We start from the raw sequence: 465,771 nt of genomic DNA on the forward strand, positions 1-465,771 counted from the left end.
TGGCCATATGAATTAGTTGCAAGTTGGAAAAAAAAAGAGAGCCAAATGGTTACCAACACAATTTACCTTCCTTTACACAATGAGGCGGTCCAGTAATGCAGCTAGCTAAATGGGATTGCTACAGATCGAATGGAAATACAGGGTGGGGATGGGGGGAGATTGCTATTTACGGGCCCCTGGGGGGAATTACTTGATAAAGGATCTTTCTTTCCATTTTCATGAATGAGTCCCCTGATAGAACTGCTTTCTGTAACTTTGAATTTTTATAATCTAGCTTTCAAATTATTATTATATATTATAATGTATATTAAAGGATAAACTGAAATTATAGTATAGAATATATAGATATATAAATAAAAGATGGTATATTCTATGTGATATATTGAATGTAATTTTATAATAATAATATCTATTGAGACAGTGGCCAAAGAGTACATGAATTGTGTATCTATTTAAGTTTCTCCTCTGAGAGACAATGTTTAAGGAAAGGTAGTGCCTTGATTATAAGTCCCTAAGAGATTCGTTTCAATAGGGGGAAAAGATTCCAACTCAGGGTAAAAGAAATATTTCCAATAGCTATCACCAAAGAGGGAAGAGATTGCCATTTTACAGTATTAACCTCCCTATCAGGAAAAAATTAGACTATGGAGAATAACTTGGTGGAAATGTGTTTTCATTTGATGATTGGGTTGGAATTTGTTCTAGAAAACACAGATATAGGAGATGTGAGATGGGTAGGCTTCTCCTACTTCACTCTGTTTAGGTTAAAATGGCTTTAGGGTAAAATGCATCAAAGCAATGGAGGGGGGAAGTGCCCCAGTTGTAGGGAAGATGAGGTGATGGGTAGCCTTTGTCTTGCTTTGTCCAGTAATGGGTGGACTCCAGCTGTTTGCATTTATATGTACAAGGTGGGGGGCAGGGGAAGCTTAAGACTAAGAAGTCACTTTCTTCTTTCACTGAGTCACTGCCTGGAGCAAACAGCACCCATCCTTTCCCTAATTCTTTTTCCAGCTGTTTCCCAAACAGAAAGACACATATCCACAGAGACAGACATTTATACCTATATCTAAAGCAGACACAGAATCCAGAGAGAGCCCAAGTTCAGCCTGCCATTCACATGGCAGACACCTTTAACCTCACCCAGAAGGGACCAGTAGTAGTAGTAGTGTTAGTCACTCAGTCACATCCGACTCTTTGTGACCCCATGGACTGTAGCTCACCAGGCTCCTCTGTCCATGGGATTCTCCAGGCAAGAATACTGGAGTGGGTAGCCATTTCCTACCCCAGGGGATCTTCCCAACCCAGCAGTCAAACCTGGGTCTTCTGTGTTGCAGGCAGATTCTTTACTGTCTGAGCCACCAAGTCTCTCCTTTTCTAATGGGGACACTGAGACCCAGAGAGGATCTTTGACTCCCCTGGGATCACAAAGCCCTCTTGTCTGCCTCTGTCTCCTGATGGGCATCACTGGGGAGATTACTATGAAGCATCATTCCTGCCTTGGGGACAGGGAGCCGGGGGTGTTGGGCTCATTAGTTGGGTAATGCTTGCCACCACCTTTGAAGCTGATGGATAGGATCAGCGGTAAATATCATTACCTCTGCAAATGAAATGTTTCCCTATACACAACCTGTTTTCACTTGTTGCCTATGGCCACTGGCCACTTGCGGCCGCAAAGATTGCTACCGAGTTCCAGCTCACAAGCATCCATTTGCTCACAAGCTTCAGAAAATAGGAGGGTTGGGTCTGGTTCTTATTATTAAAAGCAAACAAACCCATTATTAAAAGTAAACAGGCAGAACTGCTTTGCAACAATTGATTAAATGTCTCCTGGCTCAGAGGCTGAAATTCACCTCTGTTACCCCAAACAAAGCCTCCCTTATTAGACTCTGAAGGGGGGAATGCCAGCAGTGTCTTGTTAAGGAGAGTGCCCCCTCTTCCAAGTGTCTGTTACAGGTTAGGCTCAAGAACCACATTATCTCCAATCTGTAAGACTTAGTAGTTGGCATTATATTTTGTGTTTTGCCAATGATGGTATGGACCAGTTAAGTAATTTGTTCATGGACACAGCTGAGATACAAAGCCATGAGGATTTGAACTTGAATCTTGATAATTCCAAAACCCATACCCATTCCATCCTAGCATGTCTCCACATTAAAGACAGGTCTTCTGTGCTCCTGATTTGTTGTTAATTTCAAAGAAAAGCTCCAGGCATAGGAGAAGGAAACTGGCGCCTGCCCTGGCAAAACCTCCTGAAACTGCAGGTATGCTTGCGGGGTTGCCAAGAAGAGGGAGCCCTGGACCACAGATGTCACTTAAATGAGTGAAGTGGGTGGAACAGAGACTGTTGATGCTAAGCTCCTAGGGCTCAGCCTCTTACTTCCAGGCCTGTCTAATTCTTGTGCCACTTTATGTACTCTGCTGCCCAAATACATCAGAATGAGCTTTGTAGATCCAAGATCTTAGCCTTGCCAGTGAATCCAGAATTAACTGACTTAGTGATAGACTCCCACTCACCAAACTTATAAGAGACAGATGTATAGATAGAATATTAATTGGCTATAGTAGAATTCTGTTTACCTGGGACTCAGTGCTAGAAGCACTTTAGCAATGGAATTCTTCTAGAATAATTTTTTTAATCTCTAAAATTATGCTACTAGAACACTCAGGAAACTATTTACTATGAGTGAAGTGCGGAGTAATAGGTTTACCACTCCATCAGTGACTAGTTGGGGATAAGATAGCAGGAAACTATCTTGATGTGGACGGATGATGTCATCATTATAAATAGACAATGACTCCATCAGAGCTAATTCATGTTGTGAAAAAACCTTATGAATTATATGGAGTATAAATCTACTTACTGGGAAACAGACAATTCTTCAAAAGATTACAGATAGATTTTGCATATGACTCAGCAATTCCACCATAGGGGGATGCCCAGGAGAACTGAAAATATATGTCCACAAAAAACCTGTTTACAGTTATTCACAGTATCTTTATTCATAATGGCCAATAGGTGGAAACAATTCCAATATCTATCAACTGATAAATGAATAACAAAATGTGGTATATCCACATAATAAAATATTATTCTGCCATCAAAAGGAATCTAGTACTCACATGTGCTGTGACATGGATGAAACATGAAAACATATGCTACGTGACAGAAGCCAGACATAAAAAGCCACATATTTTATGATTCCATTTATATGAAATGTGTAGCACAGGCAAATCTATAGAGACAAAAAAGTAGATGAGTGGTGCCCTAGGCTGGGCTCGGGGAGATTGGGGAGAAATGGGGAGTGATGCTAATGGGTAGAGAGTGACTTTGAGAAGGGATGAAAATTTCCTAAAATTGGTTATAGCGAATGTTGCCCTACTCTGTAAATATACTAAAAATCAGCAAATTTTATACTTGAAGAGGGCACATTTAATGGTATGTGAATAAGATAGCTATTTTATTTCATTTTTGGCTGCACTGGGTCTTTGTTGCTCTATGCAGGCTTTCTCTAGTTGCAGTGAGCAGGGCCTACTCTGCATTGAGATGTGCGGGCTTCTCATTGTGCTGGCTTCTCTTGTTGCGCAAAAGCTCTAAACATGTGGATTTCAGAAGTGGCAGCTCACAGGCTCTGGAGTGTGGACTCTGTAGTTGTGGCATATGAGCTCAGTTGTTCTGTGGCATGTGGAATTTTCCTGGATCAGGGATTGAACCCTTACATTGTGTCCCTTACATTGGCAGGCAGACTCTTGTCCACTGTGCCACCAGGGAAGTCCAATAATAAAGTTGCTCTTAAAGAAATGTACTGCTAAGCAGGAGATGTTCAACCTGCATTCCTTCACTAGCTTATCCATCTTTGGCTACTCTGCCTGGTTCCCCAGGAAGCTGATGCTATGGATTGTACCAACAAGCTCCCTTATGCGAGCCATCAAATAATTTATTGTCTAAACTGAGACACTTCTGAGAAAGAAGAATCAGTCAGTCACTTCAGTTGCTCAGTCGTGTCTCTTTGCGACCCTATGGACTGCAGCATGCCAGGCTCCCAGTCCATCATCAACTCCCGGAGCTTGCTCAAACTCATGTCCATCGAGTCAGAGATGCCATCCAACCATCTAAGCCTCTGTCTTCCCCTTCTCCCGCCTTCAATCTTTCCCAGCATCAGGGTCTTTTCAAATGAGTCTGTTCTTTGCATCAGGTGGCCAAAGTATTGGAGTTTCAGCTTCAACATCAGTCCTTCCAATGAATATTCAGGACTGATTTCCTTTAGGATAGACTGGTTGGATCTCCTTGCAGCCCAAGGGACTCTCAGGAGTCTTCTCCAACACCACAGTTCAAAAGCATCAATTCTTCGGCGCTCAGCCTTCTTCACAGTCCAACTCTCACATCCATATACGACTACTGGAAAAACCATAGCTTTGACTAGAGAGACCTTTGTTGGCAAAGTAATGTCTCTGCTTTTTAAGATGCTATCTAGGTTGATCATAGCTTTTCTTTCAAGGAGTAAGCGTCTTTTAATTTCATGGCTGCAGTCACCATTTGCAGTGATTATGGAGCCACCCAAAATAAAGTCTGTCACTGTTTTCATTGTTTCCTCATCTATTTGCCATGAAGTAATGGGATCGGATGCCATGATCTTAGTCTTCTGAATGTTGAGTTTTAAGCAAACTTTTTCACTCTCCTCCTTCACTTTCATCAAAAGGCTCTTTAGTTCTTCGCTTTCTGACATAAGGGTGGTGTCATCTGCACATCTGAGGTTATTGATATTTTTCCCGGCAATCTTGATTCCAACTTGTGCTTCATCCAGACCAGGGTTTCTCATAATGTACTCTGCATAGAAGTTAAATACAAAGGTGACAATATACAGCCTTGACATATTCCTTTACTGATTTGGAACCAGTCTGTTGTTCCAAGTCCAGTTCTAACTGTTGCTTCTTGACCTGCATACAGATTTCTCAGGAGGCAGGTCAGGCAGTCTGGTATTCCCATCTCTTGATGAATTTGTTATGATCCACAAAGTCAAAGGCTTTGGTGTGGTCAATAAACCAGAAATAGATGTTTTTTGAACTCTCTTGCTTTCTCAATGATCCAACGGATATTGGCAATTTGATCTCTGGTTCCTCTGCCTTTTCTAAATCCAGCTTGAACATCTGGAAGTTCACGGTTCACATACTGTTGAAGCCTGGTTTCGAGAATTTTGAGCATTACTTTACTATGGGAGGGATTGGGGGCAGGAGGAGAAGGGGACAACCGAGGATGAGATGGCTGGATGGCATCACTGACTTGATGGATGTGAGTCTGAGTGAACTCCAGGAGTTGGTGATGGACAGGGAGGCCTGGCGTGCTGCGATTCTTGGGGTCGCAAAGAGTCAGACACGACTGAGTAACTGAACTGAGTTGAACTTACTAGCGTGTGAGATGAGTGCAATTGTGCGGTAGTTTGAGCATTCTTTGGCATTGCTTTTCTTTGGGATTGGAATGAAAACTGACCTTTTCCAGTCCTGTGGCCATTGCTGAGTTCTCCAAATTTGCTGGCATATTGAGTGCAGCACTTTCACAGCATCATCTTTTAGGATTTGAAATAGCTCAACTGGAATTCCATCACCTCCACTAGCTTTGTTCATAGTGATGCTTCCTAGGGCCCACTTGACTTCACATTCCAGGATGTCTGGCTCTAGATGAGTGATCACACCATCACGGTTATCTGGATCATGAAGATCTTTTTTGTATAGTTTTGTGTATTCTTGCCACCTCTTCTTAATATCTTCTGCTTCGGTTAGGTCCATACCATTTCTGTCCTTTATTGAGTCCCTCTTTGCATGAAATGTTCCCTTGGTATCTCTAATTTTCTTGAAGAGATCTCTAGTCTTTTCCATTCTATTATTTTCCTCTATTTCTTTGCATTGATCACTTAGGAAGGCTTTCTTATCTCTCCTTGCTATTCTTAGGAACTCTGCATTCAAACAGGTATATCTTTCCTTTTCTCCTTTGCCTTTAGCTTCTCTTCTTTTCTCAGCTATTTGTGAGGCCTTCTCAGACAACCATTTTGCCTTGTTGTATTTCTTTTTCTTGGGAATGGTCTTGATCCCTGTCTCCTGTACAATGTCACGAACCTCCATCCATGGTTTTTCAGGCACTCTGTCTATCAGATCTAATCCCTTGAATCTATTTGTCACTTCCACTGTATAATCATAAGGGATTTGATTTAGGTCATACCATGAATGGTCTAGTGGTTTTCCCCACTTTCTTCAAGTCTGAATTTGGCAATAAGGAGTTCATGATCTGAGCCACAGTCAGCTCCCAGTCTTATTTTTGCTGACTGTATAGAGCTTCTCCATCTTTGGCTCCAAAGAATATAATCAATCTGATTTTGGTGTTGACCATCTGGTGATGTCCACATGTACAGTCTTCTCTTGTGTTGCTGGAAGAGGGTGTTTACTATGACCAGAAGAATGGAGGTGAACAAACTCTCCTCGGCAAACTAGGGGTCCTGCTTCTGTTGGGGTCTGGTCCCTGCGGGGCAGGTTGGCTGCCTCACTCTGCTGAAGCCGACAGCTCCTACCAGGTGGCCCTCTCTGTGCGGCTGCAGGCTCCAGCCCTCCTTGCCTTTCAGTCCCAGGAGTGACCGTGGCATCCTGCCTTGGCCCCCGGAACTGCACAGTCCCACTGGTTTCCTTCAGCCCTGCCCGTGTCTCTTTCTTAAACTTCCTCCATTTTCAGTTGCACTGGGCCATCTGTTTCCTGCCAGTACCCTGCTGATACAAAACCCCAGATAAACAGCCTGAAAGAGAAATTTGACAAGGAAAAGTGTGGTCAGCACAGTGATACTGCTATCTCTTCCAAAAGGCCGTTGTACCAACCCTCCTTCAGCTTCTGCAGATGGTGGTTAACCCTGATAGTAAGTTCTGATAATAAGTGATTTTACTATACTTTCCAGGAGCAAGGATGGTCAGTAAAAACAGTTTCATTTTTTATTATTGTAAGTTTTTTTTTTAACCACTTTGAAGGAAATGAGTATACAGCAGAAATTACAATTTTTCAGTATGAGAATATATATATTTATTGAGTTTATCTTGTTCAGAATGTGATGTGCTACCTAAATCTGAGGATTTACGTATTTCATCAACTGCGGAAAATTCTCACCCAATGTCTCTTGAAATATCTGTTTTCCTGTCTCCTCTTTCTCTAACTTTAAGCTTTATTCTCCTTATGTCCTTGTCTCCTAACCTCTTTTTTTCTATTTTCTACTTTTTTATTTCTATGTGCTTTCTTCTGATCTTTCTGATCAAAAACTCTCTTTTCAGTTCTAACCTGTCCTAACCTATCCTCACAAAGTTCAAATACACATGGTAGTTTCAATGATTTTAGTTTTTATTACTAGGCAGTCAACGTAATTCTTCCACAGTGCTTTTCCTCTTTTCAGAAAAGAGGAAAAGCGTGTTGTGCTTTTGTTTCCTCCTTTATTTCAACCATGTTAGATATACTTATCTCTCAGACTCTTGGGTTATCTTTAACTCTTGTGGGTTACATCTTGATATTAGCTATGTCCGCTGACTCTTTTGTTAAAATTTTATTTCTTTGTGTCTGGCTTTAGTTGCTGCACATGGGGTCTTTGCTGAGTCATGTGGGCTCTTTCCTTGTGGCACACACACTCTCTAGCTGTGCTGTGTGGGCTCAGTAGTTTCAGCACTTGGCCTTAGTTGCTCTGAGGCATTGGGAATCTTAGTTCCCTGACTCAGGGACTGAACCCATGTCCCCTGCATTGCAAGGTGGGAAGTCCCTGTCTGCTGACTCTCGATCTATTCCTTTATGTAACGTATACTTTTGAATTCTGAACTCATTCCAGGGCCTTTATGTGTGGGAATCCTATGAGGACTTGATTGAAAGTGGGTCCCCTCCGAGCCATTTCGCTGTTGCTTCTGCTGGGTTACTCAGGATTATTTTAGGCCAGTAACAAGTTTTCACAGTAATTCTTATGTTGGGCATTTTGGATCTATTCAAGGTAAAACAAATTCAAACTCCAAACGCAGCTGTGATGCAGGCCCCTGGTTGTACATTCTCATTGTACACTTTTTGGCCCCCTACCCAGAGCCTGAACCAAGGCTATCACACTTTGCATCGGCTACCTGTCCTACTAGGCACAGTGCTTCCTGGTCCAAGTGTCCTTGAAGCTGCGCCATTGTGGGGGGTGGTTGTAGGAGGGAGGGGGCTTTCTGACTCTGAAGAGGGCTCTCAGTTATGCATCCTTCATACATGGAGGATGTATTGGTCCAGGGCCTCTTTTTCTGATCCCCTTTTGTGGGTGAACATCTGGGCCCCTGGATTACTGAAACCAAGGGCTCCTCCCAGGGCAATGGAGGCATCAGCTCCACATATTCTCTGCTGGTTGTTATCTTCCTCTTTGCTTCCAGCCTCTGAGGACTTCCTTTCTTTCATACCAGCTCTGCCCTGTATTTGAAAGGGTTCTGGTTACATTGTACCTTGAGTGTCTTCACAGCCATAGCTGGAGGGCTTTCAGGTTATAGAATCTGCCTCTCTACAAAAACTGGAAGTCACCTCTTCAGACTGTTTATATCACAAAATATTGGGTTTTGTGTAATGTGTAATATTTTCCATTTCTAGGTCAACTCAGATGCCTCTGATTGATTAAAAATAACTAGACGGTTTTTCAATTGCTTCGCATGGTATGTTAAAGGTAGGGTGTTCTCAAATAATATGCTTCTCATCTTCTTTTATTGCTACTCTAACCAGAACTCATATATTACATACAAAATGTTCCTTTGTCTCATCAGAGTTGTGTGGAACAGAAAAAGCTAAGCTTCAGAAGAAGAAGCGATCAGGCTTGGGACACTCTTGTTCTAAAAATGCAATGGGGATATCAGCTTCCCTGGGAGCCCTGATCTCAATATGATGGCTACTCGGAAGCCAGGTTGGTAGTCAGCGGGCATTTGGGAGAATATAAATAAGGAGAAGGATGTCAGAGGCCCCTATATGCCAGTTCTTGTACTGTACCATTGTATTTTTCAAGATACTATACCATAAGATTTAAAGCATTTTCTGTATTTTTTATGTTTGTTTTTTATGTATGTATTATTTTTGTAAAAAGTATTATTAACCTATTGCAGTACGGTACTATGGAGCCGATTGTGTTATTTGGGTACCCAGGCTAACTTTGCTGGACTTACGTACAAGTTGGACTTAAGAATGTACAGACTTATGGACACGACTGGGTAGGGGGAAGGAAGGAGAGGGTGGGATGTATGCAGAGAGTAACTCCAGATATTATTGTATGTAAAATAGATAACCAATGGGAATTTGCTGTATGACTCAGGGAACTCAAACAGGGCTTGGTAAGAACTTAGAGGGGTGGGAGGGATGCTCAAGTGGGAGGGGATATGGGTAAACCTATGGCTGATTCATGTTGATGTTTGATAGAAACCAACATAACACTGTAAAGCAATTATTCTTCAGTTAAACATAAATTTTAAAAAATATGTTAAAAAAAAAAAAAGAAAAGAAAAGAATGTGCTCCTAGAACACAGCTTGTTCATATGTAGGGAAATTACTGTATTTGATTCCATGACCAGAAACTGCACACTGGTCTCCAGGTGAGTTTTTAAAAACAGGGAAATTTTAAAATATTTTGATTTGGGCAAACTTCTCATCAAGCTCCAAGCTTTCAGCTCTACCAGAAGGACTGGAATATGTGGAAATTCAGGGCCTACCTTCCCCATTTGGCCTTGGACTGGGGAGCAGCTGGACTTAGAAGGAGAGTTTGCTCTTCAGAGCTTGACAGTCTCCCTGACCAGGTGAACTTCCACCTGGCCTGCTTCACTCAGGTGTGCTGCCTGACCCCCGTGGGCATGGGCTTGTGACCCTACTGTTCAGCATTATTTGGCCTGGCAGCCAATCAGTCCATAAAGTGAGACCTTTCATGAGTTTCTTGCCCCTGTGACACGTTCTGCACACTGAGGTTACATTTGAGTGTCTCCCAGGCCACCATCCACAAACACATCCCAAACATCTCAAGGTGAGTCATTGCCACAGATATGACTTGTTGACTGTTGCTAGTTTCATTTTCAAAAGGGGTTCTGACTCTACATTTGAGACAGTTTGATATACGGCGTGCGTGCAAAGTTCCTTCAGTCGTGTCCGACTCTTTGTGAAACTATGGACTGTGGCCTGCCAATCTCCTCTGTCTATGGGATTCTCCAGGCAAGAATACTGGAGTGGGTTGCTATGCCCTCTTCTAGGGGATCTTCCTGAATTCACATCTCCGACTCCTGCATTGTAGGTGATTCTTTACGACTGAGTCACCAGGGAAGCCGTGAATGTACTGACAACTCCTCAGCTTTTCAAGGGATTTGGTGGCTCTGGCCTCATAAAGAGTTCTGCTTAGAGGTCATGAGAGTGAGCTTAAACCAATTTTATTTCATAGAAGAGCTGTGCTAATGATTAATATGTGTTAATAACTTGAAAATTCCCTGGTGCTCTAGTGCTTACGCCCTCATGCTTCCACTGTAGGGGGCCTGGGGTTCGATTCTTAGTCAGGGAACTAAGATTCTGCATGCTTCATGGCCAAAATCTTTTAAAAATATTAATAACTAGCCTTTATTGACTACTTACTATGTGCCAAGTATTAGACAAAGTAATACCATTCAGGCCTCATATAGCCTTAACGCCTTGTATTTCCATGATCTGTTTTACAGATGAGGAAACTGAGGCACAGAAAAGGACGAAGATGAGCCAGAATTCAAAGCCAGGCAGTCTGTTTCTGAGCCTATCCACTCAACCACCTCGCACAGCTCCCTCTAATGCAAAGGCCCCTCACAAGGGTCAGGGGTTTTACTAACATTGCCTGAAGTCTCACAGCAAACTGGGGGCCTCACATAAAATCTAGTCGCACACTAGAATCAGCTGAGAAGGCTGTAAACCACACCTAGGCCTGGAGCAAATACCATAATGGGTTATCATCTGGGGACTCAATGAAGAGCGATGGAGAAGACTGCACTCTCCTTGTACTGTTTCTGTACCTCTGAAGTTTCATCAAAATTGTTTTTAAAAAGTGAAAGTAACTAAAGAACCTAGTAGGACAATATTAACTGACCTGGAGGGATTTCTCCAGGAATTGTTGATAGCAAGAGGTGCTAATAAGAGTGTTACTTACAAGATCCAGAAATGTGCTTGTGTGTGTGTGTGTGTGTGTGTGATGTTATCTCATTTATGTAAGGCAAATAGTGACAAGATACACACATACACACACGCCTATACATCCTTTTAAGAAGATGGAATGAAATCTGTATGATACATTAAAAAATTCTGGATCCCAGTCCCCAGAGACTGTAGTTATTTAGAGGTAGGACCCAGGCATGGGTATCTTCTGTTCAATTTCCTTAGATCAGGGTTCTTAAATTTGCTGTACATTAGACTTGTCTGGGAGACTTTAAAGTCCTGAGGCCCAGGCCATAGACCAGTTAAGTCAGGCTCCTGTGGGAGTGGAGCCCAGGCATGGGTGTTTTAAAATTCCCCCATGGCATGTCAATTGCCAAGTTTGAGAACAACGCCAGGCCCTTGTGCAGCTCATGCACCTAAGGCTAGGACTCACGTCTGGGAGGGAAGGGAACTGTGGTGTGAGGCATTACAGGGTAATAGGCCCATGGGTTAGGAACTCCCAAGAGGCTGGCTGCAAAGATCATACAGTGTCTCCGAGGTCACAGAGCCAGGAGATGGTGGTGCACACCCTAGTCCAAGGAGGGTGATGGGCACTGCTTGGGGAAGACTTCCTTGCCTTCCCAACTCTCCTTCCCAAGATCAGGGGAGTTGAAATTCCTCCAGTAGATTCATTACTTTGTGTTCCTCCTCCTAAGAGTTATTAAAAAACAAGCAAATACTCCTGGGACAAATTGCATGTTAATAAAATCTTGATGCCTGCTCAGTGAGTGTTGGGTGTTTTGAAGATAGAAAAACTTAGAGGGATGCTCAAACATGGGGGAAAGCATGTCATGTAGCGGGTGTCAGTCTGACTTTGTTATTTTCCTGCTCATAATCCCTCCGTTTCTCAGACTCACCTTATTAAAAATGCCAAGTGTTGTTGTCTCACCTCTAGGCTTTTCCTGCCTTGTGGAAACTCCCAGACTCCCTCTCAAGGTGATTTGGGGTGGTTCACTTAGTTGTGAAAGACAAGGGCCTGCCTCTCAGATCCGTGGCCAGCGTAGAGCCAAAGAATAAGGAGGCAAAAGAGGTGAGCTTTGGGAAACACCGCTCAAGTTGGGGCTTTGGGGGCATCTAAATGCAGGCATGTGGCAGGAAAGCCGGCCACAGGGTCCTTAGGCTTAGGCGTGGGGCTCTAGCCCAGGAGGGTTGGAGACTGGGTAGAAGGAACACCTCAGGCATGGGAGTCAGCCGTCTACAGCTGGAGTCCTGCCTGCCACTTTCCAACAGTAAAATAAAGGCTCGATTGACCACCTTCTTCTCAAGTCTGTGGTGATGATTAGATATAATACAGGTAAAACACCTAGACTGTGTACAGTAGGCCGTCAGCCATGTCAGTGGGACAGCATGCTAACATTATAGGCTTGTGACATGCACTCTGGGATCAGGCTGAGAATGACCCTTGACCTGGTCCCTACTTCTTTCTCAAATTTTATTTCATTGTGGTAGGAACGCTTCACATTTGATCTACCCGCCTGACAGATTTTAAAGTGTACAATATGGCATGGTTAATTATAAGCAGTGTTGTGCAACAGACCTCTGGAAGTTGTTCGTCCTGCATAGCTGAGATTTCATGATCATTGATTAGAAACTCCCCATGCCCCCACCCCCAGCTCCTGGTGACCAGCATTCTTATCTCTCCAATCTGATGAGCTTGACAAGTTTACACACTTCATATGAGTGGAATTGCGAAGTATTTGTCCTCTGACTTAGCTGTGTCTTGTCACTTAGCATAATGTCCTCAGTCTAATCCATGTTGTCCCATAATGCAGGATTTCCTTCTTTTAAAAGGTTTGTTTATTTATTTTTATCTTTTGGCCTCGAGGTATATGGGATCTTATTTCCCTGACCAGGGATTGAATCTGCACCCCCTGCATTGGCAGCATAGAGTCAGGGAAATCCTGGGATTTCCTTCCTTTTTAAGGTTTATGTCTCATTGTGTGTACAGACTACATTTTCTTTATCAGTTTAACTGTCATGGACATTTAGGTTGTTCCCACATCTTGGCTATTGTGAACAGTGCTGCAGTGAATCTATTTCTGTTGATGACATTTACTGAGTGCTTATTTACTATAGGCCAGGAACCAGTCTAAATGCTTTATGTATAACAGTGCAGGTAAAACTCAGAACAGCCCTATGTGGTTGATGCTCCCTTTATCCCCATTTGCAGGTGAAGAAACTGAGACCCATTTAGTATGGCCAAAGCGCATACCATGAATTGGTTTTCACCCGGAGCTTGAACCCAGGCAATCTGGCCCTACAAGCAGTGATTCTGATATACTGATAGTATTGAAATCATAATAATGATAATGATCAAAAGCAAACTATGTGTCAAGGTTATTGGCAAGGTGAAGATGAGAGTTATGCATCCAAGTGACCTTGGGGACAGGATCCAGGGGGTTGCCCAAGAGATGAGCTAATTCTAGCAGTAACACTCATGACTTGGGGAACAGGGGTGGAGAGAGAGACGATGACTAAGAATGGGGCAGGGTGGCCCAGAGGAAAATTATCTTCTACAGCTCCATGCATCGCTTTGGTTCACGCAGTTTTCAAAGCCAGATCTTTTCCTAGTTCTGAGTCTGCTAGAAGCCTGTACAGCATTTTGCAGACAGTTTCTTTTGTTACCCTCTCCCACCTTTCTTCCTGCTTTGTGCTTCAAACAAGGGAACAGCTTTGTGCTTCAAGGGTCAAGGAACAGCCTAGACCTGGGGGCTTGTTTTCAGGTCTTTGCAAATCTACTCATTTGACTCCCCTCCTCCTTGTCTATTTGGTGTTGATCTAAATGACAGATCTGGTTAGGTGGTTAGGCGGTGGAGTTGGCAAAACAAACCACCAGCTCCCAAATCAACCTGAGTCCTTTGGTACCATTTCCAGGTTAAAACTCCCAGCGGGGCTCTCTGCAGTAACACCACCACCCGGATGTTCTCAGAGCGCTTGAAAAACCACCGCCCAAGTCAGGGGCAGTCAGCAATCTCCATAAACTGACGAGCAGGACACAGAAGCGCAATGCCATTTATTTTGCAATAGCAAAATCAATCCACTTTCCCATAATCCTGCAACTTACTGAACTCGGCATCTCGCTGCAGGATACGCCCCCGAACTCTCCCTAATTACGTATTTGGCTGCTTGCAATAGTGACTTGGCTCTGCAGTCCTGATAGCAGAGAACGGGCCTCTTGGAAGCCTGCAGCAGCAACAGCAGTAGAGGCAGTTTTCCCGCCCTACCGAGCGCTCCCTAGTTGCAAGGTACTGCGCTAATCGTGCCACCGTGCAAGTCCCCGAAGCCGACGGCTGCACCCTCCGTGCCGGGCGCTCGCAGCCATTGTGGTGTGGGCGCTCGGCCAGCCGCGTGCTGACACTCCCTCTCGGCTCTGCGACCCGCGGCCCAGGGGAGGCGGGGGGCGGGTGCTCGGCGGAGGAGGCTCCCGCGGGGATTGGATCTTCCCCGCACCGCCCGCGCGCCTGCCGGCTCTATTCTGCGGCCGGCGCCCCACGCGCCTCCCGGGCACGCGCTCCCAGCCCCGCCCGCGTGCGGCGGCCGCGCGGCCCCGTAAGCGCGCCCTCCCCGCGCCTCCCCGCGGACGCAAGGCCGCGAGCGCGCGTGCGCCCCTGCGAACGTCCGCAAGAGCCGAGCTGTAGCGAGCGCTGGGGCTGGGCGCGCAGGACAGAAAAGGAGGCGGCGGCCGCGGCTGCTAGCAACAGATCAGGGCTCCGCGGGCAGACCCGATCTGCTCTTGGGCGATTTTTTTTTGTTTCATTTCAGAAACATCAGTTAAATTAGAAAATCTTGCATTTTGAAATGGCGCTGGCCCCTGGTCAGCGGGCGATTTTCTCTGCTTCAAGATGGGCTTTGCCGTTTCTGTCGTGGGCACCAGTGGTGGCCTGATTGTCAGTCTTCTCCGGGCATTTTTAAGGCCAGGAGCGGAGCGCTGCCTGTAGGCGCCCTACGGAGCGGGTTGGCTTTAAAAATATTTTAGTATTATTTTGGGCAGAGAACAGTCGATCTCGGGCATTTCGTCCTCTTTGCAGAAGAGGCTGCGAGTCGGAGGTGGGTCACTCGGACGGTGAAATTCCTCCCGGGGTGAGAGATCCCCGGCCCCGCGCACAGTCCAGGCGGCTCCAAGTGTGTGTCCTGCCCCTGCCCGCGCCGGGAAAATGGAGGCTGTGATTGAGAAGGAATGCAGCGCGCTCGGAGGCCTCTTCCAGACCATCATTAGCGACATGAAGGTAGGACGCCGGGTGAGCGGCTGCGGCCGCCGCTGCGCTCTGACCTCTTCGCGCGTCTTCGCCTCCGCCCCGGGCCAGCCGCCCGGCCCTTGCCTGCGCCGTGGCCGCCGGCCACCTGCGAGAGCGCTCCGGCCCGGGTGTCACCTGCTCACCCGGGGCGCCGCTCTGGGTTCTGCTGGGTCACCGAGCGGACGGCTTCTCTTGGTGGGGGCGAGGGGTGGGTGGGGAGCGGTATCTGATGGTCCCTGCCCGCTCCCGCTCATTGTCCCAGGGGACCGCATCATCTCATTTCCCTGGGGGCCCGGGGCCCTGGCTCCAAGTTTTCCATTGTCTGTCGCTGGTCTGAGTGTCTGCGACCCGCAGGGGGTGGATGCTTGGGCGGACACCTGATTCCCCGGGGTACGGGAGGGGGCGCCTGGCGCGGTGGTGGGGAGAGGGGAGGGGCTCTGCCCAGCTGTGAGAAGGAGCCCCTCAGCCCGAGAGACTGGGAGGGAGACCTCCCTCTCGCTCGTGGGCTTTCAGGTCCACCTGGGGGCGATCTGAGCAAATTAGGTATTAATTAGGCTCTTCCAAAGCTGGTTAGGGTTTGCATGCCTCCCCTCGGCCCTCCCCTGGGGCGTGGAGCAGAAGTTCCCAGAGCAGTCTTGCGGGGGACCCCACGTCCCCAGACTGAGGCTCCCAGCCCGAAGGCGGGACTGGGGCATCTTAACTGTATCCCCGACCCGCCTAACACGCACAGACACCAGGTTTTCTCTTGGAAGGATTGTGAAGACTCTGTGTGTGTGTCTGTGTCTGTGTGTGTCTGTGTGTGTGTGTGTCTGTGTGTGTGTGTGTGTGTGTGCGCGCGCGCGTGCCCGCCCGCGTGCCCGCCCGCGCGCGCGTGAGTGTGTGTGATGGGGGCGGGGAACAACACCCAGGCTTTTTCCTGCGAAGGGTGGGACTGGGGATAACCTGCTCCTTGAATGTGGATTTTCTGTGCATAGAGATAGACCAGGGCCCTGTGTTACTAATCGAAAGGAAATATAACCAGCCGCGCGAGCTGGCTGGAGGTGGGAATTGGGGGCGGTGGGGGGAATTTTTTTTTTTCATGTGTATTTAGGGAGCTTCTCTTTGGCTCTAGCCCAGCCCCAGTTTGCCTCAACAGATCCGGGGAGGTGGTGTTTAATTAAAAGCTCTGCTTCCAAAACGAGTGGGCAGGTTTGGAAAGCTGTGCAGCGAGTGGGTGTGGACAGCCCCTCTTCAGCCGCTGCCTGCACGTCTGGAGGTGCTTTTGTCTGTTGAAATGTAAGGTTTGGAGAGGGTTTCCGCCTGGGAGATGGACTTTGGGAAGGAATGCTCAGCTGTCATGGCCTGTTTTCTCCTCTAAGCACCAACTGCCACCTCACCCAGGGTGAACTTTGCCAAGGTGCCTGCGTCCTGGTCTGGTCCATTTTGAAATCCTCCTGCAGAGCCTGTGCCTTTTGTCAGAAATTGACATTCGTGGAGCATTCTGTTCAGCGACCTCGCTTGCCCAGGAATGCCTCTAATCCAGCCCCTTGGAATTAGATGGATTATGTCCTGTTCAAAGACAGCCCTTTCATTCCTTTGCCCCCAACCCCCACTGAATAATTGAGACAAAGCTTGGTTCCCTCTGTGGACTCTGCAATATTTCTTGTTAAGTGAAATATACAGGCCTTGTAATCAAACAAGATTTGGTTGAAGGCACACGTGGATTATGATCACCAGGGGAAGAATTTGAGATGGGTTGGGAGAACTGCTTGTGTGTTTTGGAGGAGAGAAATGGATGTTTCTAGTCCCTCTGTATAACGTGGACCCAGTGACCTAACCCATGTCCCCACTGCAGTCTCAGTGTGTTCACACCTGATTTTTTTCTCCTCTTTGTTCATTAATCCAGAATCCAGGCTCAGTTCTTATGGGTTGGAACCCCAAGCCCTTCGAAAGTAACCCACTTCAGGGCGGGCGCCCATGCTTTCCGCCTGGTGTGTCCTGGCTGCCCTGCAGTGCCTTTTGGCCGGGGATGGGTGCTAACGTGGCGTGCTTCTCCTTCCACAAGATTCCAGTTAAAAATAAAGACTTATTTAATACCCTTTGAGTGCTGGATCTATAGTTTGTGGTTCTTGAGCTCTTTCTCTGAATTGAGTCGGGTTTGTTCAACATCCTGTTGGGAAGACATTTATTTTAAAGGTTTATTTTGTTTTGTCAGTCAAAGGTTTTCAAAGTGAAGTGGAGTGGAAGATGAAAACATGCCTTGAGATCTGCAGAATTTCAGACTTTTGGGGAGTAGAGAGATAAGGGAAAAAGGGGGGTTGTCTAATTTCCATGATTGTTTATGCCTAAGACAGTTGCAAAGTGTTTTTCAAGGAGTTTTCTTTGGAAAAGACTTCTTCGTGGATTAGAAGGCAGTGACATTTTAAAGGGGAATTTTAAAATTTGGGCATGTAGTGTTGTGTGGTATGCTTATGCATGAAGTTGTCAGCAGTAAAAGTCACTTTTTAATATCTGAAGTGGGCTGTCTTTCTAAGGACCTGCTTATCCTCCTTTTTCCTTGAACTCCCACAATACGTTTATGACGCTTGTGGTCCCCTTTCTGTTTGCTGTGAAGGACACATATACGTTTTGGAAGCTCATTTGAAATGCCATCTTGAGAACATTTTTAGGTTATTTTCTCAGAAGTGATGTTAAAGTGGGGTGAGGAAAGGGTAAGGAAAAAAAATTTTTGTTTTAAAGTAGCATTTGATTCTCCAAAATGTACAGCAACACAGGAAGGGAGTCAATTTCCTCTTTGGAGAAAAAAAAGAAAACAACAAAAAATGGAGTAATTTCAAGGCCTAGCCCCATCCATCTTCCCAAACCAAAGAACCTCAAGACATGGAAAAGCTGGGGAGGATTCTTTCTGCTTTCTTCTAACGATCCTTCATCTGGCTAAGTCCTGGGCTGTCAGGGTGTGCGTTGTATCCTTTTCAGGGGGACAGGAGCAGTGAAGAAACCCTTCATTTTCTTCCACTGGGATCCCACAGCAGCTGTTAAATAACTTATTGATTCCTTGATGAGAGGAAACCTTGTGTTTTTTCCCTTTCTTCCACCCTACTGTGGTGGTCACTAATGAATGGTGGTGTGCAAAATCGCTTACTGGCTGCCTTTCCACATAAATCAAGTCATCTGATGTGAGCTGGTCCCAGAGGGAAGGAGAGACAGGATTCATGTGGCTGGAGGCACGGGCCCGTCGGCTGTTCGTCTAGGGGAACTGTAGCTTGGAAGCAACTGTGGAAGGCCAGATGACTGACTTCTGGTGTTTCAGCCCTGTTGACTAAATTAGTTGATCCTGAAATCTTTTTGGAATTTCTCTCCAAGTCCCAAGAAACACAGCTAATGCTTCAAACAGCAGATCTGTGCCATTACTTTCCTTAAAATTGAGCTGTGACACGTAACATTAGTTTCAGGTGTACAACGAACTGACCTAAGATTTGTATTTGAAAATCTTTTTAGTTAAGTAATTGAACCGGCATGTAGAATTCGGTGATGTTTGGAAAGCTTCTAAGACCAGGAGACCCTGGCCAAACTTGAGGTCAGTTCACTCTGTTGATGTCTGTCTTTTTTTAATAATTAACTTAGTTAAAAAAACAAGAAGTTGGATGCTAAAATCACATATTTTCCTCTGCTTTGTTGCTCAAGAGTCAGCATGTTAGGAGCTGTGTGGGGCCCGAATGCAGGGAGAACTTTGTACTGGATTGGAGAGTATGTTTGGGGTTATATAATGTGACTGGGGGTGAAAGAATACCCAACCCCACCTTGAGTTCCCCACCCACGTCTCACTTTAGACAGGGGTGTCCTGTTACCAGCACCTGTGCCGAGCAGAATAGGGGCCTTGTTCAATTTTCTTCCACTGCCCCCCACCTCTGTTTGCCACCAGTATCCTCCTCTCCTAAATTCTACCTAAAATTAGACCTGCTAAAGGGACTTCTTGAATTCCATGGAAATCTTTTGTGGTTCGAAGACACATCATGCTATTTTCCCTTACTTATCACAAGATCAAGAATGTGAGCAGTGAATCCAGGGCTGGATAATGATTTCAGGGTTTTCTCCGCCACCCCCCACCTCTTACTGTTTTGTTTTGGGGTTGCTGTCAGACAAGAGGCTCACTTCCTCAGGGTTTGTTGAAGCCCTGCTGTGTGGAAGGCCTTTTGCTGGGCGGTGGAGGGGCCAAGGCTGCCCTTCGAGAGCTGCTTGTCCAGTTCAATTCAATATGGTGGCCGTAAAGGAGGGGCTGGTAGTTCAGCCTGGGAAAGGACATTGGTCAGCCCCTGTCGGACTTCCGTTTGACTCTTTCAAAAGAAGGGGAAAAAAAAAAGTTTTCTCTAGAAAGATACTGAAAGTCCACCCAAGGCCTCCGCCAGTGGCCTGGTCTCTGAGGGAGGTGGGCTGCTCTGTAAATGGTGACATGCAAAGACAGACAAGCCAAGCCCTTGTAAAGTACAGATGGGCCCCACGTTGCTTTTTCTCTTGGCAAATGGCTGTGTTTGCCCAGGCTTTTACAGCTTCCTCAGTATAGGCCTCTGGGAGAAGGAAGAGAAGTGAAGATGTCATAAAACCGGCAGCAGGAAACTGCCGGGAATGGTGCCTGTTCAGAGATACAGGGTTTGCTCTCTGTAGATCAATCTCCGAGGGTTTTTAGGTGTAATTTTTCTTGTTCCAGTTTGGGAAGAAGTCTTTTTTTTGGTCTTGGTTTGAGCGTCTCTGTGGGGGAGAATCCCTTATACATCATATTTAACCAGATTGTTTAAAACTTGTTTGATTCTATGAACCTTTGTATTCTGAGATCCTAGTTGGTAATGAGTTGAGAGAAGGTCATTCTTAGTCACAGTCTGCATGGAAGGTAGGCTGACTTTGAATTTTGCCCAGTTCAGCGATCACTTAGTTCTTTCTTTTTTCCAATTTTTATTTATATTTTTTAAGAGAGTAATTTTATTTATGTTATGGCCATGCCATGTGGTATGTGGGATATTCCTGACCAGGGATTGAACCCATGTCCCTTAAGTGGAAGTGTGGAGACTTAACCACTGAACTGCCAGGAAAGTCCCATCATTTAGTTCTTATGAGAGTAACGTGTACTCACAGTCCTACAGTATTGATCAAGCATTGGTGTCGTCACAAGTGTTGAGCTTGATGCTGTATTTTCAGCAAGTAAAGATACAGGGTCCCTAGTTCAGTTTGTATTTCAGAGAGACAGTGAACAATTTTTTGCTACAAGTATGTCCCATGCATACTCTGCTGCTGACCTTTTAGCCTTCAAACTCTTTTTGCCTCTTGGGGTAGAGAGAAAGAAAAAACTAAAACAGTGTCAATTTGGCCAGCTCACTTGAGGTCTTTAAAGTGCTTGGAGGGTGAAAAGGTTGAAACTATTGATTCATTAGGCTCTTTATCTGTAATTTTCATCTAGGCCCTTTCCATCTTCCCAGGGATGAGCAAGAGCTGGCCAGATTCCTTCTATAGCAAGACCATTTAGATATTCAGATCGGGTATGGGAAAATGAGATCCTTTTGAGTTTGCCATTACTTCTCGGAACTGCCTTCAGGACACTTTCCCCTAAAACCCACACCTTTGCAAAAACAGAGAAATACCTCTCCCCGAGCCAAACAAAAGCTACAGGGCAGGTTCAGCTGCGTAGGACAGCAGACAGGCCACATTTGGGACCCTGAGAGGGAACCGTGATGCCTGAAGCCGTTTAACTCAGATTTTCAGATCGCACTGCTGATATGTCCTTATTAAGTAGCAAACTGGAGAGACAAATGGAATAAATTAATTGGATGAGCACTGAGGAAGCGCATTGTATTTGACTGCAAAGGTTTTCCCTTGAATGAGCTGGAGACTGTGGAAGGGTTCATCTGAGTCTGTATCACGCACACACATACGTGTTACAATCACACCCCCCCGCCCCCCCCTCCCCCCCACCAGATAAAGCCAACCCCCTCAACATTATTAGTGTTTCTTACATCTTAGCCCAGGGAAGACCTTGGCTTGGGGCTGTGTCATTTGCTGCTTCCCAGTTGAAGATGTTCTGGGGTGCCACCTGGCATACAGGTGCTCTGTGTTTATTTGGGTTCCCCTGGTGGCTCAGTGGTAAAGAATCCTTGTGCCAATCAGGAGACTCAGGTTTGATCCCTGGGTCAGGAAGATCCCCTAGAGAAGGAAATGGCAACCCACTCCAGTATTCTTGGCTGGGAAATCCCATGGTCAGAAAAGCCTGGCGGGGCTGCAGTCCATGAGGTCGCAAAAGAGTTGGACAAGACTCAGCCACTAGACAACAGCAACTGTATTTATTGCACCTAGTGAACAGGGGGCTGGAAGGGACTCAGTGAGAATCTATTATGTGCCAGGATTTCCTGTCATCCTCCTCACATCACCCCCACGTTAAAGTTGAGAAAATTGAGACTTTGAGTTGGTCATTTGTTTAACGCCTTGGTGAGGCAGACTGGCATTCAGACCTTGGTCTATTTGACCCTAAAGCTGGAGCTTTTAGAGCATGCCTAAGGTAGAGAGGGGGCTGTGGATGAGTTTCTAGAAGGCAGCATTTCACTTGCCTGAGTCCCGCAGGAGAACCTAGCAAGGAATCGGGGTCACATAGCAGCTCCTGCAGCCCAGAGCCAGCCTGGGGGTGTGAACCTGAGCTGAGACTCTGGGAGGACTCAGGGCGGAGGGAGCGGAGATGGGGGTGGGAGGCTCCCATCTGGCTGTCACTTTTGTGGAGATGGTTTAATTTGTAATAGATCAACATGTTGTGGCTTCCCTGATCCTCCTCCTTACCAGTCTTCTCTGATACAACCTATCTTTCTCTCTCCTCCCCTCCTCCTGGCTTCCTAGAAGGGAAAGTTACCCCCAATCTTGGCTTCTGTCCTTGTCCCCATACACAGCCCCTATGGTCTTCTCCATGACTGACCAGAGGGCCACCTTTATATGTCCATGGAGCCCATTGGTCCCTGAGGTTGGGTGACTATGCTTGTCGGTACCCTCAATTACATGAATTAAGTAAATTTACCCAAAGTTCAGTAGCTCCTCAATGAGAACACCTTGCCTTGAATTCACTTTGTGTCCAGCCCTGGAACTCTCTTGTAAAAGGACTTTCTGTATTGAATTATTTCCTTGTCACCCTCCAGTTGGGTTGAGTCGGTCAAGCCCGTGGCAAGACTGTGTTTGGGGGAAGTTGATGGAATTCACCAAGAAAACCTCCCTTCTGTGCCGATTTCTTGGCATATATGACCTCCATCATAGTGTCTAAGTGGTTTTTCTTTTCCTGTCTAGTTTAAGTGGGTGGAAGAAAAAAAAAATCAATGGAGTGCCTTTTGAGCTCTGTGTCTTTTTATTTGCTTTCTTTCCCTTGAAGAATTTGGCCAGCAGTGAAAGTATTAGCTGGGTCAGCACCAGCCGCCTCCCAAGTCCTAGAGGTGGATGGTGGGTTTGGCCTGAGCCTCGCTTCCCCACCACCTCCCCCAGGCAGGGGTCTGCAGGGGGCGGAGGGGTGGGTCTGGCCAGAGGAGGAAGAGGTAGTTTTGTGCCCCTTTTGGTAGAACGGACAAGGCTACAGCGATGAATGCGTTGGATTCCTTGGGAGCCATAAGACACTGATACCTGGGACCCTACTCCCCAGAGGGTCTGATTCAGTGCCTCTGGGGTACACCCTGGGCTTTAGGATTTTTTAAAGTACCCCCAGCTATACACAGTCTGAGCACCCTTGACATGTTTTCTCAACCTTGCCTGAGTAAAAGTGTCTTTCCATGGTGACACAGCAATGAGAATCTACTTAACACTACCCAACATCAGGATGGTCAATGTTGTGTATTTACTACAGTTAACAAAAATAAATTTATAGTGAAACATTAAAGTGAATAAATTTAAAAAAATAGCAACAGGAAAAAAGCATCTTTAGAATCCTTGGGTGTTTTTAGTTGATCCGTAATAGTCCTGTCCAGTACGATTTTATATTATCATGGAAGTCGTCAGATACACTAAGCACTAGCCTCATGTGACTCTTGAGCACTTGAAGTGTGGCTTGTGCAACCGAGGAACTGATTTTTAAATTTTATTTACTTGCAATTTGTTTCAAGAGTTATGTGGCTGATGGCTACCATATTGGATAGCATGGATCTAAAACATGGCATCCAAGTGGAAACAGTGCTTGCTCAGCAGCACAGCTCCCTGCCCACATCCTATTCATTCTGGCCACACCATTGCCCCTAAACCCCTTCTATGGAAATTCTGGAGCTACTGCTGAACTTGGAGGCAGAGAGGTGGTTTTGTCGCTAAGTCGTGTCCAACTTTTGCCACCCCATGGACAGAGGAGCCTGATAGTCTACAGTCCATGGGATTCTCCAGGCTAGAATACTGGAGTAGGTTGCCATTTCCTTCTCCACAGGGAGAAGGAAATGGCAGAGAGATTTGGTTTTAAATCCTGTGGGCCAATTTCTTCATCTCTCTGAGCCTCATTTTCCTCTTCTATGAAATGGGTCTCATAAAGTGCCCATCTTTACAGTGTTGTTGTGGGGATTCTGAAATGAGATTGTATTTGTTAAAGGGCTTTGCACCATGTCTGACTAAGATGTTCGCTGAGGTTATATTCTGTCTTGCAGATCTGGGAATGAAGTGTTCTGTAGTTTTGAAATCAGTAATTATCTCCACCACTTCTTAGGGCAAACAAGACCCCACCCTTTACTGAGCTGTATTTAGAACTTGCAAATGAAGTTGCAGGAAATGGAGAAGTTGAATTTTTTTTTTTTTTTCCTTCTTACTAGGTATATAAATCACTCCTAAGTTCATTATAACCTCATCTGGCTCAGCAGGGCCTATTGGCATTTCTCTATTTGCAAATCTTCTGTAAAGGTAGGGAAGACCCGGGTGCCTGGCTGAGGTCCTCAGGGCCTTTAATGCTTAAAATAAAAAAGCCTTTTACACCAGTGTAAGGAGAGATGGTTGCTTTGTACCGGCCATCTTTTCCTGTCCACCTTGTTTGAGTTGCGCCTTCTTTTTCTGAAGTGAGCACCCTGAGAAGCAGTCTCATTTGCCTCTAGTCTCCGTTTTACCAACAGCTTTGTACTGGCTTCTGTCCCTTCCCGAGACTTGGCCATGTTTCGGTTCTTCCTACCTGCCTACTGGGGCTTCGCCGGTAGCTCAGCTGGAAAGGAATCCGCCTGCAATGCAGGAGACCCTGGTTCGATTCCTGGGTTGGGAAGATCTGCTGGAGAAGGGAACAGTTCCCCACTCCAGTATTCTGGCCTGGAGAATTCCATGGACTGTATTGTCCAGGGGGTGGCAAAGAGTCGGACACAACTGAGCAACTTTCACTTTCGCTATCTGCCTGCTAGCTGTCTATGGCCCACCAGTCTTAGCCAGGCCTTCGGGCCTCCCAATGATTGACTGTAGTGAAGTGGCCTGCTCTGTGCCCCGTGTCCCCCAATCTGCATCCCCTGGCTTCTTTGAACACTTCCTGTGCTCTTCATTCTTGCTGTTGTCCCACTTGGAGGACCTTCTCTGCCATGTTTTGCATTACTGAGATCTTTCTCATCCTTCAAGGCCTCACCAGAAAGGTCGCTCATTTCTCCATCCTCCCCTTTCTATCACATCAGGCACTCTTGGGCATTTTTCCACATGCATGTTGATTCTACCTGTACTCACTGCATGCTGCCTTAAGTGGTTGCCCTTGGACTGCCACTTCCTAGCTCTATTACTCTGGGCACATTACTCTTGTTCCCTGAGCCTTGATTTTCTTACCTGTAAAATGGGTGGAGTAATAGTCTCCTATTAAAGTTGTGGTGGATTAAAAGAGAAAGTATATGCAAAGGGCTTAGCATGAAGAGATAAAATGCTCTTATGTCTGAAAGTGAAAGTTGCTCAGTCTTGTCCGACTCTTTGCAACCCCATGGACTGTCCATGGAATTCTCTAGGCCAGTATACTGGAGTGGGTAGCCTTTCCCGTCTCCAGGGGATCTTCCCAACCCAGGGATCGAACCCAGGACTTCCACATTGCAGGCAGATTCTTTACCAGCTGAGCCACAAGGGAACCCAGAAATCTGATAATTTCTAGCAGAGTACCCTGCCCACAGTGGTACTCAGATGTTTCTGAAAATACAAGAAACCTGCACCTTTGCTTTGATAATGCAATAGAGACAAGATTGAAATGCTTTTCAATTTTCAGCATGTAAATAATTTGAGAGAATGCGGTACACATATTCAATACGACAAAGTATTGAAAAGTGCCTGCTCTCTGCCAGGCACTGCTGCGGGGGGAGGCGGGTAGAAATACATCCGTGACCTTGCCCGAAAGTTGTTTAGTCTAGAGGAGTCACAGACAAGTAACTGGAAATCAGTGTGATCAGTGCCATGATAGATGTCAGCATGAGATTTTGAGAGGGGCCAGGGGAAGACCTCTGATTCTCATTTGGAGCTGGGAGACAGAACCAGGGGGAGGGTATTGGTACAGGTACAAAACCTTCCCCCGGGTTTTATTTTACTTCCTTAACAAGCATTTGTATGGTACAACCAGGCACTATACTAGTGCTTTACAGAGACTGTTAATCCTCCCAGCAACCCAGGAAGGTAGTTACAAATGCATCTATCAGTGAGGGAGTTATTGCCATAATTCCCATTTTACAGATGGAAAACTGAACTGCAGAGTGGGTAAGCCATTTGCCGCCATCATGCAACTAAGGAGAGGAACAGCTGGGAGTTGAGCCCAGGCAGTGTGGCTCCAGAGTCTGTGCCCTTAATCCACAGGGCTGAGCTGTCTCTTACAGCATTTTAGGATTTCCTTTTCAGATTCCTTAGTGGGTATAAATCAGTGATCACTTCGATCATCATCCTACTGATAACTTTAGGACTCAGGACGAACCAGATAAAGCAGTGAAAATCTAGGCCCTCCTCTGAGCTGCGCCTCCCTTTATTTCAGGAGGGAGTTGGACCCGCCAACAACGTGAAATCATTGGGCTGCTGACTCGTCCACAGAAGGAAGTGTGTGGGGCGCAGGCGGGGTGTGGTTCACAAGGGTCTGACATGGTTGTCCGAGGTGACAACCACATGACACGTTTGTTTTGCTGGAGAACCCCCGCCTCCGTCAGGGTCTCCCCCGTAACAGCTCTGCAGCCCACAGGATCGCACAACAGGAAAGAGGGGCCGTGTAGGGGAGGCAGTTGGAATGGCGGCAAGATTAGTTCCCAGGAAGACCTCTAAGTCTCACTTCTGAGGCCCGGCTTGCTGCAGCCCGGCGGCAGCTGAGCGCAAGGCCATTAAGGAAGTCTTTGAGTTTGGTTTAATGGTCCCTCTTTGTTTTGAAGTGATTGTTTACTGAACCTTCAAAGCCCGCTCTCCAGCAGGATGTGATCTGGGACCTGGATAATTGGATGAAGCACCCCAATAGGAAGCAAGTAGTGGGGAGCAGGGCCAGGAGGAGACAGCCGATGGCCAGGCTCTTGGCATCCGGGCCCTGGGAGACTCTGAGCCACTCCTGGGGGCGGGGGGTCATCCTGCCACCAGGAGTAGACCTGGAGCCAGGGTCCCTGGGAACCTGGCCTCTTTGATGTTGGGCTGGCCTTAATTAGGGACACGCTAATTAAATCATGGAGAAGGAAGCTTTCCCCTACATTTAGCATGAAGCGTTAGCAAATGTTTTGAGAGCGTTTCTCGAGGGATTACTTCTCTAAGATTATGCAAGTAATTGGAAGTTAATGGAAGAAAAAAAAAAACCTGGAGACCTCAGGTTAGTAAAAAATAAAAGTCACCCATAACCACTTGATTCCAAAGTGGGTTATGGACACACCTTTCAGAGGAAGGCTATTGCAGCCTTTCTCCTGCCAGAAATTTTTTTTTCCACTTAGCTTTTCACTTAACGCTTTCCGTGCTTGTAATTAGAAGCCGGGTTAGTTTTAATGGCTGTGTGGTGGTCCGTTGTTTTGTTCATAGTTAACTGATTTAGTTGACACCTATTGGAGGACCTGCTGTGGGTCAGGTTCTGTGTTAGGTGCTGAGGGGTGTGTGTGTGCTAAGTCACTTCAGTCTTGTCTGACTCTTTGTGACCCCATGGACTGTAGCCCTCCAGGCTCCTCTGTTCATGGGGATTCTCCAAGCAAGAATACTGGAGTGGGTTGCCGATTTCTCCAGGGGATCTTCCTGACTTAGGGATTGAACCTGCGTCTCCTGCATTGCAAGTGGACTCTTTACCTTCTGAGCCACCTGGGAAGCTGTAAGTGCTGAGGACACAGCAGTTAACCAAATGGACTCAGCTCTCGGTCCTCTTGGGTCTTACATTCTAGTGGACAAGGGATGGGCGTCTGGGACAGACAAACTGAGTAAGTCAGTTATGTTGTATATTAGAAGAAGTGTGTGTGATAGAGCAGGCCCCCTGTGGTTGTTTTTAAATAGGGTGGTTGGGGAAGCCTCACCTCAAAGAGAAGGTGACATTTGGGCGATAACTTATGAAGTATGTGGACATCAAAGAAATAATGAGTGTTCCAGGCACGGAAAGAGCATGTGCAAAGGCCCTGAGTCAGGAGCCCAGTTCCATAGTGATTTGTGATCAGGCTGTGTCCAGTGTTTCACCTTGAGCAGCTCTTCTGCAAATAGATCCTTGCAGTTACACCTTGATTTACATTGGCGGTTTCCCCAGAAAGATTTATCCTGAGTCAAAGGCACATACGTCCAAGGCTTTTTTGAAACCCGTTGCCAAATGCCTTTCAGAAAATGTGTGTCTGTTCACATTCCCCTGTGCAGGTGGTTATCACTGGGGATTACTCCTATAGGAGCATGGCCTGTACATCAGGACTGAGAAATCGCTGAGGCCACAGTATCCAAGGCCTCAGACGGCTGTGGCCTGTTGTCTAGAGTGATGAGTCTCAGATCTGTGTGTGGTTTTGGCCATCAGATCGTGAGTGTCCCCTGGGGAATGTGTTAAGTGCAGACCCCTGGGCCCCACCCCCAGGGATCTGGTTGTGTTGATTTGGGGCTGGTTGTAGGCATCTGTAGGTTTAGCAGGCATTCCCTGGTGGTGAGTCTCTGGGAGCTTGTGCTGGGAGTCTTCCTTGGGTAAGAAGAGGTGGAGGTGGCTCCTGGGCCTCCCTGAGCCACCACAAGCCTCCTCTGCAGCTTGTGGAGTGGGTGGGATCTCCCTGCTCTTCCCCCCCCTCAACTCTCGTCCCTCAGATCATACCTTCCTGGGATGTCTTCCAGGTGAACAAAGTGACTCATGTCTGAATGTAGCATGATCTCCTGTGCTTCCTATCCTTGGCTAATTCTTTTTCTTTTGCAGGGAAGGCTTCCTCCCGTCCTTTCTTTCCCCCTCTTCTTCCAGGCTTCCCAGGTGGTACTAGTGGTAAAGAATTTGCCTGCCAAAGCAGGAGACACAAGAAGTGTGGGTTAGATCCCTGGGTCAGGAAGATTCCCCTGGAGTAGGAAATGGCTATCCACTCCAGTGTTCTTGACTGGAGAATCCCATGGAGAGAGGAGCCTGGTGGGCCACAGTCATTTAGGACCCCGGTGAGGAATCACTCCCGTCCAGAAGTTTGTACCAGTTGCACCTTCCAGGGCTTTGTATCTAGAGTGTGGTGCCCTCTGGGATCAGTGGCTTACACAGCAGCATTCCTCAATACTTTGGCTTCTTCTAAGCACCACCCGGTGCCTGTGCATAGCACTGTTGGTCACTCAGTCGTGTCCGACTCTTGCCACCCCATGGACTGTAGCCTACCAGGCTCCTCTGTCCATGGCGTTCTCTAGGCAAGAATACTGGAGTGGGTAGCCAGTCATTCCCTTTTCCAGGGAATCTTCCTGACCCAAGGATCGAAGCCAGGTCTCTTGTATTGTGGGCAGATTCTTTACTGTTTGATCCACCAGGGAAGCCCAACCTGTGCATAGTAGGTGCTCATGAAACGTCCGAGTCTGGGTGGCCTTGGACGTGACTCATTAAAATGGCAGTTGCTAGCATTTCTGGAGTTCAAGGCACTAGTCACCCTTCTGCAGCCTCCTTTTCTTTGACTTACCCTCCTTAGCACCCTTTGAGGAGGGGACTACCATGGTCATCGTTTACAGATGAAAATGAAGTGTCACCGGATGTAGGTCTGGGGAGATCTGAAGCTGGGCAGCCACCCAGCAGACCACACTGATCCTTTTAGACACTGGGTATGGCTACTCATCAGGGCCTTCTATCCAGGCAGAGAGATGGACATTCAGTGGAAAGACACTAAAAAGAGAATAATGACTGTAGACGTAACAGGCACAGCCCTTTTTGGTTGTTCCTGCCCAGGTGTTATTCCTAGCAGCCAGGGTGGGGTTTGGGGCTTGTGGAGTTTGGTGGGAGGGAAAATCTGTTGAAGTGGGAGGTGCCAGCATCCATGAAGTGTGCACAGAGCTGTAAGGTTCTTTTCATAGGCATTTTTATTGCTGGTGAGCTTGGGTAGGTGGGCGAGGGTGGGCGTGTAAGGAGGCAACCGCTGATTATCCGCAAGGCTGTCATCCACTTGATGGACAGGGGTAATTAGTGGATTAGGCAAGCCCCAGTCAGAAAATAAAAGCCCACGAATGGTTTTATGGTGGAGGGGCTTACGCAGATCCTTTCATCAGAGGACCTTGGGAGCCCTTCATCTTGCTGGATGAGGTGGGGAAGGGTGGCTTTGGGGACAAAGCTGTGACAGGTACCCACTTCTGGAAGTCAAAGATTCCTGCCTCATGCTTTAAGAAGCGTGGAGTCCAGTGGTGCTCCTGCTTTGGTCAGAAACTTCCTCTTGAAGCTTTGTTTTTGTTTCCCTGAAGGCTGAGCTCACCTAGGGGTGTCCCTGGAAGAAGGGGAGGGATGCTGTGGACTGTACCCCTCACACTCACCCTGGGGAGGCACCTGGTGGCAGGGCTGGGGATGGAAGCCTGGAGAGATGCTCGGGATAGGCTCCCCCACCTCCTGGTAGAAGCCGATTAGGTCCACTGTCCACAGGAAACCTGAAGATGCGACAGAATCAGCCATAATCACACCGCTGATGGTGGTGACTCAACATTTCCGGTGTGTGTCTATCTGGTGTGTGATGTTTTCTGCACAAAGGGCTTTTCTTTTATGTTTTATTTTTCACGTGGTTGTGGATCCTGACCATTTCTAAGGTGACATTACAGCTCTCCCAGGTCCTTTGCAGTTGTAATCAGGGGTTATTTGTTTGGGGAGCCCTTGCTCCCCACCCTACTTTATCTGGTTTACTTATTGTTGTTCAGTCACTAAGTTGTATCCTATTCTTTGTGACCTCATGGACTGCAGCATGCCAGGCTTCCCTGCCTTTGACAGTCTCCCGGAGTTTGCTCACACTCACGTCCACTGAGTCGATGATGCCATCGAACCATCTCATCCTCTGTCGGTCGTCCCCTTCTCCTCCTGCCTTCAGTCTTTGCCAGCTTCGGGTCTTTTCCAATGAGTCGGCTCTTCGCATCAGGTGGCCAAAGTATTAGAGCTTTAGCAGCAGTCCTTCCAATGAATATTCAGGGTTGATTTCCTTTAGGACTGACTGGTTTGATCTTCTTACTGTCCAAGGGACTCTCAAGAGTCTTCTCCAGCACCACAATTCAAAAGCGTCAATTCTTTGGCTTTTACTGAACCCAGATATAAAGCAGGATCCAGCCTGCGTACTGGGCTTCCTGCAGCCCTAGGGCCGGGTCTGTGTATCTTGCTGCTTGCTCTTTCCAGAGTCAGGGTAGTGCTTGGAGGGGCAGATCAGGGGTCACATTTCAGCCTAGAGTGCTAAGATGCAGCCTCTCTGGCCCTAGGTTTCTTCAGCTGTGGGATAACAGCAGCACCTGCCTCATGGGGTTTTTTTGAACATATAGTAAAAGTGTGTATCAAGCTGTGCCCCTGCAAGTGTGGTTTATGGACCGGCAGCCTCAGCATCACTCAGATGAAAGATAGAACATCCAGGCCCCACCTCAGACCAAGAGATTCAGAAACTGCATTTTTGCAAGATCTCCAGATGATAGTATTGTCAGTTAATGTTGGAGACGTGCTGGTCTGTTTACGAGGCATCTAGCGGCTGTTCAGAACATGGTGAGGTGTATCGATGAGGGTGGTGACAGTGGTGCTTATCAAGGTGAAAAGGGGTTTGGGAGATGGCCTGTCCAGTCACGTGTCTAGAACTTGGGTTCTCATCGGCCATAGCCGCTGGCCAGCCAGCTCTCTCTGGAACCTGACTCCCTGTAACTTGTCCCTGCTGGTCCCTATTTCTTTTTCAGCTGAGGCAAGTCCTCCTTCCTCCTGAGAGTCCCCTTGGGTCTCTGGCTCCTATCAAATGGCCCTTCCTCTGATCCAGGCTCCGGGCTCCTCTGTGTTCCCCAAGCGGCAGCCCTGGTGTCTCATTCCCTCAGCTGTCCCCGAGGCTCCGCTGTCACGTGGGCCGGGCTGGGAGAGGTGGAGGCTGCATTATTCATGGGGCACTGTGAACTAGCCGGGCTGGGAAGTTACAGTTTTTTTCTTCTGCTCTATATGGGGTGCCATCCCTGGCCTCTGATTTATACAAAGCAAACTAGAACCCCAAGCCAGCAAGTGGCCTGCCCAGCCGTTTGGCTGTGGGATAAGTGGAGGAGAGGATAGGGACTCCGTATCCCCAGAGCTCAAGTCTGGGCTGGGAAGATCCCCTGGAGAAGGAAACAGCAGCCCACTCCAGCGTTCTTGCCTGGAGAATCGCGTGGACAGAGAGCTTGGCCACAGTCCACAGGGCCACAAAGAGTTGGACACAACTGAAGCAACTTAGCACACACCCAGGGCAGCCCGCTTGTCTGTCTGCTCAAGTGGTCAACAAACTCTTGGGGAATTGACCGAGATAGGTAGGCCTTTTTCTCAGAAGTGAGAAGATGACTTTATTCTCCTCCCCACCCCCCAGGGGACCAGGCTGCCTTCAGGCATGTGATTGGGTCGCCAGGTTCTCTTGTTGCCGTACTGGTTTGGGGTTCATGTCACCCGCCATTTGAATGAAGCCCCATTTGTAGTTCAACCCTGGACCTTGCCCTAGGCAGCTGCCCACGCTCTCCCTGTCCGTCCTGCCATCTCCTGCTTCTCCCAGCGTCAGTGTGCCACTCTGGTGTCCCTTGGAGGAGCCCACATGTGTCCTCCCTGTCTCCCTGTCTTTGTCCCTGTTACTGGAAATACTTTCCCTTCTTCCTTCCGTTTTTCTGTCCTCAAGCCCACAGTTCAGTGGGGAAAACCTAGGCTCAGAGAAGTGAACTGTGTGATGTGAGGGAAGCCGGTGGGGAAGGGGGGTCCCAGGATACTTTGCAGGAGGTGACATTTGAACTGGGTGCTGATGGCTGAGTAGGAGTTTTCCAGATTGTTGAATGCCCCCGGAGGTTAGAAGAGAGAACAGCCGGTGTGGGGTGGGGGCTCGGGGTGGGGGTGGGGGTCTGTGTGGTGGGTACCTGCCTGTGGCTGTAGACTTAGAGCCTGTCTTCAGGCAGGCCCCGTCTCTCTCCCTGTAGGAAGTGGGCAAGGTCAGGCGGCTTGCTAAAAAGAGTCCTCCCCATGTTTGCAAACACAGCAGTTTCCAGCAACAAGGGTCTCTCCTTTCTCCCAGAACCTGGTGTGATCTGAGTTCTATTCTCAACAAACTGCCAAGGCTTCAAAACCTCCCTGCCCTCCCCCCATCCCTCGGCACCCCCAAAGAAATTCAAGAAGGAGATTCCAGAAGGAGAGTCTCGTTTCCCTTCGCCCATGACTTTGTACTTGGCGGAACCCATGTGCTCGGCAGAAGTCTTGTTTTCCTTGAGTTTGGTCTGTCTGGAAAGCTGTGAAACCTGTCTGTGTTGTCTGGTGAGCTCCACAGTGGGGTCTCTGTTGAGACTTTCTCGTAGTTTTGAGGATGCGTCCCTGGGGGTTCCTTAAACATGAATAGAGCCCCTCCAGACACAATGTCAAGAGACAGCTTTCTGGGGTTTCTTAGTGGGCAGCGCAGATTAGAAATTTAAGGACCACACTGGACTTGCTTTCTACAAGGCCTCTCAGTGCCTACGGTGCCTTGATTGGCAAATTTCTCCTGAAATTCGAGTCTGCTCCCCTTTACCCAGCCTTGTTGTCTAGAACAACCCAGGGCTTTTTTTCTCTCAGTAACCTTTTCATTTTCCAAGTCCCTTCTTCATTCCCTCCAATCTTTTGAATTTTTGTAGTAAAACTATTTTCAGGTGGGTAGAAACTTTTTTTTTCCTTGAAAAAAACTTAAAAAAAAAAACAACAACAAATCTGGAACAACCCAACATCACCTTGCCTTTTAAATTTTAATAACGTTTACACACTTACTTTTCTCAACAAGGAGGTTTTTGTCTTCTGTTCTTAGAAGTTCTTTTTTTTTTTTTAGAATCCATTAAATTATATATTGCCTAAAACAGGTGGGCCTGATACTCTTTGATAGACTGTCAAATATCTAGGCTGTCAAATATCATTAAGTCGGGAGAGAGTGGCTGTTGGCAGCCTTCATCTGGCAGAGTGGGTGTTCGTAGGCGGAGAGCTGGGTGCTGTACCCCCTAATTGCAGCGGGGACCCTCCTTTTGTTGCTAATTTGGTAAAGATTGAAATGAGGCTCCAGCAGTTGTTTTCAGGCACATGCGTCTGGGGTTTGAGTACTCCGTCCGCCTTGTACTAGGAGCGGCAGAGCCGCTGGCAGACACTGTGTCCCGCTGTCTCTCCCCATGTCTGCGTTACCTATGGGGAACTCAGGGTGCACAGTTGGCTCTGTTCTTAGAGGGATCACAGCCTGGGTGGACCCTCTGACCTCAGGAGTGTTTTGTGGCCACACTGTATAGCTTGTGGGATCTTAGTTCCCAGACCAGGAATCGAACCCCCAACCTCCCGCCCTTGCAGTGGAGGCACAGAGTCTTAACCACTGGACCCCCAGGGAAGTTCCAACCTGCAGAGTTGTAAACATCTCTCCCAGCATCCCGAAGGAGATTCTTGGGAGCCTGCAGACGCTCGGATCAAACCTGTCAAAGGTTATTGAGCCCTTACGGAGTGCCTGGCACTGCTCTGGGTACTTGGGATGACTGACCTCACCTCCTCCTTGCACCAATCTGGGGCAGTGGTGACTGATGCTTGCCGAAGTCAGACCACCTGCCCGCTGTCATGTGGCAGGTGGGGAGAGCTGAGATTCTAGCCAGCAGATTGGCCCCTGGCGTTTGTGTTCCTGACTTCTTTCCTACATTCTTTCAGTGTTCCGTGATGTCAGTGTTCAGTAATGGTGATGGAATTATAACTTTTTATTGTTGACCATTGTAAAGAGCTGGCCTGAGAGTTCAAGCGACATCCCCCCTCCGGCATCGTTCACTGCCAGGGCCATGGCTAGAACTCAGGATTTGGTGCTCCCGCCATTCCGGTAAATACTGTGGATCATCTCGGTGACCTTCTGCGGGGGTTCCGTGGATAGGAGTGGTTGGTGTTGGAGAGAGGGGGCCTAGTTCTCATGTCCTGTGTGCAGATGGGAGATGCTAGTTGCTTTGACTGGAAGTTGATGCTCAGTGTCTGTGAACATCCTCAGGCTTTTCGTAAAGCTCCTCATGCTGTCTTGTCTACCAGAAAGGGAAGGACTAGCTAGATGAGGCTATAATTGGTTGGTAACGCTCTCATGTTCTGAAGGATGCTGAAGTCCATCTGAACAGAGATCTCTAGTGCCCGGCCAGAGGACTCTGATCTTGGTCCTTACCTCTAATTACCTGGATGTAGATATATTAATAGAAGGCATGTTCCTATTTGGTACTGATAACAAAATGGTAAATGCTATAGGTGGGATTCCCCATAATGTCTTAATGGACCTGGAAAGGTAGCCTGAGCCCTTAGAGGTTCCATTCAAAAACAAACAAAGTTATGCTCTTGGGTAAAGAGACCCCTTGGGGCACAGAGCTGGGATGGAGGCTAAGTGGTTTAGCAGATGATGACCAGACCTGTGCATGAGTGTTGGTGTCAGTAGCTCAGATGTAGCTGTCAAAGGACTTCTGCCAGGAGCCAGTCAGGCAGACTCCCTGGCCTGGTGCAGCTCAGTGTCCCACGGGAGCACATTGCCACTTGGAGGAATAAATCCAGAGTGTGCAGTTGGGCTGAGCAGGTCCCCAGCACACAGACGCAGAATTGATGGATGTGATCTAGCAGTCCGGGTGAAACAGATTCTAGGGGCTGTGTGGATTGTAAATTCACGGTGCTGTTATTGCCAGAACCACTAATTTGATCTTAAATTTTTTTAAGTGTAGTGGTGACTACCTTGTTTTCATAAAAATGATGTATGACCCTATTTAAAAGAAAAAAAAGAACAGGAAACTATAGCATGGAGGAAAGTACAAACAGGAACACAACACATTGGTCCAATCTCAGCTCCCAGAAACATTCCATTTTAATGTTTGGTAGATGGTTTCCTGACATCTTGCGCATTTTCAGACAGACTTGATAGCTTGAGAAATATCTTGTTCAGCCACTCATGCCCAGTTCTTTGTGACGCCATGGACTGCAGCACGCCAGGCTTCCCTGTCTATCAACAACTCCCGGAGCTTGCTCAAATTCATGTCCATCGAGTAGGTGATGCCATCCAACCATCTCATCCTCTGCCGCCCCCTTCTCCTCCTGCCTTCAATCTTTCCCAGCATCAGGGTCTTTTCCAATGAGTCAGCTCTTTGCATCAAGTGGCCAAAGTATTGGAGCTTCAGCATCTGTCCTTCCAATGAATATTCATGGTTGATTTAAGACTCAAAATATATAAATAAACACACTTTTAGAACAGACGTTCTGTGCAGCATATTTTCAAAATAATAATTATTTAATTACCTTAAGAGAACTGAAATTGAAATGAAGTAATACTGAAGAAATTGCTGAGCTTCAGATAACTGTTTCTTCGCTAGAAGAAACGCATTTCTCAGACATTCCTCTGAAGCAGTGGTTCTTCACCAGGGGGGATTTTGCCCCATAGGAACAATGTCTGGGGGCATTTTGTCACATCAGGTGACGTCCGTGAGTGTTACTGACGTCTAGTGAGTGGAGTAGCTGCTGAACATCCTGTAATGCACAAAACAGCCCCCCACCTCCATCTTGACAAAAAAAAAAAATTAGCTCAAAATGTCAGTGGTGGCAAGGTTAAGAAAGTGTGCTCTTAAAAGAGTAAGGGGATGTATGGAGAGAGTAACATGGAAACATACATTACCTGTAAATAGATAGCCAATGGGAATTTGCTGTATGACTCAGGGAATTCAAACTGGGACTCTGTGACAACCTAGAGGGGTGGGATGGGGTGGGAGGTGGGAGGGAGGTTCAAGAGGGAGGAGACATATGTATACCTGCGGCTAATTCATGTTGATGTTTGACAGAAACCAACAAAATTCTGTAAAACCATTATCCTTCAATTAAAAAATAAATTCAAAATTTTGAAAAAGATACAGTATAAATAACTATATTTCAATAAAAATAAATAATAACTGAAATAAAGAATAAGGGGGGAGGAGATTATTAAAATTATTTGGGAAAAAAATTAGAAAGCTGAAATCATTATGTTTTAACTCAGTTTCAGTTTTAGTCTATTTTGATGGGACTTATTTTTTTCTTTTTTCTTTTTTCCTGAGCATAGCTTTAATTGGAAGATTTTAGTGTATTTAACAGAAGTCCACAGCTCTCACGGAAGGCCCCACTGTTCTGTGCTCCAGGCTAGCTGGGGATTGATGGGCTTCTATAATAAAAAATGAGATGATTCACTGTATTACAGTTTCTCCATCCTCTCTCCTTAATGACAAAATCAAGAGGTGTCATATGTTATTTTTACCTTGTCAAGGTTCATAACATTTATATTCTATCCTGCAACCGTAATCCGCCAGATGTTTAGAGGTGGTTCCATGTCTGAATGATTCAGTGCCAGACACTGCTTCTCTAACCACGGCTTCCTCTTTGGGCTTATTTTGCTCTAACTCTTAGTTGGTTACCTGATCTTGTTGTTGTTGTTGTTCAGTTGTTAAGTCGTGTCCGACTCTTTGCGGCCCCAGACACTGCAGCATGCCAGGCTTCCCTGTCCTTACTGTCTCCTGGAGTTTGTTCAGGTTCGTGTCCATCGAGTTCTATGGAAGACACTGCTTCTCTAACCACAGCTTCCTCTTCTCTGGGTTTATTTTGCACTGACTCTTGGTTGGTTACCTGATCTTAGTGTACTGTTAATGTGCTATGTTAGACCCCACTCTAGTTTGCCCCAGCCAGAACTGCACCTGCAGTTTAGGGTTTGTCTCAAGCAACATACTTAGAGGGCTTCCCTGGTGGCTCAGATGGTAAAGAGTCCATCTGCATTGCGGGAGACCTGGGTTCGATCCCTGGGTTGGGAAGACTCCCTGGAGAAGGGAATGGCAACCCACTCCAGTGTTCTTGCTGGGAGAATCCCATGGACAGAGGAGCCTGGTGGGCTGCAGTCCATAGGGTTGCAAGGAGTCGGACACGACTGAGCGACTAAGCACACGCACATCCTATACTTAGAAGAGTAGAGAATAATGGAGTATCCCCAAGACACTGTGGGGATGTGAGACAGGGTCCCGTGTAGCGATGGAGTTGCGGTTGAGAGCTGAAAGAAGGAATGCTGTGAATGAATGTGCTGGTTGTCCTTAGTTCTTTGAAAAGATGGATGTGGAAGCAGTATTGATTTAACTCTGTGGATTCCTAGGTTAGGAGTAAGACTGCGTGGATAGAAAGGAAAGCTTGGCTGATGTAGGTAGGTTGCCATGGAAGGTGACGAGTGTCCTGTTAGCTGTACTACGCTGGGAAACCACCTATAACCATGTAGTATGTAGATGCTGGTCTCAAGCCATCAGCTGAGCAGCTATGTTTAGGTAACTTCCCAACCTTGAGATTCTGCTAGACTAATGATGTACTGTTCGCTTGGTTGCCCAGTCACGTCCAACTCTTTGTGACCCCGTGGACTGTAACCCGCCAAGCTCCTCTGTCCATGGGGCTTCTCCAGGCAAGAATACCAGAGTGGGCTGCCATGCCCTCCTCTAGGGGATCTTCCAAACCCAGGGATCGAACCCAGGTGTCCCACATTGCAGGAAGATTCCTTACCATCCAATGCTTGCCAGGAGCCTCCTGTCCTGGAGAGGAGCTGCAAACACTCTGGTTCCCTCCTCCCTGCCTTCTGGGATAAGGAGGAGAACAGCCAGAGGCATGATCAGGTGGTTCAGGGTAGAGTCTTACATGTTCCACACATCTAGAATTTGGACCCACCTATCATTGGAGTTGGGTGTGCTACCAATGTCTTCATCAGATATCTATCACAGCTGGACTTACTGATTGATGGCTTTGTTTTGTTGTAGGGGAGTTATCCGGTTTGGGAAGATTTCATTAACAAAGCCGGAAAACTGCAGTCCCAGCTTCGGTAAGTAGAAGCATGTCATCTCCAAGAAAATGGCAGCAGCCTTAGACAAAGGATGCAAGAACAGGGACCCAAGAGTTGAACTAGGGTTACTTTTGGAAGTCTTACAGGTAGAGGAGCATGCAGTGGCATTGCCACTTACTAGCCATGTGTCCTGACCACTGATTGCTATATGTGAAATCAACTCATATCTGCTCTGCCTCCTTCCACTGGAATTTTGAAGGTCAAATGAAAAGTCAGTTATATGTAAGGTAGTCATGGATGACATATAAAGAGTGTTCCCTACATGCCAGGTATATGGTAACAGTTAAATCTCATGACCCCAAGAGGTAAGTATAGTTGTTATCCCATTTTGCTGATGAAAAAACTGAGGCACAGATAAGCTGAATTACTTACCCAAATTCACACAGCTAGTAAATGAGAGAGCAGGGAATTGAACTGAGGCAATCTGGCTCCGCAGTTCATTCTGCTTCCTGCCTATCCTTACAGAGTTTAAAGCTTAGTTTGTATAATTCCATTTCCATGAATTGTCATAAAATGCAAATCTGTAGAGACAGATGGAGACTAGTGGTTTCCTGGGGCTAGGAGTGGGAAAGGAGGTTGACTGCAAATGGCCATGAGGGACCTTGTTGGGGTGATGGAAATATTCTAAAACTGGATTGTGGTGGTATTTGCATAGCTCTGAATTTACTGAAAAATTGTTAACTTACACACCTAAAAAGGGTGAACTTTATGGTATACAAATTATGTCTCAATAAAGCTGTTTTAAAACAATGAGATCTAATGCTAATCTGCTCTAAGGGGCTATTATTATTGCCTCATCATGTGCTTGTTAATACATCATTTGACGTACAGTAGAAAATAAGGCAACGTCTTCTGGTTAAAGCCATATGCTTTTAAAAGCAGTGGGGAGAGGGGTGTGATTGCACTTAGTGGGTGCTTCAGGAGAGCTGGGACATTTGAAAAAGAGGTTGTTTTCATGACCCTGGTCATGGCTGTGGGGGTGACGTGGGTTGGTTTGGGTGTATGGGGATGGTTTTCCAGAGAACAAAGCAGGTAGGTGTTTTCTGGGGTAAGAAACTATGTGGATGACAGACAGAGGAAGGGGGAGTAACATGAAGTTCTTTAGGACTTTGCCTATTGACCCCAGGGGTTCCTGCCCAGAACTTTGGCCACAGGACTGGGCATTCCCTGGCTCCCCTGTAGGTTAGGAGAGAACTTGAGAGATGTGGAAATTTCCCAGTCCATTATTCAGCTTCGTGGGGCCTGGGGTTTCCAGAGTGATGAGTGGGCATTCAGATGGACCATGGGCTTCAGAGTATGGCCCTTTTGCTGCTTGTTGAGTCCTTTGCCATTTCTTTGCTTAAGAACCTATGATTACTTTGTCTTGGATCAGATCCAACCTACTCTTCTCGGATTGTAAGACCCTCTCCCCCAACTCTACCGCCATCATGGTTCGTTCCAAATAGGTTCATTTCAAACCTCCTGTAGGAGGTTGCCTCCTGTTGTAAAACATGTAAGTACAACCCCTCCCCCCACACTCTTCTTATCTGGCCTCATTTAATTGGCTGGCAGGTTTTCAGGGTTGACCAGGGAAAAGATGCTCTTCTCCTTTTACCAATGAAGCAGCTAAAACTTAAATACCTGATTGGCTGTCTTAAACATACAGAATAAGACTTAAAGCAATCTTATCCCCACTGGTACAAAGTACATTATAATATATTGGGGTTGGTCAAAAAATTCATTCAGGATTTTCTGTTACAGCTTATGGAAAAACCCAAATGAACGTTTTGGCCAACGCTGTATAGATAGAATATCCATATTATATATATAAAGTGTTAGTTGCTCAGTCATGTCCAGCTCTCTGTGACCCCATGGACTATAGCCTGCCAGGCTCCTCTGTCTATGGAGTTTTTCCAGGCAAGAAAACTGGAGTGGGTTTACCATTCTCTTCTCCAGGGGATCTTCCTGACCCAGGGATCGAACCCAGGTCTCCTGCATTGCAGACAGATTCTTTACCTTCTGAGCCACCAGGGAAGCCCTGTGTGTATGTGTGTGTGTACATATATGTTAAACAATAGGCCCCATGAGGCAGAGACCATTTCTTTATTTTGTCAAGCTACTAGTACCTGGTTGAGAGCACCATGGGAAGCTCAAGCCCGTGGTTTAATTTTCTGTATTAAGAGAGTGGATGAGGATAAGACCAGAGAAGAGGCAGACTCTTGGAGCGTGTAAACTGAATCACTCCTTTCTCCTGCTGGTGGATACATGTTTGCTCTGCGCCATCAGAGAGGGCTAAGATGTCCTGTGACAGAAGCAGTCCGTGAAATATGGCTCATCGGAAGGCGGTGTTTAAAAGCTCTTAATTCCTCACACTTGACCACAGTCTTTGTTTTCACGGGAGCCCTGGTGACCGTGTAATACTTGAGGCACTTCTACAGCTGGCTCTTCTGGAAGATCGGCCTTGACTTGAGTGAGAGTAAATGCAGCTGTTGGGTCAGATATTAACTATAAATTTGAATGAGTTGTTTATAAATCTCAGAGCGTAAAGCTAACTTTTCCATGGTTTTCAGTTGGTGCCAACTCTTCAAGAAATATGCTTTGAAGTGGGTTTTTGTTTTTGTTTAGTGTGTAAGTCTGTGTGTGTGTGTTTTGACCAGAATGTTTTCCTGCTTTACTGGAAAATATCAGGCCTCAATTTGAAGCTTGGCTCTAAGGGACCATTGCCCAGGTTTTCCTAGGCACCACTTCTAGCACCTTCCAAGAACCATTTGTTTTGCAGCTACCTTGCTTAGGCTCAAAGGTCATTTCTTTCTTTCTTTTTGCCCTCCTCCATTTTGAACTTCCTTTTTTAATCCTTCTTCTCATCTTCTTCCCTTTTTAGTCCTTTTTCTTTTTCTCATCTTCTTCCTTCATGACTTTGAATTAGTAGGGATGCTCTATAAGGACTGTATTCATATGTGAACTACTTGGACGTTAACATCAGGCTGTAAACTCTGTTGTACGGGTTCTTGTGAGTGAGCCTGGGGCTGGCTTGCTCGTCCTGGTTGTTCACAGCCCTGGGATGCAGTGGTGATTACTTTGTTGAATGGCGTCTTGGACCATGATTCTAGGAACCAGTAGATCACAAGGTGCTCAAGGCATCTCCCAGTGCTCAAGAGAATGCGAAGGATTCAAGAGAACTTCTAGGAAAGTAAATGAGATAGTAACTCCTCCTTGGTCTCAGCTTTTAGGAATTCAGGAGATGCTGTTGAGATAGCATTCTAACGTGAAAAAATGGTATGTTAGTTCCACTATAGTCATGATTTAGGGGGGAAAGTCACATAGCTGGGATCCTGTAGTGGGATGAGCATGGGATTGTAAGTCACGCTGGGCTGCTAGTCTCAGCTGTGGTATGAACTGGTGATCTCCGTTTTCCCAACTCTAAGGTGAATTGCTTAACCTAGGTCTCTTCAGGATCCGTTCTACCAATCCGTGTAGCTATATTGTTTTCCTACTCTAAAGTATCTTTCAGCCATACCACTTATATATTTTTTTAAGATGCTTTTCTTTTTAGGTAGAAATACCTGTCTTTTCCTTCTTTGTGAAATTTTACTTGTTAATAATTTTATACCATCAGGTGAAATGGAGTAGGAAGAATAGTTAGCATTTGTTGATTAGTACTGCATGAGCCATACATTATTGGGGTAGAGTGCAATGGGAGAAAGTCTTTAAAGAGTAGGTCCACACACAGTGGGGGAAGGAGTGGGTGGGATGAATTGAGAGAGTAGCTTTGAAACATATACATTACCATATGCCAAACAGGTAGCTAATGGGAAGTTGCTATATAACACAGGGAACTCAATCTGTGACAACCTAGAGGGGTGGGATGGGGTAGGGGGTGGGAGGGAAGTTCAAGAGGGAGGGGAAACACACACACACATATAAAGATATATACACACACACATATAAAGATATATACACACACACATACACATACCTATGACTGATTCATGTTGTTGTGTGGCAGACACCAGCACAACATTGTAAAGCAATTATACTCCAATTAAAAAAAAAAGGGTCCACTAAGCCGATGGTTGTCTGTATCCAGTCAGGGTTTCCCTCTTGGAGGGTGACTTTCAGTCCCTGGCAGGGATTCCAGCCCTTTTGCTGTCACGCATGTGCTGGTGTGAGACAGCCCTCATGCTTTTGTTATCTGTTTGCATTTTAGGACAGCAGTAGTAGCAGCAGCTGCCTTCTTGGACGCCTTCCAGAAAGTGGCTGACATGGCCACCAACACACGTGGTAAGCAGACGGAGGGGTGGCATTCAGTATGTGGGCTCTTACCCTTGGCGGCTTCACACGAAGATGGAGCTCAAGTTATCAGAGCTTAGCTGACTCATATTTAAAAATATATAGATTTCTAACTGGGGGATTCTGCATAGTAGATGCTGCAAATCGTTCTCCAGATAATAAAGCGCATGAGAAGAAGGAAAAATAAACCAAAAGGAACCAGTGTTTATGCCTGAGATGGCTTGATGTGCTTGTCATCACTTTTAACGACGTGCTGGTTGCAGAGTCTTGAGCTGTGTGTTTGGCTGCAATTTGTTTTTCCCTCCTCATATGTGTCATCTTAAGATTTTCCTCATTCCCTTGTGGAATGAGAAGCAGTGAGAATGATGGGTTAGACCTTTTTTTCCTGGGTTCCCATGAAATGAGGGAACCTATTATAAGTAGCATCCTGTGGTGTTGTATGTGTCTCCCATGTTTGACTGCAAACCCCTTAAGGTGTAGACTGTGACTGGTGCCTGTCTGAACTTTCCCAAAACATAGCACTTGGCACACAGTAGATGTTTAAAGTGTGTTAATTAAATCAGTGAACAGAGGGAATTCTTTTGAAAATTTGTATTGGTTTCAGTGACTATTGAATCGTGGAAAAGAATATTTATAACCTGTGAAAGGTCTGTAGAGAAGCAAGTAAATCTTTCTCTACCCAGCACCATCGTTAGAAGCATGACATTACCCATAACCTAGAGACCCTCATTCAAAGGGGGGTGCTTCCCATTTCATTCCGAGCCAGAGAATCTCTTCTGCTTCTTTTTTTTTTTTTTGCCTTCTTTCTGGGTCTCCTTGTACACTGACAGCTACAGGTCTGTTCTTGTTATTGTCATGATGACGTTGGAAAATGTGGGTGTCGGGGGCCGGTGTTGGATGGATTTGCTCCCAGTCACACAACAGTTAACCTATGAAGCCCACGATGGGTATGTACCTCTAGCGGACTTCAGTACGTCCTTATTTATCATAAGTGCTTAATTAAATATTGAAATAAATTTACATTGAGGACTCTTCTCATTCAAGATGCTTGCAAACTACTGATATTTGAGGCACTGTCTTGGGACCACAACAATCAGCATGTTATATTCTGCATCCTGGAGGGGCTTGCAGTTTTCCATGTGGGGGGAATGCTACCTGCAAGTCAAGAATCTCAGTGTAGAAAAAACATGTTTGGTATGGGAATAGTGGTAGGACAGAGTGCTCAGGGAATATGGAAAAGTGAGCAGTTAGCTCAGCTCAGGGAGTCGAAGTTCTCCCAGGAGAGGTAATATCTCTCCTCATTTCCAAGATGCCGAAGGAGTTTTCAAAGGTTCCCTGGGAGAATGTGATGGAGACCCAGAGGGTTGGTTTTTCCGTCTGGTTTGTCAGCTTGACCAGGGTCTTAACCAGTATCTTTTTAAGACCCTTAAAAAAACTTTCTACATACCATATGTGTGTTAGTTATGAGATGTTTAGAATATACAAGTATAAAGAGGAATATGATATTCATGCCAGTGTTCACTGCTGTTAGTGCTGTTGGGTCTGTTTTATCCTATTTTCTTCCATTGCAGCAGCATCTGGGACTGGACTCACCAGTCATAAGGATGTCTCTCTAGAATGACCATCAGAGTGTGTCTTTCTTAAAGAGTTGCTCTATTATTTTATAAGAACTTAAGTATCTGGCACTGCATTTTTGAGGCTCTGTGATTCATAAGTTAAAGTTTTAATGTGTAATTACTCAGTAGAACCTAGAGGATGGAATAGAAAGGTATTCTCTGATTGTCCATAATTTCCTGCAACAGGAACCTGGGTTTTTGCAGAAGTTGCTACCGAGAAGGGTTCTTGGTGGGAAACTGAAGGGCCTGCAAATTCTCATGGTTGAAGGGAGGAAAAACCATTGTTTGTGGGAAAAGAAACCGGACTAACCTCTCTGTGGTCCTGGTGGAGGCAGAGAAGGAGTTTGGAGGCGATGTCTTTGACAGAAGATGAATAATGTCACAGTGAACAAGATCCCTACTTGGATCTAATTTAAACCATCTGATTTCAGGTCATTTTTTAGCACTGCCACAGTACTTTACACCTTGAGATGTCTAGAATCTATACGCATTTGAAGGAAATAACTTCTATTAAATGTAGGAGTGTGAGAACTCACATGACCGAAAAAATGTATGGTTGACACCAAGAAAGGTATATTTTATGGCCATAAGAGAGAAACTTGAAGGTACATCTGATGTTCAGTTAAATGTCAAATTAGTTTTATTAAGTTTTCCCTTAACAATTGAAAAATGCAGAACAAGCTCCTTTGTTTAAAAAAAGTTATGTAACAAAGTATATAAAATCTACCCTTGGAGTACCCTCTGCAGAGATGGGGTTTAATGTCATTTATAGACTTTTTTTGCATTCTTAAACACATATAGCAAGAAAAATTAATCATAGAACAACATGTAAATTGATATATAGAATAAAATATATTTTAAGATCTTTTTCAAAAGGTGGCCCATGAGAAACATTGTTTCTGTGCTTTTAGTTCCAAGTATATTATAATTATCTTTCTATGTCAGTGCCTAGAGAATCTACCTCGTTCTTTCTAGCCACCAAATGGAATTTCTTGTGTGGATATAGCACGGTTTAATCATCCTTTTATTTGGGGATGTTTAGATTATCTCCACTCATTCACTGGTACACACTACACTGCAGTTGATACCCTTGTGTACTTGCTTCTAGAGATCTATGGGTAATCTCTTTTTAACGGTTGTATGCATCTCCAGGGAAATGAAGAATCTGTTAAAAAGTGCTTCAAGCTGTTTTGGTCAGCAGCAGATATATTTTGGCTCACAGTCGTTACAGGCTGCAACTCTAACACAGTTTGCAGTTTGATATCCACACACTGTGGAGAGTCCGGTGTCTTGCTTAGTGCGTTCATTTATTTTTGGATGCGCTGGGTCTCTGTTGCTGCATGTGGGCTGTCTCTTGTTGCGGTGCCCAGGATTCTCATTCCAGTGGCTTCTCTGGTTACAGAGCGTGGGCTCTAGGGGGCACAGACTCAGCAGGGGCCTCATTGCCCCGTGGTATGTGGGATCTTCCCAGACCAGGGATCAAACCCATGTTCCCTACCCTGGCGGGCAGATTTCTAACCACTCGCCCGCCAGAGAAGCCTGCTTAGTGCCTGTGATGCAGTGGTTTTCGAGCCCTTGTTTTAAGTAAGGGAAGGGAGTAACAGTTATTCTTATGTGTGTCTGTTTTGGACAGGCATCCAGAATCTCAAACTAGCGGGTCTCTGGTTTCCAAAATATTAGCATTCCATATTGTTTCCCAGAGGAAATGGCTCTGAAAGGTTTTTGTCCTTTTTAGCAAATAGTTTGCACTGGCTGTGAAAATAATTTATTTAGAAAAATCTTTTAAATGCTAGTCATTATGACAGCAAAGTCAATCTAGTCCTGTAACTATTGATAAGTAGTTATGAATGTGGAAATAAGTTTGAGCTGTTTTGTTCATTTTTTTTAAGAGTATAAGCTGCTACTGTAATGTGTATGTTTAGGTTAATAATTAAACTATAATGGAATTTAAGAGTTAACACCATAATACATACAGTTCTGTATTTTGTTGATCTTTGCATTCTGGAATGAATATACAGCTTGTGCTCAGTATGAAAGTACACCTGTTTGCCTGTTACTGGCCACAAAGAATTAGTGTCTTGGCATTTGGTGTACAGAGAATGCCTGACTTTGTGAAGCAGGGTCTCCATTTTCCTCTTGTCCGTGATGGACCAGCACATGGGCTGTCATGGGGGTGGTTTGAACTGACTGGGGCACAGTTGTCTGAGTTACTTAAAGAAAAGAGAAAGCACAGAGGTGCGGGGGAGGCTTCTCAGCCCTTGGTGGTGGGTACTGGGGAGCAGTGTTCCTCCACCTGTACGCGTGCAGCCTGGTGCCCGCCAGGCCCTCACCCGCCTCTCACCGCAAGGCAGGGGCACGTTGCTGATGAAATGCTCCGTCTGAGTCAGCACTGGCCCTTCGCGGCCACTGCGTCATTTGCTGGTGTCAGCAAGGGCCTTTGAAAGCATAATGCTGTGTGACTTTCGTTTCTGGCTGCCTCTGGCTGCCTCTGGAATTGCTCCATAGCTTTGACTTTCGTTTCTGGCTGCCTCTGGAATTGCTCCATAGCTTTGAACAGCCGTCTCTGGGGTGTTGAGATGTCGATGCACCAGACCCGGAGTGAGGAGCTCAAGATTCTAGGAAGGGAGGAAGTGGGTCCCAGCCGACTACATGGTCTCTAATCACCTTTGTTGAATACGTAACACAGGCCAGGTTCTGTCCTATGTGCTTTGCATGAAGTGCGTCTTTTTATTCTCAGAACAGCTCTCTGAGATCAGTGCTTATGATCTTTATTCTAGATAATGAAATCTGGGTGAAGAGAGCTTATCTAAACCAACCGAGGTCATATAGCTTGGAAGTGGGGAGACTGGAGCCTGGCCCAGAGTCTGGATTTTAACAACTAAATTATGATGCTTTATGTAAGAAGGTGCTGGGTTTAGTATAAACTTAAGTTTGCTTTTTTTTTTTTTTTTTTTTTGGCTGTATGGCTTGTGGGAATCTTAGTTTCCTGACCAGGGCTTGAACCTACACCCTTGGCAGTGAAAGTGTGGAGTCCTAACCTGTGGATCGTCAAGCAAGTCCCTTAAGTTTGCTTTTAAATTTATTAATCCTGATTGTATTGAAAATAAACCAATCTATGTAGCTCCTTGAAGTGATGACTAGGTCAAAAGTTGGATGCTCTGTTTGTCTTCTGCTTGGCCAGCTCTGTAACCCTGAGTAATTTTGTTTCGGTTCTTCAGGCTTTGATTTCCCCATTTGTGAAAGGGGTTTTCCCAGGATCTAGTAGGGCCTTAGATAGTTGCAAGTAACCTTTTTTTGGCTCTGATATTCTATAATTTAAGATATTGCTTTGTCCCTATTAAATCTTAAAATACAAAGTTGGACAGTCTAAATTTTCTTTTTCTGTACTATCTTTGCAGTTTTCTGATTTTTGCTTGGGGGACAAAGGAAGCAGAGGTAAGCAGAGGATAAACAGTGAGCAGGTTAGGCGAGAAATATGGTTAGAAGAGACCCTCAGGGTGTGCGTGAGGAGGGCAGATGGAAGCTGGAGCTTTTAGGACACCCAGTGAGGTCAAGACAATCGAGTGGACTTTAAACAGTGAGCCCGATTGCTGAGGTTCTATGAACTGATGAAGACAGTCTCCAGGACTCAAACTGAATAAAAGCAATTGTGGTTCATAAAAATACGTGATGTTTTTTAGTATGTGCTTAGTTGCTCAGTCATCTCTCACTCTTTGTGACCCATGGGCTGTAGCCCGCCAGGCTCCTCTGTCCATGGGATTTCCCAGGCAAGAATACTGGAGTGGGTTGCCATTCTCTTCTCCAGGGGATCTTGTCAACCCAGGGAGCGAACCAGTGCCTCCTGCCTTGCAGGCGGATTATTTACCATCTGGGTCACCAGGGAAGCTCTTCCTCTAGAGTGTGATAAATGCTATGCTCTCCTTATGTCACTGATGGATCATAACTACTTAGGAAGCTTGTTTTAAACTACGGATTTCACAGGATATGTGTACGTGTATGGCTCAGCTGTTTGGCTGTCCACCTGAAGCTATCACAATGTTGTTAATCAGCTATACTCCAATGTAAAATAAAAAGTTTAAAAAAAAGTACAGATTTCAGAGTCCTGCCTTATACCTGTGGTTATTGATTAACTGAGTGGAGCTTAGACACCTTAGATTTTTTAAAGGCTTCCCAGAAGAATAAGGCCTCTCGCCATCTTGCTGTCACCCACCTGCCCAGTGACATCTCTGCCCACGTCCGGCAGTTCCACCCACAAAAAAATGCCCTTGGCTCCCTGAATCCCTTTAAACTGTTGATCCCTTTCTTCTTGCACTTGTGCATTCCAGGCCCAGGGTGCCCTTCCCAGCTCACCCCCTCTCCACCCCTTTTAGATGCTTGAGGATCTTTGGCTTATCTTCCTAGAGCCAGTTTAAGAGTCAGGTTACCTGTGAAATGCTTGCCTTCACCGCCTCCTTTCTCCATCCCCAGGGTAAATGGGGTCTCACTCCTCTGCCTCCTTGTGATCACCATCTTCCCCGCTAGACTCAGCCACCTCCAGGGTAGGGCCTGGGTCCTGCTGCTCTCTGAGGAACCCAGGTACCCAAGTGCTAATAAGTATCCGGCATTTAGGAAGGTGCAGACCACATTGCGTGCAGTCCTTGGTGGATCTGGGTGAGCAAGGCTGTCATCTCTGGAGGCAGGAGCCTGGTGACGTGGGGTCTTTGGCCAGATTCCACTTGGGAGTTCAGAATTCAAATCTTGGGACCCCTCTTGGTGATTGAGTCTCTGGATTATGTGACTTCATAATTCACTGTTGCCCAAGAGGGCCCAGCACATCAGTGATGGGGGTCACAGGAAGTGGTCAGGTGGATGGATGGCAGCTGTCTGCTCTTGGCTGGAGTTGGAAAAGAAGGGGAAATCTTCCTTTTTGGGAAGGAGGTGCTGGCAAGCTATTTCCAAGAGGCAGCCATACTGGTTTTGTTTGCCCACAAGTTTTATTTTAACGAGGTTGTTTAACTAAAACTTCATTGACCCTTAACTTCTGGATTGACTTCAGTGTTTCAGACCTGAACTCTCTTTCATGTAATTAAGGCAGGATTTCTACCTAGGAAGCTACTCAGCCACAAACTGAAAAAATAACAATGAAAAAGGCCATTGTGCTTGTGCCTACTCAGTCTTGTCCAACTCTTTGCGACCCCATGGACTGTACTCCACCAGGTTCCTCTGTCCATGGGATTTTCCAGACAAGAATACTGGAGTGAGTTGCCATTTCCTTCCCCAGAGGATCTTCCTTCCCGACCCAGGGATCAAACGTGCATCTCCTGTGTCTCCTGCATTGCAGGAGGATTCTTTACCTGCTGAGCCAATGGGGAAGCTCCCAAAATAGATCATAAAAAAACTTTTTCACAGGCCTGGAAGTGCATATTCTTTGAAGATGACCTTAAAGAATCCTGGACAGTTTCATTCACTTAATTAAAAAGAAAAAGGCATAAAACTGCAATCTACTGATCTCTAGATGTGGGTGTTGATCACTAAAATGGTTTTATACTCAGGCCAGTTCAGGTTCCTTTATCATTTTTGGTTATTGTCCTTAACAATTCTTAAAAGAGGAGAGCCCTTATGAGTATTTGAGGAAACAGCTCCGTTGTAATTTTTGTTTAAAAGCCAAGTTTATGGTTTTGAAACATTCGAGGATAGTATGTTCATTTTTCTGATGATCTTATTCCAGTTGAGGCTTTAGAAGTATTGGGGAGCAAAAGGAACCTAGCAGAAAGCATCCGGAGCCTCAAAGTATTACAGAAAACTGGCTGATGTGAATTTTACTCAGAGTCTGGATATGGTTCTCACAGGGGCACCTTGACAACCCTACACAGGCTCTAAGTAAAATTATTGCCAAGCTCTAATATTCTGGAACCTTGGCACATATAGATGCCCAGGAAGCAGTTGCTGATTTGTTAAATAAAAACTGATCAAGTGAAGTACTTTGTATCTTGCTTACAGAGTGGATGGACCAGCAGCTGTATTCTCTGACATTTTAAAACATGAATCTGGGCAGACTGTATTGACAGTGACCTAGAAACTCTATTGCCTTTCATTTTCGCAGTTTTGAATTTGACCTCTTGATTTTGATTCACGTGAATTATTCCGAGGAAGCCTGAAGCCAATTTTGCTCTGCTGGTAGTTACATTTTGAAAATTCTCATTGCTGTGTTTTGGGTGGGTGTGGGGTATAAGAACAAAGCTATGAAAAATAAGAATATTTGTAGTTGATTAAAGCGGGAAATTGGCAAGGCCAAGACAAAGCCACCCTTTCCCTCTTATTTCTCGTTTGTCTCTTTTTAATTGTGTTGCTTTATGCCAGAACTTGACGTGTCCTGTGTGCGCTCTGGGGAGTGACCCCAGTGTGGTCCTGGCCTCGCGGAGCTTTTAGGCTGGGCCAGGGCCATTCTCTGTGATAGAATTTTCTATGGTGATGACAGTGTCATGATAACCAGCAGCCACCTGAGGTTATTAAGTACTTGAAACCTGGTTAGTATAATCGAAGAACTGAATTTCTGATTTTTAAATTTTAATTTTAAACAGCCACACATACCTAGTAGCTACCACATAACACAGCAAGGATGTAAGGGGTATAACAATGTCTACAAAGAAAGGCTTATTTTGCCTTTAACAGTAAATGTACTAGTTTATGAGTCACCTGATTTATTCTGTTTTATATCTGCTATATTGAGAGTTTACTAGGTACCTGGTAAACAATGCAAAGAGGTGCTGTTTCTGAGGCATTGGGTCAGTGGGTGGTAGAAGAATTTAGACAGGCATGTAAGCAATAATAATTCCCAACAGTGAATGCTTCCCACTTGTTTTTATAGCATGTCTGTTTCATCTGTTTCATGTATTCACGATGGATAAGATATCGTTCCAAAGGGGCAGGGGGTAATTGGTTCTTAAGAAGGGAAGGAGGTCTTACCCTTTTTATATATCAGGTACAGATATGCATGCAATACATATGCAAACATACACACATCTGTGAAATTTACATTTTATGAGGAAGGGGGCTAATTAGGAAGAGGCTCTTTATGGGAGCAGAAAAAAGGGACAAGCTTGACAAAGCTATTTTGTGATGAAGCCTAAGCTTTTAAGACATTAGGTTAGCCTTTTGCTTGTTGCCTCCTTCCAAGTGTATCTAAGTAATTTTCATGAACTTGAGGAGGGTGATTGCTGTTGGTGTATCTCTTTTATTTGAAATAACTTGGCAAAATGAATCCATATTAACAGACTCTGTAGACTCAACATAAAGTTACCTAGTGTTGAATAATAAGTGGATTCAGAGGCAGCAAAGACTAAGTGTCCACCTCACTGTTATGTATTCACTATTTGTAAATATTCTTAACCGTGATGCAGAGAACAATTTTAATGCTGGGTTGTATTAAACAGTCCTTTATTAATTGGGCTTTATAGCTGTAATCCTTTTAGTGAGGATGTGTGTGTTTGTGTCTGTCTATACACATAGTATCTATGTAACCAATATCTATAACATATATAACAACCTGTGTATATAACATATATATATATACACAAGTGTGTGTGTGTGTGTGTGTGTGTGTGTATGTTATTAGTTGAAAGAATTAAAGCATTAGATTGGTCTTAGCAGTTTCTTGCCTAAAATAACACAGATACAAATTCTATGTTCCAGGATGACTGGTTTCTATGCAGAGCTCATCCTTGATATGCGTACGACTTTGCTGAGGGCTCTGGGGGGACCAAAACCTGGAATAGCTTTAGTGTAGCCTCATTAACAGAGCTGCCCTGGTGGCTCGGTGGTAAAGAACTCGCCTGCCAGTACTGGAGATGCAAGAGACGTGGGTTCGATTGCTGGGTTGGGAAGTTCCCCAAGAGAAGGAAATGGCAACCCACTCCAGTATTCTTGCCTGGGATATCCCATGGACAGAGGAGCCTGGAGGGCTACAGTTCATAGGGTCGCAAGAGAGTTTGACACGACTGAGCGACTAAACAGTGAGACTGAGCAGCCTCATTAACTTCCTTAAAGCCCCTCAAGCCACTTCAAATTTGAGTATGTATATGTGCATCTATGTTTACACTGAATACTTATGAGTTTCAATCATATGAAGTGTGAAAAAACTTGTAAATTATTGCTGTTTCTAATAATATGTAACCTAGCTAAAACTGTATGCCTATTATGTAAATACAGTTTCAAGGAGCTGTCATTGACCTAGTAAGCGGTGACATAAAAAGGTTTAATGCCTTTTAAAATGAGTTGATAAATGTACATTTTGCTTTGAGTTTCATTATTTTGGTGTTTTATTACTCTGATGGTGATTTAGTCACTAAGTCATATCTGACTCTTGCGACCCCGTGGACTGCAGCCTGCCAGGCTTGCCTGTCCACAGGATTCTCCAGGCAAGAATACTGGAGTGGGTTTCCATTTCCTTCTCCAAGTGACATTTCCCACCCAGGAATCTAACCCAGATCTCCTGCATTGCAGGCAAGTCTACTCTGATAGACCTTGAGTATTTTAACTGTTTAGCACAATACCTTTAATCCTGCATATTCTGTTTAGGATAAAACAGTTTTGTTTTTTTTTTTGATGGCACTATGAATATCAAGTTTGTCTTAACCATTTTCCATTTTCTTAAAGGTATTCTTTGGTCTGTTTTATATTATAGACTTGGTATTGAGACTAGCACAGTAAGGTGGCAAGTGTATTTTAAACATTTTTTCTTTTACAAATCACACTGTAGTTAAGGACTAGAAATGACAAATCTACATATTTACTGAGTATTTTTATTTAATAAATTTCTAAAGTGAAAGAAAAGAAAGTGAAGTCGCTCAGTCGTGTCCGACTTTTTGCGACCCCGTGAACTGTAGCCCACCAAGCTCCTCTGTCCATGGGATTCTCCAGGCAAGAGTACTGGAGTGGGTTGCCATTTCCTTCTCCAGGGTATCTTCCCGACCCAGGGATCGAACCCAGGTCTCCTGCATTGTAGGCAGACGCTTTAACCTCTGAGCACTTTCTGTCCCTCCCCTTTTGGGGGTTGAAGGAGTTGGGAGATGGGGACTTTTATGTATTTGATGGGCAAATTTGTGTATTTCAGGAAGTTTGGAATAGTGAACTGACATCACTACTGCTGAAATGAAAATCCCTCCTCTCCGTCCTCACTGATCTTGCTGTTAAAACTGACCTCTGACGGCAGCACTGGTCTCCGCTCCACAAGTGGTTACTATTGTTGATCTTTGGTTGGGTAGCAACAGTTGCCAGAGATGGGCCATTTCCTTGTGGTTCCTTGTGTCCCGCCTAGGTGGTATTTGACTTTTCACTGCATCTTCTCAAAATAACACTTGAACAGTTATTGTGTGCTCACCAGAAGGTCGCTAACCTGACTCCCACGTTGTCCAGGGCAGGATGTCCCCAGAATCCTAAAGTCCTCTCTCAGGGAGAGCTCGGGATGGAAGAATCCCACACCAGTGGCTGAGTGTCCGGTTAAAGCTCATCCTCCCACTAACCAAGAGAAGCATTTGCTCCCCCTGAAGTCAGCAGTGTTTCCTCTTTTTGTCTTCTTTTCCCTGGCGATGCTTGAATTATGATGCGTACCATGCCGTTTAACCCCAGCAGCTGTAATAAATGCTGGTGAATTACGCGGCGGCAGTGGTGGGGATGTGTGTTTTTATGGGTGACTGAGTCGGTCTGTGCGCATGCTTGTTTGTGTCGATAGGCAGTTTGCATAATGGAGTGGTTTACTCAGCAGCTCCGTGCTTCCAGCTGCCTGCAGGGCCATCTGCCTGGGGCAGTGGGGACCCTCCCATCCTCCTCCCCACCCTAGCTCTTTCCCCTTTGCTTTTCATTTTGGCTTAAAATAACTAATTCCCCTTTACCCCATCCTGCTAACCACACACACACAGTCACCTTTCGTAAAACATAAATTCCCATTCATGAAAAAGTGCAGTTATTTCAATTCATACACATGAGGCATTTTTTGTTTTTTTAAACAATGCTTGTAGAAGATTGTTTGCCATAGAGTTGTGAACTTGGTTTGTTCTGCTGTTGTGAAAATAACCATTTGGAGTGTAGAGGTGCCTTGGAAGACCCTTGCACTTGTCAAACTAGTGTTTTTCTAGGCTGAGTCTATTTTGCCTGATTGTGTAGCTGCCTCCCCTCTGCTCTGATAAAGCCCCCACCTGAAAACATGCACGAAATGTGAAAGCTGCAATGAACTAAATTTTTCACCTTAGCTGTTTTCATGTGCTTTGCGGGAGGAAAGATGTGGTGTTGGGAAGTCACTCAGAGAAGAATATTCAAAAGGTCTTCTGTCACTAGGAATCTGGCAGTGAATTCTCCTGGTACATCTTGAAGAAATTTGATTTTTATATACTACTTTTGGAAACATATCTATGGCCTGACATGACAATTAACTGGGGTCTGTTGTCTTGTTTAACATAAGGCTTTGGTCTTTTATTTTTAGAAGGTGGAGAGGTCTGTTCTAGACCATATAGTATCTAGTGCAACCTTTTCATTTTCACAGGGCAGGCTGGGAGCTGAAGTCATTTGCCTGAGGCTGCTCGGCTCACGGAGGGACAGCGGGATTCTCACTCTAGAGCAGGGCCTTCTGTCCCATGTTTTCCCTGAAAGCTTCCTGGCCCACTTGTTAATTTTGCCTGTTGAGACCATTCAAGTAGGAAAGATCATGAGCTATGGGAAGAAGCTCTGTCCTGGGCTCTCAGTTGGTTATCATTAGTCAAGATTTTTGTTGGCTTGTTTATGTGGAATCCTTGGTCATCTGGTTTTCCAAAGCAGTTTTCCACTTCCATTGCAGTTCTTTTTTTTATTAAAGATGATTTTGTTTTCCTTTAACTCGTATGTATGTGTAAGTGTGTGACAGCCTGTTTTCTTGTGTTTTAATAATTTGTTAGGTTTGACAGAAGCATATTTATCTGTAATAATAGCTCGGCTTCTTTCATCTACATTGTCTTAGTTTTGTGACTGTATCTTTCTGTGTGCATGTGCGCATCTACACGCGTACACACACATACGGTCCACACACATACATACACAGAGACACACACAGTGTTTTTCGATTCCCAAATGTTTAAAATCGCCATGGGACATCTTATGTCTAGTGAAAAGATACTGCTTTGGAAATCTGCAGCATTTCCTGCTGTGAGTGCCAGGGCCCAGGGACCCTGGTTACCATGGAGACCAGTATGGAGCCGCTGGGTGGTGCTTGCCTTGAGAGCTGCATTTGAGTGCATCTCACAGTCAGCTGCAATGCTGCTTCTTGCCCACTCCCCACCACCTTTGAAATTAGGGGACGGGGAAAGCTGAGTGATTACAAATAAAAAAGAAAATACTGTTTTAGCTAAGGCAGAATGAGATCTTTAAAATGTACCCTTTTAATGTGATCTATAGCGGGGTAGTACCATTCTCTGAATATGGCCAAAGGTACCTGATAAAATACAAAGAGACTGTGGAGGAGATAGTGAAAGGGAGACCTTCTTCCTGTGTTGCTGACCTGCGGGCTTCTCTGGGGCGTGTAAGGCTGACTCGGCTTTATTCCCACTGACTCTGGTTGAGCCCATTTAGTTTGTCCACGGGGCTTGACGGCAGACAAAAGATCTTCAGCTCTTGGCGTGTGCCTGCTTCATCCTCCTCTCTCTCAGAACCCGCCTGGAGAGCCAGATCTGAACGCCTGGAGAGCTCGTCCGAATTTTTGCCCCTCGATTTGCCATTTAAGCACGTGAGAGCCATCTGTGCTTGTTGAGAGGGGATGCTGATTATGAGAGAGCGGGACTTCATTTGGATAATACGATTTAAAGCAAGATGTGTCGCTTATACTGCAACCAGAGGACATAATGAGCCGTGCAAACACACCCCCTGACCTCCCAGGGGTGGTGGCGGTCCTGCCGGTCAGCGGCCACAGGTGGGCTTACAGCATGTCTGTGCAGGAGACGCAGCGATCCCCGGTGCCAGGCTCCTACTGCCTATCAACCAACTCCTGTTTCCAGAGATTGAAGGATAATAAAATTGCCTCCAACCTTGTTAGATGGATGCCTTTGTGCTCTGGTGTTTGTTCTTCCAAATGTGTTTGTATAAAGCAAATATCAGGAGTGCTTTCTGTTTAGAAACAGTGAAGTACCTTGGAGTCTTTGACTATTGCAGGCGGCTGAGATTTTAGTCCAGCCTTGACCTTGAAGGTCTTCTGAGGGCTCTTTACCTGTTGAGGCTCTCACCTAGCCCTTCAGCTGCCCAATCTCATTGAGGAAGGTAGTAGGAACCCCATTCTGCAAACAGGGGGAACTGGCTGGTGACTTGAAGTGCCTTGGTTAACATGCCACACAATTCTGCAGCAGCAGAGCCTGGTGTGTATGTATCCCCTCCTTGGGACCCATCAATCCACCTTCTTTCCATCTCCGAGATCAGCTGTATTTTGGAATCACCTGGGAATTTAGAATCTCAATCCATCACTATAGACATTTGGGGCTGTGTAAATCTTTGTTGTGTGAGGCTGTCCTGTGTGTTGAAGGCTGTTCAGCAGCATCAATGCATCTCAGCCCTTCAGTTATTAAAGTCAAAAATATGTAGCCATTCCTGAATATCCTCTGCGGTGCAAAATGACCCTGGTGGAGAACCACTGAGCAAGACCGCTTAGGTCGTGTTAGTTGACAGCTGAATGGACCTGTGGCTGTGCTTTTTCTTAAGGTAGTCACGGACAGCTTGGTTCATTTAAGCTAGGCTTTAAATTGTTCATAACTCAGTTAGGATTTTAGAAACTTGATGGTCCATGCATAGTTTCATCTGGGAAATGACCACCATGCTGAGTTGTGCATAAAACTTTGTGACCAGTCCACATCTTACTAGAGTTGGACTGTGAAGAAAGCTGAGTGCCAAAGAACTGATGCTTTTGAACTGTGGTGTTGGAAAAGACTCTTAAGAGTCCCTTGGACTGCAAGGAGGTCCAACCAGTCCATCCTAAAGGAGATCAGTCCTGGTGTTCATTGGAAGGACTGATGCTAAAGCTGAAACTCCAATACTTTGGCCACCTCATGCGAAGAGTTGACTCATTGGAAAAGACCTTGATGCTGGGAGAGATTGGGGGCAGGAGGAGAAGGGGACAACAGAGGATGAGGTGGCTGGATGGCATTACTGACTCAATGGACATGAGTTTGAAATCTGGGAGTTGGTGATGGACAGGGAGGCCTGGCGTGCTGCGATTCATGGGGTCGCAAAGAATCAGACATGACTGAGTGACTGAACTGAACTGAATAATTATTATACTGTTCATTAAGTTTAGGGTATTACGAGAACATGAATGAATTTCGATTTTTATTTTAATGTTGTATTTTAAAATGTTTCCTACTTTATTGAAGTATGATTGACAAATGAAAATTGTGTATGTTTCGGTACTACAGTGAGATCTTTTAAAAAGTTCTACAGCATGATAACTTCATATACATATTGTATGTTGTGATGTCCAGAGTCAAGGTAATTAATATAATTGACTCATCACCTGACATAGTTACCAGTTTGTGTGATGAACGTTGAATATTTAAGCGGTCTCCCTCACATCCAGGGATAGGGAATCTGTCACCTTCCTAGTGCCTGGAATCTTCCTCTCCCTTTTCTCCCCCTGCATACTCCAGCTGATCCCTTAGGGTTTCTTTCCGGCAGTCTGTCCTCTGGTGATGCATTTCTCCGTCCTCAGAGGGGTTAGGAGCTGCCCTGCTCAGCTCCAAGCCCTGAACCTGGCCTCCTGCTGCCCTCTCGATGTTCCCTTACCAACCCTTGAGCTTCTCCAAGACGAGGACTCATTCATTCATCAACAAACAGTGAGCTGGTGGTATGCCTGGCACTGTTGTTCCTTTTTTAAAAAAAAATTGAGGCAAAATTTACACAGCACAACATTAACCAGTTTAAAGGGAACGATTCAGTGGCCTTCAGTTCATGCAGAGGAATGTGCAGCCATCACCCTCGTCTGTTTGCAAAAAGCTCTTCAGTTCAGTTTAGTCGCTCAGTCGTGTCCGACTCTTTGAGACCCCATGGACAAAGCCCTTTCCTCACCCCAGGTTAAACCCCGAATCCAAGATGATGAAAGAGTGCTGGAGATGGGAGGGTAGTGGTACTGGTTGTATAACTACGTGAGTGTATTTGAATGCTGCTGAACTGTACCCTTAAAAGTGCTTATACTGCACAGAGGACTTCTAGGGCAGTGAAAATACTGTGTGATACCATGTAATGGATACATGTCCTTAAATATTTGTTCAAATACAGAGAATGTACAACAAAGTGAACCCTAATTTTAAGCTGTGGACTTTGGATAATGCTGTATCTGTGTAAAATTCATCAGTTGTAACAAATGCACCCCCTTTATTGGTGGATGTTGGCGGTTGTGGAAGCTGTGTGTGTTTGGGACAGGGAACAGATGAGAAATCTCTGAACCTTCTCCTCAGTTTTGCTGTGAACATTGAACTGCTTTAAAGAAGTAAAATCTTAATTAAAAATAATTATGATAAATTTTATGGAGGTGTATTTCACCACAAAAAACAAAAACCAGGTCCATTAAACATTTATTGCCCCCTGCCCCCAAAACCCCTTCACCTCCTCTGGCAGCCTCCTTGGCAGTGTTTCGTGTTTTATTCGCCATTATTTCCTCAGCCCTTAACGTGATAGTTGGGCTTCCCAGGTGGCTCAGGGGTAAAGAATCCACCTGCCAATGCAGGAGACATGGGTTCGATCCCTGGGTCGAGAAGATCCCCTGGAGGAAGAAATGGCAGCCCACTCCAGTATCCTTGTCTGGAAAATCCCATGAACAGAGGAGCCTGGTGGGCTACAAGTCCATGGGTTCGCAGAAGAGTCAGGCATGACTTAGGGACTACACAACAACATGGCTGTTACTAAATAAAACTTTGTTGAATGAATGAAATGAGCTTTTATTTTAACTTTGATTTGTCTTTGTATAGTTCTTCAATGGCTCTTTGGTGGGAAAAGTAGGAAAATTATCTTTAAGGAAATTCATTTAAGGGGTTTCTTCTCTGCTGATATTGCCATAGAAATGCCTCTAAAACCAAAGGTAATTTGTACTTTATCTGCTCATCTTGGTTATTTTTTAGTTTACATTTTGGGCTAGTAATGGTGGACTGGTTCTGTACCTGGTGGTGTGGTTGACTGGTGCCCTTGGGAACAGAGAGGTGTTGAGTCTGTCAAATACATGTAATGATGTCACATCTTAGGATGCTAAAGTTTTTGATTACTCTTTCCTATACGGAGAAGAAAGTAAATGTAACCGTCCTTTCAGAAATGAACATTTTTACCCCGATTTTGTCCTTGAAGAATGGCTGCCTTGTTAATCCTTTTCTTTATGCTCACAAGTCATAAAATCTTGTTTTTCTTTGTTGCTCTATAATTTATAAAATTGTATTGCAGTTGGCTTGGGTAGAATTTACTTAAGCATACTTGAGCCTCTAGATTTTCTTTCTGGCATAGACAAAAGCATCATTAATTATGAATATGAATTCCTTTTGCAGAATGACAAGATTGAACATTTCCTCATGCCAGTATCCCAGCTGTCTCATTTTGATGCTCAAACAAAGACTTTTTAGAGATTGTTTTTAATAGCCATCGTATCAGGAAAAAAAAAAAGCTGAAAAGTGCAAAATAGCTTATAGTTCATTTGTCTAGGGAACAAAAACAAACATAATGAAAGGTTTTGGTTTTATTGCGGCTGTTTCTACCCTTGTGATTGCATTTGAGGTCTCAAAATTTTGGCCATGGCCGCAAACCAAAAGATCATTTCCGTTCTCTAAAGTGTTCTGCTGTTGGCAGGTGCAAGATTCCATTTGTTGAGATTATCAGTGGTTGAGGATCCCAAGGCTTCGGTCACTTTGTGGCCCGCCCTCCAAGGAGCTGAAGCTCACTCTTGGCTTGGTCACGGAGGTGATGGGGTTGGAGGTGATGGGATTGCTACCGGTTGGTACCACGGCCCTCACTGTGTGGCTTCGCTGACTCACTGTAGTCACAGGGCAGCTTCTGGTCCTACCACTGCAGGAGGTGAGCTGGGGTCTGATTCCCAAGCCTTCAGGCTTTTCTCCACCATGTTGCATTGCCTCAGTCCTGAGTGTGCCCGTCTAGCCATTGGTTGACCATCTCACTGAGACAGTTTCTGATGTCCTCACTTGCTTCTTTCTGCATCACAGGGGCCAAGACTGGCCGTGCCAGTCTACTCTCTAGTGTATTCTTAGCCTGCAAGAATTGAGGCTGCAGGGAAAATCTATCACGTAGTAGGGCTGAGCCCAGCGTGAGGGAGGCTGCTCTTGGCTGCTGATGGCCTCTGACAGTGATGGGCACATGTTGATAAATGGCTTCCCCACCCTGTTCTCATTCCACATGAAAACGACCACAAAAATCATTGCAGCGTGAAATGGAGAAGACAGTAAATTATTCTGGTGCGCATGCTGCCCTGTCGTTAGAGTTAAGAAATTGCATAGCACGCTGGCAAAGAATCTTCGATTTGAATTAAATCACAGGCTCCTTTTTTTTTTTTTTTTTGCCACATGGCCTTTGGCAAATTGCTTAGCCTCTGTGTACCTCTGTTTTCTCATCTGTAAATTGGACTTGATAAGGGCACCTATGCAGGGTTATGGGGAAGAGTCTTTGAGACTGTGTGTAAAGGGCAGAGTTCAATTCCTGGTCCACAGTTGCCTTCAGATGCTGCTGTTATAAATAAGGAGAGCTTCTATGTATCAGTGGCTTCCCTGGTGGCTCAGACAGTAAAGAACCCGCCTGCAATGTGGGAGACTGGGATTCGATCCCTGGGTTAGGGAAGATCCCCTGGAGGAGGAGATGGCAGCCCTTCAGTATTTCAGTATTCTTGAAATACTTCAGTATTCTTGCCTGGAAAATTCCATAGGCAGACGAGCCTGGTGAGCTACAGTTCATGGGGACACAAGAGTTGGACATGACTGAGAGCCTAACAGTTTCACTTTTACCTGTGTATCAGGACACATGAACGTGCCAGGCACTATGCTGAGTGCTTGGTATAGATTGTATGAATTAATCTTTATGGAGAGTTGTTCTTAGATGGGTAGTGTTGATTTTAAACAGTGGTCAGATTGCCTGTCATCGAAACAGTATGAAATATATGCAGGATGTGTACATTTTCATTGTGGATATTTTAAATAACACACACCCCAACAACGCAACAACCGGGAATGGTGCAGAAGAGTCCCTTTCATGCCTGAAATAGCTTTTCCAGTGTAACCACATGCAGGAGCCTTGGGGCCGGCTCTTCTCTCTGCTGAGAGAGGATTGGTGATGCCACGTGAAAGGTTAGTTACTTGAGTTTATCATTTTTTTTTTTTTAAGTATGACAGCACTTCCCTGTGTTGTTTTGAGCTCGACAGTCGGTAAGGATTCCAAAGTCCAGCTTTTCACTTGGGAGGAGGCTGAACACGACAGTCCTCCTTTTTGTTTCTAACACTGACCTTTGGAATTCACTGCAGGGGGGTGGGCACAGGTGTGGGGGGAACCTTCCTCCTCTGTGCTCTGTGTGGCTGCATCCCCAGGTGGCCTTGAAGAGATCACGGACTTGCTTTCCTGCGCGTCGGCGGCAGTTCCTTTGCTGTGGTTTAAGGAAACCACCATTCTGGCCTCGAGGGTCTTTGTGGCTTGGCTTAGCTTTCCTCCTGTAGGAAGGAGGGCTGGATAAGAACAAATGGATATAGCAAGGCATTGGAGGCTTCCCTGGTGGTTTAGCAGTAAAGAATCAGCCTGCTAATGCAGGAGACATAGATTCATTCCTGGGTCAGGAAGATCCCCTGGAGAAGAAAATGGCAACCCACTCCAGTATTCTTGCCTGGGGAATCCCATGGACAGAGGAGCCTGGTGGGCTAAAGCCCATGGGGTCACAAAGAGTTGGACACATTTTAGCGACTATACCACCACCATGGTGGGGTGTTAAAGGCAGTGAGGGTGGTGATTGGAGTTCCTGCAGCTTCTCCTGCTTGGCCGAGGGGCGTGCCCTTCATTCATTCGGTAGAAACCTGTGCCTGGCCCCAGTGAATGTTCTCTTGTTCTCTGAGGCATGTAACAGATAGTCAAGTTTCTCTATGAAGAGTGCTTTGGTGGTCAGTTTCTAGGTTTCTTTTCAAAGAGATGACTATAATAGAAGTATTGTGATAGTATACTATTAGTGTAATAGGTATATGATATACTATTAATACAGTAGAAATGTTATTGGATTCTGGAAGCTAAGTGCCCTAGTTCTGGCATATAAATAGCCTTCGTTTCTTCTTATAATCCTCCTTCCTACCTTTATCTTGGAGTAAGGGGCTCCTCTCTAAGCACATCCTTGCACAAGTCTTCCCTCTTTGTCACTTTTAGCTGAGAGCAGAGGCCACAGCTGGGTGACCCAGGCTCCTGCAGGTTTGATGTCTGGAGGGATGAAGGTCTTTTGCAGGTGGCTTATCCCTCTCCTGGTCCAGACTGCCTGACTTTGAGTCTTGCAATAGAGAGACAGACAGAGTCCTGGTACTCTATCTCAGTGCCTGATGACTGAGCTGGGGGCTGAGTTGTTCTGCTTGGGAGAAGCGCCATGTTCTAGGATGTAGTCTGAACCAGTGGGAAAAACGTTGCCATTCAAAACCCCCCTCCAAGGGGCCCATTCTGTCTTTCACGCTTTATGTACTGAAAACTGAAACTCCCATAGGACTCTTCATTTTCCCTGTGTGTTTCCCAGGCTTAGTGTATAAATAGCAATCGGGAGAACCCGACTCACTGTTTTGCTAACCCTAGATCCTAAAAAAGAAAAGTTCTGGAGAGGATAATAAAAGACTAAATGTAAAGAATGTCTTGGCAGTGGTTAGAGGAGATTTTAATTAAATCTTGAATTAGTGGGTGTGTGAGGTTTTAATTCCCTTTTTGAGGATGACTGTTGGGTTTAGTCCTGCTTAAATCCAGGTATAAAGTGTTGTATGAATTTTCGCCCAATGAAGAGTTACACAGCTTTCCAGGCTCTTTCACTTAAGCCTTGTTGTGAAAGTGTGGGTAATTTTGAGATGTTCACAATCTGTAAATCATCTGTTGGCATTCTCTGAAGTTCGTTTTTGAGCCCGGATATGGAGGAGTTACAAGTTGACTGATACTGTGGGATTTTGCATTGCATCCAGGTTTTCCATTGTTACCAAATGACAGTTGGTTCTTTGGTTCAGCCAACACAGTCTGAGCACGTTCCATGGTTGGAGGACAGGGCCAGCTCCTGGAAAGAGCTTCTAAAGCAGATTAGACAAGGATTCGGGCCCAGAAGGGCTGACTGTCCAGAATGCGAGAGAATGCATGTCCCTTAACACCTGTCCTTCAAAGGAGAAAGGGACTGTTTCCGTGGGTGTTGGAGTATGAATTCCTGTCTTCTCTGGTAGACAGGGGATGAACCTGATCTCTCAAAGCACAGGGAACCATGTAAGACAAGTGTATGTTCAGCATGCAGAGGCCAACTCCGAAAGCCAGAAGGCCACTTGTCAGGTAGACTCTGTTGTCATACTGGTTAACCCTCCTGGTTAGCAAAAACCAGGAGATGGAGGGAGGGAAGGAGAAAGGAAACATACAACTCATGGTGTTAGGCTTTAGAGATGAAGACTTTGAACTGTCTAATCAAGCCCTTGGGCAGGTTTTATTTAGCAGGGTAATGTCTAGGCAGGGTTTCCATATGATGTCTAAGGGATGGGAAGGTCATGTAAATGAATGAATGTAGCCAGCCTGCCAGCAAGAGAGCGTGTACCCTGTTTGGAGCAGACAAATGACCCTCTGACCAGGGTTGTATTGTTGGAATTTGGGCCTCGATTCTTGGATTTTTATGAACAGCACTGTGATGGTGGAAATGTCCCGTGTCTGTGTCATCCAATATGGCAGCCACATGTGGCCCTTGGGTTCTTGCAATGTGGCTAGTATGACTGAGGAATCGAATTCCTAATTTTGTTTTAATTGAATTAATTTAAAGAGCCACATGGTGATTCGCAGCTACCATGTTGGGCAGCGCAGCTGTGGATGCAGCTAAAATCTGAGAATTATGGGAGAGCTTCTGATTTTCAAGTTTTCCAATGAAATTTGGCCCATGGGCTGTCACTTTCCAACTTCTACCCAAAGATTCAGAGGAGCCTTTAAAAAATCCTGATGTTTGGGCCTCACTCCCAGATGGTCTGATTTAACTCATCAAAAGCGGGGCCTGGGCATCAGTATTTTCTGAAGCACCTGGGTTGCAGCTGAGGTCAGGAGCCACTGCTTTCACCGCTGAACAGTGGATGCTGATAGCACAAGATCCTTGTGGGTTTTGAAATGCTAAAAAAGTCTCCAGTGTGCAGTTACTTTCAGGTTCTACACATGGTCAGTAAATATGGTTATACTGACTTAGAGCAATTGCAGGGATTAAATACAACCATTTGTTAAGTGAGGAGAACAAACGTGAGTTGAGATGCCAGTGCTCAGCTTGGCTTACTCACTAGCCAAACGACTGGCCCTCCCAAACCACCTTTGTCTCTCTAGGGGAGGGAAAAATATCTTTTTCTACTACCTTCTCAGGTTTTCCAGCTGGGGCCCTGTAAATTGGCCTGACTCAAGACAGACTAACAAGAGAAAAGCATACAAATCTATTTAATGTAAGTTTTATGTGACACGAGAGACTTTGTAGGGAAATGAAGACCCTGAGAAACGGTTAAACCTGAGTGTTTTTATAGTTAGTTTGATGAAGAGTGGAAAGTCGTGGGAAAACATGATGGGCCCTCAGGGAGTGAGCGAAGGGTAGTTACTGGGGAAACACAGCAAGGTCTGTTTGGTTGGATCCCTCCTTCCGAGGTCAGTGAGTCCTTCCTGCACCTGCCAGTTCTCAAATCCCTTCAGTTTAAAATATTTCTGACATGAAAGTGGCATCTTGGAGGGCAGCATATCATGATCCCTGGAAGGGATTCAGCCTTTGCCTTGGCACAACCATGAGTTAGCACTTGCTGTAGGGTTTCTCAAGAATAGCCTCAATCAGGAATGGTTACTTTTCTTTAAGACCTTTTTTTTTTTTAATGTGAGCCATTTTTAAAGTCTTTATTGAATTTGTTACAATATCATTTATATTTTCTGTTTCGGTTTTTTGACTGTGAGGCATGTGGGATCTCAGCTCCCTAGCCAGGGATTGAACCCACACCTCCTGCTCTGGAAGGCGGAGTCTTAGCCACTGCACCCCAGGGAAGTCCCTAGGGGCATTTAACTCTTCGGATGTCAGTGGTCTCCTGAAATCATGCAAAAATGGCAGATACCTGACAGACCTTATGTGTTGATTTGAGTCTGTGATTGTTCCAAAGCTGGTGTCACTCTCAGAATTGCAGGTTGAAGTGGAATTAAAAGGAGAGAGAGTGAAGGAAGGGTAGGCCTTTTGTAGTTTAGGGAGTGTTTTGGCATGCATGTTTGTTGTTAATGAAAAAAACCAATGAGTTACCACTGGTCTGTAAGTCTCAGGGTTGGAGGCTGGATCTGCCTTGTTCATTGTGTGCCGGGGGCCCTGTACATTGTAGGGGCTCACTGAACCTTTGTTGAATGAGAGGATGAATTAGTGCCTACCAGACCCTGCACCAGAGTGTTGGGCTTATTTGAGAAACTTGCTTTTATGTGTGTTCTTATAGGATGAAGGATTTGGAGAAGTTCATTAGTTTCCCCAGGGTCACAGAGCTATGGCAGAATCAGTATTTTAAAGCCTGGAATTGTTCCTACAGGACTATGCTAACTTTGTTGCTTTTGTGAACATGTATGCTGCTAACCCTGAGCTAACATCATCTCTAAAATGGTTGCAGTGGATCAAAGGGAGAATCAACTGGTATGGTTTAGGAGGGATCAACCCTAATCTGTCACCTCCATACTGGGGCTGTACCCCTGAAAGCTCTTGGGGATCAAAGACCTTTGAAAGTAAAGTGAAAGTGTGAACCCATGGACTATTATAGCCTGCCAGGCTCCTCTGTCCATGGAATTCTCCAGGGAAGAATACTGGAGTGGGTAGCCATGCCCTTCTCCAGGGGATCTTCCCAAGCCAGGGATTGGATTTGGGTCTCTGGCATTGCAGGTGGATTCTTTATCATCTGAGCCACCAGCCAAGCTCCCAAAGACCTTTAGGAGGAGAGATATTTTCTGATGTCCTTCACATCCAGCAGTGTGACCAGTGAACACACAGAGGCATCTAGTGAGTTGCTGATCTGATTCAGATAATATGTCTCTTACATTCCTTTTTCAAAGAGAAGGGGGTGAAACTTTTAACTTTCAGAAGTAAAAAGGCACATTTTAAAATTCGTGGTCCTCTGCCAAGAGGTGATTAAAAGAGTTTTCAAACTGTCTTGGGATTTATGTAACAGAGGTATGTGGTTTCTTTCTGAAATATACTGTTGTAACCCTCCCTTTTCCTGGTTCTGTCCTGCTTTACGCAGATCTGTTAGCCTCCCTCTCCTCTTAAAGAAAAAGAAAAACGAGAAAATCATATACACTGCATCCCTAAAAAGCTGGTATCAATAATTTAAAGGGTTGGTAGGCTATAACCTCTGTGCCCAATCCTGCCTGCTGCTGGCCCATGAACTAAGAATGTTTGTTTTAAATAATTGAAAAATAATTGGAAAAAATGTGAAAAGTCATATTTTGTGACATGTGACAGTTAATGTGAAATTCAAATTTTGAAGTCCATCCATGAAGTTTTATTGGAACACAGCCAGCTCCTTTCTGTCCACGGTCGATCTGTGACCACTTTTTTGTGTGGCCTTGGTAGAGTGAAGGAGCAGATTCTGACCGGCCCACAGAGCCTAGAATATTTACTAAATGACCCCTTGCAGACAAGTTTGCTGATCCCTGATTGAAAGCAAAGTAGCTTGGGAAGAAAGGGTAGGGGATGGGAGTAAAGGTGGAAAATGTTATTCTTTACTTTTTCCCTGTTTTGGGTGAAATTTGAATCTCTTTATCTCCCCCTCTTGGTTTGCATATCCATAAATTCGGAATCTAGACTGGAGAAGATGAAAGAAAAAAATTAACAAGTTGCGATTGTGGAGACAGCAAGAATAAAGGTTCTTTTTAAGATATTAAAATAGAAATTTCGGCCGTACCACGTTGCAGGATCCCACGTTGCAGGATCTTAGTTCTCTGACCAGGAATTGAACCCACGCCCCCTGCAGTGGTAGTTTTGACCACTGCATTGCCAGGGAAACCCCCCATGAGAAGGAAGGTTCTGATACAGTTCAGCGAAAGGATTCTTACGGTTCTCACTCCCTTCCCTGCTAGGATTCTTATGGTTCTCATTCCCTTCCCTTCTGTGTCTCAATCCAGTACCTTTAACAGTTTGAACAGCCAGCCTGTTTCTTTGCATCACAGTATGAGAATGTTCATCTGACTGACTTTATTATGGCTACAGTGATGAGTGCTTGACGTGACATAGTGAGCAGTGCCAAGCTCTTAATCAACATGGGCAGGGGGCCTGTAGCAGGCAGGGTTCTTTCCTGGAGTGAGGTTGCATTTTGCCCTTCTTGTGATGGGATTCACTTTACACTGCATCCGAAGCCCCAAACCTTGGATGAACAGAGAATTCAAAGGCACTGAGACTTATTTCTTGACAACTTGAGCATCTTAACACCGAGAAGGTGTTGGGTCTCTCTGTCTCAATGAGGAGTGGTCTTGGGAGTCAAACAATGACCATGTTAATTTGCCAAAGTTTCAGTCTTTAGTCGTATCCTGACTCTTTGCAACCCCATGGACTGTAGGCTCCTCTGTCCATGGGGTTCTCCAGGCAAGAAAACTGGAGTGGATTACCATTTTCTCCTCCAGGGGATCTCCCCGACCCAGGGATTGAAGCCTTGTCTCTTGCATTGCAGGCGATTCTTTACCACTGAGCCACCTGTTTAGATCTGGACAAATTGTCCTTCCATTGGACCAGCCCTGGACAAGTGCAGAGAGGGTCTGTGAGGGTCCCATGCTTTCACGGTTGCCCACGGGTTGCCTGCCTTGCTTAGGGTTTTGAGCTGAAAGTCTCTGGACAGGAGTGGAAGTGTCAACGTGCTTGCTCGAGGGAAGGGCTGCGTGTCCTGAAGGCCCTGGATGAGATGGCGAGGAAGGGCTGAAGCAGGGATGACATTTGTTCTCTCCCGTTTACTTTCTAAAGGATTTAATCTACTCTTTACTGCAGTATCTTTACTCTTTAAAGAGTGTAATCTTTTTCACTGGCTTTATGTTTTCCGCACATTAAGAATGATGTCCAGGTGTGTAAGTCTGTTACACACGCTCAGTTATGATGAATTTAAAAAAATCAGATCATCAATTTACAGCTTTTCATTCCTTGCCATGCAGAGTCCTTGTGTGTCTGATTTGGCCTCAGAAGTCCTTTGCCATTTTTCTTTGTCTTTTTTCTAATTGAAGTATAGCTGATTTACAGTGTTGTATTAGTTCCAAGTGTACAGCAAGGTTATTCAGTTAAACATGCATATGTGTATCTTTTCTTCAGATTCTTTTCCGTTATAGGTTATTACAAGATATTGAATATAGTTCCCTGAGTTATACAGTAGATCTTTGTGTATCTGTCTTATATATGATAGTGTGTATCTGTTAATCCCCAGTTCCCCATTTATCCTTCCTCGGTCTTTCCCCTTTGGTAACTACAAGTTTGCTTTCTAAGTCTGTGAGTCTATTTCTGGTTTATAAATATCACTTTTTTAGATGCTGCATATGTGATATCGTATGATACTCGTCTCTCTGACTTACATCACTTAGTATGATGGTCTCTAGGTTCATCCACCTTGCTGCAGATGGCATTATTTTATTCTTTCTTACGGCAGAGTAGCATTCCATTGTGTATATACGCCACAACTTGATCCATTCATCTGTTGATGGCCATTTAGGTTGCTTCCAAGTCTCAGTTGTTATGGATAGTGCCGCAGTGAACATTGGGATCACATGTATCTCTTCAGTTTCGATTTCATCTTTTTTTGGATATATGTCCAGGAGTCCCTTTTATTGATTAAAAAAAGAGTGGAGTGGGGATGTTGAGTGTAATAAGTGAATGAAAGCAGTGTACCTCAAATATTATTCATATGACCTAGGTCTACCTCACAAACTTGTCAGAATCAAATGTATTATAGAAGTGCTTTAAGAGATAGCCCACTATGTGAATATCCACAACATCACTGTTCACATTAGGTAAAATGTGGAAACAGCCCTGCTGTCCATCCTGGGATGAATGGATAAACAAATGTGGTATATCCACAGAATGAAATATTATTCAACTATAAAAAGGAATGAAATATGGTATTTGCTACAACTTGGGTGAACCTTGAAAACATTACACTATGTGAAAGTCAGGCACAAAGGTCTCATGTGATTCCACTTATGTGAAATTTTTCAGAATAGGTAAATCCACGGAGACAGAAAACAAGTTCATGGTGGGAAGAGGAAATAGAGACTGACTTCCCTGTGAGCCTGGGAGTTTATTTTGCGGCAATGAAAATATTTTGGAATCAGATAGAGGTGGTTTTTGCACAATGATGTGAGTGTACTAAATGCCGCTGAATTGTTCCCTTTAAAATGGCTAATTTTATGTTGCATCAATTTCACTTAAAAAGCATAATTTTATGTTAAGACATGATTTCATTTCCAGTAAAAGCGTATATGCACACACATACATATACACACATATACCTGGCATCAACGCCACCATGTGTAGTACACCTGCCGAATTGCCAGGAATTGTCAGTCCTCGGCGTCCAGGCTGTCACAGAGGGAGAGCTGCACACACCTTTGCACATGGGGAGCTGGAAGCTCAAGGCTGCTGGGACTTGATCAGGGCCATGTCGCTTTGCACATGGGGAGTTGGAAGCTCAAGGCTGATGGGACTTGATCAAGGTCATGTCGCTAGGAAGCGGCCGCTGCAGAACTGGCTCCTAGGTTTTCCTGTCTTCGCTGTTTCCATATGATGCTTGCTGGCAGGGTGGCAGAAGCTGACAAACTGGATAGACCAGGGAAGGATCAGAATTCCTCTTGAAGCTTCAAGTCTGCCTCTCTCAAAGATAAAGTTTCTTGACAGTCTCCACCATGAAGCAGACGAGTTAGTCTTTGCTCTGACTCTTACGAGCTGTGTATTTTTTTGCCTGGTTCTTTCCCACTTCTTTGAGCTGGTTTACTTTAAAAAAAAATAGAATTATTAAGAATTAGAAGAGGATCATTAGGAATTCTGAATAAGATGTGCTGTGCCTGGGAGACGTGTAATGAATGTTATCTGTTACATATGTACCTGCCCCTTGTATCAATAGAGTCTGGCTCATTAAGTTTTCTGGCAAGCTTCAAGGAAAAAGCCTTGTGCCTTTAGAGGTATATGTGCATAGAGTTGGCGTGGGAGGCTCAGTGACCTTAACTGGCGCTCCAGCTTGCATTGTGGGCATTTCCCCTTCTGCTCTCTGACTAGGACCAGCCTTCCTGTGTCTAGGGTGGCTAGGGCTGCTCTTGCAGTTGGATAGCTTTGACAAAACCAGAAAGACTGAAGTGCTTTGCCAGCAGTTCACCTTGAGACATTTTTCAGGTGGATCTGGTCTCTGGTTCCGTGAAATACGGCAATGTTTGTGAAATGCTCTTAGACTTTAAAAATAAAGGAGAAAGAAAAGAAAAGCAACAGTGCTTTCAGCTATGCTGACACGTCACGGTTCCAGCTTCTTAATGCCCGAACAGGAGGCAAGAGAAAGATGCTTCTTTAAGTCTCGGTCTCCCTATCTTCCTGTAGTAACAGAAATTGATGCAGCCCATCTGTGCTGCTTCAGAACAAACAAGAGTGAAGTCATGGTGCTTAAAATAGCACAGGGTGGCGGGGTTGACAGCAGCCCTCTCTCTCTCGTCTCCCTTGGGGACTTTCACACAGGATTTTGGCATCTCGGCTTGTATTGGGCTCACTCTGCGTGTTTGTTTCTGGGTCACGTGTGTGCTCGTGATCAGCCTTGACCCCTGTGCAGCCCTCTGAGGGGTGCTTTTCTGCAGGAGGAGGAATGTGTGTGGTCTCCTCTTGGTGTTTCATTTTAGCCGGCCTGCCCTCCTTCACCTCTCTGAAGCTGTCATTACGTATTTGAGAACCACTTTAAAGCCAACCTCGCCTCACTAACATAACACATCAGTCCAGCGTGCAGCTTTTCATTTCGAGCTTGGAGAGTCCCTGAAGGAGGTCCTGACTACTTACTCCCAGAGCTGAGGGCATGGACTGGGCTCTTGAGGTTTAACTTAAGAGGAAAGGAAGTATTGCGTCGGCCAAAAAGTTCATTTGGGTTTTTTTCATATGAGCTACAGGAAAACCTGAACAAACTTTTTAGCCAGTCCCTTAGAAGTCAGCTTGATTCTCTTTCCCAGACAGTGAATGAAAGGCTTCCTTTCTCATGATGCCCTTCTCCATGATTTTAAGTGGAAGAAAATAATATGATGATTTCATGCTGCCTTTGTGTTCCTTACAGTCTGGGTACGTCTTGTTACTCCACACATGTGTTTTTTTAACAAAATGCATCTTCATTTGTGTTCCCTATGATAATTATAAAGCGTGAATTCCAGGTGGCATCTCTAAAGATGCAGTGGGGCTTTGGCTGCTTAATTTCCCTAAAAACTTCTGCAGAATGGTGCTTATTAGGTGTGGAGACATGTACCCTTAGCGTGTGTTGTGTCCGTTGGGATCTTTCCCGTAAAGTCACTGAAGAGAGCAGAAGTCGAGCTTTTGTTTGTCTTCTTCTTGTCCTGTACCAATAGTTTTGATCATGATGTTTATGAATAGACCATCTCAGTCTCGTCTTCCTAAGTTGTGTTTACAAAGGAAATGCGTGTTGATCGTGGTGGGATTTCTTGGGGAGGGAGTATAGTGGGACAGAAGTGTCTCAGGAGGTCTAGATACACTTGGAAGGGAGCCTAGTTTAGGAAGATAGTGGTAGGGGCAACCCAGACCTGATGAGCTTAGCAACAGGGATGAGAAGGCACTTCAAGAACAAACACACACAAACCCCCCAGAAGGCAAGTGTTCCAGAAGGTCTCAGTGGAACTGATCAACAGGGAAAATGAAGGATGCCTGTGTCTTGTATTTTAATATGACACATGTGGGTTTTGGTTTGGTTTTTTGATGACCAGGCCTTTTGGACTCATGGGTCTGTATCTGAAGCCGTGTTAAAGAAGTGATTTGAAGTCTTCAGTGGGAGAAGAGCCGTAAAGCCACCTTCTTTCATCTACAGTTTCTGGAGTTATCTTCTTTAACCACTTCAGAGGTGGGACGAGTTGGTTTCAAGTAATTAAGAGCTGGGCCTTAACCTCTGCTGTGCCCTGCCTGCAGGATAACCATCCAAATGAGATGCGGTGAATGCTGTTGATAGGCCCTGGGGTGTTGTATAAACGGTGTTTATCATAAGCCCACTTCCTTATTTTTATCCTCTCAAATAATCAATTCTAAATGTGGTAAGTTTGCTGAGAGCACCCGTACATTTGCATTTTAAGTAGTACCTCCTTGTCGGTATCTGAGACTCCTTCGCAGGTAGAACACAGTCATGCTCAGTCGCGTCAGTCACTTCCAACTCTTTGTGACCCCCTGGACTATAGCCTGCCAGGCTCCTCTGTCCATGGGATTCTCCAGGCAAGAATACTGGAGTGGATTGCCATGCCCGCCTCCAGGGGCTCTTCCTGACCCAGGGATCGTACCTGCGTCTCCTGCATGGGCAGGTGGGTTCTCTACCACTGGCGCCACCTGAGAACACAGTCAGAAGTTCCTAACCGCAGCCTGCAGGCCTGCATGGGGTGCCCCCGTCCCTCCTCCCCACCGTCTCTTGATCCACCCCAGTTTGCTGTGCTCAGACATACTGGCAAAATGTTTTTCCTTCCCAGGATCCTTGTACTTGCAGTCCTCCTTCCCCAGACTTTTGTATGGTTTCAGCTCAAATGTAATCTGGGAAGGACCTTCCAACCAGTCCAGATAAAATACCTCCACCCTCCTTTCTCTGCACTCTCCTTCCCCCAGTCATTCTGGTTCACTGCCATGTTTTATAATTATATGGAATTTTAATTTATTTGCATGACCTCTTTTTATCTCTTTTCTTTTCCATTAGCATGTAAGCTCTGTGAGGGCAGAATTTTATGGACCTCTGTGTTCACAGTACCTGGCACTCAGTAAAGATTTATTGAATGAATGAACGGGTCAGAATTTTAAATGAATGAATTTAAAAATAGCTTGTGCTTGCAGACACATCCTTCTGTGGAGGTGATATTTGGATACTATTAGTAGACATGAGGGAGACTCCTACCATCTGCCTTTATGTAGTGGAGAGAGGTTCTCCTGTTGTAACTATCCATTTTCTTTTACCAGAACCAAACCAAGGAGAACAAATATTAACTTTGCTTAGTCAAGTGGAATGAACGCATTTTAGCACATGAGCTAGAAAGGTCATCACTTTGCCTTGTATCTCTGAGTTTGTGTAGCCAGAGACACTGAATATTTGTAAAGGAAACCAAAACAGCCGAAAATACATGATTCGTTTTCTTTGACTCATTTCTGGCTGGTACCTTTTGCAGTACTGTTGTTGTTTAGATGCTAAGTTGTGTCTGGCCCTGCGGCCCCACGGACTGTCGCCCACCAGGCTCCTTTGTCCACGGGCTTTCCCAGGCAAGAATACTGGAGTGGGTTGCCATTTCCTTCTCCAGGGGATCTTCCTGGCCCAGGAATTGAACTCAGATCTCCTGCACTGGCAGGTGGATTCTTTACCACTGAGCCAGCTTGGAAGCCCCTTTTGTAGTACTGTTCAGTTCAGTTCAGTCGCTCAGTCGTGTCCGACTCTTTGCGACCCCGTGAATCGCAGCACGCCAGGCCTCCCTGTCCATCACCAACTCCCGGAGTCCACCCAAACTCATGTGCATCGAGTCAGTGATGCTGTCCAGCCATCTCATCCTCTGTCGTCCCCTTCTCCTCCTGCCCCCAATCCGTCCTAGCATCAGGGTCTTTTCCAATGAGTCAACTCTTTGCATGAGGTGGCCAAAGTATTGGAGTTTCAGCTTCAGCATCCAGTGAACACCCAGGACTGATCTCCTTTAGGATGGGCTGGTTGTAGTACTGTAGCATCCTATAAAACAAATTAAAAACCTGCGTTGAATGTATTCCCTAGGCAAGCTCTCACCGCCTCTGCCCCACCACCCAGTCCAAGAAATCTAGGCTATATCTAAAGGGACTGTTTTCTACTTAGGATGTCTAGCATTAAGTGTGTATATTTCAGAGTTGGAGCAAGCTGTGTTTTAAAAGCCAGGCTGGGTGGGTCATCTCAGCTTGTGCAAACATTTGGAGCCAAACACGTTTTATTTGCCCCTTGGCTAGCGTCATTTGTCACACAGTCTCCGAGTAGTAAGACAGTGACACCCACGCAGTTTCTCAGGCTGTGCTTTCTACTAACTGTTTGTTTAATTAGAAAATGAGTAAGTATTTATAGGGAAAATCTAAAACTGTGGGGCTGAAACCTTCTTTAATTGTACTGTGTTATCACCATCTCCGAAGGATTGCACTTTGGGAGTGTGTGGGTGGTGAGGGTCTTATTTTGCTGCTGGTGTTTGCTAAGAGATTCTGCTGAAGGTTTCAAGGGCAGCAAAATGAAATCCAGTGGCAGTAAACCCACTCAGAAACAAGGTTTGAAACCCAGATAGACTAAAACTGTCTGTCTCAACCACGAGGCTTGTGTGCATTCAGCAGCTTAGACTGGGAACCTGATACATTCAAGACATCTTTGAAGGCCCGTAGCTGTACGGGGAAGGGCCTGTGTGTACCAAAAGGTGTTTTCTTTTACGTCATAGGAACAAAGTGAGTCACATGCTGATAAGCTCTGTAGAATTTGCTGGATAAAAGCTCAGAGCAGGTGAGATCTGAAGATAAAGCTAAGAATGGAGTTTGGGTTCTGGGTAAAGGAATTGTCTTCAAAAGGGTGGTCAGTTTTGACTGATTGGTTGAATACACTGAGACCTGGATTTCAATTTAACTGCTTCAGACATCTTTACATTTTGATTTTCTGGTCACATTCAAAGGTATTGATTTCCACCCCCACCCTCCAACCAAATCTGGCATGCTATTAACGAGTGTCAGTATATATGTTAAGTTGACCTTTTAGGTCTAAACAGAATGGCTGAAACAAAATGGCTGATGGGGAGGAATTTTTCAGTTGGCTGTGGTCACATGGAAATGAGAACTGTCTGCAGACCCAGTAGGGGTGGGCAAGAGAAAGGGGGGGTTGAGACTGGAGGAGAGATGGGACGAAATTCCTGCTGCGGCTCTTAACTGAGGTGTGGCAACCTGACGTTGTGTCTTTTGGGTCAAGGAGGTCTGGGGACACCTCCTGTCTACAGTGTCATTCTCCATGCAGACGTTTGTAGGTTGAGAGCCAGAATAAAATGATACTGACAAGCTGTGACTTGTGGAGTTGATCGTGCTTGCAAGAAAACACAGATAGAGACAGCATCACGTCACCCTCCTCCAGCCCCCTCAGCGGCCTGAGGGAACCCACTGGGCTGTTTGCCCTGTGCTGCCGCCATCTTGGTTGTAGAGTCAGCCAGTGGGGGTGAAAGCCTTGGATCTTAGCTCTGCAGCTTAGCATCTGTGCAACCTTGTAGTAATTACAGACCCTTTCTAAGCCTCAGTTTTCTCTCTTGAGAAATGATAATAACACCTTGCAGGGCTATTATTTTTTATTGAAGTAAAATATATATAACATAAAATTTACCACTTTCACCATTTTTTTTTTTTTTGGCTGTGCCATACAGCATGTGGGATGTTAATTTCCTGACCAAGGATTGAACCTGTGACCCCTTTAGTGAAAACACAGAGCCCTAACCACTAGACCGCCAGGGAATTCCCACCACTTTCACCATTTTTAAGTGTACAGTTCAGTGATGTCAAGTAGGTTCACATTGCTGTCCATCACCTCCAGAACTTTTTCATTTTCCCAAGCTGATACCCTGTATCCAAAACAATAACTCCCCATTCTCTCTGCGCCACCCCCCCCCCCCGGCCGCCCCCCCGCAAAAAGAACTGAGATCTGAATGTGGGATTTTTGGCTCCCTGGCATGTTTTCTACCATATCACACCTCAAGAGGGTTTGCTGTCTTAAATGTTGGACATCTCTTAAGAATCTGTTATGTTAATTGGTACTACCTATAGAAATGTGTTTTCTCAGTGGATCTTTTGCTAAGGGTGGGTGAAGAGTCTGGGTGAATGAGGCTTTCTGTTCTGTTCCACTGAAGTTCTCATCAGTGATGAGTACATTCCAGATTTCCCAGGAAGAGTGACCCACGGATGTCCTGTCCATACCTCCAACGTGCAAACTAAAATCAAATTCTAAGAGGGAAGGAGATGGAGGCGGTCTTCTCCCCCCTCAGCCTGCTCCCTGAGTTGTTCTACTTTCCTTTTTATAGAGCTCTCAAGACTTGATTTCTGTCTGTGGTTCACTGGAATATTTCCTTGCTCCTGAAATGGGAATCTTGCTCTCTGTTCTTATTCTCACCATCTTTTCCATCTCTCTCTCCTGAACTCCACCAGTGGTATCCCAGCCAGTCTTCTTCCTCCTCTCCTACTTAACCTCCATGTGCTGGTGGATTTTCTTTCTAGCAGTTCAGATCTGATCACTCCCCTTCCCTGTTTGAAAACCCTCCATAGCTCCCCTTTGCTACTAATTAAAGTTCAAACTTTACCAACTGGTTTTCTAACCCTCTGCCTGCTGGGTTCATCCTGAAATGTGTGACCCCCTTCATTCTCCCTCAGCTCTCCCCATCCATCAAGCAGGAAGACAGGACCCTACAAGAAGTCTGGAGACAAGGAATAGAGAGTGTAGCCAGAAGGAAATCCCTGAAGGCTTCCTGGAGGAGAGTGCAGTATAGAGACAAAGTAAGCAGAGGCCCAAAGATGAGGCTGAGTAAGTGAATGGACTTCGGATGAAGTTTTATGAACGAAGGTCTGTAGAGCTGGGAAAGGGGAGGAAGGCAGTATTCCCTGAGTAGCTTGAGGGGGGAAAAATAGAATTAACTGTGTGCAGATTATTGAATTGAGCAGAGGAATCTTTAAAGCATCCTAGAGAGAGAAAAATGCCTTAGACTTTGTGGGGCTAATATTTGTTTTTAGTGTTGAAAGGCAGCTCTGCTTCTTGGCTATATGCACATTCAAATGACTTTCATGCTGCAAGACACCCAGGAGATTACCTGGTAACAGAACTTTGCATTAGGGTGAGTCATTTACCCTCTCCCTTCTCACTGTCTGTATCAGGAAGAATAGGATAAAAACAGATACTTCCTCAACCAAAATATAACCTCAGTTAAGCTGCAACTTTAATTTTTTTGTACCACTCAGGAAAAAATCCTGCCAATGAAACTGTGATATGCCCTTCAGAGATGTTAAAAGTGTGGGACAAAAAAGGATTGGCCACAGAACTGAGTCTAGGATTGTTCTGGAATCAATGGAATACAGTATCTGCTTCCTAGGGTTCTTGTGGACAGTGCCAGACAAACAGCAGTAATTCAGATCTTAGTGGAGATGGTGATGGCGGTGTTAACATAGAGAAGGAAGCAGGCCTGGAGGCTGCAGTGACTAATGACTTGTGTAAGCGAAAGCTCTCCGGGAAGTGCTCTTTCTGCAGATTGTGCAGATTTCAGACTGGTCGAGTCTCTGAACAGGCAGGAGCCCTTCTTGCCTGTAATTCTGTGTTACTGCGGGCTGTGACCGTGGGTGCTTTTAGGCACGCTGCCACCCAGTGGCCATCGACCTCTCCCAAGCCCGAGGTGGGCAAAGGGCTCAGTTGCAGAGCCTGGCCTCTAATCTCTCCTTAGCCCTGCACTCTGATCTCCACGCTCCCAACCATTAGAGAGACGTTTTGTAACCATAAATGGTCAGCTGCAGGCTAGAGTGCCTGGGTGCTCCCACATTACAGGCCAGTGGGAAGCTGCATGGAGAACCTGGACTCTGGCCCTTGTGGTCGAGAAGCTTTTATGTAGTGACAGGCCTTGCTGGGAGGAAAGGGCCACACCCGAGTCTCAGGCGACTTTAATTAGAGCTGTAAACTTGGTTGCCCCGTGATGACAGGTCGAAATAAGGTCTGCGGCTCTATGGCATGAAACCACCCCTGGGAAAAGCCTAGCAAAAGCGTGGGTGGCACCTGGGGGATTCAAGAGAGGGTGGTCCTGCCCCGCTAGCCCCTGCCTGCCATCTCCACCTACACCGCACCTACTGGTCGCACTCAGGTGTCTCGTTTCTTCCCATAGACCAACAGGATTCCCTCTGTGTTTTGCTCCGGCTCTGCAAACACCGCTCAGCCGTCAGCAACTCGTCCTTAGGTTTGGACCCAAACTGGGCACCCTCTCATCCTCACTCGGCCCTGGTTCCCTGGCTTATCTCTTCTGTCCTGTTTTTCTACCATAATTTTCTGTTTTCTGTCTTTGCCCTTGGAGAATGGGGCTGCATCTTATTTATCTTTCCATCTCCTGTGCTTTATACATAGTAGGTCCTTTACAAAACCTCACTGGGCAGAGTAAGAGAGCAAAGGTGATACTCTGAGGGTCCTCGGAGGAGGAGGAAGGCAGCTCTTGAATGTGGATGAACAGGGGGCCACATGGGCCCTGCCGAGAAAGGGAAACGAATGCACAGAGTCCACTGCGTTAAGGAGCATGGGGGCAGGGGAGGTTGGGACAGCCCTACTCTTGACCTTGACGGAGTCACGGCTCGGGCCGGTGGATGGTTTGGGGCCAGTCGTGCCCATAGGAGCTCAGGCTCCCACTGGCCGCCTGAGTCCCTGGTCCTGCTCTCAGAGGCTTTGGGAGGAGGGGGCTCTGGACCCGCCAGCAAGCACCAGTTGCTAGGGTTTTCTTCACTCCAGGGATGAGCGTCCTTAGCTTCTCTTTGGTGAGGCTTCTAGAAGCAGAGGGCACCTGAGGCTATGACTTTCTCAATAGACATGCGTTGTTCACTTGGTGAGGTTTGAGCGAGTGACTTGGGAAGAACTGCACGCGCAGTTAGGGGAGTCTGGGGCTGTGGGTGGAGGAGACGTGCTCGCAGACCTCGGGGTGCAGGTCAGCACCGACAGCCTGTGTCCTGAAGACCAGGTGGTCAGCTCCTGCCACAGCGGCCCCAGAAGGCGTGTCGGGTAGGGACCCTGGCATCCAGTGTCTTCATCTGGCTAAAGAGGGCTGGTGCCTCTGGGGTCTGAAATGGCTCAGGGTCACAGCTCCATCACTTGGACCCTTGGGGAGATGCCCTTGATCTCTACGTGCTCTGTATTGTGCCAGGTACTTGTCAGGTTTAGAAAAGCTGAAGGCAGGAAGGGAGGTGTTGGTCCTTACAAATGGGAAAAAAAAAAAATTAACCTGTCCCTCCCCCGTACTTGCCTTCCAATATTTATAAATGTAATAATAGCTTGAGTTTTACTCTCTGGAGCAGAGGTTCTTAACCATGTGTCAGAATCACCTGGGTAGCTCTTTGAAAACTTGCCAGACCCTGTCTTCAGAGGTGGTTCGGGAGGTCCAGGGGAGAGCGGGGCTCCTGAGTGTTTTGGAATGGCTCGGCATCTCCGGTAATTGTGATGGATGCCTAGATTAAGATCTGTTGCCTTAGATGGGAAAGCTTCTTCGGGGCAGAGGTGGAGTTCCGTGTATCTTGGGGTCCCCTGCACCTTTTATCTTTCACTCAGAAGTGTTTATTGAGCACTTGCTGTGGGGTTGACCCCGGAATACAGTGCTGAGCACCACTGGTGTTGGTCCTCCTGGAATCACCCCCCTGGGGGGGGTCCCTTTTGTGTTAGATCCTAGAAAGTGTGGAGACCAGCTTCTTTTCCTTCTTAGGCATCATTCGATCCTGGTTTTCTTCCCAGGTGCCATGGATAAGATACCTGGTAGCAACAGCATTGAGGTTATTCTCTTCTCCACCGTGAACCTGGAACCCAGCTCACCTAGAAGGGACCCCTGGAATACTGTCAGTGTTAGCAAACAGGATAACTAGATCTAAAACTGCAACCCTGACCTTCCCATTGAAACTAAAGAATAGAACCTGCAGACAAGACTGGAATGGAGCCTGCGCCTTTCTCTTTAATGTAAAAGGAAACCGACATTTCATGGCTTGCCCCTTCCACTCACTCCTTGTATTCATGGGTTTGCCCACGGACTCGGCGAACATTTCCTGAGCACCAACTAGACACAGAGGACGCAAAGATGAATGAAACACACCCCCAAACCTTAGGGACTGCTTAGTCTAAGCTAGGAGGTGTAAGCGCAAGCCGACACTTGCAAAAAAAGGTGTAACAAGTTCTGAATGTGTGTTGTGCAAACTGTGAACAGGTTCGTCACTAAGACCTCTTAGGCGGTTTCAATGAATAGAGAATCCTTTGTGGGTCTGTGCTGATGCCCAGGTGCCCTGCCACGACCCCCAGCTCCATCTGTGAAGGGCGAGGCTGGGCCAGGAAGGAAGGCTTGCACCTGGCCAGGAAAGGCTCTGGTTTGTATTCTTGCTCAGCGATGTCTGCCCTAGTTGCTTTGCTAGGATCCCACTACCTAACCATTTCCTATGTGACGGTCACATGCATATTCTCAACTGCATGGTTCTTTTTGAACTAGCCTGAGACAATCGTGGCTTCTGTTTCTAAGAACGAGCGCTTTGGTGAGAACTGGGGATCATGAAGCTTGCCCTTTGTCTCGATACTGTAATAACCAGCTTGTGCAGGCAGGAACTGTTTGCAAATATCCATCTGTTTAGAGAACAACAACAACAACAACAACAACAACAAAAACCTGGGGGAAATAAACTGACACATCTAATTTTCGAGTTGTTTTTGGCGGTAGGTTTTATGGGTGATAGCGTCTCAGCCGTTTCACTTTGCACTGTTCCCCTTTGGTTTTAGAAAAAGCAGTCAGCTGTGTTTTTAAAAACATAGATGGGTTAGTGAGTTTTTCTTACAGGAACTCTTTTTCCTTGGAGGGTGAAGGTTCTGAGTGATGAGCATGCTAATGACCAAGCTCATCCTCCTGCCCTCTGGCATCTTGCTTGGTGGCTGGCTCTGGTTTTTCCTGTTCACAGATGGGGTGCCTCCTTGTCTCCCATTTTCTCTGTAGATTGAAAATGGCCTCAGGGCTGAGAGGTGAAACTTCTCAGAGGCTAGACTGTGATCCAGATTAATTGTGTGTGCATGAGTTCAGCGGTGCCTCTAGGGTGTCGATCCCTCATCCTTTTGCCCCCCTGGGGAGGAGGACGCTGAAGGAAGCCCCTTCCCAGGGTGGAGACCCAGGATTTCTGGGGGGAGGGGGTGGACCCAGGAGGAAGGGAGGCAAGGAAGAGTGGGGGGCTTCCAGGGCTGAACTAGCACGAGGTTGTACCACATTCAGGATTTCAGGACCACTGGTGCCATATGCACTGAGAACTCGCTTCACAGAAGTGTGCATCCCGTGGACTGCGTGGATCCCCGCATGAAGGCTTGGCCTCATTTTTGGCCAGTAGTGGGAGGCATCTCAGCCCAGGCGTGTGGGAGCCGGTTAAGCTCTGACCCAGGAAATGCCTTTCTTTTGGAGGAGCAGGGCAGTGATCCCTGCTGTTGTGAGGGATTTGCCTTGATCTTGCCTCCCCCGTTCAAGGATATATGTGTGTGTGTGCTTCTTTCTAAATACCGAAATATGCCTTCTAATTATAAACTTGTGTCGTTGTTCCTTGCCCCCTCCCCTCTGCTGTTGGCTTTTTGGGTTTAAATGCTCCTCTGTTTGAGGCTCGTGTTTCCATTGGCCCAACCTACTCTAAATCGCTCAAATGGTTGTGCTTTTTTGAAACCTACCTCAGGGCTGCCTGGTGCCTTTTCGTCCTCCATAGCTGAGCCCAGAGAAGAGTAGGGTTTTTCAAAGTTCTGGAAATGTCCATGGGTAGACTGTCTTGAAGTACAGGATGGCATCGGGACAGTTGTGTGGTTTTGAGGTCTGCCTGGTTAGAATGGCCATCCCGCCTGCCACATTTGAGAGGGGACAGCGAGGCAGACAGAGCCTTTGAGTCTGTGGGAACAGAGACTGTCTCTAATTTTCTGTGGCTTTTGTTGTTTCAGTCCCTTGGGAAATGGTCACAGGTCTGGTTTTAACAGACAGAGTCAGGAGGAGGCATTATTCCTGCTAGTGGTGTATATGTGAATTTATTTCTACTTATGTAGTGATTTTTATTTGGACTCTCCTTTAATTCTGTGTTCAGGACAGCTCTCACTGCTTGAAGTTGATTCAACCGTTTCTTATATAAATACCCATTCCTTTCTCTAATGTCTTCAAGGTACTTTTAGTTCATCCTGTTTCTTCTGAACATTTTGTTAATTTTTCAGGCTAGATTGAGTGGGTTCTCTACTCATCCATCTACCCACCTGCCATCCACTCAACAGGCATTTGAGTGCGAGCAGCGTGCCAGGCACGGTGCCTGATGCTGCTGATTAGAAGATGTGTGAGTCTCCTTCAGGGACTTGGTCTAGATGGACATACTGCCGGGAAACGAGCCCCAGGGGAAATGGGATCTGAGGCTGGGAGGGGCATCTGTAAGAGGGCAGGGAGTGCGCCACGGTGGGAGGAGAATGGTTCCCGTGTGGTCTCATCTGTGCTTAGGGAGGGGCTCTAGGTGATGACCAGCTACTTTGATGTGATCTCTTTGGATCCTGTGACAATTGAGCTTGGTCTCTTTCCTCCCAAGGATTCCTGTGGACTTCGTAATTTAATCAGTGGGAACAGTAGGATTTAACTGTGTTGGCTGTTTTTTTTCTGAAGTCAGATCATAATTCTCAGCCTTAATCTCCTGAGAAATGAGCTGAGTGGCTCCGTGTGATTTTTAGGTAGCTTTTCTGGAATAAGCCTAGAGTGGTGATCCATGTGTTGTGATCCAAGCATTTTGCCTTATTTAAAGGGAAACTTTCCTGATATTATCAAATAAAGGCCTGCCATATCTATGATCATTCCTGAGATTCAAGTTACTGAAATGGATTAAGACTAATGGGGAAATTTTAATAAATGATTACTGTTAGCTATACAGAATCTGAGCTTTAAATCAGTGTGGTAATTGATACCATTTGGCTATTATTTATTTAAAGTTGCCCTAATATCAGAAGTGGGCTTCCCTACTGGCTCAGTGGTAAAGAATCCGCCCACCAATGCAGGAGACATGGGTTTGATCCCTGGATCAAGAAGATCCCTTGGAGAAGGAAATGGCAACTCCTTCCAGTATTCTTGCCTGGGAAATCCCATGGACAGAGGAGCCTGGCAGGCTATAGTTCATAGGGTTGCAAAAGAGTCAGACACGACTTAGCTACTAAATAACACCAACAATGTCAGAAGTAGCTGTTCTGAACAGGCAGAAAAATAGTTTTTATGGCAGATGGTGGAATTCGTCTCTGATCATCCATGGTTCATCTTTTTGCAATAGTAACATCAAAGATCATTGATCACAGATCACCCTAACAAATATAATAATGAAGTTTGAAATACTGTGAGAATTACCAAAATAGGAGATAGAGGCACAAAGTGAGCAGTCTTGGTGGGAAAAATGGCACCTTGCTCAAAAAATGGTAGACTTACTCAATGCAAAATTGCTATAAACCTTCAGAGAGTGTGTGTGTGTGTGTGTGTGTGTGTATAAAGCAATATCTTGAAGTGCACTATAGCAAAGCACAGTAAAATGAGTTGTGCCTGTTATTTGAGCCTCAGCTTGTTCTTTTCTAGAATGAGCAGAAGATACTTCTTCTTTGATGAGACATTAAGTAAACTGTAAAGGCTGTTCATGTTAGTCATCAGGTTTGCGAATAGGTGGGTCACATGTTGCTCCTCGAAGAGTAATTGTATGAATTATGACCTCTCTGTGTTAGGACAGCATCTGAGACCTAGAGAGATTCCCAGCTGGTTACAGTTACCTTGTTAGTAGTGACCGAGCTGGGTTTAGGGTGAAGGTTCTTGGTGGTGTTGGCATAAGAATATGCTTCATGTGGTTTAGTGTGAACCTTTGAATGTTTATACTTAATAAAACCCTTGCTTTTCTTAAAACTCTTCATAATTTTGATTTATCCTTTTCTCCTGATCTCTGCTATATAATTTATAAATATGCCTTGCATTTACAGACGCTGTTATCACCATGGAAAATGGCAGAGACTGAGGGCTAGGTGGGAACTTTTGCTTCTGTTACATTTCGCAAGACAGTAAATCTTTGCTAACGATGCATTTCTTTTAAATGAAGACTGGATGGGAGAAGATGGGAGAAGAGGGTCAAATGCTTAAAAATAGGTTAATAATTCATCTGGCCAAGATTCTCTTCCTCAGGATTTTGTTGGCAACTGTCCTTAGGAATGCCTCAGGCCTGTCCTTTCTTTCTTTGGAGTTGAGCCTGCTATTAGCTGGCCAGTTAGTGATGTGATATACCTCATTACCCTCATGTGGGGGAGTGGGAAGATATTTCCAGAAGCATCCGCCCAGCACTGGGAGCTCTGGAATGTAAATAACCTGAGACATGGCTGCTTTGCCTGAATCTGTGATAGGAAAGAGGACTTTTTTCTTTTTTTTTTGTAACCAAAGCCTCCATCTGCCTCCCAATGGGCACTCGGAGAATCAGTTAAGATTTTTTTAAGTTTTCACCATTCTTCCAGGGTAGTGAAGAGCCTGCTCATTGGAATAGACTCTGATGCTGGGAAAGATTGAGGGCAAGAGGAGAAGGGGGCAACCGGGGATGAAATGGTTGGATGGCATCTCTGACTCAATGGATATGAGTTTGAGTAAACTCAGAGAGATAGGGAAGGACAGGGAAGCCTGGTGTGCTGCAGTCCGTGGGGTTATGGAGAGTCAGACACAACTTAGCAACTCTTCTAGTGGTTCTGTGGACTGTAGAATTTCCCCATCATTGTCACAGAAACTCATACGTGTTGTGAGTCCTAGGAGGAAAAGGAGTATTTTATGCATAGTAATGTTATGAAGGCTGGTTCTTTACTTTTTTAAAGATAGCATGTATCATGGGTAGACCTAAAGATTATCATACCAAGTAAAGTAAGTCAGATAAAGAAAGACAAATGTCATATATATTACTCATATTTGGAATCTAATTTAAAAAATGGATACAAATGGACTTATTTACAGACTCACAGATTTTGAAAACAAACCTATGGTTACCAAACGGGAGATGTGGTTGGGATGGGGAATAAATTGGGAGTTTGGGATTAGCATCCACACACTACTGTACATATAATAGACAGTCAACAAGGACCTAGTGTATAGCACAGGGAACTCTATTCAGTATTCTGTAATAATCGAGATGGGCAAAGAATTTGAAAAAGAGTGAATGTGTGTATGTGTATATAACAATCACTTTGCTGAATCACACCTGAAATTAACACAACGTTAGAAATCAACTGTACTCCAATAAAAATTTTTTAAAAAGCACATATCTCTCTTTCCTGATGTTCTACCTACATAGTTATAATGAATAAAAACTTATAAAAGACAAAGCTTGTGGAAAGTTATTAGCTGGCCATTTTGTTTCAAGATGGGGGACTAAGCCACACAGTATACTTGGCATAACTTTGAGCCACAGCCTTTCTGTACTGTCCTCAGTTGTCACTGCACAGAGGACTGCTGTGTTGGACGCCCCAGCCCGTTTTTACCCCCTTGTTGGCATGGGAACTGGTCTGGACTTCCTGTCAGGTCCACCTTTCAGAGTCCCTACCCATCTCCTCCCCAACTCACATCTGCCCTGTGCTTGTGCCCCATCTGGGCATTCCAAATAAAGGCCAGCCCCCATGTGTCTGGGCACAGAACTGAATATGTCTTGGCTTTAAATCAGTCACTTCTTTTGCCGTGCCACGTGGCTTGCAGGGTCTTAGCTCCCTGACTAGGAACTGAACCCGTGTCTCCTGCAGGGGAAGCACAGAGTCCTAATGACTGGACTGTAAGGGAAGTCCCCAGTCATTCCCTTTTGAATGTTGCCCCCAAAGGGACAGAGAGCTTGGAATACAGGTGGTCCAGGTGAGGCAGAGAATTCACTGTGGCCAAGCCGTGGTGTGAATAAGACTGCAGAGGTTAACTCCTCAGGGGTATTTCCCATGAGGGCAGAACTTCAGGATGTTTTCGGTGGTTATTCATTAAAGCAGAACCCATGGGATCGATGTTTGGAAGCACTTTTGATGACAGTTATTATAGTTTCCTATCCATTTTTGAAAGATACAAAGGTTCACTGTCTCACTGTATCCACTGGAGATGGAGGGAGGAACTGGGTGTGTCTTACAGGCCCCTAGACAAGAGAAACACTACTTGTTTTGTACTTTTAAGAGGAATGCTTGTTTTGCGTGTGGTTATCTTTTTTTTTTTCCTTTATGCTAGTCCTCATATTCTAGTTAAGGGCGGGAAGGGGAACATTGGACTGAATTGGTGAAACTTGAATTTCCTACATCTCAGAAATTTAGGGCTTATTCGGAGGAAGCAGAGCTGTGCTGCCTTCTAAAACAGTTTTGGTCTTAAATTATGTGTAGACTACAGATGTGCCTGAGTGTTAAGTCACTTCAGTAATGTCTGACTCTTCGCAACCCCATGGACTACAGTCCACCGGGCTCCTCTGTCCATGGGATTCTCCAGGCAAGAATACTTGGGTGGGTTGCTGTGCCCTTCTCCAGGGGATCTTCCCAACCCAGGGATCGAACCCAGGTCTCCCACGTGGCAGGCGGATTCTTTACTATCTGAGCCACCAGGGAAGCCCCTGGGCTTGTAGGACTGCCAACAGACCATGGTGTAGAATTGCCTTGTCCCTTACTATAGCCACTGGCCACGTCTGACTGTTGAGCGCTTGGAAATGTGACTAGTCTCAACTGAGATGTACTTTCCAGTGGAAATCACACATTGGATTTCAAAGACTTATTATGGGAAATAAAAAGAATTAAAATAGCTCTTTAATAATTTGTATGTTGGTTTCATAGTGAAATGACAATATTATAGATATATTAGGTTATATAAAATATATTAAAATTATATTTTCTCATCTCTTTTTATGTTAATGTGGTCACTAGAAATTTGAAAATGTGGGTAGGAAATTAGAATGGGTATTCTCTGGGTCTCATCCAGTTATTAAAGAGTGTATGACTGGGTAAACAGAAAGGGAGGGAAGATGAGAAGGAACCCCCAGGGGTGGTTGAAATGGGTGGAATATGCAGGAAAGGGCTTTAGAGGCAGTTGGCGGTTAGATGAGTTTTGAAGTTGGGGAGTGAAGATTCTTCAGGGAAAAGGAAACTGCATGGGGCTCCCCCTGACGGATAAGGCAGGGCCCACCCTCTGCCCACGAGGAGGAAGGAGGGTCTGGGAGATAAGCACAAAAGAAGCTCTCCCTCTAGGATGGCACGTGCAGTAGCTTGGAGACGAGAAAGCTGAAACCCAGAAATAGGGCATCACTGGTCCCCTAATCTGGGGATCAGGGTGACCCAAGCCCAGTGATTTTCCTGTCCCCGTGCTCCTCGGTGATGTAGCAAGTTCTTCCTGAGTGAGGGGTTTTTCCTGCTGGCTTTCGCTGGGGACTGTGCCAGTGGGGACTTGGGTCCCAGAACAGCTGAAAATGACTGCTTTGCTTCTGAAGGTTTTCACATTGTTCTTTATCTGGCCTGTGGTTTCAGAAATGAGCCCTTCTGCAGTCAGGAATCGTCAGGGGCCTTTATTTAGAGGGCAGAACCCTAGGAGACATGCTTTTAATGTGACGTGTTCCCAACTGTAGGCATGTCTGGCCAAAAAATGCCAGCGAGGACCGTGTTTAGTAGCTCAAAGCAGGCAGAGCCATTCGGTATTGCTCCTGTGAGCGTGCTACGTTACGTGTGTGCGTGCCACGCTCAAGTTCTCGTTTTGGACTTACATGCGTGACCGATGGGTGCTATCAGTTTGCTTTGTGGCATATTATCAGCTTAAGCCAGATGTCCTTTGGAAAAAGGCTCCTGTTGCCTGGTGCTTTTATACCACCTGAGAGTTGGCCTTTATTAATTCATAATTTTATATTTTTAATTTTTAAAAAAGTTTTTTATGGGAAGCATTTTAAAGTCTTTATTGAATTTATTACAAATATTGCTGCTGGTTTATATTTTAGTTTTTTGGCCCCAAAGCATGTGGGATCGTAGCTCCCCAACCAGGGATTAAACCCACAGACCCTGCTTTTGAAAGGTGATGTCTTAACCACTAGACCTCCAGGCAAGTCCACTTGGATCATAATTTTTAAAGTTGCCATAGGCGTGTTTGGGGAGTGATTTGTGAATGAGAAGGCAGAAGTAGTCCAAAGATTTGGGTTTAAGTCGGATAGATTCGATTCATCAGATGACAGTGGTCAGCATTTAATGGAACTGTACTTAGTGGCAAGCGCTGTCCTGGGCAGTCTTTGTGTATTAAATCACTTAGGCCTTATGGTGACCCTGTGTGCTAGATTAATGTTATTTCCATTTCACAGAGGAGTGAACTTGGGCAGAGAGAAGTAAATTGATGTGCCCAAAGTCAAAGGCTAGTAGATGGAAAAGCTGGAGTTTGAATCTAGGTCCTAAGCAATGAACTGGGCACCCGTGTTAACTATCAATGTCTTGCTGGGCCTAGAGATGGATATGGAGTGGTGAACAAGTCTGATATATGTGATTTTGCTGCCAGGTCATACTGAATTTCTGAGGCTCAGTTTCCCCAACTCTAAAACTGGTACCTAAACTCTGCCCTCCCTGCCTCATGAGATGTGTTTTGTAGCCTCAGTTGCCCTGTGTCATATTATTGTTTGCAGGCAGTCTCAGGTGGTTGAAGGCTGTGTGTGCGTGCATGGCTTTGGTTTGCAAACATCAGAGAAGATGGAGTGGAAATGGGAGGGCAGGAGAGAGGGTTGAGGAGAGGCTCCCGGGATGTGGTTGTGATGAGGTCGTGTCGGGCACCCAGCTGGCCCCGTATTCCTGATGATCTGGTTCCCTGTCGTTGCTGTGTGCTCTGGCCAGAGTCACACCCCTCAGCGTGAAGCAACAGAAGCTTGATTTCACAGCCCTTTAAAATGCTGCCTCCTTGCTGCTCTGGCTGGCCCGCAGCATGCTTTGGTCACCCTCTGGGTATCCCCTCTTCCACTTGCTGCCTGTTAATAAGGTTACACAGGCAGTGTTTGAAGATAGACCCTCGGCTGCTGGCTACATCTTGAATCCAGAGGGTGGACTTCCATTTTGTATTGAAGGAGTCCACCCTCAAATAGTTCACAGTATTTTCCTTCAAGCATAAGAACAGAATCCAGAGCTTTTAACTTTCTGTGACTCAGCAAAGAACATTGCACCCTTTCCTTGGATTATAGTGCTCTGAGTCCGTGATCCTTTTGAGATCATGGTGAGAAAGCCTTCGTGACTCATAGAAGTGAGTTGCTCTTGGTGATTCATGTTTAGCCCTAAATTCTTAACTCCGGGAGTCCTGGTGTGGGTCATTAGTATGGATGCAGCACGTTGAAGAACCAGGCCTGGTTCTAGGGGCTTTTTATATATGTCTTCATGTCTGAGCCTCACAACAGCCTTGTAAAGTCAGTATCGCAGCCCTAATTGTATAGACAGAGGAACTGCGGCCTGGCAGCGTCATGTGGTCTCAAAAGCTGCTAAGAAGCAGGGCCCCCAGCCCTCTGTCCACACCAGAGCATTGTTTAGGTGAGGGCTGCTTCCTGCTGATAAAGATATGTATATCCTAGAGGTTTAAATGCTTTGTGCCAGTTATGGGAGACTTTTTCTGTAAAGGCTGCAGGGCAAATAGTTCAGACTTTGAGAGTATCTCTGTCACAGCTGCTCAACTCTGCCATTGTTGAGCGAAAGCAGCCAAAGGAAATAAGTAATTGGGTGGGCCTGGCTCTGTTTCAATAAAACTTTATTTAACTAAAACAGGCAGTGGGCCAGATTTGGCCTGTGGGGTGTGATCTACCAACTCTTGACTTAAGGTTTTGTCTGAATGGAAATGGATATTATTATTAGGACTATTATTTCATGACCGTTTTGGAAGAAGGACAACAGATGAGCTCACCAAAGATAGAAAGTGTCACTTTTTTTTTTTTTGGAGGTAATTAAATCACGAGCCATTCTTACTTGGGGGGCTTCTCACAGAGTCTGGATATTGTAGAAGCTGTGTGAGGGCTGGCTGTATGCACCCCACAGCTTGGTGAATGCAGGCATGGAACCCACGGGTGTTGGATAAATTAGGCATTTTTCATCTCGGTGTATTCACAGCTTTTTCACATCTGTTTCATGGTAGGTCCTGCAGCCTGGGAGTCTCACTTAATCTCACTGACTTTGCACTGAAATATCTCTGGGCATACCTGCAGTTTGTGTGGAGGGTGGCTTCTGCTTCCTGCCTCCTGAATCTGACACCAGGGTATTGGGTGGCTGCTGGACATCCTTGGGAAATGCCACTGAGCTTCCCACCGGCTTTGGTGCCAGGGCCCCAGACCTTTCCGAGTTAACATATTATCTGAAAATGGATGCACGCCTATGGGTGCTAGTCTCCTCACCTTGCTGAGGAGCTCAATGAGCTGCTTCTGTGGGCCCGAGGAGCTCAGGGAGGAGGATGAGCTGAGTGTCCAGGGAGGCTGTGCAGTCTCTGTCTGGTGCTGCTTGGCGTGTATCAGGTTTTTTAAGCAATTATTCATGGTGTGGCCCGACTGCTGAAATGGCAGAAAGTCACTGTCAAGAGTGACCTAATGAGCCCATCCATGGTGGGTGCTTTGAAATACTTAAAAACAAACAAAACCCCAAACTAAACGGTGTCTACAGCAAAACCCTCTCACCTGCCTCTCTCCCCCACCCCCCATGCAGCAGCGCAGCATCTCTGCAGCGGCTCTGGGAACTCCTCTGCGTTCTTCTGTCCTCAGGGTTTTCCTCTGTTTGTAAAAGGCTTTGAGATGCTGGGATGGGGTGAGTCTTGCTCACTCCTGATTTCAGGTGTTAATAAAGAACCTGATGGTCCCTGCCTACCTTAAATAGGATTCTAGCCCTGAAGGAAGAAATCTGCTTCGGTCCTGTAGCCCACCTGGTTGCCTTCCTGTTCTTGAAACGTCAGGTGAGTTGGAGACTATTATTTCGAAGATGGAGGTCTCTAGAGTCATGTCCCATCATTTGGGATGGATTGGGTCACACCAGAGAGCTGTGAGTGACTCCAGGAGCTCTCATTTATCCTCTGGTTTTAGGGAGAGGAGTTCTAGATTTCCATGCCCATGACCTTAGCCTAGATGTGACTACATAGTTATATTTCAAAAAGCTGGAATTGTCCGACTTTCTACCACTGACCAGCTACAACACTAGGAATCAGTGAGAAATTATTTCGTAGTACTTTTGAAATTAGTTAAAACATGATAATGAGGATAGAAGGAATGGGAACACTTCAAAATGCACACACACCGACACATTTTTGCTTATTAGAGCTTGCTTTATTAAGGATAAAAACTGGTAAACATGAAAACTTTGATGTCTAATAAAAGCCCAAAGCAAATTGTTACACAAAGATCCCAGAATCTTGGCTGTATCCAAACAGAAATTATATAACACGTACATAAATAGTATGAATTTGTAGTTTGAGATAGTTCTTGAAGATGTAAAGTTCTTTTATTTTAAAAAGGTCTGTGAAATGCAGCAGATTATTTTTAACCATGTAGAAAATAGCTATTAGCTATCATTCAGTAGGTAATATAACATGTTTATTTAGTGAAAAATAAGTGAAAATTTCCTTTAAGGTATTGGGTAATAGCTGTCTAATAGCTGTTTTCAGTCTGAAAGGTTTAAAAACTCAGGGGCATTTAGTGTTTTAGAGCATTTGGAAAATCTTATTTCTATGGCATCCAAATACTGCATACCATTTTTCTCAGTAGTAGTTCAAGTTTTGAGGGATCTTGCTGTTGGATTTCTTGCAGGTTGTCTGAATTATCAAAGTATGGATTTAACTTGCGTTTAAAAATCAGTGGATGTGTAAGAGATGTCTTATCTAAAGATAATTTGAGAAACTCCAGTACTTAGTTATTCTTTGTGATCCAGGAAAATATGTTTAGAAGCTTCAAAAATGTTTCTAGTATCTGTTTATTTGTTCCACTTATTTACAAAGAAATGCTGATTAGATGACAGCTATATTTAGTATGCATTTTCCAGGTCATAAACTGTTTAATATGTAATTGACTAAAGATGAGTTGACTGACCCATCCATTAGGTTAAAGGACTAAAGCTTGTGAGCTCAGCCTTGGTAATATTACTTTGGGAGGAAGGAAAGAAAATACAGGAGAAAAGGAATTTCTGGTTTCCTGAAGGAGCTGAAACAAGATATCCCAGGACTGCCTTTAAAAAATGAATTAAATGTAATTTTAAAAAACCTCCACTGTCCATTAAGTGTATTTAAAGTACTTAACATTACTTTTTCTCAGTTAGCCCTGGAGAGAGGGGGAGACATATAGCAGGCTTAATTGGGATTCATTTGCCTTTAGCTGCCTTAGCAGCTCCTGGTGGTACCATAGTCTCTTTGAAACCAAGTGAGGTTCATTGACCTTTCTGACCCCAAAGAGCAAAGGTCATTGTGTTACCACCTGGGCTGAGGGAGAAAGAAGCTGGGGTTTTGTCTGTGTGGGAACATGGGCAACTGTTTCCATTGAAAGCTTCAGTTCAGTTCAGCTCAGTCTCTCAGTCGTGTCTGACTCTTTGCGACCCCATGAATCGCAGCACGCCAGGCCTCCCTGTCCATCACCAACTCCAGGAGTTCACTCAGACTCGCGTCCATCGAGTCAGTGATGCCATCCAGCCATCTCATCATCTGTCATCCCCTTCTCCTCCAGCCCCCAATCCCTCCCAGCATCATAGTCTTTTCCAATGAGTCAACTCTTCGCATGAGGTGGCCAAAGTACTGGAGTTTCAGCTTTAGCAGCATTCCTTCCAAAGAAATCCCAGGGTTGATCTCCTTTAGAATGGACTGGTTGGATCTCCTTGCAGTCCAAGGGACTCTCAAGAGTCTTCTCCAACACCACAGTTCAAAAGCCTCAATTCTTTGACGCTCAGCCTTCTTCACAGTCCAACTCTCACATCCATACATGACCACTGGAAAAACCATAGCCTTGACTAGACGGACCTTTGTTGGCAAAGTAATGTCTCTGCTTTTGAATATGCTATCTAGGTTGGTCATAACTTTTCTTCCAAGGAGTAAGCGTCTTTTAATTTCATGGCTGCAGTCACCATCTGCAGTGATTTTGGAGCCCCCCAAAATAAAGTCTGACACTGCTTCCACTGTTTCCCCATCTATTTCCCATGAAGTGATGGGACCGGATGCCATGATCTTCGTTTTCTGAATTGAAAGCTTAGAAGCACTCAGAATAGTAAGATGCATGTGGTCATTATTTCTGGGTACTCATGATAGGAGTTGAAGTCAAAGGCCTGGGCTTGAAATTAGAAGTCATGCTGACCTATAACAGAGAAAATGAGATTTGGGGAAAATAGTTTAAAAAAAAAAAACAAAACACAAAACAGTCTGGTAAAGGGGCATGCTTTCCACATGAGATTTCACAGTGGATGCATGTTATTGTAGTTGCTCTCAGATAAGTGTCTGGGGTTCTTGTGGGGAAGAATAATTCCACCAGCCACCTTGCGTGTATGGGAGCCCCTGTTTTGTTGTGTTCATGGAAAGATGTATTTTGACTAATGTGAGAGGGTCTCTGAGTCAGGTGAATTTTTTTGACTTTTGGGTCCCCAGTACTTATCACACTGCCAGACTAATGGTCAACCCCCACTAGATGCTTGTGGTTAAATGACTGTGCATGACATGCCTAACTTTTTCCAGCTTAATTAGCCAGAGCCATCCTCAAAAATGACTGAAGAAGCAGACACGTTTCCAGAAAATATTTTGTCTCTTTATATTAATCGTTCAGTTCAGTTGCTCAGTCGTGTCTGACTCTTTGCGACCCCATGAATCACAGCACGCCAGGCCTCCTTGTCCATCACCAACTCCCAGAGTTCACTCAGACTCACGTCCATCGAGTCAGTGATGCCATCCAGCCATCTCATCCTCTGTCGTCCCCTTCTCCTCCTGCCCCCAATCCCTCCCAGCATCAGAGTCTTTTCCAATGAGTCAGCTCTTCGCATGAGGTGGCCAAAGTACTGGAGTTTCAGCTTTAGCATCATTCCTTCCAAAGAACACCCAGGGCTGATCTCCTTCAGAATGGAATAGTTACCAGGTCATAAATGGGTAACTTCAGTTTCCTCATCGCCTCTTTGAAATTATCTCCTGGTCGCTCCATAAGTTTCTGCCCATAGTGTTCAGATGTCAAAGCCATTCTCACAGCAAGGCAGGTTTTTGTTTTCCTCATTTTGACATTCAGTTGTTAAAATTAGGTCTGGGGAACACTCCACTGGCTGCTCAAGGGACACCAGGTGGAGCCGGTAGGTAAATGTTTAGACGTCAGTACTGTTTAACAAAGTTGGAGACTTAAGTGTAATTTCCTTTTTCCTTCCCCTTATGAAAAAGATTAATTACGTTTATGTGATGCTAAAATTAAATTTTTTGGTAACATGTGAAAATCAGAGAGTTTGGAACTCAAATGGTGAATATATCAAGATTATGCTCTTTATGATCCGTTGTGTTACGAACAAATGTATCCATTTGTGAACAAATTTGTTAGTTAGAACTTCTTAGCGAGTGAGCGTTCTGCCACCATCGGTCACTCTGGTGCTGGCAGTAGGTCTCAGGGACTTTGGAGGACAAAGACGGTTTCATCTGTAGCTGAGATCAAAGAAGGCAGAGATAAGGTTGCCAGGGAAACCAAAATACTGCAGAATTAATGTGCTACTCATGCATTTCAATGTGGTTTGTGGTTTGGGAGCTCCCGCCCACACACACACACAAATGATGATACATATGTGGAAAGGGGTGATGCCCATGTGCCTAGGTCTTCAAGGAAATGACCCCAGGCTTAATATAGCTCAAACTGTGGGCCTCAGGGGATCATATTCTGTGCCCTTTTTCTGTGTGCTCGAGCATCAGCTACTTATGGTGCCCTTCCAGTTGGTTTTCGTGAAAATACGCTGTGGGATCTCTCTTTCAGTACTTTCTCTCCATCCCACACACACACTTCACAAACTTTTTTTTAAGCTTATACTTTATTTATAGTTATTATAAAATATTGCCTGTATAGCCATGTTATACAATAAATATATCCCTGTGGCTTATGTAAATAGCTTGCACTTCTGAATCTTCTACCCCTGTATTGCCCCTCTGCCTTCCCTCTCCCACGAACTTTGTAACGTTCTTCTTGATTTTTAAAATAAATTCTTTGTACAGAATTTTAAAAACAGGAAGCAGTTTTCCTCTTACAAATGTATAAAAATAACCTGTAATTTCACCATCTGGAAATACCTAACATAATATTTTGTTGTACTTCTAATATTTTCCATAAATATGCATATACATATCTACGTGCATATGTGTATAATTTAACTGTGTTAAATATATTTATATATCACATATAAAGTCTCTAAGTGTGGGGCACAGGTTTTAATTTTTAAATTATATATATTGTGATAATTCTGGGCCACAGAAACATTAACACATGAGAACATACAACTGTTTCTGTAGCCATTTCCTGGCTGTTGGTTGTATCTTTGTTGTTTCTAGGGATCCAGTATTATAAGTGATGCCACAGCAAGCATTGCTGTGCATCTTTTTGCATATCTTATTTCCCTCAGTCAGAGTCCTAAGGTTGAATTACTGAGTCAGAGCACAAGCATTTTTAAGGCTTTTGTTCTGTATTGCCAGATGCTTCTTTTGGAAGGATTTGGCAAGATACCCTCCTACTGGATGGTGGATGAGCTGCCTGAAATAGGTTTTACTATCCCCATTTCACAGATGAGGACACTGAGGCTTAGAGAAACCGAGACTGTTGACTGTTTTCATATTTTATTTAAGTTACAATGAAGACAAGTAAGGCTGCCTTAAGAGACTCATATTTCCAGATTGGGTGGGTTAATGTGTATGTTACTAGCTGAGAAAATACTAGCTATTTTAAAGCTTAGTGAGACCCACATGGGTTGTTGGAAGAAGATGGGAATTAGCTGAAACTGTTGGAAAAGGGTAAGCTGACTTTGGCTGCCGTTTACAATTGAGATGTTTTCTCCCCAGAATAATGTCCCCTCCCAAGGTGTTTTGGGTATGTCTTGTTAGCAGTTTGAGCTTTTGTTTTAAATAAATATACAGAGTTGGTGAAAGCCTAATTTGCAGTAGTTGATTCATTAAAAAAAAAACACCTTAAGATGTGTTGAGCTCAGGGCTTTCCCTTCTGCCTGTGTTTTCATTCATATCACTTCCACCGCGGAAAGTATGTGTTCCACACCTGTTTCATTTCAGAGCTTAAGCATCCTTCCAGGTAACTGTGCATTTTTAGCAATGCTAAGTACTTGAAACCAAGCCACATGGTTGTCCTTCTGGAACTATTTTCTGTTTCAGACTTGCTGTTTATTGACAACTAAAGGTGAATAATTTATCTTTTCTCTGAATTTAGTTGTCTGTACTTTAATCTGCCCTTTGGAAAAAAGTCACACTCATTCTATGTATCCTCATTCTCAATAACTACAACTGGAAGGAAGAGGGAAAAAAGATCTGTCCACCTGTGAGCCAGTTCTTCTGTTTAACATCTGGGACTGTTACTTTCTTTTATTTTCTTTTTGAAGGAACAGGTGATTTGTTTAATAGATTTAACCTGTTTACTAGATACAAAATCAATATGCAAAAATCAAGCTGAATTTCTATATTCCAGCAAACAATAGAAAAATAAATTTTAAGATCATTTTAAATAATACCCAAAATATAACATTTATGGGAATAACCAGAATGAAATAGGGCAATCTTTCATGGAAATATGCTCATAAATTTATGGAATGCGTGACTGATACGTTCTTAACTCTTTTCTGCTTGCCTCTCTTCCTTTTATCCATGTCCATGTTGTTGATAAAATTAGAACTCATCTTCAGGTGGGGAAAACTCTGCTTCAGGATATAGCTTCTTGATTCATTTATTGGGACCGTTTGAGCCAAGGAAGTTATAAAAACAAAGGGATTTTAAAGTTCTGCCACCAATCCAGTTGCCCACCTGGCTGTCCTTCTTTCTGTCTGTCCATCTGTCCCTCCCTCCCTCCCTCCCTCTGCAGTGGTTTCCACTTTGAAGCGTGTTGCCAGGCTCCGAGGGGGAAAAGTACACAGGCAGAGAAGAAGCTCATGTTTATTGAGCATTTCTATGTTCCAAGGCCGAGGCTGGATGCTTTCCATCTATTCTTACTGAATTTTTGCAGCAGCTGCAAGAGAGACCCTTTTAACCACTTGTTAGGGGGCTCAGAGAGGTCCTGGAGCTTGCTAAGGTCGTGGTTCTTTGGACCCGTGTTTACTGGGTCTCATCATTCCTCCTGCTCTGGTACTGTTCCGCTTTCTGATGGAATCGCCTAGTGTGTGTCCCGTGGTGCTTACAGGTGCGTGTGGCAGACCTTGTCTTCACTGGCCTCCAGTGGGCCGGCTGGCCAGAGGCACTGCCCTCTGTGCCTCCCCGTGGCCCTCGGTGGGGCTGTGATTGCCCCTTCTCTGTGCCCGACCACGTCTGCTTCCTCCAGACCAATTCTCTGCTTCCTGCTTAGCTGTGCTTTATCCCCCAAACTTGTTGTTACCACTAGTTCTTGCTATTTGTAATTATGTCATTGAATGAAATATATTAACGGACACAATCTTGAGTGTGAAGAGAACTTGTTTTTCTGAAAACTCCGTTGTGTGTTTTGGAAAGACTCAAAAATAACTCATTAAAAAAAAAATCCTGGTGTTTTAGATGTGGTTGAGCTGCACTGGTATAAATTAAGAGGGGGCATGGTGGTGGTTAAAATCGAGAAGGATTCTTCTCTTTTCAGGTAGTATGGCTCTCCTTAAAGGAACCTGAAATCAGACATTGCAGGGTGGGGTGTGGTTGTTTTGCTAGAAAGATCACAGACCTCCCGTTAAGCAGATCCATAGTCAAAAGGAAAGACCTTTGCCTTTTATCACAAGATTGAGGAATGAATGATTTAAGTCAAAGTAAATTATTTAAGGGGTGTATATATAGTTTCTGAGTCCTTTCCTGCTCTGAATTCTTAAAATAATTAAGTAACCATCTCATCAGACAGGACAGTTTTTCCACTGACCCAGAGTGGCTGCATTGCCTCGCCTCACTTCTGGTTGATTGGCGGGGAATAGGCATGAGATGGTGAAAGAACAGTGAGGGGCTGCCTGGGAGTCTAGAGAGCAGGGTTCTTACCCAGTGTGGCCAGTTGTAAGACCTAAGGGAAACCACTCAGTTTCCTCATCTGTAAAATGGGATGAACAGTTCTTGCCCAGCACTGCAGTTGAGGAGCATCCAGCTAGTCAATGGTATATGTGAAAGTGCCTTTTCACAGTGTTTAAAAAAAAAAAAAAGTGTTAGGCTCTCAGTGGTGTCTGACTCTGCAACCCCATGGACTGTAGCCTGCCAGGCTCCTCTGTTCATGGGATTTCCCAGGCAAGAATACTGGAGTGGGTTGTCATTCCCTTCTCCTTGGGACCTTCCTGACCCAGGGATTGAACCCGCATCTCCTGCCCTGCAGGCAGATTCTTTACCATCTGAGCCACCAGGGAAGCCCTTCAACAAAGTAGAAGCTCATAAACATGATAGGCTTATTGTATTGCTCGGTCTTTATAATGTTTCTGTTATGCGCTATTATGTTTATTTGTTTTAAGGGGAAGAAGTTTAGCAGAAATCTGATTCAGGCTTCCCAGATCCCAAGTTTATGAACATTTAGACATAATGGTCTTAACGCGACATAGAAAAGAAGTTTACAGGGCAAGTGAATACTATCAAAGATTGTCTATTTAACAGCATCTGTTCTTATGGCACTTTGGAGAAGTTTATTTACACAGTTTCATTGTAAGAATTTTACATCTTCATTAAAACAGGTTTCTAGGATTTCTGCTGCCAACACCTTTTAACCTAGCTCATTTCTATATATACATTTGAAAAATGAAGTCTTTTTTGTTGTTGTTAAAATGTATGATTCACGTTGTTGTACAACAGAAACTTAACACAACTTTGTAAAGCAATTATACTCAAAGATTTTAAAAACGTGTAGTTAATACACCCATTTGTATTGCCAGTTCGGCTTTTTGATGAATTCAAAGTGGCCTTCCCAGTTAATTAAAATTCTTTACCTCCTGGGGGCTGTTTCTGTGTTTCAAAAATGATATTTATCATTTGTTTGCTTTTAACGTTAAAACAATAATTACTAGTGATTACGGAAAGCATCATTGTCCTCTCCTACTCATACTTTTGTGGCCTCAGGGTCCTTGTCACCCTCCTGCGTCTTGACCGAAGTGGCAGGAAATAATATCTATGAGGGGTGTTAATCTAAAAACTCCTAGGTTATTATGAGGGAGCATTTGGGGGATATTTCAGCTTCATGCTTGAATGGTGGTAATTAGCTCTGTGGCCCTTTCTGTGCTCTTGGAGCCCCAGGGAGACCAGAACCGTCCTGAGGATGTGGGGACAGCAGGTGTCTGCTTATCCCATCACGGACCCTGCGGTTTCCTGACAGTGCTCCAAAGGGCACAGATCTCCGCCAGGGAAGGAACTTTGGAAATGGAATGTCCAAGTGTGATTTTTTTTCCTGTTTCAGACAGGACTCTTCTCCTTCCAAGCTTGTTTTTGGATGACTGGGGCTTCCTTTGAAGCTCGGTTCAGCAGCATTACTTAGTGCTATGGTGAGGCCAGTTTGGGGTTTTGGATTTGGTCACAAACACTTGCCTGCAGCTTCTTAACTGTCTTCTCCATTAATAGAAGGTAGCAGTATTCAAGCTTTAAAGCTTTTGTAGTCATGACATCTGAACTTTCCTTGGATTTTTCTAAGGTTAAAAATATATATATGAGTAACATCTTTTTTAGATTTATAGTCGAAGGCTACATTCTCTGACTTAAAGGATGATCCATAAAGCAGTCACTGTCTTCTGCCATAAAAATATACAGGAATCACAATTTCATAAGAGACCTTGTTGGGGAGGTTTCTCAGGCAATTTTTATTATGCGCAGTAAGACTTGCGAAGGACCATCCTAACTCCCAGCTGAAATTAATCTAACTTCTCTGTAAACTCCAAAACCTGTTTCACCTCCTTAATTTATCCAACTTGTGTCTTAAGTCTTCTATGAGAGCAGACTTGCTTTGAGGGCAAGATTAGGCTGATTGGGTTTCATGTTCTCATAGCAGCTTTCACTCCTGGACTCGGTAGGTATTTGTATGAAATGAATGAATGAGCAAGTGCTTGCATCCACAGTGTAGCTGTTGAAACCCAGCCCTTTTAACTTTTAGAGGCAGATCACCCCTTCACTTAAAGACTCATCGGGAGAACGCTGCTTTGGGTGAAGACTCTGAGGCCCAAATGTGACGCAGAAATTCCATTCCTGCCAGGATGTGAATGGAAGTGACCACCTGTTTCCTACAGGGCCCAGTGTGAAACAGCAGCTGGGCCAAGGCCAAGGGTTTGCAAATGCTGTAACCCCCTCGTGCCTGCAGTTCTACAAGTGTTCAGTGCTCATCTTCCGGTACCACGTTCCCCCCGCCCCACCCCACCAGCTCATTCACATTAGAGCCCTGTCCTCTGCTCCTGTCTCAGGAGAACTGCTTCCTTGGGCTTTTATCCACCTACTCCAGCCCTCTCGGACATCTTAGCCCTGTGCATCCCTCATTTGGGATTGCCTGTTAGTGTGCATATCTTTTATTGTCACCATCCTAAACCTCTCTTGATTCTATTTGCTTCTCTAGTTACCATCCCGTTTCCCTGTCCTATTGCATTTCATAGGATATTTCCTTGGGAGGGATTAGATTAATAAATTCATTTAAAAATCTAACCACCTTAATCCGAACTCTGTTTTGAGGGAGCAGGATGGCTCCTTAGAAAAGAAGAAACAAATGTACTTGCTTCAGAGTAGACAGTCCTGAGCCTGGTGCTTACTTCTGTAGTCTTAGCAGGGCCGCGGTTTCCTGGTCTTTGGGGTAAATGTCTAATTCTCTGGCTTGTGGTGCTATCAGAGCAGGGGACGGCACAGGGCACACAGCAGAAGAGTAGAACGTCCTTCCCCTTGAGGGACGGGATATTTAGGGTGTCCGGGATCAACATGTACACCTGCTCTGTTTGAAATGGACAACCAACAAGGATCTACTGCACAGCACAGGGAACTCTGCTGAGTGCTCTCTGGCAGCCTGAAGGGGAGGGGAGTTTGGGGGAGAATGGATGCAGGTATACATATGGCTGAGCCCCTTTGCTCTTGAGAGAGTCAATTCCTAGGCACATTGATAAGTCCAGGGGTCCCCAAGGAGAGAGGGGTCTGGAATTCTCAAGGGGGAAGAAAGGACAAACTTTTCCCCCTCTACATTCCTTAGGATTATATAACAATAATGTATCCTGCTTGAGGACAGTCTCTGGAAAAAAACCTTCTGGCTAACCCTGTTATCTTAAAATGTAAATTATGGGAGTAGGTCTTGTGAGGTCTTTACAACCTCCAGACATTCTTTTGATTCACTGTAATAACTAATTAGAGAGCATATAATTCCATTGCTTCCACTAGCAAGGGGGTACTCTTTCTGCCCCCTTCTGATGCTTATGTCAGAAGCTTTCTCTATCTCCTTTATACGTTAATAAAACTTTATTACTCAAAGCTCTGAGCAATCAAGCCTCGTCTCTGGCCCCGGATTGAATTCTTCTCCCCTGGAGGCCAAGAATCCCGGCGTCTTTTCATGTGTCAGCAACAACCTTTCACTCTCCACCTGAAACTATCACAACTTTGTTAATCAACTATACTCCAGTATAAAATAAAAAGTTAAAAGATTATATAAAAGATCCTTCCTTAGCCATTTCCATGCACACCAGAGCAAAGTCTCATCTTAGTTCCAAGTTTTATACCTTTGAATTTTTAAATGTTGTAAACAAGTCCTGAAAGGTATGAGATCAGCAGAGTCAGTTGCCATTGGCAAATGCTGCCCGCAGCAAATGCTGACCGTTGGGTCTGCTAAAGAGGCTCTGAGGCCATCATGCAAGATCAGGATGGGTCAAGGAGTCCCACGTGCCAAGATGTGAAGCAGCTGCCTCTCCAGAGCACCCTCTCCAAGGGTGCTGGTGTTCAGAGGGGTTGGTTGTACAGGAATCCTCGGAGACTCTCCATCTACGAGCTCTGAGTGACAGCCGGTGTGCGTTTCCTCAGCGAGGATCATGAGGACTCAGTGATCACAGCTAAAGGAACAGGGAGGGTTCTCGGGCAAATAAAGCTTAATTTGTCATAGCTGTCAGAATGATCATGTCACACTGGCTGCCCTCTGGAAAACTTTGTGGAGGTAAGCTCCCTGAGTTAATAACCTTTGTGACAGTTTCCTTGCATTTGGAGTCTCAAAACATGTTTAATAGAAAAAAGAAAGAAGTCTCTCTAGCATAATTCCACAGTGATCAGAGAACAGACCCTGTATGATTTCAGTACCTTTAGACCGTGACATTTTTGCACCTTGTTTTATGTCCCTGGATAGGTTCCAGTGTCTCCTAGTTTATAGTCTATGGGAACTTGAACAGAATTTGCATCCTACTGTTAGGTGAAGATGGTATAAATCTTACTTATGTTGAATTGGTTCACAGTGCTTTTCAGATCTACTGTATCCTCCTACTTCTCTGTATATTCATTCTAGTAATTTTTGAGAGTTTAATATTGAAACTCCAACTAAAAACTTTATCTACTTAAAAGTTGTAATATATAGTGGGACTATATATTATTGTTATATATAGTTATATAGAGTAAAGAGGTCAGAATGCCAAAGAATTGATGCCTTTGAACTGTGGGGCTGGAGAAGACTCCTGAAAGTCCCTTGGACAGCAAGATCAAACCAGTCAATCTTAAGGGAAATCAACTCTGAATATTCACTGGAAGGACAGATGCTAAAGCTGAAGCTCCAGTATTTTGGTCATCTGATGCTAACAGACCACTCACTGAAAAAGTCCCTGATGCTGGGAAGGATTGAGGGCAGAAGAAGAGGGCGTCAGAGGATGAGATGGCTGGACAGCATCACTGATGCAATGAGCATGAACTTGGGAAAACTCCGGGAGATGGTGAGGGACAGGGAGGCCTGGGGTGCTGCAGTCCATGGGGTCGCAAAGAGTCAGACATGACTGGGCAACTGAACAACAACATAATATAGCAGTTATATGTAACTGTTGTTCTGTATTTTCCAAGTCTCTGGTAAATGTGTTATCATACTTTCATAATTTAAAAAATTAAAAGGGGGGGGTGGAAAAAAGAAATCTGGCAGTAACTGCAAATAAACCCAGGAACCTATGTCTGAGGCCGCTTTGGGTGCTGTGTCATAGCCCAAGAGGCCTGGCAAACAGACCCTCTCACCTTTGTGTTCAGGGCCTTCCTCAGAGACTTTTCCAGTACTTGGTGTATGCATAGGGCATTTATTCAATATTTGGCCTAGGTGAGAATGTTTAGACAAGATAAACTTTCTCATTATTTTGTTTAGCAACCAGGTGGAAAACATGATAGCAATCGAGCAAGAGTGAAGTCAGGGTCAAAAAATAAGTGGAGTCCACCTCGAATTAGGGCTGTCCCAGTACAGACAGGAACAGCTCAGGACATCCATGCAAGAGCGGTGATTGAGCACTCACTGTCTCCTGGGTCTTGCATTGCTTTGGAAGGCTGTAAAGATGAGTAAACCACTCTGTCCAGCCTCAAGCAGCTTAGCATAGCAGATGGGGGCTAACCCACAATAGGTGATGATGTGATAAGGACTTTGCTGTGCTCTGGCTGGAGGGAGATGGGGGATTTTTAAAGGAACAGAGGCGTTAGGGCCTTTGGCTGGGCTAAGTCAAGCATTTCACTTTTCTCTATTTACATGTAAATTTATAGCTGAGCTTTTTAGAAAAGAAGCCCCAAGTATTCCAAAATATTGGGGCCCATAGCCATGTTTCTGGGTTGTTAAAACCAAACCAGACAGCCAACCACCACCACTGGCCGACCCCAGATCTGTTGTCTCAGGCTACTCCGGAAGGCTGGGAGTGGACGGTGATGGAGCCTTAGCTTAACTGCATTTGGCTTTGAGGAACCCTGAGTCTTATTTTGTCAGCAGAAGGGCCTGGGCAGGCAGGATCTGTTGTTGGAGGTTGATAGAGACGAGAGTAGTACTGAAAATGGTTTGAGCTGTGGAGAGACAGACGCTGGTAGACCCGGGGGCTTTGGGCATGAAGTGCACAGGATGGAGCCAGGGACATCTTGGGACACAGATGGGGTGAGTGAGGGGCGGGGTGGAGGTGACCAGGACTTGAGACCAGGTGCCCGGCGAGGTTCAGAGGAAAAGCAGAGTTATGAGCAGGGTCATGTCCGCTACCTGGAACAGGCTCTGACCTGCACAGGTGGTCTACCTGTTGTGTAGACAGCCTTGATTTCATGTGTGCCTTTGGTAGCTCAGTGGTAAAGACTCAGCCTGCCCATGCAGGAGATGTAGAAGACGTGGGTTCGATCCCTGCATCGGGAAGACCTCCCCCACCGGAGGAGGAAATGGCAACCCACTGCAGTACGCTTGCCTGGAAAAGTCCATGGACAGAGGAGCCTGGCGGGCTATAGTCCGTGGGGTTGCAAAGAGTTGGACACAACTGAGTGACTGAGCATGCATGTATTTGGTGTCCAAAAGGTCTCCCCTGTTGTGAAATCGGTGTGTTTGCTGGCTCTGAAAGTAAAGGACATTTTGTGTCAGTGAGGAGATTCACGGGTCAAGGTAGTGACCGTTTGCCTGTGCTGTCCTCCTGGCCCCCAGCTGAGGCAGCTCGCCTGGAATCAGAGTCCAAAAGAGCCAGCCTGTCCCATCCCCTGAGTTCCTTGCTTTTGACCTCAGTGCCAGTGCGCGAGGTGCTTTAGGCTCAAAAGCAAAGCCTCGGGGTGCTGGCTGATGAGATGTCCGGTGCCACCTCCATCGGTCACTATTTGCCTTTTCTTATACAGATGAATCTTTGGCTGCAAGTGTGGTTGGCAGCTTATCTAGGTGAAAATGCTGTGTGAAATTGTGTATTTAAGAGCACAGTCTGAGTGGCAGGACGCTGCAGCCTACAAGGCAGGTTCTAGAGTGCCGTGTCTAGAAGCTTCCAAAGGATGGAAGCAATGAGAGGCCGTATCTGCTAACTTGGGTTCTGCCTTTACACGTTGGCAATAGCAGAGCCCACTGCTGTGTGGGGGTGTGGGGGTGCGGGTTTTGTGCTGAGTGTTTTACACGTATTATTTTGTCTGCTTCTTACAACTGCCCTGTAAATAAGACCTGCTTTACGGATGACAGTGAGCAGGCCTGTTGGGCTCGGTAGCTTGCTCCAGGTGACACGGCCAGTGAGTGGTGTTGCTGGAATTGGAACCCAGGTGTTTCTGACCCCAAAGTCTGTGCACTAGACGAGCACATCTCAAAAGTGAGAGTACCTATGAATTACCAAGAGTCTTGGTGGGATGCAGGCTGTGATGTAGGAGGTCTGGAGCGGGTGGCTCCCAGGTCTTGCTGCTGGGCTTTGGGTCCCCTTGTATAGCAAGTGTCTACACCACCGGGTATGTGGCTGGATTTCCTTAATTCTCACTTGCACTATTTGTAACCCAAGGACATCAAGTCTTGTTTGCTCCTCCTTCCTTAGAATTGCAGAGAGAAATCATGTAAATCTTTGAAAACCAAAATAATGAAAAATATCAGTGGCATCTTTCGTTCTCTTTTTTCTTCCAGTCTTTTCTCCTCCTCTTCCTCCAGGTCTGTGCTCTGCTCATCCTCCAGCCCCACGTCACCTTTCATCCCCGTGTGAATGACACCATCTCTGTAAGGGGGACCGGCTTGTCTGTCTGTGGCTCTGTTGACGGGTGGCGTAATGTGTGGAATATATTTTTAAAAAGCTCACAGTTAAAATGAAGACTTACGGATGCTCGCAGAGGGAATTTTAGTTGTTCGGCTGATTCACTTAGGGAAACCCTTCATTCTTCCAGGGTGCGGGGGAGGCCTTGCACTGTGCTGTCGGAGAAGAGAGCATCTCTTGGGGCAGGCTCTCTGTGGGTTGGGATGGAAACAGTGCCTGCCCAGCCTCCATCAGGACAGGAGGCTACGTAACGCTGGAGGTACTGTGTCTGTCTCAGCGACTGGGAGTGTAGGCACGTGGGGTCTGTTTTGGGGAGGAGCTTACACAAAATACAGCTGTAGTGTAGCTCAGTGGTCAGATCTTGGGTGTCAGAGTCAGGAATCCCGAGAGCTCAGTACCCAGCTTGAGCATTTCTTAGCTGTGTCACTTTAAGTGACCTAGTTGCCCTGAGATTCAGTTTCTTCATCTGTCAAATAGTCATGATGATAGTACCTCTTCACGGGGCTGCTGGGGGAACAAAAATAACACATATGTAAAGCTTACCCCTTGACCTGGCTCTTGAGCACTCCGTGTATGTTAGCTCCCCATTGCCCTCTTTGCCTCGTGGACTATCTTGGTGGATAAAACTTTCCTGTAGATAGTCCAGGAGAACACAAAATCTACGCGTGTTCCTTCCGGAGGGTGCCATGGCGTGATGGGGCATGAAGTACAGACTTTGGAGCTAGATGCTGTTTGGATTTGAATCCTAGGTTGACCCACACACAGCAGCTTTCTCTTAGCCTGTTTCCTCACCTTTAAAAGTGGGATGGGTGGGTAGCTTAACACTTGTTTCCGAGGGTTGCCGTAAGCAAGGATTAGATGAAATTATATCAGGTGCTTCTTGCAGTTTCTGGCCCAACGTAGGCATGTAATCTTAGGAATCTATTCTGTAAATTACTTTTGTCAGTGGTGAAAGAACCCCCATTGGGGTTGATTGCCTTTGCCATCAGCATCCCAATAAATAAATAATCCCCAAATAAATTCCTGGTGCAGGACAGTGGACTTAAGGTGAGTGAGCCCTGTCCTCTCCAGGCTCTGCCATCAGTGTCTTCTTGCCTTTTTCTGGAGCACCTGCTGTGGGGGCTGTGGGCATGGAGGCAGGGCTCCCACTGGGCTCACCTATGGTCCATGTTCTTGGGTGAGCTGTGGGAGCCCTCCTGCTAATCAGGGTCATAAATGCCAGCCCAGGGCTGGCTGAGCATCCTGAGGCTGATTTGTGTCACTGGATTTAGTGTCCTGTGGTGGTGGTTTAATTGGAAGAGATAATTGGCACAGCGTTCTGGGGAGCACGATCGGGGAGTGAGAAGACGGGGGTGGGAGGCTGGTGGAGCTCAGGCTTGCTCCTGTGATGGGAAACATGCCTCCTCCCCCACCAAGCTTTTAGCCTCTGCTCCTTCTAGTGGCCTCTTTTGCACCTTACATCACAGCTAGTATTCTATCCATTGGGTAGGTAGTTCTGTGTGAAGCAAATGAGGATTTTTTTTTTTTTCTGCTTGAATGCAGCCCGTGTGGCTTCCCAGTGCTTCTTTCCCTGGGTCCCTGTGGCCTGAGGAAGTTCACATACTCAGGCTGGCCTCTCAGCTCCCTACCTGACCCACTGGGTGGTCCCTGAGGGACCCACAGCGCTGCTTGGGCTCCGACCCCATCCTGTCCCTCTGTGACTTCTTCCTGGCACCTTCCTGTCTTCCTGGTCCCAGGTCCCCTTTCCTCATCTGCCGCTCTGTTGTGGAGGAGGAGTTGAAGTTGGGGATTTGGTACCTGACAGCCCCATTTTGAATCCTGGCCCCAACACATTCTCCGCTTGTGATGTTGAGTAAGTGACACAACCTCTGTGAGGCTCAGTCTCCCCCTTTATCAAGTCTGCCTTGTGAGGTTGTGCAGAAGGGGAAGTGTTGAGTGCTCAGTGCATGCAGTGGCGCTTAGAAGTGTTAGCTCATGCAGTGATTGGCCTCCAACCTCTCCCTGATCTCCAAGTCTCATCCTTTGAGCACTCACTCAAATAGCCTAATAGAGCAGCCAGTTCTAGAGAGCTTACAAGGACTCCTGGCCTTCAGACAGCCCCAAGGCACCACGAAGACACTGTCAGAGATGCCAGGGAGCCAGAGATGATAAACACAGCCTTGGGTATTCTTTTGAGAACTGGGTGGTAGCTTCTTGAAGCCCTGGAAGGTTTTCTCTGCACCAACTTTGACCTGGTGAACAGAAATGTGGGAGGACACCAGGGGTGGAGCAGCATCCTGTGACAGGCTCACTTCCCACCCGGCTGTGCAGGCTGACCAGGGGCTGTGAGCAGACCGCTGGCTCATGAGCCGCAGTACCCGGGAGATGCCTCGGGAGACCTTTCTTAGCGCCGCCCCTGTGATGGTCACCGTGGAGATGCCATCCCTCCTTCCTTTCTCTCTCGTCTGCTGGAGCAGAGGCTGGGGCCATGCCCAAAGGAAGAAACCTGCAGCTGGATATCCCGGACGGAACTTGCAGGACACTGATCTCTCCTCACTGAGCTTTGGTCATTTCTAACCACCCTGTCCTGTGATCAGGTACATCTCATCACCTCTTTTTTTAAGGGCAGATCGTGTGCCTCCCAACAGACACTGCCTCAGGGAATGGAATCCCACTAGATCCCCATCTCCATCTATGAACTTCTGCTCAGTGGCTGAGGTTGCTCATTTCTGGACTTCAGGCTTCTCAGGGTCCTATTGCCTGGGTCTGCTTGATCGTTTTCTAGCTTAAGCATCGTGGCAGAAAAGGCAGCTGAAAGGCTGTCTGTGGGCTGGACCAACCCAGCACAGTGCATGTAGAATGTTCTCTGGGAAAGAACCCATGGAACATTAGAAATGCTCCGTGTGATGAGAAATTACTCTACTCCTGGGAGATTCATGCAACCCAACTTCCTCCCCCACAGCCCTTCCGATTGGCGGTGGTTTTGCTTTTGTCTGGTCCCTTCACCCGTTCTCATCTTTATCATCCTTGTCTGCACAGTGTTGTGCTTAAGACATCTGGCCCAGTCACACTTAGGCTTGAAGCCTCCTCCTTCCTGTTCTCATCAGACTCTGCACAGTACCCTACATGTAGTGGGTGTTCATTTTGCTTACATCGAAGGCGCAGACTGTGGAAAATTGACCCTGTAAGCCGCCTGGAAGGTGTGAGGGGCACTGGGGACGTCGCCTGCATGTAATCCTGTCATCTGGATTTCTTGGATTGATACCCTGCTGTGTATGAGGGTTTGCTCATGAAAATGGATGTGTAGCCTTCCTGTTCTGCAGCAGTGCCAGGGAGTCTGTTCATCAAGAAATTAAAAAAAAAAAAAAACTCAGTGTGTTTAAAGAAGACAGCATAGCTGCACTTGCAGCTGGGGCCTTTGAGTGCCTTTCACAGTGGTTCTCAAAGCTGCGGTTTGTGTGTGTGTGTATTGAGGGTGTGGGGTCCCTTGACTGGCCTTCTCTCTCAGAGCAAAGACTGGGCTGTCTCTGGGGGTAGAGTTTGCCTCGCAAGCAGATGGTCTGCACCAGCTGAACTTGGCCATGAAAGCCGCCAGTGTTGGGGAACCAAAAATCTGTGTCTGAAAGTACTGGTCTGTCTCAAGTTTGGGGTTTTATGATTAGCCTTGAGTTCTCCACCGCATGCTTTTTTCGCTGGACTAGACCTCCTGCCTATAAGAATGAGTCAGAATTATTGTGATAGGTTCAATTGCAAAGATTTGAAGGATCCTGCCCCTTGCCAAGAAACTCTTGCCCTGGTGGAGCTATTTGCATGGTTAATCTTCTGTGTTCCCTAGCTAGAATCTTTAAAAGGCCCACTTTGCAGGCGAGCATGCTGAGGTTCAGAAAAAAATCCTTCCCAGGGTGACATACCTAGCAGGAGGCAGAACCAGGACATGAGCCTGATTCTACCCGACAAAGAGGATAGCCACTCGTACATGTCTTCTCATTCACTCTTCTCTCTGGCTCCCAAGTCCTGCTCAGAAAGGCATTCATTGCCCTGGCCCCCTGAAAAGGCATGATTTGCATATTTGGATCTGAAACACTCACACCCAAACTCCTGACAGACTGGGGGCCTCACGCTATTCCAGCCACTGAGGTCTGTAGCAGGGGACATGTGGCCACATCGTTCATAGCATTCGTCTGTGAAACAAGTACAATGAGCTGAGAGCGTCAGGAAATTGCCAGGCATTTGCCAGACATCTGTCATTTGTCATGTGGCGGGAAGGGAACAGCTTTGTGTGGGGGCTCATTCATTCTCGTGCCCACACCTCCCTGTGCTGGGCACATCCACCCTTTTGGATGAGTCTCCAGTCCCCTCCCGCCATCTGCTGGTTGGTCTCCATTTATCTGGACAGACGTTTATTTCAGTGCCATCGACACACCTGGCATGATACAGGGCTGCTTGGCCCTCCCAGTGGCACCTGAGACTCAGCCAAACCAAACCACCGCCTCTTGATTTCCGTGTCTGTTCATGGAACTCCCAGTTGAGGTTGTCTGGACCGCAGACGTCAGACCTGCTTTTGATTCCTGGTCCTGCCTTGCTCACACTCTCCGCACTCTCAAGGTGAACAGGTGAGGCTGCCTGAAGCCCTCTCATGCCCATCCGTTTCTTTCTCTCTGTCACGTCGCCCCCTGAGTCTGCCTTCGGTCCCCTCCTCTCTGAACTTTGGTCCCTGCCTCTCATTAACCCTCCTGCAGCCGGGACAGTCTGGTCACCACCCCGCCCTGCTCAGGAAGATGGTGCTCCCTTGGCGTCTGAACGCAGCCTGTGGGTTTGGAGCTCTTCTGTAGCTCATGTTAAAGCCATGTGTGCAGGCTCCCGTCCCCACTCCCCCCTGCCCCACTCAGGGATCCAGTCCTTGGGCACAGGACTGCCTTGTTCCTCTTTTGTCCTTCCAGGTCTTTGCACACCATGAGCCTTCTCAGATCCATGCATGAGCACTGACTAGCATGTTTAAATGCAGACTTGGAGGAAATCTCTCCCCTTTGTTTTCAGCTGGTTTAACCTGCAGTTAACAATTCACCTAGGGAAGCAATGGCTCATGGCTTTTTTTTTTTTTAAATTTGGTTATGCTGGGTTTTAGTTGCAGCACATGGGATCTTCATTGCAGAGTGCAGGCTCTAGCTCCCTGACCAGGAATTGAACCTGGGCCCCTGTGTTGGGAGCACAGAGTCTTAAGCACCGGACCACTAGGGAAATCCCATGGTTGCTAGCTTTGATGAGCTGACAAGAGAGGAGGCATTTTTCCCTATGTTTTCAGGGAAGAGCAAGATGGCAACATATTTTAGAAGGTGTTTCTGTGTTTTAGATGTTCTTTATTTTTTAAAGCCAAATGGTTAAATTGGATGGTCTATATTATAAGCTTCACTCTTTCTGGCCAATGTGTTAGTTCAACAGAAATTCACTGTGCAGATGAGTGGTGTGGGGAGAAGGTCAGGGCACCAAACTATTTTGATCTCTGGATTTAGTTTTGTTGGGGAAAAAGAAAATATGGTGTTCACATTGCATTTTCTAATAATTTTAGCCTTTCACTATTTGAACCTGTGAAGTTGATGGATCAGCACCTTAGTGGAAATTATCTGGGGGAAATACGACAAAGTTAATACATACGTATGAACACAAATACATGCAGTTTAGTCCCCTTTGTTCTTTGTAAGAAGGAAAGTATTTGTGTGAGTTCTGATGACAACAAATGAAGTTAAACACTTTCAGTAGGGTAACCACACCCTGTGACAGCTACACTGAGTAGTGTGGGGAATCTCTTGTTATTGGAATCCTTTGAATGAAACCCTCCTCTGGATTAGCTGTCACTGGACTGCTTCCTCTAATCCCCAGGACTTCATTCAGCTCCTGAAAGGGCCAATAAAGGCAAGCAGGTCAGCTTGTTCTTACTCTTGTACAGGGGTGGGGTTGCCTGCACTCTGACCTTACTGTAGGCCCCCCTCTCCTTATTCTCTGGCGACTCCAATCAGCGAGGGTCTTTTGAACTGAGAGACTCAGGCCAGCTCATGGTAGCACATCACCCAAGAGAAACAAAACCCAACCAAATCTGGAACCCTGCGGGTCAATGCCAAGTGCTCCCTTGAGAATCCTCATGTGTCTCCAAGGGTTAGGAGGATTCTCTGGGAAAAGCAGTGGGGACTAGGCCGTGAGAGGTCACTGGTTCTGCGTGACCAACAGATGCTGCTGCCATGCTGGCCACGTTCCCGCCCCCGGGACTGCCTCCCAGCTCTGGCGTAGGGCATCCCGCCCTCCCTTCCTGGGGCCGACCCTTCAGCCATGAGACCGTGACCAGCAAGAACACGGCCCCGCCATCAAGGGTGCCTCAAACAAAACCTAAGGCCATTAAATTTTTAATTAAACTATTTCACTGTTGGGAATATTGTGACTCATGTTGAAAATGAATCACCTACCTTTTTGTCTAGCTCTGAAAAAATAGATCCCTGGTTAAACATTTACAGGTCAGAGTCATGGCGATGGCAGTGGCGCCCGCCTTTTCTTTCCTTGTGGGTTTGGTTGTGGAACGGGAAGAAAGGGGCCGGTTTGAAAGGAGGTGGTTTGTGAGGGGTTACCTTTCTGGTGAAGGGATTCCAGGTGATCGGGGTGGCTGTGCTTTTCCTTTTTACTTTTCTTTTGCTTTCTCTTGTCTTGTTACTCCGGAGGGATGCTAGGAAGGGGCTGGAATGTGGGCGAGGACGGCCTTTGAACTAGACTGCGCCGAGCTCAGTAGGAGAAACCATATTCCCCCTCCAGTCATTCTAGATAGTGTTTCATTTGCCCTATCAGAGCTTGGTGAGGCATCGAAATCCCATTGTTCTGCTTTTTAATTTAATTTTGCACTCGGGCAGAGAAGAGATGTTTGGAGATTCTTGGAGTGTTATTGCTGTGTGCACAAGGCTGCCGTTCCTGCCTCTGAAACGTCTGTCCTCACAGGGGTCTGGCCCTGGCATTATTACTCTGCTATAAAACTGGCTGACTTAATTAGTTTCAGTGAAAGTAAAAAATGAAAATGAAAGTGCTGGTTGCTCACTCATGTTCGACTCTTTGTGACCCCATGGACTGTGGCCTCTGTCCATGGGATTTACCAGGCAAGAAGACTGGAGTGGGTAGCCATTCTCTTCTCCAGGGGAATCTTCTCAACCCGGGAATCAAACCTGGGTCTCCCGTGTTGCAGGTAGATTCTTTACCATCTGAGCCCCCAGGGAAGCCCCTATTAAGCTTTAGGTGACTCCTAAGAAGCTTTTCGTCCTGTTCTACATGATGGGAATTTCTGGGGAAGAAATTGAGGGCCTCAAAAGTGAAGGTGTGTGGTTGACATTGGGTTTTACAATGGTATAAGATCAACTATGAAATATTTTGAGCTTCCATTGCCTGCCAAGATCTTGTTAGGCACCCTTGGGCATCGGAGTTGGTCTGATGACCTCTCAAGCGCCTTATCTAGACGAGTTGAGCAGAAGCTCTTCGTTTTCTGACTACCCCATGCCATTTTCCCAAAGACAAACTTCAAACTTTGCATATCAAGCCCTTACTCATAAGTTTCTTTCCCTCTGATGGACATGATAAGCAGCGAGAAAGTTGAAGCAGTGGAAAGCAAACAAATCTGCTGTGGTTTGTGTACTGTTTTTCTCTGGCCTGCAGTTGATGGCTCTTCGGGGAGAAGTGTCCGCCAGGGTAACAGAGCATTAGTGGTGTGTTGGGAGCAAAGCAGACATATGTTTCCGGCATTATAGGAATGCTGGGCCACATGGCCAAGGATCCCTTCCAGTTCCAAGAGTCTAAACTCGGTGGTATGTGTGTGCCTGCTAAGTTGCTTCAGTTGTGTTTGACTCTTTGAAACCCTATGGACCGTATTCTGCCAGGCTCTCTGTCCATGGGATTCTACAGGCAGGAATACTGGAGTGGGTTGCCAGGCCTTCCTTCAGGGACTCTTCCCGATCCAGGGGTCAAACCAGTGTCTCCTACGCCTGCTGTATTGGCAGGCGGGCGGGTTCTTGACCACTAGTGCCACCTGGGAAGTCCAAGTATTTATCCAGCTAAAGATATCACAAAAGTCTTTTGAAACAAGTCTGAAAAGATCAGCCAAATCTATTTTGTATGAATATGTTTGCTTTTCCATTGGCTTTAATGACATCTGTTGCCCCACTCTATTTCTCAAGTGATTTTTTCCTTCCCAACTTTTCAGCTTCTTTTTTGTCCAACATATTTTTTTAATATTTTATTTTATTTTGGAGTAGCCAATTAACAATGTTGTGATAGTTTCAGATGAACAAGGCTAAGGAACTTGGCTATATATATATATATATATATGTCTATCCATTCTCCCCCAAACTCCCCTCCCATCCAGGCTGCCACATAACACTGAGCAGAGCTCCAGGTGCTGTACAGTAGGACCTTGTTGGTTATCCATTTTAAATAGAGCAGTGTGTACATGTCCTTCCCAAACTCCCTACCTTCCCTTTCCTCCCATCCTTTCCCGCTGATTCAGCAGGTGTCTTCTGAGTGTTGCTCATGCTGAGCGCTGTGCAGCGGACAGGAGCCCCGCCTGCGGGAAGTTTAGTCTTGGTGGAGGAGACGGAGTAAAGAAACAGTGGCAGGATGATGTGTGACAGGCTGTGATGGACACAGAGATCAAGCAAGAGGGAGCCCCTTAAAGGTAGAGCTCCTGGAATGCTGCTCAGTCCTGGCGACACCCAAACAGGGTCACATGGGGGCACAGACACTGGTGAGCAGGGCAGAGTCCCAGAGTGTACCGAGATAAGGGACGAGGGTTTAGGTAGGCCGACATGTTTGGAAGCTGCTAGGGTGCCTGTTGTCTGGAGTGTGTGTGTTGGCAGTTTGTGCCGATTGTTTTTTTTTTTTTCCCCCCAAAGATTCTCAGGTGCCAGTTTAAAAGAACATTCACAGAGATCCTCCTTTTTGTCTGTTGACTCGAATGGATGTCAGCTCTATGTGATACAGGTGAAATCCTCCTCCTAGTGAATACTAATTACCTCTGATACTGAGTACAAGGAAATTTGCCATCAACCAACTTAGCAAACATCTGTCCAAACCATTTGGAGCAGAGCACAGCATCTTTACATTTTCCAGCCGTCATAGCCCCGAATGTTATAAATCCGTTGTTGTGGAATGACTTTGAGGGTGTGCGGAAGTCCTTGTTAAGCCTGAGATGACTTCACATCTGTTCCCTTTTACGTTGGTTCTTAGAACCGTATCTCAGCCTGCTTTTTGTTAGTTCATGCTTTGGAGGGTGGTTTTCTTTTCCTTCTTTTTCCCTTGTGTCTGGGGAAGCCCCTTCTTCTTGGCCTTGTGTTTGTGGTGCTGAGGGTGAACGGGCTCCCGACTTCTGGAGACTCCTGGAGAACCAGGGTCATCAACCACAGTGCTGATCTGGGGAAGGATGAGCAGGAAACCGTGTACTTGGTGTCCCCTTGGGAATGAAAGGAGTGGCCGTGGGCTCCTGCCCCTCCTTGCCGTCCTTCTGCCTGATCACGCTGCGTACAAGGCAGGTGTGGTTTCTGCAGGGCTGCCGAGTCTGCTTTGCCAGCTGCCCAAGCATTTGTTTTGTCAACGGCAGATCACATAGGAAAAACTTGGCCCTCATCCTCTGTCCCGAGGACATCATCTTTGGAAATCTGTCTTGTGATAATGTGGAAAGATGCGGCAGCGGCTTCCTCGCCACCTGAGTGAAGGCCAGAGACGTTGTGAAGCAGAAAAGTGTGTTTTAAGTACTTGTCTGTTCGCTTGTGAAAAATTGATTCAGCTGGGGGATGGCGACTGGTTCTCTTCAGCTCCCGCTGAGCAGCCTGGGCAGCAGCTTGGTAGGCAGGTGGGGGGTGGTTTACTTAGAGAAGTGGTGAGTCTGGTGGAAGGTGCATGGGCTTTGGACACACAGGACCTGATCTGCAGGCCGCCAGCTCCCTTGCACGTTAGCTGTGTGACCTGCAGCAGGTTACTTATCCTCTCTGTGCACAGGCAGGTTGAGAATCTTTTGAGGAAGTGTTAGATACCAGACCATCTGGAAGGAATACTTTCACACATTACTTTGTGCAAGACTGAGAAAATATGCATAGCACATGTAAAGAATCCCCCTTTCAAAAACAGAATTGGGGGCAGGGTGAAGGATAAGGGCTAGGCTACCTTTTAGAATACCTGCAGCTTCTATGCCCCAGCTATTCCTCATCTGTGATGGGAATAGTCGTGCCCAGCACATAGTGTTGACATGAATATTAGAAATCTAGTACATTCATTGCCTAACACAAGATTGCTGGCCCAAGCAAGAATTATAACCTGTGGTCGTAAATTTTGCTAACTGCTTTTTTTTTTTTTTTAATCTCAGAAGTCTCTAAAGTTTGGGTGTGCTCTGGTTTTGAGTGGTATAGTTGGTAAGTGGAGGGTGCCCAGGCCCTTGGGGTGGAGATCAGTGTCTGCTGAGACCCCCTTTTATGTCCCCACCCCCTCCAGCCAGATATGGATCTCTTTTCTTCCTCAAAACATCTCATATTGAAATAGCATTTTGCTGCTTAAAAAAAATTTCTTTTTTGCAAATTTCTGGTTTGGGCAAGATCCCTTCTGAAGGACCAGATGGTTTTTCAAGGACCTTCTCACTTTCCCTCTGGTTTTCTCATTTCTGAAGAGTAGAAGAACTGAATTTTAGGTCTTTTTTCCTTGGCCAGGAAAATGAAGGTAAATGGGGTTAAGGGAGTTAATAGCCTTTGGATCTAAATGTCTGCTCCACCCAACCCGAATGGGGACTGTCCAGGACCCTGCTGGCTCTCTGGTGGGAGGAGAGAGTTGTGGGGTCCCCGCCCCTTGGCGGCCGCTTCTGGTCACCCAGTGACTGGGCTGCGTGGCAGCCCCATCAGTGCTTCTTCCAGGAGGGAGGAAGTCCTCACTGGATACCCAGGCTGCCTACAAAGCATCTTTTTGCCACCAGCATTCTGGGAAGGAATCCTGGAAAGAACGTTGAGCACAGACTTTTAAGTCCGAGGTAGACAGACAGCCTGCCCTCATCTTGAGCCGAGAGCCTTTCCAGCTGTGGGTCTCCTCCTTACATAATCGTGATTGGAAAGACGTTAGGATTTGCTGCAGGCAGAGAGCCAATGAAATGCTAGTGCTTAGGTGTGGATTTATGCCAGTTAATCTGATTGTTTGCTAATCAATCCCTGTTTTCCTAAAGGGGCTCAGAATCTGAAATGAAAAAGCAATCAAGATTTCAACAGCTCAATGCCTGATTGCTCAAGTGGTGGATTGAGAAAGAATTTAATTCTCTCTTGGATATTATCATCAGTAGCAGTCACTTCAGACTCAGAAAGGGAGTGTGTTAGAGGATGAGGGGTCGGGGGTAGGTGCTTACTGGAGCCAGTTATTCCCTCTTCTTCCTTTCCAGTCCCCCTATTCCATCATAAGATTAATACCTGTGATGAGCAGGCGCCCATTTGTGTATTTATCTAACGCTCCCATGAGACCTTCCCAGGTGGCATTAGAGGTAAAGAACCTGCCTGCCAATGCAGGAGACATAAGAGACGTGGGCTTGATCCCTGGGTCAGGAAGATCCTCCGGAGGAGGGCATGGCAACCCACTCCAGCATTCTTGGCTGGGGAATCTCATGAACAGAGGAGCCTGGTGGGCTATATAGTCCATAGGATCGCAAAGAGTCAGACACGACTGAAGTGACTTAGCATGTATGCTCATGAAACCATGGACTCTTTCATGCAGGCATGGTCTTACTTGTTTTTATATGTCCCATCTACAACGCTGGCATGTGGGCAGGACATCAGAACCTACAGCATATGGGTGGGCCAGGCCCACACACAGAGCAACACTGATGGGGTGCTTTTACTGCCCGAGACCAAGCACACTTGCAGCAGTGGTGGCAGCAGCAACACAGACCGAGAAGGTGCCGGAGGCCGTGTTCTTAAGCCCCACTAGCTTCCAGTCCACCCAGAGGCACGGGAACATCGCACTGTGTGCAGCTCACGGCCCTGGAACCATGTGTTGCAGAGTCAAGCGCAGGACAGTGCAGAGCCTCTGACACAGTCACGGCGGAGTGTTGGCTTGTTCCTTTGTACACTGAGCATCTTCCTATTGGGTCTGGTTGATCTGTGCCTGCATCTGTAAACGTGAAATTGCATTCCTGTTTTGGTTGGAGGCAGATGTGGCCCAGAGTCATGAAGACCCATGTTGTCACCTCTGATGGTGGCAAAGGAGAAAGTGGTCCTGGGGAGGGACAGGGGACCCTGCCATTTCCAAGGGCCTGGGGGCCTGGGCAGGCTCATCCTGTGATTCTGAAGGACTCCTTCTAAGGCCACCAGACTGCTCTGGTTGTGAAGGCATCATATTCCTGTGCTGGACTCAGTTTCTCCTCCCGAACCATCTCCAGAGCAGAAACTCAGGCTGAGGTGAAATTGCTGAGATCCTTTGACATTTTTCATTTTCAATAATGGGCAGATACACATAATATAACAATTTCCATGTTTATATTTTAAAATACCATTTTTCAGTAACAGCTCAGTGTGGTGGTGTTATTCATTAAATTTTCGGCTCTTTAGGACCCCATGAACTGGTCCACGGGATTCTTCAGGCAAGAATGCTGGAGTGGGTTTCCATTTCCTTCTGCAGGGGATTTTTCCGACCCAGGGATTGAACTCACATCTCTTGTGCTGGCAGGCAGATTCTTTACCACTGAGCCACGAGGGAAGCCCTCTCAGCTCAGTAGTGTTAAGCATATTCACATTGTCTTGCAGCCAGTCTCTAGAACTTTCCTATCTTGCGCAATTGAAACTGTATGTGTTAGGTGACAGCTCCCCATCTTCCTCTTATCCTAGCCCCTGGCTCTTCCACATTCTGTTTTCATGATTTGGATTGCTCTAGACACCTCCTTGTAAGCAGAATCAGGCAGTATTTGTCTTTTTTTGACTATTTCATTCAACAGAATGTCCTCAAGTTTCATCCACGCCATCGCCTATGTCTGGATTTCCTTCCTCCTTAAGGTTTGACAACATCCTTTCGTAGAGCTCCTTTGAGTATGTATTTGTACGGCTTAAGAATGACTGATGGACTTGGGTGCCCTTTAGCTCATCCAGATGCTATTGCTCATTTTTTCTGAGGGCCCCCTGGCCCACTTCCTCTGCTTTTAAGAGGTGTTATGATTCATCTAAACCAAATACGACTGTTAACATTTGTTGAAAGGTTTTTCCAGTGCTTCACTTGGGCCTGGAAGCCACAGCTGCCATTCTGTTGAATACCTTTGAGTGATGTTACCATTAAAAACTATTTATTAGTTGCACCAGGTACAGCATTAGGGGTTCTGCATAGAACAGCCCCCGCACTCGTGCTGACCGTGTGCTTGGCCCTGTGTCTTATAGATGCTGTCTTGCCGAGTCCTCTCAGCAACCTGATACTGTTGCTTCTCTTTGTAGAGATGAGGACACTGAGGCTGGGAAAGGTGAGGACTGGTAGGGACTGGGGGAGCTGGGCTTTGAACCCAGGTCTGACTCTGGTGGTTGTGCCCTTGAACTGCTGTTCTTTAGGGGCCCTGGCCAAGAACTGGGGTTTCTCTTAGGAACACAGGTGAAAGGTGAAACAAAATTACTAATTCGGTGCACAGAAGGGTTGTGGGATGTGTGTATCAGAAATGACCAGGGGTTAAGTAGGTTATTGCAGGCAGGCTTGAGAGCAGGCACTTCCTGAAGGAACATCTCATTCACTCATCTTTCACCGGCCAAGGCCAGTGGACACCTGTTTCATGAGAAACAGCCCTGCTATCAGAGAGCTTCCAGTGGATCTGATTATGCTACTTTGAAAATAGAAAAACCAGTAGCCAAGAACTTGCCATGTTATCCGGGACCTCGGCCACTCACCCCTGAGTTTTAAATTAATGAATTAGTTAGCATCTTAACCATTTAAAACATACAGCTCAGTAATATTAAGAATATCTATATTGTTCTACAGTAGATCTCCAGAACCTTTATTAACTTGCAAACTGAAACTCTATACCCATTAAAAAGTCTCCATTCCCCTGCCCCCAGTCCCTGGGGGGACCATTGTCCTTATAACCACCATTCTCCTTCTCAATGAGCCTGACTATATTAGCTACCTCATATATGTAGACTCATACAGTATTTGCCTTTTTGTGTCTGGCTTAACTCCACTTGATGGAATACCCTCAGGGTTCATCCATGTTTTTGTAGCATGTCACTGGGTATTCCTTTCCTTTTTTTAAGGCTGAGTTATATTCCATTGTGTGTAAGCACCGCATCTTGTTTATCCGTCATCCACAGGCGGACGTGCATTGCTTCCACCTCTTCCACCATGCCTCTTCTTTTCAACCTTTCTGTGCTTTGGTTTGCCTCGGGGTGAAGTTGCCCCACAAAGTTTGACCTTATTGGTGGCTCCCTCTCACACTTGGCCTCTCCCTCCAGCCTCCTCGTCTGGACCACCCCCATGTCTGTGATGCTGTGGTCACTTGGACTCCGTAGAGGCCCCCAGACACACCTTGTCCCTTCTGGCTGCCTGGCCTCTTGTTCTTGCCTTGTCTCTGTCTGGAATGCTCTATGTCCCCAACCTTCTGGACCCTCCAAGTATCCTGTCTTAGCCTGTCTGTGCCCTTCTGTCTCAGCTTACACAAGCTCGTCTTGACTTCGCAAATCTGGAACCTTACCACTTTGTGTCATCCATTCCCATTTACCCGTCCTTTTGTGCCATGGCCTGGGAGCTATTTTTAGAGCAAAGACTACTTTATTGACTCATCTTACTGTCTGTGCGTGGCAGGTATAGAATATTTATTAAGCGCAGGAAGAGTGCCATCCTTTCAAATGCAGGAGTCTCCTCTTTTTCTCCCTCTGCCCTTTTCTCTTTGCCATGAAAATCCACGTCCCAAGTTGAAATTGAGTACTTTTGGGAATTCCCTGGCTGTCTAGTGGTTAGGAATCTACGCTTCCATTGCAGGGGGCATGGATTTGATCCCTGGTATGGGAACTAAGGTCCTACAAGGCGTGTGACACAACAAAAATCAAACAAAAAACCTGAGTACTTTTTTCTGGTAGAAGTACTGTGATGGGATGTGGTCAGGTTCAGTAGTATGTAGTTTAGATATGAAATGCGTTCAGTTTGTCATCTACTCTGAGAACTTAATTTCCATTCACCTCATTGTTTCTTTGGGGGTAAAGAAATCATGTCTGTTTCCAAAACGACTGAAGTATAAACAGTTTTCTGAAAAGTGCACTTCTTTGGTACGTTGAGGTCTGCTGTTGGTTTAGAAATCAGAGATGATTTTCCATCTCCATAATGAGGACAAAGATGAGTGGTCCTCTCTCCAACAGGAAAAGAAATCTACTCATCCACCCAGAAGGGAGAGGAAAAGGGTGTTGCAACCTCATTCTTAGTTGAGTTATTCTTGAGAATTTAAAGTATGACTTTTTAAAAACATAACATGTGTGTTGGGCCATTAGTAGCTTCGGTTTAAACCAGGTTTCAGTAGTAGAGAATTATCCCATTCTGTCCTCCAGCCATCTGGTTGGGGCTGTCCCTTTGCTGAGAGTGAATGTGTCTATTTTAGTTTGCCAAAAGACAAAACAGAAGATGAGGGTGGCAGAGCTGGAAGTCCATGACTCAGATTCCACTCAGACCGCATTCCGTATTTGACTGGGGTAGAGTTCAGACTTTAGATGGCCACAGCTCATTGCCGATGGGAATGGTGGCCGCTGGAGTTGTGCAGTGCACGACCTGTGCAGCTGTATGTAGCAGCCTTCCTTGTTAATCTAGTAGTTTAGTATTGTCAGATGCCCTCATCTGTTCCTACCCTTGGGTTCACTCATGTCCATATCTGTCTGTCTCTCACAGACACACAGACACAGATGCACACTCTTTCACCTTGAGGTCATTCAAATGTCATTGTTTTTCCTGTTTTCTCACTTGGGACCAAAAGATCCCTGATGCCGAGACTTCTACCTGCAAGGTCAGTTTCAGCTTTGTAATAACTGGTAATTGTTCTCCTAAAATAAACCAGCCTCTCCAGGGCTGGGAGCTGGTCTTCGCAGCGTGTGGACGAAGAGCCATGCTCGCCTAATGGCCACGTGCCTGTGCAGCTTCCCGTAGCGCGGCGCGGTCATCTGGAAATGCGGCTCTCAGGCCCATGGTGGGGGAGGGCCAGCTCCTTTTCTGGAAGGAAACGAGCCTGCTCCTGCCAGTCCTGCCACCTCTCGTCCTCTGCCTTCTGGTGGGGAGCCGCTCTCTGCCTTTGTCATCCCCCAGTTGTCACCACTGGTTTGGAGTGTCCATCCCCATCTCTGTGGGATGCTCACCAAACTGACGCCGATTCTTCCTGGAGCTAATTCCTGCCTCTGACTTTAGAGTTTGCTGATAAAGTACCGTTAAGATGGTTTTCTGGGTTCTTCCCCGAAAGAGTACTGGGTTCCTGGTTAAGAACATTTGTGGGGGCACTTCCCTGGTGGTCTAGTGGCTGGGACTCCAAACTCCCAATGCAGGGGGTCCCTGTTCGATTCCTGGCCAGGGAGCTGGATTGCCACATGACACAACTAAGGGTTCACACGCTGTAGCTAAAAAAATTCTGCAGCGAAGAGCAGAGATCCCCTGGGCCACAGCTAAGACCTGGTGCAGCCAAATAAGTTAGGAAAAGAGATTGGGTGATCCTGGGGAGCTGTGTGGCCGCCTTTTGGGGCGACCCCTGCTCACTGGTGCTGTCTTCATATCAAATCTATTCCGAGGAAAATCAGCCCCCGCTTGGGTGTTTGGTATCGAGGAGAGCACAATCTCTTTGTGCAAACCTTTTTCATTTTTTCCAGTTCTGCTTTTGGGATTCTTTATAAGGCATCAAGCACACTGGAGTTTAAAACCAGATTCTTTGCTTCACACTTTCCTGACTCCTTCTTCTATGAAATGAGTTAAGCTTGCTTCAGGGTCGTGGTCCTGGGTTACCGCTGCCCTGGCCCAGAGTGACTGATGAAAGACGCAGATGCTGTCCAAAGCCACCTGGGAAGTGGTGAGAGACACCTGGAGGTGGCCTTTTCATGTCGGCTGAATCTAGAAGCCTCCCCTGCAGGCCGGGTTGCTCCTCCTAGCAGCACATGTGGGTGAGGTGTGGGGGTCCCCTTCAGTCAGACTTGCACCCACTTTTATGATAGTCATCCCCCCAGCTGACCCCATCCCCCTCTCCCAAACTGGGATACATACATGTACCCTCCTGGGAATTGCCCAAGAATCCATGTGCATGGATCTAAAAACATGCCCAGGGCCCTGGGAGAAGCCATCCTTAACGATGCTCTGCAGGGGTGACTAAAGAGTCATATCCATGGTGACTTTCCCTGGGGTCCAGGGGTTAAGAGTCCACCTTCCAGTGCACGGGGTGCAGGTTTGATCCCTGGTTTGGGAACTAAGGTCCTGCATGCTGTGAGGTACAGCCAAAAATTTAAAAAAAAAAAAAAAAAGGCACATCCTGGCAGGTTTGTGGGTACGTGCACGCATGTGTGTGCGCTGTGTATACAGCATGTGAACACAAAGCACGTCGTTATGTTTTTGCCATGTGCAACCTCCCAAATAGCTTAACGATACCACCAGTGTCCTGTGCTCTCTATGTAGGTGACAGTTATGAATTTGCAGGTCGTGTTCAGTGGCTGGAATTAGAAACCAGCTCTGTCCTTAAGACCTGCGAGAAGCCACCTTCCGTGGCTGTTCTTGTTTTGTTCAACCATGGAACAATGGCAGCCGTTACCAAATAAGCCCTTTGTTTGAGAAGGGAAAGGTTCTTCAAATAACCCCCTCTCTTCCTAATCCTGTGCCCACTCTACTCCACAGATTATGGGGTTTGGGGTGGGGGAAAGCTCCCTGCCCTCTTCCCCTGAGGGTGGAGCAGAGTAAGGTCTCTGGCCCTAGAGATATTTCAGCTGAGTCTAGGCGACTCAGGCAAGGGCTAGAAAAATAACGGTGACAAGCTAAAACTAGGTTACTCCTAAGGCCTCCTTCAGTTTGTAAATTCTGTGACTCCGAGATGCCGAAGGTCCTTTAGAAAGTGGCTTTAAGAAATCTCGGGGCTGACTGCTGAGAATACCATTTGGTAGGTCCCTTGTCCTCCTTTACATGCTGCCAAGTGATTGTTGTCATGGCAACAGAGCTGCTCCTGCAAAGGCTTTACTAACAGCATATGAGGGGATCTGGAGCTCCCTGAGATTGTTAGTAATTATCTTCTAAAAAAAAAATGTACTCTGAATATTGCAAACGTTTTAATGGGCCCTCTTCCATCCTAATGGGGATTTTTGAGGTTCATTATCAGCCCCGTATCTTAAAACAAAAAGGCTTGATTCTTTGTTTTCCTTCCTTATTTTTCTTTTGTGTGTGTTCTTGCCTGGAAGAAGAGGCATTGAGTAGATGCTCAAATATTTCAGTTGAAAGGTTGGCAGAATAGCCAAACATTGATCTAAATACTCTTTATCATATTAGCATTTAGATATGCTCTTTCCCTAGCTGACATTGAACCTTAAACCAGACAAGCCTCTCAGAGCTCACAGCTTGCGGATCTAGAAGTCCTGTTTTCTTTTATTTTCATACCGGGGGTGGGGGGTCGTGGAGGGGGGCGGCGAGTGGATCCACAAGTGACTCTTACTTGTAAAGAACCTCTTAGTGCCCTCTCCTGGGAGCTCAGATTGAGTCCAACTCTTCAGACTATGATATTATCCAATTAAACTTTGTTTTTCCTTTTGTCTGCAAATATCTATTGAGTCAGAGATGGGTCATGCATCTTCCCCAACACTGGGAATTCCATGGCGCCTCAGATATTGTCACTGGAGGTCACCTGTGAATGAGGGACAAAGGCCCAAGAAGTAGTAAGCCCATGCTGAGTCACCCATGTACATATGTACCTGGGAGCAGGGAGGTGAGCTAGCGATTGTCTGGTCCCCTTATTCACTCCTTCCCTCCACTATTCCATCCTTAAATGCAAATGCTGGAGGCTTCTGAGCTACTCATCCTCCCAAAGGCAGAAGAGAAAGATTACTCCATGCCCATTTTCCATACTGAGTTCTCTGCAGGCTTCTTAATGTCCCAGGCATGGGGCGAGACCGAGGCCAGTGGGCACCCAGGCCACTTGGTGACCCACTCTCAGCTTCCGTTGACTCACTTTGCCCTCAGACATTGTCGGATGCTCCCAAGTCTCTTTTCTCGGGATCCTGCGTTACCATTTCTCAGCTGGCAGGAGGACATCTGGGAAGGAGTTGGGGAAGCTTAACCAGCAGGACCCTGTGCCAGCCAAAGTCCCCGAGTCCTATGGAGATAGAACATGGTGAGCAGCCACATTCCACGCGTCTGTCCTCCGAGTCCAGGACACGGGGGCCACCTGCATTTCATCTGATCTGTAGGGTGGTGGATTTCTCAGGAAACTGGGCAAATGAATTGCTTTTGGATCTGTATTACTACTTCCTGACCTTGAGACTCACTGGGAAACGAGGTACTAAAACCAGTTTGTGCCCTTCATAAGTGGGCTTCCCAGATGACTCAGTGGTAAAGAATCTGCCTGCCAGTGAAGGAGCCACAGGAGATGTGGGTTCAGTCCCAGGGTCAGGAAGATCCCCTGAGGATGAAATGGTAACCCACTCCAGTATTCTTGCCCAGAAGTTCATATGGACAGAGGAGCCTGGTGGGCTCCAGTCTGTGGAGTTGCAAAGAGTCAGACACGACTGAACGTGCACGCACCACTCTTTGTAAACAGGTGGAGGTTGGGAGGGAGGGCTGGCCAAGGACACCTTGGTTGTGCTGCTTTCTTGCCTGCCAGAGCTTTAGAGCTGCTTTCTCGTTTTTGGCTGTAAGAGCCAACCTCCTGATGGCTATACAGGGTTAGAATTTCAGTTGCTGTTTGATCAGAAACCACCCAGTCATTCAGGAACCATTGGGGAAGGTACAACCCCAGATAGAAATCAAGGGGAAGAAGACACTAAGATGGTAATAAGTCCATTCGAATGATCTTAGATGAATTTGGCTGGGAAGTTAGCTGCAAAATGGAACTCTGCCTGGAGTTTATGGAGCCAGCAGTGGAGTCCCGGCCCAAATGTAGCCACTTTTCCCTTAGAATCTTAAATCTTAGCTTCTCCTGACAGGTTCCTCGTTAGTGTGGAGTAGAGTGGGGAGGAGGGAGATGGACTAAGAGAATTGGGAAGAAGGGGTATTACAGGCTCAGTACTCAAAGCTTGGTGTGTCTGCCAGTCCCACTTACGTTTGTTGAGCACCTACTATGTCCAAAGATGTGCACACATCCCATTATGTGCTGTTTTACAAGATGTCAGTGTTGATAGAAAACCATGGGATACTGAGTTCAGCTGAGCAGGGCCGGGCCATTTCTGGGACACTATCCTGCAGCGGCCCCTCCTGGGATGGGTCAGTAGCTTAAAGGGTGAGCTGTGGCCAGTAGGGAAGGGTCCCCTGCTTGACTAAACAGTACCTCCGTGCCACAGGAAGCTGGCAGGGGGCGATGCGTGCTGAGACAGTCCTGAGACAGTCCTGAGACAGTGCTGAGATTTTTGTTTTCCTTCAGTCACAGAATGGGGATGGGGAGCAAAAAGCTACCTTCTCATCCACTAAATACGTTAGTGCATATTCGCAACAGCGAGATGTTCTCAAGAACGGTTCTAACTATGGACTAAGCCCTGGATGAAAATCCTGAATTCTCCTGTGCCACCATGGGCAAGTTGCTTAACTTCTCTGAGTCCTTTTGCCTCATCTGTAAAATGAGGATAATAATTCCTATCTGACCATGATACCTACAGGAGGCATATAATGAGATTTTAAAATTGAACACATTGTGCTTGTAAGTGCCTGTTAGATTGCCAACACTGAGTAGATGGTAGCTATTCTTAATAATTTGGAAAGCAGCAGAATTGCTTCCTGAGAGATGGTAAAGTCAGCACATTCTGGTGTGGTTCAGGGAGGTACAGAAGCCCCTTAAAGGGACAGAGTAGTACTTAGGCCAGCAACACTCAAGAGAAACCTGATTCCAGATACTGGAGGTTTTCAGCAATAGCAGTAGAGCCTGAGGGTGGCATCACGGACCCGCTTTCTGGAGTCTCATCCCTTTGGAGGAAGTGGGTGCCTCAGACTCTGACTCTGACCCCTAAAACCATGAACTGCCCTCCTCTTCTTCTAAATTCATCAAGTGACCCCCTGATTTACCTGAAAACTGCCTGGGAGGTAATGCTCAGATCAGCGGCTGCGAGCATCTTATCTGCCTGACAGTTCAGCTTCATGAGCTAGGAAAATGATGTGTGGTTTTGCACATCAGCCTACATTTGCTTTGCTGGCATGAGCTGGTGTCCTCGAGTCCCTGCAGCCTGGCCCTGGTGGGAGCATCTTTCTGCGCCCGTACCCCTGAGGCAGACCCTGGCAGCGGGTGTGCATGGTGATAGGTGTCGGGGAGCCAGCGGCATTTTCCGGGTGACTCCCCCGCCCGAGCTTTTCAACCAGGCTCCACTCCATCAGAGACGAAGGCGGGCCGAGTCGCCATCGGAATGCCTTCGCTGCTACTCTGGTTTTTCCTAGAAGTGTGAGCGTGTTCGTGTTGTGTTTCCACATTACCAGTCTCGCCTTGCTTTTAAAACAGCAACAAAGAAAGAGGAATATCGGTCTTTGTGGCTGCCAGTACTGTGCCTGCCAGAATCTCGTGCTTGCTGGTCTCAAGCCGCCAGATGGTGGTGGGACTGTGTGTGTGTGTGTGTGTGTGTGTGTGTGTGTTTTCTTTTTTTTTCTTGTTTCCTCTGCTTTTGGAAAAGTCGTGAAGTGGGAGAAGTTGGGAAAGGTGATTTTGGCAGCTGATAAGTTTGCAGTATCTTCCACCGCACCCACACACGGGCACAAGGATGTCTTCCCAAAATGTGTCGCTGACCTTCCTTGGCTTTAATTGCACGCACAGTATTGTGTGTCCCGTGAACACCAACCTGGATTGTCCCACGTATCTCGGCCACATACAGGAGTCCAAGAATACAGTTTCTGCACAGGAAACTGCCTGTTTTTCTCTTCCTTGAAGGTGGAAGCATGTTAGGTTTGCCATTGTAGCCAAAGGGAAGTTACACTTCCTTTGTCCGGGAGCTTTCAGGGTTTATTTTTGAAAATCTTTTAAAGTTTTTCTACTTTTGACCTAAGCCACCTCATGAAGACAAAGGGTCAGATCCTTCCACTGCTTAAAATACTACTCATGTTTCTCATTCGTTTGTTTCCTTGGAATCAGATTGTGTACTTGTTGCAGGAATATTGTGATGATTTAAATAGCACATTCATAAAGCTGGCGCAGTGGTAAAGAATCTGCCTGCCAATGCCAAAGACACCAGAGATGTGGGTTCGATCCCTGGGTCAGAAAGATCCCCTGGAGGAGGGCATGGCAACCCACTCCAGTATTCTTGCCTAGAGAATCCCATGGACAGAGGAGCCTGGAAGGCTACAGTCCGTAGGGTTGCAAAGGGTCGGACACAGCTGAGCACAGCACAACAACAGAAGTGTTTGGATAGTTTTGAAGCCATTTTCAGGACTAACATAATAAAGTATTTGGACAGTCTTCAGTGATCTGTGATGACCAGTGCCTCCCCTGAGCGGGGCTCCCTTATGTGGCTGATGTAAATGATAGAAGATCTGCAGGGTAGCTTGTAAGACCAGGAGCTGATTGTTTATCCCTCACTCTCCGCTCCATGTAAACAGATACAGGGCATCAAATGAGGCCATCTCTCCCAGTGGTCCATCTTTTCGTGCCTAAGGATAAAAATAAAATGCTAATGAAGCCAGGAGAAACACAGTTTGTTGGTTTGATGTTCGGATAGTCTGAGTGCCTCCTTTGACCTTTAATGAAAATGATGGTGCCCTTGAAAGGAGCCGGCCGCCTCACAAGGACACAGTGAAGGACACGGACGCGTTTCTCTGAGCAGGAGAAATGGCAGTAAGGGCAGGACTCCTGAGGGGGCGCCCGGGGCTTCTCTGCTTGTTATAGGCAAGCAGTGGGTGCTGAGCAGCAAGGCACTGCTGATTTGTTGCTTCCTGAACTTTCCAAGGCACCTCCCAGCCTGCAGGTCACCCTGAAATCTGTGGCTTCTGAGTTTAGATGAGCCCCGTCCCATGGGGTGGGGGGGCTGTCTCTTCTGCTCACCGCACAGGAGTCAGACCACAGCAGCGTCTCCTCGGTGTTTGTGGAATATGGGATGCTGCTAATCTCTCCTCCAGCATCCTGATCGCCATAAGATCACTTCTCTTAAAATGGTAAAGAGGGTCATCTAATCCAGTCTGGAGGTCACCAGGAAGTTATGCTTTCTAGAGCTTCGGGCAGGTGTGCCCACTTCCAGCTGAGGTCTCCCTGCCTGGGGTCCCTAGGGCTCCCGATGACCCTGTTGTTGATCGTGCAGTAGGGGTCCACCTAACGGCCTTCCGATTTGGTTCCTTGGACTGAACCTTTGCATAAAGCATGGACTTTGTTGTCTGGCGCATCACAGTTGAGCCTCTCTGGGCATCAGAATTGAGTTCCCTTCTTCCTCTTAGAATTCAGGTTTATTTAATATTTTTTTTTCAAAACCAAAAAAATCTTTTATTAAAGTCTCAGAGTGCAGTTAGCATAATTGCAAATAAAGAAGCCATCTTCAAGACTAGTAAAAAGGTAAAACATCCCAAATCACAGGAAAAATATGAAAAAAATATCAGACGCTAATGCTGTGTACATCTGATTGTATATAAACCCCAACAAAGAAGGGTTAAAACTTCAAGCATATGAGGAAATTAATCTCATGATAATTTTCAAGCTTCACTATGATCAAAACAGAAACATCTATCATTAACAAAAGAGTAAGAATTTTAGTTTTGACACCTGTAAAACTAAAAGGGACATAGGTCCTGACTAATTCAATATTCATTTTCATTCAAACGTATGAATAAAATGATGTGCTCTGAACTCGGTTTTGCCCAGAGAGCATATGCTCTTGCCTGCTGTGCTTCATGTGTATAGTATAGAAACAGCCTCCTACCTCTCTTTTTCTATATCCACACACACACACACACACACACGAGCTTCAAAAGAGACACACACACACACACACACACACGAAACAAAATGTTATAAGGAGAGACAAAAAAAATCTCTATTTCCCAAGTTTGTATAATTATATGTATGGAATTTGGGTTTATACCCAGGTTCCACTTCAGGACTCTCACTTTCCCTTTTGAAGCCCGTGTGTGTGTGTGTGTGTGTGTGTGTGTGTGTGTGTGTGTGTGTGTGTGTGTCTCTTTTGAAGCTCGTGTGTGTGTGTGTGTCCCTTTTGAAGCCCGTGTGTGTGTGTGTGTGTGTGTGTCTTTTGAAGCTCGTGTGTGTGTGTGTGTGTGTCCCTTTTGAAGCCCGTGTGTGTGTGTGTGTGTGTGTGTGTGTGTGTGTCAGGACTCTCACTTTCCCTTTTGAAGCCCTGTGTGTGTGTGTGTGTGTGTGTGTGTGTGTACAGGACTCTCACTCTCCCTTTTGAAGCATGTGTGTGTGTGTGTGTGTGTGTGTGTACAGGACTCTCCCTTTTGAAGCCCGTGTGTGTGTGTGTGTGTGTACAGGACTCTCACTTTCCCTTTTGAAGCCTGTATGTGTGTGTGTGTCCCTTTTGAAGCCTGTGTGTGTGTGTGTGTGTATACTAAGTTGTTTCAGTCATGTCTGACCCTTTTGCGACCCTATGGACTGTAGCCCGCCAGGCTCCTCCGTCCATGGGATTCTGCAGGCAAGAATACTGGAGTGGGTTGCCATCCCCAGGGGATCTTCCCGACCCAGGGATTGAACCTGCGTGTCTTCTGTCTCCAGCATTGGCAGGCAGGTCCAGCGGCGCCACCTAGGAAGCCCTCTTAGCCTGTGTACCAACATTTAAACTTGTGAAATGAAAGTATCCCAAACACGGTAGTGAAAAGTGTAGGAGGAGGGAGCCAAGCTTCAGTCAGTTGTGATGCTGGTGTGGTGGGCGCAGAGCCGTGGGCATCACCCGGGATGGGGGGTGGGCCACCCGCTGGGCTGGCCAGAGCAGTGGCCGCTGAATGCTGAGGCAGTTGCTGCGATGCAATGCTCAGACAGCACTCTAGTCAGCCTTCAAGCTGTAAAGACACCTGACATTTCACAGTTCTGGACTCAGCGAGCAGGGGCTTGAGAGGAAGGAGAGAGACACACTGTTTCCTCATTTACTGGACCCTCAGCTTTCCAAGCTGCTGCAGGTCATTGCAGAAGCAGTCCTGGATTTCATAGCAACTTTCCTTTCCAGTCTCTGTTAGCAGGAGGCTGGTGCCACAACTGTCCCAAGCTTTGTGACATAAAAATAAACAGCAGAGAGAGATCTTAGGCTGGAGACACCTTTAAGAGCTGGTTAGCTGGGGAACCTGTCTCCCTGTTTTGAAGGCATAGTTCACCAAGAGATAGATTCTCTGCAGTCAGTTGACCGGTGGACCTCTCAGCCCTGCGGCTTCAAGTTCCACCAACGACCACTTGGTTGGTGCATAACTGTTGACAGAGAGGAGATCCTTCCCAAGCAGACCTTCTGGACCTCTCCTTTATTATTATTATTACTAAAAAAAATTTTTTGGCTCTGCCACATGGCATGTGGGATCTTAGTTCCCCAACCAGGGATCGATCCCATGCCCTCTGCAGTGGAAGTCTGGAGTCTGAGTCTCTGGACCACCAGGGAAGTCCCTGGTCCACTCACTCCCTTTTGAATTTTTGTCTTTGAAGATGTTTGGGAAGAAGGAGCTGTCAGGGAGTTGGCGGTTCCTCCCTCTTCCCCTCTTGAGTTCTTGTGGCCAGCCTAATAATAAAATTGACACAAGACAGATGAGCAGGAGAAAAAGATGCATTTTAATTCCTATGTGTGGAGGACTCATAGAAACGGGACTAAAGAAATAGTCAAACTTAGCAACTTGTAGACTTTTAGATACCCACTCCAGTACTCTTGCCTGGAAATCCCATGGACAGAGGAGCCTGGTGGGCTGCAGTCCATGGGGTCGCGAAGAGTCAGACACGACTGAGCGACTTCACCTTCACTTTTCACTTTCATGCACTGGAAAAGGAAATGGCAACCCACTCCAGTATTCTTGCCTGGAGAATCCCAGGGACAGAGGAGCCTGGTGGACTGCCGTCTATGGGGTCGCATGGAGTTGGACACGACTGAAGTGACTTAGCAGCAGCAGCAACAGCAGCAGACTTTTAGATGAAACTGTACATCTGTAAGAAATAGGCAGGACAAAGAAATGTAGGTTTGGGGTGCCCAATTAGGGCAGAATCTAAACAGAGTTTGGGCATGGGGTAATTAATGAAAGAGGTAACAAGGTTTGTTTACACATGCTTAGCCCGAATGCTCTTTCTGTCAACAAGGGTGTCCTTCTGTCTCCAGATGCGGGGAGCACACCTGTCACAGGGGAGATGCCATTCTTGCGTTCAGGGAGACAGAAAGGAGAGTCGGAGAGTGTCCCTCTTGCACTGGCCGTTTCTCAAGTTCTTTATGGCATGTTTGGGGGTGACACACCCTGAGCCCTAATGGGACAGTTCTGGCTTTGTTCCTTTGTACTGTTACCCTGCCTTCTGTGCCTCATCCATTAGCCAGATCCTTGGAGAAGGATGACATTAGATGTGGGAGAATTGGGGACTGTCACATACTGGCTAGCACATCATTGTGGGCAGACACTCCAGCCAGGGCTGAGGTAATTACTCTGGCCTCCACCTTCTTGTAGGACTTGACTGATTACTGCTACGTCAGAGCCCTGCTTAAGTGGCCCATCGATGTAACCAGGGCTCTTTATTTTCTCTATGATCATGTACCGACCTCTGCCTGCGATAAGCTTAACTTATTGTAGACTTCTCTCTGTGTACATACATTTCTTCTACCTGAGTTGTCCGCTGAACCAGGGGTGGGATGTGTGTTCCAAAACCTGTATATGCCAGTTGTACAGCGTTACATTATTTAATTACAAGGTATATAAATCTTTGGGATGAATGTGAAAAATCAAGATTGGTTGTTTCTGAATAAGTGGAATGTTTAGAAAGCTAAGATAAACATTTGAAAAGCAAGTTGCTTTTCAAAAAAATATGTAGATTGGCATCAGATTACGTGGGGATGAGGCAGTTGTAAAAGATTAGGGACAAAAATGATTTTTAAAAATCTAGGATACCTCACATTGTTTCTCAAGAAGCCCCAGCTGGAACCCATGGATGGTGCGTTCAGGTTACGATGACAGGAAATACCAGGAGGCAGAATCATTTCTTGGGAATATAGTCATCAACAGTTCAGTCTAAGCAAGTTAGACCCTCCAGTGACGCAGCCGGCAAATGGGGGAGCTGGGCTTTGAATCTACGCTGTCTGACTTCGGAGCTGAGCGCGTAACCCCTTGGCTTGATTGCTCTTCCTCCTGACCCGCACACTAGTTCAGGAGACGGCAAGGAGATTGTGCTAAGACTCCAGACCAGCCACAGTGGGAAGCAGCCGCTATAGGTGTGCTGGGGCTTGCAGGCTCCTTGGGGTCTGCCTGTCATCCTCCAGAGCCTCAGTTTTTCCACTTATAAAATGGGGACAGTAGTACCTACCTCCTAGGATTGCTGCAAAGATCACGTTCCCTGCACCATTTCATAGCTATCCCTCCCAGCCAGTCTGTGAATCCTTCCAAGGCTGGGCCCTCCAGCTTTTATCATCTTTAATCCTTGTTGCATGGTAGATACTTATTAGGGGATTTGTTGTGATTCCCCATCCCACAAAGATAGGTTGCCATTCTTACCCCTGGTCCCTGTGAATCTGACCTCAGTTGGACATGAGGTCTTTGCAGGTGTCATCAGGTTGAGATGAAGCCATTAGGGTGGACCCTAGTCCAGTGCAACTGGTGTCTTTATAAGAAGAGATAAATTTGGACACAGACACACACAGAGAAGAGGGTGCCTTCACGTATGTCTCAAGTGAAGACACACATGCTGGGAAATTGCCTGGTGAAGATGGAAGAAGAAACTGGAGTGATGTGTCTACCTGCCAGCACCTACCAGAGTGGGCAGGGAACAACCCTTCCCCAGCAAGTTTCAGAGGGAGCAGGGCCCTGCCAACCCCCTTGATTTCAGACTTCTAACCTCCAGAATGGTGAGACAGTAAGTTTTGGTTGTTTTAAGCCAACCAGTGGGGTTCTTGGTTACAGCAGCCTAGGAAACAAATGCAATACTGAATAAATGTGGAATTTGTGTCTTCGTGTGCCCCCACTTTCATACTTGATAGCCTAAGCTCTAGACTTTTTACTTCTTTCTATTTTATTTTTATTTATCTATATATTTATTCAACTTTATTAAAACCAGGTTATTTTAATTTATGTTTTAATAGAGGCTTTATAGAGGTTTTTAAAGGAGGCTTTGCAATGTTGTGTTATTTTCTGCTGTACAATTGTTGCTGTATTTTCTGCTGAAGTGAATCAGCCATACATATGTATACACACAGAAATGTGTCCCCTTCCTCTGAAGCCTCCCTCCCACCGCCCCCATCCCACCCCCCGGGGTCATCACCGAGTATGGGCTGAGTTCCCTGTGCTATACAGCAGCGTCCTGCTAGCAGTCTGTTTCACACATGTCGTGTGAAACTTCTTTCCACTGATTGTCTGCTTTGCAGATCACCTCGTTTCAATCGCCTACTGATTGTGCACTACTTTTTAATAAAACCCCTTTGCTTGTTACGGGAGGACGTTCTTCAACATATCACACGAGAAAGAAAGAAGGTTGTTGTCATCAAGTGTTTGTGCCTCCCTCAGCAGTGAGTGACGGACTTACTGTTCCTTTTGGCCACAGGCTGGTTCCTGGTGCAGGGAGGAAGCACGAGGCTGTTGCTCCCTTCCCTCTTCTTTGAACTGGCAAGAAACAGAACCAAATCAAAGTGGCTTTAAAAATAAGGAAATGTGTGTATTTGCAGAACTGGAGCCCCAGGTTCAGGAGAGCAGGCTCCCAGTGTTTTAATTTGGCAGCTTTGTGAGCTCACCCGGAGACTGGGGCTCCTTCTCGGTTCCGTCCGCAGAACGTGCCTTCTCCTAAGGCAGGAGTCCCCACTGCTGTAAAGATGGTTAACCACAGCAGCTGGGCAGCCTGCTTCCTGTTCTCACCCTGTGGGGTCTCTTGTGTGTGTTGATCTTAAGATCCAGGGATATTTTCCCCAAAGGCCTCTCCAGCAACATCTCAGTCTCTTGTCTTGTCCCTGAACCAGCCACTGCCAGAGTGGATGGAGTGAGATCATGTCTCAGTTAATTATCTGAGGATGAATGAATGGACTCTGGACAGAGGACCCCAGTGTCCCATACATTCTCCAAATTAACAACTCCTACTCATCTTTAATAGGCAGAATAATGCACTCCCCAAAAAAGACATCCATGCCTCCAACCCCAGAACCTGTGAATATGTTACTGAACGTGACAACAGGGGCTTTGCACATATCATTCAGTTAAGGATCTTGGAATGGGGAGATTATCTTGGATTATTAAGATGGGTCCAGTACAGCCCAGCCTGGTGGGCCGCCGTCTGTGGGGTCGCACAGAGTCGGACACGACTGAAGCGACTTAGCAGCAGCAGCAGCAGTACAGCCCAAAGCTCTAAGGAGGAAGAAGGAAGATCAGAGTCAGAGATGTGAGGACGGAAGCGGAGGTCAGAGAAGAGTGAAGGCGCTACTACTGGCTTGAAGGTGGAGGGAGGTGCCCCGAGCCAAGGAGTGCAGGCAGCCTGTGGGGGCTGGAAGAGGCAAGGAGAAGGGTTCTCCCCCAGGGCCTTTAGAGGAATCAAGCTCTCACAACACCTTGATTTTAACCTGAAGAAATTGATTTTTGGATTTCTGGCTTCCAGAACTGTAAGATAATAAATGAGTACTGCTTTAAACCGGTAAATGTGTGGTAATTTACTGCAGCAGCGATAGAAAACCAGATGAGCAAAATCCTACTGTATCACACAGGGAACTACATTCACTATCTTGTAAAAAACTATAATTGAAAAAAATCTGAGAAAGAATATATGTACATACATGTGTATACATAGCACCAGAAAATAACACAACATTGTAACTCAACTATACTCCAATTAAAAAAAAAGAACAAAGCGAATACACCATTGTTTCTCCAGGCTGACCTTGAATCAGTATAGACCTTTGGTAAGATAATAAGAATCTTGTATTGATTTTGAATCTTCTTTTGTATGCACAGAGAAGCTACACAAATATTTATGCATTCAACAAAAGGCAAACCCGTTCCCTCACCCTGCCTCTACCTAGCCAAAAATGCTACCATTTTGCCCTCCAAAACAGTCAGTGTTGGTTCCGTCACTCAGCCCCAGTGCCGGGTGCAGGGAAAGCAGAAACAAGTAGGATCTTGTCCTCACTCCCAAGCTGCTGAGACCGTCTCAGTCATTTGATTCCATAAATATTCTCACTGTCAGCTCAGAGCTCGTCCAGATGTCTGTTCTGGCTTTGTAACTAAAGCCAGTTTCCTCTGAAGCTTTTCAGACCTGCTGATTTTTTTGTTTTTAAGTTTTAGCAAGGGTCAGGAAGAGCAGAAGACATTGTTAAGCACATCCACAGATAGAGCTATTTTTAGGGGCCCGGAGTGGCGGAGATCCGCAGTCATTCTGACGGTTGGGTCCTGGCATCCACAGAGGAGGTTAGCTGCCTGTCTCCTGCCCTCATGCCCCTTGGACAGAGAAGCTGCTCTTTGGGACTTTTCTCTGTGGTTCTTCATTTCCTCCTCTCACAGGAAGCCCTGTGCCCCAGAGCAGGGGATCCCCGACCTCTGAGATCTAATGCCTGGTGATCTGAGGTGGAGCTGATGTCATAATACTAGAAATAAAGTGTGCAAGAAGTGTCATGCACTTGACTCATCCCCAAACCGCCCCCCTGCCCGCCCTTGGTCTGTGGAAAAATTGTCTTGCATGAAACCAGTCCCTGGTGCCCAAAGGGTAGGGGCCCGCTGCTGCAGAGCCCAGTGGAGTGGTGCACGCAGTCTGTGTAGAGCTGCTTGTTAGCGCACCTCAGCTCAGTTGTTGCCGGGAAGCCTTGGGCTTTCCCGGGGATGATATATGTCCAGTGGCAATCTGTGAAAATATCTGGGAAGCTACCAGAAATCCAGGACCAGAGAAATGGAGTTAGGGAGCCAGGCTTCGAGGGGATCTTTTCCAACCATGGCGTTCTATTTTGAGGAAACTGAGGTGTGGGTAATCAGTGACACAGCTCTCGGTCATGTGTGGAGCAGCTTAGCGAGGACTGGAGCTTAGTCCCCGTGGTATCAACTGTGGACAGTTCTAGGCTCGGGAACCGAAATAAGAGAGCTGGACCGTGAAGCCCTGATACCCGTAAGAGTGTGTAGATAAGTTAGCTTAGCAGGATGTTCTGGGCTCTTAGCTCTGCTTCCCATCTCCCCTTGTCTGTAATAAGTGCCCTGTGTTGAATGGATAAACGCACAGACTCGAGGTTTGGCCTGGGTTGGAATCCCCTTTACTAGCAGTGTGGCCTTGGTCAGATTGTGAAAGGTGCTTTCCTTGTCTGTAAGATGGGGCACCAGGTGAGCTGACTTAATGAGTTCAGATGTGCAAAGCAGTCACCTTGGGACCCAGCACTTCCTCAGCTCTAACAAACAACTTCTTCCTGGGACCTGAAGCATCACTCTCCAGCACTTTGGCTGACTGCTTGCTTTTTCCATCATGTGACTGCCTCCTAGGGTTTTATTCAGCCCGCTCTCTAGAACAAGATGTTTCTTGTTTTTACTATGATAAACAACATTTCCATGACTATCTTCATAGGTAAGGATTTGCTCTCGGCCTTAATTGTTTCCTCAGGTAAAATTTTTCAGAGTAGAATTGCTGGGTCAAAATGGGAGCTTGTTTTTGTAAGACACGTCTTGATAAATGCTGCCAGATTGTCCTCCAGAAAAGCACTAGTTTACACTCTTACCATCTGTGAGTGAGTGCGCCAGTTTCCTTGCATCGCCAGGTTATTAACTTTTAATCAAATGAAGGCCCTGGAAAAATAGGAGAGATTTCTCCGGGGATCAAGTGTTCCTAGTCCATGCTCATAAGAATCTGAAGGGAGCCCAGAAGGCAAGTGGCGCGTGTGAAAACGGCGCCCTCTACTGGTTCTCCCTGGTGGAGCAGTGCGGGCGGCAGTAGACGGTCAGATTACCACCGGCACTAACTCAGATGCCAGGAATTTCACCCTTCTGGCCATTTAGAAAGTCAGCCTCAGATGACCTTTAACTCTCACTCAGGTTCTATTACAGAAGTACTTAATCAGCTAGGGGAGAATTTGCTCCGAGGGAGCCCTCGGTACTGTCTGGAGACATTTTTGGATGTCACAAACTGGGGGTGCTGCTACAGGCTTTTGGTCGGTTGAGGCCAGGAATGCTGTGAACCATCCTTGAACAAAGAATGGACCTGCGCCTAAGTATCAATAGTGTTAAGACTGAGAAATTCTGTTTTAGAAGAATGGCTGCAGAGGCTTCTTTTTAGACTAAAATAAAATATAGAAATATCAAATATTTATCACCATCACTACTGTGTTTTAGTTCTGGAAACCTGATCGTTTTGCAGAATAAAATGGAAACTAGGTGGAAGTGAAGCAGCACACTGGCATTTCTAGGAGAGAAGGCAGAGCGGGAAATACAGCCCATAATAAACAGTGTCATGAGCACTAATGGGGGAGGGGATTGTTTTCCTATTAAATTGACTTGGTTAAACCTGCAATAAATTCCTGCAGCTTTCCCTTGAAGATCTTGTCTATTTTTTTTTTTTTTAAGATAGTGCTTTTTGGGACACTTTTCTTTCTGATTTCATGAGCCCCAGTGTTTTCATAACATTTATAATTGTGCTTTCCAGTGCTTGGTGCAGAATTGCCATCTGTAGTTACTGTTTGCCTCCCCCTCCTCCATGCCCAAGTAAATGCTGATATAAATGTTGTTTCTAAGAGGAGGAAGGAAGGGAACTTCAAAAATAATCTTAGAGAAGGGTGTGCCTGAAGGAAAAGTACGACAAGAATTTTGGGAAAAACCAAGCCATATTTCAGTGTACTTTGACATTGGCTGAGTTTGAGGACTTTTCATGTTGGTGTTACCCAAAGCCATCAAAAAAAAAAAAAAAATCCCTATTGTTTCATTTTGCTTTAGCCCTGCTCTTCTCTACCTTACTTGTATTCTAGAATATGTGATTTTATACAGTAGCTTCACTGGCTGTTCTGAATAATGCTAGAAGGATGATTTTGCCAAAAGTGGAAAACAAAACGGAGCTACAGCTTTTCCCTAAATATCAGATACTATTTTAATCATCTTCCTTGGGAAGTATTTTTGATCCAGTGGGTTGTAAAATCAACTTCTGTGTCATAGTCAGTATAATTGAAAACAATAGAAAATATTAGAGGGTGTTATTATATATAGTAAAGGTAGCTTTTATTTTGGTGATTATTTCAAGATGTGTAGCCATATCCTGGTGGCTCAGACAACAAAGAATCAGCCTGTGATGCAGGAGACCCGGGTTCAGTCCCTGGGTCAGGAAGGTCCAGTATTCTTGCCTGGAAAATCCCATGGACAGAGGAGCCTGACAGGTTACAGTCCATAGGGTAGCAAAGAGTTGGACACGACTGAACGACTAAGCGCGCGCACACACACACACACACACACACACGTTTATGTGTGCGTGCACAAGCCTGGTGAGAAGTCTGAAAGACAGTGGCTTGGGTTATGGCGCAGTGAAATCTGGCTGGTTTTTCCGTTTGTTCATTCTTTTCAGGGTCTTCATGGTTCTGACTCGCCTCCCGTCCCTCACGTCTGCTTCTATTGCTTTCCCAGGTGGCACCAGGGAGATCGGATCCGCCCTGACCAGGATGTGCATGAGGCATCGGAGCATAGAAGCCAAGCTGAGGCAGTTCTCCAGGTGAGGACTGTTGTTTCTCCCAGATCTCAGACGGCCCTGATGACTTCAGGTTATAAAGCGCTGGCGAGGAGCATCACGCGCCTTGAGCAGCGCGGATTTCCCGGTGACGTGAAATCCCCACAGCCCGTCTCTCATCACTACCTGTCACGCTGCTCACTCACTGAAAAAGCTTCCTCGTTTGCTTGTTTATTCTTGGCTTCTCTGGGCCTCTGCCGCTGCGCGTGGTCTCTCTCCAGTTGCAGCAGCAGGGGCTGGTCTGCGCGTGCGGAGCGGGTTTCCCATTGCTCTGGCTTCCCTTGTTGCAGGGCACAGGCTCTAGGCACACAGGCGTTAGTAGTGGTGGGGTGCAGGCTTTGTTGCCCTGTAGCACGTGGGATCTTCCCAGACCAGGAATTAAACCTGTGTCCCCTGCATCGGCAGACAGATTCTTAACCGCTGGATCACCAGGAAAGTCCCCAAGGAAGTATTTCACTGGGCATCTGCTGTGTGCCGTTTCCTTTTCCTGCCTGGAGAATCCCATGGACAGAGGAGCCTGGTGGGCTACAGTCCATGGGGTCGCATAGAGTCAGACATGACTGAGCAGCCAACACTGCTGTGTGCCAGGCACTGGTCGGGGCCCTGGGAATACAGTGGAGAACCGGATGGCCTGGGTCCCCGCCTTGTAGAGCCCATACCCCCCACCTTGGGATCTCTATGTGTCTCCTCACTCTCCATCAGTGTGGGGAGCTGGGCATCCCACTGAGACCTCTGGGCCCCACCCCTACAGGAACCTCCTAGGAGGAGAAGCTGCCGTGCTGGATAGTGGGGTGTGCACTGCCCTCCTGTTACCTGGGCCCTGAGCGCATCCTGCAGACCCACCTAGGAGGGCATTGGCGGCTCGCAGAACCTTCCACACTGCTAGCCTCTTGTCTGTTTCACGTGCGTCCACAATGGGTAGAAGTGACAGTGGCTAGCATGGGGATTTGGAGTCACCGATGTTCCAGTGAGAGTGGGATGTCCTTCCAAACAGATTAGCATAATTATCAGTTGTCCTCAGTCTGCTTTGTGAATTGCGAGTTGCGTGAGGCTGCCAAGGTGGAAGCCCTCTGACCCTCTTGCAGGGCCATCTCAGGTTGCCAAATGTAGCAGCAAACGCGCCTCGTCTTGAAGTCAGCCGGGCCTGGGTTTGAATCCCCGGCTGGCCACAAGTGTCCTGCAGTATGGGGCTGGGGTCTCAGCCTCTAGCAGATGGGTGTACGAATCCCTGAAGGGCTATCGTGCAGATGTACACAGTGTCCACACAGCGGAAAGCACTCACTGGAGCTGGTGACGAAATCGAACTTCCTCCTCCCTTCCTCGCCCCTGGGGAGTGCGCCCCTTGATGGCACCCCGCCCCCTGCACCTCCTCCCGCACCCATCATCTTGTTTACCCTTGGGCCAGTCTTGTGACCCTCATTCCATCATAGTGATGAAGAGATGCCAGTTCCATCAGCCGCCGTGCATCAAGCACCTACTATGTGCCGGGCATGGTCGTAGGTGTACAGAGCATAGCCCTGACTAGGACCACATTCTGCACTCACAGGGCTTACGCTGCAGACACTACAGAATTTTCTACCTGCCGGACTGTCAGTAATGAATGATAGGAGGAGAAACACTTGGGGTCGGGTGGATGGTGGTTGCTGGATACCGGCTGGTCAGGGAGCATCTCTGTTCAGAAGAAAAATCTGAATGGAGACCTGGAGGGAGTGAGGCTGGAGGAGGACGTACGAGGGTGGGAGCTGCCAGGAGACCCTGGTAAGAAAGTGGGGAGGTTGTACCTAGAATTTGGAGATCTTCAGCAGGCTCAGGAGCAAAAAGCAGTCTGAGAACTGCCTTTGTTGTAGTTCTCACCAACATCATTCAAACAGCTTATGGGTATTTTCTAATTTTTCGACAACATCTCTCTGACGTAGGCATGGGTTGATTTTCCTTCCCTTGTACAGAAAGCCCTGTGTCCCCTGGCTCATGCTTTCTCTCTGTGGGGTGTTGTCTTTGCACTTGTCTGACTGCAGTCTGTTTGGGAACCTGCATACAGTAAGAAGGGGTGTGCCTGGGGAACCTGCACACAGTAAGAAGGGGTGTGCCTGGAGACCCGCATCCCTCTGACCCTCTCTAGGCTGTCCGCAGTCCGCAGTCATGACTCATTTTCCTGAATGCACAGCAGAGTCATGTGGGTCTTTTTTTTTAAAGTGATTCTGGGGCCCCACCCCAAGTTTCTACCAAGTATTAGGTGAGGCCCAGGTGTCTTCTCTTTTAAAGCTCTCCAGCCAGTTCCCTTATGCAGCAAGGGGCATGGCCCCTTTGGTCTGCAACCTTGATTGTGAATACAAGTGTTGGAATTTTTTAAAAAGGCAATGAGAAGAGGTCACACCAACCAGTCACGTGTACAGCTTCTAAACAGTCATTGAAAAGCATTTTGAGGACACAGTCATTGTGAAATTGGGGGATTTGGAGGTGAACTTGGGCTTAGGGTACTGCCTTGTCCTGCTTCAGGTAATTATGATCGGGTGTGTTTTGACAACCGAGTGTAAACCGTGACCACAGATGATATCTGTGTGATTTCTCCTTCTCTTTGTCCTTCTGTGCAAGTGCTTTAATCGATTGTCTGATAAACCCGCTTCAAGAGCAGATGGAAGAATGGAAGAAAGTGGCCAACCAGCTGGATAAAGACCACGCGAAAGGTACGGGGCGAGGTGGCTGACGCACGTCAGTCTCAGATTGCGGGTCGCGGCTGCTGCCTGTGCCTCTGCTGGGGTCGCTGATGTCATCCGGAGGACCCGCTCCTCCCCCGCTGCTCCTGTAGGCGTCTCAGTGTTGGAGGATGAGGGATGGGACGTGATCCCAGCGCAGGACTCAGTGCTGGGCTTGGGGCATGCGGTGTCACTCAGTGGTGCCATCATTGTCCCATGGCCTCAGATGCGACCAGCTAAATTCAAAGTGATTGTAACCTCAGGCTTAAATGCTAGAGACTCACACTTTCAGGCATTTCAGCACATTTTGGAAACCAGACTTTTAATGATGTAAGTTAGCCTTCAGTCTCCTGCCCAGAACTGGCCATTCCCTTTGTATATACCTTTAACCGGTGGGTCTCAGAACCTCACGTGCCGGCTCTAGGGAGTGAGTGGTCCAGACGGACGTCACCCCTGTCGGTCTTCCTGGAACCAAAGGGTAGGGGTGCTGGCGGTGTGGAAGAGTCAGGAGACCCTGCTCCCAGCATCGTACAACCTGCAGTGAATGTGGTGGAGGGGAAGCGTGTGGGCCGGCAGTGATGCCAAGGGCATATAAAAAAGAGCCCTGATAGGCTCAGGGCGGGCGGGAGGGAAAGGACGGGGGTGGCTCTGTGGGAACTGGTCAAACTGGTGATTAACCGACTATGAGGGGAGCAGAGGAGAGAAGTATCAGAGCCAACTGTCATTTCAGATGTTTGTGCCTGGGTGACGGAGATGCCAGCAACAGAAATGGGAAAGTTCGGGGTGGGCATGAGCTGAGGGGGGAGGAGAAAAGTGTTGGTGGGGCTGTGGGCAGTGTGGGCTGCCCCTGCCCTGGGTCCACAGCCTCCAGCCTCAGTGTTAATGTGAACGTAAGGCCTTTCCCACTTCTCTGCCATGTGGTCTAGTCTCTCCTGTAGTCTGAGATGCTCATTTTTGAATTGTAGCATCTGGCCAGCATCTAACCATGTGGGTTCTTCTTGGAGTGAAGCCCTGTAGATTTGGGCCTTGGGAAAGTAGATAATTACTGGAAATATTTCCTGTTACTTATACTGAGAAATTGTGAATTTTAACATTTTTATTGAAGTCTTCCCAAGTGCCATCTTTTCTCAGAGCTGGTATGAGTGGATGCTGGAGGAAAAGACCCCGGTGCATTTTGTCGGTTTTCATGTTCATGACCTCTTAGCTGTAAAATGGCATCAGAAGATTTTTTTACCATTTTATATTCCAATAAAGCTATTTATTGCACGTCAGAGTTTATGCTTTCAGTGATAAAAGCAATGGCTGTTGCTAAAATGTTTTCTGTTGCGCTAAATGGTAAGATTGTTCAATATTCTTCTCTCTCTCAGAATATAAAAAAGCTCGCCAAGAGATAAAAAAGAAGTCCTCAGATACACTGAAACTGCAGAAGAAAGCCAAAAAAGGTAACTCTACAAATCCTGCCATTAATATGTTGCTTTGGGAAAATGAACACGTGCTTGATTTTTCTTTGAAGTAGAAGTCTTCAATCAGACTTCCTTACATATAATGGTCCTGTGAACAGATAGGAGCTAATAGAATCTATCAGAACCAAAGTCCCCAAGTGCAGAGTATCTGTTAATTTGAGATACAAAGTGGTACTTGACTTGTTCCCTCCCCTAACCTGATCTCCAAAATTTGCCATGTCTATTGTGCGTTGTGATGAGACCTATAAATTTTTTGGAAGCCTTGGGATAGTACATAAAAGCCTCTATGCAAATGTTCTATAGTAATTATTGCATAAATTATGTAATTTTCTCCTCCATCCTTCATAGCCTATAATCTCCAAAACCCTTTATTAAGTCTTGTGAAAATGTTAGAAAAGCCTGCAGTGGGAGCTGGGAATCTTGCCTGCATAGGGAGATTTTTCATGGGTGTTCTTGACGGTGGGAGCCAGGTAAGGAAAGTGAGACTGCTGGTGTAAGACCCCTCCGCCTAGCCGATCATTGTTTACAGACCAGTTAATTACCAGATCTGCTACCCAGCTTTGCTCTTCCGGCTTGAACTGGGAGTTTGAAGAGAAAAAAATCTAGCTACATCCACTTTGCAAGCATTTTATTAAAGACCTGACAAGATATAGGGGCTCTTTTCTTGAACTTGAGAATGTAATATTCCCTCTAGACTCTTCTTTTCAATACCCGGTTCTGAATTTGCTGATGAACTGGTTCCCCCTCCCGTCAGGATGGTCCGTGGGTGGGTAGTCTTCAGCGTGTGTTTGAGACAACGTTTTTAGGTAGACATCTCCAAAGCCAAAGTTCCCCTTTCCTAAGCAAGTGGTTCTCACTTGGAATTAAACATTTGGAGAGATGGGACACGTTGGTAGAAGGCGAGTGAGGATAGGACAGACTTTTCAAGCTAAATGTCGTCTCTCCCCCCACCCCCCGCCCCCCAGTTCTTATAATAACCAGGAGACCGTGTCGATATAAAGGCAGCAGGATTTTCACTCACGATCAGTTTTTCCATTGGTATTGGCCCCAGTTGTTCCTTCCGGATGTGTTTTCCTGTTCTTGGTGCTTCTGCAATTTACATTCTAACTTAGGCACCTGGGAGCTAGTACTCCACAAGTGGAATAGGCTTTGTAGCCAGTGACATTTTAGTGAGTCTAGAGGTAAATGTAAATAAAACTGCCACCCTATTCCATTGTATCTGAGGTTTCATGGAAGAACAGGTTGGTAAAAATTTGGAGCTGAACTCTACCTAATTGACACCATGCCAGCTTTGAGATAAGAGAGATGAATGGGTTTGCAGAGAGGGTCCAAGTCTATGGACTTGAAAAAGATTTGGGAGTTTGGTGGAAAGGTTGAGGTAAGGAAAAAGTAGCTGTTTTACTTTCTCTCTTCCAGAATTTTCTTTTCAGAGGCCTCAAGTTCTTGGCTGCAGTGATAATCCTTTTATCTGAATTCTGCCTGGAGACTGAGACAGTCTCTGTCTGTCACTCAAAGTCACTGGCATTGTCCAATTAGCGGAATTTGGACCTGCAGGGAATGCCTGATAGGTGGATTGCAATGCAACATAAGAGGAAGTTTCTGGCAATTAGACTTGCCCAGCACTGCTTGGGCTGTCTGGAGAGAGGGTAACAAGCTCCCCATCAAGGCGCCGGATGGAAAAAGTCAGGAAACATAGGGTGCAGGACTGTATTACGTGAGAAGATGCTGCTGGTCCTGGGACTGGGGAATAATCAGCTTTTGGTTGTGAGGCACTTGGACCTGAAGGCTGAGACAGTGGAGGCTGTGATCAGGGGTTTCTGAAGCATCCATCTTGTCAACCCCAGTCATATAGCTGATGGTCTTGGGCACCGTATTCTAGAGAGCCATGACTGTATTCTTACGTCTACAAGCCAAGTCAGATTAGTAGCTTCGAGGGTTCCGGATGATTTTCTAGTTGATCCAGGGAACAACTAGAAAACTATTTTTATTTATTTCCTTTATAAAATTTTTTTTTCTTCTAAATTATGTACGTGCCTCTTAAAAACTCACGTTGGTGTATTTCTGGGGTGACTGGAGTGTCCTAGGAGGTACCAGAGTCATCCTTCTGAGTGAATTCTGACGTGCTCTTCTAGAAGATATATGGCCTGAGAATGGACTAGGAGCACTTCAGGTTAAGGGCTGGAGGAAATCTGCTTATTTGAGGCTCCCAGTTATTTTGGGGGGTCTGGTTAGCTGAAGTTTCCCTTTTTGCTAAGATGCCTCTCATCGCTTTCATCCCCTTCAAGTGGTAGCTTCCTAGACTTTTGGCTTATAACGTATTGGTAGATCCTTCTGAGATTTGCACCATGTGTTAGGATGGCTTGAATACATTTTTTTTTGGTCTTGATAGAACTAAATTTGGTTTATACAGCCCAATAATCGCTTCCTTTTAAATGTGTTTTCAGGCGGTTATTGAGCAGCTTCTTGTCATTCCGTTTTTCAAAACTGTGATCTTTGATCTGAAAATTCTTCTGACTCTTCTTTTCAACATTTAAATGCCTTTATGCATTTAACTGTGGATTTGGCATTCCCTTTGACATAGACACATATGGGATGTGATTTTCGCTTGTGACTAATTTTACCTTAAATTTCACTCTGCAGCTGTATCACCTTTTGCCACATTCTGTATTTGACACTTTTTTACTATCCTGTAGATTATGGTAGTTTATAGCCTAAAGGTATTTAAATATCACTGTCAAAAAGTGTTTAATGTTTTTTTGGGTTTGATTAGACTTTATCTGAAAATCATTTTAAAACAACTTGACATGCTCCAGCCGTGGGTGAATATACCTATTTTTGTGGAAGGCAGGCTTCTTGAATACCTATGGGGCATAAACCTTGACATGCTCCAGCCGTGGGTGAATATACCTATTTTTGTGGAAGACAGGCTTCTTGAATACCTATAGGGCATAAACCTAGGTGGGGAGTTGGGGGCTGGAGGGAGAGAGGGTCCCTGCCCTCCAAGAAGTTCCAGGCGAGGGCCAGGGGTCCGTGCGTGGGGCAGGGTCAGTCTTGCTGACAGGTAAGGGTGACAAGAGAGAGGTAGCAGGAGGGTAGATAAGTGTGGAACTGGCCCAGAAGCTCAGGCTCTGAGTGGAGTCTCTTGAACCCTCATCAGGCCCTGCTGCTTGACATCGGCTCGTGACTTTTAAAGTCCTAGAGTTGGCTGTAACCCAACTGGGGGAAGTAAGAGCGGATCAGAAATGAGAAACATTTTGTGCTGTTTGCCCACTTCTGCCACCTCACCATGCAGTCAGCAGCCTTATTTCTCATTTAATTAGTTCTCATATTGTTATTAAAGTGAAGTGAGTGAAGTCGCTCAGTCGTGTCCGACTCTTTGCGACCCTGTGGACTGTAGCCCACCAGGCTCCTCCGTCCATGGGATTCTCCAGGCAAGAATACTGGAGTGGGTTGCCATTTCCTTCTCCAGGGGATCTTCCCAACCCAGGGATCGAACCCAGGTCTTCTACATTGCAGGCAGACGCTTTAACCTCTGAGCCACCAGGGAAGCCCTCAATATTGTTATTAATTTCACCTAAATAATTATGGTAAAGCCTTCCGTTTCCATCTATAACTACTTTTATTAGAGACATTGAGGGAGGAAATTGCTGGAACATTTTAATATGTTAACCCTTGAGCCTGACCATTGAAATAGTGGAATGTGTCATTTTTCACCCGAGATTGCAGAGCTGATTTATAAACCTAATAAACAGACTCCCAGAGTCCCATATTATTCAATGTTATATGAAAGTTTTAAGTTCTTAAAATTTTTTTTTTTTCATTTTCACCCCAGCTTGAACTTTGGATCTTGGTTTCCTTAGTGACTTTCCAAGTTACAATAAATTACACCTAAAAGCTTTTCTTGTGAAAGCATCTTAATTGACTTCTTACAAGAATATATTCTTCATCTCTCTTTTTAAGAAAAAAAGGAAAAAAAAAAGTAGTTGCATTCTCTAGGACTGACAGTTACAAACTAGGAAGATGTCTGTTTAGATAGAAAGTAAAGACTGTTAGCAAGGCAGGGGAGGGAACCTGGGTTGCAGCTCTCAGTGGCTGTGGGTTTACTCGCCCTGATATGAAATTCCGTGGCAAACCGTGGGCTGTTTTAACACAGGTAAGACTGCTGCCCGAATACCAGTTTGACTTTATTATTTTCCTTTTTGTGTCAATTGTGTATCCTGCACTTTCTCACCGTGTGCCCCCTGCCAGTGGACGCTCTCGGTAAGTCTGTCATCCTGAATCTCCGGTGGCTGGTCACGGTGTGGTCCTTGCTGTGGGCTTTCCGTGGTTGTCCAGACCTATGCTAGTTGCTCCAGTTTTCCTCCCAGTTCAGAACAATCAATGGTGCCTACTTAATTTTCCATAACTTTAAGAAAATTGTGTGTGCGTGTGTTTCAACCAATCATTTCCTTTTTTTTGAAATTTGACCCTTTAACGGGTTAGCTTAACATTCTAAGAGTCTTTACATCCTCATAATTCAGTATTAGACTCATGGAAAAAAGAAATACAGAGTGACTTAAACCCTCATTTCCACAGCAAAAAAAAATACATGCATACTTACATATCTAAGTGTATATGTGTGTATTTACATCACAGACAAAACATGGAGAGCTATACTTAATAACTTCTCAAAATAATTCCCAGATCGGATTTGGTTTTATTAAGCTTACCAGCTATCTTTAACTTAGTCTGCCCAGGACCATTTGGTTTTTTCAAAACCAATCATTTATTTAAAAAAAAAAATCAAAAGTATTTCTTATTTCAGCAGAGTTTGTGGAATGTTTCATTTTGAAGGAATCAGATCTTCAAATTCAATAATCGCAGTGATTCTTCTTGACTAAATGTTGACCCTCATTCTGTGGGCGGTAGCGCTAAAACTTCAGGTCGCTTTTGGCGTCTCGTGGCTGTCCCTCTGTCTCGGAAAGGTCTGTCTGTGGGCTGTCCATGTGGTTTACCTTGCCTGAGTGTGCCTGAGTGTTCTCTGAGCCTTTGCACTGAACAGCTCTAAAGAGATATTTGCACTGGATTCTGTCGTCTACGAGGAACCCAAACCACACGGGTCCCCTCTGGCAGGTGGGGCCAGGATGACCTGCTGTCTCGGGGGACACAACTCTGCCTCCTTCCTGTCACGGTGACATTGGGATAATGTCCCCCACTTTTTAAAAGTGATAATCCTTTCCAGTCTTCAATGCTGTGGTTATGACACAGCTTAGTGTACCTTTGGGAGGAAGGTAAGACACAGTCCCTCTTCTGCTTATTGTGATAAAATTCATATAACATAAAATGTACCATTTTAACCCCTCTAAAGTGTACATCTCATTGGCTTGAGTGCATCCCCAATGCTGTGCAGCCATCACTACTGTCTAATTTCAGGATGTTTCCATCACCCCAGAAAGATGTCCCCTGCCATTTAAAACAGTCATGCCTCATTCTCCCTCCCCTTCAGCCCCTGACAGCCGTTCGTGTGCTTTCTGTCTGTATGGATTTGCCTGTTCTGGACCTTTCTTATAAAGGGGATCATATAATATGTGGCCTTTTGAGGACACAAAGTTTTATTAAAAACCTTTGCTTGGAAGCCTGGTGTGAGTCCGTCTATGGTATAAATGGGGCATGCTATTTGTTTTAAATGATGGGCAGTGGGATTAGGGCTGAGTGAAGGAACCACACAGCCCTTTGACTCTGTGACTTGGATTCTACTCATCCTAGGAAGAGTCCCTGCAGCCCCTCTAGTTCTCTGTCTTGCAGGGGCCGGCTCCCAGAGCTCAGCCACAGTGACATAGGATCATAGCAGTGAGCTTGGGCGTAAACATGTAAGAAAGCTGTTTGACTTAAAGCCCTCTTAAATTTTATTTTGCAAGTTTTAAGTCATTTTTGAATCTGGACATGTGTATTTTAACAACATTTCATGATAGTTAAAATGTTTTGGTTTAACAAAAGAAATACATGTATATATATATATATATGGAACTTTCTTTCAGTCGGGTCAGTAGTATTTACCTTGACTCCTTCAGAAGTATTTACCTTGAATCCTGCATGAGCAGTTAACTGAGGGCCCCCAGAGGGAAGACATTTATAACTCAATGAAGTCTACTGAGACAGGGGTACATTGCTCCCTCCAGGAACAGAGACTCTGGTGGAGGCAAGCCAGTTATAGGTGTCCCTCAGGATTCAAGGGGATTCGTTCCAGGGTCTGCCACATACTATGAGATGCTCAAGTAGTATAGTCAGCCCTTCAAATCCACAATTCCAAACCCACGGACCCCACCAAGGATTGTAAACAGTACACAACCCACGGTTGGTTCAGTCTGCAAATGAAAAACCCATGGGTTTGGATGCCGATTCTATATTTATTGAAAAAAATCCATGTGCAAGTGGACCTGTGTTCAAACCCGTATTATTCAAGGGTCAACTGCAGTTCAGTCTGGTGTACTCAGCACTGTGATGAGTATCAGCAGAAGGTGCAGTACTGGGGCAAGGCGCAAGAAACCCGTTTACGCTTGGTGTGGGCAGGTGATGAGGAAGATGAAAAGGGATTGGCTGGTGGAGAATGGGGCAGGGGCTGCTCAAGGTTCAGGGAAGTGTGTGAGCCATCAGCATTTACACGGGGGCACCAGAACCAAAAGGAAGGGTGACCATGCTGCAGGGTTGGGGTCATGGAATGTGTGACCCTGAGTCAGCTTTAGGGGTGAACTGAGAGCCTCAGTGACCTCCACTGCCGATCCTCAGCTACCTGCCTCCAGATGGTTCTATTTCTCAGCCCCATTTCTGATCAGACCCCGTTCTAGACTGACTTTTCCCCCCATCACCCTTCTTTTCCTCCATACACAGAAAGCAGAAAGCTGGAGTGATGCTGAATCCTTTTCACTGGCCCAGTGGTTTCCACGGGCCCTGGCCGCATCAGCGTGAATGTTTGCATTTCCTGGCCGGTTTCTTCTATGCTTTATGAAACTGGCAGAAACCCCTGATGCCCCAGAAACCACAGTCGTTGAGTGGATGGTTCTCCCTGCCTCAGTGGTAAAAACCGAGTGTGTTTCAGCCCCGTCCAACCACCCCGCTGCTTCAGTTTTTGAAGAGGAGTAGCCCTGGGAGCCCTCTTGCCCAGAGGGAGCTCCCACCTACAAATCTGAAGTCCAGGTTATCGGTTAGTGGGTCACCTGGCTTCCTTGCCGGGCATAGTGCAGAGGCTCTGCTCCCTTTGTTGAGTTAGGGGAGATGGAGAAGAAGCAGACTACTCAGAAGGAGGTGCGGCCCACACAAAGAGACCCTTCTAGTGGTTAACCCCATCTGCCATGGCTGTGCCTCCAGGCGTGGTCAGAAATTGTCCCCCCAGGACCTCCTGGGCCACTGGAGTGAGCATGGAGCTGGCGGCAGCCTGCCCGGAACTGCTGGCGATCCGGATTGCGAGACCCAGCCCTGGAAGGAGCCAGCAGCACCAGAAGTCTCCCCTGGATGTTTTCTCTAACCACCTCCCTCTGATGCATGGCAGCTCTCTGCAGAATGACACCCCAAAATAAAAAAGCCTTCCTGAATGCCGAGATGACGGGGCACAAAGAGCTGGTCCATGGTTCTAGGCTGTTTTCTCCACTGCCCGCTTCCCTCCAGTGAGCATCCCTGGAAGGGGTAGACTGCCACATCAGTGCGATTGGGAAACACGTACCTTGAGCCAAAACCGACGATTGTTCTCTATTGGAACCAAAGCTGGAAAAGTTCCCTCTGAGGGCAGGGAGTGGCTGTAAATGCAGACAGGTGATCACTGAGACCCTCCAGGGCTAGTATGACCACTTGTAGCCTTGCGATCTCTCTGGACGTTTAGATGCAACTGCACATAACACAGCAGGGAAGACTGTTGAGTCACTGCTTCTTTCCATGCTTGGGAAAGGTGTGAGAGGAGCCTGCGAAATATTTGAATGGGTGCAGTTTTACTCAATGGGACAGCCTGTGTGCAGTGGACAGGGGAGGACTTTTTAAAGAGTCAGCATTGGAGAGCCGCGTCCTGACGTACATTCTGGCCCAGGAAATGCCACGTAAAGCCATCAGCAGAGTGAGCAGGGAGAAAGGAGAGGTCAGTGGATGCAGCCAGCCGTGCCAGCCTGGGCTAACAGGCTGATGGGGAAAAGCATACCAGAGGGGCAGCCTGACTCCTTCTGTCTTAACAGCAGCAGTGGTCAGGCTTTCCTCTTTAGACCCCGTGTGGTTCAGTGAGCTATCCCTGACTCTGGTCGGTAGAGATGTGGGAATCTAACTGAAGAAGCTCCCGCAGGGGACTGTTGCATATGTGGTGAAAGTGTGGGGTCTTCAGAGGCCAGGGGATTCCTATTTCATACCTGGGAATGCTAGGTTATAAACGGACTAAGCAGATCCACCCGAGGCCCAGAGCTGTGAGCTCCTTTCCTTTGCAGAGCTGGTTTCTGGGAAAGCCTTGGCCTGATACAGCTCGTCAGGTGTCTTGCTTGTGACTCTGGCTGCAAATGGCTGATTGCAGGAGTCGAAAAGATGCGGAGAAATGTCCCTGTGCACGAGGAGACTTTGTCAAGGTGTGGGTCACCTGGCTTCCCTGTGGCTGCATTTAGAAGCTGGCAAGATGCGTTTAAGGGGGCAGGGGGAGCACACAACAGGAGCCCAGTGCTTTCCTTGGTGTTAGTTTTGCCAGAAGCTAAAAAGGGCGACGTGCTTGAAATACCCATTCCCCGCACGCCATGGTGTTGATTAACCCCGAGAACGCTGAGCGGGTGGTGTGGTGCAGGGCTAGATGGGCAAATGGGGGTATAGTCCTGCCTTTCTTGACTTGCGAGCCCGTCACAGTTCTCACAGGGTTAAATTGTTTCACTTCTGGTGCCTCTCTTTCATTCTCCATGACTGCCACAGAGGAGTCACCCTAATCTCAGTTTACCTCTCTGTCAAATGGAGGTGTTAATTCCTGCCTTGAACGTTTATGTAAAGATTAAGGAAAATGTAAATGTTGGGAAAATATGGAATCTTGGTTTCATTCCAGAAAGCTTTGTGAATTCTCCCTACCTACTTACCAATTTTTTTTTTCTCCTTTGAGGGTTCTGCTTTGGTCCATGACCTGCTGCCTATTAATAGTGCTTTTGCCCCAGGAGCATTTTTTTGTAAAGAGAATAATCATATGATTTCCCCTGTTGAGGGAAGTAAAGGAGCTGCTGGCTGTATTCATCAGAATTCTCCAGCATGAATCCAGCCAAGACCTGGAAACTCGCAGGGGAAAAAAATTCTCGAGACTGAGATGACTTTTTACGGAAAAGGCCACAAGCAGTGCTTTACTCAGGAATTTTGTCTGGAAAGCCTGTTTAAGCCCTCTCTTCTCTTGGCTGATGGGCGGCCCTGGAAATTGTTCGTTTTCCAGTGTTAGGCCATTTAAGGGCATGATGGTTGGACCAGTCAGTAAACTCAGGTCGTGCTGGTATTCAGTGCCTCATGGCGCTCAGTCATGTCCAACTCTTTGTGACCCCGCCATGGACCATACCCTACCAGGCTTCTCTGTCCATGGGATTTTCCACGCAAGAAGACTGGAGGAGGTTGCCATTTCCTCCTCCATGGGTGTCTTCCCAAGCCAGGGATCTAACCAGAGTCTCTCTCCGGTGGCACCTGCGCTGGCAGGGGGATTCTGTACCACTGAGCCACCTGGGAAGCTCCTATCAAGGCCTCATTCACTTGCAAATATTTGAGTATGTGCCTTCCAGGCAGGTGTGCTGAGGTAGAAGATACAGTGCTGAGCAAAAATACTTGTGGTTTCTGTCCTCGTGGGGCTTCCTGATCACCAGGGGAGACTGGCGTCCGTGGAAGAACTGGAGGCGTAAAGATGAAATGAGAACTGGGAGGAGTGTCGTGAAGGCTGTGTTGAAGGAATCTCTGAGAATTAAATACAAGAATTTAGTCTGGTTGAGAAGGTTCAGGGAGGGCTTCTGTGAAGAACTGTGACCTGAGAATGAACAGATGGCCAACAGCTGGGGCGGAGGGAGAGGGGATGTTTAGGGGGTGGAGCCGGACGCTGGAGCAACGGGAGAGAAGCGGGCAGGGCCTGAGGCCGGCCTCAGAAGCCGACCCACGGACGTCTCGCAGGGCAGGCCGTGTTCACGACACTGGACTTGTTACTGTTTGGGCTGCACAGTGCGGTGGGATCCAAGATCTTAGTTCCTCATCCAGGGATCGAACCCATGCCCCTGCATTAGGAGTGTGGAATCTTAACCACTGGACCGCCAGGCGAGTCCCCACTGAACTTTCTTGAAAGCAGTGGGAGCTACTGAGAAGAGAGAAGATTTGCATTTTGAAAGTAATTCAGGGCTGTTCCAGGCAAGCTCGTCCAAATGCGGTCAGAGTGACCTATTAGGGGCGGATGGAGCCGTCCAGGTGAGAGATCAAGGTGGCGCAGTGAGGGTGGGAGTAGCAGAGACGAAAGAGGAGACGGCGTCAAGTCCACACGGGAGCTGCTGCAGTCATCGGCAGCGGCTCTGCCAACATTGCTGATGGGAGGCAAATGAATGGGCTTTTGTATATTAAATCAGTGCTGAGGCAACTCCAAATTTGTGGACCTAAAAAATGACTGTAAGAACCAGTATATCCAACTGAGACATGGAATAATTTCTTCCACTTTTTTTTTTTATAAATAGATGTTGTGGTTACTGAATTTAAGAAATAAACATTGTGTTTCTAGGTTATGATATATCCCACATGGAAATGTATTCACTGTGACGATAATTATAGCAATCTTTACAGATTATACTTATTTTAGAATACTATAATTTGAAAGTCCTTTAATTATAACATAATACATATTTAAAATAACTTGACTAATCATAGAATGATTTAAATTTATATTTACCAGATTAGGTAACACTTGGTTCTAGTCACTTTGCTTTCCTATGTCTGTATTTTTAGAAATCAGTGTCATTAATCACAGATAGATGTTCACCTTACTACTTGTGAAAGGAAGTAAAGATACACATTTCCCCAATTTCTTATAATTATAGGCTAGTATTGAAAGAAATTGCTACCATAATTAAACTTTCTGCCTCTGGAGTTAAGAACATGCTGACTTGGTCCGTGGTCCTCCGTGGTCCCTTAGTTGGAGCATCCTTGGAGAGCTTGAGAGGCTTACAAGAAGGCTTGGGACCAGCCACAACCACAGGGCCTCACTGCAGGCTTGGCCAGGCTGTTTGACAGGTGGTAGAGAAACAGAGAATTTCATTACCAAAGGGCTTGTATCATATACACAATCAGTGTGTGTGGATTCAGCTGCACAAGCCAGCATTTTGTTTACTTATTTTAAAAAAGTTTTTGGCTGTGCCTTGCTTTTGAGATCTTAGTTTCCTGCCCAGGGATGGAACCTGGGCCCTTGGCAGTGAAAGCACAGTGTCCTAACCACTGGGACTTCCCTGGCAGTACAGTGGTTAGCGTTCCATGCTTCCCCTGTAGGGTTCATGGGTTCAGTCCCTGGTCGGGGGACTAAGATTCTGCCTGGTGTTCAGCCCAGTCAAAAAAAAAAGAATAGGGAAAATTCTCAATTTCATGGGACTGGGGTGCCCGCTCACTCGCCTCCCCTCAAGTCCCCCTGGAGAATGGAAGGGTGCTTTAACAAGTTTCTTGTCTACAAAAACTCATGAAACCTGTGACTCTGCAGCTGGGTAATGTGTGAAACTGGCTCCCAGGCAGAGAAACTGGAAGAACAGGTAGAATTATCGGGGTCAGGGAGGGATGGTGGCTGATAACAGCAAAAAGTTCTCAGAGCAAAGTGAAAGTGAAGTCACTAAGTTGTGTCCGACTCTTTGCGACCCGTGGACTGTAGCCCACCAAGCTCCTCCGTCCATGGGATTCTCCAGGCAAGAACACTGGAGTGGGTTGCCATTTCCTTCTCCAGGGGATCTTCCCAACCCAGGGATCGAACCCAGGTCTCCCGCATTGCAGGCAGACGCTTTAACCTCTGAGCCACAAATTCTCACATAATTGTTGGATAAAAAATCCCTCTGCATGGAATTAAACACTGTTTTGCTGCACCCAGCACATATGCTCACCTGACCAGTTAGGACTCCATGTACAGACCACTGACTGTACTGGAATGCCATCTAAGGCATTTTCAGGGATGACCTTTGCCCCCGATTTTCCCCTTTTATGCTAACTTAGAACTTCAGTTCAGTTCAGTTCAGTCGCTCAGTTGTGTCCGACTCTTTGCGACCCCATGAATCGCAGCACGCCAGGCCTCCCTGTCCATCACCAACTCCTGGAGTTCACTCAGACTCACGTCCATCGAGTCAGTGATGCCATCCAGCCATCTCATCTTCTGTCGTCCTCTTCTCCTAGAACTTAACCCCTACCAAAAATCCAGTGACTTTTGCTAGTTGGATGTTCTTGACGCCTGACTGCCTTTCTGGCTCCAGAGGAAGCTTTCTCATCTGCTTGTGAGAAAATACAGAATATATTCCTACATTCAAGGCAGTTTTCCCTGACTCTGTACTTTTTCAAACCAAATAACACATTGCATCTAAGTGTTCTCTGTGGCATCCTTAAAGAGGAGGGTGCATGGTGACTGGCCAGGTCCCTTTCTAGGTGGCGGGTGGAATTCAGTCCCTCGACTTGAGGCAGCTGGGAAGGAGGAGGAGGACCCAGAGTCAGAGGGTCAGGCGGTGTGCGCTCTGACTTCCTGCCCCTGCATGGCCCCGGACAGTCGTCCCTCTCCCCTCCTCTGAACTGGGAGCAGATTGGTTTGGATAACCCGTAGTGCCCCCTCCATGCTAACATTCTGTTTAAAACACCTATTGAGTACCTGTTGTATGCACCTATTAAATACCTTTTGAGTACCCATTGTATACACCTATTCAGTACCTGTTGTATACACCTGTTAAACACCTATTGAGTACTTGTTGTATATACAGAGAGCATTTCACTGCAGGCTAGGCTGGGAGAGTCCAAGCTTCTGTCCAGAAGGAGTTCAGAGATTCTTTTTCTGGTTCAGGTGGTAGGTGAGCATGGGAGCCCAGTGTGGAAGCTCATGAGCTGGTCTCCTGATGGTCACCTTCTTGTCCTCAGATCAGATTTACAATAGCCACACCCCCTGATACAGTGTCTATTTGCCCAGCTTTATCCATGTTTATCCAGACTTCTGTAAATATTCTCAGTCCAGGGGCCAAATGGTGTGTGTCACAACAACTTAACTCAGCAGTTGTGATGAGAGCGGGTATAGACAGCCTGAAAATGAATGGGCGTGACTGTGTGCAAATAAAACTTTATTTATAAAGACAGTTGCCTCAGCAAGTTCTTGAGTTGTTGAAAAGTCTAGGAATGGGTGCCTCTCCGTATCTGGGGTCTGTGGATGGGGCCAGGTGATTCCCAGGCACGGGCCAGCCTCAGTACCTAGGCCCCCTTCAGTCCTCCACCAGCAGAGCTCTGACTGCGGGTCTTTTTGTTGCTGAGCTTGTCCTACAGGAAGGGCCTTCAGGACTCGCCACTAGGGAGTTAAACTAGCTGCCAGGGAGTCCCAGGGGCTCCTCGGAGCCAGGAGAGCTGATGCTAGCCTCCTTTGTATTCCGGGACAGACACTTCTCTTCCAGACAGAGGCTCTTTTATTGAGCATGACCCAACAAAACCAGCTTGTGCCCATTTTTGGAAACATCCACAGGCCTTCAACTTGTTCTTCATACCTTAGCCTCTTCAGAATGCAAATCAGGAGATGTTACCCCAGGACATTTTACTTGTCATAAATAAATCAGGATAAGCATCCCCTTTGGGCACTAGAAATTGGAAATGGCTGATCCTAGAAAAACTGCTTCTTTAGATCCTTTCTGGGTATAAATAAATGATTTTTTAGAAGTCCTGGGGAATTGTGGTTTCCGCTCCAGCAGGGACCTGAGGGAGGAGGACACTGCTTCCAGGAGCTGCTGTTTCAGCAAGCCAAGCTCCGGGCTTTGTTTCATTTACAGGGCGAGGTGACATCCAGCCCCAGCTGGACAGCGCGCTCCAAGACGTCAATGACAAGTATCTCCTGTTGGAAGAAACAGAGAAGCAAGCTGTCCGGAAGGCTTTGATCGAAGAACGTGGCCGGTTCTGCACCTTCATTTCTATGCTGCGGCCCGTGATTGTGAGTCAGTGGAAAGTTCCAGAAGGCTTAAACTGCCAGTTCTGAGGAGACCCTCCTTGTTTATCTGGAGGCACTGAGAAGTTGCGGTGTGTCAGGAATCATGATGGTGGAGTTAGGATTATGGACCAGCACTTGTCTACAAGTTGCTGACGGCCACACGGCTCTCTCTGCATTCTGAGCAATGGTGGTTCCGCTTACTTTTTCTCCTCAAGATGGCCCCACAGAGTTGTTCCCAAAGTTGGTCCCCAGACCAGCAGCATCACCTGGGAACTGGTTAGAAATGTGCATTCTCAGACCCAACCCAGACCTACTGAACCCACAGCTCTGGGGCTGGGAACCCCACCCAGGCATCTGGGCTCTTGAAGCAAGTCCTCCAGCTGATTTTGAGACCCAGTGACCGAGATGAGTGCCAAGGAGTGACTGTGAGGTTAATAGGGGAAAAGCCTCAGTGAATCAATGCACTTAGTTTTGAAGTCAATTAGTTGAATGCCTTGAAAAGTTCTGCTGGAGCTTTTCTTGAGGCTGATAAAAATGCACCAGCTGCCATCCCTCAGCCCTGGCAAAATGCCCAGATCTGAGTTGTTCCCCTGAGCGTAGTGCTTTCCCATGAATCGTTCTTACCTGGGTCCACAGCCCCAGCTTACTGCTTTGGTGATGTCCTTCTTCCATAGTCCATAGTTTGCCTCACTTGCCACTGACTAAGTTGATGGAAAAAACAAAGACGGGGCAGTTAACCTCCAGTGAACACACATGTGCTGTCACTTAGGTCTGCCAAATCTGGACCAGAACATCCCCAAATGGTGTCATCTGCTGAAGTCGATTGACTTCCAGGGGGAGGGAGCCGGGGAGCCCTGGCCTGCGGAGGGGGCTGTGCTGCAGGATCCCACCCACAGGCAGACCCCTCCGCCCCCAGCAGGGGCGCCGGCCCCCAGACGCTTTTAGGAAGGCCTGTGTGTTTGCTGTGTAGCACACGAGTCACTCCGTGGTTATGGCTGGTTCCTTGTTCTCCATTTCCCCAAAGAAAGGGCTGGTGAATGGCTTCAGCAAAGATAAACCAGTCCTTGTATTCCTCTTCTGAAAAGTTGGAAGTGTGGACAGCGTCCCTAATAAAAACAGCTGGATCCAGGTGATAGAGTGAATCATGCGTGGCAACAGGTTGTGAATTACTTTCAGGAGGAAGAAATCTCAATGCTGGGGGAAATCACTCACCTGCAGACCATATCGGAGGATCTGAAAAGCCTGACCATGGACCCTCACAAACTGCCCTCCTCAAGCGAACAGGTAGGCATCGTGGGGTGGGTGCTCAGGACAAGAAACCCAGTAGATGAAGGTTCAAAATCCTGAGGGCTCCTTGTGGCAATCTCTCATTTAAAATGGCATCGTGTTTTACATTGTGACACGTGGCTGTCATCCGCACAGGTTATCATAGAGCACCTACTGTGTGCCAGGCTCTGCTCTGAGCTCTTTACATAGACTTCCTCTGTGAATCCCCACCAATATCCGCATTTTACAGAGGACCTTGAAGCACTGAGAGATAAAGTTACTTAACCAGGCAGTTACTGGTAGAACTGGGATTTAAACCAAGCTGTCAGTTCCCTCAGCCCGTGCTTTTAATCATGTGTTCACTGACCCTCTAGAGATAAACTCCACTAGGAACATGACAGTGGGGTCTCTTGGTCATCACTGTAAATCATTCTCTCTGGATTTCTCCCATTCTAAGTAAGGATGAATGAGGGTCTCACTTATGAAAAAGGTGACTTCATGTTGGTTCATTTGGTTCATGTGACGTTAACACTATGTTCAGTGGGGCAACAGATGAAAAATCACATGCTTTTGCCTTTCATATACAATTCTTATTGTTGCCTTTGAAGCCAGCTCAGCAGACAAATTTGGGAGCTTATATTTTCCATCTTGCAAAATTGCTTTTATTAGACTACAGCCTGCAGGCATTCACTCAGTAAGCAGATATTTATTGAGCACCTACTATGTGAATAGAAACTAGAGCTTACATTCAACTGGCTCTTTGTTAAGTAAGGGAGACAGATGTGGAAATAATTATGAAAAAATTGGTTTGTTCTTGATTTTGTCAGGTTTTATTGGTCAGATGGAGGCATGAGTAGCTATCAAGTGACTAGGATGTAAGATCAGTTCAATTCAGTAGCTCAGTTGTGTCCAACTCTTTACGACCCCATGGACTGCAGCATGCCAGGCCTCCCTGTCCATCACCAACTCCCGGAGTTCACTCAAACTCATGTCCATTGTGTAAAATCAACACATCCTAAAAGCATTATCATCTATGTTGTGCTGTAAACAAAAACCCTATAAATTCTAACCTTGATGTAAATGTCTCTTATGAGTTATAACTGTAAATCTTTTTCTTTTTGACAGCTATGTTGTGGTTTTCCTCTCCCTTCCCCATTAATTACGTCTTTGCTTGTCTCAGAAAAAGGATTATGACACTGATGGATTGGTACTATGATTCTTCCATTGAAAGGAAAACTCTTCACAACATGTTTTTCTTTGATCCCCACTCTTCCATGATGGCAGAGTTTCGACATTACGACAGTTGTTGAGATCTGATGGATAATGTTTCCCTCCTCCGCACTTTGCTGACCCTCCTGCTCTGTCCCCTTAGGTGATTCTGGACTTGAAAGGCTCTGATTACAGTTGGTCATACCAGACCCCACCCTCTTCTCCGAGCACCACGATGTCCCGCAAGTCAAGTGTCTGCAGGTATGTGAAACCAGGCTGGGCTGTTGCCTTGGGGATGTGGCATTTTGCTTTACACTAATTGTGAATGTTGGAGCCAGTCTTGGGCTCTGAAGTAGCGCATTTTAAACAGGAAATGGTGATTGGGTGAAAGGATCCCATCATGATTTTGGTCTTACTCTTTAGTTTCAGAATTAATTTTGGGTTAGAAGGAAAAATCCCATCAGACCTTAAATTGGTGGACACAGCTTTCTCTGTCAGGGTATATGGTACAAAATCTCCTCATTTTATGAATTCTCACTGGATTTTCCTGTTTAGCAGAGTAGAAACCACATGGGCTCCCAAAGGGCGAACAGGGGTCGATTCTCGTGCAGACGCATCTTGCTGTGGCCAGAACAGGTGAAGGCAGTGACAGTGGCTCCTGCTCCTACTTGCCCCCCAGTCTTTGTCTCAGGGCTTCACAAAGTGAATAGAATTCTTGATCTGTTAACCTCTCCCACCACCACCGTCACTGCTTTGTTAGGTGTTATTGTTAACCTGGTGACTCGGGGTCCATCGGAATAGTTCTGCCATCGGTCAGCAACACTATTCCCTGGCAGCGTTCTGTTCAAGACCATTCTTGACTTGCCGAAGGCCAAGTTGATTATTCCCTTCCCGTGAAGGTAGAAACACCCTCATGCATCATGTCCTTCTTGGTACACTCTCCCTGCTGATCTTTTCCTTTGACTTTTCAAAGCCGAATGGATTTCCTCTTCCTGTGACTTAGCGTTGAGAGTAAAGAACAGGATAGAGCTGCCGAATCTGTGTGTGGGAATCTCTCTCTACACACGTGTGTGTGTGTGTGTGTCTTTCATTTCATGTTTGAGCTCATGCAGTGTACAGGGAGCAGGAAGTTCAGACTTGAGATGCTCCAGCCTGACATTCTGCAGCCTGAGGGTGGCGGTTGGCTTCTTGTCATCTTTTGTGTGCTCTGTGTGTGTGTGTGTGTGTGTGTGAGACACGTCTACTGAGGTTTTTTTCTATTGAGGATTTTTTCTTTTTGTTTGGTAACGAAGTAAACTTTATCTCGTTAGTATAAAACAAAGCTGCGTGAGACTCCTGTAGTTTTAGTGTCAACAGAAACTCCTGTCATATGGACAGCGCCGGCCCTGAGCTTGCCGTAGTGAGATTGCCTTGAGCGTCGCTACCAGTCTCCGCATGCCCTGTTCTGGCTGACTGGCGGGGCGGGGAAGCAAAACTCATGATAATTATCCTTGATCTCCTCCAGCACACTTCGCTATGTCTGTTGGAACGTTAGCACCAAGTCATTCCAGCATAGAACACCAGAAGAAGGTAGTCAGCCCTTGACTGTCTTATTAGCTGGCCGAGTTTGTGAAATTTGACGAGAATCTCTTGCGGAGTTAGGCGCAGAAACCACAAATCTTCTAATCCCAGTCTGGGTTGTTTATTTCACGCCTTCTGACACTGCTACAGCTGCCCTTTATCTGTCAGCTCTGCCTGTTTGGACCAGGAGACTTTGTTCAGTTTTCCGGGTTTCATAATTTGAGTGTAGGACATACTGCTTACGACTGGAAATGGAACAGGCAGAACTCCAGAGGGCAAGTGTCATTTTCCGACATCCTGTTTACTGTTCCATCCTGGAAGCAAACAGCTTCGATTGATGACCTTTGGTCCCTGAAAGCTGCCTGCCTCTTGCCAGGTGTTCTGTTTGCTGGGCTCACAGATAGTTGAACAGAGAAGTACCTGTGTTCAGGGTCAAACCATTCATTAAACCACCAACTTTGTTAATAATAAAATGTAAAATACATGAACACAGAGTTGTCTCACATACGGGTATCTTGAATTAGACACACTTAGGATGCAATCACCTTGAGGAATCTCTTGGTGCCAAGCGATGGTTGGCCAGGTTGATCCCGATGGTTCACCTAAGGAAGACACTTGGGTGCTCCAACTAGGTCATGCTGAAGCCTTCATATGGTTTTTGTGAGTAGAGGGTATGAACCTTTTTCATGCCTCAGACATTGAGTCCTCTGGCTTTGCTGGTCGGTGACACAGCAGAGCTGGGCAGCACTTGACTCTCTAAAATCACAGCCTTCCATCCTAAAGATGCCTCATTGCGCCTCGGAGAACCACGTCTCCATAGCTGGTTTTCGCCCCTTGCTCACACAGAAAAGACCTTTTATTTACTCGCTTAGTGATTGGGTGTTTTGAAAACACGTCTCACTGTGTGCGCTGCTTCTCGGGGCTGGGGGCCGGTTGCGTGATGCTGTTCTCCCCCGTCACCCCTTGCCATCTGTCCCGCTGCCCCCGCAGCAGCCTGAACAGCGTCAACAGCAGCGACTCGCGGTCCAGCGGCTCCCACGGCTCCCACTCGCACTCGCCCAGCTCCCACTTCCGCTACCGTGGCTCCAGCCTGGCCCAGCAGGCGCCCGTGCGGCTGTCCAGCGTGTCCTCCCACGACTCAGGGTTCATCTCCCAGGACGCCTTCCAGTCCAAGTCGCCGTCCCCCATGCCGCCCGAGGCCCCCAACCAGGTAAGGGTGTCCTTGGCCCCAGGAGCAGCCGCCACACCTGAGGCCCTGGATCAGTCTTGATGGCTGGAACCAGAGAGGGAACCGGAGAGCTTGGACAGACCCTGGTCATCTGGCATGGGGAACCTCTGGTTTAATTTCTCATCTTTAGATGAGCTGATCCCCTAAAGGGAGAGAATATAAGTGGGGGTTAAAACTTATGATTGGGCTTCCCTGGTAACTCACATGGTAAAGAATCCGCCTACAATGTGGGAGACCTGGATTCGATCCCTGGGTGGGGAAGATCCCCTGGAGAAGGAAATGGCTAACTACTCCAGTATTCTTGCCTGGAGAATCCCATGGACAGAGGAGCCTGGCGGGCTACAGTCCATGGGGTCTCACAGAGTTCGACACCACTGAGTGACTTTCACTCACTCAAAGCTTATGATCACCATGCGGGTGATAGTTGTCACCCCATTGATTTGGAGAGTTTTCACACTTGTATAGACAGGTATGTAGACAGACTCAAAGTCTTGGAGTCTTGGCTGCTCTCTGTGTCCCTGTGGCTGCCTTGGCATGATATAGTCATTATCCCATTTGCACACGGGAACAGAGATTCTGCTGTTGAACAATGCCTCGGAGCCCTTCCTTGGCACTTTCAGCTTCCTTGTATCAATTTATGATGAGGATGAGAATAAGAAAGTGTCTTCAGTGCTCATGCAGGTAATTCTGTGGGCATCTTCCTCCTGGGAGAAGGGGAGGTGTTGAGTTTCTTTGAATACAGTTGGGTTAGATGGCAGTAAATGCCCAGCCCTTTAGCTGCAGAAGAGCAGACAGCAGGAGCTGGGCATCGAACACCCTTCACCTGCTCCACTGTGTCCCTTTTTTGTGTCAGTGGGTTGGCGTCTAGACTAGCAAGCACAACATACAGGCAACTAGGAAACGTGACCATCCAGGATGTCCCCTCAGCGCCATCTGCTGGGGAGCATGGTGACTGCGAGCCCATTGCATATTGGGTTTGCCAAAAAGATCATTAGGATTTTTCCAAAGTAAGACATTACAAACTTTTTGGTCAACCCAATATAATACATTTTGAGACCAACCACAGCCTTTGGCCCAAGATCCTTTGGATTCAGAAGGTCACGTGCTTGTCTTGTTCATCCAGGTATCCAATTTGCCTGAGAGTCAGCAAGTATCTCCTGGGTGCCAGGCACCGTCCTAGGAGCTCCTGCCTATTGTCTATGTAGTCCTGCCAGCAGCCGCTTGGAGTGTTGTTATCCCTGTTTTGTTGGAGAAACAGGCTAAGATGTAAAGCAGTCTGCCCGAGTGGCACAGTTATGTGACCTGTAGTCGGGGATCTGGAACGAGGGTTTCTAGCAACTGGTCCAGTGGCCTTTCTGCCATAACGTGCCCCTAGCAGAGTGTTCTGGGGAGCACTCCACATTGAGGAAGCATCTGTCATGTTCTGGGAGCCAGACAGCCACTCGCATGATGCATCTGACATTGGTGAACCCAGAGCCGCTCAGCCTGGAGCCCCGCCTTTGGCGTTTCACAGCTGTCCCTGGGGGCACTGTTGCCTCTCTCTGTCTTCCTGGGGTTGAGATTCAATTTTAAGCAGAAATGCTTGGAGCTGGGAGCTGCAGCTTTAAGTCCTCTACTTGTCCTAGCTGGGTGCTTTGGCTCACTCACTGTCTAAGAGGTCCCGCCTTGTGTGGCACTAAACTGTACCTGCGTGTCTCGTGAGCCTCGAGTGAGTGTGGGAGAGAGGGAGCAGGGATTTGCAGCTCCTCAAAGGCTTTTCTAATGTGCAGTGTCATTCTGTGTGTGTTTTTAATCAACTGATGCATTAACAAAATATCGTGCGCTGACACCCCTTTCTAAAAAAAGAGGCCATGTGCTCCAGCTTTGCTGAATGAAGCGGGGTTTCTGCCTCCAGTCATGTCAAGGGAAACAGAAGGTGGGATTGTTGGGATTTACTTAAATCTGAAAGCCGGTGCCTAAGATAAATGCTTGGCTAAGCAACTCTAGGGTAGTTTGAGTAAACTCAGGGATGCTGCAGAATTTAATTGAGAATTCTGTTTTTCTTGAAAAAGGCGTTATGGCTGCTTCTAAGGCAGAGGGGAAATTTAAGGAGATTGTACACCTCACACAGGGCAGAGGGTATAGTTTCCTAGGGGAAGTATTATTACCTTTATTTGGGTGGGAGGAAGGGAGCACACATCCATAAGCAGGGAAATCCCTCGGGTGCATGGGTGTAAATGAATGCCTCGTGGCAGGATGTTTTCAGGATTCTCCCACTGTCCTCTACTCTGCTCTTTACAAGTTGTGCCACGTGTGCCCAGGAGAGATGGGACCACGTCTGCAGCGGGGCTCCTGCCTAGAACCGTTCACTCCATCCACTCAAGGGGCTCTCCAGGAAAAAATGAGCAGAAGTCAGACGAAATGAGAACCTGTAGTCCTGGGGTGCTGTACTGTTTGTTTTTTTTCAAATTGAACTTATTTTAATTAGAGAAGCCAAAATAAGTAGTTCTGGTAAATTATAACTGGCTTTTTTTTACGGTTGGTTAAGCACTACATACATAGATACACACACACACAATCTCATTTAATCTTCATCCAATAGATATTATTGATCCCTATTCTAAAGAGGGGGGAAAAATGAGGTTTTAGAGAGATTAAACCCATGGTTCCTAGCCTGGGAAGTGGCAGAAAAAGGACTTCAAACTTTCAGACTTAAGGTCCTAGACTGCTAACCAAACATTGAGCTGGGGAAGCGGCCGGGACCTCCACTGTGGGGTCTGCCCTTGCTTTGGCTCCAAGGAGCCACGTGCACATGCAGTGCCTTTTTGGTTCCTTGCTCTTGCAGGATGGGAGCAGCGGCTTTCAGATTTAAGTCAGTCCCAACAGGCCCGCCTTCTGCTTCCCGTTCGTGACTGGAGGCTGAAACCCCACTTCATTCAGCCTGATCCACACACACATAGCAAGGCTGGAGGAACCTTCCTTTGGCGGGTGAAAGTTGGGGGACAGAAACATGAATCTGGCCTCCTTGCCAGTGAAACAGGGACACTTCCAGGGAAAGAGTAAAGAGGCTCAGACTTGCTTATACGGATGGGATGAGAGTGCAGTTAACAGTGAAAAAAACGGAAAGCACATGCCTGGGTGGGCCCAGAGCACGCCCCGCAGTGGGGCGGGGGGTGGGCACAGGTACATGGAAGAAATAGCCATTGTCACTCATCCATTCAGCACTGTTAGGCACCTGCCCTGTGCCAGGACAGGACCAGAATGTCAAGATGCAGTGCTGAATTAACAGGCAGTCTCTGCCTCGGCTGAAGGTTAGGGCCTGGGAGCAGGTGCCTGGTTGACACTGGGAGACGGGCAGGGACTGGAGGTTTAATCAGATCAGCCTGAAGAGATGTTTTCTCAAGGCAGACCTCAGTTCTGTGATGTCTCAGATCTCACTGGATGGTTCACCCTCCCTATGATGGCCACTCGAAACACTGCCCTAACCACTGGACTTCACTGCCCAGAGCCTCAAAATCACCCCCCAGGCGGAAAGACCTAAAATCATGTCCTGTGAAGATACAGCTTCACAGCTGGAAACCACCCCTTAGGGATCCAGAGGCTGCATGTGATAAAGGGAGAGGATCCAGCAGTTAGAGCCATTCTAAGGAGACAAGGGACTTCCCTGGGAGCTCAGCGGTCAAGAATCTACCTGCACTGCAGGAGATGCAGGTTCAGTATCTGGGTCGGGAAGACCCTCTGGAGAAGGAAATGGCAACCCGCTCCAGCATTCTTGCCTGGGGAAATCCCGTGGAGAGAAGAGCCTGGCGGGCGACAGTCCACAGGGTCACGAAAGAGTCGGGCATGGCTTAGTGGCTAAACAACAGGCAGACGTGGGCAAAAGCCCAAGCTGGGGGGTCAGTCCTCACGTTGTATCATCCGGGCACCTGAGAGATGTAAAAGGCATGGCATCCCTGGGCTCGTGGCACAGGAAGAAATGCCCTGGAGAGTACAGGAGTCCCGCACCTTGACCAGAGCCCCTCTCCCCAGGCCAGGCACGCAGCCTGTGCACTACACACACACAGACGTCAGGGTCCTGGGAGCCACAGTCCAGCGGGTCTGGGTCTCGCTGGGTGTCACGCTTCCTTTCCAGGGCTTGGGAGCCTCTGTAGGTGCAGCTTTGGGGGGAAATAACCCTAACTCTGCTTCTCCCATCCTTCCCTTCTCTGTGTACGTGTCTGTCTGTCTCTCTCTCTTGCGTGACTTTCCTCCCTCCGCCCCCGCCCTCCCCCATCTTTTTATTTTTTATGGATGTTCTTTTTTGGTGGTACGTGGTCCCCTCGTGTGGTCCCTCCCCTGCTGCAGAACTCGTCCAGCTCGGCCTCCTCCGAAGCCTCGGAAACCTGCCAGTCGGTGAGCGAGTGCAGCTCGCCCACCTCGGTCAGCTCAGGCTCCACCATGGGCGCCTGGGCGTCCACGGAGAAGGTGACCGGCTGGGGTCCCAGCCTCTCCCCCAACCCTCCCTCTGCCAGCTACTTCCTGCACAGCCGCAGGAACCCAGAAACTCAAAATCTCCTCCAAGAGTAGTCCCTCTTGGGACAGAGGGAGAGGCAAGACTGAGGGATTTTTCGGGAAGGGGTGCCTGGCTTCTGAAGCAGTGACCTTGTGGTCATCAAGAGGGAGAGGAAGGGGTATGGGGAACTCGGAGGTGTGAAGGCTTCTTCCCAGGACATGGATGATCATCCATCTTTCCTCTTCCCCCTCCCCCGCACCCCGCCCGCCATGGCCACCTCGTCACCTTGTCGTTGGATGTGACATTCCACTGCGTCAGAGGCTGTGTGCTTTCCCGCCTTTTTGTTTGCAGCCCCACCTTCTTCGCCCCAGTTTAGAATCTGCTCCTGAACACTCTGATGATTTGGAAACCTGGAACGAACAGCTTCAGCTCATGGTGTTGTTTTGAAAGCTGCACAATGGAGATGAGCAAATCACCATCACTTTGAAATTATTAGTGAAATAATCAGAGACCATTGAGCACTGCACATTAGGGACACCGATCATTTCCAAACTATTCTAAAAGTAGATATAGTATTTTCCCCCATTGAATGCTTGGTGTCAGATAAATGTGCATTCTTTGCACCGTGGAGCTCTTCTCTCGCATCATGGACTGTCCATGAGCAGCAGAGTCCCTGATGTTTGTTTGTAAATACTCAGGTCTCCCTTGTCCCTTGAATGTCAATGCCATCTTGTACCTCCACGCTCATCCTGTTATATTAATTTTTTTTCCTTTTTTCCTCCCCTTTTTTTTGTTTCCAGTTGTCTAACGGGTTTTCTCACTATAGTTTATCAAGTGAGTCCCATGTGGGGCCCGTAGGGGCGAGCCTTTTCCCTCATTGCCTGCCCGCCTCCCGCCTGCTCCCTCGGGTCACCTCTGTCCATCTTCCAGACTACGCTCATTATTACACCATTGGGCCCGGCATGTTCCCGTCATCTCAGATCCCTAGCTGGAAGGTTTGTGTCTCTCCGTCCTCTCCCCCCTCCCTCATTGCCTCTGTGCTCACCCCTCTTTTGCCCCTACAGTTCTCACCCCGATTCTCCCCTCACCCCCTTCCTCTCACACTCTGCCTTCTTCCCCATAACACCTCCTCCCTGAGTAAATTCTCCCTGGGGGAGAACCAGAATCCAGCAGGCGGCTCTGAGACAGAGATGTCCACATGGAGCTGGGCTTGGAGGGGTTGCCTTTAGGAGACACCAGTTAACCCCGTTAGACCCCAGTAGACCCAGATGGAGCACGGTGGGGATATTTGGTTCCAAAGTGTATGTCCTGGTTCTGCCCTCCTGGGGGATTCCTGAGGGAATTGCTGATATCGAGGACTGTGTACCCCAGACTGTTCCCTTGAGTCCCTTTTCGGGCCATGGTGATAGAACCATGCCTCCAGATAGGTGTTGGCTTTTTTTTTTAATCTTTAAAGTACATGCAGACTTTATTTTTAGTCTTGATGGTTTATATTAAGACATATAAACCAATAAACATTGCTTTAAAGCAATAAACATTGCTTTAATACACAAACAAGTTTTTATATTATTTCCTAGTAAGTACAGTTGATGCCCAGAGGATATTTTGAGAGGTCCCTAACTGGAATAGTAGGCCCCTAGGCAGCCTGCATTTTGAGCAAGAGGCACAGACCTCTCAGACTCCTCAGAATCCTTCTTCCAACCCAGGGGCCTTCCCTGCCTCTGTGACGACCTCAGAAGGCACATCCCCAAGTGCCCTTTGGGGCTGCTTCCCTGAAGTGAGGTTCAGCCTCAGGGAAAGCGTCTGAAGTTCCTTTAGTGCCCCCTGGTGGCCAGGCTATGCAAGTGCGATCAGTTGAGCCCACAGGCCAGGGTCTTCCTCAGACATCAGGGGGAGGGCCTAGTCCCTGGGGATGTCTTTCCACTGCTGGTGCCTTTAGACACCGCAGGCAGTTGGTCAGCTGTTTGGTGGCTGTAAGAGTCTCCCCCAGGCTCCCTGCCCAGTTGTGGGTTTTCTGTCTTTGGGCAGATATGAGGAAAGGAGAGGTACCCAGGGGGTCCCCAAAGGACTATCCATTCCCTTCTGCTAGCACTGGGTGAGGGGAGAAGGGACTGCTGGCCTGTCCCAGTGTGAGCTTCCCCTGTGGGGACCAGCCGCCTTCCATGGGTGGGCAGCTGTCTGGAGGGTTCTCTGGCCTCCAAGTGGAGGCCGAGGCCCTGGCGCCTGACCACGCTTGCTCCACTCAGGACTGGGCCAAGCCAGGACCTTATGATCAGCCTCTCGTGAACACCCTTCAGCGCCGCAAAGAGAAGCGAGAGCCAGACCCCAGCGGAGGAGGCCCCGCTGCAGCAGGAGGTGTCCCCGCTGCTACCGAGGAGGCCCAGAGGCCAAGGAGCATGACCGTGTCGGCCGCCACCAGGGTGACGCTCTTGTTTTCTTCGGCTGGCCGGGGCCCTCCACACCTGGCCAGGGGCCATGTGCTGGCCGGCAGCTGGAGGGACCCGAGCCCCTTTCCCCAACTCCCTGGTCCACGGCATTTAGAAGGCCCCCAGGGAAGGTCTCATACGGGAGTTAGACTCTAGAACTCTCTAGAGCCTGGGTAGGGCCCAAGCAAGCTGACAGCCTCCTGGGCCCAGAGACCCAGTGGTGGTCATGGGAACAGAGTAGGAGTCCAGTCAAGGCCCCACTGGAAGAGTAGAAAGGCTTTGGGGTTATCAGACAGGGACTGATGGCCCCGGGGTCTCGTCTCTTTCCTCCCACCTGCAGCCTGGAGAGGAGATGGAGGCTTGTGAGGAACTGGCACTGGCCCTGTCTCGGGGCCTCCAGCTGGACACCCAGAGGAGCAGCCGGGATTCGCTTCAGTGCTCCAGTGGCTACAGCACCCAGACCACAACCCCCTGCTGCTCCGAGGACACCATCCCCTCCCAAGGTAGGAGGCAGCCGAGGCTTTCCAGCCAGGCTTCCTGAGCAGTGCCAGGTGAGGACGGGGGGCCCTCCCCGCTGGGAGGAGGCAGACATCTGTCCAGACGCCATCGAGCATCTTGGAATGCTCAGGAGGGGATCCGTCTGTGATTGTTAGGTAGCTGCCATCCAAGGAAGTGGCCAGACTTTCACAGCTTCACTTGTTCTTCACCTTCAGGGTTCAGGGCAGTTCCATATGAACACAAGATGCTGTTAAGGATACTGTCTCCTTTGTGTTTGGCACTTTGTAGTAAGCACTTTGTGCTTCCCTGATGGCTCAGAGGGTAAAGAATCCACCTGCCAATGCAGGTTCGATCCTTGGGTCAGGAAGATCCCTTGGAGGAGGATGGCAACCCAGTCCAGTGTTCCTGCCTGAAAAATCCCATGGACAAGGTTGCAAAGTCGGACATGACTGAGCGACTAAACAGACAAAAACAGACCAAGCACTTTACTGTCCCATTTATTTGTCACAGCCACTTATGTAACACGTGTGCTCACTCAGTCGTGTCCAACTCTTTGCAGCCCCATGGATTGTAGCCCACCAGGCTGCTCTGTCCATGGAATTCTCCAGGCAAGCATACTGGAGTGGGTTGCCATATTCTCCAGGGAATCTTCCTGACCCAGGGATCACACTGTGTCTCTTGTGTGTCCTGCGTTGGCAGGCAGGTTCTTCACCACTGCGCCACCTGGGAAGCCCATGTGTATATTTATCCTCATTTTACATACATGGAGACTGAGGCCCAGGGTTCACACAGGTAATAAGAAGCAGAGCTAGAGTTTGAAACCCAAATTCTCTATGAACCCGCCTCTCTAATCCCTCTCCCCAGCCAGCCACAAGGCCAGCATGATGGCATTCCAGCTGCTAGGAGAGATCTGAGAGTTAGCCAAGCCCATTGACAGTCCTTCATCCAGGTCTCTCAGACAGTGGGTCTCAGTGGAGGACCGTCTTGCTCCCCAGAGGATACCTGGCAACATCTAGAGACATTTTTAGTTGTTACAGTTGGAGGGGGTGCTACTGGCATCTGGTAGACACCCAGGGATGCTGCTAAACATCCTACAATATAGCCCAAAGACCCCCGCACCCCACCCCAGAACTGACCTGGCCCAGATGCCAGCGTGCTGCCATTCAGAAACATGCTCTGAGGTGTTCAGGCCGGACGCTTTCCCCTCCCGTGTGACCCTGTGTTGGGAGAGGAAGCAGGCACACTGCACTGATGGAACCTGTCTTTGTGCAGTTTTCAGAGACTCGCTGCCAGTTCCATTGTTTTTCTAGTCTTTGCACGAATGAGCCGACCATGGGGGAGGTCTGTATGGTCCATGTGGGGTTTGTTTCCTCCTTCCACCCTCTACTCCTCCCAGAGGTTCTCAGAGGCAGCCAGTTTTGCATCCTTCTCAGCTCAGCGGTATCTGAGTGCAGGCCTGTTGTGTCCAGCTCTGCTCTGGGTCCTCAGGGCTCCCTTGGTGAACAAAATGACAATCCCCATCAAGGAGTTCTTAGATGGTGGGGGCCCAGAAACCCAGGGAGGCTTGGGGTGAAGTTGCGGGTGAAGTCCCTAGCCTCTGGGGCCTTCTGTCCTGACACAGAGAATGAAAAATGCACAGCCGCCACCTGGGAGATTTCTAATCGGATCCTATAATCAGTTTCAGATTACGATTATTTCTCTGTAAGTGGTGACCAGGAGGCTGATCAGCAGGAGTTTGACAAATCCTCCACCATCCCAAGAAACAGCGACATCAGCCAGTCCTATCGAAGGATGTTCCAAGCCAAGCGCCCAGCCTCGACTGCGGGCCTTCCCACCACCCTCGGACCTGCTATGGTCACCCCAGGGGTTGCAACCATCCGACGGACCCCTTCCACCAAGCCTTCTGTCCGCCGGGGGACCATAGGAGCCGGTCCCATCCCCATCAAGACACCCGTGATCCCTGTCAAGACCCCCACCGTCCCAGACCTCCCCGGGGTGCTGCCAGCCCCTCCAGATGGGCCTGAGGAACGGGGTGAGCACAGCCCAGAGTCGCCGTCTGTGGCTGAGGGCCCCCAGGGTGTCACCAGTGTGCCCGCCTCAATGTGGAGCGGCCAAGCCTCCGTCAATCCCCCTCTTCCAGGCCCAAAGCCAAGCATCCCTGAGGAGCCCAGACAGGCGATTCCAGAAAGCGAGGCCGAAGACCAGGAGAGGGATCCCCCAAGTGCCACTGCCTCCCCAGGCCAGGTTCCAGAGAGCGACCCTGCAGACCTGAGCCCGAGGGACGTCCCGCAAGGAGAAGACATGCTGAACGCCATCCGAAGGGGCGTGAAACTGAAGAAGACCACGACAAACGACCGCTCAGCCCCGCGCTTCTCTTAGGCTCTCTTAGGCTCACAAGAAACGCTGCCAGTGGGGAATGAACTGTCTAATTAATAAGACCTAATTTGTCTTGATCCATTCCAATCTATAATCAAAAGATTTTGTAGGCAACTCAGAACACAGCTCTTTTGAAAGTACACCTTTAGATAAGAATTAAAAGCAACATATGTAACTGACATAACCTTGATCTTTTAATTTGTAAATATCAAGTTTTCTTTCTGCACATTTTAATCTTAAGTTTCCCCTTTGATTTTTCTGAAGGTGCCAAATTCCATTTAACTTTTTTACAAGTCTTTGTAAAATTTTAAATGCATAAGGGCGGGGGGAGGTCGGGCAAGGGAACCCCAAAGTTAGTGATTTCAGAAGAAAGGGTAACTATACTTAGCTTTTTTCCTTTTGTTTTCCTGCAAGCTTTTGTAGATGCATTGTAGTAGTCTGGCTTAGGAGCAAATTCAAGTTATTTTAATGTACAAACAAAATGGATAAAGAGTAAAAATCCTTATCCAAGCAAACTACTTTCGGGATGAGAAATGCAGGAGTCAGTTGATGAGCAATATCTGGAGTGAAGTAACTCTGGAAATGGTAGACTGTGTTGGGATTGGGGGGAGGGTTGGGGGAGGGGCACACTGTCAACATAGCCGATCCTGTTACATTTAAGGGTAGCCTCGTAGGTTGAATTTCTAGTAGCTTCATGGTAAATGCATCCGAATAAGCCATACTGGATTGCAGTGTTTGTTTCTGTAGGGTGTTTAAGGACTTCCTTTCTCCCACGATTCCTCCTGACTGCACACAGCACCCACCTCCAGTCCTGTGCATGCGGCCGCCACCGGGTAGACACAGAACCCCCACTTCAGTTACTCGTCTGTTATACCCACTTTCATTGAGTCCAAATGCATCCAAAATGGTAAGGCAGTTTTAAAAATGTGAAAATATTTAAAAATGATAGCAGGGAATTCTTAGATATAGCAAATGCCTTTTACTTAACTGTGCCCAGCAGGCTGGGTGCGTTGAAAAGCCCAAATATTTTGAAAAAACTCGAGCGGATTTAACAAGGGTAACCAGCTTGGAGTCTAGCAACTTGCCAATGTGTTTACCAGTCTGGGGGCTTGTTTTTCTTACCTTCTTTTAAATAAGTGGCAGTTAACTGGCTTCATACTAAACATCGGAGAGGAGGATTTCTTTCTTGTCACCTGGAATCTGACCACTATACTGTCCTCTTTTTTGTATTTTAGGTAACGTTTTTTGGAATGGATTTCTGTCTTTTCTTTTTTAAGTGAAAGTTAAATTTGTTATAATGCCCATCCCCTAAAGCCAACAGAGATTTGTAGATTTAAAGGGATCACATTTGGGGACTGCGATGGTGTTTTTAAAAAAGAAGCCAGCCTCTTAGTGGGGTCAGTTTACAGTGCTCATTTGGGACCGAACCTCTCAAGGAGAGCGAGCCTGGCAGGTCCCCCAGGGCCTACAGATCTCTGTTGGTGCTGAGCCTCGGCTACATACTCTTATGCTTTAATACATAACTGCATTGGATATGAAAGAAACATACCTGTATAGTCACTGTTCTATATATTAACATTTAACACTGCTGTGATCACTCAAGGACATTTTATGTTATGGCTTTAAAGCAAAGGCATGATTATTAGAAACTATTTAAGCTTTTTTTCTTTGAAAAACAAGCTCCTTTTACAGAATATAAGCAACAGTAGTGCCTGTGGTTTAGCCCACCAATCTTGATGACTAAAAGTAGCTGATGCATTGTGCATATGATGCTTGAGATGGTTTTTGCAAAAGCAGAAATCACTGCAAGGTAATTACGTTAGATAAAAGTGGTATTTTAAACCTTTGAAATAAATGGATGTAACTGTACCTTGGTACAGCTTTTCACTTGTTTAGTTTTTAAACGTTAGTATAATCTGAATAAATTTAATATAAAATGTTGCCAAATTCAATGTAGAAAGAATGTGACAAAACACCTTGGGTAGTTCTGTTTGTGTTTTTGCATATTGTAAAAGCAGTGTCACAGCTAAAAATAAAGAAACTGTTTCTAAAGGTGAATTACTGTGGTTTAGTCGCTAGTTTGTGCTGAGAGTCGGCCTCTCCCTGAGCAGTTTCTGTTCTAAACTTGTATAAATGACAATGTGTAACGTGTCTCCCTTCTACCTTGTAACAGTTGCTTCAGCCTACATTATAAATAAAGAACCACTAGAAAAAAAAGCCCTGCATTTCAAGTCTTATTAAAATTCAGGCTGAGGTCTTGGTCAAATGTTAGAAGATGGGCTGAAACTCCAGACTGAGCTTAGAAAACTGACATCCTTTCTGTGCACCCTAAGAACACTTAGTTGCCTGACCTAAGTGTTAGGTTTCAGTGAGTTTGATGTTAACAGTTCCAGTGAGTTTCCAAGAACAGAAACTAGCTAGGTTTGGTTGAATTTTTAAAATGGCTTTACCTTTAGAAAAAAAGAAAACTTCGTTTAGTTTTTGCCACCCTTACCTTTGTGTCTGCAGACAATCCAAGCTACAGTAGAGAAAGCAAAGCTGGGAAACTGCCTTTGAAATGACTGTCACAAAAGTGCCATTCAGATCAAATGCTTTAATCTCAGCCACCAAACTCCAATCCTCAGAGCCCCATAAACTGCATGGTTATTTGCTGACTGTGTGCTTCTTAAGAGTGGTCCTTTAATCAAAGCTAAAATTCCATGAGTGGAATCCAGGAAACAGAAAAGATATCTCACACCCTCACTACTGCCAGGCTTTCTTGTCTTAGCCTCTTATGCCTTCCATTCATTACAGCTGAGTTAAGCCTTCAACTCGTTTATTCAAGTACATCTTGTATCTGGTTCTGCTGTGCAGTTTTCCCTTGATAGCATATTTATCAATATGACTTAATGGGGAAGAACAGAACATGTCTGACTGACATTTCACATACTTTTCTTTATATGCATAATTGCTAAGAAAATAACAGCGGCCCAATCGCCTGGCATGTCACTCCTCTAAAGAACACGTCAGTCATATCAGGTGGAGTTATTTTATTAGGGCAAGTGTGTGTCCTGTTAACTCATCTCACTTGCGAGTGTGACTGTGAGGCATCTTCCTCTCTCTACATGGGCCGCTCCCGGGGTCTGGTCACGATATGCCACCACAGAGGGGGCAAGTCACCTTGCTTTCGGGCTGGGGGCAAAGCTTCAGTTCGGGGACCACCAACCGGGGTTTCCTCCTGCAGCTGCTTCACCTAGAAGAGGGGTAAGGAAGGAACGATTAGAAAAGGAGTCGAACTGACGGTCCGACCTCTCTGCTGTGGAGCAGTGTCAGCGTTGTTTCTACTGTGTCACATGACACTCTGATCCTCACTACAGAAAAGGGTTGTTTATACAGAACTGCATTATTGTTATGCCCATATTTTAACTCAGATACAAAAGCTGTTCTCCTTCACGGTTTTCCCATTCTTAAAACAGCAAGGCTGAGAACAAACCCTCCTACCCCACCTCCTACTCATTAAGCGAAACTCTGACAATTACTACTCCAAGTTCCCCTTGTTATGGCCCCTTCACCTGACCACCCCGCCATGTTATCCTGTCTCTGCAAAGTGGTCTCCAAAAGCACTGTTAAGAAACCTCCATTTGAATGCATTAGGGATTAATTTAAAAGCCCTCCAAATAGCAGTCAGGTACAAACGTGCTCAGTCCTGCCCCCTGCTGCCCAGCTACCCCTTGTTCCAGCGAACCTCCGAGACCACCACTGTCTTAATAGAGGAGGAGACCCAAGGCACCCACTTTCCAGAGCCATGATTTTTTGAACCTCCCTACAGAAAACCAATTCTGGGTTGTGGCAAACCTGGGCCACAGTACATGTGCTGTTTAATAATGTCAATGGGATTAATAAAGGAGGAAGGTTTTGGGGAGAGGTTACCAAAGCAGTCAACTGCAGAATGAATCTGCTGCTCTCCATGAACACACACGCCTCAAGTTGCCAAATGCTCACATACTTCTTGGAAAACACTGCCCTCCTTGATCACAAAATCATGACTTCAAGTAACCCAATATCCCAGTAACTAGTGTCCTCTTCCAGCTCATTTACTTAAAGGCTCCTTGAAAATAACTTCTTGAACTCACAGAGGCTACCAGTTCCCACGTGCTCCCACCTAACTTGCCCTTCTCTGCATCAGTCTCCTGTGTACTTCCCTACTTGATCCAGCTAGATTCCATCACGAAAATCACTCCCTATGGAGTAACTCCAATTCCTTGTCGCTCTTGACAGAGAACAGCCACACCACCTACCTTCAGGCCTGCACCCATACAGCTTAGTACTGCTAGAAAAAAAAAATTCTGGAACAATCTGGAGTCACAACGTGTCTACTCCCAGCCGCACATGGGCCTTCAGCACCCCACGGCAACCTTCCCGCTCCTCTCCAGGAAGCTCATCCCCTGGCCCATGACTATCACACCCTTTCCATGTTCTACAAAAATGCTTTGCCCACTCCCTGGCTTTTCCTTATTTCACTTAAAAAAAGAGAAGCCAGCACATCAAAGTCTGTCATTTCCCCAAAAGTATTTACCTACAGCTTCTGTCCAATAAGAATGGAGGAGAATCCCTTCTCCTTTCAAAGGCCCCCCCACAGGCTCAGGATCCTTAAAATTTTTCTTTTTGTACCTGTTCCATCTCGAATCGGCATTACCAGACTCTCCCTCACCCCAAATCTCACCAGCAGACATGCATTATTATTTATTTTAAAAGAAAGTAATCTCTCAGTCTCTAGTTACCGCCCCATTTCTTTGTTCTCCTCAGCAAATGTTCAAGAACCATCTCTCCCTCCCATTTTCTCCTCCTCAGCTTCCAATCAATCTTTGTGTCACAGGTAAGCTCAAGTCAGGGCCACTAATGCCCTTTCTGTAACTAACACCTTTCGACGTTATTTCTAGGACCCTAGTGCACATCAAAGATGACTGGCCCTGGCCACTATTCCTGAAACACTTTCTCTTGGATCTAAGGATCTCAAACCTTTCTGTGGCTCTCTGCCAGCCTCCACTTAATCCAGTTCCTCTGCTGTGGAGAGGGAACTGGGAAGAGGGCCCCTATTCCCTCTTCTGTGGCTTTTAAAACAATTGATAATGCCCACATTTCAATTCTGAGCCCAAATCTCTCTTCTGAGTTCCAAATCTGCACATCCAAAGTCACCCTCTGACACCTGCACCAGATGTCTCACAGGATTCTCAACTTTAACATTTTTAAACATTTAAAACTGAACACTTGATTGTCCTCTGACATCTGTTTTTTCTTCTCTTCCCTATCTCAATAAACACGGCCACCAAACTCCACATGTTGAAGCTTAAAACCTGGAAATCATTCTTGATTCTTCCCTGTCCTTTACTCCACACGGTCCCTCCCACCCCAATCCAATCCCTCTTCACATCCCTGCCAACAATATCCTAAAGCTGCCTCCTTCCACACCCACCATGCCCATCCTCGTGCTAGTTGTGAGGTCTTTGGACTGAACCACTGCAGTAACCCAAACTGGTCTCTTCCCTTCTCCACTTGCCCTTTCCAGTTTATTTTTCACGTGACAGCAAGACTGAATTTTTTAAAATAAAAATCAGGGCTTCCCTGGTGACTCAGTGGTGAAGAGCTCACCTGCCAAAGCACTAGACACAGGTTCAATCCCTGATCCCGGGAGGCTCCGCATGCTCCAGAGCAGCCACGCCCGCGCGTCACAAGTATTGCGGCTGTGCTCTAGAGCCCAGGAGCTGCAGCTACTGAAGCCGACACACCCGAGTCCACGCTCAACGAGGAATCAGCGCAGTGAGAAGCCTGCAAATGGCAACTAGAGAGCAGCCCTGCTTGCTGCAACTAGAGACAAGTCCTCATGGCAATGAAGACCCCACACAGCCAAAAAACGAGTAAGTTTTAAATACATATATCAGTCATCACGAGTGGAAAATACCCAAGGCGCTCGTGGAGAAGGTTAATATAGAGGAAAGTCAAGCAAAGGGTTATGGAGGGGAAGGAGGAGAGAAACAAAATTTAACAGAAAAGCCCGAAGACCAGGAAACACACTTAACCTATTTCTAAGGTGGTTGTAAATGTTGTATCGAACACAACCCGAAAGAGAAAGTATAGGCAAGACTCACCTCCCGCTCCCAGCTCTCCCTCCGCAGTTTCTTCCACTGCTCTCTCTTAGCGAAGTAGTCAGGATACATCGCTTTCTCCGAAGGATGCCAGTCATCTAAGCACCACTCGGGAACCTGTCAGGAGGGGAAATCACAGCGTCATTCCACAGAACACATTTACATGTCACAGAGAGGGCCTTCTCAGGAAACAAAAATCAATGCATTTTTATAACAATTCTAAGTACCACAGTTGCTTCTGACACTAAGCCATAAATAGCAGAGGACCAAAATAAAGGAGAACACCTTAGACTGAAACCACCTAGGGCTGTGAAACAGCAAGGTCAGTCCAAAAAGAACTGGCATCGTCCCTCCCCTACCCAAGCTCTCTAAACATCCAACGTGGCTTTATGTTATTTGGAAATAACACTTAGAATACTAAGCACCAATTGAAACTGCCTAACTTCAAGATCCAAAAATGAGTTATTTACCCATTCCTTAAGCACTTTCCTTTGTCAAATAGTTTACTGCAAGACCCTGGCTCTGAGTTTAGAAAGAAAAGTCTTGATGGCATGTGGGAGAGAGAAAACTTGACACTAAAAAAAAAAAAAAAAGTGTAACTGTCAGAAAAGAAATCTACCTGCCCTTAAAAAGGTGAGTGGTTTCCAGGGCTGAGGTTTGAAATTCGACACACCTGTGGTCCTCACCTACCTTGTAACACTCGTATCTCTCATAGGAGGTGCCCCCCGGAGACTCAGGGAAGATATACGGCTGAGGATGCTGACCATGCCAGAATTCTTCCTCTGCCTCCCTCAGCAGCTTGGTAGCCTTCACCATGTCCTTTTCATTCTTATGTTCATCAAACCGGGCTCTCAACAAGCAAGCAAAATACCGGTATTTATCCCTTAAACCAAAATGGTTTTGGAGATTAGAAATGTAATCTGCTCAATCGGGCAGTAGAACTATCTGACAAGAGGCAGTACTTCCACTAATGCCTCCCCGGTGAGTAGTGCAACTTCCCAGCCCCTCCCCGGACCCTGTCAACGGAGTGGCCGCATCATTACGACAGCTTTCTTGGCAGTCCCCCCCAAACACCAGCAGCAAAAAATTATTGTATTAATACACATAGCCTATTAATAAACACAGCCTAACCTCTTTCCCCATCTCCTCTATAGGAGGATCATTCAATTCACTGAATGACAACTTACTGAACTTCCTCCTACCTTGTGCTAGACACTGAGCTAAACTCTGAACACAGAGATGTGGAAGGCAGATATTAACATGGTGGCAACAGTGTGGCTCAAAACAGACCTGGGTTCAAATTCTGAATCTGACACTAGCTGCATGACCTTAGCCAAATTCTGGTCAGGTTCTAGAAAGTGTTAGTCAAACTGTTCCTCGGTCGTGTCTGACTCTTTGCGACCCCATGGACTGTAGCCCACCAGGCTCCTCTGTCCATGAGATTTTCCAGGCAAGGTTACTTGAGTGGGCTGCCATAGATGCAGAGATCATTTATGGGGCTTAAAAATTTTATTATTAATTTTTAAAACAATAGTTGATTTACAATGTTGCATTAGTTTCTGGTGTACAGCAAAGTGAATTAGTTATACATACATATAGTTTTTCATATTCTCTTCCATTATGGCTGATTATAAGATACTGAATATAATTCCCTGTGCCATACAGTAGATCCTTGTTATAGACAATAGTCTGTATCTGCTGATCTCAAACTCCTAATTTATACTCCCACCCCAACTTCCCCTTTGGTAACCATAAATTCGTTTTGTCTGTTTCGTAATTACATTCATTTGCATATTTTAATTCCAAATATAAGTGATATCGTATTAGTCTTGTCTTTTTGACTTACTTCACTTAGTACAATCATCTCTAGGGTCATCTATGTTGCTACAAATGGCATTACTTCATTCTTTTTTATGGCTGAGTAATAACAGGGCTTTGATAATACAGGCCATAGATGATAAGGGCCTGAAGCAGGCCACAGTGATGGATGGTGACAGGAGAGAAACATTTAGACTACAAATTTATGAGAGCAGGCTATGGAGTTGGATTGCTTAAGACTGAATCTTAGCTCTGCAGTTACCAGCTGTGTGATCTAGGGTAAATTACTTCAAGTCTTTAGGCCATGGGTTCCTCCTCCATTAAAATGTCAATGAAGAAGTGAAGTGAAGTCACTCAGTCGTGTCCGACTCTTCGCGATCCCATGGACTGTAGCCTATCAGGCTCCTCTGTCCATGGAATTCTCCAGGCAAGAATATTGGAGTGGGTTGCCATTTCCTTCTCCAGGGGATCTTCCTGTCCCAGGGATCGAACCCAGGTCTCCTGCACTGCAGGCAGACGCTTTTATCTTCAGGCTGTCCTTAAAGATGCTATAAGCTAAAACATATAAACACACTTTACACAGTGCTGGGTACATCCTCAGTGCTCAATGTCAACTACTGCGATTATTACAGTGGGAAGAGAATTTACAAAAATCAGGGTCCAGTTGTACATGGCATGTAAGTATGTATGTGTATGACTCTGGCAGAGGGGTAAATTTTGAGCCCCTGAAAATAATACCAAGACTTAAAGCTGAGTGACTATATTACTAGTAATGTCATTAGCTGAGGCAGGGAATTTGGGAAGAGAGTCAAAATGAGGTAGTGAAAATAAAAGTAAGTTCAGCTTCAGAGCACTGTAGGTAATCTAACAAATAGCTGGAAATACAGCTCTAGAGACAAGTCCCAACAATAGATGAGGCTGCACAGTGTATATACAGCAATAACCAAGTGTCTAGGATGGACCCATGCAGAACAAGTAGCACTGTGAGGACAAATGGAAGAAAAAAAATATCAGGAAAGTACCGAGAAAAGATGTCAGGAGATTTAAAGGAACGCTGAGTTAGTGTTATCATGATAACTACATTTATCCTTTCCTCCAAGGCTAACATTAATATTCCCAGATGCAGTTCAGCACTGCCTAAATTCTTGATGGCTTGACTTCCTTCATCTTATAAAACTGATAACTCTCTATGCTGTTAACATATGTCCATCTTTCCCATTAATCCATAAACTGCAACAGCCGAGAAAAAAGCCTTGTTAATATTTATTTATTCATCAGCCAGCATAGAATCTGAACGGCAAATTCTGTCATGAATAAAAAAAATTAGGAAAGTAATGAACCCTACAGCCTTGAACCTGGCCATCGGGCTGCATAGCAAAGAGAAGTCAGTCGATGACTTACAATCATCCCAAATATATAAAATCTGGGCTTCAAGGATGCCCTTCACAGCTTTTCCAGACATACTCAGTTTCATATTGCTTAGAAGTTTTCCTCAGAAGCCTTCTCCTTAGACTAGGTTTTAGGATTCTGCTAAGGGAGTAGAGGCCTTGCATTCATATACATCTTGGGATGTTACCCCAGGATCACAAAAATCCGTGTTTTAAGACTGCGTTCTAAGATCGTGTTCTAAGACTAGTTCCGGATGGACAAGAGAGGAAAGAAAAAAAATTATGTGGGAGGTAAAGAATTATGTGGGATGAAGCTAACAAAAAGGACTGGACGAAGCTATAAAGAGGAAAGCTGATGGGGGTGGGGTGGGGGTGATGATGATGCTTTGGAGTTAAGACACCTGAGTTTTAATCCTGGCTAGGCCACCTACCAGCTGCAGGGCCTTGAGTAAGTTATTCTCTTGCCTTTTCTCATCTATAAAATAAGGCTGCTGCTGCTGCTGCTAAGTCGCTTCAGTCTTGTCCGACTCTGTGTGACCCCAGAGACGGCAGCCCACCAGGCTCCGCCGTCCCTGGGATTCTCCAGGCAAGAACACTGGAGTGGGTTGCCATTTCCTTCTCCAAAGCATGAAAGTGAAAAGTGAAAGTGAAGTCACTGAGTAGTGTCCAACTCTCAGCGACCCCATGGACTGCAGCCTACGAGGCTCCTCTGTCCATGGGATTTTCCAGGCAAGAGTACTGGAGTGGGATCCATTGCCTTCTCCATAAAATAAGGCTAAATCATCTCTAACTTCCAGAGGTGCGAGGACTAAAGAAAAGAACGCACTTGTTATTACTGCCAATATGAGGAACGCGGTCACGAAGGAAGCTATTATTGAGTGAGCGCTGGAGGCACAACAAAGTCCATCTGCGGTACTTTCTTTCTCTTAATTGTTATGCAACCCTTTTCGTGGGTACCGCGTCGTTTTCCTGATTAGAAAACCGAGGCCCGAGCCAGATAAACAAGTTTTCAAGGTCTCCCAGATATGGGCGATGAATTCCGCATTCGAACCCAGGTCTAGAGGCGGGCTTTGGGGGCGAGGGGCCGCGTTCCCACCCCGTCCCCGAAGTCCTTGAGCCGCCCGGTACCAAGGGCCTCTCGGCCTCTGTGGGAGCCGCCGGGGTCACCTCCCCGCACCCTGGGTCCCCATCTCCCACCTGTGGATGCACCATGATTCCAGGTGTCGCAGCGCCCGCTTATAAAGCCGCAGCACCTTCTGCTGGTGGGTCAGATACGCGGCCGACGACAAAAACGCCATGATGGCCGGCTCACCTTCAGCAGCCCTGAGGGCGCCCGGGAAACCGGATGTCAGCGGCGAGGGGGCGGGGCTGATGGGGGCGGGGCGATAGAGGGCCGTTTCCGCTTCCGTCGAGGAGAACCTGGGGCTGCAGTCATGAGTCGTTTCAAATTCGTGGGTAAGAGTTTGCCAAGATTTGGGGCATTTCCATTCCCAGGCGTCGCGCACCGCTGCTAGAGGGCCCAGGACGTGAGCTCGCCAGCTCTTTGCCGGGTTGAACGTGCACTCCGCGGAAGAGGGCGCGGGGAGGCCTCTGGGTGCTGGTAATGTTCTGGTGCTCAGTCTGGGTGCTGGCTTCACCGGTGTGCTTACTTGTGAAAATTGACGAACTTCGCAGTTATGACTTGTGCTCTTTCCAACATGTTGTTGTATTCAATAAAAAGAAAAAAAGAACAACTACTAAAACACTCAAGGCCAGACGTTGTATTCGCCTCTAGCCTACGTGCACCTCCCACCCCTTCCCGTTTGTTTGGCGGAGAGGAGGATGGGGTATGGCTTCGAGGGACGCGTTCACTCACTGATTCGTATCATATAGTTCACATCACATTTACTGAGCGCCTCTGGTGGGCCAGGCAGCGGCCTAAAAACACAGATCTGTCCTTAATCTGCTGGCATCTGGTGGGGAAACTGGAAGACACAATGGGAAGAGAACAAGTTGTGTACTTGGCAAGTACACTAACCTTTCAGCATCGGCAGAACAAGAGAGGAAGAATTCGACAGGAACTAAAGGAGTAAGCGTATTTAGTACCAGGCACTCAGGAAAGGTGGGGGGCGAGAGGAGGGCACGGATATTGTGAGAGCTAGGATTGGAAGGCTGACTTGGGGCTTGAATGTGTTGCTGAGTTTAATTTTACTGTATATAGAGTGGAGGTTCACTGGAGGCTTTTGACAAGGAGCATTCCTTAAGCAAATCGTTGGATGCCAGTTTCACATTGGGAGCATTGGGCTGTGGGATACAGCAGTGGGTAAAGCAGGCCATGCGCTTTCTTTGTGAACTTTCTAGCCACTTGAAGTGGGAAAATGACAGCTGTTGTGTAGGTTTGGTAGGTCACAGGGAGAGGCAGGGAAGCATATCAGAACTTGAGCAAGGGCATTGGAAAAGGGAGAGAGAAATGGGGGAGAGGTACAGATGCAGCATTTAGTGGCTAAGAGTTTATGACAAGGGAGAGTAAACATGATTCAGGGTTGGGATAAATACCTCAATATGAAACGTAAAACTGAAATGGGTGGGAGATGTCAGGAAATCCATTTGGGTTAGGTAAATGTGAGAATCTTACAGGACATCAGGTGGAGACAGTTTTACTGGTCAGTTGGAAATGTCTTGCATTCAAAGAGGTTAGTATTATAAACTTAGATCTAAGAGTTGTTTGGGGCAGTACTTTTTTTACAAAGATACTGTGCTAAGTATGTGGAATTATAAAGAATCTAGTGGTACAGTTTTCAGGCTGGAGAGGTATGTACAGTCAAAGCAAATGCAGGGGAGAGTGTTTTAAGTGGCACCTTAAAGTGCCATGAAAGAGGTTTTCTAAAATACTGTGGGAGAGCCTGGGGTGGGGGACAGGTAGGTCCTCAGATATTGTAGACACTTTGCAGGTGTGGTGTCCCTCAGCCTCTCTATTACAGTCTGTGATATAATTGATGGGGTAGATGGGGTGAGAGCCACAAAACACTCCACAAAGAAAAGGAAACACAACTTTTTAAAAGTTTTGTGTTTGTAATAAAAACTTAATCCTTGCCTCAACTTATGTCTCTTTAATCCTTTCTCCAGCCTCCAGAGTGGTCTATATAAAGAAGTCAGCTACACTTTTCTTCTGCTTCAGATCTTTTAGTTACTGTCCTCAGGATAGTTGAAGTGCCTTAACATAGCATTGGAGAAGGAAATGGCAGCCCACTCCAGTATATTCTAGCGTGGAGAAGTCCATGGACAGAGGAGCTTGGTGGGCTACAGTCCATGGGGTCGCAACGGGTCGGACACGACTGAAGCAACCTAGCACACAACATAGCATACAAGCCTTTCTATGGTCTGATCCTGCCTGCTTTTCCAACCGCATCCTTTTATGCTCTGTAAACACTTGGAGGTGCTGTTTCTTCTTTCTGAAAAGGTTTTAGAGTGGCAGTTTGGGACCATAATGTCCCTTCTGTCTCTAATATCCTCTTGCCTGGTTGATTTTTACCTACCCTTTACTTTACCACATTATTTTATAATTAAAATACTTATGTATCTGCCTTTCCCATTAGTTTACACTCTTTTAAGGCGGATACTTGGTGGTACTTGTGGTATTTGTCTTTGTTTCCCAGGGGCTTATTTAGTACAGTGACTGTTCAGTGGAAGTATGAATGAGTGGGTAAAAGATGTGTAATCTTAGTATAGGTGGTAAGAAAATTGATAAAGGAATCTCAACTAGATAAGCTAGAAAAGACTTCTTATAGAAGGCGGGTTTAAGTGAAACATTTCTTTCTGTATGCTCTTCATTTCCACTCTCCAGGGGTAAACAATGTTTAAACTTTATATCCTTCCATAATTTTTAAATTTATATGGAGACATAAAAATAGGCAAACAGATGTGTCTTTTTATGACAAAAATGGGATCATACTATGCATTCTGCCTTTTTTATGTGAGTTTATTCCATGCCATTTTAAAAGTTCTGCCTATAGTATTCATCAGCAGTACTTTGGAAAACAACCTGTTAGACCCATGGACAGTTGTTCCATGAACAAGCTTTACATGCAGCAGTTGCATGAAAAATTACACCAGTGGAGGAAGTTCCCTGGTGGTCTAGTGGGTGGAATTCAGTGTTCTCACTGCCATGGCTGAGGTTCAGTCCACGGTTGGGCAGCTGGGATCCCATAAGCCAAAAGGTGTGGCCAACTTTTTTTTTTTTTAATAATAGAAAAATTAAACCAGTGTTATAAGAGCAATCTTAGATTTTTATTTAGGACAGCTGACTATCCCCAGGTTATAATCCTATATTACCCCCTTCTCAAATCGCATAACCAATGGCTGCCTGTGTTTCTAATCTGGGGAAGGAGGGCAGGAAGCAGAAGTATTTGTGTTTTATGGGAAATATTGCTCCCTCCTAGGAGACACTTCAACATTGTGTCTTAGGTTACACTTGAGACTAATTTCTGTGACATTGCATATCATACCACAAGTGACCGTCTTCTCAATCTGAATAGCAATAAGAATCTATGCTTAATCATTGCAAAGTGATCAATTTGGAATGGAGTGGAAGCTCCCTTTTCAATGCTGGTGAGTTCCTGCTCTAAAAAGTAAAGTCACTCAGTCTGATTCTTTGCAATCCCATGGACTGTAGCCTACCAGGCTCCTCTGTACATGGAATTCTCCACACCAGAATACTGGAGTGGGTAGCCATTCCTTTCTCCAAGGGATCTTCCCAACCCAGGGATCGAACCCAGGTCTTACACATTGCAGGTGGATTCTTTACCAGCTGAGCCACCAGGGAAGCCCTCCTGCTCTAAAACTCACCCATCAAAGGTCATTTAAGGACCCAGAGTGAAGGATATACCCCCGGGTGATAGGGGTGGCGGCAGTGGTATGTAAATCTTGATGCATTTACAGAATTTCTCTGGATGTCTTGTCTTTAACATTGAAATAATATAGTGCCCTTCTAAAATTAAAGGCTATGTTATCCCCAAGATTTTCCAAAGTAAAATGGATACTCCAGGAAATCTCAGGGTGTTACTACACTGGAATACCCCTCATTTGAAAAGCAGAGGTTTATAAGATGCCCATCTAGTAGCTTCTGTGCTCACTCCCATCAGATGAACCCAGTGAGAGAGCAGCTGGCAGTAATTAGTAACAATTACCTCAACCTCAGGTTGATCCTGGGGCGTCAACAGCTGGGGGCTCTTAGAAACTGTCAGGAGCACTCCCCTCAGTGTGAGGACTAGAAATAAATACAGACATCGCTGGATGCTGGGGGCAGGGGGTGGCAGGGAGGGGAGAGGTTAAAAGAAGAGAGGGACTGTAAAATCACTCTCCACTGTGAACCTCTGCTCTACAGCACAGTGACTCTCTTCCACACTTCTACACACACCTGTATGTGGGATGCCCTTTCTGTTTGTCAGCTTTTGAGCTTTAGCTTTCTACAAGATTTAGATCTTCTGTGGAGCTTTTTCATCATTCTTGCCAAAACTGTTTGTGCTCCTTCTTGGCGCTCTGAAGCACAAAGCTGTGCTTTGTGATTATTTACAAAGTGATTATTTATAGGCTTAAAAGTATATAAATCTCCTACTATATTAGAGCCATTATGCTAGGTTCTAGGGATAGAGCTTTGAAGAAGATAAACACTTCTTGCCTCATGTTGCTTACAGTCCAGCTTATTTTTTGTTTTTTTTTAAAATTTTTTTTATTGAAGGATAATTGTTTTACAGAATTTTGTTTTCTGTCAAACCACTTTATTTTATATCACAAATGTTGTTTGCAGTTCCTATATAGACTGTAAATTCCTAGAAGGCTGGGACCAAGTGACAGGTCTTATTCATTTCTGTACCCCCTCACTCCTTACATAATATTTGGCATAGTGTTGCTCTTCATAACTGTTTGGTGAATAAAGACAATAATTTATTGCCCTCTCTGCATCTCCACTTGTATTACCCTAATTCAGGTTCTCTTCATTGCAAATAGGAACTCTTGACTCTTTCCAGATAAACTATCCTGACTCCATTTGCCCCATTCAGATCCCACCTTCTACAAAGACACCAGAAGGAGAGGTCCAGAATACCAGTCTTGGAGGCCATCAGTGCTTCTTGGTACATCTGGTGTCTTAAAGACAAGTATCCGTAACATGGTTGAGTCTGCCCTTTTCTGGTCACTCCCGTCTCTGCGCTTCTCTCCAGGATCACTGTGCTGTTTCAGACCCCGGTTGCTTTGTTTCTGCTGCTTCCCCTTATCTGCAGTTTCCTGTCTTCTGCTGGGTAACTCCCAACTCATCCTTGAAGATTCAGTTCAAGAGGTGCTTCTTTCTGGAAGCCTCTTCTGGACCAACTAGCAGACTGAGTTGGGTGGTCCTCTTGTGTGTCCCACAGTGCTCATATCTACTCGTGATTTCTCTACTAAGAAAAAAATACTTGTTTATTTCAGTACTTAAGATCCTGTGTCAGATCTTAGTTGTGGCATGCTGAATCTCTGGACTCTCTAGTTATGGCTGGTGGGCTTCGTTGCTTTATGGCATGTGGGATCGTAGCTCCCCAGCCAGGGATCGACTTGCATCTTTTGCATTGCAAGGCAGATTCTTGACTACTGGACCACCAGGGAAGTCCCCTAATTGTAATTTCTTAATTGGCTATTAAGGGGTATGCCTTCCCAGTTCTGCAGTGAGTTTCTTGAGAGCAGGACTACTGGCTTTCATCTTGGTATCCCAAGTGTCTATCACAGTGACTGACAAGCAATAGGCAAGTAGATTTTGTGTGAATGAATGAATGAATGTGTGAATGAAAAGTAAATGGACCTTTTATTTAAAGTAAGAAGTTCAAATAGAGGCCCTCCATGATTATATGTTTGTTTGTTTTGCTTTCCACAGATATTGGTATCAACTTGACAGATCCTATGTTCAGAGGAATTTATAGGGGGGTTCAAAAGCATCAAGGTAAACTTTTCTTTTATTAAGCTATTTATGAAGACAACTTTTCTGACTCAAGAGCATAAAAAGCTTAACCCACCCTTAAAATTGAAATATTAAAGGATTTATTGTGCGTCTTGGCTAAAACTGTAAACAAAGTGAAACCCGTATCAGCTATATTGGTAAACCACGATCATGAACATGTGTAAAATAGCTATTGTCACAAAATGCTACAAAGTTTACAGCTTTAAACATAGAAATTGAGATAACCGTAGGCATAAACGGCAAGCCATCGTGCTTCCGGTTCCGCCGCGGAGGCACATGAAAGTCGGTGAGTTGCCGCGGCGTCTGTCTCCGGCCGCGGGGCGGCGCTGGGACGGATCCCTCCGCGTCGGGTATGGGCTCAGTTGACCCGCGGCTGCGGCATTTCATCGAGGTGGAGACCCAGAAGCAGCGCTTCCAGCAGCTGGTGCACCAGATGACGGAACTTTGCTGGGAGAAGTGCGTAGACAAGCCTGGACCAAAGTTGGACAGTCGGGCTGAGGCCTGTCTCGTGAACTGCGTTGAGCGCTTCATTGATACAAGCCGGTTCATCGTGAAACGACTGGAGCAGACGCAGAAATCCAAGGCAGGCTTCTCAGAAAGCCTTTCTGACTGACCTCAGCATTACCTCTTTGGAAAATAAAGGTAGTTCAAGAAATGAAGAGCAGTTGATGGGATGGTTGAAGAAGGCTGTAGGGGAATTGGCTCCGAACCTTCGTCACTCTTGGGACATCCTGTCCTCTCAGAATGAACAAAGACCAATGTTTGTTTGTGGGCGGGGATTTGAGGGTTAGATGTGTTTGGGGTTGTTTTTTTTTAATGCTAATCTTGGGACAACAACTGATAGATGAGTGGAAAACTACTAGATGAATATTATTGTATGTGGGACGATGCTTTTCTCGTAGTCCCGTTAACTGCTTCTTATAATTTTATAGTGGAATTGCTCTATAATTTGACAGTGGGACCACATAGGTAATAATCTGTTAATTTGTTTTTTGTGTGGGTTCATTTCAGATTTCTGGGGATACCAATGTACATCCTTGGGTCTCAGGGCAACAGTCTGGGAAGAGTAATTTGCTACTTAACTGTAGGCCTCCTTATCTAGTGTTTGACTGTGGGTGATGGCAAAAATGTATGGTATGTTCATACAGTACATTCCAACTTTCTGGATTATCTCCCTCCCTTATACTGTGATTCACTTAAATATCTATATAAAGTATGGTCTCAAGCTAGGACAGGTTGCCTGAGAGTCTAGAGGCCTTTAGTTAAAGGAAGCTAGCCAGTGAACATAATTTTCATACTAAACTGCCACAAGGAAGAAGTTAACTTACCATGAATATCAGGGTCCAAAAAAATTTATAAAGATGTGCCTAAATGAGAAAATTAAGATTTGGGCCAGTCAGAAACTAACAGCAGTATCAGGTAGAGATGCATGCCTACTGTAAATCAGTATAGTTTCCATTTACTGCTTTTTTTCATCATTGAAATAAAAGCTTCTAAATGAAAAAAAGGCAAGCCATAAACCCAAACAGACTTTTCACCCTTTTGGTCAACAAAACAACTACAGTTCACCTATTTTGCCTTATATGGGTTTCTTTTTTTTTAAGGTATTGCTAGGTCTTATTATATGATAAGCACTTATCAAATAGTATTGATTTGACTTTGACTTAGTAACTGTGATTTCTATGTATTCTTTTAATATAGGATAATTAAATTATAGGTAAGTGAGTTCTTATTTATCAGATTTTAATGTGGGCTTCATCTCTTGCAGATGACTTACAAGACGTAATAGAGAGAGCTGTTCAGATTGGTGTTAAAAAGGTAACATTTCATTTTTGTTATTATTTAAAAAATAAAACAACTAAATTTTGGTTAAAAATGCTGCAGATGAGAAAGAGCCAATGCTACACTTAGCATTTTGTCATAGGTATTGTCATATTAGAAAGTTAATGAAATAAAATATCAAAATATTATGTTCTCATCAGTTTAAGTGACACACACCTTGTGGGTGGTTCTTTGATGCGATCAGAAATGTAGTAAATGGCCAAGTCTTCTTGAAGTTTTTTTAAAACCCATCTGAATTACCAGGTTTTTTAAGAGGCAACTATTAGTAGATTTTATAACATAATTTAGCTTTGGTTAGAAGTAAGCAGTCATCAAAAAGATATAACTCTAATCACCGTATTTAGCTTTTATACTGTGTGCAACATTTCAAGCAACTGAGAGAACACTTTAATTTTTATGGTAATAATTTGATAATCAGGAGAATTCCTACTACTTTAAGAGAGTTCTAAGCAAATAAATTTTAGCTCAATGTCAAATTGTTTGAATAGATATTTCTCTTTAACTGGTATTTTTTAAAGGAGCAAGCTAGCCCACACATGAGCACAGGGAATAAGATTTAAGTTCCATAAGGCTTCCCGGTAGCTCAGTGGTAAAGAATCCACCTGCCAATGCAGAAGACAAAAGTTTGATCCCTGATCTGGGAAATCCCACATGCCGTGAAGCAGCTAAACCGCTGGTTGAGCATGTGCTTTAGAGCTGGGAGCTGCAACTACTGAGCCCACACACACTAGAGCCCATGCTCTGCAACAAGACAGTCCCCCACAATGAGAAACTCCTGGCGCCAAAACCAGAGAGTAGCCCCCGCTCACCACAACTAGAAAAAAGCCCGCACAGCTATGAAGACCCAGCCCAGCCAAAAATAAAAATAATGAGCCTGCACAGCTATGAAGACCCAGCCCAGCCAAAAATAAAAATAATGAATAAATAAACTATACACACACACACACACACACACACACAGAGATTTAAGTTCCATAGTATGATATCAGAGCACTTGGTAGCTACTGCTTGTAAGTTAAATAAACCTCAGTTTTAAAAAGTGGCCAGGTGAGTTCTGCAGGTTGGTGTGTGACAGTCGAAGAGAGAGAAGCATTTTGGGAAAAAAAGCAGGAAAGCATGTTTGGGAAACTTGTTGACACTCTGTTAAAGTGGACTTATTTTATTCCTTTCTGTTTCAGTTTATGATTACAGGTGGAAATCTACAAGACAGTAAAGATGCACTGCATTTGGCACAAACAAATGGTATCCTCATATTACTTTTACCTCCCACAATGTGAATTAAGTTATTTTGAAGAAGTCTTTCTGAGAACTGCCTCAGGTACAGATACAGCAGATCATGACTGTAACAGCAGGAAGATAGACTGATTTCAGTGGGACATGATTAAGATGAAAAAATTCAAAGTGTCCATTGTCATATCAGATGAGCCCTCTTGTATATAATAAGGATTATTTTAAGATTTCAGTCAATGAGAATTAAGTTCACTAGGCATAGAATTTAACCTCAGATATTCCTGATACAGAATTTTTGTGTGTATACTGTAATATGTTTAAGGTATGAGTTGCTTTTTATTTGCTCTTTAACTTAAGCTACAAAAGATCATATATTAAAATATTTATCATGTAGATCAGAGACACTGTGCAAGGCCCCAGGAATGCAAGTAATAATATAGTATATAACCCTTCATACGCTCACCTTATAGACTAAATAAATACAGGCATATGAACATAAAGTTTCAGAGTTGATTCCTACAAGAACCCTAGTTACATAAAACACCCTCTTTTATCTGACGTTTATTTACTTAAACTTTTTGTGGTTTGTTTTTGCTGGGGAGGGGCCAGGAGCATACTTCATGTGCTTGACACTAAAGAATTAGGCATTCCATGTTATTTTTCAAAATACTGATTTATTCATTAAAAGCTGTTATTTATTGAAATCTTTGAAAATGCATACTTCAGGATTCACTGATACTTTAGTGATTAAAGTCCTAAAAACATCTTCCCAGAGGCTTTTGATGTGTATAAGAATATTACCTTCCATACTTCCTTCCATACATAATATTACTTCCATATTACGTTCCTTACTTGTTATCCCCAAACAGATAGGCTTTTAAAAGTTCTCAGTTCTTCCACTCCTCTGCGTGTTAAAGCAGTTTTCATATTCATGTCCAAAAATGGCATTAGTATTCCAGAAATTCTTATGTGATTAATCTAGTGCATTTTGGATAGTTTGACTAGTTTATGGGTATTGTTAAAAATGGACCAGTTGAAATTATGTGATATTCTTTTTTCATATTAAATATAAATATGGGAAAAATACTTTGAAAATAACCCTGAGCATTGTTTTGTGCTAGATATGTTTTTCAGCACTGTTGGGTGTCATCCTACAAGATGTGATGAATTCGAGGAGAATGGCCCTGACCATTACCTGACGGAGTTGCTGAATCTTGCTGAAAGCAACAAGGGGAAAGTTGTAGCAGTAGGGGAATGTGGACTTGGTCAGTGTCAACGCACCCTGTTCACGTGACTCAGTTTGAAAATAGCTGATTTGTTCTTTACAAATCATGAGTAATTCTTGATTCTTTTTTATCTTTTAAAGATTTTGACCAACTACAGTTTTGTTCCAAAGATACTCAGCTCAAGTAAGGAAATTTATTGTCTTTAGAAATTTTTGTAAAAACTTAAGGGTGGTTTTTAAACAGTTTTTATCAGTTCGGAATGTAGTTAGGTTAAGCTTCAGAGTTTTGTTTTTTTTTTTTCCTTTGTATATGAGAAGTTAAGCAAAACAGATTCCAAGTACACTTGTATGGAATTTGTGAGGGGTTGAAGAATGCGGTTCCCTATTGGTTTAACCATCTAATTTATTAGAAACAGGGATGATTTTTACATGCTAGACTTTTGATTTTTGTTTGTTTGATAATAAGTGCATTCATACATGAACCATTCCAGTGAAATAAATTCAGTTGTGGGGCATATGACTTAAGAGTAAAAGATATTTTTAAAAAAGAGTATAGGGTCAGTTACCAAAGCTACAAAAGCATATTTCACTCTTGTTGGGCTTTGGATATTGTGATTGGAAGTTGAGAATCCTTTTGTAGGAGCCATCTTGAGAGTGGTGTCTTCTGAGAAAACACCAAGTTCACAAGCTTCAGAGACCTCCTATAATACCATTGCCTATAGCTGTTAGTTGGAGTTCCTGTTGCCAGACTGTTGGGTTGTGTTGAAGGCTGAAAAGAAAAATTGTGTCATGGGCTTAATTTAGGACCTAGGCATTTTGTTGAGTTTCAGGTACAGTGTATTAATTATCAGATGGTAAAACAGATTGAGCTTCTGGAGGAGGCTAATTTAGGTATTCATCTATTCAGCAAATATTTTGGAGTAGTATGTGCCAGAACCTGCTGGGAACTCATAGTATACAGAACTATAAATAAGGTATAATATCTGCTCCTTGAGCATTTAAGAATAAACAGCCCTTCATCCTGCTTAGGTTCTCAAACAAGACAGAGGAGTCTGGATCAAATTCTCTCTTAAGATACTGCCTAGCTTGCTCATAATATTTAATAACCATTTCTGTCATATGATCTTGGGTTAAGCCAGTGCTTGATGGCCTGAAGGGACTTTGTAAATTATGCCTGCCAGAAGTGTGCTTCCTTCTGCCCTCCCCTGCCTACACATGGCAGCCCCAGTGTGTCTGGTCCATGTGAAGTACCTGCGGTGAGGAGCAGACTGACAGTGAGTCTGTTGTACCCTGGACTCCAGGGTCCAGAATTCCTGAAGGACCATAACCACGTGACACGATGGGGTAATGTTCTATGGACCCTTCCTTTCAGGCTTCACGGTAGTAGAGCCTTTCAGAGCTGTTTAGTTGGTAGCATGTTATTTGCTGTGTTTTTTCAGGGACATTGACTGATTACTGGTAGGATTACTAAATCTCTGTACCTCTCCTGAATACCATGTAGGTCAGTTTGCTTAACCTTAGAAGTTCACATATTCACACTTAAATAGAGGAACCAGTTGTCTATAATAGTTTCTTAGGTTAAGCCTGCAGGTCATAATACCTCCACTTTCATGGCTGTTTTTGGTCAAGATGAGCCTCAGGAAGTGAACAGATCGTGTGGTGTGATCATCAAGGGCAGTGGCAGAGTCCCCCAAGATTTCTTGCCCATGACTTTATCCAGATGACACAAACTGATTCTGATATGCAACCGAAGTGCTTTAAACCTGATTTTTGTGTGTGTTACATGAAAACACTGATAGTATCAGCTCTGCGGATGCTTCACCATCATCTTAAGATCAGAACTTAAAAACAGTGTGTGTATAGCAGTGCATACTTCATGGGCTTCTGTGGTGGGTCAGTGGTAAAGAACCCGCCTGCCAATGCAGGAGACTCAGGTTTGAGATCTTCCCTGTGTTGGGAAGATCCCCTGGAGAAGGAAATGGCAACCCTCTCCAGTATTCTTGTCTGGGAAATCCCATGGACAGAGGAGCCTGACAGGCTACAGTCCATGGGGTCAAAAAGAGTCAGACATGACTTAGCGACTAAACAACAACACATAGTTTATGCTTCAGCACACATGCCAGTTGTCCAGGTGTTGTCCTGTAAGAGAGAGTTGAATTCCATTGGTTAAGTAAATGATTATCAAGTGTCTCCTCAGTCTGATACAAAGAAGAATAAATATGGCAAAAGCCATCACAATATTGTAAAGTAATTATCCTCCAAGTAAAATAGATAAAAATTTTAAAAAAGACTTGGTTCTTATGCCTCTACAGAAAATAGAGGACGTAAATAATTAAATTGGTTGGAAAAGCTATCAGAAAGTATGTGAACAGCAGAGGGAAGGACTCACTTTCTGGGGCAGTCAGATGGCTTTGCTAAGGTGACAGGATATGACCGAGGCCTCTTCCAGAGCAGGTAAAGCTAAGGACAAACTAAAGTACCATAGAAATTAAATAGATGGGCAGTTCAGTTTGAGATTTCATTTTCTTATAAAACATCAAATGACAGTTAAAAAAAAAATGACACACTTGTTGTATAAACAGATACCTGTGTTATCTACCTTTGCTTCCTCTTTTCCCATAAGGTGTACCTACAGCATCACTCTGATTCTCTGCCACATAGCACTCTGTCCTTGTTTCAACATTTCTCACACTGTAATAAGTGGGTTTGTGTTAACCCCTTCCACTCCCACACCACATTAGCGTCTGAGTTCTTCAAAGGCACAGACCAAGTCTTCCTCACGTTCTAGCTCCTATGCCACCTAGCACAGTACTCTGAGCACGATGTAAGTGTGCACAGAATTTTTAATAATGAGGGAAGCATCTTTTTGATTCCTATAGAGCATCATGGATAAAAAGTTTATAATTCAGCTTTTACTGTTGAGTCTGTTGGAAGAATTTAGACTTTGGTCTGTGCTTACATATGCCAGTTGTCTATCTGACACAATTACTAGTGTGCAATTTGTCACTGTTTTGCTTTTTAAAGTAAAAGTGTATAGTCAGGAAAATGATGTATGAGAAGAGACAAACAGAAAATAAGTTAGTATAATGGATTAGGAAGGAGGCAATACCAAAAAAAAAAAGAAAACAAAACAAAACGTGCTATTATGCAGTAGACAAAATATCTGAAAAAACAAACCAAAAAAAGGCAATAGATAACGTAGTATTAAAAATAAGACCTTTTGAATCAACAGATCTTTGTTTGAATCATATCTGCCTTTTGGTGTTTTCCTTTGTAAATTTCAATTTCCTCATCTTTAAAATGGGGATACTGTGCCTACCTTTCTTAACACTTAGTATGTAAAGTCCCTTGTGCTGTGCCCGACAAAGAGTACTGAATAAGTGTTAGAAATATTGCCATCCTAAAAGAAGACACTGGTTGTAGTTTTTGTTTGGGGCTTTTGAAAAATTTTTTTTAAAGAGAAGAAAAGAAAAGCAAGTAGATAAGGAAAAGGCCTGATCTAGATATGGAAAGATTAGCCTTTAAGCATACCCTGCATTTTCGGTTGCTTTGCCTGGTGCTACACTCCTTTCTTTGCTGCAGGTTAAGAGTTATGTTCATTTGAGTGGGAGGAATTTGCTTTGGGCATTTTTCTTGGGATTTTAGAATGTTGATACTGTGCAGTGGTATTTAATCAGACATCAGACAGAATTTCAAAATAATCATTTGGGGCTCTAAGGGCTAATGGCATGGAGTGTCTCACTCTCCCCTTTGGCTGAGGCAGGATTAACACTGGATTAAGGTGTACTGCTGGAATGCTTGGGTCTTTGGATTTACATCAAGCCAAATTACAGGCATTCCTCGGAGATACCAGGGGTTCAGTTCCAGACCATCACAACAAAGCAAGTCACGGGGATGTTTTAGTTTCCCAGTGCATATAAACGTTAGGTTTACGCTGTATTGTAGTCTGTCAAGTATGTGATAGGATTATGTCTTAAAAAACAATGCACAGACTTTAAAAATGCTTCATTGCTGAAAAATGCTAACCATCATCTGAGACTTCAGCCAGTCTTTTTGCTGGTAGAAGGTCTTGCCTCAGCGTTGATGGTTGTTAACTGATCAGGGTGTTAGCTGCAGCAATTTCTTAAAATAAGACAACAGTGAAGTTTGCTGCATTGATTGACTCTTCCTGTCACGAATTGTTTCTCTGTAGCATGGCAGTGCTGTGTGGTAGCATTTTACCCACAGTAAAACCTTTCAAAATAGGAGTAGTCAGTTCTCTCAAACTCTGCCACTGCTTTATCAAACTAAGTTTATGTCATGTCATTTCAACACTCTTCACAGCATCTTAACCAGGAATAGATTTCATCTCAAGAAACAACTTTCTTTGCTCATCCATAAGAAGCAACTTCTCATCCATTAAAGTTTTATCATAAGATTATGCAGTTCAGTCACATCTTTAGGCCCTGCTTCTAATTCTGGTTCTCTTGCTGTTTTCATCACATCTGTAGTTACTTCCTCCACTCAAATTTTAAACCCCTCAAGGCCATCTATGAGGGTTGAAATCAACTTCTTCCAAACTCCTGGTAATGTTGAGATTCTGACCTTTTCCCACGAATCATGAATGTTCTTAATGGCATCTAGAATGGTGAATCCTTTCCAGGTTTTCAGTTTATTATGGCCAGATCCATCAGAGGAATGAATGGCAGCTATAACTTTACAAAGTGTTTTTCTTAAGTAATAAGACTAGAAAGTAAAAATTACTCCTTGATCGATGGGCTGCAGAATAGATGTTGTGTTAGCAGGCATGAGAACAACATGAATCTCTTTGTACATCCCCATCAGTGCTCTGGGGTGAACGGGTGCATCGTCAGTGAGGGCATAGGCAGAGTAGATTTTTAACTTAATTCTTTTTTTCTCCTTTCCCTTCCCACCCCCCGCCCACACACTGTTTTGGCCGCATCATGTGGCATGAGGAACTACCCTGACCAGGGATCGAACCCATGCACCCTGCAGTGGAATCAAAAAGTCTTAACCACTGGCCCACCAAGGAGGTCCTAGCATAATTCTTAAGGGTCCTAGGATTTGGGGGTTGGTAAATGAATATTGGCTTCAACTTAAAAGTCACTAGTTGCATTAGCCCCTGACAAGAGTGTGAGTGTTATCCTTTGAAGCCAGGCATTGACTTCTCTAGCTATGAAAGGCCTTGATGGTATCTTTTTTTCAACGTAAAGCTGTTTCATCTGCATTGAAAATCTGTTCTTGAGTATAGTGACCTTCGTTAATTATCTTCACAAGATTTCTGGATACCTTGCTGCACCTTCTACATGAACACTTGCTATTTCACTTTGCACTTTAAAAAAAAAAATTTATTTTTAATTGGAGGATGATTCCTTCACAGTATTGTGATGGTTTCTGCCATGCATCAACATGAATCAGCCATAGATATACATATGTCCCCTCCCTCTTAAACTGCCTTTAAACCAAACTTCTTGGTTGTCTTATTTTAGAATTGCTGCAGCCACCCCAAACTTCATCTTGTACTTTTATGTTATAGAGATGGCTTCTTTTCTTAAACCTCACAAACCACCCTCTGCTGGCCTCACACTTTACTACTGCAGCTTCCTTACCTCTCTCAGCCTGCACAGAGTTGAAGTTAATTTGGATCTTGCTCTGGATCAGGCTTTAGCTAAGGGAATGTTATGGCTGGTTTGATCTAATATCTAGACCACTAAAACTTTCTCCATGTCAGCAGTAAGGCTGTGTTGCTTTCTTATCATTTGTGTATTCAGGGGAATAGCACTTTTGTTTCCTTTAGGAACTTTAACTTGGCATTTACAACTTGGCTAACTGGCTCAAGAGGCCTAGCTTTTGGTCTTTCTTGGCTTTAAAAGTGCCTCCCTTGCTAATCTTAAATATTTCTAGCTTTTGGTTTAAAGTGGGAGACCCGAAATGCTTCCTTTTATTTGAACACTCAGAGGCCATTCGTTGGATTATTAGTTGGCCTAATTTCAATGCTGTTGTGTCTCAGGGAACAGGGAGGCTCAAGGAGAGGAAGAGAGATGAGGGGACACACACACTGTTGATCAGCTTTGCTGTCTGGTATGAGCAAGGTTTGTGGCACCCCAAAACTACAATTATAGTGAGATCAAAGATCACTGATCACAGATCCAATCATGAAAGTACGGTAATACAATACAGTACAGATATGATCATGAAAAAGTTTGAAATATTACAGGAATTACCAAAATGTGAGACAGAGACACAAAGTGAGCAAATGCTATTGGAAGAATGGCGCCAATAGACATGTTTCATGTGGAGTTGCCACAAACCTTCAATTTGTTAAAAAAACCAAAAACCAAAAAAAACAGTATCTGAGAAGCTCAATAAAACAAGATATGTCTATAATAATTACTTTGTACTCTGAAGTTGAACTTTGCAAGTTCTTGTTGACCCTAAAATCAAAGAAGCAGTACTACAACCAGAAGCAAATTGAAACTTTGCTAAAAAGAGCAAATCTAACTCAAGTAAAGATTAATTCCCATTTCTGAATTTTTAAAAACCCTAAATAAAAGAAGCAGAGAAGTCTCTTAATAGATGCCACTTCCTGCCCTTTAGCTTCTGTTATTTCATTACCACTGTGGGTTGTTTTTCCTTTAAAGCCAATAGTCATATGATGTTAAGTACCAATTATCCTCGATTTGTATTATTAGGAATGATGTTTTACCTCTTAGTTTTCTTGTATAACACCTAGTTATTAGCTTGAGCACATTGACCTTTCTTTCCTCAAAGTATATAAAATCCCTGTAGGTACATGTTTGGGCATCTGTTATTTTCATAAATTGTACTTTTGCCTCCTCTGGGATAGGAAGGCTTATTTCCAAGCTGATCATTAGATTCTGTAAATCTGTGTCTTGGTTGTGTGGCTGTGTGTAGCCAGAAGCCAGATACAGAGTAAAGTTGACATAATGACTGGAGAACACGTCACTGCTGACATTTGAATTACTTTAGAGATTATGGAAGTAATGACTAGTAGTAATTATTAAAATATTTTTTTCTTCTAAGTGTTTGTTTATATTTCCTACACTGTGAAGTTTCAGCACTATGCTAATTAACTGAAAGTATTTTTACTTATTCTAGTCCAGCAGAATCTGAAACAAAAAACAAAAAAATGATGGATAATACATAGACCACCAACTTTAGGATGACTGTTTCTTTGAGAAGTACATTTCTATTTCTGATTTTAAAACTGAAGACTGTCAAGAGTTTTACAAAGGAGGTGCTCTAGGAAAATAGTTGTCTGGCATTTCCAGGAGATGGGATATAGGAAAACATAGCAAAGGAGATTTAAGTTAAATAGAAAAATTGTTCTTCCAAACACCTTAATAAAAGCTAAACCCTTGTCTGTGACTCCTGGTTTAGCTTAAATTGCACGACCATTAATGAAACCAAGAGAGAACACCACTGAAATGAAAGGGGACTGGAGCTTCCAGCCTGTCATGCCTGCGATACTGTCATTATATGCTGGGAACAGGAAGAGGCTTCTTGAAAGCCTCCTGTGTTGTGATCTTAGACAAGGCCTTATACCCGCTCTGACATCAGCTCTTTCCTATTCTAGGGTTACTTTGAGGATTAGATGAGATAATGGTATGAGGTGCTTGAAAAACTTTTTTCTAAAGTCCTCTAAAATGTTCAGGACTGCCACTTTATTATGTAGTTTTCATTTTTCTGAAAAAGAGTATTTCAGTTTTTATGTTCATTTGTTTAATAAATCCTCTGCCTTGTTTTTTCAGGGACTCCTCCTTTTTGCTCAGTGGCAGTAACTTCTTGTATAACAGCACATCACTGAGTGTAATGCCTGGCTTCTCCCTGGGATGAACTGATTCCCACTGGAGGTGATCAGCCAGCTTTGGGGACAAGGGGCTGGCCGTGTCTCTTCTGCCACCAACACCTGCTTTGGGGAAGGGATCCATGGGTATTAGGAGGGTGTCCACTTCCATTTGTTGGGATTTAGTCAGAAAGCTAGTAAAAAGTAATTATTTGGGAAAACAGTCCCCATCACTGTATACTTAAACTTTATATAGCTCTTTCCTTCCAGCAATGAGATGGTAAAGAGCTACCTAATTACCTGGCAGTTATAGTGGAAAAACTAACAGACATTTCTGAAAATAATTGTGTAATCCCGGAAAATCAAGTAACCCTTTAGGGAGTCTTTATAAAAGCCTTTGGGTAGGTCTGATGTATTTTAAATGCCTGAATTCACTATTTCTGTTCTATAATTTCTAGAGAATTAAAGTCCTTTAACTTAAAAATCATTTGACAATTATCTTTCTCATGCTAAAATAAAATTCTTAGGGAAAAAAAATTTTTTTTGCATTATGCAGGTATTTTGAAAAACAGTTTGAACTGTCAGAACAAACGAAATTACCCATGTTTCTTCATTGTCGGAACTCACATGCTGAATTTTTGGGTGAGCTAAAGCTAATATCATGTAAGAATTTGCAGAAATCACGCTATTTGCTAAAAGTTGTTTCTGTTTTAAATTCACAGACATAATGAGAAGAAATAGAGATCGGTGTGTAGGTGGAGTGGTGAGTATAGAAATTACTTTTAATAAATGATTCACAAAAGCGCCTTGGTTATTAAGGGTGGCCACTATAAAGTAATGTAGATGTCAGCAGTAAAGTTACTAAGGTTCTGCTCTCTCTTAAATTAATTGAGGGCATGTAAATTTACTGTTGACTCTATGGACCAGATAAGGTATAAATATAAACCATACTGTTTTAGTTGCATTTACTTTGTTCAGAGTCCAAGAATGAGTACAGAATTCTGTTCACAAGAAAATCCCATGAATTCAGTTCTACACCTTGTAATAGTCTGCGTGATCTTTTTCTTGGCTTCTTCCCTCAGCCATTCTTCAGTGTTTTTCCGTTTAAATTTTGAGCAAAATATAAATTTAATAATATTTTAAAATATTTTAGTACTGTTTTCAGCTTTGCATTAATTTCTTGTAACTGTATTTGTTTGTTATTGTCACTCTGATTAGAGACATTCTCATTTCTGTAGTTTGCATCTGTGAGCTGTGGTCATTCAGTTCCATAAATATTATCTTACACTTAGCTCGGATATCCATAGCAGTGATTTTCTGTTTTGAATCATAGACTCCTTTGAAAATTGCCCCAAGAGAAATGCTCATCTGTACAATTTTCACACAGAATTTTAGGGGAGACTCACCGATCTCTAGCAAAGCTGTTATCCAGGTGTATGAAATCCCATAGTTATACTGTGCCAGAGAAGGAGGTGGAGCTGGCAAGGAGTGCATACTGTATGCCCACGTTGCATTGCTTTGATAGTTTTGTGTATATTTTCTCAAGATTTTAGCCTCTGCTTCCTAGTTCATACTACTAGTGATATGCACGTTTTCTGCACTGCTCTGGTGTTATCATCCTGCATTTTCATCGGTCCTTTCAGTCAGTCAGTTCACTCAACTCAGTTGTGTCCAGGACTGCAGCACGCCAGGCATTCCTGTCCATCACCAACTCCCAGAGCTTGCTCAGATTCATGTCCATTGAGTTGGTGATGCCATCCAGCCATCTCATCCTCTGTTGTCCCCTTCTCCTGCCTTCAGTCTTTCCCAGCATCAGGGTCTTTTCCAGTGAGTCAGTTCTTTGCATCAGGTGGCCAAAGTATTGGAGTTTCAGCTTCAACATCAGTCCTCCCAGTGAATATTCAGGACTGATTTCCTTTAGGATTGACTAGTTTGATCTCCTTGCAGTCCATGGGATTCTCAAGAGTGTTCTCCAGCACCATGCTTCAGCGCTCAGTTTTCTTTATGATCCAAATTTCACATCCATACACAACTATTGGAAAAATGATAGCTTTGACTAGTTGGACCTTTGTCGACAAAGTAATGTGTCTGTTTTTTAATATGCTGTCTATGTTTGTCATAGCTTTTCTTCCAAGTGCAAGCGTCTTTTAATTTCATGGCTGCAGTCACCATCTGCAGTGATTTTGGAGCCAAAAAAAATAAAGTCTGTCATTTTTTCCACTGTTTCCCCATCTATTTGCCATGAAGTGATGGGACCGGATGGTGTGATCTTAGTTTTTGAAAGTTGAGTTTTAAACCAGCTTTTTCACTCTCTGCTTTCACTTTCATCAAGAGGCTCTTTAGTTCTTCACTTTCTGCCATAAGGGTGGTGTCATCTGCATATCTGAGATTATTGATATTTCTCCCGGCAATCTTGATTCCAGTTGTGTTACATCCAGCCTGGCATTTTGCATGATGTACTCTCCACGTATGTTAAATAAGCAGGGTGACAGTATACAGCCTTGACGTACTCCTTTCCCAATTTGGAACTAGTCTGTTGTTCTATGTTCAGTTCTAACTGTTGCTTCTTGAACTGCATACAGATTTCTCAGGAGGCAGGTAAGGTGGTCTGGTATTCCCATCTCTTTAAGAATTTTCCACAGTCTGTCGTGATCCACAAAGTCAGAGGCTTTGCTGTAGTCAATAAAGCAGATGTTTTCTGGAACTCTTGCTTTTTCTGTGATTCAGCAGATATTGGCAATTTGATCTCTGCTTCCTCTGCCTTTTCTCAATCCAGCTTGAACACCTGGAAATTCTTGTTTCACGTATTGCTGAAGCCTGGCTTGGAGAATTTTGAGCGTTATTTTGCCAGCGTGTGAGATGAGTGCAATCATGAGGTAGTTTGAGCATTCTTTGGCATTGCCTTTCTTCAGGATTGGAATGAAAACTGACCATTTCCAGTCCTGTGGCACCGCTTTTTCCAAATTTGCTGGCATATTGAGTGCAGTACTTTCACAGCATCATCTTTTAGGATTTGAAATACCTCAGCTGCAATTCCATCACCTCCACTAGCTCTGTTCATAGTGATGCTTCCTAAGGCCCACTTGACTTTGGACTCTAGAATGTCTGGCTCTACATGAGTGATCACACTGTTGTGGTTATCTGAGTCATTAAGATCTTTTCTCTATAGTTCTTCTGTGTATTCTTGCCACCTCTTCTTAATATCTTCTGCTTCTGTTAGATCCATACAGTTTTTTGTCATTTATTGTGCCCATTTTTGCATAAAATGTTCCCCTGGTATCTGATTTTCTTGAAGAGATCTCTAGTCTTTGCCATTCTATTGTTTTGCTCTGTTTCTTTGCACTGATCATGTAGGAAGGCTTTATCGTCTCTCCTTGCTATTTGGAACTCTGCATTCAGATGGGTATATCTTTCCTTTTCTTCTTTGCTTTTTGCCTTCTCTTCTTAGCTATTTGTAAGGCCTCCTCAGCTATTTGTAAGACTTCCATTTTGCCTTTTTGCATTCCTTTTTCTTGGAGATGGTCTTGATCACTGTCTCCTGTACAGTGTCACAAACCTCCGTCCATAGTTCTTTAGGCACTCTATCAGATTGAATCCCTTGAATCTATTTGTGACTTCCACTGTATAATCATAAGGGATTTGATTTAGGTCATACCTGAATGGTCTAGTGGTTTTCCCTACTTTCTTCAGTTAAGTCTGAATTTGGCAATAAGGAGTTCATGATCTGAGCCACAGTCAGCTCCTGGTCTTGTTTTTTCTGACTGTATTGAGCGTCTCCATCTTCGGCTGCAAAGAATATAATCAGTCTGATTTTGGTGTTGACCATCTGGTGATGTCCATGTGTAGTCATCTCTTGTGTTGTTGGAAAAGGGTGTCTGCTATGACCCATGTGTTCTCTTGGCAAAACTGTTAGCTTTTGCCCTGCTTCATTTTGTACTCCGAGGCCAAACTTGCTTGTTACTCCAGATATCTCTTCAGTTCCTACTTTTGCATTCCAGTCCCCTGTAATGAAAAGGATATCTTTTTTTGATGTTAGTTCTAGAAGGTCTTGTAGGTCTTCATGGAACCATTTAACTTCAGCTTCTTCAGCATTAGTGGTTGGAGCATAGACTTGGATTACTATGGTATTGAATGGTTTGCCTTGGAAACGAATAGAGATCATTCTTTCGAGATTGCATCCAAGTGCAGCATTTCGGACTCTTTTGTTGACTGTGAGGGCTACTCCATTTCCTCTAAGGGATTCTTGCCCACAGTAGTAGATATAATGGGTCATTAGTTCACTGATTCCTAAAATGTCGATGTTCCACTCTTGCCATCTCCTGTACTTTATACAGATGGCATCATCATCTGTACTTTCACTGATGCTATAATTTGTCCTTTAGAAGCTGTCCTTGGGAATTGAGGCTTTCATTAATGCCCTTAAGATTATTAATGTCACTTAACAACCTTCAGGCTCTACTTTTCAGACCATTTTATTTATAAATAGAATTTATTTGGATGATTTCATAATATAGTTGGATACCCAGGTGGTACAGTGGTAAAGAATCTGCCTGCAATGCAGGAGACATGGATTTGATCCTGGGTCAGGAAGATCCCTTGGAGAAGGAAATGGCAACCCACTCTGGTATTCTTTCCTGGGAAATCCCATGGACAGAGGAGCCTGGTAGACTACAGTCCGTGGGGTCATAAAAGAGTCAGACACAACTTAGTGACTAAACAGCAACAATAATACAGTAGACCTTTGAACAGTGTGGTGGTGGTTAGGGGCACTGACCCTGTGTGCACTGGATATCCATGTATAACTTACAGTCAGGCCTGTGTATGCACATTGCCCTCATGGTTCTGCATCTGCAGATTAAACCAACAAAGGATCATGTAGTACTGTAGTATTTACTGTTGAAAAAAACCAGATGTAATTGGACCTTCTCAGTTCAGGCCTGTGTTGTTAAAGGGTCAGCTGTAGTTTAAAAAAATTAACGGCAACAACAATTCCAACCTGTTTGACCTTTATTAAAAAAATTTCCAAATAAAGAACTAATTTTCTACAATGGTTTATGAGGGTTGTATCTCAAATTATCTTGGTGCTATCAGAAGCTCTGTTTGTTTCTAGTCAGCTGGAAATGCTGAGAGGTAGAACCAACCCTTTTGAACAGCTGTATTGTTTTCTTTATTTTTGAGAAACACATTATCCACAGTGTGTTCAGATTCTAGATTCTGTATTAACATGACATCACTTGTTCAGTGTTTAGAGGAGTCATTTCATATATTGTTTTGATTACACAAATAACAAATATGTCAAAAGTGTGAAACTTTTTGCTTTAACCCCTTTATTTTTGAAGGAGAAAAAGACCATCTTAATCCATTTTGCTTGCTGAGCTGATACAGACTATGTAACAATTTACAATTTAATGATGTTCTTACAGTCTTTATAGATCTTAAAGTTTGTCTCTTAATTCTCTTAGGGAAAAAAGTATCCTCTAACAGAAAAGTGAACATCTAAAATTTTAAATAGTTGTGTACATGTCCCCTGTTCCTTATGCCTTGCCTAGAATGTGGCTCCCTCTAGTCCCCTTCCTAGAGGTACAGAGACCTCAGCACAGCCACAGACAAATTTTAGGCAACCTTCTCCTCCTTTCCTCAGCACATTGGAGACGACAGGTTATAATTGTGCAGTTTGATTTGAAACTGAAAACTGTAGTGGCCACCTTTGAAATCCCATGTTCTAAATATCCATATTGCATTTATATTTTTATTTAGAAAGCCTTATTAAGGTTATTTAGAATTTTAAAGAAAAAGTATTATAATAAAATTGTACCTTCATGTCCTTAGGTGCATTCATTTGATGGTACCAAGGAAGCAGCAGCTGCTTTGATGGACTTGGGTCTCTATATAGGGTTTAATGGTTGGTAGGTCCTTAAGTGCTTTTTTTTTTAACTTTTATATTAAGCAGATTCCTTAAATTGTGTTATAGTGAAATACTGATAAAGATTTAAATGTTTTATTAAAACTTGTGTGTTGGATTGATCTTGGTCTGTGCATTTTAGTAATAAATGTAAGAAATTAAATAGTATGTTACTATTCCAAATTAAAGATCAAAAATTAAAAACTGCTGTCCTGTGTTCCAGTGATGGAAGACAATTTTCTGCTGAGGTCAGCAGCTAGCTTTCTCTAGCAATGCAGTTTATTTTCGGATCATTTTATCCCTTTGAAACATGTATGTGTTCCCAGTGTTGCATATACATATACATAAGTGATATCCATCTATGAGGGAAAGGTCACACTATGACAGTCGTCTTCCGTCTCTGTAGGCCAAGAAACGGAGGCAAAGAGAAGTTAGGATACAGGTGTAAAGTTACTCAGTGTGAGAACTTTATGCTCTTCCTCACTTGGTGACCTTCCTGCTTTTATACGCACTTAAACCTCAGGCACCCAGTCCAGTCCACTAGCATGCTGGGTCCCTGGGCTCAATTTCTTCCAAATGAGTTTAATTTGGAGAGTTTTTACCAGTGTCTTTTCTCAGGATATCAGTGTAGCTCAGTAAATAAATTGCGAAATAGTAAGACTTCCTTCCGCTCTTCAGTGTTTTAGTTCATTATTTTTATTTTTTTTTACTAAATTCCATTTTTGAGAATAGAAACATGAAATTATTTGCTCTAGAATTAAGACCTAAGTAAATGTCCTAGATGCTTCTTCTATATTTTAATCAATGATTTAATTAATCTTATAGTACATTACAGGTGGCTCAGTAGTAGAGAATCCTGCTGCTAAGCAGGAGGTAAGGGTTTGATCCCTGGGTCAGAAAGATGCCCTTGAGAAGGGAGTGGCAACCCATTCCAGTATTCTTGCCAGAAAAATCCCATGGACAGAGGAGCCTGGCAGGCTACAGTCCATGGTGTCACAGGGTCAGACACAACAGCAGCAGCAGCACCCTTAAATGAAATTGTGGGTCAGCATGCCCAGTTCTGGCCCGTCCCACAAGGAGCTTCCAGGAACAATCTCCATTCAGAGAGCTGGCAGTAAGATAGTCCTATTTACACAAGAGCAGAGGAAACCCAGCATGGGCAACCCAGGCTTCCTTATACATAACCAGGGGACCATCAGATAAATGAGGTGAACCAGCAGAAAGAAAGAGACCTAGATAAACAGAAAAATTAACATTAGAGGAAACTATTTAGGGAAAGGCACTTTAAAAGAGATCCTATAAAGATTTGAGATGTTGCATCAAAAAAATATGAACAGAATGCTACAGGAAAAATATAAAAGTAAGAGCTTCTTAAAGATTAAAAAAACTTTAAAACTTCTTTAATTTTTGAAAAAGATTAAAAATTAATAGCACCACTGGAGGAAGCTAGGGAATCTACACACTTAAAAGATTTTTTTATTTGCCTCTACCACTGAGTACCTAGTAAACAGAAATTTTCTCTTTGTACAGGTATTCTAGCTAATAAATGACAGGCTGATGGAATTATAGTATCATCATTTTGCAACTCCTTATGAACTAATCAGTCTAGGCATTGGACATCCACATCTGACTTAAAGGACAACTAGATATTATGTGCTTCTGGACAGAAAATCATACATACTACCGCCTATGAAAATCTTGCAAAAAAAATAAAATTCAACTTGAATCCGATCAAGATTCTGGATTGCACTTTAGAGCTCCTTGAAGAAATGCAGAGGATGCAGGACCCTGCTAAAAGACAATGCACAGATGAAATCAGGACGGGGAGATTTTCAGGGCAAATAACTGGATGTCTTCAACATATTTTATGGGGATAAAAGAGATGCAGGAGAACTTAATAGGTTAAGAAATTTAGAACACTGATGACCAGCTGTAATATTTGTCCCTCATTTGAACCCTAGGTCAAACAAAAGGAGTAGGTATGACAATTTGAATACTGGATTTTCTTAGACGTAACAGTATTGTTTTTTAAAAAGTCCTTATGCTTAGAGATGTGTTAAAATGTTGAATCCATACTACATTTGGACTTTCCTTATTAGTAGGGATAAGTGGATGCACAAGATCAATCAGGAATTGATAATTGATGGGGCTGGATAATAAGTACAGGCGGAGAGTTCTATATATTCTAGTTGTGTATCTATTTGAAACTCCATAGTTATAACAGGTCTTGAAATAAAAAGTGCAACATACAGTATTTGTCATCATCACATTATATAGCAAACCTTCCCAAAACTCATTGGCATATTACATTAAACTTTAACACTCATGGGTCTGAATCAGGTGAGGTTTAATTGATAATGTGAGCTCTCTGCCACAGGGTACATGTTGGGTTCAGATCTTCACCCTGTGCTTTCATTCCGGACGCCTAGGCACCTAGGTAACAGCTACTTAGTGCATACTAATCTCAGAAGATCCTGAGTGCCACTGTAAATCACAAAAGTGCATTCCAAGCCTCTGGCCGTATGATCCCGTTGGTCAAAGCAAGTCTTGAGGTCATGGCCAGATTCAGGTTCCTTCTTCCTACTAAGAAATCATGGCAAAGGTCCAGATACATAATTCTGTCAGAGAGAGAATTGGGACCAATATCCTGTCTCAGAGTCAGAAAATGAAAATTAACCCCCCCCACAGAAAAAGAGGTATGAAAGAAGCAGGGCCTAGGAGACCAATTCAGGAGTCCTAAACTTAACTAAAGAAAGCCCCACAAGGAAGAGAGAAAATGAAAGAGGAAATGTTTTTCCATATTTTCCCTGAGTTAGGCATGGGGGAAAATCTCAATCAGAAGGTTCCAACTGCCTAAATGGATGAAAAAGTTTCATGCCCGAACACATTATCAAGTTTCAGAATGTCTAGAGTAATGGAAGATCGTACAAGTTTCCCGATTTGGGGGGGTGAGGAATGAGGGGTGCAGTGCAAAATCTTTAAAAGATTAACATAGACTGTTATAGAAAGTTACAGAAAGTTATTGGATAATCAACTGATAAAAAATTTCATCCCTCCCCTGCCCCCCCACCCCAAAAAAGAGTTCATCCCCCAAAGTCAGATCTGCCTGGAACAGATCTTAATCTGGATTCTATAAGGACAGGATGTGCAAACACTTTTCTAAAGTACACTTCCATTGCAGCCAACCAAAGTTTTCCTTCAGGATTTTGGGTTAGGTTTGTAATCTGTTTTAGACAAGTTTATAGTCTGAGTGAACTCTGGGAGTTGGTGATGAACAGGGAGGCCTGGTGTGCTGTAATTCATGGGGTCATAAAGAGTTGGACATGACTGAGTGACTGAACTGAACTGATAGTATGAAAAAGTTGTTATTCATTAAATACACTTATATATGAGTAACTTTTCTTTTTAAAGCTCACTGAAAACTGAAGCTAATTTAGAAGTTCTAAAGTCAATACCTAGTGAAAAATTAATGATTGAGACTGGTAAGTATGCTTTTAGAACTTAATTTTCATATTAAACCATACCCCCAAGAGTTAGAGAAAAGTAATAACAAATATTTTATTTTGAAAAGCATGCTCAAACCTCAACAGTTGTCAGAAAGTCTTTGGGGAGTTGTAATGGAAAAATATTCATGCAAGCGATTTTTTCAATTTAGAAGCTTGACTAAGCCTAAGCATTTAAAAATGAAATGTGAGATTATGTGGTAACTAAGGAGGTATTTTATTAAACAAGAATGAGTTCAAAAACTATTTGAGTTTTTTTTATACAATGGCTTAATTGTACAATACTTTTAAAGTAATTCGAACATTTAAACCAAATTGGGTTTAAGAATTTTAGAAATTAATCTGTTGCCTCAAAATACAAAGTTCAGAGCTAAAAATTCTGTCTATAGCCTGAACTTGAGGTTCTTCTTATACACATGCAGTTTTTAAATAAAGTCAAGACAGTCATTCTGAAGAAATCAGGAATATTTCCTTAGGGAAGTTATGAAAATTATTAATGGTTGTAAAATGTGTATTTTAATTCTTTATTAGAGAGTTGGGTAAGTAAATAATCCCAGTATTCAAAGCACAGTTGGGGACTTCCCTTGGCAGTCCAGTGGTTTAAGACTCCATGCTTCCAATGCAGGGGGCATGGGTTTGATCCCTGGTCAGGGAACTAAGATCCTGCATGTCACATTGTGCAGCCAAAAAAAAAAAAAAAGCCACTGTTTTACATTCAGTGGAGGCAAAAAAAGTTTTAACTTAAAAGTTTTCATGTTACTACTGTATTTTGTTTTAGCTTTAGATCATTTTTTTTTAAGCATATTGTTAGTGGGGGAAAAGAGGACTAAAGGTTTTAAAAGAATTTGTACAGTTCAAGATTTTATCTTGTACTTTTCTTAAAGCTGTTTTCTGTTGCCTTTTACCATTTAAGCTGAATCATGGCTTATATAATAGTTTGATAATATTCACTAAAAAACATATAATTTAAAAAGGTAAATATCTTTGAGAATCTTTCTTTGCTTACCTTTAGATGCACCTTGGTGTGGAGTCAAAAGTACACATGCTGGATCAAAATATATAAAAACTTTATTTCCTACCAAAAAAAAGTGGGAAAACGGGCACTGTTTGAAAGACAGAAATGAACCCTGCCACATAATGTAAGTATCTTGTTTTCATGGCCTTCAGAATATTAAAGTCAATCACCAATATTGTTTACAAAATGAATTCAAGGGACAGAATTAAAGTTGGGTGAAATCCAAATGAAGTTATCAAAGACCATTTTAATGCAGTGACTTGGAGGAATTTGTATCAGCTTGTTTTTTTTTTAATACCCTCTCAACCCAAAGTGGTTTTATTATAGCAGTAAGAACTTTAAGTGATTCTGGTCATTTGTCATTTTGTAGGGAGGGGGAAAGCTCTTAAAGCTGTCCATAGATAGAATCACCTTACCTGGCTTAAGTTCAGTTATCTTGCAGGTTTCCTGCTGATGGTTATACAATCTTAGCAGGAAACCCAAATGATTTCACAGCTTGAATAAACCTAAGAAATAACACTGTTCTTTAAGCCTCTGAAAGTGAAAGCGAAAGTGAAGTTGCTCGGTTGCATCCGACTGTTTGCGACTCCATGGACTGTAGCCTATCAGGCTCCTCCATCCATGGGCTTTTCCAGGCAAAAGTGCTGGAGTGGGGTGCCATTTCTTTCTCCAGGGATCTTCCCAACCCAGGAATCAAACCCAGGCCTCCAACATTGCAGGCAGACGCTTTACTGTCTGAGCCACCAGGGAAGCCCTGAACAAAAGGATAAATCATAGAAAGGATTTCCTTTTTCCAACTGAAAAAAAAAGTACAGAACTTTATAGAATTTTATTTCCTTGGGAAAATAAACATTTGCAAACTGAAAAATATTAGACTACATTTCAGACACCCTTTAGATTGTAAATTCCATGAAATACATTCTGGAGCTCTTGTCAAGTATCAGGGGAGATACAGGTTACTGAGGCCACATGAAAGAATGAAGACCGTTCCCATCCTCACCCAACCAGATAAGTAGGTACACTGTGCCAGGCACTTTGGGTAAGGCATTAAACAAGTCTGACAAAGATCCTCCTGGAACAAACAAGCAGACAGTAAGTATAATCGAAGACAGCAGTGCTGTTATAGGGGTAGGAACATACACAGGACAGAGCAGCTGCCTGCCCTGTGGGGAAATAGAGTGCTTAACTCAAGTGGCATTTCACCTGTTCACTAAGCTGGACTTCGAGTTAGACCAGACCGAGATAAACACACACCTTGAGCAAAGGCAGGCTGGGAGGAGCTGGGAACTGTGACCACAGTGTGGCAGAAAGTAGGATGCTCAGTAAGTGATAGGGAGGATAGGCCAGAGAGTGTGGCCCGTGTGCCACCATCTGTGGTTTAGGTTTTACCAGGACCCAGAGGATTTTAAGCAGGAAAGCTATTGAACTGGTATCAATCAATGCGTGTGGAGAAAAGACTGGAAGGGAGACTGGTGGCAGGAATCATACTGATTTCTCAGTATTATGTATTAATTTCCAATTCCAAGTAGTTAATAGAAGAAAACTCTGTAATTTGCTAAGAAAACTGGGTCTTTAGTGTCACTTTAAATGGTAATAGATTTGCTTTTACCATACTTTGTCAGATAAAAATTTCATAGTCACTTCATTTCGTATATGTTAAAGCATTTGTCACTATTATAGAACTTAAAAGTTCCAGTTAATCTCTAATCTCTGTCTCTGATTCCTCTAGGTGTTCATATTTTAAAAACCCATAAAGGGAAACAAAAAGCTTAAGACAAAGAATATTTAAATGTTTAATTCAACTGAATTTTCTAATTCACGCATAAGAAATATTCTGTCTACATGCAATACTGCTAGAAAACACTCCCGATAATTACCATCGTTCTAGGCAAAGAAAGTGGAAGACTGGCACCTTTCTGTTGCGGGGCAAAACCTACAGGAAGAGAAAGCGCCCCTCTCCCCACCCCCCACCCCCTGGTAACCACACACTTCCAAGTAACACGTTCTTAACTTCCTCTGCTGTCACTGTGCTGGTGATGATGCGGCAGTTCGTTGCTGCCCTTGACAACTAGTTCTCTAAGCAATGGCTTTCAAACTGACTGCTGTCCCCACAATACCACACTGTGTGACTTGGTACATATTTGCATATATAAATATAACCTGAACAAAAAATGGAACTCTATCCCTTGCAAATGTACTTTTAATTTTTTAAAAGTTCATCATGACCCACTAATGTGTAATGAGCCCCAATTTAAAAGGACTCTTCATTTCCACTGGCCAGTTCCACAACTGTGGGACACATAATATGGGCTGGCTTTATAATTTACTTGAACCTGGTTCCTGGCTCTAGTTAATGCAAGATTGTCCCAGAAATTTATCTCTAATTGCTTTGTTTTAAATATCCTAGCAGGTAAACTTTCCTGTGAACACTGCTGAAAACTTTAATATATACTGTTGTTAGGCTTTTTATGCTAAAGATGCTAAAACAGTGTCTTTTCATTTATGTGGAAAAAGATAAATATCTTGAAAACAGAGTATGTACTTAGAAGTTTAACCATCTATTTTTGTTTTGTTTTAGTCAAATACTGGAGATAATGTCAGCAGTAAGAGATGAAGATCCACTGGAACTAGCCAATACACTATATAACAACACTATTAAAGTATTTTTTCCTGATACGTAATTGATAGGTATCTCCTATTTTCCCACCATGTATATAAAATTTCATGATTCAATAAAGGAATTCGCTGGAAGTTGTCTAAAGAGGTATCATATCACTGCATACCACCCATGAAGTCAGATCAGAATTTTTTAAAATCACTTAATGTTTTGGTTTAAAATAGTGAAAAACCCCCAAAGTATTTCATTTTGTATTTCTTTAAAAGTTCAAAAGGACAATGTTATGACAATGCTGCAAACACAGAATGGCTAATTACTATACTGATTTTTACATCAAAATTAAAACCATTAGCACATCCTGGTTTATACCAAAGTTAGTTGATATAAATAAGCCTACTTCTCAACTCTCACAGTCTCTGATCTGAATCATTACTTTCAAACCCAGCTCAACTACAATGCTAATCTCAAGTGTCAAAAAAGTCTCAGTCACTTTTGACAGCCTATTTTCCCCTTAATTGCAAAATACTCTACATACATAGAGAATTTATCCTCTGGTCATGTTTTATTTCCTTGATTTAACATAGTTTCCCCTGATTTGCATTTTTATTCTCTCACACCCATTTTAAAGAAAAACTAGGGTCCAGAGTTGGATACATCACAGACTTTCATTGAGGAATCTTTGGCACAGTTGACGCACCATATTATTACATCTATTAAAAAGTTATTTGTTCAAATTTGTCATAAAAATGTGAAAACATTTTATTCTATGTACAATAATGTACACAAATTTAAATAGGTCACCAAAGAGACCAGAAGTAATTAAAGAGGTATATTTACAGTAGCACATCACAGTAAACGGAAAACCATTCACAGATTCGATTCAACATTGATACTGTTTTTGTGCTTGGTTACACACTGAAGTGAAGCAGATTACTCCATTTTGCATGAACTGAATTTTAAACAAATACCTCAATGATCAGTAAATGCTATTTTAATCAGTATCGTCATTAATCAGTTCTTCAGCTGCTGTGCCTGTGTGCTGAATCACTCCATTTCTTTCTCTTTGAGCGTCATCATCACAATCTGTACTGTCATCTTCATTCAATTCCCTGTCAGATTCGGCAGCAGCTTCTCTTACAGCTTCCTCTGGATTTTCATTGGGTGCAATAAATCCATTGTTGTTAGATGTGTTTGTGTTATCCTTGATATCATCTTCAATGTACACTTTCTGATGGCACATTGGACAAGTATCTTGAATGTACAGCCATTTCCGAAGGCAAAGTGCGTGGAAATAATGATTACACGGTGTGATACGAGCAGATGTTGTAAACTCATGGTAGCAGATTGCACATACGTCATCTATTTCTTGTAGGCGGCTCCCCTTTATTTCAGGAAGTGAATTAATTTTTTTTACAGCAGTTCTACGATTCATGAATGTCTTCCAGCCATTTTTCGCTTGTAAGTAGATGTTAAAATAGGCATGTAAGCACATCATACAAGCCCGGATTTTACTTCCTGACTCAAACATCATAGTATAAGCCCCATTTCCAAACATTACTACTCCAAATATAAATTCAATAATATTGCCTGTTGAACGGACATAGTAGACATAATCATCAAGCTTTTCCCAGAGGACATTATAGTAGCCATCAATCATGAATAACGTATAAACAGTGAGAGAAACTATTACTTTTAAGCAGAGTTCCACACAAAAGGCTGTAACTGCAAATAACCATGTATTTAGTGCATAGTGATGCCAAAGAACATAACTGAGTATAACAGGAAGAATAAACAGGCAAGCAGAAACAAAGAGCACAGGAAAATGTCTACGAAAAGATGACACATGAGAGGCACTGAGCGACATTAATACAGGGTCTGTCATTCCATGGATGAAATGCAGGACTGCTGTTAATAAAAGGCACATGTTTCTGCTTAAGCGGATAAGTCTCTCTTCTGGTCTTAGCCCACTTAAACCAGTCTGAAGAGCCAAAATGAAAAATAAAACAGGTGCTACAAAGCCCAGTCGCCGATCGTCTTCTTCAGTTGATCCAATGAAGGCCAATATTCCAAGACCCAAATAATGGGCTACTGAGGAAATTACAGCACTCATGCCCAGCACAGTGAGTGTAGAGTCACATCCACTAATTATAAGGTTGCAAATGAGGTCCCAAAAATCATCCCAAGAGAGAAAGAAGGAAGCCGTTTCATTGGCCATTCTTAAAATGTATATTAATACTGTAGCCTGAGCTGTAATTCTTGTTAGCCAGAAGACTCGCAGGACATCTGGGAAACGAATCCTCTTCCATGTGTCCTCCATTAATAACTGTAATCCATAAATTCGATACATGTGCCTCACTAAAAGATAAACATATCTGGTGGAATAATAAAACCACTTAAGTTTCACTGCCAAGACAAGCACTGTATTTAATGTGAGAATCAAGGAAGAAGTAAAAACTAAAGTCTCTCGGATGTGTAACGGTAGTTCTGTGATTAAGCCTATTACAGGAACCAAGAGATCCAAAATAATTAACTGTGAATAGATGGAATGAATTTGGAGTAGTGTGATGTATCCAATTCCAAATGTTAGCTGTAGAACAATGAGTGCCATCCACAGCGAGGGCCCTTTTCGAGGAAGCAGCTCAATTCCAAAAGCTGATGTGTTGTAGGCACCATAGAAGTCAATGTGCAAAGCAGCATAATAATTTACCAACACTGAAGTTGCAGCTAATAGAAAGGCTGAGCTGTACATGTAAAACTTGAAAAGCGATCGCTGTGACAAGATCAGGACAATACTGGATACAAATATACCTAAAAAAAAAAAAGAGAAAGACGTCATTCGAATGGAACTTTGTTAAAGAATGTTTTTCCACTAAGTTATGATATTCTTCCTTTAATAAGTATGAACATTTTCAAACTGATGAACATTATGCCTCAAGACAATTTAGGCTTAAAGGCCAGTAAGTGTTATATAAAATCAGAGTTCAACAGGACAGATCAAACATATCCTTAAAATTTTACCCTTTATTTTCTAATTTTCAAAGTAATTCAAGTAGCATATCTCCAGAAACCAAATTACTAAAATATTTCCAAGAGATTATTGTGCTATACACAGTTTAACAAGCTTTAAACTTGAAAGAATGTATAATTTCAAAATTATTCAAAAACTTTTCTTAGATACACCTGTCATTTAAAAGTGGACATTTAATTTCCAAATACATGGGATTTTGTTTAAAGTATCTTTAATATTAATATCTCATCTTGATACCAAAGCATTTAAATGCTTTCTTCTCTGAAATTACCCTCCATGTTTTTTCCTCTTTACCTTTATTGAGGCTTTCAGTGGGTAGGTGGAAGGTCTGTCGGGGTAAATGTCACATTGCTCTTGAAAATATGTGGATTATTTTCAAATATCCCTTGATACTGATTTCTAACATAATTCCACAGTGATAAGAGAACAGACTCTATATGATCCCAATATCTTTGGACCATGAAATTTTTGCACCTTGTTTTATGCCCCTGGATATGTTCCAGTGTCTCCTAGTTTACAGTCTATGGGAACTTAATAGAATTTTATCCTATTGTAGTGTGAAAACTGTATAAATCTGAATTATGTTGAATTGGTTCACAGTGCTTTTCAGGTCTATTATATCCTACTTCTCTGTATACTAATTCTATTAATTTTTGAGAGTTTGATATTGAAACTCCAACTAAAAATCTTAATTTATCTACTTAAAAATTAATTGTAATATATAATTGAACTATATATAACCTTGTTTTCTATTTTTAGTCTCTTGTATATGTGTTATCATACTTTGATAATGTAAAAAATTTTGAAGAAACCCTTAAAAAATAGTAAAGATAACTTCATTACAAAAACACTAAACATAAGCAAAATGGACAACATTTGTTCCTATTAAATCTGAGATTTTTCTTAAAGTGTTCTTTAGGATGCCAAGTTTAAGTTTTACATTTATAGTTACCCCTATTTCCTCCTTTTAGTCATACTGTGAACTCCTGCTGGCTCTTATTTTTCCTGCTGCTTGAATTTGGGAATTCTCCCTTGGATCCAAGTTCACTTTTTTTCTGTACATACTTTCCTACAGATACCAAACATGTCCTCCATGTTTCCTTTCTCCTTATGTTTGAATCTTTTTCTTCAAATGTGTGTGTGTACCAAGTTGCTTCAGTCATGTCCAACTCTTTGTGACCCCAAAGACTGTAGCCCACCAGGCTCCTCTGTCCCTGGGATTCTCCAGGCCAGAATACTGGAGTGGGTTGCCATACCCTCCTCCAGCAGATCTTCCTGATCCAGGGATCAAACCCTTGCATTGGCAGGTAGGTTTATTGTTTCTTTTTTTTTTTTTTTTAACCACTAGCTCCACCTGGGAAGCTCTTTCTTCAAACAGTCAATCTTCTGATTCTTCAAACTAAAATAGCATTCAGAAAACCAAAACGTATTTTAGTAAGTTCTCCCCCTCTCCCACACTATAAGCACCGATATATGGTCTCATATGCATCCAGCACCTTCTTTCTTGGTGCTCTGACAAATTTTTAAGTGAGATCACAATAAACATTATTATCCAAGGTTTCAATTATGGAAACCACATCCAAATATTCATCTATTTCTACTTCTGCACTGAACTACAATACTCAGAATTTCTAAAACCTAAAGCTAAACTGACCTCAAACAGCTCTTCCTTTCGATTTCCAATTTCAGTCAGAGATTACCATTATTATTCTTTTAACTGTACCTCTAGACCCCCATCCAGAGAAGGCGATGGCACTCCACTCCAGTATTCTTGCCTGGAAAATCCCATGGATGGAGGAGCCTGGTAGGCTGCAGTCCATGGGGTCGCGAACAGTTGGATACGACTGAGCGACTTCACGTTCGCTTTTCACTTCCATGCATTGGAGAAGGAAATCGCAACCCACTCCAGTGTTCTTGCCTGGAGAATCCCAGGGATGGGGTAGCCTGGTGGGCTGCCACCTATGGGGTCTCAAAGAGTCAGACACGACTGAAGCGACTTAGCAGCAGACCCCAATTCTCAAACTCTGACAGTCAGTGACAAATTCTACTAATACCTATACCTATAACCTCCCCTTTCCTCAGTGACACCCATCTATTAGTCTGTCTCAAAAATTCTTTGATTCAAATTCATCTACAAGCCACCAAACTGCCTTTCTTCATGTCTGTCCTCAAAATACTGCAGCAGCTCTGATATTACTGATTAAAATCCACAGGTCTTGTTCTAACATTCGACCCAATTTGCTTTAAAGTAACAATAATATTCCTCTTCACACACGAACCAACACTCCAGATTTCTTTCTTAAACACACCCCTTCTTCTCTGCCGTAATTACAGTTGTATTTACATTCTTGTCTTTGCTTGGCAGGATGGCCCCATCAACTTCCCAAATCCCTGACTGTCCAAATCCTACCCATCCTACAGACACTCAGACATTACTTGATACTGTAGTTTATAATTGTGTGTGTGTGCTCACTCAGTCATGCCTGACTCTTTGTGACCCCATGGACTGTAGCCCGCCAGGCTCCTTTGTCCATGAGGATTCTCCAGGCAAGAATGCTGGAGTGGGTTGCTATGCCCTTCTCCAGGGGATCTTCCCAACCCAGCTATAGAACCCAGATCTCCCACATTGCAGGTGGATTCTTTACCAGCTAAGCTACCAGGGAAGCCCCAGTTTATAATAACCTGACCCTATTATATAATATGTCCTTGATAGCAAGCAAGGATCTGAACTTTAATGTCTATGGATTCTAAAATATTTTGTAGAAAATAAAGTGCAATTAGTATTCACTAGGGAAATAAACATTCCTGTTGAATTCTGAATTATATTTTTAAAGGCATCCATGAAACACAGCCCACTTGAAAATTAAAAACTATGACAAGACAAAGCTGAGAAATCAAACCTTGGAGTACAGAAAAAGTGACAAACTCCAAATTAAATATCCATCTTCCCATGTAACTTCAGTATGTAACCAAGACCAATAATGCACATTACAACGGAGGCATTTCACAATCCACTGCAGTTAGAAGCAAGAGCCAAGTTCCTCCAAATGATGACTGCCCACAAATCTTATTTTGTGCCAATCTGTCAGGTCATTTGTGAAAAAGAGAACAAAAGGAAACAATCACCTGGAAGATAAATACATCAACCTCCGTGCGAGAACTACCTACCCGCTTTGCTGAGCAAGTGGGCCACTAATAATCTCCCAAAAAGCTGACAGCTGGGAATGGCCCTTTCAATAGAAAGTGGGCTTTTTTTTTTTGAACAGGATTAGAAACCCCCTTCCATGGAAGGTAACAGGAAATGGAATTTAATCAGCTGCCATATGCCATATGTAATCTTACTTTCTCTAAATAGAAAAACAAAAGTCAGTAGATTTTTCCTAAGACAAAACTTAATCTAAAATAAGTCAAAACTAAACCAAAATAACTTCAGTTCTACTTTACGCCACTTTTTAAAAAGGGAGAGAGTTAAATAACTGTGAATTATTTTTAACTTGCTATTCACAAAGTGGTAAATTAATCTTTACCTGTCAATATTCATGAACTTTGCTATAACTTATAACCAGACTTTATTCTAATAGCTTTATCCCCACCACTAAAGCTTATTTTTACACACAGATTAAGGAATGATTTCGGTTTTTAGAAATTCTTCTGGATAAAAAGTGCCATTTTGCTTTGTGCAAATGTACCAAAAGAAAAAAAGAGAATATGACAGGCAAATAAGGCAGTGAGACTACAACTTCAAAGACTGGATATCTCCTTGTAAATAACAATCTTATACTACTCTTTCCTGATTAAAATCACTTCCCAAGATTTAATAATGACCAACATTTCCTGGTGGCTCAGCGGTAAAGAATCCACCTGCCCGTACGAGAGATACTGGCTTGATCCCTGGATCAGGAAGCTTTCCTACTCCCTTGGAGTAGGAAATGGCAACCGGCTCCAGTATTCTGGCCTGGAAAATCCCACCGACAGAGGAGGCTGGTGGACTCCAGTCCACAGTCCATGGGGTCTCAAACAGTCAGACACAACTGAGCACATGCATGCCACCGCAAACATTTGAGAATACTATAACATGATTTTAATTCCTACCCAAAGTTTGTATGCATAGGAGGTTCTTAAATCTTTCCTTTATACTCATGTTTCTGTGTATGGAATACAGAATCAGCTCTCATTTCCATGGGAAAAAAGTAAGTCAACTTTCCAAGTCTCTCAAGTACTATTCCCTCTCAAGGCCTTCAGGAAGTGCTGTCAATAACACCAAAGTTTCGTTTCATTTTCCCAACTCCAGACATTCAACTCTTGATATTTAACCTGTAGGCCTAAGAAAATTTAGCTCCTAGACAGAGGTTTCCTCGTTAGGATTTAAGAGTGACCTGCAATAAGTGATCAAGGCTATATATAAATGCTGCTTTACAAGGAAAAATCACCTTGGGACAGTGACAAATAGAACTAACTAGCATCACAATTTAGGGATCTGGTTCTCCAGTAATTCGAGTTTTACTAAAGTGCTCAAGGCAGGAAAAGAGGCAGGAATCCAAGTCAATTCAGGCACTCTGAAGATATATATGAACTCAATTCATGAAAGAGTTCAGGGCCTTTTCAATTTGGGTGAACAAACAAAACAGACAAAAAAAAACAAAAACAAAAAAAAACACCCAAACAAAAAAAAACAAACCACCATGTACATTATACAACAAAATGTTCAACTCTTATGTGTAAAGTCCATTCACATCCTTAACCTTTCTGGAAGTTTGGGACTAAAAACTGGAAGGAAATAATAATAATACAACTCTCCAAGTACCTTAAATACTTTTAATATATAACCTAAAGCAAGCTGTGGAAAAACATTTCAACACCTGACAGAATGAAGATGGACCAGCACTAAAATAAACGCTGTGACTGCCTTACTACTCCCAAGGGACACCTATGCAATGAAATGCGGAGCAAACAAAACAGCCGGAAATGCTCATCTGCAGATGCACCTGACAAACTACAGCATAAGTTTTTTTCTATCAGACTTTAAAAAAAAGATACTAAGTCTTTTATTAATAAGATAAATTGCTTTTAAATTTTAACAAGTATGTTTTTATTAAAAATATATGAACATGATTTTTTTTAAAGTCCAACCCCATAGGTAGTAAATGAAGAATTAACCAAATTTTGCATAAATAAACACACTCATGGATAAATACTTCTTTTTGCTTTTTACCCAGAGATCCCATTATAACAACGGAGTCTTTTTTAACCTTTTCAAAAAACTGCATTTCTGAATACTCAAAGAGGGCATCTTCTTACTTATTGACCATTCATGTTTCTTCCTCTGTGAAATGCCAGTTTATCTTTTGCTCATTTATTTATGGAGCTGTTTTTCCTTGCTGAATATAGTCATTTAAAAAATATTCTGACTACAGACTCTTTGCAGCTATCTGTAATGCAAGCATCTTCTCCAGATGTAGGGCTGTTCTCTTCTCTTTCCAATGCTCCCTTTGATTAACAGAGATTCTAATATCACTGAATTTATTATTTCATACACTTGCTTTTATATATTTTTAAAGAACTTTTCCCTTACTCTAAGATTAAAAAAAAAAGTTCTACATTTTCCTCTAACTTTTTAAAGTTCTGCTTTTCGCATTAAGATACTAATCCACTTTGAACTATTTATATACTGATGTGAGGTAAGGTTCAATATAATTTTTCCCATATAAGTAACTAAATGGCCACAAATAGAATAGTCTAATTTACCTCAATTGTACTTCAATTCTAACTCTGAAACACATCAAGCTTCTCCACATACATAGGTGATCTGTTTCTGGGCTTTGAACTCTATGCTGTTTATTGGTTTATTTGTCCATCTTAGTGGTTCTCAACCAGGATCAGATTTTGCACCAATCATTTGGCCACAATCCTGCCACCCCCATCACCAAAGAATTATCCCTCCAAAATGCCAATGGTATCTGCTCAGACTCCCTAGGCTATCCCAATGCAGTCAATCATCATAATCGGTTCACTTTGTTTTTACAGTCACAGGTTTTCTGAGTTCCTTCTACAGCACCAAAAGTCAGTCACTTTTTTCAACAACTTCACTGCACAGCTGTAACTAGTACACATATACAATGAATAGATTCTCTTTCAACAGAGATCTAGATTAACAATTTTTGTTTTGTTATTACCAACAATGCTGCAACGAATATTCTTGCCCACTTTTCTGTAAAACTGTATCTTCAGGCCAAATATTCAGAACTAGAATTGTGAGTCAAAAGGTATAATGAATTTTAATTTCAGTTGACAGTGCCAAGTAGCTTTACATAGAAATAACAGCTTACCAAAACTGTTTAACATCATCTATTTCCCCATACCTTTGCAAAACTAGTTTTTATTCAAACTCAATTCTTTACCAATCTTGCAAGTAAAATTTTAACTGCATTTCTTTAATTATAAATGAGACTGAGTAATTTTTCTTTTGCTTATTGACCTTGTACATTTTATTTACTCTGATATGCTTATCCTGGGGCCTATTTTCCTCCGGGAGTAAATATTTTTCTTATTGGCAAAGTAAAACTCTTACTAGTACTTCAACTAAATATGACACAAATATTTCCCCCTTGGTGTGTCATTTAAAAAAAAAAATCTTTGTAAAAAAGAATTTTGTCATCAAGAAGTATTTCATTTTTATGTATTCAAGTTTATCAAAACTTCCTTTGTAATTTCTGGATTTCCTCTTATGTTTAGAAAGGCCTTTCCACGTCGATGAATTGTCATTATATGAGTAATACTATTAAAACAAACTCCTATGCTTGCATTTTCTGCCTTGGATTTAGATTTGCTAATTCAGCATTACACCGCACTGGGTTACATTTCATTTAGCACTTAACACCTCCTAAGAATAGCTTAATATTCTTAAAAATTATATATATTATGATATGATCTAATTTGGATCTCCAAAATGAGATGCTTTATATCCTGACCTGCAGAATTCTCATATTAATTTGATAACAAATGAAAGTATAGTAGTAAAATAGTTTCTTATAGGAGAGTAAATTCTATAAATAAAACTGGATGCAGAAAAGATTTCCATCTTGACAATTCCACTTTAAGAAAAAGGTGAGATTGACAAATTTTGAGATTTATATTCAGTAGTACAGAGAGGTCTACAATTAACCAGGGAGAAAATTGATTTCAACCATCTTTGGGTATCTTTTACACACAAACCTGTCACTCTGAATAACAAACAAGATGCTTCATTGTTTTGTTGTTCAGTTGCTAAGTCGTGACTAACTCTTTGCAACCCACCAGGCTCTCCTGTCCTTCAATGAATGGTCCTCAAATATTTAGGACATTTATTTTTATTCAGGGTGAAATTTTTTCCCACCAAAACCAGTTTTTAATGATTTTATTGTTCTTACAAATATGATAAATTATTATAATTACATTGTCATAATGTGAGGAGCTTCCTTTGGGGCTCAGATAGTAAAGAATCTGCCTACAATGCAGGAGACCTGGATTCAATCCCTGGGTCAGGAAGATCCCCTGGAGAAGGAATGGCAACCCACTCCAGTATTCTTGCCTGGAGAATCCCATGGACAGAGGAGTCTGGCAGGCTACAGTCCATGGGGTCGCAAAGAGTTGGACATGACTGAGTGACTAACACATGCAATTTGAGGAGCAGTCAAGAGATAGACTTGGAAAATATTTTGTATTTTTCATAAAGTCTGATCCAGAGAACATTCTGAGATCAAAGTTTTCAAATAAACAGCACCAACATTTTGCTGATGACTTCCAAAAACCAAAATATCTGTAACACAGTAGTATGGTCTTAACTGAAGTATAAAAATTTTGTTTAAAAGTTATTAATGCCATGTTTACTAGTAGCTAACAATGACATGTTCCTTACTAGATTCCAGGTACTGTTATAGGAGCTTATACCCCGGGCTTCCCTGGTGGCTCAGAGGTTAAAGCGTCTGCCTCAAATGTGGGAGACCCGCGTTCGATCCCTGGGTGGGGAAGATCCCCTGGAGAAGGAAATGGTAACCCACTCCAGTATTCTTGCCTGGAGAATCCCATGGACGGAGAAGCCTGGTAGGCTACAGTCCATGGGGTCGCAAGAGTCGGACACGACTGAGGGACTACACACACACACCTATTGCCCTTATCACTCTATAAGAGATACAGTATTATGGTTCATCCTCACAAAGGTAAAGAAAAGAAGCACAAAGCAGGTAAGTAACCTGACAGACCTGTCAAATACTAACTTTCATGATTTGCTACAAAAATAAGAAGCATGGATATAGTACAAAGAAAATACCAGTTCAATGCTCCTGCATTACAAAAGAGTTAATCAAAGAAAACACTCGTTTAAGGTTCCCTAGCCTGACGCTTCGGAGAAGGCAATGGCACCCCACTCCAGTACTCTTGCCTGGAAAATCCCAGGGACGGAGGAACCTGGTAGGCTGAAGTCCATGAGGTCACCGGGAGTCAGACACGACTGAGCAACTTCACGTTCACTTTTCATTTTCATGCACTGGAGAAGGAAATGGCAACCCACTCCAGTATTCTTGCCTGGAGAATCCTAGGGACAGCGGAGCCTGGTGGGCTGCCGTCTATGGGGTCGCACAGAGTCGGACATGACTGAAGTGACTTAGCACCAGCACCAGCAGCCTGAAGCTCAACCGTGAGCGTCCTGCATTAAAGTACCTGGTCCCCAGGGGGCTCTCAGAGGTTCTGTAGTATACAGGCCAGAACATTCAAGGCATTGGCTACACTGCTGCCAGAATGACTTTGTGAATCCTCTCAAACCCAGTTTTGTGAGGGTTTTTTTGGCTCCTCCCCCTTGGCCTCCTCCGGCCTCCTCTCAAAGCAGAAGTAGGGAAAGCCCCTCCTACCACCCTCAAGTCCATGTTACATTTGTTATTTACTGCCCAAAACAGAACTGCATAATTTCAAATTTCATGAAGTTCTCTAGGAGTCTGTTAGCTTCTACTCTCTAGCAAACTTTCTCTTCTCCTATGGGGTTCAGGAATAGAAACGATCAATGTTCTCCATTTCTCAGTCTCCCACTCCAGGAATCAGCACAGGTACTGACTGCAGGCATGTATGTTATCATGCCATCAATTAAGGTGGATGTGTGTGTGTGTTGGGGGGGTTGGCAGTCATGGGCTCAGCTGGGACCACCTTTCTACTTATATAACGAGACAAGCAACTGCCTTATTATGATGAGGAACTTCTAAATGACAGGAAAAAAAATGCTTTCCCATCAGGTCCCTGTTCTTATTAATTTCACTGTAACATTATTTGACTAATTTCATTTTTATCCCCCCCAACTATCAGGATTAAACAAAATATGTTAAGCACAAAACATTAAGGCTGCTAATTCTCTTTTCATATTGTGGTAGAAAGAATAAAGTAGCAACAGATGGCTTCTAACTCAGAAAGGTTCAGAAAAGATCTCACCATCCGCTCGTCCTCAGCAACACTTCAAAGGCACTACCTCACTAAAACCTGACCCTCAGTTACCTCATCAACAAAATCTGCCACGTTTCAATTCCTTAAAAACTTACACATAAATGCTTCTCACTCCAGCAACGCAAGAGAAAATGGGGAATGAAGTACACGATGCTTTTCACACTCCTCTTACACAACGAAGATACTGATTTTCATAGATCTCTCATCAGTTTCTAGCCACCTTTTTATAACCGTTCTCAATACCTTCTCCTCTATTCACGGAAAATTTTAGGACTCATTATTACGTATCACCTTCTTCATGAAGGTCTTTGGCAAATCTCAAGGTTTGACTGACATTCTCTTTCGCGTGGATGTCATTCAGACGACAACACACGAATACTGCGCATTTTGGAAAGGGGGAAACTGAGGCCCAGGTCTTGGCACGACGAGCTCAAGGTCACACACGGCCAGATGGCAAAACGTAAGCAGAGGTGCTGTTTTTCCAAGGCTGTCGCATAGGACACGGTGAGACAGGACACACTCCCCGAGAGAGCAGCAGGCACAGGGCCACATGCTCGCACATCGCTGCTTCCTCCCCACCCTCACTCAAGAGGCAAAAACCAACAGGAGGCTGACTCGCAGGGAGGACCGCTCCGCTGTCAACTCCGAGACAAGTGTCATCTCCTCCCGTCCAGCCCACAAAGACGCCGCCCCCCCCCCAACTCGAGGGGGAAACGAAACTAGTCGACACACACACGCCCCCACCCCCCATCCACCTGCGCACGGCCGCCCTCCCCCTCCTGCACTTCTCGGCCCGCTGAGCCATCCCCGGACGCATCCTACCCCGTTCCCCTCACCAAGGAGCCGGAGGAAGATCTGGAGTCCGATGCAGAACCGGCTTTGGCTGGAATCGTAGTAGGAGTTGAAAATGGCGTCGATGATGTAGAGGCAGGGCACTCGGAGCGCCACTTCGAGCGCCGCCCAGACCTGCTGATGGGCCATCCGCACCTGCTGCTGCGGGGGCCCCACCGCCGCCATGAGCCGCTGCCACACCGGGGCTGGGCGGGCCGCGCGGGGCAGGGCCCGGGACGGCGGCCGGGGGCGGAGGCGAAGGCAGGCGACTCCGCCCCCGCCCTCCCTCTCGTGTCTCTCTCACGGCCCGCCCCGCCGCCTGCTCGCGTCTCCCGAGCTGGAGCAGGCGGCGGAGGCGGCGGCTGAGGCAGCGGCGGCGGCTCCCGGGAGGCCTCCGGGTGTCGGTGTTTCCGGCAGGCTACGGTCTGGCTCCTCCTCCCTCCACCGCCTCCCCCGCCCGCGGAGCCACCATCTTGACCTAGCCCGCCCGCCTCTGCCGTTGCTGCTGTTGCCAGACCGGGAGGCCGCGCCCGCGGTCACGCGAGACCGCGGAGCCCGCGCGCCGACGCTCACGTCATAATCCGGCGCTAGGGGCGCTCCCCGTGCAGTCATCACGCTCGGCGTAGCAGACGTCCCTCTCGTTACCATGGTTTCCCCGCCTTTACGGCTTTTGGCGCCACCCAGTGGCGCAACCTCGGTGTAGCCGCCTCACCCCTAGAAGCGTCGGGGTAGTGTGGGTTTCCCTGCTTCCACGGACAGGAATGACTAGTTGCTTTATTAGAGCCCATTAAACGTCCCATAAACATGATTCAGAGCTGCTGGGAGTTGGAAAGCCAAAAGGCGCCGCCCGCCAGAGCTACTTAACTCCACCGACAGGCCGGGTCTGAGCGGCCAACCTTCTGGCGAAGATGCCCACCAGGCCGCCTGGGGTTCTGTTGGAGGAGTCGCTGCTCGCGGGTTATGGAGCAGACAGTGTGGTTTGGGCAGGGTGTGGTAAGCGATACCGAGAAAAACATCCCTTTGCACTTTATCCTTGTGTTTCCTACCCGATTGGGCAGAACTGCGGACCCTAGTTGGCCACATTAGGATTTCAAGGGCAAGACCTCTGGCCTTGGTATTTGGGTCACATCTTTGAGGTAAGAATACCCAGGCAATCCCTTCTCAAGGCGGAAGAGACCATACTTTTTAATGTTTCTGTAGGGGATTAGAACATAAGACTCCAGAATAAGACACTTTGAGATGATTATTTTAAGCTGAAGACAGTTGAGACACAGCAGGAACAAACAAAAATCTCTCCACCTCATAACTTCCCCCCTTCCATTTGCTTAAATAATCTTAATTTCGTGAAAGTCGCTCAGTTGTGTCGACTCTATGCTTGAATTCTCCAGGCCGGAGTACTGGAGTAGGTAGCCTTTCCCTTCTTCAGGGGATCATTCCCAACCCAGGGCTTGAACCCAGGTCTCCCACATTGCAGGACTACCAGCCGAGCCACAAGGGAAGCCCTAAGAATAAGGGAGTGAGTAGCCTATTCCTTCTCCAAGAGGATCTTCCTGATCCAGGAATCAAACCGGAGTCTCCTGCATTGCAGGCGGATTCTTTACCAATTGAGCTATCAGGGAAGTCCTCTATTTGCCTAAAAATCAGACGTAAATTTCTATTGGTAAAATTGTGTCCCGCCCCCTTACCAAGAGGGCAGCTCAGACTCAAACACCCTCAAACCTTATTAAACTAATCCTTATCTTCCATTAGTTTTCCCCAAATGTTCACCTTCCCAGAGTTTGCCATCCTTGAAAGCCTAAACCTCTTTTCCTTTTATCCATTTCTCTACAATACATTGTTCTTTGTTAAGATGCTGTATAAGCCCCAAACTGTAGCTACCTCTTTGAGTTATTTAACACTTAGCTTCTCCCAGGGGTCTGTGCACCGCATGAGTAAATAAACTTTTTCTTTTGTTAATTAATTTTATCAGTTTAATTTCCAGGACCCCAGCCACAGAACCTAGGAAAAGACGTTTGTCTCTCTCCTACACTTTCTTATCCATGTTTTAACAGTTTCTGATTTAAATCTGATGCACATATTTTTATTAGTATAAGAATTTCTAATTAAAACTAAATACCACCTTGGGACCAGAACTTTCAGGGTGGTGGCACAGTTGTTCTTGTCTTACTCAGATACAACTTCAAGCAAGTCTTTTTAAACTCACTAGTTCTCACTTTCCCCATCTGTAAAAATGAAGGTTTGAGTAAGATCCTGGCAAGGACTTTAAAATACTACCTTAAAATTAATTTATATGAGTGAGGTAGTTTTTAGAAAAATTTTAGGAATTTTTAAGATAAAAGATAAACTTTCAAAGAAATAGCTGCAATTCACTGAATCTAATCTCTCTGGCTTTTACATTGGTTTGAATGTTGCACAGCTCATGTATATCGTAAACAGTCTACTCAGAAAAACAATGTGGTGTCTATGTATTAATTACAATGTTCAAAAATAAAAATCTGTTTCATTTGACATTAGTGGTTCAAAAGCCTTTAAGTAGCTCTAAAGAGCCCTTAGATGTCAAATGTGTAAACTTTAATTTGAATTTTCAGTTTATATTTTCATCAGCCAAGTCTTCGTTACATGCAACAGGAGCTGATTCTGGGCTATCTGAAGCAAAAGAAGATTTTATTAGAGAATTGTTTTAATTATTTCCTCAAGATTTCAAGCTCCAAGGTCAAGCATATTGTATTATATATCTATACCCAGGGCTTCCCAGGGAGCACAGTGGTGAAGAATCTGCCTGCCAATGTAGGAGACACAAAAAATGCAGGTTCAATACCTGAGTGGAGAAGATCCCCTGGAGAAGGAAATTGCAACCCACTCCAATATTCTTGCCTGGAAAATCCCATGGACAGAGGAGGCTGGGGGGGCTACAGTCCATGGGATTGCAAAAGAGTCAGACACCCGTCAGCACACACACAGGCATCGGTACGGAAGCTGCACCAGAGGTTGGATACAAGCAGCTTCCTTAGTGGAAGAAAATATGAAACCAGCACTTAGAATTTCCCACCCCCCTCCAATGTATTGTTTTTTTTCCTTTGAATGAAAGATGGGGATACTGGTAGGAAGGGTAGGATTGATAGCCCTCCCCAAAGGATAAATACATACCCTAACTTTATCTCAGACCTTGGGAATTAATTAAAAAATAATCTCTGATCCTAAATTACTTTATAGTTTTTCTCATTAAATTTCAGATACACTCATCAAGACCAGTGAATCCCATGGTCATGTGCTCACTGAAACACCACCTTTGCTGTAAAGCAGGTCCCTAAGTCAAAGGCAGTATTATGCAGGACACATTGATGGATCAAACACTTGGAAATCATTGGCTAAGTAGTCTGACCAACACCTTGTGGACAGGAAAGGCAAACTCATACCTGGAGACGGCAAGATTCTAGTCCGGGTCAATCACTGTCCTTCTAGGATAGGAGTCCAGTGTAATCTACTTGCTATCAAGCAGATGATGTTGTATGAGGTGCTCAGGGCTGAACATGAGGGAGTGGCCAGTGGGTGAGTGGAGGCCATGTTGTTGGCCTCTCACTAACCTGCATTCCTGGACATGACTTACGTACATGAGCCCATTATGCCAGCACTGGGTTAGCTGGTGACATGGCTGCTGGTTAACTGGCCACGCCCATTTTCTTGGTTGATGAGTGCCTCTGCTGTGGTGGAGTCCCCAGTAGGCATTGTTATACAACCCAAAGCTCTTTACTCACATGCCCAATCCCATACATGTCTCTGCTGCTTCTTCTCCAGGCTTCCTTGTCCCCTATCTTCTAATCTTTTTCATTCCAAGCCCCCTAATCCCCTAGCCAATTTATTTGCCACTTGCCAAGAAGGTCTAGTCTTACTTCAAGCCACTTTCCACACAAAATGGATGATCAGGAATACTACCCCAAACTCCCCTGTCATTTAACACTACTGAGTAGGGACTGTAGGGCAGCAAAAGTCTGTTTTTGTTTTAAACCCATATCGTAACAAACCAATCTGTGAACTTAGCTTGGGCTTTTTTGGCCTCCATCAGCTAGACAAAGAGCCTCTCAAGCAGCCTCAGTTGTGAGTCGTGGGAGGGACCCTGGTGCAAAAGTTGTAAGTGTGACATGGGAGCCTGGGCCGCCTGCTTGTGCACCTGTTTTTCCCCGGCCCTACTTCCCCACATCCTCAGGCCCAGTTCCTACTTGTCATCAGCCCCAGGTGTGCCATTTTCACCTTATGATGGATTGACTTGGTGGGTCTGACAAAACAGCTCATCACGGGCAACTTGGGCTATAGGGTCACTTAATGCCCCACGAAATGCTGTTTCTACCAAAGCCTATCAGCATGCAAGGAGCCATTTGTGAATGACATGGTCTCCACTGCAGATTCCTTGGCCTTGCTACAGAAACTAGAAGTCTACCTTGGGGTTCTCCAATTGGAGTCTTGCCATAAACTATGACTGCTTTGCTTATCAGGTACCCCGTCCTGTAGAAAATCTCCTGTATCGAATGGCTCATGCATTAAGGCTCATGCATTAAATTACACTGCAGCCTGTACCTGTTCCAGAGCCTTTATGTGCTCTGCATCCCACTGAAAACTGGCAGCCTCCCAGTCACCCAGTGTATGAATGAGAGCAGTATTCCCAGGTTCTGAATTCCCACAAAGAAGGCTGGAGCTTGATGTGCTTCCTTGGTGGCAGAATAATTCTGATAAAATGAGTGAGATGCAAAAATTCATTCCTTATTGTGAAGACATCTTGACATTCAAGCAGACCACCAGACCCTAAAAATTTCATTGATGTAAAAAGGATGCTGGTTCCTACTAGTGATTATTTCCTATCTTTGGGAATACAATATGCTATTTATCTGGCCCAAGTAGTCATGATGTCATGAATGTAATAATGACATTCTGTGGAAGGTTCAGATGGTCCAGGTCTCTCCAGACTATATTGTGACAGAGGGTGGGTGGGTACTGTTCTCTGTCCTGTGTGAATGGAGTTGCTTCTGACCCCACATCCTCAGGCCCAGTTCCAGACTCATGGCTCCTGGTGGTACATGTAGGTTAGGTCCTGAATCTCCTTTGGCACGTAGGCCCACTTGAGAATGTTGAAAGTAGACAAAGTGAAGGGAAATGAGCTTCAGAACTGCTTTTTTCTTTCCATGAGTATGCATAGCTTTGATTTTAAAATAAAACTCAATTACTAAGTCTGTCCATCTGTATCTACCTGCCTAAACGTGTTATACCAAAATTCAGTTTTAGCTTCATATTAAATATTTTCTGCTTACTTTTGATTCAACCTTTACCTCTTAAATACCCAGAGCCAGATACTTGTTTTCTGTTTTTGGCCTCTCTGAAATCGTGTGTGATTGTTGGTCAAGAAATCTTGCAAGTTATCATATCTAATCAGAAAGATGTCACTGCTAAAACATAATTGTAGCAAGAAATTCTTATGTGCTTTATATATTGAAACATGTCAACTGAAGTGCATTATATATATTTATTATTGCTAGAGTGAATTTCTTCAATGATTGTGAAAGCTGTACATTTATGTACAAAACAATTATTGTAAATTTCTAGTTTAAAAAAATAGACAAAATTTATGAAACAACGCAAGCCACTGGACATAGGCAATGAAGGGGGCAATGGTACATGAGACCTGGAAAACAAACAAGGTGAGCCATACAGTTGCTTCGGTCCACTGCCTGGAAAAGTGTTCCAGGCTGTGGCAAAAGAAGCGAGGGGAGGCCAGCAGACTCCCTGTGATGAGATGGGGCTGGCCTCCCCTCGCTTCTTTTGCCACAGCCTGGAACACTTTTCCAGGCAGTGGTCCTGGGAGCAAAAGTAACTATAAGAGTTCACAGGGTAGAATGCCAGGAAGCAGAGAGCCACACACAGAGGGAACTCCAGAGATCTGCTGACCAGGCCCTGAAAGCATTCAGCTGAGTAATGGCCAGCCCACGTGACAGGAAACTACTGAAGGCCAACAGAAGAACCATCCGAAAGGATTACAGGAAGCAATACTCAAAGCTCACACACAGGGTGTGGGTAATTCCTGTTCCTAACAGCAAGGGCGACAAATGTCCTAATTCACAAGGCATAAGTCAGAGAATGAAGAACAGTCTTGCTTCATGATGGGAAAATTAATCCCAGACTAAATGCTGCTCTGACAAATGCTCAAAAACAAGATTCAAAAAGATCAAACTCTTTCCAAGTAACTTAACTGTATTCCAGAACAAAACTCAAAAATGTTTTTAGAAATATGAAAATAATTTTAATCATTTAAAATAATAGTTCGGCTTGAAAATGACTATTTTAATGGCTTGTCTAGTGTGAATTGGCTGCACCCTGAGGCTGTTCAGAATGACATATTTTGAGTTTCTTCTCACACATGTGTTCAGGGTGGGAAAAACTGAAATTAAAAACGCTTTTTCTAGGAGAAAAATGATCTCATAACCCCTGTATTTCCATTCCAGTTAAATCCTGCCAGTTAAATCCTGATTCATGTAATTCATTATGGTATATCAAATGTATTATGCAAAATGGAATAATTATTTTAAAAACCTAATAACATCTATTATACTTAAAAAAAAAACCCACTAAAGATGTGGTTTAAACTGGAAAAAAAAATGTTTTATATACTAGTTTCTCATCATTTAAAATTTGCATATTTAAAACTATACATGATACTGGTATATTAATACAAGTATATAATTTATTAAAATTATGGAGTTAATACAGCTCACAGTTAAGAGTTTGATAAAATTATTGCTTTTTAATCACAACTTCTCCATCAAGTGGGAGCATTAATCAGCAACTAATCCTGAAACCTGCAAAGGAAAGCTTTAGAGCTTCTACAGATTCCTGGATTGAATCTGTAAGGAACTCTGTGAGCCTCCTGACTCCTTTCGTCTTTTTTCCTTGGTTCCATTAGACGTCTCTTCTGGGTCAGGCCATCCGGCAACTGCTTGGAGAAAACTGTAATGTAAATGGATATACTCAACTGGAGAAAAAGGCTAAAGGACCCTTATTTTCTTCCATTCACACACAACTCCTGCTCACTCCGGAAATTTCAGCCTAGGCATCCCTGCTCCCACCTTCCCAGTCACCCTCCCCACCTCCCACAACCCAGATCCCCAAATGTGGGCGGTGCCTCCCGACGTATGCCTGTAAAAACCCATCTGTTTCTGTATGTGCACTTAGCACATGGCACTGACATTGTTTCCCCTGTGTCTGTCTCCAGATGGTGATTCCACGTAGGCAGGACTCAGCTTCACTCACCTGTGTCCCTGGCCTTCTACCCAGTGCCTGATGTGCAGAATTCACAGAACATCCTCATTAGCCAGTGACTGGCTTTCAAAATAAGGACCTTCTGCTATAAGTAAAGCAGATGTGTAGCAATCACTCACAGGTGGACTGGGTAATGGTAGTTACCCTCATACAAAGACTGACGGAAATATTCACGATATACCAGTCACTGTGATGACAGTTACTGTATGTTAACTCATTCAAACCCAAACACCTTCCTTTCAGGACATGTTCAGTTGTTAATTCCAACCTACAGATGAGGAAACAAAATAGAGATTGACGATTTGCCTCAGGTCACACTTCTATGTAGACCTGCCAGGAACTGAATGAGTGAACCTGAATTCCATGAAGGCAGAGCCCACATGTCTCCCTTCCCCACTAACACTCAGGGCCTGGTATGCAGGACAAGGTGAGTGAATTCACTTGGGCGCACCTGACATGAGCTGCTGCCCCCACATCTTACGGCAGGAAGGCAGCGCCTCAGCCCCTGGACAGGTGGCTCCCTGACTCGTTCCTCAGTTTCCCCCCCACCTTCCTCCCCATATTGGCTCAAGCCCCAGCCTGCCATCTTGAGCTTGAGGAGAAAGCAGTAGGCACTCAAGTGAGAAGAAACCCAGTGTGTGAAAGAAAATGATGAAGGCAAACAGGAAGGCCGCTCTGTGGGATGGGCATGGAACCCAGGCTCCCTCTGCAGGATCACGTGACAGTCAAATTTCCTGGGGGCCTGCCCTGCACCAGACACTGTTCCTTTTAATCCTTACATCAACCCTCATCTTCAGCTTGCCTCTCACTGCTGCTTCTGTTCCAAACTGATCTACTGGCACCGCTTCAAACACTCTGAGCAAACTGGCACCTGTTAGTCTCTTCAAGCAGCACCTGCTTCCACACCAACTACACTTAACAAAATTCTGCCCAGTTTTTAAGAGCCACTTGAAACACTACCTCTCTGAAGACCTCCCCGTTCAATTCTCAGAGCTTTTCTTCCCCACTTTCACACTCCCATGACAACTATCACCCACATGGCACTTACTGTGTCCCAACTCTTTCTGCATTTGTGTTAGGTCTGCTGCTAGCTTGGGAGCCCCTCAGAAACAGCATCTAATGTCTCTTCATAGTTCCTGTGGCTCATGTGGACAGCAGGCATTTAATATTTGCAGAATAACACATACAGCAGCAATCCTGTCCTTACTGCCACCACTGCAAGAGAAGGACAGGCAGCCCAGCCCAATGCCAGGTACAATCACAATCCTGAGAAAGCCACACTTTGCTTTTTTTTTTGGCCAGGGCACACAACTCTTGAGATCTTGGTTCCTTGACCAAGGACTGAAGCCAGGCCACAGTAGTAAAAGCCTGGAATCCTAACCACTAGGCCACCATGAATTCCCAAGCCACACTTTTCTGTATTTCTTTCATCAGGCAAACAGGCCCATATGGCTTCAAATGCCCCAAAACAAAGCTCTGAAAGGTGATTCTTGACAATTAGTCACCCCAAAGGTAAACTGACTCCCTACAATTAGTCATTCCAACAATAAACCAAGGTGAGGCCTGGAAAACTCACAATCTCCGACATTCCTTAGGGCTCCTTATGTTGGCCCTGATGTTCCCAGGAAGGAAGATGGAAAGGGAATTTGGGGCCTGTAAAGATCCTCGATTTTAACTCAAACTTTTTAGCAATTGGCAGCTACTGCACAAGCTACAGCTGGAAATCTAGTTTTCCTATCATTTAATGTAGTCGTTCTTTAACACTTTCTCTGCCACAATGAACCTAAGACACACTCTCCCCACACACTTCTTTAGGAATGCTAAAGTAGGGAATGGAATCAGTACGCTGGAGTAATTGTTGTCTTCGTCCCTCCCTAATTTAATCAGTCATAATAACCAAGTGGCACCACTCTGTCTTGCTTTGGACGCCACTGCTTGGGCAGATTTTATTTCTCAAGTCCATTCTCCTCCCACTACCACCACCCTAGTCCAAGCCACCATCATCTCATGCCTCAATAACCACAGAAGCCCTGCTCACCCATCTCCCTGCTTCCATTTCTGGCACCACTCCAAGCAAGTTTCCATATTACAGCTACAGTGATTTTGAAAACAGCATTGGGTCTTCCACTTGACAGAGCCGAGGTAAGAATTCAGAACTTGTAACTGCACAGACAGGTCTCATTTCAATAAGCCACACTACCTTCTCCCAGATTTATGGCTCATTCTGTAGCATGTTAATGGAAGACAAGTGAAATTATATGTATTGATTGAGGGCCTGCTTTCAGGGTCACAAAATATTAGACTACCAGGAGACAAGAGGGGTGAAACCTGGCCTGAGCTGATGCTTTCAGGGTCACTCACAAGTAGATCCTCCCGTCTCAGGATCCACCTCTTCTAGCCAACTAGATGACAGGGGCGGCATTCCAAATCCAAGACTATGTGATCCACGTGGGGAGCATAGGATTTCACTGGTTGGATGTGCAAGATTTGTGTCTTCCACGGTTTTCCATGCACCTGATGAAGAAGAGTGGCAATTCGAGTCTCTGCAACTTCAGCCCAGCTCTGCCACTCTGGCTTGGTGGCCACTGACAGCGTTTTCCTCCTAGAATCACTGGTAGCTCCATTTTTCAACTGGTTGCTGATAATCTGCTGAGGAGAAGGCCAATGCTCCTCCATCTCACTGCTTCCAGGAGGCTGGAGAGTCTTCCCTGGGAAAGACTCCACATTTTGGTGAATATGCAAAATGCCTCCAGCATCCTGTTTTAGCACTCGGCAGGCAATGGGCCAGCCTTCTTCAGAGCTGGGAATCAGCCCCAGATTCACCCGGTCGGCAACGTTGGATAGCTTCAGTTTTCTGTTATCTCCAAAGTGTATTTGGCATCGATCAGCTACTCCATTGAGTTCAAGGTTATTTCTCAGAGCAACTACCGCATGGGGATTCCACTCACAAGCATGGACGAAAGCAGCCTCGGCATGAACTAGGAAAGGCAAGGTAAAATAACCAATCCCCGCATAGAGATCCACCAGCACTTCTCCGGCGCAGGGCAGCGACGCCACACGAAGCTTCTCAGTGATGTTTCCGAAGGAGAACATGCACTGGGTCACGTCAAACTTATACCGAATCCCATTATCCACATGCTCTACCCAGCCGTGGTCGCCCAGCAGCAGACTCACTGCTGGAGTCCGAGTGCTGTCCGGGGACACCCGCCCTCGTTTGGCCAAACGCTGGACGCCAAGTGCCGAGGCAACCGTCTCCCAGAGTTCTGGTTCCAGATGTCTCCATTGCTTGGCTTGGAAACAGTCCTCACTCAGCAACAAGAGGTCACCGTGTCGTTGCCAAGATCGGGGCAGGTCAGCCTCCAACTCTGCAGACCACGTCACTCCGCGGCCCTCTACCCAGCGACTCACCTCAAGACACAGCCTTTGGGCAGGTGAGTAACTCTGGGCCTTCTTTGAAGGAACAGGATCCAGGAGCTGCGTCAGCACACAGGTGCTGCCTGGAGCCACACGATTCCTCAGCTCCCGCAGATGCTGCTCAAGGAAGGCCTCTCTCAGAACCGGTAGCGCCACGGTGCCATCCCGCAGCTTTTTCACACGGTGCTGTCTATCCAGGAGTTTCTGCTTCTCGAGATATTCCCTGTATCGCTGGGTAAATCGAGGCTCAGTCACAACTGCAACAGCCGTGGGCTTCCCGCCTGCCTCTTCCATGTTGCTGGCCCTACATTGTTGCCGACTCCCTCCACGAAACTCCCTCTGCTCTGCCTCCGCACATCCACACATAAAACAGTAAGAAAAGCGCGCACAGCGCCGGCGGGGCCGGAAGTGACGTCAAACAGGCAGGCCGGAACTAAATTGTATTATCTCACTTGTTGACGAATGACGTCGGGGTCGCTGTTGGGTGTGAAACCGCGGCCGCCATCTTTGTTGTGGTCAATCATTACTTGCTCCAGCTTATGAGAAAATTACTAACAAGAAGGACTGATAAACTTAGTCGACTTAAACTGTACACTTATAAACTTCAAATCAGTTGGTATCCTCCGGAAGCCTCAGGAACTCTCTTCCATGCTGTTTACCAATCAAAAGAGAGACGTGAACCTGAAATGATGCCCTATATTTGGAGAAAGCCTTCCCTTAGTCTCGTGCTGCACCTAAATCTCAGCCTGAGATGAAATTGTTCTCAAGGCTAAACACACTCTAGGGACACCGGTCTCCTTTCGCTTTCTAAAGCAGGCCAAACTTTTTCTTGTGCTCTTGCCTCTTCACTTGCTGAAATGCCCTTCCCCAGAAGATACAATGCCAGGAGATTTGTCTGAAGGTTATCTTCTTGGGAGGCCTTCATTAAACACTCAAAAGTGTCACTCTCTCCCCTCCACATTATATCTATTTAACGTGGCGATTCCTTCTTTAGCCCCTGATTTGCTATTTATTTGTTTACACTTAATAGCCTTTCTCCCTTAGTGACACTTCTGGTTGCTCAGTCATGTCTAACTCTTTGTCATCTTTTTTTTTAAAAAATCTGTTCCTGTCTCTCTCTTTTAAATCTATTTTAGCTGCACTAGGTCTTAGCTGTGCTTCACTGGATCTTCATTGCAGCATCCAGACTCTTAGTTGCAGCATGAATGCAGGATCTAGTTCCCTGACCAGGGATCACTCAGGCCCCTTGCATTGGGAGTGTGGCTTCTTACCCACTGGACCACCAAGGAAGTCCCTCTTGTCACATTTCTAATTTCAGTCCACTGTGGTCAGAGAACATACTTTGGTATGATTTCAATCCTTTTAAATTTATCAGGGTTTGTTTTATGATTTAGTATATGGTTTATCCTGGAGAATGTTCCATGTGCTCTTGAGAAGAAGAATATGTATTCTGTTTGTGGTGGTGGAGCTAGCAGGCCTGTGTGTTAGCTGATCCCTTTTTAAGTTCATGCTCAGATAAAGTAATTCTGTGGTCACTACGATTCACATAGTCTCAATTCAGAAACCAGAATGCCTAGTATTGAGTATATCTAAACGCCTGGCCTTCTTTTATTCCCTTGTATTCAACATACTCCCTCCCTTCGCTGAAGCTCACCTTCAGGACTGCTCTCACTCTCTTCCTAACCTGGTTATTCCCTGAGATTTCAGGAATAAATCTCAGGATGTGCTGGATACGCACATCCTCAAGAAAACTGTCTCTGACCTCCTCCCCATCTCCTGTACAAATCAGATCTTTATCAATGATATAATAACTGCACGCTCTTCTCTTATAGCCCTTCCCAATACTTTTTCATCTTTAAATTTGATGAATGGCCATCTTCCCACAGATGAGTATGTTTGAAGTGGCAAGAAACCGGATTTCCTCTCCTCATTGTCGTATTCCTTACTGTATTTAAGAGGTCTCACCACACATAGTACTTTCTCATAAAATATTTGTAGACTGAATACGAGCAACTGAATGAGGAAAGAAAAATCTGCAGGTGAAAATAGTTCATGGCCAAAAAGAACTTTAGTTCCAAAATATTGCCACTAGATGGCAGCAATAACCAGTACCAGAGTAGTTGAAGTGTCTGAATTCCCGGGTTTCAGATGGTTTGGATTTTCCCGACTTCTCAAGGAACCTATCCTTTCCAATAGGCCTTTATTCATTAATCTCTATTAGACATCCCTTATTGACATGGTAAATCCAGACGTGTGAGTTTATTTGGGAGCAAGTAATTCAGTTCAGTTCAGTTCATTTCAGTCGCTCAGTCGTGTCCGACTCTTTGCGACCCCATGAATCGCAGCACGCCAGGCCTCCCTGTCCATCACCATCTCCTGGAATTCACTCAGACTCACGTCCATCGAGTCAGTGCTGCCATCCAGTCATCTCATCCTCTGTCGTCCCCTTCTCCTCCTGCCCCCAATCCCTCCCAGCGTCAGAGTCTTTTCAGTGAGTCAACTCTTTGCATGAGGTGGCCAAAGTACTGGAGCTTCAGCTTCAGCATCATTCCCTCCAAAGAAATCCCAGGGCTGATCTCCTTCAGAATGGACTGGTTGGATCTCCTTAGTAATACAAACCCCTAAAACAGCAGTTCCTCAGCAGGTGGGGAGGTGTATAAATATAAAAGTCCAGGGCTGGTGTAGCTGCTCAGGGAAATCCTCAGTTAACCAGGCTCCCTCTCAGCCTCAGTGAGATCCTTTCATCCCTGTGGTTTCGAAACGGGCACTACCTTTCCAGGCTCTGTGAGCTCACTGGGGCAGGAAGAATAGGGCAGAGCTAGAGGAACAAGAAGTGCCTGCGCATGGACTTCTGCCTACCCCTCTGGGACAGAAAGGGGTCTTACTGCCATCTTCTGACAGCTACGGAGGCTGGAAATGGGGTTGGTTTTACTGTTTGATTGTGGAATTAATCAAGAACGCATAAGGGAGACTGAGCAAAAGCCGGGCACTAGGTTGACATTCCTCTAAGGCACTAGGTGAAAAAGCCCCTGGAAACAACAAAGAGTCCTGAAGAGGAGTTTAGAAGAACGACAGGAAGGAGACCTAAGAGACAAGAATAGCATCTATGGAAAAAGTGTTCATAAAATGTACAGTTTACCTAAGAAAAGGCTGAGCAGACTCTTGTTTATCTTCACCCAGCAAACTCCAGTGTGTTTCTGAAAGTTCCAACTCAGACTGGGGATCACCTTTTTCAGGAAGTCTTTCCAGGCTTCTTTCTCCTTCTCCTCCCATCTTTTTTATTTTTTTTTTAAGGACAATGTAAAGCAAAAGATTTTAAATTGTTTTCAATAGGGGAACTAAGGAAAATAATAATTAACGTTTAACAAGTGCTTACCATGTGCCAAGCACTGATGTCAATGTTTTAATTAATCTTCCCAAGAACTCAGTGAGGTGTGTACTCTTATTATTTGTGTTTTAAAGAAAAGGATATTGAAATTATCACACAGGGAGGAAGTGGTGGAGCCAGGATTTGCATGAAGGTCAGCTGGCTCCTGAGTCTGCATTTTCACTTGCGCTAGGTCTTAGTTGTGGCACATGGGTTCTTTTAGTTGCTGCTAAAAGGCTGTAAGATCTAGTTCCCTGACCAGGGATCATACCTGAGCCCCCCTGCATTGGGAGGGCAGAGTCTTAGCCACTGGGCCACCAGGGAAGTCCCTGCATCTACATTTTTAACCACTCTCTGGATACTGCTTCTAAGAACAATTTGACCACACTGCTTTTAAGAAGGCTCCAAAATGATGAGTACACCCCATGAGTATGCAAGACGGTCCCAGTGGGTGAGAAGGGGAAATACTAAACTTTTCAAATTTCAAATTTGTTTATATCTCATTGTTGAGATCCTTTAATGGACCGGAACCTGGTGGTCTGGAGTCGACCGATAAGAAAGTAAAGGAGAGAGAAAGAGGCTGATATTCCTTGGTTTAAGCAGAAAGTCAATGAAGCCCCTGCACAGGGCTTGCTCTGTTCACGAAGGCCTCGGGTGCCCTCTTGATGGGGTGAAGGCACAGAGTGCCTTCTCGAGAGGGTCTTAGAAGCCCGGGCAGGAAAGTGAACACAGAGGACCTCTGTGCTCCAAAGAAATAGCTGGTGAGAAAGAGAAAAAGAAAGCAAGACACGGGGACCAAAGCTCTGATGGAGCAAAGGTGTTTTAATCAACATGGTGTGGGCATATATACTGTAGTTATCCTCAACAAAGATAAAGATTACAATTCCAGACTTACAAAACATAGGCAATCCATATTAAAGAGAGTTGTAAATAATCACTTTTACCATGGTTCATAAAAAGGAAGAGGGTGCTTATCACTGTGTAGAAAAATTAATGAAGGAAATGTCTGGATTCCTCAGCCCCTGGGAGAGGCTTGCCTCTCCTCTTAATTTCTGAATATTCAGGAATTAATAAAGAACAGAGAATTCCTGACAGATCCAAAACAGCACACAGGAAGCCTCCTGTTAAATGCTTCCTGACATCTCATATCTTTAATTTCTATATCTGCATATATTTAATATAGTACATAATACATCAATACTATAACTCTTTTCCAAAATTTATAAATAAAATATGTAGATAGAAAGTTTAGAGCTCTCGAGATTAGAGTTGCTGGCTTAAAAGCCTGGGGGCAGTGAACACTTAGTCTGAATGCACATGTGTTACCAAGTCTCTGCAGGGGTGTGTTCATGGGAAAACAGACTGGAGGGATTGCTTCAGTTCCTTTGTGTGGCTGTAGCGAGGGCTCCGTGAACATACTCCCTCTTTTCCTTCTGCGCAATGGATGCTTCTTACCCACCTGGCCAGTCCATCCACCTGTAGGCTTTAGGATGACCTATCACAGCCCAAGGAGAAGGCTGAAGGGCGTTGCTATCCTGCATCTCCACCTGCACCCTCCTCGCCTTGAAACTCAACTCAGGCATCATCTTCGCTACCTTCCCCAACACCATCCCTCCCTCCCTGCCTCAGCCACACCCTCACGTCTGGAGGGGCTCATGCTTCTTCTAGGGGGCCGTTAAAGTTGCTGTTCATTTTTCACATGTGGTACATGCCACCGAGTACAGAGATCCACCTGGCCGGACAGTGACCCCTTCAAGAGCAGGGGTCCACATTTTCTTTCTGTCCTGACCCTCAGCACAGTGCCTGAGTAAGAAGGTGCACAGCAAATAACTGTTCGTGGAGAAATGACTTTTCAGTGACTTCTCTGGCAACTTGGTGAGTAGTACTCTGAACTTGCACTGCAATGGGTACAAGTTCGATCCCTGGTCAGGGAACTAAGGTCCTGCATGCCATGCAGTGTGGCCAAAATAATGAGAGAAATGACTATTTCAGAGTCAAGCTGTTCTGCTTTAGATGAGCAGATGTGTAGCCACCTTGCCAGCTGAGTTAAGGTGGGTACCCAAGACTCACTCTCAGCAGAGCAGCAGCTAGTGAGCTTCCTGTTCTCTGAAGCAGGTTTACTGTGACATTAATGAAGCTAAAAGCTCAGGTTCCTTCACTTGCATAGGCCCCTTCCAAAGGCCTTTCATGGGCCCCTTCACCACTGTTTCACTAGGTCATGTGTTTGGGTAAAATTTGCACAAGTAAAGATGTCTTCACCACAAGTGGTTAAGATCAGTGTGTTACTCCATGCCACTTTCCACCTGGCCCACTTCCCTTTTGAAGAGTGACCTTCAAGTGGCTGCAGACAGTCTGGGGACCGAGCAGGTTAAGATGAGAATACATTTAATTGGGGGTTAGTGGGATACGCTTATGTGGCTGCAATCCACTTCTGTGTGTGGTTAAGTTCTAGCTAGCTGTTCAGGTTTGAGAAGTATACTCCTAAGGCTGACTGCTGACTCATGGGCATCTTGACACAAAAATGCAGGCCAGCTGTCACGCGATGACATGAATGTGTTCTCTGGTGCTAAGCACTGGAAGGATACTGTTCGTGGAAGAGAAACCAGGTTTCAAAAGTAAGACATCAGTAACTAGAGTACAGAAAGTTCCTTTAATCTTCAGATAGGTATAATTTTATTTTTTTTTATTAAAAAATATTTATTTATTTGACTGTGCCAGGTCTTAGTTGGGGCACACAGGATCTTCAGCTGTGGCATATGGGACCTAGTTCCCTGACCAGGGATAGAACCCAGGACCCCTGCATTGGGAGCACAGAGTCTTAGCCACTGGACCACCAGGGAAGTCCCCAGACAGGTCCAATTTTAAACAGAAGATTCAGTTCTTGATAATGTCTGGTTAAAATGGAAGTTGTCTCCTGCTAGGAATATGTTCAATAATGTAGCACATATAATCATAAATACACTAGACATTTAAAAAATTTTAGAGTATCTAATGAAAAATCACATTCAACACAAGTTTTACTCACTAAGACACACTCTTCTAACTCACTAAAAGCACACAGCACTCAGTAAACTGCTAGAACGGAAGAACAAAGCACAAAAGCCCGAAGCTGCTGGTCTCTGTTCCAGCCTTTCTGTCTTGCTGCTGCTGCTGCTGTGTTACTTCAGTCGTGTCCGACTCTGCGTGACCCCATGGACGGCAGCCCACCAGGCTCCCCCGTCCCTGGGATTCTCCAGGCAAGAACACTGGAGTGGCTTGCCATTTCCTTCTCCAATGCATGAAAGTGAAAAGTGAAAGTGAAGGTGCTTAGTCATGTCCGACTCTTAGCGACCCCATGGACTGCAGCCTACCAGGCTCCTCCATCCATGGGACTCTCCAGGCAAGAGTACTGGAGCGGGGTGCCATTGCCTTCTCCACTTCCTGTCTTAATCATGCCAAATTCACTCTCCAGTCTCAGGAATCTTCAAGTTTTCAGGTTTAGCTCTCATTTTGGCAGAACAGCATAAAGAAATATCTCACAAGAAGAAATTTACTCTAGGACAGGAACATCGATCGCTCTTAGTTATGAGAAGGGAAGGAGTAAAAGGGCAACCTGTTTATCAGACAGCAGCAGCACAGTCAGTGCATGCAGAAGGCAGGCAAACACACGCATCTGATGGTTGGGGCTCAACTCAGCCTTCCTCTGAAGAATCTCCTGTCATTCAACCGATTTGTCTTAAGAAGTCTAATAGAAAAAAAAAAAAAAAGTCTAATAGGTAATCTCTCTGACAATGTGATTGGATCCTTTATCAAGAAATTTTTAGGACTTCCCTGGTGGCCCAGTGGTTGAGAGTCTGCCTTGTAATTCAGGGGACTCAGGTTCCATCCCTGGTCAGGGAACTAGGATCCCACATACCACAGGGCAGCTAAGCCCTTGGGCCACAACCACCGAAACCCACATGCGGAAACTAGAGAGTCTAATTGGGAAAGATCCCACGTGACACAACAAAGATCCTATGTGACCCAGTGCAGCCAAATTAATTAATTTTTTTTTTAATTTTTAAACCAAGTGGTTGCTGGCTGAGGATTTTCCAAAAGTTTACATTTCTCGTGTAAGCCAAAATAAGAAAAGAAAAATCCAGCATTACCCTTCCCTATGCCAACTACATCAGTACAGCTCAGGAGAGAAAATTAAATAGGAGAGACTCCTTGTCTTGGCCATGAATTGCCCCTGATACTTATCCACTACATTTAGAACAAGCAAGGGCTGCTTTGTTTTCTGTAATTCAACTTAATTTCTATCCTCAAGGTTCCCTTCCTCCCAACTGATAGAATCTTCCCATTGAGGACTGGGCTATAGATTTGCACTTGGAATGTTGACATAATTTCAAAATTATGATGATGCTGAAGTATGGGGCTAAGAGGGTTCTGGTCAGCTGCAACTACAACTGTATGCATCTGTGTGGCCTTTTGGGTCTCCCCACATTGGTGGGTCAGGGGACTTTGGGGAACCTCCCTGTCTTTTTGTTTGCCCAGGGAAATCCACTCTGGGATGTGGCGGCTGTTTCTCTCTTTAGCTTGGCCCCTTAGGGCCTTTCTCCTCTCTCACTTCCCCATCCTAAATATTTTCAGATTTTCCTTTTTAAAATTTTGCCCCCAGGCTTCTTGCTAATGGAAGAAAATTTCACATATTGAGGCATGAGGAATTTTACAAGGAATGCATTGATAAAACCTTATATCCACATATATACGGTCGACTAATTTTCAACAAAGATGCCAAGCAGACACAATGGGAAAAAGACACTCTCTTCAATAAATGGTTTTGAGAAAACTGAATATCCATGTGCAAAAGAATAAATTTGGATCCTTATCTTACACATATACAAACATCATCTCAAAATTATTAAAGGCTTAAATGTAAGACCTAAAGCCATAAAATTCCTTTTATGGACTTTTATTCTAGGGCTTCCCTGGTGGCTCAGCTAGTAAAGAATCTGCCTGCAATGAGGGAGACCTGGGTTCGATCCCTGGGTTGGGAAGATCCTCTAGAGAAAGGAATGGCTACCCACTCCAGTATTCTGGCCTGGAGAATTCCATGGACTGTATAATCCATAGGGTTATAAAAAGTCAGAACATGACTGAGCGACTTTCACTTCACTTAAATGTAAGACCTGAAACCATAAAATTCCCAGTAGAAAGCTCCTAGATGTTGGTTCTTCATAATGATTTCTTTGGGCATGACAGTAAAGTCTCAGGCATGGGAATTCCCTGGTGGTCCAGTGGTTAGCACTCTGCACTTCAACTGCAGGGGACCTGGGTGTGATCCCTGGCCCAGGAACTAAGATCCCTCAAGCCTAAAGGCATGGCCAAAAATAAAAATAAAATGAATAAAAGCAAAAACAACAAAGGCAAAATTAAACCACTGAGACTACGTAAAACTGTAACTGAGCAGAACCCTATGGGGCCTTCCCAGGACAGACTGCCCCCTTCACCCCCTATGGAGGGGGACCTTAGGGTCCCCCTAAGGACCATCCTATGTCCTCTGCCTGCCTCTTGTCTGTACAAAAATCTTTAGGCAAAGTATAAATTTAATTAGAAAAATAAGAAAATGCAGAAACAAATGAAAATAGTCTAAAATGGTATGGACCTAACAGAAGCAGAAGATATTAAGAAGAGGTGACAAGAATACACAGAAGAACTATACAAAAAAGATCTTCATGACCAAGATAATCACGATGGTGTGATCACTCACCTAGAGCCAGACATTCTGGAATATGAAGTCAAGTGGGCCTTAGAAAGTATCACTACGAACAAAGCTAGTGGAGGTGATGGAATTCCAGTTGAGCTAGTTCAAATCCTGAAAGATGATGCTGTGAAAGTGCTGCACTCAATGTGCCAGCAAATTTGGAAAACTCCGCAGTGGCCACAGGACTGGAAAAGGTCAGTTTTCATTCCAATCCCAAAGAAAGGCAATGCCAAAGAATGCTCAAACTACTGCACAATTGCACTCATCTCACACGCTAGTAAAGTAATGCTCAAAATTCTCCAAGCCAGGCTTCAGCAATATGTGAACTGTGAACTTCCAGATGTTCAAGCTGGTTTTAGAAAAGGTAGAGGAACCAGAGATCAAATTGCCAACATCTGCTGGATCATGGAAAAAGCAAGAGAGTTCCAGAAAAACATCTATTTCTGCTTGATTGAGTATGCCAAAGCCTTTGACTGTGTGGATCACAATAAACTGTGGAAAATTCTGAAAGACATGGGAATGCCAGACCACCTGACTTGCCTCTTGAGAAACCTATATGCAGGTCAGGAAGCAACAGTTAGAACTGGACATGGAACAACAGACTGGTTCCAAATAGGAAAAGGAGTACATCAAGGCTGTATATTGTCACCCCGCTTATTTAACTTATATGCAGAGTACATCATGAGAAATGCTGGGCTGGAAGAAGCACAAGCTGGAATCAAGATTGCCGGGAGAAATATCAATAACCTCAGATATGCAGTTGACACCACCCTTATGGCAGAAAGTGAAGAGGAACTAAAAAGCCTCTTGATGAAAGTGAAAGGGGAGAGTGAAAAAGTTGGCTTAAAGCTCAACATTCAGAAAACGAAGATCATGGCATCTGGTCCCATCACTTCATGGGAAATAGATGGGGAGACAGTGGAAACAGTGTCAGACTTTATTTTGGGGGGCTCCAAAATCACTGCAGATGGTGACTGCAGCCATGAAATTAAAAGATGCTTACTCCTTGGAAGAAAAGTTATGACCAATCTAGATAGCATACTCAAAAGCAGAGACATTACTTTGCCAACAAAGGTCTGTCTAGTCAAGGCTATAGTTTTTCCTGTGGTCATGTATGGATGTGAGAGTTGGACTGTGAAGAAAGCTGAGAGCCAAAGAATTGATGCTTTTGAACTGTGGTCTTGGAGAAGACTCTTGAGAGTCCCTTGGACTGCAAGGAGATCCAACCAGTCCATTCTGAAGGAGATCAACCCTGGGATTTCTTTGGAAGGAATGATGCTAAAGCTGAAGCTCCAGTACTTTGGCCACCTCATGAGAAGAGTTGACTCATTGGAAAAGACTCTGATGCTGGGAGGGATTGTGGGCAGGAGGAGAAGGGGACGACAGAGGATGAGATGGCTGGATGGCAGCACTGACTCAATGGACGTGAGTCTGAGTGAACTCCGGGAGATGGTGATGGACAGGGAGGCGTGGCGTGCTGCGATTCATGGGGTCGCAAAGAGTTGGACACAACTGAGCGACTGAAATGAACTGAACTGAACTGAAGGACCTTTAGTTTCTCCTCATACATGGATTTTATTCTGATCCATACCCTTTGAGCTGCTTTGCAGATACTGAAACCCCCAGAGCAAGAAGCTTACTCTATGCTGACCACAAGCATGTAGACCCCAAACTGGTTAAAACCAGGACCAGCTAACCAGAGAATTGTGGCTCAGATAATGTTTCAACCACAACTGAGAGGGGACGGCTACTTTGAACCATGTGATGGAAATAATCATCTATGAAAACAGAACATTACCCCCTCCCCAGCATATAGCCCTTTCCTCTTTTCCCTATCTAATCTCCAAACAAAACCTGGGGATTTGAGAGAATTAATTACAGGGCCCATGAGTCCACCTTCACCCAGGACTGCCAACTTCCTCAATAAAGGTATCTTTCTTTTTACCCAACACTTGTCTCTCATTATTAGGCTCTTGAGCAATGAGCCCCTGAACCTGAATTCAGTAACAAAGCTAAAAATCTTTTGCATCCAAAAGGAAACCATCAACAAAATGAAAAGGCAGTCTATGGAATGAGAGAAAGTATTTGCAAACCATGTACATAATATATAACCCTTATATATTGGGTTAATATCCAAAATATATAAGGAACTCTTATAACTCAATAGCAAAACGAAACACCAAATATCCAAATTAAATAATGGACAAAGGCGATGAAGAAGACATCCAAATAGTCAATAGGAATTAAAAAAAGGTGCTCAGCATCACGAATCATCAGAGAAATGCAAATCAAAACCACAATGAGATGCCACCTCACACCTGTTAGGATGTCTATTATGAAAAAGACAAGAGATAACAAATGTGGACAAAGGTGTGGTGAAAAGGAAAACCTCATACACGTTTAGAGGGAATGTAAACTGGTACATGTAAAGCGGGCCTTAGGAAGCATCACTAGGAACAAAGCTAGTGGAGGTGATGGAATTCCAGTGGAGCTGTTTCAAATCCTGAAAGACGATAATGTGAAAGTGCTGCCCTCAATATTCCAGCAAATTTGGAAAACTCAGCAGTGGCCACAGGACTGGAAAAGGTCAGTTTTCATTCCAATTCCAAGGAAAGGCAATGCCAAAGAGTGTTCAAACTACCGCACAGTTGCACTCATCTCACACACTAGTAAAGTAATGCTCAAAATTCTCCAAGCCAGCCCTTAACAGTACGTGAATCGTGAACTTCCAGATGTTCAAGCTGGTTTTAGAAAAGGCAGAGGTACCAGAGATCAAATTGCCATCATCTGTTGGATCATGGAAAAAGCAAGAGAGTTCCAGAAAAACATCTACTTCTGCTTTATTGACTACACAAAAGCCTTAACTGTGTGGATCACAATAAACTGTGGAAAATTCTGAAAGAGATGGGAGTCTCTTTAAGAGACCAGACCACATGACGTGCCTCCTGAGAAATCTGTATGCAGGTCCAGAAGTAACATTTAGAACTGGACATGGAACAACAGACTGGTTCCAAATTGGGAGAGGAGTACGTCAAGGTTGTATATTGTCTCCCTGCTTATTTAACTTACGTGCAGAGTATATCGGAGAAGGCAATGGCACCCCACTCCAGCACTCTTGCCTGGAAAATCCCATGGACGGAGGAGCCTGGTGGGCCGCAGTCCATGGGGTCGCTAAGAGTCGGACACGACTGAGCAACTGAACTGAACTGAACTGAATGTCAGCTAACAGAGTAGATCTTATGTGTTCTCATCAAAGGAAAAAAAAGATGCATGAGGCGATGTATATTTTAATTAATTTGATTGTGGGAATCCTTTCACAATGTAGACATATATCAGATCATTATTTTGTACAACTTTAAATATATTGCAATTGTGTGTGTGTGTGTGTGCTCAGTCGTGTCCAATTCTTTCTGACCCCATGGACTGTACCCTCTGTCCATGGGATTTTCTAGGCAAGAATACTGGAGTTGGTTGCCATTTCCTACTCTGGGGGATCTTTTTCATCCAGGGATTGAACCTGTGTCTCTTGAGTCTCCTGCATTGTCAGACGGATTCTTTATCATGGAGCCATCTGGTAAGCTCATTACAATTTTACTTATTGTTATTTTATACCTCAATGAAACTTAAAACAATTCCTTAAACCCTCCATACTTCCGTAATAGTTTAAACAGTTAATGAAGTAATGGTTCAGCAAGGAACTGCAGAATGTCAACACTTTAATGAAACCCTCAAGAGGACTCTCTCAGATCCCCATCTACTTAACATGCGATAAGTGATATATTGTTCCTAACCCTTATAGGAACACTTATGTCAACTGCTGAGTCCCAAAGACGTTCTAAACTCTTAGATTTTCCCCTAGTCTCTTCAGGGAGGAGGGGAACTACCTAGGAAACTCTAGCCAGTTAGGTCCCAGTCATTTACAAACAGAGGTGGAAGAAAACAGAGCAGTTCTGGATTTCACCTTACTTTTCTTATGAAAAAAATGTGTTATCCTATTCCTCCCCCGCTTCTTTGTTACTTTTAATATTTCCAAGATGCTCCATCATAACTGTTATTAGTTACATGATCACATCCAATTTTTTTTTTAGTTCTCCAGGTTATAATTAAGGTCTATTTGTTACGCATGCCTCCTTTATAGCTTGTGTGGCTTTATGACTCCTTTAAGTTTCTGTAGCAAATACAAATTAAGTTATAAGTCATATGAACTGTTAAATACCTATCCATAAATAATATTCTTGCCACGTTCTGAAGGTTTTCTAGCAAATGAAGTGGGTGGAATAGTGAGTGCCCTCCCCCTCACTTACCTCCACTTGGAATCTCAGGATGTAACCTTATTTGGAAATAGGGTCTTAGCAGATGTTATGGGTTAAGATGAGGTCATACTGGATTAAGGTGGGTGCTAAATCCAATGAGTGCTGTCCTTATAAGGGGACATTCTCTGGTGGTCCAGTGGTTAAGATTCCACACTTCCACTGCAGGGGACATGGGTTTGATCCCTGGTTGGAGAACTAACCTGATAACCTGGAGCTTCCCTGATAGCTCAGTTGGTAAAGAATCCACTTGCAACCCAGGAGACCTGAGTTGGATTCCTGGGTTGGGAAGATCCGCTGGAGAAGGGATAGGCTACCCAATCCAGTATTCCTGGGCTTCCCTTGTGGCTCAGCTGGTAAAGAATCAGCCTGCAATATGGGAGACCTGGGTTTGATCCCTGGGTTGGAAAGATCCTCTGGAGAAGGGAAAGGCTACCCACTTCAGTATTCCTGCCTGGAAAATTCCATGGACTATACAGTCCATGGAGTTGCAAAGAGTCTAACACAACTGAGCAACTTTTACTTTCGCTGGGGAACTAAGATTCCACATGCCATGTGGCACAGTCAAGAGAAGAAGAAGACAAGATGCACAAAGATACACAGAGGAGAGAAGGCCATGTGCTGATGGAGGCAGACTGGAATGAAGCAGCTACAAGCTCAGCCATTTGTTTGTGGGTGTACTCTACTGTCATATTTCTGTGCCAGCATGCAGGGGGCCCTGACCTAGGCCTGGGGACCCACACTGGGTCAAGGGTGAGCTTCACGAGTATGCAGCCTGTGCAACAGCGCATGGCCAGGGGCTTAAAAGGGCTTCGTCCTTGGTTTAACACTCTGCTGTTGCTGTCTTAAAATTCTTGCTGCTGCTGCTGCTGCTGCTAAGTCACTTCAGTCGTGTCTGACTCTGTGTGACCCCATAGACAGCAGCCCACCAGGCTCCTCTGTCTCTGGGATTCTCCAGGCAAGAATACTGGAGTGGGTTGCCACTTCCTTCTCCATTAAAATTCTTAATAATATTTTAACAAGGGGATCCCTCATTTTTCATTTTGCACAGAGCTCTACAAATTATGTAGCTCCATCTTCACTAGAAGAGATACAGAATTACTAATGTTACAAAGAGGGTAGAGAAGAGAACCCACAGTCTGAGGGGATGTTTCACTGAGGCAACGAGGGAGGAGGAATTCCTTAAAGGAGGCGTTCCTGTGCCGGGCAGGTCTTTGGGGCAAGGAGAACACATGTGACTGACAGGACAACTGAAGGGACCCTGGCTGCACTGGCATCTAACGCACCACTAGGGGGTGCTCACGGAGAGGATGACAGAGAGGCAAGGGTCTGATCGTGAATGGCCTGTGAGCAGTTCGGAACTTCTTGGCTTTCATTCAGAAGGTGATGCGAACCATGGAAAATGCTGACCCCCATCCAGGACACACCCCTCACATTTGTTCCTCCAGGATTTCAGCAGATTCATTCTGTGCTCAAAGATCCAGTCCCCACAGACTTGTACATCTTTTCTCATATGGTCATGCCGGGGAAGGGTTTCAGTTCAGTTCGGGGGAAGGGTTTAGAGAGAATCAATCCTCCTTTCGTGTGATTATTGCTTTTTTTTTTTTCCCCTGGGTATAACAAATTACATGAATAACAAATATGTGTTCAGAGCCTGCCAGGATTTACTAGCCTGAAACAGGATGGTCTAGGAGGGCTTTCTGGTGAAGCTACCTGGGCTTAGCCCCCCAGTGGGTGTCCAGACTGGTCATCACTACAGCAAGGTTCATGCAACCCAGGAGATTTTAGGGACACCAGACTTGAATGAGTCCCCAAAGAGGTACAAGTCCTGGCTCCCAGAGCTTGTGAATATGTTACCTTACACAGTAAAAGGAAATTTATTGTTGTAATTAAAGATTTTGAGATGGGGCGATTTTCCTGGGTTACCTGGGTGGGCCAAAGTAATAACAAAACTCGTTAGAAGAGGGAGATGGGGGGATCAAAGTGCATTGCAGGAGATGGGAAAACAGAAGCAACGGGCTGGAATGATGTGGAAAAGGGGCTGGAATGTAGGTGGCTTCTAGAAGCTGGAAAAAGCAAGGACATGAATTCTCTGAAGTCTACAGCCCCATCACCTCAATCTTAGATTCTGACCTTCAGAACCATAAGAGTTTCAATTTGTGTTGTAAGCAACTAAGTTTGTGTTACAGCAGCAACAGGGAACTAATGCAGATCTTTAACAAGCATTTTAACTCATTCTTTGTAAAGTTCTATCTTAGTGTATGCTTATAATATACATAATATAGTTATATGATACCAAGCACATATATAGCTTAAAAAGAAGTGAAAAGACTTATATTGGGACCTTCAATCCGAATGACAGATGTGTGCATATTTTAAAATTTTTAGGCCTCTAGGATAAAGTAAGGGTAACAGAAGTCTATAATATAAATTAATATAATTATATAAATTAATTATAATTAGTATAAATTTTCAATGTGACTATACACATACTCAATAATCACAAAAGAAAGAGAATACTGCTGTTAAGCAACTGGTAATATTTTCCATACATTTGGTGGTTGCCTCAACATAGATTAGAAAAGTCAAAGTTTAAAAGCAGGAAATTCTCTGTTCTAGTCTGTTCTCTCGGCTAACAGGCTGGAGAGCATGTGTCTGGACCTGTCACGCAATGATGCTGTTATTGCTCACCAGTATTGTTCTCAGAGAGTGATTTCCATTACAAATCAGTTTTACTACAATGAGGTATTACCTCACAACCAGTCAGAATGGCCATCATCAGAAAGCCTACAAATAAATGAATGCTGGAGAGAGTGTGGAGAAAAGGGAACCCTCCTACAGTGTTTGTGGGAATGTAAATTGGTGCAACTACCATGCAGAACTCTATGGAGATTCCATTAAAAACCATATGATCCAGAAATCCCACTTCTGGGCAAATATCCAGAAAAGACAAAAACTCAAACTTGAAAAGATACATGCACCCCAATGTTCATAGCAGCACTACTTATAATAGCTAAGACATGGAAGCAACTGAAGTGTCCATCAACAGATGAATGGATAAAGCAGATGTACTGTATATATAATTGGACAGGGAAAGACAAATATCATATGACATAGCTTTATATGTGCAATCTAAAAACGGATACATATGAATTTATTTACAAAACAGAAACAGACTCACAGACATAGAAAACAAACTAGGTTACCAAAGGGGAAGTGGGGGATGAATTAGGAGTTTGGGATTAACAGATATACAATACAATATATAAAACAGATAAACAGCAATGTACTGTATGGCACAGGAACTCTATTCAATATCTTGTAATAACCTATAATGGAAAATAATCTGAAAAAATATAATATATATTATATATCTTTTTCATATATATATATCTGAATCATTCTACTGTACACCTGAAACTAAATAACACTGTAAATCAACTATACTTCAATAAAGATTTTTATTCAGTTTTCACTCACCCAAGGATGTTAAGATTGTTTTGAAATATTGTTGATACAAACTCATTTTATCAGAGATCATTAAACAAGGTCAAGCATTAGTATTTGGGGGATATATCCTAGAAAAATCTATTATATTTTCACCTGCACAGTGCCTAGTTTGATTTTAAGGAAAATAATTATGCAAATAGTCATATGTTGGAAACAGAGGAGGCTGGTAGGCTGCAGTCCATGGGGTCTCGAAGAGTCAGACACGATTGAACGACTTCACTTTCACTTTTTACTTTCACACATTGGAGAGGGAAATGGCAACCCACTCCAGTGTTCTTGCCTGGAGAATCCCAGGGACAGGGGAGCCTGGTGGGCTGCCGTCTATGGGGTCGCACAGAGTCAGACACGACTGATGTGACTTAGCAGCAGCAGCAGCAGCAGCAGCAGTCATATGTTTAGAATTTTTTCTGTGCCATTAAAAACAGTTTTCAGGCTTTTAAAAAAATAAAGTAGATAGTTGTCCAGATCAGAAGTGAAAGATAACCCTTTCTAGTAGGAATAAATAAAATGTTCTGAAAGGCGCTGTTCTAATTACTCTGCATCTCTTGACTAATTTAATCCTTAGAGCAACCCTGTACCACTTTTTAAAACATTAATTTATTCCCTTATTTATTTTTGGCTGTGCTGGGTCTTTTATTTTTGTTTTGTGTGGACTTTCTCTAATTGCAGTGAGTGGGAGTTACTCTTCCTTGCGGTGCATGGACTTCTCATTGTAGTGGCTTCCCTTGTTGCAGAGCATAGGCTCTAGGCACACGTGCGCATGCGTGCTAGGGCTTCAGTAGTTGCAACACGTGGGCTTGGTAGTTGCGGCTCCCAGACTCTAGAGCATGGTCTCAGGAGCTGTTGTGCAAGGCCTTAGTTGCCCCTTGGCATGCGGAATCCTACTGGACCAGGGATTGGACCTGTGTCCCCTGCACTGGCCGGAGAAGGCAATGGCACTCCATTTCAGTACTCTTGCCTGGAAAAATCCCATGGACGGAGGAGCCTGGAAGGCTGCAGTCCATGGGGTTGGTGAGGGTCAGACACGACTGAGCGACTTCACTTTCACTTTTCATTTTCATGCGTTGGAGAAGGAAATGGCAAGCCACTCCAGTGTTCTTGCCTGGAGAATCCCAGGGACGGGGGAGCCTGGTGGGCTGCCGTCTATGGGGTCGCACAGAGTCGGACACGGCTGAAGCGACTTAGCAGCAGGAGCAGCCCCTGCACTGGCAGGTGGATTCTTATCCACTGTGCCACCAGGGAAGTCCTGTACTACCGTTTATTTAGATGAGGAAATGAAGGCTCTGGAAAGTTAAAGGATGTACCCAAGATCACACAGCAGAAGACAGGGCTGAAATTTGCACCGTTAGTCTCGTTCTACAGCTTTTGCTCTCAACTGTGGCACTACGCTGCACACCCAATTAACAGAGAAACAAATGAAGATGTACGTTACAGTTTGAATTTGGGATTTTTCATTGCTTGTTTGTTTGTTCATTTTTTTGGCCATGTGGCATGTGGGATCTTAGTTCCCGGACCAGGGATCGAACTTGTGCTCCCTGCACCAAAAGCACACAGAGTCTTACCCGCTGGACCACCAGGGAAGTCCCTTGAGTTCTATTTTATGTTCAGGTTAAAGAAGGAATTCTTCTTCTTTAATTCTGTCCATGGAATTCTCCAGGACAGAATACTGGAGTGGGTAGCCTTTTCCTTCTCCAGGGTATCTTTCCAAGCCAGGACTGAACCCAGGTCTTCTTCATTGTAGGCTGATTCTTTACCAGCTGAGCCACCAGGGAAGCCACAGATTTATGTGATAAACAAATATAGACAGGCAGTCTATCCTTGTGTATGGCCTCTGGGCAAATGGAATAATTGTTCAGGATTTCTATTCTGCAAACTGGTTCCTTTACAACAGGTTTTGATTCTAATTTTCCTTTGCATAGACTAATACAACGTGTCATATGATAGAAATACTGCCCCAAGGACTAGAGATTTGGGCTAATCTTTCATTGTCCTCAATAATAGTTATCATTTGCATTTAAAGCACAAAGTGGTGGTCCCTGGTCACATTCCCACCCCCACCCCCCCATATAGATTCACTTAAAAGCTAGCCCTGGGGACTTACCGATGGGGAAGAAATAAATAAATTAATAAAATGAACAAACAAAAAGAGGTAGTACAATTTACCGCTACCAGCTTCTTTACAGGGTTGCTCTAAGGATTAAATGAGTCAAGAAATGCAGAGCACTTAGAATAGCCCCTTTCAGAACACTATATACATTTACTTATTTCTGTTATTAGTGTTATCTTTCACTTCTGATCCGGACAACTATCTACCTTTACCTTAACCACTGTTAAGAATCCTCCTGCCAATGCAGGGGACATGAGTTCAATGCCTGGTCCTGGAAGATTCCACATGCCTCGGGGCAACTGAGCTGGCACTCTAGAGCCTGTGCTCTAGAGCCCAGGCTTGGCAAAAAGAGAGGCCACTGAGATGAGAAGCCCGCCCACTGCAACTAGAGTAACCCCCACTCACTGCAACTAGAGAAAACTCACAGGCAGGAAAGAAAATCCAGCTTAGCAAAAATAATAATAATAATAATATCTAATAAAAAAACTAGACTTTTAAGGGAAATAAGTGAATGAAAAGGAGTGGATAAATAGTTTCTATTAAATTATTTTTAAGTTAATTTCTTGGTTTCAAAGAGAAGGCTCCAAGGGTTAGAATGGTTTAAAGAAAGAAAGTCAGAAAAATACACAGGGTTGCCTGGGAAATCATCTTCATTTTGGAGCGCCAATTTCAGAGGAAATATAAAGAGCTCAGAGTGGTCAATGTTAGAAGGTGAAATTCCTGGCCAGGGTTTCTTTCTTTCTTTCTTTTTTTAATGTTTATTATTTGGCTGTACAGGGTCTTAGTTGCAGCATGCAGGATCTTTTAGTTGCAGTATGTGGGATCTATTCCCTGACCAGGGATTGAACCCAAGCCCCCTGCATTGGGAGCATGGAGTCTTCACCACTGGACCACCAGGGAAGTCCCATGGCCATGGTTCTAAAACCAAGTTCATTACAGAAATGACCATAGACACCAAATTTAATCAGAGTTCATTTTTTTCGCACAGATGTCTAATCAGTGCATTTTTCTGCATAGTATCCTGTAATGACTGCCCATTCGTTTTAAAATACATTTAAAACTCCTTGGCATTGTCTCTGAGGCTTTTTGTGCCATGGGCCTTATCTGTCCCTTACCAAATATTGGGCCTGTCTCCTAAAGCACACTGTGCTCCAGCCCTGGGAGATGACCTTAGCCTCTTTCCTGCTTCCGGGGACAACACACACAGCTGCTTACGTCTTACTGTGAAATGGCTGCAATGCCAGCACCTTCTCAGATGTCTACCCTGGCAGCCTCCCTTTCACTCTGGCTCAGTTCAGCTCAAGTTGAGCTCAGAACTTACTCCTTTAGGGTCCATGGTGCAGCTAATCCATAACGCTCCCATAGCACTCACCCCATTTGTTTTCCGGTCTGTCTTCCCCGCCAGACTGAACCCCTGGTGGGTCATGACTTTGCTCTTTTCCTCTGAATCCCCTGTCTTCTGAGGATTCAGAGCTATGGTAATCTCAACCTGCTGTTTTTGTCAGTTCTTCTCAACTCCTCCTTTTTATCCCTGAAAGTATGAAAGGATGGATTCTGTATTAAACATGCATGTCTTCGAAGACCAGAGACAACTGCTGTTGGTGCTACACCGCATGGATGACTTAAGAGGTTTCCAAAGTCAATTTATGTCTACATCTGAGTGTTTTGGGCACACTTAAATGCCTGACTCCTGCATAAGATAAACTCCATTGACATTATATTTGTTATATACACTTTTTGAAATTTTTCAGTTTAAGAATTCTAATGCTATGTCTCAGTAAAGCCCAATTTTAAACTCATTAAGGAGCTTGCTATTTTATAACAAAAAGGAACATTAACAAAAGTATCTCTTCTGAAGAAATAGACTATTATTTGTTTGGATTTGTTTCAGCAAGTGATCTGTCATGGTTAAAAATGAGGACTAGGGCTAATGTCTGTAAATAAGAAACTCTCAGGAAGAAGCAAATTAGAATTTTTTTTTTCGTCCTGACATTGACAATTAAAATCACTGATTTATTTAGACACAGATGGCATCCATTTATTATATTCAGTGTTGCCTCTTAGAAAGGGAATTGCTGAATTGCACTTAGGCAAATCGAATAGGTCTTATATTTCTTGGTATGGGTTCACCCAAGACAATATTTTATAGAGCAACCATTCTTAGGAAGAAAATGCTCTCACTTCAGCTACTCAGAACGATTTCATAATAAAGCTAAATGAGGATTGAGGTTACTGCATCTGCTAAAACTGATTTCCAGTTTTACCGTGAGTTCTCTTTTCTTGAGAACTTGATTCTTGAGAGTCCCTTGGATAGCAAAGAGACCAAACCAATTAGTCCTAAAGGAAATTAACACTGATTATTCATTGGAAGGACTGATGCTGAAGCTGAAGCCCCAATACTTTGGCCACCTAATGTGAAGAGCCAACTCACTGGAAAAGACTCTGATGCTGGGAAGTACTGAGGGCAGGAAAAGGGGGTGACAGAGGATGAGATGGTTAGATGGCATCATTGACAATGGACATGAGTCTAAGGTAACTCCAGGAGATAGTCAAGGACAGGAGGCCTGGCATGCTGCAGTCCATGGGGTCACAAAGGGTCTGACTTGACTGAGTTGAACAACAGCTCTTTTCTTTGCTATCTCATAAGTCAGAAAATATAATGATCATGTTGGTAGATTACAATGTAAAGCCTGAATAATCATCTGTAAGCTTTAATGTGTCACTGGCAATTTGTAACTTGACTTGCTACCACTCCTTAAGTTTGTGACACTTCTCTCCTCTCCTCCCCAGTTCTCTCTAAATTTCCTATTTACACCTGCAGAAGCAGAGTTTCCTCAGGATGATCTTGGATTTCTGCTCTGAGAATCACTGGGAGCTCATGTTAAAGATGCAGTTTCCAAAGGGCTTCCCTTGTGGCTCAGCTGGTAAAGAATCTGCCTGCAATGCGAGAGACCTGGGTTCAATCCCTGGGTTGCGAACATTCCTGGAGAAGGAAAAGGCTACCCACTCCAGTATTCTGGCCTGGAGAATTCCATGGACTCGCAAAGAGTTGGACATGACTGAGTGACTTTCATTTTCACTCACTTTCCAAAGCCCTACCCCAAATCCACGGAAACCTTGGTGGAAAATGTACCTCTCTCCATACTGGTTCAATCAAATGGGCTTTTATTTTTCTCATAGCAAGAAGTCCCGAGGTAGGTATGGATTTTTTTGGTGGTCCAGTGGTTAAGAATTTGTCTACCAATGAAGGGGACACGGGTTCCATCTCTGGTCCAGGAAGATTCCACACGCTGCAGAGCAACTAAGCCCGTCTGCCACAACTACTGAGACTGCTCTAGAGCACATGCTCCAGGGCAAGAGAAGCCACCGCAACGAGAAGCCTACGCACTGCAACAAAGAGCAGCCCCCACTCGCTGCAGCTAGAGAAAAGCCCAAGCAAATCAATGAAGACCCAGCGTAGCCAAAAATAAATAAATAAAATTTTTTTTAAAGAGAGATGGCTTGAAAACAAGACACACAGTTTCTATAGAAAACTATGCTAAGAAAAAAGAAACTTTTGTAAAGTAATTTGTTTGCAATTTGGGGTTTTCTTATCCTGTTTTAAAATTTTTGAAGACATCACTGAATGTAATACATACTAAATAATTTGTCCAAATTACCCAAAAATGTGAGGAAAGAAAACTACAAAATCCCTGTCCTCAAGGAACTAATAGAAAAGCAGGGATTTGATAAGTACTTATTGATTTATAATGCACTGAACTTTGAAACTTGGATAATCTGGCTACTTATTCTGCCACGCCTTCCTGATATCAAATAGACAACCAAAGTCAAAGGATTTCAAAGGTGCCTGTTTAACAAGGCACTGCTTCAAACACTGGCAGAATATGGAGTTCATTAAGTACAATTTAATCATTAAGACAGTAATGCTTCTTGCACATACTTTCTGGGGAAAATACCCAGTCACGTCCTTCTGTCTTAATTGCCATCTCAGTTATAAATTATATTTGAATTTACGTACCAAGGGTTACTGCAAAGGAAGGAAGCAATGGTATAAATAGAAACAATAAATTTTTTTGCCCAGAGCTATTCAGAAAATGCTAGTCAAAAGTGGAACTAGGCTTCTAAACACACTGTGAGTATTTGAATATTTCAAGGTCAAAGTCAAAGTAAGCAACTTGGTCCTAGATATTTTTAGCAGTAGCTACAATGAAGACTTAACAACACTGTTCGGGTCTGGAAAATGTCATAATGCCCTACACTGATTATTATCTTGAAATTTATTAAGAAATTCATAATCATTAGGGTTTGGGGGAACAAACAATGGACAGAATGTTTCGCTGGGTTCCTACTATGAGCCTGGTGCTCTATGCTTTTTACATAAATTGTCACATTTAATTCTCACAACGACACTGGCATGCAGATTTTTTTTTATTCCTTTGTTACAGGTGAGAAAACAGAGGGGAAATAATTTGCTCTGCGTCACGACAGCTGGTAACTGGCAGAACTAAAACGTTTTAAATCCAAAAAATAAACTGCAGAGAAAATTACAAAGGAAGATAGCTGCAATGAATGATCACATTAATAAAATGTTGCATTGATTTCCTTTTGCTGTAAAAAAAATTATGACAAACCCGATGGCTTAAAACAGCACATATTTATTCTCTCACAGGTCTGGAGATCAGAGGTCTAGAGCAGGTCTTGTGACACCAAAATCAAGGTGTTGACAGGCTCTAGGTAGGGGAAAATCTGTTTCTTTGCCTTTTGAGCTTCTAGATATTGCCCACATTCTCTGGCTCGGGACATCCAGCGAGCAATTGTATCCCTCTGATTCCATGGTCACAGCCCCATTGCTCTGACTCTCCTCTCTTTTTTTTCGCTGTTAAGGACCTTTGTGACTTGAAGGGGCCCAGCTGCATAGCCCATGATAATCTAACCATGTTAGGATCCTTCAGCACATTGGTAAAGTTCCTTTTGTCCTGTAGGGTGATGTATTCACATTCTGAAGGTTAGGGTGGGAACTAGTTTTTAAATTATTTACTTATTACTATTATTATTTTTTGTTGTTGTTGCACTGGGTCTTCATTGCTGTGTGTGGGCTTTCTCTAGTTGTGGCGAGCAGGAGCTGCTCTTGGTTGCAGTGCCAAGGGCTTCTCATTGCAGTGGTTTCTCTTGTTGCAGAGGATAGGCATCTGCTAATCCCAAACTCTCAATCCAACCCTCTCCTACTCCTCTTCCCCTTGACAGTTCAGTTCAGTTCAGTTACTCAGTTGTGTCTGACTCTTTGCAACCCCATGGACTGCAGCATCACCAACTCCTGGATCCTGCTCAAACTCATGTCCATCAAGTTGGTGATGTCATCCAACCATCTCATCCTCTGTCATCCCCTTCTCCTCCTGTTTTCAATCTTTCCCAGCATCAGGGTCTTTTCCAACAAGTCAGTTCTTCACATCAGGTGGCCAAAGTATTGACAAAGTATCCCCTTGACAACCACCAGTCTTTTCTCTATGTCCCTGATTCTGTTTGGGGAACGATTATTATGTCTACTGAAGTTATAAAAACATATTTATGATACAGTAATACATGTGATTCTTTAAAAATACATTAAATAACATGATCCATGCTGGGCCCAATAACTACTGTAACATTTAAGTAATGTTTAGAATAAATAATACTTTGAGATAGTTGCAAAAATTATAATGAAAAATATAAAACATCTGTGATTACTACTGGGTGGTCAATGTGAATAATACTGTGGTTTGTTTTCTCTATCCATAACTGAAGATATTGCTGTATTTCAGTTGAAGGTTAGTGATAATGAAGATGTAATTTTTTCCCATTAAAGTTTATGGATTTCCTAAATTTTATCCATGGACTCCAGGCAGTGGGGGGAAGGAAAATGGGAAGAAGGCCCTCTGCATTGAACCAATGAGCAAAATTCATCAAGGGTCAGTTTTGAGTCATGAAAATATGTGTCTAGCTTATTTTATGGATAAATACCTTATTTTATGGACTAAAACAAGGCTAGAACTTGAAGGTAAAAGTCTCATTTATTCAACAAATGTTTACTGCAAACCTTAAAGCAGTCCCTTGCCTGCAATGTGAGAGGACCATCAAACTGGATTCTTCTGTCACCTATTGGAAAGAGCAGTCACTTGGAACCTTGACTCTACCACTGTGTGACCTTGGATAAGTTATTTAGTCTCCCCATATCAGTTTTCTCTTTTATGTGAGACATAAAAGATTCAGCTTGTGTGATCTTCATCTTCACACCCAGCTCCAACAATCCATTCATGTACATATTGAATATTTATTGGTGGCTCAGATGGTAAATAATCCGCCTGCAAAGCAGGAGATCCAGGTTTGATCCCTGGGTTGGAAAGATCCCCTGGAGAAGGGAATGACTACCACCTCAGTATTCTTGACTAGAGAATTCCATGCACAGAGGAACCTAGCTGGCTACAGTCTATGGGGTCGCGAAAACACAACGGAGCTACTAACACTTTCCTTTTTTTCACTTTCACTGTTCATTTTAATGTTTCGTGAAAGTTCTGATTGCAATTTGTGAAGTCAATTCTCTCCGGGCTGAGATTTAGAATACTGCAATGTTGATGGGGATCCATCAGAGTATTTGGCGAAAATGTCATGAACTCCTTCACTGAAGCTGAATACAGATGATAAACTGTGAAGCACCCCAACTGAGTCATCCTCTAAAAAATTTAAAAAACCAAAGCATGGAAGCCTGAGAGGATAGGGTAAGGTAAGGTAAGGGATGCTGCCAGAAGTAATTTTCTGGGAGTCTATAGTCGATTTTTTTTTTTTTTTTATAGAAGCAGTGTGAATCATAGGGACCTGATATATTAGTACAGCACTAAATTTGGTCTTAAATTTAGTACTTTTTTTTTTTTTGCCTTGCTTGACATGTCACCACTGAGAAGAATAATTTTCTTGGACAAACATACCCCAGGTTGCAAACAAACAATTTATCAAGCTAGTTTTTAGGGTTCCAGCTACTGACAAATTACAGATTGCAAAAAAAGTGAGTATTTATTGGAGAAGAATTTCAGCAGTTCAATATGAATTGATAGATTCATATAAGCCCCTTATTGCTTATTGATAAAGGTTGTTATTTTAGATTACCAGTGATACCATCACTTTTAAAATGTTTAATTGGAGGATAATTTCTTTACAATATAATTGGCTTCCCTGATAGCTCAGTTGGTAAAGAATCTGCCTGCACTGCAGGAGACCCTGATTTGATTCCTGGGTTGGGAAGATCCCCTGGAGAAGGAATAGGCTACCCACTCCAGTATTCTTGGGCTTTTCTTGTAGCTCAGGTGGTAAAGAATTTGCCTGCAATGCAGGAGACTGGGTTCAATCCCTGGGTTGGGAAGATCCCTTGGAGAAAGGAAAGGCTACCCACTCCAATATTCTGGCCTGGAGAATTCCATGGACTACAGTCCATGGGGTCACAAAGAGTCAGACACTACTGAGTGGCTTTCACTTCACTATTGTGTTAGTTTCTGCCATACATCAACATGAATCAGCCATCAGCATTCATATGGGGGAGCTCCCTGCATCACAGAGCAAATTCCCACTGGCTCTCTATTTTACATATAGTAATGCACATGTTTTGATGTTACTCTTTCAGTCACTCTTCTCTCTCCTTCCCCTACTGTGTCCACAAGTCTGTTCTCTATGTCTGCGTCTCCATTGCTGCCCTGCAGAGAGGTTCGTTGGTGCCATCTTTCTAGATTCCATGTATATGTGTTCATATACAATCTTTGTTTTTCTCTTTCTGACTTACTTCACTCTGTATAATAGGCTCTAGGTTCAGCCACCCCATTAGAACTGACTCAAATGCATTCCTTTTAACAGCTGATTAATATTCCACTTTATATATGTACCACAACCTCTTTATCCATTCATCTGTCCGTGGACATCTAGGTTGCTTCCATGCCCTGGCTATTGTAAACAGTGCTGCAAAGAACACTGAGGTACATGTGTCTTTTTCAGTTATGGTTCCCTCAGGGTATATGCCCAGTAGTGGGATTGTTGACTCTCACCATAACTTTTCAGTGATGTAATTGCAAACCCTAATCCATTCACTTTAGTGATGTGTTCTTTTTTTTGGCCATGCCAAATGGCATGTGGGAACCAAGGTTCCCCGACCAGGGATCAAACCTGTGTCCCCTGCAGTGGAAGTTCAAAGTCTTAACCACTGGACCACCAGTGATGTGTTGTTAAAGCTAAAGTAATGTCTTCTGATTTTCCTTCTTTCTGAGCACATTTTCACATTTGGGTACATAGCTTGATTGCACAAAAATTATATTGCATATCTTAATTATGCAAAAAAAGTCAACAGGGCAAATAAATAATGCTGGTGCAGAGAGAACAAATGGACTTGACCATGAGCCTGAAAATTAGTAAATATTTATTGAGAATCTAATTTGGTTGCAGGCACTGGGCTGGGCAGGTACTGGGACTGCAATGGGGCATTAGACGGGTACTACTTACTGCTTTTGGACAGCAGCAGGGGCTGCCTGGAGAATCCCAGGGACGGGGGAGCCTGGTGGGCTGCCATCTATGGGGTCGCACAGAGTCGAACACGACTGAAGCAACTTAGCAGCAGCAGCAGCAGCAGCAGCAGCAGCAGCAGCAGCAGGGGCTTACCTTGTTTTATTGTGCTTTGCTTTCTTGCTTCACAGATACTGCATTTTTGATAAATTAAAAGTTGGCAAACCTACCTCAAGCAAGTCTATCAGTGCTGCTTTTCCAACACTGTGTCTCTATCACATGATGGTAATTCTCTCAATATTTCAAACTTTTTCATTATTATATTTGTTATGATGGTCTGTGGTTAGTGATCTTTGATGCTATAACTGCAAAAAGATGACTTGCTGAAGGCTAAGATGATGGTTAGCACTTTTTAGCAAAAAAGTATTTGTTAATTAAGGAATGTACATTGTTTTTTTAACACAATGCTACTGCACACTTAATGGACCACTGCAGAGTACACATATAACTTTACATGCACTGGGAAACCAAAAAAATGTGTGTGGCTCAGTTTATTGTGGTGAACTGAAGCTGAACCTGCAGTATCTCCAGGTATGCCTGCACCTACTAGTAGGGTGAATCAATTAGCAAAGAAACAAATAACTACACAAGATAATTCCAGATCAGGGTAAGTACAATGGAGGAAATAAGGTAAGGATGAAGCGACAGAGAAGGGCTTGAGGAGTGGGGACGTCTTCCATGTTGCATATTCAGGAAAGGCCTCTCTCACAAGGTATCATTTGAGCTGACTCTGAATGAGATCAGGGGCCAGCAAAGTAGAGAGTTAGGGGCAGAATATTCCAGCCTCTACATGCTAGAAAAGTACATGCTCCATCTTGATGTAGCGACATGCCTGGCACAGCCAATAAAGTAGCAAGTGGTAAGAATTGAGACCAGGTGGAGAAGTAGGTAGGAGCCAGATCATACAGAGATTTTAGACCAGGATAAGGAATCTGGATTTTTTAAGTACAGTGGAAAGCACCAGGAATTTTAAAGCATGGGAACAACATGTGCCTGTTTATAAGCTTTTACACTTTCTTAGAATCATGAGTCTTTAGAACCTGAAGGTACTTTAGAGATTACTTGGTAAGGTTTTACTTACATATTAAAGAAAAATTAAATCTCACAGGAGGTAGATGATGTATTTAAAGCCATACAGTCAGTGCAGGTAGAGAACTAGGATTTGCCCCAATTCTGGCTCCAGACCACTGTTCTTTCTGTTCTAGTACTTGGCCTTACCATTGTAAGCCAGTACTGATGAGGAAGAATTTAGAACCTTCTTCTGAGTCTCTTTGAAAAACTGTTCTTCAGTTACAAGATAATCTATTAACAGGAATGCTGTAATCATCAAGTTTTAAAACTAATTAATGCAAAGTCCTTGTTAATGTCCTAGGAAAAGTCAATACTAAATTGGGGTGTCAGTTGCACCATTGTCCCGTGAACCCAATTATTTCATAGTAAGCTTGTCTACCTCTTCTCAAATCACCTAACATATAATACCGGAATCCGAATTTTATAACTAAAGGGAACTCTGTGTTCATTTAGTCTAATCTTTTAAACAAGGAAATGGATTAACCTGTGTTCCTCTCTGAGCACACTAAGTGATTTTTTTTCTTTTTAATAAAATATCATCTACCTATATACATATCACTTACATTGCAAATTTGAGTTTGGGATATGTTGGTGGTGGTAGGAATGCTTCATTTGAACTGTCATGCAAGCTGGCTGATTCATTCATCAGCTGACAATTTAATGAGCATGTATTATGTGCTTATTGTCTATATCTAAGGGATAATTCATTAGCAAACAATTTAATAAGCATGTAATATGTGCTTACAGTCTACATCTAAGGAAAAGCAATGAATGAGGCAGAGAATGTCTCTGCCATTATGAAGCGTGTGCTATCTTCCATTAATTTTATCAGCTGAAGAAAGCTATAAAATAAAGATAAAGGAAATGTAAGTGTCAGAAGTTTTTACAGCTATTTAGATTAGTATCAAATAGCCAGGAACCCAAATATGCCATAGCTATGGGCAGCATGATGACTGCATAAGCTCAAAGCTAGATTCCTCATGTTCTAATTATGTGACTGCAATAAAAAAGTGAAATTTGCTATTTTTAGAGTCCATCCACTTATAGTTTAAAAAACACTTAAATGTATTTGTCATTGTCATTAAGGACAAATTATTTGTCTTATTTGTCATTAATTTGACAAGCATTTTTTTGTGCACCTATTATACACTGTTGGCACCAGAGACTCAAAGCTAAGCAAAATAGGCACAGTCTTCAGGGAGCATAGATTATAGCTGAGAATAAGATACTAATCAACTGAAAGAGTGATGAGGAGTGTGTGTGTGTGTGTGTGTGTGTGTGTGTGTGATGGAGGCACTTGATGGAGGACATACTGCCATTTGAGGGAAGTGAGAGTGAGAGAAATCTTTGAGGATGTGATAATGTTTCAATTGAGACCTGAGGAATGGGCAGAAATAAACTGGGTACAAGGAACGGAAAGGTGGAGAGAGAAGGAGGGGGCTCCAGGCAGACTGAAGAGTATATGACAGTGTCTAAGCCAGGATGGAGCTTGAAAGGTTCTAGAAGGGACAAAATGCCAGTATGTCTGGAGCTCAGCACAAGAGGGGTCAAGGTAAAGCTGGAGAGGGATCTGGGTCATGGCAACCTTTATATACTTTGTCCTGATACCAAAGAGAAGCCTTTGATAAATCTCAAGGAATTGAGATGCTGAAATTTACATTTAGTAACAAACTATGGTTGCTGTGAAGAATGGATCCAGTATTGGAAGACTCTTTTAGAAGACTGTTGTTATGTTCCAGGTGGAAGATGATTGTCTAGGACAGTGAAATGGGGAAAAAAAAAGTGAACCTGAATGATAGCTGTCTTGGCTTTGGAACAGCTGGAGAAATCCTAAAGAAGGAGCAATTCTAAAGAAGGTGTCCCAGATTTCTGACTTGAGCAGCTGGGTGAAGTGAGTGTTAGTTGCTCAGTCGTGTCCAACTCTTTGCAACCCAATGGACTGTAGCCTGCCAGGATCCTCAGTCCATGCAACTCTCCAGGCAAGAATACTGGAGTGGGTTACCATTCCCTTCTCCAGGAGATCTTCCCAACCCAGGGATCAGACCCAGGTCTCCTGCACTGCAGGCAGATTCTTTACTGTCTGAGCCACCAGGTAAATGGTAATAATGCTCAGACAGAATACATTGTAAAAGGGAGTGATGGAGAAATAGCGGTTAAAAGAGGGCTTTTCCTTATTTTTCATCTCAACAACACTGTCATGTACACATTACTTTGGAGATTCAAAAAGGGTGAAAGGAAGACTCAAGATCACACAAATAGTAAGTGGTAGGGCTGTGATCCGAACTTTTCCTTTGACACCGAGTCTCATGCTTTTTCCTTCTATACCACATCTTGGTTTAAACCTTGATATCAGTTGCCTGAATTCCTCTGTGGTAGAGAGACAAGATTTCGGGGGAAGAGAGGGGCATCTGGGAAACCAGAGTTGGGGAAGGGAATTTCTCACTCCAGGATTGAGGGGATAGTCCTGTAGAGGACTGGGCCAACAGAGGGACATTTCAAAATGCCACAAATGCCAAGAATGTTGAGCCAGAAGCACGCACTGAACTCACAGTGTAGAGACAGAAATCTAGAAGGTGAGAAGGATAAGAATGAGAAATACATGCTGTAAAGAAACAGGAACTGGTCCTGGAATTTGGCCCAAAGGGGCCACAGGTCTCCACGCTTGCTTTTGCATCTTAGCAGAGGTCATCAAAAGTCATGAGCACCTGCACAGCTCATGGACCTCACCACCCGCTTCAGTCACCCCAGCTGCCCAGTCAGTGCAGGCTTGGGAAAGAATGTGTTTCTCAGAGCTTCTTACTGTGGGATGGCCATCAGATTTGTTCCAGGAGAAGATAATTCTATTTACATATTGGCAGTTTTCACGTCTACACTGCTGTTCAATCTTTATTTAAAAATGTATTTATTTGGCTGTGCCGGGTCTTAGTTGTGGCATGCAAGATTTTTAGTCACGGCATGAAAACTCTTAGTTGTGACATGTGGGAATCTAGTTCTCTGACCAGGATCAAACCTGGGCCTCCTGCACTGGGAGTACATAGTCTTAGCCCCTGGACCACCAGGGAAGTCCCATGCTGTTGAGTCTAAGGAAAAATGCTGTGCAATATGATTTGTATCCTTCATTTATTCACATCTGCAATATTTATCGAGCATGTTTTGTCAGGCCCTGTGGCAGGAGCAGGGATTTAGCAACAAGCAAGACAGATAAAGTCCTTATTTTCATAGAGCTTATCTTTAAAATAGAAATAGACTATAAAAAGTATCTAACTATATGAACAAGGTTATTTCAGATAAAAACTGCTAACTAACAAAACAAAGTGACATGAGTGAGAGTCAGTTGGGGAAACAGTGGAAACACTGGCTGAATTTATTTTTCTGGGCTCCAAAATCACCGCAGATGGTGATTGCAGCCATGAAATTAAAAGATGCTTACTCCTTGGAAGGAAAGTTATGACCAACCTAGACAGCATATTAAAAAGCAGAGACATTACTTTGTCAACAAAGGTCCATCTAGTCAAAGCTATGGTTTTTCCAGTGGTCATGTATGGATGTGAGAGTTGGACTATAAAGAAAGCTGAGCGCCGAAGAATTGATGCTTTTGAACTGTGGTGTTGGAGAACACTCTTGAGAATCCCTTGGACTGCAAGGAGATCCAACCAGTCCATCCTAAAGGAAATCAGTCCTGGGTGTTCACTGGAGGTGTTCACTGGATGTTGAAGCTGAAACTCCAATACTTTGGCCACCTAATGCAAAGAGCTGACTCATTTGAAAAGACCCTGATGCTGGGAAAGATTGAGGGCAGGAGGAGAAGGGGACAACAGAGGATGAGATGGTTGGATAGCATCACTGACTCAATGGACATGGCTTTGGGTGGACTCCGGGAATTGGCGATGGACAGGGAGGCCTGGCGTGCTGCGGTTCATGGGGTGGCAAAGAGTCGGACATGACTGGATGACTGAACTGAACTTTATACAGGGTGGTCACAATGGTTTTGAAAAAAAGACAGTGGTGGGGCAACTGGGAAGCCAAGTGCAACATGTGGGAGAAATGGCAAGGGCAGAAGCCTTGAGGCAAAAACAAGATTTATCTGTCCTAGGATTATAAGGGGCTTCCCTCATAGCTCAGCTGGTAAAGAATCTGCCTGCAATGCAGGTGATGCAGGTTTGATTCCTGGGTTGGGAAATCCCCTGGAGAAGGAAATGGCAACCCAGTCCAGTATTCTTGCCTGGAAAATCCCATGGACAGAGGAGCCTGGTGGGCTACAGTCCAGGGTGTCGCAAGAGTTGGACACAACTTGGTGACTAAACCACCAGGATCTTAAAGGGACATCTGTGCAAATAAAGTGTGGAGCAAAGGCCATATGTAAGGAGAAGAGCTAACAGATGTGGACAGAGGCCAAGTAGGTCATAGAAGGCCCACTGGGACTCAGTGGAGAGGTGTTTTGGGTTTTTTTTTTTCTTAATATTTACTTATTTGGCTGCTTCTAGTCTTAGTTGTGGCATACAGGATCTTTCGTTGCAGTCCATGGACTTCCTAGTGGTGCACAACAGTAATTGCACTGTGTAGGCATGTGGGATCTTAGTTGCCTGACCAGGGATTGAACCCGTGTCCCCTGCATTGCAAGGGGGATTCCTAACCACCTGACTACTGGGGAAGTCCCTAGTTAAGACTTTTGATTCCATTCCAAGTACAAAGGAAAGCCATGGGGGATGGGTAGAGAGGGGTTAAGCAAGAGAGTGACATGGTTGGATTTACACTGTAAGAGAACCATTTTATCTGCTTTAAGGACTAGGGATTAAATGAGTGGAAACAGGGAAACAGGTTCTTGTGGTTATACTGTCCAGAGATGACAAGGCCAGAACTAAAATGTTGGCCATGGATATAAAGGGAAGTGGTTATATTTGAGACACATTTTGGAAGACAGCCCAAAGATTTGCTGGTGGATTTAGATTTGAGCATAAAGAAATCTTTAGTTTTTAAATTTCAGAGTGAAAAAATTACTCTGAGACATTTTTTAGTTTTTTTTTTTTGAGATATACTCCATATACCAAAAAATTCATCCATTTGGTGCCTTAATTCAATGGTTTTTAAAGTATATTCAGAGTTGTACAACCATTATTATAATTTTAGAACATTTTCATTCACTCCAAAAAGAAACCTCCCGCCTATTGGCATTCATTCATCAATGCCATCCACTGGGCAGCCCTGTGTATTACCAGGACTCGACAGTTGAAAACAAGAGAAACTTACTTCCTCACAGTTCTGGAAAGCAGAAGTCAACAGTCAGCTGTCAGCAGGACTGTGCTCCCTCCCAAGTCTCGAGTGGGGACGCTTCCTTGCCTTTCTGGCTTCTGGAAGCTTCAGGCATTCCTTGGCTTGTGGCTGCGTCACTCTCGTCTGTCTCCATCTTCACATGGCCTCTCTTCCATGTCTTCTCTTCTTGTCTTATAAAGACACTTATCATTGGGCTTAGGGCCCATCTGGGGAATCTTGGATGCCTGCATCCCGAGATTCTCAATTACATCTGCAAAGACTCTTTCCCGACAACATCATATTCATAAGCTCCTGGGACTAGGACACAGCCGTATCGTTTTAGGGGCCATCATTCAATGCAGGGCACCTAGGAAATCACTACTTTATTTTCTGTCTCAGTAGACTTGAATATTATAGACATTTCACTTCAAGGTTTTCGGAAATGTATTTATTTATCTGACTGCACTGGGTTGTAGTTGCAGCACGCAGGACCTCTGATCTTCCCTGCAGCATGCAGGATCTCTAGTTGTGCCATGTGAAATCTTTTTTTATTGCAGTATGCAGGATCTTTTACCTGCCGCATGTGGAATCTTTAGTTATGGTACACAAACTTTTAGTTGTACCATATGGGATCTAGATCCCAGACCAAGCATTGAGAAAGCAGTCTTAACCACTGAACCATCAGGGAAGTTTCCACTTCTAGGATTTGGACCCAAGAATTTGGGTGGATAGTAGTGCTGCTTACCCAAGGCTAGACTGGGAGTAACGGGTGTAGAATCAAAGAGTTCTCTACCTATGTCACATTTGAGATGCAGATTGGACATCCAACTGGAGATGTTTAGGAAACAGCTAGATACAGGAGTCTGGACATGTTAGTCTAGAGATAGAGATTTGGAAATCATTGGCATAGAGATGGCATTTATAGTGGTGGGACTGAATGAGACCACCTAAGGATCAAGTGTAGGTAGACAGAGAAATAAGCTGAGGAACGATCCCTGGAATATGCCAGAGTACTGCAGAGAAGCCTTTAAAGGACACTTAGAGGAAGGAACAGCCAATGCAATGGTAGGAAAACCAGAAGAGTGTTTTCCCAGATGTCAAAAAACAAATAAATATAGGGAATTCCCTGGTGTTCCAGTGGTTAGGACTTCATGCTTCCACTACAGAGCACGGGTTTCAACCTTGGTTTGGGCACTAAGATCCCACATGACTTCTAGCACCATCAAAAAAATAAGAGCATTTCTAACATGAGGGGGCTAGTTCATCATCTCACAAACCTTTGCGATTTGGAGGAAAATCAAAATAGAAAAGTGAACACTGAATCTGGCAACACTGCCCTTATTGTCAGATAAAAGCGGTTTCAGGGCAGCGGTGGGGATGGGGGTATAACTGAGCAGGTTAAAGAGTAAGTGTGAAGTGTGGAAGTGGAGATGCTGAGCACGAACACCTCTGGTCTGAAGTGAAACAGACAAATGGGCAGAAGCTATAAATAAGTGTGCTCAAGAGATTTATTTTAAAGATGAAAGATAATGGGAGATGCCTTTATGCTTTATCCAGTGGGGAGAACTTAAAGATGCAAGAAACTGGGGATTCACACTAGCAGTGGTCTGCCTGGGCAAGCAAGATCCATAGACCCCACCTCTAATGAGAGAAGGAACCCCTCCTCTGTTGTAAACGGAGAGGGACTCCCCTGGCAGTCCAATAGTTAAGAGTCTGTGCTTCCGTATCAGGGGACAAGGGTTTGATCCCTGGTTGCAGAACTAAGATTCCATATGCCACGTGGTGCAGTCAAAAAATTTAAAAACTCGGGAGCTGGGGTGGATGCCTGGCAAATATTTGAGTTTAGCCATTTGACAACTTGCCAAACAAGGAGTATGGAGAGAGAGAAAGGCAAGCAAGTTAACAGTGTTTCAAAGGGAGTCATGATAAGGCTGTGTAATATAAGATGGGCTCAAAGAGAAGGGAAGACACAAGATGATTGATGGATAATAAAAAGTAGTAGAGTCAATGGATTGAAGTTCCCCGTAGAGTCAAAAACTAGAGTGAGGAAGAGTAAGAATAAGAATGTCTAAAAGAATAGAACATGATGATCAGAGAGAGGAGTGCATTAATTGAACGTTGAGGTTTTGACATTTAAAAAACATTTATTTATTTAACATTTGGCTGCACTGGGTCTTTGTTGCTGTGTGAGCTTTCTCTAGTTGCGGTGAGTGAGGGCTACTCTTCGTTGTGGTGCACAGGCTTAATTGCTCTACGGCAGGTGGAATCTCCCTGGACCAGGGATCGAAACTGTGTCCCCTGCATTGGCAAGCGGATTCTTAACCACTGGACCATCAGGGAAGTTCAAAGTATTGACATTATTTGTGATGGCCAGGCCAGGTATGACCATGGGGATTAGTGGCTAAAGAGAGAAGGAGTAAAGAATCATTGAGGGGGAATGAGGTCATGGATCTGAGAGGTCAGAATGTCAAGTACAATGCTAAGCATAGAGGAAGTTTCCAATAAATACTTGCAAGTGGAAAAGTAGAAATATATTAATCCTGTTTAACATATTGTGCTATGGTTAGTCTCAATGGAGACTAATGGAGACTAAGATAATACCCTAAACATATTTTGTATATTATCTTACACAACTTTTTCTCAAATGATATATTTTTCAATGCCTCAAGGACAACATTACATGGAGAAATCATTTGAGGTAGTTAAAACAGGTAATGATAAGGGGAAATTCAAACTGGAGATTAACAAAGTCATTAAATGTGAAGCTAGTCAGGCAACAGATGATTTATTGAAGGAAATTGCTGCTGGAGCTATCAAGAGGGAAAACAGACTTTTTGATTTTGAGGAACATTGAGACTTACACAGAGATATGTGCCTAAACTTGGGCCAGGCTTTTGAGGGGTCTCTAGAATCACAGAGACCAGAGGTCTGAATCTGTCTCATTTATTAGCTGTATGACCTTGGGCAAGTTACCTAACCTGCCTGTACTTCTAGTTTCTCTTCTAAAAAATGGGGATTAAAAATAGTTCTTACCACATAGTGTTATTAACAAAAATAAAGAGAGGCAATCTATATCAAAGGTTTAACATAGTGCCTGGGCCATGCCAAGCAGTCAAAAATGTTTCCACTATAAGGATCATTATTACTGTTATCTACAAACCAAAGATAACAAAAGCTACTTTTGCAAGGCTAACAGGATTAAATGAGATGAAGTATGTACTTAGCACAGTGTCTTCCATGTTGTGAATACTAAATAATGATTAGCTATTACTATGAAACTGATCAGCAGAACTAATTCTTTAACTTTATAGCAGCTGGAAAGAGCGGAGGAAGAATTAACTTGAGTTTTGCTTACATACATCAAACAAGCTGCATTTGAGTTTTGCTTATGTGGCTTAAATGGTTTTGTCTGCCTGAAGGATTTTCAAGCAGTCTTCATTTTATTTTATTTTAGCAATATGCCACTTTTTTTTAACCCATTCATCTGCTGAAGGCCACTTTAGTTGTTTCCACATCTTGGTTATTGTGAATGATGCTGCAATGGACACGGGAGAGCAGATCTCTCTTCAAGATCCTGATTTCATTTCCTTTTGATATACCCAGATTGAGGACTCTTCATACTGTTTCCATAATTGTTGGACCAGATTACATTACCATCCACAGTGCAAGAGGGGTTCTCTTTTATCCAACCATTGCCAACTCTTGTCTTTTGGTACTAATCATGCTAACAGGTGTGAGGTGATATCTCATTGTGGTTTTGATTTGCATTTCCTTGATGATTAATGATATTAAATGCCTTTTCATATACCTATTGGCCATTTGAATGTCTTCATTGGAAAAATGTCTTTTCAGGTCCTTTACCCATTTTTACCTCTTATTTTTTTCCTATCGAGTTATAAGAGTTATTTATGTATTTTTATTAACTCCTTATCAGATACATAGTATGCAAATACTTTCTCACATTCTACAAATTGCCTTTCCATTTGTTGATTGTTTCCTACGCTGTACAGAAGCTAAGTTGCAGCATGTGGACTCTTAGTTGTGAAGTGTGGGATGAGTTCCCTGACCAGGGATCTAACCTGGGCCCCTATATTCAGAGTGAGGAGTCTTAGACACTGGACCACCAGCGAAGTCCCAGCGAAGTCCCCTCCCTCATCACTTTTAATAAGAACTACCCAGCTCTGTTTGATTAAAAACTAGTGAGTGTTCTTGACAACTGCCTAACAGCTCTCAACACTGATAATAAAAAAAGAATCTATCATTTCCAAAGTGTACATGATGTATTCCAGGCATTCTGCAAAACTCTTCATGTGTATTACAGGCATACCTTGGCGACATTATGAGTTCAGTTCCAGACCATCAAAATAAAGCAAATATCTCACTAAAGCAAGTCACATGAATTTTTGGTTTCCCAGTTCATATAAAAGTTATACTTTCATTATACTGTAGTCCATACTAAGTATGCAATAGCATTATATCTAAAAAACAGTGTACAGCCTTAATTTAAAAATACTTTACTGCTAAAAAATGCTAACCATCATATGAATCTTCAGTGAGTGCAGTAGTAATATCAAAGATCAGAGATCACAGAACATTATAGTATATATAATAATAATGTAAAGGTTTGCGATATTGACAGAAATACCAAAATATAGAGACATGAAATGAGCAAATGCTGTTGGAAAAATGGTGTCAGAAGACTTGCTTAATGCACGGTTGCCACAAACCTTCAATTTGTAAAACACAGTAACTGTGAAGTGCAATAAAGCAAAGTGCAATAAAATGACCTATGCCTGTATCTCACTTAAAAATATGAATGACTTTGGGAGGTAGGTAACATTATTGTATAAATTTTTTCCAAGAAGGAAACCAAGGAAAGAAGGTTCAAAGAAGCTAACTGGTCTGAGAAAATGCAGCCCTTGGGGGCAGAGGCAAGATTTTAACTAAGGTTAATCTAACTCTAATACCTTTGTACTTATACTTTATTTACATGGTGGCCACAATATCGGGTTTTGGCTTCTCAGTTTTAATAGAACCTTTCAGTTCCCCTACTCTCTATCTTTTCCTTAAGAACCATATAATATTTTCCTGTCTTCCTGGGACCTGGGGTTTGAAGTTAGCTGCTCTTATTATGACAGCAGTTCTTAAGATCACTACTCTTGTTTGCCTTTCAAATGACAGTATATCATTGTCGGGAGCCGTGGTAGGCATTACTGACAAAATGGAGGCACGGCCCCAGCCCCCTCTCCTCATTCTGCAGGCACGGACCCAGGATGAAGGAGTTAGCTCTTGTGATTCTGACTTGTTTCTTCCTTTCTTTGGTTGAGTTGGCTGGAAAGAATGTTAAGGTGCTTATTGTTCTTGAGAGAAGCGTGAGAAAGCACAAAGCTTTCTGCAGTTGTGCCCAGAAAATAAATCTATAAAGTAACCATTGATATTTGTTCAAGGATTTTTACAAAGAATGTCCCAGGATGAGCATGTAGGCTGCAGCTTGAGGCGATGGGAAGGATTGTTATCTGAGACCTGTTTGTGAGGGAAATGTTTATGGCAAAGGAAGTCTGCTGAGCTTAGGGTTTAGGAATAATTAAGAATAGCTAGAAGTCTTTTTAGGAGATAGTGAGCTTAAGATACTAGGGGCAAGCAGGATTTAGAAAGACAAGAAATAAACGGAGGAATGTGGTATGCAGCCCAGACACCAGCATGAGTTACAATGTGATCACAAGTCAACACGATTCTGAGAGAATCGCTGAAGCAGGAACTCTGAAGGGCAACAATGAGACAATAATCTGGGTGAGGGGGAACTGAAAATGTCAGACCTAATGCTTTTCAAAAAGCATAAAAGAGAACCTGATGCTTGAAATAAACATGTAGTCCCTTACCTCGAGTCAGAGGCTACATCATTTCCCACCAACACCACTCATCCCTTCAGGCTGATCCCCTGGCTGCTGGAGCTGGACTCCAACATATCATAAAGTCAAATATTGACTGGCTGAGTGGTGGTTACCAAGGGACAGGGGGGCAGGAATAGGGGAATCGTTCAATGCATATAAAGTTACATTTATATGAGATGGGTAAGTTTCAGGGATCTTCCATACAACACAAAGCCTATAGCTAACAATAAGATGTCATGTGCTTAAAATTTGTTAAGAAGGTAGATTTCATGTTAGGTCATCTTACCAAAAGCCAAAACTAAAACAAAGAGATATAAAAATTTTGGAGGGGATGGATATGTTTATTACCTTGATTTTGGTGATGGTTCTGTAAGTGTATAAATTTGTCAAACTGACCAAATGATATGGGCTTCCCAGGTGGCACTAGTAGTAAAGAATCCGCCTGCCAATGCTGAAGACATAAGGGATGCAGGTCCAATCCTTAGGTTGGGAAGATCCCTTGGAAGAGGGAATGGCAACCCACTCCAGTATTCTTGCCTGGAGAATTCCCATGGGTAGAGGAGCCTGGTGGGCTATGGTCAGTAGGGTTGCAAAGAGTCAGACATTATTGATGCAACTGAGCACACATCAAAAGATATACATTAATTATGTGAAACTTTTGGTATACCAGTTATATTATCAATAAAGTAGGAAAAATACTGATTGGCTATTTCATTTAAAATTCAACAAATGTATTGAGTGTGTCACGACCCAGATAGTCATGATGATGTGATCACTAATCTAGAACCAGACATCTTGGAATGTGAAGTCAAGTGGGCCTTAGAAAGCATCACTATGAACAAAGCTAGAGGAGGTGATGGAATTCCAGTGGAGATATTTCAAATCCTGAAAGACGATGCTGTGAAAGTGCTGCACTCAATATGCCAGCATTTTTGGAAAACTCAGCAGTGGCCACAGGACTGGAAAAGGTCAGTTTTCATTCCAATCCCAAAGAAAGGCAACGCCAAAGAATGCTCAAACTACCATACAATTGCACTCATCTCACACGCTAGTAAAGTAATGCTCAAAATTCTCCAAGCCAGGCTTCAGCAATACGTGAACCATGAACTCCCTGACGTTCAAGCTGGTTTTAGAAAAGGCAGAGGAATCAGAGATCAAATTGCCAACATCTGCTGGATCATGGAAAAAGCAAGAGAGTTCCAGAAAAACATCTATTTCTGCTTTATTGACTATGACAAAGCCTTTGACTGTGTGGATCACAATAAACTGGAAAATTCTGAGAGAGATGGGAATACCAGGCCACCTGACCTGCCTCTTGAGAAATCTGTATGCAGGTCAGGAAGCAACAGTTAGAACTGGACATGGAACAACAGACTGGTTCCAAATAGGAAAAGGAGTACATTAGGCCTGTGTATTGTCACCCTGCTTATTTAACTTATATGCAGAGTATATCATGAGAAATGCTGGGCTGGAAGAAGCATAAGCTGGAATCAAGATTGCCGGGAGAAATATCAATAACCTCAGATATGCAGATGACACCACCCTTATGGCAGAAAGTGAAGAGGAACTAAAAAGCCTCTTGATGAAAGTGAAAGGGGAGAGTGAAAAAGATGGCCTAAAGCTCAACACTCAGAAAACGAAGATCATGGCATCTGGTCCCATCACTTCATGGGAAATAGATGGGGAAACAGTGGAAGCAGTGTCAGACTTTATTTTTTGGGGCTCCAAAATCACTGCAGATGGTGACTGCAGCCATGAAATTAAAAGACACTTACTCCTTGGAAGAAAAGTTATGACCAACCTAGATAGCATATTCAAAAGCAGAGACATTACTTTGCTGACTAACATCTGTCTAGTCAAGGCTATGGTTTTTCCTGTGGTCATGTATGGATGTGAGAGTTGGACTGTGAAGAAGGCTGAGCACCGAAGAATTGATGCTTTTGAATTGTGGTGTTGGAGAAGACTCTTGAGAGTCCCTTGGACTGCAAGGAGATCCAACCAGTCCATTCTGAAGGAGATCAACCCTGGGATTTCTTTGGAAGGAATGATGCTAAAGCTGAAACTCCAGTACTTTGGCCACCTGATGGGAAGAGTGGACTCATTGGAAAAGACTCTGATGCTGGGAGGGATTGGGGGCAGGAGGAGAAGGGGATGACAGAGGATGAGATGGCTGGATGGCATCACGGACTCAATGGACATGAGTCTGAGTGAACTCTGAGAGATGGTGATAAACAGGGAGGCCTGGTGTGCTGCGATTCATGGGGTCGCAAAGAGTCGGACACGACTGAGCGACTGAAGGGAACTGACGTACAGGATGTCATGCTAGCTGCTCAAGGTAAACAAAGACGAATTAGGGAAGTTTTCTTCAAGTTGCTTTTAAGTGAAACACCCCAAGGATTAGAATACAAGGATTTCTTTCATAGAAACTGATGGTGGGGGTGGGGGGGTGGGGGAGGGTGGGGGTGGTGGTTGGAAACAGAGCTCATGCCTTCCTGGAAAGGATCTCCAGAAGCCAATTCAAGACCTTAGAACTGGGTCCTGAAGACTGGGAACGATTTGGTACACAGATGAAATGACAGTGAAGGTGTGCTGCAAGCAGAAGGGGCAGTGTGAACACAGTCCTGGGGAGTGGAACTCTTGGTAAGCACCAAAGGAGTGTTTGGCTAGAGAAAGGGGAAGTAATAAGACCTGTGGCTGAAAGAATAGTTTTTAATAAGACCAGGAAAATTTATTTAACAAGGGGACCTATTGGAGATGGAATTTAGAGGCTTACAGAAGGAGTTAGTCTCATACTGACATGAACAAATCCACTCTGTCAGGGTTGGCCAGGGTGGAAAGAAGGAGCTGAAAATGTTTAATAGGTAGAATGTATAGCATCTGGCAAGGACATGTTAGAATTGAAAGAAGAGGTCAAAGAAGGTTCAAATTTTGACTTTTGAGTTGAGAAGGTGTACAAAAGTGTACAAAGAAAATAGAGCAGGAGGGATGGATGTCAAAGGCATGGTATTATTTCAGGGACAGGTTAAGAAATAACAGCCAGAAATCATTTTAATAATTAAAAGCACAAAACAAAGTTTGAATCCTAAAACTTCACATGAATATACTAGACACATGAATTACATATGTGGGCCCAATATGCAGAGTTCATTAAAACACAAATCCATGCACCACACCTTTGACCTAGCTAAATGAAAAGACTAGCTATTAAAGACATTATTTAAACATTTGATTAATAACATTTGGCTGCATTTTAGAATTCAACTCCCACTAGTCTTAGCCTCTCTTCTTAACCCACTATATCTGACCTCAGCTCCCAGAGCATAACTGAAATTTCATGGCAAAATGTTATCAATGATTTTCTCATTCCAAATCCAAAGAGCACTTAAAAATTATTTCTGTCAAATTTACATTTAGTTTGTAAAAGTCAAATTGTTCTACAAAGTTTACAATCAGTACCCAGTCATTGTGTAACACATAATGATACTTATTGTACAACAAAGCATGAGTTTTTACCAGCTCTAAACCCCTGGAGTTAGGTGTCTCCCTCCTAATCCATTCATCTATGGCCTTTTCTCTTCACATTCAGCAGATTCATAAGGTTATTTGCCTTTAGTGATTTCACTTTCTTACAGTATGAAATGATGAAGGTTGATAAAATAATAATAGGTTTAAAAAATAATAATAAAGAACAGGAAAGCAAAGCTAAAAGAAACAGCAGCTCAAATTTATTCCTCTGTGAGAGTCTCAGGTCTCCTTAAGTGTTTTCCTGTTTTGGCTCTTCAAATCCAGCCTAAGCTAAAATGAAGAGGTATGGTAGATGCTGTTACACATATGCACAGTTCCCAAAGACTCCAGTAGGGTAAAGACCAAAAGGAAGCAAAACTAGAAGATAAAACAGGAGAGCTGGGTTTAATCCCTGATTTGGGAAGATCCTCTGGAGAAGGGAACGGCAACCCTCTACAGTATTCTTGCCTGGAGAATGCCATGGACAGAGAAACCTGGTGGGCTACAGTCCATGGGGTTGCAGAGTCGGACATGACCGAGCAACTTTCACTCACTCACTCATATATAAAGCAGTTCCCAACCCTGATCTGCTAATTTCTGATTTTTATTTCACAAAGGCAATTATTTTCAACTCTTTGAGAATTCTCTGCTGGGTACATAAGAGGATCATGCCTTTGATTTCTTTGCTTTTTTTTGGCTTTCTTATTGTGTTGGCTATCTCCCTTGTGTCCTCTGGATCTATTCTCTACCCTTCTCCTTGCTCTCCGTTCAGAGAAACTCATCTGTATGGACCACATCAGTGGGCTGATGAATGGGCCTTTTGGCTTCCAGATGAGTTTGTGTTTCTCCTATTGGGAGAACCTGAAGAGGAGATCAGAGAGAGAGAGAAAACACTGTGAGATCAGAACATTTATTCCCCTGACTCCCTCCTTGACCATCTAATCCAGCAGGCTGTGTCCTCAACAGGAGACTTTCTAAACTCTTTCAGTCTAGATTCTCATTCTAGATTGTGATCCCCATGCACTTTTCCACTTATCCCTGTGAGCCCAAGGCTGGTAACAGTGCAACGGCTTCTAAGCCCTGGGTTACCGCACTCTCTCTTGTGACTTCTCTACATCCATTCCTTTGCAAATAAACCCTCAGGTGATCCTATTTAGAGGGGACAACCACCTGTGTTCTATTGTGATGCTACCTGCTATGTTGACTAGGAGAAAAATTCAGCTTTTTCACTCCCTCTTCCTTGTCCCACAACACATGTCCAGTATAAACACTTAAACACCCTTTTTATTAGGAACTGAATGTGTCTCCCACAAAGTTATATGTTGAGGCTCTAACTTCCAATGTGATATTATCTGGTGGTGGGGTTTGGGGCAGGTAATTAGGATTAGATAAGGTCATGAGGGTGGGGCCCTCATGATAGGAAGAGCATCCTTATAAGAAGAGACACCAGACAGCTTTTTTCTCACACACTTGCGTAAGGAAGAGGGTTATGTGAGCACAGAGCTGGATGGTGGCTGCCTGAAAGCAAAGACAAGAGGTCTTAAAAGGAAATCGACCTTGCTGACACGTTCATCTTGGACTTCCAGCTACCCAAACTGAGGGAAATAAATTCCTGTTGTGTAAGCCATGCAGTCTATGGCATTTATTATGGCAGTCGATTAAGATCCTCCTCGCCCATCTGCCTCGCTGTTTTCGTTGTTCAGTCGTTGTCATGTCTGACTCTTTGCCATCTGCCTAGTTTAGATTTATCATAATTTTTGGTTAGATCAGTATTTGCTATTATTATAATCCTGTATATACTATTTACCTGTGACTTTTAAATTATAATTTCTCCCTAATGTAACTTATTACTATAGTTAATAATGTTTCAGTTTACTTAATTTTGTATTGTTCATCCACTCCCAAAGTCTCACCCAGAAGTGTAACTCCCCTTTAATATTTCAAATACATCAGAAAAATGTATTAACTCCATCTCTTTGTTAGAGACCCACCTCCCAAAACCTACCATTGCCTTGTTCCCAGGCAGACCTGATGCTTTCTAGACACCCTGTGACTGCTCATTTCCTGTATCTCTTGGTTTGCCCCTTCAGTTTGATGGAGTGCATCTTCCAGTGTCTTCTGATAAGATGGATGGGACATAGACATTTTGAGATTTCAGTGTCTGAAACAACCCTCACACTAGATTGCTGCATACAGAATACTAGATTGGAAATGACTTCCCTCAGGATTCTAAAGTTATTTCTCTGTTGACTTCTGGCTTTCAGCAATGCTGTTGAAAATCTGGATGCCATTCTAATGAGATTACTTTTTATTGAACTTCCCTTGACAACCTTTGAGTTTACTGCTGGGAACATTAGAATCTTTTCTTGGTTCCTAGTGATTAGAAATGTCATCATGACAGGATTTGGAGTGGGTCTTTTTCTCATCTAGTGTTCTGAGCCCTTAATGAACTCTTGATCTGGAAACAAATGACCTTAACTTTAGGAACTTTCCTTCAGATTTGACAATTTTCTCCCTTATGTTTTTAAAAAACTATTTTATCTTCTTTAGCTCTCATCTACCTCCTGACCTGATTCTATAATGTTGTCACTTACCTTCTATTTTATCTGTTATATTGTCTATCATCTACTTTTAACGTTTTTTTCACAGTTTATCTTCCAATTTTGCTACATTTTTCACTTTGTCATGTTTTAATTTTCAAGTCAGTTTTTTGTGTGTGTGTTTTGAATGTTCTTACTTTTAAAAATATTTATTTATTTGTATTTTATTTATTTGGCTGCATTGAGTATTAGTTGCAGTATGCAGGAACTTTAGTTGTGATAGGCGAATTCTTAGCTGTAGCATGTGAGATCTAGTTCCTGATTAAGGATCAAACTGGTGCCCCATACATTGGGAGCACAGAGTCTTAGCCACTGGGCCACTAGGGAATTTCCTGGATGTTCTTACTTTTACATACTCCTATTTTCCCACAGATGAGGTATCTCTTTCCTTATTTTGCAAACATGTTAATGTTATGCATTTTCAAAAGTTTTATTTTGCTCCCCATGTCCTCAGAGGTCCTTTTTTTAAAATTCAGTTCTGTTTTTCCATCTTGAAGGCTTTCTTCAGCTGACTAGTGAATTTAGGTTGTTAGCTCATATTTTGTATTTAAGAGTAAGACAACAAAAAGCTGGAAACTGAGACGAGTGAAACTGGTTAACTGGTGGCCTGGTTAACTGAAGGTGGCGTGGTTGTACTCTCTTACTGGATTCTCAGAGTGGAATAATGAAACAGAACAGGACCTATGATACGTCCCTTCATGTCCTCTGCCTGCCCTTTGTCTATGGAAAACTTTAGTCAAAGAATAAGTATTATCAGAGAAATGAGAAAATGCAGAAACAAAAGAAACAGTCAAAGGAGACCAAATAATAATAACGCAGTCATTAAGCAAAGTCAAGGACCTTTAGTTCCTTCTCAAGGGCTATAGATAATATTCTGAGCCATATCCTACAAACTGTTTTATAGATACTGAACTCCACACCGCCCCCCCCCCCGCCCTCCCCCCTCCCCCGCCCACAAACAGGTGAAGTTAACTACATGATGACCAGACTGTAGCCATGACATAAGCTGCCACAATTCTGAAAACTGGCCTCAAGGAAATGGAAACAAACTGACCCTGGAACTGAAGATTATCTGTACCTAAAACAATCCAGACGACACTGGTTAGAACACTGCATGACCAGTTTCAAGATGATTGTCAGAGCTGACTGTGCTGTTTCTGCATGTAACACCCTTCCTCTGTCTATAGTTCTTACACCCCGCTTGTCAGTGCAGAAGTAGGCCTCTGGACAGACGTCTGTTACTCCCCTCTAGTTGCTGGTATCTGAAATAAAGCAAACTTTCCTTTCCACAAGCCTAGCCTATTTACTGGCTTTTAAGTGGCGAGCAGCCGGATCCCACACATTTTTGTAACAACAGTATGGCTAATGGTGTTGCTGAAGCAGAGCGGGAGAGAGATAAGTGATTCATAAGTCAATTTGTGGCATTCACTTAACCTCCTTGTTTGTGGGTGGCTTCCCTTACCCTCAGGTGTTCCTGGAGCCCCCAAGCTAGTGTTTCTCCACTAGTAAACATCTGGATTTCTCCTGGGGTGAAGGAATGGCAATCCCAGCTGCACGGAATCTGAGTTTATAACTGCTCCATTAAAAGTTTTCACCCAGATCTTCTAATTTTAGTTCAATTATATTTCTACCTTCAGAGATACCTGATGCCTCCAATTTCTATACTTTTTTGAGACTGCTACTAGAATGAACCAGTGCTGGAGAAGACTCTTGAGAGTCCCTTGGACTGCAAAATCAAATCAGTCAATCCTGAAGGAAATCAACCATAAATGTTCACTGGAAGGACTGCTTTACTGCTTCCCTGGTGGCTCAGAGGAGCATCTGCCTGGAATGCGGGAGACCCAGGTTCAATCCCTGGGCTGGGAAGATCCCCTGAAGAAGGAAAATGGCAACCCACTCCAGTACTCTTGCCTGGAGAATCCCATGGAGCTAGGAGCCTGGTAGGCTACAGTCCATGGGGTCACAAAGAGTCAGACATGACTGAGCAACTATACTTTCACTGGTGGAGGAAGTGGCAATCTACGCTAGAATGTTTGCCTGGATAATCCCATAGAGGAACCGGGTGAGCAACAGTCCATAGGATTGCAGAGTCCAGCACAACTGAGTGACTAAGCACTAAGCACGGAAGGACAGAAGCTGAAGCTGAAATTCCAATACTTTGGCCAGAAACTCTCCACATGGTCCAACTCTCACATCCATACATGACCACAGGAAAAACCATAGCTTTGACTAGACAGACCTTTGTTAGCAAAGTAATGCCTCTGCTTTCTAATATGCTGTCTAGGTTGGTCATAGCTTTTCTCCCAAGGAGCAAGCATCTTTTAATTTCATGGCTGCAGTCACCATCTGCAGTGATTTTGGAGCCCTCCAAAATAAAATCTTTCACGGTTTCCATTGTTTCCCCATCTATTTGTCATGAAGTGATGGGACTGGATGCCATGATCTTAGTTTTCTGAATGTTGAGTTTTAAGTCAGCTTTTATACTCTCTTCTTTCACTTTCATCAAGAGGCTCTTTAGTTCTTCTTCGCTTTCTGCCATAAGTGTGGTATCATCTGCATCTCTGAGGTTATTGGTATTTTTCCTGCCAATCTTGATTCCAGCTTGTGCTTCATTCAGCCCAGCATTTTGCATGATGAACTCCGCATATAACTTAAATAAGCAGAGTGACAATGTACAGCCTTGATGTACTCATTTCCCTATTTGGAATCAGTTGCTCAGTCATGTCCTACATTTTCTTAATGCTGCTGCTGCTGCTGCTACGGCACTTCAGTCGTGTCCAGCTCTGTGCGATCCCATAGATGGCAGCTCACCAGGCTCCCCCGTCCCTGGGATTGTCCAGGCAAGAACACTGGAGTGGGTTGCCATTTCCTTCCCCAATGCATGAAAGTGAAAAGTGAAAGTGAAGTCACTGAGTCGTATGCAACTCTTAGTGACCCCATGGACTGCAGCCCACCAGGCTCTTCTGTCCATGAGAGTTTCCAGGCAAGAGTACGGGCGTGGGGTGCCATTGCCCCTTAATGTTATAGACTCCCAAATATTTATGTGTGACCCCAGGCCCACATAAATCACAGAAACCAGACAAACGGAAAGAGGGTCCTGTTTCCCTGTATCTTAAGCCTGAGGAAAATCAAACACCTGGGAGCCAAAATATCCTTTTAAAGAAAATAGAAGGAATGAAGGAAGGCATTCAAGGTAAGAAACAAAGGAGGAGCTGTACTAGTCATAACAATATGGAAGTTTTTGTCTAAATCACACTGATTCAACACAAAAAAAGTTTATTTATCTGTCATGTAAAATCTGCTGTGAATTGGGCAACTCTCTTGGGCATCTGTCCTCCTATATTGTCTCACTACTCCTTCAGTTCAGTTCAGTTCAGTCGCTCAGTCATGTCCGACTCTTTGCAACCCCATGAATCGCAGCACGCCAGGCCTCCCTGTCCATCACCATCTCCCAGAGTTCACTCAGACTCACATCCATTGAGTCCGTGATGCCATCCAGCCATCTCATCCTCTGTCGTCCCCTTCTCCTCCTACCCCCAATCCCTCCCAGCATCAGAGTCTTTTCCAATGAGTCAACTCTTCTCATGAGGTGGCCAAAGTACTGGAGCTTCAGCTTCAGCATCATTCCTTCCAAAGAAATCCCAGGGCTGATCTCCTTCAGAATGGACTGGTTGGATCTCCTTGCAGTCCAAGGGACTCTCAAGAGTCTTCTCCAACACCACAGTTCAAAAGCATCAATTCTTCGGCGCTCAGCCTTCTTCACAGTCCAACTCTCACATCCATACATGACCACTGGAAAAACCATAGCCTTGACTAGATGGACCTTATTCGGCACAGTAATGTCTCTGCTTTTGAATATACTATCTAGGTTGGTCATAACTTTTCTTCCAAGGAGTAAGTGTCTTTTAATTTCATGGCTGCAGTCACCATCTGCAGTGATTTTGAAGCCCCCCAAAATAAAGTCTGACACTGTTTCTACTGTTTCCCCATCTACTTCCCATGAAGTGATGGGACCAACGCCACGATCTTCTTTTTCTGAATGTTGAGCTTTAAGCCAACTTTTTCATCTCCTCTTTCACTTTCATCAAGAGGCTTTTTAGCTCCTCTTCACTTTCTGCTATAAGGGTGGTGTCATCTGCATATCTGAGGTTATTGATATTTCTCCCGGCAATCTTGATTCCACCTGTGTTTCTTCCAGTCCAGCGTTTCTCATGATGTACTCTGCATATAAGTTAAATAGGCAGGGTGACAATATACAGCCTTGACGTACTCCTTTTCCTACTTGGAACCAGTCTGTTGTTCCATGTCCAGTTCTAACTATTGCTTCCTGACCTGCATACAGATTTCTCAAGAGGCAGGTCAGGTGGTCTGGTATTCCCATCTCTCTCAGAATTTCCCACAGTTTATTGTGATCCACACAGTCAAAGGCTTTGTCATAGTCAATAATGCAGAAATAGATGTTTTTCTGGAACTCTTGCTTTTTCCATGATCCAGCAGATGTTGGCAATTTGATCTCTGATTCCTCTGCCTTTTCTAAAACCAGCTTGAACATCAGGGAGTTCATGGTTCACGTATTGCTGAAGCCTGGCTTGGAGAATTTTGAGCATTACTTTACTAGCATGTGAGATGAGTGGAACTGTGTGGTAGTTTGAGCATTCTTTGGCATTGCCTTTCTTTGGGATTGGAATGAAAACTGACCTTTTCCAGTCCTGTGGCCACTGCTGAGTTTTCCAAAAATGCTGGCATATTGAGTGCAGCACTTTCACAGCACCATCTTTCAGGATTTGAAACAGCTCCACTGGAATTCCATCACCTCCACTAGCTTTGTTTGTAGTGATGCTTTCTAAGGCCCACTTGACTTCACATTCCAGGATGTCTGGCTCTAGATTAGTGATCACATCATCATGATTATCTGGGTCATGAAGATCATTTTTGTACAGTTCTTCCATGTATTCTTGCCACCTCTTCTTAATATCTTCTGCTTCTGTTAGGTCCATACCATTTCTGTCCTTTATCAAGCCCATCTTTGCATGAAATGTTCCCTTGCTATCTCTAATTTTCTTGAAGAGATCTCTAGTCTTTCCCATTCTGTTGTTTTCCTCTATTTCTTTGCATTCATTGCTGAAGAAGGCTTTCTTATCTCTTCTTGCTATTCTTTGGAATTCTGCATTCAGATGCTTATATTTTTCCTTTTCTCCTTTGCTTTTCACCTCTCTTCTTTTCATAGCTATTTGTAAGGCCTCCCCAGACAGCCATTTTGCTTTTTTTAATTTCTTTTCCATGGGGATGGTCTTGATCCCTGTCTCCTGTACAATGTCACCAACCTCCATCCATAGTTCATCAGGCATTCTATCTATCAGATCTAGTCCCTTAAATCTATTTCTCACTCCCACTGTATAATCATAAGGAATTTGATTTAAGTCATACCTGAATGGTCTAGCGGTTTTCTCTACTTTCTTCAATTTGAGTCTGAATTTGGTAATAAAGAGTTCATGATCTGAGCCACAGTCAGCTCCTGGTCTTGTTTTTGTTGACTGTATAGAGCTTTTCCATCTTTGGCTGCAAAGAATATAATCAATCTGATTTCGGTGTTGACCATCTGGTGATGTCCATGTGTAGAGTCTTCTCTTGTGTTGTTGTAAGAGGATGTTTGCTATGATCAGTGCGTTCTCTTGGCAAAACTCTATTAGTCTTTGCCCTGCTTCATTCCGCATTCCAAGGCCAAATTTGCCTGTTACTCCAGGTGTTTCTTGACTTCCTACTTTTGCATTCCAGTCCCCTATAATGAAAAGGACATCTTTTTTGGGTGTTAGTTCTAAAAGGTCTTGTAGGTCTTCATAAAACCGTTCAACTTCAGTTTCTTCAGCGTTACTGGTTGGGGCATAGACTTGGATAACTGTGATATTGAATGGTTTGCCTTGGAGACGAACAGAGATCATTCTGTCTTACCGCCTCAATTTCATGGAACTTCCATTTCAACACATGTTGTGAATCTTACCATGCTAGGGGAGGACAGAGCTGCATGCTAAGCACAAGCAATTAAGGGCCTGTATCTGGAGGTGAAAATGTGTCAGTCAGGTTTCCATTCATTGGCCATAGCATGTCACATGGCCACCCTCAACTTTAAGGGGACAAGGAAGAATACTCCTCTCATGCCCTGAGAATCAATTCTGTTGAGCAGTAGCGACTAATAACAGTGAAAGTATTTGGTCTGAAATGGAAAATCTGGCCTTAAACAAAATATTTTTTATTTTTATACTTCCAGTCCTAGCTTGGTGGCTGGTACAGACAGGGGAAGGGTCAATATTATTTGAATATCAGATAACACAGGTATGTATTAGAAGGGGCTTCCGTAGTGTCTCAGTGGTAAAGAACCTGCCTGCCAATGCAGGAGATGCAGGTTTGATCCCTTGGTTGGGAAGATTCCCTGGAGAAGGAAATGGCAATCTACTCCAGTATTCTTGCCTGGGAAATCCCATGTACAGAGGAGTCTGGTGGGCTACAGTCTGTTGGGTTGCAAAAGAGGCAGACATGACTTAGTCACTAAACAACAACAATGTGTTAGAAGATAATTTAATAAAATGTCTATTTAAAAATTATTCAATAAAGTCTGAGTTGATGCCTTATTTTCCTTCAAAACCAAACAACAAAAGGGACTTCCTTTGAGGTCCAGTGGTTAAGACTCCATGCTTTCAATGCAGGGACCACAGATTCAATTCTTGGTCAGGGAACTAAGATCCCACATGCCTCGCAGCCAAAAAAAAAAAAAAAACAAACCCATAAAACAGAACTAATATGTAACAATCAAGACTTTTAAAATGGTCCACATTAAAAAAATTCTTAAAAAAATAAAATAAAGTGGACAGCAATAGCTGGGTATATAACATATCATAAGATGTAGACAGAACATGGCCTTGTGCCATACCATGAACAGGGATGCCAGGAGTTCTGGAGAGCACCTGCATGATGTAACCTATTGCGGACTGCTGATTCAGCAACAATTTTTCATTAGGAGGAGACAGTGATTGTTAACTGAGGCACGATGCTTTCATCTTTGTCATCTTGAAAAGTGAAGAGCAGCTTCTGCTGAGCCCAGGCCAAGACTGTCTTCTGGGCCCTCCTTCTCTCCATCTTTCACTTCTGTAACCTTCTCCAATCTGCTGAAGCTACCTGCTCAGCACCCTCCCACTTCCTCACAGCCTTCCTCTTGCTGCCCGTAGCTAGACCTGCTTTATCCTACCCTTCTCCATAGCTCTATACACGAAACCTGCCCCATCTCCTTCATTTATTTATATTTAGGGTATTCAAGTGTTCAGAGAAACAGTGGATAGGGGATCCAGGTAGTACACATGATATATGTACCAAATGATGATAGCTAGGTAAGTATTTCCCAAATTAGGGTCCAAAGACCTAACCCTAGAGGTCTGAGGGGTCCACAGGAATTAAGGTAATAATAATGTATTGCGCACTTACATGTTTCAAGTGCTGTTTGAAATGTTTTACAGATATTTACTTTCACTGTAAGTTTCTAAAGCAGATACTCTTACCTCCATTTAACACATAAGCAAACTTAGCAACATGTTCTTATTACCATCAAAGACATGAACAGTTATACAGCTAGGTTATACAAGGTTATACATTTACAGCTAGTAAGTAGTAGAGTGGGGACTCAAAACCTAGTCTGCCTCCAGAGAGAATGATCTCAACCACTTCACAATGTTGTCATCTGGGGCTTGACAGGGACTGAATGGTCCAAGACGGCCTCATGCATGTGTCTGGTAGTTAGCTGGGGCTATTGGCTGTCAATGCAAAGAAATAGAGGAAAACAACAGAATGGGAAAGACTAGAGATCTCTTCAAGAAAATTAGAGATAGCAAGGGAATATTTCATGCAAAGATGGGCTCGATAAAAGACAGAAATGGTATGGACCTAACAGAAGCAGAAGATATTAAGAAGAGGTGGCAAGAATACACAGAAGTGTACAAAAAAGAGCTTCACGACCCAGATAATCATGATGGTGTGATCATTCACCTAGAGCCAGACATCCTGGAATGTGAAGTCAAGTGGGCCTTAGAAAGCATCACTACAAACAAAGCTAGTGGAGGTGATGGAATTCCAGTTGAGCTAGTTCAAATCCTGAAAGATGGTGCTGTGAAAGTGCTGCACTCAATATGCCAGCAAAATTGGAAAACTCAGCAGTGGCCACAGGACTAGAAAAAGTCAGTTTTCATTCCAATCTCAAAGAAAGGCAATGCCAAAGAATGCTCAAACTACCGCACAGTTGCACTCATCTCACATGCTAGTAAAGTAATGCTCAAAATTCTCCAAGTCAGGCTTCAGCAATATGTGAACTGTGAACTTCCAGATGTTCAGGCTGGTTTTAGAAAAGGCAGAGGAACCAGAGATCAAATAACCAACATCCGCTGGATCATGGAAAAAGCAAGAGAGTTCCAGGAAAACATCTATTTCTGCTTGATTGACTATGACAAAGCCTTTGACTGCGTAGATCACAATAAACTGTGGAAAATTCTGAAAAACATGGGAATACCAGACCACCTGACCTGCCTCTTGAGAAATCTGTATGCAGGTCAGGAAGCAATAGTTAGAACTGGACATGGAACAACAGACTGGTTCCAAATAGGAAAAGGAGTACGTCAAGGCTGTATATTGTCACCCTGCCTATTTAACTTATATGCAGAGTACATCATGAGAAACGCTGGAGTGGAAGAAACACAAACTGGAATCAAGACTGCCGGGAGAAATATCAATAACCTCAGATATGCAGATGAGATCACCCTATGGCAGAAAGTGAAGAGGAGCTAAAAAGCCTCTTGATGAAAGTGAAAGAGGAGAGTGAAAAAGTTGGCTTAAAGCTCAACATTCAGAAAACGAAGATCATGGCATCCGGTCCCATCACTTCATGGGAAATAGATGAGGAAACACTGGAAACAGTGTCAGACTTTATTTTTCTGGGCTCCAAAATCACTGCAGATGGTGATTGCAGCCATGAAATTAAAAGACACTTACTCCTTGGAAGAAAAGTTATGACCAACCTAGATAGTTTATTCAAAAGCAGAGACATTACTTTGCCAACAAAGCTCCGTCCTGGTTAAGGCTATGGTTTTTCTAGTGGTCATGTATGGATGTGAGAGTTGGATTGTGAAGAAGGCTGAGCATCGAAGAATTGATGCTTTTGAACAGCGGTGTTGGAGAAGACTCTTGAGAGTCCCTTGGACTGCAAGGAGATCCAACCAGTCCATTCTGAAGGAGATCAGCCCTGGGATTTCTTTGGAAGGAATGATGCTAAAGCTGAAACTCTAGTACTTTGGCCACCTCATGTGAAGAGTTGACTAATTGGAAAAGACTCTGATGCTGGGTGGGATTGGGGGCAGGAGGAGAAGGGGACGACCGAGGATGAGATGGCTGGATGGCAGCACTGACTCGATGGAGGTGAGTCTGAGTGAACTCCAGGAGTTGGTGATGGACAGGGAGGTCTGTCGTGCTGCGATTCATGGGGTTGCAAAGAGTCGGACACGACTGAGCGACTGAACTGAACTGATTGGCTGTCACTTCCTCCTCCCAGTGGCTTTTCCAGCAGGATACTCCATACCTCTTTACATTGCAGCTGAATTCTGAGATTGTACCACTGGTCATGGAACAGATAGGCTTACAGATCAAATTAAGATGCATGAATCAGATTGTTACGTGGCAGCTTTAAAACATTTCCCTAAATTCTTCGACACTTCTTCCATTGAGAGGCGGAGGTCCATTGTTATTCAGTCTCTTGGTGGTGTCTGACCCCATGGACTGTAGCATGCCAGCCTCTCCTGTTCTTTACCATCTCCCTGTTACATGGGCTGGCCCTAGTGGCTTGCTGCTGGCTGGTAGAATAAGTGGAAGTGATACTGTATGATTCCTTAGGATAAATCATTAAAGGTCATGAACCTGTTTGTTTGTTTGTTTGTTTAGACACTTGCTCTCAGGGAAGCCAGCTGCCATGTGAGACGTCTGACCTGTGGGAGGGGTATGTGAAGGTACTCTGGTTCACAGTCTGAGCTGAGCTTCCAGCCAGACAACAGTCAGCATCAACTGTCAGCCACATAACTGTGCCATCTTGGATATCCAACCTTGATGAGCCTTTAAATGACTGCAGTTGCAGTGACATCTGATAAGAGACTCCAACAAAGAACTGCCCAAGCAAGTCCTCCTTGAATTCCTGTTACAATATCAGGAGCAGGATAAACTGCCTAGTTAAGCCACTAAGTTTGGTTTAACATGTTCACTCAAATAGCAACAAGAGTAACCCAGTTTATCAACCAATTTAGAACAGAGTGAGAAGCAAGGAGAAAGAGATGGAGTAGATAAACAAGCTTAGGATGAGACATAAGCAGGGTGGAAGGACCATTGTAAAAACCATTTTGTTTTATGCGACGTTCATATGTGTTAACACTCTCTGCCAGTCTTCTCTACAGATGGCATAGTTTTAAGGACCAGAGCGGAGAGGAAGTGAGGGGTTTCAGCAGATTGAAGGGGCCTGGAATCAACACAAGGCAAGTGTGTCTTGTCAAAACTATAGCTGTCCATCAGCTGGCTGAGTAGCTAGGGATTCATCTGCTAGAATAATTTATCTGCTAGATTTATCTGTGCAGAGACTATATAAGGCTGTAATGTGGGCATAATGGATATCACGAATTGGTGATAACATAGCTGTCAGTCTAGAGGTAGTATGATCCATGCCTTATTAATATTTAAAGTTCACTTGGTCTATCTCTTTCTATATAAAGTAGAACTTTATTTGACTGCATTGGGTCTTAGCTGCGGCATGTGGGATCTACGTAGCTTCTCTCTAGTTGCCGTGCATGGGCTTAGTGGCCCCTCAGCATGTGGAATCTTAGTTTTCCAACTAGCGATCCAACCCATGTACCTTGCATTAGAAGGCGGATTCTTGACCACTGGACCACCAGGTAAGTCCCTAAAGTAGCGCTTTCGTTTGTTCCAGCCTTTTTATGTTTAACACAAACCCATTCAGTCTATGTGTAACATGTCTTATAAGCAAATTGTATCTATGTTTTCGTTTCTCTTATTCTCTGTAGCAGAGATGATTACTCATAAAGAATGCAGCAAACACATTTCAGCAAGCCTCCAGGAACAAACACTTATTGGAACATGGTTGTGATGTCCTACTTACTGCTGAAAGTATCACATGGCCATGCCCACAATCATATGGTACAAGTCTACACAAGGGGGTGTATACCACAAAGCATGATTTGTTGGGACCATAATGGAACAATCGAACACTAACACATAGCTAGGAAGCGACTGATCCAATTATTGAGCTTTCAGCACTCTATGCTTTTGGAGCCTACACACAAAACTGGTGTCCTGGAGACTGCTAGGAATCCTTACTGAAGAGCTTTTTCAAATCTCTCTTCCCAGGCCCCACCCCAAACCCAATGAATCAGAATCTCTTCGGGGTAAAAGGTATATATGGGAGGAGGTGGTAGAAATCCCAAGAATTTGAGACTTAAATAACTGTAGAAGATTCCAACACACCATGGGGCATGTAGGGGGTTTCAAAGACAAGAGAGTCTCTTCACTCTTAAGGGCTTGCGTTTTCCAAAGAGAACATTCTTAATTATCATTACAACAGGAACATTGCCCTGAAATTAAAAAAAAAATTTAATGCTTTCCCTGTTTAAGTTAGAGCAGTGGTTCTCAAACTTCTGTCTGTGCGTGTATGTGATGTGTTAGTCACTCAGTCGTGTCTGACTTTTTGCGACCCTATGGACTGTAGCCCCATCCAGGCTCCTCTATCCATGGAATTCTCCAGGCAATACAGAAGCGGGTTGTCATTCCCTTCTCCAGGGGAATCTTTCGAACCCAAGGATCAAACCTGGGTCTCCCGCATTGCAGGCAGATTCTTTACCATCTGAGCCACCAGGGAAGGAATCAGTATTAACTGGAGGGTCTGTTAAAACGCAGATGACTGGGTCCAAAACCCAGTTTCACATTCAGGATGTCTCTGGTAGAGCACCTGAATTTGCATGTCTAACAAGTTCTGTTGTTTAGGGACCATACTCTGAGAACCACTGAGTCACAGCAGTAGAAGGATTTGGTGATAAAATTCCTCCAATGACTCACATTTTTTGTACTTAAATTTTTACAGCACATCTGCATATATGGTCTTGGGCTGGGCGCAGCAGCGGATATAAGGATAGGATTTAGGTCTTGATTACACTTGAGCAGATTTATTCTCTAAGTGGATCTATTCTCTAAGAAGCCAGGAAGCCTAAGTGTCATCAGAGAGTTCAGACAGAGCAGAGATCTCCTCCCTTGGGAAAAGATAAATGAAAGCTTGTAAAAGGAGACCCTATGACTCCTCCGAAAATGCCTAGGACACGTGGAAATGGAAAATCGTAGAATTCTTTCCGTTTCACCATAGGTGAAAAAAATCAACCCAACAGACCTGAACAAATACCTGGAAAAGGTCTGCGACTTTCTTGCCTCGGGCTCCAGCATTAACAATCTGCAAAGTGCTTGCATCAAAACGGGGAAAAGTGTTCTCAGTGTCAAGGTCTCAAAGACTTCTTGGGAAGGGGTAGACATGGCTTCGCCTTCCCTTTACAGTTTCCAGAGATTGGGTTCCGGCGGAAGCCGGGGTGTGCGGTGACTTGGCAAACGGCGCGGCTTCAGCGCTTCAATAACCCAAAGCAGGGCGCTGTGGTGAGGCCTGTGCCAAGCGAAGGGGGCCACACGCTGGACCATCATTCAGAACCAGCGTCAGATTCAGGTATGACGCTAGGGCGGGACGGGTGGCAGTCGCACTACCCAGCCCAGCGAGGGGCTCAAGGATCTTCCGTACCCCTCAGTCTGGACTCAAACGTGGCAGAGGGCAGGGCCGGCAGCCACGGCCTTCTTCCTACACCTTCAAGCACCGGAGGGCGTGAGGACCCGCGTGCACTCGCCTCACGCGGGAGCGCGCGCGCGCGCCCCGCGAGCCTGCGCACTGCGCCTGCGCAGCTCCGCCCCTTGCCCGCCCCTTTCCTTCGCCCCACCCTGTTACCCCCTACCCTGCCGCTAGGGGTAGTGGCGGCGGCTGGGGCCCGAGAGCGCGGCTCCTTTGAGGCAGACTTGAGGCGTGAGGACGAGCGCCGGCCAGAGGCTGGGAAAACCGGCGATAAGAGAGGGCGGTGCCGGAGAAGGGCGGTGCGTGGCTGACTCATCCCTCTGGAAGATAAGACTGACAGACGCAAACCCTTGCCGAACCCGCCCGCCCGCCCGCGCTGCTCCGGGTGGCTGGGAGGCGCCCGCCCGCGCCGCCAGCCCGCCCGCCAGCCAGTCTTCTCCTGGAGCGCTCTCCCGGCCCGGCCGCCTCAGAGAAAGTTTTCGTCGTCGGGAGGGACCGGAGGCGCCGCGGGCCTTCGGGGAAGGGAAGGAGGACGCAAGAGGAGGCTCCAGCCGCGCGGGCCGGGGAGTGCATGGTGCCCGGCGCCTCGGTCGCCTGTCAGGAGGACATTGGGGCGGGGTCGGGCTGAGGCCAGCTCCTTCTTTCCCGCGGCCTCGTCAGAAATCGCCCTCCCGGACTGCCGCGGGGTCCCCGCTCCTCAGCCCGCCATGTCCCGGCTGCTGCCGCTGCTGAGGAGCTGGACCGCGCGCAGCCTGAGGCCGGGCCCGGCCGCCGCCGCCGCGCCCCGTCCGCCCTCCTGGTGCTGCTGCGGGCGGGGGCTGCTCGCGCTCGCGGCCCCGGGAGGCCCCCGGGCGCTGGGCACCCACCCCAAGAAGGAGCCCATGGAGGCGCTGAACACGGCTCAGGGCGCGCGCGACTTCATCTACAGCCTGCACTCCAGCGAGAGGAGCTGCCTGCTCAAGGAGCTGCACCGCTTCGAGTCGATCGCCATCGCCCAAGGTAAGGGGGACCCGAGGGGGGCGATCCGGGGGGCCCGGCGCCCTCCTTTCCCCCGCCTGGGCCTGGGCCTGGGCCCCTGGCCGCCGCTCCCTTCGCCTTCCTGGCCTCGCGCTTGGGACGTCAGAGGAGGGGAACTTTCCGCCTCCTGAGTGTCCCCGGGGCAGGTAGGACAGGCGCGGATCGTGCCAGGCAGCCGGGGCCAACGCTTGGCTGGTTCCTCCCCAGCCTCAGAATCGGAGCTTCAGCCCCAGTTACCAACCGACGAGAATCTGATTTTGTTTAGATTTGCCGTGTTCACTCTCCCCCGCCCCCCACACCCCGCAGTCGTCCTGTCCCCTAGCTCGTGCTGCTTCTGGGAACGTGCAGCCGTGCAGGTGGCTAAGCCGACAGGCAGGAGGAAACTTTGTTGAATGGTTATCAAAAGATGTGTGGGTCCGAAAGAAGGGATGTTGCTTCTTAAGGCAGAGATACTCTCAGCTGCCTGTTTGTACACGCCTCCAGTTGGATTCATTTGAACAGCCGAAGGAAACATTTTCCTGGGAAATGGAAAGAGTGGAGTAGACCAGCAATAGCACATACAGACTGGCAAGTCAGTCCATCATAGGTTTGGTGCTACCCAAGTTAAACTCCCCTTGCTGTTGTTTCCTCAGAGGATGAAAGAATGCAGTAGAAAGGAAGGTATTTTTTTTTTTCTGGAAATCTGTGACTCTACAATAAAAAGCAGACTTCTGCTCAAAAATAATCTGGAATGGTGAAAACCAAGCTATTTTTAAGCTAACATGTTAAAAGAGGATATTTTTAAAACTAGTGCAGAATGCTGGTAGGTCAGAATTTGAGTCCAACTGAAAAAGCTAAAAAGTCAGAAAACCAGAGGAGGTGAAAGGGACCAGTGATCAATCATTCATTCTTAAAATACCTTTGCCAATTAAATACCCTGATACAAACAAAATACATTGCTGCTGTTTTATATTACATTCTGGTGTGTTTGAAAGTTGTGTTTTTTTTCCCCTTAGTTTATGCCTCTCCTCCTTCAGGGTTGGTAGGTAAATAAACATTTCATAGATTCCTTACGTTAAGAGCCCATTTATTTGGAAAAAGACGTTTCATTTGCCAGAGGCACTTGAAAGTGCTTCATTGATCTGTGGATAGGAATGGAGGAAAGAATTATGTACCTCATAAGCATGATTTTTCTATACTACTTTTTCAGAAACTTTTTATTAGTTGGGCCTTTTAACTGCTTTCTTTTCCTCAGTTCAGGGAATTGTGGAACAATTTATGGTATTGGATCATTCCAGACATTGTCTACTCACAGTGCTTCCATAGGAAAAATGTAACATCCCAATCAATTCGATTACTCAATATGTAATCATGATATTATATGAAGTCATAATCAGATATTAGCATATTTGTAAGCTATATGTGCACTCAGTGTGTAGTTTTAAAATAATAATTTCCAAAAATGTGACCATTGGAAAAAACTATAAAGACATCCATGCCAGAGCATTAGTTTTGGGAAATCTTTCTCCGCGGATAAGACTGTTTGAACTCACATTTGGCCTTTTCTAAGTAATTTCTTAGGAATTCTGCATTAACATTGTTTCAAGATTGGAGGGCCTTCTTAATATGATTTTATAACAGTTCATAAAAAGCATGTTCTGTGATACACATGGATAAATTTTACCTTGTATCTTATTGTTTTAGCACATGCCAATAGTATTGTGGTAGGAATGCTACATTTTCCAGTGAAGGTAATGCTTTAAAATTTAACATGGTTTTAAATGCTGGAAGGGACCTATAAATTTCAGTCAATGGAGATCAGTTAGTGCCAAACTTAATAATATATAAGTTACATGAGAGAGAAGTTGGTAATTTAAATTGTGTTTGTTCAAGATAAACAAGCAAGGATATAGGAAACAATGTAGTAGCCAATGCTTATTTGACTTATAAGCTAAACAATTGTAGAGTTTAAGTCAACTAATTTTACCAATGTTGATGACTAAATTAGTGCCCTTTGACTCATGTGACATTTATTGATGATGATGCTTTAATTTTTAGTATAGAATTAATTCTAATACAGTTTTCGATACCAGTCAGTGCATATAGTTTTGAGGGAGATAACTGGAATCAAAACTAGTAAATTACCCTATTCATTAACCATTTAAGGTAAAGAGATTTCTTATGTCAAGAATGCATACAGCTCAGTCTATTGCTGAAATAAAATTTTTCCCCAGACAAATGAAAAATTGTCATGTTTTTCTTTTATTGTTGCTTTTTGAGTGTTTTTAAATACTCAGCCTGTGTATTAAATGTGTGTGTACTAAGTGCACTTTCTAATGAAATAAATCATTAAAAGAGCTGTTTCTTATAATAGGAAATCATATGTTTTTGGAAAGCGTGTGCTTGGATGATCTAATGTAATGTTTTGGATGTGGTGTGGAAACATTACAGGAAAACATCTATGCTTTGAAATGGAAGTGGGTCTACTGCTGAAATATGTCACATTGGCCCTTATCTTTCTTATGTGTTTATCAGTAGGCATTTGATATAGTCTGTGGCAAGATAAAGCCTTATAATCAATTTGTATAGATAAAGCAAACTTTGTGGGATGTCTTGTTATTGTTAAGTAAGATATTGTGATTTTTAAATTACAAATTGATTTCCTCCAAGTTTTTTTAAAGTAGATGTTCAACCCACTGTCTTTCTTCCAGAAAGAGTCCATATTCTCCTGACAGTACATTGTTGTGCTGATATTATTACTATTGCCTTTTAATTTTACCTGAGCTTTTTAAAACAAATTTGTTTTCAAATTTCTGCAATTACTATTTCTATTTGTAATTATTTCTAAAGACATTTAAAATATCAATTTGCTTTTTAAATGAGCAGATTCATTGTATTAGTTATACATTCAATTCAGTTCAGTTCAGTTCAGTTCAGTTCAGTCGCTCGCTCAGTCGTGTCCGACTCTTTGTGACCCCATGAATTGCAGCAAACCAGGCCTCCCTGTCCATCACCAACTCCCTGAGTTCACTCAAACTCATGTCCATCGAGTCGGTGATGCCATCCAGCCATCTCATCCTCTGTCGTCCCCTTCTTCTCCTGCCCCCAATCCCTCCCAGCATCAGAGTCTTTTCCAGTGAGTCAGCTCTTCACATGAGGTGGCCAAAGTATTGGAGTTTACGCTTTAGCATCATTCCTTCCAAAGAACACCCAGGGTTGATCTCCTTCAGAATGGACTGGTTGGATCTCCTTGCAGTCCAAGGGACTCTCAAGAGTCTTCTCCAACACCACAGTTCAAAAGCATCAATTCTTTGGCGCTCAGCTTTCTTCACAGTCCAACTCTCACATCCATACATGACTACTGGAAAAACCATAGCCTTGACTAGACAGACCTTTGTTGGCAAAGTAATGTCTCTGCTTTTGAATATGCTATCTAGGTTGGTCATAACTTTTCTTCCAAGGAATAAGCATCTTTTAATTTCATGGCTTCAATCACCTCTGCAGTGATTTTGGAGCCCAGAAAAATAAAGTCTGACACTGTTTCCACTGTTTCCCCATCTATGTGCTGTGAAGTGATGGGACCAGATGCCATGATCTTCATTTTCTGAATGTTGACTTTAAGCCAACTTTTTCACTCTCCCCTTTCACTTTCATCAAGAGGCTTTTTAGTTCCTCTTCACTTTCTGCCATCAGGGTGGTGTCATCTGCATATCTGAGGTTATTGATATTTCTCCCGGCAATCTTGATTCCAGCTTGTGCTTCTTCCAGCCGTGTTTTTCACGATGTATTTTGCATATAAGTTAACTAAGCAAGGTGACAGTATACAGCCTTGACGTACTCCTTTTCCTATTTAGAACCAGTCTGTTGTTCCATGTCCTGGAATGCAAAAGTAGGAAGTCAAGAAACACCTGGAGTAACAGGCAAATTTGGCCTTGGAATACGAAAAGAAGCAAGGCAAAGGCTAATAGAGTTTTGCCAAGAGAACGCACTGGTCATAGCAAACACTCTCTTCCAACAACACAAGAGAAGACTCTACACATGGACATCACCAGATGGTAAATACCGAAATCAGATTGATTATATTCTTTGCAGCCAAAGATGGAGAAGCTCTATACAGTCAGCAAAAACAAGACCAGGAGCCAACCGTGGGTCAGATCATGAACTCCTTAGACTTAAATTGAAGAAAATAGGGAAAACCACTAGATCATTCAGGTATGACCTAAATCAAATCTCTTATGATTATATAGTGGAAGTGAGAAATAGATTTAAGGGACTAGATCTGATCGATAGAGTGCCTGATGAACTATGGAATGAGGTTGGTGACACTGTACAGGAGACAGGGATCAAGACCATCCCCATGGAAAAGAAATTCAAAAAAGCAAAATGGCTGTCTGGGGAGGCCTTACAAATAGCTGTGAAAAGAAGAGAAGTGAAAAGCAAAGGAGAAAAGGAAAGATATAAGCATCTGAATGCAGAGTTCCAAACAATAGCAAGAAGAGATAAGAAAGCCTTCTTTAGCAATCAATGCAAAGAAATAGAGGAAAACAACAGAATGGGAAAGACTAGATGTCTCTTCAAGAAAATTAGAGATACCAAGGGAACATTTCATGCAAAGATGGGCTCGATAAAGGACAGAAATGGTATGGACCTAACAGAAGCAGAAGATATTAAGAAGAGGTGGCAAGAATACACGGAAGAACTGTACAAAAAAGAGCTTCACGACCAAGGTAATCACGATGGTGTGATCACTCAGCTAGAGCCAGACATCCTGGAATGTGAAGTCAAGTGGGCCTTAGAAAGCATCACTACAAACAAAGCTAGTGGAGGTGATGGAATTCCAGTGGAGCTATTTCAAATCCTGAAAGATGGTGCTGTGAAAGTGCTGCACTCAATATGCCAGCAAAATTGGAAAACTCAGCAGTGGCCACAGGACTGGAAAAGGTCAGTTTTCATTCCAATTCCAAAGAAAGGCAATGCCAAAGAATGCTGAAACTACCGCACAATTGCACTCATCTCACACGCTAGTAAAGTAATGCTCAAAATTCTCCAAGTCAGACTTCAGCAATACGTGAACCGTGAACTTCCTGATGTTCGGGCTGGTTTTAGAAAAAGCAGAGGAACCAGAGATCAAATTGCCAACATCTGCTGGATCATGGAAAAAGCAAGAGAGTTCCAGAAAAACATCTATTTCTGCTTTTTTGAGTATGCCAAAGCCTTTGACTGTGTGGATCACAATAAACTGTGGAAAATTCTGAAAGAGATGGGAATACCAGACCACCTGACCTGCCTCTTGAGAAACCTATATGCAGGTCAGGAAGCAACAGTTAGAACTGGACATGGAACAACAGACTGGTTCCAGATAGGAAAAGGAGTACGTCAAGTTATACATAGCTATACAACAAATTGCCTCAGAGCATATTGACTTAAAACAAATATGTATTTTCTCATGGTTTCTGAGGATTAGGAGTCCTGAGGCAGCTTAGGGGGTTATTTCTAGCTCAAGGTCTCTCATCAAGTGTTAATCAAGCTTTCAGCTGGGGCTGCATCATCTGAAGTTTGGACTGGGGCTGGAAGAACCAGTTCCAAGAACAGTCACTCACATAGCTGTTGGCTAGAAGTCTCAATTCCTTGCCATGTGGATCCCCACAGTGCTGTCTGATTGTTTCAAGACATGGCAGCTGGCTTCTTCCAGAATGAGTGATTAGAGACCTAAGCTGGAAGCCACAGTATTTCATAACCCAGTCTTAGAAGAGCTAGTCCATCCTTTTTTGCCCTAGTTGTACACTATGGGAGATACTATATAGGATGTGAATACCAGGAGGTGGAAATAATTGGGGTCATCTTGGAGGCTACCTTGAATGCTTATTAACTTGTTGTAATTAATGATTGTTAGAGAATTACACAGAAAAGTAAGAGCTGGCTTTTGGGGAGGCATAAAGAAAGACACGATTTGAAAAAAGGAGCTTCTTAGAAAATATTTTTTTAAAATGTGTACTTATGTTATTTTAAAAATGAGATTCTTTATATATATATGCAAATAAATGGCAACCCACTCCAGTACTCTTGCCTGGAGAATCCCATGGAGGGAGGAGCCTGGTAGGCTATTAGTCCATGGGGTTGCAAAGAGTTGGACAGGACTGAGTGACTTCACTTTCAAAGGATGTTTTGAGGGGAACAGGGCAGTTTTTTTTTTATTCAATCTTAGATCCTAATCAGCTTGCATTGTTTTGTTTCTCTGTATAAGTGGTAATTGTATATGTTTAAAAAAATTTTTTTAACCATTTATCTGCATTCATATAGATATCCCATATAATTCTAAAGTTAATCTTGTAGTTCCCCACCTTTGTGATTGTTTACTTAAGGTATAATAAGGAGTTTTGTTTTGAGAACTTGCCATATAGCATACTTAGAATACATAAAAACAAAAATGACTTTTTCCTGGAGTTCAAATCCACTAGGGATCTTGGACTCTTAACAAGAGTATTCTCATTTTTGTCAACCCTTTGTATAGGATTATATAAGAAAGTAGCAAAGCTGTTAAGCTGTTAGCCTCTGGGATAAATTGAAGATAATCTTGGCTTTTGCTCAGAGAGAATAGGAAAGAGGGCAAGAAAACATTTCATACTCCAGTTTAACATTTGCAAGTAAAGATATTTCAGTGCCTTAGTGAAACAGTAAAAGAAAATAATAACTGGACCTCCAAGAGGAGAACAGATGAGGATATGAATTGTGGACTGAATCAGGAGGAGTGAGTCATCTCTAATAAGCTGGGAACTTCTATATATTGGCCCTGGATAAGTAAATGAAGCTTTGTTATGATCAGTTATTTTTCCAATATGGAAAGAGCCTGATTATGGCAGTATATCCCAACAGCCTTAATTATGAATAGTTTTAAGAGTTAATGAGCATATTGGAGTAGCCCTATAACTAGGGATTCTGCCTAGAAAACAGATAAATAGAATTTTTTTCCCTTCCATTATAAAATGGATATATTCTATTAACAATCTTTAATCATCATTTAACATGTAACTTGAGCTCTAGAGTTATTTGTGACATAAAACAGTGGCCATTGTGTTATAGCTCATGGTTTTATGGATCAGGAATATAGGCAGGGCTTAGCTGGGTGATTTGTCCCTTTCATGTAGTATCTGTGGGGGTCATGTAGTAAACAGCTGGCATATGAGCTAGTTACAGGATCCAAGATGGCTTCACTCACTTGTCTGGTACTTTGTTGGACATGACTGGGAGTTTGGGCTCAAATGGAACTACTGACCAGTGTAGATGCATTTGATTTCACCAGCATGACAGTCTTAAAATGAATCAGTACTCCCAGAGAAAATGTTCCAGGAGAGCTGAGTAGAAGTGGTAAGACTTTGTATCAGTTTCCTATTGCTGCTGTAACAAATTACCACAAATATAGTGGCTTCAGTTCAGTTCAGTCACTCAGTCCTGTCGGACTCTTTGCGACCCCGTGAATCGCAGCAAACCAGGCCTCCCTGTCCATCACCAACTCCTGGAGTTCACTCAGACTCGCATCCATCCAGTCAGTGATGCCATCCAGCCATCTCATCCTCAGTCGTCCCCTTCTCCTCCTACCCCCAATCCCTCTCAGCATCAGAATCTTTTCCAATGAGTCAACTCTTCGCATGAGGTGGCCAAAGTACTAGAGTTTCAGCTTTAGCATCATTCCCTCCAAAGAAACCCCAGGGCTGATCTCCTTCAGAATGGACTGGTTGGATCTCCTTGCAGTCCAAGGGACTCTCAGGAGTCTTCTCCAACACCACAGTTCAAAAGCATCAATTCTTCGGCACTCAGCTTTCTTCACAGTCCAACTCTCACATCCTTACATGACCACAGGAAAAACCAAAGCCTTGACTAGATGGACCTTAGTCGGCAAAGTAATGTCTCTGCTTTTGAATATGCTATCTAGGTTGGTCATAACTTTTCTTCCAAGGAGTAAGCATCTTTTAATTTCATGGCTGCAGTCACCATCTGCTTAAAACAACACAAATTCATTCGTTAGAGTTCCGGAAGTCTGAAGGCCAAAATTAGACAAGGGGCTAAAATAAAAGTGTTACCAAGGTTTTGTCCTTCTCCAGGCCCTAGTGGAGAACCTGGTCCTTGTTTCTTCCAGGTTTTGGCATGTGCTCGTTCCTGCTCACGTTAATCTCTGCTTCAGCTGTCACATCACTGACCTTTTTACCTTTCTCTTATAAGGGCCCTTGGGATTACATTTAGAACTGACCTGGATTATTCAGGATAATCTTTCTCTCTCAAAATCCTTAATTTAGTCACATCTGCAAACTCTGCTGTGAACACAGGTAGAAGGATTAGAATGTGGACATATGGTGGGGGGGCAGTAGTATTCAGCCTACCACAGATTTATGACCTAGCCTTGGAAGTCCCCAAATATCATTTCTGCTGCGTGCTATTGATCAAGCAAATTGCTAAGGCCAGTGTAGATTGAAGGGAAAGAAAATTAGAAGGGGATATTCTGTGTAGTAACCATAACTGATAACTGTAGTTTGTTCCTTTTTCTCAGTATGTGTAAAAATTAATCATTTCTGTTAGAAATTTTATATCGTATCGTTCTTCATTAATGTACACCAGTAACATATTGAATTTTTGGTTAAGACTTTTCAACATTCTGAGTGCCAGTGTAGTGACAGTGATTCCTTTGTTATGTATTAATATATTGATTTATATATATACATATACATATATATATATATAGATGTATAGGACCTTTCCTCTATATCAGGATTTCTCAACTTTGGCAATATTGACATTTTGGATTGAATAATTCTTTGTTGTGGGGGCTGTCCTTCACATAGGATATTTAGCAGCATCCCTGTCTTTTAGGCACTAGATGCCAATAGCCCCCTCCCACCCTCCTCACCCCAAGTTTTGTGAACCAAAAATGTCTCTAGATATGCCAGCTGTCCCTGGAGGAGACATTGAATGGGAGGAAGGGGAGGAATTTAGTAAAATAAAACCAGTCTGATCAACGGCCGTTGCTTCATATGAAATGCTATATTTCATATAAATATATAAATAGAAAAGACGATTTCTTCTTCACTCTTTGTCCCTGTCTCTCTCCTTTTCCTATCATCCATTGATACTTACTATTTTCAGTATATTCTCTGCTTCTAGCTCATTTCCTTCATTTTAGATTTATTTTTCTCTGGATAAGGACATAAGAGTAATTCCTCACCTCTCCATCAAATTCTTTGGGGCTTCCCAGGTGGATCAGTGGTAAAGAGTCTGCCTGCAAGGCAGGAGACTCAAGAGATGTGGGTTTGATCCCTAGGTTGGGAAGATCCCCTGGAATAGGGAATGGCAACCCACTCCAGTATTCTTGCCTGGAAATTCCTAGACAGAGGAGCCTGGTGGGCTACAGTACATGGAGTTACAAAGAGTCAGGCACGACTGAGTGACTGAGCACATGTTCACTATCAGACTCTTCACCTCATTATCATAAGTGAACTTTGCAATAACTGTTTTCCTTGATTGTGATGTCCTTTCACTTCTAAGTTCTTAACTAAATTCTAAAAGTTAGACACTTAGAAAATAGGACTTCAGATAAGTCAAACACTGCTATTGTTGAATTCACCAGTAATTTGGTGGTGGTCCTCTCAGTAGTGACTATTTGCTTACTTTTTATAGTAATTGTGACAAGTAAATTTTTATAAACAAATTTGTAGATAGGAAAATCGAAAGACTATAAAGTCCGCAGTGTTATAGGGTCATCCAAAGGGTCAGGCAGAACTAACGATAATGGATGACCTTGAAAGTTAGGGATGATCTGTTATTGAACCACTATTAACAATGACTGTTTTAGTTTTTCTAAAAATAATAATGAGTTTGCATAACTATACTCTTCTTTTCTGGTGTTCTTTGGCATGTGAGAGTATAAAGCTAACTGGAACAAATAGGGGCTAAATTCCTGAGTGCAGAGTTTATTAGCATTTTGCTAGTCAGCTGAATTAATTAGTAAAACTCTAGCCTTGTCCTTGACTCATAGGTTTATGTCTGCTCTAAGTTAATGAAAAAAACCACATAAAAGCAAGTAGTTACTTGTTAAAATATAATAAAGTAGTTACCTGAAACCATCTGGTAAATGAGAGACTCTTCTACACAAAGGACTTTGCAGGTAGCAAAATGCCATTTCTGTTAACCTCGGAAATATTTACTTTGACTATTTTTGATGGCAACATATCTGAATATACTGCATTTTTCTCTGCCTTAGTAAAGTGTATTGAGCACAGTTTTGCTTCTACCAGATGTCATAGTTTTCGTTTACTGTATTTTAATACAATGATTTTCTTTGGGGCTACTTACTTCTATTTGTAGATGCACTAGTCATCACATTCAGTGCCTCCAGAACACTGTGCTATTTCAGTTGACACGCTTTTCAGACTGTGTCATAGTGCTGGTGAAAGGTGTTGGATTTATTGTGCCTCCCCATCCTATCTCCAGTGCCCTCAGACTGTGCTACTCTATTCTCATTCATCCCTTGTGGTTGTGGTAAACTTTTCTGCTGTGTAAGGAGGACTGCTTCTTGGCATCTGTTACGGTTTCTAATGTCTGCTTTTTGTCACTCTTCCATGGTGTTTTCTTATTCTTATTTTTCTTTCATTTTCTCTCTCTCTCTTCACCCTTAGGTTTTTCAGTAGAGTTTAATCTTTTTTTTTTTTTTAATTTATTTATTTTTTGCTTGAAGGAGAAATGCTTCACCAACCTGAATCAGCCACAGGTATACCATATGTTCCCTCCCTCTTGAACCTCCCTCCAGCCTCCCTCCCCATCCCACCCCTCTAGCTCGGTTTGAGTTCCCTTAGTCATACAGCAAATCACCATTGGCTATTTTACACATGGTAATGTAAGTTTCCATGTTACTGTCTCCATCCATCCTGCCCTCTCCTTCCCCACCCCTTATATCCACAGTCTGTTCTCTATGTCTGTGTTTCCATTGCTGCCCTGCAAATAATTTCATCAGTAGCATCTTTCTAAATTCCATATATATATATGTTAATGTACATTATTTGTTTTTCTCCTTCTAACTTACCTCACTCTATAGAAATCTTGATAGACGTTTCAGTGACACAGACCACTGCTTTCTCTGTCTTTCCAGCTAGCCCATGGGGCCTATCATGCTGATACTGATCTTTGACTCTTCAGATCTCACATTGAAGAGCTCATATTTGTGCTAACATTACGATTATGGCCGTTCAAAGGATTGTTGTAAATATCTAAAAGGTACTTAGTTGAAGTTAGAATGGTGTTCTTTACTTGGCTTAATTTAGATTTTCTGTCTTCTTTCTGAGTCTTAGTATAGAGTATTTAGGGCATTAGGTTATTAAAACATTTGTGGTTTTAAAAATAGCATGATACTTTTGTAATATAGTTTCTGAATTTCTGTTGTATACTGGTTATTATATTTTATAGTAGACATCCCACTGCTCCCCTATTGCTGCTGCTGACACTAGTTTCATTACATTACTTAGCAGTTACTGAATATTTGCTATAGATATACTGAGCTAATTAAGTGGGTTTTCATGTAATTATTCTGTTTACTTCTCTTGGAGAGAGAATGAATCATCTCCATTCTCTAGATTAAGATGCTGAGGCTGAGGAGCTTGCCCAAGATCCTTAAACCTGTGTGGCAGAGTAGAGTAAGTAGAGTAAGTTTTTAGCTTAGCTTTGTTTGACTCTAAAATCCCTGTTTTTATTATTGCACCTTTTTAGATATTCACAGGGCTTTCCTGGTGGGTAAAGAATCTTCCTGCAATGCAAGAGACCTGGTTTTGATCCCTTGGTTGGGAAGATCCCCTGGAGAAGGAAATGGCAACCCACTCCAGTATTTTTGCCTGGGAGATCCCACGGGCAGAGGAACCTGGCAGACAACAGTCCATGGTGTCACAAAGGAGTTGGACATGACTTAAGGACTAAATAACAATGACAACAGATATTCATATTTCGGATTTTTAACATGCTGGAAAAAAGGTAACAACTTAAATGCTTGATAAAAGTTACCTGTGCTGGTAACATAACTTAGTCTACCTTTTATATGTTTACATAATATATACATTCAATACGAAAGCAAATATGGCATTGTTAGTTTTAAAATAAGGGAAATCAAAGCAAAGTCAATGTGCAAAAAGTTTGTAAATTGTGGGAGAATTTTGAAAAAGTCAAAAAACTAATATCTGGGACTTCCAACTGTCTTAATAGATCTCTTAACTTTCTAACTTTTACTGTAATTTTCCTTTAGATTTTTGAATGAGCTTTTAAAAAACATACCTAGCATACTGTTCAAAGAAAACCTTCCTAAACTTTGAAAATTTATTTATGTAACAAATATTTGTTAATCTACCATATCATAAACATGGTACTGGATATTGTGGGTGCATCAGAGAATTAATTCAGGAAAATATTCTCATGAAACTTACATTTTTGAGAGAGGAAAGATATGAGAAATAAAGTAAATAATGAAATAATTACAGATAGTGTGTGGTATTAGAAGTATAAACAGAAGGGCCTTTACTTAAAGGTGATCTAGGAAGGCTTTTGTTTAAGTAATATTTAAGATGAAAATAAAGGATTGAGAAGAAGCCATTCATTCAGACATAAAGGAAGAGCATTCTCAGAAGGAAAAGCAAGTGTCAAGGAAGGGACTTGGCGTGTTATAGAAATTGAAAGAAGGCAAATATGAGTGGAACTTAATGAACAAAGGGTATGGGATAAGATGTTGGTAGGCAGAAGCCAGATTAGTCAGGACCTTTCTGGGTAAACGATATGAAGGCCATTTAAACAGGAATGGAGTAATGGTATTTAAAGAGCCCTCTGGCTGCTAGGGTAGCAGAGTCAGACACAACTGAGTGAGCACACTGGCTGCTACAAGTTGGAGAGTGCAGTGCACAAGCTTGGAGACCACTTAGGAAGCTGTTACAGTGGTCTAGGCTAGCAATATTGGTGGCTGAGACTAGGAGGCCATGGAAATGAAGAGGAAGAGATAGGTTCCAAGTAGGCTTTTGAGAGTGATCTGATGGGACTCGCTGATGGGAAGGAAATTAAGGGAAAGGAAATAGTAAGTGATGACTTAGGTTTCTGACTATAGTGACTGAATAAAACATATTATTTACTGCAAGGGAGAAGACTGGGGAAAGAATAGATTTGAAGTTTTAGATACCTCTGTGAATATAAATGGAGATGTCAAGGGAGTAGGTGTGTGTGTGTGTGTGTATGTATTTATATGCTTAAATCTAGAGCTCATTGAAGTTTAGGCTGAAGATGTAAGTGTAGGTGTCAACAGTTGTGTATAGATGGAGAAGATCCAGGATAGAACTCTGAAAAACAATGATGTTTATTGGAAGGGAAGACGAAGATCAAGAAACATACATACACCTGTGGCCAATTCATGTTGCTATATGGCAGAAGCCAACACAATATTATAAAGCAGTTATCCTCTAATTAAAAATGAAGAAATTAAAAAGAATGAAAACTAGAGTGAGACTGAGAAATGTCTACAAAGTTAGGAAAAATAACAAGAATAGTGTATTCCAGAAGCTAAGTGAAGAAGAGAGCATTTCAAGAAAGAGGGGATGATCTGATGCTTTAGATAGTTCAAGTAAGAGGAAGACTGATGAGAGGGGTGGGTGCTGGGGGTATAGAAGGTTTATTGGATATAATAACTCGAAAGAGAGTGATGTATTTGTCGGTTTTGTAAGAATTATGTGAGGAGAAGCTGGATTTTAGTTGACTACGGAGGCAGTACCAATAAAGAAGAATTCAGCTCTTTAAAGGGAACTTTGGACGTGGAGGGCAGGGGGTGTTGGGCAGTATTATGAGTAGTACTGAGGTTATCTCTTTCGCCATCAGTCAGGAGTCTGAAAGTAATTTAAACATATGGTACTAGTTTACTCATTTTTTACAGAGTCCTGTGTAAAATTCTAGTTTATCAGAGAAAAATGTAAGCATGGGTAAGCAAATTACACCTCTTTTTAGCAGCATGGTGTAGAAAATATGCAGACCATTTAGCAAGTAATGTCTTTTCATTTCCTTTGGTAGGAAGCTTAGAGAAATCAGGAAGATGATTTGAAACTCCACTTTCAAATTAAATTACCACAGGACTAGGGGAAACATTTCTTTTCTTGAAATGTGGGACTTTGAGTGCTAAAACTGAATTAGTCTGAGGCAAAACCTACCCTAAGAGTGACAGTATTTTTGCCCTTTTCATAGATTAAGGCTTTGACGCATAGGAGAGATTGAAAAAGGGATTCAGATAGTTTCCTGTCCCTTCTGCAGCTTTTCCTTTCCTCTAGATCTGAACCACTGGACACTTTCTTAGGGCTCCCTCTGTTATCATTTGTGTCTGGTGAGATTTCTAGTGAAAGAACCTGCAGGAAGGTGCAGACTCCCACAGAGTATTCAAACTGAATCCTTCACACTGACTCACTGATCATCAGCCTGCCTTCACCTGTTCTCTTACTATTCTAGCCGTCTTTTTCTTACGGTGTCCGGTTGCATCTGTCTCAGATAAACATGTGCTGACATCTCCTTTGTCCTTGCAGGGGCCTCTTCTGTTTTGATTTAGGCCCAGCTATTTGTTTTTGTGACTTGAGTTCCCTTAAAGCTTAAAAATAAATCATAAATTTGAGTTTAGTTTGATGTTATTTCTCTGTAAGGGTGGGAGCAGTGCTCTTTGTAGCTCTCCGTATTCCACAGTGAAAACTAGAACCTGCTTCACGAAGTTTAATGTACATATAAAATCACCTGGGAATCTTATTGAAATACAAATGCTGTTTCAATAGATATGGGTTTGAACCTGAGTTCTGTGTTTCTGACAATTCTGTGTTTCTAGGTTTCCCAGTGGTTCAGTGCTACAGGTCCAGGGGGGCAATATTTTCTGTAACAGTATAGCAAGTGTTTTGTTTTCAAGGTGAGAAAGAGTTGAGGTCATGTAGATAAACTCAGGCATACTTGCATTTTGAAAGGAAACAGGCAAACAGGTGTGAGAACAATAATGTAAGATGTGGCATATTTTGTGAGCTTGCAAAATTTTATGTTTGTGTGTGAGAAAGACCTTATGGTTTCAAAAACATTATAGCATTTTTAATACTCAAAAGGGTTTGTTAAGGACATTACAGAAAGTGTGCATTGTTAACACTGATTTATAGTCATGCAGTGATCACTGAGTGATAAATGATGTATAATAGATTTATTCCTTGTTGCTCATCTCTTTTGCTTTTGCATTATTACCTTGAATATGCTGTTCATTGGTTAGTCTCATTTCTTTGGTAAACCATGCCCTCTGTCATATGTTTTTCTTCTGCTTTTCATCAGCCTGTTCTTTCTATATTTTCCCCACTCAATTTTATATTGCTTTTTTTCTTTTCTTTTTCAATTTTATATTACGTTTATTAAAACAACCTCAAGTTTCTAGAAAAGTTTCACATATAGTACAGTATAAGCTTTTTTTTTTTTTAAATTCTTTCCCCCGAATCATTTGGGATAAATTGCTGACATGATACCCTGTCATCCCAGGCACAGGGTAGATTACTTGGGAAGCAGTCTCTGAGACAAAGCTTAACACGCAAGGAGTTTATTGGGAGTGCTGTCTAAAATCCTCACCAGGAGGATACTTCAGTACTTTAATATCATGAGCTATTTTATGATATTAAAAATATGAAAGATAAAATGTAAGCTCTTTCAGACTTAGAAAAGAGTATGACAATTCCCCAAGGCATAGGAAAGATACTTGTTCCATACTGTAAGTTACAGGATGAGACAGAGTGCTAGACTATTGAAGCAACTTTTGATCATTTAACTTTTTTTTTTATGAAGAATAAAGCACTTTTTTCTAAAGGTCCTTGTTAGTTATTCATGAAGAAAGAGACAAAACCAAATTGAAGTACTGCTACAACATAACTGGTCGATAATCCTCAAAGTATAATCCTCACCAGAGCCTTGAGTGAGGCAACTTTCTTCAGCTGAGGCAGTCCCCTCACAAGACTGTCACTGAGGAGTGTCTCTCGGAAAGACTTCAGGCAGCTAGGGATTGACTGCATCACAGTGCCTACTACAGCTGGCTTCTATTTCCTACAAACAAGAACATTGTCCTATATAAGCCAGAATATGACATGGATAGATTCCTTCCCTCTTATACTCTGGTGTCATTCCAGTTTTCACCAGTTGCCCCATTGATATTCCCTTACATCATAAAGATCCAGTCTAGAACCATGCATTGCACTTAGATTTCCCTCTGTTTGAAGCAGTTTCTCAGTCTTTCCCTTGGCTTTCATTACGCTGATACTTTTGGGGATTATAGTCTAGTTATGTTGTAGCAGTACTTCAATTTGGTTTTGTGTCTTTCCTCATGAATACCTTCCAGTTAAGCATCTTAGGCAAGAATATCACAGAAGTAATTTTATGTTCTTTTTTCCATCCTGCCAGTTGCTCATGATTTTTATTTATTCCTGATGATATTAACCACTTCTTGGTTAACCATATCCTTTGAACACTGGACTAAGTAGTATCAGTCTGATTTATCCACTGTAGAGTTTCTATTTCCCTTTTGTGATTAGTATTTTGTGGGGAGGTACTTTGAGTCTATGAAATACCCCATTCCTCATCAACTATTAAAGTTATGAATTCATATCAATATATGTTCATAAATTCTTATTCTGTTTAATGGGTTACCGTTCATTACTTTCATTTTTGACCTTCCAACTGTCCCATGCTTCACATTAAAAAAAAAGATAATCAAAAGAGAATTGACCAAAAAAAGGGTGAAAAGTGGTAATGCTGATGTGATATTTTAATCAAATGTAAATGAGGTTATAGAAGAAATAGCTAACATTGGGAATATTCATACTGCTGTTGAACTCCTGCCATTTGAGAGACTCCAGATACTCAGCCAGAAGAGTTAAGAGAAGGCAAACTTACGAACATAAATGAGGAAAGTGAGAAGGTTGTGGTGAAAGGATGAAGACTTAGGGAGGAAGTGATTCTGGTAAAATTTTCACATTCAAGAAACTCTCTGAGCTATTTCATAATATTAAAAATATGAAGGGTAAAATGTAAGCAATTTCAGACTTAAAAAGGAATGTGGCAGTTCACCAAGGCATAGGAAAGTTGCTTGTTCCATATTGTAAGTTATACAATGAGAAAGTGCTAGCACTATTGAAGCAACTTTTGATAATTTAATTATTTTACAAAGAATAAAGCACTTTTTTATAAGGTCTTTGTTAGTTGTTCATTTTATATATAGCAGTGTGTACCTGTCACTTCCAAACCCTAACTATCCCTTCCTACCACCCTTCCTTGCTGGTTCCCATAAGTTCTTTCTCTAAATCTGTGAGTACCAAGAATAAAACACTATACTGTAATTCCAGTGTGTCTAATATTTTCAGTTACAAATATTTTAGTCAATCATTTTACTGTTTAAAAACTTTCCCTTTATAACTACCAGTAAGAGAATTTTTTAATGTTTTGAAAAGAAATTTAAAAATCACAGAACAATGGTGATTTTCCTCATCAGTTACTAAGATTGCTCTGCCACTTACATTGTCATTTTTATGTCCCCACAATATTGTATGAAGTGAAGACTGCCCATATACTAGCATGTTTCACTTCAAAATTTCATATACATTTAAAGTTTTATATATATTTATGTTATTGCTTGAATACATTGATTTAAAAATATTTTTAGCATGCAGGTATCCCAAACCTGAGATTGCCATTGTGAAGCGAGCGAAGGAGTTATCATCAGCAGAAACATCTGTTTTTATTATCTAACCCTAGACCTGGGGACATGATTGACTAATAATTGCATGTTTAATTGACTGAAAGATTGCATTTATGATCTTAAAAGGCAGAATCACTAATATTTAAATAACATATTTTAAATGTTGTTGAAATAACCACAGCAAAGTGAGACATCAGAAGCAACAAAGATTATGAATTTCTTTAGGATGAATAAGACAGAGGGACCACACACAGAGAAACCTTCAGAATATTCTAAGAGAAACTATGTTTCAGTAACTGAACTTCAGTAAAATACATTTTAAGAGTATATTCTTGAATAGTTTGAAAGTGTTATGTACGTTCATTGTAAGGCCATTCATCAACATTTTTATAGATTAAGTCTCCGTACAGTTTGATATCTGACTTACATTGTATGCTGTGGTGGTGGTGGAGGAGGAGGAGGAATTGTGTTGAGTGTGTGTGTGCGTGGGATGGAGGGAGAAATAAAAGTAAATATCTCTGTCCATATTTTATTTTTTGATTACTATTTAATATAGATGAATTGCCTCAGAAGTATAACACAATGTATGGAAAGGAATAAGAACTATTTTATGCACCAATTGAAATTTTGTAAGAAAAAGTTTCTTAGACTGTATATATAGTGTCAAGAGCAAAAGATAAACTGAAAGATCCTGATTTCTCAGTGGGGAGGCATGTAGTGTGTATGTACAAGCATACACACTTGTGTATATTTTAACGTATCAGTGCAGTACAAAAATCCTCCAATTTGCTCTACTTTGCCAGTTCTAATGTTATTCTAAAATTAAAAATTTTATCTTAGTGTGTATGCAGAAATTAAACATTTAATGAAAATGTCTTTTGGAGAAGAAAGTTTCAATTTTGGATTATTCTGAAGGTTGTATTTAAATAACCCTCATTTTTAAGACAATGTAGGGAAAAGGAATGATACTTATTCTATACATAATGGCAAATGATATCACTAGGAGGAAAAGTGCTACTGAACAATAACTAATAGGATTTAACCTGTCAGTGATTACCTTTTGAGACTCAGTCTTTAATTATGTCCCTACTCACTGTGTAGTGTGCTTCTTCATAAATGTTTATGTGGTACACCTCTATTTTTAAAATCCTACTAGTTATACAATAAGGAAGCAATATAGAGTCAGAATATTAGAGCTAGAAGGGATGCAGAGACCCAAAAACTTCATTTTATGTAACATGAAACAGAGATATAGAGGGTTTATGATGTAGTCAAGGTTTGGTGACTGATTTTATATGTATATATATGTATATCAGAGCAGGGATTCATGTCAAGGCCTTTGAGTTTATTATTATTATTGATTTGTTTATTTGGCTGCCCTGGGACTTACTTGCTTTGTGCAGGCTCTTAGTTGTAGTTTGTGGGATCTTGGCTACCCGATCAGGGATTGAACCTGGGTCCCCGGAATTGGGAGCATAGAGTTCCAACCACTGAACCCCCAGGGACGTCCTGGCCTTTGGGTTTTTAGTTCAGTGCTCTTTTCATGGTAATAAATTACTTTAGGGTTAGCAGGGGAGATTAGTGCTAGACTAGAGGGTATCCGATTTTGATGTTCTTGCAGGAGAAGATGCATGCACATCCTTCTACTCTGCCATCTTGACTTCTGTGCTGTGGCATGGCATCTAGTCACATTACATCTTGGCAAGTAGAAGGGAAAAAAATGAGAACAGTGGCAGATTTTATTTTCTTGGGTTCCAAAATCGCTGAGGACTGTGACTGCAGCCATAAAGTTAAATGACGCTTGCTCCTTGGAAGGAAGGCTATGACAAACCTAGACAGTATTTTTAAAAGCAGAGACTTCACTTTGCCAACAAAAGGTACATATAGTCAAAGCTGTGGTTTTTCCAGTAGTCATGTATGAATGTGAGAGTTGGACCATAAACGGGGCTGAGTGCTGAAGAATTGATGCTTTTGAACTGTGGTCCTAGAAGAGACTCTTGAGTCGCTAGGACAGCAAGGACATCAAGCCAGTCAATCCCAAAGGAGATCAACCCTGAATATACATTGGCAAAACTGATGCTGAAGCTGCAGTACTTTGGACACCTGTTGCAAAGAGCCGACTCATTGGAAAAGACCCTGATGCTGGGAAAGATTGAGGCAGGAACAGAAGGGGGCGACAGAATGAGATGGTTGGATGGCATCACCAACTCAATGGACATGAGTATGAGCAAACTCCAGGAGATAGTGAATGACAGGGGAACCTGACATGCTGCAGACCATGGGGTCACAAAGAGTCAGACACAACTAACTGAACAACAGCAACAACAAAGAGTATCCAGTTCTGAAACCAGCAGAAACCATTTAATTTTCCCATTCAGAAAATGTTTTATTTGGTAACTATAATAGATGAGTTGATTTCTTCCCCTCTCTTTCAACTTTGATGGATTTTTTTTTAATGATTTGTATGAAAAAGAATGATTTCTTAGAAGAGAAAAAAAGCAATTGGAAAAGGTATTAGTATTTTAGATAATTGCAGTTTTACTTCAGTTTCAAATATTAATGCCTGACCAATGTTTTGACAGTGTTTTATATATTCATTGTACAATGAATATATATATATATATATATATATAAAATGCTGTGTTTTCCTATCAAGAATTTACTCACTGAAGAGAAGTAAGACAAGAGGAAGAGAATCTGGGTTCTAGACACAGTTGTGTGTCCTTGAGTAAGCACTTATAAATAACGTCTCTGGACCTAACTGGCTAAATCTTTGAAATGGAGAAATAAGTCAGTACACTACTATGTGGGCGTAGTATGCATACGGGCTGGATAATTCTTCATTAGGAATGACTCTTTCTTGCATTGTAGGATGTGTAGAATCCCTAATACCAGTAGCATTTCTCAGTCATTGGTGGTGGTTTAGTGGCTAAGTTATGTCCAACTCTTTGTGACCCCACGGACATTAACCCACCAAGCTACTCTGTCCATGGGAGTTCCCAAGCAAGATTACTGGAGTGGGCTGCCTTTTCCTCTCTAGCGGATCTTCCCCACCCAGGGATCAAACCTGTGTCTCCTGCAGGCAGATTCTTTACCATTTGACCCATCCTCTCAGTCATTATCATATCCAAAAGCAACCCCGCATTTCCCAGCATCTTCTAAGTGAGGCACCATATTGAGAACCACTGGCAAACTGTTTCTAAGGATCCTTTCAGCTCTAACATTCTGCTAAACAATTCTTATTTCGGGAATGATTAAAAGGGGAAAAATGTAATACTGACTGAAAAACTCTTCTCCCTCCTAATATTAAGCAGTTTTATTTTTTAAATGAGTGTTTTCTAGTAATTTATGTCACCATACCCACACACATGTCAACCACTTATGATGTTCCAAGATGATTTTTTTAATTCACTTTAAGCTTTCCATCTATAATATAATGTACCCATGTTATATATGCTCAGGTATATAATTTTAAAATTTAGAGTTGTATAGTACTGTCTCTATACCTAAAACATAAAAGTAAGATCTGCTTTTTTAAAAAATTTGTACTGTTAGTTTACTATCTTAGCCTTTTTAAAAAAGGAAAATCATTATATAGTAATTGTTTTCTTTGTCTGTTTTCCTTTGGCATGAAAGAAGGAAAGGAATACAGTGTCTGAGTTAAGCATTGAGTATATAATTGTTCTAAATACACAACTTAGACATGTGAAAGCAACCACAGAGCAATAGTATGTTTGATTATCCTAAAAAAAAAACACTCCATGAAATGACAGATACAAGAGAAATCAATTACTATACATCTAGTATTTACTGTTTTTTAGATTTATTTTTATGTATTTACCTGTGCCAGGTCTTAGCTGCAGCGGGCGGGATCTAGTTCCCTGACCAGGGAGTGAACCCTGGTCCCCTGCATTGGGAGCAAGGAGTCTTAGCCATTGGACCACCAGAGAAGTCCCAGTATTTACTATTTCTTAAGCCAACATTAATGAAGTTAACAAAGGTGATGATCAGTTAGGCACTACTATCACCTTCCTGGGGCTTCCCTGGTAGCTCAGAGGGTAAAGAATCTGCCTGCAGTGTGGGAGAACTGGGTTCGATCCCTGGATTGGGAAGATCCCCTGGAGGAGGGCATGGTGACCTCACTCCAGTATTCTTGCCTGGAGAATCCCCATGGACAGAGGAGCCTGGTGGGCTACAGTCCATGGGGTCGAAAAGAGTCAGACAGGGCTGAACAACTAAGCATGCACATATCACCTTCCTCATCATTAGTACTGGCCAACTCCTGTCATCTGTTATACCACTGGACTGCCTCAGACCAGGAATTTGTTAGTCTCCCTTAAGTAAACTGCACTGAAGCCCTAGGTTGCATGCTGTGTTCCCCTGAAGTTTAGTGAGTGACAATATTACATGATCTAAGTAAACATTTCTTTGCATGTTGCAGTAAACTTTTAGATGCTAAATAACAAAATCACACTGAAATACTGTTTTTTGGTCTTAACTAAGGAATGTGTTTAAAAACCTATAATTAATAGCCATTATTTTAAAAGATAAGACCTGTTAATTGAAATTTACAAAATTAAAAAGTTAAGTTTTTTTTAGTTTCTAAAGTGTTTCAATGTTCAGTTCAGAATGTCAGGTTTTGTAAGTATATTGCTCAACCATATTAATTTATTTCTTTTAAAAAATATTGTGTTGTAGCTTTATAAACCCTTTTGGATGCATGTTTGATTTTTTGGCACCTGGTATGATTTGCTTTGCTTAAATCATTTTGACCAGCATGATTTGCATTTTAAGTTTGTCTTCTTTAATGCATTATATATTTATTGTAAATTTAACCTTACTTGTAGGAACTTTTGGTTCTGTTAAAAGTCTAAGCAGTTTATGTTTATATGTACATCTGTTCTTTTTCAGATTCTTTTCCCTCCTAGATTATACAAAATATTGAGTTTTAATTAATAATGTAATATGTCACACTGTAGTCAAGGGGTATAGTTTTGTTTTCTAGTGAAAGTGAAAGTCGCTCGGTCATGTCTGATTCTTTGTTACCCCATGGACTGTAGCCTGCCAGGTCTTCTGTCTGTGGAATTCTCCAGACCATAATACTGGAGTGGGTAGCCTTTCCCTTCTCTAGATCTTCCCAACGCAGGGATCAAACCCAGGTCTCCTGCATTGCAGGCAGATTCTTTTCCATCTGAGCCACCAGGGAAGGCCACCACTTTGTAAACACATTGTTTTATAGTGGAGACTAAGGAAACTATAAGTGTTCCACTTACTTTCTTCTACCAAAGTAGTTTGATTTTCAGTTTAATATATATTTCTTACTAGAATGACTTACAATCCTAAAAGATATTATAGAATCGTTTGTTGATGTTGGACTAAAGCTTTTTAAAACTTATTTTTATGGGAAAATATAATTAAGGAAGACCTGGACACAGCATGACTTAGTGACTGATCAACAACAACTTAATTAAGGAGGGAGCCCACCAGGCTCCCCCGTCCCTGGGATTCTCCAGGCAAGAACACTGGAGTGGGTTGCCATTTCCTTCTCCAATGCATGAAAGTGAAAAGTGAAAAGTGAAAGTGAAGTTGCTCAGTTGTGTCCTACTCTTAGTGACCCCATGGACTGCAGCCCACCAGGCCCCTCCGTCCATGGGATTTTCTAGGCAAGAGTACTGGAGTGGGATGCCATTGCCTTCTGGGGTTGCACAGAGTCGGACACGACTGAAGCGACTTAGCAGTAGCAGCAGCAGCAGCATGCAGGTTAATTAAATTTCATAATAAACTCCTTGAACCTGTCCTATTTATTCGTTGTATTGGAATCATTTGTCAGTTAAAGTAACTTGGCAATTGACTGGGGCTTGAAAATTTCTTTCAAGGATTTTGTTTTAATGACATTTTACCGATGTTCTGAGAGCGTAAGAATATTTTTAGTAAAAGTGTAACATTAAAAAAATTAAAATGTAGCAAGATGGGAGTAATTTGGCCCTACTTTTTCTAAGAGAAATTTTGTAAAATTTTAAAAATCCTTAAATTTATGCCTTTTTTGGACTCAGTAATGCCACTTAAGAATAATCTATGTTAAAGAACTTTCAGGGAAACATAAGAAGATTTAGGTACAGGTTTATGTAAGTGTTATTTTTAAAGTGAAAAATAAGGAAGAATAATATCTAGTTAAGGGGATTAAACTATTGTGTATCATATAATGAAATAAAATACTATCAATGCAATTATTGCCTTAAGGAATTAAAAGGGGAAGTGTTCACCTTATAATGCTTTGTGAAAATGACAGAATACAATTTTATGTGCACTTCTGTATAGAAAAAGGGCTTCCCATGTGGCACTACTGGTAAAGAACATGCCTGCCAGTGCAGGAGATGTAAGAGACCATGGGTTTGATACCTGATCGGGAAGATCCTCTGGTGGAGGAAATGGCAACCCACTCCAGTATTCTTGCCTGGAGAATTCTGTGCACCGAGGAGCCTGGCGGGCTACAGTTCATAGGGTCGCAAAGAGTCGAACATGACTGAGTGACTAACACACATACAATTATGAATAAAGAATGGCTACTTAATGAAGAAATACAGTGGAGAGACTGAAGAAAACCATGTCCCAGCAATTCCATTTGCCCAGATCTAGAATTTCCTTCTTGTGTGGCCTTCAGTGAGGCTCCTTTCAAAATTTTTCTCACTTTTTAAAAAATCTCTACAATTGTTCCTCATCTGTTTTTGTTACCTTGCTCTGTTTCTCATTTCTTCCTTTGTCTTTCTCTTTCTAATCTGACTCCCCTCCACTTCCTTTTAAGTGAATATAGTATGAAGTAATTATTTATACTTATATAGCAAAATATAAAAAGTTGCTTGATTAAATACATTTTTATTCTTGAGATATGAGAAAAAAACCCTTAATTTGTGTTTCCTTCTGATGCTGTTTTGACTTTTATATGGCAGTGACCCTCAGTTTTATATTTCCTAAATAGATAATAGTTGACCATTAAATGATGATTCTGATGCACTATAATATTCCAATTCATCAAGAAAATATTTCTTTTAAAAATTCAGTATTACTTAGGTAGTAACAGTATTTTGTAAGCTACAACAGGTCTTTGGATGCTTTTGTTAATTAGAAGACTAATTGGAATTCCTCATTTTCTGTACATTCTAAAATATCAGAATGTCATTTCATAAAAGTAAAATTGCATGTTTTAAATTGTTTTCTCTATTCTTCCTGGGTTACTGAAGCAAAACAAAATGTTGAAAGTATTGAAATTTTTTGTATTTAAACATGCAAAGTGTTATAGTTTTCAGGATTTATAATTAATATCTAGGGAGCTTTTAATTAGGTAAAGATTTGTTTATACATTAAAATACTTGAATATATTTCTGTTCTCAAGGATAGATTAGAAGGAGAGAAAGTCCTTAAAATAATTTTCATTTGGTTTGATGCAGTTTAAATTAGTAATTTGTAAGAACTATCATGTCTTATTTACTTTCCTGCTAGTAAAGACTTAAATATGAAATCAAAAGGAAAAGAAATTTACGTGTAAATATTATCTCATAGATACATACAGATAATTGTCCTAACCTCTGTATTTCTTTGTGTGTGTGTGTGTGTGTGTGTGTGTGTGTGTGTGTGTGTGTCTTGTTTGCATTTTCATTTTTAGTAGATCAATTCGGTTATTTTTAGCTAAAGTTTATTTGCCTTTCACCCTGTGTACATAAGACTTTTAAGAACAAATTTCAAAAGCACCTAACTTCTTTTACTCCTGTTTGTTAATTAAGCTTTTTATTTTGACGTAATTGCAGACGTGCATGGAATTGCAAGAAATAATACAGACTATCCACTTTCGCCAAAGGTGACATCTTGTAAAAACTTCATATGGTGTGACATGCAAGATATTGTCATTGATAGAGTCAACATACAGAAGAGTTAACAACCCCACAAGGATCCCTCTTGTTACTTTTTTTTCTCTTTTTTAAATTAATTAATTTATTTTAATTGGAGGCTAATTACTTTACAATATTGTAGTGGTTTTTGCCATACATTGACATGAATCAGCCATGGGTGTACATGTGTCCCCCATCCTGAACCCCCCTCCCACCTCCCTCCGCATCACATCCCTCAGGGTCATCCCAGTTTACTGGCCCTGGACGCCCTGTCTTGTGCATCGAACCTGGACTGGTGATCTGTTTCACATATGATAATATACATGTTTCAATGCTATTCTCTCAAATCATCCTACCCTTGCCTTCTCCCACAGAGTCCAAAAGTCTGTTCTTTACATCTGTGTCTCTTTTGCTGTCTCGCATATAGGGTCATCATTACTGTCATTCTAAATTCCATATATATGCATTAATATGCTAACCTATATATTTCAAACTTTATTTTTTTGGGCTCCAAAATCACTGCAGATGGTGACTGCAGCCATGAAGTTAAAAGATGCTTACTCCTTGGAAGAAAAGTTATGACCAACCTAGATAGCATATTCAAAAGCAGAGACATTACTTTGCCGACAAGGGCCGGCTAGTCAAGGCTATGGTTTTTCCTGTGGTCATGTATGGATGTGAGAGTTGGACTGTGAAGAAGGCTGAGCGCCGAAGAATTGATGCTTTTGAACTGTGGTGTTGGAGAAGACTCTTGAGAGTTCCTTGGACAACAAGGAGATCCAGCCAGTCCATCCTAAAGGAGATCAGTTCTGGGATTTCTTTGGAAGGAGTGATGCTAAAGCTGAAACTCCAGTACTTTGGCCACCTCATGCAAAGAGTTGACTCATTGGAAAAGACTCTGATGCTGGGAGGAATTGGGGGCAGGAGGAGAAGGGGACGACTGAGGATGAGATGGCTGGATGGCATCACTGACTGGATGGATGCGAGTCTGAGTGAACTCCGGGAGTTGGTGATGGACAGGGAGGCCTGGCGAGCTGCGATTCATGGGGTCGCAAAGAGTCGGACACGACTGAACGACTAAACTGAACTGAAGTGAACTGATATATTTCTAAACATGAAACCCTATTAAGTGCAGCTTCTTCAAACAATGAAAAATATCTGAGAAAAAGAAAAAAATAAGGAAGTCTGGATGTTAGTTATTTTTGCCAGTATTGTAAATAAACACACTTTGGAAAAGCAGTTTTCATTCCATTATCATCCCGTTAAATTGTTTTTCCACTAAGTTATCATTCTGTTAAGAATTTTTCTGTCTATGTTCATGAAGGGTATTGGTCTGTAGCTTTCTCTTTTTTCGGTAATTTTTTGGTTTGATTTTATTTTTAGTACTCTTCTGACCTTATAAAATGAGTTGGGAACTATTTCTTCATTTTTTATTTTTCTGAAGAAACTTGTAAGTTTGTCTTGGGTTGGCATTTGCTTTTCTTTAAGTGTTTAATAAAACTCATTAGTGAAACCATCTGGGTCTGGAGGTTTTTTGTTTTGTTTTGTTTTGTTTTTAGTGTGAATGTTATGGAAAGGTGCTTGTTAACAAATTTGATTTTGTTAGAGCTATTCAGATTTTTTGTTTCAGCTTATATCTTTTGGTAGGTTGTAGTTTTCAAGGAATTTGTTCACTTCATCTAAGTTGACTAGGTTGGCATAAAGTTATATGTAATATTCTCTTTTTAATGTCTGTAGGATCTGTAGTGATGTTCCCTGTTTTATTCTTGACATTAGTAGTTTGTGTTCTCTTTCTAGGTTGGTGTACCTAAAGATTTTTTCATTTTGTTAATCTTTTCAAAGAATCAACTTTTGGTTTTGTCTATTTCCGTTATTGTTTACTATTTCATTGATTTCAGCTGTTTTTGTTGTGATAGCCTTCTTTTTACTACTTACTTTTCATTACCTTGCTCTCTTTTTTTTCGTAGCTTTTTCAGATAGAACCATATGTCATTTATTTTAGGCCTTTCTTCTTAATATTAGTACTTAAAACTCCTCTAAGCTTTCATTGAGCTGTCCTGACAAATTTCAGTATACTGTACTTTCATTGTGATTCATTTGAAAAGTATTTTCTAATTTCCTCTTTGATTTCTTCTTTGGACCATGTATTTAGAAGATGTTACTTAATTTCCACTTTCTTCTCTAGATATCTTATTATTATGAGTTGTATTTTGGTCAGAGAACATATTCTTTACAGTTGTAATCATTAACTTATTAACACTTGTTTTGTGGATCAGCATGAATCAGCATATGGTCTGTTTTGATAAATGTACCATCTGCACTTGAAAAGAATATGCATTCTGTAGTTGTTGAGTATGGATGTTTAAATATTAGTTGAATGGAGATGATTGGTAGTGTTGTTCAGATAATCTATTTCTTAGTGATAATTTCCCCTAGTGTTGTATCAGTTGCTGAGAGAGAAGCTTTTGTATCTTCAAGTATGATGGTAGAAATGTTTAATTTCCCTTTAATTCTGTCAGATTTTGCATCATGCATTTTGAAGCTCTGTTACTAGGAATAAGCAAATTGTTATTATGCCCTTTGATGAGTTGATTCTTAGCATTTTGAAATGTCCCTGATTCTGGTAATACTCTTTGTCTTTTAAGTCCACTTTATCTGCTTTTAACATCACCTTTCCAGCTTTTGCTAACAAAGGTTCATATAGGCAAAGGTGTGGTTTTTCCGGTAGTCATGTACAGATGTGAGAGTTGGACCATAAAGGAGGCTGAGCACCAAAGAATTGATGCTTTAGAAATGTGGTGCTGGAGAAGACTCTTGAGAGTCCCTTGGACTGCAAGGAGATCCAACCAGTCAATCCTAAAGGAAATTAATCCTGAACATTCATTTGAAGGACTGATGCTGAAGTTCCAGTACTTCGGCCACCTGATGAAAAGAGCTGACTCACTGGAAAAGACCCTGATGCTGGGAAAGATAGAAGGCAGGAGGAGAAGCGGGTGACAGAGGATGAGACGGTTGGAAGGCATCAGTGACTCAGTTGACATGAGTTTGAGGAAACTCCGGGAGATAGTAAAGGACAGGGAAACCTGGTGTGCTGCAGTCCATGGGGTGCAAAGAGTTGGACACGACTTAGCAGCTGAGCAGCAACTCCAGCCTTAGGGGCTTCCCAGGTGGTAAAGAATCCACCTGCTAATGCAAGAGACACAAGAGATGCAGGTTTGATCCCTAGGTCAGGAAGATCCCTTGGAGGAGGATATGGCAACCACCCCAGTATTCTTGCCTGGGAAATCCCATAGACAGAGGAGCCTGGCAAGCCACGGTCCATGGGGTCACAAAGAGTCAGACATGACTGAGTGACTAAGCACAGCACTGCAGCAGCTCCAGTCTTACAAGCTTACTGTTTGTATGTGTCTTTTGCCATTTATTTACTTTTAATCTATTGAAGTGTAATTCTTGAGATATCATATAGTTGGGTCTTGCCTTTTTATCCATTTTAACAACCTCTGCCTTTTAGTTGGATTGTTTAGTCCTTTAACATCGAAAGTAGTTACTGATATAGTTGTAAGTAGGTTTACCATTTTACTGTTTGGTTTCTGCTTGTGCCTCTTCTTTTCTTCTGTTCTCATTTCCTGTGTTCTTTTGACTTAATATTTTTTGCAATCCTCTTCACATTATTTATTTAGCTTTTTAACTGTATCCTTAATGCATTTTGTCTGTATGTATGATTGCTCTAGGAATTACAAATAGGCATCCTTGAACTCTACAGACTGCTTAGAACTAATTCTACGTAGAACCTTGTACCACATCACATACATTGTGGAAACATTGCAACCACATTTCCAAATTGGTCCATTTGTGACCTCCTTCATCCTTTATGCTTTGATGTCAAATGTATTATATCTACATACATTATAAACTCCACATGGCAGTGTTGCAGTTTTTGGAGAATCAGGTTTATTTAATTTACTAGGGAGAAAGTAATCTTTGATATTTACTCAGTATTTACCATTCCTGATGCTCTTCATTCTTTTTGTTTTCTTTCTGTTTTACCTTACGCTGGGATTTTTGTGGTTTTCCCTGCACAGGCGTGGTTCACACAGAAGCCATATGTTTGAACTGAATGTACATCAGAATTTAAGGCTCCTCCTTTCTGACTCTGCTTGTTTCTCTCACTTTGCAGTGGCTTTGGTTACCTTGCACCTTGCCCGCTGCTTCTTTAGGCCAGAAGGACTGCAGGTTTTTTTTTTTTTTTAAAGAGCTGGATTAGGCCAAAAGCTTCATAAAATGGGTAACTCACTTAGTTCCATTCTTCCTTGTAATTGTTGATTCCTCTCCACAATCAACCTGCTTTTTGGTCATTTTCCAGGGCTCTCAAATATTTATTTATGGTTATAGTTGTTCTGTATAGGATTGATCTGATAAAAGATAATTCAGCCTATACTGGAAGTAGAACCAGGACTTTTTAAGCTAAAAATGGTTGGAAAATATGGTGTGGTAATGTACAATCTTTGGAGAAGGAAGTGGCAACCCACTCCAATATTCTTGCCTGGAGAATCCCATGGACAGAGGAGCCTGGCAGGCTACAGTTCATGGGGTCACAAGAGTTGGATACGACTTAGTGACTAGATCAATGTACAATATTAATAGTCTTCTTATTTTAAAATATTTAGAAAAAGAAATTATGATGCATGTAATGCACATGCACACTGAAACAGAAAGAATTAATTTTTCTAACTCCAGTCTGCTTGATGAAACATTAGATTGGAGTACATTTCCATGTAAATGTACATAATTTACCGTGTATCAGAAGAAAAAATTTAAGGTTAAGATATGTATGTCGGGATATAAAGCTTTGGGATTTATTATGATTATTTTCAAGGGGATTATATTAGCTCCCTTCACATTTTAAAATTGGTACAGACTGCTGAAACCTTGGGCTTATTTCAAAGATTGCATTTTATTATGTGTTATACACCTAATGTTTTTTTACTTCTGATATATAGTTGTCTTCTTTCCGTTAATATAGTAAAGAAGATATAGTTTCAGAATCCTCAGAATGGTCAGTTTATGAGTCACAAATTTTGATGGATACTTTCCAATAAAATTTCCACTTTCTAGGAAATGTTCCTTTTCTGTTTCCTCTTATTACTCCTTGGGTTCTGTATAATGCAGGAGGCAAAACTCTATGCTTTGATTTTGCTTTAACCTCTGTGCCAGTGGTTTTCCTCCCTGCTGTGTCTCCTTTACTTTGTATTATTTCCTTTTTCTCTCTCTTTTAAAAAGAGTTATTTTTCATTACCTTCAATTTTTTAATCTTTGTAAGTACTTAGCAAGACAGATTAGAAATATTGCTTACATTATTTGATTTTTTCCCCCTCATTACTTTTACACATTATGTATTTGCCTAGCTCTTATCCTTTCATCCTAGGAGTTGTAAAATATTTTAAAATACTTTGCTCAGTATGTAGAGAATTTGAAGAAGTAAAAGCAAGGACTCTATATATTCTCATTACATTGGGAAGGTCCTGCTTGTTGAATTTTTAGGTATTTCAGGATGTTCCAGTCAACTGACAAGGACTTCTCCTCACAGTGTCAGAATTGTAGTGATGATGAGAGTAATGCAACTAGGAAATAGTTCTGGTATGTAACCACTTTTGCATGCTTACTTCACCAGAAAACTCTGTGGAGTACAGTGGTATCTTATATTCCTTGTTAAAAATTTGGAAAACTATTTGCATACTTTCAAAGTAGATTTTGAGGTAATAGTACTAGTTAAAGAATAGAGATTATATTCTAAGCAGATATAAAATACTGCAAAGTTTTAGGGTATCTTCATTTCTTTACTGTCCTAGAAAAGGAAAAACAAAACGCAAACTTGCATTCATAGAACTTTCTTAATAATCCAATAATTGCCTAAACCCTAGGTTTTAGCACATTGCTTATTATAAAGTCATTATGATACTATATGCTTTTTTAGTAAAATAGCTTATTGATGGAGATTCATTGGCTTTTCACTTTTTAAAAACTAAACTCTTCAGTTCTTATATTGTCATAGATTATAAATAAATATTTTAGAAAATATATATCCAGTTTATAATGTATTTCTTTGGACATTTTGGTTATACTAGATCTTTATTGCAGAGCAACCCATGGTTTGGGTTCTTTTGTATAGTGTATCAGTTAATTCTGTTGGATTGAATGAGGATAAAAAAGGTGGAATTCTCTGCCATTTTACTGTAATTTACTCTTATACAAATGATGAGTTAGTTATTGTTATGAGATTACGTAGATAGCATTTTTGTAATTGTTAATTTTTAGATTTAATGATGGCACTTGAATATACTTTGATATAATATACTTGAGAAAACTTTCTGTGTTTATTATGACATATAAGTAATGTTACTATTTGGTGAATCACACGCTACTCTCTGGGGTCATTTTGTTGTGTAAATGTTCTTTATTGTCCAGTAGTATAGCTTTCAAAACTTAAAATATTCAGTATGTTATCAAGGGATATTAATTAGTCTCATGATCTTACAAAAACCCCCAAATAAGTGATTTGCCCAGGGATATCGGGTCATAGTAGGCCTGTAACTAAAGCTCAATTTGTTTTTCTAGCCTTGTAATTTAATCTATACCAAGAAATATTTCCTGTATGGATAACTTTGGTTCATCCGCCTAATTTATGAATAAACTCTGCTGTTCTCTCATTTTGTAATTCTGCTAGTGTTTTCTTCATTGTAATAAAAAATCATGCTATAGTAACTAATTCTTGACCACACCCTCTCTTTCCCCTTCAGAAAAGTTGGAAGCTCAACCACCAACCCCAGGACAGCTGAGATATGGTAATGGTTCTATAATTATTTGTGCATCTGTCTTTTGGACTTGAAATAACTATATTATTCATTAATAGTACAGAGAGTTAATAAATTAATTCATTCCAGATAGAATAGATTATCCTATTTATTATGCTAAAGCAAAAGGTTTGTAAACTTAGTTTAAAACATAATATTATGGAATTTCTAAGATTGTTAACCATGTCTGTTAGTGTTTAAATACTGTTACCATCTAGAGATAGAATTATAGTAGAGGTTTTCTTAGTTCCTGGGAAAAAGGATATGTTTACTTTAGTTTGGATTTAAGTTGCGTCATTTCAGAACTAGAATTTCTAAGCTATTTTCTTTGGTGGAGAAAATGCTCTGACTTGTTTCTGATAATGAAGAAAGTAAAGTTCATTTTAAGCCACCCTAGAGAAGAACCTTATAATGCTGCTGGTCTGCTTTCTTTACTGTATTATGATTGGAATAACTGTTCAAGGGCTAACACCAAAGTAATGTAAAACAGTTTAGGGTCTTATTATAAAGACAATGGAAGAAGAGAATTATTTAACAGTGCAGTGAATTTGAATTGGTTGTAAGTTAAAGCTAAATATTAGATATAGTTTACTAATAACTGCTGAGTTATAGAATAATATTTTCCAAAGGAAACTGAAGAAATCACAAATTGGTAGTCTGTCATTACATACTGGAGAGCAGACATATAATTAAAATTTAGTAGCTAGTTCCTTTTTTTCCTCTCAGAGGTAGAATATAATTTATCTTAGAAATCAGTAGCTTTTCCCAGGTATCAAAACAATTTAAGAATTCTTTAAGATTTTTCTTTCCTTGGTAATCTTTTCTGATACTTCTAGGCTGGATTAATATACTCTATATCCATAGCACTGTATAACGCTATCACCATTTAGGGGGTCATATTGAAGTTAACTATATGGCTCTGTTATCATTCCCAGACTTCTTGAGGGCTGGAATCAACTATCTCTGTATCTCAAGTGCCCAGCGGAGTGTCCAGTACATGTTATGTAATTTTTTGAAGTTTATATTTTTCCTTTGGGTTGAAAATAAATTTTTATTTATGGGACACATTTATTTACATCTAAACATCAAAACATGATATATTTTACAGTTGCAGGTAATTATTATAGCAGTGTAGCAACATGCTTTGGTTTACTGACCAAGTTTCTACTAAGATAACTATTAGCTTAATCTTAGTTTTGTAATCTTGACACCTAATTTTAAAATGATTATAACTATCTAGTTTTAGAGATGTCATCAGATTAACCCCAAAATGCTTAGTAATTCCAAAAGTTTCATATTTTACCATATTTACTTTTCAAAGATGATTGAGAAGGTGTTTGGGAGTCTTCTCTCCAAATATATATATCTAAGTAGTAGCTCTCTCTTCACTGTAAATGTTTCATATAGTGAACTATTAGAATTTCATTATACTCCTTTGACTTACCAATTTGTAATATTTTTTGAAATTCTGTATGTATTTTAGAAGCCGATTATTATAAAATTTTGAATGTCTGGTTGTTAAGCACCTAGGTCGTTAAGGACCTAGGCAAAAAGTTGAAGAATTAAGACAGCCCTTTATGAAGAAACCCTGTTTCATTAATGTCATTTGATTTTTTAATTATCTTTTAAAACAATATACTTTATAATTAAAAAGGTGCTGCTTTTTACCTGGGACATTCTTATGTGGTAGCAAGAACTCTGAAATGACCTAGAATATATATACTATTTTCCCCCTTGATTCTTAGTCTTTGATAGTGCTTGTGGGTAGAAATATTTCTTGTTTTACTCTTTATTAGCCTTCCCTTATTGGTGCAGAACTCACCATAGTAGTATCAAATTTTCTTAACTTCTGGATTATATTTTAATTGTACTTTCTGCAGACTTAACTGCATTAAAAGAAAAAAGATGTAAAGTCACTGAACACATAACTAACCAATGGTTTAAGGGACTATTTTTTGATGTGGTATAAAACTGAATGCTTTGATGCCTATTCTTAAAAAGTCCTCAGTTGAATGGATGTTGACTATACCTTGGCAGATTTATAGATTAATAGCTTTTAATCTGTTTCTCAGTCTTTCCTCAATTGTCGTAGTTTGGAATTTTCTTCCTTTCCGAGGTAGATGTCCTCAACTTAATTAACTAATGTTTGTTGAGCATCTACTATGCACTAGGCATTCTGCAATGTGCTGAAGATGCTAATAGGAAAAAAAGATGAAGCTAAATATATTTTAAAAATAGACATTAGCTCTTCGTTACATTTCTGTTTTCTCAGGTCATCCAGATTATGTACAGATTATGTAGATAAGGTATGATGTGCTTTTGGTAGAAAGAGGCCAAGTTACATTTTTATTTAAATCAAATATTGTTTTTTTTAGTTTGTGAAAGCAGTCAGAGATACTGATGTGTTGAGGAAGGAAAGAGGATTTTGAATCCAGATGTCTAATAAAAATGACATAATCACATTTCCCTAACAGTGTTTAAAAAATTGTTTGATAAGTAAATGTGACCGGATAACTTCCCTGAAATTTGATTCAGGGAAGTTTGATTTTTTATTATTTCTAATATGGAGATCAATTTTATGATATCAGTCTTTAGGTCTAAGAGAGAAAAAGATTGATGTCAATAGTTATTTAACAGGTAAAATATGGTACTCATAATATGTATTTATTTATTTGTTCTGTCATTAACTGTACATAATTTGTACATGTGTATGTGTGTTGCCAGTAAGAAAACACAAAAGCCTAACACAATTAATTTTACATGTTATATGTTTTTTATTTTGTTTTTTCCCCATTATAGCTTCTACCAAGTATAGCAGAATCTTTTGGCTGTGGGGAATGGAAAGCAAATTCCAAAATTTAAATCATATCTACTTATGAGACTTTAACCATATGATCTGTTTTTGTCATTTTAAAATTATAGAAATCTTAAAATATATTTTTTGTGTTTGATGTTTTTCAGTATTCATCCACAATGCGATACCTTTCATAGGGTTTGGCTTTTTGGATAATGCAATTATGATTGTTGCAGTAAGTTCTTTCAACCCTTCTATTTTGAACTAATAAAGAAATGTGGTCTAAATTTTCCTAATAATTTATATATTACAGTTGTAAAGCTTTAATTAACATAATGAATAAGACTATTTTTAGCTGTATTTCATGTTAATTAGACTGTAGCTCAATTTTAAGGCATTATGTAGATTAATCATCAAGACTTTTGGTAAAGCATTGACAATAATAAACAGATATTTATTGAGTCTATATTATTCTGTTCTAGTTTCAACATTTTTATTAAAGAAAAAAGTTTGTAAAATTTTCTGACGTTCTTTAATTTTATCAGCAGTTCTTATATGTGTATGTTATTAATTAGTTCCTTGTCCAGTTTTCCCATACAAAAATATTTACAAGAGTGTTTTGATATTTAGTCTATCTATTTAACTCAAAGATGATTTAAGTTTCAATTCAGGATACTGTAAATGATAAGGCCTTCAGTCTTTGTTCCATCACAGTGTTAAAAATTCTCTTTTGCTGGAGTCATTTTCATTTAAGGTTGTTTCTTAAAGGTATTGTTTAATCGTAGGAATGGTCAATTGACCTTTCATACTCTTCTGTGACAGCTTTTGTCAATAGATACCAATTTTAAGTCTAGATTATAAAGTCATGATGAAAATACACGTCCATCATTAGTCACGAGGAAAATGCAGGTCTTCTGAAGCTGCCTAGTGCTGTATCCAATTCTCCTCACTGACTCAAAGTTTTAAAAAGTCTAAAAATTCTAAATATTGTATAGGAAACTGCTCAAAAAATTAAAAAGGGGAGTGATTTTAGGATTATTGAATATGAGGAAAAAATAGTTGAGAGATGCCAGGGTTTGTTTTTTTTTATTTGTCGTTGTTTGTTTTGTTTTTTGTTTCAGTGTTTTGACGGTCACATATACTATAGGTGGGTAGAAATAGAATATTTGGTTTTAAAATAGGGATGATGCTCAGCCGGGAACCGTCTGGGGCCGGCCCTAGGCTGCATGCACTTCCCCGGTCCAAGCCGCTCAGGTTCGGCGCTCAGGCAGCCCTCAGAGGCACAGATTCGGCTGGGACTGCGCTTTGTGCCCTTCCCAGGTCCGAGTAGCTCAGGAGTGTGGCGAGCGCGATCGCCGTGACTTGTCACCTTTTCTGCCGCTGCTGCTCAGCTTTCTGGGTGGACCGCTGGCGCCCCCCGTGAGGCAGATGGTGACTGTCCAGCACCCCCAGAAGTCTTAGCAAAGAAGCCTGCTTGCAGTTAGCTAAGTAAAGTCTCTCCGGGGCTGCAATTGCCCCTTTCCAGCCCTTACGGCTCTGGCTGCCTGTCCCCGGTGGGGGATGGTCTGCAGCCGGCTTTTTCCGTTCTGTCCTTTGTTCTGTGCGCGGTCCTGGCGGTGTCTTATGTTCGAGCTTTTCGTGCGGTAGCTATCCCACAGTCTGGTTTGCTAGCCCAAGTTAGATCGTTCTGGTTGCGCATGTAAGAATTAAAGATTTTAAAATTAAAAAAAAAATTTATTAAAAAAAAAAAGTCTGCAGTGAAAAAAATAAAAATAAAAAATAAAATAGGGATGAAAGTATAGTTTACATTGTATAGATTATAAAATTTGCTTGAGGACTATCTAAAATTGGTTCACTCAAGAATGGTTTTCTTTGCTATATAATCTTACTTTATGTCCAGATTGATGGGGATCAGATATCCAGAAATTCTAGCCATTCAGCTGGTTGAGGAAACACAAGGTTTACACATCAGGAAGGTTATCTCGCTTGGTAAACAGTCATAGAAGATACTGTAGCATGCACATAATTTGAAAGTGATAAGCACCCATTGGATGGATAATTCTTGAGCAGAGTAGTCTGGTAAGAGCATCTAAAATATAATTTCAAAATGCTAGCTTGTTGGCTGATAATGATATTTTCCTAATGTGTATATAAGAATCAAGTGGATTAATTTATATATCTGTGAGTAAAAGAAACTTTCAACCATGCCATACTACCTTTTCTGAAATAAGTAAACCTTTAGTAAGCCTTGAGTTGGTTAGATTATTTAAATTGTTAATGTAAATAAAATCTAATTTTATTTACTATTTATAGAAAAACCCGCTATGATTAAATTATAAACTGTTGTTTAAGTCTTGGTATATTCCTGAATAGATTGGATTAAAGCTTCTTTGTGACAATTTTACACTCAGTATTTTAATTCTACCATCTTAATAATCTTTTTTTTTTTTTTGGCCTCAGTTGAGCAAACCACAGATATTCAAATGATGAAAGGCTATCCTAAAGGGAAGTGTTGAGATGATATATTTTGCTTAAAGAGGGAGGGCAGGGAGATTTTGAAGAGGGAGCAGAATAGGGAAACTGGGTAGTTTCTTAGATCCTGAATAAGACCTTTGCAGTATGGTCTTGGGGCTTCCCTGGTAGCTCAGCTGTTAAAGAAATCGCCTGCAGTGCAGGAGATCCCAGTTGGATTCCTGGGTCAGAAAGATCCCCTGGAGAAGGGAATGGCTACCCACTCCAATATTCTGGCTTGGAGAATTCCATGGACTGTATAGTCCATGGGGTTGCAAATAGTCGGACACAACTGAGTGACTTTCACTTTCATCAACTTTCAGTATGGTCTTAGTATTTCTTTGAAATAAATATCTCAAGTAACTGATGTGCTGTACTTAGTCGCTCATTTGTGCCCAACTCTGTAACCCAATGGACTGCAGCCCGCCAGGCTCCTCTGTTCATGAGGATTCTCCAGGCAAGAATACTGGAGTGGGTTGCCATGCCCTCCTCCAGGGGATCTTCCCAACCCAGGGATTGAATCCTGGTCTCAATCAGTGCAGGTAGATTCTTTACCATCTGAACCACCAGGGAAGCCCAAGAATACTGGAGTGGGTAGCCTATCCCTTCTCCACGGGGTCTTCCCAACCCAGGTGTTGAACTGGAGTCTCCCACATTGCAGGCAGATTTTTTATCAGCTGAGCTACCAGGGAAGCCCCAAGAAACAGATTTCTGTGTTTAAATACAGATACCAATTAAGACAGAACAACCACACCCACATTCTAAAGTCAAGTTATTGCAATGTTCCTATCTTGTGTTACTCAGGCCTGTGTCTCATTGTTAGTGTGACTGTTTTTCTAGGCCTTAGATGATTGACTCTAACTCAGTAAAATTTGTTTTTCTGGTTTATGTTGAAGTCCAGTTTCACAGACATCACCGGTTTTTTATTTATATAGTACTGAAATAAGTGTTTAAACTACCGGCTTAAAACTGATTAAGAGTAAGAGGTGTGGCAAAATATCCTGAGATAATTGCAGAATAATTCAGAAACAGTTAAATTTTCCAGAGAGACTTTTTTAATAGACTGCTAAGACTAAAAATCTATAAATAATATAACTATAGAATCTATGAAAAGGCAAATAAGTGAACATTGTTATCTTAATGTTTTTTACCTTCTTTTTGTTAAACACTAATTGCCGTTGTAGGATAGCTATGACTGTTTGAAGATAGTAAGCTAAGAAAACATTTTTTAAATGTTTAATTTTTAACTGATTCTTTTTTTTGTATCATGTCATTTGATATTTTTCCTGTTAGGTATACTCTCTTGACTGCTACCCTAATTTCGATCATGTAAACAAATTCCTATATAACTTCTTGCAGTAGATTTGACCTTTATTATTGGCTGCTGTTCATACTAAGCATTTAATTTCATAGTTTTTTTATTTTTGTGTTGTTGGATTGCTTCTTATAACTTATATTTTAGTGAGTGGTGGGGGGGGCGGAATTCTTCTTACACTTTAATTAAGATAGACTTGATTAGAATTCTAGAATAGATGAATAAGATTGAGGTGATGAACCAAGTACAACTTTAAGACAGCTAGTACTAGGTTTATTTATAATTTCTACACCACCTGTTAACATGAAATTTGATGTTATTATGGGGAAAAGGAAAAGAGTAGAGATTTTATTGCCTTCAAACCAACTTTGATTTTACATGAAGCTTTTCATCCTATTAGAAGCATCTTCAGTTTTCTTAAATTCAACCAAGTGATTAAGCATGTAAATGCTTTATAAATACATATGTTTGCAGACAGATTCATTTTAGGTAATTTCCAATGATTCATTGCTGTTAAGGATGCTGTATTTATTTTTTATACATTGTAGCTGTCGGGAACTTCTCTCCTATATTAATACTCCAGGGTTTTTTTGCATCCATATATAAAGATATTTTTTTGTGCCTGTTTTCTTTTCCTTCAGAAATCTGTTTCTTTGCGTTCCTTTACAACCCTGTAACTTTAATGCCTGGGAAACCTTTACATTAGGCTATTTGGTACATACTCTATAGGAATTATATTTTAAAGGAGTGAAATCAAAAGGCCTATGGGAAGGAAAATTGAGGAAGTTAAATTTAACTTCTCTTCTGTTTCGTAAATAATTGGGTAATGCAATATAACTGTATACCAGATAAGGCATCTTTTTTGTTTTTCCTCAACAAATACTGAGATTTGTAGGGTGTTTTTTTCTCCACAAGTACCACTGATATTAAAAAAATTTTTTTAGAAATTTTCAGCCATCAATATTTAAGAGAACTTTTGAAAAGTCCATTTTTGGCAGCATTGCGTAAGGGTTAGAACTGAATTAGCACAATAGATTGTAGAATTTCTTTTTTCTATATAATAACCCATCAGAATCGTTTAATCTTCAGTTCCTTATCTTTAAAAGTAGAGGTGAAAATATGAGCCCTTGTTTTCTTTAGAGAAAGTCTTAAACTCTCAATAAATAAATTCAGTGGAGCTTCATTTTTGCTGTATCTCTATTGTATTAAATGCTATTGTTGCTTGTAAATGAATTATATAGTCTCATTATCTAGTGATTAAAGAGTTAAATGTTTTAAGGATAATTTTTGAAATCTGAGTTTTTGGGTCCTTAGAAACTGGTCTAGTCTTTTAAATCTTTTATAAGGTAAATACCAATAGTATATAATTATATCATTCAGAATTTAAAATTTAGGTGAGTTGGTTATCTTTGTGTTTAAAAGCATTAAAGCACCTTTCCATAGTAGGAAAATATAAATTCTAGATTATTAATGATGAATTGTATTGCTCTGTGTGTTGCTATTTTTTAATTTTATGAAGGCTTAATTGTAATGAGTAAAATATTGATGTTATTTCTGCATGAATGCATATATGTAATAAATAAGTGATTTGCTATAGTATATGCATATTTATGTATATTATATATATAACTGCTGTAATAACATTGTTTTATCTGTTTTAATTAATGCTTTGCTATTCTTTTATACCACTTCGATTTTAATTTTTAAGATTAATTTCTTTGTAATTGTTTTTCAGGGAACCCATATTGAATTGTCTATTGGAATTATTTTGGGAATTTCAACTATGGCAGGTATTTAATAATAGTAGTAGTATTATTCCATTGTCTGTATATTTATGAAACATTTTAGTAGGTTAAGTATAGAAGAAGATACTTCATTTGAATGAATTTACTCACTGAGATGTCTGTCATTAATAGTTTATTTCCTTAATCCTATCCTTTAATTTTTAATTTTGTAAATGTAGTATGCACTTTTCTGAGAAAGTTTGGGTACTTTATGTTAGTTAATGAGTAAGAATAATCTGCTATATTGACTGTGTAAAAAATTTTTTTTTCTCATAATTCAGTGTTACCCTAAAACCTTCCTGCCCATTTTCTCTATCAAATTATTTATTTTCAAGTTGGGAAGAAAAATCAAGGAAGGAAACACAAGACCAAAAATCCGATTTGGTTCTGTCTCCTTCTTTCCCCACAAATACTACTCTACTCTTCATGATGGTGGAATTTGGGAACAATTCTGTGTTGTGTTACTATGGAACATGTTAAGTAGATGAGTAATGAAAGAGACATTTCTCTCCTTGATTTTCTTGAATGTCATAGCTGTACTTTACTCTTTTAACTTTCAAGTATCCAAATTCCCTTAAATATTGTCTGAAAGTTGAACTACAGAACGTTATGCAAATTTTTTAATATTGAAACCAAAATGGAAACTGGCTGCCACATCAGGAAAAAAAACTACTAATTGATGGAGGTAGAAGACTATAATCTCAGATCTCTATTTTGAGATCTTGAAATTCAGAGCTGTCAAATGAGTTACTTTGGATATAGTCATTGTAGCTTAGAAAGGTGGTAACTCTTCTAGACCAGTGCTTTATTGATTACACGGTGATCTACTATAGTGATTTTTCTGACTTTTATGTAGTAATTCACTTGTCCATTTTTCATTTTTTTAGCTGCTGCTTTGGGAAACCTTGTGTCAGATTTAGCTGGCCTTGGGTAGGTTCACTTGTGCATGTGTATACTTACTCTCTATTCTCCATTCTCCTTTAATTGGGAAGGATTTTGAAAAGGGACATTTATTTTTGCATGTGTGTTTTAGAACTAAATTTTTAAAATTAATGTTTCTAAATCAGCAGCACTAAATCTTTGGTGTGCATCAAATATAGATGCCTAGCTCACATCTCAGTCTTGCAGGATTAGTGTCTCTAGGGATGGGGCCCTGACATTTGAGTTTAAGAATCTTCTCAAGCAATTCTGATATGTGTAAAAATTTTTTTTAAAACTACCGTAAGGTAAGCAGACAGAGTTGAATTTTTCATGTCCCAAAATGTTTATATGTATTTTATAAATATTTCTACAGGTGAGACAGGACTAAAAGTAAGAAACCCTGTCATTATTTCATAACCCCCGTCCTCCCACTAAGTCCAAAGATAAGAAATATGGCTCAAATGTGAGCATACTGACTGGGCATGTTTTCTAGAGAGAGGAATTTTCAAAGCGAATAATGGCCAAAGCATACATGGACTTGGCTAATTTTTGCTCTTTTTATTCCATGTGGCAAGAAGGAATGATGAAACAAACTGAGGGCGCCTACTCAGAAAAGGCCAGCTTTCTCTCTTTCTGTTTTTACATCTTCTCTTCTAAGCAGCAGATGGCCTGGGCTGCTTCCTGAGCTTGGGGAAGCCTAGGAAGTATGAATTAGACAGAGTTGGCATTAACTATTGTGATAAACATACTCTGTCTTGCTCAGTCTTTGGTTCTGTTTCTTCCTCTTTTTTTTTGGTTCATTTTGATGGTAAGTTTTGAGATTTGAATCTGGATCTAGGAGCAGTCTACTTAGCCCTATAATCTAGGGAAAGGCAGCTTTATACATGATCTAACTCTGTATATTAGACATCTGCACTTGAGTATGGGGCCACAGGTACTGTTCAAAACACAATTTCTTTGTTCTGGGCCAAAGCAGAATTTTGTAACCTGCAATTTCTGATGTAAACCTACAGTGATATTATCCCTTAAACATTCCATTTCCTAGTTTCCAACATTAAGGTTTATAATGATAATATTACAGATTTGTTGAGACTCTTCCATCTAAGAACTATTTCTTCTCTGCCTTAAAAAAATTATGTAATAAATACCACATTTTATCAATCTTAGTTGCATAGATTTTTAGAGCTTAACATATCTAATATTGGGATCCATCTTATAATTGATGGTATGCATAATTTAATTGGCAAATTTTTTTCTTTCTTCCAGTTCTTAAAGTAAGATTGTATCCAATAAGCAATTGCCACTTAGAAGATACTTGAAATTGCCCTGAAAATTATAGGCTGTTTTTCTTAGTATATCAATCTGATAAATTTTAAGAAAACTTTTTTTCTGGTGACAGTTATAAAATTATATGTTAAAGTGCTTTGCTTTGAATTTGGAGTAAATATATTAATTGTAATTGTAAAATTTTTATATACCTTGAATTATTCTTTTTAAAGTAATGGTAGAGAGTAATTACTCTTAAGTCAGTTAATTTACCTGTGTATTAAGTATGTCAATCTGGAAAATTTTAAACCAAATATATGTATATACAATAAAGATGAAAATTGTAAAAGAATGTTTACACCATTTCTGGAGTATACAGATATAAAATTATCTTTGTTGTAGTCATGAGTTTTTCATATGTGAGGACATAGTTTTTCATATGTGTCTCTTTAAAAACTGACATTCTGTCCTCTTGTATTTTTTTTAATTTATTTATTTTAATTGGAGGCTAATTACTTTACAGAATTTTAGTGGTTTTTGCCATACATTGACATGAATCAGCCATGGGTGTGCATGTGTTCCCCATCCTGAACCCTCCTCCCACCTCCCTCACCATCCCATCCCTCAGGGTCATCCCAGTGCACCAGCCCTGAGCACCCTGTCTCATGCATCGAACCTGGACTGGCAATCTGTTTCACATATGATAAGATACATGTTTCAATGCTATTCTCTCAAATCATCCCACCCTCGCCTTCTCCCACAGAGTCCAAAAGTCTGTTCTTTACATCTGTGTCTCTTTTGCTGACTCACATATAGGGTTGGATGGCATCACCAACTGAATGGACATGGGTATAGGTGGACTCTGGGAGTTGGTGATGGACAGGGAGGCCTGGCGTGCTGCAGTCCACGGGGTCGCAGAGTCAGACATGACTAAGCGACTGAACTGAATTGAACTGATATAGGGTCATCGTTACCATCTTTCTAAATTCCATATATATGCGTTAATATACTGTATTGGTGTTTTTCTTTCTGACTTACTTGTCCTCTTGTATTTTTAAAGACTTGCGGGCTATGTTGAAGCTTTGGCTTCCAGGTTAGGCCTATCAATTCCTGATCTCTCACCAAAGCAAGTTGACATGTGGCAAACACGTGTTAGTTCACATTTGGTGAGTACTTCGTGTGGTTTATGATAATGAATTTGGGTAGCCAGAGCAAGACACTGTATATAATTCAGTCCCTTGAGAAATTTGAGATTAAAATTGATTTGAGTGGAGTTTTTAACAAAAACTGTCCAAACCTTTGACTTTTTTTGTAGGCATACTTGAAAAAGATTTTTGAAAAAATCTTTATATGATTCAGTTACTGTTGAGGAGTATCAGTTATGTGCTGAGACTGAAGGACATAAAATGAGTAATAAACTATAGTTCTTTTTGAGGATTGATTTTTGAGAATCAGACATATTAAACAAATTATAATTTAGTGTGACATATTCAGTAATAGAAATGTACACTGGATATAGCAGAAGCACCAGGAGAAGAAATAACTCTTTGTGGAAAGAAATTTCTTTTAGTGGGGAGATTTCTTGGTGCATATCAGATCTAAGGTTATTTTTAAATTATTGATGAGACGTTTATTAGGTGGGAGAGAGAATTCCAAGTATATTGATTAGCAAGTAGAAACGTATGATGATAACTAACTGGAAGTTCCTGGCGGAGAGAGGGACTGCATCTGACTAATCTCTGTCTCCCTGGTACCTACCATAGAGTTTGGTACTTTGTAGATTCTCAATAAATGTCTATATGAAGATATAAAACTTAATTGGTAAGTATTTTAACCTTAATAGTCATCATAGGAATGCAACATTTAAAAATCATTTACAAAAATTAAATAAATTTTTCATAATATAGGAGAGATCACAGAAAAATTGTGCGTATGTAGACATATAAATATATTGCAGTGGGTATATACATATATTTGCAATTTTTTCTAAAATAGACAGCAAAGCAGTATAATTATGCACAGATATTCATATTATTTGATTTTTAAATAAATCATTGAGGAAGAACTATACACCAAAATGTTTATTGTTCTATCACTGACAGTAGCGATGATTTTTAATGGTAAGAAGAGCTTTTACATTTATTATAGGCCCATCAATTCAGTGGAACTTAGAAGTTTTTGTATTAAGTTTATGAAACAGTTTGAAAAAGAGTTTATTCTAACGTGTGACTGGTGGGGGGCAGGAGGAAAGCAGTAAACAAAGTTATGTTTACATAATGATTAGACCTACATTCATAATTAGGTGTACATGGGGATAAATACTGAAAAGGAATATGTACAAAGGACAGCAAATCCAAATATGTTGAGAGTACTGGGTGAGATTTTTCATTCCTTTCTATCTTCTGACTTTAAAATGTATGTACATTTTTAAGGTATTTTCTTTCTGAATACTTCTCTAATGTTATGGCAATTTGAAAAAAATTTTAAATTTTTTTCCTGGTTGCCTTGAACTTTACATATTATTTGTTTTAGAACCTTTTTGAACGTCATTTTTTAATTTAAGTTAATATGATCAAAAGAAATATAGTAACAGTTGAATTATATAGTACATAGTAATTTTTATCATAGATACTTAAGCAGAGGTTCCTCTTTCAGGGATAAATAACTTTGAAAAAATGTTTTCTTTTGTTTCTGTAGGGTAAAGCTGTCGGGGTGACTATTGGCTGCATTCTAGGAATGTTCCCTTTGATCTTCTTTGGAGGAGGTGAAGATGATGAAAAACTGGAAAAGAAAAATTAACTCACATAGAATACCTTTAAAAAGATGTAAACTAATGTACCTCAGTTATCAAATATGCTGTCAACAGCATTTAGGAATTAAGACAGTAACAGTGTATAGATAATGGGATCAAATAATTCAGCATGTATTATGGAAAACACTAACTTATTGTGGCTTGGTTTTCTTAGGACATCTTTTTAAAAAAATTTTTTGTGTAAATTGGTAAAATGCTTTTTCATCAATGGCAGTCAACATTTTACCTTTTCTTTTTCTTTATATACCAAAATACCATTTAAGTATCAGTCGTTGATGTACTGTGCTAACTTGAGATTTGCCTGTTTGTTACTTACCATGTGTACACGCATGAAAGCATTTACTGTCGTTGTTGTCCCCTACAGTTACAATTCAACCTTAAAATTTTTTCCAAATTACTTAAGATGTTTAGTATCAGTTGAATATTTCTTTTTTACTCTCTTTTTGGCAACATCAATTTTGTACTGTTTCACAGTAAACATTTACAATCATATAGTTTCAGTCCTTTTTTAAAAACTCTCACATCTATTCAAAATGAACAGACTTTAAGTACTTACCACTCATTTCGATTTTCTGACCTCTTAGTCGCAAGAGCCGGAGATTAATTAGGATGAACAATTATTTTTAGTCTCCCTACTACATAAGAACATATATGTTAAGAAGTGCATTATTTTGAGTTGGTTTTTATACTTTTATTTTCTCAACTTTGAATGATTACGTAGTGATTTTTGACTCCTATGGGAAAGAAAGTCATTAGAGTGCTTTTATGGGGATTGTGGGATTTAGGTCAACTAAGAGGTTTCACATGACACTTGGAAGGTTACGAGGCTAAAAATGTTTTTTTCACAGAAGTATAAAATGGAAACTGTTAAGAAGGTCTATGATATAACTGGTGAAGTTGAGGTGATGTTCGTAAGGTTAGTAAGTACAAATAATATTGTTTGGGAATGCTCCTCCCCTCCAAATGTTGTCCCCTTATCTAAGTTGAATTAATTTGAATCCTAATGTTATATCTTCTTTAGCAGATTTTATTTCTGGATAACTTCTTTTGAGGTGAAAAATAAATATTTTATATTTTACTTTTTGCTATATATATATAGCCTAGTAATCAAAAGATGTATGAGGAGAAATTCTTTCTCCCATTTTTCGTTCCCTTTCTTTTTTTGTGGCGTTTCAATCATATTCTAGATTGAAGTTCCTTATGTCCAGTCTTGTGTATCTGACTTAAGTGTAGCTAGAATTCACATCTATACTTGTGAGTCATACATTTTAATTTTATGAACCTGTAAAGTTTGTTAGCATGTGATCTGATACACATGCTAAAAAATTACTCTTAATTGTAAGAGTACTTAAATATATCACAGAGGAGAAAAACAAATTAAAATGACTATTTGGGCCACTGAAACTATTTACTTTGCTAAATAGATGAAAAAGAAGGGAAACTTAAAGATGGCTGTATTTACAGCTACCTTATTTTAAAGGTTTATTTGCACATTTACTTTGAACTCTTATTTTCAGAGGAGCTGGTTTCTCTCACAAGACAGTTTGTGATAAATTCTTTTCTGTTTACTTCAAAATTATTTTAGAGCTATCCTGTAATCATAGGTTTTTGAGGGAAAAATAGACCATATGCTATAAAAATAAATATATAACATTCTTCTTATGTACAAATAATGTGACAGTCTCGTTTGATCAAATTAAAATTATAAAACTTAACATCTTAAATAGAATTGTGGTTTGTATCTTCCACATAACATCACAGACACCAATTTTTTTTTTTTTTTCAGATAATAGGATTAGAGTGATTATTTAAAAAATTTTTTTTGGTAAATGTTTAAGTGCTTTTGTACCTAACTTATATTGCCAGCCCTTTCTGTTCTCTGAAAACATATGTTTTTGTGGTGCTTAAATTTTCTTTCTATTAAGTCTTATATCCAGAAACCTTACCTATGAGTTTAGAAAGGGCTTTTGATTTTACTTTCTTCTTTTTCTTTTTTTCTGCTCCTGAAAGTAACACAGTCCTACAGAGAATCTTTTAGTTTAACTGAGCATCTGTAGAATTATTTAAGATTTCAAAATATGGAATATATAACCTTCATATTGAAAAGTACTTTAATTTATGGTTACAATACAATTTGCATAATTCAGGTAATTAGTTTAAAAGAATGGAGCGCTTTCATCCTTAACCTAAGGTACACATTTTTTTCTAGTATGGTGCTTTGCACAAAGTGGCTTCTGAAAAATGGTTCCCTTTAAGATAATGACTTCATATAATCATTGTTTCATGTTACTTGTCATGGAGAATGTTATTTCAGGTTGAAACTGGAATTCTTATTTCTCACATTAACTATTTCTTTATTGGGAGCAACTATAACTATGATTAAATGCAACATGAGCTGCATCAATACTGTTCATTGGATATCATGTTGTCCGTGTATTATGATTTATTGACTTATTTATGCATGTAAATTGGGTGCATTTTGTTGCCACTGTATGTTAAATGGTGACCAATGTTTTTACAAAGGAATTGAACAAAGAAAAATACCTTTTAAGAAATTTTGGAATGTGGTCTTGATTTTGAAATTTGATTTTCTTTCTAATCTCAGAAAATCCTGGTTATTCTGTAGCTTAAAGGAAATAGTATAAATAAATGCAGATTTGTTTCAGGGTTCTAGCAGTGTCACTGAGACAGTAAAATGGAACTATTTACCATTTCCCTGAAGTCCACACTTGAGATACAACATTATAGATTATGAGAGCAGGATGATCCCATATTGAGATAATTTGACCTTTAATAGGATGTCAAAAAAACTTTAGATAGATTGGCATAAATGACTCTGATGGCTGTTTATTTACAGCAGAGATATCCAGGCCTTCTATATAAGAATGCATCATTTACTTTACTCCTTTTCCTCAGAAAATGAATTTTGAAGGTAATAAAAATTTATCTTTTGTATCAAAAACTTGTGCAAACCATTTTGAAGTAAAATTTCCCAGTTTTAGAATTTTATAGTTTCTTGCCATTTTAAGAGTATATTAAATGTAATATAATTATTCTACATTAATATTAAATATAATCTTTTTCTTGACCAATTGGGATCTTACCTAGGATGTAGTAGTGGGTCAGTGTAAGGGGGTCAATCACTGTAATACACTGCATTAATAGAATGAAGCAGAAAATACCACATGATCTTCTCAATTCTTGCAGAAAAGTAATTTGACAAAATATAACATCTTTTTTTTGTGGAAAAAATCAGAAAATTAGGTATATATCTGGCTTTTATAGCTTTTTAATTTTCCCCCCATTTTTTGCTGCTCTCTCTTCTGGCAACTGCTCTCTCTCTCTAATTTGCTGTTTTTCAGCTGTGTGGACTTAGAAACTTGATAGTCAGTCTTACCATAAATTATTTGAGAAGTATTAGAAAATAGGCTATGGAGCCTGAGTGAGATGATGATGGCAGTGGTGATGATGATAAATATAATGTTAGTTCCCTTTCATTAAGCACTTACTGATTGCTTTGTACTATAGTATTTTACATACATTATCACACTTAATCTCTGTAATAGCAATGTTAAGTTGGTACTGTTATTATCCTTATTTCATGTTGAGCAAATGGAGACATGGAGAGGTTAGTTTGCACAGGGCATCACTGTTAATAAGGGGACCAGAGTCTGACTTTGTCCAAGCATGCAGTCTGTGATTTTAACTACCTACTATGCAGTCGGGATAGCAGTTGCATGGACTCTGTAATGTCTGTTCTCTGCTCAGTCTTCTTTTTGCCTGTATATTTGTGGAGTTATTTTCTCACTTATAACTTAAGGGAATTGTACTAAAACTCTCCAAGTTCATTTAACAAATCTTTTGTTTTTGACTGTATATTATGTATTAGGAAGTGTTCAAGTCTCCGAATGAACAGCCAGAACATCCATATATCCTTAGGAAGCTTATTCTGTAGGGGAGCAGAAGTGAGGGAGGAGAATACAGGAAAGCAGTTGTACCCTTAAATAAGTGGTGATAAGTTCTTTAGAAATAAATGAAACGAGAAGGATAGAAAGTACCGGTGATCATATGTAGGGGGTTATTTTTACAGAGTGGTCAGGGAGCACCTGAAAGAAGTAAGAAATAAACAATACATATATCAGGGAAGAGAAGGTATTATGCTAGGTTCCAGAAAGTTGATGTTTAGAGAATCTCTACTATATGAAATATTTTCATATTTCACTTTGGAATGCATCATACGATTTTTTTCTTTATGCTACTGCTGCTAAGTCGCTTCAGTCGTGTCCGACTCTGTGTGACCGCATAGACGGCAGCCCACCAGGCTCCCCCATCCCTGGGATTCTCCAGGCAAGAACACTGGAGTGGGTTGCCATTTCCTTTCTCTTCTTTTTTCCATTTCCTTCTTTATATTTTTTTAAAATTGAAGTGTAGTTGTATACAATACTATGTTAGTTTCAGATGTGTAGCACAGTGAGTTATATATACATATATATATGTGTATATATATGAGTTATATATACATATTTATATGTATATATTTTTTCAGATTCTCTCCCCTTACAGTTAATTATAAAATATTGAGTATAGTTCCCATGCTGTACAATAGGTCCTTGTTGGTTATTTATTTTATATATAGTGGTCTGTTTATGTTAACGTCAAATTCCTAATGTATCCCTTTCTGTTCTCTTTCTGCTTTGGTAACCATAGTTTGTTTTCTGTGTCTGTGGGTCTATTTAAGTTCATTTGTGTCTTTTTCTTTCGATTACACATATCAGTAATATTATATGATATTTGTCTTTCTCTGTTTAATTCACTTAGTATGATAATCTCTAGATCCATCCATGTTACTGCAAATGGCATTATTTCACTCTTTATATGACTGAATAATATTCCATTGTATATGTGTGGCACATCTTCTTCATCTGTTCACCTCTTGATGGACATTTAGGCTGCTTCCGTGTCTTGGTATTGTAAATAGTGCTGCAATGAACATTGGGGTGTGCATGTAAATTTTCATAATTGATTTTCTCCAGATACATGCCCAGGAGTTGGATTGCGTGTAAAAAATTTCCTTGTTTGTTTTGCAGTATTCATGTTTTCAGAATTAAGCCTGAATATTAATATTTACGTATTAAGATTAATACTCCCTGCATATTTACTGACAGCAGTAAAGGGAAATGACTTGGAAGCATGGGGAAGCTACCTTGGGATTCATAAAGCAGGGGGTGACCAATCTATCAGCAAATGATTTAGGGTTTATTATGTGCTCATAATGAAACCTTGTAATTTTTTTTACCAAGGTAGTAAATGCTATTGGTGTATGAGTTTTAACACTGAAATAAGTTTTTTTCCTCCAACTTTTAGGATTGAAGTAGGAATTAAAGCAGGAACTTGTAACATTTTAACATTGAAGCTTTGGAACTTTCAGGATCTATTGATCTTATGCTGATGGCTGTATGAAGCACATGGTGTTTTGTATTGGTATTTGTATGAAATTTTACAACATCATACATAGGTTAATGGTATTGATGAGTTTATGAATGAAAGAAATTTCAGCAAACTTTTTGTTGACTTCTGAAGATTAAAAAGATGGAATAGGCATAGGATAGATTATATAATTTCTCCACAACTACAAGTCAAGCTTTTTGTTTAGATGAGTAAATTGTAAGAATGATGACTGAGGAGTTAAACTCAAAAAAACTACTTTGCGGGGAGATGAGGGGAATGTTCAAAAACTGTAGGATAAAGAAATTTTCTGTGAGAACTGTAAAAGTCAGTAAAGATTTGATATCTGCTAATAATATGAGAGCTATACATTTATATAGTGCTTTACCGTTTATAAAATATTTATGCATATGCAAGATATAAACGGAGTTTCAGAGAGATAGTTGAGTCAAAGAAAGCTGTTCAGCACATTTCTATGGATTGGATGTGCAACTAGTCTGCTGGTTTTGCCTGGGTTCAGTCATAAGACTAGTCCAGCTGGTGAGCTGGCAGAAGCTAGAGGGTTTAATATGGTTTTGTCATAAACCGAGGGAGGACTAGGATCTCTCACCATGTGGTCTCTCATCATTTCATAGTCTATGACCAAATCTTAGCATGGCAGTTGGGTTCCAAGAGAGTAAAGGTAGAATCATGAGGTCTCACAATGCCTACACTCTGGACTTTCTACAGTGTATCATATACCATCTTCCCTTGGTCAGGACAAGTTACAAAACCAGCCCAAATTCAAAGGAGTGGCAAAACTAACTCCATCCTTCTGAGGGGAGGATCAAGAATGGCCTGTTACAAAGGAGCATGGACACAGGGGGGCATGGACACAGGGGAGCATTGTTCATTGGAGGCCATTGTGATAACATCTCTATCCTTCCAGATTATGCTTTATCATGGGCATATTTTTTGGTACCCATATCCCTTCTGTTATATTGTGAGTTCCTTGCAACTCACATCTTTTATTCATCTTTTATTTTCCTTTGCCACCATCACAGACCTTGAACACTGTTTTGTAAGTGCTGAGTTTCTCATGGATGATGAGAGAAGTAAAAGGAAAGTGGGAAAAAACTAAAATTTAAAATCTCTCTTTGTCATGGTAAGGTGAAAAAGATCCCAAAGTGTTTAAAATGATAATTTCCATAGCAAGCAAAAGCAAACCACAGCTATTGATAAGCCATTTAGAATATCCTAATAATCACAGCATTTTGTAGCAAAATAGATAAGGGCAATGCAATCCTTAATTTTATAGATGAGAAGAGTTAAACTGTTTTTAAGTAATTAGATCTTACGTAATTAGATCTCTTTTGATTCGAAATTCTAGGTGTTTTTTTTTCTTCAGATTTTATAGAATTATATTTTTAGATAATTGCAGAGCAGGTGGATAACTTTGGGATTTTAAATTTACAGAAAAAACATTCTGGTGGCTAGTACCATGCTTTTTGTGTTTTATGTTTTTCTGTGTAGATGAAAGATTTTAGAACAATGCTTAAGGTGCTTAAAATAAACGTTCATTTATTCCAAGTCCTTTGTATTTCTAAGCGCTTAGATTTCAAGAGACAAAGTATGTTGCAGGGCAGCTCTGCCAAAAGCTTAGTCCAAGTTCTTTAGTCTTTTCTAGAAATTGCAGCCAATGTTTTGCCTATGTGCTATTAACACATTACCCTTTTCTTGCCATCTGATATGTGGCATGTTTTGTAAACAAGCTGAAAACTCTAGGCTGGATCCCGGCTACATTTTAGGTTTTACAATTATATCTTCCCTCAATATTCTTCCCACTCAGACATCTAATAAATAGTTTAACTAATGCAAGATTCACCCTTTCTCCTTGTCTCTAAAATGCAGAAATTGAAAATGCAATTCAGAGAAAAACATCTTCTGTATTCACTTCTATTATGTGTTTGGAGTCCAATAAGGAACCAGGTTATGAGGGACGTAGATGAACAGAATCATGAGACCTGATCCCTTCCCTGGAGGATCATTTGGTATTGGACAGATGGACAGTCTTTGGGTGTCTGCAAGCTCTGGAATTCTGTGATTCTAAGTGCATGATCCACATGGTTCACAGTATTGCTGTTTAGTTCTTGCAATGCATTATATTATAGATTTTTTTAAAATTTATATTTATTTGGCTGCACCAGGTCTTAGTTGCAGCATGCGGGATCTTCGATCTTCATTGTGACATGTAGGATCTTCCCCCCCACTTTTTTTTTTTTAAGTTGCAGCGTGTGAGATCTAGTTCTCTGACCAGGGATCAATCCTGGGCACCCTGCGTTGGGAGTGCACAGTGTTAGCCACTGGACCACCAGGGAAGTCACTATTAGAGGTTTTTTGTTTTTATATAATTCAACATATTGGGCAATAAAATCACTTTGACACTCTTCATATTCATCTTTACTCTGAAGTAAGACTTAATATAACCTTTTAAATAAAAACACTGAATTATTCCAATTCAGGAAAAATATAAATGAAACACAGTGATCTTAGAGGGCAAGGCATCAATTTAGTTTGAATTATTGAGTTAAATTCTCCATGATCCCATGGCTCCCTGTGAATACCATTAATTCACATCCATTGTATGATGCCTCAGCACTGAGGCCAAGGGTATATATATAATTCATTCTTGTCTTTGATATTTATCACAATGGTATATTATAGGTTTTCCTTCTTTCTATATTTTTTATTAGTCTTGGTATCAAGTATGAACTTCTGAAGGCTTGGTAAGATAGTTGGAAATTCATTAAAAATACATAAATAGATTGAAATTCTGCACCCATCTCTGATGCTCATTTTAAGCCTCAGCCTCTAAGCCTCTGAGTAGAGTGGCTCCTGCTGATCCATCTGGCAGTCTTCGTAGAGGAAGATCTCCTTTCACAGCTGAAGTCCTTTGCTTTTCTGAAGCCATGTTAATAGCATTGATCATTTGGAATCTACAGCTCTAAGTTCATCAGTTCATAGCTCTGGGAACTTACATACCCATGAAGACTAATCTCTCTGAACTCTCACAGTGCCCCCATTATAAAATTGAGACAGTAATACCTCCTTACAGGATTGTGATTACATATGTACCATGCCTGGTGGAATGCTTGGCATATAGAAAGTGCTCAGTTGATGGTCATAGTGAAGATAGCATTTTTTAGAACTCTTACTCCTGTCTTCAATTTAGTGGTTAAATCTTTGGGGAAAAAATGGAACTTGTAGAATATCTTTGAGCTGAGAAATACTGGGAATGTGAAAACATTCCACTTTCTCTTTGGTCATTTACAGTGTGACTGTAAGTATTGAACTCTCAGTCCATCAGACACATTTTTGATGAAAATTAAGCAACCAAAAGATAACCCAGATCAAACACGTGGTTTTGAAGTTATTTTCCCACTGCTACCCCTAAAATAACTGCAGTGAAGTACAATGATTTGGAGCCTTTCAATATTTTTCTTGTGTTGTGGAAGGCTGTTAAGGGCCTATGAAACTCCTTTAGTTTTACTGAAATAATGTTTATTTTTTTATTTTATTTTTTTTTTAGTATTAAGTTTTTTATTTTTTTAATTTTAAAATCTTTAATTCTTACATGTGTTCCCAAACATGAACCCCCCTCCCACCTCCCTCCCCATAACATCTCTGTGGGTCATCCCCATGCACCAGCCCCAAGCATGCTGTATAAACCTAAGTTCTCAGGTCTTTTGTTTACTAGCTGTTTGGTCCTAAGCAAGTCATTCAGCTCATCTGCAGAATGAGTACTAGCCACACTTTTTTATCTCACGGGTTTAAGATTGAATGAGACATTTCATGGGGAATGACTCTGTCATTGGGATGGCTGTTAATCATTCTAAAGACCTATTGGGGTAAAATGAGACTCCACTTAATGGAATACTTCAGAAACACCTTCTTTCTCATGTGAAACAAGACTGACTACAGTTCACTGGATTCTTACATTGATACTTAATCTTAATCTCATAGCGCTAAATTCTCAGTGGGCCATCTACTTTAACAATTCTAGCCTTTCTCAATCACTAACCTGGCTCATTCTCTCCCCTAGGTTGTGTGTATCTACCATATTTGGCTTATGATGGTTGGACTTGGGGGGAACTTGTCACTTCCTGGGTCCCCTTTGGTATCTGCCTCTCTGTAGAGAAATTGGCCACTTGATAGTTTTATTAGAAAACATTTTGCTCCTGCCGAAAAAGTCCCAAGTTTACAAAAGACTCGTGACTTGGTAGCTAGTCTGCCTAGTTCTAGAGTGCAGAATTATGAAGCCCATTTTTTTCTGTACACCATATTTTCACCTTAGGCTTTATCAGCAATAAGACTGCTATTTTTATCTTCAGCTGTCCGGCTTATTTGTTTCTCAAAATGTTAAGAATTTAACTGGGAAGGAGAAGTATTCTTTATTACTCTACTGAAAAGTAAGGGCTGACTTACCCAAGACTGGCTCCTCACACAGTGGCCTCTGAAAAACTCCATGCAAACTACCTATAGCTGAGAGTTTAAGACAAACCAACATAGGGCAGAAATCTGCGTGGCAGTTTAGTTGGACTGATGTTCCCACAGCCAGGGGTGGACTTCTTAGGTGGCTCAGTGGTAAAGAATCTGACTGCCAGACTGGGCTTCAATCCCTGGGTCAGGAAGATACCCTGGAAAAGGAAATGGCAACCCACTCCAGTATTCTTGCCTGGATAATCCCATGGACAGAGGAGCCTGGCGAGCTATATAGTTCATGGAGTCACAAAGAGGCAGACACAACTGAGCGCGCAACACTCAATCACACATCTCAACCAGGGATACAAGGTGGCAGACCTGGGCTGTATACTGAGGTTCTGCCATGTTATACTGCTGTAACCCCCCAGATCTGACCAACCTCTTGGTTTTGATACCTGATGAGAGCTGATGTTATGGTGTCAGGGTAGAGTCGAGGTTCTGCCCCATCATATTGCTGGGGTCACAAGTTTTGGACCCCATATCAGTGTGTGTGTGTGTGCCTGTGTGTATGTGTGCATGCACATATGCCTTGCTAGGTTATTCACCTTTGGTTGCTGTCCCCTCTAAACTTCAGCATTGTCTGCTCAAAAGCAATGATTATAACTTGTCTAGAGCTCTCCGGTTGACAGATTTCATACCAATTATCTCATTTGACCATCACAATAACCTTGAAGACTTAGATATCCCTTCAGTCAGTCAGTTCAGTCGCTCAGTTGTGTCTGACTCTTTGTGACCCCATGGACTGCAGTGTGCCAGCCTTCCCTATCCGTCACCAGCTCCCACACCTTGCTCAAACTCATAACCATGGAGTCAGTGATGCCATCTCCTGCCTTCAGTCTTTCCCAACATCAGGGTCGTTTCCAGTGAATCAGCTCTTCACATCAGGTGGCCAGAGTATTGGAGTTTCAGCTTCAACATCAGTCCTTCCAGTGAACACCCAGGACTGATCTCCTTTAGGATAGACTGGTTGGATCTCCTTGCAGCCCAAGGGACTCTCAAGAGTCTTCTCCAACACCACAGTTCAAAAGCAGCAATTTTTCGGAGCTCAGGTTTCTTTATGATCCAACTCTGACATCCATACGTGACTACTGGAAAAACCATAGCTTTGACTAGATGGACCTTTGTTGGCAAAGTAATGTCTCTGCTTCTTAATATGCCATCTAGGTTGGTCATAACTTTTCTTCCAAGGAGCAAGCATCTTTTAATTTCATGGCTGTAGTCACCATCTGCAGTGACTTTTGGGGCCCAAGAAAATGAAGTCTGTCTGTCACTGTTTCCATTGTTTCCCCATCTATTTATCTTGAAGTGATGTGACTGGATGCCATGGTCTTTGTTTTTTGAATGTTGAGTTTTAAGCTAGCTTTTTCACTCTCCTTCACTTTGATCAAGAGACTCTTTAAGTTCCTCTTCACTTTCTGCCATAAGGGTGGTATCATCTGCATATCTGAGATATCCCTTACCCCATTTCATAGGCAAGGAACTTGAATTCTGACAACTTCCAGGTCACATACAATGTATGACAGAGATGGTTCTCTGGTGCCCAGGTCTTTGGCCTCTAAATCCTGTGCTCTTTGCTTTATAACCCTTTCTAGAAGTCGGTAGTTTTATAAACATCTACTGAGTCCTGTTGAAAAGCCTGATTCCCTTGTTGCTATGGGAATAGTTGAATGCTTTGTTTTCCAAAAGCCTTTTTCTTTATCCCAGATAGCAGTTCCAGTAATGGATTTTGCTTTAAATAAAATTAAAAAATAGCCCATCTCTTTCTGTTCTCTAGAGCTTATTTTTCAGCTAATTTTTCAAAATTGCACAAGAGCTAAAGAAAATAGAATAGATAGTGAAGTCTCTTACACCCAGATGCTACTGAGGTGGTACTGCAGGTGAAAGAGAATACCAGATTGGGATGCATGTGTTCAGAGCCTACAGGGAAGATTAGATGATAGCCAAGGAAAGGTGGGAAACATCAGATGAAAGGAGGTGTTAGGAAAAAGAGAAGAATACACACGCAACTTTTTAAATTGTGTCTCTGCACATTGGTAAATTACATTGTTACACCTATTGCTTTGTCCCAGCGAAAGTTCTGGATGTGCAGGGCAGTCAGGCCACTTTCAGCCCTGAAGGGACCAGGAGGGGTTACAGCCGTGATAATGCCTGATTGGTAGAAGTGGGGTCAAACGAGGAGGGTAATCCACTGGATGGAAGCTAAGTTAGGAGAAAAACTTAGAGCCTCAGAGGACTGTGAAGATGCAGGGGTGTTGTAGTGAGAACTTCAAAGAGAGTAAGACTTGATCTCTTCTAATGAGCTTGCAACCTAGATAGTATATTCAAAAGCAGAGACATTACTTTGCCGACTAAGGTCCGTCTAGTCAAGGCTATGGTTTTTCCTGTGGTCATGTATGGATGTGAGAGTTGGACTGTGAAGAAGGCTGAGCACCGAAGAGTTGATGCGTTTGAACTGTGGTGCTGGAGAAGACTTTTGAGAGTCCCTTGGACTGCAAGGAGATCCAACCAGTCCATTCTGAAAGAGATCAGCCCTGGGATTTCTTTGGAGGGAATGATGCTAAAGCTGAAGCTCCAGTACTTTGGCCACCTCATGCGAAGAGTTGACTCATTGGAAAAGACTCTGATGCTGGGAGGGATTGGGGGCAGGAGGAGAAGGGGATGACAGAGGATGAGATGGCTGGATGGCATCACTGACTCGATGGACATGAGTCTGAGTGAACTCCAGGAGTTGGTGATGGACAGGGAGGCCTGGTGTGCTGCGATTCATGGGGTCGCAAAGAGTCGGACATGACTGAGCGACTGAACTGAACTGAACTGAATGAGCTTGCAACCAAACATGGAACAGAAGGCCTGACAAATACATTTTCTACTCAGAAGTGTCTAGAGACAGGATCATTTAGAAAACAGATGAGCAATGAAAATATAACTCTGGGGAATCAGAACTGTCCCTGGAGCAGGGGGGAAATTCACAATATAGCCCCAGAATATAGCAGTTCAGAATTGTTGTGGGCCAGCAATTACCATGTGCCTGCCATTCCTTTCTGTGTTGAATGGGAACATCTACTATGATTACCCTATCTCTTTCTTACCAGTATGTGGGAAAAACCTGTTTGTCTCTTAAGTTCACAGGTTTTCAGATCTAAAGGAAAATATACCTGAGGGAGTCTCACCTACACTTGAACCTGTATTAGATAAAAGACCTTAGAGCCTGAGATTGGTGCTGCCATAGGATGCGACTCCTAGAGGTCTTGGAATATGGGGGGATTGTGAGCCATTCAGGATCAGAGAGCAAAGAGTTGCAGTCTGTTTGATCAGTGGCCACAGGAATCAATGCCTTCTGGCATTCACTGTGGTCTTCTTGCCATGAATCTGGGCTAGGCTTATGACCAGCTTTAACTAGTGGAATGCGGCAGAAGTGGCAGCATGTCAGGTGCCACCTTGTCGGGAAGTACAGCTTTGGTTCAGTGCTCATGAGGGTCTATGCTGCCTTATAAGGAGTCTGATGATCACACCAGAGGGTATGTGAAGTGACCTGAGAGAAATTCTGCCATCCCAGAGTATCAACTCCGCCCAGCCCCCAGTTAACTCACAGCTTAATACAGCTAGTGAGTGACCACCATCAAAATCAGCCGAGGGTTTGTCCATCTAAGCCCAGTCTAGATTTCAGAATAGTAAGCAAATACAAAGTTAGTTGTTTTAAGCCACTCAACCTGGGGAGGGTCTGTCTATAAGCAATAGGTATATGAAACAGGACCAACTTGAAAAGTGGATCCATGAGCATATGACTAAAATCATTATGTAATAACAATACCTTATAAGAATAAGAATGGAAAATAAATATCTGGTTTGACTGAAGTTAATTGACTAAATTGACTCAATCGCAGTCTGAGCATAAATCACAATTGAAAAGACTGATGCTGCAGAGTAAATGGAGCAGGTTCAGAATGCTGACTATATTCAGCATCTTGGGATTTAGTTTAGGATGTGTGTGCATTTTAAAATCAGGAAAAGGGGGAAAAAATCAAGTCCTAGTAGAGCCTAGAGATTTGTGTATGCTTTTTAATGCCAGAAACTTGAGATGGTTTTCCTCTGAGGAAGGAAGGTCTAATTTGTAATCCTCCACAGCTGAGAAGGCATATTTCCATTTTCCCTCCTCAAGTCTCACTCCTCACCTTCCAGCCATGTGAAGAATCGTAGAGTGCTGAGTGCTTAGTCACTCAGTTGTGTCTGACTCTGTAACCCCATGGACTATAGCCCGCCAGGCTCCTCTGTCCATGGAATTTTCCAGGCAAGAAAACTGGAGTGGGTTGCCATTTCCACCTCCAAGGGATCTTACCGACCCAGGGATCGAACCAGTGTTTCTTGCATCTTCTGCACTGGCAGGCAGATTCTTTACCACTGTGCCACCTGGGAAGCTCCTAAGAATCATTGCATTCAGATATACTAGGGGCTCTCACATCTCTCTGCCTTGTTCATGTTATTCTTCCTGCTTCTGTGCCCTGTCCCCAATTCATCCATCACCCTCTATGCTCCACTCACTTTTTAAACATATAAATTTGGCTTAGTACATACACAAGCAAGTGGGTAAATGAAGAGAGACATAAAGGCTTATATCTTCATCTTTCTTTTAAGCGAAGAGGACTTCATGATGTAGCGTCCTTGACAGTTTGGATTTGTTCTTCACGCTATGCACTGACTGTGATTCCTGATTTTTTCTTCCAGACACGGACCGTCTGCTTCATGACCTGCCACTGACTCCCTCTTCAACACTGTCTCATGCTGCTCTTCCCCTCACTCTTGATGCTTCCGCCACATTGGCCTTCTTTCTATGTCTCACACTCAGCAGACTTTTCACCTCAGTCTTTGTCATGCCGTTTCCTCTGGGGAAAACGCCTCTTCGATGTGCTTACAGGACTGGACCCTTCTCAATATTCAGACCTCAGCCCCAGATTCTCAGAGAGGTCTTTCCTGAATTCTCAGTCTAATGTTTTCTCTTGTCCTGCCACAAATCCATCTATCATGGGAGGTTTTGGAGTTTTTTGTTTTGTTTTGCTTTTACCTTAATTAAAAATAGCTTATTGCTAAAATTCTAACCATCATCTGAGTCTTCAGCTAGTCAGAATCTTTTTGATGGTGGTACACTCTACCCACTTTATCCCCCTGGAAAAAGTGCAGGCGAAGCTTCCACTGGGTAGAGAACTGCTTGACAACTGTCCTCTGTGTTCCCAACAGGCTGACCTCTCCCACCCCCATATTTTGTTTTTATCTCTATTATTTATGGTTTGTTTGCTTATGTTTTGCTCCTTCTAGACCATGTATTTCTACTGGAGACATGGAGAAATCCTACTGAGATGACACATGAGTAATATGGGGCAATAATGGCATGGTTACACTTGGCCTGTGATCAGTGGTTTTCAAAGTTCTGGTTGCATCAGAAGTGCTAGTTAGAGAGGTGTACTTTCAATCCCCAATCCACATAGTCTCATTTATTTTGAGGCTGGGATATCTGCATTTTAACAACCCTGGTGACCCTGATGCAATATGTCAGGTGACTCCATTTTACAAAATACAATCTGGGTTCCTCCAGTTTCCTCTGTCCTCTTACTACTTTGGGCTGATTCCCTCCAGCAAAGGAAGAGCCTGGATGGTATTTGGTGAAACTCAAATCAGGGGGACACATTTGGGTAAAATGTCCTGTCCTAAAGTCAAAGGCACAGGCTAAAATAATAATTATTTGTTGATGTTATTTATACCCACTTGCTCTGATTTGCTTTTCCACTAACAGTCAAGAACTGGCCATATTTAAAGGTGTGCTGGTTGACTTTTTTTTTTTCAAGGCACACTGTAAATAACTCATCAAAGCTAGAAAAATTCATGCATTTGATAATTGAATTGTGAGGAGCTTATCTGTCAGCTGCATGGTGTTTCCACAGTCTTCCTGTTCTGGGCAATAAATCCATCGTTATTGAAGGCAAGAGCTATTCATTAGTTATGTTCATACAGTCCAGTGGAAGCCCCAGATTATCCAAACTGACAGCAATTACAATAGCCGGGTTGCATAGTGGTAAAGAATCTGCCTGCCAATGCATGAGATACAGGAAACCCAGGAAATACTGGTTCAATCCCTGGGTGGGGAAGATCCCCGGAGTAGGAAATGGCAACCCTCTCCAGTATTCTTGCCTGGAAAATTCCATGGCTAGAGGAGCCTGGTGGGCTACCATCCATGAGGTCACAAAGAGTTGGATGTGACTGAGCAATTAAGCACACACCGTTTATCTACCTATTGCTTTGTATCAAGGTTGTGCTCATTGTTTTGTATCCATTTTATTCTTTAATCTTCACTAATACTTTTAAAACAGGTTTTATAAATGAAGGAAGTGGGGCTCAGAGAAATTAAATAACTGGTCCAAGAGACAGAGCAGGGATTAATACAAGGTCTGCTTGACCCTAGGACCTAGGTTTCCATATTACACCACAGGCTCACTCCTTAGAGCAAACCTCTGTAGGTTACAGATGGGAGAATGGCCATTTAGTATCAGAGTAGAACTTAGGACCCAGGCCTCCTGACCCTCAGCATAATTTCCTATTCATGACCTTACATATGGGGGAAATGAAAGAGGGAAACTGGGACTATTAATGATTAATTCTGGGGAAAAAAGAGGAAAAAATCCTCTGATTGTCCTTAACTTGCTTAGATAATTTGGGAAATTCTTGACTCCTCCAGAAAGCGTGGTTTTACAGAAATACTTACCAAAGTCTAAATTCGCTATTATACATGGAATTGGAACGGATGATCTGGGCCCTGGCCCGGTTTCCACAAACTGCTATTCCCCTAACTTTGTGGAAATACTAAAACCATCACATGATCTTCTCCGTCCATTCTGAAGATTCTCAAAACCTCTGAAGGCCTTGTTAGAGCCATTCAACCATTACAGAGCTTTTCACGGAGAACTGGCAAAGGATAATAGCTAAGTCATGAGGTGGGTATTTTAGATGAGAGCAGGCTGGTTTTATGAAAACCCAGCAGCTTTTGTGAGTATTAACAGAAGAAGCAGAAAGCAGCCACAGGCAGTGCCATGAGCAGCCAAGACTGTGGCTTGATAAGACCCCACAACATGGCCAAGGAGACCCCAGATCAGCCTCAGGCACCTGTATTTACTCTCAGCTCTGCCTGTGACTGGTGAGTGTTAGCTGTACAGTTGTGTCTGACTCTTTGCGATCCCATGGACTGTAGCCCACCAGGCTCCTCTGTTCATGGGATTCTCCAGGCAAGAATACTGGAGTGGGTTGTCATTCCCTTCTCCAGGGCATCTTCCCGACCCAGGGATCTAACCCGGGTCTTCCACATTGCAGGCAGATTCTTTACCATCTGAGCCACCAGATGAGACAGGCAAACCTCTCAACTCAGGCAGGCGTTTTGTTTTAAATTACTATCTAAAGTACTGTCTATACTGCTGGTGGAAGTGAGAATTGGGCAAAAATGTTAAAAAATTCAGTACAACTCGTTTCTCTGTGTTTTTGTTTGGTTTAGGTTGTTCACTTATTTATTGTTTATTAGTTTTGTAAATTCCACATATCAGTGAAACCAAACAGCACTTGCCTTTCCTCCTCTGTCTTAAGTCACTTAGCACGATACACTCAAAGTCCATCCACGTTGTCACAAAATTTCGTTTTTTGTTGGCTGAGTTGTATTGTGTGTATATTATACACACACTACATCTTCTTTATCTACTGGTCTGTTGATGGATACTTAGGCTTTTCTAAAGTGGGGAGGGAGGGGGGCAAAATGGATAAAGGGGATCAGCTGTACAGTGACCAATGGATACAAAATCTTTGGTGGTAAGCACGTTATATGGTACACAGAAATAGAAATGTCATGTAATACATGAAACATATAATGTTATAAATCAATATTGCCTTAATAGAATAAAATTTTTTTTAAAAATTTTATTTTAAACAAAAAATGTAATCAGGACTTCCCTGGCAGCACAGCGATTAAGAATCCACATGCTAATGCAGGGAATATGGGTTTAATCCCTGATCCAGGAAAGTTCTATGTGCGGTGGAGCGACTCAGCCCGTGTGCCACATCTACTGAGCCTGTGCTCTAGAGCCCATGCTCCACAGCAAGAGAAGCCACTGCAATGAGAAGCCTTGCACCGCAACGAAGGGTAGCCCTGCTCACCGCAATTAGAGAAAGAAAGCCCGTGCAAAGCAACGAAGACCCAGCACAGTCCAAAAAAACGGAATCAACCAAATACACACAAAAATAACTCATCCCATGTAAGCTGTTGGGAAGTTAAGAGTCATCTGCCAGCTTTGCTGGCCGTTCTGTGGTTTTTCAATATAACTTCACAGTTGATGTGATCAAAATTACTGCACACAGCAGGAGTACAGCCAGTACTCGGTGGAATCAAGCTGCTGGATATTTATGATAATTGAGAACTTCAAAGATGAGTTTGAACTCCACAGATGTCACCCTTGTCCCTTGTCTTCCAGAAATTCAAGAGCTAATGGGTTGTGCTGGTTCAAGATCACCGTTGCCTAAAGTGTGGGGTGTGTTCCGTCACTATAATATGCAGGATGTTTTGCAGGGTAGGCAAACGTTTTAAATGTGTAGTTAGATATTTAATTTACTGTGTATATTTTTAAATATTCATTTGAAAAATGAAGTTAAAAGTTATCACTTAAAAATATATAAATGAATAGTAAGGATATGACAAAAATCATGAAAGTGGCATACATATGACTATAATTTAGGATCTCCTAGAATATTGTCTGAGTCTTTGCAACCCCATGGACTGTAGCCCGCTAGGCTCCTCTGTCCATGGGATTTCCCAGGCAAGATTACTGGAGTGGGTTGCCATTTTCTTCTCCAGGAGATCTTCCCAACCCAGGGATCAAACCCAGGTCTCCTGCATTTCAGGCAGATTCTTTACCATATGAGCCACCAGAGAAGCCCCAGAATATAATTCCTTAAGCCAAACTCTTGGAGCCAGATGTGTTCTAGAATTCAGACTATCTCATGCATTACTTGACACCCCCAGAGGTAGCTGGAACAGCACTCTCAAATCAAACACATTGTTAGTTCTGCTGTAAAACATGAATAGGATAAATAAAGTCTATAAATAGACTTACATTAATTCAAGTATTGCAGCCAAATGAATTACAAAAAGTACTGCTTTTCAGATATAAAAATGTAAAAGCATTTTGTAAGTGAGAAGTTTGAGAGAGCTTGCTGTATTCAGAAAGTCACAGTGGGTGCATAAGATTGGAAGTAAAAGGAGGGTGGAGTTTGAGGAAGGGCTGGGGACAAAGGTTAAATCATAAAGAGCCTTGTTGTTCTCACTAAAGAGATTAGAGTTTGTTCTCTAAGCAATGGAGAGTCACTGGTTTGGAGGAGGTGAACTACGTGGTCATATTTCCATGTGTGATGTCTCATTTGACTTGAAAATCAGGGACTGTTTCCTTGAAGAGGTATCAGTTACCTTAGGACTGAATGGACCAGCAGAGATGGCCTTTCATCCAGGGCAGAAGCTGCTGTGACAGCCAGATATCGTCAGGGTTCACAATGATATGAACTAGGAACGATGATATGAATCAAAAGAAACCATTTCCATGTATTGAGCACCTACTATGTGCACCAGCATACACATACGTCTCTTTAATCATGGCAGAAGCCCTGCAAGGAAAGCCATCACTCCTAGGACACAGAGGTGGAATTTAGACCCATCCCTCTCAGACCCCAAAGATCATTCTCTTCCCATCCCACAAGCTGCCTCTCCTGTGGAGTTCAGTCTGGGCCCAGAGACAGAAGAAGGTAGAAGAACAGAGGCTCAGACAGAAATGAAAGTTGGAACTATATATATATATATACACACACACACATATAATATATATGTCTATTTAAATATATATGTAATATTTATAATAGTATATTTAAAATTGTTATTGTTGTTGTTCAGTCACTCAGTGTCTAACTCTTTGTGACCCTATGAACTACAGCATGCCAGGCTTCCCTGTCCTTCACTATCTCCCAGAGTTTGCTCAGATTCATGTCTATTTAGTCAGTGATGCCATCCAACTATCTCATCCTCTGTTGCCCTCTTCTCCTCTTGCCCTCAGTCTTTCCCAGCATCAGGGTCTTTTCTAATGAGTTGGCTCTTCACACCAGGTGGCAAAGTACTGGAGCTTCAGTTTCAGCATCAGTCCTTCCAATGAATATTCAGAGTTGATTTCCCTTAGGATTGACTGGTCTGATCTCCTTGGCATCCAAAGGACTCTCAAGAGTCTTTTCCAGCCCCACAGTTCAGAAGCTGGGGAAACTGGTCAACCACTTGTAAAAGAGTGAAACTAGATCACTTTCTAATACCATACACAAAAATAAACTCAAAATGGATTAAAGATCTAAACGGAAGACCAGAAACTCCTAGAGGAAAACATAGGCAAGACTCTGACATAAACCACAGCAGGATCCTCTGATCCACCTCCCAGAATATTGGAAATAAAAGCAAAAATAAATGGGACCTAATTAAAATTAAAAGGTTCTGCACAACAAAGGAAACTATAAGCAAGGTGAAAAGACAGCCTTCAGAATGGGAGAAAATAATAGCAAACGAAGCAATAGACAGAATTAATCTCAAAAATATACAAGCAACTCCTGCAGCTCAATTCCAGAAAAATAAATGACCCAATCAAAAAGTGGGCCAAAGAACTAAACAGACATTTCTCCAAAAAAGACATACAGATGGCTAACAAACATATGAAAAGATGCTCAACATCACTCATTATCAGAAAAATGCAAATAAAAAACAAAATGAGGTACCATTTCATGCCAGTCAGAATGGCTGCTATCCAAAAGTCCACAAGCAATAAATGCTGGAGAGGGTGTGGAGAAAAGGGAACCCTCTTACACTGTTGGTAGGAATGCAAACTAGTACAGCCACTATGGAGAACAGTGTGGAGATTCCTTAAAAAACTGGAAATAGAACTGCCATATGACCCAGCAATCCCACTGCTGGGCATACACACCAACGAAGCCAGAATTGAAAGAGATATGTGTACCCCAATGTTCATTGCAGCACTGTTTATAATAGCCAGGACATGGAAGCAACCTAGATGTCCATCAGCCGATGAATGGATAAGAAAGCTGTGGTAGATATACACAATGGAGTATTACTCAGCCATTAAAAAGAATACATTCGAATCAGTTCTAATGAGGTGGATGAAACTGGAGCCTATTATACAGAGTGAAGTAACCCAGAAAGAAAAACACCAATATACTAACGTATATATATGGAATTCAGAAAGATGGTAACGATAACTCTGTACACGAGATAGCAAAAGAGACACAGATGTATAGAATAGTCTTTTGGACTCTGTGGGAGAGGGCGAGGGCGGGATGATATGGAAGAATGGCACTGAAACATATAAATTATCATATGTGAAACGAATTACCAGTCCATGTTCAATGCATGATACAGGGTGCTCGGGGCTGGTACAGTGGATGACCCAGAGGGATGGGATGGGGAGGGAGGTGGGAGGTGGGTTCAGGATGGGGAACACATGTACACCCATGGTGGATTCATGTCGATGTATGGCAAAACCAATACAATATTGTAAAGTAAAAAAATAAATAAAACCGAGATTAAAAAAAAAGCATCAGTTCTTTGGCACTGACTGAGCCTTCTTTATGATCTGACTCTCACATCTATATATGACTACTGGAAAACCATATGTAAAGTTACAGTAAAATTATTCTGTCTAATGTCTTGCATTGTCTGTTGCCAATTTGATAAAAATGATTCCTTCCAATAAGAAATTCCACCATTACATGATTTGTGTTTAATTTCATATGTATAGCTTTTGTTTTGCTTGCCTATGTTTCTTTTCTCTCTCTTTTATGAACCAAACTCCTCTTTTGCTTTTTTATATTAAGAAACAATGTACAGAAGGAAATTCTTGCCCTTTGTGTAGATTCTTTAATAAATTTGAGCCAGAATACTTTCCACTGTCTTCTTGGCACTTTCAGGATTTCTTAATGCTGATATATGGATGGATTCTGTGAATGGAAATTTTGAAGCAAGTTCCTAAATCCTGTATCATTCTTGAAGGTCACATGTACCTATTGTGAAAATGTGAAGCTGTATTTCTGAACCTGAAATAAATGATACCATTTGAAGAACAAAATATATATACATATAAATATATTAAATATATGCTAAACATATGTATATATATTTTGAAGTCACTTAGTCGTGTCCGACTCTTTGTGATCCCATGGACTGTAGCCTAGCAGGCTCCTCCCTCCATGGGATTCTCCAGGCAAGAGTACTGGAGTGGGTTGCCATTTCCTTCTCCAGGGGATCTTCCCGACCCAGGGATCGAACCCGGGTCTCACACATTCCGGGCAGACGCTTTAACCTCTGAGCCACCAGGGAAGCCTAAATATATTAAATATATGTTAAACATATGTATATATATTTTGTATATAATATATATATATGTATGTATATATTTTTTTGGCCATGCCATGCAGCATGCAGGATCTTAGTTCTACTAGGGATGGAACTCATGCCCCTGCACTGGAAGCATGGAGTCTTAAAAACTGGACAGGCAGGAAGTCCCAAAAGTAGGGACCAAACTTTAAAGAACCTTAACAATTTAGCAACTGTTCCAAACTGGTCTCTCCAGATACCATGCTGCTTTCAAATATACCTGTGCCCCTAATAAGGCCGTGTTCATCAAAGTGAGATTATTATGTACGAGAGGAATGTTCCAAGGGAACTCGTTTTAATCCAGGATTCATTTCCCTAGCCTGTTCCTTTGTCTGTGTGCTTTTCTCTTTTTATTTTTCAGAGTCTGTATACTCTAGATGAAAACAGAAGTCATGAGAAAGAATTCAGGGAGCAGGCCACATTGCAGCTGACATTGTTCAGAAGGCAGTGTTGAGGATCAGAGAAATTGCAGAGTTGGCCAAGATGTGAATGCGTGTTGGATACTGGGCTAAGGCTATGGGGGATATAAGCATCTTTAGGGCAACCTTCCTGTTCCCCTCCACTCCATGAACATTAAGAAATTTACCGTAGGAGTCAAGGATGTACCTTTGAACCGATCAGAAACGATGGCATGCTTATGTGTTAGGTAATGACAGAGAGAGGGTTTGGTGATGGGACAAATGTGGGGTTATCGTGAATGGTGACAGGCAGGGAAGGAAAGGCCCTGGGGTCTTGAAAGTGCTGGAGCCCAGATGCTGGCTATCTCTGACTAAGGGGCCCAGGTTGGGGGCAGCACGGAGATGAGTTATTCTCTGGCATGAACGCATTCCATGAAAGCTGACCCATTGATAGCACTGGGGCCTCCACACACCAGTAGCCCCAAAGATTAACCCCAGGGGTTAGGTGGTTACCACTACATATCCCAAGGGATAGATACATTATTAGCTGCCAAACCTGCCTCCCCAAGCCCTCCGGGCTCATATGAATTAAAGTAAGACTGGGTGAGGAGGCGAGATGAGCACCCAAAGGACAAAGGTTACCTGAGTGTGGTTTCCTTTGGCCCTGCCTCCAACCAGGTGTTTATAGGATAAAATCAACCCGAGGGGCCCTATATGCAAGACAGCAAAAGAGACACAGATGTAAAGAACAGTCTTTTGGACTCTGTAGAAGGAGAGGGTGGGATGATTTGAGAGAAAAGCACTGAAACATGTATATTACCATGTGAAATAGATGACTAGTCCAAGTTCGATGCATGAAACAGGGCACTCAAAGCCGGTGCACTGGGACAGCCCTGGCGGGTGGGATGCGGAGGGAGGTGGGAAGGGGCTTCAGGATGAGGGACATGTGTACACCCATGGCTAATTCATGTCAGTGTATGGCAAAAGCCACCACAATATTGTAAAGTAATTAGCCTCCAATTAAAATAAATAAATTTTAACAAATCACAGAGAAAATATTTTCTCAATACAGAAGTTTTTAATTCTTAAAAAAAAAAAAAAAAAAGGCAACCTGAGGGGCTTTTTTAAAATGGTATTGTCACAATCCAGGGAACACTACTTTTTCTGAAAAAGGATAATGACTCTTTGCATATGAGTCATGCCAAAGTCCATGAAATAGCCAGGGCCCCCAGTTATCAGTGTACCTTTGACCCTGTGTTCTTTACCTAAAGATTTCTTTATTTATGTCTTTGGGAGCCAGCCCAAGTCTGTCTTACCACAGAGCCCCTGGGATATAGCTTCTCCTGGCCTGACTCCTGGGAGCTCCCCCTTTCTGTCTTTCCAAAGGCTCTAGAATCTCACCCCTTTCCCCACTCTGTCCCCACTGATCACCAGAACTTTCTCTCATCCTTGCTGTCTCTAAGGACCAGCAGATGGGCTCCTCTTGTTTGAAAGTTGTTTATTCTCCACTAATCATAGTGGGCGCACAGATAGCAGAGAGACCAAAATCAAAATAACAAGCCCAGGGAGGTCATAAAGTTCAGGAAATCTTACAGAATTCATGCTGTCATGAAGTTTTTCTGGAGGTGCTGACAGTGTGGCCAAGCGGAAAGGGGTCCAAATCTTGGTCTAACCACTTACCAGCTGATGACCTCAATGAATCAGTTACTTATCCCCACTGAACCTCAATCTTCCCTCTGGAAAATGGGGACAGAAGCACCTGCTCCTGGTGTTGATCTAGAGACAGAAGAGATCACACAGACGCAGGACCACAGCTAATGCCCTGCATGTAATAGGTACTCCACAAAGAGCTGTTTCTCTGCTAGTGTTTGGGAAGACTCCTGGGCTCCAGCTCTCCGTCTTCATTTCTGGAGGAGATGGTCATCCCGTCTGCCATGATGACCTCTTCTCAAGCTTATAGGCTGCAGATGGAATATCCAGAATCATGCGCATCAACTAGTCTCTCCAGCTGCCTCCGCCCTGTCTACGGGGAGTGACTTGAAGTTTGGAGAATGCAGAATGGGGCTGGTGCCCTCCTCACCAGCCCCCTAAAATGTCCCCTGAGAGGAGTTCCTGGTACTTCTTTCTTACTAAAAAGGAAAAGCCGACTGTTCCATTTCCTTTACACAATCTCTGCTCCATCTCAAAGCAGTGAACATCAGGCCTTATCTTGGCTCAAGAGGTCAGGAGGCTAAGGTATCCAGCCATGTTCACCATCTTGGTGTGTCTGTTAGTGGCTCAGTCATGTCCGACTCTTTGTGACCCCCATGGACCGTAACCTGCCAGATTCCTCTGCCCATGCAACTCTCCAGGCAAGAATACTGGAGTGGGCTGCCATTCCCTTCTCTAGGGGATCTTCCCAACCCAGGGGTTGAACTCGGGTCTCCTGCATTGCAGGCAGATTCCTTACCATCTGAGCCACTAAGGAAGCTCACCATCAACATGCTTTACATCAGAGTTGAGTTTCTGTTGGGTTCTTGACCCTCTCTGTAGGTCTGCACTAGAGGTTTTCTTAGAGATCAACCTGGGCAAAACTTCATTGTCAGTTGGGAGAGTCAATCACTGTCCCCAGCAGGTTGGCTGTCGGTCAGGCCAGCAAAGTTCCAGTGCTGCCCTCCACTGAGGACCCATATCCATGGCTGGCCTGCCATTCCCACAGTCTCCCTCAAGGTGTTCCCACACCTTGAATCCCATTAAGGTTTGGGGTTGGGCTAGGGTGTGGATTCCCACCATCACTGCGTGGAAGATCTCTGGGGCATGCACATCTGTCTCCTTGCCCTGTGATGGCATGATTGGATATGCAGAGCTACAAACTCGTTTCACCACTTGGGGGAAAGGAGACCAGTGCTTCCTGAGTGCTCCATGGTGCTGAGCACCAGCAATCAGAATGTCAAATGCATCATCTCGTTCTCTCTCATTCAACGGCCTTTTTGAAAGCAAGAAGGAGAGACTGGAAGGAGGCAATGAGCTTGATGTTTCCCTGGAAACTCAGATGAAAAGTTTCTGTTTAGGAGTCAAATCAGGAAAAACCATTCAGGAAGACTGGGAGTAAACCAGGCAAGAATCTGCTGATGAGAAACCAAGGACACTGGGAAACTAAGCAAAGTGGCCTGATCCTGAGGAGATCAAGCAGGGGTCTTTGGAATCCACTCAGCAGAAGCTATTCACTTGTACTTTATGGTTTTGGTGAAGGACTAGGGGAAGCAAAGGTGCAAATGAGGTTGAAGAACAGAACAAAGAAAACCGTCAAAGAGCCAGGAGTGAGTGGAGCCTTTCAAACACTGTGCTGGAGAGTGTCTGCTGCCCCATGAGCATCAGTTCCGTTCAGTTCAGTTCAGTTCAGTCACTCAGTCGTGCCCGACTCTTTGCAACCCCATGGACTGCAGAACGCCAGGCCTCCCTGTCCATCAACAACTCCCGGAGCTTACTCAAGCTCACGTTCATTGAGTTGGTGATGCCATCCAACCATCTCATCCTCTGTCGTTCCCTTCTCCCCCTGCCTTCAATCTTTCCCTACATCAGGGTCTTTTCAAATGAGTCAGCCCTTCGCATCAGTGGGCCAAAGTATTGGAGTTTCAGCTTCAGCATCAGTCCTTCCAATGAATATTCAGGGCTGATTTCCTTTAGGATGGACTGGTTGGATCTCCTTGCTGTCCAAGGCCACCCGTAGTTTTGGGTAGATGTATCATACCATGCATCAGTCTACATACTCCCCAACTCGGCATCTCCGCTCCTCAAGCAAAGCTTCTGATTATAATTTTGATGTCCATATATTTGGTATATAGGGAAAGGCAGCTGATACTTTTTTTTTTCTTTTTGGCTGTGCTGAGCAGCATGCAGGATCTTAGTTCCCTGACCAGAGATCAAACCCGTGCCCCTACAGTGGAAGTGTGGAATCCTAACCACAAGACCACCAAGGAATTCCCAGGAAAGGCAGTTGAGAGGTGCTGAAGTGGGCAGCTGGGATTGATTGACAGTTGTATTTTTCATCTTTGATTCACAGGCATTCTGACCTGTATCTCAGGCTATAAGAAGAGACATGTACCCTGTAAGCCCCAAGGTGGACGCTTCCCTCTGAGACCCCACAGGTTACAACCCTCTGCAGCACATTCTTACACTGGCTCATTTGCACAAACTCTAAAAACAAGACACTCATTGTTCTAAATCAGTGAACAAACAGAGATGCACTTAGTGGTTCCTAATGAAGAGAGCAGCCCGAGGAGAACACAGTCATGATTGAGTGTAAAAGCAGAAACGGTTAAGGCGGATGCTCAGACAGGTGAACGAGAGGAGGAGAATCAGAACCTCATAGCACCAGATCGCTTCCCTTCCCAGAGATGATTATATAAATGTGGTCATTTTTTTCTCTGCAGGCTGTTTCCCAATGTCCAGAGTGGACACATCGAGATCCAAAAAGCTGCTCTAATATTCACCAGAGCCTTTTTCCTTCCTTGGTGATTTGTATTATTTTTCTTTTGGGAGGAAAATGCTTCACTTAGAAATGTCTGCAAATCAATAATGTTTATAAAGGGAATGTTAGTCACACAGCGTGAAGCTGGGAGGGAGATAATTGTCTATGACACGGTTTCTGCCAGGGCCTCTTTGTACAGCCGTGCAGGTCCTACTAGGGTGTTAGCACTGTCATCTCTGCAGTTATCCCCTCTCCCCAGCTTATTCAATGCAATACGTGGTATATGGGCACTCTGGCCCATCCAGGGAGTTTAGAGCATAGTCGGAATTTGAAGGTTGCAGCTGCGTTGTGGAGCTCCCCACAGAATCTCAGATGCTGAAACATTTCGCAAAGTGTAGGAACTGGGACTGAAAACTGTGAATTCCTTTGGTGAGTGTTTTGGTACGTATTCACGCATTCGGTGCATTCCAGCGAAGTGACAAGGAATGGGAGAAGGCAATGGCACCCCACTTCAGTACTCTTGCCTGGAAAATCCCATGGACGGAGGAGCCTGGTGGGCTGCAGTCCATGGGGTCGCTTAGAGGCGGACATGACTGAGCAACTTCTCTTTCACTTTTCACTTTCATGCATTGGAGAAGGAAATAGTAACCCACTCCAGTGTTCTTGCCTGGAGAATCCCAGGGACGGGGGAGCCTGGTGGGCTGCCGTCTATGGGGTCGCACAGAGTCGGACACGACTGAAGCGACTTAGAAGCAGCAGCAGCAGCGGCAGCAGCGGCAGCGGCGGCAGCGGCGGCAGCGGCGGCAGCGGCGGCAGCGGCAGCAGCAGCAGCAGCAAACAGCAGCAGCAATGAATGAACGTGCGGAAGGATCTGACGTATAAGATCCAGGCTGTGCGTAGAAGTAACCATCCGCTCCGGCCTCACCTTTGGGAACCACGGTGACTCTTCAGGAAGAAGGACAGACCCGGAAGAAAAGCATCTTCTCAGGTGCATGGCTCTCCCTTCTCTGCCCCTGTCCAGGGACACCTTAAATAGAACTGGCTCTGGAAACAGAAGTGCCCAAAGCCACCATAGAAATGAGTCAGTGTGGCTTATCTGAACGCGTGAGTTGATGTCAGAGAAGTGACTGGATAGTGGGGAATGCAAATAGACTGTGTTAGTCAGCCCCGGCGGCCATAACAAAGTGCCACAGACCGGCTCAAACAAGGGAAATGAATCTCCTCACAGTTCTAGAGGCTGGGAATCTGAGATCAGGGTGTCTGCAGGTTTGATGTCTTCTCAAGTCTGCCTCCTTGGCTCACAGATGTCCATTTTCTCCTCCTATCTTCACATGGCCTTTTTACCATGTGTGTGCATCCCTGGAGTCTTTCTGTATCCAAGTTTCCTCCTCCAATGTGGACACCAGTCAGTTTGGATTAAGGCTCAATCTTTTGGCCTCATTTTAACTGCTCTTTAAAGGACCCGTTTCCAAATATAATCACATTTTGAGGTCCTGAGGATTAGGGTTTCAACATACAAATTTTGGATGGGTGGGGGGACACAGTTCCAACTACCTTAAGATGGCCCATCTTAAGCATTGTAGGGGAAAGAAAGATAATACTTTCAGGGAGGTGTGAATGGCTGTCAGCAGGTGGACTGCAACACAGCTGGCAGAAATCTAACCAGAGATGGAGCAGAGGCTCACCAAACATAGGCCACCCAAGCCTCCAGTGTGGGCCCTCGGATCTAAGTCAAACCTGTCTGGAGGAATTTGATGGGACAGGATTCTAAGGAATTTGGAATTATCACAGCAAAGGAGAAGAATGCCTCTACCTTGAGACCATCTAACCAAGGGAAATGAATGGCAAAGGGAACAGGCCTTCACTGAATAAGAGGTTCCATGTGGACTCCAAAGGGCTGCTGGCCCCAGAGGGCTGCCCTTCTCAGACTGCACCCACCACAAAGGACACACACCGCCATGTCTGAACATAACTACACACCATCTCTAGTGGTGTGGACAGTTCAGTTGAGGTGGCACATGTTCAACTGTGACATAGGTGATATATGGGTTTTAAAAAATAGTTTATTTGTTTATTTGACTGTGCCAGTTCTTGGTTCTGACATGCAGGATATTTCAGTTGCAGTATGCAAACTCTTAGTTGTGGCATGTGGGATCTAGTTCCCTGATTAGAGATTGAACTTGGCCCCCCTGCATTGGGAATGTGGAGTCTTAAAACCAGTAATATGTGTTTAAACTGAGATTGTTGTGTTAATCGTCCTTCTCTATGGTTCTTCTCATCTGTGTAAGAGCAGTGCTAATAATGAATGATTTTAACACCATTTAATCTGTACAGTCCTTTCAGATGGATTTTGATTGAGAACCAGGACCCAAAGGTAAACCAAAAGTAGATGTCAGCTCTGGCATTTGGGCTCTAGCCTGGCTCACTCCATAGTCCACTCATTTTACCACTGGGCTGTGGTCTCATGCAGAAAATTCTGGAAAGCAGGGCCTGGAGGCTGGAATCTCAGCTTTGCTAGTAGCCAGACAGGCCATCCTTGTTTCTGCATGTTCCCTTCCATGTCAGAGAAGGGACTCTGGTGTAAATGAAGGCCTGTGGACAGTATCAAGCACCCTAGACTCAGTAAGCAAGGATTGTCCTCGAAACAGTTTAAGGGTATCTCTGCCTGCAGACAGCATTGTGGTGGTGGGTTGGAGGGTTCACTGATACTTCTTCTCTGATCCTATATTCAATTTGCTTGCTTAGGGAAATTGAATTACTCAAGAGGTTGAGAAAGGAACGTTGGTAATAAAGTTCAAAGGCAGATTGCACTCAGATTTCAGGCTTTTCAGTGCTAAGCAATTGAATCTTGAATCCTCAGTGATGGATGGCTGAGGAACTAAGAATTTCATCCCCCTTTTCCAAAGGATGTCTTTTCTTGTGTCTAAATGAACTCAAGAATGATCACTAATTGATCTTTTTCTAGGATCTCTGCTGAGAGGCCAGCTTTTGATATGTTTCTAGAGCCCAACAAGCATAATATGGAGATGCTAATGGTGGTTGTCCATGGGAAAAGACATCAGTCCTTCTGTTTGATTCTCAGTCATAGTAGCGTGGGAGTGTAGTTAGAAGGGTAGTTCCTGGCCCTGGGTGAAGATAGTATTTATGCATTTAAAGAAATAAGTGGGTAAACAAGCATGAACGGATTCTGCAATGTGTCCCAAACCACACAGCAGTGTAGTTGACCCCAGAGCAGCCCAGCCTGTAGACTTCCTACTTCACTCATTTCTATGGTCTTGTTAAATTCTTCCACCAGGATCAAATTGGGAGCATGTAGCTCTCCAAGTTGGCTTTCCTGGTGGTTCAGTGGTAAAGAATCCACTTGCCAATGCAGGAGACATGGGTTTGATCCCTGAGTCAGGAAGATCCCTTAGAGAAGGAAATGGCAACCCACTCCAGTATTCCTGTCTGGAAAATCCCATGGACAGAGGAGCCTGGCGGGCTACAGTCCATGAGCTCGAAAAGAATCAGACATGACTTAGTGAATAAACAATAGCTCCCCAAATTAGAAGTTAGTTTCTGCAGATTACAAACTCCTAATTGGGTTGTTTGAGATAGCTCCCAGCACTTCTGAGAAGAGGCCACTGCACCTTTGAATGTGAACTCAGCAAGCAGCCTTGGTCAAGCTTGGGAGGATGGGACCACATCACTTTTCCTTGGAGTCCACCTCCAGTTCATTACCCACCAGACAGTCACTGTCTGAATGGTGGGAAAAACATTACTCTTAGTACAAGAACTCTTTTGAAGGCCCCACAAGAGATTGTAAAAAGCTCTGAATGTTGTTTATGAAGTAAACAGATTAGGAAAAGAAAATTGAAGTTGGCCCAGTGCCAGAGAAGAGAGGTTTAATGAACGACAAAAGCAGGGAATCAACAGAGCAATGTTTTATTTTGGTAGAGTTTCTTTGTTCTCTTTAACTAAATGATTCTTTTGTGTCAATCTTTTGCTATAAATATAAGCGAATCTTCTTCTCCTGCCCTAAGCCCTGGACACGCTTTTTTCCCGTGGCTCACTGTGTGAGAGAAAGGAAAGATATTTGTTATGTACGATGTGAAACAGCCAACTAGGGGTGGTGGATTCACCTGTTCAGGTCATCTTCACACAGTCCAGTGAGGTAAACTTCATGTTCAGACTCTCCTCTTGTCATCTGATCGCCTGCTATTTCCAGCCACTAGCTGAGTTGAATTAGAACCCAGAGGAGCCAGGGTGACTCAACCCTTAAAGGTCAGCCTCCCTGGGCATTGAGGAGGTGTTGAGGGTGGAGAGTGAATCTGGAGGGGCAAGCAGTCACTGACCATCACAGCACCCATGATGACTGCGTGGAGGTGGGCGTTGTGATCACAGTGGTCCAGCAAGAAATTTAACCTGGTTTTGAACTTGGCTCACTGATTTTGCAGATGACTAGAGCTCATAAGCAAGCCCGGGTTGTCCCATAGAGTGTCCTCAGGATCTTTCCAAGCCTGGAAAGCTGCATCTCCTGGCAAGAAGCCATTTGATAGAGTGGACAGAGGACTGACTAGGAGCAAGGGGTCCAGCACAGTTTCTGCCATGTAGAGTGTGTAACCATGGACAGGTCTCCTTTTTCTAATTTTTTTTTAATTAAAAAAATTTTTTTTTCTCCACCCGACCCCTGCTGCAGTTTTATTGAGAAACAATTGACATATACAAGTTTAAGGCATACAGCATGATGGTTTGATTTACAGCTATCATGAAATGATTATCACAAAATGTTCAGTTAACATCCATCTTTCATATAAATACAATAAAAAGAAAAGAAAGAAGAAAAAAGGGGAAAAACAATCTCCTTGTGATGAGAACACTTAGGATTTGCTCTCTTGATTAATTTCCTGTGTATCATACAGCAGTGTTAGCTATGGTCGTCATATTGTGCATTATATTCTTAGTACTTACTTATAATTAGAAGTTTGTACCTTTTGACCACTTTCCTGCCATTCTGTCTCCCTCCACCATCTGCTTCTGGTAACAAGTCTGATCTCTTTCTCTATGATTTTGTTTGTTTTTTAGATTCCACATATTTATTAGATCATATGGTCTTTTTATTTCTCTATCTGACTTCACTCGACATACTACCTTTAGGGTCCATTCATGCTGTCTCAAATGATATGATTTGGTTGTTCTTTTAATGGTTAACGTTCCCCTGCATGTATATACATATATGTTAACCGCTTTACTCATTCATCCATTTATGGGCACTTGGACTGTTCCCATATCTTGCCTGTTGTAAATAATGCTGCTCAGGGGGTGCAGATATCCTTTTGAGTTAGTGTTTTTGTTACTTTTGGGAATATTCCCAGAAGTGGAATTGCTGGATCATATGGTAGTTCTATTTTTAATTTTGGAGGCTCCTCCATACTGCTTTCCATAGAGATTATACCAACTTACATTCCCACCAGCAGCATACAGGGGTTCTCTTTTCTCCACATCCATGCCAGCATTTGTTATCTCTTGTCTTTTTGATAATAGCCGTTCCAATAGGCATGTGATATCTCATTGTGGTTTAAAGTTGTATTTCCCTAATGACTAGTGAGGGGCTTCCCTGGTGGCTTAGTGGTGAAGAATCCATCTGCCAAGACCGGAGACCTGGGTTCAGTCCCTGGGTCAGGAAGATACCCTGCAGAAAGAAATGGCAACCCACTCTAGTATTTGTGCCTGGGAAATCCCATGGATAGAGGAACCCGGTGGGCCATAGCCCAAGGGGTCACAAAAGAGTCGAACACTACTTAGCAACTAACCAACAACAACGACAATGAGAGTGATGTTGAATATCTTTGCATGTATCAAATACCTGTTGGCCTTCCATGAATCTTCTTTCGACAGATGTCTATTCAGGCCCTTGGCCCATTAAAAATTTTTTTTTTCTTTTTTTGCTATTGAGCTGTATGAGTTCTTTATATGTTTTGGATATTAACCGCTTATCAGATACATGGTTAACCACTTATCAGATACATGGTTTCCAAATATTTTTTTTCTATTTCATAGGATATCTTGTCACTTTGTTGATAGATTCTTTTGCTGTGCAGAAGCTTTTTAACTTGATGAAGTCCCACTTGTTTTCTTTTGATTTTCCTGCTTGTGCTTTGGGTGTCTGTATGTTCAGGTCACTCAAGATGGCCGTTCTCTTGCTCTGTGTACGTCGTCCACTGGACCAGTCCCTACTTCACCTACACCCTCTCTCATGAATGTGCTTGTCCCCTCCCCAGCTAGTGACGGTTCTAATCCTTAGTCCAGAATGGCTCCACCTGTTAGTGGTTTAAAGGAAAACTCTCACGATGGTCATTAACCTGAGGAGCTGTGCGGGACCTGCTCCAGCTGCTGGTTTCCCTGGTAACTGATGAGGTAACCTGATGTCAATTCCTTCTATAAATGGCAGTCTCTTTCTCCCCTGAGTGGTGAAGACTGCTGTCACGTCTGCTGCACGCAGTGGGTTGACGCTCCAGGAACTTTTGCTTCAGACGTAAGATTCTTCTGTCCAATAAACCATTGATGTCTCTGTCACTGTCTCCAGGCTCTTTCTTCTGCCTTGAGGCTGGGCAGCTACAGGGCTTGCAGACCTGTGGGTACAGTTCAACATGTCACATCCAAAAATCATTATCAAGACCCATGTCAAGGAGCCTTATTCCTGAGTTTTCTAGGAGTTTCATGGTTTCAGGTCCTACATTTAACCCTTTAATGCATTTCAAGTTAATTTTTTGTGAGTAGTTTAAGATATGGGTTCTGTTTCATTCTTTTACAAGTGAATAATAAATTATTCCAGCACCATTTATTAAAGAGATTATCTTTTATTCAATGAGTATTCTTGGCTCCTTTGTCAAACTTTAGTTGATCGTGGAAAGTCTCCTTTCTAAGGCTGATTCCTCATCTATGAAATTAGTAGGTCTGACCTGATTTTGGGGCCTCAGAGTAATGCAGCAGAATCCTGCAGGAAACATTAAAACTATTTACCTGCCTGAGCCTTACTTTTAGAGCATTTGTTTCACTTGGCTTGGGTGGGGCCTGGGCATTGATATTTTACAAACATGATCTAGGTGATTTTCATGTTCAGCCAGGATTGAGAAACGCTACACTAGACCTCACCTCCAGTTCTGGGATTCCACTTTCATGGACCAAGATGTCTCTAATAGAAAACTTTACTTTTCTATGGAAATAGCAAGAAGGAAATAAGCATTTTATTGAGGATCTGATAGCACATTTGTGATATTTATTCTGTATAACAGTCTCTAGGCTGTCAGTTATCATATCCATTTTCAGAGTTGAAGTAATTGAGGTCAGAAAGTTTTGACATTCATTCAGCAATGCTTGCTGAGCATCTACTCTGTCTGGTGCTGTTGTAGGTGCTGGGGACACGTGATGAACAAAACAGACCAAATCCCTGCTCTCATGGAGCTCATGTCCTAGTCTGACAGATGGATAATTTGTTGCTGTTGTTCAGTCTCTCAGTCATGTCCAGTTCTTTGCAACCCCATGGACTGCAGCATGCCAGGCTTCTCTGACACGAGCTTGCTCAAGCTCATGTCCATTGAGTCAATGATGCGATCCAACCATCTCATCCTCTGTTTTTCCCTTCTCCTCCTGCCTTCAATCTTTCCCAGCATCAGAGTCTTTTCTAATGATTCGGCTCTTTGTATCAGGTGGCCAAACAATTGGAGCTTCAGCTTAAGCATCAGTACTTCCAATGAATATTCAGGGTTGATTTCCTTTAGAATTGACCGGTTTGATCTCCTTGCAGTCCAAGGGACTCTCAAGAGTCTTCTCCAACACCACACTTCAAAAGCATCAATTCCTCAGTGCTCAGCCTTCTTTATGGTCCAACTCTCACATTCATACATAACTACTGGAAAAACCATAGCTTTGACTAGATGGACCTTTGTTGACAAAGTAATGTCTCTGTTTTTTAATATGCTGTCTAGGTTTGTCATAGCTTTTCCAAGGAGCAAGCATCTTTTAATTTCATGGCTGCAGTCACCATCTGCAGTGATTTTGAAGCCCAAGAAAATAAAGTCTGTCACTGTTCCATTGTTTCTCCATCTATTTATCATGAAGTGATGTGACCAGATGCCATGATCTTTGGTTTTTGAATGTTGAATTTTAAGCCAACTTTTTCACTTTTCCCTTTCACCTTCATCAGTAGGCTATCAAAAGTTCCTGGTTTGTCTGGGATCATAAATATCTGTTATTTTTAACATGGCTTTTGGATTATTGAGTTGGTTGATCTAGGAACACATCTTTGTTCAGTTCAGTTCAGTCGCTCAGTCGTGTCTGACTCTTTACGACCCCATGAACTGCAGGACGCCAGGCCTCCCTGTCCATCACCAACTCCCGGAGTCCAACCAAACCCATGTCCATTGAGTCGATGATGCCATCCAACCATCTCATCCTCTGCTGTCCCCTTCTCCTCCTGCCCTCAATCTTTCCCAGCATCACGGTCTTTTCAAATGAATCAGCTCTTCGCATCAGGTGGCCAAAATATTGGAGTTTCAGCCTCAACATCAGTCCTTTCAGTGAACACCCAGGACTGGTCTCCTTTATGATGGACTGGTTGGATTTCCTTGCAGTCCAAGGGATTCTCAAGAGTGTTCTCCAACACCACAGTTCAAAAGCATCAATTCTTCTGCGCTCAGCTTTCTTTATAGTCCAACTCTCACATCCATACATGACCACTGGAAAAACCATAGCCTTGACTAGATGGACCTTTGTTGGCAAAGTAATGTCTCTGCTTTTTAATATGCTGTCTAGGTTGGTCATAACTTTCCTTCCAAGGAGTAAGCATCCCTGAGGAGGTGACATATGAGTTGAGGTGTGAATGGCAGAGACCTGAGACCCCAGGCAATGGGAACAATAAATGTAAAAGCCCTCAGCTAGGAATAATTTTGTTATGCTAGGGACCAAATGCAAGGCCCCAGTAAGACAAGGTCAAATAAGTGGGCAGAACAGCCTTGGGAGCTTTGTTGGGGACAGTTTGGATTTTATCCTAAGTATGGTGGGAATACTCCAGAAGGCTTTAAGGTGGGGAAAGCCAGGCTCTAATTCAATGATTCTCAACCAGGAAACATTCAACAATGTCTGGAAATATTTCTGGTTGTCACATTTGATAGGTGAAGGTATTACTTGTACCTACGGGGTAGAACAAAGCTAGTGGAGGTGATGGAATTCCAGTGGAGCTATTTCAAATCCTGAAAGATGATGCTGTGAAAGTGCTGCACTCAATGTGCCAGCAAATTTGGAAAATTCCGCAGTGGCCACAGGACTGGAAAAGGTCAGTTTTCATTCCAATCCCAAAGAAAGGCAATGCCAAAGAATGCTCAAACTACCACACAATTGCACTCATCTCACATGCTAGTAAAGTAATGGTCAAAATTCTCCAAGCCAGGCTTCAGCAATACATGAACCGTGAACTTCCTGATGTTCAAGCTGGTTTTAGAAAACGCAAAGGAACCAGAGATCAAATTGCCAACATCCGCTAGATCATGGAAAAAGCAAGAGAGTTCCAGAAAAACATCTATTTCTGCTTTATTGACTATGCCAAAGCCTTTGACTGTGTGGATCACAATAAACTGTGGAAAATTCTGAAAGAGATGGGAATACCAGACCACCTGACCTGCCTCTTGAGAAATCTGTATGCAGGTCAGGAAGCAACAGTTAGAACTGGACATGGAACAACAGACTGGTTCCAAATAGGAAAAGAAGTGCGTCAAGGCTGTATATTGTCACCCTGCTTATTTAACATATATGCAGAATACATCATGGGAAATGCTGGACTGGAAGAAACACAAGTGGAATTAAGATTGCCGGGAGAAATATCAAGAACCTCAGATATGCAGATGACACCACCCTTATGACAGAAAGTGAAGAGGAACTGAAAAGCCTCTTGATGAAAGTGAAAGGGGAGAGTGAAAAAGTTGGCTTAAAGCTCAACATTCAGAAAACGAAGATCATGGCATCTGGTCCCATCACTTCATGGGAAATAGATGGGGAGACAGTGGAAACAGTGTCAGCCTTTATTTTTGGGGGCTCCAAAATCACTGCAGATGGTGACTGCAGCCATGAAATTAAAAGACACTTACTCCTTGGAAGAAAAGTTATGACCAACCTAGATAGCATATTCAAAAGCAGAGACATTACTTTGCCGACTAAGGTCCGTCTAGCCAAGGCCATGGTTTTTCCAGTGGTCATGTATGGATGTGAGAGTTGGACTGTGAAGAAGGCTGAGCGCCAAAGAATTGATGCTTTTGAACTGTGGTATTGGAGAAGACTCTTGAGAGTCTTTTGGAGTGCAAGGAGATCCAACCAGTCCATTCTGAAGGAGATCAGCCCTGGGATTTCTTTGGAGGGAATTATGCTAAAGCTGAAGCTCCAGTACTTTGGCCACCTCATGAGAAGAGTTATCTCATTGGAAAAGACTCTGATGCTGGGAGGGACTGGGGGCAGGAGGAGAAGGGGACGACCGAGGATGAGATGGCTGGATGGCATCCCTGACTCGATGGATGTGAATCTGAGTGAACTTCGGGAGATGGTGATGGACAGGGAGGCCTGGCATGCTGCAATTCATGGGGTTGCAAAGAGTCGGACACGACTGAGCGACTGAACTGAACTGAACTGAACTGAGTGGGTAGAGCTGGAGAAGGCAATGGCACCTCACTCCACTACTCTTGCTTGGAAAATCCCATGGATGGAGGAGCTTGGTAGGCTGCAGTCCATGGGGTCGCTAAGAGTCGGAAATGACTGAGCAACTTCACTTTCACTTTTCACGTTCACACACTGGAGAAGGAAATGGCAACCCACTCTAGTGTTCTTGCCTGGAGAATCCCAGGGACAGGGGAGCCTGGTGGGCTGTCGTCTATGGGGTCACACAGAGTCAGACACAACTGAAGCGACTTAGCAGAAGCAGCAGCAGGGGGTAGAGTAGTGCAAAGAAACAGAGGAAAATAATACAACAGGAAAGACTAGAAATCTCTTCAAGAAAATCAGAGATACCAAGGGAACATGTCATGAAAAGATGGGCTCAGTAAAGAACAGAGATGGTATGGACCTAACAGAAGCAGAAGATATTAAGAAGAGGTGGCAGGAATACACAGAAGAACTATACAAAAAAGATCTTCACGACCCAGATAATTATGATGGAGTGACCACTCACCTAGAGCCAGACATCCTGGAATGTGAAGTCAAGAGGGCCTTAGAAAGCATCACTACAAACAAAGCTAGTGGAAGTGATGGAATTCCAGTTGAGCTATTTCAAATCCTGAAAGATGATGCTGTGAAAGTGCTGCACTCAATATCCAGCAAATTTGGAAAACTCAGCAGTGGCCACAGGACTGGAAAAGGTCAGTTTTCATCCCAATCCCAAAGAAAGGCAATGCCAAAGAATGCTCAAACTACCACACAATTGCACTCATCTCGCACGCTAGTAAAGTAATGGTCAAAATTCTCCAAGCCAGGCTTCAGCAATACATGAACTGTGAACTTCCTGATGTTCAAGCTGGTTTTAGAAAAGGCAGAGGAACCAGAGATCATATTGCCAGCATCTGCTGCATCATTGAAAAAGCAAGAGAGTTCCAGAAAAACATCTATTTCTGCTTTATTGAGTATGCCAAAGCCTTTGACTGTGTGGATCACAATAAACTGTGGAAAATTCTGAAAGAGATGGGAATACCAGACCACCCGACCTGCATCTTGATAAACCTATATGCAGGTCAGGAAGCAACAGTTAGAACTGGACATGGAACAACAGACTGTTTCCAAGTAGGAAAAGGAGTACTTCAGTGCTGTATATAGTCGCCCTGCTTATTTAACTTATATGCAGAGTACATCATGAGAAACGCTGGGCGGGAAGAAGCACAAGCTTGAATTAAGATTGCTGGGAGAAAAAGAAAAAGATTGCTAGGAGAAATATCAATAACCTCAGATATGCAGATGACACCACCCTTATGGCAGAAAGTGAAGAGGAGCTAAAAAGCCTCTTGATGAAAGTGAAGGAGGAGTGTGAAAAAGTTAGCTTAAAGTTCAACATTCAGAAAACGAAGATCATGGCATCTGGTCCCATCACTTCATGGGAAATAGATGGGGAGACAGTGGAAACAGTGTCAGACTTTATTTTTTGGGGCTCCAAAATCACTGCAGATGGTGACTGCAGCCATGAAATTAAAAGACACTTGCTCCTTGGAAGAAAAGTTATGACCAATCTAGATAGCATATTCAAAAGCAGAGACATTACTTTGCCAACAAAGGTCCGTCTAGTCAAGGCTATGGTTTTTCCAGTGGTCACGTATGGATGTGAGAGTTGGACTATAAAGAAAGCCGAGTGCCGAAGAATTGATGCTTTTGAACTATGGTGTTGGAGAAGACTCTTGAGAGTCCCTTGGACTGCAAGGAGATCCAACCAGTCCATCCTAAAGGAGATCAGTCCTGAGTGTTCATTGGAAGGACTGATGCTGAAACTGAAGCTCCAATACTTTGGCCACCTGATGCGAAGAGCTGACTCATTTGAAAAGACCGTGATGCTGGGAAAGACTGAGGGCAGGAGGAGAAGGGGACAACAGAGGATGAGATGGTTGGATGGCATCAGTGACTCAATGAACAGAAGTTTGGGTAAACTCCAGCAGTTGGATATGGACAAGGAGGCCTGGTGTGCTGCAGTCCACGGGGTGGAAAAGAGTTGGACATGACTGACTGACTGAACTGAACTGAAGTGGGTAGAGGCCTAGGATGCTGCTAAACATCTATGTCACATGAGACAGGAACTAGCCCTACCCCACTTCTACAAACACAACACACACGCACACAACCATCTACTTACCCAGCTTGAAATGTCAACAGTACTGAGGACTTCAAAGATCATTTTGCACTCCTGGTGGGAATGTAAAATAATGCAGTTATCATGGAGAACAGTGTGGCAGTTCCTCAAAAAGTTAAAAGTATTATTACCATATAGTTCAAAAGAAGTGTCTTGGAAATTCATATACTCATGTTTGTAGCAACAATATTCATAACAGCCAGGAGGTGGAAGCAACCGAAATGTCCATTGACAGATGAATGTGTGTGCTCAGTTGTTCCCTTATGTCTGACTGTTTGTGACACCATGGACTATAGCCTACCAGGCTCCCCTGTCCATGGGATTTTCCAGGCATGAATACTGGATTGGGTTGCCATTTCCTACTCCAGGGGATCTTCCAGACCCAGGGATCAACCTGCGTTCTTATGTCTCCTGAATCGGCAGATGAATTCTTTACCCACTGAGTCACCTGAGAAGCCCTGACGGATGAATAGATAAACTATATGTGTTCTTCTACATACAATGGAATATTATTCAGCCTTGAAAGGGAAGAATATAGTGACACGTACTACAGCATGAAGGGAGCCTTGAATAATTATGCTTAGTGAAATAAGCCAGTTACTAGAAGACAAAAACTGTGTGACTTCACTTATATGTGGTACTTAGAGTAGTCAGACTCACAGAAACAGAAACTGGGATGGTGGTTGCTAGGGGTGGTTAGGAAATGAGGAATTGTTTAATGGGCCCAGAGTTATAGTTTTGCAAGATGGAAACATTCTAGAGATGTAGTTGCTCAACAGTGTGGACATACTTAACACTACTTAAAAGTGGTTTAGATGGAAACTTTTATTATGCATGTTTAATCACAATTTAAAAAAAAAAAGATCAGTTCACTCAGGCTATTGAGTAGAGAATGAACTGTTAGGTGACAACTGTAGATGCAGGGAGACTACTTAGCAGGTTATTGTAGTAATCCAGATAAGAGATGATGGTGGCTTGCATGCGGTGGGTAGCGATGGTGATGAGAGAAGTGACCAGACTTAGGACATCTTTTGGTGGTGGTTTGGATGTGGGGATCAGGCCTTATGTCCAAGGTCACTCTGCCGTTAAGTGGCAGAGCTGGGGCTTGAACGCAGGGCTGGACTCCACTCTCACTTTCCCTCCCAATATCACACTTTCCAACATCATCTTATTGACCAAAACCTCACTGGGGTAGCATTTCTTGCCATTTTGATCCATTTCACACTATTGGGTAGGTGGCAATTACTTCACATATTGTCTTCTAAAAAATGCCATGGCATATATTTCTCAAAGCCCTAAGCTTTCAAACCCTGGTTTTATTTCAGCTCATTGCACACAAGCTGGTCTTTCTGCCAGCAGCTCCCAGCTTCACTGCCTCATTTGCAGTTGTGCTTTTGTGTGGCTTTAATTGTGAGGGGAACTACATTCGTCAGCCTGTGGTTTTCTGTTTAGCCTGTGGATTGAGATCACAGACCTTATTCACACTGGCAGTCAAGATGCTTCTAATTCCACAGATACCTCTGTAGATAACTAATTCAGTCAGAATGCTTCTAATTCGCTTCCAATACCTGGTGGGGGAAGCCATCAGGAGATGATCTCCTAGAAATTTTTGTTTTCACCTCTGTTTCTTAATGTTTAGGTTGCTAGGAAACCAGACAAATATCAGAGAAAGGGCTTTCTGAGGTCACCTGAGGACCAGCTTGTGTTAATGGCCACAAATTGCAATCAAGCTTCAGTGGTTGCCAAGGTCTCCTGAAGAAGTTGAATAAGGGGACTTCCCTATGGTCCAGCGGTTAAGACTCTGTGCTTACATTGCAGGAGGCACAGGTTGGCTCCCTGCTTGGGGAACAAAGATGCCACGTGCTGCACAGCATGGCCCAAAAAATTTTTAAGAAAAAAGAAAAGAGTAAAGGTTGAGTAAGGGTGCTGTGGCTGCCTTATGGGGCCAGTTTATTTTCCCTTTCCTGGACTTTTCCTTACCTGAAGAAAGACCCTTAGGGAATTAAGCCACCAAATCTGGGAGACCACTAAAGCCTTGGCTTTCCATTCTCAGCTGCTATGGAGGGTATGCTTGGATCTGGGCTAAGCAGAAACCTGCTGCTTCTGAGGAATACATCTGCTCAGCAAATAATGGTATTGCATGTATGTGGGTGGGTAGGGAAACCCAACAACCTACTCTAAAGTTATGCTTAAGGACTGCTCCTCCCCTGTTCTTTTTGACTGAGGTTTATGTAATTGATACTATGGCCATAAGAGCAGGTGTTCTCAAACTGTGGTCCCTGGACCAGCAGCATCAGCATCACCTGGGAAAATGCACCTTGTTAGAAATGCAGACACCTGGGCCCTATCCCAGACCTCCTGGATTAGAAACTCAAGAGCTGAGGCCCCATGATCTCTTGACAAGGTTTCTAGGTGATATTGACATGTGTAGACTTGGGAAAAATCCAGTCCCAGGAATCCAGCATTTGCCAGTTGAGTTTATACCTTGGTTCTTTTCCATGAGCCTTAGTCTAAAGGGAGGAGGTAATTCATGCCAAGCATCTGGCATGCTTCAGGGATGCAGATCTTCTTCTTGTAAAACCTGCTTTTCATGATTTATTAGGCAGCACCTGGAGTTAAAATATGTGTTCAAAAAGAAGGGACTTCTGTTACAACTTAAAGATTATTGTTTTAGTGTAACCTGTCTTATCACAGTATAAAATCTGAATCAGAGATTTTACTGTGGTTCAGAATCTATGCTTCTCAGAAAAGAGGAAGCTGGGGTCATGAGTACCTGTTTGAATTCTGCTGGTGGTGACTTCTGCACACATAAAGGCAGGAAGACAGAGAGACCCTCTCCTTCCTCACAGCCACTCAGGTTCAGAAAATCCACTGGGTTCAGTGTCTGATACTCTGCCCAGTGGAAACTGATAAGAGCTCCTAAAAAGTCCAGGACCCAGGGCATATCTCCCAGGGCAGCTGTCCTTCTCCACCACCCAGAGATGCTGCCCTCTGACCTCTGGGGCTGTCTGTAAAGGCCAATTTGCAGCTGTGGAAGATATATAAGCTTTTTATTTTCCACTTCAAATGCCAAGAGGAAGGTTATCCGAGGGAAGAGAGGAGAAAGATAAATGATAGCAAATTCCTCCCGGATCACCAGGCACTGTTCACCTTGTGTCTTCTCCTCTTCACTCAGGGTGACATAGTGACAGTTCAGAAGTCATGTATTCCAGGGCTCACTGTGTGCCACATAGTACACTCAGCGCCTTATTATAGATAACATATATATATTACCTTTGTTAATTCTCATGATGATCCTCGAAGAAGATTTAATCCCCATTTTATAGATGAGAGAAAGGAGGCACGGAAATATCATTGTTCTTCCATGCCTTTGGACCCACAACTAGAATTGTAGGGGAGGTGGGATTCGCAATGGCCTGGGGATGGACTGCAGAGGCTGGGACACCACTCTCCAGGCTATGGTATGATGCTAACAGCTGTTGAACTTTGGCAGCCCAGAATCCTGGTACAAGCTGGGCTTCAGGGGGACAACTGACACAGCAGTGGTCTCTACTTGGCTTGTACACAGGGATTGCCTGCGGAGCTTTCAACTAATGCTACTGCCAGGTCCCTTCCTAGAGATTCTGATATAACTGTGCTGAGGTGGTAAGTGAAAGTCGCTCAGTTGTGTCCAACTCTTTGTGACCCCATGGACTGTACAGTCCATGGAATTCCCCAGGCCAGAATACTAGAGTGGGTAGCCTTTCCCTTCTCCAGGGGATCTTCCCAACCCAGGGATGGAACCCAAGTCTCCCCCATTGCAGCCTGATTCTTTAACAGCTGAGCCACTGAGAAACTCTATCATAGGCTCAGATGGAGCTTGGGAGGCAGTTAAGCACCGGGCATGTGCAGCTCTGGCCTTGACTTATAGACCCTTCAGAATGCAGTCTTCTGAGGCTTCCCTGGTGGCTCAGTGGTAAAGAATCCACCTGCCAGTGCAGGAGGCATGGGTTCGATCCCTCATCTGGGAAGATCCCACGTGCCTCAGAGCAACTAAGCCTGAGTACCACGACTACTGAGCCTGTGCTCGGGAGCCACAGCTACTGAAGCCTACATGCCCTAGAGCTCATGCTCCACAACTAGAGAAAAGCTGCCACAGCCACGAAGATCCAGCACAGCCAAAAATAAAATAAAAAAGAATGTAATCATCTGTAATCAAACACACACAATAATAAACCTCATCAAGTCCCCAGAGCTCTCCAGCAACATGAAAGCTGGCACTTCTATAAGCCAGAAGGGAATGGAAATCTTTGCCAAGTTTAGAAAAAATTCCCTGACTTTGAGCAATATTTGACCAGTGTCTCAACAGTCTCTTCCCCTCGCCCAAAATATAGAAATGATACATTCCAGACACATCAAGTCAGTTTTCTACATAGCTTCTTCTGTATTTGTTAAAAATGACCCTAGTTCAGTAATAAAGTGGCCTGATTTTCTTTTTTTAACTAAAAAACATTATTTGACTGTGTAGGGTCTTAGCTGCATCATGCAGGGTCTTGTTGCAGTTCGTGGACTCTCTAGTCGTGGCTCATGGGCTCAGTAGTTGTGTTGCATGGACCCCAGAGCACACGGGCTTCAGTACTCGCAGCATGTGGCCTTAGTTGCTCTGTGACATGTGGGACCTAACCGGGAATCAAACTGCAACCCCTGCATTGCAAGGTAGATTCTTAATTATTGGACTACCAGGGAAGTCCCATGATTTCCTTTTAAAAAAAAAAAAAAAACAAACACTGCAGAGTTTATAAATCCAAGCAAGTATTTCCCTCTCCAATAAATCCATTTGAGAATGAAGTCCCATGTTTTAGCGATGCTGTCGTTGCTCAAGACTCCGTGGGGATCCTTTCAGAATTCCCTGAGAACTGTATTAATTAAAAAAAAAAAACTTTGCAGATTATTTAATCATTGCCTTGCTCTTTGGTCAAAATGGGATTTACTTTACTTCTTTAATGTCTTTGCTCCCCTGATTGGCTCTGAATAATGTCTAGCAATGTTTGACACTCTAATCTGTGGTCAGTCACGTTTCGTCAGCATGAGAACATGCAAATGAGTGTAGTCCAGGCGCTGAAGGCATTCCAGGGTTTGTGATGTGGCAAGTAATGAAATGCTATCTTTATATTATAGCAGTTTGTTCTAATGTGTGTTATTTTTGTCTCTCCAACTCAGCTCTTTTGTACCACCCAAAGGTCTAAGGTGTCTTAGAAATATCTCCAAAGTCCCTATGCTTGGCACATAGTGAAGTTTGATTGGTACTTGTTGGTTGATTAAATACTGGTCACAGGTTTTAGCTGCCATGTGGATGAACTTTCTCAGCAGAGGATTCTAAACAGAGGAAGATTGTAGGAGCAAGGGCTCATGAAAGTTGCCCCAAGCACTTTTTTTAGTAACAGTGCTGAAAGGATAGTAAGCAGAAGGACTGCTAACGACATTAAAGGACAAGCAATTGTAGAGTTGGAAGGGGGCCAGTCATTGGAATCAAGGTAGAGATAAAGCTCAGGCCCCATCAGTCAGTAGCTCAGTGTTGAGATACACAACTTCCTGTGTTTCAGTTTCATCATCTGTGAAATGGGGATAAGACCCTTGCATTGCAAGGTGCAGAAATGGATTACATCCGTAGCTGGGCATCAGTGACTCAACTGGAGATGAGCTCCTGGGAAAGCAGGTGCCTGGGAGGAGGCTCTGGCCTTCTGGGGTCAAGTCTCTAGTTCTCTCAGCGTCACAAACTTCTTTGGAAATGTGGCAGTTATGATACCCTTTTTTATTGTTAGTCACAGCTCTCTGGTTACTATTCATAGCTGTCCTTTGCAGAAATGTTGCTGTCTCAGCTCTGCATTTGGAAAAGAAGAAAAGGACATGTTGGTCCAGCTTGGGCTAGAGTTTTAAAGGATAGTAAGATAGCTCTGGAATCTAGTATCAAGCTGACCCCAGAGCTCAACAGGAGAAAGGTGAGACCCAGGGGACGTCAAAGGGAGATTCTTACCCATGAGGTGCAGAGCAGCCCGGCTTTGTACCTCTTCTTATCTGAGGTCGTGCATGTATTTACAAGCCTTCTGCTGTTGTGCGTGGGAGACTGGCAAGTGGAAGTTCCTCTGCTCTTCGGAAAGACCCACCAGCTTTGCAACACCTTGTTTCTCAGTGTCCAGGAAGCCTGATTCTGAGTCCTCAATCTGCCCTAAGAACCTGCCTAAACTTGAAAAAGGCACTACACTCTTTGGTCCTAGCCCTGTTTTGAGTTTGTTGTTGTTTTTTTTTTTTAATTTAAAATTAATTTTTACTGGAGTATAATTGTTTACAATGTTGTGTTAGTGTCTGCTGCACAGCAAAGTGAGTCAGCAATAGTGTACATATATGCCCTCTTTTTTGGATTTCCTTCCCATTCAGGTCACCACAGAGCATTGAGTAGAGTTCCCTGAGCTACACAGTAGGTTTTCATTAGTTATCTGTTTTATATATAGTGTCAATAGGCTTCCCAGGTTGCACAGTGGTAAAGAATCCATCTATCAATACAGGAGATGACAGAAACGTGGGTGTGATCCCTGGGTCAGGAAGATTCCCTGGAGTAGGAAGTGGCAACCCATTCCAGTATTCTTGCCTGGGAAATTCCATGGATAGAGGTCCATGGGGTTGCAAAAAGTCAGACACGGCTGATCGACTGAGCACGCACACATCAATGGTGCATACACGTCAACCCCAGTCTCCCAGTTCATCCCACCTGCTTTTCCCTCAGGGTCCTAGCTGTTAAATGAACATTATCACCCCTATCTTATCCCCCAGTCGTGAGAATCCAATAAAACAATGGAAGATGAGTAATGACACAGTGCAGAAGACACTCAAAAATCAAAGTTTTCTCAGATGTCCTGAGTTTCATTCTATGAACAAACAGGAGCTTGGCTTTTTCACTCCTCAATGACAGTGCCAGAATTGAAAATATTTGCTCTTGGAATTCAGATGAGTTTATTCTTCGTATCCAAGGCTGGCCTGGAGTGTTGAATGTGACTTTGGCCATATTTGCAACAGTAATAATCCTGTTCTCCCCATGCCTTCTCTGTGCCTATCCCCGCCCAGAGTGTCTGTTACTGGTTTTAGCCTTTCAGAACAGTCACCCAGTGCTTCAAGGTGACCTGTGGGTGGGTAGCTCTCTTTTCTCCCTGATCATTTGCCTGCTGAGTTCTTCTAGGATGGACATTCATGATCTCTCCCTTTCCATCCCTCTTGCAAAGAAAAAAGCCTTAAGCTGGGTGTTCATTGTGATCCGACTTGACAATGAGCTTGTGTGTGTATGACTAATCTCAGAAATGACAAGTGGTTTCCTTTCCCCTTTTCTTAAAATAACTGATTTGGACAAGAAGGAAAAAAATCCAAGTCTGTAAGAGTTGAAAGAGCGCTTGCCCAGTCTTCGCCCTGGAGGAGGGATGGGGAGAGGGGGAGTTGCCACTCGCCTCCTGGGTTTGATGACTACCGTAGCACGCTGCCGTGTCCTAGGTGAGCCCTAGGACCGCTGACTGAGCCTCGTCAGGGCAGTGGCAGGAGAGAGGGGCCCAGCACTGTGCCTGTGGCCGTAGCTTGGTAACAGTTCTAACTGGAGAGATGACTACGTCGAAACAATGCAATCTTATCTGTAAAATGGGGGCACTAAACTGGATGATTTCTGAGGTCCTTTCAGTTCGACTTAGTTCAATTGCTGAGCTTTAAGGTAACAAAATTCAAATGCTACCAAGGTATTTCTTTTTTTTTTAATTGAAGGATAATTGTTTTACAGAATTTTGGTGTTTTCTGCCAAACATCAACAAGAATCGGCCACAACTACCGAGGCATTTCTGATCTACTTGGTCTTGTATCTAATATTAGTAAAATAGGTTTGTGAACCCAGGAGAACTTCAAAAAAGCATGACTTTCTATATTATCTACTTGTTAATGATATCTGAGACAGTTTCAAAGCTTGATGTTCTGACAACCAAAGCCATAATTATTATAGAAATATTTACTGAGAAACTACATAACTAGCATTATCTAGTTTAACAGAGGGGCTCCTGCTGCTTTCCTCTTTACAATAAAGTTGGAGAGGGGAGGAAGAGATTCATATACATAAGAAACTAACACATGGAAAATCTATTAAATGCCAGATTGGAAAAATCAAGTGTTGTGGGACCCGGGGAGGAATGAGTGGCAGCCTGTGACTTGTAAGAATGGAGAAGCTGACTCAGGAAGTCCCACTTAGAGAATGAGAAGTGTCTACAAGAGTCTAACTCAGCAAACAGAGAATAGGAATAGTGGTCCCCAGCGGGTGGGGAAGGGGAAGTGGGAAGTTGTTCAATGGGTACAATGTTTCAGTTATGCAAGATAAGAAAGGTTCTAGAGTCTGTCTTACTACATAACGCCTGTAGTGAACAATACTGAATAGTGCCCTTAACCATGTCTTAGAAGGGCGGACCTCATGTTAATTGTTCTTGGGCTTCCCAGGTGGCACTAGTTTTAAAGAATCTGCCTGCCAATGCAGGAGACTCAGGTTCGATCCCCCGGTCGAGAAGATCCCCTGGAGGAGGGCATGGCAACCCACTCCAGTATTCTAGCCTGGAGAATCCCAGGGATAGAAGAGCCTGGTGGGCTACTGTCCATAGGGTCTCAAAGAGTTGGACACGACTAATGTGACTTAGTATGCAGCACAACAATAACAACCACCACAACACGGAGAGGCACAAAGACGTTTTCAGAGGTGCTGGTATGTCTATTACCTTGATTATGATGATCGTTTCATGAGTATATGCCTATGTCCAAACTCATCAAATTGTATACATTAAACACATGCAGTTTTTTGTATATCCATTATTTCTCAATATAGCTGTTTAAAAAGAAATGAGCAGAAAAGGGGAGGGGGAGAGAGAGAGAAGGAAGTAATTCTGGGCAGAGAGATCCTGTGAGCAAAGGCAGAGAGGCCGAAAACACTGGGTTTATTTAGGAAGCAGTAAATATCTTAGTGCATCAAAAGCAGAATGAGGGCAGTGGGTGGTAGAAATATTGACAAAAAATTATATTTGAGACAGATTAAGGAGGACCTTGGAGATCATGTGGAGTCAGATACATAAAAAATAAGGGACTGATTAAACTAGATTTGTATTTAGTAATAATCTACTGATTATTATCAAAAGGAATTGCTCTGGGTGAGACTGAAGGCAGAGCAGCCAGGCAGGGAGAATAGTATCTACAAGCACAGCATCTCTATGAGGCAGATTTTCCAAGACAGCTCAGATCTCAAATAGACCTTTTATTTGTCTCCCTGTGTGCTTGTCACATGCCCTGATTTTGGCTTCAGAAAATAAAATCCTGAATCACAGATGATGTGATTGCTAATCTTGTAGATAGGTGCTGATGGATCTGTTGCCCAGGCAATTTGTGCCACTAATAAGGACCACCTGGAGAAGACGCCCTTGTGCAAAAGAGGGTGGAGTGTGAAGTGTGGTACAGGCAACTGGGGGAGGTAAATTCTGGCTTTTGGTGCCCTTCAAACTCACAGTGCTGATTGTTACGTATTTCAAAAACAGTTAAGGCCACCTTTCTCTGTAGGGATCAGGTCGTTTTACTCTCAGCTAGCCCCGCCCTTCATGCTGCTGCTTATACCTCCCTCAGGCTCTTTATTTTCTGCCTCTTGCTTTAATTATGTCTGTATGAATCTCTTGATCTTTTCCACTAGATGAGAGAGCTCTTTGGGGGCTTGCTGAAATTGCATTTCATTTTGTATATCGTCATTTCTCATCCATCAATTTTTGTGGAATTATAGAATCTTGGACTGTAAAGGACAATAAAACAATCCATTCTAAGGATGCCCTTAGACATCACAGACCATGTCTGGATGATTTGGATGCGTAGATGAGTGGATAGACGGATGAACATATAAGTAGAAAGGTAGGTATATGGATGAATGGATGGATGGATGGGTGGGTGGGTGTTAATCAGATAGGTGTGTGGCTCTATAAATGGTTAGACAGGTAGAAGGATGGATTGAAGATTGGAGGATGCATGAATGGTAGATGAATACTACAGATGGGAGGTGCTTTTTCATTGGAAGATGTTTACAGCAACTCTAAGCGGCACTTTGCTTTTTCAGATGTACAGTTAAAGTCAGTTACCTTGTTCCGGGTGGGGTAGATGTTCTGGTTGTGGTCAGCCACCTCTGAGTGTTTGCATACTGAACCCTGTCCCAATGATGGGGACCAACGCTGAAGTTGATTCATTTCTTTCTATATCAGGAAGCAAAGGGCCACACAATTTATACATCTTGCATTTTTCATGTAAGAAAGTCTTTGGGGATATTTAGATCACTGAGTCAAATGAGGAAGTGATATAGAGGTATGGGTGACCAAGCGTGAAAACTGTTTCCATTGTTGTTCTTAAGCACACGGGCATTTGCTGTAACCCTGATATCTTTGGGGATGATCATCTTCTTTTCTTCAAATGGATGACACACTGTTAAGTGATTGTGGGAACTGAGGCCCCCCTGTACCTCTAACTGGTAAGGTGCCTTTGAACTTGACCTTGAAGAAGCTGACTCTTCTTGGTAAATTACTCTTGGTGCTAATCATTCTCTCTATCACCATAAATACTGAGTATTTATCACAAGTCATGCCATGTGCAAAATGCTTTGCATGCACTCCACCGTCTGGTATACTATACATTTTACCCAGATGTGTTACCTGTCCTTGCCCACTGGAAGGATGGAGACTTTTTTAAAATAATTTTTAAAAGTTGTGGGTTTTTCTTTTTTTTTTGGCTATGCCGCACATCATGTGGGATCTTACTTCCTTGATGACGGATCGAATCCATGCCTCCTGCATTGGGAGCATGGAGTCTTAACCAGTGGATCACCAGGGAAGTCCCAGGATGGGGATTAAAAAAAAAAAACACTTTTGTTTACTGCTCTAATTCCAGCAGCTAGAACAATGCTGGCACAACATAGGCATTCAGTAATATTTATTGACTAGAGGGATGAGTTATCTCATCTATTTCTCACAGAGGCTCTAGGAGGTGGATATTTCCCTTTCCACTTCAGAGAAGGGAAAATTATGACATGGACCTTAGGTGCCTTCAGAGATATTTTAGTTTTTTGCAGGAGGGCATACCATTTGAGGCTCATAAATGAAGGGAAAGGATGCATTTCGCCAGAAAAACATAAAGAAAATAAAATCCAGCTCAGCTTTGCTTACATAAGGCAGTTATGCAGGGTCTTCACCATGGACTTGTTCCCCTCAACTGTGTTACTTCATCTTCTACTTACCACTAGCATCTGTGTTGATGGAGGAGATATGCTCAAGGGCTCCAAGGCAGACGTGGAAGGGAGTGAATAAGGATGAATGAAGCACACAGCACAGCCAAGCCTTTATGTAAAATGTTACCTCACTTCCTGGTTGAAAGCAGAGACAGGATTTCCTCTAGTCACATGATCTGAACCAAGCGGCCCATCTCTTCCCCTCCCCATCTCTTTATGAGCCTACCCACCTGTTCATCTCTTGGACAGAAAACCTTTTGTCATCGTTATATCTCCACTGCCCAACAGAGTAGCAGGTATGCAGTAGGTGCCTCATAAATGCCGGTTGAGTTGATGGAATTTCTCCAGAGGAAATTCAGGGGCACAGCCTAGCTCCTGAGCACTCTCAGCACCTTACTTATGCCTTCTGGTTGAGACTTGATCACACAATCCAAGCTGGGAGGAGGTGAGAGAAAGACTGGGCTCTGTTGACAGAGATGGTGGCTATTGGCAGGTTTCTATTTTGACCTTATCCAGCATTTCCATTTTTCTCTGGCCTTTTGATTAGTTGTGTGACTCCTGGTGCATGTGGGTCCATTTCATGCTTCACTGGAGAGTCCCACAAAATGCTGTTAAATCAATTAGGTTGGGGGGAAGGGATGAGAGAAGTGAGGGGGGCTGGGTGGGGGGAGAAGGGGGAGGCGGAAGCTCGGTGAATTTGCTGTTCAGACCTAGTTGTGGGACTGCAGTGGCAAGGGCTTCAATCCACAATCTCCTGAGCTGGGTGCAGCATGGATCCACATGGATCCTGCTTCCGATGTGAACTGCATCCAGTAGAGACAGAGACGGGACTTCCCTACACAAAGCTGAAATACCTGGGATGGGGTGTGAAGTGTCACAGCAATAGTGCCAAGAAAACACTCTGAGAGTTTAGAGAAGGGAGGGTAGACTCCTCGTGGGGTGTGCGTGGTGATGGCAGGCAGAAGGGATGAGGGAAAGTTTTCTGGAAGAGACAGTGTCTGGCCCTGGGTTTTGAAAGATTATGGGGTCGGCTGTGCAGAGAAGGTGGGAAAAGTATTCCGGGAAGCAGGTGTTTCCTAAGTCTCGGTAGAGTCTGGGAAGCCAGAGCATGTATGTTAAATAGTAACTCCTCTGGCTGAACCAGAAGGTGCACAGAAAGCAAAAGCTGGGGTGTGAAGTGGAGTCTGTGGATTGGATCCTGGGAAGCCCAAATGCCAGTCTGGGATGCATTTAGGTGCAGTGGTGAAGAGTCCTGGATTTAGAGACTAACCCTCTGGGTTTGAAATTGGGCTTGCTAGCTGAGTGACTGCAAAGCTGCCCTGTTGGCATCAAAAGTCGTTCAGTTTACCCTCTCCTTGACCTAGCAAAGCTGCAACAAGGATTCAGATAAACTGTGTAAAAAACTTCACACATGTACGTGCTAAGCATTCAGTAAGTGGTAACAGCTATATTTGGGGAAGGAAATGGCAACCCACTCCGGTATTTTTGCCTGGAAAATCCCATGGACAGAGGAGCCTGGCAGGCTATAGTCCATGGGATCACAAAGAGTCACACATGGCTTAGCAACTAAACAACAGCAACAACAGCGATATTATTGTTGTTTTTGTTTTTAATTGCTAGACAGTAAAACTGCAAGAAAGGTTATATTGAAACATATAAGAAAGAAGGATGGAATATACTTTGGAAATATCTGGGATCTTTTGAGCACTTTGGTGAGCATCATTTATTAATGAGTTGTTCATGAGAACAGATACTTTATTTTTGGTGTGTCAAGGGTATAACACCATTTATCCTGAGTCACAGTGAACCACTGTGTAGACAGGAATATTGAATTTTTTTTAAACAAATTAGATAGTTTAAGCAGGAAGAACAACTCAATTTAGAGCTCACTTAAAAAAAGATATATTGAGCATTATGCATCAAATACCAAATTAAGCAGTGACCATACAAAGATGGATGGTCCATGGTCCCAGCTGAGTAGGGAACACTGACATGAAAATAAACACAGAACACAATAACTTCAGTAAGTGAAGTTTGCACAAGTTTCTAAATTTAAGAAATTATTGAAATCACTCTAGATAAAGTACCTATTGCTACCTGGTGACAGCATACCTAGGCCTATATTTTTTAAAGTAATGCCTATTCTTTACAGGGCTGCTGCTGCTGTTGCTAAGTCACTTCAGTCGTGTCTGACTCTGTGCGACCCCATAGACGGCTGCCCACCAGGCTCCCCCGTCCCTGGGATTCTCCAGGCAAGAACACTGGAGTGGGTTGCCATTTCCTTCTCCAATACATGAAAGTGAAAAGTGAAAGGGAAGTCGCTCAGTTGTGCCCGACTCTTAGCGACCCCGAGGACTGCAGCCTACCAGGCTCCTCCGTCCATGGGATTTTCCAGGCAAGAGTACTGGAGTGGGGTGCCGTTGCCTTCTCCTATCCTTTCAGGGCTAACTCAGTAAATTTGAAACAATGGAATTACGGCAATGAAAGCACTAGAACCGTAAACGTCATAAAGCAAAATACCCTGGACTTTTGTTATGTTCTGAGGGACTACAGTTCAGTGCTGGGAATTCTGGGGACACTTGAGATACCATGGCTACAGCTGACAAGCGACTGGGTGCTCTATCTATGCACCCTTATACATAATGACTCACTTAGGGAGGGAAGAGGGCGATGTGTGGTCATTGGCAATGCTAGGCTTCCTCTGAGCCTAGCGTCGTCTGTGTACAGCACTTCATAGATGCCATCTCTTTTGACACTCAGCAGTAACCCTGTGGAGTGAAAGTATGATTCCCCATTTTATAGACAAGGTGGCAGAACCAGAGAAATGAAGCAACTTTCCCAAGGTCACTGAGCAGAACAGGACTGTCAGACTCGAAAGCCCTGTCTGCATTTGCATTCTAGACTCTCGAATATTACACCTGTGAGGCTGACAGGGAACAACTTTTAATCAGTCTAACGCAGATGCATTGCATCCTTATAAAGAAACATTCCCTTTGTGGATGAGTCATTGATCATTCACTCTACACAGAGCGGGAAGGCAGAGGTGGCAATTGCTTCTCTCCTGCTGTGTGAGGTGGCGATAACTAGGTCAGAGTCTGTCTGCATCCCTCCCTGGTTTCTGACTGCCTGGCACCCCAACCAGGGCCCTTCTCTAAGCCTGGCCGCTTCTGGGGCGGCCTCCCTCCAAGTGGCTCTGAGATTTGAAGGCTTCATTTCAGCAGCCCTGCTCCTCATACCAGGGCCACTGAGCATCCCGCACTCTGCATGGGGGCGTGTCTGACCCAACACAGTACAAATGCCGACATGCTCGGTGCTCAACAGCCCAACAGTGCTCTGTCTCCTAAAACTCACCTAAAACCCACACAAGTAAGGACTAACTAAACACCAGACATGTCAGTAAGAGGAATGAAGGTGGTTACACTGTACATTCACATTGTATTTTACGGTTTATGATGAGCTTTCTCATGCCTCCCTAAGGATAGCTAGGTACTGTGTTGTCATCACAACAGCTCTAAAGGAAAGTGTTCTTCTTACCCTGCTGCTGCTGCTGCTAAGTCACTTCAGTCGTGTCCGACTCTGTGGGACCCCACAGATGGCAGCCCACCAGGCTCCAATGTTACCCAAAAGGGAACTGGCACAGAGAGACTACGGTTCACTCAAGGTCACAAAAGTAGCAAGCGGCAAAGCTAGGGTGTGAGCTCAGGCAGTCCAGCTCCAGCAGGCACCTCACATAACCACTAAAGGACCCTGCCGTCTGTTGTTTCAGGTGGTCGGTCCCTCGTGGACTCATCCAGCCTCACTCGCTTGTGACTTTATTGGTCTGTGTAGCACTCTGGTGGGTGAGAGCACTGTGTAGACTTGTCTATATAAACTGGAAGCTTATACAGGAAGGGAGAGGGCGTGGTGAGAATGGGCATCCTTCTGTGCGGAGTCGGGGTGAGATGACATGAGGGGTTGGGGGAGCTCTTTTCTCTCTAGTGGAGAACCGAAGGGGATGTGAACCTGTAACACTCAGCATTTTCAGTTGTCAAACTGGTCGATGTGGACACAGCAATATTTTCAACAAATGCAAAGGAGAAATATTTCAACAGAGGAGGAAGAAATTATTTCTTAGAGTCTCAAAGTCTGGTCTCTTGGGCTCGCTAATCACATGTGTCCGTTTAACTCAAAGGCTATTCTTCGTGTGGGTATCAGGAGGGTGAAAGGAAAAGTACAAGCCAGGCTTTTGTTCTCCACGTGTGAGTTGGGAATTTTTTTTACAAGCAATCCTTTATTGGAGGAAAATTTCTTTACAATATTGTGTTGGTTTCTGCAGTGCAATTCAGCCGTAATTACACACATATCCTCTCCCTCTTGAGTCTCCCTCCCCTCCCCCATCCCACTCCTCTAGGTCATCACAAAGTGCCAGGCTGGGTTCCCCATGTTTGAGTTAGGATTCCTGAGAATAAATTCATTTTCTGTCTTCCTGAGTCATGAACCGAATGGCATGCACCTGGAACATTTGCTGATGGCTATAAATAGTCTTGGTGAGGTGGGGGGCCCTCTGCTGAATCAGGGTCTCCCAACCTCTCAGTGAAGGACACTCCAACCCGGACTCTTTATCAGTCTTACACTAGCCTCTCCCAAACACATTCCTTTCAAATATTTGAAACTCTGCCTTATTATGTAATTTATGAACAACCCTGTGCTGAATGCTTTGAAACTGTTTTGTGAAGACACACAGAGCTGTAAAATTTGTTGCCCACCCCCAGAAGCATACTGTTTGGTGAAGATAAACACAAGGCACAGTCAGTGAGTGCTTCCTGCACCCATGACCTTCTGCTCCTCATCAGGGCCCGAGGCCTTATCTTAGCCTTCCTTTTATGATTATGTTTTTCTTTTTGATAATGCCGACTCCATGGCACTTTTCTTCTTCGTAAGATTGCATTCTGATTTTCCTTTTCTCTCTCATTTTCTTCTATTTGGGATTGCATCTGCCCCTCAAATGGGTTACCAAGTCCCAGTTCTTACTTATCTTTCTATTTTCTTTTTCTTTTTAATTTTTTTTTTTTTTTGATGAGGGCCATTTTAAAAATCTTTATTGAATTTGTTACAATGTTGCTTTTGTTGTTTATGTTTTGTTTTTTGGCTTCGAGGCATGTGGATTCTTAGCTCCCCAGCCAGGGATAAAACCCACACCCCCTGCATTAGAAGGTGAAGTCTTAACCACTGGACTGCCAGAGAGTCCTGGCAAAGCTTTAGCATACTATATTTTCTATGATCCTTCTTTGGAAATTTCACACCAAAAATTTTTTCCCCCCCAAAAATACAAAATATTACTATAGTCAATAATTGCATTTGAAGTCTGTCAGCTTCTTATGTAGAATATTTAACACAAAAACCCATTTTGCAATTCCTTTAGAAGTATATGTCTGTATATTTCATATGGAATGTATCATAAGCTCCTTTATCTATAAATTGGGACAAACCATGAAAGAGCTGTTAAAAATGGCATGGGACAACTGAGATACGAAATTGTATGAACAGAATAATCCCAATTTTAAGAGACTATCTATCTATATTCTGTAGTAAATCAAAATAATGACATCAGCCTGCAAAGTTCATCTGTGTTTTCGGTTTCTATCTTGATGAAAATATTTACGTCAACCTAACCAAGGAAATAAAATTTATCTCTATTTCAAAACATCTTTTATTTAAAAATGGGACATGACACCCATAATCAAAAAGAACTTGTCAACTAAAAAAAAATTCACAACGTGATAGTTGCAAGTTAAGTTTTATTTGGGGCAAATGAGGACTGAAGCCCAGGAGACAGCACTAAGATAGCTCTGAGAAGCTGATTCAAAAATGTAGGGGGAAAGGATAGCATGTGATTTGGGTAAAGGGGGAGTACATGCAATCAAGCACATGTTTTTTGTAGGAAGTTTCTGCTGGTCTCGTGAAGCTTCTGCTAGTTATGAGGAACAATCATCACCATGAGAACTGGGCTCATAAAATCAGCTCCTAACTATCTGAAGACCTGTCCTGCAGTTTCCTGGAGCACTGCTGCTGCTGCTAAGTCGCTTCAATCGTGTCCGACTCTGTGCGACCCCATAGACGGCAGCCCACCAGACTCCCCCATCCCTGGGATTCTCTAGGCACGAACACTGGAGTGGGTTGCCATTTCCTTCTCCAATGCATGAAAGTGAAAAGTGAAAGTGAAGTCGCTCAGTCGTGTCTGACTCTTAGTGACCCTGAGAACTGCAGCCTACCAGGCTCCTCCGTCCATGGGATTTTCCAGGCAAGAGTACTGGAGTGGGGTGCCATGGCCTTCTCCAGCTCCTGGAGCAGAGTGCCTCTTTTCTGCTCTCCACCCTGAATTCCTTCAGTGGGTGTTTAAGATCAGTGGCTGCAATGGCGCATGATTCAGTCCTTGTAGATGGCAAGCACTCATGGCAAGTGTCAATTTGTGGTTGACAAACTATATCCAAAGACTTCATAGATTAATAAGGACTGAGATCGCCAATTAGTGAAGACTTGGATACTGGAGTACAGAATCTCTGCTGGCTCTTTTTTCTTTTTCTTCTTGTTTAAATCTTGAGGAAGCACATCAATCTTTAGTCTTTAACCATGGCTTTTATGTAGATCATTCCTAAGTGCTCACTATTCCCAGATATTGAGGCCTGATTTTCCAGCTTCCTGATCCACACTTGTACCTATGTGCTCCACTGAGAACTTGAACTCAGTGCACTCTCTACTGAGCTGCTTATTATCACTTCCAGACTTGCTTGCTTTTCCTTTTGTTAAAGGCACCACCACCCTCCTTCAATCCCAGACCTAAAACTGTAATTGTATTTGGCTTCTTCTTCTTCCCCAGCTGCTGCTGCTGCTAAGTCACTTCAGTCATGTCCGACTCTGTGCGACCCCATGGACTGCAGCCCACCAGACTCCTCTGTCCATGGGATTCTCCAGGCAAGAACACTGGAGTGGGTTGCTATTTCCTTCTCCAATGCATGAAAGTGAAAAGCGAAAGTGAAGTCGCTCAGTTGTGTCCAACTCTTCGAGACCCCATGGACTGCAGCCTACCAGGCTCCTCTGCCCATGGGATTTTCCAGGCAAGAGTACTGGAATGGGTTGCCATTGCCTTCTCCATCTTCCCCAGAATATCCTACAATTAACTTTTCTCTGAAATTCCTTGGTGGCCCAGTGGACTTGGAGTGTTCACTGTTCAGGGCCTGGGTTTCAATTCTTGGGCAGGGAAATAAGATTCTGCAAGCCACACCAAGACACCAAAAAAAAAAAAAAAAAAGGAAAAAAAAATTTTTTTCTTCTCCGTATTGCCACAGCCACAATCTTAAGTAAGTCTTTGTGCCTGTTAGTAGGACCAACAATTGTCTTTTTATTTAAAGAAAAAGGATAAAATATAACCCACATATTATATTTAAAGGTTAAAATTTAGAGGTTTTAGTATAATATATTCATAAGATTTCAATTATCACTATCTAATCCTATATCTGAGCTCTAAAGGAAGGGTCAGATATGGGAAAAAGTAAAGTCACTGGGATAAGATGGAAATGATGTGGGGGTAATGTTGGAACCTCTTCACAATCAGCTCTCCAAGCAGGGAGGCCAAAGTACAGGAGCCCTGGAATCCAGTTATAATATCAAGCTGATGTCTCTGTGGCACATTTTATATCTTTTTTTATTGGTGCATCATGGCACCCTATGAGGCAGACAAGTCAGCTATTATTACATCCACTCAAGAGAAGAAAAAACAGAGGCCTGCTGAGAGGTGCCAAGACTCCTCCAAGGTTATGTAATTGGTTCCTGCAGCTCTGGTCTGGACTCCAGCCCAAGCTCTTTCCAATGGGCCACATTTTTTTTCCCCAGGAGTAAAGAGATGACGTTGGACCCTATCTTAGGAGATGTAGATACATGAATTAGAAACGTAACTAAGTAGAAGCAAGCACCTTTCTTTTGAAATATTCCTCAAGCAAAGAATAAACACTAAACTTGAACTTGGCCATTCAGTTCTAGTTCTGCTGTGTATCCGTTTTATGATCTTGAGGATCTCATTGAACACTTCTCAAGCTCAGTTTTCTCACCCGTAAAACTGAAATGATAATAGTTATCTCACAGATTTGCTGTGAGGCTCAAATCAGGAAACGCATGTGTAGTGCTATGAAAACTGTAAGGTATGAGACTAATAGAGGTTGTTAAGCTTTTCCTTTGACTAGCAATGGATTCTGTGGATGGGGGTCCAGGGCTGTTCTCATGCACAGGCTGTCTCAAGCTGCTGAAGTATTTATTCACTCACTCAGAAACAAATTTCTATCTGTAAGCCATCCAGTGTGTGGTACAGCCTGAATGGACTTAATACATGCTGATGTGACGGTGAGTGAAGGAGTGGATCCTTGCTAAGATCCTGGATTTTTCTCCTGCATTTGCTCACCTGGACCAACTCCCGAAAAATGCTACAGAATGAATTGCTTCCAAGTGGGTGTCTCACACGGCATAATTGGAATAATCATATAGATTGCCGTTCTCTTCTTTTCTTCCCTTGGCTCTCCAACTGGTGGTGGCACGCAATGCTTTGGTCGGATGATCCCATAAAATCTATGGGGAGTGGCATAGTGGACCTTGGGCAGAATGAGGTGATTCAGTCTGTGACAAATTGATTTTCTTCCCCCTGTGCACTCACATCATCTCCTTTTGCATTCCAGTGCACACTGGATCTAATAAGCTGAGCCTGGTCCCTGAATCATCATTTTTTTCTGTCCCTCTGAGTTCTGTGAGAGTCTTTTTACCAGGCTTCTGGAATACAATCCTGGGCAGCCCTTCTGAGTATGGCAAACTGAGGGTGGAGGATGGGATTTTGGAAGGTTCTTTTAATTTTGAAATCATTTGATACATCAAAAATTCATAACATAATGGAAGTACAGGAATACTTCCATTCTTGGGGATTTACCTGGCACACAGGTTTATTCCTTGCAGCTCTCAGCTTTAGCCAATGAGACCTCGGGGTCTCACTCACTGTTATCAGTACTGCCCACTAAGCTCTCTATGACAAAAGAATGCATACAACTCAGTACCAAAAAGCCAAACAATCTGACTGAAAAATGGACAGAGGACTACAATAACCATTTTTCCAAAAAAGATATACAGATGGCCAACAGCCACATGAAAGCATGCTAAACATCGCTAATCACCAGGGAAATGCAAATCAAATCACAGTAAGATATCACTTCATACCTGTCAGAGTGGCTATCATAAAAAGATAGGAAATAAGTATTGGTGAGAATGTGGTAAAAAGGGAACCCTTGTGCACTGTTGGTGGGAATGTAAATTGGTACAGTCATTACAGAAAACAGTATGGATGTTCCTAAAAAAATTAAAACTGAGACTATTACATGATCCAGTAATTCCACTCCTGGATATTTCTCTGAAGCAAATGAAAACATTAATTTGAAAAGACATATGTACCCCAACATTCACTGCCACATTATTTATAATAGCCAAGATATGGGAGCAATAAGTGAATGGACCAAGAAGACTTCGTATATACATACAGTGGAATAATACATACTTGGCATAAAAAAAGAACGAAACAATGTCATTTGCAGCAACATGGATGGACCTAGAGATTATCATACTAAGTCAAACAAATACAGCGTGTTTTTACTAATATGTGTAACTTTTAAAAAAAGGCAAATGAACAAATATAAAAAAAACAGAAACAGAGAAGAAACTAGTGGTTACAGGAGGGGAGGGACAAATAAGTGAAGGAGATTAAGAGATCCAAACTAAAAAAAAGATTTACAAAAAAGAGATACAAACTACTAATTATAAAGTAAGTCACAAGGATATAATGTATAGCACAGGGAATATAGTCAATAATAATATTAACCTTGTGTGGGTGATAATCTATAAAAGTATCAAATTATTATGTTGGATACCTAAAACCAGTATAATATTGTAAGTCAACTATACTTCAGTTAAAAAGCTAAGTAAAGTGGTAAAAGTTATAAATTTTATGTTATACGTAGTTTCACTACAAATTTTTTAAAAAGCTGCACCTTGGCCAGCACCATCCCAAGTCTGCCTGTTAAGGGCAGTTTGCATGGCCTCACTTAGTACATGTTCTCAGTGATGCAGTGGGACCTGGCACGTGGCTGGAGCTCAGAGCCAAAGCACTCTTCAGGTTTTTGTTTTATTTCAGTCCAATCAATCATTAAAAAAAAAAAATCCCTCATCCACCAGATGTCAGGGATGGTTCTAAGCACTAAGGAGGGAAGTGAAATTTAAAGCTATTTCTCTGCTTCCATCTGGTGGAAGCCATCATCATTTCTCTCCTGTAGTTTACATCATATTTCTTTCCAACACAAATCTCCCTGCTTCGCTCAGAGTAAAAGCGCCTGTCCTCTCCTTGGCCCGTCTATTCCTCAGTCCTCTCCCCTCCTACTCTCCCAGGTTTGCTGGGCTCCAGACTCTCTGGCCTCCCCACAGGCCCAGGTACATGCTCACCTCAGTGCCTTTGCACCAACTTGCTCTTCCAAGCACTTACTATAAGCTGTACTAGTCCATGTAATCATTTCCTTACCTCTTTCATGCCTTCATGAAAATAACACCTCACTAATGGATTTTTGTCTGTTTTGTTCACTGAAGTATATTTTTTAAAAAAAAGTATTTTGTATTGGGGTATAGCCTATTGACAATGCTGTCATAATTTCAGGTGGACAGTGAAGGGACTCAGCCATACATATACATGTATCCATTCTCCCCCAAACTCCCCTCCCATCCAGGCTGCCACATAACATTGAAAAGAGTTCCCTGTGCTGTGTAGCAGGTCCTTGTTGGTTATCCATTTTAAATAGAGCAGTGTGTAAGGCAACCATAAGTTTGTTCTCAAAGTATGTGAGTCTCTCTGTTTTTTTAAGTTCATTTGTATTATTTCATTTTAGATTCCACACGTGGGGAATGTCATATGATAACCTAAATGTCTTTCAAGAGAGGGACGGATAAAGAAGATGTAGTGCATATACACAATGGAATATTACTCACTCGTTAAAAAGAATGAGATAATGCCATTTGCAGCAGCGTGGATGAGCCTAGAGAGCATCATACTGAGTGAAGTAGTCAGACAGAGGAGAAATATCATTTCACTGAAGGATCCTAATCAGCTGCAACGGTGCACTCAGGAAATAGGTCTTCAGTGAACAAGTAAAGGAAGGAAGAAAGGACTTTGCCAGCTAGTGTGGGAAAACAGGACACGTGGTTGGGTGTGAAATCTTTTCTTTTCCCACAGTCCTGTTCTTTTTCATTTGCGTCTCTTTGAGCTCCCGCCCAAACCTACTTCGTGCTGTGTGGACAATGTTCACCTCTATCTCCTGGCACCCTGGACGAATGCTGCATGATTCCTCCAGCACTTACCACTAAGTTCTGCGTGCAGTAGGCACTTAATACAGTGTGGGTTGGCTGAAGAAGGATCTGAGTCTTGCAGACAGATAGTTAACAGTTTGGGGGGGTTGATGATGGCTGTGGCCTATAATATTCAGTGAAGGAACTCTGGAGCTGGACACTGAGTCTGGAAGTGGGAACAGAAAGGGAACTCCAGGTAGGAGGAGAAGAGAGCCGAGGGCTGGAGGCTGGGATGCATTTGGGGACTTTGGACTGATTAACGCTTCCTCCCGGGCAGGGCAAGAATGTTTGCATCTTTTCCCACTTTCTGCACTGTTGCCCATCTGCAGCGTCTGGCTCCCTTTCCTTCAGCTCAAACTTTTGCCTTCTTTCTGTCCCAGAAGTCGCCTGTGGCTTTGTGTCATTGGCCAGCAGGGGTTTCCATTCATTGATCCAGCATGCTGGCCAAATGAAAACCTCATCTGATGCCAGGAGATTCCCTCCCAGGCTTTCCGTTCTCTCCGTCCCCATTTCCTCTCTAGTGAAGACCCGCAGGCCACTCCTTCCTTTGTTCTGCAGTGGACGTGTTGCCCTCTCTGGCACTGGGCTGTCCTCTTGTAAGTTTGTACATGTCAGTTTCCTCTGTTGAGCTGTAATTCCCTAGAGACCCGGGTTGTACTTGTATCTTTCATCATAGCCATACCTTTTATGTGGCTCATAAACAAATGCAAACAAAATGAATTGCAGAGTGAATTCCCAGATGGATGCTGCTGTGCAAGGCAGAGACAGGCCCAGAAGAGTGGTCCATTTGACCACGTGGAAGTGGTGGATGATCCTCTAAGGGGTGCACTTCCCAGGGAGACTGTAATGATTAACAGCATTTAATGTGTACCAGGCAGTACACCAAACGCTTCCTGTCCCTCATCTTGTTTATTCTTTAGAACAACCCTGCGAGGTAGATTCCATTAGAATCTTGGAATCTAGATGGAATCTAATTACGCTTGAATGCTAGTTATGCTATGAATCCTACCAAACCCATTATATTGGGTTGTTTTAAGCTTGGTGAGAAGAACCTTCATAACTTTCAGGACTCAGTTCACATGTCACCTCCTTGGGGGAACCTTCCCTGACTCCCCCGTGTCTAAAGCATCCTCTTCCAGGGAATTCCCAGCCTGTCCAGCAGTTAGGACTTGACACTTTCACTGCCACGACCCAGGTTCAATCCCTGGTTGGAGAATGAAGATCCCACAAGCCACATGGCATGAGCTAAGTAAATAAACAAACAAATAAAGCATCCTCTTCCTACCATCAGCCTCCATCACAGCACCCCACATCTTTCCTTCCAAGCACTTATTACAAGTTGAAATTACTCGTTGATTTATTTTTTTTTTTCTTTTCTAAATTTTTCCTTTCCCTTCCTCCCAACGGGAGTTCCACAGAGAAAATGGCCTTGGTTGGGTCACCCAGCATGTTGCCCGCAGTGCTGTGCAAAGCACTGGCACACAGTAGGCACACACACACATTTCCTGAATGAATGACTCTGACCTAATCATTTTGTACCTTATCTAATGCCTGTGAAATTGTAAGGGCTCAATACATATCGATGCCTCAGGGAGGTGCTTGAAGTATTTCTCTCTCTTCATCCGATTCTTTCACACTCAAAAAATATTTTCATAGCTGATTTTTCCACAAAAATGGATAAAAAAGCTGTCGTACATATATCCAATGGAATACTACGCAGCCATAAAAAGGAACACATTTGAGTCAGTTCTAATGAGGTGGATGGACCTAGAGCCTATTAGAGTGAAGTAAGCAGAAAGAGAAAAACAAATATCATATATTAATGCATATATATATATGGAATCTAGGACGATGGTACTGCTGAGCCTGTTTTCAGGGCAGCAGTGGAGAGGCCAACACAGAGGACAGACTTGCGGACACAGAGGGGGTGGAGACAGTGGGATGGGGGGAGAGAGCAGCCTGGCAATGTGTACATTACCATATGTGAACTAGATGGCCAGTGGGGGTCTGCGCTAGGTCCAGGGAGCTCCAACCAGGGCTCTGTGAACAAATGTATACATAAATAATATATAATATATATATATAATATATATTTATATATAAATATATAAATAAAAGACGCTTGCTCCTTGGAAGGAAAGCTATGACAAACCTAGGCAGCATATTAAGAAGCACAGACATTACTTTGCCAACAAAGGTCCGTCTAGTCAAGGCTATGGTTTTTCCAGTAGTCATGTATGGATGTGAGAGTTGGACTATAAAGAAAGCTGAGCGCCGAAGAATTGATTCTTTTGAACTGTGGTGTTAGAGAAGACTCTTGAGAGTCCCTTGGACTGCAAGGAGATCCAGCCACTCCTGAGTGTTCATTGGAAGGACTGATGTTGAAGCTGAAACTCCAATACTTTGGCCACCTGATGCAAAGAGCTGACTCATTTAAGAAGACCCTGATGCTGGGAAAGATTGAAGGCAGGAGGAGAAGGGGATGACAGAGGATGAGATGGTTGGATGGCATCACCAACTCAATGGACCCGAGTTTGGGTAAACTCCAGGAGTTGGTAATGGACAGGGAGCCTGGCATGCTACAGTCCATGGGGTCACAGAGTCAGACATGACTGAGCTAATAAGCTGAATTGAACTGGGTAACAAAGGGAAGAGAGGAGGTTATCATTTATTGAATCTGTACTAGATCCAGGAACTCTGCTAGGTTATTTCAATTAAGTTTCAAAATTGGATATTATCCCAACTTTATAAATTGAAAAATTGTGGCTCAAAGAGATTAAGTAACTTGCTGAAAGTTATATAGATCAACAGTAGCAGATTAGGGATTCAAACTCAGATCTGTTTGGTTGTAGAGTTCTGTTTATTTTCCCTTCTTTATGTCAAACAGAAGCTAATTAGAGCAGGCTCAGATTTAGAAGAGCTTTCTTGGTGACTCAGTGGCAAAGAATCTGTCTGCCAATTCAGCAGTGCAGGAGACGCAGGGTCGATCCCTGGGCTGGGAAGATCCTCTGAAGGAAAGGGCAACCCACAGCAGTATTCTTGCCTGGGAAATCCCATGGACCAAGAGCCTGGTGGGCTACAGTCCATGGGGTCACAAAAGTCAGATAGGACTTAGTGAACAAACAACAACAAAGCCAGGATTAGAACCCTGGCTCCTCTTCTGGAAGGGTCGTGCTCCTTACACAAGACCAAGGTGTCGTTTCCCTAATTTTACTGTAATGGAGAAGCAGCTCTTCTCATTGCAACACAGTTCCTCTTTACGTCTCTGCTGAGCACGATTGGTCAGGCTCTGGCTCGTGATGGAACCAGCCCTTGAATAGTTATCAGAGCAGTCTGTTCAGCCTCTCTGAAACCCCCTTCCTTGATTATAAGATTGGAGGCACTAATGTGCATGGTTCCTGCCTCAGTGGCCTCTTGCAAAGATCTGATGACATTATGTACAATGAAGGAATTTGAAGACTACAAAACTCTGAAAGAATCACAGAATTGTGGTGCTTGAAGAACAAGCCCTGGGGAGCCAAGGACAAAACCTGGCAGAACCTGTGCCTTGGTAGTTTTGAGTGATTTCTCTGTAGGTGTGTCCTAGACCTAACTTGTTTCAAAGTCATGATTTTCAGGTCCATTTTTCTCCAATTGGCCTTTCTGTACTAAAGATGGTATAGCAAAGCAAAAATCACCATCCATCCATCCATCCATTTATTCATTATACAATAAATATCCCAGTTGCTGGAGATAGGATACAGTGGCCAAAATAATGAAACTCCCCCAGCATAGTCCTAATGGAAAGATGTATGTGTTTATATATATGTGTGTGTGTGTGTGCACACATGTATACACACACATATTTAGTATATTTTTGAACACTTAAAAATCGCTAAAGTAAAGGACTTCCCTGGTCCAATGGTTAAGATTCTGCACTTTCATTGCAGGGGGCAAGGGTCTGATCCCTGGTCAGGGAACTAAGATCCCACATGCTTCATGGAGTGGCCAAAAAGAAAAAAAACAACAACAACCCACCAAAGTAAGCACTTTACACACCTTTTCTTATTTCATCTTCATAGAAACTTGATAATAAAGAGATTATCCTCCCATTTTACAGATGAGCAAACTAAGGCTTAAAAAGTTAAGCAACTTGGCTAAAGCTCAATGATTAGAAGGTGTAGAGCCAGGATTCATTTTAAACTGTAACTCCAAAGCCCAAATACTATACTGATGATTGCACTAGACTATATGAATATAACTGCTTTAAACTTTCCCCCCTTTTTTTCTGGAAGTTTTTATAGCATTTGCTGGTGTTAATCAATCATAAAGTTATGGGCATCAGGCAGATTGCATAAAAAGATTACCTGGGACTGGCCCAAGAATGGATCTTAGGGGCTGGTATGAACTAAGATGAAAATAACATTGGCCTATAATGGAACTAGGAGATTCCCAGGTGGCACAGCAGGAAAGAATCCATCTGAAACTCAGGAGACAGGCCAAGGTTTGATCTCTGGGTAGGGGGGATCCCCTGGAGGAGGGCATGGCAACCCACGGCAGTATTCTTGCCTGGGAAATCCTGTGGACAGAGGAACCTGGCAGGCTACAGCCCATGGGGTCGCAAAGACTTGGACATGACTGAGCGATAGCACGCACGATAATGGAACGAAGTCTGTAGCATGTGGGATGGTTGAGTGATGCTTGGAAAGTAGCATCAGAAAATAGTTAGCATATTGATGATTAAAAATCTCAGCTTTTAAGGATGAGCTCACATGGAAACTTCTTTTGCCTGACTGTACCTATCCATGCTGTATCCACTATGGTTTTACCAGGACAATGGAGTCACCATGAGTGATAGGGAATAAGGGATACATCACAAATATAGACCACAAACACAGCAAAAAAAGAAAGAGAGAGAGGGAGAACCTAAGAAAGTCATTCAGCAAACATATGCTCATCCTTGGCTCTGCTGCCTTGAGATCATGGCAGGTCTCTCTGAGTTCATTCTAACTGTTTAACTTATATTGTTTAAATGTATTAATATTAATATGTTAAGGCAACAGTTTTCACAGCCAGAAACAATATTTCTTTGGAAAGAGTGCATCACTGGGGTCAAGCTTCCTCACTGTGTGATCTGGGCAAATAATAATGTTGGCTCTCATTCATTAAGGACTCACTGTATGCCAGGCACATTGCCAAGTGTCTTACATACACTGTCTCATTTATTAAAATCAGGTACCATTATTACCCCATTTTGTAGAAGAGACAACTGAGGCACAGAGAAGACTCATCCATAGTCACATAGTAAATAGTGAAGCTGAGAACCAAACCCCAGTTGTCTGACTCCAGAGCCGATGTCATAGCAACTCCTCTGCACTTGAGCGTGGCTTTCCCACCTGCCAGTTGGAACAGTAACATCTAATGTTTCATTTTTGTATCTGTAGGGGACAAAAAATGTTAAAAAAAATTGAATGTATCTGGCATTTTGTAGAATCTTGATAAATGGTATTTTGCAAAAAAAAAAAAAAAAAAAAATTCTTGCTTTTCCCAGGGCTTCTGTGCTCTCTTTTGGCCTCTTAGAGATTCATTAATCGAATTTATTGTCTGTCTCATTTAACTTGTCAAGTCATTTGGCAGCGGTGACCACTTTGCTGGTAAAGTGGTTCTCAGGCTTTTTGCCTGGCTTCCTCACCATGGTGTGTGTGTGTGCGTGTGTGTGTGTGCTCTGTGTATGCACAGTGAGAGTGTCTTTACCAAGGCATGGGGGAGAGCTGTGATGTGTTTAAAGCTGTGCATGTTAATCAATGAACAGGAGAGGCAGGAGGTTTTTGAGCCCTTTTGCTGGCCTGCCAGCTGCAGGGTATATCAAAGTCACTGTCTGTCCTTGAGTGTCCTGCCCTCCCTTTTCTCAGTGGCCTTCCTGTTCCACTCAGATGTGGCTCTCTGAAGGGTGCACTGATTGTCATTATCGTGATCCCTGCAGCAGGCAGCTGGAGCCACAGCCAGACAGAAGAGACAGGAGCCAGAGTGCAGGGTACTTCTCAAGGTTGCAGAGCTTGGTTGTCTGCTTCGCAGCCCAGGTCCCTTTAAAACAATAAAATAGTTTGAGCTTACAAAATCTAAACTAACAGAGAGGGGCCCCTCTCTGCTACCTGCTTTAACAGAGGCTGCCTCTGGTCTGCTAAAGGTGGCAGGTACTGTGTCCTGTCTCTTCTTGGAAGGGCTTGTCACCCTTTGGAATCAAGTTAACCTAGTTACCTTGCAACTTTATCTTTCTGATGGGCTCCAGAAAAGATGCAACTGTTTAGATTATCTAGTTACTTCTTACTGTTAGATTGAAACAAAGATTCCCTTTGCATCTTTCTAGATCCTAAGTGGGGCTTCCCAGGTGGTGCTAGTGGTCAATGTGGGAGATATGGAATGCCGGTTTGATTCCTGGGTTAGGAAAATCCCCTGGAGAAGGTCATGGCAACCCACTCCAGTATTCTTGCCTGGAGAATCCCACGGACAGAGGAGCCTGGTGGGCTACAGTCTGTGAAGTCACAAAGAGTTGGACACGACTGAAGCGACTTAGCACGCACACACGCTTATCTTAAGTTACATGAGACCCTGCAGCTAGGCAGTTGTTCATTTCTCAGAAACATTTGTAGTCAAGTACTGGCTGGGCTGTAGTCATCTTGAGGCTTGACCTGGGTAGAAGTTCAGGATGGTGCGCACACAAAGCTATCTGGTGTGGCTGTTGGCCGCGGTCACCAGAGGGGCAACGGCTGGCATTTCTCACAGCATGGTGGCTCAGCTCCAAGATGCAGTGTCTGTAGGGCGAGCATCCCCCAAACCCAGGTGGAAGCTGCCAGGAATCACCAGCCTGCCTTGGAGGCAGCAGCGTTTCTGCCATCCCAGGGCCAGCCCCATTCACTGTGTGAGAGGCCCACACAAGGGCATGAGCACTATGGTTCACGGGGGGCTCATCTTGGAGATGGGCTATACCACAATTAATAATGGGCCCCACATCATTTTAATTCCTGCCCTTTACTTTGCTCTTTAGCAATAATTCTCATCTGAGGGGAATGCTGGTACAGTGGGTTATTATACTTTTATGAGACTCAGGTCCCACAATTATAAATTGGGAATAAGACTCCCCTGGTTATCTTTAGGAGGGAAAGTAATCATTTAGGCACTCAGAAATGCTAGTTGTTATAATTGACTCAGATGTCTTGAATGCCAAGTACAGGTCTGTACAAGGCTCTCTACACATGTTATTTCATTTAATGTCCCAAAAAACCCTGTGAGGGATGTACTAGGCTTACCCTCACTTTACAGATGAGAAAGCTGAAGGTCAAAAAGTTTTAAAAGCTTATCTAATGTCACACAGTTAAGAGGTAGAAGATCCATACTCTTAATTATAGCATAGATTATCCTTATAATTATCATCTCCCTCAAAAAATTGGAAACGTCTTGAGATAAATGGTTTTATATTAATAATTTTTTGTATTCATCCTAGTCCCCAGCTCAGAGATAGGCACAGAGTGGATTCTAAAACAATGAGGTTTGTTAAATAGATAAGGGAGCCTAATTGACAGCGAGCATGGGAATATAGACATTCTCATCCAGCACAGTGACTTGCTGCAGGGCTCTCTGGGGAGAATTTTTTAGATTTTTTTATTTAAAAAAATTTAAAATTTTGGTCGCACTGCATGGATTGCAGTACATCAGTTCTCTGGTTAGGGTTTGAACCCATGTCCCCTGCCATGGACGTGCAGAGTCCTAACCACTGGACTCCCAACTCAGAGAATGGGGAGAACTTTTTAACCTTTTCACCCTTTCCACGAAATTCTCAAGGTCACAGAGAATGCCGCCTGATGGCTCCAGAGGAGGAGGGTTAAGATTGATTGTATTTACCTATTTTTACTGCAGTGAAATCGTTATCAGTTTCATCCTGATACCAAAACCCGAATAGTCTCTACACTGACATTTGTTTCCGAGACTCTTAACAGACTTTTAAATATCACCTAGATCTCTGTAACCACACTGTCTGTCCACATAGGACACATTCAGATTTATTAATACTCTAAAAACCTTGTGGTCTGATGCAAATCTCATCCTGTAATGCTTCCCTAATTCTCTGAATCCCAGCCAATTCTCCAAAGCTACTAATCAAGAAGACATTGATAAAGGCTTTTGTGAAGTTAGGGAGACAGGTACAAGAGAAAATAATGGCAGGTCACTCTGTCCACACACTCCCCTTTGAAATTCTGTTTCTATGAACTGCCATAATTAGCTGCTTTTTAAAGAATTTTTATTAGTCATCTAGAAATGAAGAGTCATGATTTCCTGCAGGATTATAAATAGTTATGGAGTGGCTGACCTCGACCAGAAATCAGGGCTTCTGCGGCCAGTGTTAGGTGTCAGGAGGAATTAGCTGGAGAAAGATACACAGCTCTGCAGAAAGCACGAAGTTTCTGAAAACTCTGCCCAGAAAGGACTTGGAAGGGCCAGAGACATGGAAACCCTGAAACAGATCACGGCCTCTGTATTCTCTCACCCAGTGTTATTGCAGGATGCTGTCAGAGGCACCCAGTTGGGTGCTCACATTCAAATAACCCCTGCCCATTCCCAGCCATCCCTTGCATCCCTTGATTAAGAATCTATGTGGAATGAGGGGGTAACAGAAATATTGGTGCTACTATTATCTCTTTCGTAGTACCGGTTCTGATGACGGCTTTAGATAAAATCATCTGGGAAATCGAGGTTTAAGGAAGGGTTATGGATTCTTAGAACTAAAAGGTGTGTGAGAACACAGATTCTCAAAGTGCGGTCCGTGGACCCACGTGGGTTCTGATACCCTTGTAGGAAGTACATGATGTCAAACCTGTTTTAACAATAAAACTAAGATTTACTTGCCCTCTGCCATTTTTATTTATATTTTCACAGTGTCCACATTTGCACCAATGAGGCAGAAGCATCATAGGTGAAACTGCTGGCACTTTGGTGCAAATCCAGGTAGTGAACCCAGCTGCGTTGGTAGTTGGGTTATTCTTTATCATCATGTACTCACCATACAACAATGCCTCTTTCACATAAGACTGTCCTTATGAAGCCATGAAAAGTATTAATTTAAGTTAGACTTGGCTTTTGCATACGCCTGTGTGGTAACATGGAAAGATCAGTGCACATGAAACACTTCCGTTGTGTCCTAAAGCAAGGATTGCGTAGTTGTCGGGGGAGAAAGCAGTTGTGCTGCTGTCTGAATTACGAGCTGAATTAGCCAGTGTTTTTTTTTTTACCCCCAAGAAATTCCATTTCTGCTTTTAAAAAAGTGACTCAATCTATAGTTATTTAGACTTGGATATTTGGCAAACAGTTTCTCAAAAATGAATGAAGTGAATCTGTCACTTCAAGGCAGCTTACTGGCAGAATTTGCTGCAGTCATAAAATACACATTTTCAAGTGGAATTTTCAAGTGAAAATTAGAATTCTGAAGCTCTTGTATCCGGCCCTGTGACCCTGGACAGCCTCCCAATAGTTACACACTTTTTATGTGAGATTCATAACAATATTAGCAAATATGATCCTTTTTTGTTATTGTATAGTGAGCTATGTTAACCTTGGGTTCTCTTTGGAGGCTTTATTTAGCTTCCTATACCCTCTTATTTGATGAAGTGAACGTCAGCTTGGGCAAACTCTGGGAGATGGTGAGGGACAGGGAGGCCTGGCCTGCTGCAGTCCATGGGTCACACAGATTCGGCTACAACTGGGCGACTGAAGAGCAACAACCACCACCTCCTCATTTTACAACGAGAGCATGGAGTCCTCTGAGTGATAAGGAGATTTGCAGAGATCAGGGGGCTGATCTGCGGTCAGGAAGGTGAGACTCTATCTCTACTCTTACCAACCCACAGTTTGGAAACTGCTTGAGACCTCTGACGTCACAGACAGGACCATTTCTCCTAACCCTTGTACCTCATTCACAGAGCTGCCACTGCACACACAAATCCAAGACACTGATGACATCGTATTACACCGATCCATCAACTACTGTAAGCATGACACCATCTTGGACTGCGCAACATAGTGTCTCTCCTTTCTCAGTGATCAGAGACTGGCAGGAATAATCTTCAACAGTTCTGAGGGCATCAAAGCCACATAATGTCAAGAGTGAATTAATCATTGTTTAGTTCATGTCCAAGTATATAAGACCACACAATGCATGGCTTGGGCCTATAGCACCTCCACTGTTATGTATAATGTACACCAAAATTTGATGTTCTTTCTCAAGAGTTCCTTTGTCCCATCTACATATCTCTAGTCACTATAGTGTATTCCATCCCATCCCTCCATCCCACAAACTCACCCCCAGGCTGTATATACATCATGGTTCCAGGGACACAGTAACCATGAAGGCTCTGCCTGTTAGAATCTGTGAGGATGGACCATGAGAGGGTTCCTGGAAAAACAGCATAGAGAGTTTTGCAGCTGACCAGCAAATGCTGTCAAGATTTTAGACTCTAAAAATAAGAAGCAAGCAACCACTCTCTTTCCTAAATCCATTTCTCCAGGAGGTGGCTTTTATAGTGAGCTAAATGGTAGCCTCCAAAAAGATGTGTCTGTGTCCTGATCCCCAGAACCTGTGAATACTACCTCATATGGCAAAATAAACGAGAAGGAAATGGCAACCCACTCCAGTATTCTTGCCTGGAGAATCCCAGGGACAGAGGAGTCTAGTGGGTTGCCGTCTATGGGGTCGCACAGAGTCGGACACAACTGAAGCAACTTAGCAGCAGCAGCAGCATGGCAAAATAATGATATTGTTGTTGTTCAGGTGCTAAGTCATGTCTGACTCTTTGTGACCCCATGGACTGCAGCACCCCGGGCTTCTCTGTCCTTCACTGTCTCCCAAAGTTTGCTCAAGCTCATGTCCATGCAGGGGGCCTGGATTTGACCCCTGGTCAGGGAACTAAATCTCACATGCTGCAACTAAGAATTTGCATGCCACGACTAAAGATCCCACATGCCACAGTGAAGACCCAGCACAGCCAAATAAATAAATATTAAAAGAAAAATTTCCACTGGGGAAATGTTACAAATTTGATTATGTAATTGTAGGAGTGTAGGTGTTGGCATCTGAGTTTATAGGCATTTTTTCTGAACCAACACGGCCCTTATGCCCAAGGAAGAAAACATAAGTCCATCTTGGCAGAAAAGTGTCCAAGTTCAATGTAAAGCTTTGCACCTTGCCACAGAGGTGGTGGCTGACAATGAATCAGCACAATGCCTTAGTTTGAGCTCTACAGTTTTATCCTAATATTAATCAGGCAAACGTGTCCTGAAGACAAAGTGGCAGGTGTCTGGACAAGGAAGGGTATGACAACCAAGGATTCAGTTTGCTGCTTGGTCTTTTGTTTTGGCCAATGTTCCGGAATGCCTTAGGAAACTGTCGGAATCAAGACTAGCATCAGCACGATGGCAGAGCCTAGGCAGCGAACCCCCGGGACCGCGTTCGTGGTGACTGCACTTGTTATTGTGAAGGAGTCGGACACTAACAAGCAGGTAGATGGCAGTCGAATCTGGGTACCAATCACATTTCATCTTCCTGTGTTTGAATCTAGGCCCAGGCAGGAATATGATCACAGCTCTAGCAATAGTAAGAGCTTCAAATATGTGGGGGATCCCAAGAGGTTAGAATTAACATTTAAAACTGAGGCAGGAAAAAAAAGGCTTAGCTGATGATGCTAATAATGGACAGTATGACAAATGCTGATTTTTCTATCTTATGATGTTTTAAAAAAAGGCTTCTTACATCAAAGTTCATCAGCATGGTATTCATTGCAAAGGACGTTTTTGGAATACTGATGTACACTGGCTAACCAGCATATATTGTACGCCTGCTGGGAGCTAGATCTGGGGGAGGGGAACAGACTAGAGAGATGAGAAAGTTGTAGTAAGTGCCCTGAAAAATGTCAGTCGTTCAACTGATGGACCATTGGGTAAGACAGGCCTGGAGAAGTGGATATAATACAGGGGTTGTTGTGGTCAGACATTGACTCATTGGAGTTAACAAAGGGCTCTGGAAACAAAGAAGAAATCCAGCTCTGTATATGATACATAGCACAGTGTAAGGAACATTACCTTTGGGGCCAAATAGATGATGTTAGGAATCCTACATCTACCACCCACTGATGTCTTCACCTTGGGCAAGTCAGCCTGACCTCCCTAAGCCTCAGTTTGCCCATCCCTGAAATGGAGTATTATATTTATCAGCAGAGTCTTAGTGAGAAATGGATGAAATAAAATGTGTACAGAGTCTAATGACGTAGCACATAGTTGGTGCTCAAAAAATGATAGAAAATGTTAATATAGATTAAAAAAAACTATTTATTTACCTTCATCAGGCTTAGCTTCCCCTTGGCATATGGGATCTTAGTTCCCTAATCAGGAATTGAACTCTCATCCCCTGCACTGGCAAATGGATTCTTAACCATTGGGCCACCAGGGGAGTCTCTAATATAAATTCTTAAGTAGGGTTATTGCTCTACTATAACTTCTTTTCTCTTTCTAATAAAAAGTCATTATGTCCTGGGCTATCTTAGAACTTCTCCAAAAAGAAGTTCTGATGTGAGTATTTGTGCCTCAATAAACTGGATGGACAACTCTATACCACGCAATGCGGTGGGTGATGACTCATGAGCTGAGATACTGGACCTGGGAAAGGATCCTAAGTTTCTGAATAAACAGTGGATGGAAGGAAAACAGATTGGGTCTCTGGGCTGGAGAATTAGGGGAGAGGATCTTATGAAGGGGCTACAGGCAACCTCAGAGACCATCCCATTGTGCCTCCTTGTAGTACAGTAGAGGATCCTGAAACCCAAAGAGAATGAGAAACGATTCTGAGACTCAAAGGCAGAGCTGATGCTGCAACCCGGTCCGTGGATTCTGTTGTTTTTCCCTTTCCTGTTCCCCATTTCCTGGAGTCCCTGAAAGCAGATGGCAGTGATGATTCAGAATCATTGAGCTTAGAGAATCAGAATAGATTTAACTTCTGAGCTCAGCTTCTCTGCTTAGCTATGAGAAACCACTACTTACATTCCACTGGGGAACAGTTCTGTAGCCATAACAGTGCACTTGTTCGGACCCATGGCAACAGTCCCTGGTTCAATGTGTTTGCTGGAGCATCTTGAATGGGTTCTAACTGGCTGGTTAGTTGATTGACTGAGCTCTGTCTCTGAACTCTGACTGAACAAAATGATGTTCAAATGTCAGAAATGTTGTGGTATAATTTGGAGAAAGAAATTAAAAATCATAGATGTGGACAAATGTTGGAATACAATTATCACACAAAAACTGCCTATCTAAACCTATTGTTTGAGAGAACCCAAAAGAGATGCCTTCACCAAGCCTTGGGTAATATGCTGGAGAAGAGAGAACCAGCATCTTTGAAAAGTGCTTGAGTTGCTATTCGTGAAGACCAGGGCTGACGATCAAAGGCGCTGCAGTTGGTCAGCCTTCTTGATTTCACTGAGACGTTGTGGGATGGTGGTCACAGCTGTATTCAGTCACTGGAGGCATTGGCGGTGCACAGAGTGAGCCTTGCAGAGATGCTGGCCCCAGTGGTCTGAACATGAATCAGCATGGTATCTAATCTCACAATGCTTCAGTTTCTTTTTTTTTTTAAATAAAGCCACGTCTCTCTAATTTGTTGAAAAATGATATGTACAATGTACTTACCTAGCGCCTGGCTCATAACAACTTCTAGATAAGTGATAGCTGTTATTTGTAATTATGGGATTCTCAGTTCAATCGTGTCTGATCCTTTGTGATCCCATGGACTGCAGCATGCCAGGCTTCTCTGTCCATTACCAGCTCCCGGAGTTTACTCAAACTCACGTCCATTGAGTCGGTGATGCCATCCAACCATCTCATCCTCTGTCATCCCCTTCTCCTCCCACCTTCAATCTTTCCCAGGGTCAGGGTCTTTTCAAATGAGTCAGTTCTTCGCATCAGGTGGCCAAAGTATTGGAGTTTCAGCTTTAGCATCAGTCCTTCTAATGAATATTCAGGACTGATTACCTTTAGGATGGACTGGTTGGATCCCCTTGCTATGGGATTCTAGTGGCTGAATATTAAGGAAATATATTTGTTGTTGTTTTAGTCGCTAAGTTGTGTCCGACTCTTTGTGACCCCATGGCACTGTAGCCCCGCCAGGCTCCTCTGTCCATGGGATTTTCCAGGCAAGAATACTGGAGTGGGTTGCCATTTCCTTCTCCAGGGGCTCCTCCCTACCCAGGGATCAAACCTGTGTCTCCTGCTTGGCAGACAGACTCTTTACCACTGAGCTATTACAAGTAATATTAAGGAAATAAAGGGAAACTCATTTTTCCTTTTCCTTCAGACCCTCCCATCCTCTCTCTCTACTTGTCTTCTGAGAGGGGGAACCTCTTGGGTTCTTTTAAATACCCCTTTAAAGATTATCTAGGATAACCTCCTGATTTTAAAGTCAGCTGACATCCAACAGTAGAAATTCCCCTTTGCCAGGAAGCCTATGGAATCCATAGTCAGACATCCTGGGATTAGGCATGGACATTGGAGGGGGAGGCACTATTGTATCACCCCCACCAATTAGGTGTATTACTTGAGGCAAGTTACTTATCTTGCCTAAAGTCTCCTTTCCTCATGTGTACAGTAGGAATAAGTATCCACATGTTGCTGAGGTGCTCTAAGAATTAAATGAAACAACTACACATTGAGTACTTAGAACCATACCTTCTTCCTTCTTCTCCAGGTAACTCAGTCGTGTCCGACTCTTTGCTGCCCCATGGACTATAGAGTCCATAGAATTGTCCAGGCCAGAGTACTGGAGTGGGTAGCCTTTCCCTTCTCCAGGGGATCTTCCCAACCCAGGGATAGAACCCAGGTCTCCTGCAACGCAGGCAGATTGTTTCCCAGCTGAGCCACAAGGGAAGCCCATGCCTCTGCACATAGTAAATATTCAGTCTCTGTTGCGTACTCTTTCCTTCCTCTAATTTCAACAAGTACCCAGCATAGAATTCCAAGGCCTATATCCTGAACCTTAATGTCCTTAACTGATGCCGACAGTGATGTCCCGGGACATCGAGGCCTCTTCTCAGTCTGCCTTGTGCAGAGTCACGTGTTCCTCTCCGGCACTCTGGGCTACCCCCGCACACCATCCTCGAGGTTTTTGGCACTCGGCAGTGATTGTTCTGGGAAGGAAGTGCTCTTCTGGTGTCCCCTGGGGGGACAAATGAATCACTGAGTGTGGGCCTGGCAAATGGTTTATTCTTCTAAGAACAGCGACAGATATCCAAGAGGAAAGAGCACTGAGAGCCCAGAGACCTGCTCTGAACACAAATGAAAATAAAAGTGATATTTACTATTCCAGGTGCCCTCACACTTCTGATGTCACTTAAGCCTCATAGTCGGGGGAATGGGTGAGGGGAGCCCCCAGCACGAGGCCACTTGGGAAACTGAGGGATGAAGATTAATGACTTGACTCCTGTGATACGGCATCCCAGAGCCTGAATCCCAGCTTCTCTCTGCGCCCTTGCCTTGGTCTCCTTTCCACCAACAGAATGCAGGAAGGGGAGTGAGTGGCCTCATTTGAGTCTCATCTCGTTCTCTGGTTTGCCTTCTCCTCGGCTCCTACATCCAACAAGGAGGCTCAGCACAGAGCACTTCCTGACCACACACCTGGGCAGGGTCCATTCACCAGGGCTCTGATGCCTGCAAGTTCAGTTCAGTTCAGTCGCTCAGTCGTGTCCGACTCTTTGCGACCCCATGAATCGCAGCACGCCAGGCCTCCCTGTCCATCACCAACTCCTGGAGTTCACTCAGACTCACGTCCATCGAGTCAGTGATGCCATCCAGCCATCTCATCCTCTGTCGTCCCCTTCTCCTCCTGCCCCCAATCCCTCCCAGCATCAGAGTCTTTTCCAATGAGTCAACTCTTCTCATGAGGTGGCCAAAGTACTGGAGTTTCAGCTTTAGCATCATTCCCTCCAAAGAAATCCCAGGGCTGATCTCCTTCAGAATGGACTGGTTGGAACTCCTTGCAGTCCAAGGGACTCTCAAGAGTCTTCTCCAATACCACAGTTCAAAAGCATCAATTCTTTGGTGCTCAGCCTTCTTCACAGTCCAACTCTCATATCCATACATGACCACAGGAAAAACCATAGCCTTGACTAGACGGACCTTAGTTGGCAAAGTAATGTCTCTGCTTTTGAATATACTATCTAGTTTGGTCATAACTTTTCTTCCAAGGAGTAAGCGTCTTTTAATTTCATGGCTGCAATCACCATATGCAGTGATTTTGGAGCCCCCCAAAATTAAGTCTGACACTGTTTCCACTGTTTCTCCATCTATTTCCCATAAAGTGATGGGACTGGATGCCATGATCTTCATTTTCTGAATGTTGAGCTTTAAGCCAACTTTTTCACTCTCCACTTTCACTTTCATCAAGAGGCTGTTTAGTTCCTCTTCACTTTCTGCCATAAGGGTGGTGTCAACTGCATATCTGAGGTTATTGATATTTCTCCCAGCAATCTTGATTCCAGCTTGATGCCTGCCAACGACTCCATTGAAGAACTTTCTGCCTTATTACACTCGGTCTTACACTGTTGGCTGTCCTGCGTTTGATGCCGTTTCCTCCTAATTCCATGCGTGTAACTGAATTCGTGAAAAGAGGAAAGAGGAGCAGGCAATTGTCTATTCAGTGATTCTCACCTGAGGCAGAATCCTCTCCTGTGCCCAGATAATATGTGAACATCGTGTGGGCCATTCTGGTGTATTACGGAGGCCTGGCTCTGTGGGTGGGGAGGCTGATCATTGTGCAATGTGTGGGGAACTCACTCACTGCATGAAAACGGAGAACTGACTCACCCCAAATGCCAATCATGCCCCCCACAGAGAAACTCAGCTCTAAATGGATAATCAGCTCTTGTGAGATTATGACTCTATCCAACGATCCTTGTGATTTATCTTGTAACTCTCCCTTGGATGAAAGGTAAAGAGGAGCTTTTTTTTTCATGAAATGATCAATTCCACAGCTCATTAGTAGGTAGCATGATGTAGTAGACAGAGCCAGGGCTGAGGGTTCAGGGGGAAACAGTGATCAACGGCACAGGTTTTGAAGCTGCCCACGTTGACGCTGTGGCTGCGGCATTCACTAGCTCTGTGATCTTGGCAGGCTAGTTAGTCTCTTTGTACCTCAGGTTTTACTGTTTGTAAAGTAAGTAACAACAAGCTGCCTGGTTTTGCTGTGTGGCACATTGTGAGAGTCTGCCAAATGTTGTAAAAGTGAAGTTGCTCAGTCGTGTCCGACTCTTTGCAACCCTATGGACTGTAGCCCTCCAGGTTCCTCTGTGCATGGCATTTTCCATTCAAAAGTACCGGAGTGGGTTGCCATTTCCTTCTTCAGGGTATCTTCCTGACCCAGGGATCAAACCTAGGTCTCCCTAATTGCAGGCAGACGCTTTACCATCTGAGCCACTAGGGAAGCCATCTACCAAATGTTAGATACTGTTATTAGAATCACTACCATCTTTCAGACCTTGCGTGTGACACTTCTTGGCTCTGTGTGTCTGTTTCTTCAAAAGCAAGTGGGGATAATACTGACTTCAAAGTGTTTTTGTAACATCAAACAGAAAAACGTGTGTAAAGAGCCAAGTGTGATGCATGTGGTGCTCATGAAAACCCCATGAAGGTACTATCCCCATTTTACAGGTGAGGAAACTGAGGTACAAGGAAGGTATAACTTGGCTAAAGACACAACCACTCATAAGTAGGAGAGCTGATATTTGTGCCAAAGTGGCCTGGCTCTAGAGCCAGCATTTCCAGCCATTCCAACCATTAGCAGCTTTTCATTAGGAAGTAACTAGAACAATGCTCAGCCATCTGTGAGCCTCACCAGCTGGCAGAGAGACAGTTTTGACCTTCAGCTGTGCTTTCCACTGGCAGTGGCAGAACTCTCAGGCTCTTGTCCCAGAGAGACTGCCCTGTATATGGGGTGGCTGGAAATCAGGAAACCCGGAATGGTCCGTGTTCGGTTGTTGCCCTGGCAACCACAGGAGGTAGTGCAATAGCTCAGGGCTTCGGTTTCCCTCAGGGGAAGGAGAGAAGAATCCAGAGATGTTACAATGACAGTGGAAGGCTGATGAAGGGACATGCCTCTGTGTACCACTGTCTCTGTTAGTGCGAGCATCCCTCTGGGACGGTGTCATAATGGGATTTGCAACAGAGCCAGTTCGGGGCAAAGCCCCTGGTTTCCCCTTGGACTATGGACAAACAGGAGTGAGTTTCTACAATAATGATGAAAGTGAAAGTGAAGTCGCTCAGTCACGTCCGACTCTCCATAGACCGTAGCCTACCCGGCTTCTCTGTCCATGGGATTTTCCAGGCAAAATACTGGAGTGGGTTGCCATTGCCTTCTCCAGATCTTCCTGACCCAGGGATTGAACCTGGGTCTCCCACATTGTAGACAGACGCTTTACTGTCTGAGCCAACAGGGAAGTCACAATAACAATAACAATGAGAATCGGTGTAATTCAGGGCACCCTCTTGAGGACCAGGCAGCAGAGGATGAGTGTATGAAAAGGCTCAGGAGAGAGCTACCACCCATTAAACATCTGCCATGCGCCACATAGTGTGCGGTCCTGGTCTCAGTCAAACCATGATGACCACCACGTTGGGAAGTCATGAGGGGCAGTGGTTATTGGATTAAGGCCACTTAGGACCAAGTCTTAGAGCCAGATAGATGTGGGGCCAGGTCCCAGCTCTGATACTTCCAAAGAGCTGAATACCTTCCAACACGAAGCCTAATCTCATGGTGCCTCAGCATCTTCTTTTGTCAGATAAAGCCACATTCCCTCCACAATTGCTGGAAGCTGATAAGTGTAAAGTGCTCACCACTTTAGTGTAATTACAGGATTCTAGAAGCAGAACATTAAGGAGTGAAGAGAGGCTTATTTTTCATTTTCCTTCAGTCCTAAGTACCAGTTTTATGCATCACTTCAAGCCCAGGACTGTGCCCCAGGCTGCAGGGACTTGCCCTTAGAATACTGGCGATGACAAAGTTCTGAGGCCAGACCCTTTTGCTCCTGCGGCAGAGTCTCTGGACCAGATGGGAGGTTTCCATGACAAAGTGGAATTGGGCAGAAGGCAAAGAAGGAGGAACTCCCCCCACCCCGAGGGTCAGCTTGTTCAGCCGCAGACGTGGTTCTCAGAACCACCTGGAAGCCTGGCTAGGACACATGGCTGGGCCCCACCCCAGCCCTTCTGTTTCAGGAGATCTGGGGAGGGGTCAGAAAATTTGCATTTCTAACAAGTTCTGGAGCTTTTGCTCTTCTCACTAATAACTTGGAAGGATAGTAAATGCACATTCCTGAAGTGGTGTGATGGCCAAAAGATACTGATGCTACAAGTTGAGGACCACAGTTGGAGCATCGCTGAGCTAAAGAAACAGGGCAGATAGACCTGGATGTTTCCAGTGAATTTCTCTTTAATGAAGAGTGTTTTCACTTATTTGTTTGTCTTCTCTGAGTCACCTAATGAATCTTCATGGGCCCTGCTACTAAATACCACTGTTGAGCAGCCTGAATTGAGAGTGGGGTAGGAAATAGCCTTTGAAACACAGCCCTGTCTGGAGTCAGGCAGGGCAGGGGACTTGGGGTCCCTCAGGATGTGGGTTCCTTGTTTACACACCTTTAGGGCTGTTCCCGGAGAAGGCGATGGCACCCCACTCCATTACTCTTGCCTGGAAAATCCCATGGATGGAGGAGCCTGGTAGGCTGCTCCATGGGGTCGCTAAGGGTCGGACACGACTGAGCGACTTCACTTTCACTTTTCACTTTCATGCATTGGAGAAGGAACTGGCAACCCACTCCAGTGTTCTTGCCTGGAGAATCCCAGGGATGGCGGAGCCTGGTGGGCTGCCGTCTATAGGGTCGCACAGAGTCGGACACGACTGAAGCGACTTAGCAGCAGCAGCAGCAGCAGCAGCAGCAGCAGCAGGGCTGTTCCTGCCTGCAGCATGTCACCCTCCAGGAGCCAGGCAGGGTTTTCTTCCCAGCTGGGCTGACTCTCCTGGAGCAGAGACAGGGCCTCGGGCAATCACTGACAATCTGGGGTAACCAGACACTGGACTCAAAACAGAGCCCTTGAAGGATGGACCACACTTTCTTCCCATGGTGGCTGTGGGTAGGACAGGATGACCTGGGCCTGCTGTGTGAAAGAACACATGAGGTTTGGATGGAGGCAGCTTGGTGATTCTGCCAGGTCGCTCAGGTCCCCTGGATCTGCTTATGTTCCCCGTGAATGGCATTTGATGGCACTTGCCAACTCAGTGTCAGATGTCAACCTTGCTCTGATTTTCCATTTCTCTGTCACCTCCTGTCCCAGGCTCAACCACTGACATAGCTTGGCACTTCTGAGTCTCTTTCATAAAGATGACTCTAAGCCCATGACCCCCCAACCCCATCACTCTGGCCTGTACATCAATCAGTGTATGAAGACTATGGTGTTTTTCCATATACTTTGGCCGCCTTATTATAGACATTAAGCCATTTCAGCAATAGAGATTCATTTCACGAGAGAATTTTGTGACATTCCAGTAAATGTGAGGCACTGGGAAAGATTTCCATCATGAGAAACAAGAGTTACGGCAGGCCCCTCTGAAGTCCTGGACACAGTCCTGCCATCAGCCAGACAGTCAGGCTCTGCATCTGGCAGAATTCTGTTCTGCAGAATCACAGATAAGCTGTTCCCATTTTTATTTCAGCGCTGCAGAGAAATGACAAAATCCAAGACCAGAGTCTGCACGAACTAAATAGAGTTGAAAAAGATCTGAGAGTTCATAAGGTCTGCTGCTGCTGCTGCTGCTAAGTTGCTTCAGTCGTGTCCGACTCTGTGCGACCCCATAGACGGCAGCCCATCAGGCTCCCCTGTCCCTGGGATTCTCCAGGCAAGAACACTGGAGTGGGTTGCCATTTCCTTCTCCATCATAAGGTCTAAGGGTGGCAAATTAATGGTATTTCATGTTGATTGTGACTGAAGGAGGGTCACTGAATGACACTCTGCATTCAGTTTGAGCCCAGGGGAGAATGGTGCCCTGGTCGATAGTCACTGCTGTCTGGGACAGAGGATGGGATGGTGCCCATTTGTGGATCACACATTGGCATCGCTGATGCAGCTCAGTTCTCTTCATTTACGGAACAGAAATCTAAGTTCCAATGAAATGGAAGGACCTCCCCCAGTTCACCTAACTTGTCAGCGCTGGATTCAAGAAGACGATCCAGGTTTTTAACATTAATTCTATGCTTTTCCATTCACAAGAAGAGGCTTTGGAAAGAGATAAGCCTGAGTTTTCAAATCTCTAACCCATTGTTTACCAGCTGTGTGACCTTGGGCAAGTCACTTAACATCTCTGTGCTTCCATTTCCTCCTTTGCAAATGGAATAATTAATTCTCCCATGTTATTATTGGGAGAATTAAACATGACAATGGTATGTGTAGCTCAGGGCCTCATGGGTAAATGTTTAATTTCTCTCCTTTTCCCAGCAGAAAATGATATGCATTATTAAGATAACCTGCTTGGTTGCAATTTGCACACCATGGCAATGATTTAATTGTATAATTGCACATCTGGTTTGTTCCCTTGTGAACTCAGGATTTGGGAGCAGATTCCTATCACGATTCCTCCAGATTTAAATTGCTCTGACTGTAAATACAGAAAGGATTTTTCTTTGTTTCTATGAGCTGGTGTTTGGTAAATGAGCCCTGGAGTGTTCTCCAGAGTCAGACCAACGTCTTTCCAGGTGAAAATGCCATTTATGATCTCTTCTCTTGTACGACTCATGGCCTGAGACTTTGGTACGTCACACTCCATTGTAGTAATGGTTTTTCTTCGCTGTTGCCTGCTGTGGACGTGAGCCTTGCAAGGGCAGGAATTACTCTGAGTCATCGCAGAGTCCCAGCACCCCACACAGGGCCTGGGTGCTCCCACCCATGGTGGCTGGCTTCATCTTTAGGGGCTGAGAACAGCAGTCCCAGGCTTTGCCATGGCTAGGGCTTAGGACTTGGAAGCCTAGAGCTGGGTTCATCTGGAACTCTGGGACCGTAGCCCAGTCTCTTCCCCTCACAGCCTCTTGACTTTTCCATGCATGAAATGGAGAAGCTGTGCTCAGTGACCCTTCTGTCCTTGAGGCAGGGGCTAAACAGGAAATCAAGTCAGGGAGCTGGATGATGCCACACACACTGGTATGAACAGCTGTACCTCCTCTGAAAGCCATTTCGGGTTAACCAGAGCGTTCTGCCCCTAGGAAGAAGGGCGGGAGGGAGGTGGGGAGGAGAAATAGGCTCCAAAGAACTGGGCTCAAGTGAGATTTATAAATAGGAACATGGAAACTCACAGAAGAAGCCAAGCAAGGCAAAGGAGAATGGGTGAGTCTCAGCAAGAGCATTCTAAGATGTAAATAACTAACGAGAGAAGCCAGATTTCTAGAAGATGCTTTGAGGGCCATTATGTAACTGTCTCCTCAGACTAGGGTCACAGAAGCAGTTTGCAGCTGAAAAATACCGCCAGGGATGAAAGAAAGCCCTGATCCTTACCCTGCACATTCATATATTCAGGTAAAAGCCCTTCTTCATTGCCTCGTATATACCTGACGGTGCTAGGTGCAGGGAAACCATCCTAACTAAGACATCCTGTTTCCAGGAAGTCAGAATTTAACGAGGGAGACAGACACATACGTAGCTAGGAGAGGCAGTTGTAACGATTGCTGTGCCGTGACATACACTGCTTGGCGTTCTATCGTGTTTCTCATGGTGGCTACCCATTGTTCTGTCTGCCTGGAACTCTTCTGCTCCTCCTTGGCATTGCATCCTCCTTCTTTGAGGGGTATTGTCCCCCATTCTGTCATAGTGTAAATAAGAGTGTATGTTTCCATCCCTCTAGCCTTAGTGATGGTCGGGGGAGATGCACACGTGACTCAGGTCAGGACGATCAGAGTCCTTCCCTGGAAGTTTTCTAACTGGAGCTCAGAGAAAGAAGCTCCTTTTCTTTCTGGAAGTGAAGCTATGATGGGGGAGCGGAGTTGTTTTGAGCTGCAGAGAAAAGTTTCCTGCTTCAGAAAGGCTGGCAGTTAGAATAAAAGCGATAGGGAAAAGCTGAGAGAAGATACACACACACACACACACACACACACACACACACACACACAGGGAGAGAATGAGAGAGGTGGGTAGCTGAGCATGTTGGAGTCCCTGGTTTCAGCTTTCGTCCTATTTCTCCAGGGGTTTAGAAATACCCGCTAATCACTTCCCTTTTGGGTTTCAGCTCAAATTTGGTTTCTGTCACTTATAATCAAGGGTCCTGACTAACACACACCTCGTCCCCCCTCCCAGGGAGAAAGGCAAGGGAACTGGCATTAAATATGGGGAGGAAGGTGGGAGGGGGGTTCAGGATTGGGAACACGTGTATACCCGTGGTGGATTTATGTTGATGTATGGCAAAACCAATACAGTATTGTAAAGTAATTAGCCTCCAATTAAAATAAATAAATTTAAATTAAAAAAAATCAATGATAGGGCAAACACTATTCTAGACACTTTGCAAACCATCGCACTTAATTCTCCAAATAACCTGTAAGGTAGGGCTCCATTGCCATATTCTATAGCTAAAGAGAGAGGCTAAATAAGTTGCTCAAAGTCACAGAGCAAATAAGTAAAACTGAACAATGCAAAGCACTGGGCTACGGTGGCAATCCGGCAAATGCTTTTTTCTGATTCAGGTAGTTATAAGATTAAACACACAGTCACAAAAAAATATTTATGCACTTTGGTAGGATTGTTGAATAAGGGGGAATAGGGTGGAGTAAAGTATGGGCTTAAGTGCTGCAGGCTGAGAAGGGAGGTTGATAACAGGCGGAAAGAACAGGGGCTCAGAAGTGTGTTGGCCAGGAGCATGGAGACCATCTGGGGGGCGGGGCGTGACAGTAGACGACGTTGGGATGCTGGTGGCCCACCTTGACCTGGCCCATGAGCAGGAGAAGTGTTTGAGAGAACGTCAGGGTTGGATGCGCCAGGACTTGCTCGAGGATTAGACATGGAGGGGAAGAGGGATCAAAGCTGGCTTCCTCGTTCAGAGAGGCAAGGAGGGACCTCTCCCTGCCTTGGCTGACATGGTGGGACAAAAAAGGGGACTCGCGCCAGGAGTGCTGCAGTCATTTTGCTGTAGGGAAGAGTGAGCTGAAAGGAGTAAAGAAAATGTGAAATTATTCTTGGCATTTTGATTGCTGGTTGGGGGTGCGTCCAGGTTGGTGCAGCAGGGATAACAAAAGGAAATGCAGCAAAATCTGTCTTGAAAATGGGATTCCTTGGCAGGTTGGAAGGCCCTGTCCCGAGAGCAATGGCTGATTCAATAGTGCCCATGGGACCTGTCCCAGAGCACAGTGCTTTGTCCACATCTTCGGTACTTGGTCTTTTTTTAAGGAGGAAGGAAAAGAGGGAGAGAAAAATATTTTAATTCTCAAAACTATGCCTCAGTCAGCCAGCATCCTACCCAGGAAACTCCACAATTAATAGGAAAGTAAACTGCTAGGTCTCCTGGCTCAGGACCTTCTGAAAGCTTGTTATTGCTATTCAGTTGTCGCTAAGTCGTGTCCAGCTCTTTGTGACCCCATGGACTGCAGCACTCCAAGCTTCCCTGTCGTTCACTCTCTCCTGAAGTTTGCTATATTAGTTCAGAAATCCATTAACTATGAGATTATTTCACTGCCTTCAACAAATAAGGTTTTCCCGAGGTGGCTCAGCTGGTAAAGAACTCACCTGCCAAGGCAGGAGACGCAGGTTCGGTCCCTGGGTTAGAAAGGGCCCCTGGAAAAGGAAATGGCAACTCACTCCAGTATTCTTGCCTGGAGAATCCCATGGGCAAAGAAGCCTGGCAGGGCTACAGTACATGGGGTTGCAAAAGAGTTGGAACAACTGAGCTGGCACGCACCAACTAATAACAGAAAATACTTCACTTGTCTCCAGATTCTTCTCTGTCATGGCCTCAGTCAAATTGTAAAAGGCCTTCTCACGTAGTGATAATGATGTGAAAAGAATATAGAAATAGAAAAAGAGTTTCTTTATATAGAAAAAGAGTTCTAAGATTAAAAAGTTAGATTTTAATAGTTAAGATAGGATTTTAAATTTTTTTAGTTTTTAAAATTTATTAAGGTGGGATTTTTTAAATGAACCTATCTAAACCTATAAGATAATAACGTACAATAGGAAGCAATAAAAGTGGAGTTACAATTGCAGAGTCTCACCAAAGTTTGACATTTTCGGACCAAGAATATATTTTTATTTTTCAATGTATGATTAGCCTATGCTTGCTAGTATACTACTTTGTGACTAGAAAAAATTTTTGCAACTTCAAATTATTCAGTAGAGTTATGACACTAAAATTAGAAAATACAGATCAGTGAAAGAGAAAATGAAAACCACTCAAGGAATTGAAATATTTATAAAATGCTTCATTTAAATGTAAAAACTAAGATCTCCTGCCATCCAAAAAATCTACACGAGTAACATTTGTGTACTGCCTGCTGAATATTTTTTTTCTCTGCATATATTAGTATTACCCAGATGAGATGATGGTATTTGACAAAGACCCATGATGCCAACCTTCTGAGTTGTAACCATAGAAAAATATTAATATACACATAAAGGATGAGGCCAGAAAGTACAAGCATTCATTACACTGAAACATTTGCTCCAAGTCCTGTGAGGACCTGGTGATCTGGCCTGGGAGAACGGAGGCTGCCTTTTATCCAGGTTACATGAATTCCAAGTGGTGGCCATAAGAGGTGGTAGGCTGAGGATACACCATGGTCCTTCCCCGTGTCACAGCCACACCTGAGCTCGGTGACTTGCTACTTCAGCGGTAGAAAGTGTGTTCAAACACATGTGCACAAGACAGACCAGAGCTGTCAGGATCTCATCACCCCAGACCTGTCTAGAGAAGGGGCATCTTTCAGAGGGAACACACCTCACTCTTGTTACAGCAACAGTCTGGAGAGAACCCCTGAAAGACTGAATCCAAGATGGGCAACACATATGTCTGCAAAAGGAGAGGGTCAGGCCATTTGACAGAAATCATCTTTTTCTTGGGTCATTTAACCGGAGGATGGTGGAATAACTACTGTTGGCCACAGCCTCTTGGACCACAAAGGTGGCAATAGTCAATGACAGAGTTATTGGAAAGACTGTTCACATTCTGATCAAAGGGTCAGGGAGGGGCGGGGGATGTTGGCAAGGGGAGATGGATGGGCTTGGGGGTGTTCTCTGAGGGTCCTCCAGTACTTTTGGCCAATCCTTTTGAAGAGTAGAAGGACTTCCATCACTTAAACTAGTGTTTCTGGGGTAGAGGATGTATACTCCTGGTTCTGTTCATCGATTATTTCAAGGCAAGTCATGAAACCACATCAGCTCAGAGTGAGGGAACAATTCTCCTTTCAATTTTCTTTCAGCCTTTCCAATTATATCAAGAGAAAGCAGTCCTTAGCAGTGTCTTCAGCAAGCAATACTATTTAGTTAGAATATGATTAGATTGCTCTGTTTTCATAGTCATCATTTTGAGTGACCCTCGGTTGTTGCAAGAATTAGAATAACAGAGAAAGTTCTTCCCAATAGTAGTTTTCCATTTATGATAGTTACATACAGTTTTCTTTTGAAATGAACTTAAGTTAAAAAGTGACTAGATTTAAAAAAAGCTATTGAGTTAATAATAATGTGGCTGGCATCCAAGTACGACAAAAACTTGGAAGTTGAAGACGAGGAGAGACTGTGGAGGGAAAGAATTTGCATGAGGCGAGGATGTACGAGCTAGGGATTCTCTGATAAGGAAAGACCATTGTGGTCCATCTCCCAAGCTGATTTCTCCAGAAAGAAAGTGATGCACATGAGGGCCAGGTTTCCACGTCTGGGGAATGGAACAGACACATCTCTCTGATTCTCAGGCACTGTGAGGCAGGACAGAAATGTTGGGTATTGGAAGTGGAATGAGAAAAGGGAGCTGGGCTGGCTGGCAGGGAGGGAGTGGCAGTGTTTGTGACGCCTCCCTGGGAAGACACAGGACACTGAGGGAGTGCCTCCTGGGGCTTGGGTCCTTCCGTTTGTTCTCAGGACAGGAGACAAAATCTCCTGGAGGACTGGTGGTGCATTCTGCCACGCTTTACCGTGATATCATCATAGACAAAATGTCAAGCCTGTGAGCCCGAGCATTGACGAGGGACTAAGCCTCCGTGATAAGTTACTGAGAGAAGGAATAAACACCCTGAGTTTCTACTTACACTGTCCTCACATTCTCTCTCTGGAGTCCTTGCTGCTGGCTGGAGGAGCTATTACTGGAAGAAAAAATGAGTTTGTTTTTTCTTTCTTCCTTTTTTTTTTTTTTTTTGCCACACAGCGTGGCATGTGGGATCTCAGTTCCCCAACCAGGGACTGAACCTGTGCCTCCTGCATTGGAAGCATACAGTCGTAAGCACTAGACCACCAGGGAAGTCCCAAACCTGAATTTTCACTTGAAGATTTGTCTACTGTGAATATAACCCCCGGCGGGTGGGCGGGGGGGTGGAAAAAAAGAAAACAGAGCAGAAAACAGAGCAGCTCAGCAACAGCTGTGACATTTCAGTTTGACCAGAAAAACTTCAGGTTAATTAAAAAAATAAAAAACCTTCATAATTTTAAAATTATGTTCACAAACATTAGCTCACATTTCTGAAAAGCACTTCCAACAGGGCCTGAGGCATATTCAACATCGCAGAGATGTTAGCTTTGTTGCTGTTGTTATTGTAATTTTCACTGACCGTGAGAGGTAGACAAGTCAGTGGCCAATACTGGAGTCATTTCACGGACAAAGAAAGAAACTCAGAGAGAAAACGTCACTTGTCTAGGTCTGTACAGTAAGTGAATGGCAGAGTCAGGACTGAAAGGCAGGTTTTCAGGCTATAAACTTCAGCTCTCAAAAAATGAGAAAACGCCTCCGCGTACGAAGGGCTCACATGTGTGACCTCATTTCTCACCTCACCGCCCTCTTGGGCAGGTAGCAGTGAGACAGTGGAAGAACCAGCCATGGTTATAAATCCAAGTTCTATTGCTTATCAGCCCTGTGACCTTAAGCTGGTTTCTTAGCCTCTTTGGGCCCCAAGACTTCCATTGGTAGATGCGCTGTAAGAGAGGATTGAGAGAGATATTTTGATGTAAGTCTAACACTTAGCACAGGACGGCAGCTGTCATCATCACCACGTGGTCCTTTTTCAGAAGAGAAAACAGGCTCGGAGAACACATGTGACCTGCTCAGGTTCTTGGGTTTTCCCAATTCCAAGTTCAGGTTCACTGCATGATTCTGCCACACTTTTGATGCTGTTAAAAATATTATTGGAACTAGGAGTTGGAGGAAAAGAAAAGTGATGTGAACCTGTTTAAAGCTGAAAGCCCTCTGGCGAGAAGCAAGAGGATGACAGTATTGAATTGATCAGAAAGATCTGACTGCAAGAATGTTTTAAACTCCCATTTTTCTAAGTATCTTCTCCTTAAACAAGATAATGCAGTGAATCAATAATAATAAGTTCTCTTTCCTCAGCCCAGGTCCCAGAAATAAATAAACTAACCAGAAGAGAGCCTTTGCTTCTGATGCTACCACCTTGGGGGAAATAGACCAATGAGCATCAAGCACTAATTTTGATGGCTAGGAGGGATGGGAGAAAAGACAGTCTGAGACTTTGCTACCCAAATTCTAATCCTGTGACCAGCAGTGTGGATATCAACTGAGAGTTTGTCAGAAATGCAGAATCTCAGACCCCAGCGCAGATCTATTGAATCTGAATCTGCCATAATATTGATGCATGGTTTCTACTCCTGGAACATTTAAAGTAATCAGTCTGGAGTGTTGTCTGGACATTAGGATTTTCAAAGCTCCCCACCTGATTCTAAGGGGATGAGCAGGGAGAAGAGGCAGACAATCTGCAGTTGACCTACTGTTTTCCTGTTGAGATAACAACTTCAGACAACCTGGGGGCTCTGGTTTTAATTGGAGACACTCAGTCCAGTCCAGCACTAGTCCATCAGAGCCACTAAAGTGCCTCTGCCACTAGCCACAGACATTTTGCTCGTTCCTGGACTACAAAGACACGTTGCCATAAGCCACGGGCAGAGATGAGGAGCAGATGCGTGAGCACTGGGACTTCCTTCCGCTTCTGCCATTGCCCGCTATACCCTGTCAATAGGGCCAGTCTCTTATTTTTAAAAGCTTCCTATTGAGGTCTCGGTTTGGTTGACCCACGGGGTGTATTAGTCAGGATTTAGAGAAATCTCAGGCTCAGAGCTTATGAAACTACAAATCCTTCAAGAAGCGGTCAAAGGAAAGGATACTTTCTGTCAACCAAACTCTATTGCGGATTAGTTTTCTCTTCTCTTCCTGGGGTTGGTTTGCTTGTAAGTTGAACAAGGAAACATTGGCCCCTGGAGAGAGAGATAGATCTCAGTAAATGAAGTTAAAGTGTAAATAAAATGAAAAAACAGCGAAAGTCAGGTTCCAACCAAGTATTTGCTCCTGGAGACATTGGAGGATGGCCAGCCTAAATGTTTATTCAGGAGAGACCACTGCTCTAAGGGCTTTGCAAAATAAACGGTATCCTCATAATAGCCCTATAATGTAGGAACTGCTGCTATACGCACTTTACAGAGATGATCACTGAGGCTCAGAGGAGTTCAGGTGGCTTAGCTAGTAAGGGCTGGAGCTGACCTTCCAATCCAGGCCTCCTGCTGACTCCCAAGCCCGTTTCCTCCTCTAGACACACTTTCCACTAAGAAGTAGCACATGAGGATCCTAAGATGGGATCATTTTAATTCTGGAAAAAATGGAGTGATCATTTGTCAAAGAGACCAAGTGAGAAGAGCTACATAAGGAATAATATGGAAGCTTCCCTGGTGCCTCAGTGGTAAAGAATCTGCCTGCCAATGCAGGAGACATGGGTTCATCCCTTCAGTGCCTGGGTCAGGGAGATCCTCTGGAATAGGAGATGGCAACTCACTCCAGATTTCTTGCCTGGGAAATCCCATGGGCAGTGGAGCCTGGCGGGCTACAGTGCATGGGGTCGCAAAGTCAGAACAACAATACGGAAGCAGTACTCTGCCCAAGCAGCATTTAAAAGAGAATGAACTGCCTCTTAATTACTTATTTTCTATTGAAGTATGGTTGATTTACAATATCATATTAGTTTCAGGTGTACAACATAGAGACTCAACGGTTTTACAGTTTATACTCCATCTAAAGTTGTTACAAAATAATGGGTCTATTTCCCTCTGCTATAACTTCACCTTAGATCTTAGTTTTCTTATGGGTATAAGGAAATGTCCTTGTGGTCACCAATTTAGCCTGATTTCATTGTAACAATGCTGTGAAGTCCTAAGTTCCTGAGAACAAACACTCCATTGCTTTTTGTCATCAACTAGTAACTGCTATGAATGTCAAGTAGACATTCGGTAGCAAAAATATTCAGGTACTTGTCTGTTGCACGCATTTTTAAAAAGTTTTAGATGAAGATCATTTTTAAAGTCTTAATGAATTTGTTACAATATTGCTTCTGTTTTGTGCTTTGGTTTTTTGGCGCTGAGGTATACGGGATCTGCAGATGGTGACTGCAGCCATGAAATTAAAAGACGCTTACTCCTTAGAAGAAAAGTTATGAACAACCTAGATAGCATATTCAAAAGCAGAGACATTACTTTGCTGACTAAGGTCCGTCTAGTCAAGGCTATGGTTTTTCCAGTAGTCATGTATGGATGTGAGAGTTGGACTGTGAAGAAAGCTGAGCACCGAAGAATTGATGTTTTGAACTGTGGTGTTGGAGAAGACTCTTCAGAGTCCCTTGGACTGCAAGGAGATCCAACCAGTCCATTCTGAAGGAGATAAACCCTGGGATTTCTTTGGAAGGAATGATGCTAAAGCTGAAACTCCAGTACTTTGGCCACCTGATGTGAAGTGTTGACTCATTGGAAAAGACTCTGATGCTGGGAGGGATTGGGGGCAGGAGGAGAAGGGGACGACCGAGGATGAGATGGCTGGATGGCATCACAGACTCGATGGGCGTGAGTTTGAGTGAACTGTGGGAGTTGGTGATGGACAGGGAGGCCTGGCGTGCTGCGATTCATGGGGTCGCAAAGAGTCGGACATGACTGAGCTACTGAACTGAACTGATACGGGATCTTAGGTCCCTGACCAGGGATTGCATTCTTGCCCTCTGCATTGCGAAGCCGAGTCTTAACCACTGGATCGCAAGGGAAGTCCCAGCATGTATCTTTTGCAAGATTATTCAATCAGCATTCACTGAGTTGATGCGTTTGTCACACCTTATATTTTGTTTGTTATGGACACTCTCTAATAAGAGGAATGAGCACAGTGTTCAATTTCATTTCATTTTACTCTATTTTATTTGACCTAGTCATGTGGCTTGCAGGATCTTAGTTCCCTGACCAGTGACTGAACCCAGCCCCTTGGCAGTGAAAGCTAGGAGTGTTAAACAATGGAACACCAGGGAATTCCAAGTGTTCCATTTTAGAGATGACAACATTGAAGTTCAGTGAAGACCTGAATATTCTCAACTGTAAGGGTCCTTTACTGTGTAATAAGCCCTGGAAATCAAACTAGGGGTATCCCAGCCCAGTCAGTCCAAGACCACTGAGGCAACCCTATTGTCTGACACAGTCAATGTTAACTGGCCCATGGGGATGAGGCAGGTCACACACCACAGGGCCCCTGGCGTTTCTTGCCAAGCAAAGAAAGAATAGAGATATTGTAGGATTGGAGGAAGTGTGAAGTGTAGGTAAAACTTACAGCTGACCCTTGAACAACATGGGTTTAAACTTTGAGGGTTCACTTAAATGTGAGTTTCTTAAATAAATGCACACAGTTCTACAAGATCAGTGGTTGACTGAATCCATGAATGTGGGACTGTGAATACAGCGCAGTGACTAAGGTTAGACCTACGTAGTCTTGACTGTATGGGGTTGGCATCCTTAGTTCTGATGTGGTTCAAGGGTCAACTGTATATGAAACAAAGCTCAAAGTAAACCAGCTCTGTGGATGTAGGGTCAAGATCAGTTCTGGATGCAAAGCGGATGAGGACACCTTCACAACAAAGTCCACTAGGCATGGACTGGTGTCTAGAAAACCTCATCAGATACTCTGTACCTGGGCTGGAAAGGAAGTCTCTTTCTCGGGGTCAAAGTGATTTAGATTCTCCAAGCAAGGGTGGGGCATTTCATTCTCGCTAATATAACTTCAAACAATCAAGTTTCTGATAGTCAGTGATTTTGTAGTTCAGGGTAAGAAAGTAAGCCATCACAGAGAATGGGGATGTTATGACACTTTGAGGGTTATCTCAGCAGCAGCCTGTTCTGAGCAGAAATATTGTCACCTAGTCACTCAGCATGCATGTGTGTGTGCTAAGTCGCTTCAGTCATGTCTGACTCCTTGTGACTCCATGGACTGAAGCCCACCAGGCTCCTCTGTCCATGGGATTCTCCAGGCAAGTAGAGTGGGTTGCCATTTCCTCCTCCAGGGGATCTTCCTAACCCAGGGATTGAACCCACGCCTCTTCATCTCCTGCACTGGCAGGCGGGTTCTTTACCACTAGCCCCACTGGGAAGCACAGCCACTCAGCAGTTGATTTCTTCTGTGTCTGTTATCTTATTATTTGATCTATATGATCTGCATCTAGAGTTATTATCTGTCTTTTTTGTCTTATTTGTGTCTAGTCTGATGAACAGCCAGGCAGATTTCTTACTTTCTCATTCTGGGCTAATTTTTATTTTCTCAGGGTTTGTGAGTGTATTAGCTTCCTGTGGCTGCTATAACAAGCACCACAGATTGGGTAGCTTAAAACAATAGAATTTTTTTCTCTCACAGCTCTAGAGGCTAGAAGTCCAGGATCAGGACTTTGGCAGGACTGGTTCCTTCTGAGGGTTCTGGAGAACCTGTCCCCTACCTCTCCCGTGGCTGCTGGCAATCCTTAGCCTTCCTTGGCTTGTAGTCGCAATTACCGCCCTCATCTTACATGGCCTCCTCCCTATGTATCTGTCTTCACAGGGCTGTTTTCTGTTTTCTGAAGGACACTAGTCATATTACATTAAGGGCCCAGCCTATTCTAGTGTGATTTCATCTCAGCTCATTCTGAGATTGTAGTTTTCGGATGTCAATGTATCTTATTATTATTTTTTTTTTTGAAGACACAATTCAACTCATAACAAAGAACATAACAAACTTGTTCCTGAGTCAGGGCCTAATGAGAATGCATGCCTCACCATGACTCAAGTGTGGCACGCAGATTAGCAATTTCAGCATCACCTGGAGCTTGCTGGAAATGCAGAATCTGGGACACCACTCCGGATAGAAGCACCAGAATCTATGTTTCAACACTATCCCCAGGTGATTGGTTTGCACATTAAAGTCTGAGAAGCAATGCAGTCAGAGATGGCGCCTGAGCAATCCCGCAGACGTGCACAGTCATGTCAACATGGCCGGCTCTGAATCTGTGTTGTTAGGAATTAAGATCCTCAACAGTAGCTCTCTCCCAAAGAAACTGCTCTAAACTAGCAACTCAAATGGTGGCAAGGAACTGAAGATGGGGAATGGAAGGGGGGGAAGGCTTTCTGGGGTCTTAGAGCAGGCTGATGGAGAAAGAAGGGGAAGGAGCAGTATGGGGGCTGCCTACACCACAGTTGCTTCCAAACCGTGTGTTGGGCTGGGTTGTGCTAAGTCGCTTAGTCATGTCTGACTCTTTGTGATCCCATGGACTCCTGCCAGGCTCCTTTGTCCATGGGATTCTCCAGGCCAGAATACTGGAGTGGGTTGCCATTCACTTCTTCAGGGGATCTTCCAGACCCAGGAATCGAACCCACCATGCATTCGTAGGCGTGTTCTTTACCACTAGGGCCACCTGGGAAGCCCCCAAACCACATGACCACCACCTGAATTTACTGTAACTTTACTGTTCACAGGTGTAAAGTGGAGTGACTCCCTCTTATCTAATGACTGGTGTGAGAATTAAGAGCAAAAATACACCTAGAGGGTCCAATACAGCATCTGCAGGGAAAAATGCAAAATGAAGAGTGACTGTGTCCACCTTTGGGGAAGAGGAAGCTCGAGAGGTGGGGCAAGGCTTGTTCAGTCATTTCTTCATTCACTCAGCATTTGGATACTATGATGTGCTGGACCCCAGCCTAGACACTGGGAATACAAATAGGAATACATCCTCCAGTGCTTCCAGGTCACAGGGAGGAGAAGATGAGGTAGCTGCCGGGGCACTAACAATGCACGCTGGATCAGGAACTTCTCCCGGGGTGCCCCACGGGTAGCAGGAGGGGCCCTCCCAACCCCAGCTTGCATCAGGCAGGCTGCTCCAAACCCCCCACCCCTGACTTCCTGTGCTGTGTTGCTTCACACTTCCCTACCTAATTCTTTCTCACCAGTTGGGTTCCAAAAATTCTTGGTCATGAGCCTTTAGCTGCCAGATCTTAGAGTCTAACTGATGAAGAACAACAGCAACGAGAAGGCAGCTTTCTTAGAATGGAATAGGACTTAACCATTTACCAGATGTTACCATAAGCACAATGCGTGGATTATCTCATTCAAAATTTGAGGGAGACTTTGGAGGGTGACCAAGTTCTGGTGTCAATAAACATAGGTCTGAACTCTGGGTAACTTGGATAACTTACTTAACCTCTCTGAGCCTGAGTTTCCTCCTCATTTTTAAGTAGGATAAAAATGGTACTGCCTGCAGTGCCTGGAACATGTCAATAAAAGTATTTCATTGAATTGGACTGAACATTGTGAGTGTCAGTGGACTCCCAGCCCCTTTCTCTTTGGAAGACTTTAGTGATACCCCCCCAATTCTTAGCTGTCAGCTAGGTATTCAGGGGCCCTCATGATGCTTTAGGGTATGTTTTACTAGATTACGGGAAAGAAAGTAGAAATTAGACTTTCTATTTGAGTAACGAGCAAATTGACATTTCTCAGAATTATGTCTAAGCCATTACGAAGAACCCAAATGACCCGTACTGATGAAGAGACATGAATATCACCTGAATGACTTTGGGCCTGAGCTTAAAATTCATTCTAAATTTGGACCCTTGGAGTAATCCAACTGCCTGACAAAATTTGTCTCATTTTCTCTCTCTCTTCCACATACCTTTCAGTGGGAGGGCTAAGAAAGTCTGGAAGGGGACGAAGGAGAAGGCTAAAGTTGAAATAAACACAATTGAAAGACTTTCCATCATCCTGCTCTAGCTTTGTCCTGAAACTTCTCACTTTCTGATTATTACAGTTTTTCTGCTTTCCCTCCACACTGCAGCCTAAGCTCCGTGAGAGTAGTGACTGGCTTATGACGATCTCCGGCACTGAGCACAATGTCTGGCGTATGAAAGCCTGAGCTCAGGCACTTCCCCAGTGGTCTAGTGGTTAGTACTCTATGCTTCCACCGCAGACGGCATGGGTTTAATCCCTGACTGGGGAATCAAGATCCCACATGCCAAAACAGCACAACCAAAGGAAAAAGAAAAAACCCCAAGCTCAATAAATATATGTTGAATGGATGAAGGAATGAATGATGAATGAATGAGTGACTAGTAATGTATTTTTTTTAACCCCTGACTATAATTCAATGGTACTATGAGCTTTAAAATAAAATCCAAGTTTGTAGATTCTCTATCCTGGAAATTGTGCTACAGAAGGTCTAGGTGTGAAGTCCCAGAAAGGGCACATCTTAAAAATCTACCCATATCTCTGGAAAGACCCAAGAGAAAGTGATGACATCGTTTGCTTCCAGGAAGGAGAATTGGCTGGTCCAGGGCCACAAAGAGAGATTTTAAACTGAATATCCCTTTCCATTTTTTTTTCCTTTTTGCTTGTGTGTCATATAGTTTCTACTCATAAAAGAAAGAAAGATTTAAAGATTGAAAAACTGCCCAGGTGATTCCAATGTGCAGCCAGCACTGAAAATAACCAACTGAAGACAAGTTGTTATGCCTACCCAGGAGCTGGTATTGGGCAGATGGCTGAAATATTGGCCTTACGTGCTGCATGAGTAATGGGCTGTCACTGAAGCAGGCCAGGAGGGGAATTTACTCCACTGACATATGAGGTCAGTTAATCAACTGGGGAGAAGAAGTGAGGGCTGTTACCTGTTATGCCAGGTGCTCAGGGCCTTGCAAGCCTGTGTTTGAGTAAAATAGGAAAGAAGTTTCCTGTGCTATGTGATAGCCAAGCATTCAACAAGAAGCCACCATGTCCATCCTTATCTACTCAGCAAAAGCTCACCAAAACGTCAGATACATTTTCTTTTTTGGCTTATCAGGTTGGTAGAGATTAAAAGACTAATTTCTAGCATCAGAAGGCTAGAGAAACAGAAACTTATACGCTGCTTGTGGGAGAAGACTGTGTTACTGGCTTCTTGAAAAGTGATTTTGCCATTAAAGACAAAACCTTAAAGGTATTTCATGGTGCTTTGACTTAGTAATTCTGAATGGTCCATCCTGTGGAAGTCTTCAGGCAAGTGGAAAAATTTGTATATGTAAAGCTGTTTATAGGGACTTCCCAGGAGGTACTAGTGGTAAAGCACCACATTACCTGCCTGCCAATGAGATGTAAGAGACGTGGGTTCAGTTCCTGGGTCAGGAAGATCCCTGGAGGAGGAAATGGCACCCCACTTCAGTATTCTTGCCTGGAGAATTCTATAGACAGAGGACCTTCGCAGGCTGTGGCCTATGGAGCCGTGAAAAGTTGGACACAACTGAGCACAAAGTTGTTTATCATAGTATTTATAATAGTCATTATGTTGGTTAAAATTATAAATAATAGAAAAATCTACCAATGTAAGATCATTTTAATTATGTTGTGGGGACATCCCTCGTGGTCCAGTGGTTGGTGTTCCACATGGGTTCAATCCCTGGTTCGGGAACTAGAATCCTGCATGTCGTGCAGTGTGGCCAAAAAAAGAAAAAATAGTTTAAAAGTAAAAGAGGAAATTGTAAAACACTCAGTAATTACCCTGGGTAATAGCTATAAACTGGGACTGTCACAGACATGCCAGGACCTATGGTCTCCCAATTAAAACCAAAAGCTGTGAAACTGAGCAGATCACTCAACCATTTGGAGCCCCACTGAATCATTTATAAGACGTGACTAATGGTATCAACCTCTTAGGAGTGTAATGAGGATAAAAGAGATAACATATGTAATGTTCTTCCCTAGCAGAAGGCTGTTAATTTCTCCCAGACCCAACACTAGCACATTAGACTAAAATCATTATACAAAGGCAACTTTCCTCCCATGTCATCATTTCTGTTATGTATGGATATAAACAACCATGAGATAATTTCATTCAAATTTTGAAAAAGTGTATATTAACTTAATTACCTTCATAAATGAGCTGTATTACTGGCAGACCAAGGCGGGCGTGGGAAAATCCGCCCATGGGATTTTCCAGGCAAGAGTACTGGAGTGGGGAGCCATTGCCTAGGAATGGGATAAAGCATTTTTCTGGTGGGAATCTAGAAAGACAGTACCTGCAAGTGAAAGTGTGAATCGCTCAGTCGTGTCCAACTCTTTGTGACCCCGAGGACTATACAGTCCATGGAACTCTCCAGGCCAGAATACTGGAGTGGGCAGCCTTTCCCTTCTCCAGGGGATCTTTCCAACCCAGGGATCGAACCCAGGTCTCCCACATTGCAGGTGGATTCTTTACCAGCTGAATCACAAGGGAAGCCCTGAAAAATGATACAGACAAAACTATTTCCAAAGCAAAAATAGAGACACAGAGATAGAGAACAAGTGATTGGACGCAAAGGCAGGAAGGAGGTGGATGGGATGAACGGGGAGATTGGGATGGACATATATACACTACTATGTATAAAATATATAACTAATGAGAACCTACTGTATAGCTCAGGTAACTCTACTCAGTACTCTGTGGTGACCTGAATGGGAAGGAAATTAAAAAAAAGAGGGGATATATGTATGTGTATAGCTGATCACTTTGCTGTACAGCAGAAACTAACACAGCATTGGAAAGAAACTGTAACCCCCATAAAAATTTTACGAAGAGAGAGGTACAGTTGTGGGTGGGACTTTGGGAATGGTGATATTCGAACAGTGGTTAGAAAGATGTGCTTGCATTATTGTTTTGGAAGCATCACCATTCTGGGACCAGTCTTAAGAAAGAATAAATGCATTGTCTCATTTGGCTTTCATTATCATCCTGTGAGATTAGCACTATTATGCTTTCCATTTCTCAGTTTAAGAATCTAAGCATCAGAGAGGTTTTGTGGTTGATCCAAAGTGGTAAGACTGATTTGACTCCAGACTTAAAGGATTCCAACACCCTTTCATAGGGGAAGACAGAAGTGACATACACTGACCTGCCTCACAATCTGCCCCTTTGCTCACCCAGGGTGGTCACATGATTTGGAAGTTCCTGAGTTGATGCAGGGTTCTGTCAATTAGAGTCATAGCTTTAAAAAAAAAAAAAAGCTACAAAGTCCCATGAAACAACAATTACAAACACCTAAGAACAGAGCCTTCAAAACTATTGCTGTTGTTGTCACTAAAGCTGTGACTCTTCGTGACCTCATGGACTGTAGCATGATAGTCTCCTCTGTTCTTCACTACCTCCCGGAGTTCGCTCAAACTCATGTCCATCTAACCATCTCATCATCTCCCACCCCCTTCTCCTTTCGTCTTCGATCTTACCCAGAATCAGGATCTTTCCCAATGAGTCGGCCCTTTGCATCCGGTGGCCGAAGTATTGGAGGTTCAGCTTCAGTATCAGTCCTTCTAATGTCCTTGAGGATTGACTGAGTTGATCTCCTTGCAATCCAAGGGACTCTCAGGAGTCTTCTCCAGACTATAATCAAGAGTTAATGCAAATAAGATATTTAGAAAAATAAAAATTAATTAATTAAATTGAAAGAACAAAACAGTCCATGGGGTCACTAAGAGTCGGACACAACTGAGCGACTTCACTTTCACTTTTCACTTTCATGCATTGGAGAAGGAAATGGCAAGCCACTCCAGTGTTCTCGCCTGGAGAATCCCAGGGACGGGGGAGCCTGGTGGGCTGCCGTCTATGGGGTCGCACAGAGTCGGACACAACTGAAGCAACTTAGCAGCAGTAGCAGCAGCACGTATATACCTGAAGAAAACCATAATTCCAAAGTGTACCTCTCTCTTCCTGGCCCCCGCTCTGCCATACTGCCTACCTGTAATCCCCTTTTCCCACTTCCATGTCTTTCTTCTCTGCATAACTCTGAGACATTCCTTTTGCTTATTCATTAATCTTATTCCCACAAAAAGAAATCAGAAGCTAACAAACCAAAGAACCCTCCTTAGAAAGTAGGGCGATAAGAAATGCTGTGAATACCTATCATAGGTACATTTTTGTTGCTGTGACTGCTATGGTTTATAATGTGTCTGGGTACAAATTTATTGCTTGGTAAATGTATATTCTTTTTCTTCCGGATTCTCTTTTAATCTCCTCCTCTCCTTCTTTCCCCTAGTAAGATCTTGTGCCCTCAGTTTTCCTCTCTGTCACCCCATCCCGAGTCCAAAGTTCTTTTTATGGATGTTTTATATTCAGTTTCTTCTCTGGAGAAAGGAAGAGAGTCAATAAGGTGCAAGTTTAGAGCTAATACCTGACTGCGGGCCAAGGAAAAGTGCTCTGAGTTTGGGAATCAGAAATTCTGGGTTCCAGATAACCATGGTCAGGTTTTCTGTTGCAAATAACAAAACAAACTGTTGCTATTTCAACCAAGAAAATAATCTATTTAAAGGTATTAGGTACCACAGTCTGGGAGGGTAGGGAAGATTCCCTGGAGAAGGGAATGGCAACCCACTCCAGTATTCTTGCCTGGAGAATCCCATGGACAGAGGAGCCTGGCAGGCTACAGTCCATGGGGTCACAAAGGTCAGACATGACTAAGTGACTAACACACACACATACACAATTTGGGAAGACTCAGAGATCTCTGAAGCTACATAACCAGTTTCAGCATCACAGGAACTGCTGTGGTGAAAGGCCCGCGAGGATCCACACCCTCTCTGGACCCCAGCTAGGCTCAGGACTAGCCCCCAGCATGTCTACCTCGCATCACCCTTGACAGCAGACATCTCCATCAGCACATTTGCTTCCTCAGCAGGTAGACTCCTCCCTGGAATGTTCACGTTGGAACCCAGGCTTCGTGTACATCTAATGGGTGGGACCCAAGTCACATGTGGACAATCAGCTGCAAAGGAATGTGAATGTGAGATGTTTCGGAATGGCAGGGCTCATGATGTGAGTAATTGCCAACAGAGAGACAAGGGTTCAGAGAGTTGGGGAGACACAGTGACAAGTGCCTACACCTGTCTCTCTTCCCTGACATTCATTGGTGATCCTACATGAGACAGATTCCTCTGAATTTCAGTTACATATCTGAAATATCTGTCAAATGATTGAAACCTGGTGAAGATGGAGGTCATAGGATGAATAACCCATTTCCCCTAATTCTAGGTTCTAACCATGAACGTGCAGTCCAAGGAGCTGAGTAGGGGCCAGTGCCAGCTCTGGGAATAACAGCTGACCAGTTCCCAGGTGGCGCGTGCTAGCAGTAAAGGACCTGCCTGCCGATGCAGGAGATGTAGGAGATGCAAGTCCAGTCCCTGGGTCGGGAAGATCCTCTGAAGAAGGGAATGGCAACCCACTCCAGTATTCTTGCCTGGAAAATCCCATGGACAGAGGAGCCTGGCAGGCTATGGTCCCTGGGGTCACAAAGAGTTGGACAGGACTGAAGTGACTTAGCAGTGATGGATAGTTTCCTTGGTGGCTCAGATGGTAAAGAATCTGCCTGCAATGTGGGAGACCCAGGTTTGATCCCTGGGTCAGGTAGATCCTCTAGAGAACCCCCTCAGGCAAGGATTCTTGCCTGGGAAATCCCACAGATGGAGAAGCCTGGCAGGCTACGGTCCATGGGGTCGCAAAGAGTCAGACACGACTGAGTGACTAATGCACCCACACAGTGATGGATAACCCTCAGTGCAAAGCTCTTGGTGCAAAGTGTAATTCCTAGGCCGGAGAATGTGACAGGACTGCATGTCTCTCCTGCAGAAATAGATCTGCCAGGTCCCAGGGATGGACAATTTCAAGATGGCTTGGTCACGGAACGGGCAGACTGTGGCTGGTCTTGCTCAGGCAGGAATCAGGAAACGTGAGCTCCCGGTGCACCTGGGCACCAGATCTGAAGAGCAGGTTGTAATGCCCTTGGGAATCCTTCAGTCGTCCACTGTGCCAGCTCCGAGGCAGTGACGCAGAGAGGAGGAGCCAGAGGCTGCAGGAACATGCCTTCCTGTGCTGGGCACTGGGAGGATGTGAGTGGTGGAGGAGAAACAAGGTTTGAAACAGAGCCAGAAGCTACTCCACCTGCAATTGTTTCAGTCGTCAAGCGTACAAAATTGTACATGGCATGTTCAGTTTCCATTCATGCTGGGTCAAGATGGAAGTACTCTCCTGTCAGGAATAAATTATACAGTGCAATGCTTGCAATTATAAACGCATCTTTCCCTTTTATTGATGAGAACTGAAAAAAATTTATGAGAAGTTTTGTGTTTGTAGGACCCACATCTATAGCAGTACTTCAAGGAGTGAGTGCAGTCTTTGCATGACATTTCATGTTTTATGTACCTCAAGGTATCAGATTGCCCCTTCACACGTCTGATACCGCCAGTTCTGATGAAATCTAATGACTCCAGGTGAAACAGCCTGAAAGAGCCCCTGCATTTTTTATTCCATATTTTAAACTTTTTAATTTTGTATTGGGATATAGCCGATTAACAATGTTGTGATAGTTTCAGGTGAACAGCAAGGGGATTCCAGAGTTCCCTCTTCTATACAGAAAGTCTTTGTTGATTATCCATTTTAAATATAGCAGTGTGTACAGGTAGCCAGAAGTTTGATCTTAAGTCTGTGCGTCTCTTTCTGTTCTGTAAGTTCATTTGTATCATTTCTTTTTATATTCCACCATATGAGGGGTGTCATAGGATGTTCCACCTTCTCTGTCTGACTCACTCAGTATGAAGCTCTCTGGGTCCATCCATGTTGCTGCAAATGGCAATATTTCATTCTTTTTAATGGCTAATGTTGCATTGTATGAATACATCTTTATCCAGTCCTCTGTTGATGGACATATAGGTTGTGAAGAAGCCCACATATTTTCAAGGTATTGAGTACTAGTTATCTTGTACTAGTACTTATTCCCACCCTTTATTCCAAAGTCTAGACAAAGCAACTTAATTCCATATAATTACTATAATGAGTTCATTACAGTAATCCATACTGAATGGATTCCAATTCAGCAAATTGAAATGGAGTAATTAGCAATTATATGAGGTGGCCACTAGCTCAGATTTGGGGAGTGGGGCAGCTGGAGAGTCCCAGCCTTCAAGGACTTGTGGGTTAAACGTCTTTGGGAACAAATGCAGCTTATTATTGTTAACTTTTGAGCAGCAGTATGGTCAGTGGCGAAATCTAAGAAGGAGCTGAGAACTGCTGGGAGGAAAGCCTCTCTCTCAGCCCCTATCATCTTACACTCACCCTACGTGACTGTCCCTGCTGGGACATAAGCTAATTATAGTCTGATAGAGAGTGACAGTGGCATGAAGCAGGAGACCAGGGTTAGAACAGGCTTGGGCTCCCCGTGTGTGTGTGTGTGTGTGTGTGTGTGTGTGTGTGTGTGTATGCACACACTTGTATTCATGTATGCTTCCCTGGTGGCTCAGATGATAAAGAATCTGCCTGCAATGCAGGAGACCCGGTTCAATCCCTGGGTCAGGAAATCCTCTGGAGAAGGGAATGGCAACCCACTCCAGTATTCTTTCCTGAAGAATTCCATGGACAGAGGAGCCTGGCAGGCCACTGTCCATGGGATTGCAAAGAATCAGACATGACTGAATGACTAACAGGCACATACATAAGGCCAGGAGTTATAGAACAAAATTAAATCATGCTTTCAATCCTTTCACTGTGATGACAACTACTCATTTCTAATGGATAGCAGCTGCTTCTTGAGGAAACAGGCCCAAGAATTCCAGAGAAATTAAGTGACCTCTTGAATGACAGAGGACACCTGGTGTCACATAAGATGGGAGCTGTCCTCCCACTTTTCTGTCCTGTGCCTCTCAGTCTGGCCTGGTACTCCAGGTCCTGCCCACCAGCTGCTGCCCTTCCATGGTAAGCTCCAGCCTGCCACATGACTAGTCTACCTGGGGGACCCTTTCAAGCTACCCATCTCAGTTTCCCATCTCCCCTCTTACTGCCTAGAAATTCAGTAGTAATTGATTACCTATATTTGCTTTCCGAGTGATGAGTCTCACAAATAACTAAGTAAAGGTAATCTTTGAAAAGAGACATACCATTTTTAGCTTACTGGATTGTCAACCAAAAAAAATAATACTCAGTGATGTTGAAGGTACAAAGGCTGATGATGGTTGCATAATTTGCTATAATTTTTCTGGTCTCTGGGGAGCAACTGGCTACCTGTTTGAGAAGCCTTCACATGTGTGTATCTTTTAGGTTAGCTGTGCTATGTCCAGAGATTTAGGCCAAGAAAATAATCAAGAATATGACACATAAATATTTAGCTACTTAGATGTTCACTCCAGTATTGTTCCTAGTAGAAGAAATTCGTTGGGGAGAAAAAACCTTGTCTGTCCAAACTACAGACAATTGACTTAATCAATTATAGCAATGTAAATCAATGCAGTGGAATAATATGCAGCCATTAAAATGATAATATGAGATAGATTTATTTGTATGAGGAGATGATCCATTGAAAGAAGGTTGCAAGACAATAGAGCAGAGCTCTGCCTCTGGGACGATGGAAAGACACACTTTTCTTATTTCTCTCGCTAAGTACAGTTACAGCCCCTGAATGTGATGTATGGGCTTCCCTGATGGCTCAGTGGTAAACAATCTGCCTGTAATGCAGGAAACCTGGGTTCGATCCCTCGGTGGAGAAGATCCCCTGAAGGAGGAGATGGCAACCCACTTCAGTATTCTTGCCTGGAGAATCCTATGGACAGAGGAGCTTAACAGGCTGTATTCCATAGGGTTACAAACAGTCAGACATGACTGAAGCAACTGACATATATATGATATATAAACCCAGTGGATGAAGATTCTGAAAAGTGGGTAGAAAAAGGCAGACTTGAAGGAACCTCAGGATCCAGCAGTGAATCTCCTGGGCTTTTATTTTGCCTCCTATATCCTGGACTTGAGCTGATGAAACCAGCAACCTGGGAACGTCATTGGGCACAAACATCAAAAGCCCTAAGAAAGACTCATATTCTGTAGTCACCAAAGCAGAGGCAGCCTAGCAAGACAGAAAACTTTTAAACAATAACTTCTCTACTCCAGCTAAACAGCATAGAGAAAACTGCTCACTCACCCCATCAGCAAGGCTTAGTGGGAGCTGTGACTTCCTCACTCACCCAGCTGTACTGAGGCACCCCAATACCCCCACAGGATAGCCAAACTCAGAAGCATCAAGGTTTGCCTGAGTCTCACAGCTGTTACAATCCTGTGCTGCTAAAACCACCCTTATCTGTGTCTTATAGTAAAACCTATACTGTTTTACTGGCCTTGGCTGGTTTAGCTCAGGGAGAGAACTGTGAATTCTTAAGAGAAGGCGGCAGGTAGGACTGGGGGATGCATGCGTGCTCAGTCATCCGACTCTTTGCAACCTCATGGAATGTGGGCCACCAGGCTCCTATGTCCATGGGATTTCCCAGGCAGGAATACTGGAGTGGGTTGCCATTTCCTTCGCCAGAGGATCTTCCCAACCCAGGGATCGAACCCTCATCTCCTGCATTGTAGACAAATTCTTTACTGCTGAACCACAGACCTTTATTTCACCTGGGGGAGTGGCTTTTATTAGATTCCAGGCTCCTGTGCCTTCCTGTTTCACTCCAGGTTGTGGTGGGGGGAGGAGAAGGAAGACTAAGGAACAGCCCAAGGACAACACAATCACAGGATTCCACTATAGCAGGGTGGTACAGCTGAAAGAGGTACGTGGGTGATTGAAGGTGAGCCCACAAAAGAAGGTGGACTTCCAGAACGAAATAACTTAAGGGGATTACCCACATCCTCAGTGGGTGTGCAAAAGGGCCTTGCTCAGATGTTGCTGTTCAGTCGCTCAGTTGTGTCCGACTATTTGTGACCCAGAAGACAATGGCACCCCACTCCAGTATTCTTGCCTGGAGAATCCCAGGGACGGGGGAGCCTGGTGGGCTGCCACCTATGGGGTCGCACAGAGTCGGACATGACTGAAGCGACTTAGCAGCAGTAGCAGCAGCAGACTCTAGCCCACCAGGTTCCTCTGTCCATGGGACTTCCCAGGCAAGAATACTTGCTCAGATGAGAAGAAGGTATTTGCATCTCTGTTCCCTCTGGCTTCAGAAGCTATCTCCAGATTTGGAAGAGGTGCTGTTTCTGTGGGAATCAGACACATTACTGGGGTGAGGGCGTGGGGGTGGGGACGGTGCTGAGAGCTGTTGCAATTCTGTGAGGTTGCCAGGAGAAAAACAAAATATTCAGCTCTCTCAGCAGGGGAACCTCAACGCCCACAGTGTCACAAAGGAGCAGGATGCAAATACACCAGATTGAAACACATATGTGCGCAAGCCCAGGGTCTGGAAAATTAGTAGTCTTGGGTTTCCTGGAAGGTTCAAGCATTTTGATTGAGTTGGTTGGCTGGAAAATAGAGCAAGTGTTTCTTGGCCAAGCTCAGAGGTGGTAGAACCAGAATTCGTATGCTTCCTATACTTTCCAGAGAGCTGATGGAAACAGATTTTCAGTGGGACTTCTGAACTATTATTTAAATTTATATTTTAGCCTTTCATGTGGACCTTCAGAATAAATATGTTCACTCTTGAGAAAATGACACATTTTAAAGGGAACCTCAAACCCACATGGAGCCTTTTGTTTTAATTCTCTTCTGAAACATTACCAACAACCACTGGATGTGCCAACTTTAGGATGTTTTTGAACAGTTTTTAACTCTAAATCATGTGGTTTTACTGGTGGCATGTCTTAACATGTAGAACAATTAAACAAGAAATTGAATTTGGGAAATCTAAATGTGTTGACTACAGAGCAATTTTTAGAAAAGGATTCTGATGCATTTAAATGGCATCTGTGGGGATTTTCCCACAAAGTCCCTTCTCATCTGCCAGCTGGAAGAAGCAATTGATTAGTAAGGATTATACCATGTCAATAATTTATCTAGCACCTACCAGAAGCCAGCCACTTGAGATATATTCTTTCCAATCTTTATGTGACAAGCAGACTCTTTTGACCTAGTTTTCACGAACATATCAGGATGCTGGTTATGAGGATAGCCCATGTGTGCAAGACCTGCTGTGTCTACCTACCCCCTCACCTGGTTTGAAATCATGACGAAAGACTGAGAGATTAATAAACAGAGTGGAGGTGCCACCTTCTATCCTCAAGCCCCTGAAACATGGAGTGTGTTCTCTGACACCCTACCCACATGCCTGGTCAGATTGTTCAGAATCACTTGCTTCATGAACCATCCTCTTCTCTCACCTTGGTCCCAGCTCCCCTCTCGGTTCCTGGCCTGGGTGATCTGAAGGAGCAGGAGCAGATGTATGGGAAAGAGCAGAAAGTCAGCTTCCCCTTCCCCACTGTTCCCTGAAGCCATATAGTTACTTACAATATTATACTAAAGTACACAGCATAGTGATTTGGTATTTTTATAGATTATAGGGCTTCCCTGGTGGCTCAGACGGTAAAGAGTCTGCCTGCAGCATGGGAGACCAGGGTTCAATCCCTGGTTCGGGAAAATCCCCTGGAGAAGGAAATGGCAACCCACTCCAGTATTCTTGCCTGGAAAATCCCATGGCTGGAGGATTCTGGCAAGCTACAGTCCATAGGGTCAGACAGAGTCGGACACGACTGAGCGACTTCACTACTACTTACAAAGTCATTCTGAAATACTGGTTATATTCCCTGTGCTGTACATTACACCATTGTATCATTGACATTTTTAAAAATTTTTATTTATTCAGTGACTTATTTATTTTTGTCTGTGCTGGCTCTTCATTGCTGCCTGCGCTTTTCTCTAGTTTTGGAGAATGGGGACTACTCTCTTGCAGTGCTTGTGTTTTGCAAGTTGTGGAGCACGGGCTCTGAAGCACAGGCTTATTAGTTGTGGCTTAGCTGCTCCACGGCTTATGGGATATTCCTGGATCAGGGATTAACCCGTGTCCCCTGCACCGGCAGACAGATTCTCGACCACTGAGTCACCAGGAAGGCCCCTGGTATCCTATTTTAGACCTGGTAGTTTGTACCTCTTCATCCTCTTCCTGTATCTTGCCCCTCCCTCCACTCTTATTCCCACTGGTGACCACTAGTTTGTTCCATCCGCCAGACTGTTTCTGTTTTATTCAGTTAAGTTCAGTCGCTCAGTCGTGTCCAACTCTTTGCGACCCCACGAATCACAGCATGCCAGGCCTCCCTGTCCATCACCAACTCCCGGAGTTTACCCAAACTCATGTCCATCAAGTCAGTGATGCCATCCAGGCATCTCATCCTCTGTCGTCCCCTTCTCCTCCTGCCCCCAATCCCTCCCAGCATCAAAGTCTTTTCCAATGAGTCAACTCTTTGCATGAGGTGGCCAGAGTACTGGAGTTTCAGCTTCAGCATCAGTCCTTCCAAGGAACACCCAAGAATGATCTCCTTTAGGATGGACTGGTTGGATCTCCTTGCAGTCCAAGGGACTTTCAAGAGTCTTCTCCAACACCACAGTTCAAAAGCATCAATTCTTCGGCACTCAGCTTTCTTCAAAGTCCATTCTCACATCCATACATGACCACTGGAAAAACCATAGCCTTGTCTAGACGGACCTTTGTTGGCAAAGTAATGTTTCTGCTTTTTAATATGCTATCTAGGTTGGTCATAACTTTCCTTCCAAGGAGTAAGCATCTTTTAATTTCATGGCTGCAATCACCATATGCAGTGATTTTGGAGGCCCCCAAAATAAAGTCTGACACTGTTTCCACTGTTTCCCCATCTATTTCCCATGAAGCGATGGGACTAGATGCCGTGATCTTAGTTTTCTGAACGTTGAGCTTTAAGCCAACTTTTTCACTGTCCTCCTTTACCTTCATCAAGGGGCTTTTTACTTCTTCTTCACTTTCTGCCATAGGGGTGGTGTCATCTGTATATGTGAGGTTATTAATATTTCTCCGGGCAATCTTGATTCCAGCTTGTGCTTCTTCCAGCCCAGCGTTTCTCATGATGTACTCTGCATATAAGTTAAATAAGCAGGGTGACAATATACAGCCTGGATGTACTCCTTTTCCTATTTGGAACCAGTCTGTTGTTCCATGTCCAGTTCTAACTGTTGCTTCCTGACCCGAGTACAGGTTTCTTAAGAAGCAGGTCAGGTGGTCCGGTATTCCCATCTCTCTCAGAATTTTCCACAGCTTATTGTGATCCACACAGTCAAAGGCTTTGGCGTAGTCAATAAAGCAGAAATAGATGTTTTTCTGGAATTCTCTTGCTTTTTCGACGATCCAGCGGATGTTGACAATTTGATCTTTGGTTCCTTTGCCTTTTCTAAAACCAGCTTGAACATCTGGAAGTTCACAGTTCACGTATTGCTGAAGCCTGGCTTGGAGAATTTTGAGCATTACTTTACTAGCGCGTGAGGTGAGTGCAATTGTGCGCTGGTTTGAGCATTCTTTGGCATTGCCTTTCTTTGGGATTGGAATGAAAACTGACCTTTTCCAGTCCTGTGGGCACTGTTGAGTTTTCCAAATTTGCTGGCATATTGAGTGCACTTTCACAGCATCATCTTTCAGGATTTGAAACAGCTCAACTGGAATTCCATCACTTCCACTAGCTTTGTTCGTATTGATGCTTTTTAAGGCCCACTTGACTTCACATTCCAGGATGTGTGGCTCTAGATGAGTGATCACACCATCATGATGATCCAGGTCGTGAAGATCTTTTTTGTACAGTTCTTCTGTGTATTCTTGCCACCTCTTAATATCTCCTGCTTCGGTTAGGTCCATACCATTTCTGTCCTTTATCGAGCCCATCTTTGCATGAAATATTCCCTTGGTATCTCTAATTTTCTTGAAGAGATCTCTAGTCTTTCCCATTCTGTTCTTTTCCTCTATTTCTTTGCATTGATCACTGAGGAAGGTTTTCTTATCTCTTCTTGCTATTCTTTGGAACTCTGCATTCAGATGCTTATATCTTTCCTTTTCTCCTTTGCTTTTCACTTCTCTTCTTTTCACAGCTATTTGTAAGGCCTCCTCAGACAGCCATTTTGCTTTTTTGTATTTCTTTTCCATGGGGATGGTCTTGATCCCTGTCTCCTTGATCCTTGATCTCTGTTTTATTATGTTCATTTATTTATTTTTTAGATTCCACTTATAAGTGAAAACATGCAGTATCTGTCTTTCTCTGTCTGACTTATTTTACTTAGCACAAGACCTCATGTTATTGCAAATTTCATTCTTTTTTATGTCTGAGTGGTAATATTCCATTGTATATATGCCATATCTTCTTCAAGCTAAGTTACACATTCAGAGTTTAGGGTCATTACAAAGGGCTGGACTATTTAATTGCTGAATTGTGTCTCTAAATGCAGCCTTTAGACTGTCAACTGACCAAATGTGAGTTAGGCAGAAGCCTGCAGGATTTATCACTCACAGGTGAGGGGAGACCATCCCCCCACAGCCAATGAAGTTTAAAGGTAAGAACAACAGTGGAAGTGCATTTTGATTGAAAGGCACCATTGCATTTACACGGCGCACCAGTTACACTCAGCACCACCAACCACGTGGGATTATGTCCTCATTTTGTAGATGGGAAAATAAAGGCCAGAGAGGTTAAATGATAGCTGGGAATCAGATTCTGATTTCTGTCTTTCCTTATGCCTTACTATTTTTGGTTATTATGCCAAAAGGGGAAAAGGTTAACTAAAGGTTAGAAATAAGGAAGAAATAGATTTCCAAGGAGAAAAGGTAAATTTCCTCTAACACCTGATTTTAGATATTGCTTATATTTTTAAGGCACTTTGACAAAGTCCACTATTAAAAAGGTAGAGGTGATTTTTTTTTTCTTTTTTAAAAAGCTAGGGATATTTTGTTTCATACCAATCTGCATGAACCACACAAGGGTATATTTTTTCCTCTGCTTCCACAGTCTCCCAGGAGAGCATAGACCCCTGAGTCCTTTTTCATCTTGAGGGTATATTGTTCTTTGTGAAAACTTGAGCTTATAAATCAGATATGAAGAGCTGAGTCTTTGCTCTGTAAAATTATTCACTGTGGGCTTTATCTGTTTACAAATAGCGGGGGTACCAATTGCATTTTGAATTTCATTTGATTTACAGAACTTAGGATATAAGAAAGAGTTCAGGAACATATCAACTTCCAGAACTTCAGAGTCTGCTTATAATCTATTTCATACAACTTCCCATTGATGATAATCTCTGGATGGATGGATAATAGGGGTGATGAATGAGGCTCAGACACACTAACAGTAATAATTACCTGTGTAGGATAGTTATTCCTCCTGTGGATCTTTCTTTGTTACTAACACAAAACACTTCTGATGCTTCTGGTCATCAAATGGGTGAAGCTTCTTCCCCACATCAAGCAGTTCTTCTCAATGCCAGCTGGGTGTCTATAATTTAACTCAATTTGGACATGGTTTACCCAGAGAAAGTGTCAGATCCCACAAGTTGAGGGCTGAGTCCCACAAGACTACTCCACCTGACCTCAGATGCCAATGGCAAGTAGTAGGTCCCTGAGTTACCCATGTCTTCTGTTCCACTTGGATAAAAATCAGAAGTTCCCACAATCTCCCCCTCTCTCAGATTCCATTAATTTGTTATGTTGCTCACAGAACTCAAGGAAATACGTTTATCGGCTTATTAAAGGAACTGCCATCTCTGTTGAATTGAGGTCTATTAGCTTTCAGGTGCATGGATGTGCTCACCAACCTGAAAGGTCTTGAAATTTTTGTGATATATATATGTAGAGAGAGAGAGAGAGAGAGAGAGAGAGAGACTTCATCACATAGACACAATCGACCACTAACTCCATTTTTCAGTCCTTTTCCCTTCTCAAGGGAATGGGGGACAGGGCTAAAATTCCAAGCCTCTAATCACGGCTTAGTCTTTCTGGTGACCAGCCCTCATCCAGGAGCCATAAGGACCCACCCAGAGTCATCTCATTAGAACAAAAGATGCTCTTATTACCCAGGAAATTCCAAGGGCTTCAGAAGCTCTGTGCCAGCAACCAGGGATGAAGACCTGCATCTCTTTTCTCTTATCTCATATTTCATGGTATCCTGACTCATTGAGAAAGATCCCAATGCTGGGAATGATTGAAAGCAAAAGGAGAAGGGAGCAGCAGAGGATGAGATGGTTAGATAGCATCACTGACTCAATGGACACGAATTTAAGCAAACTCCAGGAGATAGTGGAGGATGGAGGAAGCCTGGCGTGCTGCAGTCCATGGGTCCCAAAGAGTCGAACACAACTTATCGACTGAACAACAACATGGTATCCTTCTTGAAAACCAATTGTGTCAGGCACCTGGAATCCTTACAGGAACCATGAATAGTTCTCATTCCACAGAAAAAAATCAGGAAGAAAGAGGCTGTGACTTGTCTTAGACAAGGAACTCACCCTCACTCTGTCTACCCGATCATGCTGCCTCTTGTGAGTCCTCAGTGCATTCAAGTCAAAGGTTGGCTGGCCCAGGAAAGAGCAGATGGTGATGAGGGATGAAGGTCAGGGGCAGGGAATGTCCTCTGTTTGCAAGCTGTGTGACCAAAGCCCATACCATCACACCCAACGTCAGCATCCGCGAGCCCAGCTCTGTCCTACCTCCTTTTTTAAAATCAAATTTTTTTTTTTGTAATACGGTCCTGCTGCCGCTGCTGCTCCTGCTAAGTCGCTTGTCTGACTCTGTGTGACCCCATAGACGGCAGCCCACCAGGCTCTCCCGTCCTTGGGATTCTCCAGGCAAGAACACCAGAGTGGGTTGCCATTTTCTTCTCCAATGCATGAAAGTGAAAAGTGAAAGTGAAGTTGCCCAGTCGTGTCCTACTCTTAGCGACCCCATGGACTGCAGCCTACCAAGCTCCTCCATCCATGGGCTTTTCCAGGCAAGAGTACTGGAGTGGGGTGCCATTGCCTTCTCCAGGTAACACGGTCTAATTTATTGTTTTTTGTCTTCACAGAACTGTTTTTTTGCATACTATTTAAGAATCTTTAATGTCTTCTTTTTATAGTTCTATTGCTTTACCTTTCACATTTAGAGCCACAGTCTATCTGGAGTTGATTTTCATGTCTGGTTAGAATTTTGTCTCTTACAAAATGAGACAAAGCACATTGGATGATGAAGCACCATTTGTTGAAAAGACCATTCTTCTGCTCATCACACACCCAGTGCCATCACCTCCTTTTAAGATGTGTAATTGGGTCAGCCGATCTCCTCCCCCTCTGCATTCCAAATTGAAGTTGTTCATGCACTAGAAAGGCAATTGAGCTAAAATTAGTCTAGATTCATTCCCCAAAGGCCATCTTTCCCCCTCCTTGCAGAGAAAGGATTTGCATAACTTTATCCTGAGAGGAAATCATCACTCAGCCTATTAAAAAATGAACCTCTTTAACTATATAGTTTTGCCCTCTTCAGTCACCTTTCACAAGCTGCCTGGCAGTTCTGCTTTATGATCTTTGTTCTCATTTCAACGTTGGTAATAATCCCAACAAAATGGGGAGGCAGGCAAAGCAGGAAAGGGCGGGGAAGCTGCGAGTGTAAGAGCAAAAGAAAAGCAATGGGAACCTCGCTGGTGGTCCAGTGGCTAAGACTCCATACTCCCAATGCAGGGAACCTGAGTTCCTTCAGGGAACTAGATCCCGCATGCTGCAGCTAAGATATTCACATGCTGCAACTAAGATCCAGCTCAGCCAAATAAATAAATAAATATTAGAAAAAAGAAACGCAAGGGCCTGTCCCTGAAAGGCTGTACCCCACTGCTTCATCATCCAACTGAAATCGACAGGGGCCCCAAATTATCTTTTAAAGTGATAAAACTATGCAGGCAGGACTCATGCAACATAAGATACCCCAGACCCACTGTCAGATGGGGCAGGCCCCTTTGTTTCTTTCAACTGTGAACTTTTCCATGTGGAAAACGGGAGTTATAATTCAGAATCTGCTCGAGAGATTCCAGTGGATCATTGTTTTTGTTTTGGGGGGAGTTTGTTTGTTTTAGGGCCACATGAGCTTGGGGAGTGGTTATGAAAGCGTGATGGTGGTTCCAAGCACAGGTTCTCCTATCTTGGGTTGTACTCCCTGGCTTATTTGCTGGTTGAGTTTCTCAGTGTGTTACTAGGTCATCATTTTCTCATTTGTTGTACCTTAAACCTCGCTTTAACTGGGACTGGATTTCCATGTGAGCCAGAGGACAGATTTCCATGTGGTCCTCAAATGAGAAGACTCCTGGAGAAGTTCCTCTGCCTGGAGTAGGAATGCAGACACAGTCTATATGTAGGGAGTTTATATTCTAGTTTTTTGCCCCCAGCCTGTGTGTGTCCAATTGTAGGAGCTGAGTGTTTCTCAGGCCAGTAGGCCTCTCAGGTACTCTGGGGGTGATTGCCTGGGGTGGACCCCTCTTGTCCAGACACTTGCCCTGTGCTTAGGCTCCAGTCCCTGTGTCCTGGTCAGTACTATGTGACTGCTCGTGCACCTGACTGGCCATGGATGATTTAATTTTTCTAGAGGTGAACACCTGACACTGCTGGGCTAATTAAATTTCTTCCCTACAATTTGGAAGAAAGGGACCGAGACGGGTTCGTGGGTCTGGAAGCAACGATGGTGAAGGCCAGTGACCTGCTGCTGAATCCTCAACCATGTGACACACACAGCTGTTGTTCCTTCATTAAATATTTGATGGGTTTCACCCATCAACCATCTGGTTGGGTGGGGACATTTTGTACTATGAATGCAATTTGTTTGATAGACATAGCAGTATTTGAGTCATTCATTTTTCTCTTGTCAGTTTTGCTAAGTTGTGTTTTTCAAAGAACTGGTTCAGGTACTGACGTTATCGGCATAAAGATGTTAGAAATATTGCCTTAGTGGGTACATGGAGAAGGCAATGGTACCCCACTCCAGAACTCTTGCCTGGAAAATCCCATGGATGGAGGAGCCTGGTAGGCTGCAGTCCATGGGGTCACTGAGGGTCAGACACGACTGAGCCACTTCACTTTCACTTTTCACTTTCATGCATTGGAGAAGGAAATGACAACCCACTCCAGTGTTCTCGCCTGGAGAATCCCAGGGACGGGGGAGCCTGGTGGGCTGCTGTCTATGGTGTCGCACAGAGTCGGACACGGCTGAAGTGACTTAGCAGCAGCAGCAGCAGCAGTGCGTACATGCTCAGTCATGTCCCACTCTTTGCAACTCCATTTTCTGTAGTCTGCCAGGTTCCTCTGTCCATGGAATTCTCTAGCCAAGAATACTGGAATGGGTTGCCATTTCCTTCTCTAGGGGATCTTCCTGACCCAGGAATTGAAACTGCCTCTCCTGCACTGGCAGATGAATTCTCTACCACTTGTGCCACCTCAGAAGGGGATAATATTGCCTTATTGTCCTCCTAACATCTGGGGTTATATCTCCTCTTTAATTCCTAATATTAGCAATTTTGTTTTCTCTGTTTTTTCCTTATTATTTTGGGCTTTGTTAGCATTTCTCGTGCTTGTTTTCTATTGTCGTTCTTTCACAGATTTCTGATCTTTGTTATTTTCCTTCCTTGATTGCTTTTCTTTTTCTCATTTTTTAAGATAATTTAAATCATTAAGAAATTGGTCTATTTTAAACTCTTCTCCTTTTACTTATCGAGATATAGTTGTCACATAACATTATGGAAGTTGATTTGATGCCCTTTATATACGGCAATATAATTAGTGCTATAGCATTAACTAAGCCTTCTGTCACATCACATAATTATTATTTCTTTTTTTGGTATGAACAATTAAGATCTAGTCTCTTAGCAACTTCAAAGTTTATAATAACTTTTGTTAACTACAATAACTATGGCGTGCATTATATCTCCATGGCTTATTTATCCACTAATTGCCAGTTTGTGCTCTTGAACATCTCTGCAGTTCTCACTGCCCCACCCACCTGCAACCAGCCCTTGGTAACCATAATTCTACTCTGTTTTTACATGTTTAGCTTTTTATGTTTCACTTATAAACTATATCATATAGTGTTTGTCTTTCTCTGTCTGACATCTCACTCAGCATGATGCCCTCCAGGTCCATGCATGTCATCTCAAGAAGTAGGATTTTCTTCCTTCTCATGATTGCATGATATCCCATTGCATATATATATGTATATAAATATACACATACATCATATTTTCTTTATCCATTTATCTGTTGACAGACATGTTGCTTGCATATCTTAGCTATTATATATAATTGCATATAATATTATATTGGATATAATAGTGCAAATGTCTTTCCAATACCCTGTTCTCATTTTCTTTGGATATATACTAGAAGCCAGATTGCTGGATCCTATGGTTGATCTATTGTTAATTGTTTGAAGAACCTTCATACTGTTCACTGGTTCACTTTCATTAGTTCACAATGGCTGAACCAATGTACATCCCCACCAACAGTGGATTGGAGTTCCGTTTTCTCCACATCTTTGCCAACACTTGTCTCTTGTCTTTTATTTTAATGCTTTTTTAAAATAAATGGGAATGTGCATTTTATTTATTTATTGGCTGCACCATGTAGCATGTGGGATCTTAGTTCCCTGATCAGGGATAACACCTGTGCCCCGTGCATTGGGAGTGCAGATTCTTACCCCTGGGCCACCAGGGGACAGGTGTGAGGTGACATCTCATTGCGGTTTTGATTTGTATCTTCCTGGTGATTAGTGAAGTACCTGTTGCTCATTTGGATATCTTCTTTGGGAAAATGTCTATTTAGGTCCATTTTAAATTCAGATTTTTAAAAATTAAATTTTATTTTGAGATAGCTGTCGATTCACCTACAGTTTTTATTGCTGTTGTTATTGAGTTGTATGAGATCTTTATATATTTGGATATTCACCCTTATTAGATATTTTCAATATTTTCAAATATTTTCTCCCATTCTGTAGTTTGCCATTTCACTTTATTGATTTTATTTATTTATTTGCTCTGCAAAGTTTTTAAATCTGATGTAGTCCCACTTGTTGACTTTGTATTTTGTTGCTTGTGCTTTTGTGTCATATCCAAAAGCCACTGCCAAGAACAATGTCAAGGAACTTGTTTTCTTCTAAGAGCTTTATGATATCAGGTCTTATGTTTAAGCCTTTAATTCACCTTGAGTGAATTTTCTTTTTTCTAATATTGGTATCTAATATTGTGTATTTCTGTCTATATACTGTTTTATCTAGGTCATGCATTTTGATGCATTATATTTTTATCATTCAGTTAGAAATATTTTCTAATTTTGCTACTGACACATGATTGTTTAACAGTGTTTTTTGTTTTGTTTTGGCTGCACTGTTGAGCATGTGGAGCTTCCCTGACCAGAGACTGGACTCGTGCCCCCTGCAGTGGAAGCAAGGAGTCTTAACCCCTGGGCCACCAGGGAAGTCCTAGCAGTGGGTTCTCATTGCCAAGTACTTGGATGAGCTTTTAGAAGACTTTTTAGTAATTTCAATTTTGATTCCACTTTGGCCAAGAATATACCCTGTAAGATTTTAAACTTTCATGTACATTAAGATTTATCTTATGGACATATATATGGAGAAGGCGATGGCACCCCACTCCAGTACTCTTGCCTGGAAAATCCCATGGATGGAGGAGCCTGGTAGGCCGCAGTCCATGGAGTCGCGAAGAGTCAGACGCGACTGAGCAACTTCACTTTCACTTTTCACTTTCATGCACTGGAGAAGGAAATGGCAACCCACTCTGATGTTCTTGCCTGGAGAATCCCAGGGACGGGGGAGCCTGGTGGGCTGCCGTCTATGGGGTCGCACTGAGTCGGACACGACTGAAGCGACTTTGCTGCAGCAGCAGCATGGTCCATCTTGGTAAATGTTCCTTGTACATCTGAAAAGAGTGGGTATTCTGCTGTAATCAGCAGGTTTTAAATTCTGTAAATGTTAGTTCAAGTTGGTTGATAGAGCTAATAGTAGTTGATAAGTCTATCAACTATTGAAAGTTAAAAAAAAACATTAAAATTGTGTTAAAATATCCAACTATGATTGTGGATTTCTCCCTTATTTTTTTTTAGTTGTGATCAGTTTTTAATTCAAGTATTTTAAACCTTCGTGATTAGGTACATACCCATTCAGGATTGTAATGTCTTAATGAATTGATACTTTCATTATTTAGAAGTGTCCCCTTTTATCTCTGGCAATAATTCTTTATCTTGACATCTGTTTTGTTACCAGTATATCCACACCAGCTCTCTCATGGTTAGTTTTTTCATGGTGTATCTTTTTCTATTCTTTTGTTTTCAAATTACCAGTGCTCTTGTACTTAAAATACATATCTTATAAGATGGCATATAATTGCATCTTGCTTTTTAAACCCAGTTAGACAATTGTTGTTCGAGTGCTCAGACATATCAACTCTTTGCAACCCCATGGACTGCAGCACCCCAGGCTTCCCTGCCCTTCACCATCTCCTGGAGCTTGCTCAAATTCATGTCCTTTGAGTTGGTAATGCCATCCAAACATCTCATTCTCTGTCATCATTCCCTTCTCCTCTTGCCTTCAATCTTTCCCAGCATCAGGGTCTTTTCCA

At 43.3% G+C, this 465,771-nt stretch overlaps 6 protein-coding genes across 17 annotated transcripts; 3 read left to right on the plus strand and 3 right to left on the minus strand.

Annotated features, from left to right (window-relative positions):
- Positions 1-14,915: 14,915 nt before the first annotated feature.
- Positions 14,916-176,011, plus strand: MTSS1 (MTSS I-BAR domain containing 1). 8 transcript variants are annotated; one of them, XM_052651621.1, is made up of 16 exons: positions 14,916-15,432; positions 38,731-38,792; positions 43,000-43,073; positions 140,419-140,503; positions 143,111-143,202; positions 144,579-144,653; positions 148,923-148,934; positions 158,645-158,802; positions 159,976-160,083; positions 161,438-161,535; positions 163,825-164,044; positions 168,386-168,505; positions 169,334-169,528; positions 170,780-170,953; positions 171,300-171,462; positions 173,136-176,011. In XM_052651621.1, exons 1-16 carry the CDS (start codon positions 15,361-15,363, stop codon positions 173,834-173,836), a joined length of 2,409 nt encoding a protein of 802 aa, XP_052507581.1. In that variant the 5' UTR covers positions 14,916-15,360; the 3' UTR covers positions 173,837-176,011. The 8 variants fall into 8 exon arrangements, with proteins under 8 accessions (XP_052507581.1, XP_052507582.1, XP_052507579.1 ...); XM_052651622.1 differs by lacking the exon at positions 148,923-148,934 and having other exon boundaries at positions 173,136-173,489; positions 173,598-176,011; XM_052651619.1 differs by lacking the exon at positions 148,923-148,934 and having other exon boundaries at positions 14,916-15,140; positions 15,235-15,432.
- Positions 176,012-176,847: 836 nt separating this feature from the next.
- NDUFB9 (NADH:ubiquinone oxidoreductase subunit B9) lies at positions 176,848-184,513 on the minus strand. Its single transcript, XM_052651667.1, has 4 exons — positions 184,359-184,513; positions 180,646-180,838; positions 179,959-180,072; positions 176,848-177,065 (listed from the first exon to the last, which is right to left on the minus strand). The coding sequence occupies exons 1-4, from the start codon at positions 184,457-184,459 to the stop codon at positions 176,934-176,936; spliced, it is 540 nt and encodes a 179-aa protein (XP_052507627.1). The 5' UTR covers positions 184,460-184,513; the 3' UTR covers positions 176,848-176,933.
- A 64-nt stretch (positions 184,514-184,577) lies between these two features.
- TATDN1 (TatD DNase domain containing 1) lies at positions 184,578-215,353 on the plus strand. Of its 3 annotated transcripts, XM_052651714.1 has the most exons (12): positions 184,578-184,616; positions 190,042-190,107; positions 191,894-191,943; positions 193,146-193,209; positions 194,319-194,462; positions 194,564-194,606; positions 202,786-202,871; positions 202,952-202,992; positions 208,059-208,135; positions 211,543-211,613; positions 212,647-212,773; positions 215,228-215,353. In XM_052651714.1, the coding sequence occupies exons 1-12, from the start codon at positions 184,595-184,597 to the stop codon at positions 215,328-215,330; spliced, it is 894 nt and encodes a 297-aa protein (XP_052507674.1). In that variant the 5' UTR covers positions 184,578-184,594; the 3' UTR covers positions 215,331-215,353. The 3 variants fall into 3 exon arrangements, with proteins under 3 accessions (XP_052507674.1, XP_052507676.1, XP_052507675.1); XM_052651715.1 differs by lacking the exon at positions 184,578-184,616 and having other exon boundaries at positions 190,049-190,107; positions 193,146-193,285; XM_052651716.1 differs by lacking the exons at positions 211,543-211,613; positions 212,647-212,773; positions 215,228-215,353 and adding an exon at positions 209,662-209,796 and having other exon boundaries at positions 208,059-208,131.
- A 468-nt stretch (positions 215,354-215,821) lies between these two features.
- Positions 215,822-229,011, minus strand: RNF139 (ring finger protein 139). Its single transcript, XM_052651745.1, has 2 exons — positions 228,593-229,011; positions 215,822-218,074 (listed from the first exon to the last, which is right to left on the minus strand). The coding sequence occupies exons 1-2, from the start codon at positions 228,771-228,773 to the stop codon at positions 216,258-216,260; spliced, it is 1,998 nt and encodes a 665-aa protein (XP_052507705.1). The 5' UTR covers positions 228,774-229,011; the 3' UTR covers positions 215,822-216,257.
- A 6,283-nt stretch (positions 229,012-235,294) lies between these two features.
- On the minus strand, positions 235,295-239,686 carry TRMT12 (tRNA methyltransferase 12 homolog). Of its 2 annotated transcripts, none has more exons than XM_052651751.1 (2): positions 238,251-239,686; positions 235,295-235,577 (listed from the first exon to the last, which is right to left on the minus strand). In XM_052651751.1, the coding sequence occupies exon 1, from the start codon at positions 239,667-239,669 to the stop codon at positions 238,284-238,286; it is 1,386 nt and encodes a 461-aa protein (XP_052507711.1). In that variant the 5' UTR covers positions 239,670-239,686; the 3' UTR covers positions 235,295-235,577; positions 238,251-238,283. The 2 variants fall into 2 exon arrangements, with proteins under 2 accessions (XP_052507711.1, XP_052507712.1); XM_052651752.1 differs by lacking the exon at positions 235,295-235,577 and adding an exon at positions 235,778-236,157.
- Positions 239,687-298,562: 58,876 nt separating this feature from the next.
- Positions 298,563-359,802, plus strand: TMEM65 (transmembrane protein 65). 2 transcript variants are annotated; one of them, XR_008200591.1, is made up of 8 exons: positions 298,563-299,118; positions 331,545-331,589; positions 334,560-334,627; positions 339,954-340,008; positions 340,890-340,932; positions 343,250-343,355; positions 344,887-345,917; positions 359,690-359,802. XR_008200591.1 is itself a non-coding variant. In XM_052651766.1 (7 exons), exons 1-7 carry the CDS (start codon positions 298,827-298,829, stop codon positions 344,986-344,988), a joined length of 711 nt encoding a protein of 236 aa, XP_052507726.1. In that variant the 5' UTR covers positions 298,563-298,826; the 3' UTR covers positions 344,989-346,032. The 2 variants fall into 2 exon arrangements, 1 of the variants encoding a protein (XP_052507726.1); XM_052651766.1 differs by lacking the exon at positions 359,690-359,802 and having other exon boundaries at positions 344,887-346,032.
- The last annotated feature ends 105,969 nt before the right edge of the window (positions 359,803-465,771 follow it).

This window comes from Budorcas taxicolor, chromosome 14 (genome assembly GCF_023091745.1).
Source record: "Budorcas taxicolor isolate Tak-1 chromosome 14, Takin1.1, whole genome shotgun sequence".
NCBI classification, from domain to species: Eukaryota; Metazoa; Chordata; class Mammalia; order Artiodactyla; family Bovidae; genus Budorcas; species Budorcas taxicolor.

What these genes read in the sequence shown, in the direction of transcription:
- TRMT12 (XM_052651751.1), bottom strand. Translation starts at nt 239,669, where the DNA reads ATGTGTGGATGTGCGGAGGCAGAGCAGAGGGAGTTTCGTGGAGGGAGT.
- RNF139 (XM_052651745.1), bottom strand. Translation starts at nt 228,773, where the DNA reads ATGGCGGCGGTGGGGCCCCCGCAGCAGCAGGTGCGGATGGCCCATCAG. An exon ending in GATCTTCCTCCGGCTCCTTG is followed by an intron (nt 218,075 to 228,592) that starts GTGAGGGGAACG and finishes TTTTTTTTTTAG; the next exon opens with GTATATTTGTATCCAGTATT.
- TATDN1 (XM_052651714.1), top strand. Translation starts at nt 184,595, where the DNA reads ATGAGTCGTTTCAAATTCGTGG. An exon ending in TCCAAAGATACTCAGCTCAA is followed by an intron (nt 194,607 to 202,785) that starts GTAAGGAAATTT and finishes TGCATTATGCAG; the next exon opens with GTATTTTGAAAAACAGTTTG. An exon ending in ATCGGTGTGTAGGTGGAGTG is followed by an intron (nt 202,993 to 208,058) that starts GTGAGTATAGAA and finishes TCATGTCCTTAG; the next exon opens with GTGCATTCATTTGATGGTAC.
- TMEM65 (XM_052651766.1), top strand. Translation starts at nt 298,827, where the DNA reads ATGTCCCGGCTGCTGCCGCTGCTGAGGAGCTGGACCGCGCGCAGCCTG. An exon ending in ATGCAATTATGATTGTTGCA is followed by an intron (nt 334,628 to 339,953) that starts GTAAGTTCTTTC and finishes ATTGTTTTTCAG; the next exon opens with GGAACCCATATTGAATTGTC. An exon ending in GGGAATTTCAACTATGGCAG is followed by an intron (nt 340,009 to 340,889) that starts GTATTTAATAAT and finishes TCATTTTTTTAG; the next exon opens with CTGCTGCTTTGGGAAACCTT.
- MTSS1 (XM_052651621.1), top strand. Translation starts at nt 15,361, where the DNA reads ATGGAGGCTGTGATTGAGAAGGAATGCAGCGCGCTCGGAGGCCTCTTC. An exon ending in CTATGCTGCGGCCCGTGATT is followed by an intron (nt 158,803 to 159,975) that starts GTGAGTCAGTGG and finishes AATTACTTTCAG; the next exon opens with GAGGAAGAAATCTCAATGCT. An exon ending in CGCCCGAGGCCCCCAACCAG is followed by an intron (nt 164,045 to 168,385) that starts GTAAGGGTGTCC and finishes CCCCTGCTGCAG; the next exon opens with AACTCGTCCAGCTCGGCCTC.
- NDUFB9 (XM_052651667.1), bottom strand. Translation starts at nt 184,459, where the DNA reads ATGGCGTTTTTGTCGTCGGCCGCGTATCTGACCCACCAGCAGAAGGTG. An exon ending in GAATCATGGTGCATCCACAG is followed by an intron (nt 180,839 to 184,358) that starts GTGGGAGATGGG and finishes TTTTGGTTTAAG; the next exon opens with GGATAAATACCGGTATTTTG. An exon ending in AGAGATACGAGTGTTACAAG is followed by an intron (nt 180,073 to 180,645) that starts GTAGGTGAGGAC and finishes CCCTCCTGACAG; the next exon opens with GTTCCCGAGTGGTGCTTAGA.